This window comes from Chelonia mydas, chromosome 2, assembly GCF_015237465.2.
Source record: "Chelonia mydas isolate rCheMyd1 chromosome 2, rCheMyd1.pri.v2, whole genome shotgun sequence".
NCBI lineage: Eukaryota > Metazoa > Chordata > Testudines > Cheloniidae > Chelonia > Chelonia mydas.
This window is the reverse complement of record NC_057850.1, coordinates 88,726,705-89,223,693: the sequence shown is the minus strand read 5'-3', so window position 1 is coordinate 89,223,693 and position 496,989 is coordinate 88,726,705. Positions and strand designations below refer to the sequence as shown.

General features: G+C 41.8%; 9 protein-coding genes across 27 annotated transcripts in view; 4 read left to right on the top strand and 5 right to left on the bottom strand.

The window, feature by feature from the left end:
- The first annotated feature begins 15,410 nt into the window (after positions 1-15,410).
- On the top strand, positions 15,411-73,539 carry PTPN2 (protein tyrosine phosphatase non-receptor type 2). Of its 4 annotated transcripts, none has more exons than XM_007062342.4 (10): positions 15,411-16,252; positions 22,890-22,980; positions 36,938-37,038; positions 39,895-39,993; positions 42,203-42,340; positions 56,071-56,280; positions 57,934-58,092; positions 64,288-64,481; positions 68,346-68,447; positions 73,119-73,539. In XM_007062342.4, the coding sequence occupies exons 1-10, from the start codon at positions 16,184-16,186 to the stop codon at positions 73,138-73,140; spliced, it is 1,185 nt and encodes a 394-aa protein (XP_007062404.1). In that variant the 5' UTR covers positions 15,411-16,183; the 3' UTR covers positions 73,141-73,539. The 4 variants fall into 4 exon arrangements, with proteins under 4 accessions (XP_007062404.1, XP_027680560.1, XP_037748820.1 ...); XM_027824759.3 differs by having other exon boundaries at positions 68,346-68,549; XM_037892892.2 differs by lacking the exon at positions 56,071-56,280 and having other exon boundaries at positions 15,994-16,252; positions 68,346-68,549; positions 73,119-73,483.
- On the bottom strand, positions 63,210-100,942 carry PSMG2 (proteasome assembly chaperone 2). 5 transcript variants are annotated; one of them, XM_043539903.1, is made up of 8 exons: positions 96,226-96,589; positions 94,731-94,902; positions 89,794-89,852; positions 84,662-84,780; positions 81,463-81,636; positions 78,908-79,028; positions 78,058-78,186; positions 63,210-63,226 (listed from the first exon to the last, which is right to left on the bottom strand). In XM_043539903.1, exons 1-7 carry the CDS (start codon positions 96,580-96,582, stop codon positions 78,091-78,093), a joined length of 1,098 nt encoding a protein of 365 aa, XP_043395838.1. In that variant the 5' UTR covers positions 96,583-96,589; the 3' UTR covers positions 63,210-63,226; positions 78,058-78,090. The 5 variants fall into 5 exon arrangements, with proteins under 5 accessions (XP_043395838.1, XP_043395840.1, XP_007062402.4 ...); XM_043539905.1 differs by lacking the exon at positions 63,210-63,226 and adding an exon at positions 100,926-100,942 and having other exon boundaries at positions 75,130-78,186; positions 96,226-96,367; XM_007062340.4 differs by lacking the exon at positions 63,210-63,226 and having other exon boundaries at positions 75,130-78,183; positions 96,226-96,592.
- Positions 100,943-101,059: 117 nt separating this feature from the next.
- On the top strand, positions 101,060-140,588 carry CEP76 (centrosomal protein 76). 3 transcript variants are annotated; one of them, XM_007062338.4, is made up of 12 exons: positions 101,060-101,271; positions 110,290-110,445; positions 110,825-110,906; positions 111,335-111,559; positions 113,102-113,287; positions 115,524-115,621; positions 116,793-116,921; positions 119,543-119,734; positions 121,973-122,139; positions 126,000-126,333; positions 138,031-138,248; positions 140,197-140,588. In XM_007062338.4, the coding sequence occupies exons 1-12, from the start codon at positions 101,209-101,211 to the stop codon at positions 140,333-140,335; spliced, it is 1,989 nt and encodes a 662-aa protein (XP_007062400.1). In that variant the 5' UTR covers positions 101,060-101,208; the 3' UTR covers positions 140,336-140,588. The 3 variants fall into 3 exon arrangements, with proteins under 3 accessions (XP_007062400.1, XP_007062401.1, XP_037748819.1); XM_037892891.2 differs by lacking the exon at positions 101,060-101,271 and adding an exon at positions 101,324-101,580; XM_007062339.4 differs by lacking the exon at positions 111,335-111,559 and having other exon boundaries at positions 101,096-101,271.
- Positions 140,589-147,062: 6,474 nt separating this feature from the next.
- SPIRE1 (spire type actin nucleation factor 1) lies at positions 147,063-320,331 on the top strand. 3 transcript variants are annotated; one of them, XM_043539901.1, is made up of 17 exons: positions 147,063-147,564; positions 164,871-164,905; positions 214,097-214,330; positions 255,521-255,646; positions 270,880-270,963; positions 271,446-271,610; positions 283,770-283,856; positions 284,301-284,430; positions 293,986-294,155; positions 301,060-301,150; positions 304,467-304,609; positions 307,325-307,498; positions 311,063-311,200; positions 313,932-314,002; positions 314,497-314,524; positions 314,617-314,753; positions 315,700-320,331. In XM_043539901.1, exons 1-17 carry the CDS (start codon positions 147,246-147,248, stop codon positions 315,956-315,958), a joined length of 2,391 nt encoding a protein of 796 aa, XP_043395836.1. In that variant the 5' UTR covers positions 147,063-147,245; the 3' UTR covers positions 315,959-320,331. The 3 variants fall into 3 exon arrangements, with proteins under 3 accessions (XP_043395836.1, XP_037748815.1, XP_037748817.1); XM_037892887.2 differs by lacking the exon at positions 307,325-307,498 and adding an exon at positions 287,798-287,839 and having other exon boundaries at positions 147,064-147,564; XM_037892889.2 differs by lacking the exon at positions 307,325-307,498 and having other exon boundaries at positions 147,067-147,564.
- Positions 320,332-328,346: 8,015 nt separating this feature from the next.
- Positions 328,347-344,113, bottom strand: PRELID3A (PRELI domain containing 3A). 3 transcript variants are annotated; one of them, XM_037892884.2, is made up of 6 exons: positions 343,981-344,113; positions 338,522-338,690; positions 338,048-338,137; positions 337,026-337,096; positions 336,826-336,928; positions 328,347-329,965 (listed from the first exon to the last, which is right to left on the bottom strand). In XM_037892884.2, the coding sequence occupies exons 1-6, from the start codon at positions 344,010-344,012 to the stop codon at positions 329,846-329,848; spliced, it is 585 nt and encodes a 194-aa protein (XP_037748812.1). In that variant the 5' UTR covers positions 344,013-344,113; the 3' UTR covers positions 328,347-329,845. The 3 variants fall into 3 exon arrangements, with proteins under 3 accessions (XP_037748812.1, XP_037748813.1, XP_037748814.1); XM_037892885.2 differs by lacking the exon at positions 343,981-344,113 and adding an exon at positions 341,514-341,767; XM_037892886.2 differs by lacking the exon at positions 328,347-329,965 and adding an exon at positions 329,975-334,974.
- A 60-nt stretch (positions 344,114-344,173) lies between these two features.
- On the top strand, positions 344,174-387,121 carry AFG3L2 (AFG3 like matrix AAA peptidase subunit 2). Of its 4 annotated transcripts, XR_006288592.1 has the most exons (18): positions 344,246-344,516; positions 352,434-352,533; positions 353,516-353,584; positions 354,777-354,895; positions 355,811-355,963; positions 360,799-360,873; positions 363,485-363,609; positions 365,762-366,035; positions 366,700-366,837; positions 370,867-371,020; positions 372,258-372,365; positions 372,539-372,664; positions 373,787-373,897; positions 374,550-374,665; positions 382,612-382,812; positions 384,251-384,445; positions 384,931-385,301; positions 386,039-386,206. XR_006288592.1 is itself a non-coding variant. In XM_037892883.2 (17 exons), exons 1-17 carry the CDS (start codon positions 344,397-344,399, stop codon positions 386,279-386,281), a joined length of 2,427 nt encoding a protein of 808 aa, XP_037748811.1. In that variant the 5' UTR covers positions 344,174-344,396; the 3' UTR covers positions 386,282-387,121. The 4 variants fall into 4 exon arrangements, 3 of the variants coding, with proteins under 3 accessions (XP_037748811.1, XP_043395835.1, XP_043395834.1); XM_037892883.2 differs by lacking the exon at positions 384,931-385,301 and having other exon boundaries at positions 344,174-344,516; positions 386,039-387,121; XM_043539899.1 differs by lacking the exons at positions 344,246-344,516; positions 384,931-385,301 and adding an exon at positions 350,500-350,565 and having other exon boundaries at positions 386,039-387,121.
- A 7,843-nt stretch (positions 387,122-394,964) lies between these two features.
- Positions 394,965-406,998, bottom strand: TUBB6 (tubulin beta 6 class V). Of its 3 annotated transcripts, XM_007062336.4 has the most exons (4): positions 406,599-406,998; positions 405,655-405,763; positions 404,362-404,472; positions 394,965-396,543 (listed from the first exon to the last, which is right to left on the bottom strand). In XM_007062336.4, exons 1-4 carry the CDS (start codon positions 406,653-406,655, stop codon positions 395,480-395,482), a joined length of 1,341 nt encoding a protein of 446 aa, XP_007062398.1. In that variant the 5' UTR covers positions 406,656-406,998; the 3' UTR covers positions 394,965-395,479. The 3 variants fall into 3 exon arrangements, with proteins under 3 accessions (XP_007062398.1, XP_027680557.1, XP_037748810.1); XM_027824756.3 differs by lacking the exons at positions 405,655-405,763; positions 406,599-406,998 and adding an exon at positions 404,996-405,600; XM_037892882.2 differs by lacking the exons at positions 404,362-404,472; positions 406,599-406,998 and having other exon boundaries at positions 405,655-405,768.
- A 29,286-nt stretch (positions 406,999-436,284) lies between these two features.
- Positions 436,285-451,205, bottom strand: CIDEA (cell death inducing DFFA like effector a). Its single transcript, XM_037892880.2, has 5 exons — positions 451,027-451,205; positions 445,640-445,796; positions 444,760-444,906; positions 441,237-441,418; positions 436,285-437,308 (listed from the first exon to the last, which is right to left on the bottom strand). Exons 1-5 carry the CDS (start codon positions 451,062-451,064, stop codon positions 437,179-437,181), a joined length of 654 nt encoding a protein of 217 aa, XP_037748808.1. The 5' UTR covers positions 451,065-451,205; the 3' UTR covers positions 436,285-437,178.
- Positions 451,206-463,409: 12,204 nt separating this feature from the next.
- Positions 463,410-496,989, bottom strand: part of IMPA2 (inositol monophosphatase 2) — a 34,056-nt gene continuing 476 nt past the window's right edge. Inside the window, exons 1-8 of the mRNA XM_007062335.4 lie at positions 496,954-496,989; positions 488,196-488,329; positions 483,453-483,557; positions 482,109-482,154; positions 479,380-479,488; positions 475,508-475,616; positions 475,170-475,321; positions 463,410-471,320 (exon numbers count right to left, since the gene is read on the bottom strand). The exon at positions 496,954-496,989 is cut by the window's right edge and continues 476 nt beyond it. Of these exons, the coding sequence (XP_007062397.2) occupies positions 471,205-471,320; positions 475,170-475,321; positions 475,508-475,616; positions 479,380-479,488; positions 482,109-482,154; positions 483,453-483,557; positions 488,196-488,329; positions 496,954-496,989 (807 nt within the window). The 3' untranslated portion in view covers positions 463,410-471,204. The remainder of the gene's footprint in view (positions 471,321-475,169; positions 475,322-475,507; positions 475,617-479,379; positions 479,489-482,108; positions 482,155-483,452; positions 483,558-488,195; positions 488,330-496,953) is intronic.

Below are 496,989 nucleotides of genomic sequence, written 5' to 3'. Positions count from 1 at the left end.
CTGGGACTTTTTTCCCAGACCAGAAGATCACCGTTGGGGAAGTCAAAATGCCCATTGTGATCCGTGGAGACCCCGCTTAACCTTTAATGCCGTGGCTCATGAAACCCAACATAGGGAGCCTTGACAGCAGCAAGGAGCAGTTCAACAGGCTGAGCCAGTGCCGAATGACTGTGGAGTGTGCTTTTGGCTGTTTAAAGGGCCGCTGGCGCTCTCTGTATGGGAAGCTGGACCTGGCCGATAACAGCATCCCCGCTGTTATATCTGCGTGCTGTACCCTCCATAACATTTGTGAAGAGAAGGGTGAATGATTCACTCAGGTATGGAACTTGGAGGTTCAACACCTGGAGACTGAATCTGAACAGCCAGAGAGCAGGGATATTAGAGGGGTTAGGGATGCCTTGAGGAATTTGAGGCTGAAAGCCACCAGTAATCTCTGGTGCCCTGCACGGGAGTGAAGTGCAGTGATTCCAATGTTAGTAGGAATCTGTGTTTGCTATGCTGACTTGCAGTGCCTGTTTCTTTCCTGGGCTAAGGTATCTTTGTTACTATACCAGAGGATTTCTGTATGATTTTTAATTTTATATAGTTTAAAGATCCCAAAGTAATGTTAATTAGAAGGCCAAACTGCTCAGCACATCCTGGGACAGAAAGTCTGTTCTCAGAAAAGATAAGACTTTGCAAAAACAACTGTTCCTCGGAACAGTACACAGAGACTCCCACCATTCTCGCGTTTTTTTTCTTGCTTGTTATGTATGTTATATGGTAAGGGGGTTAAGCAGTTTCGTTGCACCCTAAGAGTTGTTAAAGTCAGAAGAAATATATGTTGAAATAAAGCTCAAGAATGCATGTGAATTTATGTTGTGTGTAAATAGAAGATGAATGGTTAGGAGTGCCAGCCTAAGAGTTACCACTTCAGTATCAATTGGCCAAAGAATGCGCTAAGTGGAGATAATTGGATGACCCCCGGAGGGCAGACTGGAATCCACCCAACAGCCTCAAGGATGGGAGAACCAAAGAACAAGATAACATCTGGCAGCACGGAGCCATCAGGGACATGCCATCTGCTGATTGATTCAGCAACAGAATGATAAAGCCACCTCCATAGATTGGCATAGGGGTAACTATAACAACTTTGCAGAACTTGTGTGTGTGGGAGTGAATGACTGTTTACTTGCTTGCCTCTTTTGGTATTTTGTGTGAGTACATGGGATAGAATGTGTATGATTACTTGTTTACTGTGCCTCTTTTTGTATTCACAATAAACGCAGCATTTTGTCTTATCCCCTTTTGAAAGATCCTGTTGGGTTTTATTTTATGGGTATAGCATCTTTTACTTTATGCAATAATAAAGAATGTTTTCAAAGCCAAAAAATCCATTTATTGAAAGGAAAATTCATTTATTGAAAAGAAACACAACTGCTTGGGAAACAGAAAGGGCAAGGGGGTGGGGTGGGGAAAGGTACAATCACAGATTTGCATATGTCCTGTTACCATACTCAGCCTTCCTGTCTGGAGTTCTGTGCAATGAGTGCTGCACTTCAGGATGGCTATAACGCATGTTGATGGGGGTTGAGTGCAGTGGGTAAGGGTTGTAGTTTTCAGGGCTGGGTGATGAAGCTACAGGTGTTGGAGGCAGCTGGTGGCGGTAAGAACCCAGATGTTGGCGAAAGTGGGTTGGAGGTGACATGGGGGCACAAGGGAAAGAGTTATGGAACAAGGGCTTTGGGAGGGTCGGGCACGGTAGTGCTCTGCCTGGATGGCTACGAGCGCCTGGATCGAGTCCCCTTGGCACTCCATTATGCTTATCAGCCAATCCGTGCTTTGCTGCCAGAGCACCGCGCTTTTGTGCCGGCACTCCTCATTCTGCTGCCAGATCTTCCTTTCGCTGTCCTGCCACTCCTGCACTTGAATGCTGCATTACTTCATGCAACATGTCTTCCTTGCTTCTACGTGGCCTCTTTCTGATTCTTTGGAGTCTTTCAGCCGGTGATAACATGGACGGCTGAGATCTCAAGGTTGCATCTGTAAAGGCAAAATGCAATACTTAACAGAGGCAGCATTGTTCACATCAGACAGAACAATGATTCCCCCGTACTTAAGGGCAAGCATAGTCCACACAATAGCATAATTTGCCAGTCCCAAAGAGAGCGTACATAACCCACGGGAGCTCCAAAATGGTGAGTAAGCACAGGGTCAAGCGTGACTGATTGTTTCATGGCTGTACTGTGCTCTGGGTTTCTGTGCCTTGGGGAGAGCCAGTAGCAGCAGGGGGCCCTACACTGAACATTGTCCCCACATTTTCCACAGGAGTTCGTCCTGGAAGATATCTCGCTGCTGAGGATGACCTGGGAAGCAAGGGAGGGTCTTCTACTGCAATGTGGATTCCGCCCTGCCCATATGCAGCTTGCCTGTATGCAGCAATTGTCCCCCCACCCCTCACGGCACAGTGTGTGGACAAGTTAGCCTTACTGGGACAAGAACCACAGTGGCTCTCCCGAGAAACCCTGCGCAAGCGCATTGCCCAAGTTCTAGATGAGACCTTTGAAGAGATCACTGAGGCTGATTACCACAATGTGAGAGAGCACATCAACGCCCTATTCCGCATCTAGGCATGCATGCAGTCCTAACCCTCCTCACCCCAAGAGCCCGCACCAAATAACTTCCTTCCCAAAATAAAAGCCACTTACCGGGAACCTGCTCTGGTGTTTGTCCTTCCCCAAGCACCGGCCGCCGCGACTGGCTACCTTCCTGCTGGCTTGAGAACAGCTCCTGGCTGCATGCATCTAGGGATTCCGGGGTGTCTTCCTCCGCCTCAGCACCCTCACTTCCGCTTTGCTGCTCCTCCCACCTTGTTGAACTGGGCTCTGAAGTGTCCATGGTGGTACTCCGAGTGGAGGTGGGGTTGGCCCCAAGTATCATGTCCAGGTCTTTGTAGAAACGGCAGGTCGCAAGGGCAGCACCGGAGAGACTGTTTGCCTCGTGGCCTTTGCGGTAGGCATTCTGCAGCTCCTTCACGTTAATCCTGCACTGCAGTGCGTCCCAGTCATGGCCCCTTTCCATCATGTCCCTTGATATCTGCCCAAAGGTATTGTAATTCCTACGGGAGGAGTGCAGCTGGGATTGGACAGCTTCCTCCCCCTAAACACTGATGAGGTCCAGCACCTCGCCATTGCTCCATACTGGGGATCGCCTGGCACATGGAGGCATGGTCACCTGGAAAGATTTGCTGAGAGCACTCCATGCCTGGCTGAGCAAACAGGAAGGGGATTTTCAAAATTCCCAGAGAATTTAAAGGGCGGTTCTGACGGTTGGTCACCTGACGGCAGGGCACTAGAGTTCAAAGTGATGACCATAGTGGCTAGAACAGGCATTGTGGGACACTTCTGGAGGCTGATCAAAGCGCACTAACAGACCAGGTCGTCCACACTGGCGCTGTGGCACTCCAATGGGGGTGCGCAAAATGTTATTCGACTCGCCGAGGTGGAATACCAGGAGCAGACCAGATGTGGAGTCAGAGCGCTCTATGTGCCTTGCCAGTGTGGACGGGCAGTGAGCTAGTGCGCCCAGGGCTCCTTTAATAGGCTGTTACTTGCAAGTGTAGCCAAGCTCTAACTGTCAACATACTTTCAGACACTTTAAATTGCAAATCTGAATGCAGAGGAAGAGGTTGGCCAGAAAAAGATTTGCAAATCATTCTCATAGAAATTAGGTCAATTAATTTGTGTCTTCTTACTCCAAAGGGGAATTTGGCCCAAAGTCTGTGGGAATCAATTGCAGCAAGTTCGTGGAGGGTTTTGAAAAACAATAAGGTAATTTTGAACTGGATCCCAAAATGTTTGAGGAGCTACTGAGAGTTACATTGCAAGAATCACCCTTTAAAGAAGACACCAAACTGATTTGCAGGGGTCTAACCATCACATGCCATCGAAGGCGCTTCACGTACTTCCAAGCATTTGTAAAAACTCTGGAGGTTAATTTATAGTAGGTTAAGTAAAAGGAATAAAATACATGAAAGCAAGTAAAGTTGGTCACACTTAGTGTTTCCAATGCTGTAATTAAAAATTTTATTCATATTATTTGTTGGGATGGTATGATAAAACCACAGACATTTGAAACACAAAGTGACTTTACTTTATAATGATACAGAAGAAAAGTGATACAATACCCATGGCCTCATCTAGGACCATCCAGTCATTGCTAAGCAGAAATAAAATAGTGTGTCCTTCCTTAAAATATGTTTATGGACTTATTTATGGACATATATAAAAAATGCAATTATTTATTGGTTCTTTGAACATGTGTTGGTTAGTCATTTTTTGTGAGTAGCAACATTAATGCTGCTTATAAGTTCTCTAATTCACAGTAGTGTTCCTGAATTAGGGTTTTTTGTTTGCTTTCTGATGAAAGATGACTTTCTTGTACCGTACTCTGTTGATTATAAAGAATAGGGCTTCATTTTTTCCCAGAAGAATTGTTTCCAGTAATACAGAATGAGTCATCTGTCAAACAATCCATTCTTTTACAGCATGTATGATTCAGTGATTTAATCAATGTTTAAAAATCTCAAAGAACTAGTGAAAATATAATTTCTGTCAGATTTAAAATATAATGAACTTCTTAAATCCAGAATATCAATATAATATATTTTTAAAGACTGATGGCCAGATTCTCAGCTTGTGGAGTCTGTGGAGATAGGCCAGTTTACATCAGCTGAGGATCTGGCCTGAAATCCAAAAAATAGAAGGATCCTAGTTAATGCATTATTAAACAGAAATTGACTCATAACTAATCTACGTGTACCTCCAGCTGCAGTTAAAAATGGAACTCTACCGGAACACCAGTTAATTCAAATGGCATTTGTGATGCACAGACCAGGAACAATGGCCTTTTGATGCTGGGAACCCACCTCAGCACTGATAGAAAATGATCCTACTGCCTAAGCAGTACTAAACTGGTCAGTTTAAAATTGATGATAAAATAATCATAATAAAGTAAAACCTTATCCGATGCTCACTTCTCTTCCTGTCCAGTGTTTTATTATAGGACATGAATGTAAAATGAGAAAGAAGGTCCTCTCAAGGATCAAAAACTGGTTAAAAGATAGGAAACAAAGAGTAGGAATAAATAGAGAAAGGTAAATAGCAGGGTCCCCCAACGATCTATACTGGGACCAGTGCTGTTCAACGTATTCATAAATTATCTGGAAAAAGGGGTAAACAGTGACGTGACAAAGTCTGCAGATGATATAAATTGCTCAAAATAGTTAAGTCCAAAACTGACTGAGAAGAGTTACAAAGGGATCTCACAAAACTGGGTGACTGGGCAACAAAATGGCAAATAAAATTCAGTGTTGATAAGCACAAAGTAATGTACACTGGAAAACATAATCATAACTATACATACATATTACAAAATGATGGGGTCTACATTAGCTGTTACCACTCATGAAAGAGATCTTAGAGTCATCGTGAATAGTTCTCTAAAAGCATCTGCTCAATGTGCAGCAGCAGTCTAAAAAGCTAACAGAATATTAGGAACCATTAGGAAAAGGATAGATAATAAGACAGAAAATATCATAATGCTACTATATAAATCCATGGTACGCCCACACCTTGAATGCTGTGTTCAGTTCTGGTCATCCCATCTCAAAAAAGATATGTTAGAATTGGAAAAAGTACAAAGAAAGGCAACAAAAATGATTAGGGGTATGGAACAGCTTCCGTATGAGAACATTAAAAAGATGGGGGCTGTTCAGCTTAGAAAAGAGACAATGTGATAGAGATCTATAAAATCATGAATGGTGTGGAGAAAGTGAATAGGAAAGTGTTATTTAGCCTTTCACATAACACAAAAACCACTGATCAGTCACCCAATGAAATTAATATGCAACAGGCTTAAAACAAAAATAAGGAACTACTTCTTCACAGAATGCACAGTCAACCTGTGGAACTCATTGCCAAGGATGTTGTGAAGGCCAAAAGTATAACTGGATTCAGAGAAAAAATAGATAAGTTCATGGAGTTCTTAGCCAAGATGGTCAGGAGCGCAACCTCATGTTCTCGGTAACTCTAAACCTCTGACTGCCGAAAGCTGGGACTAGATGACAAGGGATGTATCACTTGATAATTGCCCTGTTCTGTTCATTCCCTCTGAAGCATCTGGCACTAGCCAGTACTGGGCTAGTTGGACCATTGGTCTGAACCAATACAGCCATTCTTATGTACTATACATTTGTGTGATATCTCCTTTGATCTTACTGAAAGGTTTTCCACATGTGTGCATTGCGGGAGGGTTGGTATTTCAGTATCACCAACCTCAAAAGTTAACAACTCATGAGGTTAAACCCCACAAAATAGTGAGATTTAGAAGAAAAAAACACTATTTTGGGGGAAAATTATACTGTGTTTTTACTGTTCTCCCTGCCCAACTCCTGCGTGTGTGTGAAACAATTACTGTTGCAAACTTGCAGAAATTTAGAAAGTGATTTCAGCCACTGCTGCAGGAGCTTTTATTGGATGTCTGATGGTGTGGAGCTTCCTGCTTCTCTCCAAACACATCATTAATTCTTTGCCCCACCCCCCACATCTGCCTGCCTCCCAGCCCACTAATTAATTCTGCACCCACACCAGTTCTGCTCCTCAGCCTCCACATCAGTACTGCACTCCCTGAACCCATGTAAATTCTGCCCTCACATCAGTTCCTCTTCCTCAGTCTCCACATCGGTTCTGACCCCCTCCGTACTCACACTCAGCTCCTTCTGCAGCTCCTGAAGTTCTTCATCTTTTTTCTCAGGCCTGGGCGTACAGCAGGGTCCCCTTCTTCTCCTTCCCAGACCTGCAGGGAGTGGTTCACAGCTGCAAGGGTTTGCTGCCAAAGTTTCCAAGAAAGTTAGATGACTGAATTGGTGAAGTACTGATCTAAGCACCTGGAACCAGAGTTTGCTGGAGTGCACTACACCAGCTTTTGACAGCAGTAGCCTCTTCTGCAGGGGCAAAGATAATAGTTTCTTCATTTCCATTTATTTAACTAGTGTCAAAGCTGAGAAAATGACTGGGAGTTGGAAAAGCAGGAGAGCTTGTTTTCCTCTTCCAATCTATGAATAAAACTAGGTGAGAGAGTGTGAGTTCTGTTTGTTCTAAAATCTTGAAGGACATAGTAACCAGACACAGTCTGTTCAATTTACTAACTACACATAATATTTCCTTTGTTTAACAATTCAGTTTGTTTAAAATGCAAAATGTGTCTTATTAAACTTACTCTTTTCTTCTTATGTATCCAGTACATTTAAGGTAATTTTATTTAACTAGTAAAAACAATTTTAAAATGCTGTTTAAGTGCATTTTTAATTGAATTCAAATTTTCCTCCAAATGCAGCTTGACACAAATCACATAAAAAATAATAAACATATCATTCACCATTTTCTAACATAACACAAAAATGTAAAAATTAAGAATCTGAACAGGTATCTGTTGAGATATAGAATTGCTTAAACATGTATAGAAAGAGTGCATCCCCCAGGTTAGCAATAAGAAGTACCAAACTTAGTGTAAAGTCTATATTTAGTTGCAAATCAATATTGTAATGGTTACCAAATAATGATAATAAACCTTTTTTTAAAGGAAAATAACTAAAAAGTAAAAATGCAAAACAAGAATAAAATTGATTGTTTAAATCAAGGTTTTCCTGCTTGCTGATTTCAGCCATGAATAAAATCCGTGATTTAAATTATTTTGATTTAGATCAATCTACCCTAGCTTGATTCGTCAAAGTCAATATTGATGTGACGTGTATTTGTGAATACAATTGCCGCAGAGAGAAATTTCTTCTTCATCTATTCCCAATTCCAGTACTCACTTCACAGAAAAGTACCACAAAAAAGACCACTTCCAAATAGTTATGATGGATGAGCGTTGAGCTAGTGCTGACCTGAGTCCTGGATTTATTTCTTTTTATGGCTTCTCACATGGGAAGTGAGTCCAATCCTGGATTTGCATATGCAGTTGCATGTCTTGCAAGTGTTGTCATTGGGGAGAGGGTTTGAAGCCTTATGATGTGCTCCCTTCTCCTGCAAAGACCTCACATGACATTCCTCAAAAGTGGACAGGGCCTCATGGCACAGACCTCTCCAGCTGGGTCTGTCCAATGCAACAGTTCCCAGGTTGTAATGTCTATTTTGCATGCTTTGAGGTTGGCCTTCAAGGTGTCTTTATATCTGAGGATGGGTCGACCCTTAGAGCGGGTTCCCGTATTCAGCTGGTTGTACAGCATTGCTTTCAAAGTATACAGCCCATGTATAGGCTGTACAACTCCATGCAGCCCACGTGTCTGACCCAGCAAATTTGAGCCCTGATTAGCATGCTTTCAATGCCAGGGATTTGGCACCTCTCAAGGACTTCAGTGTCGGGGATCCTGTCCTGCTACTTGATGTTGCAGATGGATCATAGGCAGCAAAGGTGGAAGCTCTCCAGCAATTTGATGTGGTATTGGTAGAGTGACCGTGTCTCGCAGCAGTAGAGGAGTGAGGTAAGTACAACAGTGCAGTAGATGTTTATTTTGATTTTGAGGTAGACTTCATGCTCCCTTCAGAGCCTGTGCGTGAGCCTGCCAAATGCCAAGCTGGCCTTCGCCAGGAGCTGTGTGATATTATCCAACATGGCATTGCTGGAAAGTATGCTACCCAGCTACCTGAATTTCCTAACTGAGTTGAGCAATATGTTATCAGTTGTGATGCTGGGATCATGGTTCTTGCGATGCTGGTGGTCTGGCACTAGCTGGTACATGACCTCTGTCTTTTTCAAGCTGATTATGAAACCAGAACATTTCGAGGCATAGGCAAAGCAATCCACGATAAGCTGAATGTCCTTGAGTATGTGTGTGTAATGAAGACACAGTCGTCAGCAAACAGCTTTCTAAATAACTGTTCAGTTACCTCAGTGTGGGCCCTGAGTCACTGTAGATTAAATAGATCCCCCATCCAATCTGAACTGGATGTGTACGCCTCTGGAATGTGAACAAGACCATGGCCGAAAAGACAATGGGAAAGAGTCACATTATGCATCCTTGTTTGGTACTATTGGTAAAAGGGAAGGCTTCTGATGAGTCACCATGCTCCACCACCGTGGCATCATGCCATCGTGAAATGAGCAGATGTCAGTAATCATCTTCTCTGGGCAACCAACTTTACTGATGCTAATTCCAGCAAAGGTTCAAAAAACGGAAATCTGTAGGAACATGTACATAATCAATTCCATAAGAGTACTATGATTAGTTGTTATACTAATATCATTGTACAAACATTCTTTAAAGATACACCTTTCTCCTCTTTACTCTTACAGCAATAATTACCAGGTACTAGTCCTGCCCTGAGACGATACCGCACAGTATACAGAACAATCCCCAGGGGATCCAAATATCACTAAACTCAGAGCTGCTGTTGATACCTTTTTCAGCTCTCACACAGATTTCTTGATCACTATGAGCCTTGGCATTCATTGGGTAGAATCTCCAAAGGACAGCTCATTTCTCCAAACACAGCTACCTTTTAGGCTATTCAAAATTGAAACAGACACAAAATAAAGTGAAATTATCATCATGGTGACATTAGCACAAATCTGGCAAAACAACCAGAACTTCACAGACTCAAGCACTGGGGGCATACACAACAAAAACAAAAAGAATTCAGCTACTACGCACGCTTCACTGCAAACTCTAAATACCACTATAGAACTAAACAATCAAAAACCTGGCTGTGATGAAAATGGCAATTTCCTGCCATATCCGTGGGAGACCCTCTTGAATTAAATTTAAGAATCTTTGAGGTTCATTATCTGAAATGAGTGGGTTATGTATAAGACTACAGTTTTGTCACGGAAGTTGCATAAATCACGGAATCTGTGACTTCCAAAGACCTCCGTGACTTCAGCCCTGGCAGATGGGAGCTGCAGGGTCCTGCCGCCTCCTGCAGCGGCAGGGAGCTGTGAGGTACTCCCGCACAGGGCTGTCCCTAGCTATTCTGGGGCCCTACATACACACCCCCATGGGGGGGGGAGGGAACCCAGGCCTCCTATGGGGGGGAGGGGCTGGCCTGGGGGGCAGGGGGGAACCACCCCCCAGCACTCACTGGCGGCACAGCTGGGGCCAGGTCACTGCACTCCCGTGAACACAGGCCCGGCCCTGCTGCAGAGCTCAGGGGAGTGGGGGCAGAAAGAGATGGGGCTGGGGCGGGGAAGAGGCGGGGTGGAGCAGGGGGTAGGGGCCAGGGGCCCTGGGCAAGAGCTGGAGCAGGGGCTGGAGCAGCACCTAGCTGCGCAGGGCACCAGGAAATTTGGTGCCCCAAATTTCCTGGTGCCCTGTGCAGCTGCGTCCTTTGCGTATGGGTAAGGACGGCCATGCCCCTGCTGCCTGAGGCAGCAGGCCCCCAAGCTCTCAGCCACCATGGGCAGCAGAGGTACCCCACACTCCCACCTGCTGCAGGTGGAGGGGGTACCGTGCAGCTCCTGGCTGCTGTGGGAGATGGGGACCCCTGGTAGCTCCCCAGCTTCCACCATGGTGGGACAGGGGACCCCTGGAAGCTCCCCGGTTGCTGCTGCTGCGGTGGGGCAGGGGGACCCCCGGCAACTCCCTGTCTGCAGCCACGGTGGGGCAGGGGACCCCAGCAGCTCCCTGCCACTGTGATGGGGCAGGGGGACCCTGCAGCTCCCCTCTGCCAGTGGTGGCAGGGGGACCCTGGAGCTCCCAGTAACCCCGCAGCTGCCCCAGTCCCTTCCCATTTTATCATGGATATTTTTAGTTAAAGTCAGGGACAGGTCACGGGCTTCAGTGAATTTTTCTTTCATGCCTGTGACCTGTCCGTGACTTTTCCTAAAAATATCCATGACAAAATCTTAGCCTTAGTTATGTATAATTGTGGGCTGGGATTGTATGTAACCTCTCCAGCAGAGAGATGAGACAAACGTGAGACCTAGGGGGTTTCAATAGACTATATTGAACAATGTGCCAGACAAGAACAGACTTTTGGAACAAAAAATGTTAAGTAGTTTTCCTGGGAAATATCTTGGGGCAGTGCATGCAAATGCCCTCCCCTGGTTATGCAAAACCCCAGCCTGAAGAGTGGGCCTTTCTCTGCTGATCATGTGTTACATGAGGCCAAGATCAAAGGCCCAAGCTGTATAAAGGAGGGACTGAACTATTCATGGTGGTTCTGGTTCTGAATCTGAGACAGTTATGACCTTGTAACCACAGGGGAAACCCCCTTGTGTGTTTTGAAGGACTGACGCCTATCAGAGTCCGAGGTTGGAGTTGGGATGATCTCTGGTAAGTTTTTTAGCATGCCTGTAGGTTCCCTGATTGTTTAAGTATATGTTCTCTGTAATGGTTTCCCCGTAAAAATAAATGTGCTTGTTCATAAGGAGCTGTGTGATAATTTATAATCCTGGCAATTATGCTGTTCAAAGTCTCTGGAGAGAAAGTGAAGTGCAGATGCTGGCCATTTAGGCTGTCTGTCTTGCTGGGGATATTACAGCATACAGGGAATTGTACAGCATAGAAAATCCCAGGTACGAGGGAGAGAGGTGCAGTCTCTGTCCAAGAGAGGGTAATGGCTGAGAAGCCGGAAGCTTAGAGCAAGTGATATCAAGGGATTATGGAAGGAGAATAAGGGTGCAGTTGCCCTGAACTGCAAAACCAGCTACGAGGCACTTCAGTTGAGGGTGGGGAAGGGGAGGGGAAATGAGTGTTGTAACTAAAGCTAGAGTAGGAAAAATGACATGAAATCAAACACTAAATTTTAGACAGTGAGGTAAGTGTGGTGTGTGTGGGGGAAGCTACAATAAAATAATTCACTGTAACAAGGTACACGCTAAACCACCAAACAGCAGCACATTTCTGGTTCTGCAGTATGAGCACTGTGCGCAAATGGAAGCCCATCTGTGAGGAGTCAAGGGGTCAGGGGCCTGGCTGGAGAGGGCCAGCCAGTGTTGAGAGGCTGAATGGGGGCGGAACAAATTGGAGCCAGACACAGTTTGAGGAGGTGGCTTACCAGGCTGGTGGGTGGTTCAGACTGTTGAGGGGGACAAAAGTCACATCTGAGGTGGAGGAGCTGGCTGGAGTGTGGGCAATGGATCTGCCTGAGTGGTGGATGGCTGGCATTGGGGCAAGGGGCCCAGGTGAGGAGGAACAGGATGGAGTGCCAGTAAGGGTCACGCACGTACGGTGTGGGGTGGCTGGATCAGCAATCCAAGATATTCAGGTAGGGGTGCTGGCCAAAGTTGAGGTGAAGACCCTGCTTGGGGATGGGGGACCTGACTGTGTTTATACTTTGACCTACACAAGAAAGTGTGGGACCCTCTACTAAGCTATTGTCTGTAATATGTGTATGCAGCAGCAGAGGGTGCAAGAGAGCAAGAAATATTTTTTAAACAGCTAATCCTTTCATGGGTTGTGAAAGGAGGATTAGTAGGGAATGGTGGTGGTGGTGCTATAAATTGCTGGGGATAGCTGAGAAGTAGACTGTAAAGATCCATGAGGCTAGAATCTAGGTTTGCAGAGCTTGGGTCAGCTGACATTCCCACATTGCCAGCAGCAGACTGTGAAGAGCCACATCCAAGGAGATTATGTGCCACAGTAAGTACCGCCCAAAGGGACTAGAGCAACAGCACCCTGTGGTCTTCTGATAGGCCCATGGTCACTATTTAACCCTGGATGGTGGTGTAAGAAGTTTGCTGGGCTTTCTGATCTCCAGCCCATGATCCTCTCTCTTGCCTCATGATTCCAGCCTGGTAACTATCTCTGGTCTCTGACCAAGCCTGACTCTGACCCTGACTCTGGCCTATTGATCCTGGCTCTATCCATTACTCTGATCCCTGTTTGCTAACTACTTGACTTGTGGACACACCAGCCCAGCTGTGACCCTATGTCAGACCATCTACACCTCGTCCCTTATACAGACAGATACACCAGTTTCCGTACATGAGCTTACACTTTCTACAAACCTATATGGATGGAACAAAAACATCTATACATGGTGAAATAAACCATGTCTGTGTTTTGTCTCCCTGCTCTGTCAGCAACTTTACGCTTCACAAAAATGTGAAGCATGACCTTGATTACCAGTGCACAATAAGAAAATTAATACGTGTGTGTGTGTGAGAGTGTGTGCTAAATAAAAAAATAGGAAATTCACCAACATAAAAAAGGCAGAGTAAAGGTTGACCTGTGTTATCTTGTGCCCTTCCAGAACACTCAAACCTCTGAAATAGCTTAGGTCAGTGGTTTTCAAACTTTTTTTCTGGGGACCCAGTTGAAGAACATTCTTGATGCCTGCAACCTAACAGAGCTGGGGATGAGGGATTTAGGGCGTGAGAGGGCTCAGCCTGGGGCAGAGGGTTGGGGTGAGGGCTGTGGGGTGGGGCTGGGAATAAGGGGTTCAGGGTGTGGAAGGAGGCTCTGGGCTGGGGCAGGGGGTTGGGGTGTGGGAGTAGGTCAGGGCTCTGGACTGGGGTTGCAGGCTCTGGGTTGGGGTCAGGGATGAGAGGTTTGGGGTGCAGGAAGATGTTCTGGGTCTACGGGGGTTCAGGGCTAGGGCAGGGGGTTGGGGTACAGGAGGGGGTCAGGGCTTTGGGCTGGGGATAAGGGGTTTGGGGTACAGGAAGGGCTCTGGTTTGGGGGGGCTCAGGGGTGGGGCAGGGGCTTGGGATGTAGGAGGGGGTCAGGGCTTTGGGTGCAGGCTCTGCGGTGGGGCTGGGGATGAGGGGTTTGGATTGCAGAAAGGGGTTCCAGGTGTGTGTGTCGGGGGGCTCAGGGCTGGAGCAGTTGATTAGGGTGTGGGGTTGTGGTGTGGATTTACCTTTGGCGGCTCCCGGTCAGCAGCGCAGCTGGGGTGCACCATGGACCGTGCTGTGCCCCGGAGGCGGACAGCAGCAGGTCTGGCTCTTAGGTGGAGGCATGCAAGGTGGAGGCGTGCAAGGTACTGGCCAATGGGAGTGCGGAGCTGGTGCTCAGGGCCAGCATGTGGAGCCTTGTGGTCCCCCTGCCAAGAAGCCAGACCTGCTGCTGTCTGCCTCCGGGGCACAGCACAGTGTCGGAAAAGGGAGGCACAAACCTGCCTTAGCTGGGCAGCACCGCCAATGGGACTTTTAACGTCCCGGTCAGCAGTGCTGACCAGACAAAAGTGACCCAGCGCCTTTCATGCTGCAACCCAGTAGTGGGTCGTGACCCACGGTTTGCAAAATACTGTCGTAGGTAATCAAACTTCAACTTCTGAAAACCAGGAAATACAGAGTGAAGGGACGCACCAACATAACCTTAATTCTAGCCCAGGGGTGGGCAAACTACGTCCCGTGGGCTGGATCCAGCCCACCAGCTGTTTTAATCCAGCCCTCAAGCTCCCACTGGGAAGCCGGGTCTGGGGCTTGCCCCACTCTGGCGCTCCAGCTCGGGAGCAGGGTCGGGGGCCGCACCATGTAGTTTCTGGAAGCAGCGGAATGTCCCCCCCTCTGACTCCTACGCGTAGGGACAGACAGAGGGCTCCGCTCCACACACTGCCCCCACCCCAAGCGCTGCCCCCCTCAGCTCCCATTGGCCAGGAATGACGGCCAATGGGAACTGCAGGGGTGGCACGTGTGGACGGGGCAGCAAGCAGCAGAGCTGCCTGGCCGCACCTCCGTGTAGGAGCCAGAGAAGGGACATGCCGCTGCTTCTGGGAGCCACTTGAGATAAGTGCTGCCTGGAGCCTGCACCCCATAGCCACCTTCCCGTACCCCAATCCCGTGCCCTGATTCCCCTCCTGCCCTCCCTCCAAAGCCCTTGGTCCCAACCTGGAGCCCCCTCCCGCACCCTGAACTCATTTCTGGCCCCACCCCAGAGCCCACACCCCCAGCCAGAGCCCTCACCCTCACCCCCTCCTGCACCCCAACTCCAATTTGGTAAACATTCATGGCCTGCCATACAATTTCTATACCCTTGGGCCAAAAAGTTTGCCCATGCCTGCTCTAGCCCCCGGAGCTGATAATAGCCTTTGGAAATTATCTGCATACACTGTAGCTGTATTGAATGATTAAGGGATTAATTGGCATTAGCTTAGCATAGCTGTGATTGGGAGTCCTGCCTCACTTAGAGAGTCTGACACCCACTCCCTGCCTCCTCAGCATGTGTGATCTAAGGAAAGATGTGCAAGTGTACTTTGAGATATTGGCTCATTTCAGTGCTGACTTCTGAGGATGAAATCAGTACCTGTGTACAGGAATGATCTTGCCAAGGGGACTGTCAGTACAGAGGTGAGATCTGAGAGCGACCTGCAGATGCAGTGATGGGTAAGTGAAAAGAAAGGTCAGAGGGCATTTGTGCATAAAGAGGCTGTAAAATGACCAGCCATGCCAGCATTTCTGCAGACTGGGCTAAGTGTTTGAATGCAAGGCAGGTGCAGGCTGCTGGTGGTCAGGGCAGCTCACTCAAATGGCTCCCCGCCGCAGCAAAGAGGTTTTTGACTTTGTGCTAGTGGCCCCTTGCTGTGCTCTCTGGGGGACACGCCCTGCTGGCAAGGCAGTGGGCACACGTGGGGCCGGGCCTGAGCCGCGCTCCCACAGGGCAGAGTTAAGGTGACGCGGGCGCCGCTCGCTCGGCACGTTCCGGTGTTTGGCGGTTGAGCATTATCCAGCGCGAGCGCGACCGCCCTTGGGCAGCCGCCGCGCCGCCTTCGCTGGTGGGGGTTTGTCAGCCAGTCAGGCGTCTCAGGACTCCGAGCCCAGCGGACTAGCGGAGACCCCCGCCGCGGTACAGGCGGAGAGGGGCGGGGTTCTGGTCCTTCCGCAACCTCTGCCCCCGCCGTTCTCCCCCACTCAGAGCGGGGCGGGCAGGGAGCCCCCTGCCTGTCCCACCCCTCCCCACCTGTGCGTTCTCCCACCCCACCCCGGCCCAGAACGTATCGTGACGTCAACCCAGGTGCTTTCCCTGGGGTGAGGTTTCGACTGCCCCTGCTAGGCGGAGGCTGGTTGGCTGGGACCGCGCATGCGCATGACGGCGGCGGTGGCGACTAGCGAGCCGCGGCGGACTGTGAGGCAGGCAAAGACGGAGCGCGCGGCGAGTTGGGACTTGCGCTCGCCGCCGCTCGTGCTTTGGGCGGAGCGAGCGAGCGAGAGGTTATGAGCCTGCAGGACTCCAGCGGCCACCCTCGCTCCGGCCGCGACCATGGCAGCCTCCATAGAGCAGGAGTTCCAGGAGATCGACACTGCTAACGACTGGCAGGCTCGCTACTTTGTGAGTGAACAAGGGACTCCCTTTATCGAGGGCTGGGGGAGGGGAGGGAGAGACAGGCGGCTCTGGGCGGCACGCGAGGCTCTTGTCTTAGACTGGGAAACGGAAGTCGTTGGGCCACGGCTTGATTTCAGGTGCGCGCGGTAGCGCCAGCACCAAGCCGCCGGGAGACACTGCGCATGTTCCGAGAAGGGGCGGGGGGAGAGGAGCGCCGTGGAAGGCGCATGCTCTATGAGGAGATGGGAGGAGGTGCACAGGGCTGTTGGGTGCACGCATGCGTCAAGTACGTGAGTAGGGGGGTGAGTGGATGAGGCGCGTGTTGAATGAAGTGCGGGTAGAGCAGAACTGAAAATGCGCACGCGCGACGATGAGTTCTCGCCTACCGACGCCCCCGCTTCCTAGTCCGGCCTCTGGGGCGCTGCCTGATGAAGCCGTGTCTCGATGTGTTTGTCAGGCTTCTCCTCCGGGCTCCCCTCTGCCCTTCGCACGCTGCGGACACCTCTCGTCCTGGGTGTCGTTCTGCAGGCGGATAAAGCAATATCTGTGAAATACTCCCGAGGTAGCAGAGGGCTGCGGCGGCTGCCAGCTTTGCAGTGGTGCTGGGGCATTCATGCTAGTCTCTTGTTCACAGCGTAGCGCCAATATTCTGGCAGCGTTAATTGCTTGTGAAGATTTAATGGCAAGACCACTTCACACGTTATGTCACCAGAAGTTGCATGATGTGTAGTAACTGCCTTTCATATCTTGGGTCACCTGAGTCAGAGCTACTACGTCTATTTTTGCCAAAATAGTAGTGATTAATAATTTGCACTCCTATCCTTCGAGTTAAGGTTTTATAAAATAGCTTTACAAACGTTGCTCATCTAGCTGGCATCACACCCCACAGAGTTATTAGATGTTAGGCCTGTTTTACAAATGAGGAATAAGCAGCACCAAGTGAGTGTGACTTGTCTAAAGCCTTGTCTGCACAGCGACTTTACAGCACTGCAACTTTCTCGCTGAGGGGTGTGAAAAAACACACACACACCCTCCTAAGTGCTGCATGTTTCAGTGCTGTAAAATGCCAGTGTAGACAGTGCACCCAGCTCTAGGAGCTACTCCCCTTGTGGGGGTGGTTTTCTTACAGTGCTGGGAGAGCGCTGGTGCCGTGACTACACAGCCATGTTCAAGCGCAAGCCTCCCCATATAGATGGGTAATAAATACTGGAGGCAAGGAAGACTGCAAGTTATGCTCAGGGAATTCTCGAGGAAAAATTCAATAGGCGAGAAAAGGTGGGGTCTCCTTCCTTGTAGAGTGAGTCCTCCAATTCCATGGACTTGCCAGTGTTTGTCGAGAAACTCTCCTCCAACAGATTTTGGGTCATTGTAATCGTATCCCTTGCTGGTATCCCTTGTGGCAAATCAGAGGGTTTTGTATGTAAACATGCATACTGAGAGAGAAGAGCTTAAAGTAATGCATTCCGATGAGAGGTTTCTTTTGGATACTTTTGTTGTTTTTAACTCTTGTATCTCTAGTAGGTTGAGTTGCTCCAAAATTGTCAGTAAGCTATGTGTATGCAATTTAAAATGTGCACTAAACTTTTTAAGAGAGACACTTTTAAAAAAAAAAAAAAAAAAGAGAGAATAATATATTTATTTTTATGGGAAACTACACAACACTTACCTCACAGATCTTTAATGCATAAATGATTAATTTGTTTATATGTAATGATATTTCAATAAAAGTGACAATATTCCTATCTAACAACAGGATCCAAGTTCATTTTAGGTTATAGTGCCATAGAAATCCTCTCTGATTATGCCTGTTTTCAGGAAGAACAGTGAAGACAATTTGAAGAGATTTGATGAGAGTGGGGCTTTTTTGCAATGAGGATGATGCAGATGGTAGATTGAAGGAAGCCCATGAGGAGATTATAATAGTCAAGGCAAAGAATAGTCAGGACCTCTGCAGTGGGATTACTGGAGAGAAAAAAGGGAGAATATTTTTTGAGTCCTGTAGGACATTTATTGTCAGAAGTAGCAGCATCACTGATGTGAAGGAAGGAGAGAAGACTTGACAAGGTGCTATTGTACAGTAAAAAACTTTTCTTTATCTTCTCAGATACAAGTACAGAAAGACTACAAAAAGGTCTCTGTCACAGTTAGTCAGACTCAGCAGACGCCTGGCACTCTAGCCATCTTTTCTATTTGCCTGTATTAGATGAATCTGGCCTTGGAGGATGAAGCTGGGGAATTGGACAGATACAGCTTATAATAGGTCTTGGAACACGTTGGTAGAATTTCTTGTTTCAGACAGTGGAGGAAGTAAGCAGAGGAGGCAGACATCTTAGACTTGATTCTGACCAACAGGGAGAAATGGGTTGTGAATCTGAAGGTAGAAGGCAATTTGGGTGAAAGTGATAGAATCAATGATTCCTAGGGAGAGGGAGGGATGAGAGTAGCAGAATAAAGACAATAAATTTGAAAAAGGCAGACTTCAACAAACTCAGAAAACTGGTAGGTAAGTTCTTGGAAAGAATATCTAAAGGAAGAAGTCAGGAGAGCTGGCATTTAGAGATATTAAAGCAGGGGTGGGCAAACTTTCTGGCCCGAGCGTCACATCGGATATGGAAATTGTATGGCAGGCCATGAATGCTCATGAACTTGGGGGTGGAGGTGTATGTGGGTGAGGGCTCTGGGATGAGGGTTTGGGGTGCTGGAGGATGCTCCAGGCTGGGACCAAGGGGTTCAGAGGGCAGGAGAGGGATCAGGGATGGGGCTTGGGAGGGGGCACAGGCTCCCAGCAGTGCTCACCTCAAGCAGCTCCCAGAAGCAGAAACATGTCCCCCGCTCCGGCTCCTACGCTGAGGCGCGGCCAGACAGCTCTGCACGCTGCCCTGTCTGCAGACACTGCCCCTGCAGCCCCCAATGGCCATGGTTCCTGGCCAGTGGGATCTGTGGGGGCAGCATTTGGGGTGGGGGCAGCGTGTGGAGTCTCTTGGCTGCCCCTGCATGTAGGAGCTGAAGAGGGGACATGCCGCTGCTTCCAAGAGCCACACGGCGCCACAGGATGCACAGAGCTGGGCAAGCCCGCGGACCCTGCTCCCTGGCGGGAGCTCAAGGGACACATTAAAATGTCTGACGGGCCGGATGCAGCCCCTGGGCTGTAGTTTGCCCACCCCTATATTAAAGACATAATAGGAGACTAACCAGAAGAGGAGGAAAGATGGGAAGAATAGTAAGAGGCCCATGTGGCTCCATCAAGAGCTCTTTAATCATCTAAAAATCAAAGGGAATCTTACAAAAGTTACTCTTGGGGGAATTATGCACCTAAAAATTATGTGCACAATATTTTAAAATTCTGTGTAGTTTATTTGTCAAAGTAACACAACATAATCATTCCAGTTTCAATTTTGTTAATTTATTTTAAATTATGTCACAAGTATGTCAACAATACAGATTTAAAAAAAAAAAAATCCCTCAGGAATAGAGAGTTTAAAAAAACCAACCCTATGACAACCCAGTTCCAGTTGAGGGGTACTGGAGGGAGCTGCCTGGGGCCCTCCAGAGCCGAGCCATGGGGCACCCTCCAACCCAAACACCCGAACCTGCTCCCCCCAGAGTCCAACTGTGGGGCACCCCTTCCCCCCTCAGAACTCAGTTGCAGGGCATCCCCAGAGCCCAGACACCCTCCTCCCTCCCCTCAGAGCCTTTACTCTTCTCCCCCCTCCCCCCCAAGCTTCTTTACTGTTGTGCTGTGGGATGTGGTGTGGTGCTGCCCTGCCCTTTCTCACCCTTTGCAAGAGCCGGGTCTCCTGGGTTCTCTCCTGTCCTGGGGCGGATGAGGATCAAGCCAGGCAGCCAGAGTGTGCAGAGCCTCCATCCCCACCAGACTGGGCACTCCACTGACTACAAGCTGGAGAGCTGGGCTCTGCAGAGTCCAGCATCCCCTAATGGCTGCCAGCAGCTCTACAGCCCCACTTCTGTAGTGGAAATGTGAAATTTGCGCAAATTCTGCATTGTGCAGGGGTGCAGAATTCCCCCAGGAGTTAAAAAAAAAAAAAAAAAATAGAAGCGTGGACAAATTGCTAAGGATGAATACAGATGAATAGGACAAGCATATAGGGACAAAATCAGAAAGGCTAAGGTACAAAATGAGTTACACCTAGCAAAGGACATGAAAGACATATATTTACAGAATCTCTTCTTACTGAGGAGCAAGAGGAGAGGATGAAGGAAAGTGTAGCCCACTATTTAGTGAGACTAAATAGCAGGTCTAATAATGGATATCAAGAAGGCCTGAGGAATTTAATGCGTGTTTTGCTTCAGACTTTATTTAAAGGTTAGTTGTGACCAGAACATTAACTATGTTAAGCATAACAACAAGGTGGAAAGAATAGAAGCCAGAATAGGGAAAGAACAGATTGAAGAATATTTTAGCTAAGTCAGATGTATTTAAGTTGGGAGGCCTGACAAAGTTCACCGAGTGTACTTAAAGGAATCTTGGAACTGTTAACGGTTGTCTTCGAGAATTCATGGAGGACAGGGGAGATCCCGGAGGACTGGAGAAGGGCAGACTTTGTACCTTTCTTTTAAAAAAGGCTGACCAGTTTATACCCCAGGTCCTCTTTGTTCCCTAACTTCCATACCTGGAACAAGTTATTAAACAATTTTTGTAAGCACCTAGAGGATAATACTGTTATAAGAAATAGCCAGCATAGATTTCAAGGATAAATCATGAGATCAACTTAATTTCCTTCTTTGTCATGATTCCTGGCTTAGTGGATGTGGAGGGGAGGGAGCAGTAGGCATGATGTATCTGGTCTTCCATGACATTGTTATAAGCAAACTAGGGAAATGTGTTCTAGCTGAAATTATTATAAGGTGGGTTCATATCTGGTTGAAAGGCTGTACTCAAAGAAGTAATCAGTGGATCACTATCATACTGGGAGGATATATTCAGTGGGGTCCCACAGAGGTCTGTCCTTGGCCAGGTACTTGTTCCACATTTTCATTATGACTTTGCTAATGTAGCGAAGAGTATACTTATAAAATCTGCAGATGGCACTAAGATGGGAGGGGTTGCTAGCACTTGGGAGGACCGGGTTAGAATTCAAAATGACTTTATAAAATAGAGAATTGGTCTGAAATCCACAGGACGAAATTGGGAAAAGACAAGGGCAGAGTACTACACGTAGGAAGGAAGGATCAAATGCAAAATTACAAAATCGGAAGTAACTGGCTAGGTGATAGTACTGCTGAAAAGGTGGATCACAAATTGAATATGAGCCAACAGTGTGATGCAGTTTGCTGGGTATATTAACAGGAGTATTATATGGAAATCATGGGAAGTATTTGTCCCATTCTACTCAGTACTGGTAAGGCCTCAGCTGGAGTAGTGTATCCAGTTTCGGACACTTCACTTTAAGAAAGATGTGGAAAAATTGGAGAGCAACAAAAATGATAAAAGATTTAGAAAACATGACCTATGAGGAAAGGTTTAAACAAGTGAGCATGTTTCTTTTGGAAAAAAAAAAAGACTGTAGGGGTGACCTGATAAGTCTCCAATATATTAAGGGCTGTTATAGAGAGGATGGGGATCAATTGTTGTCCATGTCCACTGAAGGTAGGACAAGAAATAATAAGCTTAATCTGCAACAAGGAGGATGTGAGTTAGTAAGTTTTTCCTAATATCTAACTTTTTTAAGGAAAGTTAAGTACCGGAATAGGTTACCAAGGGAGGCTGTGGAATCCCCATCATTGAAGATTTTTAAGAACAGGTTAGAGAAACACCTGTCAGAGATGATTTAGGTATACTAGGGCCTGCCTCAGTGGAGGGGGCTGGACTGAATGGACCCTCAAGGTCTCTTCCAGCCCTACGTTTCTGAAATTCTATATTTAGAAGCCACTGTCATTAGTCGAGGGCTGATCGCTAAAACCCCTTCTCCATGCCTTCACACTATCATACTTCCCCATTCTTTTAGTCTGTTAAATAGTATTGTCTCTCAGAACACTCTGGAAATGTACTTGTTCTAGGAACTTCTGAGAGCAGACCCTCAAAATATATCCCTTGCTGTTCTGGGGATGGTGTGTCGTGACCTCTCACTGATGGAGTTAATTGCCTTTGTTCCATTCCAAACAGACCCTGGATGTGGTCAGCTGTGTGAGTTATCAGACCACTGGAATAGTCCCACGGTTGTTACCACAGCTACAAATCAGGAGCTAACTCAGAGTTATCTGTTTGATGCTGAAATCGCCAAGCACTATCCGTCTTGACAACAGAGAGGAGCTGTATTGGATTTCACAGGCACTTCATGGTGCAGAGGGAACATTTGTAAAACAGTATTAGACCTATTTAAGTCCAATTTTGGCATGGGAGACACCATATGAAGACATATGCAAAGAGCATAGCCATGCCAAATCCTTTATCCTCCCTTGTTTCATGTCATGTGAAATACTCACCAAATTGTCTGTGCAGTGTTAACTGACTAGACTAGTGTAAGAAGCTGATAGTTCTAAATGCCAGGCACAAATGAAGTCCTGAGCAAAGGTGAACCTTGATAAACTATAATATGATTTTTTAAAATACTTTTTTTGCTGTGCAGAATGTTCCTCAGAGTGAATTGAGGAGATTACTAAACTCTATTTTTGTAATTTTAAGGAAATTCGGCGTAAATCCAATGACTATCCTCATAGAGTTGCAAAATATCCAGAAAACAGAAATCGAAATAGATACAGAGATGTCAGCCCATGTAAGTATATATATCCTTTGCTCCGTGTAATTAAATCCAGAATGAAACAGTTTTATCTCTAGATTCGTTACTCACTTTTTTCCTTTTCAAAGAGATTCTTATTTATGAACACTATAACCTAAAATGATTTGCTTTGAGAAGTATCTGTTTTTGTTTTTTAACAATAGAAGATTTGGCCCTTCTATAAAAGGGATCAGCAACCTTTGGCCCGCAGCCTGCCAGAGTAAGCCCCCTGGCGGGCTGGACCGGTTTGTTTTCCTGCTGCGTCCACAGGTTTGACGGATCGCGGCTCCCACTGGCTGCGGTTCGCTGCTCCAGGCCAATGGGGGCTGCGGGAAGCAGTGCAGGCTGAGGGATGTGCTGGCCGCCACTTCCCGCAGCCCCCATTGGCCTGGAGCAGCGAACCACAGCCAGTGGGAGCTGCGATCCGTCAAACCTGTGGACGCGGCAGGAAAACAAACCAGTCCGGCCCGCCAGGGGGCTTACTCTGGCAGGCCGCGGGCCGAAGGTTGCCGATCCTTGTAATACACTGTTACAGTGATTAGTGACATGCGGGTTGGTAGTTATAAATACTGTGTACAAATATATAAATGTATGTGAGCAAGCAAGGTGGACCAATTTTAAATCACTGATTCTAATCATGATTTAAATGAACAATTTCCATTTTGTTTTGCATTTGTACTTATTTTCCTAAAGAGAGGTTGATTTTCATTGGTTTCTATAATTAATCATGTTTAATACAGTAGTGCTTAAGGACCAAGCAAGAACAGGGCCCCATTGTGCTAGGCACTGTACAAACAGAGTGGTCCCTGCCCCCAAAGAATTTACAATCTAAATAGACAAGACAGGCAGAGTGTGGGTTAAGGGGGTAGAACAGACAAGCAGAGTAAACATGTTATGTTGGCTGATGTCATGTTAGTGCCATGATTCTTTTTTGGGGCTGTGTGTGAGATGGGTGCTTAGAAGGGGATTAGTTAAAGGGAAAGGGATTGAGGGGAACTGGGCAGGAGAAAAAAGATGAGAGGGAGGGTTGGATCAAGCACCCAATCAGTACAGGATGGAGTAAGTCCAGCTATATATAGAAATGTCTCTGAATGTCCAGAAATCCCTGATTTGGCTGCTTCTGTTCTTACTTGCTGGAGTCTCTCTGTAGTTTCCCCCCAAGGTTGGATCACATGGGGGTGAGGGATGGCAAGGCACAGCACCACCTGGGTCTTAGTGCCAAGAGAGTCAGGGTGCTATCCCTTGTACAGTTCTGGGTCCAAGGGAATGCTGGGAGAAAGGTGACCCTGGCTGTGCCCCATTTTACCCCCTCATCCCAATACAGGAGTCACTGCTTTGGCTGCTTCTGCTTTTATTGGCTGGAAACTCTGGCAGCTACTTCTTTGTTCTAATTTTGAGGATACACTGTAGCTGTGCCCCTTTATTTAAATACTTATGGAGTTTATAAAGGTTTGTTACAGATTCTTAAACTTTTACACTTTTTATTATGTTATTTACTAGGTGATTCATTGTATTACTTGTGAATTGTCAAGCTGCATTTGAATGGAAATTGGAATTAAAGTACAATGCACAAAACCAGCATTTTAAAATTGTTTTTATTAGTTAAATAAAACTACCTTAACACTGTTGGATACATAAGAAAAAAATAAATGGAAAACATTTATTGATAAATTAAAATTGATTTATTAAGCAAAGGCATTCTGGTCTGTAGATAGTGAATTGAACTGATTGTTTCTGGTCACAATATCTTTCAAGACTTTAGGACTAGTAGATCTCAACCTCTCCGACCTAGTATTTATTCATAAATTGGAAGAGAAAAATAACTTTTCCTGCTTTTCCAGCTCCCAGTCAGTTTCTCAGTGTTAAATGAACTGTTAATTGAACTAGTGGAATAAACAAATATAGAAAATATTATTTTTGCCCCTGCAGAAAAGGCTGCTGCTGTCAAAAGCAGGTTTTGCACTTCAACAAATTCTAGTTCCAGGTACTTGGCCAGTGACTTTCACCGGTTCAGTGTTTTGACTTTCTTTAAACCTTTGGCATCACTTGAAGATTAGTTTTTTTTTTTTTTTTTAAATTTAATTTAAATGATTTTAATAGAGTATGTTAAGTTAAGGCCTTAATGTAGGTTGTCAGATTTTCAAATTTTATTTAAAATAGGTTTGTTTATTCTTTGATTTAAATCTGATTTCCCCCCCCCCCCCATATTTATCCATTCTTATTTTGTGTCTCATACAGAAGCCCTGTGTTGCTTGCTAAAATATTTTTAGGGAATTTCCTCTGAGAACTTCGTTTGTTGTTGCTCTATTTGAATTAGCATTGATCACTCTTTTAACAACATTTATAATACATGTTTTCATCTGGCAGAATTAGTGGCCTTAAATTTTTTTTTTTTTTTTTAAATTGTCAATCTGACATACCTGGGGTTTTATTTTTGAGAAGCGCTGAGTTTCTGCATTTCCAGTTGAAGTGAGTGATAACTGCAAGTGGTCAACATGTCTCAAAATTAGGCCCAAAATGTCTTAGATTTAGGCAACTAAAATCAGTGGCTGCAATGGTAAATATCTCGGCCTCAATTTCTCAGTCTGTAAAAATGAGGATATTTTTCTTTGTGCTTTGAAATATCTGGATGGAAAAGTGAATACAGGTGTAAAATACTACTAATAAAACATTAATCTTTATGGACCTAGTAGCAGGTTCTATAGGTATGACTTAACACTTCTTAAAATAAGCTTCTGTTTTTAGTTGCGTATATCTTTGCCTAACTTTAACTATTCGATGCTTGGTCTCTGTCTCATGCTGAATTTTTCTGGAAAGCATCAGCAACCCAACTTAACCACTTGGAAGGATGAAGTGAGGAAGAATAGAGAGTTGACTTTTTCTCCCCCCCCCCCCGCCTTTGAAAAGTTCCACTGCCTCCGTGGATTGGAGCAGGAATTCAAAATTAATCAGATGTTGTTCTGAAGTCAGAGATGCCTTTTCCTGTAGCTGTGAAAATCCACCAAGCTTTGGCCAAGTTACAAGCCTTTGAACAATATTTGGATGTGCCCCATAGAGCCTGTTAGAAGCTTGCTGCTAAAATCTCTGAACATTGCATCTGTACTGAAGGCGCTACCAGGCCCCACAGACCTTCCTGCATTCTTACTGACAACACTCTTGGGTCTTATTGACTTTCCATCTGCCCTGGGTGTGTTCCCATGCCCTACAGAACTAGAACAACAGCCACCCGTTTGGCCTAGGCAAAAGAGTGGTGAGATAGAACCCAAGGTAAGAATGGTATTAATACTGTGGACTTACAGACCTTGTTACTGAGCAAGGCTCCATACACTTCCCTGAGGAGGAAGGCACACATTGTTCCCTTTTCACAGATGGGGTAACCAGGAGGTTGCACAAGTCCAGTTCAGGTAGAATTGGTATATCAGACTCAAGTCTCAGCCACCACTGCACTATCTTTCAGAATGTATATGCTAACTCTGTGTTAGATTGTGCTGTTTGTAGCAATTAGACCCTCCAGAGCCAGGAATAGAACTGAGGAGTTTTGAGTCCCAGTATTCCACTGCTGTCTAGCAAATAGCGTGTAAACTGCTGGCTATGTGTGTTCATACTTCTATCGTAGCTGCTCCGCAGAGGATAAATCTTCTACTTCGATCAGTTTCTCTTTTAACTCAAGCTGTAGAGGTCTGTGCTGTGGATCTGGAAGTCCTGGGTTTAAACCATGATGACCCATGGGGGGTAGAACAGTATAGTTCTGCACAACAGAACTTGGTTTTCAATTTTTGTAGTTAATTATCTGCAAAAACTAGATTAAAAGATGTAGTATTAAGACCATAAAGTCAAGCACTCAAAAAATAAGGAAATGCTAGCATTAAAGTTGCCTATGCAACCTTAGTGCCTGATCCAAAGCCCATTAGTGTCAAAGGGGATCTTTCATAGACTGGGACCATCGTGATCATCTAATCTGACCACCTGAACATTGCCGGCCACAGAACCTCAGCCACCCACTTCTGAAATAGACCCTTAACCTCTAAGTTACTGAAATCCTCAAATCATGGTTTAAAGACTTCAAGTTACAGAAAATTCACCATTTACACTAGTTTAAACCTGCATGTGACCCTGCGCCGTGCTGCAGAGGAAGATGGAAAAACCACCACCATCTCTGCCATATTTGGGGTTGGGAAGGAATGTTTCCCCAGATCAGACTGGCAATCAGACCCTGAACATGTGGGCAAGACCTACCAGGCAGGTACCTGGGGAAGAATTCTCTGTAATAATTCAGAGCCCTCCCCATCTAGTGTCCTGTCGGCAGCCATTTGGGATTTTTGCTACTGGCAGTCCCCGATAGGTCACATGCTACTGTAGGCAGTCCCATTATGTAGTCCCCTCCTTAAACTTATCAAGCTCAGTCTTGAAGGTAGTTAGACTTTTTCCCCCACTGCTCCCCTTGGAAGGCTGTTCCATATTCCTTCATTCTTCTGATGTTTAGAAACCTTCACCTAATTTCAAGTCTAAACTTGTTGATGGGCAATTTATTCTTATGGCCACATTGGCAAATAACCTAAATAACTCCCTTCCCTCCTTCGTATTTATCCCTCTGATGTGTTTTTAGAGAACAATCATATCTCTCCTCAGCCTTCTTTTGGTTAGGCTAAATAAGCCAAGCTCTTTGAGTCTCCTCTCATAAAGTACCTAGAATCATCCTAGTAGCCCTTCGCTGCACCTGTTCGAGTTTGAATTAATTTTTCTTAAACTTGGGAGACCAGAATTGCACACACTATTCCAGATGAGGTCTCATCAGTATAATGATACTAACGAGGACTGTCAATTAATTGCAGTTAACGTGTGTGATTAATTCAAAAAAATTAATCATGATAAAAAAAAATTAATCACAGTTAATCACTGTTTTAATCACACTGTTAAATAATAGAATCCCTATTGAAACTTATTAAATCTTTTGGATGTTTTTCCACATTTTCAAATATACTGATTTCAATTACAACACAGAATAGAAAGTGTACAGTGCTCTCTTTATATTATTTTTTTTATTATAAGTATTTGCACTGTAAAAATGATAAAAGGAAAAAAGTATTTTTCCCTTCACCTCATACAAGTACTATTGTGCAATCTCTTTATTGTGAAAGTGCAGCTTACAAATGCAGATTTATTTATTTATTTGGTTACATAGCTGCACTCAAAAACAAAACAATGTAGAACTTCAGAGCCTACGAGTCCATTCAGTCCTCCTTCTTGTGCAGCCAATTGCTAAGACAGACAAGTTTGTTTCCATTTACAGGAGATAATACTGCCCACTTCTTATTTACAAAGTCACCTGAAAGTGAGAACAGATGTTTGCATGGCACTTTTGTAGCTGGCATTGCAAGGTATTTATGTGCCAGAAATGCTAAACATTTGTGTGCCCCTTCATGCTTTGGCCACCATTCCAGAAGACATGCTTCCATGCTGATGACACTCATTTAAAAAAAAAATAAAATGTGTTAATTAAATTTGTGACTCAACTCCTTGGGGGAGAATTGTATGTCTCCTGTTCTGTTTTACACCTGCGTTCTGCCATATATTTCATGTTATAGCAGTCTCTGATGATGACCCAGCACATGTTCATTTTAAGAACACTTTCGTGGCAGGTTTGACAAAATGCATAGAGGGTACCAATGTAAGATTTCTAAAGATAGCTACAGCACTCGACCCAAGGTTTAAGAATCTGAAGTGCCTTCCAAAATCTGAGAGGGACAAGGTGTGGAGCATGCTTTCAGAAGTCTTAAAAGAGCAATACTCCAATGCAGAAATTATAGAACCTGAACTACCAAAAAAGAAAATCAACCTTCTGCTGGTGGCATCTGATTCAGATGATGAAAATGAACATGTATTGGTCTGCACTGCTTTGGATCATTATCGAGCAGAACCCATCTTCAGTATAGACGCATGTTCTCTGGAATGGTGATTGAAGCATGAAGGAACAGCTGAATCTTTAGCTCATTTGGCACGTAAATATCTTGCAATGCTAGCTACAATGGTGCCATAAGAACGCCTGTTCTCATTTTCAGGTGACACTGTAAACAAGAAGTGGGCAGCATTATCTCCTGCAAATGTAAACAAACTAGTTTGTCTGAGCAGTTGGCTAAACAAGAAGCAGGACTGAATGGACTTGTAGGCTCTAAAGTTTTATGTTTGAGTGCAGTTATTTTTGTACATAATTGTACAGTTGTAAGTTCAACTTTCATGATAAAAATTGCATTACAGTACTTGTATAAGTGAATTGAAATACTGTTTTTACAGTACAAATATTTTTAATATCAAGTGAGCACTGTACACTTTGTATTTTGTCAAGTATCAGAGGGTTAGCAGTGTTAGTTTGTATCCACAAAAACAAGGAGTCCGGTGATACCTTAGAGACTAAAATTTATTTGGGCATAAGCTTTTGTGGGTAAAAAACCCACTTCACATCTGAAGAAGTGGGTTTTTTACACACGAAAGCTTATGCCCAAATAAATGTTAGTCTTTAAGGTGCCATTGGACTCCTCATTGTTTTTGTATTCTTTGTAATTGAAATCAATGTATTTGAAAATGTGGAAAAGATCCAAAAATATTTATATGAATGATATTCTATTGTTATTTAACAGTGTGATTAATCACAATTAATTTTTTTCAGTGCTTGACAGTCCTAGTACTAACCCTTCCCTGTCTCAACTGGAAATACCTTGCCTGATGCATTAGCCTTTTTCACCGCTGCATCACGTTGACGGCTCATAGTCATCATGTGATCAACCAGTTCACCCAGGTCTTTCTCCTCCTCTGTCGCTTCCAACTGATAAGTCCCCAGCTTATAGCAAAAATTCTTGTTTCCATTGACTTCAGTCATCATGCCCTTAAGTTGGGCCTCTTGTGTGTATGCATTATGATAGTGTTCAATTACATTATCACAAAATATTTGTTCTACAGAGCAATGCCTCATTTTGCGCACTGGATTGATGGTGAATGAGAGGATTATAAGAAGAAAAGATATTCTCTTGTAGTTAAGCCAGTAGGCTTGAACTCATAACAGCTGAGTTATATTCCTGACTTTGCCATAAAACAATGTATAGTGCTGGGCAAGAGTCTGCCAAAGGCCCCATGTGTTGCCCTGTTCTCAGGGAATTCACTCCTCATTGCAGAATTTTGCTCCAGAGTTTGAGCTTTAATTTTAAAGTATTTGTAGCTCTGGTGCAAAGAGAACAGCAAAAATACTGAGTGCAGACCAGTACAGTGGTATTTAGAAAGCCTGCGACAGTATATTTGAGGGATGTGATCTTCTTCTGTACTCATCTGTTGAGGCCCCTTGGACTCTGATTTCATGCCTGGAATTTCTTCTGAGATGCTATAGAATTCAGCACTTCTACCACAGAATTTATTTTGCTGCAGCAAGTCATTTTATGACTTGTTTTCTTTCTTCCTGTCTTGGCAGGACCTGCTTCCAGCTGCCTCTTAGGATGCAGTTTTCCCATGATGGTATTAGCTGGATTACATGGCACTGTTCCATGGAACCAGGCAACAGCAGGGGATCAGGGTTGAGCTTACAGCTGGGAGTAGGAAGAGAGATAAACGTAGGTTAGCAAGCTGGAGAACAGCACAGCAACTAAGGCCCAGGAGATGAGCTGCTGCAGCCAGCCACAAGCTCCTCCCTTCTTTGGCACACAGGAAGGAAAGGAGGTTCTGAGCTGAGCCACCTGTACAACACTGCAGGAGCTGCAGCAATTGGAGCCGGCCACCAGGAGAGCATAATGAAATAAATTGCCTTTGAAAATAATCATCATTGAATTTTACATCATGAGTATTTTCAAATATCAGCAGTAAGGGGGGGGTGTGTGTGCGTGCACGCGCGCAAAGGTGAGCACCTTGATTGTATGGAAAATAAGGGACAATGGTTTATTTTAAGGGATATTTTAGGGAAACGTCACTTCCCTTAGCCTACCCTCTATTTTTCTCTCAAATGTACACTTCTACTGCCCTCATGTATACCATACAGTTATTGTAAACTTCAATTAATGTTTGAAATGGTATTTACAAATTTTAATAAATTTCAGTACATCCCCAAATAAGGGATGGGTAGTCACATATGTGTGGGGGCAATAAATGGTATTTCATGAGTTTGGGATAAGTGAACATTTCCATGACAGTAAACCCGAAATTCCATAGCATTTAGGGTTTGCTGCTGTGGAATTTAGTCTCGGGGTACACAACCTGATCATAACCCCTACATACAAGAATGCTGAATTAAGGTTGCTTGGCATCCTTAATCCTGGTACATCCTAACTTTTGAGTCCTAGACTTTGCAACTTTCATATACTTTTAACTTTGTTTAAATGTAACATTGGTGGTAATAATAATTGCCTGTGCTTGCTGATAGCTCTCTAGAAGCTATCTAACTATTTTATTAGGGAGGCACGAATCATTCAGAGTTGAAAATTTTATCATTTATTCCTTCAAGATGGTGATCCTTAAAAAATGTGCTCACTTATGGGACGAGAGCTTCTGAGCTCCATCTGAACTATCAAATGGCAAAGCTATGCTGTGGAGTGGTGGGGCAGTGGGAGCAGAGACTACTAATTTCTAAAAAGACTACAGACTAGATATCCACGATAATAATCTGGTAGAACTGTCTCACAATGTCCGATGAGATTGCCACATCTAATCCGTAATGCCCAGAAAACACGAACAGTGAAACCAATTAAAGTCTGCCCATAAATTTACAACTGAGATGCTTCCAATATACAGGCTAAAAAAGTAGCAACAGCTTTTTTTAGAAAAGTTCTTGACTGCCTTAGGCATTACAGGCCTGATCCAAGCCCACTGAAGTTAGTGGCAGTTCTTCAATGTGCTTTGTAACATGGTTCATGTCACTTGAGTTTATTATTTGCTCCTTTCACAGAGCAAAGATAATTAAACTTCTGTACGGAAACATATGTAACATAGTCCATGTTAACTGTTAAAACAAAAACATAAATCCATGTGAATCTTCAAATATAACCTGTAATAGATATTTAAATATTCATTTTTGTACTGTCTACAATTTCATAAATATTTTAGCTTATTTATTTTTTATTAGCATGCATCTAATTGTGGTGGATAAATAACTTATCTTTGAAAAGGCTATAAAAAAAACACTCGTTTTTGCTGATGCTAATAGAAAAAATGTACTCTGACATTTGATGGGTAGTAAAATTACTCTAGAGTAGAGAAAGGGGCAGTTTGACTGTACGGTGGTAGTGAAAGAGGAAGCTAATCTGAAATGTCACTGGGTTCAGTTTGAGAGCTAGTCATTTCCTGACAGATGAAACCATTTCTCAGAAAACACATTGTTAAAAGGAAAACAACTTTTGGGGCTGTAATTCTTACAAGAATTTGAAGGACATTCTTATCTGTCCTGTCAAAGTCTTCGGATTGTTTTTCTATAGTGTGATTTTAGTTTTATATCTCAGATTTACTGTTAGCACCTTCACAATTCTTAATTGTTAGAGCAGGAAGATGTCAGGCTAAAAATAGGCATATTGCATTTCAGCTGTGCTGTCAGTGTTAGAAATTGAGCTAGAGATGGATCCTGTGGATGTAGAGTTTAACAATTTATACAAATTCTGATTTTTATGATTGATATTTATAGTTTACCATGATAAGCACTCCAGGAATAAGCTAAAAGATGCATCAGAAAATAACTAAAACAAAACGTAACAGCTGATACAAATTCTGATTCAAAATTAGTGGCCTGATTTTTCAGAAGTGACTTTCACAAATTACAGTGAAATCAATTGGAGGATCTGTGGATGTTTGGAATATTTGGAAAATCATGCTGTACAAGTATAGCATGATATAATCAGAACTCTGTGCAGTAGTTATACTGAAATTATGGGCTAAACCTTGATTTATGCAACATGTCAGTACTGATTTGTTACAGCAAGTGGTAATATGGTGCAAAGGGGGAAAACCACTCGGCCTTCCCTTTATTTTATGCAGTCTCTGAAACTTGTTAGCACTGTATTTTACAATCTGTTGGAGTTGGGAATAATCAGGAGCTGGGAATGATCAGGTTTGGATTTCATTGTGAGGGAGGAGGGTTTGTTGTCTGCAAGGGTGCCTCAGATTGGGCCATTGGGATGGTTCAGGGCTTTTTCACCCACATTTTCTTTTGAACTTTTTTCTTTAATCCAGTAAATAGTATTTCTTCCTCCTGGCTATTAATAGTGCCATGTTTAGGAAACAGGAATTGTGCTTGCTAAACTTTTATCAAAGGTTATTGAAAAGCCTTATTGTGCTTTCATTTCTGGAAACATAACTTTTTTTTTTTTCTCCAAAAAAACCCTCTTTCCCATTAATTGGTTGTAAGAACAGCAGCAGGTCAGGTAAGTCCTCCACTTGGCTGTTCAATACATGTAAACAATTTGATGTATACGAGAGTGGACAAAGAGGTGAAACATTAAATTCTGACCCCATCAAAAATAATGGTGTTTAGTCATAGACTTCGGTATGCCAGGATTTCACCTAAAGTAAGTAACTGAAGAGGTTGCTAATTTCAGGCGTTGTTCTTCTGGGTATAGAAGCCTTCTTAGTAGGGGAACCAGCATAAGAAGCATTTTTCAAGATTTCCACTTTTTGTTCTGATGGCACACTCTGTAGTGGAAAATTTGTGTGTTTTAGAAAAATTAGAAATCCTACATCATAGCTGTTTCTGTTGGCATGGCTAACAATAAATTTTTAGGTAAGTGGGGTTGTTTAAACAAAATTTAATCTGTAAAAGTTCTGTTATTTATATAATCAGTTCAAGTATTGAATGAATAATAACTGGAAATTATTTACAAACTGGAAACATTATTACCGTTAACTCTCAAATTGGCTTGTTCGATTGATTTCAGTAGAGCAAGCCAGGACACACATGAGGTTTCTAGGTCCTAGTGTCTTCCAGGAACCTTCTTTTTGGTGGAAAGAATAGGATCAATGCATCCTTGTACTGTATTTATTTCTGTCTGGTGGATTACAGGCTAGTATTTATAGGATAGCACTTAAATTTTGGTATTGTTTCCCACTACCCCAACCCCAAGATTCTCTTCACCATGTTCTACAGAGAGGAATTTTAATTTTATTTATTGTCTGTCTTTTAGTGTTTTAAAAAGTAAGGCTGAATACCTTGTGTGCACACGTTACTGTGTGAAACCTCTTTGGGGTCTTTTATCTCCTATTTGGAAATGATACAGCAGTTGAAGAGTGATTAAACTGTTAACAGTACTTGCTGACATCATCTTTCCGAGAACACTAGCATCTGTATGAGTGATTTACTATAACAAGATCTTAAGTTTTTCCTGTTGGCAAATGACATGTAATATTTACAAAGATCTTGGTTTCTGTCCAGTAGAAATATTTCAGATAAAATAAAGCAATACAGGAAAGGAAAATCTGTTAACATTTTTATTTCCAGGCAATACAATGTGAGGATACATATTTTGCGTAAAACATACATAGTATCTCTTTAAATCTGTAATTTACATGTGTGTTAGCCTCCATATGGAGGTATATAATTTTTTTTTTAAAAGTCTACCTACAGCTCCAGGTCCTTTTGCCACGTACTAGAAATATTAATGCAAACATAGTTAAACCAGTAACTTTGCCAAAGCCAAGGAAGAGAACAAACCAAAATGGTCTCAACCATCAGTGCATTTCTCTCCCCAAGAGGCTGCAATGTGCTCTCAAGGGTCAATGGATGTAGGCTATTGCATAGAGGGAAAGGGGTGAGAAGCCCAATGCTTGGAGGCCCTTCATAAAATGTGTACCATTGGGTCAGGTCCCTCCTTTTTTCTCATTTAAAAAAAAAAAATCCATCTGGAGGACATCAAAGTTACAAAATTAGGGTTCTGCATCAGTCTTGACTCTCTTCTTGTATATTTTGGAAAGGCGGTAGTCTCTCCAGAGTTATGATTTCAATCAGCTTCCTTTGTATAGCTTTATACTTTGGCTTGAAAAATGGGGTTTGGCTTGAAAGTTGCCACATTAATTCTGAAGACAAAGGAGGATGTTTCTAAAAAATGTTGGGGGCGGGGGGGGAATCAAATCGTTCTTGTTAAAGTTCTCTTAAAATCACTGTGGTTTGAAATATTTCACTTCAGTTTTATTCTTTGCTTACCTCTAGCTCATTTTCTATGTGATTAAACCTCTTTGAAAACATATGCACTAGCTGTTTTAGAGAAATAGATTATACGTAGGCAAATTATTAAGGATTTGTTGTACATGGTTTTGGACTCAATCTTTCCCTCATTGGTTTTGAATGGGAGTTCTTTCTAGTGAGTGGGTAGCCCAGTTGGACATCGGGGTTTAATTCTCCAGTGCTTTGCACCTAGTGTAGTTATTTACACTTGTGAATCATGAAATCAAGTTAACAAATATAATGCAAAATAAATAAAATTCTCAACAATCCATGGATCAGAGTTAAGATCTTTGTGTTGTGGTGAGAGATGCATTTCTGTATATTTAAAAAAAAAATTAATATGTGGACAGTATAAAACTTAGCCTTATCTATTCATTTCCTTTTAAGTGCTTGGGTTTGTGATAATTACTTTGGCATTTGGTAACTTTAACTGTTTTTTGGAAATGATTTTTGTTCTTTCAGGAATACAGATTAGGGGAGCCTCATTACGTGACTGTGCACCATAGATGTATGAATACCAAGTGTTCCATCTGTGCTTAAGAAAAACTATAATTCATTAATATTATTGTGCAATGAGAACCTATTCTTTCAGTGATATGTGATTGTAATGAGACTTTCTTATAAAACAAGTATGCAAGAGGGGAGAGTTAAGATTGTTGTGGGAACCTTGACTGTGAATATCCTGATCCTTGATTAAAATTTCAGGCTTGTTACTGCATTAACAAGCCTCTTCTTTTTTTTTTTTTTTAACATATTATATTTTAAATTATCAATATTCAACATATCTTCTTGAAAACAATGTGGGAACTATGTGTGACAGTATGGTTGTAGGCTAGTGATTTTCTCCTGAATTGCTCACTTACTTGCTGAAGGCTTAGGGAGCAAATTAGCATGAGGATGTCATCTGCCACTAGGTTATCAAACAATTAAGTGTAAAAATCTATGAATGCTTTGTTAAGGATATATGCTTCAGGTTCCAGTTTTAACTTTTCGTCAGTTGTGTTGCATTTCCTTTGTTGCATGATTGGTATTTATATACCTGACAAGATTTGCAATCTCAATTATCACTGAAGTAAACCTGGAGTTTTCGGTGCATACTGAGAGGATTGGGCCCATAAATAGTAAATTCCTGCCTCTGTCACTGGCCTGCTGGGTGACTGTGGTCAAGTCACTTGATCTCTGTTTCAGTTTCCTCATTGATAATGTGCTACATTCTAATATTTGTATTACATTTGTGGTAATCTGTTAGGAGTCAGAAAATGCTGATTAAAATTCTGTGAGCCTCTGTTCCTTTGAAGTCACTTAAAATGAGCAGAACTTTGCATGGGCATAGGGGCTGCAGCTCTGGCTGCAGCGTTGGGGCTTATATGGGGAGTTCCATTTTAAATACACATACATCTAAACCCAGATTATCCAAAATTCACCTCTGGCTTCTGATTTCTTCTCTTTCTATCAGAACTTGTAAACGATTATCCAAAATTCTGATTATACAGAGAATATGGATGTTTCCAAAGATATTTGGATAATGGGATTTTTTTAATGTGTGTAAAATATTTTATATATAAAATTTTTATTTTCAACAGTTAAGAATGGCAATGTTAGTCATACATAACTAAGCTAGGAGTGAATTTTCCACTTAGACCAAATGAATGCCAGTTATGCCTTAATATCACACCATGACATGATAAATTCTGGAAATATGTTAAATTAATTTATCTCATGAGTTTTGCTTCCATATGTTTGTCATATGTCTTAATTTTAACTTTCTGTTCTTAGATGACCAAAGTCGTGTAAAACTGCAGAACACAGAGAATGACTATATCAATGCCAGTTTAGTAGTCATAGAAGAAGCCCAAAGAAACTATATTTTAACACAGGTAAGTAGTAACCAGGTATTAAATTGTTATAGGAGATTGAGAACATGGACATTATGGCATAGCACAGCCTTACGTTCTGGGGATGATAATGAAGCCATCTTTGCTGCTCTCCTCGGTCAGTAAATGAAACACATAGCCAGTATGTCTGATCTGATTACAAGGATGTTCTTCTAATTTTTATAAGATATTTGCAGGATAAGCATTATTTCATAGCAATCTATGTATTAAAGTTTTCAAACTTTTCTAAAACAGGTTTTTCTTTTCTTTTCAACAATTATGACAATATCCAAATGATTACTTTATCTGTTATTGTCCTCTCTTCCTTTTGAACAAAAACACATACATGAATGGTATCAGTGTAAATGTTAGTAAGAATTGACAAAAAATCCAGAGGAGAGTTTTTGGTTTCTTTGTTAACCTCTTCTCCTTTATTATTTTGATCCTCAGTGTGCTATAGTTGTCTTCATGCAGGTCATGTACAGACTTTCCATATTTCCACATAAGGTAAAATATTGTGTAACTTAAATGTATAAATGCAGCAGTGTCACTGAATTAATGAGCAAACTCAGATCTACTCAAGCAGTAGTGGTGGAAAGCTTGAGACTTACTATTGGTTCCTAAATAATAGACAACTTTCCTCCAATTTAACATATTCACGCATTTGCCTTGTGTCCTTTGTAAATATAAATCCATTTTAACATCAAGAAATACATTATATAGTTTGAAAAAAATTCCCGCTACTTAGTGGCTGGAAGACGAAACCTGTTAAACAGGAGGTTAGGGAAGTCTAACCAGGGAGGTCCAGAAGAAACATCTTGGTAAGAAATCTGGACTCTCTTAGCACCCCAACTTCAAGAAAGGGGGAGGATACTGGAGTTCAGTCGTTGGAGGGTTTCCTTTTTCATGTCAAGTTCTGGCTGATAGCCATAGATCAGTTTTGAAGCAATAATTTCTTACTGAGGGAAGGGAGAACTTTTATTTTCCCTCACCCCTCCAGAGTAGTCTGACTGTGGGAAGTCTCCACTGCTTTATCTTCCCTTCCATCCTCCATTTTTGACGTCCTCATCTGTGTACAATTTCAGAATCTGTTTCTGCTACTTCTCAGTTTTTCTAAGGGAGAGCATCATGAAACTGATGGGAAATCCATGTGATACTTGACAGTTTAAGGGTATGACAGGTTTCTGAACAGTAGCTATGAAACTGACCTAAGTGTTGTAAATTTCTTGCACATGGTGTTGCCAAACAGTATCAATAGTAGAGCTTTTGGACCTCTTGTGGCAGACTCAGGAAAACAGTGGAGCATCAGTGTACATTCAGTTCACAGTGGAAGGCTTCTTGCAACAATAAAAAATGTCTAGAAACTTAATCTTTTTCTAAATGTATGATTTGAATTCTGCAGAAATAGCTTAGTCTCTCTCACATATTGGGGTGGGGGGGGGGAAGCTTTCTCGTCATGACTGAGTGGATTTTTCAAGTCCTTATAATTTGAACCACTTTTACCTTTTGCTTAGTATGTAAATAATAGGCCTGAAAACAGCTTCTCCTTTTAAGTAAGATTGGCTTAAAAATACTTTTTCGTAATGTGTTTTTTGTTGTTTTTTACTAAGCGTCCAGCTGACATTTTGGATGGTGTTTTGCCAAATATGGAATCCTGGATTTTGTATATGAAGTGGGCTTTTAAACTATTGATCTACTGGGTGCATAGATTCAGAGATGTCATTCACATTGCGTGCATATAATTGGAAAAAAGACTACTTTTATATACAAAATCCAGGACAGTTATAAATAGGGCCGTGTGAAAAATCACTGTTTCACAGAGGGCAGGGAAATGTTGAAAATGCCCCCAAGCTGTGATCTTCTAAATATATATAATTTTTTTACAGGAAAATGTCTGCCAAAAAAAAAAAAAATCTTTAATACAAAAAAATTAGCTTAGTTGACAGTGCTGTGTGCATGCGGAGGAATAGACTTCTATGCATATTCATTCTGTGCTTGAACTTGACTGAATTTACTTGTAGGATTCAATACTTCACCGTTTACACTATATCTTGAATTTGCTAGTTCAGGATTTCTCCAACTTCATTGCACCGTGACTCCCTTCTGACAACAAAAATTACTACAAGACCCCAGGAAGAGAGACCAAAGCCTGAGGGGTGCCGAAGCTTGAGGGCTTCAGCCCTGGACAGTGGGGCTTGGGCTTTAGCCTCAGCTCTGGGCCCCGCCCTGGGGACCCCATTAAAACATGGTCATGACCCACTTTAAGGTCCTGACCCACGGGTTGAGAACGGCTGTGCTAGTTATAAAACTTAATGATGTTGAAATACTTGAATGTTCACAGCTGTTTAAGTAATCTCGTTCCTGATTATGTAAAGTGATGGAATGCTGCAATAAAAAAGTGTTACATTTGAGAAACAAGTCTTCACCATTTAAAAAGCTATCAAAAGAACTGCGGGATCCATCAGATTCTGCACTAATAATGCCTGAAAGCATAATTCTTTCTGATACTGACATCCTATCCATAAAATATTTTTTTAACCGCTGTCGTTGATGAGGAATATAGTGTATCTCTATTTATGTAAATTAATTTTCTGAAGCTGTTCATAAATTTATCACTTTAATTATGAATATGTCAGAATATTTTGTTGTGGGCTAGCTAATGGGAACGCCTCGCTGTTGCATTCCAAAAAACTCACTTAATATTGATATTCTGCATTTGTGCATAAGCTGTGTAATTGACTTATGTTTCCTGTCTTACACTGTTTTCTTTGAAGACAATTTTTCAGATATAATTGAATTATGATTCTTGTTTTGAGCACTACGTGAATGTTTTACCTCTTTCTCTCCTTACTCGCGCAGGGTCCACTTCCTAATACTTGTTGCCATTTTTGGCTAATGGTATGGCAACAAAAGACCAGAGCAGTTGTCATGCTAAACAGAATCGTTGAAAAAGAGTCAGTAAGTAATGGCTATTTAATACAACTTGTACATAAACAACATACTTTTAATGCTATCAAACCACACTTAATTGGGAATTAAAGTTGTTTCTTAATCGTTAGGAATGTCCTGTTGTGAAGAGCTAATGCATTCTTTGTTGTTGCTGGAGGCTTAAATAACAATATAGGAACACTAATCTTGTTGGCTGTTTTATCACATTTGATTATTGTGACAACTGAGATACTATACTTAAAGTTGTTTCTGGTCCTGCTTGTAGAATTAGTGAAGTAGTTTGAGGGGATAAGTGAGAGTATTTACAGACTCTCTTCCAGTTGTACAGGGCTAAGATACCTTTATTAAATGAGGTAGTGGAGCTAAGAGGTGAAATTCATTTCAGTAAGAACAGTCTCCAGTAAGTACAGGTCTAGAAAGATGAAATTCCTTAGGTTGGTTCCAACATGAGATGTAAAAGGTAGGAAACTTAGTTTAAGTTTAACTCATTGAGACTTTTTTCTGTTTTTCAAAATCTTCTAACAGTAGCAATGTTTTGTTAATAGACCGCTGTTGATAATGAAAGCCTGGCTTCGTGCTACCAGCAGAAATAAATCTAATCTGTTTTCACTTCCTTACAAGTCGGTGAGAATTCAGAGTATATGAATCACTTGAGAGAGCACTTTTTTGCCAGCATGTGTGACTCATTACATATCTAGATATTAGCAGTAGTTCGTATCTATAAATGCAATCAAGTTGTGGTCATTCAAAAATTCTTGGCTAGAAAAGTTTTATGGCCCTATGTACTAGGCCTGGAGCTTTGGGATCCAGTTATGCAAGCAAAGGAAATGCAAAAGTCGCATTCACTTCTCACCTATCTAACTGAGTTTGATCTTAGTAAGCACTAAAGGATTCTGATAAATCATGCATGAATTTAAAAGTCTTGGGGATGATGCAGCACAATGGCAAGTGACATGTAACTTCTATAAATGTAAAGTAATGCATATTGTCAAAAATAATCTTTTTATGTGGTTGGTGGGCACTGAACTTGCAGAATTCTCTGAAGGATGAAACGTGTCATTGGAAGAGCTCAGTAAAGGTGTCTGTTGGTTGTAGAGATATATAAAGCAAGTACGGTGTTTGGGTGCATGTCAAGATGTATCAGAATTGGGAAAAGGGCAAGAAAAGGGTAGTGAATATGGCTGGAGCATTTAACACTACTTGCAAGTGATAAGAATGTAAAAACTAGGATTTGAACAGGGCCTAACTCAAATTCCAAATTATGAGGGACATAGTTAAAAGCACGTAAATGTGTGTGTAATATTCACTTAGAACCAGCTATGCAAGCCCCTGAGTTTTACAAAGAATCCCAAACTGTGACAATACAGCTACAATTTATAAAGGAGAACACTGTTTTATGTAGTGTAAAGTAATCCTGTGGCATTCACTGCTACCAGGGATCAAGACAGTATTGTGGATGGCTTGCTTGTTTGTTTTTTTTTGTTTGTTTGTTTTTGTTTGTCTTTCAAAAGGAGTGGATAACTTTATCTCAGCCTGTATAGTCTAAGCATTATTTACGAATGAACAGTTCTCATCCTTCAGAGCATAGACTCGCTATAGGGGTCAGAGAAGAATCTTCTCCATCCGTCTCTCCCATGCAAAATGTTGTCGAGTTGTGACTGTCTCTCCTTTCCTTTGAGGCATGTAGTAGTAGTAAGACCAGTGGCTTGCCCTAAAATAGCAAAGCCTATGAACTTGGTGTAGTCATTTTACATCTGGACAAAGTGAGAGTAAAATGCTACTAAATACAAATTTATATTTTGTTTGCACTGATGTAAATCACTGTGGGAAGTGCTCAATAGTGGAGAATTGAGCCCTAAATTCTCTAATTCAGTAGTGCTTCAACTCTTTGGAAACATGTCCACAAATTAGACATTAATAACTTTCACAAATAAAATAACTTTTTTTTTTTTCAGTGTATCTTAATGGGTATAAAACTCTGTGTTAAATTCAGCTATACATGTGGCTAGTAAATGGATGCTGTATATCCTTGAAAAGAAAGTTTGTTAACATACTTTAGCTTAATGACAGTGACCATTTATCTCCATATTCAGGGTGAAGGGAAAAGCTGTCATAATGCATGCATATTCCCCCACCCCACGCAGAATCTGTGATCCTGTATATTTTATTTTTGTCACTTGTCTCAGTGGGCAAATATTTACTTACTTTTTTAATTTAGGTAAAATGCGCACAGTACTGGCCAACAAAAGAAGAGGAAGTCATGATGTTCAAGGAAACGGGATTTTGTGTGAAGCTAGTATCAGAGGACATAAAATCCTATTATACAGTACATCTACTACAATTAGAAAACATCAATGTAAGCATTTTTCTCCATACATGTGTACCTCATATTCATAGGATTAAATCTATAATAAGTATTGTTTGAAATATGTATAGCAAACTACCATTTCATGTTTAGACTAACTTTTGCATAAAAGATAATAAAATTTATTTTGCTTTTAACGTGTGCCAAAGACACAATCATACATGTATCTGAATAAGTATGTGTGTGTAAATTAATAGGCCACTATTCAAAGTGCTGAAATCTTGAATCTTTTTAATTTCTCTAAATTGGAAATCAAAGTATCCCAACACCATGTTTAATTTTAATTGGCAATGACAGAGTAGCAGGCTTTTTAAGATTATAATTGGAACCTATTTTGGAGGTAATCTGGTCAGTGGCATTGGGAGAGAGAAGCTGGCAACATGGTCTGTTTCTTCAATGTCTTGTTAGTTCTGCAAACCGTTCGCATTTTTGGTTAGAATCATAGAATCATAGAATATCAGGGTTGGAAGGGACCCCAGAAGGTCATCTAGTCCAACCCCCTGCTCGAAGCAGGACCAAGTCCCAGTTAAATCATCCCAGCCAGGGCTTTGTCAAGCCTGACCTTAAAAACCTCTAAGGAAGGAGATTCTACCATCTCCCTAGGTAACGCATTCCAGTGTTTCACCACCCTCTTAGTGAAAAAGTTTTTCCTAATATCCAATCTAAACCTCCCCCATTGCAACTTGAGACCATTCCTCCTCGTTCTGTCATCTGCTACCATTGAGAACAGTCTAGAGCCATCCTCTTTGGAACCCCCTTTCAGGTAGTTGAAAGCAGCTATCAAATCCCCCCTCATTCTTCTCTTCTGCAGACTAAACAATCCCAGTTCCCTCAGCCTCTCCTCATAAGTCATGTGCTCTAGACCCCTAATCATTTTTGTTGCCCTTCGCTGGACTCTCTCCAATTTATCCACATCCTTCTTGTAGCGTGGGGCCCAAAACTGGACACAGTACTCCAGATGAGGCCTCACCAGTGTCGAATAGAGGGGAACGATCACGTCCCTCGATCTGCTCGCTATGCCCCTACGTATACATCCCAAAATGCCATTGGCCTTCTTGGCAACAAGGGCACACTGCTGACTCATATCCAGCTTCTCGTCCACTGTCACCCCTAGGTCCTTTTCCGCAGAACTGCTGCCTAGCCATTCGGTCCCTAGTCTGTAGCGGTGCATTGGATTCTTCCGTCCTAAGTGCAGGACCCTGCACTTATCCTTATTGAACCTCATCAGATTTCTTTTGGCCCAATCCTCCAATTTGTCTAGGTCCTTCTGTATCCTATCCCTGCCCTCCAGCGTATCTACCACTCCTCCCAGTTTAGTATCATCCGCAAATTTGCTGAGAGTGCAATCCACACCATCCTCCAGATCATTTATGAAGATATTGAACAAAACCGGCCCCAGGACCGACCCCTGGGGCACTCCACTTGACACCGGCTGCCAACTAGACATGGAGCCATTGATCACTACCCGTTGAGCCCGACAATCTAGCCAGCTTTCTACCCACCTTATAGTGCATTCATCCATCCCATACTTCCTTAACTTGCTGACAAGAATACTGTGGGAGACCGTGTCAAAAGCTTTGCTAAAGTCAAGAAACAATACATCCACTGCTTTCCCTTCATCCACAGAACCAGTAATCTCATCATAAAAGGCGATTAGATTAGTCAGGCATGACCTTCCCTTGGTGAATCCATGCTGACTGTTCCTGATCACTTTCCTCTCATGTAAGTGCTTCAGGATTGATTCTTTGAGGACCTGCTCCATGATTTTTCCAGGGACTGAGGTGAGGCTGACTGGTCTGTAGTTCCCAGGATCCTCCTTCTTCCCTTTTTTAAAGATTGGCACTACATTAGCCTTTTTCCAGTCATCCGGGACTTCCCCCGTTCGCCACGAGTTTTCAAAGATAATGGCCAAGGGCTCTGCAATCACAGCCGCCAATTCCTTCAGCACTCTCGGATGCAACTCGTCCGGCCCCATGGACTTGTGCACGTCCAGCTTTTCTAAATAGTCCCTAACCACCTCTATCTCCACAGAGGGCTGGCCATCTCTTCCCCATTTTGTGATGCCCAGCGCAGCAGTCTGGGAGCTGACCTTGTTAGTGAAAACAGAGGCAAAAAAAGCATTGAGTACATTAGCTTTTTCCACATCCTCTGTCACTAGGTTGCCTCCCTCATTCAGTAAGGGGCCCACACTTTCCTTGGCTTTCTTCTTGTTGCCAACATACCTGAAGAAACCCTTCTTGTTACTCTTGACATCTCTTGCTAGCTGCAGCTCCAGGTGCGATTTGGCCCTCCTGATATCTTTCCTACATGCCCGAGCAATATTTTTATACTCTTCCCTGGTCATATGTCCAACCTTCCACTTCTTGTAAGCTTCTTTTTTATGTTTAAGATCCGCTAGGATTTCACCATTAAGCCAAGCTGGTCGCCTGCCATATTTACTATTCTTTCGGTTATTGTTAATTAAATCTATGATGGTCATTAAAGAAGCTTTGACACAAGATAATTAGAAAGAATATGAATTTGAAACCTCCTCCATGAGCTTCTTCACATCAATATTCTACAGCTGGTGGTCATGTTGCCGGGCTCACTGAGTAAAAGTAAGACAAGGTAGAACTTTACACAGCTGTGCCCTCTTGACTTTCGTTTTCCCCACTCAGCTGATCCCTTCTGGTTTTTTTTAATATTAGTGGCAGAGGTGAAGAAGGGAGGAATGGTGCCTGAAGGGCTGGGGTTGAGGAAATGAAGCCCTCCCCGGCTTTTGGCAACTTGAGGCAGCAGTCTCCTCAAATACCATAAAGTTGTTTTGGGGCTTCTGTCTTCAGGGGCCTGGAGTAGACCATCCTGGTATCCTTCTCTTTCAACTCCCAAGAGTTACTCCAACTCTAATGCTTGAAGTAACTCCCACGAAGCATTTGGACTTGTACTGGCTGATATTGTCCAGAGATTCAGATAGCGGGGAGTGCAGAAGTTATCCATTGCATAAGCTCTCCTATTCCCCCAGTTCGCTTCTCACTTCACTGCTGCTCATCATTTAAGGCTTTGGGTTTTTTAGTCCTCTGAAGCAGCCCCCTATGTGCTCTAAATAGATCCTTCTGTGTGAAGTTGGCTTATTTCACAAGAGTGGAATAAGGTAATAAGGTGACTGTGCTATGTAAATGCCCTGGTCTTCTTACAAGCCTCCAGCGTATAAAATAACATTTTAACAGAAATCCTGTGTACTTTCTACAAAACAATACTTAATAATAATTCACAAAATAATTATTTCCGACGGTTGAAATTATTACTTTCCCCCTCTAACCATCAAGCTTTTACATAGTGGCTACTAACCACTGATTGTATTTGATTCCACCTGTGATAAGTGTGCTATAAAATTATCAAGAATTTGGTCCTAAATGAGTGATGCTCACCTGCATCTTTTGCAGCTTATTCTAAATGTTATGCCACTAATTAATAACATACCAAATACATTTTTTATTGAGAAATGTATGAACTTTAGATCTGGAGTAAAAGAAGACCAAGAATACAACTTTATCTGAAGAGCCAACGCACCCTGACGTTTCCATAAGATCTGGGAAATCTAGGATTACTGAATTTGTAAAATTCTTTCAAACTGTTCAACAGTACATTACTTACGGTACAACAGCACATCTCTGCAGTGCATCACCAAAATATATATGAGTGAAGAATTCTAAAAAGGGATATTTTACAGTGTTAGTGGAAAAATGAAGACTTCTGGATATACTTGTCTTTTGGGTTGAAGAGTGATTATCAGAAATGCATTTATCTGCAAAGTAGTATAAGGCATAGCATTTTACACCTTAATTCGTTTCTGTTCTGTTCCATGCAAATGTTCATAGTTGCCTTTGTGGTCAGTGTCATATAGTCTATGACTTTTGGAGAAGGGGAAGAGTGTTGGGAAAGATCCCAACTAACAGTTAAATAAAATAATGCACCATGTGTTGCAGATGTTACACAATTTCCTCAATTTTGCTTAACACATGCAAATTTGCAAATCTTTTCAGAATCTGCAAATCGGATTCTTCCTTTTTACAAGGACTTCACTTGAGTGTCCTCCATTCTCTTCCCCCATTTTCCTTGATTATAGCTAAGTCTCCATGTTTGTCATGGAGGTCATGGACTCTGCAGCAGCTGCTGTAGCTGACCCCAGGGCTGCTTGAGCAGCTGGTCCTTGGGCGGCCTTGGGGACAGCCACACTGGCCACTACTGGAGCAGCTCTGTAGCCAGCCACTTGCCTGACCCCACAGCCAGCTGCACCGGCCGCTGCTCTGGCTGGCCCCAGGGACCACCTGAGCAGCAGTCCTGGGGGCGGTGGGAGCAGCCACAGCTCAGGGGCTCTTGGCAATGATCCCGGGGCAGCCAGAGCAGCAGCTGATCCTGGGGCTACCCACCTCGGCAGCAGCCAGAGCAGTCACTGGCCATCTAGGGCTTCCCTTCCCCCGCCAGCAGCCAGAGTAGTTGCTGGCCACCCGGGGCTTCCCTTCTGTCCTCCCACCCCCTGCAAGCCCGGAGAGGCAGCAAGCCCCCTGGGGCTTTCCCCTCCACAGCTGGTGCTCCGGGCTCCCTCCCCCTCCAACACCCACCCCACCCCTAAGATTCAGTCGGGTATTTCTGGTATAAGTCATGGACAGGTGACGGGACATGATTTTTTGTTTTTTTGCCCGTGACTTGTCCATGACTTCTACTAAAAATACCCATGATTAAATCTTAGCCTTAATTATAGATAGCGCTGGTACTACCATCTCTATTAAAGTTGACTGATACATTCCATTATAAGATCCTGTTTCCAGTTGCTTATAACTTAGCCAAAACTTAACTGTCTGAGCTGAAATTTTCCACACTGGGTGTTGTCTGCCTCAGGTTGAATTGTTTTGAAAGCGTTAGCAAAAACAGTTCAGCTGTTTCCAAGAATTAAATTAGGGGGAAATGTTGTTCATAAATGTTTTTACTGAGAAGCTCTAGCAGCTCCATGCTTTGAAGAAAAGGCTTGAAATGTTGTGGGGTGGCATTTGTGTCACAGACATGCCCTTTGTTGGTCCTGTGAAAAGCCACCCAAATTTGGCCAAGTTACAAGTCTTGGATAAATTTGTTTGCACGTTCAAAGTAGAGATGTGTGTGTTTGACAGCTAAATTCGTAAGATTCCATCTGCACTGAAAATATGCAGCCGTTCTTCCTGGCTGCTGTAGACAGTTGTGACACTGGGCAGCAGAACTGAGAGCAGGAAGACCCTCCTGTGCTTCCCCTACTTGCACCCAGGCAGTGTGGAAAAGGATGCAATTAGGCAGTACCTAACTCAAGTGTAGAGGGTAAAAGTGCTGAGGATGCTGGTAGCCACCTTTTTCAAAATGCAAAAATGGGACACATGCAGGAGCCTTGTCCCTTTCTGTGGCTTGCCCTTGCTCCTGTTCCCCCTGAGGCCTGGCAGGCCAGAAGCCGGAGCTGGGCAGTGGTAAGAGCAGCCCGAGGAGCCTGGGCTGCTGTGGGGAGCCCCAAACCCTCCACCTGTCCAAGAGCAGCCCAGGGCACATAGCCCAGAGCAATTGGAGGATCAGGGCTCCCCACAGTGGCCTGGGCTCCATGGGCTACTCTTACTACTTCCCTGCTTTGGTTTCTTGCCTGGCTGGGGCCGGGTCTTAGGGGAAAGAGGGGGGGGCAGGACCTCATGATGGCTGGGGTGCGGGGAGGGGGATAAGGCCCACCTCAGCCCCCACACCAGGAAGAGGCTGACACTGCCCCTGAGCCTCAGGAAGGCGCAGAGCGGTGCCACAGGGAATCTGGGACAAATACTGTCCTGGAGTCATTCAGCCTGAGACCAGGACTCAAAATGTACATTTCAGGATTGTCCCACCAAATTCAGGACAGGTGGTCACCCTAGATCAGTGGTATTCAGTGCAGGTCGCAAGCCAGTACTGGGTCGCGGAATGCAAGGCACTGGGTTGCGGCAGCTCTGGTCAGCACCGCCAACTGGGGTCGTTTAAAAATCCCATAGGTGGTGCTGCCCGGCTAAGGCAGGCTAGTCCCTACCTGTTCTGACACTGCGCTGTGCCCCAGAAGCAGCCCGCATCGGGGCTGGCTCCTAGGGTGGGGAGGGCATGGCACTCCGCGCGCTGCCTCTGCCCCGAGCTCCGGCTCCACACTCCCATTGGCCGGGGCGGTGCCTGCAGGCAAGAGCTGCATGGAGGTGCTTGCGCACCTTCACCTAGGAGCCGGACCTTCTGCTGGCCGCTTCCAGGGCGCAGCGCAGTCCGTGATGCCAAGACAAGCAGGAAGCCTGCCTTAGCACCCCTGCTGTGCCACTGACCGGGAGTCACCCAAGGTAAGCCTGCACCCCAACCCTGTGCCCCAATCCCCTGCCCCAGCCCTGAGGCCCCCCCAAACCTGTAGCCCCTTCCTGCACCCTAAACCCCTCATCCCTGGCCCCACCCCAGAGCCTGCACCCCCAGCCCAAAGCCCTGACACCCTCCTGCACCCCAATCTCCTGCCCCAGCCCTAAGCCCCCCCAAACCCAGAACTTCCTCCTGCACCCCAAAACCCTCATCCCCAGCTGCAGCCCACACCCCAAAGACCTCATTCCCAGCTCTGCTGGGTCACGGACATCAAAAATTTTCTTCAACTGGGTCACCAGAAAAAAAGTTTGAAATGCCTTGCCCTAGACGGTGGTTGATCAGAACGGGAATAGAGTGAGACAAGGAGACTGGATGTGGGAGAGGGGAGGAATTGGGACTGTTGGGCAAGAAGCTAGAGGGATGGGGAAGACTGGGACATGGGCCAGGGAGTGGGACTGAGATTGGGTGTGGAGCCTGGGTAGATTAAACAGGCTGGCTTGGTAAGGCGACTGGGACATAAATGTAATACTTCTGTGGGTGTGGATTTGAAATGGTGATATATTCTAAGTCAGTATGACAAAAAGGTTAATAAGGGACTTAAACCTCCAAAACCCTATTCTATACAGATTTTACAGGGGAGACCATCATTTCTCAAATTGGGGGTCCTGACCCAAAAGGCTGTTGCAGGGGGGTTGCAAGGTTATTTTAGGTATTGCCACCCTTCTGCGCCGCCTGTAGAGCTGGGCGGCCAGAGAGTGGCGGCTGTTGGCCAGGCGCCCAGTTCTGAAGGCAGTGCCCCACCAGCAGGAGCGCAGAAGTAAGGGTGACAATACTGTACCATGCCATCCTTATTTCTGTGATGCTGCCTTCAGAGATGGGTGGCCGGAGAGTGATGGTTGCTGAGTGAGGGCCCAGCTCTGCAGGCAGCATCACAGAAATAAGGGTGGCAATACCATACCAGGCCATCCTTAATTCTGCTCTGCTGCTGGCAGTGGCTCTGCCTACACAGCTGGGCTCCTGGCCAGCAGCTGCTGCCCTCCAGCTACTCAGCTATGAAGGCAGCAGCACAGGAGTAAGGGTAGCAGTGCCACAACACTCTCTACAATAACCTTGTAATCCCCCGCCCTTACACACACACACACACACCCCACAACTCCTTTTTGCGTCTGAACCCCTACAACTACAACACCATGAAATTTTAAAATTTAAATAGCTGAAAACATGAAATTTACTATTTTTGAATTGGCCAAAATGGACTGTGAGTTTGGTAGGGCCCTAGGTATAAGGGCATAGCACGGTATCCACTGGAAGGGAGATAAGGCTAGATCTCTGGTCATTAGATTTATGGAGACATAAAAGCAGCTCTTTTTATTTGCTATTCTTTAAGCAGCATAAAGAAAAGAGTACATGTCTTCAAAGCAGTCCATGAGTATGATGTTACCTGCTTGTGCACATAAAGAGGAAGTAGAAATGGAATTTCTACCATACTGCTGGGGGAGAAATTGACATGGCATATTAACCATCAATTGCATAAAAATATATTTTACTGGTATACTGATGTTCTGTAGCACTCTTTCAAGAAAGGATCTGAGGAATGAGTATTTACAAGTAACTTGGGACTTAAGAGAGAGTCTTTGTTTTGATGCACTTATCTTTGTGGAATTTTTCTCTGTAGTTTTTGGTCTCTTATCTCTGCAGTTTCTTTCCTCTTGTAAAGCTAGGAAGGCTTTTCACTGAAATGATATTTAATGAAGAGTCTGAAAAAAGGTAACATGATTACTCTCTCCACTTCAAATGGTGACTTAAATATGTAAAACCCTGGAGGAAACGTCTTCAAACCCTTCTGTACTGTTGTGTATGTTATAGAATCATAGGACTTGAGAGGTCATCAAGTCCAGTCCCCTGTCTCATGGCCGGACTAAGTGTTTGTCTAACGTGCTCTTAAAAATCTCCAATTATGGAGATTCCACAACCTCCCTAGGCAATTTATTCCGGTGCTTAACCACCCTGACAGTAAGGAAGTTTTTCCTAATGTCCAACTAAACCTCCCTTGCTGCAATTTAAGCCATTGCTTCTTGCTCTCTCCTCAGAGGGGAAGAACAATTCTTCTCCTTCCTCCTTGTAACAAACTTTTACATACGTGAAAACTGTTATCCTGTCCCCCCGAGTCGTCTCTTTTGCAGACTAAACAAACCCAGTTTTTTCAGTCTTCCCTCATAGGTCATGTTTTCTACATCTTTAATCATTTTTGTCGCTTTTCTGTGGATTTTCTTCAATTTGTCCACATCTTTCCTGAAATGTGGCACCCAGAACTGGACACAATACTCCAGTTGAAGCCTAATCAGCAGAGTAGAGCAGAAGAATACTTCTCATGTTTTTGCTTCCAACACTCTTGCTAATATATCCCAGAATGATGTTCACCTTTTTTGCAACAGCGTTACACTGTTACTCATATTTAGCTTGTGATCCACTGTGACCCCAAGATCCCTTTCCGCAGTGCTCCTTCCTAGGCAGTCATTTCCCATTTTTTATGTGCGCAACTGATTGCTCCTTCCTAAATGGAGTACTTCGCATTTGTCCTTATTGAATTTCATCCTATTTACTTCAGACCATTTCTCCAGTTTGTCCAGATCATTTTGAATTTTAATCCTATCCTCCAAAGCACTTGCAACGCCTCCCAGCTTGGTATTGTCCGCAAACTTTACAAGTTTGAAAGAAAGCTATCATCAAAAATTTGACTGAACTGCTGATAACTACTTTCTGGGAACGGTTTTCCAACCAGTTTCGTACCCACCTTACAGTAGCTCCATCTAGGTTGCATTTCCATAGTTTGTTTGTTTAGAACGTCATGCGAGACCATCTCAAAAGCTTTACTACGGTCAGATATACGATGTCTGCTGCTTCCTCCCTATCCACAAGGCTTGTTATCCTGTCAAAGAAAGCTATCCGGTTGGTTTGACATGATTTGTTCTTGACAAATCCATGCTGACTGTCACTTATCACCTTATCTTCTAGATATTTGCAAATTGATTCCTTAATTATTCGCTCCATTATCTTTCTGGGTACAGAAATTAAGCTGACTGGTCTGTAATTCCCTGGTTTGTCCTTATTTCCCTTTTTATAGATTGGCACTATATTTTCCCTTTTCGAGTCTCCTGGAATTTCTCCCGTCTTCCATGACTTTTCAAAGATAATGACTAATGGCTCAGATATCGCCTCAGTTAGTTCCTTGAGTATTCTACGACACATTTCATCAGGCCCTGGTGACTTGAAGACATCTAATTTGTTTGTCATTTTTAACGTGTTCTTTCCCTATTTTAGCGTCTTCTGATCCTACCTCGTTTTCACTGGTATTCACTATGGTAATCACCACCAACCCTTGTGGTGAAAACTGAAACAAAAGTCATTAAGCACCTCTGCCATTTCCACATTTTCTGTTGTTTTTTTCCCCCTCTCATTGAGTAATGGGCCTATCTGTTCTTGGTCTTCCTCTTGCTTCCAGTGTATTTGTAGAATGTTTTCTTGTTACCCTTTATGTCTCTAGCTAGTTTGATCTCGTTTTGTGCCTTGGCCTTTCTGATTTTGTCCCTGCATACTTGTGTTATTTGTTTATATTCATCCTTTGTAATTTGACGTAGTTTTCACTTTCTGTAGACCTCTTTTTTGATTTTTAGATCATTGAAGATCTCCTGGTTAAGCCAGGGTGATCTCTTGCCATACTTTCTATCTTTGCTACGCAGTGGGATAGTTTGCTTTTGTGCCCTTAAATAATGTCTCTGGAAAAAGTGCCCACTGTCTTCAGTTGCTTTTCCCCTTAGACTTTCTTCCCATGGGCTCTTACCTACCAACTCCCTGAGTTCGCTGAAGTCTGCCTTCTTGAAATCCATTATCTTTATTTTGCTGTTCTCCATCCTACCATTCCTTAGAATCTTGAGGACGAACTGAAGAGATGAGTTTAAACCTTGTGTGTAAATATATTGGTTGCCTGATTGCATGATTAACTGTGCGGGTTTTTTTGTTTTGTTTTTGTTCTTTTGTTTTTTTTATGAACTGTAGAGATGTACCTAATCAGACAGGAAGCTTACAGGTCTAGCAGTATTTCTATGCAGTCATCTGTTGAAGCTGGTGAGGAAACTTAAATTCTCTGAAGATTAGAAACTGGGTTATAAAATATAATGTTTTCCTTGACTAGATCTCTGCCCTCCCATACATAGTTGTTGGGATAACCTGTGGACAGGTTAGGTGAGAACAAGTGTGTATCTTACACAGTCTTGAGAAGTTTGGGGTTGCAAAGTGATGAGGACTGCGTTTGAGCCAGTTTTGCCTTGCGTGAAACTGTTGTGACAAACAGAGGTGATTCAACAGGTTGTACAGTCAATCTGTCTAGAGGAAGTGTTTAAAGACTGAGCCAGAATTAAAAGGATCCTGGACCACTTACCAATCTAAAGAGAATTTTTGGATGAACCATAAATCCACTTATCCTCCAATATCCCCAAAAGTAATCTCATAATTTATACCAGGGATTGGCAACCTTTGGCATGCAGCCCACCAGGGTAAGTCCCCTGGCGGGGAGGACCAGTTTGTTTATCTGCCATGTCCGCAGGTTCGGCCGATTGCAGCTGCCACTGGCTGCGGTTTGCCACTCCAGGCCAATGGGGGCTGTGGGAAGCGGCGGCCAGCACATCCCTCGGCCTGTGCCGTTTCCCGCAGCCCCCATTGGCCTGGAGCGGCGAACTGCAGCCAGTGGGAGCCGCGATTGGCTGAACCTGTGGACGCAGCAGGCCAAAGGTTGCTGATCCCTGATCTGTACAACCCCCAGAATAGAAACTGGAGTATTAGAGTTGCCCTGATGCGCTGTTAAAATCAAATAAAGATTAAGAGCTGGGCCAAGAGGAAGCATAGTAACTCACCCAGATTTTGGTGGCATGCAGAGAAGCAATAAGAATAGCCAGTGCATAGCCTTAATAGATAAGCTGTTACCAGATTCTAGAAAGAGGTTGATAGAAATGAAAAGACGAGAAGGCAACAACTAGGTCTAACAGTTGATGTGGAATGTTACACCAGCCTACTAATAAGAGAAATAATTAAAAAACTCAAAATGTGTTCATACGTTTTTACAGTTTTAAAGGTATTTTTTCTCCAAGTATCCAGTGGTTACCCTGGAATGTTTTCCTGGGTAGCTAAAACAATTTGTAGTTGTGAAATGGAAATGTGCAAATGTCTTGTTTTGAGTGATCATTTTGTCTTTCAAGCAGTGAATTATTTTCTAGTCAATTTGGGGAGGGTGGGGGTGTATACTTATAAAAAGTAAGAAATTAACAGGAAAATTAATTGCTTTGTTTCTCCTTGGATATTGTGTAAATACAAAATATTGGGGATAATTTACTGGTAAAAATGCTTGCTTTAAAAAAATAAATAAAACTAGTGTTAAGCCTTTGCCTTATACAAATATTGATTAAAAAAATCACTATATTCCTACAAAAGAAAAACCTATTTCAGGTTTCAAAAATGTAGTCCTATATGGCAGATAATATTTACACAATGCAAACTTTGATTGTTTGCCTCAAAAATATTCCTTCATAGGAAGCCCTAAGTCCTCTAACCTGCAATTTTGTTGCTTACAGGTGATTTATGTGGGGCTCTTTATGGACACACAGGCTACTCGTGCACAAAGAATTACAGGACTGGGGTCTTGGATTATAGTTCTGCTCTGAAAAGTAGCAATAGAAAAATGGCGCCTTACTCAGTAGATATACTCTGTGTGTGTTCAAAATCAAATCTCTTTGAACAAAGACTAATTTTTACTGCATTATATTCCTGTTTGGTACAGGAAGCCAATACAAGTTCGGGAGAAGGAGCTGGAGCTTGTATTGGCTTTGCTGTACCAATAGGAATATTCTATTTATTCTAATTTGTGCATCAACAGAATATATGTGAATGTATATATTGTTTAGGAACAAACTACAAAGATTCTGTTGTCCCCTTCAAGGTGTATTACAAGATGGTTGAGTTGCACTTCTACGGTACTTGGCATGCTCAATGTCCACTCCCTTGTGTGGAAGTTGAGGGTGCTCGAACCTTGCCGCATCAGGCCCTAAATGAGGGCCAAAGCTGTAACTGGAAGAACTAGTTTTCAGAACAAATGTTATGTTATTGCAACACAACAAACAGGAACTGAATAATGCTATTTCAAGTCACTTTCAAGTAAATCTGCACTTCATAGAAACTTGCAGTGGACTGACCAGGAGAGGATCTCTCTAGTTTCCATTTTGCAGGACACAATTTATTTTGTCATTGACCTGAAGAAAAATACTTCAGCTTTAATGGCATCTTATTAAATCTTTTTAACTATTCACTTTATGTATAGAGGTCTAGCTATCGTTTAAAGGAAACCTAGAAATAAGATGTCGGTAACATTGGGGAAGTTCAGGGAAAAGTATTGGAAAAATAGATGCTTGGTACTGAGATTGATTTCTTGAGATTCCAAAATCCTAAATATCCATAATTAAACTGCGTCCAAAGTAAACAAAAAAAACCCTGTAGCTTGAACACCTAGGTCTTAGTGAGTCTAGTGGAAATGTAGTCAAAGCTGGTTCCTGAAGCTCCCTGGGGTTAATGCAGTTGGGAGGTGTGTTGGCACAGAGCTCAGCCAAGGAAGGAGGAAAACATTGCATAATACCAATAGCCTTTCCATCCACTTATATATGGAACAAGGTTGAGTGTCTCCAGCAGAAGTGATATCTAAGGTTTTCTGACATATGGGCCTTTTTAAGCCCTGCCTACAGTAGGACTTTTCCATACAATTTCCCACTGTTGCTACCATCAGTGGCCGTGCTAGTATGGACAAGGTTCCAGCAGCTACTGGCACTTTAAACACAGTGTTGTCTATCCCTGCTCAGAGCAGGGATAAACAACATGCAGCTTAAAATGCTGGCAGTCTGCTGGACTGCTGGCAGTCCCTGTCCATACTGGCGCTCTTGCTGTTAGCATCAGTTGAGCTCCACTAGTAGTAGTTAGAGGGAAGTTTTAGGGGGAAAAGTGCTGTTAGTATTTTAGTAATGTTAGGGTATGGGGGAATGGGATCTGTGTAGATATCTTAAATGCTTTTAAAATGAACAACAAAATATAACTAAGGTGTCGGTCACAAATAATGACCTGGTGCCGGAAGAAGTGTCCTAGTGTTAACTTTTTGTTGGGAACAAGCTAAGGGTGCAAATTTTAAGCAAGCAGTTTGTGTCTGTCTGACCGAGAGGTTTAAAATATTGGCCTGTACTGATGGATGAGTCTCAAACAAATAATTCTCCAAAAGCAGAGGTATCCTTTTTTGTTCGTTTTTTTGTTTTTTAAAAAAAAAAATTTTTTTTTTTCACTTTTAGACTGGTGAGTCCAGGATGATATCTCATTATCATTATACTACGTGGCCAGATTTTGGAGTCCCTGAGTCCCCAGCTTCATTTCTCAACTTCTTGTTTAAAGTCAGAGAATCTGGTTCGCTGAGTCCTGAACATGGACCTGCCATAATTCACTGTAGTGCAGGGATAGGACGCTCTGGCACATTTTCATTAGTAGACACCTGTCTTGTCCTGGTAAGTGTTTGTGTGGTGGCTTTTGGTTTATATTTGAGCTTTTTGATGAGAACTCCTAGCAAATAAGATACCTGTAAATAAGCCACACATTTGTGAAGGTAAATGAAGACCCTGTGGAAGCTCCTTAGTTTCTCTGACACTTATTCTGATGGCTTAAATAAATGTATGAAAATTTATATTTTTTTATATTTATAATGTGGGATGAGTAGAAATATAGATCTGTTTTCAGACTGGTGATCTTAATGTGTCTTAGTCTTTATAGACGATATTTTCAGAGATTTGTAACTTTGCCCTTAGCTCTTCACTGTTACCTGAAACTTGTTGGATCAAAGTCTGTCTAGAAGTGGAATTTGCTTTCTAATTTTACAACACTTAAAGGAAAGAGCAATATAGATAGAAAAATGGTGCAATAGAATGAAGCTTGTTGGGTTTTTGGTCCTTCTAGTATTCCTGTAACTTTAAAAATAAATAAATAAATAAATAAATGTCAAGTGTTTATATAAAGCTAACACTGAGAGAAAAGGCGCTATAGCTATTCCAAAACATTGTCTGTATATCAGATTAATGTTCCTGATTCTTTAGGGGGGAAATTACTTTTAAAAGGACATAATCATTAGTTCAATTACTGGACATATAGTAAGTAATACATACTGCACTGTTTTTCACAGTGTGTGTATAATGGTATTAGCCGGTCTGTGTTAAGCCCCAAATTTGCCAATGGTTTGGTCCACTCATTTTTTTTTTTTTTTTTTTTGCCCACATATTGTCCCATAATCCTATTGAATGTGTCTGTCTTTTTAACTAAATACCAAGTTCTAGTACTCTGAAATACGATGCCCCAATCCTGCAACTTAAACACATTCATTTGTAAAGTTAGGCAAGCAGAAGTGTATTAAGACTCAGGGCTTTAATTGTTACTAGCATATTGGCTTTTGTGGATTTCAACTAATCTCCAGTTGTATTTTAACTTTTATCTTTTTGTGTTACATAAGTATTTAAATGATTTATTCTCTTGAGAGAAAAACTTAGAAATCTGTTTCAGATGTTAATTTCTCATACAGTTATAACAGAAATGTGGTAAAAAGATAAATGTATATATTGTTCAGTAGAAATTGTATAACTCAAATACACCTCTAACCTGATATAACGCGGTCCTTGGGAGCGAAAAATCTTACCGTGTTTATAGGTGAAACTGCGTTACATCGAACTTGCTTTGGCCTCAAGTATTTCCATTTATTAATAGTCAGTTCCTGCCCCCTGACTGACCCCTCCAGAACCCCCGACCCATCCAACATCTCCTCCCTCCCCCCCCGCTCCTTGTCCCCTGACTGCCCCGACCCCTATCCACACCCCCAGAACCTCCAAACCATCCAACCCCTCGGCCCCAGCTCGGCACCCTTAACACGCCACTCAGAGCAGCGTGTCGGAGCCAGACATGCTGATGTGCTGATCCGCCGGAGTGCACAGACACCCCCCCCCCCCCCCCCACCGAGCGCTGCTTTACCATGTTATATCGGGTCGCGTTATATCAGGGTAGAGGTGTATGTGTTTAAAATTTTCCTTATTTTTTGGTACTTTTAAAGAACAATTGTCCCACTTTCACAGATTAGGTCAAAACTCTTCATATAATTAACCAGATTTTTTTTTAAACAGATGGAAAAAAAAGACCCTTCTTCTGTAGACATTAAGCAAGTATTATTGGATATGAGAAAGTATCGCATGGGACTTATTCAGACACCTGACCAGCTAAGATTCTCATATATGGCTGTTATAGAAGGAGCAAAATTTATCATGGGGGATTCAACTATACAGGTAAATGTTTTTAGAATAAACTGAATCTACTGTAATAATCCAAATTTGCAATGTTTATAATATCAATGGGTGATTCGATTTGATGTTCTCTTAGCTATTTTAAAACATGTCATTTCTGCATTGGTTAGGCAGATAAACTTCTCTCTTAATCAAGCATTGAAGTGTGTGTCTCAGCTAAACTTTTAATTCTGTGTTTTAGTACGCTGCTCTGTGATATATGGCAGGCATACTCTGTACTAACATAAGGAAGGTTAAATCTGTATCATCAGCTTTTTTAAAAACCAAAAGAAATGTCATGTTTCCAAGTGAAATTGAATAAGGGTCTTTTCTCCCTGAATTATCCATACTTTATCTGTTAATAAAATATTCTGCTGCTGAAGATTAAAGTTTGCTACCAGGTAACATTTTTTTACTGTTTGATTAACCAGCGATAGTCAGTATAACCAGCTTGATGAGATTAATTGGGTTGATTTAATGCAGTTCAAAAAATTCAAGTTTTACAAGTCATTAGTTCTAGACTTTGTTTTCAGTGTGCTTTCCGGTAATAACACTTTAAAATAGCTTCGCCTTGTCAAGGAGACGCAGAACTCTTTTTGTATGGTAGATCATGTTGGTTTTTTTTCTTCTGCTGAAAAAACGTACTGTAAACAAGTGTAAATTAACTTGACAAACCTACTCTGCTTTCAGAAATAGGATGGAGGAGTAGATAACTTAAAGCATGTTTATTACAGCTGTCTTGTCAAATGTTTCCATCCAACGCACATTTTGTGCTTGTGTGTAAATAAATTTTACACAACCACTAAACACCAAATAGGTGCAAGGTACACACTTACGCTATGTAAGAACTAGGTGGTTGTATTCTGTATTCTGACACAGCCTTATGACCAGCATTATGACTATACTTAACTGTTTCCACCATTAATGATTTTAGCCCAAAGACACACTTAGAAGTAGCAGTCATTTACTGCAGGCTGCTTTTGGCAGAACTTGGAGTTCACTTCGTGAACATCTTGCTGCTTTGTATACCAAAGGCCATACCTCACATTTTTTGTTGAATTTTTAGTAATGTCACAGTCAAATTACTGAATAGTCTGAGAGACTTTGTTTTTTAAACTGACATGAATTCTCCCTTTTTAGCATGTGCATTTCCTGAGGCCCTGAGGAATTTATGGACCATTGTATCAATTTCTCAGTATAAATTTTGGCAGCAATACATACTTTTTACAGTCTTCTTTTGAAATGATGTGTGAATTTTGGAGTAAGCTGTATGCAACTTTTGGAGACTTTTTGTGTAATTTTTTTAAAATTTCAGAAGATTTTATTCTCTATTGTCAGTCTCTAGCTTTCAAAATTTAGAATAACTATTGGATATTAACAGGTTTCAGAGTAGCAGCTGTGTTAGTCTCTCAGGTGCCACAAGTACTCCTTTTCTTTTTGCGGATACAGACTAACAAATTTAGTGATGGGTTGTCCTTCAGCATAGGTTGTAGATCCTTGATGATGCGTTGGAGAGGTTTTTAATTGGGGGCTGAAGGTGGTGGCTAGTGGCGTTCTGTTATTTTCTTTGTTGGCCCTATCCTGAAGGGTGACCTATCACTCTCAGATCTTGGGAGACAGGCCAGACCTTGCTTACAGACAGCCCCCCAACCTGAAGCAAATACTCACCAGTAACCACACTACAAAAACACTAACCCAGGAACCTATCCTTGCAACAAAGCACGTTGCCAGCTGTGTCCACATATCTATTCAGGGGACACCATCATAGGGCCTAATCACATCAGCCACACTATCAGAGGCTCGTTCACTTGCACATCTACCAATGTGATATATGCTATCATGTGCCAGCAATGCCCCTCTGCCATGTACATTGGTCAAACTGGACAGTCTCTACGTAAAAGAATAAACGGACATAAATCAGACGTCAAGAATTATAACCTTCAAAAACCAGTCGGAGAACACTTGAATCTCTCTGGTCACTCGATTACAGACCTAAAAGTGGCAATTCTTCAACAAAAAGACTTCAAAAACAGACTCCAACGAGAGACTGCTGAATTGGAATTAATTTGCAAACTGGATACAATTAACTTAGGCTTGAATAGAGACTGGGAGTGGATGCGTCATTACACAAAGTAAAACTATTCCTCCTCCCCGCCCCCCCCTCCTTTCCTCAGACGTTCTTGTCAACTGCTGGAAATGTCTCACCTTGATTATCACTACAAAAGGTCTCTCTCCCCCCCCCCCCCCCACCCCACCCCACTCTCCTGCTGATAATAGCTCACCTTACCTGATCATTCTTGTTAGTGTGTATGGTGAAACCCATTGTTTCATATTCTCTGTGTATATAAATCTCCCCACTGTATTTTCCACTGCATGCATCTGATGAAGTGAGCTGTAGCTCACGAAAGCTTATGCTAAGATAAATTTGTTAGTCTCTCAGGTGCCACAAGTCCTCCTTTTCTTTTTATTGGATATTAGTATTTTTTTAAATTATTCTTGGTTATCAGTTGTATACAACTTAACTCCTTCCACATTTTAGGAAAAATGGACGTAAGACTTTTCGCAAGTGTACTATTCTTAACAAGTGTTGAACAAATACTGTTCTTAATTTTTTCTGTCAGTTTTGGAATGAACTGAATGTTCTAAGGGGAAAAAGTAAAAATTAAATGTTAAGGATGATGTCACATCCTTGACATGTCCCAATGTGATTTCAAAATATGCTGGTAAATAATTGATCCCATTGCATTTAAGAACTTCATGAGCTTTTGGGTAAACGAAGAGATCAGCTTTAATTTGAATTTTCCTTGCTGCTCTTCACAATTTATTTAAAAATGTTTGTTTAGCTTAACTATAGCCATGGGAGGAAATTGTTACTTGAGTTATTGTATGTGAGGGATTTAAGTTACTTGCACAACAGAGGAGAAATATGGACATCAGTTTGGTCTTATTCAGATATACTTATCAAATGGTAAATTTGGATTTTCTTCTTCTGTTCCAGAAGAGCTTTTTAAAAATTGGAGTGCAGATGAGACCCAGTGTCAACTTGAATTGTTTTAATTGACAAATTTTATCCAGAACTTTTATTTAAAACACGCTTTAAATAGAGAAGCATGAAATGTGTGTGGATTTTTGGTGTCTTTTGAAAAAAGACAGATGGATTTTTCTGCTCTCGTTTGTTTAGAAAGATCTCTGGGTAGGCTTAAAAGTAACAGCACTGAATGTGTGTGCAGGCCCTTTCCTCCTTCCGAGTTCTTTTCTCTTTATGCAGGCACCTGCTTGCTACCTGTCCGTTTAGTTACACTTTCAGCTTTGATGTTGCTGTGGTAGGGCATGTTGCATCAACAGTGAAACTAGTTGTTATTAAACTGAAAATGTAAAATGGAAGGGATTAGAGAACATTTCTCTAGCCCGATTAGCTATTATTTGTAACAGTACATAAAAAACCTCTAACATTTTAGTGTAGACTGCCTTTCTGGGACCAGAGAAAAATAACTTAGCCTTACAATGGCGCAGCTGCACTGATGCAGCCACACTGTTGTAAGTTCTCTCGTTTAGCTGCTCTAAGATGACAGGAGAGAGCTCTCCCATCCACTTCATTAATCCACCCCCAATAGGTGGCGGTAGCTATGCCGGCAAGAGAAGCTCTCCCACTGACATAGCACTGTCCATCTCGACCTTTAGGTTGATGGAACTTACGTTGCTCACGGGGTTGCACACCCCTAAGCGGTATATGTTATACCGACATAAGTGGGGGTGTAGACAGTCTTAGTGAAGGTTAAGACCAACTCCATTCCTCTTGTGTTAACTTCTCCTGTTTTTGAGGTCTTATGCTCAGAACTTGTAATCATGAAGTCTCAGGGGCCTGCCCACGTAGATCTAATTAAACAGCTTACTGTGTAAGCATTCTTCCAGTAAATATGAGTATAGTGGAAGTTGCTCTCAACCTCTGTGTAGTTGCCTAACTCTTTTTCTGGAAAGCTTTAACATTTCTGTTTACAGCAGGCCTTTAAAATTCAGTAGGGAGAAACCCTTCGGCTAGAGAAGTGCTTTTTCTTCATCCCATGAAATTCCATGTAAGTTTGGCTGAAATAGGAACTCTTCAGTTCCCATTTCCCTTCTCTTGCTTGTGATCCTCAGGGAAACTGTGGCATGAACATCGTAAAGAGATTGCTGATACCAACACAGCACATGCTGTACTGGAAGCTGCCAGAGCAGTGAGGAAGGGCGGGAGAGTTGGCACATGATCTCAGCATCCCATCTCCTTTCCACTCCCCTGCAGGTTCCACGCAGAGCAGGACCTTTTGGGTGGTGGGTTGAAGAGCCTGGGTGCCATACTCCCCATGACCATCTCCTGGATTTAGTACATGGTGCTAGCAGTCTGTTTGTTTCACTCCTGGGATAACCGCCTCCTCCTGTTGCCTGCTAATGTAGTTAGTCCTGTAGCTCAAGTGGTAACGCTCTGCTGCAGTGCTGAAGGTTCAGGTTTCAAACCCTGCTGAAGATGCGTGATGTGGGTGGGTGAACTTTACTTAATGAAACTTATTTTTACCTCTTTTTTTCCCCCCCTTTAATCTGCTGGCACCTTCCTTGTCCCTGTCTTGCAATGTTGATAAAAGACCATACTATCACCTGTAACCGTTTTTTATTTAAATATATCATATATTACCTGCATATCTCTTCAGGCCCACACAGTGTGAGCACTTTTTGAGGTTTTAGAAGTGGTGCTAGCTGCTGATATTTTCATGGAGTGGGGCAGTGGAGCAGGGAAGCATTTCCACCATGGCGTAGACAAATCCCATAAACTTCATTTTTGACATCCACAGTGTTCTCAAGCTGTGGTTTTTGGGAAGGAGGGGGAAATTGTTTTAATATAGGTTTCTAACCGGTGTCCATCACTTATGTATCTCAATTTAGTAAAAGTTTGCCTGAATAATAACTTCACTCTTGGTGGATAAATTCTCCTTTTTCCAATGACAAGACTCGCTAGCAAACTGTTTGCATTTTGAGATCTATCTCCACAAATAAAACACAGGTATCTAGGTAAACACTTGTTTAAATGAAATCTTAGGTTTCCTGGAGTCATTTAGGATCCTCTTTTGAGTTCATCAGGCAATAATCCATAGCAAGGTTACCAATTCCAAGTTAATTTTTTCATCACTTCATAATCTGCAGGATTTCCTGTGAGAGGATGATGAATGCTGATTGCAATATGTAGTTTTCTAATAAGGACTCCCACTTCTGACACATCCGATACACACAAATAAAAAGTTTTGTTTTCCTGAGGGGAATCTAATCTGTTGACACAGGAGCAAGGCATACCGGTTCATTAAACATTGCTACAAGGAATTCCAAAAAAAAAAAAAAAAGTATCCTTGTTTAAAACTATTGGAAATTCCAAAGGGATTGTGTAGTCACATGGACGTGTACAGCCATGTTTTCTTGTAGTTGTTAGGTCATTTTGGACATTTTATCCAGTTCTCTGGATTTTACACAGGTTTATGACCAAGGTGGCTGATTACAAAAGCTTTGGATTTACATGGAGTTGTAGAGCAGCAAAGCTCATATAAGAGACTGTTTTGATTAAAAAACAAAAACACACATTTCACATCTGATGTCTAGTAGTCTTTTGTGAAGGGCTCTTGCCAATATTTTGTCTCCTGCAAACAGTAAAGAGATATCTAGTTACACCACTGTCACTTGTAATACTTTTTCTTGAATAATAATTTAGCATTTTTTAATTGTTGTGGTATTGTGTCTTGCTCTTAACCATATTGCCTTCTCTGTAATACCTATCTGTTTGATCAGATCCACTTTTAGAGATTTTTTGCAGGTATTCTGTCATGCCCAAGAGCCTTACCTCTTTTATTGCCATGAGTTTACAGCCCTAACTTTCACTTGCAAATTTTTGTTAATCCTGGACAAATTTCTGTGCTGTTTACTTGACCTTCAAGTTGTTTTCTAACAACTGAATTTCCCTCAAATGAGTCTAGGTTTTAGTGTTACCTGAAGCTAAGACTGATGGGTGTACTTTGTTCTCTATTCAATGTAAATAAGGGTATCGCGGTGTTGCTTGCTTCTTTGTCTAGAAATTAGTTTTTATATACTTTTTTAATTTACATGATCATTCTTGTTTATTCAAAGATATAACTTTCACGGTGTTGAGAAATGTTGTTCAAAAATGTGTTCTCATTCATTCAGAAACGGTGGAAGGAACTTTCTAAGGAGGACCAAGCACCAAGTTCTGAGCAGTCCCCTCCACACCCAACCAGAGTAAATACAGAGAAGTACAATGGGAATAGTGTTGGCTTAGAAAAACAGGAGCAAATTGGGGAGAAAATAAATACTGAACTGTCCACTAAAGTGCAGGATATCATGGATGGAAGCATTGAAAGGTAAGAAACATGGAAAGTGCCTTGGGGGTGTGGTTTTTTGTTTTGTCTTTTTTTAAATCCTCTTATCCTGGAGTAGGGTTGCCAATGGTCTAATCACACAAACCCAAACACCCTTGCCCTGTCCCGCCCCTTCTCTGAGGCCCTGGCCCACTCACTTCATCCCTGCCCTTCCTCTGTGGCTCGCTGTCCCCCACTCATTCACTTTCACCGAGCTGGGACAAGGGGTTGGGGTGCAGGCTCTGGACTGGGGCCGAGGGGTTCGGAGTGTGAGAGAGGCTCTGTGGTGGAGGAGGGGGTGCGGGGTGCAGGATCTGGGAGGGAGTTTGGATTTGGGAGGGGCATTCCGTCTGGCGCAAGGGATTGGAGTGTGGAAGGTGGCTTGGGGTGCTGGCTCCGTGAGGGGGGGGCTCAGGGGCTGAGGCAGGGGGTGATGGGTGCAGGCTTCAGCCCCCAGGCAGTGCTTATCTCTGGTGGCTCCTAGTCAGCGGCACTGTGGGGCTAAGGCAGGCTACCTGCCTGCCCTGGCCCCACGCTGCTCCCGGAAGCAGCTGACATGTCGCTTGGGGGGGAGGGGGGGGGAGAGGGCTCTGCACACACAGCCCCCATTTGCAGGCACCGCCCCTGCAGTTCCCATTGGCTGCAATTCCCATTGGCTAGCTTGGGGCGGGGACAGTGCAGAGAGACTCCCTGTTTCCTCAAGGGCCACAGGGACATGTCACCACTTTGGGGACTGGCACGAAGCCAGGGCAGGCAGGGAGGCTGCCTTAGCCCCTCAGTGCTGCCGGACATTTAGCAGCCTAAAATCTCCCAGTTTTTGGCTTCAGTAGCCTCTGGGAGATAGAGCCCAGTTCCGGGAGACTTCCAGCGAAACTGGGAGGGTTGGCAACCCTATCCTGGAGAAATTCTAATCCCAGATAATTTGAGTGGGAGCAAGGATGGGGTGTGTTCCCTAGATGGTCTTAGACATGATTGAATAAAATCTTTGATACCACTTTAGTTATTCCCTGTTCAGTACTTTTAAATAAGTAAGCTTTAAGAAGAAAAGAGAAAATAACAAAATGGCTGGGAACAGAAAACCTTACAGCGCAAGGTTTCAAGTGTCACTCTGCACACGCTCCGGAACAACAGCTGAAAGGACTGAACTACCCCTTCCATCTCATTGAGTTGCTAACTTTGGAGCTTTCTGTTCCTTAAGGCTTCAGACTTTCAGATAAAAAGGCTAAGGCCTGGTCTCGACTTGAAACTTAGGTCGACATAGCCACATTGCTCTGGGCTGTGAAAAATTTCACACTCTGTGAAGTAGTTAGGTCAACTTAACCCATGCTATAGATGCAGCTGGGTAACCACTGACCTAGCTACCACCTCTCAGGGGGGTAGATTTCCTATGGCAATGAGAAAAAACCCTTCTGTCACTGTAGTAAGGGTTAAGTGTTGACCTGAGAGGCAGTATCTAGGTTGATGGAAGGTTAACCTAGCTACTTCATACAGGATGTGAAACTTTTCACAGCCTTCAGTGATGTAGCTAGGTTGACCTGAGTTTTAGGTGTAGCCTAGGCTTAAGTGTCTATGGTACAGGTGTCTATGGTACAGCTATGCTGCTGTAGCACTGTAGGTGTGCCATTGTAGTGCTTGTAGCAATATACAAGCTACAGACTTCTGCCAGAATAGCAGTCTTGGCCATGGGTGTGAAAAGGTGATCCCTAACCGATGTGTCTGTACTGGCAGAAGTTTCTAGTGTAGATACAGCTATACTAGCAAAATTGCATTTATATCAGGATAGCTTGTTTCATTCATTTATGGGGACGGTTTTACTATGCCAGTACAAACGTCAGTTTTACCATAGGGTTGCCAGTTTTGGTTAGATGGATTCCTGGAGGTTTCATCCCATGACATGATCTTTAACGAAAGATGAATTTTTAATTCTTGGAGACTCCAGGACAATCCTGGAGGCTGGAAACCCCATTTGGTCAGTATAGCTGCATCCACACCAGGAGTGCTTTTGCTGATACAGTAGTGATAAAAGTGCTCCGAGTGTAGATGTGGCCTTAGATACATACACACCAACTGAGCAATTATTACAATCACATGCACAAATCAGGTGACTGCTTAACTTGTAAAGGGCAGAAATAGTAATGGTCCTACAAGTACGTGGTATCAGTTTTTCACCACAGTGGTGAATGTAATGCTACCTTCTCTAAATAGAAGTTTATGGTGTGAGTTTCAGAAGTTGTGCACACGAATAGGCTCAACTGTCATCAGTGGGAGCTGTTAGTGCTCAATACCTTTGCAAACTGGACTACACAAGGGCCATATTTTATCCTCCATCTTTGTACCAACTTCCCATTGCTCTCAGTGGGACGTTTGCTGTGGGTTGAAGGCACAAGTAGCCTGTGGGTGTGTTTTCACTGTAGCCTTGTTAACTCAGGTGATCAAAACCTGAGGCTGAGCACCCGGGTTAGCTTGCTTCTGGTGTGAGTGGCCACAGAAGGAAGTCGTACTTGAGTTACTGTGTCCTCACCAGTTCTGCACTCACCGCTGTGCATTGCTAAGATCTGTGGGATCATGTCCCAGGGTTCTTTCTGTTGCAGTAAACTGAGTTGCTCTGATCTTTCCCAGTGAGTTGTGGGAGAACTTGTTTGTCCTTTTGGGTATCGGGGGAATTGTGGCAAGACACTGGAGGATTATCTGCATCAAGTGATTTAGCCTATGTCCTCACTGGAAAGTGTGTGGGTTATCTGTCTGATGGAAAGTATCACGCTGGTTTTAGCGTGAAGGTTCAGATGTGCCTGCCAGCCCAGACTGAAAGTACCACTAAACCAGGGGTGGGCAAACTTTTTGGCCCGAGGGCCACGTCGGGGAATAGGAATTGTATGGCGGGCCGTAAATGGTTACAAAGTTGGGGTTGGGGACAGGATGCAGGCTCTGGGGTGGGGCTGGGTATGAGAGGTTTGGGGTGCAGGAGGGTGCTCTGGGCTGGGAACGAGGGGTTTGGAGAGCAGGAGGAGGATCAGGGCTGGGGCATGGGGAGAGGCCCAGGGGATGCAGGCTCCGAGCAGGGATTACCTCGAGGCTCCCGGAAGCATTGACATGTCCTTTATCTGGCTCCTATGCGGAGGTGCAGCCAGGCAGCTCTGCACACTGTCCCATCCACAGGCACCGCCCCTGCAGCTCCCGTTGGAGTGCGTAGGAGCCAGAGTGGAGAAGCCGCGTGGTGCGGGGCTGAGCTTCATGGTGCGACCCTGACCCAGCGCCCCGGCTGGAGCGCCGGAGCGGGGCCGAGCTGTGTGGTGTGACCCCAACCCAATGCCCTGGCCAGAACGGGGCTGAGCCGTGTGGTGAGGCCCCGGACCCAGCACGCCAGCCGGAGCGGGGACTGGCTTCAAATGGCTCGCAGGCTGTAGTTTGCCTACCCCTGCACTAAACTCATGAGAGGGTTTTGTGTGTGTGGTAGGAGGGTTGCAGGCAACAACCAAGAAAGAGCCTGAGTTACCTCTTCAGTGAAGATGCTCTCAATGTGTGCTTTTTTGGTATACTGTATATATTATATATTAATATAGAAAATACATATGCAGTAGGCAAGAGGGAGCAGCATTAAGGTTGCAACTCGTGTTTCCTAAGTTTTTGATGTTTGACTTGGCAACCTTAATAATGTTAAAACGGCATGGGTATTTAATTAAACTGTTCAGGTAATTAGAGTAGCACAGAGTAAAGACCATTCTCGTCAACATTCCCTCCTTCATTGTTTTAGTCATAAACAGCACAGATTGGTTAACTGTTCTGTGTGTTCGGTTGGGTTGAGGGTTTTTTTCCTAATATCTCTTGAGGAATTATTTCTATTCTACAATGTAGTTTTGTCTCTTTTAGTACGGTTCGGAAACGGCTACGAGAGGATAGAAAAGCTCACACAGCCCAGAAGGTGCACCAGATGAAACAGAAGCTAAGTGAGACCGAAAGAAAAAGAAAAAGGTGGTTATATTGGAAACCTATTCTCACTAAGATTGGGTTTGGTACAGTCATTTTAGCTGGAGCTTATTCTTGCTGGAAACTGTATTTTCAAGAACATTCCTTGTAAGTAAACACTTATTTGCACTGTGAGCCTGTCTACGGTAGCAGCTAATCTTGCTGCAAGTCAATCACTAGGGAGTTTGACTTTCAGCAGCAAACTCCTTACACCTAAAATTGGTGCAGTTTAGACACAAATTAGATAAGTGATGTAAACTTATCACAGTCAGCATCTCAGGACTTTCACAGCAGGTACTTCTGAAACCAAACAGCAGATTGCTACCCAGAATAAAGTTGTTCATTTGTTAAATAAACAGGTACAAACTTTGTGTAACTGTATTTATATACTTTTAAAAATGGTATTCCACTGAATCTAGTAGATGGACCCTGAGCCATGAAGATTTAACGATCGAGGCTGTCTGGGTTTTAATTTACATGCCTGACATAAGCAATAAACAGCGTGGTATCATCTACATTATTAATGCAAAGAAGTTATCCTTATGTGTGTGTAATGTACTATTGACATAGGCATCAACGTTTTATATTCTTATGACCCAGGATAAATATATTTTATAACTGCATATTTAATCTTACTTTTTGTAGCGAACTGTACTTTTAAAAGCTTAGTTTGTACAAATTTATTTGACCAAAACAAAAAAATTTGATTTTGGAACTAAATGTAAAGCATAATTTGTGCACAGTGCATCCATTCCCCACATTTCAAGATTTTGAGACTTTGGATATGAGCAGCTAAGGTTCTGATGAAGCACTTTTCAGTTTCTCCTCTGTACACTGCATTCCTTTTATTTATTTATTTTTTGTTTTTGCAGTTATTTAAAAAAGCTTGAAATTGCTTATGGGTTTTTTTAATAAAGCTATTTGCTAGCCCTAGACTTAGAGGCAAATTGTTAAACTGATTCATGGAAGCTGTATTCAGACTTCAGCTACTGTCTGACGCTCTAGTTTTGTTAAAGTTCTGACATTCCATTAAATATGTAATGTGATATTTTGTCTCATCTTACTGATTTTTTTTTGAGTTTTATTCCGTGTATTAATTAAAATCTGTCACCTATCAATAATGGCACACTGAAGGTAACTTAAAACTGATTTAACTTCGTGAAAAACTTGTTTCAAACGTAATTGAAAGTATTAGCTACAGAATATAGATGAATATTATCAATTATTTGATAAGATGTTAACTGTGACGTAGTCTTAATTAAGGATGCCGGATCTATGTAAGTTGCCTAGCACCATAATAAACACAATAGTTAACCACTTCATCAGGAATAGCAGATGAAGGAAGTACTTCTTTACCTTCAGATCACTTTGAGATGGATCATACACTTTTTTGTACAAATAGTGCAAAGTTTATCTAATAGCTCTTTTCCCAGCTCCATTGTTAACTTCCTTCCCATTGTATAGGTTCCTTTATGCAGCTGTCAAACTCATTCTCCTCTAAGGAAGAAGGCTGTGTGGCCTAGTGGATAGAGCACTGGATAAGCATTCAGGAGACTTGAGTTCTATTCATGGCTCTGCCACTGGTCTGCTGAGTGAACTTGAACAAATCACCCTACCTCTCTGCCTCAGTTTCCAAATGTGTAAAATGGGGATAATGATATTGTGATCTCCTTAATAAAACATTTTGAAAAGTCTCCAGCCACCTGCAAGCTCAGTAGCAGGGGGTTAAACATGGGACCGAAACTGAGTTGCTATTTCATTGCACTGCAATTAGATGACTGAACAACATACGCTTTTGAGGAGTGTCTCATGGATGTGCAGTAGATTTACACAGGTAACTCCAGGTAGTGTGAATAGTGAATTCCCCTGGTGTTAGTAGAAGAATGAGACTTCAGATGGTCGAGTCTTACAGTGTTTAGAGCTGGGTTTCTTTAAGACTGCCATTAAAACAAGATTGCAACTGGTACTGGAGCCATGGCAGAGCCAAGATTTAGTAATTGCTTTGGCACTTACAGTAAATTTTGGTTACTTGTTATAAGTAGGTATTTTAAGGATAATACAACAAAGTTCAGGAATGCTAAATTCAAGACCTTAAGCAATCTGGGGAGAGTGAAGATTTTGTGTTTAGGAAGGTCTTGTCCCAACAAATACCTTTTTTTTTTTTCTTTTTTTAAACCTTCAGCTGTTCTAACTCTAATCAACCCCTAGCCTAAAACGAGTGCATTAGTCTTTCCATCATATATCGTACTCCTCAATCTGCCCATATTTCTTTCAATTAAAACTTTTAAGTGTTGTAAAGTGTCTTACAAACAACTGGGTTTCGTTTATGGGAAAATGTATGTAGTGCCATGAAGTACTATTATAAAAGTAAAATAAGATCTCCATATCTTAAAGTGCTTAAAGGAAAACAGTTAAGAAAAAAACATCTCCAAGATAGATAATATCCCTTTCTCTGAAATTGCAAGTCTCCATTTATCTCCTGACTCGGCAGCAGGATTGTTCTAAGCCTTTTCTGCTTTCCTCTGATGACAAGCTCTAAATGTATCTTTTAAAGACCTTAATTTGAATTTTTACCTGACTCCATCTAAACTTTGTCTCCTACATTGCCCAGACCCCAAGAAGAGTTGCTTGGGAATGTTCATGTGTGCTCACATTCTGTTCACTCCTTTCCACACCACAAAGTAGCATTTGTAAATGTATTTGGTAATTCATGGGTAAGCTGTGTTTGGTTGGCTTGGCTGCATCATTAACAACCAGGCTGCATCATTAACAACCAAGCTGTAACAATTTTTAAGGATCACACCAGTGACAGGCAAAAATATTTTAAACTACGATCTGCTGCAGTATGAGGTTGGGAAAGAAGCTTAGAATGAAGCCTTTTATCACATTCCAGGAAGGAACTTTGTGTAAAATCCTAGTTCCATTTAAAATAATGGCAAAATGCCCACTGACTTTTTAGTGGAGTTAGGATTTCCTCTTTTGTCTTTAGTTCATAGCACTTTACAGGAAGGTGTGCAAAATCTAGCCTGTGCATACTTTGTTGTTTCTATGGCAGTTAAGTCACGAGCACGTGAGACAACCGTCTTTACTTCTGAAATATTAAATCCTGATTGGGGCACTAGTTCTGAAATGCTGTTGAGCTTCTGATTCAAATCTTGACTGTGATCCTTTTTCCCCTGCATGTATTGTTTCCCAGAATAATTACAGATAATTGGAGCATAGTAGAACTTAGTTTTTTAATTAGGTTACTTTAAAGCTGACATTCAGATGATTAGCTTCATATAAATCTCATTCATCTTTTAACGAGTAATCACTAACAGACACATGAATCTCTGTTATAAGTAGCACATTCTAGTTTTATAAGGATTGGTATAAGTTCTTATGGTTTTCTATTCAATTATATTTTTCTGGCAAGGGAAAATCTATTATTTGCAATGGCACCACTTACTGTGTTGAGTGCCCCTCCATCTTTTAAATATTTTCCCCTTTACTTGTTGAGCAGGAGTTATCCAATAGCAATAATTAAATACAGTCTAAAGTAAAGATTTGGAGAAATTACATGTGCATTTTAGGGAAATTTAATTTGCAAAAGAAACTTATTTTAACTTAATTAAACCTTTGGAACATTACATGTTCCTTTTCATTAACTGATGTATTTTTATTTTAACACTGTATTTTAAAAATATACAGTATAGTGCAAATGGACATTATAAAAAAGGCAAGTGTGTGTGATGGGGGTGGGTATAAAAAAGCCTACATCGTCTCAAAGTATAAAAGAGGCCAATAAAATTTAGTGTACCTCTTCATTTATTAGACTTAAACATCAGATTTTTGGATGACTACACAAGAAACTTATGTAAATTGATTGAGAGAACTCATGGGGAAAATTGTCATTGTGGACAAGTGATTTAAACTACAGGGTGGAATTTGGCAAAGTTTATAATTGTGTGATAGTCTTCCTGCCTTTTAAAGCTGTTTTTTCATTGGCTTCAGCTCAATCTCACTCTTGTGTACTGAAAATAAATGTGTTCAAAATATTTCATCTGTCTGAGTCTTTATTTGCATTAAAAGGCCTGATATGTGGAAAAATAAACCTTTTTAAACATGCTGTCAATTAAGTTTAAGAAAAGATTACTGTGCTCTGGAAGCAATCAGTGTGGGTTTATGAATGTTGGTTCTTTTAATTTGTTTCTGGTCATATAGGCTTTGCTTTATTAAACATGTTATAATTTTGGAATTCCCTCATTGGGACAAGTGAATTTAGACTTGGAATGTCATTTAGCTTTGAACTATACCTTCTAAAACAGGACGGGCATTCAGATTTCAAAGAGCAGTTATTAGGTCCTTGTCCAGCAAAATACTCAGAGTCCCACTGTAGTCAATGGGACTACTCACATGCTTAAAGTTAGGCATGGGCTTTAGTGACCTGCTGGACTGGGGATCTCCAGCGTGCATTTGCCTTATCTATAGTATCTCTTCTGAAAAAGATTTGGCATTTCAAACAGTTTTACTACTGATAGTAATGGAGTAATTTAGTCTGAGAAATAAATGTGAAAAATTGGAACAAATTATCAGTTTGGGGGTTTGCCTTATAATTATAGTGACTTCCGAGCCCTTAGTCTATTGATTTTTAGTCTTTACTGAATCGGTGACTTTGTTTTGCGTTGTATGTCGTAGGCCGAGACTGACTGACATCTAAACCTCCAAGACTTGTGAATATTCTACATCTATAAATTGCAAACTATTGACATGCAAGGCAAGATATGAACCCCTCTTCGGGAACAAAAGTGAGGTCTGATAAATACCAAGAAGGTCTCATAATTATCTGTTTACAACGTAAACTACATCCAGGGGATGAAGAACACCACCAGCATGCTACTTTGCGAAACAAAATAACTTGCTGTCTTTTGTGTTTTTTATAATGCCTGTATTAACTGTAGAAAGATGTAAAAGAAATAAACTAGAAAATACTTTGTACTGCCATTTTTATTGTATTTTTATATGTTTTTGGCAGCATTAAATATTTTTTTAAATTGACAACATACTGTTGTGTGCGCATTATGTTAGGGAAAACCTATTAAACAGTATTACAAGAAAATTGGGATTTATCTCGAGGTTTTCTTTTTCTTACCCAACTGGAAAACTACAAATTCGATGCTGAGTATTGAGGTAGCCTCCATTAGGAACTCTACCTCTTGTTTTCTAAATCTTGTTTTGTAAACATTCCAGTTAAATGAAAACAAGGATACTTGAATACTTGCTTCAGTAACTCTTTCCATGTTTGTTCTAGTCTTTATGCACAAGATGCTCTGCAAAATCCAGTGCAAGAAAGTTGCCATATGATGATATGGTTTGATTTCCTTATTTGTCGATTTAAAATCTCAAACTTCTATTTCCCACAAGCATAACTGTTGCACTATGCCAATTACTGCCAATGGGAGTCTCTCTATAGCTTAAATGGGTTCATGCCTTTAAATTAATATTCTGTGTATATTGCTGAATTTACACCTTGATACTTGTGCAGTATGGTCAAGTTAACAATCACTGTAGAGAACAGAACTTTATTTCAGATGCCAAATTCAGACAGTGTGTGCAAGATATGTGAATCTATTAGAGTTCAAAGGAACCTCAACAAAAATTATTGTAATAGCATTTATACTCAAGGACCAGAAGTGTAAATCAGGGTAGGCGCTTCTATACCTTATACCATCCCCTTAGTTGCTTTTCCTCATGCACCCTTCTCTTCGAGCCACTCGGAATACGTTAAATCAATTTAACTGACTCCCTCAAACCCATGTACTGATCTTGATTGTTTTAGCACTAGTCCAAGGCCCTCTATTGTGTGGCAGACTGGACCTAAATTCTGCAGCAAGGTCCATGGATTCTGCAGTCCTCAGGAAATTCTGTGGCAGCCTCAGGTGAACTTAAAAATTGAGGGTTTTGTTGAATTAAAAAGGAAAGTCTACAAATCAATACTGAATAATGCTTTGTAAACTATTTTGATACTCCATTTATTTTGTGCTGTCCATACTTTTTTCAAGTTGTAGCAGACTTCTGTGTTAACAATATCTAACTGCATTTTGGAAGTCAGGCGTGAGGAGGTGATGATGGAATTGGGTCTTAAGTGAGGAAGCATGTGAGGTATTTTGAGGTAAGTATACCTAGTTCAATGTTTCTATTGAAGTGAGCCTCAGAGAAATAGTTAATGGTGGGTGTTGAGCCCCCAATTCAGGAAAGCATCCCTATTCAAGATAGCACTAAAGCATGTTTAATTGTCCTGAATTAAGGATGCTTTTCTGAATTGGGGCCTAAATTATAACTTTAGTTTTAGGCTTAATAATCTTTGAGATAACTATTCTTGTCTCAGAGCTATTGTTTCAGGCTGGGTGGAGACTTACTTACCTCAGTTTACACTCTGCTTACGTTTTCAAGGCTTTCTTTGCACTTACGAGGCTATAACTACTTGTTAAAATGAAAACTCAGATTCGAGAGCACACTTTTGCAGCATATCCCATGGCTGTGAACTGCATAGGGCCCACTTTACATATTTCTATATGTGACGACCCCCCCCCCCCCCCATGACTTCCATGCATTTGAATCTCAACCATAACTTCACATTAATAGGGCTTTCAAAAACAGGTTAAATTAATGAATTGGATAATGAAGTAAACATGATTACAAGATAGGATTCTTATAAGCTTACACATCTGAAAATCTGCACTTTATTTTTCATAGTTCCATTATCATGCTACTATAAATATTCATAATACTTTACCAATGAAAGAAATGCAGCTAGCTGCTTTTTTTGTGTGGCAGTTTGGATACAGTCAGTTAAAATACACTGTGGTCCTAGTCCTACCATGGGGTAAGTACTTTCTTTTAAAATGCTGAACTTAAGCAGAGGCAGAAAAAAAGTCTAGTTCTAAGAGTGAATTTGTTTTGGAAATTGATAAAATGTAGCTTACATGTTTGAGTTATCCAAACAGGAAACTAAAGGATTTTCTTACTAATTGTTTTTGTACTAAAGTAACTAAAAATTGTATACACAATCAGGCTGAGCCTAGTGGAGACATATCTAGGAAGACTGTCCCTCATACAGAATTGAGTAATCTCTTTTAAGCTCACACTCAGTTCTGCTGGGAATGATGTTGCTGCAGGGCCTCAACAAAGCAATCACTTGGATTCCCAACAGCTGAAACTACTCAAGCGGCCCAGCTAAATACAGAAAGCTCTATATAAACAACTTTTTAAGAGGTCAAAATGAAACTGCATTGTGCAAGGCACATAAAAGAGCTGGAAAAGGCCTGAGGTGATACCTTGTTTTTATGAAAAATTTTAACAATTATTCTGTGATTTTCAAATGCCTGTTTGAAGGGCCAATGCTGTCCCTCAAGTCCATATCATTCCCACTAAGTTCAGTGGGTACCCTACTGTATTTGTATGAGTAGTAGGCCCCAGTCAAGGAGAGCCTTTGTGCTTTACAACTATCTAGTAAAACACTGCCTACTACCTCATTGCAGGAGCAGGGCCTAAATTTAAGCTACTGGGTGTAATAAATATGAAGGAAGTAGTGAGGGTAACCACTATGTGGCTGTGACCTTTAGTTTGCAATTTGGTCTTCTGGATTTAAGAGATCTAAAAGGAGGTAGATCCACTGCAGTGGGACTATTCATAAATAAATGTACAGGATCAGGTCCCTCCTGCAGAGCTTTTCAGAAACAGTTTGTGGTACTAAAGGACCTCACTAAACTTGCTCCCTACAGGTAGCCTCTTGCACTCATTGAAGACCTGTAACTATTTTCTTAATTATATGAATATTAAGCCTTATGTCTTGTCCAAATTCCCAATCAGGTAACTGCATTCTGGTTCCCTACCTACTTGCAGCTTCAGTTAAATAGAGTAGGTCAGATTCTAATCTGTTACATTGGTAACTCCACTATCTTTATTCAAGTTACTCCAGGTCCCACCCCCAAAAACCAGGTCTCTAATCTAGCTCAGTGTTTTTCACTTTGATTTTGAATTCAATCCTGCAAGGGGTGAACCCTCTCACTAAGATCCCATGAAGTTCTTAAGTATGTGAGTACTATTGATTTAAATGGGACTATTTTTGTGCCTTCAATTAAGCAGATTGCTAAATACTCAAGTTGTGTCCCTCTTGCACCTTTACACAGTTAAGTCCTTAAACTTCTGTAATGTTCAGCTGGGCATGAGCTGCTCCTTACAAAAGTTTGTTATAGATAATTCAGTGACAGAAAAGCACTGTTAGTATATTTACATATAGCCTGTTCTAAAATGGGGACTATAGAAAGCTGTATAAACAAATATTTTTTTGCAACTTTTTAATCTGGCCACATTTCACTAAGCAACCATGACACTGAAATGGGAAACAGACCTGTCCAGTAATACCAAGTTTGACAATCCCACAGTCTTCTCTAGTGACTACGTAGTCCTTTCTCTGAGCTGCATTGTCTTTTTGGATGCTATTACCATTGATTCACTTCTTGGTTCAGAGCAACTTTATTTTCATTATGAATAAGATGCCACCTCAGTCATTCATGAATCCTTCTAGAGCAAACCTTTTTAATGGCCACATACTTTGTTTCTGAGTAGGTAGAACTACTCTAAGCCCTGAGGCATCTCCCTTATGAAACATTTCTTTGTAGACTGATTTCCAGATAATTCTGAAAAGTCTGAGAAAAGTGAACTAGCTTAAGTCTTCAGACAATGTAATACAATCTCAGCATTACTGTAATACCAATATGAAAATTAGTTATCAAAGGTTCCTATGTGTAAGCCATAATTTACATCTGACAGTTTTAGGATTACAATTTAAACAAGTATTTCATATTCCTGAAGATTTAAAACAGAATTGATTTTAACAGCTACTTCTGAAATGGTCTGATTATGTCCACAGTACAATCCATGTTCTTTTGTAATTAGTAATTTGAATTATTTAACCCTGTCAATCTTATTTATATACTGTAGTTGTGCAAAGCCCATCAAAATCTTAAATTTAAAGAAAAAAATTTTAAAGTTGAGGCATTTCTCTGGCAACAATCAAACTAGCTGTCATTAGTAAGGATTATCCACCTGGACAGTTTTAACTTTGGTGTCTCTGCAGCCCATGGGAAGAGGTGCAGTCTGTGCTGTCTCTTTTACAGCTCTGTGGAACAAAGTTAAAACAACACAGTCCAGCTTGATAGGTCTTCTGTATAGCACCTGCACAGACACTTCAAGCAGTAGGAATCACTGGTGGCTTGCTCAGTCGGACTGCCAGGAGAGAGGGAGTAGGCTGATGGGGTAAAGGGTCTCCAGCTTTAGGCTAGACTCACAAACTGATTGAGGAATTGGTAAGTTTGTTACTTTCATGGCAACAATAGGTGACCAGGATATTTTAACTTGTGTGGTTAACTCTCTAAAAGAAAAAAATTTTTTTAAAGTATTTTATTAGAAAAGAGTCACCAGAAGATATCGAAGAAACTTCTGTGCACACCATACAGTTCTTTGGTCAGAGTGAGACCTACATTAAATTTTGATACATTGTATTAAAAGGAAATGTTTGCATAAATAGAAGATAGTAATGTACATAAAGTTAAATGTTAGTCTTAGAGGGAGGTTATACAATTCATTTTTCAGAATACCAGACTAATCAGAAGAGTGCAGGTGGAAGGCCACTGCCAAAGAGTAATCTCCAAGAATGTGGTATTTTCCATTGTGAAGGAACAGCTGGGGCATCACTGTTCTGCTGATTTAAGAACAAAATACATTTTCAAATTTTGGAATTACATTAACCACAGATGGCAAGTCTGCTTTTCCCATTTCCCCTCCCATTTGCAGCCAGGGGGATGTTTAGTGAGAAACAGCAGTCTGGTACAGCTCTAAGTACCTATAATCACTGTAGATGGTCTTGGAGCTACAGTAATTCCCCACTTAACATCCTCTTGCTTAACCGTGTTTCAATCTTGCATCCTTGCTCCATTACAGAACATGCTTGTTTAAAGTAATGCAACACTCTGCTGTAACCTCATTTGGCTGTCCCCCTACCTCCTCCTCACAGCCACCAGTGGACCGTGCGGATCAGCACCTTCCCCCTGCTTGTGGAAATCAGGGGGTTGCAAGCTTACTGGGGTGTGGGGGGGGTGTTACAATATTGCCACCCTTACTTCTGCACTGCCTTCATGAAATTTGATTTTTTTAAATTCTATGGCCATGAAATTGACCAAAATGGACCATGAATTTGGTAGGGCCCTACATCTTGGGTAGGAGTTTGCTTCCACTGATTGCAGGTGGAGCACATCCTTAAGTTCCCAGTAACCTTGGAACAAAAGGACAACACCTACTCTAACATGCAACCTCAGCTGACAGGCTGTCAATTTCAGTTAAAAGGTGAAGGTGTCTAACTTTGAGCTGCTGAAATGGAAACAGTAAGAGCTAAAAGCAAAACCTTGAGCTGAAAGAGTACTTACTTCACTTTTAATTAGCTGGAGCCATTCATTAAGATAGTTAACAAGAGCCAGTGCATCAGGGATGTTGTCCCCCTCTGAGCAGAATTTCAACAGAACTGCCATTTCAATTCCATTTGAACAACTGGAACAGAAATTGGTCAGATTTTCAATTGGCACAATAATCAGTGGTGGGGAGCTTATTTAACATCAGGTTTTTGTCTTTTACATAAAAGGGAGTAGCCCACTGGTTTTTTTAAAATAAAAAACATCCAGGTTGTGTGTTTGCCTTCTGATAGTCAACCAACTGGTCTTGGCTGGGGGGGGTGGCACATAGATCCTGTGCTGTGGGAGTACTACTCCACAGCTAGTTTGCTGTTTTAGTACTGCTGCTTGGGCATTCATACTGATTCCTTTGATGCTGATCCTTAATCTCTTCATCTACTACAAACACTGAAAAGTGGAGTGGTTGGTTATATGCACACTGTCCCCACACTATGAAAGAAGGTAGGACTTAGATATGGGAAGCTAAATGAGGGAATAGCTGCTCGAAGCAAATGAACATAGGTGGAGGATAATTTACTGAAGATAACAGGAAGGACATAGAAAGGCAATCTCAAGAGGCACAGAGTAAGACAAAGAAGAGGATTAGAATCTGGTTAAACAACAAGGAAAGGCCTGATGGGAGTATAACTTTACTGAGCTTACAAATACACATTCTTAGGATGGGTGTAGCTTGATATAAGGGACCAGGATAGAGCTCCAACTGATAGAATTTTTCTACTTTCCCCCCCCTCAGGATTATATTATAATCCAGGTTGGAAGCTGCCTCCCTTAATATTTAGCCTAGGAATTTCACTGTAGTTTCAACATGAGGAGAAAACACCCACCATAGTGGGAGCTTCTATTAAAGTATTAGTAATTCAAACAGCAATCATTTCTAATGAGTTGATCATTACAAACACAATAATAAATATTTCCAACCTTGAATTACACTTTTTTCTAACCCAAGTTTCTAAACATTTCAGAAACTAGCAGACACGGACATTCTAGTCATTGGATAGAAGAATAACTATCTTACTTAAACACCATAAAGGAAGAAAATGATGTGTATTTGAACAACATGAAGTAAAAATAGCATAGAAGACACTGCTCAAATAAGTTTCCCATTTGAAATGGTAAGTTCAAAAAGATATGAAGGTTTATCCTGAACTTAAGGGGGAAATGTTAAAAATGACATCTCCCCCACCCAAAACAAAAACAAAAACACCACACACAAATAGCTTAAACCCAATTCAAGTTTCAAGATTGGGAAAGTCATTAAAAGTAGTAGCCTGACAAAAGCAGAGACATTGAATCTTCAGCCTAAGCTTTGTGAAGCATGTGATATAGAGTATTTGGTGCATAAAATGTCAGACTGTCTTTCTGAGAGGCAGCACGGTGTACATAGACCTGTAGACTGGGAGTCAAGACATCTGGATGCTAGGCCCAGCTCTCCGACTGACTTGCTGTGTCAACTACGTCAAATCACTTAACCTCTCTACACCTGTTTCCCATCTCATCCCTTCTCACATCAAATTTAGATTGTAAGCTTTTCAAGGCAGGGATTGTCTCTTACATTGTGTTTATACAGTACATAGTGCAATAGGGTCTAAATCTTGATAGGGGCTTCTATGTGCTTCCATGATCCAAATAATAAATGCAAATAAAGGCCAGGATTTTTAACCCTAGTCAAGGCTAAAGTTCAGATGGGGTGAAAGGCAACATATGCTAAGAAAGTAATAAGTTCTTGTACCTGGCACAAAATAATTTAACACACTTCATTGCACAAGTTGTTTAACTCAGTCAGCATGGTAAGTTTTATGGTCAAATTCTTGAAACGCAGACTTGCTTTTAACATAACCTTTTACCCAAATTCATTCTTTTTTTTTTGTTACTGTCTGCTGGTCCTGAAGTCAAAAAAATCAAATTTTAGAATTTTATTCTCTAAAGATGGAGCATATCATTGGGAACTATTTCAATCATCATGAAAGCAAGTATCTTTACAGAAGCTGTTTAGCTCAACCTGTCTGTTATGGACCAAACAAGCAAAGTTTTCTGGATCTTATTTTGACATCATAATAGATACTTTCTGCATTAATTTGGCTCTTAAACACGTTAAGACAAATCTTCTACCATACATACTTTAATCATCAAATAGGGTAAGTGTTTGTTACGATCTTGATTGCAGCCTCCCTCCTTTTCCCTTCCAACCCCGTCAAAAAAAAAAAAAAACATATGGAAGTCAGATTGTTAGCTACTGTGCTGCAGCTTTATTTTGTGAGGGTTTTTATAAGTCATGTAAATCCTCTCTCAATCATGGGTTTGTTCTGGGGATGACAATCTCCTATTCTACTCCTACAGGTTTTTCCAAAGAATACCATTACTAATAATATACACAGCATCCCACAAAAAGACAATGAATGGTCATTTTTCCTGGGATCTGACTACAGAAGCAAAAGTAGATTGTATCTAGGTAATAAAAACAGGAATTCTGACATCTTACTATGGCTCCCTTTAACATCAGCCAGCTCACCCACCTCTCACTGTATAATAATGTTGTGATGCCACCTCCAGGAATATGTAGTACCATTTCTGCATCATTTACTCCTGGGTAAGCAGCCACTTTTTCCATCTCTTTCCAGTTTAGCCTCTGCATTAGATCTCCAGCTGTTTTCTGAATAGCAGGTGAGAGTAAGTATCGTAGTGGCGTACTGGAATAAATCAAAACGCAAGAATACTGTAAATAGTTACATAGGTTACTTGTGTAAAAGGGTAATTGTAATCTTCTAGGGCTGCAACCTGGAAATTAAAGAGCACAGGAATTGCTTTCTTCCACAAGTCAAACCCACAGGCTAATCTGAGGTTGCAAAACATAAATTGATCAGCAATCTGCCACACCCAATGGTACATTTTGGAAGTAAATCATCTTCTAGTGCAGGGGTGGGCAAACTACGGCCCACGGGCTAGGTCCAGCCCGTCAGGGCTTTGGATCCGGCCTGTGGGATTGCCACCCCCGTGGGCCCCGCACCACTCTCAGAAGCGGCCGGTATCACGTTCCTGCGGCCCGGGGGGGAAGGGGGGAAGAGGGCTCCATGCATTGCCCTCACTTCCAGGCACCGCCCCCCCGCAGCTCCCGTTGGCCAGGAACAGGGAACCATGGCCAACAGGAGCTTCGGGGGAGGGACCTGGAGGCATGGCAAGGGCAGTGCACAGAGCCCTGTGCCCACTCCCCCAGGGGCTGCAGGGACATGGTGCTGGCCGCTTCCTGGCTCAGTATAGCTTAGGGGCAGGGCAAACCCTGGTGCATGCCGCTGCCAACCTGAAGCCATTATAGGTAAGCGGTGCTGGGCCAGAGCCCAAACCCCTCCTGCACCTTGCATGCCAACTCCCTGCCCTGAGCCCCCTGCCGCACCCCTCCTTCACCTCAACCCCCTGCCCTGAGCAGCACCCTGCACCCCCTCCCGCACCCCCTCCTGCACCCCTGCCCCAGCCCTGCATGCAATTTCCCCACCCAGATGTAGCCCTTTGGCCAAAAAGTTTGCCCACCCCTGTTCTAGTGCTGACGTCAATTCCAATCAGGTGTGTGTGCGGGCCGTGTGCTCAGCAACCAGAAAATGTTTCCCCTAGGGGTCACAGCTTCGTGGCGGTCAATATTGGGTCCTGCCGACCTGCCACCCACTCAGTTCCTTCTTGCCGGCTACTCTGACAGAGGGGTAGGAGAGTGGGTATTGAAATGGACATGAGCAACACATCTCAAAGAACAACAGTTATGAGAAGGTTAGTAACCGTTTTTTCTTCGAGTGATTGTTCATGTCAATTCCAATCAGGTGATTCCCAAGCCTCAACTTTGGACGCGAGTCGGAGCTTAAATGTTCACAGCACTGGAGCACTGCTCTACCAAAGCCTGCATCATCTCTGACCTGCTGGGTAATTGCACTCAGCACTCACCTTCCCCAGTTTCTTTCCATCAGTCTTCCTGATTAACCTGCTTCAAAACACGTACCCCTTTGTGGGGTCTGATTTATTAAGTCTTTCCACAAAGTGTAACTCACTGTTAGCTGTGCCACTTTCACCCCACTGTGGGTCCATTTAAGAGTCCCAATCAGCTCTTGCCCTGGGTCAGAAGACATGTCCTGCTCAGTCCCCTTCCTAGAGCTGGCCTCCTAAAGCCAATCCCTGTATCTCTCCCAAAACACAGAAGCCCTTGCTCTCCTTGTGGAACAGCATTTATACATCAAACAGTCATAGTTTCCCCTTATGACATGAGCCCCACGCTCTCCTCCTGGAGCTGGGTAATTCAGGTAGTTATTACTGTGCTCCTTAGGCCAGGAGTCCTCAGCTCTCCTCCTAGGAGCTGGCTTGTAGTTTAGCCAGCTGTAGGGCCTCAACCAGCTTCTCCTTCAACTGGCTCCTTCTCCCCAATCAGTTCTTCAACTCAGAATGTTCAACAGGCCAGTCTTTTCCTGCTGCTGTCTCCCTGCTATTAGGGAGGAGGCAGCAGTTATGCTGGTCCCCTTCTCCCAGTTCATCGGGTGAGACTACAGCAAAATCTCCTAGCTCCAGGCTCTTAAAGACAGTGACAAGACTTCCTCTCAAACGCCACTCATTCCCTCACACACCCTCTATCTCTCCTCCGCGTTTTTTCTTAAATATTAATACACAGATATAGAACCTTTCAAAATTTTAAAGGGCCACACTACAATGGGGTGGGCTGAACCCTAAGCACCTAGTACCATTAAGGTGCAGACCACCCCCATCAGACTGATAAACCTTTATAGACCTCAAGACTTGTTTAACTGAAATGACAGTAGGTCTTCTACAAAAACAGTGATGTCATTTTTTAATCATGGATTGTGATCGCCCGCCAATCACTGAAAAATGCTTATTTTTAAAAGAATTAACATCACCCTGGCTTATCCGTAAGCTTAACATTGCAATGTCCTGCTAATGTAAAAGAGCAGAAGCTTAAACTGATCACAAGTTAGCAATAACTAAAAATTATTTTGAGTCATCTATTATCCAAGCTGAAATGCGAAAACAAAGAGCCAGGATAAAGTGAGATGCAAACTAAAATTCATTTTTTACCATAACCTAAAAGCATCCCCTTACAGTTCTATTTCATACACATTAAGTAGGGCTGTCAATTAACTGAAGTTAATGCCTGCAATTAACAAAGCTAAGTTAACCTGTTAATTTTTTTTAATGTGTTGATTGCATACCTGTGGATGGGGCAGGAGGCATCAGCAGCAGGGGGCCAAAGCCTCATCCGCAGCTTCCCGGGCTACAGTCCCAGTCCCAGCCCCAGCCCCATGCTCCAAGAGTGGCTAGAGCCCTGAAGGGGACTGAAGCCCTGAGTCCTGCATCAGGCTGAAGTCCCAAGGAGGGGCTTGAAGCCTCAAGCTCTAAGTTCCACACTGCAAGGAGGGCTCAAGCCCTGAGCAGGGCTGAAACCCAGAACCCCCAGTCCTGACCCTATATTTGAAAATATAAAAAACCCAAAAAATATTTGAATGTTTGAATGTTGATTTGAAATCAACAGTTTGATTGCAACTGTGATTAATTACACAATTTTTTTAATTGCTTGACAGCCCTAATATTCAGTTTGCACAACACATACACACAGAACTAAGCAAAATACTTAAAGTAACAGGACCTATGCTAAATGGAAACATGTCAGTTAACTTTATGGAAAAGAACAGGAAGATTAAATTCCTTAAAGCACGCATACGAACATACCCATGAAGCTGCTGATCATCACGCTGATATGCATGGCTGCTTGACAGAAGAATGACTTTGGCACATCTACTGCTTTTCACCCAAGAAAGGAGTGTTTGACAAAATGACCTATACTTGTTCTTTATACCAAGATGGAGGAGGAGAAGCAGAATGATAGATTAGGTATTTAAGAAATAATAAAAAGCTACAATTTTTATGGTTTGTAATGCATTTAATATTTAGGGATGATGTAAGATCATGTTCGTTTAATTAAAACTAGATTTTCCTCATAGAATATCAGGGTTGAAAGGGACCTCAGGAGGCCATCCAGTCCAACCCCCCGCTCAAAGCAGGACCAATCCCCAACTAAATCATCTCAGCCAGGGCTTTGTCAAGCCTGACCTTAAAAATATCTAAGGAAGGAGATTCCACCACCTCCCTAGGTAACGCATTCCAGTGTTTCACCACCCTCCCAGTGAAAAAGTTTTTCCTAATATCCAACCTAAACCTCCCCCACTGCAACTTGAGACCATTACTCCTCGTTCTGTCATCTGCTACCACTGAGAACAGTCTAGATCCATCCTCTTTGGAACCCCCTTTCAGGTAGTTGAAAGCAGCTATTAAATCCCCCCTCCTTCTTCTCTTCCGCAGACTAAACAATCCCAGTTCCCTCAGCCTCTCCTCATAACTCATGTGTTCCAGTCCCCTAATCATTTTTGTTGCCCTCCGCTGGACCTTTTCCAATTTTTCCACATTCTTTTTGTAATGTGGGGCCCAAAACTGGACACTGTACTCCAAATGAGGCCTCACCAATGTCGAATAGAGGGGGAAATGATCACGTCCCTCGATTTGCTGGCAATACCCCTACTTATAAATCCCAAAATACCATTGGCCTTCTTGGCAACCAGGGCACACTGTTGACTCATATCCAGCTTCTCGTCCACTGTAACCCCTAGGGCCTTTTCTGCAGAACTGCTGCCGAGCCATTCGGTCCCTAGTCTGTAGCGGTGCATTGGATTCTTCCATCCTAAGCGCAGGACTCTGCACTTGTCCTTGTTGAACCTCATCAGATTTCTTTTGGCGCAATCCTCTAATTTGTCTAGGTCCCTCTGTATCCTATCCCTAACCTCCAGCGTATCTACCTCTCTTCCCAATTTAGTGTCATCTGCCAACTTGCTGAGGGTGCAATCCACACCATCCTCCAGATCATTTATGAAGATATTGAACAAAACTGGACCCAGGACCGACCCTTGGGGCACTCCACTTGATACCGGCTGCCGACTAGACATGGAGCTATTGATCACTACCTGTTGAGCCCAACAATCTAGCCAACTTTCTATCTACCTTATAGTCCATTCATCCAGCCCATACTTCTTTAACTTGCTGGCAAGAATACTGTGGGAGACCGTGTCAAAAGCTTTGCTAAAGTCCAGGAACAACACGTCCACTGCTTTCCCCTCATCCACAGAGCCAGTTATCTCATCATAGAAGGCAATTTGATTAGTCAGGCATGACTTGCCCTTGGTGAATCCATGCTGACTGTTCCTGATCTCTTTCCTCTCCTCTAAGAGGTTCAGAATTGATTCCTTGAGGACCTGCTCCTTGATTTTTCCAGGGACTGAGGTGAGGCTGACTGGCCTGTAGTTCCCAGGATCCTCCTCCTTCCCTTTTTTAAACATGGGCACTACATTAGCCTTTTTCTAGTCGTCCGGAACTTCCCCCGATCGCCATGAGTTTTCGAAGATAATGGCCAATGGCTCTGCAATCACATCCGCCAACTCCTTTACCACTCTTGGATGCAGCGCATCCGGCCCCATGGACTTGTGCTCGTCCAGCTTTTCTAAATAGTCCCGAACCACTTCTTTCTCCACAGAGGGCTGGTCACCTCCTCCCCATGCTGCCCAGTGCAGTAGTCTGGGAGCTGACTTTGTTCGTGAAGACAGAGGCAAAAAAGCACTGAGTACATTAGCTTTTTCCACATCCTCTGACACTAGGTTGCCTCCCTCATTCAGTAAGCGGCCCACACTTCCCTTGACTTTCTTCTTGTTGCTAACATACCTGAAGAAACCCTTCTTGTTACTCTTAACATCTCTTGCTAGCTGCAACTCCAGGTGTGATTTGGCCTTCCTGATTTCACTCCTGCATGCCCGAGCAATATTTTTATACTCTTCCCTGGTCATTTGTCCAATCTTCCACTTCTTGTAAGCTTCTTTTTTGTGTTTAAGATCAGCAAGGATTTCCCTGTGAAGCCAAGCTGGTCGCCTGCCATATTTACTATTCTTTCTAAACATCGGGATGGTTTGTCCCTGTAACCTCAATAGGGATTCTTTAAAATACAGCCAACTCTCCTGGACTCCTTTCCCCCTCATGTTATTCTCCCTGGGGATCCTGCCCATCAGTTCCCTGAGGGAGTCAAAGTCTGCTTTTCTGAAGTCCAGGGTCCGTATTCTGCTGCTCTCCTTTCTTCCCTGTGTCAGGATCCTGAACTCGACCATCTCATGCCTGTTAAGTCTTTATTTTAGACGAAAGGTTTTAAATGGAAGGTTAAGGATGGAACCAAGCTTAACTACAATGCTTATGATTATGAATCAGGTCAACATTTACCAGCTATTTTCATACACTAGTATCTAAAAGTCTGATCCAGCTCCTAGTGGACGTTGCACCCCATATTCTTCATAGAAATATGGTCATGATATGAATATGGCATAACTGAGATATATTTTATGCAAGATGACTCATTTAAGATATCATTGGAAAGGTTATAATTTACTAATGTGATTATCCATTTTGTATGCATGTATCATTTCTGTATCTAAAGTTAGTCAATATTCCTATGTAACAATTACAACTGTGTGTGTGTATTTGGGAGACACCCACCAGGCAACTGGCCATCACAGGAAGAAACAATAAGATTGTGAGGATACGAATCTCTCTCCTTCCTTAGAGGCATCCTGGGACATAGCTGTGACACCATGGTGACAGGTGGTCCTGTCACCTGATACAAAAAACACCTTGGATACTGCTGGCACTTTTCTTCTGTAGGGGGATGGGGATCAAACAAAGGTTTCTCAACTTAGGTAAATCCTTTTTAAGGCTGGGGAGGAGGTTAATCTAAACTCTCTTCCACTGCCTACGTAAGAAGACAGACAGCTAAAAGTACATGAAGGGACAAAGGAACTAACCCGAGGGGAAAGACAGGGGTGAGTCAGACCGAGAGGGGTCTAGTCTGTAAGAAGAAATAACTGGAACGCTAAGCTAGAGAAACTCTGCAAATAGCCTAAAATATTTAGGGTGAGAAATTACTTCTTGAAACCACTCTCTTTAAGATCTTAAGCTTAATATGCGTGTTTTGTTTTATTTGCTCAGTAATCTGCTTTGTTCTGTTTGCTATCCCTTATAATCACTTAAAATCTGCCTTTTATAGTTAATAAATTTGTTTTGTTTATTATTAAACCCAGTTTGTGCAATTTTTAACTGGGGGGGGGCAAGAAGTTATAAATATCTTTCTTCACATTCAGGGAGAGGGTGAATTTTTATGAGCTTGCGCTGTGCAGATTTTTCTATACAGTGCAAAAGTATTATACAGCGTGGGTTTACTCCCCAAAAGGGATATGCACGTGAGTGCTGGGTGGATCCTCTCCCACAGAGCTGACTTCCCTTTGTGTCTGCAGATGGGTGTGGCCCTACTTAGGTGTGTGCACCTAATTCACCAAACAGGGAGAGGGAATCCATGCTGGTGGAGCAGGAGGGGCTCAGTGAAACCCCAGTACATCAGGTGGCATCCAAAACCAACCCATCACAAATCTACTACAGCTAGATTGTAAATGTTGAACGTTTTTAAGAACCCACACACTTGAACTAGCGAAAAAACTGTGCTCAGTTACTCTGGTGTGGTAAATGCTGGCTTTAATGACAATCACTATCTCTACATAGCAAGTATACAACAATATGAATTCCTCCTCGTTTCACATTATAACCTCAGTTCTGAGATAGATGAAGAATACTGAGAAACAACTGAGTCATTCTGATAGCAGAAATAAATTTTAGAGATAAACAGCACAAATGTGCACTACTTATAAGAAAGACTGCGAGTTTCTCACGGAGGTCACGGATCCCAGGACTTTCCAGGACTTCTGCAGCAGCCAGTGCTGCTGGCCTGGGGGCCATCTGAGCAGCTCAGGCAGCCCCAGGGCCAGCTACACCGGCCACTGCTTGGGCAGTCTCAGGCCACCGCACCCGCCTCCCCCAGCAGCAGCAGCAGTTTAGGAGGGGGACTCAGGGCTGGGGTGCGGAAGGGGGTGAGGGCTCTTACCAGCGCTTACCTTGGCAGTGCTCCCCGGAAACGGCAACATCCCTCAGCTCCTAGGCAGAGGTGTGGCGAGGGGGCTCTGCCCTGAGCGCCAGCTCCGTAATTCCCATTGGCCACAGTTCCCGGCCAATGGGAGCTGCGGAGCTGGCGCTCAGGGCGGAGGCAGCACACAGAGCTGCCTGGCCATGCCTCCGCCTAAGAGCAGAGGGAGGAGGATGTTGCCTCTTCCAGGGAGGCCCAGAGCCAGGTAGGGAGCCTGCTAGCCCCCCTAAGATTTAGTCAGGGGTATATAGTACAAATCATGGGCAGGGCATGGGCCGTGAATTTTTGTTTAAAGATACCTGTGACTAAAACGTAGCCTTAATTATAAGCAGATATTTTCCCAGAATAAATGGATTAAATAGTGCCAGTATCCTAGTGACAACTAAATAATATACATCATCATGTACCTATCAGTATGATTAAGTCCAATTTGGCTTTTCTCAGTAGTCCACAACCAGAGTTTAATTCAAACAGTAGAGATGCAATTGGGTAATTAATGGCAATTTTCAACTGTATTTGTTTAATAAGCAACTTACTAGTTACAACAGTTCAGAAAGATTTTGATTCCAACTTATTTCCCCTTATTTTATATATTTGCTGGATAGAAGCCTTGCCAGAAACAATTTTTAGATTCATTTTAAAGTGCTTTTTCTGTACTGGAAACTTTCTCCAGCTATAGTTACTTTTGGATTTATTTCATAAAATAGTTAACATGAATCTTGACTGCTAAAGAATTTGGATATGTACATTTTCTGATTCAGCTTTCACTAGATACAGTGAGAACAACCAATAATATACATACCTTTACAAATGGTGATCTGATCTGGAGAACCACAAGCTTTTTAGAAGGTAAAGAATACACTGCAAAAAACAACAAAAAGTTGTGTAAGGAGAAAACATGTGCATAATGTAGAGTTAGACATGTCCAGATTAATATGATTTATAACAGTTGATAAAAAAGGATATTCTAAATAAAAATTTAAATCAGATTCGATTTAAAGATGTAAATAGAAAAAGGTATTCAAAATTATATTAATCATTGTTAAAGCCTAAATTTAGTATAATTTATTAAAATTATTAAAACTAAATAAAAATATTCAATGATTTATTACAAATAAATTCACTATTCAATACATTTGGCACTGAAGTTTTAAATAAAGTCAAACCACTGAACTGGTGGAAGTTACTAGCTAAGGATTTGGAATCAGAATTTGGTGAAAAGGTAAGTGAGCTTTTGACAGCAGTAGCCTCTTCCAAGGGGGCCAAGTTGCACGAAGGAGTCATAGGTTGTCTTCAATAGATCATTCTTCCAGGCAACAATTTTTTTCATGAATCCTGTGATTCAAGTCACTCAGATGAAGGATGTGGGTGTTCTTTCCTTGCAGACCTGTATTCAATTCATTCAGTTTCCCAAATATGTCGGTGACATAAGCACATCTTCCCTTGGTCACACAGAAAACCAAGTTCATCCTTTTTGCAGTCTGTTTCTCAGATTCACAGCTCATCTCTCCGTTCAAAAAAAAAATCATCCAAGTACTTTATCTCCTGACAGCCAAAGAGCTTCACTGTGGAACACCACAACATCATGATCAGACCCCATTTCTTCATCAAGTTTTGCCAACAGATATGTAGTTCATAATAGCGGAGATCAGCTGCAAATCACCACATAGCTCTGGACTCAGAGCTTTAGCTACCAGTTGTTCTCGGAGACTGTTGCAGAGACTCCATATAGCAGATGGAGCAACTTTCTTTACCAAGGCATGCACACCTGCTGTGTTGTTCTGCCACAGACAAAGCTCCCATCTGTGCAAAAGCCCACAATGTAGTCACACAATATATTTTTGTCTTACATGTAGCCCCAGAGGACACTGAACATTTCTTGTGCCATCTCATGACTGGGAAGAGGGAGACAGAACACAGTGACTTTGAGAATTGCACCTTCCCATGTGTATATTTCACTAAAATCAAGAAATGTGCATCACCACCCTCAGTGCTCACATCAACTTGAAGAGCAAAAAGCATGTGTGTTTTTCAGATGCTCAACCAGCATGTTTTCCTGATCTGCTGCTATCACTTCAATCCTTCGCTTCACTGTGTTGTTGGAGAGTGGTATGGCTTTGAGCTTATTTGCCTTAATTTCCCAACATATTACCTTCACCTTATTGATTGCAGTTGGCAAAAATCAAAATCTCCCCAATTGTGTGAGGCTTCTTGGACTGTGTGATATGGTAATTCACCTCAAATGGTGCTTTCTGAGCTTGCTCAGAGACGGACATGGCTCTCTTGAATGCCACTTGTTGACGCAAAAGTTTTTTTTTCCGGCACTGGAAAAGCTACCTTGTTTTTTTTTTATATGCTCCTAGTGAAGGGTTTCCAAGTGTCATTTAACTTTATTAGGGATCGTGCTTTCACTAGATAACACTGTGTGACATAGCAGGCATTTTGGCCTTTCTTTGTTCTTGACCAAAATTCTGGTGAAGCTATAATCAAAGAAAGCTTCATCATATTTGCAAGCACATTTCTTGGACTCCTGTTTTTTGTTCATAACAGCAACACTAGAGTCACTGCTTGAGGCTGAGCCAGGTTTTCAGTGTAAAAATGAGTCCATTGTGCCTCTTATCACAAAAAACAACAACAACAAAAAAAGAGGAATTCACTGTTAAGCAAAGGAGGCCAGGATTTAAGAAGGCCCTGTGTGGTGATCCCAGGGCAATAGAGAAACAGTGACTTACAATGACTGAGTGCCAAGAGAGTACTCGGCTTGCCTTAAAGGAAGGTATGGGACCTGCCTTATGGACCTTACAAGCCACTGCAGAGTCCTATCTCAGAAAAGGCTAGCATAGGCTCCCACCAGCTCAAGCACGGAGGATGCCCTGTTGATAAGGCTGCTGCCCACAGATAAGGATCTTCTGCATTCAGGTCCCTCAGCTGGATGCTTGCACAGCTGGATGATGCAAATGGCCAAATTGGCATCTGCACAACCAATGTGTCTGGATCTGCTCCACAAACGCCAGGAGGCTGTTTTGATTTACCAAATGGTGGCCTCCACATAATGTGACCTCACAAGCACCATGTGTGGAAGGTGATGCCATGAGGAGGCTGCCATTTTGTAGATCAAAGTGACAGCCTCCTGGTGCAGCATTCATGGACCAGGTATGGAAACACTAGGGGCAGACAACATCATCTCATGAGCCAAATCTGGCCAACTGAACCCATAACTCATCTGCTGATGGTATGACCCCATTTGGGGGTGCAAACCATAGTTTGGAAACCATTGCTCTTGTGGATGGGAAGGTGGTAGCGACAGCCACCGCAGACGGTAATTACAAAGAAACATGCTTCAAACATGATTGAAGAGGAACAAATGCTACTCAAAAAGACTCTTAAACCACTTATTGAAGAAGTGGAACTGTGGGATATGGATGCAGTTTTTAGCAGTCCTGTCCACAGAAATAAATCTCAGACCATATCCTTAAAAGCTGCAAAAGACATGGAACTATCCAAAGCAGAAGAAAGCACTGATGTCAACAGTAATACTAAGACTGTCTGCAACTGCTACATTTTTACAGAAAAGCATTTTGTCCTGCAGTACATCGGCATTTCAAGAATCCAAAGCTGCTGCCAAACCTAACCAAAAAAATATTGCATGACCTGTACTGCTTTAAGTGGTGCACTGGTGGTTGCAGTGACTTCAGCACCACCAAGTATTAAGGAAGCAAGTGGGGCACAAGGCTGCCATTTTAATCGCAAAGCCTCATGTAGGAGTGCTTGGGTAAAAGGCAGGTTTCCAACATATTCATGATAACTGTTCAGCATATGCATAATCTATCACTGCAAGTGGCTGTTGGTTTAACAACTCATTCCAAAATCCATAACAAATTCCTAGTGCAGCTGATAAGTATAAGTTACCCATGGTACCACAATCAATGTTTGAATGTGACGGAACAATGCATATATGCCAAGCAAAAAGCAAACTAATGTGCATTCTGCATGTTGTTCCTCACCCAGCAACTGAAAACATGACCAGTACCTTTTGTCAGCAGAGGCCTTTCACCATATCAATCACAGATGGTGTGGCTGACGTACAAGCCCTTGACAAACCAGAAACCATTAATACCTGCTGAGATTTGGCTGAACATTTCATTATGAGGTTACAGAGAAAATACTTGACCTATGACCAAGTCCACCTTGCGTTTGACACATATGCAGAGAAATCAATTAAAAATCTTATCAGATAGAAGAGCCTCCAAGGTATTGCACCTATCCAGTACATAAATCATCTCCAATGTCAAGCTGAAGATGCTACCATCTCATATTTACACGAAGGCTGAATTAACTGCATGCCTTGCAGGAAAAAACACTCCAGTAGGCAAAGAATTGCTCAAAAAAATATCATACAGTGTACTGAAACTGCTGCCTGGCACTGTTCTGAGGCTTTTCTTCATAGTTCCCACACAGAAGCAGACACTAAAATTATCTTGAACGCCATCAGTGCCACAAAAAGAGATGCTACTAAACTCTAGATTTTTGCACAAAGCAAATGTTCTCTCTGAGAGACTCTGCCCAATACTTCCACAAGACTCTGGTTTTTAAGCCTGCTGCTAGGGAAGAAAATTCTTGTATATCCCTCAGAGATATCTTTCTCTCACTCAGACCATTAAAAGCTGCCACACTGCCAGGTTCCCACTCTTTCAGGATGCGGCACTACTTAAAGGTTGTCTGGAAACACCACATTATCTTACTGGAAGGTATTTAATTCAGCTGCTGAAGAATTCTCTCTTCCCTCTGTAGGTTCTCAGAACAGCTGAGACAGTCACCTAATGAGGTCAAACACGCTGGAGGTGTTCATATGCCAAATTTACCATTTGAAGACCAACATTACAACACTTGGAAAACATCCACCAGTGTAGTTCTGCAAGAAGCAGACAAACGGAGAAAAATTGCCACCAACAAGGGCTGCATTTATACCTGCTACCAAGAGGGAAAATTGTCAAGCAATGGAATGGCTCTGGGATGATCAAGCACATCCACAATTATCCTCTCCTATTGCGCCTGGACAGGCCTCATAGGATGCACTGATTGTTCCAGATGTGTGTGAAATAGTATGCGCGCTTGATCAATCCTTTAATCAAATGCTTGTCTGCAAAGGCCAGATGCTCAGCAGCCTGCTTTGTACAGAGATGTGGAAGTGTGGTGCAGACAAGTATGAGCATGACAATATACCCAGCAGTGGTGCTCGAGAGAGACAACACTGATGAGGACTTGGATGAATGTTTTCAGTCCTACATTTCAAGGCTAACTCCCTTCAAATTATCACTGATCAAGGTCTTTTTTTAGGTAAGCATTGCTGTCCCGTGTGATAAACCTGCAACCCTAGCGATAAGGCATAAGAGTTCTTGTTACAGCTCTTCATTTAAAGTGGTTCACTTAAGCAAACTAAGAAGGGGAGTGTAGCAATTTTGATCTGGAAAGTATCAGATTAGAACAGTAATTTAGCTACATAAAAAGGCACATACTGTATTATTTCAACAATATAGTTTCCTGTTTCAGCACAAACTGGCTTTACAAGGAAACTACATTCCCAATCCTATAGTGAACATAACATGGGTGTACCCCTTCCACCCACATGGAGCCCCATTTCCACTGGGGTCTCTGTATAGAGCTCATTGCAGGACTGGGGCCCAACTGAACATTTGAGACATAGCTTTGGACCACTGGAAATACACTTTTAGTACATACCTTCAGCATTTATACTCAACTCTGTTGAGTTTTCTTCTGCTGTTGCATACGGATTATTGCCAACCATTGGCACCAGGCAATCAGTGTAGAAGTAACCAACTTTAGGCATGTCAAGGGTAAAAATAACTAGATCTACCGCCAGCTGGCCAACATTCCCAACTGATACAGCTGGCTGAAACAACAGAAGATTCTTAGCATTAGCAACAAATTGGTATTTACTTCCTGAATTACAGTAAAAAAAATTGATAGTTGACAAATAGACAGAAAGGAAGTTCTGAATTCTTGTACTAATTAGACTCATCACAAACACTTAAGAGTAAGCCCTTGCCACTAGACAAAAAAAAGCTAATTTGTGAACAGCTTTACTAATGCAAACTTTGGTTTTGATCCTGCAACCACTTAACTTTATATCTGTGAATAGTCCTATAGATATAAAATTAAGCATACGGATAAGTGTTTACAGATTTGGGGCCTTAATTTTTTTGCTAGACAGATCATGAAAATATTCTTTAAAACCTAATAAAGAATTTGTTAGCACCTAGTGACATCTATTGGCTATTTTGATATTACATAGTTTTTATACATTCAGTTGTGATTTTTGAGTTAGAAACAACTATGTATAGTATTCAAATTAATAAATTAAAACTCAACTTATATCTTTAAGTATATGCTCAAATGACTACCCTCTTACTCAATATTATTAAAATGGGATAGGAGAACCTGAAGCTTCCTTTTACACATTGGAAGACAGGTATCTTCCATATTTCATTCCTATACTAATAGATCAGTACTGCATTACAAGATGTGCCCTGCTGAAAAACCCCCAACATACAGCCTCTATTACCCATAAACATTAACCTCAGTATGGCAAACAGTGAACATTTAGTTGCACAAGGGCTTTGCCAGCGGAAATGAAAGCTTAATTAAGAAGACTGCAGAAAACTCAGCTATGGATGGCTTTGGAAAGGGTATGTGGCACTGCCGAAAGAAAGGGAAGAGTATTTGAATATGTTGCACCTACCATGGGCCCCAAGCCAGCAAATCATTACGCGGTGCTTAATTTTACTCGCATCCCTACAGTTAAGCCCCTGTAACTGTTTGCGGGACGGGGGGGGTGGGGGCGGAGAGTAACAAGCGACACCCCCCTCTCCCCCCAGGTTACTACAGAGTCAGGGCAGGTAACAGCAATGAAGAGCCGTTTCTGTTTCCCAGCTGCGCGGGGGCAGCTGATAGCGAGCTGGGCAGCCCGGTCACTCCGCGGCCACCGCTCCAGACACCCGCCGCCGGGCAGCAAGAGCCAACCCAGCGCTTCCGCTGGAACCCATATCCTAGGCCCGGCCGCGCCGGTTTGCACCGCCCCGCCCCGCCCCGCCGCTCCCTCTGGCCGGGGGCGGAGTCTCCTTTCCCGGGACCGGCGCTCGGCCTTGGCTGGGGCAGGGGACAGCTGCTGAGCCGAATGGCGGGGGAGGAACCCTGGGGGGCGGGGGCTTGTTACCAGCAGGAGCGTGAAGCCTTCAAAGTCCGCAGCAGCGGAACTGCCGCACGGCACAAACATCCCGCCGGGAAGGACCGGTGCTGTGCGTCCACCTCTGTTCTCCAGCGGGGTCCTCCGTCTCTGCGGCGCGTTTGTCTGACGCCTGGCCGCGGCAGAGAAAGGCATTAGGCGCCCATGTAACCGCCTGTCCCGCCCCACTCCCCACCGGCCTTCTTTGCAGGGGGTCCTCTGATACGCAGCTGGAGCCGCAGACAGGGTTGGGCGACCAGGTGTAGTGTAGGAAACTGCTCTCTGTAGCAATGTGCTACGTAGGGTGCACTCAGCAAGCTCACACAAACTGCACATGCTCAGTAACATCTGCTGGAGCCACTGCTCTTCACCCTGCCCTTACTAGGCAAAAGGTTCTCCTGGCTGCATTTACAGGGGTTAAAAAAGGACAAAGGGGGCAAATCAGAGGAGGGGATGGCCAGGGTCTGAGCAGAGGGCAACAATTGATTGGTTAAGAGGAGCAGCTAAGGGCATTACACAAAGTAAAACTATTTCCCCATGCTTATTTTTCCCCCTACTTCTTAAGTGATCACTCTCCTTTTAGTGTGTATAACACCCATTATTTCATGTTCTCTGTGTATATAAATCTCCCCTCTGTATTTTCCACTCCGATGAAGCGAGCTGTAGCTCACGAAAGCTTATGCTCAAATAAATTTGTTAGTCTCTAAGGTGCCACAAGTACTCCTTTTCTTTTTTCCCCCTACTGTTACTCACACCTTCTTGTCAACTGTTGGAAATGGGCCATCCTGATTATCACTACAAAAAGGTGTTTTTTCTCCTGCTGATAATAGCTCACCTTAACTGATCACTCTCGTTATAGTGGGTATGGCAACACCCATTTTTTCATGTTCTCTGTGTATATATATATATCTTCCTACTGTATTTTCCACTGCATGCATCCGATGAAGTGGGTTTTAGCCCATGAAAGCTTATGCTCAAATAAATTTGTTAGTCTCTCAGGTGCCACAAGTACTCCTCATTCTTTCTGCTTAAAGGCACAGGCATCTGAATGCCTAGTCACTGCAGCTCCTCTTTGATGTAACCTGCTGAGGTACTGCAGCAAGAGACTTAATTCAGTGAAACCTGGCCTTCCTTACACCCCTTTCCCCCCACCAGGGGTCTGTACATGCCCCTGAATTTCTCCAACACTTCCCCCCACCCCCCAGTGGTCAACTAGTTACAACAGTGTTGCCAATTTTGTCACTGGTTGGAAATTTCAATTGAAATTGAAGCATTAATACACACTTTAAAAGCATATACAGTGTATGATAAGATACTTGTACCTGAAAAAGTATAATAGGTTAGAAAACTATGAACAAAGACTAGCTTCCTCACACAGGTGTTGTTTTTTCTGACAATGTTTCAGCAATGTTGGCCAACCTTATAATTTAAAATTATGATTTGTAAGCAAGGTCTGACTGAGCTCTCCCCTGACAGCTGGTGATGAGCCAGGGAAGGGAGGAAGGCTTAAGGGCCAGACTGTATTTACATGAACTCACCTACTCTGCTTAGGTTTCCAGCAGACAGAGCTTGTGTTGCCCAAGTGATCAATTTTGGCTGGTGTTGGGAGTTTCTGTACTAAACATTTTTATTATATTATAACTAATTTTTACATAAGAACATATGAACGGCCATATTGGCTCAGACCAATGGTCCATCTAGCCCAGTACTCTGTCTTCCAACAGTGGACAGTGCCAGGTGCTTCAAAGGGAATTAACAAAACAGGGCAATTATTGAGTGATCCATTCCCTGTTGTCCACTCCCAGCTTTGGGCAAACAGAGGCTCTCAAAGCAAGGTGTTGCATCCCTGCCTATCCTGGCTAATAGACATTGATGGACATATTCTCCAGGAACTTATCTAGTTCTTTTTTTAATCCTGTTCTAGTTTTGGCCTTCACAACTGCCACTGGCAAACAGTTCCACAGGTTGACTGTATGTTGTGTGAAGAAGTACTTCCTTTTGTTTGTTTTAAACCCACTGCTTATTTATGTCATTGGGTGACCCCTAGTTCTTGTGTTATGTGAGGGAGGATATGTCTATCAATGGTTATTAGCCAGGATCGGCAGGGATGCAACATTTTATAGGTTTTATAGACCTCCCCCTTAATAGTCTCTTCCAAGCCGGAAAGTCCACCAGTCTTTTTAATCTCTCCTCATATGGAAGCTGTTCCATACGCCTAATAATTTTAATTGCCCTTCTCTGTACCTTTTCCAATTCCAATATATCTCTTTTGAGATGGGGCAACCAGGACTGCACTCAGTATTCAAAGTGTGAGCATACCATGGATTTATATGGTAAAAGTGGAGGAGCTTGATTTGCCAGACTGATCAGCAAAGCCAGTGCTGACAAACTATGTGAAAAGTCTGCAAAACACCAATCCTCTGGACTGCATTGACACGCAGAAAGCCTTGTAAGCTAATCATTGTCAAAGCCAATTTTAGAAGTACTTAATGAGGCTGTTAAGAATGCTGGAGACACAACACAGTTTATGCGAACAAACATGTCTGTCATATCATACTTTCTCTTTAAGCAAGAGATACCACACACTACAGACTGGAGGCCAATGTTATGTGCATTGTCATTTATTAATCCAGAAGTTGGACACTGGTTCCGACCAAGACCAGCAAATGCTCACTATCTTTCTGCAAGAAACTCAATTGACTAGTTAAAAGCATGCAGTGCAACAGTGAAAGATTCAGTCATTGAAAAAGTGAAGAACTCTCTCATCACATTCAGAAAATGTGCATACATGGCTGATGAATGCACCGATGCAAATGGGTGTCAAGTATTAAGTCACTACCTACGTTATCTTGAGATCAGTGTTAGGTCAGTAGATGAATTTCTAGATGTTCAGGTTATAGAAGTCACATCAGCTGTATCTCTGACAACCCACATCTTAGAAGAGTTAAATGCTTGTCAATTGAACCCCAGACAGATGGCTGCTTGTACATTTGATGGAGCTGCAAACTTCTCTGGAAGACATAGTGGAGTACAAGCTTTGCTCAGAGAAAAGTGTAACCCTAATCTCTCCAATACACACTACAGAGGCCTTCTATTCCAAATAGCATTAGTACAAGCTGCAGAATCTTCAAAAGGCATTTAAAAAGCTATAAATTCAATGTCTTCATTATACTCTTTTTCAGCAAGAATCCAAAAGGACTGAACATCTTAGAAAATATAGAGGATACATTGGGACAGAAGTTCTAATTAGTCCAACCTGGGAAAATCCGTTGGCTTTCTCATGAGCGATCCTTGGCTGTTGTCTTAAAATTACTGCAACCATTATTAATGGCTTTGGAAAGTATCTACCAAGATGGGATGGATCTAAGTAGTGAGGCTGGTGAACTAATTATGCTACTAAGTTCAGAGAACACAATCTCCATTCTCTTTTGTAAGTCTACTGTTGAAACCACTTGGGTCACTATACAATGTCATCCAGGCACCTGCTACAACAGTAGCAGATCTCTGTCCAGCAACGGAAGCTACACTTGGATCAATCAGAGAGATATCCATTGAAAATGTACTGGAAGAAACAAAGACTTCAGTTCAGAAGCTGACTAATAAGGGCACTTATATTAACTCCTTAAATGAAGAGACAAGACGTGTTTGTTAAGACAGCTGAAAAAGTACTGTGTTCTGACAAGATTCTTACATCTCTACAACAACAACTTTTGGATTCCATCAACCTCTATGTAGCTTTTGCAGATGCCTATCTTATAAAACACTGACAATTGAGTGGAGTGAGGCACTTCCAGCGTTGGGGCTGCCAGGTAATCAGGACAGAATAGAGAATTTGAAACAGAGTGGAATATCCTACAATGAACAAATGTAGATTTGATTTCAACTTCTTCTTTATCAACACTAATGGTTCAATCCAATTTTTGTGCTATGTTTTTTGAGATGAAAGAAATAAGAATTCATCTCTTTCTACTGCCAATAAACTTCCTGTCAGGGTGGTTAAGCACTGGAATAAATTGCCTAGGGAGATTTTTAAGAGCAAGTTGGACAAACATGTGTCAGGAATGGTCTAGATCACTGGTTCCCAAACTGGGGTTCACAAACCCCTTTTTGCACAACGTTACAGAAGGTTCACCAGAAAAATTTCACTAATGGTGTCCAGAGGGCCCCGGGCCTGGGCAGCAGCAGGTGGGACCAGGTTGCAGGGCAGACAGCCTGAGCCCCATGGAGCACTGAACAGGCACCTGGTCAGTGGGGCGGGCCCAGCAGCCCCAGCCCACGGCAGTCATCACTGGGCTGGTAGCCCGAGCCCCATGGAGAGTGGGGCCGGGCAGTTGGGGCCGGCAGCCCGAGCCCCAGTGGTCAGCCTGAACCAGAGCTAAGGCTTTATCTTTCTCCAGTAGTTCCAAAGGACTTCCAAGCGCTATGGAGAGGAAAGCAAGCACATCCATCACCCTGGGGAAATTTAAACTTAAATCCCTGGAAATATTCATTTTTAGGAGGGGGTTCACGAGATTTCACAGCTTAGTGAAGGAGGGTCATGGGTTGTTGAAGTTTGGGAACCACCGGTTTAGATAATACTTTGTCCTGCCATGAGCCCAGGGACAAACTGCTGTCTGCAAACTTTTGCTGCCGCAGGTAGCAGGTGTTTGTTTTTTTTTTCCAATCGCAGTTTCTTACAATCTGTCACGTACCGGTAACTGCTACCAGCAGCACATTGCTCCGGGGAGGCGTTTGGAGGGTCACAGTTTCCCTCAGGCGGCTGAGTCAGGCAGCCTCGCGCCCGAGTTGTGCGCCCGTTCGAAAAGCGGTTGGCGGGGGGAGGGGAGCGCGCGGCCGCTGAGCGTGGTGGGTGGGGCTGGGTGAGAGGAGGCAGTCCCAGGAGCCCCGCATTGGGTTCATGAGAGAGGACGGGCCGGGGGCTGGGCACTGGGCAGGGCGCGTGTCCTGTAGGCGCTGCCGCGCTCGGGGCTCGCCATGGCGCTGCCCCCGGAGAAGGCCTCGGAGCTGAAGCAGATCATCCGGCAGCAGCTGACCAGGGTGAGGGGCGGGCGGGAGACCGGAGAATAGCCCCCTCCCCCGCCGCCGTTGGAAGCGCGCGTGCTGGGTCAGCTGGTGCCAGGGCTTTGCCCTGCGCCTATGAGGGGCTCGTACCACTGCCAGCTTCGGTGTGTGTGTGTGGCGGGCTGGTGCCTCCTCGCCCTGCTGCTCTGGTCACTTCTTTAGTGCAGTGTTGGAAAAGCAACCGGCTGAGTGTATGAGGCTTGAGGTTGGACAGTCATTCCAACGCCTTGCAGGGGTAGGCTAGTGCCCACCCTCCACGCCAGCCTGCAGCCACCAAGCGAGCCGGTGCGTCCCGTGGTTTGTACCTCACCACAGTCGCAACTTGGTGGTTCTTTGGTTTTTCCATTTGTGGAGGAGCTATCCTCGCCATCTGTGTGTTGCCCAAATGGGGTTGAGTGCTGCCCGCTGCCTAGGGGAAAGGCACACTGCCGGGGCTTTTCACTGTAGCTTCAGTCAGGTTTTTGACTGGAACATTGCAAGCACTCCATGACTCAAGCCAGTGAGTGCTGGCAGCTTTTCCATTGGCCTGTATCCTTGACGTGTGGTTCCGGAAAGGCTTCCTGGACTTGAGTTGGGAGAGAGGGAGTGAATTGAGGTCTAGGTGTACGCGTTGGTCCAGAGTAGCCAGGGTCTTGTTGTACTCCTGGACCACAGCAGCGTCTTGCCTGATGTTGGCTGGCACGATGCCTTCCAAAATTGAGAGCCCTGGGATTGGTTGGAATTGATCTGAGAGATCCCCTAACAATCCAGAGTGTGACATTGATTTCAGCGTCAACGAGATTGGTGTAGAAGCTGGCGCACAATACTCTGTGGTTGCCAAGACCAGAGCTTGTACTGATGTTCAAAGCATGTATGCATGTCATCCCTAAAATGTGCTAGTGAGCTTCTGTATGATGTTAGCCCTTGTCTTTATCTTCTTTTTGGTGTTATCAAGGTATTGGAGATAGGTCAGCATCCAGTTGAGAGTAACTCCAAGGTACCATGGGTTGTAGTCATGTGGTAGAAGCAGACCACAAAAGTCCACTTGCAGTGGCACTTTGGTATTGTTTATTCACATGGAAGGCAGAGCATTGAGTTTCAGTCGCCAAGTTTTGAAATATGTCTCAAGTGTCTAAAGGTCATTGTTCATCACCTTTTCTATGGCCTTCAGAGAGATGCTTTGTTGCTAGTGCAATATTGTTTGCATGGATGAATTTATGGGATGATATGACTGGATTCTCACTGGTGTAGAAATTGAATAGTGCAGACAGATCTCTGTGATTTGCTGGCAGATTTACCAAGATGTACAGTGAATCTTGTGTTACTCAGCATCTCAGTGATGTTTGATGGTTGATTGGCATGAGAAAGCGAATGGTAACTTCAACGGAAGATGTTTGCATCATACAGTATTGTATGCAGAAGAAAGATCAATGAATGCTGCTGCTGCTTTTAATTTTTCTGGTAGATGGGTTCTATGTAGTTGGTTAAGGCCAGCACCCAGTCACACTAGTTGTGACCATTTCTAAATCTGGCCTGCTTTTTGGGTACCAGTTGCTGCAGTATGTGCTGTAACCTTTGAAGTAGGAGCTGCTCCAACAGTTTATAGCAACTGCTAAGGGCGAGATGGGCTGGTAGCTTTTTGGGTGAGTGGCCTCATTTCCGGGCTTCAGAATGACTATGATCTTGGCCCCCTTTCCACTCTTTTGATATTACACCGGAAGAGTGGACATTGCTGAAGAAGTCTACTAGCCACCTTCAGACCAAGGTTTTTCAGGAATTCAAGATATATTCTGTCCATTCCTGCTGCTTTCCTGAACTTAGTGTTGTAAAGACCCTTGTCCACTTAAATCTACTGTGTAGGGGACCGAAAAAGGTGAAGAGGGCGAGGAGCAGATGACAACCTTTGTGCGGTCTCCCCGTAATGTGAAAGCACAATGAATGTAATCAAATTGGTGACTGAACCTCCTTATGGGATCTCCTGGTCAGAAAAGCAATGGCTCTGGTAACTGAGTGATTTAAAATAAACAGCTGTCCAGTATGTATCCTGCCTTGTTTTCCTTCTCTCTGCCTCAGGGTTTGTTTTAAAAGTGAGGTTTTTGTTTCTACTCCCCTTTTGTTAGGGCAAGTATCTGCTTGCCTAATTATTTTCCCCCTTCCAACATCTGTTTATTATTCCTTCATCTTGTTTCTCCCCTTGTCTCTGCTCTGATTAGTCTTTTCCTGGGCTTGCTACATCTGTCTTTTTTTTTTTTTTTTTCCATCATCACAAAAAATACCAAGCTCAGATCCCTAAGTCTGTTTTTCACACTTCTCAATCTTTTGGAGAGCTGAAAAGGTACGTAGGTCATAGAGAAAAGCTGTGATTTCAGTTATGCGAAATAAGACAGAGTGGGTAAGGTGGAGAGAGAAAGGGAGGTTGCTGCAAAAGCCAGGACCTTAAGAGAAGACTCTTGCACCATCAGCTTACCAAACTGTGTAACAGGACAGAGGAGGCTAGTGGTAGATAAGTGAAAGAGATTGGGAGTAGGAGAAGACAAGGTCTTTGAGGTAAATTGGAGTAAATTCCTGGAGGGCTTTGTTTTTTCTTTTTCCTTTTAAAGATGATAAAGTTTGAACTAGATGTTGGAACAGATGAGAATTATGTGATGCTTATTTATAGACATTTCTGTGGTACTTATCACCATAGTAATAGGGTACCTCACCTACACTAATTAATTTAGCCTTACAATGTACCTGAGAGATTGGGAAGTATATTTATCCCAACTTTACAGCTGAGGAACTAAAATACAGAGATTAGGTAACTTCCATATGGTCACACAGGAAGTCTGTGATGGAACCAGCAACAAAACCCAGATCTCATGAATCCCAGCCTAGTCCCTTGATCACAAGATCATCCTTGTAGGGACGAGGGTATACTAGACACAATATGTGGGCAGAACTCTGGAGTTTGAGACACAAAATGATACAAAAGCATAGATAAGATTTCATAATGGGCAGATTTACAGATATGTGGGAGGAGGAGTGTTCAAGGTCTGGAATGCTGTCAAGATAATGGACAATGAAGCCAAATAGTTGAGGCCTGGGCTACACTTGAGTTTTACCAGTACAGCTATTTTAGTTAGGGGATGAGGTTTGGTTTTTTGTCTTTTTTTACTGAAACACTTATACTGGTAAAGACCTTATTGTATATGCAGTTATGCCTGTGTAAAGGTGTATTAAAACGGTATAGTTATTTCCTTACCTGAATGGGAATAACTATAACATCTTTATTATTTAGTATTTAGCATCTTTTTACTGGTAGAACTGCTGCCACACTAGGGGGTAATAAAACTTTAACTGTACTAGTATAGTTGATGCCTGAGTCAAGGTGGGGAATAGAGATGAGTCTGAAGATACTGCTTTTGTCCAGAAGAAGTACTCCTGTCTTGAAACAGTCATCTAAAAGAAATGTAGAGGAAGCTGCATGTTAACTTAAGGTGGAGAGGGTGAACAGAGGAGAGTCGTTAAACTTGAATCAGTGTTTTATCATAAGAATATTTAAAATGGCCATACTAGGTCAGAACAATGGCCCATCTAGCCCAGTATCCTGTCTTCTGACAGTGGCCAATGCCAGGTGCTTCAGTGTTAATGAACATAATAGACAGTTTTTGAGTGATCCATTCCCTGTCTTCCACTCGCAGCTTCTGGCAGTCAGAGTCTAGGGAGATCCAGAACATGGGGTTGCATCCCTGACCATCTTGGCAAATACCCATTGATGAACCTATCCTCCATGAATTTACCTAATTCTTTTTTTGAATCCAGTTATAATCTTGCCTTTCAACGTCCGTTGGCAGCAAGTTCCACTGGTTGACTGTGCATTGTGTGAAGTACTTCCTTATGTTTGTTTTAAATATACTGCCTAGTAATTTCACTAACTTTCTAGTTCTTGTGTTATGTGAAGGGGTAAATAACACTTTCCTATTCACTTTCTCCACAGCATTCCTGGTTTTATAGACTTCTATCATATCCCCTCTAAGTCATCTCTTTTCTAATATGAACAGTCCCAGTGTTTTTAAATTCTTCTCATACAGAAGCTGTTCCATACCCTGAATCATTTTTGTTGCCCTTCTCTGTAACTTTTCCAGTTTAGTATGTCCTTTTTTTTTTTTTTTTTTTTTTTTTGAAATAGGAGAGACAGAACTGCATGCAGTATTCAAGGAGTGGGTGTACCATGGATTTATATAGTGGCACGATGATATTTTCTGTCTTTTTATCTTTCCATTTCCTAATGGTTCCTAATATTCTATTAGATTTTTTGACTGCTGCTGCACACTGAGCAGATGTTTTCAGAGAACTCTCCATGATGACGCCAAAATCTTTCTTGAGTGATAACAGCTATTTTAGACCCCATCATTTTCTGTGTATAATTAGGATTATATTTTCTAATGTTGATTACTTTGTGCTAATCAACATTGAATGTCATCTGCCATTTTGTTGTTCAGTCATGCAGTTTTGTGAGATCCCCTTGTAACTCTTCTCAGTCAACTTTGGACTTGCCTATCTTGAGTAATTTTGTATCATCTGAAAACTTTGCCACCTCACTGTTTATCCCCTTTTCCAGGTCACTTATGAATATGTTAAACAGCACAAGTCCCAGTACAGATCCTTGGGGGACCCCTTTATTTACCTGTCTCCATTGTGAAAACTGCCCATTTGTTCCTACCCTTTGCTGCTTATTTTTTAACCAGTTACTGATCCATGAGAACTTTCCTCCTATCCCTTGACTGCTTCCTTTTCATATGAGCCTTAGGTATGGAAACTTGTCAGAGGCTTTGTGAAAGTCCAAATACATTATAGCAATTGGATCACCCTTGTCTGCGTGCTTGTTGACACCCTCAGAAAATTATAATAGATTGATGAGGCATGATTTCCCTTTACAAAATCTGTGTTGACTCTTCATCCACTACTACTGGGGAGATTCTGACTCACTGCACATGCGGAGAATTCGTTTCTCCCACAGATTTATTTGCTTCCCTGCAGCAAAATGACTTCTGATGGGGAAGCAAAGGGAAATACACAAGAACGGTCATATGCTCCTCCTCAGCAGCGCAGGCAGGTTGGTTCAGGTGCCTGGAGCAGCTGGTAGAGATCTAAATCACCACTAGGACGGGGGTGAGAGGGCTGGACAATTGTGTGTGTGTGTGTGTGAGAGAGACACTCTGTCCCTCTTGCTCACTATTGTGACATGCTTGGCATGGAGAGGCAGGGGTTTGGGGGTTTCTGAGGAGGTAGGTGTGGGGCAGAGCAGAATGTAGCAGCCTGCCTGCTTAGTGAATTGTTCACATTGTCTTTGTGAATTTCCCCAGGAGTATAAAACAGGTGTAAAAGTTTTAAGGCTCCTTTATATTGCCAGAGTGGTGTAAAGGACACTATGACCTTATAAATGCTTATTGTGCTTTAGTGATTAGAACTGGTCTAAATTTTTGGACTGAAAAAAAAATCCTATCAAAATGTTCTCCCTGAACTGTTCGGTGCTTACCTTTCTGGAGATGGTCAGTAGTCAATATAAATTGTGAGTTTGATTCCCCAGCCTCCACTTGCTCTTCAGTTGCCTATGATGTAACACTGAGCATATGCCTGCATATATTTGTTGACCAATAACTAGAAATAAAGGGTCAAACCTACCTACATTACTATTAGACAAAGAGACTTGGGGATTTCCTCCAGTGCTCCCCAGTCCCATTCTCCATTCATTGTATTGTAGTTTAAATAAATTACCAAAATAAATGAAACTGGTATGATTATATTGCATTATTTTGATAGATAAAATGGGCAGAATTTTTAATATTTTGGCACAGAATTCCCCCACGAGTACTCAACATACTGTGTTCATTTATGTGTCTGATAATTCTGTTCTTTACTATATTTTTCAACCAATTTGCCTGCTACTGAGGTTAGGTTTACTGGTCTGAAATTGCCAGGATCACCTCTGGACCATTTTTTAAAAATCAGTGTTATATTAGCTGTCCTCCGGTCATCTGGTATGGAGGCTGGTTTAAACAATATTTTACATACTACCGTTAGTAATTGTGCAATTTCATATTTGAGTTTCTTCAGAACTTTACCATGTGACTTATTACTGACTTATTACTGTTAATTTATCAATTTGTTCTAAAACGATCTTTGTTTACACCTCATTCTGGGATAGTCCTTCACATTTGTCACCTAAAAAGAATGGCTCAGTCTGGGAATCTCCCTCACCATTCTGTGCAGTGAAGGCCGAAGCAAAGAATTCGTTTAGCTTCTCTGCAACAATTTTGTTGTCTTTGAGTGGTCCTTAGCACCTTGATCGTGCATTTTTCCCACTGATTGGCAGGCTTCCTGCTTCTGATGTTTTCCTTTGATATTTTTGCTTTAGTTTTTGAGTCTTTTGCTAGTTGCTTTTCTTTTTTTGGCCTGTCTAATTATACTTTTTACAGTTGACTTACCAGGGTTTATGCTCCTTTCTATTTTCCTCGGTAGGATTTGACTTCAAATTTTTAAAGGGTGCCTTTTTGTCTGTAACTGCCTCTCTTACACCTTTTAGCCATGGTGCCATTTTTTTGGTCCTTTTACTGTTGTTTTTTTTTCTTAAATATATGCATTTAGTTTGAGCTTCTGTTATGGTGTTTTTAAATTGTTCCCATGCAGCTTGCAGGCATTTCACTTTTGTGACTGTTCCTTTTAATTTCCATTTAACTAGCTTTCTAATTTTTGTTATTCTTATACTTCTATAAGAAATTATACTTTTGTGGATTTCTTTCATTTTCTCCACCTCCCCCCCCCCCCCCGGATGTTAAATTTAATTACATTACAGTCAGTATTACTGAGTGGTTCAGCTATATTCACCTCTTGGACCAGATCCTGTGCTCCACCTAGGACCAAAGCTGTCCCTTGGGTAGGGTGAATCGAGGAGACTGCCCTGTGCTTTGGGGGGCCCCATGCTTCGATAAAATCGGGACTGTCCCGATATTTAGCCCTTTGTCCTGCGTCCCGACCGATGTATGATCAGGATGCCATTTGTCCCAATATTTAGGTGAGGAGGCGGGCGGGGAGGTGAGGTGGACAAGCGGGCTGAGGAGGTGAACGGGGAGGCAGGCGGATGGCGAGAAGGAGAGTGGCGGACTGTGGGGGCATGCTGGATGGATGGCGACGAGACTAGCAGGTGGGGTGATGAGGAGGAGAGCGGTGGGGTGGGCAGACGGGGGTGCACCGGACGGACAGCAGGAAGGCAAGCGGTGGGACGGCAGGGAGATGAGTGGCGGGGTGTGTGGGTGAGGAGGTATGTGGCGGACGGTGAGGAGAGGAGACTAGCGGCTGATTTGTCCCAGGACCTGCACCCTCCTAGGGATGGTCCTGCCTAGGACTAAATCAATAATTGCCTCTCCCTTATGGGTTCCAAGACTGGCTGTTCTAAGAAGCAGTCCTTAATGGTGTCTAGAAATTGTATATCTGCATCCCGTCCTGTGATATACCCAGTCAGGAGTTAGTTGAAATTCTCTATTGTTGTTGGGAATATAGAAATGCTTTCAATAAAGAGGAAGCTCAATGCACTCAAATGTTGTTTTTATTGGTTTTAATGACTGCTGACAAATTATTAGCAAATAAAAATCATTATATACGCAATTTGGAAGTGAAGGTGAAAGGCAGCTGCAAAATTACCAGTATAATGTAGGGAAGTATTTTGTGATTTCTCCTGTTTTTGGAAACCGCTGATGACTATTCTCCCCATAGTCAAAATGGGAAATACATTGTGTACTGTATTACTGTTTCATCTGGACTCCTGTTTTTTTGCAGGACTGTTAATTTTAATCCACTACCATGCTGCTCAGAAGTGTCTAGTTCTAAGAGCACTATGCTTTTATTAAGGGATATGGCTTATTTAAATATTTCAGGAGTATCAAAAAAGTAGTGTTTTTAAATCCTGTCTGAGATTGGGTAGATTGTTGTACAGGATGTAATATGAAGTTACTCCTGGTGGAATTCTGCACCAAAAATTTAAAATTTTGCACACAATATTTTAAAATTCTGCATATTTTATTTGTCAAAATAACACAATGTAATCCTACCAGTTTCAATTATTTTGGTCATTTTATTTCAAAATACCTGTCAGCATGTATGTCTGTAACAATACAGACAACACAAAAGATTCAGGAAATGTTTTTTGACAAATAGATTCCTTACTAGGCATATTAATACAGAACTCTGAGTAATAATTCATTGAAACTACAATACAGAACCGTATTTCCTGCACCCCTCAGAAGTGCAAAGGCTTGGGGGAGTCAGGGGTAACAGAGGAGCTGAGGGAGAGGGAAGTAAATTGCTGGGGAAGAGCCTGGGTGTGAACTTGGAGGGTTGTTTGGTATGGGTGGGAAAAGTATGGAACAGATTTTTTTGGGGGGTGGGGAGGGATTGTTGGGGAGCTTCCCCCATGAAGACCCTGGCTGAACCCTGGCCTCTCCCATTCAGTCAGGCACATCTGTCCCAGTCCCCATGTGTCTCTGTGCCCTTATCCAGCCACTCCCCTGTCCCTATGTAGCTCTGCACCCCCTCCCCCATCACCATGTGTCTCTGTGCCCTCATGCAGTCACCCTCTGTCCCTATGTCTCCCTGTACCCCCATCCCCATGTGTCTCTGCACCTCCTCCCTGGCCCCCACATGGCCCTGTGCCTCCCCTCCCATTCAGCCCCTGCCCCAGTCTGTCCAACCCCACCCCCACCCCACCCCAGCACCCTACGCTGTCTGTCTCCCTGTAGCCCTTGTCTCCTGACCTGGCCCCAGGCGCGGTGAAGAAGGCAGGCTTTCTCTTCCTTAGCTAGCTGTGAGCTGCAGCTTTGTTCTATCTCCATAGCGCCCTCTGGTGGGTATAAGGCAGAACAGCAACAATTTGGCAGAAGCTTTTTTTCTGTGCAAAAATTAGAAATCTGCGGGGCTCATTAATTGTGCACGTGCGCAGTTGCACAGAATTCCCCCAGGGTAATACAGTATTCTGTTTAGATGGATGTCCATGGCAGAATCCGAGAAGTACTTGCTGAGACTATACGTGAAGAATTAGCACCCGAGCATCAACAGTTATCCGCAGAAGATCTGATGAAAGCCCTAAGACGACGAGGAATCATTGATGATGTTATGAAAGAACTTACATTTGTAACCGTGAGTAACTTTTGAAAAAGAAAATATGTGAAACAGAGTGAAAATATCATCATCTTGGCATTGTGGAAATTCTTTCCCTAGAAAGTGAAAGCTCAATGCACTCAAATGTTACTTTATATTAGCTTCAATAATTGCTACCAAATTGTTAGCAAATCAGTTTAACGTTTACTCTGACGTCATTGAATGACACTGTTGTTTCTGAAATCAGTTGAAGTTGTGTATAGTATTAAACTATCCAGTTGGACGGAAGATACGAGCCACTCGTGAGAAGGGTGATGTTCGAGGCATTGTGGGGGTGGGAGTGAGGGATTCTCAGGGTTTCAAGAGCATGATATCCTTCCTTGACTCTTTAAAAAATGTCTTTTAACTATAATTCTAGGATATGAATGACCAAGAGATGACTTCAACTGCAAAACCTTCTACACATTTTGTTGACAGACAACCTCCAGTACTGCAAAAAAGTATGTTTTTGTTAATTGAATATCTGGATCATAGTTCCATAAGAAATATGAAATTTTACTTAAAAATGTAAGGCTAACTATTTGAACTTAATGAAGTTTTGATTGTTTTAGTAATTCAGTTAAAATAATTTCCATATTGTACAGAAAGCAAGAGGTTTTCCTGTTTTATCAAAAGGAAATAAAACAGTGTATATAGCAGAAAGACATGCCATGTAAGCAGCAGCAGGAACAATAACAACAAATCACACATTGTAGTATAAATTGAAATGTTTGCTAAATATTTTAAGAACCAGTTTTATCCATTCTTTCAAACATTTTCTTTGGAAGTATGTCTTGTGATGATCTTTTTGTATTTCTTTGCTGATGTTTTAAATACATTTCTTAAGACGTGTTGGCAGTTTCTTCACATTTATTGCTACGCTTTGCAGCTAACATTGACCCAACACGGAGGTATCTTTACCTTCAGGTTTTGGGTGGAAAAGCTTTTCTGGAACATCTGCAAGAACCTGAACCTTTCCCTGGTCAAATTTGTTCTACCTTCACTCTGTGTTTGCACTTTCGAAACCAACGTTTCCGCTCTAAGCCCGTCCCATGTGCCTGTGAACCAGATTTTCATGATGGTTTTTTACTTGAAATACACAAGGATAGCCTAGGTAAGGAACACTGTAAATCTGAAAATAGATGTCATGTATTGTGCTAACCTTATGGAGTTGTTTAAAATTATTTGATACTATTTTGATCAATAATATAGCAAATGCAGGTGAAAGTGTTCATTGTCTGATAATCTATTTCTTCAAAACTACGTTTATCTAATCATGATTTAGTTGGAAATGTAGGGAATGTTTGACCATTGCAATAATTTTTGAGAATTTATCATATCAGAATTAAAACATGTAGATGGATTAGATTACATTACATTAGAGGTTGTTAATAATATTAGCTCATCAATATAGATGGTGGCCACTGCCACATCTATTGTTGGCTGTAGGCTTTGGTACAATAATGCCAATTCCTTTCCTAAAGGGATATAGAGAGAATATATTAACTTAGGAAAAACAGTCAAAATATGTTGAAAAAGGAGTTTAATGGGCAAGATTATTACCATGTTGTAAACCTCCCAAATATTTGAATTGAATTAACAAAATGAAACAGGATGTATGTCATGCTGGAATATAGCTGTGCCTTGGCTGCATAGTTCAAGGCTAGAAGTCTTGTAGCCACTCACTCAGACTAGACATATATTCCATTGTCCTATTGAAAATATTAGAAGGCCCTATCAGTGATTTTTATATTGTACCAAAATAATGTATAGTTCTTTTGTTAAATTAGTCAGATAGTAAAACAGCAGATGAAGATTCCACATTCATGCATACAGTGGTATAAATGAAAACCTAGGAATGTAAGAGTTGTTGTACCACATCAGATCAATGGCTCACCGACGTTACCTTCTTTTGAAGCATCTGGTATTAGAAAGCCCACACAAGATTATTATGGAATAACCTGACCATAGGGGAAGTTTCTTTCTAACTGCTGTCAGTTAGTAGTTGGCTTGTGCCCTGAAGCGTGATGGGTTATGTTTATTTATTTTTTAAAGTATCCCAGCTAATATAATTGAGGATATTCTCATTAAATACCTATCTTTTTAAAAAAAAATTTATTAAGAGCTTTCCTCAAATGTGTCTTGTGGTAATGAGTTCCACGGGTTAAGTATGCATCGTGGTTTTAAAAAAAACTCAGTATTTCCTTTTATCAGTTTTAAATTTGTTACCTTTTCATTTAACTGAATGTCTCATTGTTGTTATATTATTAGAAGGGCCAAATAAGAGTGCCAAAAAGTTTACTTTCCTTCGAACAGTCATTATTCTCTGTACTTGCATCTTGGCCCCTTCCATTTGTCACCTTTGTAAACTAAACAACCCTAATATTTTCAGTCTTTCCTCATATAGAAGTCTTTCCATGCCTCTGTCATAATTTGTTTCTGAACCCCTTCTGTTTCTCCTATATCTTCTTTTGAGATTGGGGGAGATGAGTGGCCAGAACTGATTGCTTTCTAACTTACGCAGTAATTTAAAACAAAGTTTTAGAGGACGTAACTGTGTGATCTCTTAAAGCAATTCTAGTGGGGAGCATTTGTAATGACGATGTTGTGATTGAAGTAATGTCCTTGTTATTTTGTATTGGTCTAATAATGGCAGGTGACGGAAGTAAGATGGTGGATTCAACCACTATGTTATCAATATGTGATCCAGTGCATATGGTTCTGATCAAAACTGACACATTTGGTGAGACCACATTAGTGGCATCCTATTTCTTGGAATGGCGGTCAGTCCTTGGTGCAGAGAACAGAGTAACAAATGTTGCTGTAGAACTTCTGGGTGTAGGTAAGATTAAACGCTTCAGCTATAATGGCAAACTAAATATTGTATAAAAATTGCTTGTGGCTGAAACCAGTATTTACAATACGGCTTCGTCACTTGGCTAACTAACATAGAATAATATCTCCCAATAAATTACATGGGATACCTGTAATCAGTTTCTTCTTTACAGTCATCTAATATACAAAATATTCCAAATTCGCTTCTATGATTGGAGAAATTATGAGGTGGGACCTCCTCTCTGTTTGTATTCTAAAGAGCTTAAATAAATAACCAGGCAAGACCACCTAGCCAGACAGATCCAAAAGATGAGGCTGACCCACCACCAGGAAGTTCTAGGGTCAGCCTGCTGAGCAGCACATTTCCACTTATTGTGAAAAGGGAGGATGCTGGATGTTTACCAAGGTGCTGTCCTTGAACCCTGGATAGGGGCTTCATATTTTGTCAGCCTCTAGCTAGTAGCTATGTCAAATCTGAAATTCCAACTCCCACAGCAAATGGAAGGGAGAAGGCTCTTTCTATTTACTTTCTCTAGAGCTTCCTGACTACTGCAAGGGGTGAGGAGGAAAGAAGTCTCTGGACTCCACCTGTCAGCCTTTGTGTTTGCTCCCTTTTTACGGGTGAATATGTCCCTGTCTGCCTCTTCTGCTCATAGCCCTCCAGAGCATCACTGGCGTGAAACTGACATTCTTCACAATTTCATTGCTGTTCACAGAGTTCTGAATAGCAGTTTTAAAATTAGCCACAGAGAGCACAGTGTTAGGCTCTCAGTTCTATATGTTACCATGATTGAATAAAGCATGTTGCTGCTAAGATAGTAGTTCAGTTTTAAATGTATAGGTTTATCATTAAGCGTAGCTTTAATACATGATTTTTTTCCAAATTGGGATGGAACTTTTAATTCTTGAGGCACGATAGTTTAATGGACCAGACATGGATAGGTGGAAGAAGATCTTTGACTTCTAATCCTAGCTCTGCAATAGACTCACTTTTTACTCTTGGGTAGGTCACTTGAGTGTTTTCTGTCACAATTGCTACATCTGTAAAACAGGAACAACTTGTCTACATATTTTAGAATACTGTTGTGAGGATTAAATAATTACTGTTTTTGAAGTATTTTGAACATTTTTGGTATTACATAAGTGCCAATTTAAAAAAAATATTGCTTTTTTTTTTTTTGATGGATTAGTCCAGTGTTGATGTACAAGGAGTAAAACCCTGACATGAAGCTTGTTTAAGGAAAAACAACCCTACTATGACCACACCATTGTTTATATTACCTTCAATACTTTTGTGGGTTTTTTTAAATTAAATAAAAAGAACCAAATAGCTCACTGACAAAATGAGATTATTCAAGAAGTTTAACACACAACCACAAACTTGGGTAGAATAAGGTCTGACAAGTACACACAAACCATTTGAGTGTAAGGATTTAAATAATTTTTAGTTATTAATGGAAAAACTCCAAGTATTTTTCTACTTGTTCGTTCAGTTAAATCATTAAAATCTATAAAACCACTATCTCGCCCTCTTTCAAACTCCCCTTAAGTCTTACCTGTGTTGTGATGTATTTTGTAGATGCTGCCATTTGATGTAGCTAGACCAGTGGTTCTCAAACTTTTGTACTGATGACCCCTTTCACATAGCAAGCCTCTGAGTGCAACCCCCCCGCTTATAAATTAAAAACACATTTTTTTTTTTTATATTTAACACTATTATAAATGCTGGAGGTGAAGTGGGGTTTGCGACCCCCCCATGTAATAACCTTGTGACCCCCTGTTTGAGAACCCCTGAGCTAGACAAATAGCTGGCTGATACTGTTGCTTATGTTGCTAATTTCACTGTTGCCTCATCCTCTTCGAAATATTTTTCTTACACCTGTTAACATCAGGTCATAATCCTAAATTGTGAGATCTCTGGGGCAATGACTGTCAGTTTTTTGTGGGGGAATTTTAAATCTTTTTTTGTACAGTACTTAATGTAGTGGGTCCCTTATCCTTGATTGGGGCCTCAAGATGCTGCTGTCATACATATAATAAAGTACACACACAAATATTTAAGCATCAATCTAATATGATCGTAAGAAAAACTTGCATCTTTCTTTTCAGAATTAAAATGGATAGATAATTTTTTTTTTTAAATTATTTAACTTTTTTGTGTTCATTCTTGGTTGACCGATCTATATGTCATAGATGCCTCTGAAATTCTCAGTGAATTGATCAAGCAGTATTTTTGTTCAAAGGTACAGAATCAAAGGTTTCTGTTGGAGTCCTAAATATCAAACTTGAGATGTACCCACAGCCAAATAAGACACTGTCCCAGGAAATAGTTAATACTCAAGTAAGTAATTCATAATTTGTACGGCGAGTGTTTTTGTTTTTTTTTTTTTTTGTAAATTCACCCAGCTGTCAGATTTCAGATGTATTGATACATAGATTCCTAGATTCCAAGGCCAGGAGGGACCATTGTCATCATGTAATCTGCCTTTCTGTGTAACACTGGCTAGAGAACTTCCCCAAAACAATGCCTAGAGCATATCTCTTTGAAAAGCATCCAATCTTGATTTAAAAATTTCCAGTGATGGAGAATTCACCGTGACCCTTGGCAAACTGTTGCAATGGTTAATTACCATTGCTGTTAAAAAATTTACCCCTTATTGCCAGTCTGAATTTGTCTAGCTTCCATTTCTAGCTGTTGAGTTGGGTTATGTCGTCCTCTGTTAAATTGAAGAGCCCATTTTCAAATATTTGTTCTCTATGTAGGTACTTATAGACTGTAATCAAATCACTCCTTAACCTTCTTTTTGTTAAACTAAATAAACTGAGCTCCTTGAGTCTTTCACTAGACGTATACAAAGTATTTTTCTCTGACATTGGATTTTTAAATTGTCTTGAAGAATATTCATGTTGAACAATTATATACATCTAAAGATTCCCTATAAGGAGCTGTTTCTTCTTTGTAATTTTAAAAAAAAGATCATTCACAATTTTATTTCAAATTACATCACCATATACGTTTTATCCTTTAAACCTAATTTAATCACCTTTAAGCAGCAAAATAAGGTAGCTTCAGCGCATTTCTTTTCCTTGTATACATTGCATATGTGTTTGTCTTCTTACTACCTTTCCCCTCATGATGAAAGCCAGTAAATATTAATATGGAGGACAACCTCTCTGAGTCTTCATTTTCATTAATAAGACGCACAACACTGATGACAAATCTACTAGCTCTTTGATGTGTTAGCATCCAAATAAGAAGTATAACACTAAGTTTTCATTAGTTTTTAGGAAATATTTCAAACCCTAAATAAGATTACTTTCAGCACTTGTATAAGTGTTATTTTAAATACTAAGCTGCTTTATTTATTTATTTTTTTAATTTATTTTTAAGAATGAAAAGATTTGATGCTCCCACTGCTTACTGTGGTGACTGTTAACAGTTTAGAATTTTCTCTCATAGCATTAATGTATATCAGGAATATTAAAGTTAAATACATTTATTTTTACTGTAGCTTGCCTTAGAACGGCAGAAAACAGCAGAAAAAGAGCGTTTGTTTCTTGTGTATGCTAAGCAGTGGTGGAGAGAATACTTGCAGATCAGGCCTTCACACAACACAAGGCTGGTAAAGATTTTTGCACAGGTTTGTGAATTCTTCTAAAAGATTCAAGTATCTGCTCTACTCCCAATTTAAGGTATTTTAATTGTACGTACAGACTACAGGTATAAGTAACCTATTTTGCATAAGAGTGTATATTTCTAGGTACAGAATACATGTTTCGATGTGATATAAAATTTCATCCTTATGAATTTGAGATTTCTGCATTACTTATAAGTGGCAAAACCTAAAGTGATTTATGCAGGTCATTCCAAACAAGTTCTTATGCCACACTAAAACATCATGTAATCTATATATGCCAGATGCCTTACGGAACAACTTTTAAGACTATTTTAGAGTTTTAAAAATTATCATGGGATTGTTTTATTGAAGCGGCTCAGAGTTTAATAATGTTAGAATAAATCCCAGTAGAGATAGATAGAGAAGACGAGAGAGAGAGAGTCAAAGTTGCATGGTGAACTTATGTATCATATGGTTACCACCTCCACATATGTAATACGGAAGTATATAAATGTAAGTCATGGCGGAGTTATGGCTGCCTGCCCTCTGCCTACTATTTCATCTCGTTCAGAATTCTGATGAGCTTCAAACAGCTGCCACTTCTCTTAAGCCAATCTGCCAGAGAAATATTTTCTCCTCCACCCAAATATGGATTTCCCTCCCGAAAGTTATATCTGACAAGGCCTGAACACAAACATCTCACATCTTTGAAGTCCATTATCTCGTGAAGCTGCAAGCCTAAATAAAAGAAACTAAGAACTTCTATTCCTAGAATACACTTTCTGTAATCCATGTGGTGCATATAGTAATTCCTCACTTAATGTCCTCCTGCTTAACGTTGTTTCAAAGTTACGTCGCTGCTCAATTAGGGAACATGCTCGTTTAAAGTTGTGCAATGCTCCCTTATAACATCGTTTGGCTGCCTGCTCTGTACACTGCATGTAAGATTTTGTGGAAGAGCAGTGACTTTACAAGGGAGCATTGCACAAGTTCCTCTTCTCCACTCCTCCCCCTCCCTCCCAGAAAGTCCTAAGCACTGCCAAACAGCTGTTTGGCAGCAGGGAAGCGCTGGGAGGGAGGGGGAAGAGTGGGGAAGCAACGCGTCTCTGCTCTTCCCTCTCCCCCGCAAGTCCTAAGCCTGCCAAACAGCTGTTTGGCAGTGCTTAGGACTTTCTGGGGACGGGGAAGGAGCAGGGATGCAGCGTGCTCTGGAGAGGAGGTGTACTGGGGGTGGGAAGAGGTGGGCCTGGACTGGAGTGGTGACGGGAAGACGTGGGCCTGGAGCATCCCCCAGCAAAGTCGGCTCCTGTTCTTCTCCAGGTAAGCTGCCACTGCTGCTGTGAAGGTGCTTCCTAGCATCCTTGCCTGCAGCGGGCTGTGACTGTGTGGGGTAAACCAGGGGCACTTCCCAACCACAGTACAGTACTGTACAGTATAATGCCTTTTGTCTGCCCCCCCAGAATTTCCTTGGAACCTAACCCCCCACATTTACATTAAAACTTATGGGAAAATTGGATTCGTTTAACATCGTTTCACTTAAAGTTGCATTTTTCAGGAACATAACTACAACATTAAGTGAGAAGTTAGTGTACATTATGCAGAATATGTATGTTAAAAGTTTTTATTAGCGTGACCTGTATAACTTACTACTAGTTTTGCTTGACCATGTGATATTGCAGTGGTAAAAGTGAACTTTTACACTGCTTGAAACTGTCTTAAAATTATGAAGAAGCTGATGCTGCAGGCATTCCTCATAACCTGATAGGAGATCTTTCAGAATCTTCTTCTCATTCTGATTTCTTGGAGATGTTGAGGAATATCTAAGAATTATTAGTATCTACTTGATTTTGTATGAATTAAAATAACCCCAATATGCATAAAAATAATGATGATACAATATATTTTACCTTGAAATATTGTGGGAGGCATTGGAATTAGGATGTATATCCGTAGCTCAAATCCAGCCCTGGTTGGCAGTAACCTAAAGGTTTATTGCCATGTGACCATGTTAAATAGGTCTTTAAAATGAGCTGGTGAATGTTTACTGTCAGGACCTTTTTTGTCTTTTTTATGCAGGAACTTCTGACCTCTTTAGTTTTAATATTTTTTGTCTTTGCATTTTACCTTATATGATACTTAATGAAAAGATTTTATAATTTTATGCAGTTGCCTGTGTGGCACCCTGAGATACTCTGGAGTGGGTACGCTTTATAAATAAAATTAACCCCCTTGTTACCAATCTCAGCAGAGCTGTCAAAGATTGGCTGAGCGACTTCTCATTCCTAGAAGGGGAGGATGAAGTTGAAGCTAGTACTGCTACTACCTTGTTGTGTCTGTTCTATGGATTCAAGGACTATCTGTTGTCAATCTGGCACTTTTTAACCAAGGCTAAATTCACTTAATTTTAATTTTTCCTTTTAATATTGTTTACTTTGCTTCTAAAAGGGCATTAAAAACAAAAGAAAAGCAAATCAAAGAATTTTTTTTTAAATGACTTCTACTTTTAAAGCAAAAGATCAGAGTTAGCTACACACAGGTTTCATCTTGCTGTGCAGCTGTTTATTCCCAGAAAAGATTGATGGCATTTTGTTTTCACATGGAACTTTGGTTAATCCCCATTCATCACAATTTTTTTTAATGTTCAGGATGAAAATGGGATAAACCGTCCAGTATGTTCATATGTCAGACCGCTTCGAGCAGGCCGGTTGCTGGACACACCCAGGCAAGCTGCAAGATTTGTTAATGTCCTTGGTTATGAAAGAGCCCCTGTCATTGGAGGAGGTGGTGGTAAACAAGAACAGTGGTGCACCCTTCTGGCTTTTCTGTGTAGAAATAAGGTATAATGGGATATTCCTTTGTGCAACTGCAGTGCTATATTTTTAATTATTTAAAGTGACTAATATTTTATACATTGAAAAATATACACATTAAACTCTATTTCAAAGGGGATATGTTCTAATTTACAAATGATAACCCGTGCCTATCATGTATTTTTCATATCATGACATATACATTAAACAATAGGCAAGGAATGTTTTGAATGATCCATAGAAAGGTGAAAAGTCTCTTACAAGCCTCTCTTTTTGAGGGGGGACATGCTATAAACAGGTTGGAAACAAATCTTTTTCAATTTTCACAATGTACATTAGACAAGTAGGGACTGAACAGTTTATGGATTGCATCTACTGTATATCTGAATAAATATCTTCTTTCATCACGAATAATCACAGAATGCAACAAAGAGAAGCAAGAATCTTCTGTACACCCCCCCCCCCCACCACTAAAGTGCTGCCACCTCTGAAGGGTTAAACCATAAAAAACAATTACATCTGTATGTTTATCATAGGAAGTGCAGAATACCATAGCCAACTGAAACTGCAGACAGAATTTAAATAGGCAAATGTAGTTTCCCACATTTAAAATTCTAATATTAGAATTAGAATATTACACTATTCCTATGAAAGGTCCATGGGATCTTTAATGAGCACAAATGGATAGAATCTTGGTTTAATTTCTTATCCTTCAACATCGTAATACCCCTAATATCAGGTGGGGGCTCTATAGACTCACCAACACTGCTTTCAGTAAGTGTTTTTTAGGGGGTTTTACATTAGCATTGAAACCTCTTCAGGGTATAAAATAATAAATTTAGCAAAACATACAACATCATTAGAATAATTGAGGAATGCAGTATTCAATTTTCCTGAAAAGACTCATTGTCTGTACTGGAGTGTTATGCTTCATGCAGTACTTTTGGAAAACTTTTTTTTCTTAGAGGTGAGAATAGATGTATTTTAAGGAAAACAACTTCTGATGTTTTTGTAAAAATTTGGAAACCATATGTTTTTGTTTGAGAAATGCAAAACTCTGATGTAATATTGAGTCACAGTTTTATAAAAACTCAGCTGACTTCAGGATATCTGAGATCACTTTCAGTATTTAATTCATTCTTGGAATTATTCGGTATATATTTCAAAGAATTGCTTTACAACTTCGGAAAGATGTTCTTTTGTAGTTGAGAGCTGTATTTAGCTGCATTAATTTTCTTTTAACCATTATTGAGATTTAAAAAAAAAACACAATTGCTTAATGATCTTAAAAAAAACTTGAGAAATAAAATCTAAAACTTTTCTCTTTTTTTTTTTTTTTTTCAAATTGTTTTGTAATTGGCTTAATTATTACCTTAAGTGTGTGATAATGCAATAGAGCTTTTGTTATATTTCCAGCAGATACTTGCCTGATTTTTGTACCTTTACTATTTAAGAGGACTGCTTCCTGTGTTGATGTTCTTCCAGCTCCTGTTTTGGTTTAAAGTCACTCTAAAATAAAATAAGTAGAAATATTCTTGAATAATACTCATACCCAGAGTGTGATTCAAGACACAGAACAAAAGTTTTCTTAAAAATTGCATCACACTGATTGTTTCAGTTCAAAATGAAATTTTTTTATTTTTGGGGGCGTTTTTTAGTCTCTCTTAGAGGAAATGAAGCAATACCTCACAGAGAACTAAGAGACTTGTCAGGTGGAGAGATTTAACAGGCCACCAGAATAGAATAATAAGTTTGTCTGTGAAATGAGTTGGAGATCTGTCAAGTTCCTAGTGGTCAGGTGTCCACATGATGAAACCACCACAAATAAAACTGTCAGGCTCCTCTGAGAGGATGAAAATATAACGGGGATGGAAAGTGGCACATATCTCATGCCCCTTAGAAATATTGCTTCTGGGATGCAGCTGAGGCACACTGGCAGGTTAATGCATGAACTTGCCCTCGAGTGAGTATTGTATGTATGGATTGTTTCTTACTATTTCTTTGCTGTACCTGTCCTCTGGGTAGTACAGTCTTCGTGGTTGTCAAACCTGCCACTTTCTATGAGTAATATATTCACAAAAGAATTGCAAGATACTTGATAACACACACATTGCTCATTTTTAAAAATACCTACTATTGTTCTGCTGTGCTCTTTTTGTAGATAAATTATTTTTAATAAAAGGCTTGGGGCATCATGACTAGAAGACTTAAAAATTACTGCAATATGTGTTCATGTGGTTAATAAAAAATATATTTGTTATCTAGGGTGACTGTGAAGATCATGCTAACCTTCTGTGTAGCCTTCTCCTTGGATATGGATTGGAAGCCTTTGTTTGTGTAGGAACAAAAGCAAAAGGAGTCCCTCACACATGGGTAATGACTTGTGGGACTGATGGAACCATCACTTTTTGGGAGAGTTTAACGGGACACAGGTGAGTAAAATGAGTTTAGGGGAATTAAGATAATGTAAAATGTATTTTCCAAACACAGGTAATGTTACTGCAGGTTCCCATCTTTTGGGTCTGTGTAAAAATCCATGGCACTAGAACAAGGCGCTGCCGGGTCTGAGGCAAATGCCATTTCCTTATCACAGCCAGGAGCCCCGGAGGAGTTGCCACCCAGAAGTACTGAGAGGTTAAGCCCTACAGGAAGTCCTGCCCTAAGGGGCATGAGAACAGCCCTCCATGATTACATGATTGGCTGGCACTCTCCATATAAACCAGGAGGCCATTTCTGGGAGTTGTCTGAGCAACGCAGACCTCTAGTATGCTTTTTGTCCTCCTCATCACGGCTCGCTGTGAGTCGCCTGGATTCCAGACTCTTATCTGTCAACTTTGGTCTGGCTCTTGACCCTGATCTTGGTTTACTGTCTTCAGCTTAGGACCCTTGCTGAGCCCGGTGCAAGACCCTGTCCCATCCTAATCCTGGTTCTCTCCCATGCTTTCAGTTTGGTAATGGACTCTGACTTTTTGACTTAGGCCTGGTCTGGCCTCAGACTGATCTTTAACTCATTATGCATTTAGAATGTTTTGCTTAAAGAGGTACGCTTAAATAGTTTAGGACCAGCAGTTATTTTGCAAGTAATATCTAGTTAGGAAAGTCCTCCAAATGCTCAATATTCATTTAAAAAACAAACTTACAGCACTTCTTGCTTCAAACAAGATTTTGTTCACTTGAACAAAAATGGTGAAATGTTTGCTGATTTTTGTGGAATGAATGACTTGGTCAATGGAGGAACTATCTTCTCACACCATATAATTCATAAGTAAGTTGGAGGTAACCAGACCACACAACAGGGAACCAAATTGGTCATGTTACAGTTGGGCACAAATGAAGACGTTTTAGAAGATGGGGGAATGCACTGCACACTAGTGATAGCTAAATTGATAACAGAAATAAGAACAAAGAAGAGATCTGAATAACAGGATGTCTATATTACAACATCACCCAAGCTAAAACAGATGACAACACAAAAAGCTAGCAAACAGATACGAGGTACTTGAAGATTAAGATGATGGACAGCAGAAAGCAAATGAAAACAGGTAAAAGAAACTTTCACTAAAACACGTGAAGGAGTGCTGACATTCAGGAAGAAACATCACAACAAATGGTTATCTGAGGGTATATGGTATAAAACAGAAGATGCAAAATTAAATAAACTAAAAAGTAACAAGAACACAAGATGCGGTGACTCCAGGAGAAATATGCTGTAAAGAACAAAAAGAGGCCAAAAGGAGTGCTAGGAAAGGCAAATGAAACTTTATAGATAAAATGGCAACAGATGCATAGACTACTTCAGCCCAAAATGACACTAAGACACTGTACAACATCATTAGACAGTTGTCAGAAAGAAAAACAAATACCAACCTGTTCAAGACAGTGAGGGAAACTTAACAACAAAGACCTCAGAAGAACTAAATACATGGAGGAAGTACTTGAGTCAACAGTTGAATGGCAAGCCAGTGGCCAATTTCCCAAGTACAGAAGAAGAAATAGATGATGAGCTAGGACCTATCAGGAGAGTAGAAGTAGAGAAAGCAGTCAATCAGTTTAAAAAGTGGAAAGGCACGGGGGCCAGATAACATACTAATTGAGGTCCTTAAGGCAGACTTGAGGAACACAGTGGACGTTTTGATGGGCTTATTATAAAAAAAGAAAAAATATGAAATTGTGAAAAAAGGGTCATATATGAAGCTTCCAAAGAAAGAAGACCTCAGTCAGTGTGAAAACTGGAAGGGCATTCAACTACTGTCTATCCCAGGTAAGGTACTTACACTTTTATTATTCTAGCCAGAATAAAGAAAATGGTAGATTCAAGGTTGTGATAAGAATAGGCAACGATTCAGACAGGAAAAATCATGTATGGGTCACATAGTAAACCTATGTATCATCATAGAACTGTTGATCAAATGGCAGTCACCAGTTTATATGAATTTTACTGAGTTCCAAACCCTTTGATACAGTGACAGAACAGTTTGATGGAAGTTGCTATGCCACTATAGAATCCCTCAAAAATTTGTGTACACAGTTCCGATCATCTATTAAAATAGGAAATGCCAAGTAATACGTGACTAAAGCATTCAAAATTATTGCGAGCATCGGACAAGGATGTCTTATGTCATCCATGATCTTTTTACTGGTAGTGATTGGTTAATGACAAAAACCATAGAACACCCAAGTGGCATACAATAGACTCTCACATAGAGGTTAGAGGACCTTAATTTTGCAGATGACATCAATTTGCTATTCCATATGCATTTGTATTGGCTTGCATGTCTCTGTGATCTCCAGGCCTATGCACCGTTAGTAGGGTTGAAAATCACCACAGAGAAAATTAGTACGAGAATTAACACACAAGAAACACCAATAACATTTTCTGGGACTGATTTAGAAGAAATCTGATGTTTCACATATCCTGGCAGCATTGTAAGCACAACATGTGGAATAATCAAAGACCTTAAAGCTAAAACAGCACAAGCCAGACATGCCTTTCTAACTCTATGGATGATTTGGAGAAATGTAATTCTTGCCTTCCAAACTAAACTTTAAATATTTAACACAATTGTGAAGTCGGTCTTATTATATGGTGCAGACACTTGGAAATTTATCAACCTTACAATCTAAACTCCAATTTTCCATAAACAGCTGCCTTAGACAAATGCTCAATACCAGATGGCCAGGAAAAAAATATCACAAAGAATCTGGAGAAGAATGAAACAGAAACTGATAGGACAGAATGAAAATGGAGATTGCTGTGAAATAAATGGAGGAAAAAACTAAAGTTAGGTATTGGACTGGAACTCCCAGCGCAAGAGGTGATGAGTAGACCAAAGATATCATGGAAAACTGAAAGCAATCAGACTGACCCAGGAAGAAGCTAAGGAGACCAGCAAACAGGAAAGGCAGTGGTGAAGGCCCTATGTTCCACACAAAAAAGGAGATGGAAAGAGAATAAAATATCTATCTATATCAATATCTTTAAAAGTAGTTACTTTGACATTTTTCTTTTAAAAGCAAATGCGGTGAGTGCAGTTGAGGGGAAGGCCAGTGCTCACACAGTACCAGTGAGTAGTAAAAGTGCTCCCTAGTTATTTTGTTTTTTATTTTGCACATGTATCTTTCTGCTCCGGAGGTGGTATTACTTGAACAATGCAATATCACATAACAATTGAACAAGAAGGATTTTAAGAAATATACCCTACATACTCTAAAATACAGAGCATCCTAACACAGCATCCTATGGTCCTCCAAAAAGACTGAAGTGAGAGAATGGCACAGCAACGTTAATTCACTGACTGATCTCTTTGAAGCTTTAAGAGAAGCAGTTGCTCATCAGCTGACTGCACTACATAACATGAATTAAACAAATGATACATTTCATGCAAGTATGAATAAATGGATTGTTACCCAGACTGGAAGTTTATGTAAGAATGTTCAGTGAAGGTGAAGTGGGGGCAAGAGTGTAGGATTTCATGTGATCGCATGCTGGTTTTAAACACCTTCCATCTGCAGAACAGTAGTGATATCTTGGAGCATCTCGTTACAATAAGATTAAAAGAAAATGTTAGTTTGGTCATAGTACCTTTTAATGTAAATTTTTAAAAAAGGGCGGGGGGACAAAATTTAAATTAAGAAAAGTAATTTGTGATGCAAGGTTCTTTCATGGTGAAACAATCTCACTGTATTTCTATGCCAGCTAAATATTTATATCTTGTAACCCTCTCCCAATAAAGTAAACATTTATTTACTTCAAAATATTCTTAATATAATAGCATACCTTTTTGATCTTTAGATACATCCACACTCCTATCAATCCGGATGACCCTCCACTTGTTGAACAACCCAAGCCAATGTATCCTTATCGAACAGTAGGATGTGTCTTTAATCATCAGAAGTTCTTGGGGAATTGCCAGCCCTCCGATGCAGTGGAAGTCTGTGTGTTCGACCTGCATGATGAATCTAAATGGAAACCAATGAGTGGAGAAGCAATCAAATCTGTGTGTTCTCCAGGGGCCACAACTTCACTTCCTCCTTTCCCCCCTCTTTGTGCTTCCACAATAGATGCTGCGGTAATAAGCAATGAGATAGAATTACAGCTGAGAATACTGGTGTCAGAACACAGAAAGGTACTGTTCTTTAATGTTTTTCATTGGTATGCCAAATAAATGAGGTATCAAGTTTTTAGTATCTACTTGTCTAAAAATTTGGAGGGGGGGCGTTTTGGTTTACAGTACATGCTCCCAGCAGTCACCATTGTACCACTATTTAGTGTATGTGACTGAAAGAAACTGTTTGAGAAGAATGCATCAAGCAATTTAAAAATTTGTATTTGTTTGTTTTTTAATCACTCTAATGTGTGAGTACTTTACAAGATTAAAAATATCTCAGTACCTTCCAAGGTTGGTATTGTCCCTTCTCCTGTTTAACTGATTTCTCATAGTGCAGTAATGTGCTGGGGTTGATTTTTTCTGCATTGGGTATGAAGAAGCCCTTTTAAAAGCAAATGCAATATATTTTTGAAGAAATGCTAGTTTAAATAGTTTAATCTTTAAACATCTGCTAAAGACTTGGGATTAGTCTTTATGATATACCCGTAAGTCTTCACGTTAATTTCTGTAAAATTTGACTAATACTTATTAAAAAATTTACACCTTGTTCCACATATAAACTCCTGGATATAGCGTTCCTGGATTTAAGCCCCTCTTCGGCTCATCTCTTTTTTTAACTTTAGAAGAACTCTGTTACATTTCGCCAGTGCAGAAGTATAGTCTGGAAAGATTTTAGTTCTTCGACTAGATGAAGCCATGTATTCCACTTAGATGTGTATGCGCCCAGAACATGAGAGCCACAGATTTTGCCTAGCAGTACCCATAATGAGGCAGCACTTGCGTCTCATGGCCACAGCCCCTCCCCTGGCTACATGAGGTGGCACCTCCCGTCTCCCAACTCAGTTCCTTCGTATTGCCTGTGGCTAGAGTCTGATCTCTGTGTGGCCTAAACATCACAATCTCTCACTATTTTAGTGTTTTGGGTTTTTTTTTTCTAGTAGTATATAGTTAATAGTGCCCTTAGTGTTAGTCGTATTTAGTTAAGTATTCCCCTGTGATGCCTTCACTGGGGTTTAAACATGGTCCATCGTGTGGGGGAGCCATCCCCCAGCAATGATCATCACACATGGAGCTTGCTGTATGTGAGTGAGGCCCACACCAAGGATCGGTGTTTGAGCTGTAGATTGTTCATTAAATGTACTCAGGCAAAGGACCTTCACATGAAGCATCACCTGCTTGAACAGGCCATGTGGCCTGCTTCAGCACAGAGGCCTGTGTCAGATTAGAGGTCACCCTCATGTTGCGAGAGTGCTGCCGCTGGTTCTTCGAGTAGTGTCCCTATGGGTGCTCTACTATAGGTCCAGCAGTGCCCTGTGTGCCTGGGATTGGAGATCTTCAGTAGCAGTGCCAATTGGGTTGCACATATGTTCCTCCCTGCAGAATTTGGGCATTGTTCCCGATGTGCAGCAGGCCGTAGAGAATTTTCCCTTTCACGACCGGGTTTTGTTTTCGGACAAGACAAATGAGACCTTGCACTCCTTCAAGGATTCTAGGGCCACCCTATGTTCCTTGGGGGGTGTATATACATTTGGTGCAGAGGCGCCACATCAGTGGCCAACAGCAGCAACAATACCATCCGCAAAGCACCTTTGGGCACCCTTTTCCTCCTTGAGAGAAGCAGGATTACCCCAGAAAGGGGTGTAGATCCCAGAGGAGGAGGCAGTTGGGTCTAGAGTTTGGCCAGTTGACATACCTTCCCCCGGCACCCCCAAGTGCCCATTTTGATTCTTTTGGTCCAGAGCAGTGGTCTAGTCAATGCTTCCTTTATCCCACTTTTGTTCAGAGACATGCTGGATTACTTTTCACAATGTTTGGGGCTCGATTACAAGCAATAGCTGGTTCCTAAGCATCATCAAATCGATCTGTGCTATCCAGTTCCTCTCCACTCCTCCACAAACACGCCCTCCCTGTCTGTCTTAAGGGACCCATCTCATGAGATACTATTCCTCAAGCAGCTCCTCTCTTTACTGATTTTGGGAACAGTGGAGGAACTTTCTCCAGAACAGCGAGGTAAGGGCTTCCATTCCCAATACTCTTTTTCTGTCTCTCTTCTGCTCCCCAAGTTTTTACGAAATGTATGTTCATGGTAATGGCATGCCTCAGGAGGAAGGGAATCCATATCTTTCTGTATCTGGACGACTGGCTACTGGGAGGCAAGTCCAGGGAAGAAGTCCTTTTTCATTTACATGTTACACTTCGCTTACTCAACTGTATCGGTCTCGTCCTAAACACCAGAGAATCAACATTGGTCCCACTCAAAAAATCGATTTCATTGGGGCCTTAATAGACTCTAAGAATTCAAGAGCATTTCTGCCAACCAACCATTTCTAGACAATTCACCGCCTTTGTCTCAATCTGCAGTCTCAGCCTTCCACAACATTTCATATGTGCTTGCGGCTCTTAAGCCTCACGTCTGCAGGCATGCAGGTGGTTCAGTTCACAAGGTTGCATCTTTGCTTTCTTTAGATATGGCTCAGGACTGTTCACTGTCCAATCCTTCATCTCTTGGAGAGGTTGGTCCACCTCCCTCTGTCTGATCCTGGACTTCTTTCAGTTGTGGACAGTTATGAGGAATGTATATCAAGACATCTCCTTCACTCAGCACTTACCAACCAGAACTGTTGTCACTGATTGTTCCCTGATAGGTTGGGGAGAGCATCTGGGGTCACTGAAAGTTTAGAGCCTGTGGTCGGGATAGGTTTGGTTTGGTCTGTTTTTTTGTTCTTTTTGTTTTTTCATAAGCTGCTTTGACAGGATGCTGGGCTGGGACTCCTGGGCCAGCCCTCTGTCCCACCGTCTCCAATTAAGGGAGTTAAATTGGAGCTTGTCAAGGTTCCTTCCCCACTCTGAACTCGAGGGTACAGATGTGGGGACCTGCATGAAAGACCCCCTAAGCTTATTCTTACCAGCTTAGGTTAAAAACTTCCCCAAGGTACAAACTTTGCCTTGTCCTTGAACCGTATGCTGCCGCCACCACCACCACCACCAAGCGTTTTAAACAAAGAACAGAGAAAAAGTCTACTTGGAGACATCTTCCCCCAAAATGTACCCCAAGCCCTACACCCCCTTTCCTGGGGAAGGCTTGATAAGAATCCTCACCAATTTGTATGGGTGAACACGGCCCCAAACCCTTGGATATTAAGAATAATGAAAAATTGATCAGGTTCTTAAAAAGACTTTTAATTAAAGAAAAAATAAAAGCGTCACCTCTGTAAAATCAGGATTGTAAATACTTTACAGGGTAATCCGATTCAAAACATAGAGAATCCCTCTTGGCAAAACCTTAAGTTACAAAAAGACACAAACAGGAATATACATTCCATCCAGCACAGCTTATTTTACCAGCCATTAAACAAAAGGAAATCTAATGCATTTCTAGCTAGATTACTTACTAACAGTTGTAAGGCTGCATTCTTGATCTGTTCCCGGCAAAATCATCACACAGACAGACGAACCCCTTTTTTCCCCCACCCCTACGGATTTGAAAGTATCTTGTCTCCTCATTGGTCATTTTGGTCAGGTGCCAGCGAGGTTATCTTAGCTTCTTAACCCTTTACAGGTGAACGGCTTTTGCCTCTGGCCAAGAGGGATTTTATTGCACTGTATACAGAAAGGTGGTTACCCATCCCTTTATATTTATGCCCGAGCTGGCTAGGGAAACCTGCACCTGATTGACAAAGGGGAAACAGCTGTCGGCTTAAGTAGCCTGGGGCTGCATAAAAGCCTCGGAAAGGAAGCCAAGGGGCAGACAGAAAGGGGCGAAGCCAGAGAGTGGAAGCTCTCTCCTCCTGGCTGCAGAGACTGAGAAGACTCAAAGAGGCTGGATTTGTTTGGACTTAAGGTTTATTAATTCTCCAGTTGAGGGTAGCCAACCACCAAGCTCTCTTTGGCCACCAAGATTTCAATATGTGGCAAGCCATGGCCAAGTTTGAGAATTCACTTTTTGAGGACACCAGGAAGGAGTTCTGGGTGACCCTCAAGGGCAAGGCTGTGGCCAGAACAGCCCTTCAAGCAGCCTTGGATGTAGTGGACTCTGTGGCATGCACCATAGCCTCTGCCACTCCATGCGGAGGGTGTCCTGACTCCTCCTCCTCAGGCTTGTCAAGGAGGCCCAACAGTCGATACAGGACCTTCCCTTAAATGTCCAAGCGCTGTTTGCTGAGCAGACAGACAATAAATTACACAGGTTGAAGGACTCCTGTACTACATTGAAAACCCTAGGGCTCTACATCCATGAGTCAGGCCTGTAAGCGGTTCAAGCTGCAATAGCCCACAGGGTCAAGGGAGCCAACCCAGGCAGGAGACAGCTCATAAGAAGAGCAGAGGCAACAAATTCTGCCAGAGCCACCATCCTCTACCCAGTCGGGCACCGCCCAAAACAGGCATGGTGGCAAACAGGCATTTTGAGGGTGCGCCCAAGGGCGACCTACCAGACTGTACCCTGGATCCATCCTCCCTATGTTTCTCCAGTCGCCTTTCTTTTTTCCTCCCTGCATGGACCGCAATAACCTTGGACCGCTGGGTCCTCAACACAGTGGCCCAGGGCTATACCCTCCAGTTTCTTTCTACCTCCCGCCCCCTTCAGGGAGCCTTCTCACAAAAGTCTCCTCACGCAGAACGTGAGGGGCCTGCTGCAGCTGGGAGCGATGGAGGAAGTTCTTTGTGAGTACAGGAACAAGGGGTTCTATTCTCGGTACTTTCTGATCCCAAGGGCCAAAGACAGTCTAAGACCCATCCTGGACCTGCAAGATCTCAACAAATACCGAAAGAAGTTGAAGTTCCGCATGGTCTCCCTTGCCTCTATTATCCTCTCCCGGATCAGACACAGATGCTTCCTGTGCTTCACGGGTGGATCAGACCACTGTCAGTTTGCAGTCCTACCTTTCAGCCTAGCAACAGTCCTAACGGTGTTTAGCAAGTGCATGTCAGTGGTAGTAGCTTACCTCAGGCTTCAGGGTATTCAAATATACCCGTTTCTCAATGACTGGCTGGTCAAAGGCCTCTCCAGGTCTCAAGTCCAACAGGATGTCGCAGTGCTACAGGTCACGTGCCGGTCCCTGGGCCTGTTCGTGAATGACAAAAAGTCAACTGTCATTCCAGTGCAAAGGATAGAATTCATCAGAATGGTGCTCAACTCCACCTGTGCCAGAGCTTTCCTGTCACAGGAGAGGTTCCAGATGATGGTGGATCTCATTGTTGGGGTCACTGAGTTCCTTCTAACCACAGCTCGGGTATATCTGTGTTTGCTGGGCCACATGGCAGCATGTACGTACGTTGTCCACCATGCAAGGCTCAGAAATCGAACCTTGCAGCAGTGGCTGCTGACAATCTATTCCCAGTCCAGAGATCACCTGGGCAAAGTCGTTACCATCCCACCGGGGATGCTAACCTCCCTGCAATGGGGACTGACCCCTAGGCTGTCCTGAAAGGGGTTCCGTTCGACAGCCCGCGCCACTTGGTTGGACTAATATCGGATGCTTCGGACAATGACTGGGGAGCACATCTAGGCGAGCTACAGACCCAAGGGACGTGGTCCCTGGAGGAGATGACATTGCACATAAATGTCAAGGAGCTCAGGGAGGTACATTTGGCCTGCAAGGTCTTCCTACCGCATCTGTCAGGCAAGGTGGTGAGAGTGTTGACTGACAATACAGCCTTGATGTTTTACATCAACTGGCAAGGGGGAGCACGCTCATTGGCTCTCTGTCAAGGGGCTTTCCGACTTTGGGATTTCCGCATCAAGCATGCGATCCACCTGGAGGCCTGTCACCTCCCCGATGTCAGGAACACGCTGGCAGATTGCCTCAGCAGGTCCTTTTTCTCTCACCACGAGTGGTCGCTCCATCCAGAGGTAGCCCGAACGCTCTTTCAGAGATGGGGAACTCTCCAAGTGGACCTGTTCGCCACCAGGCAGAACAGGAAATGACATCAATTCTGTTCCCTGTAGGGTCTGGGCAAGGACTCTCTCTCCAACACCTTCTTCCTGTCATTGCAGGGGGTCTGATGTATGTGTTGCTGCTGATACCACCTGTCAGCAGAGTCCTGTCAAAGATCAAGAGAGACAAGGTCCAAGTCATCATAATTGCCCCGGCGTGGCCATGACAACATTGTTTCGGCATGCTGATGGGCATAGCAGCGACCTGGCCCCTTCCAGACCGACCGGATCTGATTTCCGAAGATCACAGGCGCCTCCTACACCCCAACCTTGTCTCCCTCCTCCTCACATGGATGCTGCGTGGTTGAACCCAGAGGAGCAGGCCTGCTCTAACGAGGTCCAGCAAGTCCTCCTGGAAAGCAGGAAGCCTTCCACCAAAGCGACCTACCTGGCCAAGTTCTCCCACTGGGCATCTGAGCGTAGCATCTCTCTGTCACGCTCCTCCTTGCAATCTGTCTTAGATTACCTGCTTCATCTTAAGAACCAGGACTAGCACTCTCTTCCATCAGGGTGCACCTCACAGCCATCTCCGCTTTCCACCTGTTGATCCAAGGTCAGACAGTGTTCTTGCATGACTTGTCGATCAGATTCCTGAGAGGCCTCAAAAGGTTCTTCCTGTGAGTCTGGGCTTCTGTCCCACACCCTTTGAGCCTCTGGGCTCCTGCTCCCTTTCCCACCTGTCATGGAAGGTCGCTTTCCTTGTGGCGATAACATCAGTGAGATGAGTGTCAGAGATTAAAGCCCTGACATTGGAGCCACCATACACTGTATTCTACAAGGACAAAGTTCAACTGTGACCCCATCCGGCCTTTCTGCCAAAAGTGGTGTCTTCCTGCCATGTCAACCAGGACATCTTCCTCCTGGTGTTTTTTGTTCCAAGCTGCACACCACTAGTGAGGAAAGGAGGCTGCACACCTTGGATGTCAAGATGTGCCCTGGCGTTTTACCTGGAGCATACCAAGCCCTTCCGTAGGTCTACCCAACTCTTCATCACAACAGTGGACAGGATGGAGGGCCTTCTGGTGTCCTCGCAGAGGATTTCTAACTGGATCACCTCCTGCATCCAGACCTGTTACGAGCTGGCACAGGTCCCGCCACCACCGCCGATTGTAAGGGCCCATTCGACCAGAGCCCAGGCATCCTCTGTGGCCTTTCTGGCCCACATTCCCATCCAGGACATTTGCAGAGCCGCAACGTGGTCTTCGGTTCACACGTTCACCGCGCATTATGCAATCACTCAGCAGGCCAGAGATGGTACTGGGTTTGGCAGAGCTGTGTTGCAATCTACTCGTCCATGAACTCCTACCCGCCTCCGTTGGTACTGGTTGGGAGTCATTAATATGGAATGGACATGAGTAAGCACTCGAAGAAAATATAGTTATCTGTTCCGTAACTGGTGTTCTTCGAAATGTGTAGCTCATGTCCATTCCGTGACCCGCCCTCCTTCTCCACTGTCCAGTGTCGACCCAAGGGTGAAGCACTGGGCCAGTTCTGGTGCTGTTGATGCCAGGAAGGGCGGACCTCTGCAGGCCTGTGCCAGGTCACTGGCGAGGCGCGCCTCAAGCCTTGTGTGTGGTGCCCTTAGTCCAGAGACCGATGAGGGCTTTGCCGAGCCTGCCTCTCTGCCTTGGAGGCCTGGTGGCTCAGTGTGGGTGAGCGCTGGTGGGATGTCCCCCGCGATGGAAAGGACCAAGGCAGGTTTACCCCTAGACCGGGCTACCATCGTAGCCAGTGCGGGCGGCCCCAGTAGCGCCAGGATATCCTGCGCTGCCTGCAGGGCCTCTGGCGTTGACGGGATCTCTAACTGACGAAGGCCCTCATTACTGCCTGGCGTGGCAGACATGGGTTGGGGTGGCTGGACTGCTTGAGCTGAGCCAGGACTCAACTCCCAGTAGGAGGTATCGAGCCGGCCTCCTCAGGCCTTGGCTCCCCCTCCTGCCCTCTCCTTCCCCTTGCGGGATGTAGGAGATCTTCCTCTCCCGGTCTTCTTTTGCTGCTTGGCAGGGGCTGGGGAGGGGGATCGGTGCCAATCCGTCAACAGTGCCAATGGGATGCTTCACACCCACGCTGCAGTGCTCAGGGCAGAGTCAGACCTCGACTGTTCCGGTGCCGCAGTTAGAGCTGATTCCATTAGGAGCGCTTTGAGATGGAAGTCTCTCTCCCTCTTAGTCTGAGGTTTGAAGGACTTGCAAATACGGCACTTGTTGCTTAAATGCGACTCGCCGAGACACCTTAAACAACTATTATGTGGATCGCTGATGGGCATCAGTTTCTTGCAACAATCGCAGGGCCTAAAGCCTGGGGACTGGGGCATGCCCCATCCCTAGGCTAAGTCCCATTCGGGACCAACCAAATAAAAACACTCTTAACACTAACACACTAAGGGAAACTTAACTGTGTACAACTATTTTACAAGAAAAGTTCAAAACACTGAACAAAGTGAAAAAAGGCTAGCCGAAGCAGTAGATGTTCCAGCACAGTCACTGGTGGCAAGAAGGAACTGAGGATGGGAAGAGCTCGTGGCGCCCCTTATACCACGGCATGTGCGCGCCACTCCAGAGGGCACCAAAGCCGATCCCCTATGATACCACTGAGGGAAAAACTTCTGGCGCATGTGGCGAGCACACAAACCTAATATGGAATGGACATGAGCAACACCTCTCGAAGAACACCAGTTATGGAACAGGTAACTGTCTTTTCTTCTAGATGTGATGCAGATATGTTTTCCGTGACCACCCTCTGTGCCCTCTGCATCAGAGTCTAATCTCTGGGCGTTTGGTGCAAAGGAGCTGAGGGAATCGGGGCGATTCTGTCTCTGGAGGAGCTATACCCACAAGGCGCAAGCACCGACCCTTTACTGGTACTGCTAGGAAAAATTCTCAGGCTCCAGAGTGCTGGGGAATCATGCTAAGTAGAATACACATCTGAATCAGATTGCAAAGAACCACAGTTACAACAAGCAACTGTTTCTTCCACAGTGGTTGTAAGCAAACTGGTCAGTATTTCTTGCTGCTTTCAAAATCTTGCTTCTCAAGTTCAGGTTCCCATATGTCCAAAACTGTACTGGGGAAAAAGCTAGATTTTTCCCAGGGAGTCTAGGGCTGTAGCAAAAGCCTAAGATTTAGATTCCATCTTCTGACTTGGTGAAACAGATAGATAGGAAGGAACTTGGACAAGTCTTTGATCTCTCATTTTTCAGAAATTCCTAAAATTCCTTAAACTGTTAATACTAAATTTATTATCTGCCTCACTGACCTAATTACGAAGATACTTTCCTGACTGGTTTCAGTGAATAAATTCTCGTGACATTTTCCGTTCCATTTCTGAAGACTGATTCCAAAATTGTAAGCCCTTCTTTAATCCTCTTTTTTTCCCCATTAACTGACTACCTCACTTCATATAAACTATCTAGCCATGTACAGTAATACTCACATTAATACAGTGTCTTTCATCAAAAAGAGCCAGATACAAATGTGCTTTCGTACTTCACCTACCACTAGAGTGATCAAAGGTCCCAATATTAGGGGCTTGGTCTTACATACGCAACTACACCCCCTCCCTCTCCCAAAAAACCCCAACGTGTCCCCCTTTTTCACACTTGCTATCTGGTCAGCCTACCTACTACTGACACAACACAAAAGTTTAGGACAAGAACTGAATTATTTATTCAGTTTAAACTACAAGAGGAATTTGGGTTGATTAATGTAGTTACCTTAATTGCAGTTTAGCCATATCAGGAATAACAGCCACATTCTTAGAACACAGTGCCTTTAGTAGCAGTTGGTCATGATCTCCATATCACATCTCATTGTAATGGTATCCCCCAGCAGTAAATTGGACCATTTTTTCCTTTTACGACTCAGAGAGAGGAATGCTATTGAGCCACTTTCTCTAGAATCTGTGGGGGCATGGCGGTTTTTTGGCACGGTCTCATTCTTGTACTAGATAGACCTAACCCACAAAGTTTATCTGACATGATCACAAACCAAGTTAATTAGCTGTATCCTTATCCATGCTTTTTATTTTATGTAAATCTTGAGATTAATTATTCATGCCTCAAGACTGTCAATACTTGCTGCGGAAGAAGCAGTTAGTGGGCTTAATTTGAAGCCCAGTACTATGCACCAAACACTCTTTAATTTCCTAAACAGGAATTTTTTAACAGTAGATTGGACAAACAAGGTACTACATTATATAGAGCAAATAAAGGTCATGCACAATACTGAATTTTGTAGTTTTCAATTTATGTATTTTTTTTTTTTAAAGTCAGGTTATGCAGTCCATTCCCTTTGGAAATTATTTTTAGTGGGACAGTAGAAATGTTATTTGTAAGTGAATCTTGCTTTGGGATTTGCCTTGCTCTTTTTTTACACACATGCTAACAAAGTGGCTCTTGGCTTTATGCAAAAATTACTTTGTAATTAGGTCAATTGTATTTATTTCTAGTCTGCTTTTCTTTTTTCTTGACTTGTACTCTGACTTTACTTTTAATTTTTGCTAATTCACAGTTCAGAGCTAGGAGAAAAACAGAACATACGAAATTCTAAGTCTGTTGTTGCCATGGATTCATGTCTCATAATTGCTATAGAACAGGGGTGGGCAAACTTTTTGGCTCGAGGGCCACATATGGGTATGGAAATTGTATGGCGGGCCATGAATGATCACGAAATTGGGGGTTGGAGGGCTCCAGCTGGGGGTGCGGGCTCTGGGGTGGGGCTGGGGATGAGGGGTTGGGGGTTCAGGAGGGTGCTCCGGGCTGGGGCTGAGGGGTTCGGAGGGCGGGAGGGGGATCAGGGCTGGGGCTGGGGGTTGGGTTGCATGAAAAGGTCAGGGGGGCAGGGTCCAGGCGGCGCTTACCTCAAGCAGCTCCAAGAAACAGTGGCATGTCCCACCTGTGGCTCCTACCCAGAGGTGCGGCCAGGCGGCTCTGCCCTGTGTGCAGGTGCTGCCCTTACAGCTCCCATTGGCTGTGGTTCCTGGCCAGTGGGAGTTGTGGGGGCAGCACTTGGGGCTGGGGCAGCATGCGGAGCCCCCTGGCTGCCCCTATGCATAGGAGCTGTAGGAGGGACATGCCCCACTCCACACAGCTCCCAGAAGCAGCAGCAAGACCCCGACCCTGCTCCCCGGCTGGAGCGCCAGAGCGGGGCAAGCCCTGGACCCCACTTCCCGGCAGGAGCTTGAGGACCGGATTAAAATGTCTGGAGGACCGGATGTGGCCCCTGGGCCATAGTTTGCCCACCCCTGCCTGAACCACGAGAACTGTAGCCCTCCCATTATTGCCTCTAAAACAGATTTCCCTTTGAGTACAAAGTTATCCCACGTGCAGCTCATCCTGAATTAAATCTTCTGTGTATCAGTGTAATTCCTGCCAAAGGCACGTTTTTGTAATAGTAGTTGGTAGGCCATATTGACCTTTTTTACTTTTCATTTCCAACATTGACTGATTAATGAAAGATTTGTTTGTTTGTTTGTTTGTTGTTTGTAATATTGTAGGGCCTTGGCGCCCTAGTCATGGAGCAGGACCCCATTGCACTACGTTCCGTACAAACACAGAACAAAAAGACCCTTCCCCAAAGAGCTTACAATTGAAGTATTAAACAAGAGATAGCAGATGGATACTGACAGGAGTATAAGGAAACAATGAGACAATATTGGTCAGCATGATAGGCTTGATCTCAGCACACATATGTAATAGATGTGTTTTAATCTACCATATGTTTAAACTTTTTTTTTTTTAGTGCCTTGAGACCAATCATTCTCCTCTGTGATTCATCCTACAGGATCTAGGCCTTACTACAGTTTGGGATGACCAGCTATCCTATCTCTTGTCACCAGCCTTGGCAGCCTATGAGCTTGAACGCGCAACAAGCATCTCTGCAGGAAATGAAGAGTTTCAGGATGCTATAAGGAGAGCGGTACCTGATGGTCACACATTTAAAGGATTCCCCATCCATTTTGTTTACAGAAATGCAAGGAGAGCATTTTCTACATGCCTTCGGTAAGATTAAGATGTAAATCTAGTAGTATTAGATTTTATAAACATGTAATCGATTGTGAGTTTTCATAATTGATGAAGTTGAAATAATTCTAAATTATCACCTTTTACTCATAAGGGATTTAACAAGAAAACAGAATGGCATAATGAACTGGAAATGGGGAACAGAGCTTTTCCCATCTAGGTCACTAATCTAAATCTGGTTCAGATCGGTAGTAACTATTTAGTAGCCTGTGTGAAATAAATAATTTGTCTCAGCCCCGTATCTATCTAATGGACAGCTGTTAATATCACGGTAACTACAATCAGTAGAATTATTGGCGGTATTAGCTGAGAGGTCAAGACTGTGACAGTTAGATTTATTAAAACACTTGAGACACTTCATATTATCAAGCAAAATCAGATTATTTTTCCTATGATCACTGCCCCATGGATTGAAAATTCGCTTAAGTCAGTAAGTGAAAAGTAGAAATATATAACCCAGCATCTTGTTGTTGGAAGTGTTTAGTGGGGTGATATATAAAGAGGCCTGTGCTTGGTTTCATTCAGGTTATTGACTTTTCAATACTAATAGGTAGGGCTACCAAATTCATGGTTCATTCTGATCAATTTCACAGCCAGAGGGTTTTAAAATTGGTCGATTTCACAATTTCAGATGTTTATATCTAAATTTCATGGTGCTGTAACCATGGGGATCCCGACCCAAAATGGGATCGTGGGGAGATTGCAAAGTTGTTGTAGAGGGGGGTCCCAAGCACTGTTCCTGCTAAGTTGTGCGCGTGTGCGCACACACACGGATCCTGAACCCTGTGCACACGGCGAAACACCGCGCGCACAACAATTTGCACAGAAGACCTTTTTTGCACACACAGCCTGTCAAAAATTAGAGGGAACATTGGTCCCAAGATTGCCACCCTCACTTCTGTGCTGCCTAGTTAGTAGCCTCTGAGCTTCCTGCAGTTAGAGAAGGTTCCGGGAGGTGGAGATGGGTAGGATCCCCCGCTTCCATGCTGCTCGGAGCTAGTCCAGGCCAGTGACAGATTAAGGCAGGGGCTCCCTGGAAAAATGGGTTTCCCAACCCCAAAAGAAGCCATTGGGTAGAAACCCCAACTGGGTCACCCTGAGCCCTGGAAAGAGCCCTGGGGGAAGAAGCGTCAAGCCCAGGCACCCCGAGCCCCAACTGCAGCTGCGGGGCTGAAGCCTTGAGCCTGGGCTGCCCTGAGCTCCGGCTCGGGGGGCAGAAGCCCTGAGCCACTCCAGCAGGAGGGAGGTGCCAAAGCTCCAAGCCTCGGTTGCCCCGGCTGGTGGGATGTGGTGCTGTGGGAGCCCGGGCTGTCTGGGGGTGGGGGATGTGTAAAAGCCCTAAGCCTGGGCTTCTCCGGCTGGAGCAACAGGGAGCAGAAGTCCCCAGCCCGGCAGGAGCTGCTGGGGGAGGAAGGGGAAGCCAGGAGCTCAGCGCCTAGAGCCACGGCAGGAACTTCAGGGGCTGGGGCGGGTAGGGGACAGAAGCCCAGCTCCCGGGCTGCTGCAGCACAGAAGTGAGGGTGTACCAGCCTCCTTTCTGTGCTGTCTCTGGAGGTGGATCTGATCTCCTCACCAAGAGAAGCCATGTAGGAGAAGGACAAGTCCTGTCCCTCACCAGCATGGCTAGGAGCCCCAGGCTCCCAGCAGCTGGGGAGATCAGATTTCTTGGGGGAGGGCTGATTTCACGGTCCGTGCACGGCTGTGAAATTGGTAGGGTCCTACCAATAGGGTAATGATGTTACTCTGTCATAGCATCAAAAAGCCAGATTCTTGGCATATTGATGTCCTGGAAATATGTCTGTCACTTCAATTATGACTAATACTTGTACAATTTTTTTTTAACTAAAAAGTTTAATAGTGATTTAGTCACTCATAAGTAATCGCAATATTTAAACCATATTATTCATGCTTCCTCTCTGCCAAATAGGTCTCCTTTCTGTGAAGAAATAATCTGTTGTAGAGGAGACCAAGTGCGGCTTGCAGTTCGTGTGCGAGTGTTTACATATCCTGAATCTGCGTGTGCTGTTTGGATCATGTTTGCTTGTAAATATCGCTCTGTACTTTAAAAAAAATCACGTATACTTCTTAGAGCCTTGAAACAGTGTATATAAGTGTTAGTACAAATGAACATTATTATTAAAAATCATATTAATTACAACATTTCATGTTTCACTTTGGATAAACACCACTCTGATGATGGTTGTGAATATTTTAATGTGTGTATTTAAAACAAAATTAAGGCAAAATACTTGTATATACTGTAATGTGTATTTATATAAAGTGTATATTTTTATTTTAATAAAAGTTGCTTTATTTACATTTTTAGAGGTAAAGATCTGCATTCGTTAAAACGTATGCAAATATCTACTTCTTTTTCACAGTTGCAAATTGTGGAAGGATTCATCAAAAGTAAGCATCCTTTCTGTACATTCCTATTTACCCAAGTCCACTGGTGTTTCCTTTGCTTACTCTTGAGGGACTCTTTCACTTTGTCAACCCTCCGCCCCCCCTTTTTTTTTGTTGTTTCTGGTTTGCACCAAATATTTTCACCAATATGATAATAGTCACTCTGTTAGGAGGGGATACACTTTTATCCCTGTCTCAATTACATACTGGTCTAGGCATCTTTTGACAGCACTTAGGAAGCAATCACAGGATAAAGTCCTAGGATATCTCATTTGATAGCTTCCTGATTAGTTGGGAAAAGTCCTAAATTCTTCCTTCTGAGGTTCTTTAACGCCAGGCTGCAGGCACTTAGAGTTCCTATCACTTTCTCTCATTTGTGTCAGAGCTGTCCTTCACTAGCTAAATCCTTCCATAACCTGTGTTAACTTACTTCCTAGTCCTGTTTCCACTGGATCCTGCAGTCAAGTCTTTTGGTCAAATGGCATTGTCCTCTTTCTTGAGGAAAATTCTTCCCTCCTGTGTTGGTCCATCTGTTCCTTGCGTGCTGGTGTTACTTGAAGTAAGGATTGCATGGTATGGTATTGCCGCCCTTATTTCTGCACTGCTGCTGGCCGGGCGCTGCCTTCAGTGCTGGGCGCCCGGCCAGCAGCTGCTGCTCTCTGGCCATCTAGCTCTGAAGCCAACACAGAACTAAGGGTGGCAATACTGCACCCCCTACACTAACCGTGTGATTCCCCAGTGATCTCCTTTTGGGTTGGGACCCCCAGTTTCAGAAACAGTGGTGTCCCTCGTGAAATCTGTACTAATAGGGTAAAAAAGTACACAAGACCAGATTTCACAGGGGAGACCAGATTTCATGGTCCGTAATGTGCTTTTCACGGCCGTAAATTTGATAGGGCCCTATTTATGAGGCTTCCCTTGGAACTATTGGGAGTTTTCAGGCTACTGTCACTTAAGTGGCCATTTTAGTTGTGAGTCATCTCTGCTAGACTGGTATGGAAACTGAATTCTCTCTTCATTAGTTCCCGTCCGTACCTCCTTACATTTTTATAAGGTGGCCTTTCCCCTCCCACTGCTCATGATTGTAAGGGTGAACTGAGGTCTGTAGTAACTAATCCAGGGATCTTTTCATTTTCTGCCATAATCCTAAATTTTTCCAGGACAGGCATATTTAATTTGGTAAATGTTATGCATGTTTTGAAGTTTTGTTTGTGATTCCTAGGAGTAGAAGAAGTTAAAATGTGTGTGCACTTGGAGGGCTGCTATAATGGTAATGGTGCCACTAAAATTACCATTGTTAGATAGGTCAGAGAATATAGTTTTCTGGTGTATGTTCAAGGAGGTTATCAGTGTCCGGAGTGTGAGATGTAGCAAGGGCTAAGGTGTCAACATCAATGGTTGCTGCAATGGCAATATAATAGTCTCCACATTTTATTAAACGCCCAAAAACTTCATTAATGCAGAGTTGGTGCCTCATGCCCTTCCAGAATGTGTAGAGTGATGAATTAACCCCTCTGAAAACCAAGAAACACAAAGTTAAGGTACGTACCACCCGCACAGTGCAAACGTAACTCTCCCCTTCCCACCCCATACTCCTGGTGCTGGTAGTAGCCACTGGGAATGGTTCAGTAAGGGAGGTGCAAAGGTTTAACAAACTACCAAGAGAGGTGGATTCTCCATCTTGTGATGTCTTCAAATCAAGATTGTGGATGCCTTGCTGGAAGATGCTTTAGTCATTCAGCTCAATACAGGAGTAAGTGGGTGAAATGCTCTGGTGTGTATTATATAGGTCAGACTAAACAATCTTTTGGTTTATTGTGGCCTCTAACTCCTATGAATCTACAATAAATAGACACGAGGAGAGATAAAGAGAATATTCCACTATGTTGTGTTCCCAGCATTTATCTGCACACATTCCAGCTGTATTCACTGTGTTAAGAGTAGCTGTATTGAATGCTGGAGGGATTAGTTGGAGCAGCTTGGCAGAGCTGTGAATGATATGAAGTGCTTGTGTACTTATGAAGCATACTTGATCTCTTTCAGCATTGAATTTTGTAGGTTGTGTTAGTGGAGGTGCACAAGGATATCATCTTCCAGGGGAATTGTCTGCAATCTGGTGGCAAATACGGTAGTAGCCTCCAGGGCTTATGCCTTGTCTACACATGAAATTGTTCAGGAATAATGATTTCTGAACAGCTGTATGTGTGGACACTTATTCCACATTTTAAATTCTATTTCAAATTTTAAATTCACCTGCTATCTTATTCTGGAATAACTTGCATGTGTAGAAGGAACTCTTGGCAAGTGTGATGTGGGGGGGTGGGGGTAACATTTAGGAAGTCTGGGGTAATTTTCATGTAATAGACTGGGTGAGCATAGTCCAGTGTAGGTAGCTCCTGTTTGCTACACCTGACCTAAACCCAAGTTTTGCCTTAGCAAAGATGAGATTTCTTTGAAAACAAAGCATGTGAGTATTACAGAACAAAGTGTCCATAGTATGTGAGAGTAGAGTGCTAATATGTATGTGCTGGTGTGGGGGCAGAGTTAAGGTGTTGCAAGGGTGGCATGTGCCTTAACTTTTTATGTCCTGGTTTTCAGAGGCTTAAGTTTAGCCATTCTCCACAGCTGGAATGGCACGAGACACCTCTGGGCAACTTTAACTTGTGTTAATGAAGTTTGGGGCATTTAATTTACGTAGTGTATTGAAAAATAATTTCTCAGCATCAGCATGCATCACAGACCCAGCTCTGCGCCTTCACTGTCTCTGGCTTCCTGGCAATGATTACCTCCGTCACAGAAGGCACTGGCTGCATGTTAGTTGCTTCACTGTCCCTGCATTAGCTCCTGGGTCTCTGCCTGTTCAGCACAGCCTCAGTCTTGCAAGCAGCACAATAAAGTAAGACTCAACATCCTGCTTACTATATATGATGCTTGTCCTAGCTTGTCTTTGAGTACCATGGATAAAGAGGGACATATAATAAGAAAAATTACTCCCTGCCAGCTTCTATAATCCCAGTGAGCTCCAGCTCAAGTGCTTCTGCTAATAGTAACTGTGTTTGACGCCATAGATAACACCCCTAACTCTGGAAAGTGCCCTGAGAGAGATATGTAATAACAAAGAGACAGAACTTATCTTTTTGTCTGAGACACAAGTAGAGATCTTCAGCAGCATGATTCCACATAACACCAATCTTGGGACATTGTTTAAACCCTGCTCTACGCTACGAGTTTAGGTCGAATTTAGCAGCATTAGATTGATTTAACCCTGCACCCATCCACACGACGAATCCATTTACTTTGACTTAAAGGGCTCTTAAAATTGATTTCTGTACTCCTCCCCCAACAAGGGGCTTAGCGCTGAAATCGACCTTGCCGGTCAAACTTGGGGTAGTGTGGTCGCAATTCGATGGTACTGGCCTCTGGGAGCTATCCCCCAATGCTCCATTGTGAGCGCTCTGGACAGCGCTCTCAACTTAGTATTAAAGTATTATTAAAATACTGATTCATAGTAACACCCAGGTTTTAGTTGTACATTTGAGTTATAGACTTGGCCTTACATTCAAGATCTCAAAGTGCTGTACAAAGGTAACAGTATTTATCCATGTTTTACAGTTGTGAGACTGAGGTCTCACAAGAGACTTTGTTTTGCCCAGGGTCCCACAATGAGCCAATTGCCTGATGAAAACTTTTGACAATGCTATTTCCCCAGTATTTGTCCATTTTTACTTGAAAGATTGAGGTCCCTTTACTGGGTGGATATAGCTAAATTAACCCAATATATTTTTATTAAAATAATTGATTTGCTCAAGTGTGTATGTATGTACGTACGTTGATACCTGTAAATGTAAAAGCTTACCCAAATCCACTACAGTTACATTGAAAACAATATACTGCCAAATGTAAACTATTTCAGAAAATGGGGGATTGTAGTCTTTTATGGCATGAGTCTTTTAAATCTAAATTTTTTGGCCTCTTAAACCTGTAGTACTCAATTTATACAGAAGAGGTCACTCTGTAAAATTTAATATTGCAGTTTGTCAGTTGCAACAGTTTACATAAATGTTGGGTACAAAGAACATACATTTTTTCCCTCTTAGATATTCTGAATAAAATGGTAGAAAGAGAACTGCAAAGAAATAACTATAGTATAAATTGATCTCTCAGTGCAGCATTAATTTGTACTGTTGCTTAATGTAAGCTGAATTTTGGCTACTTTTAGATAGTCTGATTAAAAAGCTAAAAACTTCTCATTTAAAATGTATCATCTTATTTTTTTTAAATGTGAAAAAATACTTTAAAGCATCCCACCCACAGATAAAGCTTTAGTGAAAGTCATAAAACACCTACTGTTGAAATGGTTTATTCCACTTTCAAGACAGTTTTGCCTGGCTGTGGGTTTTGTTACAAAAGTTCTATACTGAATCAATCTCACAATGATTATGATTAGGTTTGGCAGAATTTATATATATATATATAATTTCTACTGCTACCTATTTGTTTTTTTTATTTCCATTATTGATTTAAATTTTCACAGTTGAGCAAAATTATGGATTAATTCATCCTGTGGCATGAATACAAACCGAAACTAACATCTTAAGGAGGGAGAGATGTAGGCAGAATCCATAGACCTGGTTTAGCAAAAGGCTTATAGACCCTTAAAGTATATATCCAAAGATCACCAGGGGTTGCTCACTATCAGATGAGAGGGCATTAGCAGAGTAGGGAGTAAATTAATTTCAGTAATATTTTATTGTCTAGACCAGCTATACAAATGTTAACAAAGTGTAAAAGATTGATAGATTGTAAGGCCCGAAGAGACCATCTGTGATCATCTAGTCTGACATCCTGTATACCACAGCCATAGAACTTCCCCAAAATAATTCCTAGAGTATATGTTTTAGAAAAAAACCTCCAATCTTGATTTAAAAATGGTCAGTGATGGAGAATCCACCATGACCTTTGGTAAATTGTTCCAATGGTTAATTACGCTCACTATTAAAAAATTATCTTAATTCCAGTCTGAATATATCTAGTTTCAGCTTCCAGCCAGTGGATTGTGTTATACTTTCTCTGCTAGATTGAGGTGCCATTATTAAATATTTGTTCCCAACATAGGTACTTATAAACTGTAATTGATATTTGTAATGATATTTTTAAAAACTTCTTATTGTCCTTAACTCTGCTGGCCTTAGATTTCACCTTCTGCCCCTCATGTACCCTTATTTATTTTCTATAATTCTTAGCTTCTGATTTATATTCCCTATGATTGTCCTCCCCTTTCTTTAATTTGTTATATATAATTTTATTTTTGTGGCTGGCTTCAGTTTCCCTTTAGATTAAGTAGTTTATTTTAACCACGGCAACCCTCTTCCTCATTTGTGAAACTGTGGCTTTATAAAAAGAAAAGGAGTACTTGTGGCACCTTAGAGACTAACCAATTTATTTGAGCATAAGCTTTCGTGAGCTACAGCTCACTTCATCGGTATGCATCCGATGAAGTGAGCTGTAGCTCACGAAAGCTTATGCTCAAATAAATTGGTTAGTCTCTAAGGTGCCACAAGTACTCCTTTTCTTTTTGCGAATACAGACTAATACGGCTGTTACTCTGAAACCTGTGGCTTTATGTGAATCTACTATGGTATTTTAAAATGATTACTCATTATCATTTAAAATGATCTAATTAAATACGTTCTCCCAACTGATTTGGGTCATAATTGTTTTCAGCTTTGTGAAATTGGTCCCTTTAAAGCACCAAATATATCTATCTATATATAGATATATTACTAGGCTGGGTTTTATTCTGCTTGTACATTATAACTGTGATCAAGTCAGGATCACATATAAAAGAGAGAGACCCTCTTTCAGCTGCACAGACGCTCCATTATGGTGATTCCCACAGTGTCTGGGGGTTTTATTACACCGCTATCCATCTCCCCTTCGTATTTATTCCTACGCTGCTGGCAGGTTGCTATGGGAGCTGGATGCTGGAGTAGAAAGTGGCCGTCTCACGCTCCTGCCTGTTACCTTGGTTGCACAGACAGCGCCTCTTTGCCTTTGGCCTGCGCTTTGTCTCTCCCGGTTCCCAGATGTAGCTTACGCTTCCTGACTGTGAGCCCCTCTGTGCAAGTCTGTGCCACGCGTGTCCCGGCGCAGAGGTGCTGTGTACGGTGCCGCAGGCGCTCCAGCAAGGAAGATGGCCGGGGAGGGGCTTCGGCTGGCCGTAGGGGGCGGCGAGAGCCGGGCGTAGCGGCAACCCACCCCAGCCACCGCCTCCCAGTGCCTGAGCGGCGGCCCGGCGCTGCCCCGGCCCCGCTCTCCCGCCGGCAGGAGGCGCTGCGGCGCCGCGGAGACCTGGCGGGGAGGGGACGCCGTTGCGTTGCTAGGAGCGGGCGGCCGCGCCGCCGCCGCCAGTGAGGAGCTGGGGCGCTGCTGCGGGTCGGCGCTCGCCGCGTATCCGGCGGCGCGGGCGGGCGGAGTATGAGGCCGGCGCGGACGGGACGCAGCGGGGCCCGGCGCCAGAGCTCCCTGCGGTGAGGCGCGGCAGGCAGCAGCGGGCGCGGCGGAGCGGGGATGGCTCGCGCCGGGGCTGCGGCGGAGGCTCTGCCCGGGGACTGGCCCCGGGAGGCGGCGGCAGGAGACGCCTCCTCCCGCAGGGAGGACGGGGCGCGGGACGCGCTCTCCCTGGAGCAGATCCTGCGGCTCTACAACCAGCCCATCAACGAGGAGCAGGCGTGGGCCGTGTGCTACCAGTGCTGCGGCTCCCTGCGGGCCCGGGGCCGCCGCCGCGGGACCCCCGCCGCCAGGGCCGAGGCGGCTGCCCACGTCCGCATCTGGAAGGACGGGACCGTCACCCTGGAGCCGCCCAGCGGGGCTTCCCCTCCGGCAGCAGGTGAGGCGCCCCGGGGCGCCCTGCGGGTACAGGCTGCTCCCCACCGCGGGCCTCCCTCTCGCAGTGACCCCGTGTCGGGGGCTCGGAGCCCACCCCCGCAATCCTGCGGGTGAGGCTGAGCCCCGGGCCCGGCCGTCTCCCTTTCCCCAGGGCTATCGACCTGGGGCTGTTCCAGCCCCTCCTGTTATCCGGCCCTTCTCTTCCCCGGGGCTCCGGACTGCCTCCACGGCCCCGGCTCCCCCCCGCACTGAACGGAATCTGGTTTCTTCCCCCACCTTCAGCGCAATCCTTTCCCGTTCACACGGTGTGAAAATGCCCTTCTCTAGGCCCCGTCCGCCCGCGGCCACCGCGCTTCGGCTCCTGGTTCGCCCGTTCGCCGTGTATGAATGTCACGTTTCCCCCTCCCTGTTATAAATGGCTGTACTGAACTTGGGTCTGGGGTCTCCCATGTTGGGCCCTGCTGTACATCTCGTCTCCCCCCGCCGCATCGTGGTTGATGCGGAGACGAGCAGCGCGGAGCCCGCAGAATGGCAGAGAATTCTAGCCGGACCGCTCGGGGAGGCGGGGCCCCCGGGGGCGTGTGCGCGCTGCACGCTAGAAGGGGTCCGAGCAAATCGGCCGCCTTGGCTTTCTTTGCCCCAGCTTGTCGAGTGTAATGCTGTACTGGCTCTCCCAAGCTGGACTGACTGACAGTGCCCCGGGTACACAAGGGTGTGCGTGTTGGTTTGGAGAGCTCCGGTTCCTCCTTTCTCCAGAATTCTTCCTGCTGGTGGGAGCGGGAGCCTGGAGAAGGGGAATCGATGAAAGCTGCCCATGTAGGTCAACATGACAAGGGGGAAGGCGCTGCAAAGCAAAACAAAGAGAACAGCTGTCAGAGAGACCATGCACACTGTTCGGAGGACTGAATGTTGAGGGGGAGGAGGAGGTATTAACGATGTGTGCCTTCTTTTGTGCCTTTGTTTGTGCCGTTTGGCATCCAAAAAGAAATAATGGTAGTAAATTTTTCGGGAGAAGACCAAATTAACAGAGGCATGTAGTGGTTAGGGAATAATACTATAACATATATAATAAGAATGTATTTGTATGCATTTTCGATATCCAGGGTAAAACATACAGGGTATGAAATATATATATATATATTTAAAATTTATGGCGCACACATATATAATATGTATGTGCAATATTTTATAATGGAGTATAATTATAATGTATAATATATTACTCAGACACCAAAATATATAATACCATATTATAAGTATTTATAAGATGTACGTTTTAAATGTCTCTGATTATATTACCTCTCCTAAAACATTTTTGAAAACAGATCAGCATCTTGGAACACTTACCAGAAATAGATTGATGTTATAGATAGGTATGCTAACGTTAGCCAAATAGCAAAACAATCTATATCTGCTAGAGACATAACACACATAACCAGGTATTTTAAAGTTTATAGAAAAAATGTATTTTCAGTTGCCATCAAAAATTTTCAATCCATGGAGTTTCAAAGCTCATATTCATACGTGAAAAAGCCTATAAGCTCTTCTTTATGTAAACATAGATTGATTTCTGTATGAAATCTAAACCCATCAGTATGAAGGATATAAAAGTGAAGCAGATCTCACAGATAATTTTATCAGAGAAGTCCACATCATGATAAGAGTAAATGTCAGCGGAATTCCTTAATAGGAATCAAGATTTGAAAATTGATATGAAACAAAAGATTATTATATAAAGTATTCAAAATGGGGTAAATTAAGCATTTAGAACATGAATACTAATCTGGCATTATGAATTAATGAAGTCTTTTAAAAGATGTGTCTTCTGGACAAACAGTGGCAGAGAATTACAGTAATCCTGTCTGGAACTAGTGAGGGTGCATAAAAATATCAAAATACATAGGGTGAAAAATAAGCCATAATCTTGTGGTGATATTGAGATACGTGTAATGAAAATTCCAATTTAAAATTGATCTGGAATGCTTTTTAAATTAAAAAAAAAAAAAAAAAGTCTGTTACATCAATTGAAGAATTTACACAACTCCTACTAACCAGTGGGACAAAACTTCCACAACCAGCCCTGCATGTTGCAGGGACACAGGAAGAGAGTTGTGCACTGCAGAAGCACATTTTACTTCTAACATTTTCAATCAGCAACAGGCTTTTTTCAGAGAATGTATTAACTTACTACATCTCTCTTGTTTTTGTTTATACCTCCTTTCCTTTCCTGGCTTCACTCCACTTCCTGTTTTCTTTCTTATAACAGATCATGGTATATCTTTTTCTTAGTTGTCTTCAGTAAGGCCCTGTCTAGGCAAGGATTAAAGCGTGATGCAAAGCTCAGGGTCCTCACTAGGCTTTAACTTGCCCAGTTTAGCTCATGTTAAATGTAGTGTGCCTTGTCTACACTAGACTTCTAAAATGTATTGCTTAGCTAATATAATACTTTAAATCCTAGTATAGACAAGGCCTAGTTTTTTCTTTTCCGTTTTTCCTTCCAACCACTTATATAATTTTCTCACTTTTCCTACATTTTATTCCCTGCCTTCTCCCTATATTTTGTATGTCACCCTCACACATCTATTCACATTACCTACTCATTTTTAGGTCTTCAAAATCTTACTATACACCTAAGAGCCAGAGGACCAAACCTGTTAGCCAGAGATTGATATAAAAGATTGGGTGGAGGAGGTGGCCAAGGGGCAATGCTTCTTCCTCCCCATATACTGGAAAAAGGGAAGGTGCTGGGATTTCTACCATGGAGCTGTCCCTAGACCCTGCTCACTGGCTCCATCTTTTGTATCAGCCTCCAGTTGGTAGGTATCTGATAAATTTGAATCCTCCACTCAACACCATCCATGAATGCTGAAAGGGATCAACGTTCTCTGTGTTCCTCCCTCCCACTCTACATCCTCCTGACAGCTGTAATTTTTTGGGAGTGGTTTTGCAAAATATACCTCTTCCTCAGCTTTTTGGATTCTGCCAAGGTGTTTTGAGGGTGTGTGTTCTTTAGTACTATTCTCTCAGCCTCTGTTTTCAGGTCCTCTTATGCAGTGGGTAGGTGTAATGGTTCTGGCCTATGGCTTTCTCAAGCAGCAATAGCATGTTATCAACCTGATTCTAGCTTTTAATTGCTACTTGCAATCTTCTGGTTAGTAGCAATGAAAATTAACAAGAATCATAGTTTTATTTTGCTGTGGCTTTGGAAGCAATGAGCAGTAGCACAGGCACTAGAGCTGTCTTAAGACTCAGGAAGACAGCAGTGCATTAGTTTGTGTTTGGAAGATTAAACCAAAGTTATCTCCACAAACATAAGAGCTAGAAATTAATTACTATTTAAATTAAAAAACAGATTCTGCAGAAATTGATGGCATTTTTCCAGAATAGCTTCTTGCAAGTGGATTTTTCAAACCCTGCCTTACATCATTAGGGGAATACACAGCTATTTTTGAATTTAGAAATAAATAGATTTTTAAAATGAAACTGACTAGACTTAGCATATAAAACAAAGAAACACAGCCTTGTTCTGTTCTTCCTGCAGAAATTGATGGCATCACAACTAGTTTGGATGAGCATAAAGGGTCTGATCCAAAGCTCAGTGAAATGAATTGTAGCCTTTCCACTGACTTAAATTGGTTTTGGATCAGGCCCAGGGTTACATACCATAAAGATCTGTGTATGCCTGTAATGTCATCAGTTTGTACAGAAGAAATAACCCTGAAGTTGGGATCTATGAGGTACGTAAAAGAGAAAACGATTCTTAAATATTTTGTTTTAGTTATCTGTGCATTATGTTAATGATTAGGATCCTACATTTTTAAACATTAAAATATTTTTTTCTATTAAATTTCTAATGAATAAAAGCAAAGATATTCTGAATTTAGGTGCTAGTCCATCCTACTCATCTTTATTTGTGCAGGGCATGTGGAGCTCAAAAGCTAGTCTCTTGCACCAAGCTTTATTTTTCTGTAGTAATACACATAAGCATATTTGATTCTAAGTTTATTGTACAGGTTTATCAAAAGAAGCAAATATGGGATGTTGGTTGCTGTTTTTGTATACAATGGAATCCTGTGTGTATGGGCAAATAAAGGAGTTCCCCGAGAATGGTATCTTGGTGTAGTGAACATTCAGGCTTTGTTTAGGACTGTGAAGGAGGATGTGATCAGTCATGCCTGTCAATATAGCGTATGCTAATGGAACAGCAAATTCAGAGATAAAGCAGTATTACAGAATTTGCTTTAGAGATGCCTATAAAGTACCTGACTGTCTTCAGAGTATATTGCAAATCTCATCATTTTGCTAGAGCTGAAGATGGGGAAGAAATAAACATTAAAAATGTAATAAGTATAAATAGATTAATCTAGCAGAAATAAAGTGCTGAATCCACTATGATCACCTTAGTGTGAATCATAATTACTCTGTCTGGTATATAAATACTACAGATATGTGTGTTCTTATATAAAATTGCAGAAACCAAGGAAGGTGCAAAATACGTTTAACTCAAACGGCTTGTCCTTCGTTACTTATGTTTTATGAAAAATTAATTTACAGCAACACTTGATAAAATGGCAGAGCAGATAAAAACAAAACCTCTGTATAAGTTAGATCAGTGTTTCTCAATCTTTCTGGTACCAGGGTCTGGCTTGCTGCCTTCCTAAACTGTGTCAGGGAGATCTCAGGGACCAGCAACAGAAACACCGAGTCAGAACATTTTGGTGTAGAGATGTGGTTTCATTATATAAATGCTATTGTGAATCAGCATTTCTTATATATTATTTAAACCTCAAGCATATAGTTGAGGTGACAGTTACATGACTATAAAAACTGATATTAAATCCTGGGCAATGTATTCAGCAGTGTTAGAGTTGAACAAATATAAGGTTACTTCTCAGAAAAAAGGTTGTTGCTGTAAGTGATCTGCCAAATTTTAGTTATTAAAAGCTCCAGCTTACATGTTCCTTACATATGATAAAAGCTTTGGGATGGAAAAAATATACTCAGAAATCTCAGGTTCCTTTACATGCTCCCTTAGGGCCAGATCCAATACCAGTATAAAGTCAGTATATAGGTTTCTGTTAACTTCGGTGGGGATTGGATTGAGCTCCTAAAGAGGAGGGATGGCTTTGAGGAATTGTGGAGGGGGCAAGTGGTGATTTGAAAATCTCACAAGGCCAGTCTCCAGCTGTCAATCATGAGGGCTGGCACATCCACAGTGCTCCCTTCACTTTCTCTACTCAGAGTGTGGCTTCCCAGAGAACGGTGATATCAGTGGCTGTTCTTTTCCATTATCCTCCACCTCATATGCCCATGGATAGAAGGCAAAGTGGAGACTTACTGCTTGTTTGACCAGCATTAATTATAATGCACGTTTCATCCTTGAAATCTTCCACTAGTTGATGGGAGCACAGAGCATGTGTGCTCCTTGCAAATCTTTTTGGGGTAGAGGCAGAGTGTTGACTACAGAGTGGTTTTCACGGATTCCCAGGGTATGGGTACAGCACACTGTAGAGAAATGGTTTCTGCTGTTCTGTCAGTTGTGTAGGGCCTTTCATGCCCTTCTTGCACCCTTTGTGTGCCTTTTTATATTGGAAAGGAGTATATGGGGCCTATTAACTTCAGATCTAGTTCATACATGGCAAGAAATGCTTCTTGCCCATCCATCTTTCAGAAAACATTGTTTAGAAAAGTATGTGCAGGTTATTTTTAAAGAAAGGAAAATATATATAAAGGCATTATACTTCTAGTATTATTGACCCTTTGAAAGAAAATGGTGTGACAGATGGCAATTTCCTGCAATATTTTGGACAAACCTTCTTGAATTAAGTTAAACTTTACTGAATTAAGCTTAAGTATTTTAGGAGTCCACTACGTTAAAAATGAAAATGTTTATGTACTGTTGTGGGATTGTATGGAACTTCTTTAGGAGGAGGAGAGGATTAATGCAATCTTTGGGAGATATTAGGAACTTCAAAGGACTTTTTGAGACAATACGTATGAAGTAGATTTCCTGGGAAATATTGGTATAAAGGAAATGCAGATTAAACACCTGGAATCTATCCATTTGAAGCTGTAGAGTTGAGCAGAGACTTGTTGTCTGGCTGATTACATATTCAGGTTCTCTTCAAAGAACCTAACAGGATAAATGAGTGATTCACAGATTCATGTGTGGTTACTGTTCTGGGCAAAAGGGTGTTATGAACTCGAAATGACAAGAACATCTGTGTGTGGGGTTTTGAAGGACAGCTCAACTACCAAAGCCCATGCTGGAGTTACAGGGGTGATCTCTGGTAAGCTTATTAGCATGTGTGCAGGTCCTTTTATAATTTTTAATGTCTTTTCTGTGTATTGCTTTTACCTTAAGAATAAAATATGCTTATTTAGAAAGAACTGTGTGGTAACTTATAACTGAGGCAATTATATTGTATACCGTCTCTGAGGAGAGAAGCGAAGCATGCCTGCTTAGGAAGACTGTCTTTTGCTGGAAATAACCCAGAGAAGGCAAGGAACTGGTCAGCCTGGAAACATCTCAGTCAGAAGAGGGAGAGATGCTGGTGTCCATCCAAGAGAGTTGATGGCTGGAAAGCTGGAAGCCAAGATGGGGTACCCTTGTGGAATCATAGGGGGGGAGTAGAGGCACAGTTGCTCTGAACTGTGACAAATGCATCAGAATAGCCATGAATTTCCTGTTTTGGTTTTAAAATTTGTTGCTTTTAATATTTGAAAGTACTCCTTATAAGCTTCAATTAATGTTTAATTATCTCTGACTTTGAGTTTTTATTTTAACATATCCAGAAATGTAACATACTGCTATTTAAAGATAGTAAAGTTTGGTATCCTAAAGCCTCATAGTTACTTGTAGTCCTCAGTACATTGACAGAGTGGAAAGATAAGAATGGCAGGCATAATTTTTTATCAGCTAATGGGGTAGGGTGAAAGTGGAACAGACACTAGTCACTAGAAAGGAAGAGAAAAGCAGTTAATATTTCTTCCTGTCCACGTCTTGTGTTAAGCTGTGAAAGAGGTACCGTGAACCTTAGGCCTTATTACACTGGCTTTTGCCATTAGTGTAGCTCTGCCAGTAAACCCCATTAATTCTAATCATGGTTTACATGGATGTGCCCTGTGCACTGAGAGTTCACACCAGTGCCCCTACATTGATGGCTAAAAACTCTAGTGTAGACAAGACTGGAGAGGGAGATGACACATAAGCAAAGGACAAAAAAACTTCATGGTAAGGAAGAAGTATATTGCCAAAAGACACCTTGTAATGTGTCTACACATTACTTATGCAAGAAGCCTGGCGAAAATAGAGGGTGACCTTGAAGTACACACAGAAGGGAATATAACCAAAATGTGGTGGTCTGACAAATCAATGAGGGAATGTGGAATAAGTAATGAACAATTGAGATTTTAGGCAAGATCAAAGGAAAATATAAAAGCAAGGAATAGCCTTAAATAAAGGGAAGTAACCTGCTGCTCTAGGAAATATTGGCAGAATTGTAGGATTCAGACATTATAGGTTCATCATGACTTAAAGATAATAAGGGTAAGTTAATAGGATTTTGCTATAGAATGCCATATCAAAGGGAACAATGATGAGATGAAATTTCTGAGACAAGAAAAGCCAAATTGGTGTCCCTAGCCTTTGTTTGCCAGAAGCTGGGAATGGGCGACATGGGATGGATCACTTGGTGATTACCCGTTCTGTTCATTCCCTCTGTGGCACCTGGCATTGGCCACTGTCGGAAGACAGGATACTGGGCTGGATGGACCTTTGGTCTGACCCAGCATAGCCATTCTTATGTTCTTATGGAATAGTTATTATATATTACTTGAATTACTGTGGCACTTAAGAGCCCTAGTCCTGGATCAGGACCCCATTGTGCTAAGCAATATGTAAAAAAAGAACAACAATACTGTCCCTGTAGAGTCCTATTGCTAAGTCCGAGACCTGCGGGACCTGACTACAAGTATGGGTTTGAGTTGGAAAACAATCTGACCCTCTTGTACTTGGGTTGGCTCTCCTCCTCCTGCCCATGGGGTCGGCTTGGTCCTTCAGGGGGCTGCGGCTGGAGCCGAGGACGCAGCCACTGCTGCACTGACCCCCAAGGGCAGGAGCTAGTGGCAGCGCTGACTCAGTTTCTGAGGGGAGGATAGGCTTGGGTCTGGTTCAAGTCTCGGTTGGGTTTAAAAATTAGTCCTGAGCAGATATCTAAGTCCCTGCTCCAAAAGCTCACAATTGAAGTATAAACAAGAGGCTCCAGATGGTTACAGACAGATGGGGAAGTACCAGGAAACTAGAGACCATATTGGTCAGCAAAGTAGTAAGCAGGCTAACCAGCAGTCAAGTTTGTTATAGGCATCACAGAAATGTTGAGTATTAAAGGAGGATAAGCAGGGCTTTCTGTGGAGGTTTTCAGGGAGCTCCTCCCAAGTGTGAGGAGAATCCTGTGAGAAAGCATGAAGGGGCTTGTTTGAAAACTTAACAAATGGGTGGTGGTGGCTTGCATTGTGGGCCAGCTGGAGGTGGAGGTGACATCTCGTTGTGAATGAGAGAGGACAGCTAGAGTGAGGATTGATTGTGAAGGGCCTTGAAAATGAAGACAGGTAGCTTATATTTGAGGTAATAGAGAAGGGGGAGCCAGTGGAGAGATGCAAAGAGAGGGGTGACATGGTCAAAATGAGCGGCAAGGAAAATGATCTTTGCAGTAGCATTATGAATGAATATAAGGGGAGCAAGATGGCATTTGTCAAGGCCAGAGAAAAGGATGTTGCAGTAATGGAGACATGACATGATGAGGGAATGGAAGATATCTAACACCCTGGACATAAATTATGAAGGATTAATCCTACAAGTTTGGGAACATAGCAGAAGAAGATTTTCTTTTATTTTGTGGTACAAGAACTGGGATGGGGGGACATTCCTCTTTTACTTTTAGATGAACTCATGAGTTACCGCAGGGCGATTGATGCCTTAGAAATGCTTATAAAAATACTTTTATAATGCTTAATAAATAATGTACAACTTCAAATACAGTCTCAGGTTAGTCTTATTGGCAGATATAGATAATTAAAATATAATTGAGAGTGATATGTTGAATATTATCACAACATATTTTCAAAGGAACAGAAGCTAGACAGATATCCAGTGCAATTAAGAGTATGCAAAAACTAAAGCCAAGGTAGAGAGCAAACAAAAAATTGCATTAATAAGATGATAAACTTTTAAAATAGAGGCATAAGAGGAGAAAAAGACTGTGAGACTGGAAAAAAGTAATGAATTGACAAGAAAGATAAATACAATTATATGCTGCAGGATTATCAAATTAGGATGGTGGTGAATAGCCTTGGTGAAATCCTGGCTCCATTGAAGACAATGGCAGAACTCCCACTGACTTCAGTGGAATTAGGATTTCTCTCCCAATAAATGTCTTCTCTCAGACTTCACATTCCTTATTCCCTTCTAGTTTACTTTCTGGCCCTATATCTGCTGCCACATCCGAGACTCCCTCTTGCTCCCTCCATATTTGTCTGTTGCCCCATTTCATTTTTATTCCTCTCCTTGTTCCTGCGCTTCCCGATATTGCCTGGCACCTGTAGTCTCTTTTCCTACCTCTCCACATTTCCCTGCAACATTCTCAAGTCTTGGTGTTACCAGCTCCCACAGTTCTCTCAAAAGTCTCGCAATATTTGGTGTTCTTAATGCTCCAGCTCCTGGGATCAAGTGATTACATACAATCTCAACTTCAATTTAAAAAAAAGAAATTTCCTGTCCTTAATGTTTCAGAGAGAAGCTTGAAAATGTGACCAGTGTGCACCCTAAGGCCTCAAAAATCAAAGGCAAACCAAGTATATTTCTAAAATCTCACTATATTTTGGGGCCTGACTCACGGTTTCTAAACACTTGGGGTTAACAATACTGAGTCTGTTCCCTGACTACCAAATTCCTCAGCACTCTTCTTCCCTCTCTCTGGCCTCTGCACATTCAGACTACCTGGTGTGGCCATCTTGCCTGAGGGCAGCCTGGCTTCAGCCATACTAGAAACATTAGGAATTGTTTCCCATCTTTACTATGGGACAGCCTCACTCCCACATGCGGAATGGGAAGGAAACGGCAGCCAACTTCAGTGAGGACAAACTGGGTTTCAGCCCTATTGGTGGTAATGGGGGGTGGTGGCCATGGAGAATGAGGGCAAAAATTAATGAGAAATTGTTAATTAGACTAAATATGTATTTTTTCCTTTGTATTTAATTAATCAGAGGTCATCTTCAGCCAGCACTTAATATCACTGGAGTGTCTTATTTAAAAAAAAAAAAAATCTTGAGTGGTACCTGAGAAACACTGAAGGTAGATTTTTCTTGACTTTTACCTTAATCTCTCCACTAGAATGTTACTGAGTTACTCTCACCTGTTAATCACAGACTTGCATGTTAGGCAGTTCATTGCACATCATGCTATATGCTCTGCTGGTTTCACCTTATTGATTGCAGAATACTTTTTTTCCCCACGCTGATCCTTTCTGAATATGATTATCTACTCTAGGCATACACTTATTTTACACTGTAAGAAAGCAGGCATAGTACTTAAGTAGCAAATGAATGTTGCCCCCAAAATGAGTTTCAGATGTGCTGCTAGACAGAGTTGCCTCACTTGCAGTAATTATTTTGTGTGTTTTAGAGGTTTTCTAAAATCACATGAGGTATTAATTACTGAGGAACTTTTTGAAACATGAACTGCTAGCCCCTGGAGTGGCCTAGAAATTGTTCTGTAAGGAAGTATGGACTACTGATAAATTGGGCTCATTTTAAAAAGGCATTATATTAGGTGTATGTAGTGTAGTTGTATCCATGTCAATCCCAGGATATTAGAGAGACAAGGTGGGCGAGATAATCTTTTATTGGACCAACTTCTATCTTGTGTTAGGTGTGTCACTTAGAGATCAAATATGAAAATGATTATTTGTTTTACCCCTTCAGACCAATGGGAGGGGTTCTCCTGTTGGTGTAGGGGCAATCCACCTACCTGAGAGGTGGTAGCTAGGTTGACAGAAGAATTCTTCCATTGACCTCAGTGCTGTGTGTACAGGGATTTAGGTCATCTTAACAATGCCACTCAGGCATGTGGATTTTTGACGCTCCTGACTGACGTAGTTAAATTGATCAAATTTTCTAGTGTAGACCAGGCCTAAACCCATGATTTTTAGTGTCTAGCAAAGTTAGGAATTTAAGATCCCAGGCTCGTCTTTTGAAGGTGTTGTGCATGTTTCCTCTGAGGATGAGGGCTGAGAGGTCAGATATGGAGTGATTGTTTTGTGAAAAGTGTTTGCCTACGGGTGATGAAGTGTTTTTGTCTTTTATCATTTTTCTATGCGAGTTCATTTGAGAGCATGATTGTCTGGTTTCACCCTCATAGTTGTTGTTGGGGAATTTAGTGCGCTGGATGAGGTACACCACGTGTTGTAATAGGCATGGGTAATACCCATGGATCTTGAAAGGTGTGCTGTGAAGGGAGGGTACTGATCATTGTAGCAGTGGAGGTATGTCTTCAGGTTTTGCATCTGTTGTCATGGCAGGGTCTGTTGCCGCTTTGAGTTGGTGGGTCCTGGTCTGTTGAGCGCTTCTGATGATGAGGTTGGGGGATTGTTTGGGAAAAAATTCTTTCAGGATATGGTCCACATTGACTATGGGTTGTAGTTGTTAGTGATATCCTGTATGGGTTCCAATGTGAATGCTGCAAGCATACTTGGGAGGGGAGAATGGAAGTGAGGAATGATCACATGAACTAGACCGACTGACTAAATTATGTCTTCGTCAGTGTTGTAGGTGTCTTGATAGCGTCACACTGCTATAGTCCAGATTCTGCAATTCTGGCCAAACAAAATGTAACTCGTATTCAGGTCCTTTTCACTTTCAGGAATAGTGAAAGCTGTTCTGTTGGTTAATACATGAGTAAATGAAATGCGGAAGAGCACAATCATATTTCCCCTTGCTCCCCAACAGTAACAGTTCTACAAGTCTCTTGGTTAAAGTATGTCTATTTTATTAAAAGCAACATTAATAGCAAGTGCTTCTAAACAGTCACGATATCCCCTCCTTTTTAATTTTTAAAATGATGAATATACTTTTGAACACTGTAGTTTGGTTCTGTGGTGTCCAGTTACTTTTTATTCTGTGATTAAAATATCTATTTCCTTTTCTTTTTAAAGTCTTTATTAATCTGATTTTAGTTCATTCATCTTGTCTCTGGATCAGAAAGGGGAGACAATATGTGGGTGGCAATTTGACAGCTGGGGGTAGGTAGAGTTGGGGTCAGAGGTAATTCTGTTATAAAAGATTTGTCCACTTCTCTCTTGTGTCTTGTCATTTATAGTCATGAGCAGTAGATGACACTTGAGGGAATTTTTTAGTTTCGTGCAGGTTTGAAGAATAGATATTTTCATCTGGATTTTGGAGCAAGTTAGCACTGCATCCTCATACAGTGAAATCTGTGTGAAAGATCACCCTTATGGATAGTCACCTGTCTTTAGCCCATCAGAGACTATCCTAAAGAGAACTGAATACAGATTGGCTCCGACTTCCTAATAAACACCTCCAGTAAGCAATTTATTTTTGTTAGTCACTTGATCAGTTTAAATTTGTACAGATTATATGGGGTATGATATTTGCTACACATGCAGGATATGAGCCTAATTAGTTGTACTCAGCATCTCCTGAGCATAGTCAGCTGAAACATAAACTGTTATCTGATGTTGTGTGGTACACAGTGAAATGTAAATGTGCTAATGTACTGTACCACTCGTGTCCACTGTTTATAATTTTTGTAAGCATAAAATTCAGTTCTCGTCTGTGCTGATACGTTCCTCCTCGCAAATATGAAAATAAAAGCTTCAGATTCAATCTGCATATCTTCAGTAGCAACATGTTAAATTATATTATATAACGAATATGAAATTAGTTTGTTTTGTAGTAATGATAAAACAAGTCTAGATTTTCTTTGTGGTAAAGAAATAGAGCATTGCCTTATTGTTGTCATGGCAACAATTATTGTTCCTTCCCCGTTGAAGGGGAAGTGATGTTTTTGTTGGTGCAGGTGTGGTGGGGTGGGGCGGAGGATTGTTACAAATGGGAGTTTGTGATGGAAGAATGTAAGACTCAGTTCTGTGTAACACTGACCTTCGTTTGGGAGTTGAGGGTGCTCAGCAATTCCCACAGATATGGATATGATTCATACAACTTCCTTTAACCCAGCATGAGGAGCGGCATGGGAGAAAGCATGAAGGTGCTTGTTTGAACATGTAACACATGCGTGATGGAGGCTGGCATCATGGGCTGATTGGCGGTGGGAATTGACCTCGCAATAGTGAATTAGAGATGATAGGTAGAGTGTGGATAGATCATTAATGGCTTGGAAAGTGAAGACAAGTACCTTGTGTTTTATGTGATAGAGAATGGGGAGTTAGTAAAAAGATGCAAAGAGAGAGGCGACATGGTCAAAGAAATATTGCGGAAATAGAGAGGACTCAGAGAAGGGTAACAGAAATTATTTGGGGACAAGTTTATCCACTGTGGCAATTTCTGTGATCCTGTGCATAATTGTAGTTAGATCTGAAATGTTATGCAGCTTTACAGAAACATGTTGGTGTCTGTTCTTAATTTGTAAAGTACATGTGGCAGAAATTGCGTATGAGGTGGTAAAACAAAGTACTGGTACGAATGGGCTTAAATTACACCAAGGGCAGATTAGGTTGGACATTAGAAAAAACTTCTTAACTGTCAGGGTGTTAAGCACTGGAATTAATTGCCTGAGGAGGTTGTGGAATCTCCATCGCTGGAGATTTTTAAGAGCAGGTTAGACAAACACCTGTAAGGGATGGTCTGGATAATACTTAGTCCTGCCATGAGTGCAGGGGCCTGGACTAGATGACCTTTTGAGGTCCCTTCCAGTCCTATGATTCTATGAAATATGCCTTTTGTTTTGTTGCCCAGTTGGAGCATTTCCAAATGAAGGGGATAAATAACCTAACTTGATCCATCCTCCAGTTTAGTTACCTTAAAAACAGACCATAGAGAAATGGAAGGAACTCTATTCTGCCTTGAAAAGTGATGATAAATCTAAGTAGTGGTGGCAGCATATGTGAAGTAAGGAAGTCTTCTAAAATTCACGTGTGCTTCCTTTTGAGCGGGAAGCATGTAGGATATATCGAAGATAAATGAAGGTGTGTCTTGAGACTGTATACCTGAGATGAACTAGAGAATCTTTCATTTTTACAGTCTGTATACCTTTGGGCTTCTGTTGATGCACCTGAACTGTAATTGAAGTTTTGGCTAGGTCTGTACATATCAAGTTTGTCCACTTAGGACCTGAACGTTGCTTTAAAATGTAATCGTGAATGTGTCTTTTGTGCTCACAGTAGTTGAAACTGTCTACTAAGTAGTTTTAGAGAGCCGATGTGTTGGAGCATTGGAGAGTCATTTCAGCTTGTGCCCAGTTTTTTGGTGACTGGAAGTTCTAGTGCATTTCTGTATATTATTGCATGCTATACACTTCAAAAATTACTTTTTGTAAAACATGTATCCTAACGTTTGGGGTGAACATTTGTTGGAGATATTTATTAATTGGGCTTTGGAGAAATACCTCCTAATGTTTTTGGAACAGCATTACCAATAAACTCAGCTGTTTAAGAAAATACTTAAATTTTATTTAAAATTTTTAGTGACTGTGCCCTATTTATTAAATGTAACAGTCATGTACATCTTACATGAATATCAAAAATGTGTGTGTGTATATATATATATATATATATAGGTCCTCCGTGATTCAATTGGAATCATAATGTCTTAAAAAATTTAAAAGTAGTCTTTAAAAGACACTTTTGAGTTCTGCCTGCTAATATAGGAAAACAGTGCAAAGCATTCAGTTTATGTTGGCTACAGTTCAAGGTGAAGGTGAATGACTTTCATTTTTGCAAGCTAGCTGTCTCATACCCATTAAGGGTATGTTTAACAAACCCATTCAATACGAAAAGTGTCTAGCTCAGTAATAAAAATAGATTTTATCTGAATGTGTGTTGAATCTTCTTAGTACCCAGGCAGTTTTGTATGCCATTAAATTTCATACATCAAGTCAGCTTGATCTTGTCTATGTGATGATATGATGCTAATTAGTTGGCTGAGCTGCGTGTTCTTTCTCCCATCTTGGCAGGAAATACGCTAAATAATACTCTAAGTCTTCTGTGCAGCTCTGGTCCTTGCAACTTTGCCAATATGTTTTCAACATTTCTCATCCACTTTCTATGGGGAATGTTGGTGAACTAAATGGCAGAGTCTCTAAAGACGGAACAACAGTGCTAGTAAATGGGGCAAAAGGGCTCACGCTTGAGAGGAATGGGCAGAAGAGTCAGTACCCACTAGAGAACACTCCTGTCCAGAGCCTGGAATGGAACTAAAGATCCCTGAGTCTCACCATTCCCCTGCTGCAAATAGCTGTGAACCCATTGACATAGGTTAAAATAAAATTATTAAGGTTGCAAAGTCAAACATTCAGAAGTTAGGAAATGCCAGGGGTCTACAGAGTCAGTGTGGAGGCACAATGCCTCTCTGCCTGAGTGACCCTGATGTTCTGCAGATCCCCTGAAATCAGTGATTCTGGAAGTGGAATCCCTGTTTGTTGTGCAGAGGAGCAAATCCCATCACCTCCCTCCCCAGTGGAACAAATTAAGGAAAACTCTGTGATGGGGACCTTGTAGAGGTTTCTTCCGGCTGTGAGACATTCTGCAGAAGCTGGCAACTTCTTCATGATTCGTGGTCCTATTTGAGTATGTTTACTACAGCAAAAAGGAGCACATGTAGTAAATTCCCTGTACAATAGTCCATCATGTGTTAAGAGTTTAATTCATCTGGGTTCCTTAAGATCAATTGAGTCCATGCTGCTTGAAGTTGGAGGAAAGCCACCAAAGACCCTGGGCCTGAATCCAAATGACATGTCCTCAAAGAAAGATTCTTAAGAGCTGCTTTTCCCTCCTATCATATGGGTGGATTCTGTTGCTGTCATGCATCTACGAAGGGTAACTTGCTGAGCTTGACTAACAATATTAATCTTAAAAGAAAACAAACAGAAATCGAGTGGTTTTTTTCTCCCTTTCCATTTTCCTTCTTGAATCTAGTTGTTAAGGGGGAGAAGGGAGGAATAATGACATATATTAACATGCTTTGTTTCATGTTTATAGAAAGAGAAAGTGTTCTTAACTACAACCAGTTATAGAATCCCTGAGCATGCTTTGTGGCATTAACTTGACATAAGCAGTAATGTGTGTTTTCAATATACAGTATGCTCATAGGAGGAGTCCTAGTTAGTGTTTCTGGCTGTCTGAATAAAGGAAATAGGGAAAGTTGGAAAGGGTTATATCTAATTCTTCTAATTTTGCTGAACTTCAGGGTCATGAATTACAATTTGGTTGTGTGGTTGCCACATTTCACCAAAAAAAAAAAAAGGGTTGGAATTTTGGATTTATTGATCATTATTTAAATTATCACAAATCAGGCAAAATAAAAAATAGCATTAGATTACTAAAATGTTGGAAAACTTGATGAGAGAGGCTTACAAGGATGTTATGAAGAACAACCATATCTACTTTAATTACCTCTCTGTGCTTGAACTTATGTATCATGCTTGTATTGATATTTATTACCCCCAAGTAATGATATGAATAAAATGATTGGTGTTTTCTTGTGAATGCATTTGGGGTTTAGATATATGGCTTAGAGCATGAGAAAATAGATTTTTTTTCTTATCTGTCTATAGCTGTATGCTGCTGCTTACACAATTAAGTCGCATACATGTAATGATAATGTCAAGTGCATTGAAGCTTCATGTTTATAAAAACAGGCACTGTGAAGAAGGCTTAAAATAAGCAAATTGTTTTTGTTCTTATTAAATATGTGATGCATAAATGGGTATATTGCTTTTATTGATCACACATTTCAGTGGAACAAGAATAGGCACTCCCATGTTACCATGACGGAAGCCAGAGAAGTGGCTAATTAAGTTACTGAAAACAGCACCGTAACTTTTTACATACCACATTAACTGCTGATTATTTTTAAATTGTTTTTCCTTGATTGAAATGGTCTTCAATCAGCAGACTAGAAATGCACTTTTTAAACAGTTCAAATGGATCTGTACTGGATATAGCAAGGTCTCATGTCAGTGTGGTATTAAGGGACTTAAATAAGAGTTTAGTTTTGAGCTGACTGTTATCTTTTGCTTTAAACCATCTGAAAATAACTTCTCATTTTTTCCTGCAGATACATCAGGACATTCACACTGTACAGAAACAGAGGTAAGAGAAATATCTCAAATTTCCTCTTGGTGTTTCTTAGTTCAGCACACCTCTTGCTACAAATTTCTCATAAGTGAAACTGCTGTATATTTTTAGCCTACATTTATCATTACCAGGTCTTTCCATAAAATACAAATTGTGTTATTAGCTACATAGTGAGGGATAACTTTGCTACAGGATATTCTGTCCTACATTCATAAAGGGAAGAAAGAAAGTGGGGAAGATTATGCAGGCAACATAAATTGGTTCAATTTTCAGCTAATTTATGTGTTACATAATGCAGACATTATCTTATTTTGTATAGCTTCGTTCATAGAAACCATTTCCCAATACACTTACTTACTTTAGCTGGCTCAAAGGTGGTAATGATTTGTATACTTACTGCATGATCTGAAGCAATTCGAGATGCCTGATGATTCTTTACACTCAGTTTGTCAAGAGTTGGGAGCAAAATAATCAGACTACTGCAAGATCATCATATTTGTGTGAGCAAAGTCCTCATGATTTGTAATGTTCTTTTTAAAATTTCCCTTTCCAGAGCCAGAAGCAAAGAAAAAGTTTGCAAAAAATGAGCACTAATTATTCTGGTCTTGAAAATATCATATTCTGTGCTGTCTGATGGCCGTGCTATATTAGGAAACTGGCAAGGGCTGCACTGTTATTACTGATAGTGCTGGTAAATAAACAGATATTTTAGTATCCTCCTGACCCATATAAGTTGAAACAAGTTATTTTGGTCAATGTATCAGCAGATTGGTGTGTAATCATTTTGCTGACTTGTGACTGCTGAGATAGATTGTAGAACCACTTGTTCTTTCAGATGAATGTCAACAAGGGTTATGAATTTTTATTATAAAGGCATGTTTAGGAGATTAGAAATATACAAACAAGTGTTCGTCTGCTGCCTTTCATGAAATAATACATAATCCTTTTACCACACTTAAACCTGGATATGAAGGTGATTAATATTGTTAAACCATGCAGAGTGTTTCTCTCTACTAAGTAAACACCATGTTGAGTAAAGGCAAATTATAGTTTTCTAAGTATTTGCTTAGCATATATTCAATTGATATCTGTGACCAGTGTCAAACAAACAAAATAAATAAAATGTGTTTAAAGGTTGCTTTAAAAATATTCAGTACCTCATTAAAATAGATGTAAATATTCTTAATTATATTAAAATATGCTGAAGTACCAGACTCTCTTACCACATATCAATACAGCTGATACTTTGTATACATTCATTACATTTCCTTTGAAATTTACCATAATCTTTTGAATACTATGGAGCAGATTCTTAGCCCTAGTTCCTGTACACATGTAATATGGCTATAGGTGGCTAGCAGGGATTTCCCCTGACAGAGGGAAATTCTCAACTGACAAAAAGACAGTAGATGCCAAACTCCACTCCTCTTCCTAGTATTAGGGCATGATGGAGGTGGGGAGAGGTGGGTTGTGAACGGGATGGAGTGCTGCTCCCCTACAGCAATTCTTAGCTGGTGCATGGTTTTTAGGGTCCATAGCCAGCTGCTTTTGGAAGTTACGGAGCAGTCTGGTCCTCATCCCATAAGTTTGTTATGGGAAATCTGAATTGCACTGAACTCCAAAGTCTGCAAAGTTTTGCCTATGTTTGAGTTTACCCTCTGCTTCTGTCACGTGCCACTCACTTGTTTCTGTGTTGATGGTGGTGATGATTTGTCTCCAAATTTGATTAAAATTTTAGGGGGGGAGGTTAGACCAAGGGGGTACCACTCGGGCCTGTCTGCTCTGATTCCCATTTGAATTTTCTTTTAAACTTGCACCTCTGTCTACTGAGCATGCTGGCTTTACTGTCAGTACCTAAAACTGTGCTTACATGTAGAGGCAATGCCTAAGTTTTAATTAGAGTGTTATGTGTTTTCTAATCAACAACATATATGGAAATGATTGATAGAAAATCCTACTACAATGTTTAAGTAGTTTTATAAGCAAGGAAACAAATTTAGAGCGTATAAATGGTAAAAAGTAAAATTCTAGACTAGATGGACCGTGGGTCTGATCCAATATGGCAATTCCTTTCCACCTAAATCCAAACATTAAACTGAGTTGCAGTTTGTGGTGTTAACTGCTAACTTACATTTTTTAAGTACGGCTGTATCCTACCACTGTCATCCATCTATAGTGATTGCTGCCCTTCATGCTTTCGTCATAGCCTTCTTTGACCTATGGCAAACAGGTCTCTGTGGTGCTTTGGTGCTAAACTCTCTGTTAAGCTTTCAAATACATTTAAAAATAGGGCCTTACGTTTTCTCTACACCAGACCTCCTATTTCAGTCTGTTTCTGTGTTCTAAAAGACAACCCTACGTAGGTTTACATTTGGTTCCTATTGGGAAGATTTTCTACAGCCACAGAAAATGTAGTGGTCTCAGTCCTTCTTCTTTATTTTTAGTTTCCTTTTTCAGAGTCTGCCCAGACAGTTGTGATAAATCTCAGCATTCCCTTTTGAGGATAAGTGTAGGATTATATAGAAACTCGGAATTAATGACTTAGATTACATGGTATTAATATTCCTAAATTAAGTTTTTATGTTAAATTTCCATTCTGTTTTTATATTTTAATTCCTGTTTTGGCAACTACATATATGATATTGTTTTTAATAAGTAGGACTGGTCAAAACATTTCAGAAGAAACATTTTGCCACTGGAAAATGAGATTTTTTTTTTTTAATTGAAATTTCTATTGGGAAAATCTACTTGAAATGTGTTGCATTGGGTCAGCCTGTAATTAAATGCTTGTTTCTGGTCTGGTCAACGTTAATCTCTCCATCTGTCTGAGCTACCATGGTGTTTCATGAGAGTTGTGGTTCTTTGTTCCATGATGCCCCCATTCTTCCCTATGGACCCTGCTCCATGGCCAACCCAGATCTCCCAGAACGCAACTTTTCTCTCTCTCTGGTTGAGCATCCTGTGTCTCAGGCAAAACATTTCAATTTGGGAATGTCAAAAAGTGTTGTTACAAATTTAAAATTTGTAAAGAAAACATTTTGATATTTCTGAATCTGAAATGTTTTTGATCTTTTTGTTCTGCAATTTTTTTTTAGATATTTCAAATTTTTATCCTTACAAGGTGGGTGCGGTAATATCTTTTATTGTACCAACTTCTGTTGGTGAGAGAGTAGGGTGACCAGATGTCCGGATTTTGTAGAGGGAGTCCCAATATTCAAGGCTTTGTCTTATATAGGCACCATTTACCCCCCGCCCCATCTCAATTTTTCAAACTTGCTTTCTGGTCACCGTCTGAGAGAGACAAGCTTTCAAGCTACCCAGAGCTCTTCTTCAGGTCTGGGAAGGTACTAAGAGTAGAATTTACTAAATTTACTAATATCCTGGGACCGACACGGCTACAACAGCTCTGCATACAGCAATGTGAGTAATGCTGTCAGTTATGTCCCAGTTCATATAAGGCTCAATCCTGTGAAGTATCAAGCATGCTTAACTTGTGGGATTGTACCAATAGAGAACATTTACTTTCATCCTCTAAGGGTCATGTATTTCAGGTAATACTTCAGGATACATCTTGATCTTGTATTAATACAATACTTTTGTGACACTCAATTTCCTGACCTCCAAACTCCTCTCAAATTACTTCATAACCACATTACAGTTATATACAAATACTTGAGTAACAAACACATGCAGAACATAAGAGGATTAATCTTTGGTTTGTTTGCTGTGCTAATGAGTTTATGTTTCAGACAGAGGTGTTTTTTTCTTAATTTGGATGTGTGTTTACTACCTATCAGGAGGGACAGACAGAGTAAAATGGGATTCCACATTCTTTAATCACTTTAAGAATATTGCCTCACCCTTTCTAGTCAACAATTTCATTAAGATAAACAGTAAATACTGTGTTGCAGAACCAATAACACTTCTGACTAAGTTGATCTGGTGATAATTGCAGCCTACTATATGTCCAGAAGCTTTAAGGGTAGAAGACTGTGATGGTGGTCTAGGTTAATTCCTTTGTAGTGTCTTCTCTATGACACAGTTGCTAGTATACATCTTTCAGGTTTTATAAAGTCTACAAGGCCTGAAATAACACATATTCCAGGCTGAAATCCTGCCTCCATTGAAGTGGGTGGTAAAACTTCCAGTGGGTTCAGAAGGGCCAGGATTTCACTCTGGGTCTTCTGACAGCATTTCAGTTCCTAGATGGTCAGAGTGCCATTATTTTTGACTCCCATAAATTGATGCTTGAGGCATTTAGTTTGTGAAAAACATAAACAGCAAGACATTTTGATTTGTGCATTTTTGGAATCCAAAAGTGCACAGCTCAGTTCTTTGCTTACAAAGATGCCAGGAAGAGCCAGTAAATTTACACAGTCTTCACACTCTGTTAAATGTGGAAGTTAAATAAAAGGAGTGAATTTAGCCTTTACAGAATTGTCTCATTCTGAGAAAATGATAGTTATTTTGAATTGTCTTTATTTTTATACAGGGCCCTTCATGTATCATTTCTGTTTAAATGTTGTGACTGAAATGGCACTTTGCTTTGTTCTGAGATGGATAGCATTAGTAGCTACGTGGCAATGCAACAAGTGCATGGCTGAGTTGACTTGGCTACAGTCTGGTTGCACAGTTAGGTTGCAAGGATAAACTAAGTTTTTTGGTCCTTGGGTGTTGACAGCCCGTGTAGAATTTGATGATCCCTGGTATATCCCAGGCTTTCTCTGCTGTCTCATATTAAAACATATTTGGAACATCAGTATGAGATTAATGGATGTCATGTTTGGTTATTTTGTTTGATACGTATTTAGGATTTGGTTTTGCTATGGACAAGTAAGTTTAATCTAAATTTTTTTGGTATGATAAATAACTAAGGTCTTTGATGGGACAGATGGCCCTATTGGTATGTCTGAAAAATCAGCTGAGTATATAGAGCAACAGAAGTAGGTCCAGTGCCTCCTGTATATGGAAGTGACTAAGGCTACATCTATACTGCAATAAAAAAAAATCCTTGGCACTCAGTCTCAGAGCCCGGGTGAATTGGCTCCGGCTAGGGCTTCTGGGGTAAAAATAACAGTGTAGACATGCGGGCTGAGGTGGGAGCCTGGGTTCTGAGACCCACCCCACTTCGCAGGTTCTCAGAGCTTGGGCTCCCATTTGAGTCTGAACATCTACACTGCAATTGTATAGTCCTGCAGCTCAAGCCCTGTGTGCTTCAGTCAACTGAACTGGGTCTTTATTGCAGCGCAGGCATACCCTAAAAGAGTACTATTGTAAAATAGCCAACATAGAAAATAATCGGAGAACAGGGTAATTGGAGAATTAAGAATCTTGATGGTAAGGGACAAAAATTATGCTGTTTGAACAAAATGAGTCAGATCAGTTGCCTCACGTACTTGGATTTTGCTCCAGTTGTATTTCAGTGCTGGTAAAAGACAATTCTGAATAAAAAATGCTGGGAGTTTAAAGCCAGTATTTCCATATTCTTACTGATATTTAAATATATGAAGTGTAATACATGTAAGGGGGGAAAAAAAAGTTAAAGGGTTGCATTTCAAAATGCAAGTTTAAGGTATGACTAGCAGTTTGGAAATTCCTGCTCTTCCATCCTCATGAAGATATGCCAAGTAGTATTTTAGAGTTACTTTTTCCAGCATTGTGCAAACAAAACTTCCTCTCTCCCATTTTCAAAAAACTACATACTCTATACAATTCTCCATTATCTTCCTCCATTGTTCTGATGACAAATAGGGCTGGGAACAGACAGCTAGCATAATTTAGCTAAAAGTCTTCTCCCTGAAGCCTGAGGATGTCCTTCTGCTTGTAGCTGCTTCTAGCCTCTAAGACTTACGAGTGCACCAAAGGCTCTTCCAGAACTGCTCTTTGCATTTAGTGATATAATGTGCAAGTGGAAGTATTGGACCTGTTCAAATTCTTCCATAGGTAGAACAACAACTTAATGGGAAATCACAAACAAAAAACCTAAACCTCCGCACCCTCCACCCCTTACGGCAACCACAGAAAACCTTACTACGTAATGTTTGGGGAAGTAAGGAGCACTTGATGAGCTATTAAGTATCTGAATATGGTAGTGTATCAATTTCATGTGGCTTTTGCTCCTTCCAGGTATTCTTTTGGACTCATATTAATGCAGTTCTCCCACTGCAGGATATGAGTAACTTCCTCTGACTAAACTGGGAGTGACTGGTCTCCTGTGGGGGAGAAATTGGTGTCCATTTTGATAATTTTTATAACTCTATTGGGCTATGTTAATAAATGTTGAGGTTTAAGCCTTTTTAAAGAGAAATTGCTTAATATACCGTTTTTCTTTGTGTGCATAATTCATGTCTAGTTTCACTCATTTCTGACTGAGTGGGTTTTGTGGCTCACATATGCTCTCATGTGAATGGCTCTAGAATGGCTAACCTGCCGTTGTGTGTATTTGTACACCAAGGAACATGGCATGAAAATACTAAGTCAGCCTTATTTTAATGTATTTTTCTACTTAGCAGGCTTTTGCTTTCAGTCAGAATTCAAAGTAAACAGGAGCTGGGAGGGAGCTGATCATTTGCACTTTCCCCCACAGGAGCTCAAAACCAGTCATTTTCCTGAAGCTGAATAAATAAATGCCAATGTTGTCATTTTCACTTGAACCAAAAGGAAAACGGTGCAGAAATTGGAAAGATGAAACTAATAAGGATATTTAAATTTTAAAACAAAAGGGGAAGCATTAAAATGAGAGAATTATTCATCTGTCTGTATACTCAAAAAGAAAAGGAGTACTTGTGGCACCTTAGAGACTAACCAATTAATTTGAGCATAAGCTTGCATGAGCTACAGCTCACTTCATCGGATCCTTTTCTTTTTGCGAATACAGACTAACACGGCTGTTACTCTGAAACCTGTCTGTATACTGTATCTGCAGTGCTCATATCTACTTTGCTTTATAACACCTGTGCTCTTCTCTTTAGTTCTGACCTACATTACAGCATTAGCTTAATCCTCCGAGTGCACACAGTTTTCCCTCACTTTGAGCCCTGCCTCCAGTTCATCTAAAAAAAAAAAAAAGGGGGGGGGGGGGGACAAAGTTCCCAAATCTCCCCCTCCCATTCACAATTGCAGAACGTCCCTGTGGAAACTACAGCAATTCTTACATAGGAACATAGCGTGAAAGTGTGTATGTATTTTTAGCTGTCCCCAGTGCAAATAAGTGTGAGTTTCTTTGTAAACAAGTAGGCAGTGTGATTAACTATTATTCTTTTAATCTTTCTTGCCCACCTTGTTTTTCTCTGCAGGAAACAAGAAGAGCCTGCAACTTCCAACCACAGACCACTAGTGGTCTGTGGAATGCAATTTGGTAACTGCTGATTTAAAAAGAAAAGGAGTACTTGTGGCACCTTAGAGACTAACCAATTTATTTGAGCATAAGCTTTCGTGAGCTACAAAATAAATTCTAGCTTCTCCAATGAGTGGGGGTAGTTTTTGGTATTGTCATAAAATTCACAAAGATTACCTGTGATGATATGCATCCAGTATGAAAATTAGGTGGAATTTTAGTGTCAGATGTGCATTAACAGTAGGGTAGCAACCTGAAGTAGGTCATCAAGATGGCTGTTTCAGAAATACTCAGAATTGCCAACCCAGGTGTTAATATACTATGAGTCAGACTCAGTAGATCTTGAGATTGGCTTAAAAATCATTAGATTTTTAAAATAATTCATTTAGAGTTCTTTTTATTTAGGCTCTGGATTTTGAGCGTTTGGGACCTGCTCAGGTGACATTTTCAAATTTTTTCTTCACCATCGTGGAGGCTAGAACTTTTTCTTTTAAATAAAATATGAGATGCTGACAAATGCTTGACTTCAGGACCTGATACGTTAAGAAAAACACCAAATATTGTAAAACTCACCATCAATTTGAGAGTTGGCAATGCTGAATACTTACTGTTCTTTGGTGAGGAAAGAGTTTGAATTTGCTTTTGGGCCCGCTGAGGCAAAAGGGTTACGTTACAATAATAACATGGATCCGAGAACATAAAGTCATTCAATGCTGAACTGTTATGGATTGTCATTATTGCCTTTGTGCACAGCATTATGTCCACTGAGAAGAAAAATGTTTTTTGTTTTTTTTTTTAAATATATCTTTATTCATGGCTGATCCTACAAATAAAGCAAAGGTTATTTTGAGATTTCTGGTACAGTCTGGACACAGGTGCACTCAGTCACGTTCCTCTCTTCTATTAACCAGCATTAATTATGTAGCACCTTGAGTAATTCACCTTCAGAAGGAAGTTAATGTTAAATAATTAACTAAAACAACTCTGCTGTTTACACATAGTAGATTAGTTATAAGTTTGGTTAAGGAGTAGAGATATACAGTAGTTAAATGTGACACAGTCAGGCATTTATTTGTCCTCCACATGCTCTTCCTCTCTATATTTCAAGACACCTGATTTTTGGGTTCTTTGAAGGGTTCTCCCCTCCCACCTTCTGTCACAATCCATTTTGATTCATTCATTCATTGGCTCCATTTTTCATCTTTGTATAACTTTCTCTCTGGATAATCATCTTTTCCTGTGGGGTCACTTATTGCCAATGTCTATGTTGATGGCTCCCAATTCAGTCTCCATACTGAATATATTCCTCCTTTGTCCATTCCAGCATCTCTGCTCGTCTCTTTCCCCTTGGATTTTGTGCCACCACCTCAATTTCATTTTCCTCTGCCCCATCTTAGTAATCAGTATCTTTTTCTCTCTTGATATCTGGGCTTACAATACTGGTCTTGTCTTTGACCCCCTTTGCATCCAGATGTTTTCCAAATCCTTACTTAGCATCTGCAGAAATTGACCTTTCCTGTGCATCCCCACTGCCAAGACATTAGTCCCACACTTCTAGTTTTTTGTCTGCTTGCGACTTACTCCTCTTTTTTGCACATTAAGTTCAAACTATTCTTTCAAAGTTCTCCCTATCTTTTCCTTGCTTTCATCTCTCTCTGGTGTTCCTATGTGGTGTTCTACTCTGTACTCTCTGACCACACACCCAAATTAGTGTTTTCTTTCATACTACCCATATGCCTGGAAGAGACTCTCAATTAAAGTAAACAATGTTCCCTGCCTTTTGTCCTTTAAAAACTTCTAAAACTCCATCTGTTCCTGAGAAACATTTACATTATGACTGTACACCACTTAGTGTTCTGTATTGTATTGTGCTCTTTATTGTTCTGTATTGTATAGACCAAAGCCATTAAGAAAATACATTTCAAGGACCAAACATTAGAAAAATGTGTTTAGATTTACATGGGTTTAGAAGTGTCTTAACTCCTTCGCTGCAGCCAGTCACTTCATGTGTCAGTGGTTTACATTTGAATGGACGTTCTGTAGAATGGCAAATCAGATGCTACTTGGTAGGTCTGCCCATGGTTGAGTATGTTTCGTGGACATACTTTGTTTTCACTTCAGAAACTAGAACTTCCAGACTTTTCAAGGACATTTCTTCTGCTGCTCTTGCCTCTTTCAGAAAGTTAACACAACAGGAAATTCTCATATGTATGAACATCGTGAACCCACTTGTGGCTTCTTGTGAGGCCTCCTTTTACCCTGTAATTTTGAAAAAGAAAACAAAAAGCCTTGTGTAGTTTACAAGTGTGTGTGTCATATGGTAAGGGAGTCTGGAGTTGAATTGGAAATTAACCCGTATTGAGTGCAGAGAAGCACTCTCTTTTTTAATTGACAAGCTAATGGTAGCATGGTTTCTAATCACATTTATTTGCCAGGATTTGATTCTCACACCATTCAAGTAATTGTAGAAGGTGGAACTTAGTATCCCACCATTCCGTTATTTTTTGTCATTCAACTCAAATTGGCTAAGAACTTTTTCAATATGCTTTTATTTAAAATACAGAAATGTATATTTCATGTAAAATGTTTTTCACATAATTCTGGAATTCACTTTTGTCACGCTTCTGTAATACTTAAGATGCAGACAAGTGGACAAATTGGCAGAAAATGACATAATGTAAGTAAAACTGGTACCGCCTTTTAAAAATTCACAACACAGTGTTTTGTGGAAATACTTATAATATTTAAAGCTTTGTAGCTAGGGAAAATATATTAGAATACAATTTTTTTTTCACTGCTTCAGGATCATTGTTGGGTGCTCTTCCTTGAAGACTGATAAGTTTTTAGGTGGATGCAGTTATAGGAGAAAAAGGGAGAAATTGCTCAACTCCTAAGAACAATTTTGGGATTCATTTTGTGTGTGCTGATTAAAAAAGTTGTAAAATATTTTTTGTAAATTAAAGGAGCAGTTCATTGTGTTACTGAAGTAAAACTATTGCTTGAAAGTGAATGAAAGCCTGTCTTATTTTAATAAAATAAAGTTGTTTATTTACATGGGCAGCACCTAGAGGCACTAGTTGAGTTTGGTGTTCTGTTTTGCTCAAAGCTGAACATAATACAGTAAGAAAGAGTCCCTTATCCCAAAGGATTTACAATTGAAGACCCCATTCTTACAATTACTTATGCATGTGCTTGATTTTACGCACTGTGAACAGTCCCAATTACTTGAACGGATTGGAGCCTAAACAGGCAGGACAGACAATAGGTGGGAGAAAGGAAATATTATTATCCTCACTTTACAGGTGGGGAACTGAAGCACAGAGTGATTATGTGACTTCCCAATGTGATGTAAGATGTATGTGGCAGAGCCAGGAGTTTAATCTAGTTTTTTTTAATACTGGTCCAGTGTCTTAATCAGAAAACCAACCTTGCTTATTTGAATTCTAAACACAATCTTAAAAGAAATCCATCACTTTGTTGCTAAGAAAACATTTCTCTTTCTCTTTCAATGTTAATGCACCAAAATATAATGAATGTGGTGCCTGCCCAGACTATCCTTTCTGCTGTGCAGCTGTTCCAATGCGTTTTCATTATAAAGGAGAAATAATTTCATGTCAGTTAACTAGTAAGTGGCCTCTTCCCTGTGGCTGTGCACTTTCATGTGAAGGTCATAGATGTCACAATGACCGTGCACAGACAAAAGTATTTTTTATTATTATTTGTGTACTGACATTATGCATAACCTTGCTCCTACACATGAGATACTTCTACACCAAAGTTCCCTAATTGTTGTTCTGACACAAACCAGCTGTTGACGGGTGCAAGACTGAAATGTTAGACATTGCTAGGAAAGATCATAACGGAAAGGCTTCACAGAAGAAAGGGTGTATTAAGGAGGGATTTTAAGAAAGAGTGAGGTCATTTGGGGTATGAGAAGAGGGAGAGACACTTTCAAGCAGAAGGGACAGAAGGCATGAAGACTAGAGTGGACTAAGGAAACAAAGGCGTCTTTTTTTTTTTTTTTTTTATTGCTGCAGGACTGGAAAGTCAGTGAAATAAAATGTTTGTGAAATGGAGTGTGACTAAAATAGTAAATGTATTGCATTTAACCCTGAAGGGTGGCGATACAACTATACAGAGAATGAAAAATAAAAAAAGGGGGGAGGATGTTTATTAATGAAATACTGGCCCTAGATATAGAAATAAATTACACTAAAATATTTAGACTAAAGCAGATAAAGAGGAATATGTTAGAATTAAAATCATAATCCATTTGTTTTCAGCAAACATAACATGAACTGGGATAGATTTTTTTAAAGTAGCATTTACCGTACTATAAATTTACAACTCCACGCAGCATCTCTTCAAAATAAGAGGCATTTCTGAAGTATGAGTGAAGTACAAAGTGTCATATTGAAGTATAAAATGTCCTGAGAGATTTTTGTACTGCTTCTTGTCAGTGGTAAATCCCTTTGTGTGTTCTTTGTTTTTAAAAAAGAGACAGCTTACATATTTTTGTAGGTCCTCATTCTTCAAATAAGTCTTTTTACCAAACACTGTGCAGAAAAGGGAAATGAAACAGGCAATGCTTTGGCATACCTTTCCTATCTTATTCCTGAAACTTGAATGATGTTTGTTAGTAAAAGATTTCTTTTGCATTTGTATTTTAGTGTATACTGTGATATACAAACTGAATTGTTTGTTTACATTTGGATGGTTGATATTATGTTTTAATCTTTTTTGTTTCTTTTTGACAAATATAATTACATTTTTATAAAATTACTGTGAAGGCAAGCTTTTTAAAAAAAGTTTTCCAGATACAATATAAAATGAAAAAGTGTTTTTCACATTTTACCATTTCCCATATATAAACTGTAGGAACAAAGAACATCAAATTTTGTAGTGACAAGTACAAACTTTGTGGTGCTGACACAGTGAAGCTTAGGAGAAATTGTTGGCTTAACAACACACAAGATTTGAATTTATCAGAGGGGTAGCTGTGTTAGTCTGGATTTGTAAAAGTGGCAAAGAGTCTTGTGGCACCTTATAGACTAACAGACGTATTGGAGCATAAGCTTTCGTGGGTGAATACCCACTTCAGCATCCGACGAAGTGGGTATTCACCCCACGAAAGCTTATGCTCCAATACATCTGTTAGTTTATAAGGTGCCACAGAAGATTTGAATGGAAATTGAAAATAAAGTAGTACCTACCTGAAACAATTTATATTCTTATAGTAAATCCTATACACAAATAGGATTGCCAAATTCTAATTTGAATAATTATGTTTGCCCTAGTACCTAAATCTCTATGGCAGCTTCGGTTGCATATGATATTCTTCATTTGCTGCCTTTAAATGTTTGTAGTTTTTGTGTGTGCTGGTAAATGGCGTCATGTGTTCCACCCCAGAGGCAGTTGCATTTGAGTGGTGAATGAGTTAATTCTTAAATGTATAATTTGTAAAGCATACTGGGATTTTCTGAGATGAAAGGCTTTGTATAAAAAGTATTTTGTTTTATTTCTGTAATATAATGAAGCAGTAGCAGGTAGGGAAGTAAGAGCAGCAAATACTCCTGTACTTCCTTTAACAAACAAAAGTTATTGACATTTGTAAAACTTTACAACAGTAATCTGTGAACGCTATACAGGAAGGAAACGATTAAAAATGTTGTGCCTTTCCAGTAAGGTATGGTGTGTAGGGATGTGAAAATATATTGGGGAAAAATGCTTCCCTTGAAATGAAATGATTATTTCAAAAGACATGGGGCCTTGTGACTAATCACAAGTTTATAAGAAACTACAAACCATTGAAGCTAGTGTTACATAAAATAAAATCACATAAACTAGGTCTCGTGGTTTTTATTCAATCACAAATTGTATTAAGCGAGTTTCAAAATTAACTGAAAGTTCTTAAATAAAATCTATGCCTACTTGACACCACTAGCAATTTGTCTAATCTATTCCCTTTCCTGGTTTACATTATATTATTCTTATTTATTTGTGTTAGAGTCTGTAATGTGCTGGGTGCTTTCCAAACATTTGAGATTGGACAATCCTTACATAAACTAAGAACTCTCTGTATATCATATATAACTTTTGTTGCATAATTTTTTTCATATGCAATACATTTTCAAATGAGACTTTTTTCCCTGTTTCCCTGGGTACATTGTAATAGGGTGTGTTTGAAGTGGTTTGTTCAAATAGTGGTAACTTAACTGAAAATATTTTGTATTTTTCATTAGAAGTACAGCTGATCTGTAACAAGCAGCTGATTGTTTTATGAAACTTATGCTATATACACATGGAAGTGGGACTCTAGATAGCTAATTCGGGTTATAAAATGAAACTAAAATAGTCAAATGTAAATAACTGTATATTAGTAATGTTTCTCTGTTGTAGTTCTGGTTATTTTTCTTAAAATGTCAGATCTAAAAAAAGTATTCGTACACTTTTAAAAAAATTCTGTTGGAGGGCACACATCTGTCTAGTTAGATCTCTCCTCTGTATCAGCACTGATGATAGAATCAATGCTTATCTGCCATGAGTTCAAAATAGACATGTTGTTAAGCTATATATCTGCTATTTGTCTTCTCTATCCTTCCAAATGCTTGATGAAAAGTAATTGGTAGATGTTACAAAGTTCTAGAGAGATAGTTAGCCTAGTGCACAGGAGAACTGAAATCATGAATGAGGTTGGGACTCTCTCAGTGCCCTAGCATATGGAGGTGAGTTGGCCCAGGGATAATGAATTAGGGTTTCCAGCAGGATATAAAGGAATTGCATTGATCTTAAGCACCTTTACCAGCTGACTCAAGGAGTGTCCTTATTTACAATGTGGGATGATCAGATGGCTAGAAAGAAAGAATCATGATGTTAACTGTTTGAGCCATGATGCAGTTTGTGTATCAATGAGAGCAGCAGAAAAGTCATGGCACAAAATGAAGAAACAGGCACTGCTCACATGTACACTGGAGAGCTTCGTGCCAGTAAAAGTAATTCTATTAGTAGAAACTCATAATAGCTAATTGCAAGATAACATTATATGCCAGCCACTAACTTTTATGGTGCTTATTTGTTTTCAAGAGTTACTGTAGCACCTAATGATGTCTGGCTTTCAGAGAGAGACTTGCTTGTTCGGTACTGTTGGTGAATTTGTGAATGGTATTGGCTATATCATGGATTTGTAACCAAACCATATGGACTTAAACTCCTGGATTTGTAACCAAACCATATGACCTGCAGTAATTGTTATAAGTAAAATATCAAAGCAGGAAATTAATCAGCATTTTCTTTCCCCAAAGTAAAGTTACACTCAACCCATAGATACTACAGAGCAGGAAAATCTCAGCCAGATACATACATAAATATAGATGTAGCTCTCTGACAAAGCAATTTTCAAAGTTGAGATAAATTTCTGTACATTGCAGTGTATAACTTCAGTCTGGACATCTGGATTGCTGTTTAACTAAGGCTGTTATAAACCTGTGGACTGCAATTTTGTTGCGGTAATCACAACTTTTAATATACACCATAACTTTTTATAGTTGCCACAAATTTGAGTGAGTAGTGTTGTGACCTGGTGTGCAAGGTCATAACACCACTCAAATTTGGCTCATCCACCCCTCTGTCATTGCTTGTCTTTGAGAACCAAGCAGGACATGTGGCATTTCTTCTGTGCTGCTGCCCTGCTTTGGAAGGTAGGCTGTGTGCCTTGAACCGCAACTTTAACAAACCATTGCCACAAACTCTTGAACCAAAACATCACATTTTTCTTAAGCCTTATTTTTAATTTGATTACAAAGGCCTTGTTTTCTCTAACTAAGGGACTACTAGTAAGGGAGTATTTTCCCCAAAATGTTTGGTGGTTTTCAGGCAAAATAACATTTAAAAAAGGAAAGGAGAGTGAAGGTTTAACACTTGGTGCAGTTCTCCAGTGATGTACTCAAAATAATTAGTTTTTCCTCAGGGACAGTTTCTACTCAGCCAGCTGCGTTCTTACAGAAGGTGGATATGTTTTATGTGCACTCCGTTCATCAGTCTCCATAAAGAAAGAGCAGTCCCACTGACTCTTAAGAAGTCATCCCTATAAAAAAATATTTCTTATTTGTAACAAGGTCCACAATCCATGATGTTGGAGTCTGCTCGATGCAACCTTGGAGGCTGACCAGACCCCTCAATCAGTGGCAGGGGACATGTGGCTCCACTACTGAGAAACTGCTGCTTTATTGTCTCCCTCTTCAGCTACAGGCAGGGGAGATATACTAGCTCCTATGCACCGTAGAGCAAAATGTGGGGGTTTTTTTGTTTTTTTTTTAAAAAGGGCTTAAAATCTCCAGGCTGTTGTTCGTCTTTCGTATGGCAAGAGAGGTGATTATCAAAATTCAAATCACCAAGTCCAGATTACTGATTCAGTGAGTAACTTTGGAAGTGGCTTGGTGGAAGTCTGAGATGGCACCAGCAAATGATCGATGCAGACGCTCTTTTACAGTGAGATCCCTAGTTTGCAATTGGTGTCTGCAGTTACATTGGGCCTCATCTTCCAGAGGTGTAAGAGATGACAGCATCTGCCATGTAATATTCTGAGATGGTTTGGTGCGTTATTGTTTCCAGGGTAGCTTGAAGGCTGGAAGTTCTTTTGTTGGGTCAGCAATCAGGCATTTGTTTGGGACAGTAGCATTATCCCAGAATTCTTTCCAGTGTGCCTCAGGATTGAATGAGAATGCTTTAATAGCTTTAGCCCAATTCTAAAAAAGCTTGTGAGATTTCAGGCATGTCTTCAGAAGACTCTGGAGGTACTCATAAATTGGTAAGTTCAAGTTGTCTGTTGTTTAAGTACTGTATACTCATGAGCTATGTGTGTCTCCCTCCAGATTATATGTGCGGGAGTGGGCCACTGTACATGTTGATTTCAATGTTCCATTTACGATTCTCTTTGCGGCATTAAGATGCACCTCCAGAGATTTGGTACGTGAGCTGTCTGGCCAGACTGGAGCGCAATTTTCAGCAATCGAGTATACCAGCGCTGGAGTCACTGTTCGAATTGTGTGTGCATCAGCAACCCATGTTGTTCCCACAGGTTTTTGGACGAGGCTACTCCTTGCTTTAACCTTTTTGCATGTCTTTCGCAAGTTACACCAAGCTCCTGGGTGCTGCCATTAATAGTAGAGGGGATTCCCTTTCTCTTCATAGTCACTGGGACTCTCCCTGACCCCCTGCCCACACACACGGAGCATGGTGTTGCAAAGAAGACTAAGAAGAGATGGAAAGCCAGACAGGGTCTTCTGCATCTCCCAGCTGTTTGATTGCCTGGATGGAGAGCTGTGCCTGTTGTTTGGAGACCTAGGATCCCCTCAAGTGCTCTGGCCAGGACTGAGTTTCCTGCAGCCTCCAAGCCAGAGAGCTCTCAGGAAGCATTGGCAGTACTTCAGCCACAAAATCCTCCAGGCCTGCCACGGACAGCGGCCCCAGAAGTGGCAGAGCTGGTGCCTCCCTCCTCGCTTTCCCCTCACGTGGAAGGAGCATAGGTTCTGGCAGCTGTACCTGGTCGCACTAATCTGCGAGCATGCAAGCTGCCGAGTCAGGTGCCTGCCCCAGTGGGCAGGGCTGGGGGGTGATACAGCTGTGCCAGGGGAGCTGCCCGTGAGAGGTGGTGGCTGCTGCAGGTGGCAGCCTGACATGTGGCTACTTTCACCACTGTTGTTCCTGGTAGAGCCCTGCAGCTCCTCTGATATCTGCTTTATATCCACAGATATCCGCATCCATGGATATAATGTGGGTATCTGCGCAGGGCTCTAGTTATACTTCTGCCTAGCTCCATCACACCCCAAAGAAAAATTGACATATTTTGGATGTTTGCAGAACTCTTAAAGTATGTGTTCACTACCCGGCTCCATTCAGAAGCTTTTGGGTGTGCATTATAATTGCCAAAGAGAGAGAAGGCCTCAAAGTCTTGTATTTCCAGGTGGCTAAAATACTGTATCTCAGAAGCATACAAATCAAAGGTTGTAACTTCATCTTCCAAAATCAAAGCTCACTTCCCTCAGAGCTGGGTCAATTTCAGGGGCAGAAAGGTCACGTGCCTCATATGAGAAAATCAAGAAAGCAGTCTCCTGGTCATCAGTTCATACTTTCTCCATATTCTAAAAGCTGGGAAGCCAGTCATCACCTGATGCCGCCTTTGATTGAAAAGTGCCCCAGGCTGTTGTATCCCTGTAACTATTAGGAAAGGTTTACCTTCTTCAGCATCTGTCCATAAGCATATATAGACAGTTCCTTCCCCTTCTCTCTCCACTCCAGTGGTCACTGCTATGAAAATCCCAATGGTTTGGTTCTTTGGACTTCACTTAAATATGAATAGCAAAGTGTATCTGTGCCTTACTTGAAAATTTCCTTTCTTGAAGTAATGAGGTCTCCAGATTCAGTCCACCCTGAATGGGCTGTTACTTGGGCAGTGTTTGGTATTCATTAAATAGAACTGTCCTTCTCTAGAGCATGGAATTCAGTGCTAATGCTTAATTGTCCTTATTGATATAGAGTGGTTAGAGGTTTCCAAGGCTGTGAAAGAGTCTGAACTAGTGGTTTCTCAGAGGTGGAACCATACCTCCCCTACCACAGATTGAAAGGTCTGGTCAGCCTTCAAGACTTCATAGAGCAGAGACCTCAATGTCATTGATCTGTGAACCCCTTTAATCCCTGAAAAGAAACTTTCAGGTAAGGCTTGGATATATTTTCCTAATATAGTTACCTTGTAAGTGATATGGGGGAGGGGTTTGTGAAAAGTTTCTATGCACACATCGGTTGGGGTGCTATGTAAATAATAATGATAAACTAAATCCAAATTTGGCTCTGATTATTAATGTGCATTAAGATTTCATTAGAGCCAAAATGATCAGCCAGTTAGGCTCACAGAGGCCTAGTAATTATACCCAACTCCATCTCGCACAGATAAGTACCTCTTACTAAAATCGTAATTTTTTTAAAGGGAAAGAGGGAAACATTTGTCTCTAGTGTTCTCTGCAGTTTTAAACAAGACTCTTAAGTCCCAGATAATAAAAGACAAAAATAGTTAAGAGCAGGGCTTCGGAGCTGTGCTCCGGCTCCGCTCCAGCTCCAGGCAAAAACCTGCAGCTCCACTGCTCCAGAGCTGCTCCGTGCTCCAACTCCTGGCTCCAAAGCCCTGGTTAAGAGGAAAAAAGAATTAATGACAGTATTTATCATAGTAATGGATACAGGGTACAGTTTCTAATATTTGTCCCACAGTTACTTTTGTAGTTTTAGTACCTGTAGAAGGGTTTATGGCTCTGATAGTCAGTTGTCTGCAAGATAGATTTACTCTCCTGTTCCCAAACCCAAACCATAGAACCTTCTGGTTACAGCATTAGAACTCTCAAAGTAAACAGGTCAAAACTGCTCCTCTCTCTAGAGCTCTGAATCACGCTTTCTGGCAAGGAGGTATAGTAGATGGAGTACTTGCTGCTGCTCTTTGTTATTACTACTGTATAATTATTAAGCCAAATCGTAATGGCTTACCTGAATGATTTGAGAAAATCCTCAAGGTACAAGAATTCAAAAGAAGCAGGAACCACTTGATTTCTGTTTAAACAAGCTTTTTTGGATGATACATCAGTTGATTTTTTTTTTCCTATTGCAAAGGATCTACAGTACTAGGAAGAAGAAGAAGAATTTAAACAGTAGTCTGGTGATTTCAGTATAAAACTTTGTCTAAGCACTGCTCCACCCGCCCCCCGCCCAGATGGTTGTTAGAGGGGATAAAAGCACCTGTATCTACCCTTAATGGCTAGAATAATCCAAATATACTTTACAAAAGGAGGAGTGAAATCAGTAGTAGACAGAAACAGACTTGAAATAGAAATCCTTTATAAAAGTGTAAATGGTAGGAGTAACTTTTTAACAATACACACACAAAGCAAGGCATACTGTGTATGAGTGACTGACTAACAAGCTGAAAATAATACTAGTGCTAATGAAAAATGTATGGAAAAATTCTGTAAACCTATAATATCATGTGATCCTCTCCTTCTAGGAGAGCAAGAAAACACAGTGTGCCCACACTTCAGAAAGAGTAATGTAAATAAATGTTGCAGACAGAATATTAGAGTTTAATCAGAACAGTAGAGATATTATAGTTCTAAAGTCTTATGACATTCTACGTACTCACTGTAGGTGGCTTGGGTGCCTCTGTCTATATGGTTGCCTCATTCACTTATTTGGTTATGTCTTAGGAATGTAGCTGTTCCTTTCCTGTATATAAAAGCAATATTGCATGTAATAGGTAATGGTACGAAAGAGAGTAAATTCAGTCTTTTGCTGTACACCAGTTAATCTTCGGCCTCGTCTACTCCTAAAACTTAGGTCAATCTAGCCACTTTGCTCAGAGGTGTGAAAATATTCACACCTCTGAACACTGTAGTCAAGCCAACCAATGTTCCGGTATATAGACTGCTAGAATTCTTCTGTTGACTTAGCTACTGCCTCTCGAGACGGTGGATCGACTACAATTACAGAAAAAACCCTTCTGTCACTGTACTAAATGTCTACACAACAGCGGTGTAGCTGCAGTGCGACAGCTGTGCTGCTGTAATGCTTGTAGTGTACACCTAGTGTTTGTTGTTTTATTTCGTGTCCTTGAATTAGACTGACGTTGCAAGTCTGTACCCTGCATTGTGAATAATATTTTTTTAAGTATTGTACAAAGCTCCAGTTTGTTTTTGGCTTTTCCCTTTTAGCTGCTGTACAGGGTTGTTTTGTGTATTCTTTGTCTGAGGAGATGGTAATCACAATAAGTAATTAGAGTAGAAACCCAAGGAAGGTTTGATGTAAAGCATCTCATAAATGTTTAGTGTTCTTTAAAGAAAGATACATGTTGTCTTTTAAGTTTTGTCTTTGTCATTTGTTTTTAGTTTATGCAACAACAGAGCTAGCTAAAGCTGGAAAGCCTGTGACTTACCTGGGTGTCCTCCTGACTTTGGGAGGGTTTGGCAGGAAGCTTGGGTTTTATAAATAAATATTACTTTGACATCAGCTTGTTACATGCTGGGAAATATAGTGTAGTGGCCATGGTTACTCATGGTATCTTTTTCCCCCCCCAATACAATTGAGATGATTTTAAGTGGTTTTGTGTTTTTTGTAACTAAAAATGTTATTTCTATGTTGGGGTAAAAACTACTTTAGGGATGGGATAATATGGGGTTGCTTGGCTTGTCCTGTATAACACTGTGTGAGTATAAATTTTTGATAGTACCTCAGAGAGAGTTGGCAATCTGTATGTCTCAATAGGATGCATAGCATATCCAGAAAATGTAAACACATAAGAGATGTATCATTTGTATAATAAATACTAAAGAAAAAGTAAAAACTACAAGAAGAATACAAAAGCAGTATTGCTAACCCCAAGCACATGAAATTATGACTTAGGCCCTAAAAATCATAAGACTTTATAAAACAGTTTTGGATATTTTTATTTGCCTTCTGGTTTTTGAACCTTTTGGAGTTTGTTTTCAAGCTTTTCTCCACAACCATAAGAAAGTTTACTTTACACGGGAATCTCAGGATTTTTTTTTTTTAAATCAGATGACTCAGGAGCCGCTGCTTTAAGAGAAATGCCAAGTAGCGTAAGATTTGCAATAAAATCGTGAGTTAGTCCAAAAGTAACTGGATAAATGTAATGAATGAATACGTCCTTTCAAGGACATGGATGGTTGTCGGTGCATTCTGGGCCACAGACCTCGTCAGATTTGTTAACCAAGACCTGACAAGTATAAGGATTCATCCTTTTGAAGAGGCTTTAGTAAAAGCCAGGCTTTTTCCACAAAGCAAGTAGTATGTGCAGGAGTGGCCGTAGGCATTTTGCAGGCGGGACAGAGACTGTTTTTGGTGCTTCCTCACTGTCGGTGGTGGGGGAAGAGGGATGCAGCCAATCAGTGAAGCAAAAACAGCCAGGCATTAAATCAGTGTGGTGAGGGGCAGGGGAGAAAAGCCAAGCAGCACTGGGTCTCCTAGAAGTTGGCAGCCAGGGCAGTGTTTGCCTTAAGCCATATTATTCTCATCTAGTGAGGCGTCTGTTGCTTGACATTCTGATGGAAAAACAAATTATCATATATCTTCTGATATTAAAAAATTATACCGAGTGGAGTAAAAATACTGTATGTACATTGTTAAAAAACTAGAGAGTGACTAGATATAACCTATTCATGCTATAATGAACATGAATACTTAGTATTAAAATATCATCTTTTAAATACATTAACAGCAATATTCCAAATGTCCTGTTAAAAGGTAAGCCTCTTGTATAGAGTTCTCTGAACTGTTTCTGCTCTTTTAGGAAGAATAAATCTCTCCTTATGGAAAAATATCAAGGCATCAGTGATGGGCCAGGGGTAGTGAGAAATATTTGTCTCATTTCCAATCGGAACCCTTAGTCTAGTGTAACAGAGCAGTGGAAAATCAAAACCTATTGGTATAATTTCTGCTTTCAGCATATACAAATTCCTTGTGATACTGAAGTAAAAAATCTGGACAGACTTACTCTTATGTCCTTGAAAAAAAGTTCAGACTTAATGTACTTGTTCCTTATAACGTGTGATGTATTCTGTGATTACTTGAAAGGGAAGGTCTGTTTGGTTTTAGAATGTGCATCCACATAGTGTTGGAGATCAGGGTTGTCCAACCAAAGCTTTCTTATCATTCAGTTAAAATAGGAATACTTAAGTGCCGCTTGTGTGCTAAAGGAACCCCATTAATCATATTGACAATGGATTTTTCCGGTTTTATATGTAATTTATTGCGCAGATAACCTTGAGTTTCTTTTCGATTTGCAAGGACCTTCTCATTCCTGTCCCCATTTTCTCCAATTTACCCTTACCCCCTGTCCTTCAAACATCATGGCACTTACTTGCCCACGCAGGTTGAGCTTGTTTGCCTCCACACCACTCTTGTCCCCTGACAGACCAAGAGCTTGGAAGTGAGCTTGGCGCATTAACACATGGCATTGTGTCACTAGGCAGCTTAGCCAGACAAAACACAAAGGTTCACTTCATCATGAATGGTTTCTGGTTCTCACTGACTTTAACTGTTTCAAGCTGTGTCTACACTGGCACTTTCGTCGCTAAAACTTTTGCCCCTCAGGGGTGTGAAAAAATTGTTGGCTGGAGCCACGCTCCTGCCGATGAAGCTACCACCTCTCGTTGGAGGTGGTGTTATTTTGTCTTCGGGAGAGCTCTCCCGGCAATAAAGAGTAGTCACACAGCGCACCTTATAACAGTGCCAGAGCTGCGCTGTTTTAAGGCGCGCAGTGTAGACGTAGCCTTAGTAGAGTTTAGTTCCTTACTATGTTCCGTTCTTTTTCTTGCTTGAGCCTTAGGACAGTTATGAAAACCATGGCCCTGACCGGGGGATGTCGAGGCCAAATCCTGGTGCTATAACCCCATGCATGCAATGCCCAGAGTAGGGAGCCAGACGCAGCCCAGTGGGATGGGAGGTGCTGCTGTAGGATGAGTTCATTTTGTTTCTTTTTATACATTGCTTTTCTTTGGGCGAGAGGAGGGTCTAATTCACTTGCCCAACTAAGTAATGACAGGGCCCTACCTCTTGCCAGACTTCACTGCTGCCACTGGCCCTGCTGCCCTTCTGGCATGCAAAGACCCTTCTGCTCTCCCACCACTCCTCCTCCTGCGCTTGTGCCGTCTGCTTCTCAGTTTCCATCCCCTTAAAGGCACAGTGGTTTGGAGACATGTGCTCCTCACTTCTTCCTTCTATCAGGTTGAGGCTGCTGTTCTCTCTGCCTGTACCTTTCTTCCTGTGAAAAATAATAGTGGCTCCAGCCTCTCTGCTCTCTTCCTCTTCTCCTCTACAAAGGACTAGCAATCCACGGGTTGGTCATCTTCTTTCCCTTCTGTGACTCTGCAGAGATAAGCCTTGGACCCACTCAGGAAAAATTTCTACTTGTTCTGGGTGAGTGGGTTTTTTTTTTTTTTTTAATAGCTTTACACTTGTATGTCATCCAGAGATCCCTTTTGGTGATCACTCTCTTCCACACTTTTAAAATTGTCAGGCAGGAAATTGACATTCTCTCACTATTTAATTCTCTGTCTGGAACTTCAGTACCCTGGACTCTAGCATGTATTTGAAATTACTTTTCTTTGTCTGAGTGCACTGTAATATCACAAAGTTAAATAGAATTCCTTTTTAAATTGAGCCAGGCAGAATATGTTCAAGAGAGACTATGCTATTAGTCTTTCATTTTCTCCAGCTGTTGCTCAGGTGCATGTTACAATAGTGGCCATATTGAACACAGTTAACTTAGAATATTTGGTGTATGCATACCGTTTCCACAATACAGGTGAGACCCAAAGCTACTCTTTTTCTATCCTTTTTACCCTCTGCTGTTAGTAGTTATAGCATACTCTGAAATGTTATGTCTCTATTGATCCGTCTTTGAAGAGATGTAGTAAGTGCACAGGTACCATGCATGATCTTATTAAGAGCTGAATTTAAAATCTTTAAGTCTGTTAAATGCCCAGAAATAATTGTTCTTTTGTTCCCTGTATAGAATCACTCCCTGCTCATTAATTTGAAATGAGTAATAGGATTATAAAGGCTCAGCCTTTTTACAGGCTTTATCACTCTTCATTTAAAAAAAAAATAAAGCACCGGACAGACAGTAGTATATTGAGTAAGAATTGGCTACAATAGTTTTTCAAATTTAATTAGATAAAAATATTAAATGACTACTGCTCTTCCAGTTCATTTCACAACATACTTTTAACATTATAAAATTATGATTTAACTTAGATATATTTTATTCAAATTATGAAATATTTTAATTTTTAAAATATTTTGTTTAGTCACTGTAGAGAAAATTTGCAAAGAAGGTTGGCAAAAGTTAAGCACCAAAAGAGAAATGGTTTGATTTTTTTCAGAGATGTTGAGTGACTCCAACCCAGATTGAAAGTGGTGGGAATTACCAGCAGCCGTTGGTGGTTTAGGAGATGAGACATAAAATTCTTTTTTTTAAGTTTCTGGTTTTCATTTGAATTAGGCTGGTAGTCAGTGAAAGTTACCATCCGATAGCTGTTTGGTGCCTGTGTGAAGTAGACTAGTAGTATAAAAAACCACTCCATTGCCATTTGTCAGCTATCCATACCTTGGGTCCCTCTTGGTCAGGTTTCAGGCCAGGGCATGGTACAGAAACAAAACTTTTGTTGCTCTTGTCAAGTGGATAGCTTCTCATTTCCGTTGACATGGGAAGTGAAATGGGGGATATTGTTAGAATGAATAATATTCGTAGAACAGGAACGAACTGTTAAAGTGTGCCACTCTAAGTATAGTATACATTTCAAAATGTGTTCAAATCTATCAGAAAATGTGACCCTTTATAGAGGGATCCTAATGGAGTCTTCACTAATGTTTCAGAGTAGCAGCCGTGTTAGTCTGTATCCGCAAAAGGAGAAAAAGAGGACAGCTGTAGCTCATGAAAGCTTATGTTCAAATAAATTTGTTAGTCTCGAAGGTGCCACAAGTACTCCTTTTCATTAATGTTGGATGACCAAATAGCAGCAATGGTCAAATATACCTTCGGTTGATCAGGAACGTGGATGCAGAGCTAGCTATAGTTACCCATGTTCTTTTGCAAGTCTGGAATATATCAGATTATAGCTTGACATGACCCAACAGGGTACCTACAAACTACGTATGACCTGCTGTGTTGACAATCAGTTACATGGAGCCTATTGATAAGAGTGCCTAATACCGTTACTCTGCACTGTACATTGACTGCCAGTCCAATCTTGGGTGCATTTCGAAGTCGTGGTACTTACGTTCAAAGCCCTAAATGGGCTCAGACAGAGTTATCTCAGACGGCCTCTCTGCTCTTCTCTACAGCATCTCTGCTGCACAGGAACACTACAGCTGTTAAAGCAGAGGTTTGAACTCAAAGGAGCTTTTTTTTGTGACAGTTGCAGCTACCAGGAATCAGACTGAATACTGGTCTTGCAAACTTCATATCACAGTGCAAAACCAGTCTTTTCAATGAATATTCCTCAAGCAGCGATGCTGTCAAAATGGGTCCCAGCAGTATAGTCCTGGAATAAATAAACTAGGTTCAACTCTTCATTAATAAGCAGCCTAGCTTATTACAAGAGTTACAAAGAGATTTCACAAAACTGGGTGACTGGGCAACAAAATGGCAGATGAAATTCAGTGTTGATAAATGCAAAGTAAAATGCACATTGGAAAACTTCATCCCAACTACACATACAAAATGAGGGGGTCTAAATTAGCTGTTACCACTCAAGAAAGAGATCTTGGAGTCTTTATGGATAGTTCTCTGAAAACATCCACTCAATGTGCAGCAGCAGTCAAAAAGGCTAACAGAATGTTGGGAATCATTAGGAAAGGAATAGATAAGACAAGACAGAAAATATCATATTGCTGCCTCCTCATGACACAAGAACTAGGGGACACCAAATGAAATTAATAGGCAGAGGTTTAAAACAAACAAAAGGAAGTATTTTTTTCACACAACACCCCACAGGCAATCTGTGGAACTCCTTGCCAGAGGATGTTGTGAAGGCCAAGACTATAACACGGTTCAAAAAACAATTAGATAAATTCATGGAGGATAGGTCCATCAATGGCTATTCCCCAGGATGGGCAGGGATGGTGTCCCTAGCCTCTGTTTGCCAGAAGCTGGAAATGGGCAACAGGGGATGGACCACTTGATAATTGGGTGGATAAAAATCAATGATTTTTTAAAAAAATTAAAAAAAAATCAATTTTTTTATTTAAATAGGTTTTTTCACACAAAAATCATTTCATCAAAAAAAAACCTATCTAAAGATCATTTTAGTTAAGATACATTATAGCTCAAAGATATCTCATCATGGAATAGGGATTATAAATTCTAATTCTATAGTATGAGACAATATATTCATGTAATGGTTAAGAAAAGTTTTGTAAATGAGTTCCAGTAGTTCATGGATTAGGGACCCAATCTTATGGGGTTCCACAGGCTTCTGTATAGATTATTTCGGTTAATCTTTCTATCTACCCAATGGGACTCAGTGCTCAGTCTAGAAGATACGATCAGAGATGCTTAGTTTTGCAGTTCTCAAACTGTGGATTTGTGTCTCCAGAGGTAACATGCTTGTTAACAGGAAAAATATTTTTAAATAAATTAATATAAGAGGTGAGAAATAACAGAGCTCAACTCGATTGTCCCTCTGCAAATTTGTGTACGCAGAGTCAGTCCCTTACCTCTCTCTAAAAGTGCAAAGTTTCAAGAAGTTCAATGAATAGAAGATTGTTGAGGGCGGAATAGATCTGGACAAGGAGAACAAGTCTGGAGATAAATGTGAGAAGCAAGGGACATATGCTTGTTTTGTTAAAATATTATATGTTTGCTGTTGAGGAAAAAAATCCAGAGCACTTAACGTTGTTTTAGTTAAATAAAACAATTTAAATGTCTGTGTGATGATGTTCTCCTCCTAATACAGCATGGCAAGAAAATCCTCCAAATATTAATGATTAACCTGTTGAACTGGAGATAGTTCACTTCCCAATGACTTCATAAATATCTGCTTCAATTACCTTTGGTAAATGAAATAACCAAACAATCATTCATTTTCTGATATAGCTGTAAAACTAATCTGAAAAGTTTTCAAAATAAATCACTGTTTAAAAATGTATAGTGTGTATCTTCTAAAAATGAAATCTACATCTATCTCTGAGTTGTGAAGAATATGTATTACGGTTATAACAACCAACAAGAATGCACTTTTTTGCAGAAAACCATGATTAAATCAAGACTTCCTGACTAGTGATTTAAATCATGATTTAAATAAATCAAATCCGCCCTGCTTGATGATTATCTGTTCTGTTCATTTCCTCTGGGGCACCTGGCACTGACCACTGTCAGAAGACCGGATACTGGGCTAGATGGACCTTTGGTCTGACCTTGTATGGCTGTTCTTATGTTACCTTCAAAGTGGCAATGGGAAGTGATTCCTTATTCTGAAAGAGTGTGTGTATATTACACAGACATAGGCTTGCCAACCCTCCTGGTTTTGCCAGGAGTCTCCTGGAATCGGACTCTATCTCCTGGAGGCTACTGAAGCCAAACCGGGAGATTTTAGGCCGCTAAAAGTCTGGTGGAGCAGCGGGGCTAAGGCAGTCTCTCTGCCTGTTCTGGCTCTGCGCTGCTCCCAGAAATGGCTGGCACGTTGCTGTGGCTCCTGGCGAGATGGGAGAGAGAAGGGGATCTCCGCATGCTCTTCCATCCCCCTTCCCGCACCCCGAGTGCTGACTACACAGCTTCATGCTCCTGCCCAGGACAGCAGAGCCTGAGCAGGACTTTCACCTGCAGTTGCTGCTTCCAACTGCTGTAGGGATCAGTACAGGAACTCGCAGAGTAACAGAGTTTAAGACCAGAAGGGACTGAATATCAGATAATCTAGTCTGACCTCCTGTATACCACAGGTTTCAGAGTAATAGCCGTGTTAGTCTGTATTCGCAAAAAGAAAAGGAGTACTTGTGGCACCTTAGAGACTAACCAATTTATTTGAGCATAAGCTTTCGTGAGCTACAGCTCACTTCATTGGATGCATACTGTGGAAAGTATAGAAGATCTTTTTATACACACAAAGCATGAAAAAATGGGTGTTTACCACTACAAAAGGTTTTCTCTCCCCCCACCCCACTCTCTTGCTGGTAATAGCTTATCTAAAGTGATCACTCTCCTTACAATGTGTATGATAATCAAGGTGGGCCATTTCCAGCACAAATCCAGGGTTTAACAAGAACGTCGGGGCGGGGGGTAAGGGGTAGGAAAAAACAAGGGGAAATAGGATACCTTGTATAATGACTTAGCCACTCCCAGTCTCTATTCAAGCCTAAGTTAATTGTATCCAATTTGCAAATGAATTCCAATTCAACAGTCTCTCGCTGGAGTCTGGTTTTGAAGTTTTTTTGTTGTAATATCGCAACTTTCATGTCTGTAATCGTGTGACCAGAGAGATTGAAGTGTTCTCTGACTGGTTTATGAATGTTATAATTCTTGACGTCTGATTTGTGTCCATTTATTCTTTTACGTAGGGACTGTCCAGTTTGACCAATGTACATGGCAGAGGGGCATTGCTGGCACATGATGACATATATCATATTGGTGGATGTGCAGGTGAACGAGCCTTTGATAGTGTGGCTGATGTTATTAGGCCCTGTGATGGTGTCCCCTAAATAGATATGTAGGCACAGTTGGCAACGGGCTTTGTTGCAAGGATAGGTTCCTGGGTTAGTGGTTCTGTTGTGTGGTATGTGGTTGTTGGTGAGTATTTGCTTCAGGTTGGGGGGCTGTCTGTAGGCAAGGACTGGCCTGTCTCCCAAGATTTACAGACATGAAAGTTGCAGTATTACAACAAAAAAACTTCAAAACCAGACTCCAGCGAGAGACTGTTGAATTGGAATTCATTTGCAAATTGGATACAATTAACTTAGGCTTGAATAGAGACTGGGAGTGGCTAAGTCATTATACAAGGTAACCTATTTCCCCTTGTTTTTTCCTACCCCCCCCCCCCCCGACGTTCTTGTTAAACCCTGGATTTGTGCTGGAAATGGCCCACCTTGATTATCATACACATTGTAAGGAGAGTGATCACTTTAGATAAGCTATTACCCACAGGAGAGTGGGGTGGGGGGAGAGAAAACCTTTTGTAGTGGTAAACACCCATTTTTTCATGCTTTGTGTGTATAAAAAGATCTTCTATACTTTCCACAGTATGCATCCAATGAAGTGAGCTGTAGCTCACGAAAGCTTATGCTCAAATAAATTGGTTAGTCTCTAAGGTGCCACAAGTACTCCTTTTCTTTCTCCTGTATACCACAGGCCACTAACACGGCTCAGCACCGGCACACTAACCCCAACAACTGACATTAGAATAGAGTATTACAGCTCAGAGGAGACTAGAGTGTTATGTGCCACAGGGAAAGAATAGTGCCGGAGTCTGCTGCAATGGCAGGAAAAAGATTGAGGTAGAGAGAGTCCCAGATAACTGGCTAGTTACCCACTCTCCATGCTGGAGAGAGAGGTTAAAAAAAAAAACAACCCGTGGCCACAGCGTCACATCAAGAGCTCATGTTCAATTTATAATTCACCCTAACCCCCAAATCATTTTCAGTCACTGTTTCCCAGGATAGAGTCCCCCATCCTTCAAGTCTGGCCTACATTCTTTGTTTACATTTAGCCATTTAAAAATGCATGTGGTTTGCTTGCGCTCAACTTACCAAGCGATCCAGATCTCTTTGTATGAGTGACCTGTCCTCCTCATTATTTACTAGTTCCCAATTATTGTGTTATTTACCAACTTTATTAGTGATGATTTTAGTTTTCTTCTAGGTCACTGATAAAAATGTCAAAAAGCACAGGGCCAAGAACTGATCCCTGTGGGGACCCTCCTGGAAACACTACCTACTCAATGACAATTCCCTATTTAAAGTTATCTTTTGAGATCTATCAGTTGTCAAGTTTTTATTCCATTGAAAGTGTGCCATGTTAATTTTATATTGGTCTAGTTTTTTAATCAAAATGTCATATGGTACCAAGTCAGATGCCTTACAAAAGTCTTATATCAACACAGTTATCATTATCAATCAAACTAGTACTAAAAAAAAGATAGATTAGTTTGACAGGATCTGTTTTTTATAAACCCATGTTGATCGGCATTAATTACTTTAATTCTTTATTAATCAAGTCTCGTATCAGCTGCTCCATTGTCTTGCTCAGGATCAATAGACTGACAGGTCTGTAATTTCCCGATCACCTGGCTTACCCTTTTTAAATGTTCGTACAATGTCAACTTTCTTCACTAGTGTCCAAGACCTATTGAAAAATCAACATTAATGGTCAAGAGAGTTGCTCAGCTAGCTCTTTTTAAACTCTTGGATGCAAATTATTTGGACCTGCTGATTTAAAAATGTCTAACTTTAGTAGCTGCTGTGTATCGCTCTCTTAAGATACTAGTGAAATAGAAAGTGTTATCATATGATATGACTACATTGTGTTTTTTCCCAAATATAGAACTGAAATATTTATTGAACATTTCTGCATTTTCTGCATAACTATTGATAATTCTACCATTTTGATCTAGCATTTCATCTACACCAATATTATTGTTAGGATTCTTTTTGTATGCTTTTAAAAACTCCCTCTTTATTGTCCTAAACTCTGCTGGCCATAAATTTCTACTTGCGTTCTTTTGATTCCTTTATCTATTTCAGTGGTTCCCAAACTAGGGGTGCCGCTTGTTCAGGGAAAGCCCCTGGCAGGCCGGGCCGGTTTGTTTACCTGCCATGTCCACAGGTTCGGCCCATCGCAGCTCCAACTGTCTGCGATTTGCCGTCCCAGGCCAATGGGGTCCGCGGGTTCGGCCAATGGGGTCCGTGGGCCGAGGGATGTGCTGGCCGCCGCTTCCCGCAACCCCTATTGGCCTGGAGTAGCGAACCGCTGCCACTGGGAGCTGCGATTGGCCGAACCTGCAGACGCGGCAGGTAAACAAATCAGCCCAGCCCGCAGGGGCTTTCCCTGAACAAGCGACGCCCCTAGTTTGAGATCCACTGATCTATTTTCTACAATTCCTAGCTTCTGATTTTATATTTGTAACTTTTAACTTCCTCTTTCTTTCATATTTTATTTTTATAGCTACTTCACTTTCCCTCTAAGTCAGGGTGGTTTTTTTTTTTTTTTTTTTTTAAACAAACACAGCCTTCTTCCTCGTGGGTTTTTGGACCTCTAGTAAAGTGTTCTTAAATAATTCCCAATTAACATTCACATTTTTCTGATTAAATTCTTTCTCTCGGCTGATTTGGTTCATAATTATTTTCAGCTTTGTAAAATTGGGCCCTTTAAAGCACCAAGTATACGTAATATTGGTCTGGACTTTATTCTGTTTGCACGTTATAAATGTGATCAAGTCATGATCGCTTGGTACCTAAGCTCCCATTAAGTTTTAGTTCTGTGGTTAGTTCCTTTTTATTTGTCAAGATGGAGGTTCAATATAGATTTTCTCTGTGTTTAATGCTATATTTTTTGAGTTAGGAAATTATCATCTTGACAACAACGAATTTCCAAAAGTGTTTTAGTACTGGCAGCATGAGACCACTCAAATTGAAGTCCCTCATGATTATGCATTTTTCCCCCTACACATCATAGATGTGTAATGAGCCAGTCATCCTATTCCCTAACGTATTTTAGTTGTCTGTAGCAGATTCCACCTAATATCCCAATCTTGTGCATTATCTGTTAGGACATTGACCCATAGCAATTCAAGATTATTTTCTTCTGAGTTATCAGTAACTCAGAAATAGGTAGACATTTTAGATACACAGTGTCACTCCCCCTCCTTTCTTGCTCACTCTGTCCTTCCTAAGCAAGTTATAACCATTGATTTTTTTTTTTTACATTCCAATCATGCAAACCATCCCACCAGATTCCAGAAATACCAACTACGTTGAATTTATGTTTATAAATTTGTTTCTCTGTTTGTTACCAAGGATCCTCGCATTGGTGAAAAATTAGTTCAATAATTTATCTTCGTGTCTTTTGGTCTCAGCATCTAGATTTTGTGCTAAATGAGCAGTCATATCTTCCCTTTTTTTACCCTCCCCTTTTGTTATTAATTTAATGCTCCCTAACTACTGTAGCTAGCCTGTTCCTGAGGAGATTGGTTCCCCTTCTGCTGAGTTAGAGGCTATCCATACTACGCATTCCCATCTCCCCATAGAAGGTGGACCAGTGTTCACCAAAACCCTTACACCACTTACCTAGCCAACAGTTCACTTTCAGAATCTTGTGCTTTCTATCTTCCTTCACTTGTGGGACAGGAAGGATCTTGAACATTCTTCTTATTCTTCAGCACACTTCTGAGTTCACTGAAGTCATCTATTACCTGTGAGGTATCCCTCAATGCAGAGTCATTAGTGCCAAAATGAACCATTGTCAATGGATCTTTGCCCATTGACTTCAGAAGCCTGTGCAATCTTAGAGTGACATCTGATGTCTTGGCTCCAGAAAGACAGCACGCTCTCCTGTTTTGTCCACTGTCGCTTGCAGAATGTTCTTTCAATTCTTTGAATATTAAATCCCAGCAAGGATCATCTGTCTTCCTTGGACTGTTGGAGATCTTTGTGGACAAGCTTGATTTTCTTACAGGTTGGGCTGAGCTGCCATCCACTGGTGTGTCCTGTGTATCTCTCCATTTCCTTGGACCGGTTGGATCTTGAGAGATATCTTGTGCAGTTTCCACACTGAGCACCTGGTATTGACTGAAAACTTCTAGTTATGTGGAATTCCTCTTCTCTCTGTTCACCACCACAGACTGCCCATCTTTATCCTTCTCCAGCTATGTAGAATGCCGTTGTGGCCTCTTGTGGTTACAAACTGCCCCTGTGTGACTTCCTTTCTTTCCAACTCTTTGGTGGCCAGCTCCTTTCTTCATTAAACCTGAGGTACTGGTGTTTCCCAAATCTGGATGTCTAGGAAATCTTCAGCTTCCCTGATTCTTCATAGCTTCTCTTTTTGTCCCTCCAATCAAGAATCTTTACTCCAGCATAGTCACCAACTTGCACTTCACACACAGTGCAATTTCCTTGCACATTTCTGCTTTTAGGCAACAAAGAAATTATGGCACATCTGTTGGAGGCTACCAACACTGTTCCATTGCTGGCCATCTTGAAATCACACGGAGAGCTGGACCTGCAAGGAAAGCCTCTCACGCTCCCTCTCTAAACTCCCTCAAAAACTCGTTTAGTTGCCTCTGCAGTCTTTAATTACATGGCAAGAAATAGTATGTAGTTATGCATAGGGAATCTTAATTCTGGCATTTGCTAACTTTTGAGTGCTTGACTTTGCAAAGTTAGCATTCTTCTAACTTAGTTCTTGTGTGTGTAATACATACGCTATTACAGACTTGTTAGATAAGAAGGAAGTATATTATTTGCTTATGCGGGCTAATTCCTAGTATTTTTTGTTTTCCTGTCTCTCTCTTTTGAACATGCTCCTTTCCCATATTCTGTCACAATATTTAGCATTTGTCTAATGTGCACTGTACTAGGCTGATCAAATGTTAATATTGAAACAGTTCCTTCTCCCTTCCCCTTATATTCTGCATGATTGACTGACTTTCTTTACCCCCTTAGTGCTTTGCTTTCTGCAGAAAGATCACTTTGTGTATGTTGCTTTTTGTTGTTTAATTAACAGTGATAATTAATCAAATAGGACATGCGAGAAACACAAGGTTTTTCCTGCCCTTCTCTAAATTTTTGGAAAACTTCCTGTTCTCCACTTGATTTAATTTGAAAGCACTTCAGGAGGGATATCTTTGATATGTGTAATTGAAATTAAGCATCTAACAAGGGCTAACTAGAGCTCAATGTGTATGGAAAAAAAAAAATCGAAGAGCCCGGTACTAAAGCAGACTTTCTTCTTTTTTTCCTTTTCCCTCTGTTGGAATAGGATACTCAAGGGATAGTAAGCCTTTCTCTTTTCCAGTTAACTGCACTTATCTGAATAGTTGCAGAATTCAAGTTACAACCAGCCTAGGATATCTGACCTTGACAGCCCAAAGTCCAGAAGAATAGGTGTTGAGAATGTGAGAGTTTATCTAATAATCTGGGCATTGTGCATCAACTACAATTGGCTACTTGAAAACCAGGTTTGTATATCAATACTGCTTTGTAAGCCAGGTCCTCACTGGAACCCTTGTTGGTTTCTTTTAGTGTAGGAACAGTCTGCAGACTAGTCAAAGTGATGTTGGACAAATGCTGCGTTATCAAGATGACAGGTTTCAGAGTAGCAGCCATGTTAGTCTGTATTCGCAAAAAGAAAAGGAGTATATTTAAAAAGGGTTTAGCTAATTGCCATATTTGGGGTTGGGAAGGAATTTTCCTCCAGGGCAGATTGGAAGAGGCCCTGGAGGTTTTTCACCTTCCTCTGTAGCATGGGGCACGGGTCACTTGCTGGAGGATTCTCTGCTCCTTGAAGTCTTTAAACCACGATTTGAGGACTTCAATAGCTCAGACATAGGTGAGAGGTTTTTCGCAGGAGTGGGTGGGTGAAATTCTGTGGCCTGCTTTGTGCAGGAGGTCAGACTAGATGATCATAATGGTTCCTTCTGACCTTAGTATCTATGAATCTATAAATGAAATCTGAGAGAAAATGTTATATTTATTGAGAACTGACATGTGAGTGAGCACTCTAGAAGAGACAAAATATCCTATACCTACCCTAAAGAGCTTTTTGTTGAGGGAATATTTTTATCTTTTAATAATAATAAAGCATTGCATTTCTTGTTAATATTTGTTTGCACATTCCTCTTTTCATGAGTTGCTTTAGGGATCTAAACACCATTATTTTGCTTTGTTGGGGGGCAGGGACAACTTTTGGAAAACTTAGTGTACATGTATCTGACTTTCATTGAGACTCTGCTATCACCCAGTTTTCCATCTAGGTTGATTTGCTTGAGATGCAATCAGTAATTTAATCTGGGGGGAAAAGTCCAAGATCCCTGTCTCCCACTCCCCAAATCCCTTGTTCTATTAATTATTAGTCCGCAAAGCCCCGTTCTGATCGTAAGGGCTTGCTGAGCTAATGGAGATGGAATCTTGCCAACCCACTTGTCCCAATATTCTTCCATTTCATTCTAGTCTGCTACCCAACTTCAGTAACAATGAAGTATGTTGTTGTGCTCCCAACTCCATCTGGAGAGGAGATCGTGCATCTGTTGGACTCAACTGTTAGATACAGAGGCATCTGATCAGGGGTGAAAGTAAGTCGAGTGACTTACCGGTACCCTGGGGCCAGCTCTGGCCCCCAGAAAGGGCTGGGCATAGGACGGAAGGGATGGGGCTGAGGAGGGTCAGAGCCAGCCCCAGCCTACCCTGTAAGGTAAGTGCCCTCCCCCCTTTCTCTTTCTCCCCCACCGGGGTAGCAGCAGCAGCCCGGGGCTATTTAAAGGGCCCAAGGCTCCCCTGCTTCTACTGCCCCGGTCCTTTAATTAGACTCCGGAGCCCTGGAGTAGCGACGGGGCTCCAGGGGCTATTTAAAGGACCTGGGCGGCAGAGGCAGCTACCCCAGGGCTCCAGCAGCGGGGACTCTGGAGGCAATTTAAAGGGCCTGGGGCTCCAGCCACTGCTGGGAGCCCCAGGCCCTTTAAATTGCCCCCTGGGGAAGCCAGGCTGCCCCAGTATGGGGCACCGGCTCTTGCTGGTACTCCGTACTGGGGCGTACCGACTTATTTTCACATCTGCATCCGACTCCCTTTCTGCTTACATAGTGGCTGCTTTGCTCACTTCCAAGATGCCCATCTTTCCCAAGGATATTGGAAATACAGTGACAGATGGCTTGAATGTTGGGGATAGGCAACAGATAATTGCGGGGGGAAATATATGATTGTAATTCTTTCTAAATAACTGTTAAGAGTTTGATGACCCCAGTGATAAAAAGTGGAAATGTCACTTCACATTCTATAGCAGTAAATTCACTACAATGCAGCATACAAGCACAGTAAATACAAAAACTATATTAAAGATTATGTGAGGTTAACTTCAGCACTGCACAGTTAACTTTGCTTCTACTTTTAATTTGCTACTGCTATTAATTCCTTCCAAAATTGGCCAAATGTGTAGAGAAGCAATAAAGATTGTATGGCTACTTGTAGCTAGTTCTTGAATGTAGTACATTAAATGCAACTAAGTAAGTAGCAACATAGACTTAGTTACTGTAATGAATGGCACATTATCCACTCTCCAAATTAATTAAAGTAAGATGGTTTGATAAACCAAATGGATCTGATGTACAATAAAGTTTCTTTCTTATAGTTAGCATCAGTGGCCTATGTTATTTTTGGGGAAAGGTTGAGAATGACCAACTCAGTTCGACATTAAATATGTCACTACAAACCGTGGTTTTCAAAACTTTGAACAAGGGCACAGTATCCAGAAAGTAGGAAAAGTTTGAAATGTCATTGTGAGTTAGTAATATTGTGGAGTAAGATGAGGTGAGACTTCCTTGCAGTCGAAAACGTGAGGGCCAGAAAAATTAAGTGTAGTAGGGTGATTGGACTGTGAGGTTTGAGCAAATACCACACATTGAATAAAAATACTAAAGTCTTGTTTTCTGTAGAAAATTTTAGTTAAACTATTGTCACTTACTTGTAATTGTTCAATGTGTACAAACAAACCATCTTGGCTAGTGTAAATTTGTGCGGTGTTCCCATGTTCACAGCTAGGGTGACCATACAGCAAGTGTGAAAAATCGGGATGGGGTGGGGGGTAATAGGAGCCTATATAACAAAAAGACCCAAAAATTGGGACTGTCCCTATAAAATCGGGACATCAGGTCACCCTACACACAGCAACCATTGAAGTATCTGCAATTGTGGGAAACCTGTCCCTGATGTTATGGCTTTTGTGAGTAGTAATCCATACTTGGTGGGGGTAACTACTTACTGTTTCCATGTCTAGGAAAATTTATTTTCCCTCGAATTTACTCATATACAAATCTAGTCTAGAATATGCCTTTTAAACACTAGCCAAACCACATTTACAAACTGCTTTAGCTGGAGTTGTGTTTTAAAGTGAATATAAATGTGATTAATTAAACTCAGTTCAAAGCCTTGTATAGACAGAGCCTTATGGACAGAAGAAAGATAAATGCACTCTGCTAGCATATTTGTGAGTAGCTTAGTTGGGGACGGATGGGGGAACAAATTGTATTTGCATCAAGATTGTAACTTTGCAGCCCACTTTCATAAGAATACATTTCTGGCCAGTTTGATATCCACTTTGTGCTGCTTCAGTGGTGCAAAGTAGACTTTATGGACCAGAGCATTTGGCCCTACATTTTGAGGCTGTGAATCTAAAATCATTAATTGTTAGTTATATGTAGGGCCCTATCAAATTCACGGCCATGAAAAACGCATCACGGACTGTGAAGTCTGGTCTTCCCCTGTGAAGTCTGGTCTTTTGTGTGCTTTTACCCTATGCTATACAGATTTAATGGGGGAGACCAGCATTTCAGGTTGATATTAAAAAGAGCTCTGCTGCTATTTAGGCACCTAAATGAAGTACAGGCAGTCCTCGACTTTGACGTTGGAGTTACAATGAACGGCACTTACGACACTTCTACATGGACACCCTGATTCGAGTTCCGATTATAGTTTACGATGCTTGGTCCCGCAATGGCAGTTCTGAGTAACGACCTTCTGACTTACAACGCAGGTGTAAGGAACCTATTGTGTGGTAAGTCTGAGGACTGCCTGTAACCGGATTTTTCCACTCTACTCGAGTGATGGGGTGCTGAGTACACAAGAAATTCTGGCCACTTAATTAACTAGCTAAAGGAGTTGAACTCTTTTTTAAAAACCTGCTACTGAATGTTTCATATTTCGTTATAAAATGCAAATATAATTTTCTCAAAATAGCGTGGGATTTCTGAGGTGTATTGATTAGACAATCATTTCTGTACAGTTTAGGGATAGAATATTGACATAAAGCAATGACACAAAATGTGTATTAGAGAGACCAGGTAGGTGAGGTAATATCTTCTGTTGGACCAATGTCTGTTGGTGAAAGAGACAAGCTTTTGAGCTACACAGAGCTCTTCAGGTCTGGAAAAGGAACTCGGTATGTCTACGCTGCAGCATAAGCCCGGACTTAGACTCAGGCTTGAGGCCAAACCCCCCTTCCATCTATACATAAATATCTCAGACTCGGGCTTGGACTTGGGGTCCTAGGATCCCGCAGGGTTGGAGGGTTTGACCCTGAGTTTGACCCTGGGCTCAAGCACTATTGCTTTGCAGTGCAGCCACAGCCCCTCCTCACTCGGGTCCTAGGATTCTACCAAAAGTATCCCACAATCCCATGGGTCAACTTCATTTGTCCTCTCTATCCCAAGAATTTCCAGTCAACTCCAGAAAGGGGAAGCAGCTCCCCTTGGTGTAGTGCAGTACCTCTGTGACTCAGTGTTAACCCTTCCATTGTCTTCTGAACACCAAGCTGCAAACACACCATCAGAGACTCTTCTGCGTTTGCAGTGGAGACTGAACAGAACAAGTCTTTTGCAAAGCCTGGTGCATCACAGTCATGGGAGCACAGCCAAATTTTGATAAATCTCTGGTGCCAGGGCAGCAAAACAGTGGACTTTAGTAAGAGTACCAGGAATGACCATGCACACCAGCAAATAGCAAAAGAGCTGACAGCTTTGCAAATTTACCAGATTGGTGACCAGTGCAGGGAGCAGATTAAGCAGCTAAAGACTGAGTACAGGAAAACCAGGGACCAGAACCACACCTCAGGCAACTGGTTGACATCACGCCTGTTTGAGGAGGAATTTGATTAGGACGGGGGGTGGACAAACTACGTCCCTTCAGGGCTTTGGATCCGGCCCATGGAATTGCCACCCCCGTGGTGTCACGGGGCTAAGGCAGGCTCCCTGCCTGTCCTGGCCCTGCGCCACTCCCGGAAGCAGCTGGCACCATGTCCCTGCGGCCCTTGTGGGGAGGGGGGAGCAGAGGGTGCCATGCCGTTAAACTAAAACAAGGACTGTCTATGCATCTAACAGAGCCACTGGCTCCATTAAGACCAGAATCCATAGTCTACTGGCTCCCTGACCAGGGTACCTTCCAACTAGGCCAATGGGTGTTTGATGGGAGTCAAAGCTTACATCCCTGAGCCAGCAAGTTAGAGTGCTATAAAATGTAAGTGTAGCCAAGCCCTTAGACACCTTTGGCTGGCCAGTGCTTCTGACTTGTGGTTGTGGGCTCAAGGTAAGGGGCTGTTTGAATTGCAGTGTGGACATTTGGGATCATGCTGGAGCCTGAGCTCTAGGACCCTGCGAGGTGGGAAGGACCCAGACCTCAGGCTGCAGCCCAAACCCTAGCATTTACACTGCAATTTTAAAAAAACCTTCTCCTAAGTCAGCTGGTACAGGCCAGCTGCAGGTGTCTAATGCCCTCTGGGTGTCTAATACCCAGAGACATGCCCTCTGTGTACCTTTCCCAGACCTGAAGAAGAGCTCCGTGCAGCTCTAAAGCTCATCTCTTTCACCACCAGAAGTTGATCCAATAAAATATATTACCTCCCCCACTTCGTCTATCTAGTATCCTGGGACCAACTCAGCTACAATGACACTGCAAAGAACAAAGTGTGTGGTGATTCTGAATCCAAGGATATCACTATTCTGTTAGCGATATCTTCTGTAGATCAGTATGACTTTGGGAACTGGCTGGCTCTGGAACTATATATACAAGGTATTTTGTACTTGTCCTGGAGATTATATGTTTAATGCATAAATAGCTTTTAACTGGGATTTCTAAGAAAAAATTAATTCTAGAAGAAGAGTTGGCAAATATCCTTTGACTCTTCTGAGATTGTGTGAGGTTGCGTCACAATTATAGACTACCTGCATATGTATGTTGGTTTGAAAGAACTGGACAATGGGTAAAATCCAGAGAATCCAAAGAGTTGAATAGTTCCCACAGGGCTGCCTATAAACTTCACTTTACCTTTGGATCTGGGGTGAATGTTTCAGAGATCAGACCACACTTACTGGGTTTGTTTCAACATAAGAAGATCCCTCCATCATTATATCAGCACTAAAATGTCTGACCCAACCTTGGAAACTGATGAATTCTGTGGATTTATGCAGCTTTTGTAAAAGAGCTGCTAAGTTATATTTTAGTTTCATTTTACCATCAGATCTGATCTTTGGGGGATGCTCTCAATTTCCTGACCCCTTGCTGTAAGTTATTTGCTTCCTTGCTGGTCTTTTTGCTATCTGTGAGCTAGGGCTTGTTAGATTTGATTCTAGTCCAGCATCAAAAAATTACAGCTAGACCAAGAAGCCAATGACATCTCTAGACCTGTGAGGCCTGGAAACACACACACACCTGTTTTTGTATGTGGATTGTATGTCTCTCATAGAAGTATGGCTGGTGCAGAATAGTTTTATTTATCCTTGACTATCAGTGTCAGAAGGGATCATTCAAGTAGATGCTTCAGGGTAGTGAAGAGTCTGATGAAACTGCAACTAAATAGACAAGGTAAGCTGGTCCATCCCGGGAGCCCAGCCAGGCACGGAGGGTGGAGAGCACCTGGCAGGGAGGGTCGGGTTGGTCGGTCACCCCTCCTCCAACCCCTGTGGGAGAGAAGGGTACGGTGGGTGGGTGTGTCACCTCTCTGTGTGTGGGGGTAGGGGTGTGTGTGTCACTTCTCCCCATGTGAACTCTAAAGCCTTAAAGATAAGAAGGTAAATATAAAGAATCCAACTACACAGTATTTCTTTTTAATGGGGGCTCAGTCAACTTGATGTTAATTTGAATGTTTGTACTGCATAGTTCTGACTGATTGCTGTTGAACTCACTTGAATATGAGTAATTTTACCAGGTGTCCCGTATTCAGCATAGGGAAATATGGTCACCCTAGTTTAAGTTGAGAATTTTGCACCTATTTAACTAGATCCATTTTAAATTGATTTAAGCTGGTACACTTTGCTAGTCTAGACAGGACCTTAATTTACAATGTTAAAGTGATGAAAGTGTACTTTTGTCCCTCTTATAAGTGAATAGTGATTGCAACAGAAAGTACACCCTTGAATTTTTTTGACTGGTTATATGGTTAGTAGCCAGAAATACTTTACTTTCTCTATTGGTTAGTTTACGGCATACACCTCAATGCTTTCTTAATAGAAAGCTTAACTATATTTCTTTGTGGCAGGATCAAACATAGATTTTTCTATCTGAGCATGGTAGACTCAGGAACATTGAAGGACAGCAGTGTGTCCAGAAGGAGAGCAATTTCTTTGCCAGGCTAGCTGCAGGTTAGATGGTTCTGCTGTGGTAAACTTAAACTTGGTTTTAGTCATTTGTACGTAGATGAATAGTGGATTGGAGCTGCTCTAGATTATCTCTAATTTGTGAAGTAATTCTCTGACGAGTCTCAGAATGTCTTTTACATAGTGTTGCACATAAAACCAGAATGAGGACAGCACTTTGTGGCATGGCTTGACCCCCGCAGTTACTCTAAGATATAGGACAAAACTATGCAGAAAACAAAACTATGCAGAAAACTATGCAGTTCTGATCCATCACTTCCCCTGGTTTTAGCATCCTCTGTAACTCCTTAATCCACTTAGTTTAAAAGATCATTTTATATTTAAAAGCTAAAATCAGGAGCAAAACATTCTGTAGAATTTAAGCAAAGACTTTGATAATAGAATCTCTCTAAAATAAACATTAGACTGTAAGACTTACATATATAGAAAGGTAAAACAATATTAAGACGAGATAAGCCTGTAGAAACACAACATTCTTAACTCTCCCCATTGTACCTACATATTGCAACAAATACAATGTGTCCCACCACCAGAATTTCTAAAATTGTTGGCATATCTACCATTGGGCAGGTCTACACTATGGGGCTAAGTCGACCTAAGTTACGCAATTCCAGATACGTGAATAATGTACATGGAGTCTACGTATCTTAGGTTGACTTCTTGTGATGTCTGTACTGCGCTGGGTCGATGGGAGAAACTCTCCCATTGACTTACTTTATGCTTCTTGTTCCAATGGAGACTGGAGTCGACGGGAGAGCAATTGGCGGTCCATTTAGCGTGTCTTCACTCAGTGGATCGATCGCCGCGCATCAATCCCCCTGTAAGTGGAGACAAGCCCATTGACTTAAGTGGGATCAGGGTCAAGGCCCTTGATGGTTTTAAAAAATGCAATATGTGTGTCTCTGTATGTATGTATATATGTAGCAATAACGGTATTTGAAAACTTCTGAGCAAATTCTGTCTTTGTGGACAGTCTGCAATAGGAAAGATTCCTTTACAGGAACTTCTGGCCTTACTGGAGTTTGCCCAATTAAGGCAGGGAAACTAAGTTTGTTATTCTTTAGGGATGAACGGTCATTTGGGAGAAATATCCTTGGGATGGTAAGTAAATAACAATAATTATGATCTAAATCTCTGAGGTTATAATGTATGAAAAAAATAAGGAAAATGATAGTTTGTGTTCCAGTCTAATATTTTTATAGACCAAGGAAATTATGCATTAAGATTGAGATCATCGGCCAAATTCTGCTCTCATTTGCACTAATAAATGAAAGTGTTCACCTGGACAATCTCTGTAGCTAAAATGTAGGCAACAGAAGAACATAATATGTTTGTTGTTAGCACCCGGGATAAAGGTTGGAGAAGGCTACATTACTTATGAGCATGAATGTATTTATAAGTAAATTACAGTGTAGTTCTGTCTTTTAGAAGCAAATAAGTCAAAAGATGTTGAAAAGATTTAGGTTTTATATATTTAATTTGCTTTGAAAATGATTGGTTAAGGACCCCCTTACACACACACTTAAATCTGATAGAGAGCTATTGTACTGAATCTGTACACTTTATACCTGGATAATAATATAAAGGTGTATATATGTGTAAAGATATGTACACATTGCAAAAGCACAATATGAATGAATCATGGTATGCTCCATAAGATTATTTTGAAAGATAACTACTCTGGATATTACAAAGACATTTTCGTAGATTAGGGTATGTATACTTTAGATCAAGATACCATTCCTGTTACATAAGAGAATCTTACAGGAAAGGAAGTGTGTGTGCATTTAATCGTTTTCACATTTTACTTTCTGTTAGACACACCACATACAAATTTTTCCTTTAACACGGAAGTTATTTTTAGTGGCAAGGTGCAATATATTTCAGAGACTAGAATCTAAGCTATTTTTATGGTGAACCATAACGCCCAAAAGTTAAATAAGTTAAATAATATTTCAACCACATGTCCGGGTAGTTTCATAATGAGTAATTCATTTGATTAACCATAAGTGTTCCAAATCTTAGTTGCCCAGCTGCAAGTAGTTGAAAATTTTCATTTTACCAGTTGGTTACAGCATCCATTTCAGCAGTGTGTCCCTGTCTGTAAAATGGGGATAATACTACCCTACTTCCATGGGAGTGTTGTGGTGATAAATGTATTAGTATATATAAGGTGCTTCAATATAGCTTATATAAGAATGTTGATATTTCTGCTTAGAATTATGAAGGACGTTGGGGTGAGTAACCAAACTCTGTATTTCGGTAGCTCTTCAGATTACCGTATAATAAAACTGTTTGTTCACACTGTCTAACAAAGGTAATCTAATTTGACATACAAAATTAGATATTGCAAAAGCAGATATATTACTATGATATAAATAGAAAAAATAACAACTCTATTGCTGATCTAAACAGAGGCAGACAGGCTGTTGGTCTTCTGTAAGTTCTTAAGCAAGTTTGTGCTGTTTTCAGTTGAATTTTAAACTTTCAACTTCAAAATATCTGTGTATATGTTGAAAAATATCTCCAGTTGTGGGAGCTGAGCAGTATTGTGTCAGAACAGAGTTATTTGAGATCCATAAGTGAAATACGTGTTAAGTATTCTGTATTATTTTTGGTTTCAGAGTAGCAGCCGTGTTAGTCTGTATTCGCAAAAAGAAAAGGAGTACTTGTGGCACCTTAGAGACTAACACATTTATTTGAGCATAAGCTTTTGTGAGCTACAGCTCACTTCATCGGATGCATTCAGTGGAAAAACTGAATGCATCCGATGAAGTGAGCTGTAGCTCATGAAAGCTTATGCTCAATTAAATTTGTATTATTTTTGTTTATCATTAGGCTTAATTGTAAAATGCTGTTAAAATTTGTGATGAATGGTACAATAGAAATGCAAATATTATTGTAACTGGATTGTGAGTCTTTAGGTCGCAATGGAGAGGTTCAAAGCTATTTTGTTGACCTACCTTGGCAGCGAGAACAGTTGAGCCGCTTTAGTTCTAACTCAGGGATACAAAAGTCTGAGTGGCTCTCTGAGTGAAAGAGAACTACAAGGAAGGGCAGGAACTCTGCTGGAGAAAGTCCTTTTATGTTTGTAAGCAGAGCCCTCCCTTTGGGCTTTGTTGCTTTATTTAAAAATAAAAGCAAACCTCAGAAAGATGGTGAGTTTACAGACATTACCCCATTTTGCATGTGATGAGTATTGGGGAATGGCATGGAGACTCTGCCTGTTTGCAAATCAGTTCCGGTAAGTCTGAAAAGTAAACAAGTTGAAAAAAAAATACTGATGTATTTCCTAAAAGAAAGAACTATAGCTGTTTAAGTTCATATTCATTTCAGTTAAACCTTTTAGATGCGTCCTAAACCAGTATATATATGAAAGCTCAGTTCTGTATATAATGACTATATATCTATAAGGCCTTAAAGAGCTTTGCTCATAGACTGAAAAACTCACAATGCCTTAGCATGTGGAGGTTTTACTTTAAACCAAGCAGCTGTAAATTGATAGTACTGAAATGATTACATTGCATTGAAACAATTGCCAGTGCCAACAGTAAACAATGTTCCAGGGTAGCAGCCGTGTTAGTCTGTATTCGCAAAAAGGAGTACTTTCGTGAGCTACAGCTTATGCTCAAATAAATTGGTTAGTTTCTAAGGTGCCACTAGTACTCCTTTTCTTTTAAGAGTAAACAATGACGTTTGCCTAACTCACATCGTTTTCTGTGTCCTGTACTTAGAGTTTGAGAACTTCTTAGTTCTCGAGGCTTCAGAACTTTAGCAGAGGATTTGCTCTCTGCACATCAACCAGTGGCTGAATAACTTAAAAAAAATAAATTAAGCTGCTTACATTATAATGCTTTATACCTTCACATTAAGTTCCTTTGAAAGTCATGGCTTCAGACTGGGAAAGAAGCTGTTCCCAAAGGCTGAACTTGTACTCCGTACTGTGCTTAAATATTAGATCATTAGGGAAGGCAAGTGGAGAGATTTTGTGTGTGTGCAGGTGTGTTTGTGTGTGTGTGAGAGAGAGACACACACAAATAGAACACATTGATATTAGATAAACACTATAAAACCATATTCTTAAATCCAGCTCGTACATATAACAAAAATCAGATTATTTCCATTGATGTAGGTAAAATTAGGCTCTTCATTCTATACATATATCTCAAGGACACCGGTACTGACCCACTTTGCTCAGATCTTGCTTGCTTGCAACGGGAATTATATTCTCCCAGTTGTTTTAAATCTCATTACTGGCTATTTTGTGAATGTACAAAAATCTGAAAGGTTTTGTTTGGTATTCCTATGGCAGGCACTTATATGTGTTTTTATAACTTCCATGGTAAATTAACATTGGTTAAAGTGTTACATATTTCTATTACATGTTTTCAGCAGCAGCAAAGTAGTTAATGCAAAGTTTCTCAGTTAAAATGTTCCTTGCTGTGTCATAACAAGCTGAAATGGAGATACTGAGACAGAATGGATATGTTGCTAAGTGTCACAAAATAAAGGATTTGAAAGGCAGGGAAGTAGTTCTGAATAGTTTCTGTTCAGACTTTTGTGTCAGGCCATCTTTGCACATATTATGAAGTCTATGCTTAGCACATAATGCAGAAGCCATATTACTGGACTGGAACAGGCACAGTGTTGGTACATCAAAGAAAGCAACAGCTGTCATTGAGTTTTAGCTGTAGTACTTGTGAAGGCCTTAATCCCTGTTCCTAATCAAAGAGAGAGAGAGAACTTCCCCTTTTAAGCCTGTTTTGCTGTCTTTTCCAAGAAAAGTGCTCATTGGGTCCTGGACCTGAAGCCTTGTCACACAAAATACTTTTCTTTTTTTTTTTACATCAAATTTAACACCAGGAAAAAAGGATTGAACAGATAAAATTTCTTAGATTTTTGTTTTTATGAAGCTAGACAAAATTTATACTGTGCACTCATATCAGATATTTAAGAAATATTTAAGCAGTTGTTAAACTACTTGATTCCACCTGTTGAACAAGACTAAACTATTCTATCAAAAGCATTTCTGTGCTGTCCAGCAAGTACTTAAGACAGTATAAAATGTTTATGGAGGTTCTGCTAATGATGTAACTGAACTTGCTGAATGTTACAGATTTTAAAGTATGCCTGGTGGGTGCTTCCAAATGTGGTTTAACTCTTCTTAGATTCTTGCCTTTCAGATATTAAAGCATTACATCAGGGGTGGCCAAACTATGGCTCTTTTACCATTAAAATGCGGCTCGTGGAGCCCCCCACACCCTCCCGTTCTTCACCTACCAGATTGGGGGTGGGGCAGAGAAGCTCAGGACCTCTGCCTTGCAGCAGGGTTGTGTGGTCGGGCTTCTGCCCAGCAGGGAGGGGTTTTTTTGGGCTTCAGCCCTGCGAGGCACACCTGCTAGGGCTTGGGGCTTCAGAAGGAGCAGGCTGAAGCCCCGGCTCCCAGCAGGTGTGCCCTGCTCTTGAACTTCTGAAGAATGTGGCTCAGAGGGCCAGTGAGTTTGGCCACCCCTGCACTACATGTTGAGGATGTACGGAGGACCTTCGTGGAAGGAGCCATACTTAAAAAATGTACTTTGCTTTATTACAGTTGTTTCACATTTTCAGTCCTTATATGTTCATTATGAACGTTTCCCAAAGATCTTTCTTTGAATATCTCATTCACAGTTATTCCAAAATAGGGATGCACAGCTTTGCTTTGTAGTTTTCTAAGCCAAACCAGACATGTTCATGGGAGTACCATGTATCTTTTTTTAAAGCTGCTATGGAAGAATGTAGGAAAATCAGTATTATTCCATATAATTGTTAAAATATTGGAAAATATAATCAATATATTAGGTGGATAAATCTGCCTTTTTCTTGCCCTTAATGTGCTGGTGTTTTAATTGTGCACTGTGAAATATGGACAGTTTATTAATGCATTTTATGTTGAGGAATGTTTTTTGTTTTGTTGGAAAAAACAAATAGCAAAGTTCTGCATTTCAGGAAGTATTACTTTCCTAATCATGGTACAAATTGCCACTAAGTTCTGCACCTGAAGTGGTCTAACAATTTGATTATTAGTGCTCTCTACTACTAATGCATTCCCATGTCTCACTAGAGAAATGAAGCATAAAACTGCTGGTCCATTGCTGGTGCATTACATTTTCTGTCTGGATGTGATTATGATTAAACTGTTAGAATTCCCCTACTAAATTATAATCCATTACAGTAAGTCCTCTTTGAAATGTTTTACTGTAGTAAAATAAGTAGGTTGCTCAAATTAAACCTTAAAAAAAGTTTAAGATGTGAGAATTTCTCCTTTTTTTCTTTTTTCAAAGGGTGTTTTTTAGCTAGAATTATGTGGAATGCCAGATTGGGGGACTGAAACTTTCTTATCAGGTTGGAAATATTTGAAAAATATCTGCTTTTGGAAATAGTTCCATTACTAACTTCTGTTCCAGGGCTGTTCTACTTCTGCACTGGTGCCTGACCATTTAAATAATAGCACAGTAGCCATCAGATTTAAAAGATCATGACTTTTTTCCCCTTAAGGTCTTCAAAGTGCTAGGTACTGCAATGCCTCTGGTATTAATAATCGTTAATGTAAAGAAAGAAAAGGTATACTTGGCATTTTGGAGCATTCAGGCCAATTTCTTATTACTAGGAAAGATTGAGAAGATCAGGGACTGTCTCTTTTCTATAATGTTAGGCACTGTGAAACAATAGGGCCCTGATCTCAGTTGAGGTCCCAAGGGGCTACTAAATTACGATTACTACTAAGAACAACTAGATTTTCCCATATGGGATCTCTGTCTCGTCACCAAGTAAGTAGATCTCAGTGGTTTGATCAGAGCTCAGTCAGGTTCTTAGTCAAATTGATCCTTATAGCTATGGCCAGTCATCCCTGGAGGCAATGAGGTGGTCCAAGTCACTACCACTTGTGGAAAGAGTTAGGCATCTTTTCTTAAGCACCCCCCCCCCCTTTTTTTTTTTTTCTTAAACAAAAGGAGGATAAGTCTGTATACATATACCAAACATTTTTATAGGAATCTAAAAAAATATTTTGAGCTGAAACACTTTTAGGAATAAAAATTCAAAATGGTCCAGCTTTGTTTTTACATTATTTTGTTTTTGCCTGTCAAATTTTAATGTAAAAAAATGTAACTTGACACATTTTGCTATTGGGTGCTGTATGTTGACTTGCAGGGCAGTGATGCAGTGTGGAGGGTCACTGCCCTCTTTAATTTGAATGATCCTATAATATCAACCTTAAATCAGCAGTTGTAGCGTGGGCAATTTATCACTTGTTGCTCAAGGATGTTTGTGTTCTTGCATTTGCCTACTAGTTCATCGAAGTGATATAAACTGGCCATCAGGAAGTTTAGACTTGAAATTAGATGAAGGTTTCTAACCATCAGAGGAGTGAAGTTCTGGAACAGACTTCCAAGGGGAGCAGTGGGGGCAAAAAACATATCTGGCTTCAAAACTAAGCTTGATAAGTTTATGGAGGGGATGGTATAGCCTAATTTTGGCAATTGATCTTTGACTAGTAGCGGTAGATATGCCCAGTGGACTGTGATATGCCCGATGGGGTGGGATCTGAGTTACTATAGATAATTCTTTCCTGGGTGTCTGGGTGGTGAGTCTTGTCCACATGCTCAGGGTTTAGCTGACTTCCATATTTGGGGTCGGGAAGGAATTTTCCTCCAGGGCAGATTGGCAGGGGCCTTGGGGAGGTTTCACCTTTCTCTGCAGCTTGGGGCACGGGTCACTTGCTGGAGGATTCTCTGCACCTTGAAGTCTTTAAACCACGGTTTGAGGACTTCAGTAGCTCAGACATAGGTTGGGGGTTTGTTACAGGAGTGGGTGGGTGGGTGAGATTCTGTGGCCTGCATTGTGCAGGAGGTCAGACTAGATGATCAAAGTGGTCCCTTCTGATGTTAAAGTCTATGATTCTATGATGCTAATAATAATGTTGCTTTCTTTCTTATAGATTATTGAATCACTGGGGATTATTATTTATAAAGCGCTGGACTATGGCTTGAAGGAGAATGAAGAGCGAGAACTAAGTCCTCCCTTGGAGCAGCTTATAGATCACATGACCAATACCGTGGAGGTAGATGGAAGTAAAGATGAAGGCTATGAGGCTCTGGATGAAGGCGTGGAAGAAGACGAAGATGAAAAAGAGGAAATTGAGGTCATTCACTCGTATAAAGATGTCATGAAGGTACAGTAATAGCCAATTTACATGGTACTTTGCTGTTAAAAACTCTTTTCACCACTAAGGCCGCGTCTTCGCTACAAAGTTATATCAAGCTAACTTTTATGCTGGCATACAGCCACCACAATTACAAAATTGCTTGTGTGTGTGCACACTTGGCTCCTTGTGTTGGCAGTGCTCCTTCTTACCAGAAGTACTTGTATCAATTGTATTGTGAGTGTGGGGCATTGTGTGATGGCTCCCGAAAGCCAGTAACAGTCAATGTAAGCAACGCAGTGTCTGTACTAACACTTCGTCAACCTAATTATATCAACTGTGATTCTACGCTGCTTGGGAGGTGGTGTTACGAAATTGGCGTAGAGAGGCACTTACATCAGGAGGAGCCAAATTTAAGTGAAGACACTTCCACAGCGAGGTTGATGCAAGGCAGCTTACACTGACCTAACCCTATAGTTTAGACCAGGCTCATCGCAATGAGTCTGTTTTCTGTGCTAGCTTCAAACATGATACTGCCAGTGTGATAGTTTAGTTTCCTTAGGTAATACGTTTGTAAGTGTAATACACTGATAGTATTTCGTCTTTGACAGTAAACAACAGAAATTAAAGTATCAGCTAGCATTCCCGATACTTGATATTGGGACAGTCTAATTAGTCTATTCTGATTTTGTCCTCAAACTGGATGTTAAATCTTTTAGCAGGACATCTGCTTAATTCTTTCATACACACCTTGAAATGAGAGCGGCTGTTTCAGTAATATGCACCAGCTCATTACTCCAATGTTCCTGTAGAAATGTTCCTCTTCCCTCACCCACTTCTCTGCTGAAGGGAATGCCTGTTCTTAAGAGTAGTTCTTTTGTGCATAGTGACTCGGTACGATATTTCACTCTAAGGTTTGCGATGGCAGTTCTTAACCTGACTAGTGACATTTGGAAGTAACAGCTTATGAGTTTTAAGTACAGTGCAATTTCTAATGTCAACTTCGCTACTCTTGACAATCATTTCAAAGTGGTTAATTCTCTATTTTCCAATAAAGAGCCTTTGACAGAGCTCTTAGAATTGTATATGATCTCTTTGTAGTCTTGAAGAGGGTAGAAATAAACACAGACACTGGATTTTCACATTGTTTTTATTTTCAGTAGTGCAGTCTTCATAATATTATAGTCTATTTGCTACATCAGTATTGAAGAGGCATTTAGTATAGACTAGAGAGTGGCACTTCATTGCTCATGTAGATCGAGCACTGTTTGTTATTCACTTGAAGTGCAAATGGATTTTCAGGTTTGAGGACCATCGAAGACAGAATCTTAGCTTGGATGCCCCCAGAATGGGAATGTAGTTGTCAAAGTGGAGGCTGGAAGAGTTGTAGCAGTAATGAATTCCCCATTAGAACAGAATGGGCAAAGTCTGTTTCAGCTAACAGACTCCACAGAAACTATAAACACTCAGAAGCCCATCGAAAGTGGCCCCTTCTGGTCTTCTGAAAAGATATTGGGGTGGAGAGGAATGCTGCAAGGAGATTTGGATGGGAGTAAAATTTGCTTGGGGTGGTATCAGGAAAGACTCTGTAAATAATTAAGCTTGTGCTGTTAATGGCTGCCACGAATTGCAGACTTGGTTAAAGGTCATGTGTGTGCCCCTCATAGCAAAACCTTCCATTCCTCCTTCCCCCGCATTCCAGGGGCTCTGTATGGAGTATGCCCCCTAGTCCCTCCTCCCTTCCCCACATTGCAGGGGCTCTGTGTCTCTCCTTTTTTAACTTTTCCTCCAAAGTACCTTCCTTCTCACTGGATTATTAAGGCATCTCTTTCTCCTTTCTCTTTCCCTTCTTCCCCCCCACCGTGGAGCGGACTTTGGAGAAGCAGCGCACTAGGAGTGAGGAAGGAATGAAGCGTCTTTCACTCTCCTTGGATTAGAAGGGATGGGCAAACGCATGCTCCCCTTAGGGTGACCAGATGTCCCAATTTTATAGGGACAGTGCCGATATTTGGGGCTTTCTTATATAGGCACCTATTGCCCCCCCACCTCCTGTCCTGATTTTTTACACTTGTTGTCTGGTCACCCTAGCTCCCCTACTCTGAGCAGGCTTTGGGATGCAGTGCACTAGGCAGGAGAGAGCCAGGAGAGGCCCTAGCCATTTTGCTAGGCATGGAGGAAAATATCCCCAGCAGCCGAGCTTAAAAAAAAAAAAAAAAGATGGCGGAGCAAAGGGGAGGACAATAAACCAAGTGGCTCAGCAATTCGGTGCCCCCTGGAAGTTGGTGCACAGGATGACAGACCTACTCACCTGCCCATAGGACTAGCCCTGGAGAAAGGATGGAAGACTTTCACTTTCCTCTCCCTCTGCCTCCCCCTTCTGTAGGGAGAGCAAAGAGCAACTTATTAAGTGCTAATGGCTTTTTCAGTTTTCACCAAAATCAATAGGGTTCTGGCCATTGATGCCTAGAACAGTACCTGAAATTCTCGAGTTGATCGGATGTGGTGTTGAAAAGTTATGTTACAGACAGAAAAGCTGAGTGTAGGGCCTCATTTGGATCAGCCAAAAATGCCCACTCTAGGCTGAAACACATATTGCTCAACTTTATTGTGTAAACTAATAAATGGGGAAAAATTAGTGAAAATATTTTCCTTTAGTGGTGATTGCATGCACTGTAATCCTGAGAGCATGTTGTTTATTAGGTACAGAAAACATGCAAGAGTGTACCCTCAAATTGTCTGAAGAGTGAATGTGGCTGTTTTGTGTACCACTTTTAACACTGTATTCTGTAGTACACTTTCTGCGACTGTTATGATGATTGATCAGCTTTAAAATGCTAAACACTGTTTGAGTGGAAGATATTGGAGGGATGTTTGCTGCAATTACATGTTTAACATTTTAAGTATTCACATATATATCTACGTAAAAGAATAAATGGACACAAATCAGACGTCAAGAATTATAACATTCAGAACAACCAATCGGAGAACACTTCAGTCTCTTTGGTCGCTCGATTACAGACCTAAACGTTGCAATTCTTCAACAAAAAAACTTCAAAAACAGACTCCAAGGAGAGACTGCTGAATTGGAATTAATTTGCAAACTGGATACAATTAACTTAGGCTTGAATAAAGACTGGGAGTGGATGTGTCATTACACAAAGTAAAACTATTTCCCCTTGTTTATTTCCCCTCCTACTGTTCTTGTAAAGTGCTGGAAATGGCTCACCTTGATTATCACTACAAAAGGTCCCCTCGTAGCTCACCTTTCCTGATCACTCTTGTTACAGTCTGTATGGTAACACCCATTGTTTCATGTTCTCTGTGTATATAAAATCTCCCCACTATATTTTCCACTGAATGCATCCGATGAAGTGAGCTGTAGCTCACAAAAGCTTATGCTCTAATAAATTTGTTAGTTTCTAAGGTGCCCCAAGTACTCCTTTTCTTTTTATCCATATTATAGTAACTGTAGCTTTTATATTGTTTCAAATATGTTTGAGGTTCGCATTATTTTGATAAAACATAGAGGAAGGAAGCATTTTACTAATGCAATTAACGTTAGTGTGAAGTCACTGGGACTATGCACAAGAATTAGGTGAATGTGATCCCCTGTGTTGCCCTGGTTGATCCAGAACAAAATGTTACAGTACCCTGCACAAATCCCAAATGAAAAGCAACCTGGTAATTTTTGTCCATTTGTCTGATTGCAGTAAGGGATATGCTTGGGACCTAGTTCTGTGAGATTTTGTACATCTCCTGAGACAGGTTGAGCAGTTCCAACTCACTGATGTCAGTGGGAGACGAGGGCATCCGGCGACATCTCTAGGAGACATTGGATCCTTGATGTCTAGTTGAGAGGTAAAGGGCAATATGCCCTTTCTAGCCCCAGTTCAGCAAAGCAATTAAGCATGTGCTGAATTGGGGCTCTTAAAGAATACATCTTTTGTCAGGCCACAGAGCAATTTTAGAGGAGGTAACATATCTGGTTGCTGTTGGTGGGAAAGAAAGTTGTCATTTTGAAAAAACATGGAAGAAGAGAACCACCAAATGGGGAGGGGTTGGCTAATCAAGCTCAAATGCATAAAATTTTTTTTCCATAAGCCAGAAAACACTCATTTGTATGCACAAGGGTGTAGTATAGTGATATGCTGGCGGTAAAGGTTGAGTAGGTTTTTGAAGCCCTTACTGCATTTTCTGCAACCAAGTAAAAGGAAGGTTTGGGATGTTTTCATGTCCGTGTGAGATTCCTCCATTACCCTAGTACACATAATTTATCACAGGTTAACGGGGAAAAAAGTTATGGGAGCATTGTGTTAAAATATTGGCAGCATATCTTGGATTTACTAGTAAAATATTATAAAAAGGTTACCAAAAAGTATGTATTAACTTTAACTCTTTGTAACATGTATTTCATATTCCTTACAGATACCAAGTATTAGTACTACATTAACCTGAGTTTTGTTATACTTTTTTTATTAGAATCCATAGACTTTTCAGTTTTTCTTATGCGTCTTTTTTTATAATTTAGTAGCTACAAGCTTTGCACTGTGACAGGTCTTCATTCAGCTGACTATATAACACTGCAGAACGTCTTAGTGCATTACCCATACATAAGCAACAACATTATTCTGCCACATTTTCCACATAAGTGTGGATCTGTGAGATTCTTTCTACTTGCATCACTTTCAACCACACCTTTCCCAGGGTAAACACATGTGTCAGATGTGGCAGAGAAGTTTTTTTTTCAGTTGTGAAATATGTGCAGGCTATACCTTCATTTATCCAGTGACTACCACACAACAGCATGTGGTTGTAACTGTGAGACTCAATTATTGTAGTTCCCTGTGAGCATGGTTTACAATAAAGTTTTATCCTTTGCTTGCAGCTTGTAGAGAACGCTAACACAGGTTTATTTGCTGATTTGAGCAACTATTATATCTTGCCCACCCTGCAATTTTTATTGTTTGCCTGTAAAGTGGAAGATTGACTTTACATTGTCCCTATTGATTTTTAAAGTCCTTAATTGTATAGTCCTTGGTTATATACTAGGGGGTCACACGTTTCATAGCTTCTGTAGGCCAAGCTCATTACGTATACTGCATTCCTATGTTTTCCCCAACATGCTCCCTGTGTGCCACATTCCCATCTCCATCTATTTCAGGGACTCCCAGCAACTCTCCCCACCCCCGACCACATGCCTGGAGCTCTGTGTGTCCCCTGTTTTCCCCAAGGCAGGGGTTCTGCATGCCATCCCATTCCCATCTCCACCACCTGCCATGAGCTCTGTGTCCCCTATGGTCTCCTCCCTCCATAGCATTTTCCCCATTGTCATCCCCCATGCTAGGGGTTATGTATGCCCCCTTCCTTGCCTCCCAACATACCAGGCTCCTGTATTTTTACCCGTGCCAGAAACTCTATATGCACCCCTATTCTCCCCCATACCAAGGTCCCTCAATTTCCCACTGCCACAACTTCATTCACCCCAGCTCCCATGCTGGAGTCCCCCATTTGCCCCTATCTCCAGGGGTTCGTGCACCCGTTACTGCTCTCCCAAAAACCATTGTTATTTATCTTCTTTCTCTCTGGGAGTTGAGTCACTTCGGGTGTCAGTATGTTGAATTCTATTGGGAGGATGGACAGAGATGATATGTGGTATTGTTATGATGGAAGGTGTTAATAGGGTGGTGCCCTCAACTGGTTTTTGATCTATTCTATAGACAGTTACAGTGGTGCTTAGAGCTCTGGCTCTACTAAAGGGAGAAAAGGGGATTCCATGGCTTTCTGTGACCTCCATGACTTCTGCAGGGGCCAGTGTGGCTGACCCCAGGGTCGTCCAAGCAGCTGGCTCCTGGGCCAGCTACTCAGGTGGCCCCCGGGATAGCCACACCAGCCGTGGCCCCAGGCAGCAGTCCACGGCTGGCCGGCTGGAGCAGCTGCGGTCCACTGGCCCCTGGTAGCTGGTGCCGCTGGCCCCAGGCATTGCCCCCAGCAGTGCCCCCCCGGGTCGTTCCTAGCAGCGACCCCTCTACGCCCCCCCAGTAGCAGCCCCCCCTCACTTCCCCGGCACCCCTCCCCCCCGCAAGATTTAATCACGGTATTGCCCGTGAGCTGTCCAGGACTTTTACTAAAAGTACCCGTGACTAAATCGTAGCCTAACTCATGCGACATGAGTTATCTCCAGGTACAAAAACAGTGAAGACAAGACCTTTTAGCAGAGGTATAGTGCCTACCTCACAGTAAAACTGAAGTGCCTTGTCTTTACTGTGTGTTTACCTTGGGATAGCTCACACTGTTGATTATCCTGAGGTAAAAAATGCACCTTTTATTAACAATGAAGACAAGTCCTTAGAAAGTCTAAACTTAGGGTTGCAGACTTCAGGGACACTCATGGGTTTACTTCTCTGGGCAGTTTGAAATAAAACTTTGTTTAGGACCAAGAATAAGGGCATGGTGTTATTTAAACCCCAATATCTGATGGTCCCTAGTGATCTTGCTGTAGCTGGCAAGTATCTATTCACAAGAGGTGGGAAAAGGACAAATGGAGTACAGTTCTGACAAAATCAGCTCTGGCAAATAACCACTTATGAGAAAGGTGGTGTTTTAAGAGGATATGGATAAACTTCCATACAGCTGCTCTGTATTCTTTAGCAGCCATTTGGCTATATCATGGGTTCTCAAACTTCATTGCACCACAACACCCTTCTGACAACAAAAATTACTATATGACCCCAGAAGGGGGGGGGGGGGGGGGGGGCTGAAGCCTGAGCCCACCCAAGCCCCGCTACCCTGGGCAGGAGGGGGCGGGGAGGCAAAGCCGAAGCCCAAGGGCTTCAGCCCCGGGTTGGGGGGCCCAAAGCTGAAGCCCCAAGGGCTTTGGCCCTGGGTGGTGTGCTTGGACTTTGGCTCTGAGCCCCAGCAAGTCTAATGCCAGCCCTGGGGACCCTGTTAAAATGGGGTCGTGACCCACTTTGGGAATCCTGAACCACATTTTGAGAACCGCTAGGCTATATTGTCTTTTGAGTTCAGTAATGTCCTCTCACACACCAAACTGCTGTACAGATTCTCTCCAGCATTTAAAGGTCCATTTGCAAAGGAGATTTTGTTTGCCTTATAGATTACTAAGTCTTGATACGTTTCACAATGGCACTAGGACAAATGTGAGGAGGGGATGACAGCAGTGGGAACTGATGGGAGTGGTTAATGTGTAGTAAAGTTTTTCCCTTTTGGGTTACTAGTTCAGACTTAACTGAGGCTGCTGTTGACCAGAAATAATTAGCATCTAATAACTGCTTCATGAATTCTGTGCTGATGAGCTGTGCCTGTTTCCTAGGGACAAATCGTCATTTCACAAAAACAACTTTTTGCACCTTCACTGACCACCTCAGCAGTGAAGCACACAACTCAAAAGAGCATGGACACAGAACTACTTTCTCATCCTTCCCAGTGGCCCTCCCTATGTCATAGTTGAGGCACAGCGGGAAGAGTAGCACTACTGCTTCCTACCTGTTATGGACAAATACAGGACTTAATTTTCCAGTGCTGACAAACAGGCTCCATTCATGAGCAATAAACTCACTTTAAAAATGTCAGTATGGCAATTTCCTGATTTGTGTGAAAGTTGATGTTTTCTTTTGGGATGGATGCATCATTTGCAGTATTGTGCAATATCAGTGGTGCTGTGTAAAAGGTTGTAAACAAGACAATAGTTGATACTTCGTCTTCATGTTGTATGAAGGGTGTCTTGTATATCTTTGTTCATAAGAAAACATCAACCAGAAGAAATTGTGGCTGCTTTCAAACACCATACATCAGAGATTTTAATTGCTGTTTTTTAGAGAGACAATCCTTAAAGTAAGTTTAGATTCAAGATTAGATGGCTCATAAATTTGAATAGTTTTAACTTCTTTGAACGGAAGTGATTTAATGATTTGAAAATTTACAACGGGGATACTGATCTGCATGTGTTTTGTTTTCCAGCTGTCTGAAAGCAGTATAGATTTATAGCCAGGAGTCTGAAAGCAGTATAGTATAGCCATTCAGGGATTGTGTTGATTTATAGATGAAAGGAAGAGAGTGTCTCATCTCAGTTTCCATGCTAATTTAAGTGCAATAACTAGAGATGGATGAGTAAGTAGTATTTGGATCTGTTTTAGGCTACATTTTGTATTTGAGGCTGAATCAAGAAGTAGGATTTTACAAGTTCCAAAACTCTGGAAACTGTTGCAAGACTTCAGCCCAGAATGGGCCAGTTAATATCATGAGATTTTTTTCACCAATTTGAATGCCAGGTTGGGGTGTAATTCTTCAAAGATGTTTGAGATTTGGAAGCACCCTATTGGTGCTCCATTTCAGGAGTACACGTGTGCCCTTGCACCTTCAACTGGAGATTTTTGGCAGCAGTGCCTGTTTGGTCCTTATATGAGCCCTAACTATCTTTGTGCCCCATACTGAGAGTATATAGAGCTGCGATGGACAAACTGCCCTCAGTTCTTTCTCAACTGCCATCAACCTGAAACAGAGACACCAGTGGTGCCTGCCTATTTAGTTAGCTACCCAGTTTCTTCTTATAGTTTAGTTACTGTCAGTTTACTAGCTCTGGCAGACTAGTTTAACAGTTTCTTTAATAGTTTTATTTTTACTGTTAGTTTTAGTCAGATTTATTTTCTTTCCAAAGGAGTTCTTTTCTGTGCTGTATGATTAAACCTCCAGGATTTGAGCATGGCCTGATTTGCCATGAGTCCTTCCCTCTTAGGATGGAGTCAGGCACTGCCTACTGGTAGTCATGCCTAGCGGTCAGACTGGAGGTCAAAGCCTGAAAAAGGGTTGGGACTGGGCCAAGGGCAGTGCTGAAATCAAGATCTGGGGACAGGCTGGGGTTAGAACCAAAATCAGAGACTGTAGACAAGCCAGAATCAGTACCATAGCCAGAATCCAGGAGCAAGCCAGGGCCAGAAGCCGGTGGTCAGAGTCTGTAGACAAGTCAGAATCAGTACGGTAACCAAGGTCCAGGTGCAAGCCAGGGGGTCAAAGCCAGGTTGTCAGAGTCCAGGGATAGGCCAAGTAAGTATAGTAGCCAGGATCCAGATACACACGAAAGGTCGAAGCCGGTAGTTGAGTCCAAGGATTCAGGGAGGGTCAGGAAGTGGAGGCAAGGCTGGAACAGGTAAGTGACAGGACTGGCGCAAGGTCAGAGAAGGGCAAGGACAAAACTGGAACAGGGCTCAGCCAGGCTGGCACAGGAACAGGATCAAGAGCTGGCTTGGAATCTCAAGAGTCAGAATCAAGGCAAGGCAGCAGACAGGTTCCTGTCCACGTAGTGCTGTTGCACCTACTGATCTGCAGCTCTGGCAGGGTTGGAGAAATACCTGAGCCTGGGGGTCATCTGACCCAGGCTCAGCTCAGGGATGGATTGCTGCTGCATGCCTGAGGGCCTCCCTTGGAGTCAGTGCAGTTGGGTTATTGCTGCATGCTTGCGTGGTGACTCACCTCTTCTCTGTTCAAGGGGCATCTCTTGAGGCTCTGGGGATGGCTGGCCTGCCCATTATGTAACCCCCCCCCCCTTCCCCAGCTTAAGAGGAGGAGCCACTGGACCCAGGCATCAACTAACCATGGGGGACAAGAAATGGGAAAAAAACAGAAACGGGAGTGAAGGTCACAGGGATAATTCAGGGATTCAGTAGGGACACCGAGCAGAGAACCTGGGACAGCGCCCACTGCTCCTTGAAGGCATCTGGGGAGGCAATGACACAGCCCCGAAGAACTCTGCCTACAGGCATGACTTCAGGGGGGATCAGAAATAGGCTCCACAGTCACAAATCAACCCCCCATCCAGCTTTCTCCTCCTGGTATAGTGGATGGCCACATTGAAGAGGTGGCCTTGCAGCTTAGGGGGGCCATGGACTGAGTGTTCATAAATCAGGAGGTGTGCGGAAAAGTGCAGCCAGAACCTCAGGAGGAGGTTCTGGAGGAGCTGGAAGAGGGACTGCAATTTGATACACCCTTTATAAATGGGCACCAAGGTCTCCCTCTTTCCACAGAAGGGTAACGTGTTGTGGGAGGTCGTGAACCATGCCAGGTACATGCCGGTGCTCACAGTGCTGTGAAGGAGCCACTAGCTAATATCCCTGGGGGGCCATGGGACCAGAGTGGAATACGGACTGGCCCTCCTGGGGTGGTAAGAGGTCTCACCACTTGGTATCCGGGCAGGATAGGAGAGCGAGGAAATGAACAGTGTGGAGCATGAGCACATATAGAGGTTTCCTGGGTGCAGTTTGGAGGCGAACTGGCTGCATGTTATGCAGCCGGCTCAGGTGGTGTGTTGGGGGGTCGTAGTGGCCAGGAAGGCTCACAGGGTAGGGGCCAATGGCAAGGGCCAGAGGGCCAGGGGTGAGCAGCGTTGGCAGAGCACCCTCACACAGGACCTGCTTAAGGATATGTGTAGTATGCAAAAACACACAAAGGGGAGGAAGAGTAGATTTAGGGTGATTATTTTTTTAAATAATTTGACAGTCGTAATATTAATTTGTGGCTGTGACTCATGACTGTGGAAACCACAGGTCAGTGTTGTTGTAAGGGGCACCCCCAAAAAATTTTTCAGTGGTATGCACCATCAGTCCTTGGGAGGCCATCCCCTCTGCAGCTGCTTGTCCCAGAGCCTCACCCACCAAATGCTCAGCCCCCACCTTCCAGCCCAGCCTGCCCAGGTGCAGTGCTACTCCCCAGCCTTGAGAGGGGACATGGCTGCTGGCGGTGAGGCCAGGCTGGGCAGGTCCTGGAGGGAGGAGCAGCGCTGGCCACATGACTGCCCAATGTGCCCACTCAGATTTGGCCCCACAGCTTCTCCATTGTGACGGGAGGGGGACCAAAACTGAGTGAGAGGGATTGCAAACCGGTGCAGAGGGGTTACAGTGCCACTCAGGTTTGGCCCCCACAGCCCCTCCATCATGACGTAGGGGTGATGGGGCCAAACCTGTGTGGGCACTGGAGCAGACAGCACTGCTCCGTCTCACCATTGCCAACTGTGTATGGCAACATGTGAAGTGTGCTGTGGGTGCCACTGGTTATAGTGACCCATAACAGAGTAAAAGAAGACCAACGCTGGTCCTAATGACTAAAGTGAACCATTTATCCTCTGGCCTGTAGGTTAACTGTCAGTGGCACTGATCCAGACAAAGCAGACTGATCTGTCCAAAGCTGAACTGATCTGCCTATGAGTATGTCTGTTCATCCTACAAACGCTGCCACTGTCCAGACATTGAAATTGATAAGTGCAGAGCGTGGTGTGCTGCATTTTTCAGTTTCACTATCAGCATAGTGATGGCAGTAGATCCACTCTGACAAATTGGACAGGACAGTAACTGATCTCGTTGTCTCAGGATTTGGCTGAGAATCAACATGTCTGTCCACAGTTTTCATCTCTGTAGGCTTGGCTGTCCTAGATACTTATGGCATTATAACTTAAGATCCTCTCTGAAGAAGTCACAGAAATATGGACTGTTTTAAGTCTGATTCAGCTCTCTGCTGCTGACTATTACCATGACTTCTGTATGGAGACAAGGTGGGTGAAGTAATATATTTTATTGGACCACCTTCTGTTGGTGAGAGAGAAGCTTTCCAGCCATACACAGCTCTTCTTCAGGTCTGGGAAAGGTATTTTCAGGATCACAGCAAAATGCGAAGTGGAACAGCAAGCTCCCCACAGACTAGGACACACCAACTCAAAGCACCAGACCCTGCCAGAACATCAGATGCAAAACCCGCAGACATAGCACCACTGCTACAATGATCAACACCACACACAATACACCTTTCAAGGTCCATGGATCCTACATATGCGTATCATATTATGTGATATACCTCATCGAGTACCTATGTGGGTGAAACTAGACAATCACTATGCTTTTGAATGAACTCATAGGAAAATTATCAGACACAAACACCCTATAAGCTGTGGGTGAACACTTTTTTCACAAAGCAATCACTCTGTATGTGACCTATCAGTCCTCATCCTCAGAAGAAACCTGCACAACACTTTCAAAAAACAAGCCTGGGAGCTTAAATTTGTTACTCTGTTAAAGACTAAAAATCATGAACTGAACAGAGACACTGGATTAATGGCTTATTACAACAGTCTGTAACCCACTAACCTCCTCTTTCCACTCCACCTTGAATGGTCCCTTATAATATGTGATAACTACTTATCCTAAACAATCTGTTCCACTTTGCATTTTGCTGTGATGCTGGCAGTTCCTTTCCCAGACCTGAAGAAGGGCTGTGTGTGGCTGGAAAGCTTGTCTCTCTCACCAACAGAAGTTGGTCCAATAAAAGACATTACTTCACTCACCTTGTCTCTTTAATATCCTGGGACCAACAATGCTACGACTACACTGCATACATGACTTCTGTTGGGTATTCTTTGAAGCCCATGTAACTTCAGCATCTCAAAGGGAATGTGCCAGGTATCTTGCACCAGGGGTTCTCAACCCTTTTCTTTCTTAGCCCCTCCCCACACCCAACGTGATATAAAAATTCCACGGCCCGTCTGTGCCACAACAACTGTATTTCTGCATATAAAAAACAGATAGCAGTTAGGGGATAGCAAGCCGGGCAAACTGTTGCTCAGGCTTCAGCTTCAGCCCCAGGCGGTGGGGCTTCGGCTTTCTGCCTTGGACCCCAGCAAGTCTAATGCCGGCTCTGCTGAGTGGACCCCCTGAAACCTGCTCACGGCCTCCCAGGGGCCCCAGGACCCTGGTTGAGAACCACTGTCTTACACAATACTGCTTGTGGAGTTTGCATTAAATACCTGGCCTGGTATGCAACAGACAAACAGTTAAAGGTGACCTACAAATCCCTTTACAGAGTTCTCTCTACTGTAGCATGATATGCTGAATGCTTGCGGAAGCCAGGATGAAAGATAGTATTCAATATGCTAAACAACTTTTCTTAAGTTTTAAACTGTATAGGTTTTATTGTAAATTACGGAATCTGACTCCTGTAAGAATAGTGACTAACATACAGCCTTAATGATAGGTCATAAACAACTCTCCCTTTCAGCAGAGAAGCCAAGGACAAAATGGTCATGGAAGTGGAATTGCCTTCCGATCCCTGGAGATTACTCCTGGTCTGGACTGAGATACCTGGAATGGAGAGTGTTTAGAAGCTTGGCATTGCTGTTTATGGTACTGTGCCAGCTTTGTGATTAAATAGGATTTCAGCTGTTAACATTGCCAATCTGGAACCCTTTTGGAATGTTGTAATCACTTTATCAAAGAAAAATCATGCATGTCATATTAGTCACTGAAAGAATATAGGTGCTGAAAGAACTATTTCATTCTTTATAGAGGGATACTTTTTCTCTAAAAACAGCAGCTGGCAAAGTCAGGAATGTGAAACAAAACAAATGTCCCTTTAATTAAACAGTTATGATTGTCGTCTTCTTTAGTTATTCAAAATAGAGCACTGGGCTTGAGGCAAGTTAGTTACATCTGGTATATTTAGTTCAATGTTGGTAACCATATCAACAGAAAATGAGTCATTTGGAGAGAAGCTATTCAGATTTATTTAAGAACTCTACTGACCCTCCAAAATAATCATCTCTCTGTCTAATTTAGTCATATTTTTTCAATTTTTCCTTGGTTATGCTATTGGCATGATTTTGTTTTCTATGTTGCTTAGCTTATAGCAGCATGCCGTATGCTAGGAAGAAGCCGTACATCATTTGCCACAAGCTAAACATAGCTCCTTTTTGCAAAAGATAGTTGTGGATTGACAAAAATTGTATGTTGAACAGAGGCTCTGGGAGAAAAATGAATACGATAATTTCATGCAAAACACGTTTCTGATTATCTTAAACCAACATTCATGTTCTCCTTAAATTGTGATGCCTCCTTGGACCCAAAAGTTAGAGGATCATATTTATCCCAATAGCTGATCTGCAAACAAGGCATCTTTTTATACTCCCAAGGGAAAGAAATCATGGAGTACAGTATTTGGGGGTGAGGGGACAGAGGTAACATTGTTACAACATAATTAAATGGCTTTATAATTGGACACAAATGAAACTTTCACATGATAGGGGTGTGACTTTTGCATGTTATTAATGTCACATAAATGCATGGCTCTGATCGTCTTGATTTTTATTTGTGAATTTCATTTAATAGAACAGTAAGAAAGGCAGGGGGGTGTTCAGATGGCTTCTTTGACCTTGTGCCTTATTGTACCATCTGGGATATGCAGTCTAAAAGATTACATTTTGTGATACATAAAAAATTAATATCTTTAATTTCAAGTGAAATTTCAATTATGGACAGTTATATAAACATTTTTATCCTGTGGACTTCTTAACCCTTCATGTTAACTGGAGCAATTGAATGAGCTGGCATCAATAATTGGGGATTGGTCCTGCTTTGAGCAGGGGGTTGGACTAGATGACCTCCTGAGGTCCCTTCCAACCCTGATATTCTATGTTTCTATGATTCTATGAATAGATTGAACAGCTCATATACTAGATTTGGCACAGCTCTTTGTATGTGGTAGATATACTGGGGCCTGGAAGGTTCAAGAGAATGGCAGCTTCAGGAAGGTTAATTTGCAGGGCCCAGAAGCAGGTGGGACTTGTTGAGACTCCCAAGAAGCCAGCCTGAAGCATATAAAGGAGCAAATTAGTTGTTAAGGGCTTGGAGTGGCTGGAGAAGCCAAGCAACTAACCATGCCAAGGAAAGTCAGATGCCCACAGAGGGGACATCACATAGGAAATTCTGAGTTTTTATTTAACGCTCAAAGGAGGACCTGGAAACTGTCTCCATTTTTAAAGCTTTATTGGGGTAGGGAGGGAATGTAGTGTGTCTTTCTGTGTCGTGAAGAAAGAAAAACCTCTATTTTTGATTGCTTAAAATCTTTTTAGAGGAGCATAGGATTTTCCTATCCCTCTTTTCTGAAGGAATAAGGGACTAGAGATTTTTACTTATATGATATAAAACCTGAAAAAAGATCATTTTGGATTTTTGTTTTCTATTTCTTGACAATAGGCTAGACAAGCATGAGACCTTATATAGTTTAACCCAAACACAGGGATTTAAGATACTTGTTTTCCTTGCCTCTGGTACAAAGAAAATTTGGGGCTGGAAAGGGAGAGCTCCAAAGAGAACTTTTATTTTATTTTTCCTTCTTGGCTTGCCTGGGTTCCTTTAGATGAACAACTACTCTGCCATAATAGAATATTTGAAGTGCAGCACTACTCCAAGCCGCTATCTACCTAAGAAACTGATGACAACCATACTTGATGGTGCAGGGTGTTATGTACATTATCCTATCCATAAGGACAGAAAACAAGTCCATTTATGAGTAAAGAGGCCATATTAAACTCATGCTGATCAAGTGTTTGTACCACACTAAATCTACTCTTCCTCCCCTTTGTGTGTTTTTGCATACTACACATATATTCATACATTTATATCCATGTACTTATGTGGGTGTATTTAAAATATTCCAGTCCAGACATCTCCATGTAACATTTTGTTCTCGAATGGGGTAGGCATAGAACTAAGGCAACAGTGGATAGAAATTCAGCTTAAGAAAATTGTTGTCCTACTGTTTCCTTTTTGTGGTAGTGTGCAGTATAAACAAGTACATGCAAGAACTGTGAAAATGAGGAAAGTGTTAGCATGATTTAATGTGTCTTTTCATGTCTGGACGGTGGAGTTATGTCATAGTGGAAAGGTTTTTAATGGCTCAAAGTAAGAAAAGAGTTTTCCAAATAATAGAAGTATAAAAACAAATATTCAGTGAGGTAAATCTCCTCTTATATTTGTTTTTATTTTATTTTAAATCACTATATAAAAAGATGGGAATTACTGCACCTTAACTTGATGGAAAAATCCAAAACCAGGTTGGGTAATGCCCTTTCGTGGAATTTTAAAGCTTCTTTGAACATGACAAGTGTTTAACTGAGTAATTTTGATGAACAGGTTTCATTAATTAAAGCGATGTGACTCTGGTGCCTTGAACAGTTGTCCTGATTTTTCATTCCAGGCCATGTAATTGGAAGCAAATGTGGTGGTGTGTTTTTCTTTCTTTTTTTTTTTAAGTTAAACACTACATTCTCTCTCTCATTTTTAAACATTAATATCAAATCTGACATTAACCTTTCTCACACTTGAATGTGTGGAAAAACAGGGATGGTTATTCCAATTCATTTTAATGGAAACAGCTAAGTCTCCAGAACCGTCAGTGGCTGGTTGGCTTAACAAGATTTTCCTCAAGCCTCTCGCATAAAAATGCAGAAAAGAATGGGGACTGAACAGTCCTATTGTGTAAATAACAAGCCTGATGTTCAGAAAAGCAACACTTTCACAAGGTGGTGAATGAGACCCAGTGCCTTAATTTCTGCTGGGGTGCATCAAAAAATTTAATTTAATTTAATACCTTTGGTACCTTGATGCATTGCTCTGGTGGAATTTGATACTGACTGTCAGCAGGGGGAGCCCTACATTACGTGTATTGAACAAGGATGTGCCAATTCTTCACCACCCTGCCCTGCATCTCTTTGTGTCCTTAGACTGTAAGCCCTTCTTTTCTGTGTTTGTACAGCATCCAGCACAAACAGGGCCCAAGACCTCTGGGGCACTACCATAATAAAACTACAATAATGAAAGAGGGACAAGCAAGCAGGCATTGCTTTCTTCTAAGTGCCAGGTTAGATCCATGTCAGCAGGGCCGGGCTTAGGGAAAATGGCACCCTGTGTGAACTTGTATTTTGTCATTGCAGGCCCCTGCTGCCTCCCTGGGCTCCCCACCCACACCCCCATCACCCCTGGCCCCCACTGCTTCCCCCAGCCTCCCAATCATCCTCCCTGGCCCCCCACTGCCTCCCTAGGCTCCCCCCATTGCCTCTGGCCCCCGCTGCCTCCCTGGGCTCCCCACCAACCCCCCCCATTGCTCTGGCTCCTTCTGCCTCCCTAGGCACCCCACCCATCCCTGCTCACCCCTACTGCCTCCCACCCCATTGCCCCGAGCTTCCTTCCGTGGCCCGCCCCGCTCCTTGACTCTTGACCACAGCGACCTGGGCGGTCGCCCACCTATAAGGCCAGCCCTGCATGTCAGAGTCCCATTGGCTCCTTATGCATATCCTACTATGCACTAGTCTCCAGGCTGCAGCTCACTGAGGGCTCCAGCTGCAATTACATTAATGTTCAAAGACCCTTAAAGATGGCAGAAAATATTGATCAGCCTGATGTTCCTTCAACCCCAGTCATGCTAAAAGAAAAGGAGTACTTGTGGCATCTTAGAGACTAACCAATTTATTTGAGCATAAGCTTTCGTGAGCTACAGCTCACTTCATCGGATGCATACCAGTAACCTTCCTTTTACAGACCAGTCTCTTTCTAGTCTAGGTCCAGCAATCACTCAAACCCCCTGTAGTTACTGTCCTTTGTTTCAGTTTCTTTCAGGTATCCTTGGGGATAGAGAGGCTCTCTCTTTAGCCAGCTGAAACAAAGGACAGTAACTACAGGGGGTGTGAGTGATTGCTGGACCCAGACTAGAAGGAGACTGGTCTGTAAAAGGAAGGTTACTCGTATGCATCCGATGAAGTGAGCTGTAGCTCACGAAAGCTTATGCTCAAATAAACTGGTTAGTCTCTAAGGTGCCACAAGTACTCCTTTTCTTTTTGCGAATACAGACTAACATGGCTGTTACTCTGAAACCAGTCATGCTAAAGGGTTTGATACCAACTGCTGTGCTCTGAATTATGTGTTGTCCTGGTGCCAACAGCACTTGGAACCTTTGCTATCGTGGGAATGCCAAACATCTAATTTGTGCTCTGATGGCACTAGGCACCAGTACCTCTGGCAGAGCATGCATTGGAAGCATTCTGGCAATGCTGATTACCCTGTCTTTGACATTTATTCTGCAGTCTGCAAGGCTTATCTGGGAACATAGATTGTAGGCCCTTTGGGGCAGGCACTGTCTATTCATTCTGTGTTTGTACAGACCCTAGCCCAATGGCCCATGACTAGGGCTCTTTGCTTCCATCATTATTTATATTACTGTAGCATCCATCTGGATAAGGATGTTCACACGTGGATAGAAGGAGGCAGAGGAGTTGTCTCAGCTTGGCAAATATGGCATGGGAGAAGATGGCAAAGGAAACTACTATCTAGAAGATTTCACATTCCTTCAGTTAATTGAGATAAATACAGGTGTCCTTGGATGTTAGTGATATAGCACTAAGCTTTCTCTGGCATTGTACTCACAGATAAGCATGGCTGCGTTGACCACGTCTTCGTATGCAAGCTCAGGTTCACAACTAGATCTGGATTGTGGGTGCTCAGTACATCCAGAATCAAAATGTTTCATTTTGCTTGCAACAGCAAAAAGTCTGTCTGCCTGTTTTCTAAAGCACCCATCACCATAGTATCTATGCATTTCCAAGATAAAATTAAATCTGCATGGTATTAATGGTACTTAAATGTTTTCTGCTCGTCTCCCACTCCTAGATAATGAACCTCTATTGGGAATATGAATAATTCTATATCTATCTATATTATTCATGTTAGTTACGGTAGAGAGAACCTAAACCAGAACCCTGGATCTGAACACTGCCAAGGCTTGGTAGTGTTCACTCTGGGTGCCTTTGCCACCTGGGCCCACCATTTGTCCTGAAAAAGCTTGGAAGTGTAAGAGATAAATCTTCCATTATCTATTCCTAATAGCTGCTGCTGTCAGAAATTAACATGGTTCTTGACCCTGTTAGGATGTAGCACAGATCAGTCCCTTCAGGCTGAGAGTCTAGACCCAACTGATCACTTAGAAGCAGGGCACCTGTATGCATTCAACCCAGGGTCCATCACCCTGTAAGCATGGCTCCTGAGGGTGTTGGTGTCTCCAAACAGGTGTTCATTCCATCTAGTTGCTTGGAAGCAGTATACCAGAAGGACAAATAACTGTAAGAGGAAAATGTTAATACGGATTGGTGGGAAGTGGCCTACATTGATCCACTTACATGTCACACACAAAAATTGTTTAACAGCTTTCTTCACCAGTCACTCAGGTAAAGATAACCCCTGGTGAAATTCATTTTACAGCTCATTTGGCCTTTAATGAAAATTCTGAAAGTAGACCAAGTTTTGGCAGCACTTTATCAGGGTCACGTAGGGTATGACAGAATTGAGACTAGCCTCCCCTGGTTAAAGCCTTCTGATGTCTTCTTAACTAAGCTGATAAAACGTCCTTTAGAGCTAATTGAGTTCAGGCCTCTTACATGGAAAGTAATTTTCCTGTTGACTGTGACTTCAGCTCAGTGAACTACAATCCTTAATGACTAATCTACTTTATATTAAATTCTTCAAGGATATGGTGGTGATATGGATATATCCTAAACTTCATTCTAGAGTTGTTGATAAAGTTCCACTTTTAGTCACTCTGCCAGCATATCTGGAATGTTCCCATAGCCATCCCAATTAAGCTCTTTCCCTGAACTTGGTGTAAAAAGGCTTTCATCTGATCTAAAATAGCAGTGTATGACCTTGTCGGCATTTTTCTTTGCCTGTTTTTGTTCTTCAGCCGCCTTTGCTGGTTTGTTTTTATAGAGGCAGCCTCCTAGGAGCTTTAGTCCCAATGAGTAAGGATATGCTGTGATGAGTATCTTTAGAGAAAAGAGAATTGCATACCAGTAATTGTTGTTCTCTAAGGATATACAGGACGATGCTCCACAAGAGATCACTGCTGGCACACCTTCCTCCCCGCAGGGTTGAAGTTTCTGTTGTTTTAATTATCTCTGTATGATTCAATTGCCTTATACATTTTTGATGGAGAGACCACTCTCTCCATCGACATCTTTTAGTTTTGCAATCTTCCCCACACTGAAGATCTATCCTCTCCCCAGTGGGACACCCTCCTCTGTCCCATTTTTCCTTCATGATGATTTTATGACATTCTTGTCCTGCCCTCAGTTCCAAACACACCCTCCCCATGTGAGGACATTTACTTAATCGAGAGACATCAGGATTTCACCTGATGTCCCCCACTGAAGGAGAGAAACAGGGTACTTTATGGCTCAACTTCCCCCTTTCAGCCAGGAGTAGAAGTGGATGGCTTCTCTCGGACTAGGCAATACCCTCCACTCTTGAAAAAAAGAAGAAATAAGAAGGGAATGGCTGATCATCCCACACCCAACAATCTTCTCCTGAAGAGGGAACAGAGATGGCAGCCTCTCCCATTCTGTTTTGTCCTTCCTCTCACTAATGAGGAGAAAAATGGGGTGTAGCTCTTGGGACAATCTTCTTTCTCTTCTCTTCCTTTACTAAAGAAGAAAAGATCCTTCTGAAAAGGAGAAGCAAAGAGGAACAGCCGTTCTCAGCCACTTGTCTCCTTGGAGCTGCAATCGGGAGAGGTCAGCTTCACTCTGTTTGATTCTTCAGTGATCCAGGTGTGAGTCCCTTCCCTGAACTGCAATATATGGATGTTTTATCACACAAGTATGTGAGACTTGGTGTTGATACAGCCAGAATATCATATCAAATATATTTGATATGAATAAGGACAAGGTAATGAAGGGTGGAGGAGAAATAAAATACTTAATGTGTTCCTGTATTTAGATTGACCAGTTTTTTGAGTAGGCGGAAGTTGAGAAGAAAAAGGAGTGCTCAGTATCATAAGAAATCACTAGCTCTGTCTGCGAGCACAACAATTTTACCTGTTATTGCAGTCTCACGCACCTGGCCTGTCGTCCTGCTAAAAGTGGAGTATTTTAGAAGAAACAGGCTTGCTGTTAATGAGAACACTCCTTAGCTAGGGATAAGGAAGAAGTTTGTGACATCAGGTCACCTAGAAGAGAGGATTTCTCCAGTTCTGCTGGAGTTTACTGTTTGCAGCTTTACACCAGAATCTTGCAGTGAGTTCAGTATTTCCAACCCTAAGCATTCAAAAATAATTTGTCAGGTCCAAAACAAATCATGAGATTAAAACAAAAATAATACATTTTGGGATTGTCTTTTGGCTTCTTTCCTTTAGCGTATACTAGAGTCAATCTTTCAAGTTTTCTTCCACAACCATGAGGACTAGAAATTTTTTTAATAAGAGAGAAGATTCTCGTGTTCACATGACTCCAGGAGCTGGGGCTTTAAAGCCATAAGAGTTGGCAACTCTGTGAATTCCATATGGGCTGAGCTTATTGAAGGATTGCATAGGCATTAGCAAGAGAAGTGTAAGTGGACCAACAAAGCAGGAATACACTGGGCATTAATGCCAGACATATTAGGAAAAACATGCCACAGGCTTCCTGTGTGATCTTGGGTAAACCACTTAGGGCTTGATCCTGTTGAGTCCAGTGGTCTTTGGATTAGGTTTTGGAGTTCTTCCTCTGTTCCCTGTCTGTAAAATGGAGATACTTCCCTACATCGCAGAGATGGGGGTGCTCTGAGGGTAAATTCATTAATGTGTAAGTGCTCAGATGTTATAATGATGTGGACCATAGAATTACCTGGATAGATCTCACCAACGTATGGGTGTGGCTGGGGTGCCTGTGAGATACAGTGTTACACTGTCACTGCTGAGAGGCTCCTGTGGAACTGTGACACCCTTCACAGCTGTCCTTCCCTGGAATCCTGGCAATACAAACACCATTTGCCCTCCTCAGGGGTGGTTGAGCCTTCCCACACGTAGGCAGTGTGTCATGTCACACAAATATGGCGATAAAACTGAAAAGAAGTAAAAAAAAAAACAAAAAACCCAGAGTTGACATTTTATTACTTTCTTGTACCACTTTCCTTTCTTGTAATAGTGTCATTGGAGGATGGAGTGAATGCCTTTACTTCCGATTTCTTGGTTTCCATTTGTTTATGTCAGAACAGCTGTTTCATGCCCTCTGTTCCCCTTGATTAAGGCAATTATGCATGTTTGGGTCAACGTTGCTGTATTTAGTATTTTTAATTGAGATATAATAATCTAATTTTATTGATTTTTTTTTTGTCCATAAAGTCTCTTTAGACTGAAACCTTTTGAATAGTGTTAATGGATGTAATACAGGTTCACTATTTAGATAATTTAAAGGCATTTTAAAAGTCTGCTTTATAAAAGATGAGCATTTTTCCTTTGGCCTTATTAGTACAATCGAAGTTGAAGATTTGAACTTCCTTGACAAAGAGTTTATAAATAAGGAGTTGTAGCATGACGTTAGCCTATTTCTCCATGTGTGCTGAGGTCTAATAAAAGCAAAATAAGCCCCGTTTGGATTGTTAGAAATTTCTGTGGTCACTCATTGGGAGTGAAGTTAAGAAGATTGTTAATGGTTTATGTTTGGTTATGCAATTAGAAATCTGTCTTTTGGCTGGGAGTGAAAAATCATGCTTCAGGACAAAACATAAAAGCAAATTGTTCTTATGTCTACCAAGGGGAATTTCAGTGTCTTACATAAGAACACACTAACTGCAACCCTGATTATTTTAACTCTGTGCAGTATGGTACAGAACTGTAAACCTACCACCAGTAAGAAGTGCATTATGATCCTCATATCTTAGTTAGTTTTATTGATAAGCTATGTTAAATATAATTGTCAAGGTTCCTCCCCCACTCTGAACTCTAGGGTACAGATGTGGGGACCTGCATGAAAACCTCCTAAGCTTACTTTTACCAGCTTAGGTTAAAACTTCCCCAAGGTACAAATTAATTTTATCCTTTGCCCTTGGAATATCCACTGCCACCACCAAATTCTAACTGGGTTTACTGGGAAACGTAGTTTGGACACGTCTTTCCCCCCAAAATCCTCCCAACCCTTGCACCCCACTTCCTGGGAAAGGGTTGGTAAAAATCCTCACCAATTTGCATAGGTGACCACAGATCCAAACCCTTGGATCTGAGAACAATGAAAAAGCATTCAGTTTTCTTACAAGAAGACTTTTAATAGAAATAGAAGTAAATAGAAGTAAAGGAATCACCTCTGTAAAATCAGGATGGGAGATACCTTACAGGGTAATTAGATTCAAAACATAGAGAATCCCTCTAGGCAAAACCTTAAGTTACAAAAAAAACACACAGACAGGAATAGTCATTCTATTCAGCACAATTCTTTTCTCAGCCATTTAAAGAAATCATAATCTAACTCATACCTAGCTAGATTACTTACTAAAAGTTCTAAGACTCCATTCCTGTTCTATCCCCGGCAAAAGCGGCATACCGACAGACACAGACCCTTTGTTTTTCTCCCTCCTTCCAGCTTTTGAAAGTATCTTGTCTCCCCATTGGTCATTTTGGTCAGGTGCCAGCGAGGTTACCTTTAGCTTCTTAACCGTTTACAGGTGAGAGGATTTTTCCTCTGGCCAGGAGGGATTTTAAAGGGGTTTACCCTTCCCTTTATATTTATGACAATAACAATGTTACATTAATGATACTCACTACATTAAAGTGCCAGTATAAAAACCTACCCCTCTTTTCTCCCTTCCCTTACATAAATATTAACTTTAGAGTTTCTGACTTTGGGCACTGAAGAAAAGTCATGGTTATTTTTAGGTGGCTTTTTGTAAAACTCTTTTTTTGGGCAGGGGAGGGGGGATAACTGTAGCTGCCTCTGTGTTTTACTCAATGTATATTTTGTGTATAATTTTCTGTATTTTCTATCCTTTCACAAATACGGTTTGTTAGATTTAAAATATCTTCAATTGGTTATATACACCACTGGTTCCCAGCTGAGCCTAGCTGGTGTGTACACTGGGAGGGAAGAGCTCAAGAAATCTCCCTCAGCTTGTGCCCCATGTGCAGTGGCCAGGTACAATAACAGCTCTGTGCTTCCCTGAGTAGAAGTACTGCTTTAAGTATCTTTATGGCACTAGCCACCCCGTAATGACACAGTAAGTGGCAGGGAAGGATTCAGGACCATGGAAGCACAGCTGGTTAGAGACTCTGGGGTACACATTTGGAAACTCAAATGATGTCATATTATTGGAGTAGAGCAGCTCTTTACTGGTGGTCATTCAGGGCTGCGTCTATCTCAGACAATGTAGCTAGTAGTTTCAAAACTTAGTTAAGGAATATTGGTTAAACATACACACAAATAAGCCAGTTAACATATAATATATACACGCTTCCTACCTGCACAGTCTTGTCTTATATCTTCCCAATGCCATTTCCACCTTGTTAATGATGCCACCCTTTGTTGTTTATCAGGGTCTTGTACAAATGTCTCCATGCCTTCATTCCACCCCCTTTGTATGGAATGATCCATGTAAGCTGATCCATAAGAACAGTACCCTCTGATCCTTCAAATTCCTCTTCAGGACCACTCTATCACTATGCCTAAAAGAAATCAGCTAACTAATGGCTAGGTTGAGGGGCAAGTTGGAATAGACGTCACTTATTTTGTTTATAATTTAAAATCAACTCTGTCTGTGTGTATATATGTGTATATATGCATTTACTAAAACAACAAGGAGTCCGGTGGCACCTTAAAGACTAACAGATTTATTTGGGCATAAGCTTTCGTGGGTAAGACTAACAGATTTATTTGGGCATAAGCTTTTGTGGGTAAAAAACCACTTCTTCAGATGCATCTGCACCTTGCATCTGAAGAAGTGGTTTTTTACCCACGAAAGCTTATGCCCAAATAAATCTGTTAGCCTTTAAGGCGCCACCAGACTCCTTGTTGTTTTTGTGGATACAGAGTAACACGGCTACCTCCTGATACTTGACACTATGTATTTACTATATGTCCGCATACACCATTTGTATTATCATCAATAAAGTAAATGTCAGCTATTCCCATATGCTCTTAGCCATTAATTAACTATACACTCTTTACTGAAAAGATGGTGCATCTGATGCACAGTCTCAATGTGATGACGTTTCAGCATGTAGAAATAGGACCGGGGAAAATGCTTGGTATAAAGAATACCAACACCTACAGACTTGAATGCCTGGTTTAAACCCTCTTTAAAACACAAAACAAAATAACACAAAACCCTCCAAAAAACAAAACAAAACCCAAGAGTGAATTTGGTGAGGTGTTCCATCTAGATAATGTTGCATTTCAATACATTTTAGATTTGTTTTGTGCTTTGCAGTCATTAGAGATGAAAAATGCTACTACCTGATGTTTTTCTGTTACCATAATAAAGGAAAGTACAGTACTGTTATAGTCATTAGCTTTGGCAAACAGCAGTTTGTTGCTGGTCTGACTCATGATTTTGAGGAATATTTTAAGTTTGGGCATTTAGAATAGAAGAGTTGAGAACATAAAATTTGTAGTATTCTGCCCTTCTTCATGAATGATCCCAATAAGAACTACTCAAAGGAGCAAGGGTTTGCAGAATCAGGTCCTTATTTTGTATTTATAGTAGAATCATGGAGGAATTTTCTAGTTTTAACAAGAGTTAGAGGGTTTTGGATCAATCCTTCATGAAATCGAAAGGGAATATGCACATTCACTTTGGCCCTGAAATGTCAATGTTGACCATACAAACTCAGTTTTAATTTAATTTAGCTGGCACTTCAGAAAAACAGTCTTTTAAAGAAGTAAAATTTTCATCGTTGCGATGATATGGCACTAGGGCAGTGTACTAACAGATATAGTATGTCTTCCAGCAGTATCTGCATGCACAGTCTATATTTGACAGCTAAAAATAGTTAAGCAATTAGTGGGGAGGAATCAGAGTTTAAATGAACAGATTCTAGCCAACAAGTCTGTACAAACACCTAAAAGAATTTGTAGTGACATAAAAAACTAATGATGCTAAAATGCTTTTCTTAATACTGTCTGTCTAAAGGGATTATTTAAAGTTCTCACATTAGAAAAACATAGACTGACTTTCACTTGGTAATGTTAAATTCTTGATAATTTACTGCATGCAGAACTAAGGAAGATTAGGATTTAGTTTCCAGTGGACATGACAGATCCATGAGGAGGATGAAGAGGATTGAGGATTTAGGCTTTAAACTGAGCTGTAGTTTGTAACTATTACTATATTCTTCTGTGTTTTTTTCTTAAGTTCCAAATGTTTAAAAAAAACCACAGTAGCAGAAATTAATATTTATAAGATTTTTTTTCCTCCAAGGGTGGTGATGAGTTAATTACTAGAGTAAAAATATTATGGAATCTTCACTAGGTTGTGGAGATGGAATAGATTTGGATTTGAAAATGAGCAGATGAAGTTCGATGTTACTTTGTGCCATTTACCTTTTGTTCAAGCTTTCAGTGAAGATGCTGTCATCTTTGCTTAAATTCAGCTTACCATTGATGTAAAGTGGTTTAAACTCGGTTTAAAAAAAATTCTTGTTTTTAAAAATATTTTCTTTTTAGCCAATGCGGAAGTGCCTTGCAAAACATTAAAGTCTATACTATTGATCTACGTTTAAGGCTGATTCAGGAGAAAAATATATTTCGTTCTCACTGATCCCTGCTTAGATTACAATGTGTGTGGTCCTTGCCAAAACAGACTGCTGCTGGAGATGTGGGTCTCCCATATTTTGGGAGTAGGCAGGAGGTTAATATGATAATGAATACCACCTTAAAAATTACTTCTCAGAATTGTGTTTTGGGACATTATCCTATAAACTCGCTAGCTCACAGAAACCTTGGTTCTCTAGAGCTGTGCTTATAGCCCAATAACTCATATAGCTTAGATGGAAGAGCAGACTACCTCCAGAGATACAAGCTTTGCGTAGAGACTTGGCTAACCTGGCCAGTAAAGAGCAGGCAACGTTCTGGAGAAGAGGGACCTCAAGACAAATTTGAAAAGATTTGGTCTGACTTTTTAGAAATCTTTGATTAATTCCTAGTGGAAGGAAACTAAGATGTCACTCTCCTTTTCCCTCCCTTCCTTCCTTTCTTTCCCCTCCCTATCCATTCCTTTACATTATTGTTCTCTGTTTTGTTGTTGTTGTTTGTTTTTGTTTTCCCAAATTTTTTTTGAAGAAAAAAAAACCAATAAAAATTTTAGTTTAAACTGAAGCTGTATGCAGATACTTGTTTTTCTAGATGATGGTTGGTTAAAGATGCTTTTTTTAGTGTGAGATTTTTTTAAAAAAATCATCAATATTTGTGTGTTAATTTCAAACTGAAAAATGCTGGGTTGACAACTTTGTGTCTTTTATTTATAAAAACAACTACAACCTGTGCATGGTGTCCCAGTTCAGGCCAACAGCACCTCGATTCCCCCTCTGTTGCCCCTCAGGGGCACTCACTTTTAGGCTCCTGGCTCCTCAACCCTCACCTCTTTTTGACAGAAAACTGCATCTCTCCTTCCTGACCAGGGATTTCCAGGCTCCACAGTTCTCTGCCTACACTCTGATATTCCCAGCAAACCAGAGTACCTAGATAGGCCAGTATATGCACTTTGCTTTCTCTTCAAAAGCTATGAATAGCGTAATGGCCCACCGTCAAAAATTACCACACAGCTCTTCCTAAGTAAGCACGTTTATTCTAAGGCATTACAGGAAAAAAAAATATTAAAAGCAATAAAAGAACCTTCATGAGTGCTAAAAAGCTTATCAGAGGTCACCCCAACTCCATCCTGGGGATCTGGTAGGCACTGTTCCCTCTAAGCTATCCGCGTGTGCGCACACGCACAGATCCTAAACCCCACGCACATAGCGAAACACTGTGCGCACATAAATTTGCACAGAAGCACAACAATTTGCATAGAAGAAATTTTTTCAGCACATGGCCTGTCAAAAATTAGAGGGAACATTGCTGGTACATGTCAGTTTTTCAAAACCAACAAATGGGTTTTCCCCAGGGCTACAGGTTCATTAGTTTAAATTTGAGACTGCAAGTGAGAATTGGATGATCCAAGGGATTGATAATGGTGCTTTTTGCCTCTAGATTCTTAGAGAAAAAGTGTTTAGTTGTCCACAACACAGAAATCACTCTCATTATCAACACTGTTGTTCACAAACTCAGCAGATGGTCTAAGGCCCTGATTCAGGAAATTACTTATGTACATGGTTAAGTGTTTTGCTGAAATAGGGATGGACTAAAATGTGTTTAAATGCTTTGCTGAATCAAAGCCTAAATAAGCATGGAGACAAAGTATAGAGAGAGCCACATATTTATGACAAGTAATTTGGCAAGCAATTGTCGCAGCTATTGCAATTGTATGCAATATCTTTGGGGACCATATTATATTAAATCGATGAAAGGTTTATGTATGATTGTGTCCTATTCCATTGGGGAGGTTTACCACAGCTCCTCCAGGAACTAAAAACGTGGGGGTGATTAAGGCAAGACACTCAGACTCTAGAAAGATTACCACCACCACCACCCCCCCCCCAGCAGTAGTTTGCATATAGTGGTTCAGGCTGGGTTTTCCAGAGACTAAAAGACAAAGAAAGGGCTTTTAGTATAAAAGGATGAACGTGAACTGACACAAGGCCCTCTTTCAGATCCAGCAAATGGGCAGGATCTTCTGTCCAAGGGGGGAGGGCTACAACACTTGTGGAAGGTTTGGAAAGACTTTGACTGATGTGGAGCCCATAAGACTGGTGGGTGATTTCTAGTACATCGAGAGTGTGTGTAAATCTGTTTATTGGTTTTACATGTTTTTGCTGTAATGCTTTTACTTTAAGAATAAATCTTTTTGCTTAGAAAGAGCTGGGTGGTAACTTGTAACTGCTAGCAATACACTGTTCATAGCCCTTAGAGAGAAAGCAAAGCATAAGGGTTGGCCTTTAGGTAAATTGGATGGCTGGAGATATCATAGTGTAAGGCAGCCTTAAAACCCCAGGTCAGAAGGGAGTGGGATAAGGGTCCCTGGCCAAAGACAGGTGTTGACTGGAGATCTGAGACCTGACTTGGAACTCCTGGAGTGGACCATGGAGGGGGATATGCAGGTGCACTTTCCCTGAAACTGAGACAGCAATTATTTGCCATTTTCAGGAAAAATTGTTTGAACTGCTGGATTTTAGTCTTGTTTAAACTGGAATATTAAGGGCCATATGCTCCTATGGCATGTCTGCCTCAAAGGCATGAAAAGCATAGCAGCTTGCTACAAATTCTGCATCAAAAGCCCAAGAGCTAACCAAAGCATCCTAAAAGGTATGAAGTCATACCAGATTACTACAGAAAATTACTACAACAAGGAAAATCTGTGTCTCACTTGCAGACAGCTGAAACTAGGGGAGTGAACTGTAGAAATGGAGGAACAGTTTGGGTAAAGCAAAATAAGTGGTACTTTGAAAACAAACTCTAACTTACATTTGGCAGCATTGCTGTATTATAAAGATGTCTGAGTTTCAAAGAGCACACAGGATTTTTGTGGGTATGTAAGCTTCATCTGATACTTTAGGGAGAGTGAATATTCTCAAGGTGTATTTATCTTCAGGCCTGCCTATTACAGTTGCAAACACAGATATAAGCATGCAGAGTTTCACAGCTTCTGAACACTACTTTCTGTGGGTTTTGGCTGTTTATCATGGAGCTTAATAGCTAAATTTAGGGTTCTAAACTGAGTGTATACTCTGCTCTCATCCTTCTTTTCCCTCTCCCTGGTAAAATCCTCACCTTACAAGCTCTCACCTAACCCTGCTTTCTGACATTTCAGTAGGTGTGGAGAGTATTGAGTTCCCATCCCACCTCAATAAAAAAGCCTGTCAGAGCTCCATGTCAGAAGCTTTTTGCTCTTGCTCACCCTCTGACACTTGCCACTGATGATCTTCAATTTGAGGGACTGGGAGTTGTAAGGAACTGGTGATGAGGCCAGGTACCAGATGGCTGGGAGGCTAGGTAAGCTGAGACTTACACTGTGTATAAGTTCCAATCAGGTCCTAGGAGCAAGAAACCATCTACCTTTCTATCAACCACCACCTTATTTCTCAGAAACTGGCCATTCCTTAACCGAGGCTGAGGGAACTGGGATTGTTTAGTCTGCAGAAGAGAAGATTGAGGGGGGATTTGATATCTGCTTTCAACTACCTGAAAGGGGATTCAAAAGAGGATGGATCTAGACTGTTCTCAGTGGTAGCAGATGACAGAACAAGGAGTAATGGTCTCAAGTTGTAGTGTGGGAGGTTTAGGTTGGATATTAGGAAAAACTTTTTCACTAGGAGGCTGGTGAAGCACTGGAATGCGTTACCTAGGGAGGTGGTGGAATCTCCTTCCTTGAAAGTTTTTAAGGTCAGGTTTGACAAAGCCCTGGCTGGGATGATTTAGTTGGGGATTGGTCCTGCTTTGAGCAGGGGGTTGGACTAGATGACCTCCTGAGGTCCCTTCCAACCCTGATATTCTATGATTCTATGATATTTAATTCTCCTGAACAGCCAGGATACTAAGGGGTAAACTAAAATTACAGGCTATGTCAAGTTTTACAAATCTACAGTTATTGTCACAGCAAGATTTTTTTTTTCTCTTGTCAGGGAAGTGAAAATATCCTTAGAGCTCATTTTCACAATGTAATTTTTTTTTAAAGTCCCATCACAACATCTGGATTATCTGCACAGAGATAGAATCATAGTGCTTCCATAAAATAACTTTGATACAACTCAGCCTGAGCTATGTTACCTGTATCTTAGAACATGTGGCAATGCCCCACTACTGTGGATTTGTCTGAAACATAGTCCTACTGAATATTCATTGATTTGCTCTATAAAAGTAATATTTCTTATTCCTGCTTTACATTATCAGAAGTGTGCCTCTTACGTACGTATTGTGTTGTAATTCTAAGACTGTAGCAAATGCATTACGAGCCCAGTGCATGCAGGCTGTATAGTACATTTTCAAGAATATTTTGAGCACCGATAGCTTGTCTTTGGGTCCCATGGAGAAAAAATCCTTTTATTCTCTACAGAAAGGATAATTCATTCATATAGTCACCTGGCAGAAGAAGATTAAAAGTAGAAACAATTTTTTCTCTGTTGAACTCTGATCCAGGACAGACTAGGGTGTTGTGGTGCAGATTTCAAATATTTATTGGCAAAAAAACTTGTGCGCTAGGCAATCAAACTCCAACAGATCAATCAGTTGTGAATGTTTGTTGTAATTTGGTTTAGCTCTTGATAGAATGCATTCAAATAGAGTCATGGGTTGTGATTTCTTTTAGCACTGTGTAGGCTTGATGCATACTGTTTCTTGGTGAATAGAGGATGAATCCTGAGAGAAGAGCTGGCAAGGGTCTGATATTTACATGACGTCTGTTTTCTGTGACCTTTGAAACACACTGATCTTCTCAGTGATTTAAACAAAAATTGAATGCTTTGAGTCAATCTATTCTAGATAGATTCATGAAGAAACTCTTCACGATAAAGGAACAGTTAAAAATAGAAATGCTTGTTGATTCAGTTATTAAGTACTTTTTAATGACCAGTAATACTTACATTATTCCACCAGTTTACAAAAACACAGTAATTTTTTTAAACTTACGTTTTGGTAGGGTTCCTGAAAACAGAACAAACAGCCCTTGTATTAAACACAGGACTCTGTGAGAACATTCACTCCCCTCAAGATAGGCTTGAACTGCAGCATGAGGGGAGAAAAGGCAAGCACCAGAATCACGAAAGCACCCTACCCAGCTGCTGTACAAAATCACCGTTTCAGTTGGAGAGTTTTGAATGGATGAAAAGATTTGAAGTAAAGGTTTGAAGATCTGATGGAAATAATTATGGACTGCTATGGTGTGCTTAGTTCTAAGGGTTTTTTAATGCCTGCCTCATTCTTTTGGATCTTAAAATACATCAGCTATATTAATGCTAGATGGGTGTGTGTTAGGTATGTTAGAGAAAAACACCTTTTTAAAACAAAAAACACATTTAAAGGTTTGATTAAAATGAATAGATGTCCTGAAATTCACGGTTAGGGATGACATTTCATATTTGATTAACCATATTGTGCCTAGATTTTGCAACACAGCTATATGTAAAATCACCAGTTGTTTAGAAATCTTGTTAATACGTAGTGCTGTCGGACTGAATAGAGATGTGACTTCAGCCTGTTCAGGCTCTTTAAGTATGTGCTAAACCACTTTACTTTAGGCTGACTTTATTATTATTATTATTTATTATTTATTAATTTATTTATTGAATGCATCCTTATGACTTGAGAAAACAGATAATTCAGAGCTTGATTTTCAGAAGGTTGAAGTCAATGGGAGCTGCAGGCCCCTAATGGGTAATTTTACATTCCTTACTTCTAAAAAAACCAAACAGTTCTCTTTAAATCTGATCACTTTTCTCTCCGTTTTAATTGCAAGTGTTTAATTTAATTTTTGGTTCCTTTACTTTGTATTCAGTAATAGAGGATACCCATCCCATGTACAAACTTGCTAGTACAGAATTTTAGTAGCTGCCTGAATATTTTTATGCAGATGTCTAACATACTTCCAAATAAAGTATGAAGGTATTGTCAGTACAGAACTTCATGTGGTCTGAACAAATATAAAATCTTAACCTGCGCTCTAAACTTTTACACAAACAGAAAAGGCTAAAATTAATAACTGTGGCCTACTGAAAGAATGATAGGTCAAGTGAGGACAGAGTTAGTTATTAAGTAAAGAGAGGATAAATTAACCATTCTAAAAGAGTCAGAATTTGGCCAGTTTCCATTAAATAGGGTGCTAGCCTTCTCATTAAGTGACTAAGTATTTAGTTTTCATATCTCCTGTGTTTGTTCTCCAGGTTGTCAGTGGGGTGTGGGTTGGATTGATATGCTATGGCATTCCCCTGCCCCTTTGCGGTACACAGTCTCTTCATATAATTTAATGGAGAAGAGCACTCTGTTTTTCTATAGAATTTGTCATGGTGAATACTCAGCAATGAAGTTTAATGAAAGAATCGCATTTTATAACTTCCTTTAAAAACTGTTGTAAATGTTGTGGGCCTTATAAGTTGGATTATAAATTTTAAAAGCTCTTAATTAAAAAGTAGCTTTGTCTTATTTTGATAAGTGTTCCTCATAAAAAAAGTCTTAAAATTGATTTTGTTTTAAATTTCTTCTTCATGAACTGGCTACACCCAAACATAGTGAGGGAAAGCAGTAATGTTAAATTTTCCCTTTTATAGCTCCGCCATTGTATCTCAGTCTTGAAACGGCAAATAATCCAGTTATAGTCTTCTATTGATCAGAAATATAAAGTTGTGAAGGGCCTTGAAGGTGAGGTCGAGAAGTCTGAATTTGATGTGTTGGAAAAGAGGGATCCCGTGAAGGAATATTCAGAGGGACAGTGTAGCAGGATAAGAACAAGAGGCAAGAGAGATCATCATGGCAGATGTGTTTTGGATAAGCTTGATAGAGTAGTGTGATATCAAAGAGACCAGGAAGGGGAAGGTTGCAATAATCAAAACAGGGTATTATGAGGGCCTAAGTTTTAGCTGTGTGGATAGAGGGGAAAAGCGAGAGCTTAGAAATTTTATGGAGGAAGAAGTGGCAGAATTTGGACATTGCCTGGGAAGATGGGGTGGGAGAAGTCAAAAATAATATACATGTGATGGGCCTGAGTGTACCTGCATCATGATCATTTGCTTCCAGAAAGTTCATGGAAAAGGACAGATTTAGACAAATGTACTAACAAACTAATGAAGGGCTCCTCTGCTACTAAAGAGACTTTGCCCTGGTCTACACTAGGACTTTAGGTCGAATTTAGCAGCGTTAAATCGATGTAAACCCGTACCTGTCCACACGATGAAGCCATTTATTTCGACTTAAAGGGCTCTTAAAATCGATTTCCTTACTCCACCCCTGACAAGTGGATTAGCGCTTAAATCGCCCTTGCCGGGTCGAATTTGGGGTACTGTGGACACAATTCGACGGTATTGGCCTCCGGGAGCTATCCCAGAGTGCTCCATTTTGACCGCTCTGGACAGCACTCTCAACTCAGATGCACTGGCCAGGTAGACAGGAAAAGAACCGCGAACTTTTGAATCTCATTTCCTGTTTGGCCAGCGTGGCAAGCTGCAGGTGACCATGCAGAGCTCATCAGCAGAGGTGACCATGATGGAGTCTCAGAATCGCAAAAGAGCTCCAGCATGGACCGAACGGGAGGTACGGGATCTGATCGCTGTATGGGGAGAGGAATCCGTGCTATCAGAACTCCGTTCCAGTTTTCGAAATGCCAAAACCTTTGTCAAAATCTCCCAGGGCATGAAGGACAGAGGCCATAACAGGGACCCGAAGCAGTGCTGCGTGAAACTGAAGGAGCTGAGGCAAGCCTACCAGAAAACCAGAGAGGCGAACGGCCGCTCCGGGTCAGAGCCCCAAACATGCCGCTTCTATGATGAGCTGCATGCCATTTTAGGGGGTTCAGCCACCACTACCCCAGCTGTGTTGTTTGACTCCTTCAATGGAGATGGAGGCAATACGGAAGCAGGTTTTGGGGACGAAGAAGATGATGATGATGAGGAGGTTGTAGATAGCTCACAGCAAGCAAGCGGAGAAACCGGTTTTCCCGACAGCCAGGAACTGTTTCTCACCCTGGACCTGGAGCCAGTACCCCCCGAACCCACCCAAGGCTGCCTCCTGGACCCAGCAGGCGGAGAAGGGACCTCCGGTGAGTGTACCTTTTAAAATACTATACATGGTGTAAAAGCAAGCATGTGAAAGGATTACTTTGCCCTGGCATTCGCGGCTCTCCTGGATATACTCCCAAAGCCTTTGCAAAAGGTTTCTGGGGAGGGCAGACTTATTGCGTCCTTCACGGTAGGACACTTTACCACTCCAGGCCAGTAACACGTACTCGGGAATCATTGTAGAACAAAGCATTGCAGTGTATGTTTGCTGGCGTTCAAGCAACATCCGTTCTTTATCTCTCTGTGTTATCCTCAGGAGAGTGAGATATAATCCATGGTCACCTGGTTGAAATAGGGTGCTTTTCTTCAGGGGACACTCAGAGGAGCCCATTCCTGCTGGGCTGTTTGCCTGCGGCTGAACAGAAATGTTCCCCGCTGTTAGCCACAGGGAGGGGGGAGGGTTGAGGGGGTAGCCACGCGGTGGGGGGAGGCAAAATGCGACCTTGTAACGAAAGCACATGTGCTATGTATGTAATGTTAACAGCAAGGTTTACCCTGAAAGAGTGTAGCCAGTGTTTTATAAAATGTGTCTTTTTAAATACCGCTGTCCCTTTTTTTTTCTCCACCAGCTGCATGTGTTTCAATGATCACAGGATCTTCTCCTTCCCAGAGGCTAGTGAAGATTAGAAAGGAAAAAAAAAACGCACTCGAGATGAAATGTTCTCCGAGCTGATGCTGTCCTCCCACACTGACAGACCACAGACGAATGCTTGGAGGCAGACAATGTCAGAGCGCAGGAAAGCACAAAATGACCAGGAAGAGAGGAGGCGGGCTGAAGAAAGTAAGTGGTGGGCTGAAGATAGGGCTGAAGCTGAAAGGTGGTGGCGGCGTGATGAGAGGAGGCAGGATTCAATGCTGAGGCTGCTGGAGGATCAAACTAATGTGCTCCAGTGTATGGTTGAGCTGCAGCAAAGGCAGCTGGAGAACAGACTGCCACTACAGCCCCTGTGTAACCAACCGCCCTCCTCCCCAAGTTCCATAGCCTCCACACCCAGACGCCCAAGAACGCGTTGGGGGGGCCTCCGGCCAACCAGCCACTCCACCACAGAGGATTGCCCAAAAAAAAGAAGGCTATCATTCAATAAATTTTAAAGTTGTAAACTTTTAAAGTTCTGTGTGGCATTTTCCTTCCCTCCTCCACCACCCCTCCTGGGCTACCTTGGTAGTCATCCCCCTGTTTGTGTGATGAATGCATGAATGTGAAGCAACAATGACTTTATTGCCTCTGCAAGCGGTGATCGAAGGGAGGAGGGGAGGGTGGTTAGCTTACAGGGAAGTAGAGTGAACCAAGGGGCGGGGGGTTTCATCAAGGAGAAACAAACAGAACTTTCACACCGTAGCCTGGCCAGTCACGAAACTGGTTTTCAAAGCCTCTCTGATGCGTACCGCACCCTCCTGTGCTCTTCTAACCGCCCTGGTGTCTGGCTGCGCGTAACCAGCAGCCAGGCGATTTGCCTCAACCTCCCACCCCGCCATAAACGTCTCCCCCTTACTCTCACAGATATTGTGGAGCACACAGCAAGCAGTAATAACAGTGGGAATATTGGTTTCGCTGAGGTCTAAGCGAGTCAGTAAACTGCGCCAGCGCGCCTTTAAACGTCCAAATGCACATTCTACCACCATTCTGCACTTGCTCAGCCTGTAGTTGAACAGCTCCTGACTACTGTCCAGGCTGCCTGTGTATGGCTTCATGAGCCATGGCATTAAGGGGTAGGCTGGGTCCCCAAGGATACATATAGGCATTTCAACATCCCCAACAGTTATTTTCTGGTCTGGGAATAAAGTCCCTTCTTGCAGCTTTTGAAACAGACCAGAGTTCCTGAAAATGCGAGCGTCATGTACCTTTCCCGGCCATCCCACGTTGATGTTGGTGAAACGTCCCTTGTGATCCACCAGAGCTTGCAGCACTATTGAAAAGTACCCCTTGCGGTTTATGTACTCGCCGGCTTGGTGCTCCGGTGCCAAGATAGGGATATGGGTTCCGTCTATGGCCCCACCACAGTTAGGGAATCCCATTGCAGCAAAGCCATCCACTATGACCTGCACATTTCCCAGGGTCACTGCCCTTGATATCAGCAGATCTTTGATTGCGTGGGCTACTTGCATCACAGCAGCCCCAACAGTAGATTTGCCCACTCCAAATTGATTCCCAACTGACCGGTAGCTGTCTGGCGTTGCAAGCTTCCACAGGGCTATCGCCCCTCGCTTCTCAACTGTGAGGGCTGCTCTCATCTTGGTATTCATGCGCTTCAGGGCAGGGGAAAGCAAGTCACAGAGTTCCATGAAAGTGCCCTTACGCATGCGAAAGTTTCGCAGCCACTGGGAATCGTCCCAGACCTGCAACACTATGCGGTCCCACCAGTCTGTGCTTGTTTCCCGAGCCCAGAATCAGCGTTCCACAGCATGAACTTGCCCCATTAGCACCATGATGCATGCATTGGCAGGGCCCATGCTTTCAGAGAAATCTGTGTCCATGTCCTGATCACTCACGTGACCGCGCTGACGTCGCCTCCTCGCCCGGTAGCGCTTTGCCAGGTTCTGATGCTGCATATACTGCTGGATAATGCGTGTGGTGTTTAATGTGCTCCTAATTGCCAAAGTGAGCTGAGCGGACTCCATGCTTGCCTTGGTATGGCGTCTGCACAGAAAAAAGGCGCGGAATGATTGTCTGCCGTTGCTCTGACGGAGGGAGGGGCGACTGACGATACGGCTTACAGGGTTGGCTTCAGGGAGCTAAAATCCACAAAGGGGGTGGCTTTAAATCAAGGAGTAGTTCAGGCAGGAGTTCATGGAGGGTTCCAATAAGAAATGGTGAACCTAAGTTACTGTTCTTATTGGAACAAGGAGGTTAGCGTGGCCTCTGATTGATACATGGCTAGATTTAGCTCGCTGCACCTTCTCTGTGAGTGACTGCAGTGTGACCTAGAGGAATGAGTCCCCTAGACAGGGGAAGAGGCAAATGAGTACAAAACAAATCTGGTCTATTTCTTGTTTCGATCCACTCCATCTATCTTTTACATCTTTGGCTGGCAGCAGACGGTGCAGAAGGACTGCATGCCATCCACATCTCATGGCTGCTCGGCAGAAGACGGTACAATAGGACTGCTAAGCAATCCATATTGCCTGCCTGCTCACCATAAGACGGTTCAATAGGACTGACTGCCGGACTTAAGAGAATGACCTGGTCAAGTCACTAAAAATTTAGTCCCTGCGCCCATGTCTGCCCAGGCGCTCCTGATCGACCTCACACAGGCAACCAGGAGCACCTCGGACATGACGAGGACGGCTACCAGTCGTACTGTACTGTCTGCTGCCAGAAGGCAATGGGTTGCTGCTACTGTGTAGCAATGCCATACCGCGTCTTCCAGCACCCAGGAGACATACGGTGACGGTTACCTGAGCGGGCTCCATGCTTGCGGTGGTATGGCGTCCGCACAGGTAACTCAGGAAAAAAGGCGCGAAACGATTGTCTGCCCTTGCCTTCACGGAGGGAGGGAGGGAACGGTGGCCGGACAATATGTACCCAGAACCACCCGCGACAATGTTTTAGCCCAATCAGAGTGCTCCATTGTGACTGCTCTGGACAGCACTCTCAACTCAGATGCACGATTGTTTGCCGTTGCTCTGACTCAGGGAGGGGTTACAGGGTTGACTTCACGGAGGGTTCCAATAAGAAATGGTGCACCTAAGTTATTGTTCTTATTGGAACAAGGAGGTTAGCGTGGCCTCTGATTGATACATGGCTAGATTTAGCTCGCTGCACCTTCTCTGTGAGTGACTGCAGTGTGACCTAGAGGAATGAGTCCCCTAGACAGGAGAGGAGGCAAATGAGTACAAAACAAATCTGGTCTATTTCTTGTTTTGATCCACTCCATCTATCTTTTACATCTTTGGCTGGCAGCAGACGGTGCAGAAGGACATATTGCCTACCTGCTCACCATAAGATGGTTCAATAGGACTGACTGCCGGACTTAAGAGAATGACCTGGTCAAGTCACCAAAAATTTAGTCCCTGAGCCCATGTCTGCCCAGGCGCTCCCAGCCGACGTGGCCAGGAGCACCTCGGACATGACGAGGACGGCTACCAGTCGTATTGTACTGTCTGCTGCCAGAAGGCAAGGGGTTGCTGCTACTCTGTAGCAATGCAGAACCACGTCTGCCAGCACCCAGGAGACATACGGTGACGGTTACCTGAGCGGGCTCCATGCTTGCGGTGGTATGGCGTCCGCACAGGTAACTCAGGAAAAAAGGCGCGAAACGATTGTCTGCCCTTGCTTTCACGGAGGGAGGGAGGGAAGGGGGGACTGACGATATGTACCCAGAACCACCCGCGACAATGTTTCAGCCCCATCAGGCATTGGGATCTCAACCCAGAATTCCAATGAGCAGCGGAGACTGCGGGAACTGTGGGATAGCTACCCACAGTGCAACGCTCCGGAAGTCGACTCTAGCCTCAGTACTGTGGAAGCACTCCGCCGAGTTAATGCACTTAATGCACTTCTGTGGGGGGACACACACTCGAATATATAAAACCGATTTCTAAAAAACCGACTTCTATAAATTCGACCTTATTCCGTAGTGTAGACATACCCTTAGTCTCAAAAAATAGGTCTAGCTCTGGAAAGCTTCTAACATAGCCAGTGATTTTTCCCTCAGTCTTTTCTCACCTTTATCTGCATAGTAAAAAACTACTATAAAACCACTAGTAGGAAGCCTTAAGGCCAGCATTACATTTGTTTTTTGTTTGGGGGTGTCTGCAATAATATTTAATTGGGGTTTCAGGTCATTTTGTTTTGATGCTTTAACATGTATTTTTATGGTGAACAGATTATAGGCACTATTTCACAAATACTTGTTCTGTCTCTTTATTGCAGACTTCTGTGGAGAATACCTTGGCTTAGGCACACCCTGCTGGGAGTAGTATTAAAGGCACTGGACCAAATTTAACTAAGGTGTAACCCATAGGAATTATATCTGTTTTCATAAGTACTGAACTGACCACATGTTGTAGCATTACTCATAAAGATTAATGCATTTAGGTCCAGATCTTGCAGCTGAGTCTGTATGGGTTGACTGCAGTGAGGCTTTATGTGGGATGGGAGCAGGAGTCTGCCTACACAGATTCAGTTGCAAGATTGGGATCCTAGAGATTGATACAGCAATCCTCATCAGTTTGGGCAAAATTCCAATTTACTTCAATGAGAATTTTGTTTGAGTAGGGAGTGCAGGATCCTTAATAATAAATAATAATAATAATAATAATAAAAATATATTTTAGTAATAGATCTCAAAGGCTTTACAAAAGAGGGTAAATATCCTCGTTTTACAGATGAGGAAATGACCACCTCTGCTTGGCCCATGATATCAGCCTCCACCATCCAGTTGCTAGATTTTCAAGCAAGCACCTTTATGCTTTCCCCTGTGCTGCCCTCATGCCTGGGAGTTACTCCCCATAAGTGTCTGTAAAAGTAACTCATTATCTGCCTTCAAAACCCTCCGTAAAACTCTACTTTGCTACTTTATAGGACTGGGAGTCAGCAGAGTAATGCCTCCCTTAAACACTATAAAAGGTTTTTGAGAACTTCCCATCTTCCATATTTCTGGGCAAAATTTTTCTCTTTAGAGAGGCTTGTTCAGTTTCTATTAATCTTGGTGGTAATTGTGTATGTATGTCTAGAAGCACAATTTAGTCCTCAAGAGGTCTTCCTGAGTGTTTCACAGGTGATAGATCTGTCAGTTCATAGCTTATTATTTATTTATTTTTATCAAATTGTGTGTGCTTCTAGGAATGTTAGTGGATGTTTGCTGTGATGCCAGTCTAACTTAAAACGTACGCAAACTTTTTTATAACCTCCTTTTAAACCATGCGAACCATTAGGAATAGGCTTAGTGGGATTTCATCTTCTGTTTTCTAACCAGTTGATACCCAAAATCTATATTAGACAATCATGTAAATCTTTTCAGAATTTGGCTCTTTAAGTTGTTTTGTTAGGGAACTCTTTTTTTCTTGATAATTGAGTTAAGATGCTTTCATTTTAAAAAGCTCCTGACATCTGATAGAAAATTCTGAAAAAGATTCTATTTAGAAACAATTATGCTACAGTAAAATACATTGTGTTTTACTTTCTTTTTTATTACTAGGAACATCATTTGAGTAGGAACAAAACATTTGTTTATTTGATAATCTTGTCTTGATGCTCGCTTAAAGTTGTAGTCCTCTTTGTGCAATCAGTGTGTTGCTATGAAGACAATTATGCTATTATAAACTAAGAGCTATGACCTTGGAAGGGAAAAATGTCTGAGGATCAACTATCCCATTTTCAGTTAAATATCCGAAGTGTATTATTTTTAAAAGGGAAGGGAAGAAAAATAATTTAAAATGGAAATTGCTTCCAGATAGACTGTGTTTCAAAGTTTTCCAGGAAGTGACGGCATCTTTTTGAATGTCTCCTAATCTCTCCTTCACTATCAGAACTTTTCCTACAAAAACGTAAGGGCAGCAGAAAAGTAAAGAAATGTACTTTAATTGCTGCCTGAAGTTAAGTGCATCTCTATTTTAGGTTGCAGAATCTTGAAAACAATGTATAATAGAAACTGTCATTGGTTAAAAAAATAAACTGACGTAAATATGTCCAGGGAACATTTGGATGCTACTCTGTAAGTACAGTCGGTTCCTACCTGTGTTGTGTTAGTAAAAGCAGCTGTGTATGTGTCTATATATAACAGTTTTTATTTTCCTCCCTAGTTGTGTGCTGCCCATCTACCAACACGATCAGAGGCGCCAAACCACTATCAGGCAGTATGTCGGGCACTGTTTGCTGAAACAATGGAGTTGTACACATTCCTGGCCAAAATTAAAAGTGCAAAAGAGGTAAGCAGTTGGAGAGAATTTTCTGTTGCTAATTCGGTTACTAGGGGAGTGAGTAATGTGAAAAACTTTCTATTTCCGATCACCAGTGACTATCCGATGGTAGAGAAAATTATTTATAAAGTGTCCCTACAATTAAGCTTTCTGTTTTGTCCTGTACCCATTAATCGTGGGTATTTGATAGAGGTTAGTGTACTTTCATGATAGACCATGACCCATAATGTGATCAGGAAAACAAACATTACCTGGAAACAAACATTATCCTGGAAAACGATCCCTCACTCTCACAGACCTTGGGAGGCAGGCCAGTCCTCACTTACAGACAGCTCCCCAACCGAAGCAAATACTCACCAGCAACCACACACCACACCACTAACACTAACCCAGGAACCTATCCCTGTAGCAAACCTCGTTGCCTACTCTGTCCCCATATCTACTCTAGCGACACCATCAGGGGACCCAACCACATCAGCCACACCATCAGAGGCTCATTCACCTGCACGTCTACTAATGTTATATATGCCATCGTGTGCCAGCAGTGCCCCTCTGCTATGTACATTGGCCAAACCGGACAGTCCCTACATAAAAGAATAAATGGACACAAATCGGACATCAGGAATGGTAACATACAAAAGCCAGTAGGAGAACACTTCAGTCTTCCTGGACATTCTATAACAGATTTAAATGTAGCTATACTTGAACAAAAAAACTTCAGAAACAGACTTCAAAGAGAAACTGCAGAACTAAAATTGATTTGCAAATTTAACACTATTAATTTCGGCCTGAATAGGGACTGGGAGTGGCCGGCTCATTACAAAAGCCTCTCCTGGAATTGATACCACCTCATCTATTATTGGGAGTGGACTGCATCCATCCTGATCGAATTGGCCCTGTCAACACTGGTTCTTCGCTTGTGAGGCAACTCCCTTCTCTTCATGTGTCAGTATAATAATGCCCGCATTGGTAATTTTCACTCCATGCGTCCGATGAAGTGGGTTCTAGGCCACGAAAGCCTATGCCCAAATAAATCTGTTAGTCTTTAAGGTGCCACTGGACTCCTTGTTGTTGTTTTTGTGGATACAGACTAACACGGCTACCCCCTGATACTAAACATTACTTTATGCTTTTCATGTTGCCTTCCTGCTCTCTCTGCCAATGACACCAGGCTCAACATTCTATTTGTCTGCTTCTCCCATAAGTGTCTTCATGCTTTCTTCCCCACTGCTCCTAGTGCTAATTTTCCTGAGCTGGTCTGGAAGGGCACTCTCCACTTTGCATTCAGATCGCTTCTTCTGTGTCACCTACAAGAAATTAACTGAATAAATTATGGTGAGTTTAGAGAGCCAATAGTGGACAGTTATATGTAAATCAACACATTGTATTGTGTTGATAGACACAATATAGTGTTAATAACAGAGTCACCGCCTTGACGTCTCCACCTGTTTTTATGACCCTTTCCTCTACACTTCGTTTATCTTTCTTGGAACAGTAGTGGGTAATTTTTATTTTTACTCTGGTCCAAAACTCTCAAATAATCTAGCTAGAAAGTATACATTGATTATGTCTTTAGCAAATCCCTAAATATTCGAGGCAAAAAGCTTCCCCACAATTTCTTCCTGTTCAAGTTGGATGAGTGAAAATGTTTCCATTTGCTCATGCTCAGTATAACGGCTGTTCATTAATGTAATTACTGAAGACTGTATTACACATTAATTGCTTTTTGTCCCTCTAGATTAGGTACAAAGCTGACCACAGTGAGCAGTTAGGCATTTTCAGTATATGCCTATATAGAACATTACTTTTTTATTTAAATATTATAGAAGTACACAAATAAATATATACATCAATATACACACAGTAATACTTTTGTTTTAAACTTGTAAACTATTCAATCACCCTGTAAATTAGAGTGTATACTGTGAGATGAAAAATACCGTTTGCCTCTGAAAAGGCTATTAGGACTTGATCCAAAACACATTTAAATCAATGGAAACAATCCCACTCTGGGTGAAATTCTGGCCCTACTGAAGTCGATGGGCTATTAAAAAACACTGAAAGTTGCTGAGAAACACAGTTATCGTTATCTTACAAACAGCTGTAATAATAGTTAAGGTTTGAAATCCTTATAGGTGGCTTAGTTTTATAATCCACATGGTACTTGCTCACTGCGTTTATCAAAGTATAACTTCAGAAACCCTTCAGTGGTTAAAAAAAATCCAAAGGACATAGAAAACAAAATAAGAGCCATGAAGAAAATATATATTAATATGGAGTGCTATATATTTCTTATTGCCATTTATTTCTAGCTTGTACCTGTGCCAGAAAGGAGTTATATGATCACCTTAAAGTTGTGCCAACAAAAACTTTATACTATCTTCATATATTCTTTCCCTACCTAGAATGTAGTGGCTTCACAGCTCATGGGTAATATGGTGAACCCAAGGAGAAGTCAATAAAATGTTTTATGTATCCTCTCACCATCGTATATTCTATTTGGCTATAGATGTGCATGTATGTGTATGTAAAACACATTATATAGTATAGAGGCTGTATTGGCATGTGTTTGAGGTGGCTACATTTATTCACAAGTGGTGCACCCATCAATTGAGTTACACACGTTATCCCAAATGAATGTTGACAAAATCCCTTACAGGCAGGGAGAGACTTTCATTCATGGAGAGAATGAAAAATGTGTAGCTATATATTTAGAAGGGAGAGTCATAAGAGGGGACATCATAGAGAGAAGCAGAGAGAGTAGAATGAAGCCAGGAATGGTTAACTGATGTCGGAGCAGAAAGGGAGACATGGTAAGTATTATGGAATAGTAGCAGCTGTTCTGTAGTTAGTTAGGATTCAGGCTGGCTTTTCAGTATAAACCTGATTTATCCAACCTATCCTAAAATACATGGAACTCCCTAAATCTTTTATCTTATTCCATCGTCGAGTTTTTCTGGGGAGTTTGGTAATTTTTCCCAGCTTATCATTTTGTTGGCCTGTCTCCCGCTCCTACACTACTAATGCCACTCCTTTTCAGGTGCTCAGGGGAGTAAGGATGACCCTTGGTCCACCAGTGATGCCACCTGCTAGTGCTTTTGGTCTTCAGATGGGCCAGGCCTTCTCAGCCCCCTAGCCTGCTACTTCTGTTCTCTGGCTCTTAGGGCTGCGGGGGAAGAAGGGGAAAATATTGCTAGTTTCCCCCATCCTACACTGTGAGCTCTTATTTACCACAAGAAGTTCACATACACAGTGGGAATCTCCCCCTTCCCCCCCTCAATACCAGCAAAAAATGCATCTTATGAAACACACAATAACCATAGCTGTGCTATGGAATCAGTGTTAATTACAATGCTTGGTTAAGCTAAAGTGAGTTATATTAATACAGTATAAACATAATCAGTATGCTTAAAAGTAATAACACAAGAACACGTCCTTTCCCAGGATGATCCAAAAGTTAGAGATCTCCCTTGTGTGAACAGAGTTAATGAGATAAAACATAAAGTTAAACATTCTTTTTTGGGGCGGGGCCAAGAAAAGATAGACATAGCAGAACTGAACTTCTGTTATGCAAATATAGGAAGAAAGGAATTGGTACACTATACCAGACCTGTGGTAGGCAAAGGTAGGCCAGTACCCTGTCTCAGACAGTTGCCAGCACCAGATGCTTCAGAGGAAGGTGTAGGAACCCTACAGTAAGCAGAAGTGGGATAATCTGCCCCCCCATATTAGGCACATCCTGATGGCTAATTGTTAGAGAGTGGCTTAAGCCCTAATGTATGAGGTTTAGTATCACTTCCAAAATTAATTGTTAATTGTCTATTCTTGATAGCCATATAAGTGTCCAATCCTTTTTTGAATCTTTCTAAGTTCTTGTCCTGAAGGAATTCCTGTGGCAATGAAATCCAGTTGAATTATACACTGTATGAAAAAGTTTCTTTTTATCGATTTTTGAATTTGCCACCTTTTAATTTCATGGATTGTCCCCTTGTTCCTTTGAGGCAAGGGGAACAGATATTCCTGATTTGTCGTCTTTATGCCATTAATTATTTTACCTCATTCGTTGCCTTTGTAAAGTAGACAGTCAGTTTTTTCTGTCTCTCTGTATATTTCAGTCTCTCCATCTGAAAAGATATACTCCTGTAAAGTTCTACCTAAGCAAATAAGTATAAAGAATATCTATTCTTTTGTTCCTTTATTTTTCTTCTCTTTCATTTCAAGTAAAGATTCTAATGGGTCAATTAATAAAATAGCAAATTGTTAATAATATCTATATATTCATGACTACATCTGATAATGGGCTGCAGCTATCTAAGTAATTTTTGAGTGTGTTTCTTCTTAACAATGTTTAATGGATCATTTATTTAGAAAAACAGAGACTGTAGGTCCTCAGCCAACTTGACCTTAATAGTCCATTGGTCGGAAAAGCTATTAAAATACAGTGCTACACAGAATGTATGCTCTGAGAGTAGGATTTAGTGTACCCTAACCTCTTCATAACGGAAAGAATCTTCCTGTCCTGTAAAATGAATTCCTTTGAGGTTAGTCTTCCATTCAGTCTCTGATTGGCAAGGATCGGAGTAGATTTTGCTGTTGGCATGTCATATGAATAAAAACTTAACGTCATCCTAGTTAAAACTGCTAACTATTCAACAGTGGTGGAACTTACACGTTAAATGAAAACATTCCACCTGCTGTATCATTATTTACTTAAATTTTTTTGTGGGCACTGGCGAAATGTGTGTTATACACTTTTTCTGGGTTTTGCCTCATTTGAGAGAATATAGTATGCTCGCTCTGGAATTCCTTGCATTGCTGCTACAGTTCACATCATCGGATGCATGCAGTGGAAAATACATGCATCCGATGAAGTGAGCTGTAGCTCATGAAAGCTTATGCTCATAAAGCTTATAATATTTAAATAAACAAATAAATTTGTTAGTCTCTAAGGTGTCACAAGTACTCCTTTTCTTTTTTGTAAATACTGTGTTCACCATTTGCCTGCGTGTGACATTCCCCAGGGTACAAACTGAACCACTGAGTCCCCTTAACTCTTCAGCCTGGGGTGCCTCTTACACTGCTTTGCTAGTGAAACTCAGCCTCTCCAGGTTCTGCTTACACACAGACATTAGCATATAGAGTCGCTCCCAGCAAAATTACATGAATGCTCTCCCAGCCACTCATGAACTATATACAGGGTGACACCCGCTAATTCTTAGCCGCAGCCTGGTATCCCAGAAATGTGCATCTTGCACTGTTGAGCCTGCTGCTGAACAAACCAAGCTCATTAATTTCCTTTGATGAAATGATGGATTATTATAGTGCCCCAGCCTTTGTTAACCTGAGTACAGATTCCCAAACATTTCAACCAAAACACACTGGTTTAGACAAATCAATAAAACATGTTTATTTACTAGAGAAAGATAGATTTTAAGTGATTATAAGTGATAAAGGCATAAAAGTCAGAGTTGGTTACAAAAGAAATATAAGATAAATCCGCAATCTAATTCCTAAATATTACCAACCTATATAAGATTTGAAAGCAAAAAGGTTTCTCACCCAAAAGCTTAGAGCAGTTCATACAAAGTGGAACACCTTCCAGCTAGGACACACCCCTCCCTCCCCCACACCAACAGTTCAATGATGCTCCTATTGTCTTTCAAGAGATCATGCTGCTGTGAGTAGAGATGTGGGAGGAGAGGTGAGGAGTACGTCACTGTCTCTCCTTTTTATACTGGAAAAGTCTTTGCTTGATCATGGGGTCAGCAATTCCATTGCTATGTGCTCTGCAGGCTGTCCTTCAGGTGAGTTGTAAATGTCTTGTTTACAACTTCCCTGCTGGTGAATCTCCGATGAAATAGATAATGACTCTTTAGCTCCCTGCTGGTGTGCAAATGTTCCTTTGTCGCTGAAAAACTAGTTTGAGCCTGCTTTTCTAACTTAGTTACATGCTAATGTAAGATCATTATTATACAGTAGAATCTCACAATTTTACATACATAGTTGCTGCACATATTTTACCAGGATAATAATGTTCAGTAGGTTGTGAGTTTTGAAATGATATCTCTCAAGGCATACTTTATACACCATATATCATAATCATATAATAGGGATGAACCTGAGGTACAAGGTGTCATATGGGGTGTTACAATGGGCACAATTGATTTCCTTTCTGACCTGCCCTTTAATATCTGTGGCCTTATTTCTGAATAGTGGGTTGATTTTACCAATAAAATGCATGAAAAAAGAAATTCCTCATTTTGTAGCTTCTGCTCATCAAGGCCCAGATTTTTAAAAGGTATTTAGGCATTGTTTCACTCAGCATTGCAGTGGCTAGTTGGTTTAGTAGCCTAAGAGTATGTCTACACAGCAAAGAAAAACCCATAGCTAGCCTATGCCAGCCGACTTCGACTCATGGGGCTCAGGCTGCAGGGCTGTTTCATTGCTGTGTAGACGTCTGGGCTTGGGCTGGAGCCTGAGCTCTGGGACCCGCCCACCATGCAGGAAGTCTACACAGCAATGGGAGCGCCCCGCAGCCTGAGCCCTGCAAACCAGAGTTGACTGGCACAGACCAGCTGTGGATTTCTAAGTCTCATTTTCAAAAGTGACATAGGCCTGTAGGAGCCTGTGTCTTATGGAAAGTCAGTGGGACTCAGGCCTCTAGGTCACTTTTGAAAATGAGTCTTGGGCTTCTAAATCAATTAGGGATTGAAATGCTGAGCAGAGCAGTGCCTAAATACTTTTTAAAAATCTGGGCCCAGATCTTTAGCCAGTGTGATACCTGTCGTGCCGTGTACGGCTTACCTAGTTGGCTGTTCCCATGAGGGCAGCTGAACTGCAGCAAAAGCTTAAATACCCTTGCATAGTGGGAATTTCTACATGCTTTTAATTATACCTCTTAGGAAATCTTTCCAGTGGATATTAACCCCTTCTAGCAACATTAAAAAAATTAGGAATTTGTAATAATCTTTATCACCTGTTTTTGGACACAGAGTCTTCATTTTCCCATTACATTTGACTCTTAAAGTGGAAAATGGTAGGTGTTTCAGTCAAAAAATTTTCATGGTCATGGTCTTGAATCACTCTCTCCCCTTTAACAGAGCAGCGTGTAACCTAATAACACCACCAGCGGGGTTTTTATAATTTTGCAATAACAATTTATTAACAGTAAGTGAAACAATTAGCTAAGTTGTTTACTCAAACTTAGATCCAAAGAGCAACATTTCTTCTGTCCCACACTGTCAGCCCATAAAAATTTACCTTGGAGGATAAACATTTTGGATCAAACAGTATATTAACATAATATTCTATGCTGTACTTTAATTATGAATGTTATAGAATATTGCTACAGTTACTTTCCAGAAACTCAAAATCCTTGCCAAATGTTTCTCTGCTTGATCCCCTGTGTAAGTTAATGAAGAAGAGCCATTGATATCCACCCAAGACCTCAATTTGGAGTCTGTCAGTGCATTTGCTGAATTGATAAGTAAGGGATCACAACTGAGCAACCCTTTTCCACCTCTCTCCACACTAGGGCATGTCTTCTCTACTCCCACTCCTACTGTCTTAGAAACAGATGTTTTTGATATGATATTCAAAAGTCCTATAGCAGCACAAAGGATAAGAAACATTTTAGTGGCTGAGTCTGCAGACCTTACTCTCATGAGTAATTCAATTGACTGAAATGGGAGATACTCAAGTGAGTAAGGGCTGGAGGCCCAGTCCATAGGGCTTAAGTCTGATGTTTGATAATTGGGTATGTAAAATCAACTATTACCCTTGGGCAGTACCTTCTTTTATATGTTACGTATTCTTACATCAGAGATCAGATGTGCAAGTCTATTTTCTCTGTTCCCCAGTTATCAGTCAGTCACTTCCATCAATAAAACAACCTCTAGAAATGGAGAATACATACAGAAATTATGATTACATTTTTAAACTGCTAAAGTGTAAACAAGCCCAGGAATTATACCCCTATTTATGAAAAGCTCCTTGAAATGTTAAAATGTAGAGACCATTTAGAGGCCATTGTGTTCAAGTGATTCTTTGCTGTTGTCCTGACATGTACATTACATAACCTTCCATCTGTCACTGAGCAAAGGAAAGTATTTTTCAAATATGGGCCATTTAACAATAATAATTGTACTTGACTGTTTTAAGTAATGCAAAAATAAATGTAAAGACATCTATATATTTATTTACTCAGACTGCTAGAGAATTGTGTGTGAGAACACAACGTTTCAAAAAAATGCCAAATGCTTTCGTTGTTATAAAATGAAGACTGTTGAAATGCTTAATATTCAGACTTCTGGTGTGTAGCCTGCAAATCTGTTTCCTAATTTTCTGAATGAATGCCCAGTCTATAACATGTGAGTGAGATTTGTAGTGTGGGTTTGAGGGCTTTGGGTCAGCTAAGATAACTTCTTAATATTTTCCCCTTCTAAAACGGAAGTCCGTCTGTGCTGTGATTTTAATATTATAGCAAAAATAGCTTCCTCTGGTCTGTTTCCCAAGGGTAAGCACAAATGGATACAGCAGCTGAGGTTATTCATACGGATTTCGGATTTCAATTAAGTTCTGACAAACGCTCTATTTTATTCTAAGTGTTTTGGTTTGCATAATTTGTGATTGATTTCTAACCCCACTGATCTTGGCTGATTGAGGGGGGAGGTGATACAGTTAATTCAGTCTAGAGGACTTGGCATGTATGTCCATCACAAGAAATTGTTTCCTCTGAGCAGTACCCAGCATACAGAGAAGAGTTAAAGGAAACCTTCATAACCAATGTTTGTAAGGTCAGAACATTTCCTATTTGTGTATGTTGCTAAATTCCAGTGTCTTCTAAATTTATAACAAGGAAATTACATAGTATTTCATTGTTTTTCAAAACACTGAGAAACTCAAGTCTTTCTCAAAAAAAAAAAAAAAAAAGAGTACCTGTGGCACCTTAGAGACTAACAAATTTATTTGAGCATAAGCTTTCGTGAGCTACAGCTCACTTCATCAGATGCATTCAGTGGAAAATACAGAGGGGAGATTTATATACACAGAGAACATGAAACAATGGGTGTTACCATACACACTATAACAAGAGTGATTACTTAAGGTGAGCTATTACCAGCAGGAGAGAAAAAAACCCTTTTGTAGTGATAATCAAGATGGGCCATTTCAGCACACCTTGCAAACAACACCTGGCAACCTTCAATCTTTTGAGCAATTAATATGACGTGAAACTCTCTATATATTAATTCCTAATGTGCATACCGCCATGATATCTAGGTGCTAAGTAGCCTTCAAACATTTTGGCAATAGGATTTAGACTTGCTATCTCTTCCTCTTCTCTTTTCCTCCCTCGTTTAGCTTGTTTGGTATTGTTTTGTTGTTTGCCTTCTGGGAGACCGAAGCAGATTATTTTGTAGTTCCATTAGTGGATGAAGGTCTGCTTTCCATTGTGACTTAAAACCAATAAGTCTGCTTCGTTCTGATCCCCAGTAAAAGAGAGCTCAGAACCATCTCCTGAAAGTGTCTTGCCTTCTGTTCCTGGGAGATTCTACCTAGGGACTGACAACCACAATATCCCTGATGATTGTAGTTGCTGTATCACAATGTCCAAGGATTACGCTAGCTTTTTTTGGCATGGCGTTGCATTGGGAGCTCAAGTTCAGTTGTGTGTCCGCTGTGATCTTTTGATCCTTTTCAGAGTCATCGCTTTCCAGGAGACAGTCCTCCATTCTGTAGATGTGGGCTGAATTCTTAGTTCCTGAATGTGTGACTTTGCAATGGGCTATATTAAAACACATTTTGTTTGAATGGGCCCAGCCTATCAAATGATCAAGATTATTCTGTATGACTACCTGGTCCTCATTATTTTTGACTCTGGGTCATTTGGTGTGTCCTTTTTTTATTGACATAATATCAGCACTCTTCCAGTCTTCTAAAATTTCCCTGGTATTCCAAGATTTATTGAAAACTAACATCAGCAGGCCAGAGATCTCCTCAGCCTTCTCTTTTTGGACTGTTGAGTGAAAGTTATTTGAGCCTACTGATTTTAAAATGATCATTCCAGTAGCTATGCAGCGTAGTTGTAACTGTGTCGGTCCCAAGATTTCACCTCGTCTCTCTAATACCATAGTAGATGTTGTTTAACACCTGGAGTGAAAGGACAGAGTTTCTTTTCTGGCTGGTAGCCTTTGCTGTTACAGCTCTCCAGCCCTGTCATGGTGTGATTTACCTGGACTTGGCCTTCCTCAAATAGAAGCTTCCTCTCTTACTATATTGTGTAGGGACTAATGAGATGGGTGCCTTATTTTGAAGGTGGTCCATCAGCTAGTCAAACCTTTTCTCTCCTCCTGATTCTTAGTGGTAAAGAGAATCAGGTTGGAATCTTATAACATGGTGGGATATTTAGCATTTATGCCAGTCTTGCTGCCTTTGGGTATAAGCCAGCCCAAAAAACCATGTTAAAGAACAGAAAGCTTTAATGGTTGCTGAAATGGATAATTGCTGCGGGTATTGTTCAACATTCAAAGTAAAGATTAAGCAGCTGGAATATGTTAACTTTGTAAAAATAATTGCTTATTGAAGGGAGTAGCAGTCTGACTGTTGTCAGTTTGTTCACCAAAGTTAACCTTGGTTCTGAGGAGCAGGAGGAGAAAGCATTAGGATGATTTTATAATTTTTGCAGGCCTTCAACAAAAGTTTCCAGTTTAAGAGAAAACAAGGCATTTACAGGTCACAAAGACTGGCATTGAAATCGTTACCACTACTTTGCATTTGATGGAGAAATGGATGAATACTTGGACTTCAATACTGATATAAATGCAGAAGTAAATGTAAATAAGACTTTTCTATAATATTTCCTCTTTTGGGGAAAGGACTTATTGCTTTTTAAAGTAACAGACTGATATCACTGACAGCTGCAAAGCACGTACAAGTTTCCATACACACGTTTTCCCCAGTTGTCTATAAACCACCACAGTCTCCAGTGGAGATAATGCTAAGCTGTCACCGCATTGTGTGGCCATTTAAGGATGCCTACAGATGTTCACTGGAAAATAGGTTCAGACTGCTATGTTTATTTGCTATGTAATGTGAACAATATTCACACGCAGAGGTAAAGGAAGTGTTATTGAAGTAGCACACTGTTTTACCTATGTTTGTTAACCATTTCAGGTACTAAAGCCTAATAAATTTAATTCAAAAGAAAACAATTTATGAAAGATTTTCTTATGGTATTTATAATGTGGCTGTGCACATGAATTAAAATTAAAAAGTATGTTAGCAGATTTTTTCAGTGAAACAAGACCGTATTGATTATATGCATCATTTACACACACACACACACACACACACACACTTGGATTACCTTCAATACAGTGTAGAATGAGAAGCTACTGAATGCTCATTCCCTTGGGGATTATGACTTCATGCAAGTTTAAACAGAATTTAGCAGGTCCCGTATGGGCAAGGTAGTTATCATGATTTGCTGTCAAACTGGGAGGATGTATCTTTTGGAGCCCCACAGGGGTCTGTCCTAGGTCCAGTGCTTTTCAATATTTTCATTAATGATCTGGATAATGGAGTGGAGAGTATCCTTATATAATTTGCAGATAACTTCAAGATGGGAGGGGTTACATCCACTTTGGAGGACAGAATTAAAATTTAAAAGGATGTTGAAAAATTGAAGAAATGGTCTGAAATTAAGAAGATAAAATCTAAGAAAGACAAGTGCAAAGTACTACACCTAGAAAGGAAAGATTATAAGTACACCCACAAAATGGGGAATAAATGGTGAGATGGTAGTACTGATTAAAGGAATCTGGAGGTTATGGTGGATCACAAATTGAACATGAGTCAACAATGTGATGCAGTTGTGAAAAAGAGTAGTATTCTGGGGTGTATTAACAGGAGTATTTGTATGGAAGACCCAGGAGGTAATTGACCCACTCTGCTTGGCACTGATGAGTCCTTAGCTGGAGTGCTGTGTCTAATTCTGAACATCACACTTTAGGAAAGATGTGGATAACTCAGAGCATCCAGCGAAGAGCAACAAAAATGATAAAAGGTTTAGAAAGCCTGATCTGTGAGGAAAGGTTAATAAAATTGGGCAGGCTTAGCCTTGAGAAAAGAAGACTGAGGACAGATCTGATAACAGCCTTTAAATGTGTCAAGGGCTTTTATAAAGAGGACTGTGGTCATTTGTTATCAGTGTCCACTGGAGATAGAACAAGAAATAATGGGCTTAATGTGCAACACGGGAGATTTAGGTTAGATATTGGGAAAAACTTTCTAACTAGAAGGATAGTTAAGCTTGAAATAGGCTTCCAAAGCAGGTTGTAAAGGTTTTTAAGAACAGGTTGGACAAACACCTGTCAGGGATGGTCAAGGTTTACGTGGTCCTGCCTCAAGTGCTGGATTTGATGACTTCTTGAGGTCCCTTCCAGCTCTAAATTTCTATGGCCCCTAGTTCTTATATTATGGGAGGAAGTAAATAACTTTTCCTTATTCACTTTCTCCACACCACTCATGATTTTATATACCTCTATCATATTCCCCCTTAGTCTCCTCTTTTCCAAGCTGAAAAGTCCTAGCCAATTTAATCTCTCCTCATATGGGACCCATTCCAAACCCCTAATCATTTTAGTTGCCCTTTTCTGAACCTTTTATAATGCCAGTATATCTTTTTTGAGATGAGCAGATCACATCTCTACGCAGTATTCAAGATGTGGGCATACCATGGATTTATATAAGGGCAATAAGATATTCTCTATCTTATTCTCTATCCCTTTTTTTAATGATTCCTAACATCCCTTTTCCTTTTTTTGAATGACGCTGCACACTGCGTGGACGTCTTCAGAGAACTATCCACGATGACTCCAAGATCTCTTTCCTGATTAGTTGTAGCTAAATTGGCCCCCATCATATTGTATGTATAGTTGGGGTTATTTTTTCCAATGTGCACTACTTTACGTTTATCCACATTAAATTTCATCTGCCATTTTGTTGCCCAATCACTTAGTTTTGTGAGACAGTTCTTCACAGTCTGCTTTGGCCTTAACTATCTTGAGCAGTTTAGTATCATCTGCAAACTTTGCCACCTCACTGTTTACCCCTTTCTCCAGATCATTTATGAATAAGTTGAATAGAATTGGCCCTAGGACTGACCCTTGGGGCACATCACTAGTTACCCCTCTCCATTCTGAAAATTTACCATTTATTCCTACCCTTTGTTCCCTGTTTTTTAACCAATTCTCAATCCATGAAAAGAGCTTCCTTCTTATCCCATGACAACTTAATTTCCTTAAGAGCCTTTGGCGAGGGACCTTGTCAAAGGCTTTCTGATAAGATGGTAGAGTTCAGCTCAAACTTTCACATGAGGATTGGCTGCTCGTATGGTTCCCATCCCAGGACTGCTCAGCCCAGCTCCTCTTTCTAGAGATCCAATCCCACCTTGCTTTGTGACCAGATAGAGTAAAATTGTTTCAGTGAGTCAAACGAATCTAACCTTTTCTCAGTAGGACCAACACCTGCTAACACCTGGGATGTTTCAAGCAAACACTGTCAGTCTGCTAGGGTACATCTGCACTGCAATAAAAAACCCGTGGCACCAAGTCTCAGAGCCTGGATCAATTGTTTCGGGCTTGGGCAGTGAGGCAAAAAATTATAGTGTAGATATTTGGGATCAGGATGGAGCCCTGGTCTCTGAGACCCTCCCAACTTGCTCGGTCTCAGAGCCTGGACTCCTGAAATAAATTTTAATAGCTACCTGCACTGCTTCATTGAAAGATTCTTCTGAGGCTTTGGGCAAAGATTTAAACTGTAGCAGTTTCAGTGTAATATATAATAAACAGAAAATTATATTTTTAAACCTTTTTTTATACATTTTTGTAAAAAAACAGACCCAGACTCTCTTTGTTGATTGCTTCAATTATAGGGAATACCCAAGTATGTTACGTTGGTTTAATTACGTTGTCAGCTCAGAAGAGAGGACAAATATTTCTGTGCTACATACATAAATAATTTAAACATTTCCAGATCTGTAACCTATTGATTTAATCTCCTAACATAAACTCAAGAGGTTTACTGAACAAAAGTTTGGAGCCAGTTATGTTTCATGAAAATGCATGAATAAACAATTGGAAAAATGTAAAAAAATCCTGTTAATGTGCAGTTCTATTCTGAAACTATCTGTAAACGTGGAATAGTGAGTTTCCATGTTTGTGTCTCAGTGATTCCATTTCAAAGGCATTCAGTTTACAAGCAAAAAGTTGTATTCTATATAAATGTGTGATTTTTATGTATGTTGTGAATATATATGAGACTATTTCCATGAGTGCAAAGAGTCCATATATTTAAATCTTGAATTGCAACTATTTGTTTTAATGTTAAGTGGTCTAATAAACCCACTCTGTGACCTGCTGTAGCATTCAGTCATTATTCTTATTCTAGTCAAAGTCCGAACGTTTGGCTCTTTATTAAGAAAGCTTCACCTACATTGAGGAGGGACATTTTCTTTTTTTAAACTTTTTATTTAGTCGTTATTAACATACATGAACTTTCCACACAAGTATTTAAGAAATCTTATTAATAACCTGTATTTGTTATCTTTAAAAGATCCCTTTGTGATTGGTCAAGTTCTTATCATTATCTGTGTATTTATTTTTTTCAAATTCAAAAAACCATATATTTTAAAGTCTGCTTCATGTAAAACTGTCATTTTTTCCATTGAAAAGCATTCCTAGACTTGGTTTCTCTACACTACTAATATTGGGGGAATCTGAACAAGCTATCATGCATCTGGCTGCTAGTAATAATTGTGATATCAATGGGTCCTTCCCCAGGTCGATAACCTCCTTTGGGCTATAACCTAATATTACTGAGTTCTGTGGGTAGTCTGTCTTTAACTATCTTGAAATTTCTATTTGTTTCCCTCCCAAATACTATTTTCTTATGTTATTCCCACCATATGTGCAGAAAAGTCCTATTCCTTCACATCCTCTTCAGCATTTATGAATCCTTTTTTATATATATAAAAGGGTACCCTTTCATTAACAATATTGGAAGTCTAATTTCTAATTTGCTGTACATGTTCTGAAAACATTGCTTGGAATATCCACCATGTAAATTGTGAAAGATGAATAGACACAGAAGGAAACCATATTCTATTAAACCTTTTCTACTTTATTTCAATACAGTTTTATGTTCTTATACAGCTTATTTACTATATTGCTTTTAATTGACAGAATCTGAAGAAGATTCAGGAAATGGACAAAGAAAAGAGTGATGAATCCAGCACAGACCTTGATGAGCTGAAAAATGCTGACTGGGTAGGGCTGTAGTCATTTACCATAATTTTCAATAGGTTATATTTTGATGAAAAAAATTAGATATTCTTAAGCTGCTTGCTTGTCACCTGCTTTCTGTAAAAAACAGTGTTTAGGATTTTTTGTTTCTGTAGTATGACTTGCTAATGACTCATAGAAAAAGTGGAAAATAAATGAAATCCAACACTGCCATCAGTGATTTACTGAATTACACTGTGATTTTGGGATTTCTGTTAGTGACTAGAATAATCCACCAGATTTGTTTTCTAGTTTAAGATGGATTTTGACCCAGGTTTTCAAACCCACTGTACCACCTATCTACTTCATTGTTGTAAAAAATAAAATAAATTTAGTCTTATTTAGTTGGTTTAATGGTTCTCTGATGTGACGAGTGAGCTGTTTTTGCCTTAACTGCATTGGTACTCAGTAATAATGAGAGTACAGTAAGTGTTCTGAAACCTTATTTGTCTCCTTTGACGCTTCAGGCTCGCTTTTGGGTACAGGTGATGCGAGATTTGCGGGATGGTGTTAAACTGAAGAAGGTTCAAGAGCGTCAGTATAACCCACTTCCAATAGAATATCAGCTCACACCCTATGAAATGCTGATGGATGACATTCGATCCAAACGCTATACCTTAAGGAAGGTTATGGTGAGTTAAGAATACCATTATGATAGATCTATACAGTCACCAGTCACCATTGCTTTCACTTTGTTTTTCAGATTTGTTACTTCAATCATGTAGTCAGCTAGTCTTACATTGTTTTTACTGTATCCTAAATTTTGAATATTAATTAAGAAAAAAATGGATCCATCAAAATGTTGTGCGCCTTGCTTTCAGATGACAAGGACAAAAAAATTTCAGGAGACAGGAAACCGACATTTGATACGCTTGAACAAATTGATTTTGTGCTGACTTGCTAGTAACACTAAAATTCAGGTTAACAGTCTTGCCTGTACTTCCCAATCAATATGAATTTTTTTAGTTGGCTCTTCATACTGTGGAGTACATTACTGACCAACGGTAACATAATTTTGTAAAGATATATATTACTTCAGAGCTCCTTGGCCATAATACTTTTCAAGGTGTGAAATGCATGAGAATGGCATCTCATACTGTCATAAAAGAGGAAAGCCAAAAGTATCTGCAAACTTCATCATAGGCACTTAAATTATTGAAGTAGGACAGTCCAATCTAAAGCTCAGGAATTATACCTTGCGGGAATGAATACCTTCCCTTGAAGTCTTCAGCTTTAATAAAGGCTCACAAGTTCTGATTTGGGCATGACTGTTTCAGCACAATGCAGTGTTCCTTTGGACTCAAGAGAACAAGCTGAGACATTGAGGCAAGCTTCCAAATATCAGTGAATTACTTCCCAGACACTCATGTACAACTTAGGAGTGACTGTCAGGAAGATGCACTTTCTGTATTAGGACCACCTACTCCTTGGTATGTCCTGGAATCTCTCAGACCTTCTATTGCAGCTGCTTCATATAATGGTTTTTTAAATGGTCATTATCATGCAATTAATAATGGACACCAGGAACTGAAGATTTCTTAACAGTGATGAGCACATTCAGAAATCCCTGTGTAAATGCATGGATTTGAATAGTGTCAATGCTCTCAGCACTGAGAACTGCCTTGAGTTTTCCTGGTTCGTTTTTGCCCACTGATTGCACTAAGACAAATGTTGTCGACTAGAGAGGGCTGGGAAATGATTTTATGCAACTTTGCGGGGGGTTAGGGGGTTCAATAGGATTTTAAGATTCTTGACAAAAACTCTCAAAATTTTCTGTGTGTTGAAAAAACTATTTTCCCCACCCAAAAATATTTTGATGGAAGGTTTTTAACCAGCTCTATTGTTGATACATCTTGTGCCTTGTTCTAGAATCACAGAATTTTGCACTGAGCTTGGATGGCTTCTGATTTTTTCCTGCCCCTATCTCACCCTACCCCCAATAGATTGGCATAGAATAGAATAGAAATATCCACTCCTTATAATGGAATGTAGCCACACCCCCTTCCTCACACAAGAAGGCATTGTGATTATGAATGATAGTCTGGAACCAATTGACGTTACATGGTGCTTCATGTGTTTCAAAGTGATATGTAAACATTACCTCATCAGTCCCTACAGCTCTCCTGTGAGGTAGGCAAGTGTGTTGTTAGCCTTATTTTACAGATAGGGAAATAGAGTTATTCCTGATGTGACTGGTTGTGCTCTGCTATCATGTGAGTGTGACAGATGTAAGTTATAGGTTGTATCTTTGGGTCAGGGTGGGCACCTCTCTCATCCCAGACATCCTTCCTTGGATATGGCCATTGCTGTAGAGCTGGTGTGGAGTTTAGGGTGTAGCTCTGTGTAGTCTTATGTAGTCTTCTGCAGGCAAAAAGCAGTCTGAATGAAAAAGGCCAACAAAATAATCCTGCAGCCCACAAAACGGTCAGCGCTTACCCCTCAAGGCAAAAGTTAAATAGTTTCTGTAAAGGGGGTCGAGGTTCCTAGCTCCCTGAAGGGTCTGAGGGGCCCAGGCTGAGTGTCCTGGCCTCTTAAAAAGGAAAGCAAAGCAAAGATAGTCATTGCATTTCCCCAGAGGGAGCAGGGGGCGTATGCTCTTCAGCAGCTTTCCTGCAATAGATGCTGCTGTTGAGACACTATGGTGATGAGGGCAATTTAAGTACATAGGTAGTAATGTTATCTATCTTATAGCTAAGGTTCAGAGAGCTGTGTTACTTTTAATATCAACCACAGAGCAAAAGAAAAACAAAACCTGGAGGCCCTTTGCTTGTGACACAATACATGGATTCAGTACAGTAATTTTGTTTGACTAGGAGCCCTGGACGATATTCTAGTTCACCTTTTGCCAACATAGCCTCAAATTTGACTTCTGTCAAGTTAGTTCTCAAAAGATTTTCTTCGTGTGGTTGGTGTTGAAGGCACAGCTGCTCTTTCTGAAACCCAGATACTAGCTATGTACTATATGCCTGCAGGCAAGCATTTCTGTCCTGCTTCTTTCATCTATGAAAAATACTAGGCAGGTTGTCTAAAGCCACTTTTGGTCACATGGGCATAAAAGTGAATTAGGATTAGAATCTGCTGCAGGTACAAAATCTATGGGTTTGTCTCTGAAACTGTTGCTAGCTTTGTCTGACTACAACTTGCTGGTACCTCCATGCTAGAAAAATAACTTGTTTCTTATTATAAAGTTTCCACCTAGTAGTTTGTGTTTTGCTGCTGAGCATGCTCGAAGAATTTCTGTGCAGAAAATTGTATAATAATATGGATGCAGTTTGATAGGAAATGAAATTTACTGAAGCCTGAAGGGTTCACAGATCCTTACAAGTTCAGTTAGATCTCCTGGGCGGACTCGCTGTGGGAAGCGCACAGAGGTGCAGAGGATGTTGAATGCTCCGAGGTCAGACCCAGGAAGGTGGAAGCCGTGTAAGCTTTTTGCCCTGAAGACAGTCTGCTCACAGAAAGAAGACTTCACCAGAGTCCTGACTGGCTTTGTAGGGAGCAGTTCCAGAGCATTGCCCGGATAACCTTTAGCCAGTGACCTGGAGAAGTTCGAACCCACCAACGTTCCTATGGATGCCCCAGCATCTCTCCCATTCCTTGGTAGGAGTTACACCAGGCCCTTCCAGTTTTATGCCCTTCCAATTTCACGCCCTCCCTTAGGTCAGAGGTGCTTGATGGCACTCACATGCCGCATGGGGGAAGGTTTCTGCGGCCCGTGCCCTTTTGCCACCCCACAATCCCCGGGGGTCAAACTGGGATCGGGTCTTCTCCCAGTGCTCCAGTCTGGAGGGTTGCAATTCGGCTCTCTTGGTTAAGAGCCACATCTTGACCTGGGCCACTCTCTGACCAGGTGTCTCTGTCCCCCGCCGTTCGGCATCAGCCCAGCACCCGGCCCTGTGTTTGAGGTGTCGGTGAACCCTGTAAAGGCCTTGGCAAAGTCGGGGTTTACCAGATTTACCGGGCCCTGGATTAGAGCCTCCTTCAACGCAGAGAGAGCCCTCTGGCACTACTCGGTCCAGACCAGCTCGTCTTGCTTCTCCTTCTTACATAGCTCAGTGATGGGGGCAGCTAGGGAGCTCAAGTGGGGTACAAGCCTCCAGTAGTACCACGCCATCCCAATAAAGTCCTGGACCTGTTTCTTGGTCTGGGGAACAGGCCACTCTCTGATTATCTCCACCTTTTCAGCTTTTACCGTCAGTCCTGCCTCCCTGAGGCAGCCCAGCACCCTCTTCACCTGGGACACAGACTGTTCACTTACAGAATTAGCATGGAGACATTCCTTTCTCAACAACCTGTCTCCCCAACAAGCTGACCAAACATAGCCTTTGGTTATAGGCCTGTTTAACTTTCTTAACAGCTTTTACTCCATCTGAGACCTTCTCAAAGCTATCCACACTGGATCTTTCAACAGGAAAGTCAGTGGCTTAATTCACAACAGAAAATTTCTGGCTGTTAGGAGCTGAAACTTCCTTGATTAAATCACTTTCACACCCTTCAGTTGCAGTAAACTGTTTGCAAAGACTACCATGAGGATTCCTTTCCCTAGGGGCTTTTCTATGCAACAATTCATCCTTCACAGAAATTCTGCCCTTACCCTCTTTACCTAGGGCTTGCTCTAGAGGAACACTTTACTGAGCAACAACAGATTCTTTCTGGATCTCACTTACATCCAGAGTTACCTCTGGCCCGTCAGGCAGATTCCTACACAATCCCTTTTCAGGCAAACTCACAGGCTTCCTAGATAAAAAGTTAGAAGCATTCTCCTTCCCTTTGCCACACACAAATTCAGGAATCTTTTCCTTCTTGCTACAGGTTTCCATACCATCAGTAGGTAACACAATCAGATCACCTTTATGCTCTCTTTGTTCCCTGGCTAGGATCTCACTCTGATTAGACAGAGTTGCTACACCCTTTCCCAACAACACACTAGTAACAGGCAAAATACAAGCACCAGAATTGTCTGGCCTCTGGGATTTTGCATAGACACTAACTGGATGCGACCTACTTACAATGCCATTCTCCCTAGCAGACAAACTTAGGACCATTCCCTTCCTGGGCTTTAGTTGAATCCAGAACCAACTCTGAGACAACTGCACTATGCTCAACCATCACAGGCTGAAAGGCCCCTTCTGTCTGCTCCACAGACAAAGAAGAGCCAGACCCACTTTCTCCTTTACCAGACACACAGCTTGGGATCTCATTTCCCTTGTCCCAGCACACAGAGCTGTTCACACACAACTGCTTGGAGACCGGGGTAGCTCCCTCCATAGGCAAGTCAATACCCCTGACAGACACAGGCACATTCCCTTCACTGTCACACTTCTCCAGGTAAGGTATAGGGACACTCATCTTCCACTATCCTCGCCTTCCCAAACTGCTGACTAGACAAAGCCATCAGCTCACAAGGCTGCCTAGGCTCATGCAAACTTTCCTTACCAAGCACCTTGCCACTCCCAACAGATAAACTTCTGCTCTTCTCACTACTCTGAGCTACTTCCAGCAAATCGCAGTTACCCTTCTCAGGTTCACTTTTACAAGCTGTACTCTCAAAGTTCTGTTGTTTTTCCCTTACCAACCTCTGCTTCCACAAGGAACTAGATGTTAAATTCACTGAGAGTACAAGTCATATCCAAAGTGTCTGGAGATGAGAGTAGACCTGCCATCCCCTGCATTCTCGAGAGATTAACTACCCAGCTGTTCTGCTCTGCAGACTCAGCTACCTAGTCTTCCATCTCGCTGGCTGGGCCTGGGGTCACAGCCCCTCTGAGCCCTGTCCCTGGTCGCTCCCTCCCTGCCGTGGGATCACTTCACAGCAGCGCCTCTGGACAAGGCAAACCTGGTTGGTAGCCGACCTGCCCTGCCTGTCGTCCCCCCCTTCCCTCCCAAGCTGGGGTCTCAGCTCCCACTGTGCTCAGCGCTGCCCTTGCTGTTCCAGTGGGGACAGGCAGCGAGCTCGCTGCTTTCCTCACTGCATCAGAGCCAGGCTGAGCCCCCTCTCCGGTGCGCAAGCATCTCTCTGTCCCACCCAACCCCAGGAGTCTGGTTACAGGCCGGCAGGTAGCCTAAGCCTAGCAGCTCCTCCCCCCTGCCAGCCACGTCATCTGCATTTTAACTGACCATTTCCCTCTCAGTCGATTGGTTCCCTGGATTCAAATTCAAACCCTTGGCCGTTACAGGAGCAGGGCCTGGATCCTGTCCCAAAGAGACACAGTCACCCCCAACAGGGTCTCACAGCTGATATCCTGGAGAACCCCAACGACCAGCCAGCCCCCCTTCCTGGGTCTCCACAGGGATCTGGGCCATAGGCAGGGTGAGGGGCTTCATCCCTGGGACCCTCACCCAGGTCACACAGCCCCTCAGCATCTGACAACAGTTCTCTCTGTCCCAGGATCTCGCCACCCCAGGAATGTCTCCCCATTGACCATCACCTTCCGCTCCCACTGGAGGTCTGAGGGGCCTGAGCCCAGGAGACTGCACACAGACATATAGGTTGGGACCAGGAGTGGGAGCCTGTCCAACTCCCCACCCATCTGGCTGACGGAGTCTACGGCCTTGGGACCCAGCAAGGGAGCTAGACACCGGGGCTTTTCCTCAGGATCCCCCTCGTTCAAATCTCCAGCCTGTTCAAAGGCAGTGAGGTGGGCATCCACATCCCCTCTCTCCTTAACCAGGGACAGCAATTTAGTATCGAGGTTCCCTGCGGAACTGGCACCCCGGGATCTATCCCCACTCATCCCTGGGAAGTCCCCTATGCCTCTCCACTCCACCACCGCCAGTTCATGGTGCTGCTGCTTCTGGAGCTCTTTCTCGGGCTCTCGCTGTCTCTCACAGTCCTTTTTCTCTCTCGGACTCAGCTCCAATCCCGTCTGTCTCCGATCCCCTGATGGGGAACTCGATCGTGAAGACTCCCGTCTGGTCGGGGACAGGAGTCTTGGGGATGCCTGGCTACCACCCTAGCTGCTCCCAGATCCTGCTATAGCCCCATCTGGGTCAGGAATCTGTTCCTTAGAGCAGTCATCCTCCTCCAGCTGCACGATTAACTGTGCTTTGGTGAACTTTCCAATGCGCAACCCTCTCTTTTTGCACAGGGTTACAATATCCTTCTTAAGGAGATGGTGATAGGCCATCACTTCGCTGTTCCCAAGTTGTTGTGAACTCACAGGCCTGTGTGCTTTTAGCTCCCCCCCCCCCGGTTTCCAGGGAGAACCCCTAGTATGCCAGCCCAGCCCTTCTCGATGTCACCACCTCTTTGCCAGGGTCGAGCTGCAGACTCCTCCGCCCCTGGGACCGCTTGCTGCAATCCCCAGGTGAACCCTGTTACTGCAAAAGTCCTTCTCTCTCCCAGGGCCAAGCCGCAGGCTCCTCTGCCCTAGGACTGCTCACCACAGTCCCCAGGGGGACCCCATTACTGCACAGTCCTTCTTGCTGGTCACACACTCCCAGGGGTTAACCGCCCCCCGAAACCACTCCTCTCTGAGCCTTCAGCACGCCTGGTCCTCGTCAATCCCGCTTTGTTTTACTGCTCCCCAGTCACTTACTGCAGGAAGCGCCATCCATGGGGTGCAGTACATCCCACTTTTGCCACCAGTTGTCATGGAGTCCCCGAGCGATGCTCTGGAACTGCTCCCTACAAAGTCAGTCAGGACTCTGGTGAAGTCTCCTTTCTGTGAACAGACTGTCTTCAGGGCAAAAAGCTTACACGGCTTCCACCTTCCTGGGTCTGACCTCGGAGCATTCAGCATCCTCTGCACCTCCGTGCGCTTCCCACAGCGAGTCTGCCCAGGCGGGGTCCTGGGGAAGCCAGAGGGTCCTGCACCCCAACTTCACAATCAGACGTGACTCTCAGCCAGCCAGTAAAACAGAGGTTTATTAGACGACAGGAACATGGTCTAAAACAGAGCTTGTAGGTACAGAGAATAGGACCCTTGAGCTGGGTCCATTTTGGGGGGCAGTGAGCCAGATAACCACGTCTGCACTTCACTCCTCGTCCCCAGCCAGCCCCAAACTGAAACTCTCTCCAGCCCCTCCTCCTCTGGGCTTTGTCCCTTTCCCGGGCCAGGAGGTCACCTGATTCCTTTGTTGTCTAACCCTTTAGCTCTCACCTTGCAGGGGGGAAAGGGCCAGGACATCAGTTGCCAGGAAACAGGGTGTTGGCTATTCTCGGTGTCCAGAGCCCTACACACACCTGCCCTCTAGGGCTCTGCAACGATCATACACCCTTATCCCACCACCTAGATACTTTAAAAATGTATAGGGGAAACTGAGGCACCCCTACAGTATTCAGAGGACACATTAAGAACAGTCCCACTTGGTCACAATCCCATAATAGCATAATGCATATGCACAAGGGGAGTGTAAATACAGAGTTTTACGATGCCTGAGTCACCTATAGTACATACACACAGAAAATATATATACAATCTTGTGGTTTAATTGTATTTACAGAAAGAATATACTGCATTAATAATGCAAGTAGCAAGGAGAAGATGATGAAATGTAAACTTTTCAGAGCTCTCTGTCCAGTGCACTTGTACTTTACTTTAGTATTTGTATATAGCATTTTAGCTTCACAATCGGTATTTCTCATGGTGGATATGTTTTCATGTGAGTGCAGGAATGACTATTTTAGAAATGATGTAGCATAGCTCACCTGTGATCAGCCTATGTTTGCTCAATTTCACTTCAACTGAAATTTTCCAGATCATACTGTGACAGACCCAGACCAGTGGGGTGTACAGGAGTCTGGTCCTATTGGGATCCAGGATGTACAGGAGTCTGGTAGAAGGCAAATATACTGGCCACTGGATGAACAGTTTTCTGATCCCTGAGTGACCAGAGCAGGGGCTGCACTAGAGCAATCGAGAACCTGCTTGAACCAATTAAGACAGGCAAGCTAATTAAGACACCTGGAGCCAATTAAGAACATACTAGAATCATTATGGCAGGCAGACTAATCAGGACACATGGTTTAAAAAGGACCTCCCATCAGTTAGGGGAGGGTGTGCAAGGAGCAGGGAGTGAGAAGGCATGCTGCTGGAGGACTGAGGAGTACAAGTGTGATCAGGCTTCAGGAGGAAGATCCTGCGGTGAGGGTAAAGAAGGTGTTGGGAGGAGGCCATGGGGAAGTAGCTGTCACGCAGCAGTTACAAGAGACACTGTAGACAGTTGCAATCCACAGGGCCCTGGGCTGGAACCTGGAGTAGAGGGCGGGCCCGGGTTCCTCCCATCCCCCTCAACTCCCTATTTGAGACGAGGAGGTGACCTGGACTGTGGGTCCCACCAGAGGGGAAGGTCCCTGGCCTATCCCCCGACCCACTAGGTGGGTCAGCAGAGACTGTGGGGATTGTTCTCCTCCTTTTCCCCGTGCTGGCCAGTGATGAGGTTAGCTGAGTGAACGGCAGGTTTCAGCCACTAGCAAAAGTGGCCAAACTGAGGGCGGCCATGAATCTCTGAGGCGAGCAAATCTGCTAATAAGCGCAGGACCCGCCAGGGCAGAGGAGGAACTTTGTCACAATACAAAACATAGTATCAGTTGAATTGACTGCATTGTCAATTAGATACATTGTTCTACTGTACTTTTTCTAAAGTGTTGCTTGGTGTAGCTGTGTTGAGATAGCTTCATTTCAATGGTGAGTAAAGCAGTTCTTTTGAATGTCATTTGTAATGTGCTTTTCAATCACTTGGGATCAAAGGCATGTTATAAATACACAATTATATTTATTATCATAACCATTCAAGATTAGACTTGCCATTTGCAGCCAACCTGTTTATCTGCAAATCATATTTGTTTATTGAATGTGAAAGTGGTGGGCTGAAAGCAAGTGTAGGAAGCCGCCTTCACTGTGTTTTCATCTCACTGTGCTTTTGCTATGTGGTGGTTTACATTTCTGGTAGATCTTACACGCTCAGGCCACATTTTTTCTAATAGGTAATGTTACTAGTTTTAATGTACTCTTGTACAAAATTCTTCAGAATTTTAAATGTAAGCATTTTTCTTTCATTTTGATTTTTACAAAAGAAACATATGGGATATTTTTGGCAGTGTTTTGAGATACTTTGATTAAACATCAGTATGTGGTTGGTTCCAGTCTGGTATCTGAACAGAATTACAAATATTCAACACTTTTTTTCTGGCCTGGCTGTGTGGCACAGATACGCTTGTACTGTGCATTTCTGACCTAATCTATTTAATCCATAGCCAAGACTTTTATTTCTGTAAGGGCATTCATAGCCACCAGTTCTTATAATCACTTTTTAATAAATAATGCTTGTGAAAGAGTGTCTATTTTGGAAACAGAAATTAGTTTGACTGCAGAAAAAATACAGCATTTACAGTGGCAATGAAAGCTTTTCAATAGTGTGCAGAGTCTCAGCTTTGACCATAAGTCCTTGGCATTTCTACTGAGGCTATATCAGTTACTCTGCCATACGATTCCATTGTGTCCTTGGGGAAATCAGTTGAGCAAATTAGGTATTTTAGCTTTCCCAGTAGTGAAATAGGGATTCAAATACTTACTGATTGTATAGGGATGGTATGAAGGTTAATTCAGGGAGTAAAGCACTTTGAGATCCTCAGGTCAATGGTCCTCTAGAACTGCAGTGTTGTTTGTTATTTATTTTATATTGTGATGTCGATAACTGTCCCGTTGGGACTGGACTGAGATCGCCAGCTCACCAAAGAGCTGTCAAATGTTAACAACTTTCAATCACTACTAACTTTGACAATGCTTGAACCAGTGACCTGGAGGAAGAAGACTTCAAGTCTCATTACCAATCATGTGAACCATGCAGACCTGTGAAAACTATCAATTCTTTTACAAGGAAGGGGGAAAACATAACTGCTTTAAAAATAATATTCTCCCCATGAAATGTCAATAAAAACCGTTTAATTGAAAAGTTTTCTTTAATGTTTTTGGTGAACATGGAGGATGTGGGAGAGTTCTGTGTTTCTATCAATAATATATACGCCTCCATTTACCTTCTTGATATTCTGCCTGATTGCAGAGAATTAAATCAAAAAAGGAGGAAATAAACAGGAAATGAAACAACAATAGAGGAAAAAATACGCCAGTGACAATACCAAGGGTCCTTAAAGGAATGATGGGGAAACTATTAACTGGGAAATGCTCCCCTTCCTGGCTCTAGCCAGGCAATCAGGCTTTTTCTCCATGCCTGAGCAAGGAACAAAGGGACCCTAAACTGTTAATGACTCCGGCCTATCAGTTTTTAAAGAAAGGAGGGGATGAGCAGGCAGCAGCAGCAGCTGGCAATGAGTCTCTTACTAAGAGATACTGAGAGACTGCTGCAGAGGCTGGCTGTCTCTCTTGGCCCAGGAAGGGGAGAAGCTTAGTTTCAATATGATACATGCATCGTGTAGGCCATCTGTTATTTTAACCCATTTCTCTGAATACTGTGTTCTGGCTGACTAATAAATCAGGCCTTGTGAAAATCATGGACTTCTATTTATTTATTCATTCATTTTTAGAAAATTCATGGCAGTGACATAGGTAAAGCAGAGAATTTCATGCAATAGGCACAGAATGCAGTCAGCAAAAGGTCACTGCTGCATTCATTTGCCTCAAACTGGCCACTGAGTCCCTCCCTCTCCTCCCCCCCCCCCCCCAGCTGACAAACTGCTGCAATCTTTTGCTGGAGCATGCTCTATGAGTTGTACCTTACATGAGAGCAGCTGCTTTATTATATATCCTGTATCTACAATATATTACTGACGTATTGCAGAGAAATACTCTAGTATACGTTTCTCCTTATCTCCAAATTGAGACCTCTGAAAAGGAAATGATGTTGTAGCTCTGAAGACAAGAAAAGCTCTTCCATACAAAGAGACATTTCTTTTTTTTTCTCTTCCTTTTGCAGGATATACTTTTTGCTGGCTTAGTTTTACTAAGTATTAATTTTATATATGTTATCAAACTCTTTAGTTCACTTCCAAGCTCCATTTATACTTCAAAATATTTTAAAAGTGTGAGTAAATTGATAAACTTTGTAAGGTGACCTAAGGCCAGGAAATTCAGAATGCAGCCACTCCATACTAGCACCACTTACTCCTGGTAAGGTGTGCTGACATAGGCGTTGTGGTTGATAGCAGCTGCTAGATCTGAAAGAATGAGAATGGACAGTTGATCTTTTTCCATTGCCAGAAGCAGATCGTCAGTGGGACGAGCAGTGTGTGTGCTTGTACCCAGGTCTGAAACAAGGCTGAAAAGAAGTCAAGGAAATCTCAGGACCCTCGATAGTGCCCAAGTTGCCTCATTACGACCTTCTCAGTAGCCTTCCCTGAAAGAAGAATGTTAGAGGCAGTATAAGAGTTCATGGTTTTGCCAGCCTCATGAGTTGCTTTCCTAGGTGTGGCTCTAATACTTCTTCATTTGAGGCCTGTTGACACACTGTCCTCCAAAGAGAGAGGTATTGACAAATTTCCCTAGTCACGAACCCAGTCTTCTCCCACAAACATACTGGAAGCTCTGATGTCTGATTGCATCAACGATTAATCCTAAATTTTATTAATTAACATTACTGCAATTGCACTTATTCTACATCTGTACATCTGCACTCATTTTCGATTTGTAAAACCAAAATGCTCTTATCTGCAGCATTTCTTGTCTATGTATTGCATACAGATTATTTCTCTCTTTGAGTCTGATGACAGTTTTAGGGTCTATTTAATGTAAGTTTGAAACTCTACAGGTTTCCTCAGAATATTATGATCTCATTACACTGCAAAAATGTGAATAAAAAGTATAAAAATATTAATTTCATTTTCCTCCTTTCAGGTCAATGGGGATATTCCACCTCGATTAAAAAAGAGTGCTCATGAAAAAATCCTGGATTTCATCCGATCACGACCCCCATTAAATCCTGTATGCAATCCAATATGTTTCTTCACAGTGAAAGGCTGGCTTTTTTCGATGTGTTTGTGTTTTAGTGTTTTGTTTTAAAACAGTGTAGTAGTACAAATTATATCTCTTGTTTGTGTGCTGTGCATTTATTCTTATGTGTTTCACACAAGAGCTGTTTAACTTTTCTGATCTGTTTAGGAAGATCATTGTAAAATCCTGAAACCTTAACGCTGACCCTTAGCAGTTATCCAGTATCTTTGTGAATCTGTGTTGATCTTATCTGCTTATAAAATTATACTTCCAATGTTCTTGTTAAAAAATCTTTGTGAGGAACGTACTCAACCGTGTTTATAAGTGAATGAAAATAAAATCACTTCACAATAATTTGCTATTTAAAAGAATCCTTGTGAAATCACATTCCAGGAACAATGCTTAGAATGAACATTCATTCTTCTTATACCCAAGGCCTCTGCAAGAAAACTGAAACCAACCCCACCACGGCCACGCAGCCTCCATGAAAGGATACTGGAGGAAATCAAGGCAGAAAGAAAGCTGCGCCCTGTCTCACCAGATGAGATCAGGCGTAGCAGGCTAGGTGAGTACTTGCTTTTGCTTATACTAGTTTTGAGGAGCAGTACTTGCACAAAACTGCCCCATATAAGGATCTTGGCAATGTCTGCACTGAGCTCAATTAAAATGGAGAATAAAATAACTCGTACCCGTTGAAAAGAGGGTAGACCCTGCAGGCTCTGCACCCTTTCTGGTAACTTTAGGAACAGAAGAATTTAGTACCGTGAAATGATTATTTTCTTGTTTTAAAAATAAAAGATGTGTGATTTTGACTGATTGCATCAGGTTTCTGATGTCATAATTAGGGGATTTTAAATGACATAATGTTGATTATTGAGCAGCCGGAGTTACATTAGATCGTCTCATGGATGGGAATGGAAGTTTGTTTCCCTAATATGCAATATAATGTGTTACACACAGATGTTTTTTAAATTCATTTTATTCTTGTTTCCTACTCTCAGCTTCATTTATCTCACGATTCTTTATTGATTATCTGTGTTTAAGTTTCCCTGAACTTTTCCCTGAGAGCATTGCAGTCATTTTGAATGTAAATCTTTGCTTCACTGTATAAAGTTATGGGGCCGCTGTAAGCGTTCATATGAATTTCAGTAAGCGACTGATTCAGATATATATTGCAAAGCAGTTTTTCTGCAGTAAACATTAAACAATCAGTTGCCTATTATAAAATTCTATAAGTATGACATTTTTCACAAGTCGCCACTTTGTGCCTCAGAACCATTGAACTAAAGCAAAGCCTGACCACTAAAGATGTTGCAAATACTCTAAACTGTTACTTCCATTTTCCTTCTTTAAGAGTAAAGCATTTAACTGTCACAGAGAAGCTTTGTTTGCTGGATTTATGCAGAGAAAGAGTGACATGTTGTGGCTAAAGTGGCAAAAAAAACAACATACACCTGTATGTTCTGTTGTTCTGTTTGGCAGGATATCTACGCCTAGCGCATTTGTTTAAAGGCAGTGTTCCAAACTCAAGTGGGTTGTATTTAGTCATCGTCTGTCGGGGGAAATTGTTATCACCCTTGTTTCAGCCAATTTTGGGGGGGTGTTTGTGTGACACTTGGATGCTTTTTAGCAGCAGGATGTTCTGAATACTGTTTTGTGGACCATCTGGAGCCTGCTGTGGAGTTGATTTATGGTTGCCACAGCTATTGGTTTCTTATCTGCTCAGACCCTTTCTTATATGAAAGACTGGAAGCTCAGCAGAATCTCGAGTGGATTCAGTTCCTTTACTTAAGTATATAAAAATTCAGCTTTAATATACGATATGTTCTCCATTTGGGAACTCTGTCTTAGAATCGTAGGACTGGAAAGGACCATGAAAGGTCTTCAGGTCCAGTCCCCTGCACTGAAGGCAGGACTAAGTCTTGTGGTAGTCCTCTTTCAGTCTGGTCAGATTTTTCACCACTCAGTTATATGGTTCGAAAAATGGAATATTAGAGCATGCTTAGCTATGAATGGAGAATTCAGGAGAGTTTATTGTACAGACTGCAGTAGACTAACAAGTTTTTTCTCTTAGCACCTGTGTAAACACCTAATTGTCATTAGCATGAAGAAAGAAAAAAATATTTTGTGACTCATTCAAAGGTATTGCTTCTTGTGTTAGAAGTATTAGTTTTTTTCTTTTTTCATATTGAAACTGACACAATAGATTTGTTGTCTGAAAAATCAAAATTTTCTTCAGAGCAAAATTTATATCTTTTTAATAGATTTGGGGATGGGAAAAGAGCAGCCACATTCAGAAAGCTATAAATAGTCCTGACTTACAGATAGATAAGTATTGTATGTAATTTAGTGTAGTGAAAATGTAAGGTAATAAGGCTTAAGGATTTTAAATCTAAATGGAAGCCCAACATAGAACACAGATGGGAGAAAGATGTGGAGATGATTGTGGATAATGCATTTAAACCATCTGGACAGGCATAGTTGGCAACAGTGAAAATAAATGAAGTTTTGGAGTGTATCAATGAAAGTATATAGAGTATATTATACATGTGCTGGAGTTTTTCTGTTATCAAAAGCATAGAGAAACCTTGTTTGGAATATGGTAATTTATCTTGGTAATCATATTGTGCATAACCAATTACACACAGAGAATTTTGCAACATAGGAGTGACCAGTATGAATAAGTTTCTGATAGAAATGAGCGGTTTATATAGGCTCATAAGAGGTCTGAATAAAATGGAAGAAAAAGAGAAACATAGAAAGTGTATCTCCTGTAGTTGAAAGGGTTTATTTCCTTTTATTAAACACATATTATTATCCTTTTATTAAACACATATTACCTTTTTTAAACACATAGCTTAAGGGGATGTGTGGCTGCTGGATCATTCATACAAGCGTGCACATTTTACAGGCTGGCAAATCAGCATTCAGGCAAATAGGTGCAGATATGACCTACTAAAGTAGTCTCAAGTAAGAACGAATCTGACATTATCCTAATCCCTACTAGACGTTTTATATTTTTGAAAATGTGGACCAATTTTAATACAGTTGGCAGTTTATGTTCTGGATTGGTCCAGGCGCTGTATGTCGGAAGTGAGGTGCATTGACCGAGCTGAGTTGAACAGCTGTGCCACACCTGTTGCTTGTAGCCATGTCTCTCATTTTCATGAGTGATAAAATTCACCTACAAATGTTTAATAATAAATATATATATGGGACATGGATATTAGTTAAATAAACTTTCCAGACCCAGTTAACCTTTGATTGCTTATTGTCCTACAAATGGGAACAAACTGTTTGGAGGGCTGAAAAGATACCACAGGATACTAGATCCATTTTGAAGACTGAGGCAAACCAGAACAGGGGGCAACTTTGAACCAGGCGCAGGACTCAGCCATACACACACTGTCAGATTTTTGGGGGTGGTTTTTTCCATAAAGATGCCAAACGTTGATTTTTTTTAATGTCTCTCTCAATTAGTTATGATCATGGGAGATTAAGCTTCCAAAAATGTAAGAATCTTTGTTTCGGTTCACTGAAATTTTTGTGAAATGTGGTTCTGTACTTTTTAATTTTTTTTTCTTTCAGCTACAGGTTTTTCTTTCATAAATGTTATTTTAAGTGAAAACCTTACTTTCTGTTTTTCAAGATGCTTATCTCTTGTGTTGGCATCTGGTTTATCGTATTCCAAAACCAGTGTTCTGCAGCTCTATCTTTTAAAATATCTTTTTACACATACTGTATTTGCAAGTGCCAGTGATGCTATTATAGTGTTTACACTTCCAGTGCTACCACAATAAAGAAAAACATGTTTTAGACACATTTTGGATTTATATTAGCCTGGGCATCAGAATCCAAAATGTCTTAAGTGGACCTAGTCTTTTCTTAACAGCTGAATTGTTTTCTTTTGTTGTTTTTGTTTCCTTTTTCAGCAATGCGGCCACTTAGCATGTCTTACAGTTTTGACCTGTCAGGTAAAAGGTGCTATAACACCTGACGTGGTTATTGTGTTTACTGTGAAATTTGTTCCATCCATTTGTTTGTTTAACCCTCATGTAAGAAAGAAACTTGAAGGGATTCTTCTAAGCCATGGTCAGTGAAAGTAAAGATTCAGCTAGATTTCCTATTAAAATCTATAGTTCTGCTACCAAATAGGGATGTGCACGTAGGAGGAACTACTGTATTTCACCTGTGATTGAATTTTGTGAAGAATAAGGTGGTCCGCAGCTAGCCCTAAACCCTAGGAAAGGGCTTGGTACACTATTTCACCTTAAAGTCTGATTTTATTATTATTTACTAAATCAACCCTTCCCCTGAAGCTTTGCTTTTAAGTTAAATCTTAGTCTTTTAGTATTGGTTTGACCAATAAATATAAGTACTGTAGTGTGTTAAAATCAAATGTCTAGGGAGTCACTTTTTGACTTGACCATCTTCTGCAATATTTTATTTCTTGAGATTATTCAAAAACTAATTGTTAAATCTTTCATTGAAATTTTCTTAATTAACATTTCACATACACACACACATTGCACCAATGTATATATCTGTATAGTGTGTATGTGTGTATAACTTAATCTCATTTGTCAGTGCACTGTGAAACTCTTATGAAGAACCACACTACTTTTAGCTATGTTTGAATGTTTGTTAGTTATACATGTTTGCTCCAATAAGCTTTGCAGCATTAAAATGTAAAAGAAGAGTGTAAATCTTCTAACAAATCCATGGGGACTCACTCCTGGGCCACCATCTTGGATTTTTTTATTCATTTTTAATGTACCCATGTTCTTCTGTCTAATTCTCTGTGAACTCCCTCTCTTTGAGGAGGAAGTCTCAGTAGTCATAAATGAAGCATTTAAAGTTCCTAATGAGGATGCAGGACTTATCGCTGAGACTGACCCCCGAGAAAGAAAACTACCTTCTATGCGGTGAAGGCTCCCATCTCTGCTGTAGTATTCTGCCAACAGCTGGGATGGGAACCCAAGAGATGGCTAGATTTCTCTAGTGCCTTTTATTTTATAGCAAGGGTATAAGCAATAACAGACTGTAAGGTGCCTGCAATGCTCCTGAACACTCTCAGAGGAGTGTGCTCTGAGGTGTGAAGCCAAACGCCCTCATTCACAACCACTTAGATTCCTTCTTACCTCATACCAATGCACCACATCAGCCCCTGAGACCTATGCACTAAGGGGAATCTCTACACTCAGATCTTATCCTTTCCATGCAGCTAAGTAGGCATGAATCAGAGCTGGTGCTGTTATGGGACCTCCACATGAATGATCCTGTTTCTCCAGTAGATCCTTAAGACAAGCTGGTTCCGAGTAAAATCCATCCCCTCGTTTTGTGGGGAGGCAAAATCTTTTATATCCCTCATTCGCCATCACACACAAGGAATATCCTGGGACTCTCACACAGTTCTCACCCTTCACCTCCAGTCATCTCCTATGGTTTTTCCATGGGAGGAGGTAATATGGCCCAATGTTTTCCTATTTATCGTCTAGAAAGACCATATTTGAATGGTTTATTATCATGATGTAAAGAAGCACAATGATTTGGTAATCCCAGCAGCAGAGCTTAGAGTGAGCATCTAATATAGTGTATTATAACATTGTCTAATGGCTGCAAAATGTTCCCCTAGCCAGTGCTCATGTTAGATGCTACGCTGTGTCCTATTAAGATCTGGAAATTCCTTGCACATAAGGTCAGATACTAGTGTAAGTGGTCAAACTTTTATTTTTCAACTCTTCTGTTACTTCCAAATAAAACTGAATGATAGTGCAGGAGAGTAGAACAGAACATGGCAAGAGTATCTTTACTGATTAGCATAGCAGGGAGGACGTCCAGCACTATCCCTTCTACATGTGTCTGTTTGCTTATTCTCTTCTTATCTTCAGTTAACTTGCTCTTTTCAGGATTCCTGTTCAGTCATGGATCTGAGATGTGTTCCTACTTATTTAAATACAAAAGGATTTTGCTTAACCGTCCTTTATTAATTCATTATCATAATATCTTTGTTAAATACAAACTACTTCATAGCAACCTACAGTACTAAACTATGCCTGGGATTTGATCTTTCTGACTGACCACTGAAGAACTCTTCCTGTTTTCTTTATCCATTTGCTAAATGTACTTTAACACTCATGTGATTCACACTGAGATGTGATACTGCTTTGTTGTCTGAATGATCCTATACATAGTCTTTGGAAGCAAATTCAGGGGCGATCAAAACATTCTCTTAGGGAGAAGTGACACAACAGATCAGACAACACAAAATGATTTAGTTTGGGATGTAAATAAAAAGCAGACAAATAGTTTTGTTTAATTTTGTTGCTTTGTTGATACTTTTGCTTTATTTTGATGGGAGGGTTTTAAATTTGCTTCCATTTTGTAATTATTATTTTCACATTTTTTTCTTGATGTCTGTTTTCATTGCTGTCTGCCCAGCTGAAGAGATGTCATAAAGATATAAACTCTCACTGAAAAGCAGAACCTTCCTCTCAAATTTCATGCTAAAGGACATGTTCTTGTCCCTTCTACAGCGGCTTTGTGCTGTTCTGGTGGTCCAAAGCAGCTGTAAAGCTGGCTTAACCAAGTAGTGGAGGATTCCCCTTGTGTTAGGGAAACTTGAGGGTGTTGAGCCAGTGTGGCTGGTATGTGCCACTCTTCTCAGCCATTGGCACAGGGAGCATTTCTAGGGGAAATAAGGTGTGCACAAGACTTTCCTATTCCCAGCTGTGAAATAGAGCCATTAGTAGCTGGATGTAAGTTACAGCAGTCTTAAAGATAGCTTAAAGCCACTTTTTTGCTTCCCTGGACCTGTGTTGAACATGGCTCAAAAGTCGGGAGCATCTGACCCTGAACATACGACCCATTTCGTCCTCTAAATTGAACACAAAAAAATGAAATAACGTCTGCAGAAATAATCTGTTTTTCATATCTACAAAGTTAATGTTTTCATTGTTTTCCAGAGCTGCTGTGTCCAGGCTCCAGTAGGGGTTGTTCTTCCTATGCCCAAATCTGTGAGAGGCTGAGCAGGATCACACATCATTTGAATGTCAGGAAAATGCTGAGGAAAGGCAGATAATCTATTAGTTTAGTTACCATGGTAATGAGCATGCTACCCACACCTAGAAAGATAAATTTTTCAGTATACTGATTAGTTTTCTTGTCCGAATTAAATATGCAAGTCCTCTATCATAATGAAGAGCATACCTTTGTGCTACAATTACTCATCATATAGTCTTTCCCCAGTATTCTCACAGTGTAACTAATGTAGGACAAATCTATATTAATCTGGAGAATCCATTTTCTTTTCTGCCTTCGCTTTAACATGCTGTAAAAATGTTAAGGCAAAGGAGCATATTTTACAGTAGAAACCAGGTCCAGTTTTCTGTTCCCATCATGTGTCAATGAAAGCTGTTTAGGACAGAAACACCATATGGTTAGTTAGCATATAATCTGTGATCTACTTAATTCCCTGTTTCATAAGAGAAGTAGTCTTACATGTAAATAAAAATAAATTTCAATTTATCCTAGCTTTTTTGGTCTTTTCGCTGTCTCTCTCACACACACATACCTTAAGACTAGTCACAGACACAGAAGTAGCAACACATAAGGAATTAACAAAATATGGCTTATGTAGTCAAGTAATCAAACCCAAAGCTTTTTGTTGTTTCCACGTGGTCTGAAATATTTGATAGCTTAAGAGAATCTCAGAGAACCCAGAAGTATTTATCCTAATGCTTCAGATAGTATTTACCCTGGAATCCGTGACTTGCAACCCAGTCACTGCCCCTATATCTCTGGCAAAACTTAATTTCTACTTCCGATGAAGTGAGCTGTAGCTCACGAAAGCTCATGCTCAAATAAATTGGTTAGTCTCTAAGGTGCCACAAGTACTCCTTTTCTTTTTGCGAATACAGACTAACACGGCTGTTACTCTGAAACCTTAATTTCTACTGTAATACAATGGTCACTCCAGAACCCGCTAGAAACACCTGGTTGTCTGGGCAGCAGCTGAATCACCTCAGAAGTGTTCACAATCATTTGTATGATCTAGAACAGGTTCAAATATTTTATGGGTATTTTTTTATTATAAATTTAGTCCACTGTTGGTTTCAGCTAATTGTTTGCAAACCAAACCTGATTTTCTTCATGGGCATTCATAACCAATAAACTGATACTTATTAGTAATTTCTGAGCTGTCCACTTTGACTATTCAATCTTTTTTTTAGGAGCCATGTGGTTAATCAGCACATGGCAATGTTTCTGATTCCTGATTAGATTACTGAAACATTTTAAACCGGAGAATAACAGATGTGACTAGAGGGTAACAAACAACACTGTTAGAATTTTTGGGCAAATTGTTTGTGCTGAAATCTGTGAAGCTTTATTCATTCACACTTTTTTCCACAAATACCCAGCAGTTGTCCACTTGTTCACAAATAACTAATAGTCTGACCACATGAATCACAGTAAACTGAACTCAAACCTTTTATTCAAAAACTTTTTTTTTTGCAAATTAGGTGCGTGTGGGTTTTTGTTTTCATTTTGCAAAAAAACCTTCCCTCTGGATTTCCTCAGAGTAGAGGGGGATGATGGATGATATGTCGTATTTAAGAGCTATTCAAAACAAATTTGATATATTATGTTCTAGTAGATTTACCTGAAGTTTCACTTGTATTTCAGGGTATTGCTGTAAATCAGTAAACACTTCTAAATATTTGAATTACTTCTTTCAGTTCTGGGCTTCCTGTCTAAAAATAGGCCAATGGGGGCTGCGGGAAATGGCGGCCAGCACATCCCTTGGCCTGCGCCGCTTCCTGCAGCTCCAGAATAAACTATGTCTGAACTAGTTATTTACACCAGTGCAGCTACACGTGTGACTAAAAAGGATGCTCCAGTGGTTAGTATGCTAGCCTCGGATTTGGGAGGCTGGGTTCATTCCCTGCTCTGCCACAGAGATCCTGTGTGACCTTGGCCAAGTCACTTAGCCTCTCTTTGCCTTAGTTCTCTAGATGTAAAATGCTGTAAGCAATAATACTTCCTTAACTCACAAGGGTGTTGTGAGGGCAAATACATTATGAGGTACTTATTCACTACACTGATGGGGATCATACAATTGCATAGATAGATAGATAGAAAGGCCAGATGTGTAGGCAAATATGCAAACCAGAGATGTAAATTTTCCCACTACATGCTGCCTCTTCCAAACACACAGAAAAATTTTTAAACATATTGAAACGTCACCCTTTCTCTGCTCTTTTTCTGCGATAAAACAGACATGTCAATCTCACCTTCTCTCCTCCCCCCCCGCCAGAATATCGAAAGCTAGATTATTGTCTAGGTTTAGACTGGGCACAGCAGACCTCATGCTAACATTATATGGGCCTCATTCTGATATCATACTAGTGATTATCCAGAGCAACTTTACTGGACTCAATAAAGTTACGCCCATGTAAAATCTGTGTAGGTGTAAACAGAATCAGGTCCCATGATTCCATTGTTACATGATGCAAGACTTGACCAAATGCATACATTTTCATTTTTAATATGCATTAAAATATAAACATGGGATTATGCACATTTTAGACAAGATGTTTATAACTCACTGTCATTGCTGTTCAGTATATGAAAAAGAAAGCATAATTGCACTTTCACTGGAATAGTTTGTGTTTGTTTTGTGTCAAAACTCATAATTTCAATGTAGAATGGTCTTGATATTCACTGGAGATCCACGTGTCTGGTTTTAGCAGTGCATCCCTGTTTCTTTGGATTCTGATTATTTAGCTAATTGTAGCAAATCATTAGGTGGCAGGATATTTATTCCTTTAAATGAGGATTTTTTTTAATGCTGAAGTCTAAAAAAAAATCAAAGTGCACTGCTATTTTTTCCACTGCTCTCATTCTCTCACATCATGTCTGTACCACACACCACGACCTGTAATTTTCTGAGCAACATATTGCTAAAGTAAAATAACCTTACACATGTAATTATCATAGTGAGGTTTTATTCTGTGCACACTGCCTTGGCAGTAAGAGCTGAGAGAGGCATCACAAATTGATTGCCTTGATATCTATTCCTCCTAACTTCCAAGTACAACCATTTTGTTTCTTTTACCAGATGTATCCACACCAGAGGCCTCAAGAAAATTAGCAGATAGCTCTGTAGCAAATGGTGGCTTGACACCACAAGCAAAGGTGAATGGCGTCAGCACTACCCAAGTGACAGTGCAGCGAAAGAGACTCCTTAAAGCCCCTACATTGGCTGAACTGGATAGCTCGGATTCAGAGGTAAGACAACAGGGGCCCATGCTTTCTCCTCAATTGAATTGCAGAATTTAGTCTTTCTACTGATTCATGGAACTAATAAACTGGGGCAGTAATTTCATAGATGCTATTTAATCCTGGGTTTTCTTAGTTATAATTTGAGGATTGGATTACTGCATTGCCAACCCCAAAAAGTTCAAAAATCATAAGTCAGATCCTAAATAATCATGGCAGTTACAATGTGAGCAAGTCTTGTAAATGTATTGCAAGTAACATAATTTTGGTCCCCATGCAGGAGCGTTTTTTGAAGGCCCCAACTGTGAATATGGCTCCATTGTGCTAGGCATTGTACAAAAACATAGTGAGAGACAGTCTCCCCAAGGAGTTTACAATTCAGCACAAAGTGTGGGGGTGAGTTTATGATGTGGGAGCTGAAACTGGGACCTACAAAACTCATCTCATTTATGGGCAATCACACATCCTTTAGATCAGTGGTTTTCAAACTTTATTCTGGCAACCCAGTTGAAGAAAATTGTTGATGCCCGCAACCCAACGGATCTGGGGATGAGGGGTTTGAGGTGTGGGAGGGGCTCAGGGCTGGGGCAGAGGGTTGGAGTGTGGGGGGTGAGGGCTGCAGGGTTGGGCCAGGAATGAGGGGTTCAGGGTGTGGGAGGGGGCGCTGGGCAGGGAGTTAGGGTGTGGGAGAGGGTCAGGGCTCTGGGCTGCGGGTGCAGGCTCTATGGTGGGGCTGGGGATGAGGGGTTTGGGATGCAAGAGAGGGCTCCAGGTTTGCGGGGGCTCAGAGCTGGGGCAGAGGATTGGGGCTTGGAGTTGGGGCATAGGCTTACCTCTGGTGGCTCCTGGTCAGCGGTGCAGCCAGGGTGCAGAGGCAGGCTTCCCTTCTGTCCTGGCACCGTGGACCATGCTGTGCCTCAGAAGTGGCCAGCAGCAGGTCCGGCTCCTAGGAGGAGATGTGCAAGAGCGCTGTGCAGCTCTCGCCTACAGACACCGCCCTCCCCAGCTCCTATTGGCCAGTTCCCGGCCAATGGGAGTGTGGAGCCGGTGCTGGGGGTGGGGACAGCCCACGGAGTCCTGTGGCCCCACCGCCTAGGAGCCAGACCTGCTGCTGGCTGCTTCTGGGGCTCAGTGCGGTGTCGGAACAGGTAAGGACTAGCCTGCCTTAGCCGGGCAGCACTGTCGACGGGACTTTTAATGACCCAGTCAGTGGTGCTGACCAGAGCCACTGTGACCCAGTGCCTTCCATTCTGCGACCCAGTTTGAAAACCATTGCTTTAGATGGAAATAACGTTGAATCCAGCTCAGCTCAAGCAGAGATCTGATGACCTGCAGGAAAAACATTACACCTGCAATAATAAGGCTTCCTGACTGGAAAATTACATTTATTAAATCAAGTTCTGACCTTTTGGGAAATTACATAGGCAGTCTTTAGCTGTCTGGAGAGGACTCATCGACAAACTCTCAGACACACTGCTCAGTCTCTAAATATGCTCTCCAATAAGTTCCCCATCCTGTTCTTAAAGAAACAGCTCCCATTAACCAAAATACAAACACTCAAATGTAATAATAAAACAAATATTAACACACCATCCAAATAACTTCTAAATATAATGTTTTGCAATATAAAAATAATCCAACAAAAACACTTATTTTCCCTCTCTCACACACACATTTTGCTTCCATATGGTTCATTAACAGGATTTGAACCTGCAACCTAAAAATCCACATTCCTGATCTCTTCCACGTGAGCTATTGAAGCCCTGGTAATGGAAAGCATACTATTATCCCCTGTGTGAATCAGCTGATAAAGGGGGAAACAAAGTAGGATCCGCAAGTGGGTTACACATCCATTTGTGAAACACTAGTGGAATGTTGGGCATAAGGATTTGTGGTATCTGTTCCTGGTTCTGGGAGCAGAGTGTGATTTGGAGGTTACAGAAAGCATAGCCAAGTGTAACAGTGTCCCTGTTCTGGGTCAGCTGTGAGAGTTGAACATGGCACCTGTATCTGGAGGTAAAAGTATGAGTCTCTATCACTTATGCTAAAGAAGTGTGTCTGTTAGCATGGAGGCAGTAGAGTCATAAAACTCTGTATGTGGTCAAGCTGCTAGAGGTTGACAGAGCATCACTGCAGTTTTGTGGGTTATGGAAGCACGTAATTGGGCATGTTCATTCTGAAAGGCAGTGTGACACAAAGTGGAAGAGATTTTGGGTCTTATTCATAACTTTGCCTGAAGTAACCTCTCTCATCTAATCTGTAAACTAGGTATACAATAGTAGTAGATGAGGCTTTGTTAATAATAAGACTGAGGGGCAACAAAATAGTAACAGCAGTCAGTGAAAGACCTGAGACTAGAATTCATGTTCCTGTAGCCTGCAGCTCGGTGTTAGGCTAACGCATCATGATCTTTCACTTGGAGAAATGAACTGAGTAAATAAAAAAAGAGTCAGAAAGATAAATGTAAATTGATCCTCATAGGAAAGAATAATAAAATGCATGATTATGGATTGGGGAGTACATCATAGACTGAGATACCCCATAGAGAATGCTCTGGAGGATAGAGCAAACAATAAATTGAATGTAAATCAACCATACAATACTGTTGCAAAAAAGACAAATCTTATATTGAGTTGAATTAACTGAATAGCTTATGAAACAAGCAAGATAATCATGCTACCCTGCTCAGTGCTGATTAGGTCTCGGGCACTGTGCTGTGTTTAATATTGAAGAAGTAAAAAAGATAAATTAAATAACGGGAAGTTACCAGATTGACAAAAATTGGGTAAAAGGACCTGTGAAGAAAATTGAAGAGAACCAAGCAAGACCATTATTTATGTTGAAATGCCATATTTATTTTATGATTTTTAAGTTTGTGGCATATATAAATGATGGGGATTGGTATTCTAATTGTCTGTGAATGACTCAGTCATTTCCATGCTTGTGACTGTATAGAGAATGAATTGAGCTAACCTATTTAGAATTACTCACTGGGGTTCCCCAGATTATAATTTTACAATCTACCCTGAAGAAGAGGCTGCACACAGCTGCACTGCCCCAGGAGTAGACCAGAGAATTAACTGTGGCTCAACTCACAATATTTCCCCTGCTCCTCCTTTGTTCTGAGGGAGGACAAAATTTCCTCCGCTTTTTTGTGAGGCAGCTTATTATATACCCATCTCGCTGGGTGGGTAGTGCTGTGATGGGCGGTCTGGAGTCCCCTCCCTGCCTACTTACGTGCAAAGATCAGTATGAGGCAAGCAGGCCCTGCTCTCCCACCCTTCCACTAAAGTCACAATCAGAATAAGGAGACCCATACTCGTCTGCGTGTCTGAATAAGGATGTAATAATCTAAGCCCTGGGTATTTTAAATAATTATAGAAATCATCTCCTAACAAGGCTATATATATATATACACACTTAGTTGATAATATTGGTGGTGACACATCCAGGCTCTCCCCTCAAGTTGTGCCTGTAAGCAGATGTGCCTTTCTCAGTAGCTAGGAGACTATACTTGTTTGGATCTGGATCTAAATGTGTCCAAAGGTGTCTGGATCCAGGATTTTAATTTCATGCCACTTCTGCTTGTGAGATTTCATATTGCCTGCATTAGAAATCAACAGCAAAGACATTGGCCTAAGCAAATTCCTCTCAAGAATCATGAATAATTACTCCACATGATTCAGTAGTATTAATTTGCTAAGGAAGCTTACCACTGTAGAAGTCACAGTACAATAGAATAGTTCACGTTTTCTGTGCATGTGAGGGGGATAGGGCAAAGAGACAATTAAAAATAATGCGTATGGAGTGTGTATTATCTAAGCAGAGCTGGTTTTTATAAACAGTGGGAAATATAAAATATCTATCGCTCTCATTCTTTCCTAAATTATTTAAAATGAGTAGTTTCCTTTGAATTCTTATGTTGATTCTGAGCAAGGTCTAGCCCACCTCAGAAGTAGCTGAACGTCCATCCCCACCTGCTGGGGAAAAAAAGATGATGATTCTGGAGGCAGGGGCATTAGGCATCCCTATAGAAGCCCTTTGTTTCCACTGGTGCTGTCTGCCTCTTTCAGCCTGATTTTCTATGGTACCTGGACAGATACTTCCCCTGCCATGGCTACTCCCCAGAAGCTCCCCTGAAAGAGATGCTGTTCCACAGCACAGAGTGAGAAGTAGCTCAAATTACTGCGGAATTTTAACTCAGTTTCACTCCCACTGAACTCAGTGGCAAAACTCCCACAAATACAAATGGGAACAGGATTGAGACATCTGTGTGCTGTAATGGGTTTGGACAGGGCAGCATCTGACTGAGACCTGTCCCCGAATCCATCCTAGGCTTCAAAAATGAAACAAGAAATTATTTAAAAATGTTGAACACTATTTTAAACCAAAATAGCTTTTTTCAAAATTGGAAATTTTCATTTTTTAAACATTTAAAAAAATATAATTTGTGAAGCTGAAAAATGAAAAATGTAGTCTTTTTTTTTTTTTTCTGAGCAGTTTTTCTTCTCTTCTTCCCTCCAGGAGAAAAAAAAATAGTGGAGGAGAGGAGAAAGGGAAGAAGACGATGGGGAATGAAAAACTGAAAAATTTTGAAAACAGAAATTTTCAGTAAAAATGTTCTTAAGCATTATGAGTAAATTAAAAATAATTCCTTTGAGAAACCTGTGGAGAAGAACGACTTTGGAATTGTCAAAAATGTTCACGGTTTTCCACCCCCATTTTCTGTCCTGCTCTAGGTGGAACCCCTTGTAGTCCCACAGGGGGACATGGGAAGGAGGGAAGGGAGTGTGCCATAGAGCCAGCCTTCCCCTGTCTGCTGCTCATCTAGCCTGCCCCACAGGCATTGGCTCCCCTCCAATCGGAAAAACAAAGGGGAGCATGGAGCTTTTTAATTCGAAAAAGGCACTACCACTAGCAGGTTTCTTATCTCTTCATCTTAACTTTTTAGCTGCTCATCTCTCTGTACATGAAAGAATAAATGAAATACATCTATTTATTAATAGGACTATTAGAGGACTATAATATCCTAGGGTTTTGGTTTTTTTTAACTGCACCGATAGTTGTTTTCACCAATCTAAAAGTTTAATGTTGCATTTTGAATAGCAATTATTCTTCTTCGCAAATTTTATATTTATCAGCTGTAAGAGAACTTTTTGGAACCCTCCTTTAGACCTAGTAAATGTTACCAGACTGCTTTTTAAATTCCATGCAGGCAGCTAACTCCCAGGTTTTTCTTGGGTTTCTTGTGTTCAGCATAGAGTACTTGTAACCCACACACCTCTGGGTGTGGTGTTCTGTCCCAGCTCGTGGCACCGAGATCACTTACAGAGAGATTAATGAGTCTGCTCTACAGCCTTAGCTAACAGCATTTTAACTCATGCAGTAGAAGCTCATGTACTAAACTCCAGAGGCCTAAGGTTTGATCCCACCTGCCAACGACCAGGGTCTGTCCATACTGATCGCCTGATCTCTAAGGTGCCACAAGTACTCCTTTTCTTTTTGCAAATATAGACTAACATGGCTGTTACTCTGAAACCTGATCATAATTTGTGACTCTCTGGCTTTGGAGATGCCATTTGTTAATGTGCTGTTCCTGTGAGCTTTTCCCTTCTGATTTTTCATAACCAGAGGGGGCACTGTTTCAGTTACTGGAGATTTTCCTTCTTAAGATTCATGTACCTCACAAAAAGCTTGTCTACACTTACCAGGGGATCTGTGAGTGGTGATTGATGCATCGGCGGTTGATTTAGCGGGGCTAGTGAAGACCTGCTAAATCGACTGCAGATCACTCTCCCACTGACTCCTGTACTCCACTGGATTGAGAAGACTAGGGGAGTCGATGGGAGAGCATCTCCCGTCAGCATTGCGTAGTGTGGACCCCACAGTAAGTAGATCTAAGCTACGTTGATTTGAGTTACGCTATTCACGTAACTCAGATTGCGTATCTTAGATCGAATTTCCCCTGTAGTGTAGACAAGGCCTCACGGCCTCTGAGACTGAGAGGCTGAGTTGCTTACTTGTTTTCAGAGAGAGTCACTGGTTTGATTTGTAAACCCCAAGAGTACAGGAGGTAACACTGCAGCCCTCCTTTGTTAAAAGCATTTATGTCAGAATTCAACAGTATTCACAAACATTTCTTCAGCCTAGTATTCTTTTGTTATGCTCCAGTGATATACTGCAGCTTGTTTGTATGAGATAATTTAGACTGTAGGTTTTAGGTGAGGGCAGTCTACAAGGGTATTGATTCAGAGAAGCGCGATTCTTTAGCCACCCATTAACTGAAAAGTGTTAGTCGAAGACCATTTCATTCAAATTCATCTCCCAGAATTTGTTTTTGCTTGGCTGCTATGATGAGAACATACTTATGTAATGAATGAGACTTCTTTAAACACAGAGAAGTGCACCAGGATTAGAGATTAGAGAACAGGGTTGTGGAAATTAGTGATTAGATTAATTGCTCTTTACCTGGTCACCAGGGTCACTCCTCATTCCTTTGGAGACCAGAGGAAGCTAAGTGCTTGAATCTTGATTTCTTGCTGATATGAGGTACATACTTGTATTAATTTGGCTTGTAAATCCCTGCTAGGCACTCAGTGCCAGAAGTAATTATTAAGGAAAAGACAGATTACAACAGAGTCACCTAGCTTTCTATTCCTGTTTTTAATAATATAATTAAATATATTAAGTATGTACTGTATATTCCAGTTTATAGCAAAAGATTAACTTGGAAAAACCTATTTACACAAGGCTTGCCTAGTTTCAATATTTTTTGCAAGTGTATTGTTGGAAGATAAGTGATTTAATGATATCATTTACCTGTGGTACAATACCTGTGGGGTGGGTGGGTGGTTGAGAGTGAGAGAGACTGCCTCTGAAGAATTCTAATTCTTCCAATTTTGCTTACTTCCAGGAGGAGTCTATGCACAAATCAGCAAGCAGCAGCAGTGTCTCTCTTTCCCAAATGGAAGACTCCTTTCAAGAGACAACCTCTGGTAGAAAGAGTAAGTGTTCCATGTCTAGGAAAGCCTGTTTAAATAGAAACAGAGTAGTTGTTTTGCTTTCCCACCTCCTAGCATTTTCTGTCACATGAATTTTGCATGAGCATATTTTGCTAAATAGTCAGAGCAGATCAGTGTTCATGGGTAAGTGTGTGGTGCTCACCCCAGGAAAAGAGACCTGCTGAATAGGTTAACATTGATTAAATATCCTCTTGACTAACATGAAGGCGTAGGTCTATTGGATACTGTACAGATATAAGTTACAAGGCTGCATAGTTCTGAAGACAAATAAAACAAATACACGTATTTTAAATGAAGGAAAATATTGTTAAATGGGGAAAATAGTCTTTTCCTAGAACGGAATTTGCTGTATGAACAGAGGCCTCCATGCAACGGAATTAACTCATTTACTTTAATAGAATAATTGATCACCACAAAATTACTGTGACCCTGCTTTCCTTTTTAAAATACTAAAATATTTATTCAGAAGCATTCATACTATGATGTGCCTGTTAAAAATAAAAGACCAAAAACCAGCAACAACACAAAAAAACAAAAAAAAAATGGTCAGAAGACAGAGTTGCATATATTCTGTGACTGAGGCCAGGTCTACACTCAAAAGTTACATCGACTCAGCTGTGTTGCTCAGGGGTATTAAAAATCCACACCTCTCAGCGACGTAATTAAGCCAACCTAACACCCACTGTAGACAGTGCTACGTCGATGGAAGAATTCTGTCAACCTAGCTGCTGCCTTTTGGGGCGTGTGACGGGGTCCTCAGGATCCAATGTGGACTGTGGGACCGCTGAGCCCTCATCTCCCAGCCACTCATGAACCATTAATAGGGAGGCTCCAGCCAGTTTCCCAGCCTTACACCCCAGAACTGGACCATCTTGCACTGGTCAGAAGCCTGGCCAGTGTAAGTTCATTAAGTAGTTCGCCCTTCCCTCAGTGTGGAATGGACACACACTAGCCTTTGTAAACTGAGCTGAGGTTTCCCAAGCACTTCAGCCAAAACACACTGTTTTAAGTAAAATATAAAATAGGTTTACTAACTACAGAAAACTAGATTTTAAGTGATTATAAGTTGCAGGCATAGAGATCAGAGTTGGTTACTTAAGAAACAAAACTAAATTTGTAGTCTAAGTTCTACAAACTAAACAGGCTTTGAATCCAGCAGTGTCTCACCCTGAAAGATGGTACAAACAGGTTACAGATCTTCAATACACAGACAAGACTCCATTTCCAGCCTGGAACCACCCTTTCCCCGTTCAAAATCTGTCCTCCAGACGTTCCTCCAGGTGTTGAGTTAGGGAGGGAGAGAGGCCAAGTAATGATGTCACTTTCCCTCTTTTATATTTTCTTCCAGCTTGCTGGAAAGATCTCTGCTGTGACGTGGGGATCAGTCCCCATTGCATGCGTGCTCTCTCTGAGAAGTCTCTGGGATAGTGGATTCTTTCCCGGATAAATGTTGATGAGCCACTGGCTGGTCCTTTGTTGTAATTGAAAGCTTGGCTGTGAGCATCTGCCAACCTCACAACATACCTTGGTAACACACACAGCAAAACTTCATACCTTTACATACAATGATAGCACATACAATCCAACAGGATATTAATGTTGAACAGATCAAGATTTTTCTCACAAGGCATACGTTCTACAAAATATATTATAATCATATCATAGTGATGAATATGGGAGTTGCAGGGTGCTACTTTGAGATACAGAGTGTCACAGGGAGGTAGATTAACTAGATGACAGGAGCGCCACTCTCGTTGTAGTGAGGGTCTACACTGAACCGCTACAGCAGCGCAGCTGCTGTAGCATTTAGAGTGTAAACAAGCTCTTATATTCCTTTTAATTTTAAAGAGGATATTAGTCGAACTAAAAAAGAATCTACATTTCCTTTTTATGATTATAAAGTGAAAAAAAATTGCTTTGTAAAGTCGATTTTTTGCAAATAATGAGAAAAAGAATGAAAAGTGAATGTGCATTTTAAAGTTTTATTTGGTATTGTCAAAATAGACTTTATCTGAAGATGATACATTTATAAGACTAAAGAACAAATTCTGTTCTCCACCTGGTCTTAATGTAGACTTCAGCTGAGTCATTCTGGCTTTACGCTGGCATAACTAAGAGTAGGATTTGGCCTTGCCTTTCCATATTACAGGAAAAGAGGAGACAGATAGAAGCTCCCCAATCAGTGTGTGCATACTGTGCAGTTCCTTTAGGAATAAGATACAGTTAGTTTAGTCATTGCAAAGGCATAAACTGTCTTTAACCATTTCAACTGTACAGCAGTATATGCTGCAGTTGCTGTTCTTTATCAAGTAGTTGATTTAGATCTTTGAAATATCGTTAGAGCGTTAACATTATTCTGATGAACAATGAAACCTGTCATCATCAACCACTCAAGGGGTCTGACAAAAATTGGTTGCTTAACATGGATGATCTTCTAATACTGTTGAATCAGACTTTTTCTCAGCACACGTGGGTGGCCCCTTAAAGGATCACTGTCAACTCACAGTTTGCTGTAAATGTAGATTCTGTACATAATAAAATAATATGTAACTTAAGACAAATAGAAATGGGTCCTGGAACTTTTTATAAAATTCCACTGAGACTAGTTGGTTGTAAGTACATTAAAAATCCCTAGTGTTTCCAATAAACAGAGTGCTGCCAATGCATCAAGTAAAACAACTGAAAAAACAGAAATATTTTTCTTGCTGTCATCTCTTTCAATTATGGTTATCTTAGATGTTACTCTGTAACAATATTTAGTTAAAACAGATTGACATTAGTATGATTTTTAATTTGACAGTGTCTCTAAATATTTTCATGTTTCTAAAACGTATAGATTTCTCTGAAATCATTTCTGTATGATTGTTAGCATTTTTTTCATACACTCTCTCTATGAAAACAGTGGCAAAGTAGGTTGAGTGCATCCTTCAGTGCCCTTTGATTTTAAAATTTATATTCAACAAGGGCAGAATTTCTGTGAGTGAATACCAGCAAATTGCGCCTTCAGAAACCTGAATTATGCACAAAGATTGGCATTTGCACGTTAGTGTAATTGCATGCCCACAAGTGTTTTTTTTTATAGGGGTGAAACTGTAGGTGCCTTTGCATTTTTGTGGGGACACACACTTCATTGCGCGGTTTTGAAAATATGGCCCATTTAAAGACTATATGAAGATATTCTATCTTGTGTTACTTTGGAAATTAACAATAGATTTTCTGCCAAAACTGTGCCTGTTCCCAGTGTTAGTCCAATGACCATGCAATTACACTGTTTAACTTCTGCTGGTTGAATCTTTAGTGCCCCCAAAGTTTTTGCCAATATCATCCACGCCACAGCCAGAGAGGCGGCAACCACCGCAGAGACGACACTCCATTGAAAAGGAAACGCCGACTAACGTGAGACAGTTCCTACCACCTTCAAAACAGAGCTCCAAGTCACTTGTAAGTATCATGAGCATTGGCTATAGTGTGAGGAGGTCAATAACTCCACAGTGGTGATAAGACGGAAGCTTTCTAAGAGTTTAAACAACATTAAAACTTAGCTACATTGTGATTAGAGCTGGATGTAAAGCAAAATCCCAAATTCAAACCAGTCCTGAATTTTTGGGGGAGTTTGGATCAAGATTCAATTTTCTGCCTCTCTGATGTTGTATTGAACCAAAACCCCAGGTTCAGATGTCCCAGAACTTTGAGGAAGTATGGGATCCTGATCTGAACTTGGTGACTCAGACCCATCTCTAGTTTTTATTTCAGCCTGTCTCAGAAAATAATATAGCTTTTAAATAACAGATTTGGAGTTGCCTCCTTTCAAATGGAAAAGCAGCTAATCTATTTTCTCTTTATTATTGGGGTATTTTAATTCACTACTGAAGGAATGGATGGCTTTCTCTTCCTCCCTTGTAAAGAGCTAGTTTGGTTAAAGTCCTAATGTGAGAGAAAAATCTTCAGAGTCCAACTGTTGGTGTGACCACATTGCATTGTTGAGGTCACTGAGGCATAAACTGTTTTGCTCCTTGAAAAGAAAGTACAGTACATTTGATCAATTAGCTTTAATTGAGAACTATTTTCCAACAGAGCCTAAGTGGCAAAGGGGACGGAATGTTGGCTCTTTTGTGTTGGCATGGTGTACTTTGCAACTTAATGTGAGAGACCTGGATTCAATTCCTGGTCTCTTGTTTTCCTTAGCAGCAGGGGCTCAAAGTGCCCCTTTGAGGTATCTGTGTGTAGAGAGATTGATAGGAGCATTCAGTGGAAGGAGGACTCACCAGTCCTCCACTTGACAGAGTGGCACTGATGGGCTTTGAAGTCCTATTTATTTTTCTTTGGCCAAAGAGATGGTGGCTGTGGGGCAAGTCCTTCAGAATGATGAGGTTGAAGTGTAATAACACCATAGTCTTCAGGGATACGGAGGATATTTTCCGCACTTCTCCACAAGGGAAAAAATTGACTTTGTATCACATGCTTCTAACTTGAATACAGCTTCTGGTCCTGCGTGAATGGCATTCAGTAATCTTCACTCATTTTTCAAGGAACAGTAATGAATCCTGCAGAGTATAGCACAACTAGAATTTTTTCTCCAAGAGTTTGTTTGGAGTGTAACTTTTGGAACCTCTAACACTGAAGAGGAGAGTTCATGGATGAGGGCATGATCAATGTAAAAAGAATTTCATTACCATAATGTGCAGCAGTTGTTATATGTGGGACCACAAGATTTATTTTCGCATAGGTATTCACAGAATATACGCAAGGAATACGCAAAGGAAAAAAGCTCTGTGTATCATTTTGAGGGGTTTGCTGTTTTACACTTTCAGTATTTCTAAACAAATTACGTTGTGATATTGATCCAGCCAATTTACTGATATCGATCCAGCGCAAAACTTGGAGAACCATGTGACTTAAAAACGCTTAAATATGAGGTCATTGTTTTAAGTAGCTTGATTAAGTTTTTCACATGATTTATTTCAAATGATCGTAACTGTTTCTTTCCTTCTGTATAAGCTATTCATTGGTATTTGGCAACTGTCAAGTGGTGTGTGGAGGGGTGGAGGTGGGGGTGTGTAATAGAACCAATAGAGAGAAATTCTAATCAGCCTACCAAAATGAAACAACAACAAAAATAAGCAGCAGAAACTTCAAGCAAAAGCAGCAAGGAAACATCTATGGCAATCCTGCAGGGTCACATAAATGAGTGTTTCAGATCATGTGGGGACAGTTTATTTACTCTAAAGAACTCTCTGTCATCCCTCACCCAACTTGTTCAACATGCTTTTGTGTATGAAGTGAAAAGGAAGAAAACTGATGTTGAAATGATCTTTTAATGCAGTCTGTTTTATGTGCCGCTGTTAAATATATTTGTTAATCTTTGAAATAGTGCCCTCTGGAGGTGGGTAAATGATAAATCATTTGATCTTTTTGTTTTAATTCAATGCAAGGTTTTCAGTATTAGTCTAACAGTAACCTAACCAGCTCCTGCACCCTAACACGGAATTGTTCACCACTCATACAAACTGGCATCTCTTATTTTCTATACCAGACACTGCATTTGTGATCCTGCAGTTCCTTGAGTGGAAGCCTCTAGATAACTGCAAAAAATGCTTTACTTTTTATTTGACTATACGCTTCTTCATCCTTTCCTCCAGGATTGATGGAGTTTCTAATTCTTATCTGCTCCAGTGACAGAAATTTCCCTTCAAGGTGAAAGAGCTTGTCGTTAAATAGCCATCAGTGCCAATGAAAAAAGGCCATTGCTACAGTTTCTTAGTAGGATTAGCAGGCAACTGGTCTGTCTTGCATACGAACTAGGATTTTGTGAACAGGCATCTCAGCATACCAAGGGAATCAGAGCTAAAGTAAGAGGAGTGGGGCGAAACAAACTTGGAAAAATTCCAAACAGCCCTTTTTCATGTCAGCATATCAATGGTAAATGAGACGTCACAGAAACTGCAGCTCGGGAGTTGACTATTTTTCCAGGGTTGGCCTTGTGGTGTACCTCCAAAAGTCACCCAACTTGGTACCTAATCAGTAAGATACAGTCAGTGTACTGAGGTGTATATGTGAAAGCCTTCATGACTTTTCTTATTTTCATGATCCAGAATCCCTGCTAACAATTTCATTCATGTTCAGCGTTCCCTATTCTGCTTCCTCTCTATTGTTCAGGTTCCTAGGATAACCAGTTTTTTCCCAAGGACGACTTTCAGACCATTTTTTTCAACCATACAAACAGCTTCTCTGCTCAGCTCTCATCCCTTTGAAGCAGCCCTGGTTGGAGTGGCAAGGGCTATGTATTATCTGTGTGACAGAGCTTTTACCAGCAGGTGGAAACCCCCAAAGGTTTGCCTCTTTATGCTGGCTTTGGAGATTATCTTTACAAGCACATGCCTTCTAGGAGCACTTCCTAAGCTGTGGCAAGCATTAACAGCTTAGATTGGCACACTACTCCTGATTGAGATTGATTTCAGTGTTTGTAGAATACTTGTGTATGTTTAGATCCTTCAGTTACCTCAAGGGAAAAAAATCAGTTGTGAAAGGACAGCAAACTAAAAATGCAACATCATAAGATTATCAGTGGGACACGTTTTCCAAATCTTAAATATACAGCACATGACGATCCACCAGCCTTCACAAGCAAAACCACTGTGATCCTTGGACTGTGTTGAAAAGATTAAGCTGTTTGTTGCTTTAACAGGACATACAGTATCATGGAATAGAATGGCATTTCTAAGCAAAATATTACTTAAGACCCTAACAATGGTTTTAGTCTTTGATGCACTTAAGTATCAGAACTTCCAGCATGATCAGTAATTGGCTTGCACCAGGTTAGGTCAACCAATTGAGAAGAAAATGAGAACTCCCCCAAACCCATTTTTAGAACTGAACAGGAAACAAAAATTTTTAAGGTTCTCAAAGTTGGTCGGGGGGTTTCCTCCCATTTCTTGTCCCAACCAGAAAATATTGCAACACTATCTGCAGTCTAGAGATATCTAACTGAGTACTCCAGACTGAAGATGTCTAGTTAGGCATAGACTTTAGAGTGCCTAACATAATCTGAATTGCATAACTTTTGTATTTCACCCAGCACTTGCACATGCAGTACTTCCTTGCTGTGATGCTTTTGAATACATGGTAATGACTTGTAATGCAAAGTTTTACAACACATTGAGTATAATGAATACATTAATATGAAACATGTACTGTTTATACATAAGTAGTATGAGCTCTTAGGTGAGGATATATTGAAAATAATCTACAAAGTGCTTATTTCGTATTATGGATATGCAGACTACATGTTGTTCTTGATATAAATTCACCACAGTTACACTATAATAGCTCTGATTGAGCCCTTGTTATGCTGTGACTGCATAGTCAAAATGTTAAGCAAATTCTTTATAAGTTACTTTTCTGTACTTAAAAAGTTAATTATCTTTTAACATGGCTTATTTTTTTCCATTTAAAAATAACCACACTAAACTGTCTTTAATATTAATTGATGATTGGATTCAAATCCAGAAAAACAAGGAAATTCAGAAGCCAGGTTCTGTCCTTAACACACTCCATTGAGTGTAGGTATTGCAGAGGACTTAGGATATTACACACACTACCATATGCAGCCCCTATACATGGACAAGGATTATGGACAGGAGTTAAAGCTAAAACTCTAAAATGTTACTGTTTTTGTAAACTTTAGTCATTGGTTAGTGTAATTTTGATTAGCTTAATTTAAAGACTGAGCTAATGTTGAAATTAAAGATTTGGCGTGTACTTATTTTTATTCTGAGAAGGAAAGACATTTAAACATTCTTCAGAAATCAGTATATCCTTTAACTTTTCTTTAATGTTGCATTAAAGCTTTGTTGTCCTTATGTAACCGCTGGAATTAAAACATTAGCATTTAAACAAGTGAACATTTTCCATGTTCCCCCTTTTGCCTGCTGGCTAGTCACACAAATTGTAATGAAAATTAATTTTGATGGTTGCAAGAACAGATCCACATCATTCTTCTGCTACCTAGTAAACACCGGAAGTACTAGTTTTACAGGAACAAAGTTTTCTTGATAAAGTATCTTAAGAGATTAAAGAAACATATTAAAGAGGCTAAACTTTAAAAGTTGAAATGGGTATTTATCATGTCATCAAATATGCAACAAATTAGTGTTTAAATATTCATCATAATGAACATTTTGTTGTCTAAGGGAAGAATTAAATATGATACTTGATTATATTAAAGGAAAAATATCCCTCCTATAAGGAAATAGCTTTCTAAAAGACTGAAAACTGTGATTGATCAAAAGCATTCAGTAAATCTCACTTGCCACAAACACCATCCTAACATCCCATTCTGTAGAAAATAAGTTTCTCATTGGCATTGCCTGCCCCACATTCTGTCACCCATTATTCTTCCTCTCCGTCCCTCCCAAAGCATTGTTGATATCGAATAGTGCTGTCGTCATCATAAGGATCTAAAATACAATCCTGACAGCTAGCTGCTGGTTACGTGGAAGTTTGCTGCTAATGAAATGACATATTTTGTTTGTTCATGGAGTTTTACACCTCTCACAGCAAATCACATTTGGTTTTGATAGTTTGTTTTTTCCAGAAAACTAAGAGTCACCAGTAAGAACATACCCCAGAGGTTTGGCTTGTCTAAGAAAACCAAAATTTTAGCTTTTTGTGGATACCTTAGACAGAGTAAATTTTGTTTGTTCCTTTTCTAGGTAGATAAGACAACAGTTCTTTAAAATATAGTTTCTAAATGCTAATGTTTGCCAAGAGAGATCAAAATATTTTCTCTCTAATTGAAAGTCAGAACAGAATTTTAAGACTATCTATTTAAATTGAGCACTTTAGCACTAAACTGAATCATCACTCTGATTTATAAATTACATTTCCAAGCTGTCCGTAGAGTGCTGTCATCAGTGCCTTTGTGTGTACAAAGGAGATTTCCTGTATTTATTCAGAGAACGTTAAATTTCTGTGTCACTTCAGCACCGTAGCCCCTCTGGGCTAAGTGAACAGGTGCACTAAGCAAAAAGTGATGGGAATTCCCAGAGCAGTTCTGTCTTTCTGTTAGAACCATGCAATCAACCTCAGGGCTGGATTACAAATGGGAACGAGGCTTTTTATTCTGTGGTACCGAAGTTAGAGGCCATATGCTCAGGGTTGCTATTCTCTTAAACGCACTAGCACAGAGCGTATTTAAGTTTCACAGATGGGCAGTAGTTCCATCATAAGTAGCCTGGGTGTAATTCCCTGCTAGTAAGAACACAACAATGGATTAACTGTTTTGCTCAAACTTTATATTTTAAGATTATTTTAATAAAGTTTAAATTGACGTTGTCATCTTGGAGGGAAGGAAGACTGTTTGTATTACTGCATATAATACATTTTCTATGGTTTTGGTCTAGATTTTGTTCACGGGATCTAATTATAACCATGATTACCAATATGTGGTACCATTGAATAAAAATTCTTTTGGCGGGGGCTACTAACTGCTTTCTGGGCACCACAAAGTCTCTGAGAAGCTGCTTGTCTTTAAGCAACATACTATCAAAGGGAACCGTGCCAAGAAATATCTTTTACACCTATGTATCAAATCACCTTGTGTCCTTTCAAGTTATAAAATGGAATTGTAATTGGCTAAAACAAATATTCATAATAAATAAAATCAAATAAATGGAAACAGGTGTCAGATGATATAAGTGCTCATAATAAAAATTGCACAATATCAGTTTCTTAGTTGGTTTGAAACTCTTGTGATGCCCATGGATCAGCCAGTGCTATTCCGTTTTTGGGTTGTGAAATCTTTTCTTTGAAGTTACTAACTAGGTGGCTGGCTTTCTAGGCTGAAATCTTGAAAAGATGGTGGGTTACATAGTAATGTAGATTTTTGGTTTCCAGGAGGAGTTTTGTTACCCAGTGGAATGCCTGGCTCTGACAGTGGAGGAAGTCATGCATATTCGTCAGGTGCTAGTGAAAGCAGAGCTGGAAAAGTATCAGCAATATAAAGATGTCTACACTGCCCTCAAAAAAGGAAAGGTATGCTTGTTTCAGATCTACTGAGAGCTGTTAGGGAGGGAGGTGAATCACACAGATTCTAGTCAGTGAAAGAATACGAGTTGGAACCAGAATGCAGGTGCCAGATTTTCATTAGTAATTGACCAGTCTGACTTTCAATTTATATTGGAGAAACTAAACTTTCTCTACATGATGTAACAGAGGGGCCAGTTTCCTTGGTTTATATATGGAAATGTCAAAAATTTGTATTGGAATATCACATTTGTTTGACCCTCCATACAGACACAGTAGTGTTTACAGTAGTTGTTGTATGCTCGCTCTCTCTCGCTCTTTTTCTCTTTTTTTTTTTTTAGCTTAAATTTAATAAAACATCCTTCCCTCTAGACTAGGGTGGGCCAACTTTTTGGCCTGAGGGCCACATTGGGGTCGTGAAATGGTATGGAGGGCCAGGTAGGGAAGGCTGTGTCTCCACAAACAGCCTGGCCTCCGCCCCCTATCCACCCCTTCCCACTTCCCACCCCCGACTGCCCTCCTGAGAACCCCCAACCAGTCCAATCCCCCCTGCTCCTTGTCCCCTGACCGCCCCCCCCCCAGAACCCACCCCCTATCCAACCCCCCCTGCTCCCTGTCCTCGAACAGCCCCATCCCCATCCAACCTCCCCTGCTCCCTGTCCTCAAACTGCCCCGACCCCTATCCACACCCCCAACCCCTGACAGGCCCCCCCCAGTACCCCCGACCCATCCAACCCCCCCACTCCTTGTCCCCCGACTGCCCCCTCCCGGGACCCCCATCCCTAACTGCCCCCTCCCGGGACCCCCATCCCTAACTGCCCCCCCCCAGGACCCCGCTCCCTGTCGTGCCCCCTGAGACCCCATCTCCCCTACTCCCTGTCTCCTGACTGCCCCCCCAGGACATCCTGCCCCTTATTCAACCCCACCTCCCCCCCACCCCCTTCCTTTGCCGCTCAGAGTGGCAAGACAGGCTTATTTGAAAACCTAGGAGGTGGGCGGGCGCAAGTCGCGCTGCCCGCACAGTAGCGTGGCTGTAGGGGAAGGGGGCAGCGGGGGAGAGGCCGGGGGCTAGCCTCCCCAACCGGAGCTCAGGAACTCGGCAGGACAGTCCCGCAGGCCGGATGTGGCCCGCGGTCAGTAGTTTGCCCACCTCTGCCCTAGACACAGACACACACACATACACAGCCATGCTACTTCCTGTTTTTTTCTGGAGAGACCAGAGCTACAGGTAAAATAGGATATAATAAAAGTTTTACAATATAAAGTATCTTTTTTTTTTTAATTCCCATTTAAATCAATGGAAGCTGTCACAACCAAGTCCAGTTCCCTTATCTGAATGGACACCAGTCTGTTGTGAGTGGACCCAGCTGTTGACTCCCACATGCTTCTAAGTGCCTTGGGTCTGGATAGTGTCTGGTCACTGTTCCTACCTCTGGGTTTCTCAAGCATGTTCCCAAGTGCAGACCCCATGTCTGCTACCCTTCTTGGGAATTGGGACCTCATTTGGACCCTAGAACCAGTGACGCAGCCCTACCAAGTTCCAAATTGTTTACATATGTTCCACCTCTCTGTGGGTGCTTTGAGCTTCCTGATTTGCCCCTTCAGGGACAACATGGCAGGCAAGCAAGGAACACAGTCTTAGCAAAGGAATTTCTTAACCACAGACACTTTACTCTTAACAAAGCACAATGAGTGAGTTACAGATGTTTGAAAAAAAAAAATTCTGAATACAGCCCCCAGTCTGATCTCACCCCTCCTGCCGGTCCTGCCTTCTCTGTCCTTAGCCTGTTCTCCAGGCATGTAGAGGTGGACAGCTCCTTCACATAGGGTATTCCCACTTATATAACCGCTTTGGTAGGTCCTGTCCCTTCCCCGCATCCCACCCCCACCATGTCTCCGCTTCTGTGCAGATAATCTTTCTTCTTATGGTTGGGCTAGCAGTAAAGAGACAAACAGCACTGCTGGCTTTGGATTGCTCTGTGCCAACTTATCAGATATAGTCATTCAACTAGATCTGAAGCCCCCACTACAAAATGGGTGCGCTAATCCCCATTGGAGATTGCAATACAACATGAGGGTCGCACTCCAACATGAAGATTACAGTATAAAGTGGAGCTCTGGAAACAAAATCGTACCCACAAAACAAGACCAGGTTCACAACTTGACCCAGAGCCCCCAGTCTGTCACAGACGCTTTCCCTGTGTAAAGAGTGTGGAACCCAGGCCCTTATGTATGAAAGAGACAATGAGATATGTCAGCAAATTCTTCTCATTCATTTAGAATAAAATGAGTGAGGAATCTTTTTTTCCCCTTGCCTGGCTGAATTGTATATTCCGAGTTTTAAAGCAAGTGGGATGATTTTAAGGCTGCATTGTCCTCCAAAGGTAAGCAGGGTGCATTAATCTCACACTTTTATTTTTTTTTGAGCCTTAGGCATGACATTCGGAGGCTCATGTGTAACAAGCTAAAAGGAATTTAAAGCTTCTGGGAAATCATGCATTATGTGCCCCAGGGGGATTTAATATCAGCGCACCCATCTGCCAGTGTATTTTTCTTCCATAGATTACAGATCATGAAAAAAAAAATTACAGTGTCTCCTTTTCCTCCCCTGGGCTCCTGCACATTAAACAAATCTATCCCAACTGTGCGTCTTCACCGAAGGCCTAGTTAGAAGCATGCAATTTTATTTCCAGGACTGAACTGCTGACATTGCAGTCTCTTCTGTTTACAATTTCTTTAGCTCTGTTTCTGTTGTCGAACAAGGAGGTTTTCTTTCTTCACCTGGTCCTACACCTGTCAGTTCTGTAAGAGGTGAGTTTTTGCTCAGTGTGAAATGTCAGGATTCATACCCCATTGGTTTCTATTTTAATTCACAGTGTTGTTTGGTTTTGGTTTTGAAATGTATTTATGGTCAGAAAAATGACTGTAAAAATGGCTCTTCCTTATTCAACATATCTGCTCCCTTAAAGTATTCAGATTCAGAGCTGCTCAGCTTTTAGAATAAAACAGTAACAGTACTCCTCTGTTAGCCCAGCAGAGCCCATATGGGTACGAGGCAATTAGATTGTACAGAATCCTCATTACTGGGGGGTGACATGTGAACCCAAAAGAACAAAGAGAATTTCAGATTTCATTTGAGTTGGTAGTATTGGCAGTTGGGGGAAAAATGTTTACTTGTAAACTGAGCAAACTTTAAGGTGATAGTCAATAAGGCAATAAATATGGAACTCTATGCATCCCACACTGTCTTACTTAAGTAACATTTCTTTACACTGAATGATTCAGACTTTTACTTTCCTACACAGGCCTGTATGTTCACAGTGTTGCAAAAAGGTAAGTTCAGGAACCCACCATTTGTTCCTTTCAGAAAGGCTGTGTCTTTGGTAATGATACTTCACACTGTCATTCTCCTGCTCTTGTAACAGATGCGATTGCCATCAAAGCCATACTCCACCCTTCCTATCTTCTCTCTGGGACCTTCTGCTTTGCAGAGAGGAGACAGTTTTATGAGACCAGAAAAACCCTCCACCAGTCACCACCGGCCACTTAGGAGCATGTCCAGGTGAGAGACATTCCTAGTTCAGCTTCTGCTTCTGGTAGCAGCTCTTCATAAGATCTTCTCAGTCTCTTAGTTGCTAATGAGACATAATCTAGTAGGCTCTGTTTTTGTAGTTTGTTTTAATTTTTCAAAGTTTGTCATATCTTTTTAGAAACCCAAAGATAAATGTCTTTCCTTACCAATTTCAAGATTGAGATTTTTCCTTACATTTCTAGTGGAACAAAACCCATCCTGATTACTTTTCATTTACTACTTAATAAATATAAACTATATTTACTTACATAAGACTTGCTGACATGATATTTAAAATGTGCTGTGTCCCTTGTCTATACTATAGCTGACAATGATAGTAATATCAGTACAGCTGATAAATATTCTCATTTTTTTTTCTAGTGTAGATGGATCCTTAGAAGAAAAATCCGTATGTTCTTGGTAACTGAATAGGGAAATGCTCCCTTATTAAACAATAACTTACACGTCAAACTCTTTCTACTCTCTAGCCATATTCATTTTGGCTTTGGTGATAAATTATCTTTTGGTTTTACATTTTGAACACAGGCTGCTATTAAAGCTAATCCCAGAAATAACATTTGGATCAGGTCAGGATGTAGATCCACGGACCCCTCTCTCTGTGTGCAAGTCTGTCTGCCAGGGTGCCTACACGCAAATTAGCCAAATTAGGACATCCATGTAGTCATTCATAAAATTCTCTTTGCCAAATCATGCTTTACACTAGCCTTCACTGAATAACCATGTAATCTTATTGACGTGTCTTCCCATCTCCATCCTTTCCTTGCTGCTTTTTTGCACTCTCCTTAAGTCAGGGACAGCAAGACTTGGGACAGAAATAGCATATTCTTTCTCTTTGGAGGTGTTTTCATTCGTGTCCAAAACTGGGCTGAATGGTAAATAATGATAATGAGTAAGGAATGGTTCCTTTGTTTTTCAGGTTGTCCGCAAAGTCTAAGTCTGTGGATAAATCAAATGAAGATCTACAGTTTCCCAAAGAGTTAATGGAGGACTGGAGCACCATGGAGGTGTGCGTGGACTGCAAAAAGTTTATTTCAGAAATCATCAGCTCAAGCCGGCGCAGCCTCTCTCTGGCCAACAAACGAGCCAGGTTAAAAAGGAAAACACAATCATTCTGCATGGCATCACCAGGCAACTCTGAATACTGCCCTTCTGAGAGAACGATCAATGAGATCTGAGTCTTGTGCCTTTTTCTTTGCTTTTGTCTTCATGAGGTCAGCATCTGTGAGAAAGATCACTGAAACTGCCCTTCCCTTTGTTTTACTTAACGAGCTTGAATTTGCATTAGATCGCAGGGTTTGCTATTCTACGGTTTCCACAGACTCTACATTCCTATCTATAGATAATGATAAGTAATAGGTCAGCCAATAACTCGTTTGCACTGGAAGGAAACAATAGTTTGAAAATGTTCCGTGTGTGTGTGTGCGTGCGCGCATCGTGGAGATAGAAACCCTTTACTTGCATTCAGTTTTTCATCATTCCTTGAATTGTTTTCAGGACAGGAGCTGAATTGTATTCCTAAAGGAGAAGCAAATCTAACACAGGTGTCAATGTTAGCACAATTGTAAGCAGTAAGTCATATTGGCATTACCAACCTAATCGTGTTCATGTTCTAGTTTATATGGCACATGGAACCATGTTGTACACCAAAAATCTAGTGTGGGCTGTTGGTCTCATTGTCTCACAGCACAAAACCTAGAAGGTTTTGCTAGTGCTATCAACATTATCTTTCTTTCAACTGTTGTTACTGCTCTGAGATCATGGTTCAATGTGGAACTTTATAATGTCTGTGTTCTAGTGTAACATATCTCAGTAGGCTGTATGCCCAAATGGTGGGCCATTTACCCTGAGCTGCTGTACTTCTAAGCCCTGGTGTAATTAGAAGTGTCTCCTGTGCGGGTAAGAGTAGTTGATTCCTTATTTTGAATGTATTGTGATTATTATATTTGGTAGTCGTAGTTTTAGCAGTAGATAGAGCTGTACACTCGATGGGGAGGGTGGGAAATAAGAGGGGCTTCTAAGTTTAACTGAATTCCTGTAAAGTATGTAACATGGTTACCCAGAGAGGAAGTATGGGTAATATGTATATTTGTATTATAGTGGAACACACAAGCACTGCTATTATTAAAAGTTCAGGAGCATATCCATTATAAATCCCATTTTTCAGGGGTTTATAGTTTGGCTGTAAAATTTAGGATCCTGATGAAATTTGGGACAACTGTGTCTCAGATTAGGAGCACTTTGTTTTGCTTTTTAACAAACTTATGGAGAAAAAAGTCTACCTGTTAAAAGTTTCAATAATGTTACAATGTTAACAAACATCACATGCTTTTTGCTCTTTTTTATATTCAGATGTTTTGTTTTTAAAGCAGTTAAAACATAATTAGAGTTTAGTCCATAATATGGAGATAAGTTAACACAACCAAGTTACTAATACTTGAAAATCAACTACTGTGCGTACACAGTAACTTTTTCATAACATTTTTCATACCCAGATTGATATTTAATATCAATACAGTTCTGTATTATATAATATCATAGTAGGAAAGATTCAGATCTATTTATTAACATTTCTGTACTAGAGATGGATGAGAGATACCTCAGAACTGCTCCAAAGTAGCTGAGACAGGGTTTTTGTAATACAGTTAAGGTTGATCTGTTTTCAAACTCTGAATACATATTTACAAAATAGAATCTCTTGAACCAAATATTATGCATTTTAAAAAGTCACTGGGAGCCAAATCCTAGACTTGATGTCGGGGCTCTGGGTTGATGATGGGAGTATGGTTCCCACATTCCATTGAGCAACATTAGAGCCACTCTGCAACTGACAGGTTTCAGAGTAACAGCTGTGAGCTGTAACAGCTGCAACTGCTGCTGCACCATCCCTGCTGTGTGGGAGGGGAGTAGCCACCCACTGAGACCACCTTCACAGGCTTCCCAAATCCACGCAGTGGAGCTGCCCCAGTTTCACAGTATGCTGGGCTCCCTGCCCCCCAGACGTGCAGGATTTCCCCTTTCAAGGCATATTTGCAAGTTAAGTTGTCATAGCTCCAAAGCAGCTAGTCTGCTATTAGGTAAATGTGTGTTTGGGCTGTTCTGAAAAGCCTGTACAAAGGGCTTTTTCAACCCATCCTGGGACACATCCATCCTCATTTTCCTTTAATCGTATTTACATAGTTTGCGCACACAGCCAGTATCGGGTAATAATGTTAAGGGTTTGCCTGAACTGATGACCCCAGGAAGTTCAGAGTTATGTGTGAGTCCCCATTCTTAACCCTTTCCTTTCTGCAGAGGGCCATGCAGCTGTTACCCCCTCTGTCTGGGGACCTCAGGACGATGGGTCTTTCATATTAAAGCAGGGGTGAAAGTAACTTAAATGACTTAAGGGTACACTGGAGCCCTGAGCAAGGGGTGGGGCCTCAATTGGAAGAGGCGGGGCCTTCAGAGGCCTCAATTTAAAGGGCCCAGGGCTGTGGTAGAGGCGGCTGGGCCCTTTAAATTGCCAACGGAGCCCCAGGGCTCCCAGATGCCTCCGCTACCCCAGGGGTCCAGCAGCGGGGCTCTGGCGACAATTTAAAGGGCCTGGGGCTTCAGCTGCTGCCGGGAGCCCCAGACCCTTTAAATTGCCACCGGGGGAAGCCGGTTTGGTACAGCGCACCGGCTCTTGCTGGTACTCTGTACTGGCTTACTTTCACCTCTGTATTCAAGGAATTACAATATCTTGATGAGTTAAGGACCTATGATAGTGGGGTAGCACAGTGCAATTCATGTGAAATGGGTAATGAAAGATCCCCCGTTAGTCATATGATAGCCCCTCGGTCATGGTAGCACTTTTTTTTGCCACTTGTGTTTCTGTGCCAAAATCAATCCCTGCAGCCCAGCTACCCACCCATCCCTTGTTCCCTTGCTGTATTGCCTAGTATTCACACCAGATGACCAGTTCCCAGGGAAGCACATGGGGCTTTTATTTTAAACCCCCATTATTCTGTGTTTAATTTTTCTTGGGAAACATCCCCCTCTACATCCCTTACATCTATTCACTGCTCCTCTTCATGGCCCCTTGCAGGAGCTGGAAACGCATTCCTTGATGTCTCTGAGGCTCTCAGGGGTGCAGAGTATCCAGCAAGTTTTTCTTTCTATTGGGAGGGGTTTGTGATAGAAGCCATAGCCTCATAATGCCTCACATCCAGTATATGAGCAGTGAAATCAGACTCCAGCCCTGCAGATCCTGGGCCATCCATGAAGGCCTACTCCTTTGTGCATCATCCCTGCTCCCTGCAGCATGGGTTCCTTGGTGAGGTCTTCTCTCCCATATCAGTGCGTCCTCATAGGTGCTGTAGAGGAGAGCTGATGCTGCTTCTAGCATCATTACTAACTTTGTGGTGTTTGTAATACTGCAACACCTAGCAGACCTAGTCACATGCCATGACCCTGTTGTGCTAGGCACTGTACAAACACAGAACAAAAAATGGTCCTGTGAACTAGTGAATGGCCGTCAACTTAAGAGTCCATTAGTGTGTGAGGGCAGCAGGGTGCAAAGGCTGGCTGCTTCCAGTTCTACCCCTGTCCGCCTGACTCAGCCACTCCAGGGCAGTGTGATGGTAGCACACAGAGACTCCCACAAGCACCTGGAGAGGGGAATCCTGCCCTAGAGCTGCCAGTCTCCGGGGGGGGTTTCCACGCTGGTTGCTTCCATCTATATTAGGGAAAATAGGCCCTTGTACAATGTGCTGGCCTTTACTTTGGCAGCGGAAACAAAGTCAGAAATGCAATTCTCTTTCTCAAGCAAAGGCGGAAGAAGCACCGTCCACTCTTTGCCTGGATCAGTCTGGAGTGGACTATTTTGAGCTTTCCACCTCACCGTTCATGCTAGTGTCCGAAACCCATTCCAAGTGTCAAGGACCAGTCCACTTTACCTGCGTACCTTATCAAGCTGCCCACAATGTCCTATTTATGGCTTAAATTTCATATCTGTGTCAGAATAGAAAAACAAAAGTTTGTAAATGTCTGTAATATATTTATTAATATTTAGAAAGCTGCCATGCATTGAGCAATGGGAATTGACTTTCCCATGAAGATTTAAAAAGAAAGTGAGTCTTATTTATATGTATATTGATTATATTATTAGATTTAAAGTTGAGCCTCTCTCCATAGACATTGTAAAATGAATTTCTGTTGAAAAGACTGTGGGACTAGCACAGTGAGCTCATTTCAATGAGTTTTTAAAATCTTTTTTTTCCCTTCTGTGTTTAATAAAACTAGGACTTGTATAAGTACATCAGAGACCCAAAGGGGGTTTAAAAAAATGTCATTGACAATGCAATGGTCTTGTATTTTATACATGAAAACAGTTCTTGAGAATTCAAAGCCAGCTCAGCCTTGCTAACAGTTGCAATGAAGGTAGCAAACAGGCCTTTGTGGCAGCTCTTATGTGTATAAAACAAATTCTTTCAACGTTCATGGTGACAATATTGCTTATGGGGTTTTTTCATTAAGTCCTTTATTGAAGAAAAAAAACCTGGGGACAATAAAATGTCTTTGGAGCATAGCCTTTGTGTGTATTAATTATTCATGTGCAAACTATTGTAAAGAAAAATGTGAACGGCCTTTTAGGATTTTGCAAAAGTCAAATGGTTGTTTCTTTTGTAGTGTTGATGAGTAAGATTTTCACACTTCCTGGGCTACATGAAAGAAAGGAAACAGGTCAAAATAGTCTTTAGAATAGCAGTATAACTGCATATGTGACCCACTGGACTCTAAGCATTAAAGTATGTTTTGCATTAAAATACTGCTTCTGCTAAGCAGTAGAAAAGTACAGTATGACCAGTTCCTACCAAAACCTTCCATATCACAAGCTGAAGAGCTGTATATAATTTTAACTCTTCCTATATGCATCAATTGCGCTGAACTTTTTACAGACTCTGAAATAACTACACCCAACCTATCTTTTTGGAGCCTGTAGTTGATGTGCATTGTGGGAGAGGTACTAGGAGTCTTTCAAAGACCAAAATGGAAGGCTATCAAGAAAAAAATAAATAAAATACACACACACCATAATTTATTTTCCAAAAACCAGTCCGTTCTCTGATTTTCCCTTCTAGGATTGGCTGCATAGGTAGGGAGGTGGGGGAAGCTCCAACTTTAGACAGGCATGAAGGTAGCAGTCATGCTAAACTTCATCCAGAAGTTCTGTGCAGCTTTTAGGAATGTCTTTATTATTTTAATTGTATTTGTGAAAGTGACATCGCACAGTGGATAGGGGAAAGGTGCTGTATTCTGATGCAACAGTGTACCTCTTTTCTTAACATTAAATTCTAAATCATTTCCATGTAGAAGACTGAAAGCTGGTTTTATTTTTTTTTCTTTGATATGTAACTAAGTTAAAACTGAGCTGCTGAATTGTTAATATTAATCACAGGCACGCAGTCTTGTTTTCCATTCCCTTGTTTTCCTCTGACTTCACTAATATGCTTTTGATCTTCCTTAATATTTAACAAAAAATACCCGAATAAGAAAACAGCTAGTGTGTGTTATTGGATCACTCTACTGAAAAAGCCAACCAGACATAGATCTTGCATTCTCTTCAAAACACAAACCAGTCAGGCCCTATTACAGCCTGAGCCCATTCACCTGAACTTGGGAGAAGTAAGGAAGTTAAACCTTTCCTTCAGTATTTGTACGGGTGATGAGCTGATGCTGTTAGAACCCCTTCCATCCCTATGGCAACTTCTCAGCCTTCCAGTCCTGGGCCAGCCACAGGTATTACATTTTACATTCATTAGTCTATGTCTCTGAAGAGGCCATTCCAGAAGGAGGATTGCCAAGACTTAGACACATCCTGGCCCCATCCTCTGTCTTTCCCCCAGATGTATCCCTATACTGGGTGGTGGGAGGATGGTGTAGGAGCCTCGCTGCCAGTCTCATGCCATCAGAGGATTCCTCTAGATAGAGGGAATCTTCTGTTGGCCAGTTGAGTTCTAGAGTAGCACAAAGCACCCTGAACAGATCATGAAATCTGGCCCATAGTTTTATAAAATGCATTTTAGAACGTGGGTTTTATAAGATGACGACTCTCCAGGTGCTGTAAGAACTGCACTTTTTAAAATTACTGTCTCTTTCTCTCTGCAACTTAAAGAATTATCAGCAATTTCTCCTGTGGGTGGCTCCCAAACCGTTTTCAAACTTTCCATTATGTAGGCAGGTAAAATGTATGCTGCCAAGGCCTTGTGTATACTGACAATTGCCACAGATTTTCCCACAATTGGGCTAGCACCAGTCCAGAGCATTTTACCACCCTCCTGCCTAGATCCACACTGGTGCCTGGCCAATAGTAGGAGGATCTTACTATCATCAGCCTTGACAACTCCATTAAAATGGGGTCCCAACCCACAGTTTGAGAACCCTGGACCCACGCTGATGGGAGAATCCTTTAGCATAGGTAGCCAGTGTAGACAAGCCCCAAGTCCACAGTCACCCTGCAAGTGCACAAAAGGGGACCTATGCACTATTCAACTGATGCTGCATTTGTTTTGTCTATATATTAGTTTCTAGTTGGCAGGCTGGTTGTTCTTTTAACTACTTGACAGATGCAGAACTAACGAGGGTCAGCCCACGCAGACCACAATGTGCTGTGTGGCCAAGGTTTCAGATACCTCCTAATCTCCCATTGGTCACAGTACTGGGTAACATTACCACAGCAAGTATATGAGACCTAGCACTTCAGGGGTCAATGAGGAATACTGTCCATGCGGTGTAGGAACTACCACCCTGCCTTTTTGTAGGGCTAATAGGTGGTGTCGCCACCTGCTGGTCTAAACTGTTTTTCATTGACAACATTTGTTAAACCAGTTTTTGAAAGAGTCAGTCTTGAATCCGATAACTTCTAGAAACTTTTGAAATCCAGTCTAAAGGGCCAGCCCCTGCATAAACATGGGGTACTTGTGTGTTAGAAACAGTACTTCGTACTGCTGTAGCACCTTCCTAACAACCCCTAAGGTAACCTAGGGCCCGGGCCTAAGGAGCTGGGCTGAGCACTGAGAATAGATGTAGGCTATGGAAAGAAGACACAGCTTTTCCATTAGAGACCCTATTTCAAACTGATATCTGGAGAAGGTGGCACAGGCCTGCCCCACCACCCCCAGCCATTGTGGGAGGAGAGGAGGATCCATGTGGCAAAAGACACGGTGGCCCAACTGTGTATGCCTCTGTCATATTCCCCCCCCCCCCCCCCCCCCCCCCCGGCATTGCATAGCAACTCTGAACTTTGCCCCCCCCGCCCCCTGACCCAGGAGATGGATTTGTTTCTTAGCCTTGCAACACCTCTGTGAGGTAGGTAATACACAGTTTACAGATGGGGGAATCACAGCACCTCCTTCCTCAATGTCAACAGGAAGCTTGTCTCAAAGGTGGGACTAGAACCCAGCTCTGCTGCTTCACAGTCCTGTGCCTGAAAAAGATTGCATAGCAGGTAAAGGGCTGCCATCCATTAGTGGAGGCTTTTTTTGTCTTCGCCCATGCCTCACCCACATGCTCTTCTGGATTTGGTTCATATCAAGCAAGGGGTTTTAATGGAAGTGATGACTTGCAGGGTAGCAGTGTAATAGGCACCCTCAGAAGTAACTTAACCTGAAGGTTTGTGAACTTTTTAGTCCTATTAATCTGTCAGTATTTCATCTGTAATGCGCCTACATTTGCCAGCACACTATGCAGCCATTTCATTCTTTCCAGAAATATGGAAGTTCGCATTAACTTACAGGGGTGCCTATTAATTTGCTAAGCCTTGCCCTACATACAAAGGACACCTGCACTGAGCTTACAGCCTAAGCACCATAAATTGCATGCAGTAGGAGTCCCACCAGTAGGTTTCACCTTGGAGTGTATTTCAACTCAGTCTTTAAGGATAAAACACAAACCAAAAGTGTTAATTTCTCAAATCCCTTCTTCCTCCAAGCTATCATGGTGCATGTACTTTTGTATGGCTTCCAAGAGATGAGGGCAATTATTTATATGCAAGAAAGGCATTAGGAGGTTTTCTGCTTGTTTTAATGCTGTGATACTGAAATGCAGTTTGTTTATGCATTACTAGTAAAAAGCTCTTAAAAGGTGCATTCTCCAGTTCCAGCTTTCTTGACATAATGAATGGTTAAAACATACCTTGAGTATATGAATAGTTAATAATGGGCTTTTGTGTAACCTGAGCTGAAATAGTGATTATTGTTTTTTGTTCTTAGCCTTAGTGCCCTAAATTCTGGTTGCTATTATAGGCTCTAACTCAGGGGTGGGCAAACTTTTTGGCCCGAGGCCACCTCCGGGTACAAAACACTATGGAGGGCTGCGCCTACCCAAACAGCCTGACCCCTCCAATCCCCCCTGCTCCTTGACCCCTAACCGCTCCCTCCTGGCACCCCCTCCCCCTATCCAACCCCCTCTGCTCTCTGTCCTGGGACTGCCCTGACCCCTATCCACACCCCTGGCAGGCCCTCTGGGACCCCCAGACCCATCCATCTCTTCCCCCCCCCTTGTCCCCTGACTTCCCCCTCCCAGGACTCCCATCCAGGACTCCACCTCCACTCTGCACAGAAACTATGACAAGGCTCTGAGATGGACACAGATAGTTTACATTCCAAATTAAGGCTTCAACTAAATTATATACAAAAAAGTGGGGTTATTTACTAAGAAACCTGAGCTACAGTTAAGGGTTCCCCACTCTCCTTCCAGCCTCTAGTCAGAACACATGGTTCCTCCCACCCATGTCACTGGCACCATTAACCCATAATAAGCTCAACTTTAACTATTCATCAGGGAAGAATTGCTCATCTTCCTCCTTCAGTTTACACCTGTTGAACTACAGCAAGACATGAGCGCATCTGTGCATCCTCTTTAAGGAAATGCTCGGGGCAGATCATAGTTTCAGCTAGTTGCTTGCATCACCACCACCATTTCCTGCTCCCTGGGCTAGAGTAGGTGAAATATGGGGGGTGGAGAGAGAGAATCCAAAGCAGCAAATGCTTGCCTGTTTTTACTACAAAGAAAACGATACACAGTAGTTATTTTTAGTAGATTGTGTAATTACTTAGCACCGTAGGTGTGCATGGCACCTTACATTACAGACAGGGCAGAGAATCATAGTTTACAGTCTGAACTGAGAGGACAATGGGAAGAGTAGGAGATGAGAAAGAGTTACCATGTATCCATTATCCTTGCCTTCACCATAATAAGAGTTAAATGTTGTTTGAAGTATAAAGGAAGATTAAATGCATTTAATTTAATGGAAAGGTCTTGGTTAAAGTATGAAGTTGATCAGGGTTTAACGTACTCTTTTAAAAATTACGCAGCAACAAAACTGCTCCCAGTCATCTGTAATTCTCAGGAGGCAGAAATGCTGTAGCTGGATTTCTTCTAGTTACCTCAGCTACTTTCAGTAGGCTCGGGCTTTGTTTCCACTAAGCCTTGGCACTTCCCTGGCCGGATGAGCTTTCCTATCTAGTACCTCTAGCCCTAGCACCCCTATAAGCCCTGCCCCCACATAGAAGACTATGGAACTGCAGTCGCAGGACCGCTGAGGAATCTTAAAGGGTGCATGGGGGAGTGCAAGGTAGACACACAGCTACAAGGGAGAACAGGACATTCACTATTAGACACAACCGACAGCTCCAAAATGGTCTCAGTTAACACCAGCATGGATGCTTTAAGGACAGAAACCCTTAGACTCTGAACCAAAGGAAACCGTGAGGTGGGACGCAGAGACGGCCTTAGAAGTCTGCTTCAACTCTTACTTGTTTAAGGATGTGCATGTGGGTAAGAGCTGCATTGACAATATCACTAACTGAGGTACGGCTGGGCTGTAAACAACCAAACCCCTCAATTCCTTTCCATCCCTTCTTTCGACCCTCATGGTGCTATAGTGTAGGATTCCTACCTAACCCTGCACCTCCTGCCCTTTAGTGAGCCAAGTGATTTTCTTTCGCTCAACACTTACGTTTTTGGCATCACCTCCCAGAGCCAAAAGGAGCTGGACAGGTTAGGTTCTAGTTTTTTTGATTGAACTCTTCCCTACGGTGTAAGCTTTTTCCTCCTTTCTGTTGGGCACTTTCTGCAGTGTTAGAGCCCACAGTAGCAATGTAAGGTTTTCCACCTCAACATTTGAGAAAGTAGACTTAGACATGCCCTATACAGGAGAGAATGACCACATTAAAAGGGCCCAGAGTTACAGGGCAGTTTGATTAATGCAAGACTGGAATAAAATCTGATCCATCAGAGATTTTACGTAGAAGACTAACCAGAGAAAGTCTGTTTCAGCCAAAGAGTTAGAAGATATTGTAGAACTTTGTTTGGATGGATGCGGGGCAGGAGGGGGGTGCTCACCTGAGTGCCACAGGTCCAAGTGGGACACTTGTGCAAGACTGGGAATACACAGTTGTGACTTGTGAAAATGCAGTCCCCAGCCGAGGGTCCTTCTGCACAATGGCTCCACAGAACTACCACAATGACAGGAGGAGGAACAGGATGAAAGGGCAGACTGCACAAAGGACCATACCTATAACTGGAGCAGTGCTGTTCACGAGAAGAGAGGATCCTGGCAAAACAGAAAACAGCTTGGACAAGCCACAGGAAAATAGAAACCCTAAAGTCAGACAACTGGCATGAAAGAGAATGAGCTTCCCCGTGGAGGTCAAGATAGATCCCGAGTAACACTGGACCTGATGAACATCTAGTAATGCAAATAAGAACAAAATGCAGTGTGATCGATCACTCAGTGGTCCCAAGGGTGCACGCATACGCATGGTGGGTGGTATTAGACCACAGAAAGTACAGTGCAAGAGGCTATGCCTAGCAAATTAAGAGTGGATGCAACTTTCATCTTCTTTTCAGGAGATTTAAAGCAGAGGGCCCTCCCTACCCCGAATGATTCTCAGACTAAGCGGGAGGCAGAACAAGGATGGAGGTGGTGATGTGGGCCAACAGGGCATTAGGTGGGCAGACATCCCAGAAGCTCTTAAGCAGCTCTCTTGGAGCACAGCCAAGAAGCAGCTAGGATTAACTTCCCTCCCCCAGTGTAGCTACAACCCAAGTCACGGCCTTCCAGGCCAAAAGAGGGGGTCAGCAAAAGTGCAGAGCAACTAGTGGCCAGGGAGAACAGTTGCAGGGGTTGGGAGGAAGAGAGAGAAACTTCTGGGGCCAGGAGACAGGGCCAGAAGCTACTTGAGGCAGCCATGGAGAATGGTGGGCCACAAGGGAGCTCGGAGGAAGCAGCTCAGGAGCTACAAGGGGGAAGAACACCCCCACCCTTCCCCCTACACACATATGGCTTGAGAGTGACCAAACATGGCTCTACAGAAACTTATTTCTGGGAGAGGCACCCAGAATAGTGAAGAGAACCCCCTCCTCCCCCAACCCGACTGCATTTGTAATTGGTTTGGGCCAAGAGAAAGCAGTGTGGAGTAGCCCAAAAAGCGTGTGTCTGAAGCAGACTGGAAGGGGCAGCACCACTGGCTGTCCTACAAGAGCTAATAAGGAGAGGTAGGATGGGACAGAAGCAGTCATATGCAAGACTGGAAGGTGCCAAGTAGCAAATGCTGCAGGGGTAGTGATAGCTGTGTTTTAATATCTGCAAACTGATTTTAAGGCTACCCTAAGCAATAACTCAGGCTTAACTTAGCAGCAGCATTAGGCACAATACAAGGGTGATCAGCAAACTGCAAGGGGCTAAGAGAGTGACAGGTCTGGAGGCATTGTTTACACTGCAACAAGAAATACCCATCAGCTGGCCCATGTAAGCTGAATCAGGCTCACAGAGCTATAAAACTGTACTAGAGATGTCTGGGCTCAGACGGGAGCCTGGACTCCAGGACTCTCAGGATGTGAGGGGTGAATGTCTATGGTACAATTTTATAGCTCTGTAAGCCTACTTCAGCCATGCGTGTTTTACTGCAGCATAGCCACACCTGCGCATTTAACACTTCCCACAAACAGTCATGTGTTGGAATGTTGTACTACTACAACTTTCCCCAAGTCAGTCACACCTGTTTTATCTCATTTGCACAGCTGTGGCCGTTGTGTCTCACTCATATGTGCCAGGATGAAATGGCAAGGTAGGAGCTGACAACGTTTTTTGCAACTAGACCTTTCTGCATCCCCCCCCCCCCCCCCCCCCCCCCGGAAAGGACATCATGTAACACTTATTTTAGCTGAAGTGAGTTCGCTGTCTGTCAGTATTATGCAGGTTGTCCTTGTCCTTTGGAGAAAGACAACCTCTTCAGAACTAAGGCCTGGGCGTAGTGTCTGTTTCATACAGGGAACATCCGAGGTCGATGTGAAGACAGAAAGGTAAATATTTCCTGGGTTCTGAAAAGCTAAGATTAATTCTTATCCAACCAAAAAAAAATTTTATTTTTTTTTTTTAAATAGAAATATTTTCTTGGTAGGAAAGCGTACTTTGATAGTTTCAGACCTACCTCTTAGTTTAAAAGAGGACAATGCAATTACCAAAATACATAGTGCATGTGTTTGGTGGGTTTTCCACCAAACTAGCATTGTATTTTAAAGCACTCCAATCAAAGCAAGTTATGGAACAATTATTTATTTTTACCATAAAAAAAATTTTAAATTTTTACTCAAAGGTAGTTTTCTAAACCATTTGTTCTGTTTGCACAAGGAATCAAGTCTTTGCAACAGACCGTTTCTTTAGCCTTTGCATGTGCACACAAAAAAATTCCAATTCTTCAACAAATCAAAAATTTACTTTCAGTTGAAGGCTGCATCAAACTTATGCAGCTTTCAAACACTCATTTCTGTATCCATGCCAAAGAAAGGTCAGTACCTTTAACAGTTTTGGATTTCATACTTTTTGGAAAGCAATCCAACTTGTGTTTTTCTGCAAATATTCTACCGTATAGGTGTTACTGGATTTTGCAATCTTGTTTTCCCCGACGGACAATGAAGGACTACAACCAGAAACATTTAAATGAGCCTAAAAACGATTACTCATGCCAACCTGACAAAAATATTGTTAAAAATGTAAATTAAAGAGGAACACAAAAACATGGAAAGCTCTAGAGGGGAAAAAAAAATTTCTAGAGAAAGCCAGTTCTGCTTCTCATCTTTTTTTTTTTTTAGTACTCCTAAAATTTACTCCGCAGAGTGGATCTGAGTTTCTGCCGAGTCTTCATATCTTTGTTTGTGGCACAAGAAACAGTAGTTAAGTGTTACAATCTGAAGCAACAAAGATACTCTTCATTCAAATCACCTTATAAAAAGTTCCATTTAGAAGTCAATAGTTTTCCAATGCTTTCCATGGAGGTATCAGCTGCTCTTCCAGAAGAGGGGGAGAAAAAGACTAGAACCAGTGAATAAATATTACAAAAATAAAATCTTCTATCCCCACAAAGTCTAACTAAAAATCTATATTCACATCTAAATTCTCACTGCATCTGTCAGATGTTTGTATCCAAACATCCAAGACATAAATCACCTGTGTATCACATTCAGACACTGCATTTAACAATGCAAGAGGCAGTACCATCATGCAAGAACTAGCTTTTCAGATGGACCTATTTACTCAGGTTATCATTTTACAGTGTGTCACTTTTCGTTATTTTGCTTCGGCAGCAAAGACTAACACTAGATTCAGTGCTTTTATACCCATCTGCCCTTCATAAAAATACAGCAGCTGCTCGCTTTAAAGAAATTCTTAATAAATATATGTACACACTTTTTTTTTTTAAAGTGAGCACAAAAAACAGATGGTAGAAGGTAGAAGAAACCTACTAGTTACCGCCTTTATAAAAAGGCACATTTTGGCATTTTTAAAGAATTGCCAGAAAGATTTTGTTTCAATTGGCTACAGCACATGGGGTTATTTAAATGAAAATAAAGGAAAGCATAAGAGCTCATGTTAGTCTTCACTGGTTAAATAAGTTGATATGGAGCCTCGAAAGATCTAGAAAAATATTTTTCTCGAGTTCGGACATTCCTATGAACATATAAAAGTCTGGTGTTAGCCATAGAAAAGAGATCTAAGGAAATAAAGTTATTCTGTCACAGTTCCTTGGTGTTATGTGGCCTCAGTTCTCTGCTGCTGATGCCGCTGCCATTCCAGATTTCATGCTCACCCGTGCTGATGATGTTAACTCCTCAAACTCTGTGTTTAGTTTGCCGATCACCCATTCCAGGGCATCTCGACCCTATCAGAAAAAGACATGAATTTAGTATCAAAATGGATACAAGGCCACTTAAAATTAAAGCTTCAATATCTTTCCTGTGTCAGACTTCAGAACTGCTCTAAAGGAAACCAGTTTTTCATTATTTGGGGTTTTATGTTGAGGTTTCAAGTTTTTACTGAAGCTTCATTAAATGGAGTGTTTGCACAACCTTCATCTTATGTGCAAAAAGTTTGTGCCACACTGAAGTGAGGTTATGGGAAAAGAGGATCTATGTAAAATTACTGGTTACTTTAACAATAAGGATATTTTTACCATTTGCTTTTTCTGTTAGCATAGTAAAGCCACCACATATACTGAGACTAAAATAGATTCTAGTCCAGCTGATGCATCAGAATTGTTAAGAAATTTACATTTGGAGAATTTTTGATTATTGAAGATGAGAGCCAGGAAGAACCAAGCTGGACTTTCAGATTAACTCAGTAGTTAGTTAAGGAAAACAAACAAAAACAACAAGACAGACATTCTACTTGTCAGAACAAAATTTGATCAAAAAGTGACTGTAGGAAGGGTATCATGGAGTTCTAAGTTCATGGATGAGTCACTTTTCCAGCATATACTGGGCTATGTTTTTTAAACGGCAACTAAATTTTCTGTCACCCTGCCCTGTTCCCTCCTACTCTTAGGATATTTTAAGGCGGCCTCAAAGAAAAAGTGCTGTAACTAAGAGCAATTAAAAACTTAAATATAAGTGTGCAGCTTCTTTATTTTAATTGGCCACATAGAATGTGCACTGCCCAGTTTTGTGAATTCATGTAAGAGACTTATTTGACATGCTTAACTTGCTGGACTCTAGTCACACCCTTACTGAAGATTAGCTTTAAAATGAGAAATTTCTAGCCTAGAGTTGGGTACAACTTTTATGTCCTTAATCAAAAGTACTGGAGTTTAGGGCTTTTAAATTCCATTTACTCAGGGTGAGTAGAAGTTTTGCTCATGTACATAGGCCGAGTGAGACCAGGGAGACACTGGCCTCTGTCTGGCGGGGAGGGGAAAGGAAGGCCACAAAACCTCTCAACACACTACTACTTTAACAGGGAAAGGTCAATGCAATTAGCAGAGTGCCCAGGGGAATATTTGGTAGGTGCAGGGACCCAGGCATTTCCTTAAGAGCAAGGGGGTGAGGGCAGCAGCACCCTGTAAAGTTGAGGACTGGGGTAGAACTGATTGGGAAGGTGGAATTTAATTTATTTGGGTGACAGAACAGACCAAGGGAGGTGTTATTATTTAAGAGGACAGAAGAAGTAATTTTTTCCAGGGGATTTAAGATACATGGATGGAAATTCAGTATGCATGGATTTGAGGGCATGGTGGCACAGGTACTTTCCCACTTACATATCAGGCTTAGTCTTCAAGCAAGTGTCAGAAGCTTTTCAAGTCTTCTTGGAGAGAAGTAAAAATCAAGCTCACCTTAACCTCTTACATCATTACTACCACAAAAGGCATCCTCTAGAGACTCAGTGGTTTTCACTGGACATACTGTCCTGTTCTTACTATTCTTATCCATTAACTCTTCACCTTACCACCCACACATACACCCTAATGAATGAAACAGCTGGATTAAAAGTACTCAGTTCATTCTAAAATGCATTCTAGGAAAAGATACTACTAGGTCTGGTTAGACAGTGCAGAATACAGGATGGCACCCAAATGAGCAGATATCAGATGACAGGATTCCTCAGAACAATATTTCAGTAAGAACTGAACTCTTGTGACACAGGCAGCTCAGCAAGAAGCACCAGAATGTACGCTATGGGATTGAGTCATTAGGTCATTAGCTTTACAAACTGCAATGCATGCAAACAAGTTCAATAGCTGGGGGATATTACTAATGCAGGAAGAAAGAGGGTGTTACCCCCTGAGAGAGCACTATATGTATACTTGTTACAGTGTGTGTGTGTGTATATATATATATATTTTTTTTTTTTTTAAAAAAGAGTCCCTATCCCATGGTCTCCTCTTCCCTAACCAGTGGGAACTAGAGTGGATGCACATTCAAATAACCAGTCTTTTTCAAGTTAAGCAAAATTAAAGACTGCACAAGTTTAAAATGCTATTTCCATTTAGCCTCATTGAAAGAAAATGGATTGTGAAATAGGAGGCGGCATCTTCAATCACCAGGAAGAACATGCCAAGTTTAGAAACAAAGCCCTTTGTTATCCAAATGCTATACTGAGTTATCAATGTTTATGTTACGGTTAGCAGTCAGTATTTGCTAGGAATTGCCCACACACTAGTAAACAGTCCCCATCCTCAAAAGATTTTAAAGTATTAAAAACAAACTCATAGAATCAAAAATTCTCATTCCTGAGCCAAGACCAAGCATGAGAAATTTCAATTCTTACAAAAAGTTAGTGGATTGGAAGTCAGCATTTTTAATGGAGTGCCACCAACATGTTAAAGGGACACCAACTTGCATATTTTTGGTTTGGCTAATTAAAACTGAATTTATTTTAGTCAGAGCAACCCTTATTCTTCTTCAAAGTCGTCTTTTTCCCCAGCTTCCCTGCTGATACTTAGTAGGCCCAAGGGCCACACCAAACTCCTCATTCTCCTCCTCCTCCCCTTCAGCCTGTTTCCCCTCTGTGCACACAGTTACCACTTCAGTTTGTTTTGCTGGTACTATTGCTGGCAAACTTTCTCACAGGGTATAGGGAAGCATGCATGCGAGCTACAACAGAACAGTGCAGGCTGCTACATGCAACAGGAAATAAATGCATTACAAAATAGTGTAACTGACTGAACTGTCATATTCACAGAGATTAGAGGGGAAAAGCAAACAAACAAAAAAAACAAACCACAACTCTTTCCCCCAATGTTAGGTGTTAGAAATAACCCCAGGTACAAGCTTTTCAGACTGAAAAGCTATTTTTCAAGTTACTTTCCTTTTAGTTACAGGGTCGCTAATATACAAAACACTGAAAGGAGACAAGTAACACATTTAAAACACTAAGAATGTTTAAGTCTGATCATATAGACAGTAGACTTTTATTAGTCAAAAAGTTAGCCAGCATCTTTTGGGTGGGACTCAGATCCACAAAATGCCTTCCAAGGATTATAACCAGTAAATCATTCAAAGTAGGTTTGTTGGTTTTCCAAAACAAATACAATCTGAGGTATTTTCTCGCAGCTCTGGAAAAACTGCTTAAATCCCTATAAAACTTAAGCATCAGTGCACTATGCTGACATGGTAAATTTCAGAACAATTCTCCAGTGGAATCTAAGTTAATAAAGCTTCACCTCTACAATTTCTTTTAAAATTAAGGACCTGGGCAGTTCTACTCAGTGAAAGGAAAACAGAATCTGACAGAGGATTGGAGTGTATATTTTTACATTATTTTTATATATATATAAAAATGTATTTAATACAATTTTATTTAAGTCCTACATTATATAGGCAAGCACATTCATAACCAAGCATGCACATTACATACGTTACCACTACATTATGCTTTCAATATTAGGTCAAATACTGGGTATAAAGATTTATTATATCTTGGATAATTGATAGCAGACTGACTACTCCAGTTGAAGTTTTTTGGAGAAGACAAAGCTTAATGGTTTGTCCAACTCAAGAATTTAGTGGAATGAAAAGTAAACTTGAAAGCACATAGCCAGCATCTGCTAATTTTATAAGGCAGGCACACACACACACACACACACATCCTCCCCCCAAAAATAAAGGAATGAAGGAGAAGAGTTATGAAAAAAGGTTTTAGGATTTTATCATTGGAAGTTTGTGTTTTCAGTACAGGAATGACAGAGTCGAGGTAGGCTAGCTAATGGAAGGAAAGGTGAAGAGAACTATTTACTGTCCAGCATTAAACTATGAAAACTGTAACCACTCCTTTCAGCCTTGAAGTCTGAATATGAAAGAAAGCAGCACTTCCTACCATGAACAAATGGAAATACATCTGAAAGTTAAATTTTAAATAGTCATGTTGCTTAAAGGTCATTTGTAACAGCAGCAAGCCAGGAAACCAATTTAAGATGCTAAATGAGATTCTTACTACAACAATACAGCTCAGTGGTTTGAGCATTGGCCTGCTAAACCCAGGGTTGTGAGTTCAATCCTTGAGGGGGCCATTTAGGGATCTGGGGCAAAACTTGGGGATTGGTTCTGCTTTGAGCAGGGGGTTGGACTAGATGACCTCCCTTCCAACCCTGATATTCTATGAATTCATCAGAGTAAAATATGTTCAGCTTTAACCTAAATTTTAAACCACCAACAGAAGCTGCCCCTCCCCACCTTCCCAATCACCCATCTACCTCTTAAAAGTCTAATAAAAAGGAGGAGACCAGATCAATTCCTGTCACGGAAGACAAAGCAAGTAGCGATAACTCTGTGCTGAAAACTATTCTTGTTAGGCACCCGTTCTGAGAAAACCAACCCTAAACACAGTAAGTGCAATTCTGATCCATTTTTATAATAAGGCTGATTCCATTAACCAAACATTTTTTGGTTAATTTCTTTAGATAACTGTTCTTATCTAGTCAAATTTAATTGACCAAGCTGGAGTGGGCCCCTATTAAAGAGTGACATTTTCACATGCTTAGGTACCTGCAGTAATCTATCATATACATGTAAAAGAGGCAATAGTATGGTACAAAAGCACTGCAGTACATGTAGAAATAACTAAGGTCTGCCCTTCACTGATGTAGTGGATTTGGGCTACTTGACCCATTCTAGGTCGCAATAAAAAAAAAAAAAAGAGACATACATGATTCTAGTATTATGAGAACAAGTTTCCCATTCTTGTATGTAACTGTGATTACAATACATGCAAGCTAATGTACATATATATAAAAACCACAACAGTCCATGCACACATTTGCTAGAAAGCTGAAATGCTGTACCGAGATAGTGAATGCCGGAGTTACCACTAGTTAGTACAAACTGCAGATGTAGAGAGAGACTGCTAGCTTAGAGCGCTTTCAGAATTTTGAATTATCCATTCAATAGCATCCCACCCCTGGAGTAACACAGAAAAGATTAATACATGGCACAAAATTCATCTTTCATCATTGTAGTATTCAGGTATCTGGCCTGCAATCTCAAACCCTCAAAGCAAAATTCAACATTTACATAAGCATTTCAAGATACAGCAGAAAACACTTTCCAGCAAAGCTTTTGTCATCTCTAAGCAGACTTCTGAAAGCACAGAAACTCAATCTTGTGCTTCTGCGGTCACCACCTTCTTCAAAGTAGAGCTCCTTGTTAGTAATGAAAGGCCTGGAAACAGCACACACAAATTCCTGCCAAGTTAAGCATCTCTGAATGGACCTAGCAGCCTTAGAAAGGACAAGAAGGTGCTGTTCCACTGTTTGACACTTGGCTACAAAGATGTTTAAGCGTTATATGGAAGAAGCCCTTTTCTAATTTGGCTTTCTATACATGTCAGACATTTTCTAAGTGGACTGTTGGTAAACCAAAGATTTAACTGCCCTTGAGAGTATCAGAGGATGGTGAGATCACAGCATGTACCCCATTACTCTAAGTGGAACTGGAGAGAATTGTAAAAAGTTTAAGTGGAGAGATGTTTATGGCCACCGAACAAAAATACAATCTGCACCCTCAAAATTCAACTAGCCACTTTTTCTCCCTCTCCCCAAACCCTGCAGTTCACCCACTTAAAGTGTGCTAAGGTTGGGGGTTATTTCTGCCAGTCTATCCCCTCACACCTTTACTATTGCCTCAGGGAAGTGCACAGCAGGGATGAAGCGAACATTCAGATTTCCTCCTCCTCCACCCCCCTCTCCCCAGATATCGTTCCGACCAAGAAGGGCTGAATCATCAATCTAATGCTTGACATCAAGTGATGGAAGCAGCATCACGGTCTAGTGATATCCTACTTCCAGGGGAAAGGGGCTGGCCAAGGCACATACTACCTGGGATGGCATCGGGAAGTATGACTCAACCTGAAGTGCCACTACCCAACCAGGCCAACTCCCACTTCTATTTGTGTACCACATCCCACTCACCCTCACATCTGTCTCACTGCTCCCTCCTGCACTGTTTGTCCTTCCCATCCCTACACCTGACCTATGCTCTGTCACACCACATTCATTTCAGTCTGCTGCTCTTCCTCCAGCTGGTACTAGTGGAGAGGTACCGGTGTGATCCTCTATTGATTTCTAGTAGTGTGAGAGCAAGACTGAGTGCCCCCAACAGTAGCAAATAACCACTCCCAAAGCCCTATCTGGAGTGTGAGCAGTACTTTGGGATGAACAAAGCTCTTTTTCTATGCCTTGCAGATTAACACAAATTGGGGAATTTACTTACAACAGGGGGTATACAAGTTGGCCTAGGTTCCTTTCCTTCTTATCGAAAAGATCAGGTCATTTAATCTCTGTGCAGAACTGCTTGTATTAAACTAAGCTGGATGATTTCAAGTCATAGGCAAAGGGACGGCGCACATGGAGTGCAATGGGCAGATAAGAATTTGAACAAATGAGACTGTGCTCAGCACAAAGCCTGCAATCAGTGTGAGTGGTGTTGGATTTTGTGAATTAATTTGCCATTCAGTCTTTATAGACATCTTTGCTGGTAGCCTTTTAAACTCTGAACTGTGACATGAGCGTTTAAGAGCTGCTTGGGTAACAGTCTCTAACAATAGGAACATTACAGACAGGTTAGCATGCATTTAAAAACTAATTAACACGTATTGCATTTCTTGCTTCTGGTGACATTTACAGGAACAACACAAATTTAATGGTTAAAAATAAAAGTTATACACACTTAAGAGTCCAATCCTGCAGATTTGAGCCTTAAGCATGGTATTCAGCAGTACAAGTGCCCAAGAATTATTGCCACAAAAGCATACCTTTCTAGCATTGGAGGATATTGTGTTGGCCATTAAACTTTCCAAATAACTACTCAGGCTAACGCCTTTTACAGTAATAATTGCTTCTTGAGTTAGCACAGTCCTGCAATGAAAGACATAAAATAAAGCTTATTGGTACAAAAAAGGAGCAATATACCCTCTCTCAGAAAGAAGCAGACAGACCCCCGACCTCAACTTACTTTTCTGGGTTTTCAGGATGAGGCGTGTAGATCAATCTCTCATCAACTGACACCAAATTTGTGAGAGTAATCTTAAAAACAAAACACACACAAATCCTCAGTGTTTTCTCCTCTTTGCGGTTTCCTCTATCAACAATTCAGTAGCACCAACTGGTGCTTCATTATCCTCAACAGCAGAAAACAGGCCAATTACTGTACTTTGTAACAGCACAATTATAATTGTCAATAATAATAGAGAGGTGGTTTGTCTTCTCCTATCGCAAATCCAGTTACAGCCAGGTAACCTTTGCCTTTCACTAGGTCTCTCTATATTCCATGTTGTCCAACACGATTCAGGTAGCTTTTCAATAACATTTGTGAATGTTGAACCAAGTCTGAACTTCCGTATGTTTGCAATGGCAAGCTTTTTAATCCAGGCTCTTGAGGAAAATAAGCAGTCTTACCAATCACACACAAAACATGTATTTAGGAAAGTCCCTAAGCCTACATTTACTGTACAAAGACAAGACTCTTACTGAGATCTTCCATTTAAAACTTGATAAGCTTGAAGGACATTAGAATACAACATAACAGTTTGCATATTTCAACAAGATTAAAGATTTGCAATATAGTTCTAAATTTATTTCTGCTGCTGTTTAGTGAAAATTTCTTTGGCCAGCATATTTTATTCTCTAATACATAAGTTTGTCATTTCTGCTTTCTCAGAAGATGGTTTCACCTGACATCAAAGTTACACCCACACAAATATTTTATATTGCCTACATATTTAAAGTTGCTTACTCATACAAAGAAGCAGTCAACAGCAACTGAAAAGGGAAATGTTATTTAGCAAATGGCAACCCAGAAAAGCTTCAAACCATCCAGTTCACATTGAAAATGTTGGGGCTTTGTTTGACAGCAGTGAGTGCAAGCTTGTGCATTTCTAAAAGCAAAGCTTTCTTTTGTATTGCAAATAAGCAGGCGGTTGTTCTATTCTCCTACAGCCATTACCAAAAGCTTCCTGACCTCACTTAGTCACTTACATTGGTGGAGCAGAGTTCCATTTTCTTTTTTACTGGATCTACCACTGAATGTTCTTTAATGTATGTCAAAGTCCTACTTGTTCCCAAAATCTAGAAGACAAAACATTCTATTTAAATATTCAACATGACATCAGAGTAAATTACAAAAGGTGTTCCAAATTACTACTTTTACATATTTATGTTGTGGTTGTACATGAACCCCCTGATCAGGATCAAGATCTCAACATGCTGAGTGCTAGGCAATCACACAAAGGGACATAGTCCCTGCCTGGAAGATACCACAATTGAAATTTGATTAACATTTCAGGAAAAACTGCAATGCATTCACGGCAAGAGATGTACTGCTATATTATTACACTTTCCCTACGATTTCTGGAAAAGATGTTTCCTATCAATTCAGAGTTGAGATCCCAGAGGATGAAGTGTTTAGATGCATTACATTGTCAGTTACTCATTCAACTTATAAAAACATACCGCTTTTACAATACTTGGTAGTCCCCACTCTGTGCTGAGAAGTCGATGACTATGTAACCTTCCCTGGTTATCAAGGCTTCTGTCTATCACATCTACTCCTACCACACATGGATTCATGGGATTGGGGTATTTTCTCATAGCAGCTTTGATAACTGTATCCCATGGGTGTCTAGGGGGAAAAAAAAAAGACAGTATTTATACATTTCATTAACAATATTCATCTAAGATCAAATGAGTGGTGCAGACTTATCTGGGGTATTGGGTGAAGTACTGGTCACCTCGCATCAAAAACAAATATTGCTGAATTAGAGGGGGGCTCAGAAGGTCTATTAAAATAGTTAGGGGCATGGAAGAATTTTTACATGGAAAGATTAGAGAGACAGATTGTCATGTCTCCTCTTATTTGTTTACCTGGAAAGGAAACAAGGTACATAAAATGAGGAAGTTTTAGTGAAGATAGACAGGAAAAACAGAAGCTCCTGATCTAACACAAGAACAAGGTGACATTTACTGAAGTTAAAGATGGCAAATTCACAACAATTAATAGGAAATACTTTTCCATGCAACATGTAAACAAACAGTAGAGCTCACCACCAAAGGACACTGAAGCAAAAAGGAATAATAAATATCTAGGTAATGCTAACAAATTTTGGACGCAATGTTAAGCCTCATGCTTCAGGATTTAAACCAATCTCTAACTATTTGGGATTATAGGAAACCTAGTACATGGGGCAGATCATCCCACATGCACCTACTGTGTGGCTTTGGCACCTTCTCTGAAGTATCTGGTACTGGCCACAGTCAGATACAAGAGAGATAAGACTGCACTAGATGGATGATGGGTTTGATCCAGTATGGAAATTCTTCTGTTCTTAAACAATACTGACAGTGTTGAAAAAATACCTGATAGTTTGTGTAAGTGTACTTTGTATTGCATACATATTATACATGATCAACCTGTTCCAAAGTGATTGTTGATTGTCTAACTTGAGAACTATTAAAAAGGGTGAAGCTGGAACAGGCTGAGTTATAGATAATAGGTGCTTGATAAATGATGTTTGTTCTAGCAATATGGTGTTAATATAAGCTTTACCTAAGAGTAGAAGAGACAAGGTGGACGAGGCACTCTCTATTTGAGCATAAACTTTCGTGAGCTACAGCTCACTTCATTGAATGCATTGCACCGGATGAAGTGAGCTGTAGCTCACGAAAGCTAATGCTCAAATAAACTGGTTAGTCTCTAAGGTGCCACTAGTACTCTTTTTTTTTTTTTTTTTTTTTTTTTTTTTGCAGATACAGACTAACACGGCCGCTACTCTGAAACCTGTCTTATTGAGCCAACTTCTATTGGTGAAAGAGACAAGCTTTCAAGCTTACATAGAGCTCTCCTTCAGGTCTGGGAAAAAGAGACCGTGTAAGCTCAACAGCTTGTCTCTTTCACCCAATAAAAGGTATTACCTCACCCACCTTGTCTCTCTAATATCCCAGGACTAAAACGGCAAACTGATTTATGAGGTCATGTTCTCCAAACTAAAGCTGGCCTCCTTGAAAATTTCTTTTAATGTTCTAGGGTTATGGAGACTGGTACTCACCTTACCTTCAGCTCTTGCTATTCACATATAAAGGCCGCCCTGTACTAGATTAGCAAAGTGACAGTGTCAGGAACACGTTCCCCCTACACCCTCAGCAGCCTCTGAACTAAACACCATATTCCCCCAGATCTTTATCAAGATTTCTTTAACAGTTTTGCTTCATCTAAACTAGTAGACCAACCACTGAAAGCCAAATACAGCGGAGGTCTGCTACCCACAGTCCTGCTACTGTCTGCAGTAGGATTCTCTCATTTTGTAAATCAGCTGTTACTTCACAGAGCAAGCTCAAGTCCAGCTAAACCAACACAATCTACAGTAGTTTCTCTCAGGTATTTTCTGCACTCAAGTTTTCCATATTACTAACACTTGTTCAGCTCCACTGCTGTTAGCAACTGTGGCTCTGCAGTGGAAAAAAAATTTAGGGAATAAAAGACAAGTGCAGGCACCATGCAAAAGGTGTTGCTATGTGGAGGTGTTAAAACCCTTACAAGAATAAGCTTGCACCAGTAAATTTTATACAACTGACTACTGTTTTTGTTTAGCATAGTCAGGACCTCCGAGGCAAACAGCCTTATGTCATGTTCTGAAGTCTTGAAAGTCAGCTCCTAAGGCCCAGCTTTCCAAGGTCAGTAACAAGGTTCTCAGAGGCTCTAACTTTTGAAATCACTCCCCTCAATGCCAGAATTTGATTTGATGTTTGTTTCATTCCAACTTCTGACTAAACAGTATTTTATCTTTTTTATTGGAGATGTTTAAATAGGTGAGGTTTCATAAAGAGTAAAATATCGAGTCATTCTGACACACACACACTTTGTTATAGGAGCTATATTAGATAAATAATGGAAAAGTGTTCTAGTTTTTAATTTGACTACAGCTTAACTCCCCCATGTAGGAAGGCATCTACAAGACATTCCTCTATAACTATACACACATAATAAAATGGAGTTTTGCAAACATCTCCAGCATGAACAGGAAAAACAAAATGGTCCTTCAACTTCAAATGGGGAAATATTTGCTTTAAATTAAAAAAAAAAAAAATTTCCTTCCTCTATTTCTTGACCCTGCTCTCTACTAAAAGATATGCATGAACTGGTCTTCATATTATCTTCAGGAATTATGCAATGTAACATGAACATAAAACTAAGCATAAAGGTGATTAACAAAGGCAAGATGTCCTTGAAGACTTACAAGGAGCTAAAGGCCATTTTATGAATCTCTGATCTAACTACACTCACACACATTGCAGCATACAGTTTTGCAGGCCTCACATTCTGCAATCTAATTTTCACATAGCATCAAGAAAGTATTATGTCCCACAGACAACGGATTTTCAAGTCAAGCTCTGCAGTTGCTCAAAACAGAAATTGTGCCACACAAGAGAAAGCTTTATTAGCACCCACCTTTCATTTTACACTCGAAGTTTTGGTTTACACATCATAACTTCAGCTGTCAAAACTTTGAGAGTAGATCTTTGTCCACATACCAAATGTACACCAGCTTATCTGAAGTAAATGTAGTTAAACCAGTACAAACCCCTATACTAAGAAAGTTTTGCAAAGATTTTAGATTGCTGCTAACATCATTCTAGCTTCACCTATGTTAGCAACTGCGAGAGCCCTAGCATAGGGGGGCTTTCAGTGACATTTTAAACACTCTCTCTACACTGCAATAAAGTACCCACAGTTGGCCCACATCAGCTGACTGTGGGTCATGGGGCTTGGGCTATAAAATTGCAGTGCAGACTCCGCCCCCCTCATAGGGTCCCAGCACCCAGGCTCCAGCCCAAATGCCTACACTGCAATTTTATAGCTCTGCAACCGAAGCTAGAGTCCGTTGATAAAGGCCAACCATGGGTATTTTACTGCAGTGTAGACATAGCATGTCTAATTGACAGAGGGTCTGTGCCAGGCTAGATGACATGGCGCTTTAAACACAGATGGTACACCTACATTAAGGCTCCCAAATTTGCTAACACTGGTAAAGCAAGACTGAAGTTTGCAATAATGGGACATTTTTCAAATCCCTCCTCAAAACCCACTTCCATCAGCTTGGAAGAACTGGGTGGTGAAAAACAACAACACAAACAACTATAAGCTTCATCTGTGACTTCAGAGTCACATTCTGACCTTACTCTCCTCCTTCCCTCTTCCTTCCTTGCCCCGTATCTCCTAGGTTTATCCAGTCTAGACTGTAGAGTCCTAGGAAGCAGGGACTATATCATAGGTCTATACAGTGAGGCTATGACTTCAGACTTTAAAAACAAAAGTGAATCAAAAAACCCCACAAGTTTATACCTACCAATCTGCACCACAACATATATATAAACAAATGCAAAAAGGAAGCCGTTGTTTTGAAATGTCTAAGCCATCATCACTGAAGTTTCTAGCCTGTTATCTACAGATGTTTCCCAGTATGATGTGGCTAGACTTTGACACAAGTATTCCCATTCTATAACTTTGCTACCAATTATACAAAACAAGAACTGTATGACACAAGCAGTTTTCAAATGTCATACGTAACCTTTTTTGCAGTTAAATGCTTCACTTATATGAAGAACAACATGAAATAAATGACAAAGTAAGTTATTAACTTTGAATGTTAGCAGTTCATTGAAGATATTTCAAGGATTATTTAAAACACATTACCGCTTTAAAAAAGGGGGGGCGGGGGAGAGAAGAAAGAAACATACAATAACTCAGTTTTAATCTGTTTATACCCTTTAGGAGAATCAGCTACATCTGTGTTTGCTCTAATATTATGAAAGGTCATTTATGAATACTTATGCCTTAAGGCCAAATAATGTAATAGTTTTGTCAGTTTCATAACTCTGCCCTTTTGGAGTCCTATTTCCTGCATACCTTGGCAAACAGAAGACAGATGTGGAAACCTTTCACACTGCTTTCAGCCCTTGTCTATATGGGAAAGTTTCAGCATAATTTGGGGGGTGAATTTAAACCAATGTAGTTATACCAGCAGAACTCCCCAGTGGACACTCATTCTATTATAACAGCTTCTTTGGTGGTTGAGAAGTGATTTAAACTAAGGTGAAAAAAAGCCACTCTTTTACAGGATTAATAATGTCCACAAGGGGTCACATCAGTATTACCGGTAAAACTTCCCCATTAGAGAAGCCCTCAGTCACCTCTCTCACGTTGATATGCAACATTTTGCACAGATCTCCATACTGCACTGCCACCAAGTGCACCCCCTTTGAACAGCAAAATGCAGGCCTCACTCAGTGGGAGCTGCGCACAATCTTAACTTTAACTACAAAAAGACCTCATGATCAGCTAGTTTCTCAGAGGAAAAAAAAAAAGGGCGGGGGGACTGCGCAATTGATGACACTTTCCGCAACCCACACAATGGGGGAGACACCCAGTGGCAGCGCAGGCTGATAAGCGAAGTTAAGGCCACTGCAATAACTGCAGGTCATAGGTCGCACTTGGCACTTGTTCTCCGGAGGTCGGCGCGGTGCCGCAGAGACACAGCTGTCACCTGGCTCGGCCATCGAGCTGCGGGGTGACCTCGGGCGAGTCACAACCCCGCTCTGGGCCTCAGTTTCCTCAACTCGGAGCTAGGGATAAATGATGTTTCCCGGCCCGCGGGGGAAGGGCGCGGGGTGAGGGCTGGAGTATCATCGCGCCGGGGGGTGCGGTGGGGGGGGGGGGCGTTCAGCCCAGTGACCGGCGGGGGCCCGCGGCAGGGAGCCCCGGCTCTCACGCCGGGTCCCCACAGGCACAGACCGGCGTCTGGCTCGGTAAGGGCGGAGTCACAGCCCGGGGCCGCAGGGCCAGCGCGCTACCGGCCGGCAGGAATCACCGCCCCGCCTTCAAGCCTGGGGCCCGGCGCCTGCTGCCGCCCGCTTACCCGAACTCGTGCTCCGAGCTCCAGATCTTCATGGCTCCGCTGCGGCACCCGAGCTCCAACGGCGACCTCGCGCTCGCTCTTCGCCGGGCTCCGGGCAAAGAAAGAGCCGGCTCAGCGGGGGAGGGGCCGTGACGCGCTCAGGGGGGGCGGAACAGACTGTGCCGGGCGGGCTCATGACTCACGCGCTCCCAACTGCCTCACGAGCGGGAGGGGCGCGCGGGACACCAGGAAGAAAAAAAAAAACAAACAAACCCCGCCCTCCCTTTAAATACGTCATTCCATCGCCCGCAGTCTCCTGCAGCCACGTGACTCCGCCCCTCCCCGGTCCGCTCCCGACGTGACGTGATGAGCTCGCACGCCGCGGTGGGGGTGGAGTTTGTGGCTGGCGAGTCGAGCCTCGGAGCGGCCGTTTGGCCATGGCGCACCGCTGCCTGCTGCTGTCGCGTGGCTGCTGCCGGCGCCGGGGCCTGCCCGGGGTCCTGACGCTGCAGCAGCTGGTCTCGGGCCGGGGCCCCTCGGGGCCGGGGCTGGCGCAGGTGAGTGACACCGCGGTGCGGGGGGAAGGGAGCTGGGGCAGCCGCTGTCGGGGGTGGGGGGACGATCGCTCCCAGGCCTGAGAGTGGAGCTGGGGTGACCCGCCCTGGCGGTCCCGGTGACCAGCGTGCCCGGGCGCGCTCCCCAGGGCCAGCGTTTAACCCGCGCCCGGGGTCGGGGTCCGGCTCCGCAGGGGGCTGCTTTCCCCCGGCCAGGGCCCCCGAGATTCCTCGGTGCGCGCCGCGCAGGCCCTGGCGCCCCTGGGCAGAAACGATGCAGACCACGGCTGCATCGCGCCCTCCCCGGGGTCTTGCTGTTGGGTTTTGTCCTTGAGCCGGGGATCGGGGTGCCCCGGCCCTTCGGCGTGTCCCTGCCAAGCGGGAGCTGGAGGTCGGTCTCCAGGGCATCAGTGTTAACGCAAGGTGGGGGGGCCATGGTGGGGGGGGTGGGGAGAGCAGGGCCAGGAGGGCGCTGGACGCTCCGCTCAGCTCAAAGGATTCTGGATCCCTGCGAGCTGGTCGCAGCTCACCCGTAAGCCAAGGTGTTCTTAAAAAAAAAAAAAGAAAGAAAAATCTCCTGTGGTCACTTTAAAGGGAAGTGATGGGAATTGGAAGCTCACAGGTGCAAGCTTTAGGTTGCAGATTTGAATCTGGGCAAAGGCACAAAAATCACTGTCAGCCGATGGCTGTTCGGCTCTCGGGGAGATGGTGTGGAGCACAAAAGCTATCTGAGTGGTCACCTTTATTCGTAATCGCATTGGATAGAGAGGGAGGGTGCCTTGTGGCATGGCACTGGACAGGGACTCCATTTAGTTCCTGACTCTTCCACAGACTGGCTCTCAACCTTTCCAGACTACTGTATCCCTTTCAGGAGTCTAATTTATCTTGCAAAAAGAAAAGGAGTACTTGTGGCACCTTAGAGACTAACCAATTTATTTGAGCATCTCTAAGGTGCCACAAGTACTCCTTTTCCTTTTGCGAATACAGACTAACACGGCTGCTACTCTGAAACCTAATTTATCTTCCATACTCCCAAGTTTCACCTCACTTACAAACTAAGACATAAAAATACAAAAGTGTCACAGCACACTGTAACTGAAAAACTGCTGACTTTCTCATTTTTACCATATAATTATAAAATAAATCAATTGGAATGTAAATATTGTACTTACATTTCCATGTATAGCATATAGAGCAGTGTAAGCAAGTCCTTGTCTGTGAAATTTTAGTTTGTACTGACTTCAGTAGTGCTTTTTATGTAGCCTGTTGTAAAACTAAGCAAATATCTAGATCAGTTGATGTACCCCCTGGAAGACCTCTGTGTACCCCCAGGGTTTGTGTACTCCTGGTTGAGAACCACTGTCCTACGTGACCTTTGGCAAGTCACTTAATGTCTCTTCCCCAGTTTCCTATTTGTGATGGGGGAATAGTTCACACTGTTGCTGCAAAGATACATGAATACTTATGAAATGCTTGGGATACTTCAGCATGAGGTCTGAAAGCCTTAGTCTATACTTCCATCTCTTGGCGTAGTTTGTTTTAATTCTTCGTTTCTTTGTGCAGACTTTAGTGAGGCCTTAACTTTATCAGGACAGCTTTCTTAATGGTTTGTTGTAGGCAATGCCACTGATCATTAAGAAAGTTGAACACTTACTATTATTAATGGGTATATTCTTACTCAAAATTGTGTGTTTTCCTTTTAAGAATTATATTAAGGAGGTAGAATATACATGATGATGAACATTAGAAATGTAATGTCTTAATTAGAGTATCTTCAGTGGAAAGCATAATTTACAAGAAACTGAAGTAAACTGTGGAGATAACCATATGTAACAATGGGCTGTGCCTACCTTTATGTAAGCTACTCTGGTCTGCTGTGCCTGCCTTTATGTAATTTAGTTATACAGTACTGCATTTTCAAAGGATTAGTCTTTATTAGAAAGCTTCTACTTTTTTTTCTAAACACTCTTATGCAGTAGCTGATGGTTGTCAGATAATTAAAAGGATGTCAGCTGGGTCCAATTTACATTGTTCAGTTTAAAACAGTGGTTCTTAACCTTTCTAGACTACTGTACCCCTTTCCGGAGTCTGATTTGTCTTGCATACCCCCAAGTTTCACTTTACTTAAAAACTAGTTGCTTACAAAATCAGACATAAAAATACCAAAGTTTCACAGAACGTTCTGACTGAAAAATTGCTTGCTTTCTAATTTCTACCATATAATTATAAAATAAATCAATTGGAATATAAATATTGTACTTCAATTTTAGTGTATAGCATATAGAGCAGTATAAACAAGTCGTATGAAATTTTAGTTTGTGCTGATTTCACTCGTGCTTTTTACGTAGTCTGTTGTAAAAACTATACAGTATCTAGATGAGTTGATGTATCCCCTGGAAGACCACTGTGTACCCCCAGGGGTGCATGTTCTCCTGGTTGGGAACCACCAGTTTCGGACATTTTAAAAACATTTTTGAAGTTTTTTCCATTCAATAAATAACTAATACTAGTGTTCTTTTTATTTATTGATAATCTCTTGATTTTTGGGAAAAGATTCATTTTCTGTTGATGTAATTGAAAATGGTGATTTTCTGTGCTTCTTTTGTGTTCTTGGTAACTTTCTGTGGATTAGAATTGAGGATTTAGTGACTTTTTATCTTTTCTTTTTTGTATGGTGAAAAGTTCTGGTGGGTGTCTTTTATAAAAACCCAGCAATGCTGCCATTTTGTTTTGCAGCACAAGATTCTGAAGGAGAGAGAGCATGAGGCAGCATTTATTCAGTGCTACAGGTCTTGTATTTGTCTGACACTGTTAAATAGTGGGTAGAGTTGCATCACAGCCTTAATGTAAGTCAGGTATAAACCTGACCTGTATGCTCTCTTCACCTCTCCATTGTGGACTATTTTATATCTGTGAGTGTTTTAGCAATATTGTTAAAAAATGCTCATTAGGTATCATTATCTTTCCCTAAGATGAAGGTTCCTTGGAGCAATAAAGAATATTTACTTGCGTGTTTTTATTTATTTATTTCAAATTCCTTTGTCATGGCAACTGTTTTATCCCCAGGATTGATAGGCTGGGCAGGGTTCCCCTGTATGGTTCATGAAATGGCCTAAATGTTTAGACAGCATGAAGGCAAAGTATGCTTCATTTGCTCTTTCTTCTTTCCCCCTTTGAAACACCTGAAAGTATCATATCATTTTAGGTCACTCTGGCATTCCCATTTCCAGCTAACCTAAGAATAGTTTCCCTAAAAATAGCAACATGTGCTAAACTGGATTTCCGTGACATTTATTATACCGTAGTTATTAGCTTGAATGTGTAACATCTTGACTGTAATATTCCTTGATAAAGTAGCCTGGGCTTTTAGATTATGCAGATAAGTTCACATAGGAATTCTAATAACTGTTGAAAGTACTCAGGTGGGGGAGAAGGGAACTGAATTCATTTTTAAAATTAATTAACTTTGGCACAGGTCTATAGTCAGTATAAACATGGGTACAATCAAGACTGTCTAGTGATTCAATGTAGGTGACTTTTACTTCCTTCTTTATAAAATATATTTTGTAACTCTTCCTTATGTGCGTCTGTTTTACCTGAGGCACTATTAGAGACATTTTAGCAACACAGTTTGTAGTCTGCAGAGATAAATACAGCAGTGTACTAGCTCTTCTGCTCTGGTCTGTCGCCATGCTATGGCATATTCCTAATCAACCAAGTCATAACACAGTTTAACCCCTATTCATGCTGGTTATAACCTGGTTTACCCATAAACAGTCTTAAACTGTATGAACCCAATTGTTTTCTGTGATTAGATGGAGCAAAAGTTGCTGAATATTCTTGCCTTTTGTTCAGTTACTCTGATTTTGGATCATGAATAAAATAAATAGTCTCCCCAACAGACCTTCATTAATTTTTGGTGTTTCAGGAAGAGAGGTAACATAGAAGAGAAGGTGAGCCAAAATTGTCAGACATAGTTTTCTTCTGAGTTTCACTGCTGCTTCTTTTATCACTTCCTTGTCCTTGAGATGCATGTAGATTATTGTCTCTACGCAAAAGAATAAATGGACACAAATTGGACATCAAGAATTGTAACATTCAAAAACCAGTAGGAGAGCACTAGACACTCAATAACAGACTTAAAAGTGGCCGTTCTTCAACAAAAAACTTCAAAAACAGACTTCAGCAAGGAACTGGAATTAATTTGCAAACTCGACACCATCAAATTAGGCCTGAATAAAGACTGGGGGTGGCTGGGTCACTACAAAAAGTAATTTTCCCTCTGTTGATACTCATACCTTCTTGTCAACGGTTGGGAATGGGCCACATCCACCCTGATTGAATTGGCCTCATTAGCACTGGACCCCCCCCCCCCCCCCCCCCCCGACCGCCACTTGTTAAGGCAACTCCCGTCTTTTCATGTGCTGTATATTTATAGTTGCCTACTGTATTTTTCACTCCATGCATCTGAGGAAGTGGGTTATAGCCCACAAAAGCTTATGCCCAAATAAATTTGTTAGTCTCTAAAGTGCCACAAGGACTCCTCACTGTTTTTTATGAAATCTGTGTTAACCAGAACGTGGACGGAATCAAAACAATAACATGGAATCAAGTGCTTAAAAAAAAATCCAGCGCTATACAAAACAATAAAGACATCTCCTCACGGCAGCCTCAGGGCCAGAGGAGATGGAATTAATTTTTTTTAATGGAAAAAAACTAAATCTGAAGATCCACAATAATAAAACAGATTTCATTGGGCCCTAAGTATGACAATACAAAATAAAGATGGAAGGGAGGACATCAACAGACTGAGAATTCTTTACCTGCCAGTCTCTATATCAGAAGTGAATAACAAGGAGATGGGGGAATTCATATGAATGAATGCCCTAATTCCAAAAGTGGGAATGGATCAAACTTTGTTCAAAAGTCTTTAATTAAAACCTTTTTTAAAAAAAAAATCCCAAGATTGGCAACAGCTTTCAAAGGACAATATTATAAATGCAATTTATGGTGGCGTGATGGAATTCTGTGAAGCAGCATATCAATTTCTTTTTTCCATCTTTGATATTAGATTCACTCTTTGGATAGAAAGTCTGTTTTGCAACCAGAATATTTTGAGCATAACATAATTGCTAAACGTTAATAACATTGAGTTTTCCTTCATCAGTGCAACAGAGTGAAGATAATAGGACTTTGCATAGATATGCAAAGCCCGCGTTCTGGTTCACAGTGATGTCAGATGCGAGACCTGATGCAGAGTTATTTCTGTTGAGTCACCCAGTGTCAGGCTAGTTCACTTTTAGCAGTTCCCTCCAGGAGCATGAAAGGGTTGAATGTCCCTTTGAGGTAGAGGGAAGTAGTGGCAGGGCAATGTTCCCTCTATTTTTTTGATATCCATGTGCGGAATGAGTTTTGTTATATTTACTAATATGGAGGTGATGTTTGGCGGAGGTGGTGCCGAGGGTTTCAGAGTGTGGGAGGGGGCTCAGAGCTGGTGCAGAGGGTGAGGGCTCTGGGGTGGGGCTAGGGATGAGGGGTTTGGAGTGCAGGCTGCCCCAGGGCTGTGGTGGGAGAGAGGACACCCCCAAGCCTTCTCTCGCCGCAGCAGCCCGGGGCCGGGGAAGAGTGCCTCTCCCCACCGCAGCAGCTGCGGGGCTGGCGCAGGGAGAGAGGAGCATCTCCCTGCCGCGGCAGCCCTGCACACCCCAGCTTGCTCCCTGCTTACCCCCTACCTCTCTCCTCTCCAGGCCCCTGTGGCAGCATGCCTGCGTGGCCCTTGATAGCCTGCTGCGTGGTCTTGCAGCTTAGAGGGAATTTAGGGCATAATGGTCTCCATCAGGGGGAAAGCCTCCGAGCAGCTATTCTTAGGAGAAAGCTTTACTTAGTTTAAATAACTAAAAAATATAAAATTTACCTCCAGGAAGTAGGTAAATTTGGATCATATTCAGAATTTATAGTCTCTCTTTGGAAGAAAAAGGGAACTCCACCTTACCATAAGATTATGCTACACTTTATTCAGTATATTCTAAAAGTTTTAAGGATCATTATTCAGGTAACATTAAGTTTTAACTTAAAATAAATTACATCTTAACAATTAAAATGGTTTAAAATGCATCCTTTCTACCAAACTCTAAAATCTAGAACCCTGCAAACCAGGAAGGTACTTCAATTAGAATAATATGAACTTCTTGTGAGTCTGTTGTAAATAGATTCTCATGTATATAAAAGCTTTAGATCTGCTTTAAGATCTCTCAAATGGGTTTTTCAGCTCTGTGTAAGCGCTGTATAATATGCCCCTTGGAGCTCTGAGCAGATCCTTCCTGTACAGAAAGAATCTGGATTTTTTTTTTTTCATAGAAACTCATGCCATACCTGTGAGGATCTCACCTGCCCAGCCATGCTCAGTGTTACACTTCAAGTACACATTAGCAGATGATGTGAAAAATACATTTAGTAATATACTTTAAATTATCCTATGTCTGAGACTATGAGAAATAAAAGTGTAAAGCTAAATATCTGCACTGTGTACCATATGTAATTATTTATAAGAAATTTTTTTGTGCATTTCATCTTGTTGCCCAATCTCCACTATTGCTGGCAAAATTATAGATTTGTACAACAAAGGTAACAAAGACTTACCTATTCCAGAAAACCATGTGATTAATTTCTACCTCTTCCCTCCTAATATTTTTTTCTTTCTCTGCTCGTATCCACAGCAGTTCTTACCAGGGTGGATAAAAATCAATGACTTTTAAAAAAAAAAAAAAAATCAGATTTTTTTATAGTTAAATAGGTTTTTTCCCTCAAAAAGCATTTTATCAAAAAAATCAGATTTAAAGATAGTTTTAATTAAGATACATTATAACTCAAAGATATCTCATCATGGAATAGGAATTATAAATTCTAATTCTATAGTATGAGACAATATATTCATGTAATGTTTAAGAAAAGTTTTATAAATGAGTTTCAATAGTTCATGGATTAGGGACCCAATCTTATGGGGTCCCAGTGACTTCTGTATAGATTATTTAGGTTAATCTTTCTATCTACCTAATGGGACTCAGTGCTCAGTCTACCATCAGAGATGCTTAGTTTTGCAGTTCTCGAACTGTGGATTTGTCTCTCCAGTGATAACATGCTTGTTAACAGCAAAAATGTTTTAAATAAATAATAGGTAGAGGTGAGAAATAACAGACCTCAACCCTATTGTCCCTCTGCAAATTTGTGTACACAGAGTCAGTCCCTTACCTCTCTCTAAAAGTGCAAAGTTTCTCAAAGTTCAATAAATAAATGATTGTTGGTGGCAGAATAGATCTGGACAAGAAGAAGAAGTCTGGAGATAAATGTGAGAAGGGAGGGACAGGCAGTAGAAACAAAAGTGAAACTGTTTGAGCAGCATATTCCAGAAGTCTTGAGGTCTTTCCTTCATTGATTTGAGATCTACCATAACATTCCCTATCTAGAAGGGAAAACCTATAATATCAGTAGGCCGTAAAAGAGACCCATCTATCTCTAAGTTGTGAAGAATATGTATTAAGGTTACAACAACCAACAAGAACGCACTTTTATGTAGAAATCCATGATTAAATCGAGTCTTCATGACTAGTGATCTAAATCATGATTTAAATCAAATCCACCCTGATTCTTATTGTATTAGGGTGGAAGAAAGAATCTTCTGACATACTATGTAAAGTGTAAGTAGTCTCTTGTCTTATCCAAGGCCGTGATCAAGTGTCTTGATGTTTTTGGTCTTTTGGCCTTGAGATGAAAACCTTGTCTGTGTCTCTTGGACCGTGAAGTGAAAAAATTATCTAAGCTATATCTGATGACTGGTGTCATCTAAAGATTTTTAAAGAGATTGATTGAAGACATCTGTAACACTTTCTTGTTATCTAATAGTGTTTGTACTTTATCTTTCAGCTCCATGAACAAGTTACCACTAGAGTGACTACTAACAAAAGTACTGTCTTGGCAAGTGTAATTGCTGCTTATAGAAGACTCTTCTCCCAACCTCCTAAAGGTAATTATAACTTAGCAGTGGTGAGTGAAGTGCAACTCATTGAGTCCTATAATGAGTATCGCTCTGATGTTTCATTTGGCCCTATTGTTCTCAGAGACAACAGGTTCCAGCATTAAATGGCCACTGATCACAAGATGGAGCATTGCATGCTAGGATCAGCAGACTGCACCTCCTGTTAAAGATGAGCAACTGCAGTTTGTTCCATCTTACGCAATTTAAACTGGTCTTCAGGTTCCTGACAAGTGGCCAGCTCATCGCTCCGTTAAGCAGAATTTGTGTATCCCTGGTTTATAACTTTGTGTATGGACTAGAAAGTTCTGATGAATTGTTAATAAAATAGTGCTATAAATGCTTATTTTTCTACCTGCATGAGTTGGGATCTTTATACACAAAGATTTGTCAGATATATGGTATGTATAATCTAATTTAGACATTGGTAGTGCAGTTATTTAAATATTGCTTATATACATAAGTGGTGCTTGATAGATAGGAAGAAGGACATGTTCATGTTGTTGGTGAATCTTTGGCTAGTTTTTTCACTAGATCCCTCAATCTTTCCCCCGTCCACTACTTAGGGTTAGTAATGAAAAAGGGTTGGTAGTTAAAAGGCAAGATTCTTGTCCAACTCGTTTTCTAGGTCTTTCTTTTTTTCAGTACCTTATTAAAAACCCTTCCCTTCCTTGACTTGAAGGGCAATTAGACTTTGGCTCAGTATTAATTTAATAAGAGCATAAAAACTACTTATTTTTCTTTTACAAGTAAATATCTTCAATCTAAATAAACCAGATCTTTTCTGCTGAATATTATGAGTTCTTCAGTCTTGTGGAAAGAGTCACCACTGATATGATGCTAATAATTTATATGATGTAGGGTGATAAGTACATAATTCTTATGCTTATTATATTTGGGTACCCTCACTAATCTTCATAAAAGTACTAGTAGCTAGAAATATATCAGCTCTTTTAATATGTTCTCTTAATAGGATTTGAAAAGTATTTTCCTAATGGGAAGAAAACTAATGAATCCAAAGGATCAGCTGGAGAAACAAAAGGTACTAATAGGCTGTTCCCAATTCAAGCTTTGCTTTAGGATACATATTAATTCTATTACTATGTGACTGATACTATCATATTAGATGTTTGTAGAAACCGTGCTCCACGTTGACTCTGAACTGCAGACTGCATTAAAACCTTTTCAGTTCCATATGGCATGTAGGCTTTGGAGTCATTTTTTGCTTCCCCTTATGCCCCTCCCAGCCTGGTATTCTAGGATGCATGTTCAGTGCCCATTTAATGGACATAATCACGTGATGTACATATGTAGATCTCTGAGCCTTTCCCAGAGCAAGTTAAAACATCTGCTCCTTGTGCAGGAAGCAACCACAGAATCATTGTTCAAAGGGCCGGGCCCCAAGCAGTAGCTCTGTGAAGGGTATAGCTTGAAGAAGAGGCTGGCAGTGTCAGTCCCATAGAGTCAGGTGTATGTGTAGGTCAGGAGATGGCCATAGCAACCATTTGGTATTAGATGTATTAAGGGTCTGATTACAAGAAGATAGGCAGTAATCCTGCAGAGCCTGTTGTGAGGAGGGTGACCAGCAGTCACAAAGGCACAGTTCAGAGATCATGAACTCTTATCTCTGTATTCGTTTGCAACTAGGATGTCAAACCAGACTCCAGATTCTGTTGTAAACACTTCCTGAACATTGAAAGAAGTAAGCAATGATCTATAGGCCTAGATATCCAAGGGAGTTTTAGTCAGATGGTACTTAATGCTGGTAATGGGTACCAGATTGACAGCCCTGGACAAGTCCTCCATTTTTTTGCAAAATGGGGACAGAGTTAGTATAATCTTCCACACATTGCCCAGCCAGTACACCTCCTTCATGTTCTGGAGGGACCAAATCTAGGGAATGGCATATTTAGTTCTTAACTTCCAAGATTAGTGGAATACAAATAGCGGTACTCTGCTTTGATCATGGTCATGTGATGTGGCCATCTGTTGATTAAGGAGTGGACTACATGACTGTTTGAGGGGAAAACAAAGAGAAAAATGTTATTCTTCAGCAGATCATATTTTCTAATTGATTTCTGAGATGCTTTCCATTTGTAAACTATTGTGCATTTCGGGTTAGTTTTGTTCTTCAGCAAAGCTTTTATTTAATTATAGTATAAACAGAAGATCCTTGTGTTAGTCTGAGATTTCTGTAGGACTTTAAAATGTTGTTAATGTGTGTCTTTTTGTAGAAGCAAAGCAGACTAATGCCCAGCGACCTCCTGGGAGTAACAGTGGAGGAGGAGGAGGAGGTGGTGGAAAAAGAGGTGGCAAGAAAGAAGACACTGGATGGTGGGCCAGATTACAGAAGGTCTTCACTCTAAAATATGTTTTGTGACACCGGCTTACCTTGTATAAACAATTTGTGGTGAACCAATGAAAGAATATGATTTTGACTCTATAGAAGAAGTGCTTAGTGTATTTATAGTGAAGCTTTGAGGGTATATCGTTGCCTTTAAAAACTTCTTATTGTCAGGGGAGACTGATACTATTTTGTGGGGGTTTTTTTTGTTTGTTTGTTTGTTTTTTAGAGGCACTGTAAGGATCTATAGACCAAATTGATAATAGTTTTCATAAAGTTTGGTACATTCAATGAATGTCAGTAACACGAGTCATTTTGGCCCTAGAAATCCAGTTGCCATAAATATAGCTTTTCTGGAATTTTTTGACACCATTAATTGTAACACCAAGGATTGCAATAATTCAGGGTAGAAATAATATTTCTCTTTTCGGTTTCTTTATTCTGTCTGACAGCACTTTGTGTACAGTCACAGCTTCTTTCTCCTGTATAGGTCGATCAGTTTCCCCTTTTGTTTGTGTGGGTCTTGCACACAGCAATGATGGAAAGAGAGAGGCTTTAAAAAATAGGGGGTGGGGGGAAATGATTGTAAAACCACAAAAGTTGTCAGGAGGACTTGGGACAGGAGTCAATATCTGAAAACTCTTTAATTGGTTAGCTTCCAAATTGACTGCATCCTATTACTGTTTATAAAGCACTTTTAAGATCCTCTGAGAAAGGCATTGCTGTGAAAATGACATTGTCTTGTCTTTTGAATATAAAAAGTACTATATTTTGGCAAATTTAGTTCAGTTTAGCTTGATGCACTCCTTGTTTAACTTTGGGAGCAAACAGAAAATGCACAAGTGACATCTGTTCTTTTACCTTACACTCCTGTACTAGAGAGACAAAAAAAATTATTTTGTTTTTCTTCTTTCCGTGTCCTAGGGTGACTTTCCATGGGATGACAAAGAGTTCCGGTTTTACTTCATGAGCAGTTCTATTTTCTGGGCTACTGTTACGTATTACTTTTTCTTCAGGAACTCCGGCAGAGAAATCACTTGGAAAGATTTTGTCAATAATTACCTTTCTAAAGGAATGGTGAGTAATAGGTATGGGGAATCATAAAATGAGAGATGGCTAGATTGGGCAACAGCATTGGCGTGACTTCTGCACAAAAATACTCTGGGTATGTCTACACTCCGAAATTAGGTCGAATTTATAGAAGTCTATTATTAGGAATTTTATACAGTCGATTGTGTGTGTCCCCACTAAGCACATTAAGTCGGCAGAGTGCATCCATAGTATCGTGGCAAGCGTCAACATTCGGAGCGTTGCACTGTGGGTAGCTATCCCACAGTTTCCGCTGCCCATTGGAGTTCTGGATTGAGCTCCCAATGACTGATGGGGCAAAAACATTGTAATGGGTGGTTTTGGGTACGTCGTCAGTCGCCCCTCCCTCCGTGAAAGCAACGGCAGACAATCGTTTCGCACCTTTTTTCTGTGCAGACGCCATACTGCTGTCAGCAGACAGTGCAGTAGGATTGTTAACCGTCATCCACCGCTTCCGCTGCAACTCTGTTCTCCGGGTGCCATGAATCCACTTTACAGGTCCTCCCGTCGTTCTGTATAAATATCTATTCTCGTGGCATCCGTCATCATCCACTGCTTCCGCTGCAACTCTGCTCTCCTGCAGACGCCATACCACGGCAAGCCTGGAGCCTGCTCAGCTCACCACTGCTGTTGTGAGCATTGTAAACACCTTGCGCATTTTCCTGCAGTATGTGCAGAACCTGAAAAAAGCAGGCAAGGAGGCGACGACAGCAGTGATCACAATAGTGATGAGGACATGGACACAGACTTCTCTCAAAGCATGGGCCCTGGCAATTTGGACATCATGGTGCTAATGGGGCAGGTTCATACCGTGGAATGCTGATTCTGGGCCCGGGAAACAAGCACAGCCTAGTGGGACCGCATAGTGTTGCAGGTCTGGGATGATTCCCAGTGGCTGCAAAACTTTCGCATACGTAAGGGCATTTTCATGGAACTTTGTGATTTGCTTTCCCCTGCCCTGAAGCACCAGAATACCAAGATGAGAGCAGCCCTCACAGTTCACAAGCAAGTGGCGATAGCCCTCTGGAAGCTTGCAGTGCCAGACAGCTACCAGTCAATTGGGAATCAATTGGGAGTGGGTAAATTTACTGTGAGGGCTGCTGTGATCCAAGTATCAGGGAAGATCCCTCTCAGCCAAACACGAACAGCTCGGCACGAATGGGCCTCCCCCCACTGCATGGCAAAGGCTTTTAGAGTACCTCCAGGAGAGCTTCATGGAGATGTCCCTGGAGGATTTCCGCTGCATCCCCTGACACGTTAACAGACTTTTCCAATAGCTATACTGGCCGCAAATGCATCCCAAGTCTTCAAGGCAAATTAATCATTAAACATGCTTGCTTTTAAACCCTGTATTATATTTACAAAGGTACACTCACCAAAGGTGCCTTCTCCGGCTTCATGGTCCGGGAGTCCGCCTTGGGAGGGTATTGGCTCCAGGGTGATGAACAGTTCTTGGCTGCTGGGGAGAAGGGATTCTCCGCTTGCCTGCTGTGCACTATCCTCAACCACCTCCTCCTCCTCATCTTCCTCATCCCTGTTGCGTGAGACTGCCCCCTTGCAGGTGTCCACGGACAGTGGTGGAGTAGTGGTAGGTGCCCCCCCTAGAATTACATGCAGCTCATCATAGAAGCAGCATGTAAGGGGTTCTGACCAGGATTAAATCGACCTAACGCTGCTAAATTCAACCTAAACTCGTAGCATAGACCAGGGCTCTGAAACATACTAACAAAGGTAACTAATAAATAGGCTTGGCAGAATTTAACTCTTACTATTTTGTAAGTTTGACAATTGGTATCTATTTCTACTTTTAAGAAAAAAAAAAAACTTGAAGTTACAGGAAGACTAGGGTTGGGGTTAGGGCAGTGCTGACCATGGTGCTGCAGGAGGCTCCCTGCATGACTGAGACACCTGCATAAGGTATGCGGGAGGCTGCACTTGCGCTGACAGTTACTGATGGATTTTTTTCATCTATTTCAGTGTCAGCTGAAACTGACACTACCAACATCTACTGATTTAAATTGAATCCTGCCAAGCTACCAATAAGACAGTCTTAATTCAGTTGAAAGGGGCACTTGGCTGTTACACTGAATCAAATCAGAGCCCTCGTTTCAGAAAAGCATTTTGAAAGTTTTATTGCACCAGACCAAGAGAACAATCTCTTGGGCTTCTGTAAAATGAAAGCCTAACATTCGGCTAGATTAAATGTGCAGACATTGTTCAAATACAAGGAATTTCCCCTCTCCCCCTTTCCTTTTTATAGTGGCTTCAAATACACTAAAATAAGTTGTTTTAGGGAGGGAGACCAAGAAATGGAATAAATGTTAAAATAGTTCAGACTTATCTACTTTAAGTTTCCCTTATTTAGTTTAAATTGATCTTTAAAAAGACACTGTCAGGTGTAAGGGAAACCATCCATTTGAAATCTAGTCCATTTTAAAAACATTAAAAATAGTTTGTGATATCTGCCTGAGCCTGTCTGCTAGTCTTTGAGGTTTTTTTACCTGGTGTATTTGACATCACTTTGGGTTTAGCCAATTTCAATGTTTCCTCGGTATAGTCAGTTATTTTCCCCTTATTTGTGTGGGGTTCTTACACGACGACAACAGAAGAGGTTTTTTAAGGGAAATGATTGGAAAAACACATATTGGGATTCAAGGCCAGGCATTACTTTTAATTGACTGGATTTCAGCTTTCTGGTGTGTTTTTTATAGTTCCTATTGCGATGTTAATATGGCTAGGTTGTGTGTATGTTGTGTATTGGATGATTGCTTATACAGTTTAAATAGGTGGCTTTATATGTTTTCTGTAATGTGGTAGAATTAAGATTGTTGTAACTTAATTTTTGAGCTTCCAAACTTGTTTGTTTGAAACTTTCAACCTTACTGTTGTACTGATGTGCTTTGCAGCTTTTTGGATTTAATTTCATTTTGAGTGTGGGAGTAGAAACCTACCTGATTATTTTGTGAGTTCCTACAAGTGTATGCATGTTTGATGCACAAGCCATTGTTTCAGTAGTTATGCAATAACATAATTATTTCTGTGTTCTTGAATGTATACAGCTGAATACTTCATCATGTTTTGAGCCTAATTTTCAAACTAAGATGCTCCAACAGGATGTCTTAATCTTGTATTTGGATACTCATATTGACATCTCATAGAAGTGTAGGGCTGGAACGGACCTCAAGAGGTCATCAAGTCCAGCCCCTTTTATGAGGCAGGATGAAGTACACCTACACCATCCCTGAAAGATGTTTCTCTAACCTGTTCTTAACCTCTAATAATGGGGATTCCACAACTTTTCTTGGAAGCCTATTCCAGTGCTTAACTATCCTTTAAGATAGGTTTTCTTAATATCTAACCTAAATCTCCCTTGCTGCAGATTACTTCTTGTCCTTTCTTCAGTGGACATGGAGAATAATCGATCACCGTCCTTTTTAGGACAGTCCTTAACATATTTTGAAGACTTTTATCCGGTGCCCCCTTAGTCTTCTGTTCTCAAGACTAAATATGACCAGTTTTTCAACTTTTTCTCATAGGTATGTTGGTTGGGTGTTTCTTTGTTTTTTTTTTAAAGACCTTTTATCATTTTTGTTGCTCTCCTCTGGATTCTCCCCAGTTTGTCCATATCTTTCTTAAAGTGTGTCACCCAGAACTGGACACAATATTCTGGCTGAGGCCTCACCAGTGCTGAGAAGAGTGGGACAATTGTCTCCTGTATCTTACATGCAACACTCCTGTTAATACACCCCAGAATGGTATTAGCCTTTTTTGCAACTGCATCACACTGTTGACTGATATTCAATTTGTGATCCCCTGTAACCCCCAGATCCTTTTCAGCAGTAGTGCTGCCTAGCCAGTTATTACCCATTTTGTAGTTGTGCATTTGAGGGTTTTTTTTTTCCTTCCTAAGTGTAGTACTTTGCCATGGTCTTTATTAAATTTCATCTTGTTGATTTCAGACCAGTTCTCTGATTTGTCAAGGTCATTTTGAATTTTAATCCTGTCCTCCAAAGTGGTTGCAACGCCTCTCACCTTGATGTGATCTGCAGATTTTTATTCACACACACTCTCCATTCTATTGTTCAAGTAATTAATGAAATTATAGAATAGTACCAGACCCAGGACAGACCCCTAGGGGATCCCACAAGATGTGTGCCCCCCTCCCTCATCTCCAGCTTGACTGTGAACTGTTGATGGCTACTTATTGAATACAGCCTTTCAACCAGTTTTGCACATACCTTATAATAATTTCATTTAGACCTCTTCTGTGATTAAAAAAGCCTATTAGGTCACCCAGTCCTCCTTTCTAATGCAGTAGTCTTCACTGTTGATCATTTATTGAGACTTATGTAGCTGACTGTCAAAATATGAGATTTGGGCATCCTGTTTAGATTATTATATTTGAAAATTGGGCTCTTGCTGTTTATTTGCACATCCAGTTACTGAAATAAATGTAATTAGATATGTGTATTCCCACCTGAATGCAAATCGATTGCCCACTAGAATGGAGGACTCATAGAGTGTTTTGTTTCATGAAGAGAAGTGTTTTCCTATGCATTGGCACAGCTGTGCTGCTGTAAAGGATGTGGTATAGACATGGCCTAAGTGACTGAAAGTTATTTTTGACAGAATGGCCATCTCAGTATCAACTGTAGCTTCTCAACTATAAAATAATCTCAATCTTAATTTTTCTGCTTCTATACATTAAAAGGAAGATTAGAATTACACACTATTACACCAGCAGTGAATCTGGGATGCATTTTAAAATGTTTCTGTAAAATTATCTGTAGTGCATTCTAAAAATGTTTTTCTTTATCTTGCAGGTGGACAGACTAGAAGTAGTGAACAAGCGCTTTGTTAGAGTGGTCTTTACCCCAGGAAAGTCTCCTATGGAGGGGGTAAATTTTAGTTTTGAATATGGATAAATGTATTACAGAAGGCAGCAGAACTCTTCACTTCAAATACAAAATTGTTGCTGCAGAAAACTTGGTCTGTCTATTACCATTCTCTCCTATTTTAACTTTCGTAGGATTACCTTTAATGTTCTGACTAATTTGTTTTCCTGTCTCTCCTGCTTCTGTTTATCCATGCTCTGCCCCTATAAGTAGCTAAAACCAAGGCACATTACAAAACTAATTTAAAAACTGTTTTGTAGTTGTTCTTTCCTTCCCATGCCTACTGTCTTAGTCCACGTGCAGAGCCTTCAGAAATCTGTGTTTCAGCAGCTAGTAGTTTCCTACTGTAAATAGTCCACAACATACTGCACCATCTAGTATTGAAAATCCTTTAGTAGTACATGCATTTATCTATAAACTCACTTGACTGCCCCTACCAAAAAAAATGGAATCTTCATGATTTTCCAAGCTTCACTAGCTAAGTGAAAACTGAAGAGATGATCTGGATTTTAACTCTTTCATTGTCTTAAGAAACATAGCTCTTAGCTTAGTAAAACACTTCCTGGTTCTCCTTGGGAACCATTTCCCTGTAATCTGGAGAGGATGAAAGCATAAATCCTGGCTAAAGTGCTCCAAAAAGTAAAGTACCCAAAGACAAGCCCTAAACTTTAAGAAAAATAAAAATAAAAATAAAAAAAAGTTAGTGCTAATAACTATCACTATTCCCAGTAAACTACACACACTTGTGGGAGTGGACCAACAATTTTCCATGTACCACTCATGTCACAAACTGCCACTCACAACTGCCTATTTCTCTGGGGCGGGTGCTGCAGGGGCTGGACTAATGACTGAGGCCGGGCGGGGCTTTTTGGCTCATGGGGGCAGAGGCGAGAATGGAACCTGGAGGGGCTGTAGTGGCTGCAGCGGTGATTGGGATCGGTGGGGGAGCAAGTAGGATATGGGGTGATTGGGTGAGGGCTAAGAACAGCTACCCTTGCGACAGAGATGCAAACTGCCGATACCCATTTCCAGCCTGGGACTGACTGGGCTGTTTCCACCACCACCACTGTTGAGACTCAGCTGCTCCCTTCTGTCCCAATTTAGAGCACCCACCCTGCTCTCCCCCTTATCCCTGACACCCCGACTGTCCCCCAACTCCCTATATGGAGCACCCGCCCTGACTCCACTTCCTATCCCTGACACCCTGACCTCCCCCGCAGCCTCATTTCACTCTGCTCCTCATGTGCAACACCCACCCACACATGCCCCACTCCTCTTACACCCCTATTCCTCTGCTCCCTCCACCCTGACACTCAACTCCTCATTCCCATGCAGAGTAGCCACCCCAACACCCCCAATAAGACTTTTTTTTTTTTTTTGACGTAAGTTTGCCCAAAGACTAAAATCCAGTGCTCAGTGGAGTTTGTGGCCCATGCAGCAGAAAGAAAACTTAAGGGGAATGTTGATAACTATTGAAATGTTTGGGTTTGGACGACAGTACTGATCATTTCAGACATGCTTAATGTTTAGCAAGCTGGATGACTTTACCACTGGCCATATCCCTAAAACATGATTACATATTCTTAAAACATTATATGGTTGTCACTTCTATTTTTAGACTGTAACCAAGAAGCTTCTTTTCCAGACTATCAGCTTTTGCTGAACCAAAGTCTGGACGTCCCTCCAGTGTAAAATGAAATATGCAACAGTTATTTCATCAGTGAAGCTAATGTGATTTACTGCTCACATTGTTTGTACACTTACTCTTTAACCTATAAACCATGATTGGCCTTGGTTTCTCAACCAGTTAATGGTTAGAGTTACAATTTTATGCAATAGCAGGTTTTCAGGGCTAGTCATGGTAAAAAAAGACAAATCATAGAAACATGTTTCTTAAAGTAAAAAAGTCTGGTCTCAGTGTTGTTTAAAATCTGAATGTCGTGTGTTTAACAAAAACAGTGCACTAACTGTTAAGCATTGTGATTAAAGGTGAATAGTTGAGGTGCCATAGCAAGCCAGCTTTTGTAACTTAGTTTCACAAAATGTATGAAGAAAACTTTTTTCTTTTCAAACCTGAGAGTGAGGAGCCTCCTTCCTCTTCAGGTGAAGTAGTCTTTACTAAGACCAAGTGGCCATTGTATATTTGCTGGGCTGTTGCGTTCTCTCTCTGCCTCATAGGCAGCCCTTGATTTCCCTTTGAAGATTTTAATGTCTGTTCTAGTCAGCTCATTGAATTCACCCTCTCATTAAAAAGTTTAAAAAAAAAAAAGTCAGAATTTAAGCCTGTTTAAAGTGCATGAAAATCCTGGCATATATGACTTCTGTGATTGTAATGATCAAAGTCAAGCCTAAGTAATGGTCCTCCAGTAACAATCTGGATGATATACGAGTTTCCATAAATGTACCTACTAAATCTAAACTCATTCTATTCTGCAGTAAATATAAATTACAATTTTGTAAACTAAAGTAAATATTTCAGTTCTGAAACAGTGAATCAGTCCTTTAGTCTGAGATTAGGCCACTGATTTTTGTGTCTGTTTTTAATCTTTAGATGGATTGTGATGAGGCTGAAACAAATTATTCCTCTTGTGATCATAATTTTGTTTTTTTATAGCAATATGTCTGGTTTAATATTGGTAGTGTGGACACTTTTGAGCGGAATCTGGAAACTGCACAGCAAGAGTTCGGAATAGAAGGGGAGAACAGATTACCTGTAGTCTACTCAGCAGAAAGTGATGGGTAAGAAGCTGTTTAAACTAGATATGTTGATAAACTCTTTCTTTCCCAGTGGAATAATGGGGATGTCCTGTATTCATATCATGGCACACTAGATGGCAGTATTATGAAAAACTCACTTCTGCTTTGACCTTTGTGTGTGTTTAATATGCTGTACATATGACAGTGAATTACTTATCTTTATTCAAAATCTTCATCTCATGTAAATTTTCCCAAGCTTAGCTTCTCATTAGATAATATGTATCTTTTTCTGTGCATCTGCAGCTGACCCTGCTTATCCCCTTAAATAGGCAAACTTAATTTATGTTTGCAGCACTTGTGTTACCCAAATAAAGAGTAGAGGCTCCAAAACAGAAATTATATTCTTTGCATTTATCTTTGGTATCTTCATTTTTCTGAGCGGTCTTCAGCACAGACCCCAACTGCCCTTCTTGTTAAGGGTGTGTGTCCTGGGCTCTGAATGGCTCAGGTATATGGGGAAATAGGGATTTTTACCTCAGAAATTTGGTTTCATTCTGGTCCCGGTGAGCAGTTATTGAAAGAATGACTGCTGTTGAGTTCTGTAAAATTAGTTTGGCCTGTCAGGAATTACATCTCCTGTGGTATGCTACTCCCAGGGGCTTCTTGACTCCTTGAGGAGAAATGAACCGGTTCTGGCCTCTTGAGAAGCTGTAGGTAGCAGATGGGTCACTGCTGCCAGGCACTTGGCTGCTGCTTCTCCAAATATGCATATTCTTTCAGTGTCTGTCACTGTTGCCACCATCTGGGTATGTATATTTTTTCTCCCTCTGTACTAGGTAGTGATACACTGTGTTCCTTGTTTTCTCTATGGCAGCAGGAAAGATGGTCCAGTGTTTAGCCTGGACTCAGAGCCCTGGGTTCAATTCGCTGATTCCCCACAGACTGCCTGTGTGACTTTGAGCCAAGTCACTTAAGCCTTGTCTTCATTGCTAAAATAGTGCTTTTTTTTTTTTTTTTTTTTTTTTTTAAACCTTGGGGTAACTAGTGCATGAGCTATTCCCAGGTAAAAATTCTGTGAAGACAAGACACTTTTATTTTACCACAAAGTCAGCACTATATCCCTGCCTGAGGTTAACTTTGCCTAACTAATCTCACAGTAAAACTCAGTGCATTGTCTTCACTGTGTTTTCAGTGGGGATAGCTCATATGTATTAGTTACCCTGAGGTAAAAATACACTTCTCTTAGTAGTTAAGACAAGGTTTTATATGTCTCTGTGCCTCAATCCTCATTAGTGAAATGGAAATAATAGTACTTCCCAGGTATACTGTGAAGATAAATGCATTAAAGATAGTTAGGATACTATGGAAATGGGGATGTCTAAGTACCAGAGGTAACTAGCTTGCAGAGAGCTGTGCTGGGACAGAATGAGCAGTGATGGTGGAAGGGGTGTGTCAGATTATGGGGACCATGGGTATGGGGAAGGGATATACTGGGACTGAATGAGGAAGGAAGAAAGGAGGAGTAAACGGAGTGAAATAACAGCAATAGCAAAAAGCAGCATTAGGCAAAATGAGGGGGAGGGGGGTTAAGGGGAAAACTATGCCTGTAAGAGGAATTCCAGCATAAAGGTTGGGAGCTGTTGTCTTAGGACTGTTGATCATAACTGACAGCCTCATTAGCAGAGTGAGTTTCAGTGGGCATGGAAACTGAGCTACTTCTCTCTTCTAGGTGGTCTTCTGATAAACTATTGAGGCATACTGTCATTTCCCATTGTGCTTGTTACAAGGATAAGGAGATGACTTCAGTTTCCAGTTCTGTCACTTGTCACTAATAGATACATAGGAGTATTTCACTGTTTAAATGCTGTTTGACAGTTGTCTGATTTTTTTTTTAAGGGTTTTAATTCAAATACATTTCAGTCCACATCTTTAAATGTTGATTCTTTGTGATCATGATCACAAAAAAGGAGGCTCTGTAGAATCTGTTTATGGTTTCTCTAGTTTAGTATCTGTTCCCATATTTCCCCTTAACATCGTTATGTATTGCCTTTAACTTAAGTCTACAGATTACTAGAACATAAACTCTGATGAATAACCTCCAAAATCTATAATGGAAATTAACTTTTTTATGCATTGTAATATACAGTAGTGACTCTCTACTAATGTGTGATTATTTTTTCCCCTCTCTCCTCAGCTCGTTTCTTCTGAGCATGCTGCCGACAGTCCTTATAGTTGGCTTCTTACTGTACACATTAAGACGAGGGCCCGCTGGCATGGGTCGAACAGGGCGAGGAATGGGTGGACTCTTCAGCGTAGGTGAAACCACAGCCAAGGTCCTAAAGGATGAAATAGATGTCAAGTTCAAAGATGTAGCTGGCTGTGAAGAGGCCAAATTAGAAATAATGGAGTTTGTTAACTTTCTGAAAAACCCAAAGCAATATCAGGATCTAGGAGCAAAAATCCCTAAGGTAAGGGAACAATAGCGCAGAAGATGAGGGAGGTGTAACACTTATTTTAAACAGCACTTGGTGAATTTTTTTCCTCTCCTCATTTAAAATTATTTCAACTACAAAGCTATTCTCTAGATACTTTGAATCAGAGTAGAAACCTTTAAAGTAGATGGCGCTTTCCACTCTTGTTTTCTGACAAAGTGTCTGAAGAAAAGCCAGTATTAAGAGCCAACAGTGTGCATTGCTACAAGACTGTCCCTGTCCTGAGGGGCGTACTCCAATTTAATGTTGGCCAAAACTGGAGAACGAGAGAGAGAGAGAATTTACGGACTATATTATATAATCCATTGTTGTAAAGCTGCCTAATTTTTTTCACCCAGACCCCATCTTACACCTGCCATATTTAAGTCCTTTGAATTTACTACTTGCACTAAATCTGTTTTCAAAATCAGGCATCAGATTGCCATTTGTTTTAATCTCTCATATGCTGGTTTAACACTAGTATAAGTTCCAGTGAGATCGGAATCAGGCGTACAGCCTCCTAAACTTAATTCTTCACCTCATTCTAGACCTCTTGTATTGGACTGATTAATTATAACGTTAAGTGGAGAATATGTTCTGATAGAAATGTTATAACAAATATACTTCCTTTGAAAGAAGCTAATTATGCTCCTTTTTGTAGGGGGCCATTCTGACGGGTCCTCCAGGCACTGGGAAAACACTTCTAGCTAAAGCTACAGCAGGAGAAGCTAATGTTCCTTTCATTACAGTCAATGGCTCTGAGTTCTTAGAGATGTTTGTCGGCGTGGGTCCAGCTAGAGTAAGTCTTTGGCCTTGCTCTGTTGTTGCAGCGTCAGTTGTTAAAAAGACGCTGTCAAGGTTGGTAGGCCAAAAGTTTGATGTACTTTAAGTTAGTCATCTGTTCAATATCCTACTAATAAAGTGAAGTGTTTCTCTTTAAATGATTGCCACAAAGTTACCTTACTTTAAAAAAAACAAAAAAAAAAACAAAAAAAAAACAAACAAACCAACAAATCAGTGCAGTTATTCTCCAGTTGCAGGCCACCCTGTGTTTGTTACTCTATCTTTTGTTGTGTTTGCGTAAATTGGTATTAAAAGGTCATAATTTTATTCTGATGTGCATATACATTGCGACTGTAGCCTTGGCAATGTCTCCTCCCTCTTTAAATTTTTGTCAGCATTTCTCTGAGACCGTGGGCCCTTTTTAAGTGTCTGTTTGTTCAGAAACTTGTTTGAGTCATAAAAAATTTTGCTTCTAGCTGAAATATGAGCTAGAAAGACTTACTCCAAAAGTTATGTGTATTAAACTTGTTTAGCTGTTTTAAATTAACGGAAGGTTAAAAAGTAACATTACAGTTTCAGATGCTGCTTTGCAAACATCCATAACTAATCAATGAATTGTGATTAAATGTATGGCTCATCATTAGACAATGTCCAGCCCTGAGATTCGAGCACTTTCAATACAGCTTTCAGACATAACTGTAATATAACAGCTTGTTCATCCCTAACATGATTTTGCAGCTGTGTTACTGATAAAAGTGCTGCTTGTGTTAAGGAGTTTTTTGGGTGAGGTGGATACCTGGTCACTAGAACTGCATTAAGACCATTATCTTAACGTAGACCAATAGCTTTGACCCATACATGCTTATGTTCTTGTATCAGTAGATTTAAAAAAAAATATTACCAGCCCCTCCTATATTAAGGTTGCTCAACACTTCCCATTATAAGCAACTGAGAACAGTGTCTTATAACTTTATCAGGCTCTAATTATTTAGGCTGAAATTTGTCATGCTGGGTTAAATTGCCTTGGGTTGAATTCTTACGGAAAACTTCAGCCAAAGCAGTTCAGCCATTTCTGATTTCAAGACTAGGGAAGAATACATTGTTTTGCTCATGTGAAAAATTTCTCCTGATTCTTTTGGGGGAAAAAATGCGTAGCATCCTCCCATTCTTTGGAGCAGAGACATGAAATTTGACAGGGAGAGATGGCCTGTGAGTCTGGAATGTGCATTTTGTGTAGTCCAGGTGAAAAATGCACCCAAATTTGGACAAGATATATAAGGCTTAAAAAAAAAAAAAAAAAAAAAAAAAAAATGCAGTTCAGCTCAGTAGAGATTTAGTAGCTAAATTCTCTGAAGAGTCACTACATATTGAGCATGCTTAAGCCTCTCTCTCAGCTGCTAGTGCTGACCAGACTTGCACATGTGCCATCCACACAAAGTGAGTGAGAATCCTCTGTCCCCCCACACGCTCCAGTCACAGGCAGAAGATGTATGTACTGTTCCCCACAGAGTGATGAAGTATGCTCCAGCCCGGGGCTTCGGGAGCTCAGAAGGACTTTCCCTGTAATGGCTGTTGAGCCTGACACTAAAACTCTGAGCAAGGAGCCTGTTTCTCTGTCTTCTCAGTTACACCCCTGACCCCTGCTAACATCCAGGCAACATGGAGAGGAAAGCTGCCTGATTGAACTGGAGAGGGGACAAAAGCAGGACTGGAAGAGGGAAAGGAGTAGCTTGGGGCCAGGGGACTGAGTTGGAATGGTAGACTGGGACTGGTTGAGCATGGGGACTGGGATGAGGGGGCACATGTTGAGGGAGGCTGGTACTGGAAGCCATTAAAGAAAAGAGGTGTAGAGGAGACTGAGAGCCAGTTTGTTTGGCAGGGGACGATGACACTGATACAGGATCTGGAGTTGGGGAGATATTGGGACTGGCTGGACAAGGAACTAAGAATCAGTGAGAAGAATGGGGGCAGGTTATAGGAGACACAAATTGGACAAGGCGCTAGGATGGGGTGGGGACAACTTGGACATCTGTGCTTAGAGACTGGGACAAAGTGGGGGAAAGATGGAAAGAAGCAGATTGTACGACAAGCTTGCTGAGGGAAAGTGGGACTGGGAGCTAGTGCTGGGAAAGGAAGAGACTGACTGGATGAGGAGACAGGAGGAGGGAACCGGGACTGACTGAGCAAGGACACTGGGTACAGGAAGTGGCGGGCGGGGGAAGGTGTGGATGAAAACAGCATCTGGTTGGACAAGGATAATGGGATTAGGACAAGGAGCCAGAAGTGAGGAAGACACAGGACTGAGACAGAGAGTTTGGAGGAGATGGAGCAAGAGGGATGAAGACTGGGGGAATGGGCAGAAGTCTGTTCCTGCTAGAGAGCACTTCCCTCTGGAACCTGGAATGGAACCTAAGATTTCAGAGTCTCACCATTCTTCTCGTCAGAAAATATTAAGTGAAACCTGCTGACAAAGGATTTCCTCCTCCTCTAGTGCTAGTTCATATAAAGGATGACAATTTACCACTGCTAACAGTTATTGTTGGCTCAAGTAGCAGAGGTCTGTGTTGTGCACCTAAGGAGACCCTCATGGTCTGATTACCAGGGTGAGACAGCAGAATACCTCCATATGGCCACACAGCATCCAAAAGCCTGACATTCTGTCTCATTGGCTACAACCTTTACAGTTGGATATGATAGTTGATACCTTTGCTTAATTAAACCATAACTTCAAGTATAGCTTGCATACAGGTTTTCCAAGAGAGAAATTGAAAGGTAGAGGTAGGAGTAAGGTGTTTGCAAGTGAGGGAACCCAGAAAAAGGTAGACATTCAACATTTCGTATCACATCTCTTCTTCTTAAATGACCTATAACTCTAACCCAATTATTTTCAACCTTTGGGAAAAAATTTCCTGTGGCTTCACATTATATTTGCTAACTTCTAGGCCAATTCCTAGCCCATGTAATGGGGATAGGATGGGACTAAAATATAGGTATGATATTTTAACATGGCTACAGGTTAAGTATGATCATGGCCCTAATGTCTCTCTTGAACACATTGATGTCTTGTACCTGCAGATGATAAACTAAAGCTGACTAAGAACATATCACATGGTAGACCTAAATACATCTAGTTCCTGTGATGTTTTTGGATTGTGAAACTTTTTGTGTTTTTTATTTACAAAAAACTCATACTATATTTAACTTGCCTGCAGTGGAGAAATGCTACACCACATAGAACTATGTAAAATTGGTGTCACTTTTCTCGACATATCTATTTTGTGGTTATTCAGAGTAAGATCTGTTTACTTGAGTGGGGAAAAAACGTGAGTTGCTAAGGGGTTTTTACTGCTTTTTGCTCCTGTCAGCCCTGTGAAGCTGCCACAGCTATTGTTGACTTGGAGTCTGTTCTCTTCTTTATTATGATCCAGTTGGGACACTTGTGCAAACCCAGTGAAGGCAATGGGCATGTTAAATGTATCACTAGTGACATAACTTGTCTTATAGAACCTTTATTACTTACTAGTGATAGAGTATTGAGAGATTCCAGTCTGAGTTTGTAGGACTGAACTTTAGAAAAATAGTCTTTATCCTACAGTGAGTTCTGTATGGGTTGGACAGAACTTGTAAACCAAACATATTTTGATTTGGAAGCCATTGAGAGATTAATTGGGACCCCACAATGAAATTGTTAAAGTTACTGTTTCGGATAGAACAGCACTTTAATTATGCAAGTACAACAGTCAGCTGTTTTTCTTTTTATTTAAAAATGTAACTCTCTGGTCTGGTACGTTTTCCTAAAACAATCTCTACAACCCAAGAATGTATGAAAGACAAGTTTGCTCTTGCATTACTGCCTTTGAGTCTTGCAGTATTGTGGTTTCATTGTAGTCTTCCATTCCTTGCCATTTGGGCTAGAGGCTCTTGTTTTGAACATTTAACAGTGAGATTAGCTGGAATCTTAAAAGCCAATGATGTGATACTGATCTTGGGTCTGTTTGTGACTAGATGATTGAAAATAACTGAGGTACTGCCTTCTCTTTTTAAGGTCCGCGATTTATTTGCTCTGGCCCGTAAAAACGCCCCTTGCATTCTCTTCATCGATGAAATAGATGCAGTAGGAAGGAAGAGAGGACGGGGAAACTTTGGAGGGCAAAGTGAACAAGAAAACACACTCAACCAACTTCTAGTAGAAATGGATGGTAACTATTTAGTTTCTAATAGTGGGTTATAAGAGTAAGACACGGCTGTATCTTGATTATTTTGTAATGAAATGAGATAAATATAATATTCTTCATGGACAAAATTATAAATTTTTTATAGATGTGGGTGCAGAAGAAAGAGAAAATGAAAAAATGCATTAGCTGTTTACATCTATAAATCTTAGCTAAGATCCTGGTTAACTATAAGTAAAATGAATATAATGACGTGCTTTTCCCCATTTATTTAAATTAAAGAAAGAGCACTCGGTTTGGCACACATTGAGGTCTTCACTTAAAAGTGTTCAGGAAACAGAAGAGCAGAGATTCTGCACTTGAGGTGTTTCCTTGGCAGATTTATGTGGAAAAGTCTTTGCTCAAGACTAGTCCATCTCTAGCTAATGTTACTAAACCCACAATTTCATTAGCACTATATTCACTATCAAATATGTAGGATAAACTATATCTTAATACAGTGACTTGCCCAAGCCCCCCCCCTTTTTTTTTTTTTTTACAAGTTGTGAAAATCCAGACATTTTCCGCCACGTATCCTGATGAGTTTCTAAGGTATTTGCAGTATCACTACCTTAGAGCTTGAGTGGATTACTGTATAGTGAAGTGGTTCTCAAACTTTAGCAACCTGAGAACCCCCATTTTGATTTAAATTTTTTTGCAGACCCTCAAGCCAGCTTCTGATTTTCCCCAGGGGGTGATCAACCCCTGCTCAGCCCCAGGCCCTGCCCCCATTCCTGCCCTTCTCCCAAGGCCACACCCTGCCCCCCCTCTTCCTGCCCCCGCCCCACCCCTGCCCTTCCTCTTCCCTCCCTCTTTCTGCCCCGTCCCCCAAGTGCGCCCTGTCCCTGCTCCTCCCCCTCCCTCCCAGCGCCTCCTGCACACTGTGGAACAGCTGTTCCGTGGCATGCAGAAGGTGCTGGGAGGGAGGGGGAGGAGTTGATCAGTGGGGCTGGTGGCCCTGGACATGACTTGCAGACCCCCTGGAGTACCCTCTTAGACCCCCAAGAGTCCGTGGAACCCAGTTTGAGAACCGCTGGTTTAGTGGTTAGTTTTAAAAAGTGCTTCTTTCTAATGCACTGAGTCTTTTTGGCTTACAGAGATGCAGTAGTTCTGTAAAGTGGACAGTCTAAACTACTTTCTGCTGCATCAGATCTTTTTTTTATTTATTAATCAATGGTATTAAATATTGTTTACCCACTTCATTGTTCTTTATTTTTTTGGACAGGATTTAACACTACCACAAATGTAGTCATTTTGGCAGGCACCAATAGACCAGATATCTTAGATCCTGCACTAATGAGGCCAGGGCGCTTTGATAGACAGATCTACATTGGTAAGATTATCTACATCTTAGCCTATATGAGTGTGTTCCTACAATCACTTGGGCACATAAGTATTCCCACAAATCATCAGAACTATTCCCATGCCTAAGTGTTTGCTTTTTTAATAGGAAGACATATGTTTATTATGTATTAAGTAAAAATCTTTCTTTTTAAACCCTTAAAGGACCTCCAGATATAAAGGGAAGAGCATCTATTTTCAAAGTTCACCTCAGGCCTCTGAAACTAGAAAGCATCATAGATAAAGATAACCTGGCAAGAAAACTTGCATCACTAACTCCCGGGTTTTCAGGTAAGTGAATTCTAAAGCTGTACTTGCTCTAAATATACTCATTATATCAGCTGTACCAGCTATTGGGACTGCACATACTGTTTCCTTTCCTTCCCCAACCTCTTACATCTTTACTTTTCTGAATGGCTAATAATTTTTAGGTATAGTATGAAATTCTTCCTCTGTTCCATCATTGTGACCGATCCAAATGGCAGTTCCCTCCTCCCTTCGCCAAAAGGCACCTCATTCTCACTACTACTGAAACTGATTTATTTTTATTTATTTTTTTAAATACATATGTTCCTTTTCTGACTCTAAATGTTACTGGGGAAATAACCCATGTTTTTTATTTTGTAATGTGTTTTATAATGCATTTTTATTTTCTACCCCAGCAGAAAGCTTAGTTATAATCAAATGTTGTCATGACTTTTTCTCAGATAGTGAGACATGCTTCCCAGTAATGGGTTATGGAAATTTTAATCACTGTTCTCATCCAGCCCAGGTCTGTATCGACCAAAGGTTGTTGCCATCTGACAGTGGTGGTCTATATAAAACTTTGTCTGTCTCTATGTTGCTGTATTTGTCTACAACACTATACCACCACCATAGTTGTCATCAATTGGTGTCATTCTATGGAGTCTTTGTAGACATACCAATGATTGAATGGCTTGAAGCCAGAGCTGCTGTTGTGTTCTTACCAGAAATCATTCCAAAGCAAGGTTTGAGATGCACTGGATCCATATGGGGGAAGCCTTCACTGTTGCTACCCATTCTGTACCTGGTCTATGGCTAGTTAACAGACTTTAGGATGTAGGACTTACTAGTTGAATACTTCACAAACAATACATTCCTTTTAATAATTGATTTAAAGAATTAGGCCCATTAATCTTACTGAATGTATTTATACAGCATAATATATTAAGTGGAGCTCTAGTTCTTTAACATTACTTAATTTGAGTCACTGTTACAGACAGATTTTTCTGTAGCTATTACAACTATTCTCTCAGGCTTTGTTGTGACATTTGTTTTATTGGGATGCTTCTGTCACTTAGCCAGGCACCAGACTATTGTCATCCTGTTAGTGCTAAGAGAAATCAGTAGTTGGAAATGACACTGATGAATATCTTCTGCCTTGGTTTCTAGGTGCTGACATAGCTAATGTTTGTAATGAAGCTGCTTTGATCGCTGCAAGACACCTTTCGGATGCCATAAACCAAAAGCACTTTGAGCAAGCGATTGAACGAGTAATAGGAGGTGAGAGAATAGAATGGATCATTGGTCAACAAGGGAAAAGTGTAGCAGAAGGTTTCTATTTAAATGCTGTAGTTGAGATCTATTTCAGATATTTTGAAAAATAAGTCTTTAGTTTTGCACTAACTGGTTAATGTTGTATCTTAAGATTTTAAAAGAATTGGCATCACATATTAAAATGTTCCTCTGCCTCACTAATTCTCCATTCCATTACAAATCTCATCAGGAAACTTCTTTTCTCATTTGCTTAAGCTGAGGGGAAGAACAGCTAACTCTTTATCACTTAAAAGCATTTTGAGATCCATTTAGTTTGAAAGATACCATTCAAAATAAAGTGGTATTGTGTTTGATTTAAAGAGGGAAGTTTTAGTATAGTGCATCAAAATATACTGAAGAAGTATTATGTCCAAATTAGGAAGCCTTTTTGATAAAAGTACAACATGCAAAATACTAATTTATCTTCAAGATGAATATGGAGTTTAAAGTTTTGCATCTCTTTTTCGGGTCTCTTGACTTAACAATATATTCCATACATGGTTGTGACAGGCATGTTATCAATACATAAGAGATGCCAATAGGAAATGGAATGTAAAGTGTCTTTGGTGGAAGAAGGTGTGTCTGAAACTTTTGGTAAGTTAATGTGTTCTTTGTAAAGGTTTGGAAAAGAAAACGCAGGTACTGCAACCCGAGGAGAAAAAGACAGTAGCGTATCATGAGGCAGGCCATGCAATAGCAGGATGGTTTCTGGAACATGCTGACCCACTCTTAAAGGTAAAATAGAAAAAGGAAAAAAAAATCCCTTGTTTAGAAAAAGGGACACTAAATTAGAAGTATAAGGTTACTAATTCACTTTTTCTTATTCCTTGTTTTGGGAAGAAAATACAAAAACGTGGTATTTGTTGCTGTCCTATCAGGTATTAAAACATAGTTTCATGGAAGACCATGTGAGTTCTAAGATGCTACTTTCCTGGTTCTCCTTTGCAGCTAGCTTTTTCTTAACTATTTCTGATAAGTTTTTATGGGGCCTTCTATTAAGGGCCTTCTTGGAAAGTGAAAGGGACTCCTATCTGGCTCAAAATAAATATGTTCTGTTGAGTAGCTTGATGCCATATTACTATGCTACAGTACTAAGAACTGTCTTGTCTACTGGAATTTCCCAATGTCCTTTATGAATCCAGCATTCTTCTGGTTTGTTTAAAAAGAATACAAAAGATTAGAAACTAGATAGTTTGTGAGATTTAGGGCCTGCCTTGGTTAGATCAGATTCAAATCTGGGTCAATTCAATAGTGACCAGAAGTTGCAACCATATGACAACTACTCAGCAATTTATGAGAAATGAACTGATGAGTCTCAGTGAAGTTGTTCAAATACAAAAACCACCACAACAGTTCACACTAATTGGCAACTTTGTTGGCAGTATTAGCAGAGAGGCCAAAGGCAGTGTGGAATTCAGATTTAATTTCCAATCCAGTGCCTAGAGAGGTTTCCTCTAGGTTTGAGGAACATTGAGAAGGGGTCAGAAGACTGCCGGTTCTCAACCTGGGGGAGGGGTTGTGACCAGGTATAATGGGGTTGCAACCACACTGTCCTCATATTACTAAATGAGAGGGGAGGGTCCGAGCTCTGCATTGACAACCTGAGCGAAGGAGTTTCAGTATGTAAGAGGTTGAGAACCACTGAGCTAGGTACCTTATGAGTTCAGAATACAATTTAGGAATTGATAAAACATTTCTACATTATAATTGGTAATGAGCCCTTTTTGGATTTGTTCATCCTTGCTGAAAAATTATCCTAAATCTTTATTACTTCTAGCATTCTTAGTAATGACTACATTATGCCATCCATTCCTTCCATTCTGTTGATCATTCTCTCACCTCTTCTAACCTTCTTGTTAATGTAATCCAAAACCTTCCAGCTTTTTGTGTACAGACTAGATTGCATCCAAAGTATCAGTTTGTTTAGATTTGATGAAAAGTGCTAGATTAACAGCACTGGAAATTAAATCGTCTCATAAAAAATATTGCACAATTATAAATAGGCCAATCTAGATAAGTGTTATGTTTCAAGATGGCTGCTACTAGAGTTCTGCTTTGAATAGACTACTGAAGCCACAGTCCAGGGTAGCTGAAGCTGCTGCATATGTGGGAAAAACATTTTAATGTGTACAGGCTGCGGTCTTAGTTTGCAGGAGAAAAGGATTTGAAAAAATGACCTCTCGTAGGCAGTAATGCCCTTGGCATTGAGCTTTTAAAACATTATATGCCACTGTCATGAGATAATCTAGAGGGTAAAGATCGTGGAGCTGAGGTCAGGAGATGTGGCTTTGAGACCCTAAAATGAAAACCTCACCTCTGCAGTGCCTATCTGCTTTGATATTTTTACTGTTTGTTACTATGCCGTTTCATCAGTATAATCTACCTAGCATATTTTTCTTTCTTTTGGATCAGCATTCAGGAGTTAAATATTTAAGCTTATGTTAATTTTTAAAAGGTAAAATAGAGATATTTCACAGTTTGGGAATAAAGAACTAGATCTGCATCAGAACTCTAAATTTCTTTTAGGATTTCTAATGTCTCCAGTCCATAGTTTGGGTTACATAGAGTGATAGTGTAGGTTAAATTCAATTGAATAGGTATCCTCTGGGGGCATCCAGCTTTAAAAACATTGATCTAGGGTTTGTTCTAATTATCTGAGTTTAAACTCAGATGCACAAAGCTTGACAAGCAGATGGCTGAATACAGTCTCCTGATTCCAGTTTTAACTATCTGGGTATCAAGTAATTGTGCTACTAGTCATTTTCTGTTTTTAAAATTATCCACTCGTCTCCAACTGCAGGCGTCCCAAACTCCTACAACTTATGCAGAAGGCTATTAAACATGGACACCCTCCTTGCCAATAAATGGAAAAAGGATGTCAAGAGTTCTGTACACTCTGTCACAGGACACTTAATACTAAAAGGGCTTAAAGTTCCTTACTATCACCAAATCATATTTACTTGATTTAAGTATCTTTGAATCTTCATTGGCTGAATAAAATATAAGGACATGTTGTAATAGCTGTATCCAGGTATAATAATAATATTTTCCAGGTACTTCCCTTAGCTGTTGATATCCCTGGTTAGGATCATCCACATCCTAAGCCTATTTCATAGTTTGAAAGAGGTATGTCTAAAGTCCTATCCTGTCACAAATTCTAAGCTTACCATTAAATCTGAAGGAAGTGATGCTCTTAGAGTGCTTGCTCATGTCCATTCCGTATTAGGGGTGTGTGCTCGCCACATGGACTGGTGCTGGAAGTTTTTCCCTTAGCAGTATCCATAGGGGACCGGCTCTGGCGCCCACACAGCACGGTATCAGGGGCGCTGCCGGCTCCCCACACCCTCAGTTCCTTCTTGTCACCAGTGACGGTGCTGGAACATCTGCTGCTTCGGCTAGCATTGTTTCATTCTCTGTTCTTGCGAACTTTGGAAACCTGTAATATAGTTGTATATAGTTAGTAGTTTCTTAGGGTATGTCTTCACTACCCACCAGATTGGTGGGCAGTGATAGATCCAGCGGGGCTCAATTTATTGCGTCTAGTCTAGACGCGATAAATCGACCCCCTGAGCCCTCTCCTGTCGACTTCTGTACTCCAGCGCCGCGAGAGGCGCAGGCAGAGTCAAAGCGGGAGCATCAGCAGTCGACTCATCGCTGTGAAGACACCACGGTAAGTCGATCTAAGTACGTCGACTTCAGCTACGTTACTCACGTAGATTCCCCCCCCATCCAGTGTAGACCAGGGCTTAGTTACTCTTAGTAGTAGTTCTCAACTCTTTTAGTTCCAAACGGGACTCAGCCGGGGAATGGAGCATGCCCCAGTCCCCAGGCTTTAAGCCCTGCGATTGTTGCAAACAGCCTGTGCCCATCAGTGATCCATGTACCAGTTGCCTGAGGTGCTTAGGCGAAGGGCACATAAGTGACAAGTGCCATATCTGCAAGTCCTTTAAGCCTAGGACAAAGAAGGAGCACGATATCCATCTGAAAGTGCTCCTAATGGAGTCGGCACTCGCTCAGGCACTGGAACAGCGGTCCGACTCCGCACCAAGCACCGCAGCTTCCGTGTGCATTGCTCTGCTGGCATTATCCATGAGACGGCACGGGTCCTCCTCCACAGCTGCGGTCAAGAAGCCAAAAAAAACTGAGGAGAAGATCTCCTACCTCCTTTAAGGGAAAGGAGAGGGTTGGGCGTGAGCCACAACCCGTGCCGGGCAGCTCAACACCCCTGTTGGGAACTTGGTCCCCAGCTCAGGTAAAGCAGTGCAGCCCATCCCATACTTTACTTGCGACTCCGGATAGCGGTGCATGCCCCAGCCAGTTTCTGGTGCCGTTGACACCCAGAGCCCTTCAAGCAGCTCAGGAGAGCCTGACATTCCTGGTGCCACCCACACCGGCTGCAGCAGTACCCCGGTCTCGGGGAAAACCCGCATTGGGACCTATGCGTGTGTCCCCGCCTCAGCGGCACTGTTGCATATCAAGGGGATGTCCCACCATTGCTCGCCCAACCAAAGCCGTCATGCCTCAGAACTAGAGAGGCAGGCTCGGTGGAGGGTGACCTACCAGACTCTTCCCTGGATCCATCTTTCCCAATATTCTCCAACCATCGTTCCCTTTTCCTCTCTGCTTGGACCACTGTAACTTCAGACCGCTGGGTCCTCAGCACTGTGGAGAAGGGTTATACCCACCAGTTCCTTTCTACCACCCCTTCCCACCCGTCTTCCCTGTCCCTCTTCAGGGACCCCTCTCACGAGAGTCTCCTAGCACAGGGGGTAAAGGGGTTGCTATAGCTGGGTGTGGTGGAAGAAGTTCCTCTCGAGTACAGGAACAAGGGGTTCTGTTCCCAGTACTTTTTAAACCCAAAGGCCAAGGGTGGTCTACAGCCCATCTTGGACCTGCGAGACTTCAACATGTACCTAAGGAAGCTGAAGTTCCACATGGTCTCTCTGGCTTCTATTATCCGCTTCTTGTATCCGGGAGACTGGTATGCTGCCTTCGACTTGAAGGATGCTTGTTTCCACGTAACGATCTCTCAAGAACACAGATGCTTCCTCCAGTTTACGATGGGCCCCACCGCTACCAATTTGCAGTCCTCCCGTTTGGCCTGGTGACAGCACCGAGGGTGTTTACCAAGTGCATATCTGTGGTAGTGTCTTACCTCAGTCGCCGGGGTATCTAGGTCTACCCATACCTCGACAACTGGCTCGTCAAGGGCAGCTCCAGGTCTCCGGTCCAAAGGGATGTTGTGGTACTTCAAGCCAAATGCCACTCTCTGGGCCTACAGGTAAACGACAAAAAGTCAACATTAGTGCCAGTGCAGAGGATAGACTTAATCGGAGCGGTCCTCGACTCGACTTGCTCCAGAGCGTTCCTGCCGCAGAAAAGGTTCCAGACGTTGACGAACTTCATCATGTTCCCTTTGACTACAGCAGTCTGTGCCTGCTGGGCCACATGGCAGCGTACACTTAGGTGGTCCACCATGCCAGGCTCCGGATGCGGCTTGCAACAATGGCTGGGGACAGTCTATTCCCAGTCCCGAGACCCCCCTGGAGAAGATCATTACCATTCCCCAGGTGATACTTACCTCGCTGCGATGGTGGACTGACAGTCCTGGGGGGGCTTCCATTCGACAACCCTCCTCACTCCATAGAGTTGATGTTGGACACCTCAGACCTTGGCTGGGGTGCACATCTCAGTGTCCTCCAGATTCAGGATGTGGTCCCCGCAGGAGGCACAATTACACATAAACGTCAAAGAGCTCCAAGCAGTCTGGCTGGCATGCAGAGTCTTCCTGCCCCACCTGTCAGGCAAGGTGATACAAGTCCTGACGGACAACACAGCCTCAATGTTCTACGTCAATAGGCAAGGGGGAGCGCAATCGTCAGCTTTGTCAGGAGGCACTCTGTCTCTGGGTCTTCTGCATCAGCCACAAAATCCACCTGGAAGCTTGTCACCTTCCAGCGTCAGGAATATGCTGGCAGACCAGCTCAGCAGGCGCTTTTCCTCTTGCCACGAGTGGTCACTCCATCCAGAGGTAGCCTGCATGTTCTTCCAAAGGTGAGGAACTCCCCAATTGAACTTGTTCGCTACCAGACAGATCAGGAAATGTCACCGGTTTTGTTCTCGGCAAGGTCTAAGCAAGGGCTCCCTCTCCAATGCCTTCCTCCTGTCGTGGTCAGAGAGCCTGATGTACGTGTTCCCTCCGATTCTGCTCATCAACAGGACCCTGGCAAAGATTGAGAGACGTGGTGCAGGTTATCGTGATTGGCGTGGCCTTGCCAGCACTGGTTTGGCATGCTCATGAACCGGACTGCAGCCCCTCTTGGAGTCCTGCCCAACGGACCAAACTTGCTGTCACAGGACCATGGTTGGCTCTTACACCCCAACCTCGGGTCCCTCCACCTTGGCATGGATGCTGTGTGGCTGAACCCAGAGGAGCGGACCTGTTTGGAAGGGGTCCAACAGGTCCTCCTGGAAAGTAGGAAGCCCTCAACTAGGCTGACTTACCTGGCCAAGTGGATGAGGTTTTCCCGCTGGGCATCCGAACGGGGCACCTCTCCCTCATGTTCCTACATACAGGTTGTCCTAGACTACCTGCTCCATTTGAGAAACCAGGGCCTGCCACACTCTTCCATTAGAGTGCATCTCGCGGCCATCTCTGCTTTTCACCCACCGATCCAAGGACAGTGTTTTCCCATAACATGACGGTCAGATTCCTGAGAGGGCTTGAGAGACTCTTCCTGCAGGTACAAGCTCCCATTCCACAGTAGGATCTTAACTTGGTCCTTTCTCTAGGCTCACTGTCCTGCCCTTTGAGCCGCTGGATTCCTGCTGCTTTTCCCACCTGTCAGTGACCTTCCATGATGTTAAGTTCTTGACCTCAGAGCCTCCGTACACGGTCTTCTACAAAGATAAGGTTCAGTTGCGGCCCCACCCTTCCTTCCTGCCGAAGGTGGTCTCCACCTTCCATATGAACCAGGACATCTTCCTTCAGGTGTTCTGTCCCAAACCGCACGAGACCAGTGAAGAGCGGATATCCAGGGCGTGAAGACGTCTGAGGGCCTTGACTTTTTACTTAAAGCGTACTAAGCCTTTCCGTAAATCAACCCAACTCTTTATCACTACAGCAGACAGGATGAAGGGCCTTCTGGTGTCCTTGCAGAGGATTTCCAATTGGATCACCTCATGCATAAGGACCTGTTACGACCTGGCAGGGGTTCTGCTGCCAACGATTATCAGACCCCACCCAGTGAGAGCACAGACATCTTTGGTGGCCTTCCTGGCGCACATCCCTATCCAGGACATCTGTAGAGCCGCAACGTGGTCTTCTGTCCACACATTTACTGCTAATTATGCCATCGCTCAGCAGGCCAGGGAAGACCTGGTTTTGCTCAATATCTTCATTAACGATGTGGAGGATGGCGTGGATTGCACCCTTAGCAAGTTAAACAAATTAGAGGATTGGGCCAAAAGAAATCTGAAGTTCAACAAGGACAAGTGAAGAGTCCTTCACTTAGGATGGAAGAATCCCATGCACTGCTGCAGACTAAGGACCGAGTGGCTAGGCAGCAGTTCTGCAGAAAAGGACCTAGGGGTTACAGTGGACGAGAAGTTGGATATGAGTCAGCCTTCTTGGCAACAACGGCACACTGTTAACGGCATTTTGGGCTGTATAAGTAGGAGCATTGCCAGCAGATCGAGGGACGTGATCATTCCCCTCTGTTCAGCATTGGTGAGGCCTCATCTGGAGTACTGTGTCTAGTTTTGGACACTTCAAGAGGCATGTGGAAAAATTGGAAAGAGTCCAGCGGAGGGCAACAAAAATGATTAGGGGACTGGAACACATGACTTATGAGGAGAGGGTGATGGAACTGGGATTATTTAGTCTGCAGAAGAGAAGGTTGAGGGGGGAGTTGATAAGTGCTTTCAACTACCTGAAAGGGGGTTCAAAAAGGATGGATCTAGACTATTCTCCGTCTAGATGACGGAACGAGGAGTAATGGTCTCAAGTTGCAGTTGGGGAGGTTTAGGTTGGATATTAGGAAAAACTTTTTCACTAGGAGGGTGGTGAAGCACTGGAATGCTTTACCTAGGGAGGTGGTAGAATCTCTTTTCTTAGAGGTTTTTAAGGTCAGGCTTGACGAAGCCCTGGCTGGGATGATTTAGTTGGGGATTGGTCCTGCTTTGAGCAGAGGGTTGGACTAGATTACCTCCTGAGGTCCCTTCCAACCCTGATATTCTGTGCTCCTATGCTGAATTCGGCAGAGATGTGTTGCAATCTACACATCCGTGAACTCCTGCCCGCCTCCAAGGGTACTGCTTTGGAGTCACCTAATATGGAATGGACAAGAGCAAGCACTCGAAGAGGAAAAGACAGTTACCTGTTCTTCGAGCTGTGTTGCTTGTGTCCATTCCACAGCCCGCCCTCCTTCCCCACTGTTGGAGTTTCCAGCAAGAAGGAACTGAGGGTGGGGAGAGCTGGTGGCACCCCTTTTTCCAGTGCCATGCGGGTGCCACTCCAGAGGACGCCAGAGCCTGTCCCCTACCGATACTGCAAAGGGAAAAACTTATGGCACCGGTGCATGTGGTGAACACACACACCTAATATGGAATGGACGTGAGCAACGCATCTTGAACACCAGTTACGGAAAAGGTAACTAGCTTTCTTTTTTTCTTGAACCAAGGTATCTATTATCCCACGTGGCAAAGGATTGGGTTATGCCCAGTATTTACCCAGAGAACAATACCTTTACACCAAAGAGCAGTTACTTGACAGAATGTGTATGATGCTGGGAGGACGTGTGTCAGAACAAATCTTCTTTGGAAGAATTACAACAGGAGCCCAAGATGACTTGAAGAAGGTGACTCAGAGTGCATATGCTCAGGTTTGTACTTCAAGTAGGAAATTTTATTGTCTGTTTCCCACTAAACTGTTGTTTAATACAAAATAACTTTGAAGAAGAGCACACTTTGGCTGGCTGGCCAGGTTTTTGAGTTGCAGAATTTAGACGATATTTTATTGTGCAAGGGTATATTGTCATGCAGTATGCATTTGTTGCGTGATATTGGCACTTTGTCTTCAGCATCTGTATTCTGTTTTTGCCCATAGCAATAATCCATGGCTGGGTTGTGATCATTGCATCATACACATGGTTTAATGGCATAGAGATCAAATCAAAGCTGATTGCTCTGCAGGAATGTGTATGTGACATGGCTAAACTCAAATGTGTGAAGAAATTTTGAACTTAGAAAATGGCTTTAATATTTTAGTTTACAAGTTTGATTTTGTGGACACATTCTTGTAGTTATATAGCTTAGAGTCCAGATTGCTCAACTAGATTGAATCCATGGGTATGTAGTTAATAGCTGGAAACCGTATGTTTAATGCACCACATGCTATAAATCTAAGGATGAAAAGAAGGCTAATATTCCAGTGTTTAACATAATAAACAAGACTTCTCAATGGTGATTTGTGGTGTTATTAATGTAAAGACGCAACTGAGTGAGGTCATTAGCAATGTTCCCTCTAATTTTTTCCATCCACGTGCGGAATAAATTTTGTTATATGCACGGTCTGTGCAGAAGTTAGTTAATCAGTATATGGGGTCAGGAAGATATTTCCTATTCCAGGGTACGTTTACAGGATGGTGATACTTTTACCTTCTGAGTGTCTTGAACGGAATTTCAAATGTACTCTTGACTCAGCACACTAACTGTCATTATGTTCTGTTTAAAATTTTTAAATACTTTGTGGAAACCTTTTGAAAAGAACAGAATTACCATACTTTGAGACATGGGTGAGGTAATAACTTTTATCGGACCAACTTCTGTTGATGAGAGAGAATCTTTCGAGCTACACAGACCTGAAGAATAGTTGTGGGTAGCTCGAAAGGTTGTTTCTCTCAGCATCAGAAGTTGGTCCAATAAAAGATAACACCTCAGTCACCTTGTCTCTCTAGTATCTGGGGACTGAGATGGCTACAACACTGCATACAAATGATACTTTTGTAACTCAGAAACATTCGAGCATCGTGAGTATTTAAATGGCATTATGCATCTTGGCTGTTTACAGATCTTTTCGAAATATGTCAAAGATAGATAACTATGAATCTCCTATTTGAAGGAATCTGTTAGTGATTTACAAAAGAGGGAATTAACACTAGTGTTATGTGTTTTGTAGACAAACTATTTTCTCATTCTAATAAATATATATTTTAATTCATCTTATAAATAGGTTACTTTTGCTTGATGCTCTATTTTCCAATATTATACTAATAAATTCAAAATCTAAGTCTTCCACTTATTGCACTGTTCATCTTTCAGATTGTTCAGTTTGGCATGAATGAAAAGGTAGGGCAGATTTCCTTTGATCTCCCTCGTCAAGGGGACATGGTATTGGAGAAACCTTACAGCGAGGCAACTGCAAGACTGATTGATGAAGAAGTACGAAATCTTATTAACAGTGCATATGAAAGGACAGTAACTCTCTTGATGGAGAAGAAGGCAGATGTGGAGAAGGTAGGCTTTATAATAAAATCTCTTATCACCAATGTCAAGTTTACAAGCTAAAATGGTCAGAATGAGCTGAATACATAGATTAATATGCATAAATATTCACATAACAATGTTGAGTATTGGACCAATACATTCTTCAACAATATAAAGCATTTAAATGTCTTGTAATAAGTTGAGTACTTGTCAATATGCCACAAGACTTTTAAGAAGTATATTGTGAACTATTATTCCAGTATCTTCATAGCTGTACTTAGGATTGTTCTGTTTGCAAGTTTTCTTGCAAAGTCAAAGACAGAATTACTCTTCTGCAAATCCTACAGCTGGTGGAGGGAGGAAACAATAAAACTGTCAAATTAAACATCAAGGTTCTGGAGACACTAGGTATCTGGAAGAGTATGGTGTAAAACTTCACTTTAATCTTATGGGAGATGAACGTGTTAAATTCTTTCCTCTTTTTCTCCTCCTTCTGAAATGTTTTTACATTTTAGATAACAGGACCCTCTGCTTACAGATTGGTAATAGTGCATCTTGGGGATCCCACTTCAGTTCAGGTTCCCCTCCTCCATAAGCTTTACCTCTGATCCAGGGAGACTGATCTTTCAAGGACAATACCGTTTTCTTGGATGTGCATTATCTGACAGACTTATCTGCAAGAAGACAACAACTTGTATGGGTTTCTGTCAGAGTGGTAAAGCTGACTACCATCCTAAGAAAGACAGAATGTGCAGTAGTGCCTCATCATCAAAAGGGACAGTTATAAAGTTTGGCAAAACTTTATCTGAAGTGTAATGGCCAATGAGAATACAGGAGCCAAGTGTCTGTCAATCACACTTCTCTATTTCCTGTTTATTAAACCATTGTAAGCTTTCTTGTTTTCCTTGTTAACATTTAATCCCTCTTCTCAGTCTCTCCCTCCCTATTTCATAATGTTTCATCTTTCTATGATGAAATATTCTTTTAAGTACAGTCCAAAGAAATGTAGTATTCTTCTGCTGTTGTCCTTGTCATAGCTTACGCTTCCGTTACTTAAGCATTGAATGCTGTACAAGACATCACTTGCCCAAGAAGCCTGCAACCTACAGTCTTATACCACTCTTCTCTTGATACTGTACATGCTATATTCTGCAGAGTGAAACTTAGCCAGTAATAGCTTTGTTTTGTAGCTTGGACAATACTCTGAACATAAGTCAACCTTAGACCCATTGTACCTTATAACAGTCTGGTGGGCAAAGATACAGGAGCAACTAAGAAACTGGCCTTCTATCCATTATTAAATCCCTGTAACATTCTCCAGAGCCCTCGAGCAGCAGCAGCAGCATTATTCTGAATCAGCCATCCGTGAGCAACAGTGGTATTCAAGGCACTGCACCTGATAATCAGAGTTTTAAAAGTGCAAAACTCTCAACTACTTTTACACACATTGAAGCTCTTGCAGCATGAAGTGAACCTTGTTGAGAATCCCAACTCTCCTCCTAAAATGTACCAGCATAGAATTTTGAAGCACAGACTGCCTCTCTAAGTGCTCTCCCTCTTTCATGTGAGAAAGCAAATACATCTTGTACCTGTTTGTGTAATGTCATTTGTTGCTATTTTCAGGTTGCTTTACGACTGTTGGAGAAGGAGGTACTAGATAAAAGTGATATGGTTGAACTACTTGGCCCAAGACCATTTGCAGAAAAATCTACTTACGAAGAATTTGTTGAAGGCACAGGCAGTCTAGATGAAGATACTTCACTCCCAGAAGGTCTTAAAGATTGGAACAAAGATCGCGAAAAAGAGGAGGAGGAGACCACAGATGAACAGATTGCCAAGCAGATAACAGGAGGGATGCCATTTTAGTTTTGAAGTATGCTGTGGTATAAAATTGCACAATATTTTTATTTGCATTCTGACTGGAAAACACTTCAGTAGTTTGACTTAAGAACCATCTGCATATTCAAACAAATCTTTAGTGATGGTAAACAGAAGAGCAAGGGTTGACACAGGGATAAGAATACTCAGATCCGTCTTAAGCTGTCATTACTTTATAGGTAAAAGATGATTGCTTCTGAGCTGTCAGCTAAGGGAGATGTCAATTAGAGATTGGCCTGCACTGGAACTCGAGAACTGAACCCCCCTCAAACTTCGGAATGGTTTGGATCCAAGTCCAAATTCTGTGGCAAGGTCCATTTCTAAATTTATTTAAGGTGATGCAAATTAAGGTTCCATAATATTGATCTAGAAATTCTGTATATGTGGCATCTACCCAAATGTGAATCATTTTAACATCTATATGTGTGGGGAAACATATTTTTATATGCTTAGCCAAGGGTCTAATGAGCTTACGAAAACACTCGACGTTTCTGCAATGCATCAGCTTTTTTTCACCCTCCTGCTATTTAATTTTAGTCTTCTTCCTCCCCCCTCCCCCCCACTCCCTCCCCCGAAACCAATTTGTTCACAGGGAACGGCCATGTACATTTACCATGAAATTGGAGACCCATTGAATAGCTTTACAGTTATGGTCATGGTTCAGTGTCTTAAAGTGTAAAACTAAATTAAACTTCTGCAGTTTTAATATAATGTGGGTTTTTTTCTACAGGGAGCTGTAAGATATTGAATATGTGAATGCACTTTGTTCATTGTGTAAATAAGATTTCTTTGAAAGTCATTAAAATCAGAACATTGTACTTTTCTGAATACACTGTCTTGCCATTTATTTTAGGTTGATTTCTTATGAAAAATTTTTGGCCCAACTCAGAGGTCTTTATTTGAGCAAACTCCTACTGACATGAGTGTAAGCTTTTCCTGAGTTTGTACACCAGGATTATTCCTTGTAAATGTAAAAAGTCTAGTAACCTTGTATTTCTGTCTTTGTGCAAGCACTTGAAGTTTGTAGAGGGCTGGTGTAGATGGAATAGTTAATATATCATATCTGAATGCTGGTGTCCAATCTACTTAATCCTGAGTTTGTTGTTTTTCTAACCTCAATTAGGCAATAGTTCTCTGCACAGATTCTGTACACAGTTTAACACAGTACACATAGTCCGTTCTCTAGATTACGGGTTGCATCAGTTAAGGAATTCTTATTTTTGGAAAAGTTCACTGTCAGGCTCCATCATTGAAAAGAGAAATGATTCCATCTAGATTATCTTCTATCCCTTTAGGAGGAGGAAGACCAGGAAAATTGAACCACTGGTCTCCTTTGTGATGGTCAAGTGATCCATTAATATTTTCTTTTCTTGTGCTGAAACTTCATGTTTTAGCGAATGACCATTTAATTGGTTCCAGCAATACATTCTGATGAAAAGGTAGTATGGCAATAAAAAAGAAAACCAGTAATAGTCTCTGAGAAGAAGTCTAGGATGGTAATGAGTGGCTTGCATACAAGAGTGTAGATCTTTAGAGAGCTGTAGGTGAAAGAGCTATCTCCTGTAACTTTTCTACCCCTCCCCTCATAATGTGAAGTCTTTTAAATTGGCATTTACAAACTGGGCCAGGCTGACCATGATAAAATATTGTTCTCTGATTGTTTGGATTTCTGCTAATTGGCAATGCTTTATACATTTGTTGACAACCTCATGAATGCTGAAGACTCAAAAGTTTATAAATAACTATGATCTCGTCTCTTGACCGTATTCTGGAGAGTTCTCCGCATTTGGGGAAAAGCTAATTGGCAGATGGGATATGGGAAGAGCCTGTACTGTATTGTATGTGGCTAAGAAAAGGATTCAGTATCTATTGCTATCAGTCAGTGCTGGTTATAAGAACTAAATTCCCTTAAAAATAAAATTAAAAAATATATCTGCAAGAGAAAGCAGCTCTCTCTCCTGTGCCATCAGCAACCAAATTATATGGACTAAAAAGAAAATGTCCCTCTCCCTTCTAAATAAGGAACATACAATGAAAATGTGTTTTAAATTATATCAAACTCAAGATTAGTACTAAAAATTGAGCTTTTTCTTCAGAGTTAAATAATATGCCATAGAACTGATTTCCAAATGAGAGGTATTTAAACTATTTTGCTGACACAGTAAGCAGCAGATCTGAGGGTCTGTTCTACAGCCTGTACACAGGTACACCTAACTAACTCAGTGGGAGTTGTTCTTGGGCAAGATAAAATTGGGTGTCAAAACAGGATTAGAAGATGGTGTCCCGCGTTGAGCAACCACTTCAGAAAAGTAATGGCATTTCCCAGGATAACCTTCAGTGAAGGAAATTAGAGGGGAGGAAATACAATGGGGAGGGTGGTGGAGAAAGACATGCATGCTGGAAACAAGGGAGGTTGTGAGAATATTGCTTTTTAGGAAACATTTATTTCTATGTCTAACTGTTGTGTGGGGTTTAAATACTTCAGTAATTGCCTCGGGAAAAAAAATATACATTTTTATTGTAGCATGCAAAATAAACCATGTTTTGGTGGGGGAACACCTCAAATAAACTAAATAATAAAGGGAAAATTGGTGTACCCCATTTCAGGATGAATAGAGTCTTACAGTCACAAACTTGTTAAATTGACTTAGAGTAAGACATAGTGTGGGAGGAATGAGAGAGAGAGGAGGATTTACTTCTTATGTCTTTGGGCATCCTCTTGTGCAATTTTTTCCATATACAGTAACTCCTCACTTAGTTGTCCCGGTTAATGTTTCGTTGTTACATTGCTGATCAATTAGAGAACATGCTTCTTTAAAGTTGTGAAGTTCTCCCTTATAAGAGTGTTTGGCAGCTGCCTGCTTTGTCCACTGCTTGCAGGAAGAGCAGCTCATTTGAGCTAGCCAAGCTTCACAATCATCATTGCTGTGTACAGTATTAAATTGTTTAAAACTTATTTTGTGTGTGTGTGTACTATATAATATAGTCTTTTTTTTGTCTGGTGAAGAAAATTTCCCTGGAACCTACCTCCCCCGCCTCCCCCCATTTACATTAATTCTTATGGGGAAATTGGATTCGCTTGACATCGTTTCACTTAAAGTCCTATTTTTCAGGAACATTACAGTGTTAAGCGAGGAGTTACTGTACTTTGTTTGGATTGGTGCCTTTTTTCCCCCCTCCTTTGTTTAACTTGGTTAATAACTATTACTGTTAGAAATCACCAATTTGTAGTCTCTAAGGATTATATATATATTTCTCTCCACTTCCTCAAGCCTGCAGCAATCTCTATCCTGGCTCTGTGAAAGTGATGTCACCTATCCATAATACTAAGAGAATTTTCTTTTAGCATATATCCTTTCTCTGGCTGTCCAACTGCATGTTGTATTGACTTGCCTATTTAGTTTGCAAGCTCCTCTGGGCACGGACTTAAATGACTCTGCAGTGGATGTAGTGCTGCATGTCCCACTTTACGGCCATGCTGCTTTTCACATGGTCCTAGTTCTATTGCTGTTGTGTCACTAGGATAAGTCTGGATATGTTGCACCTTAAAGTAGCATAGAGTGGCCCCAACTGGAGATAGCTGGAGCTAAAATGGAAAACATTAAACCTGAACATTATTTGACCCTTCACATAACACAAGAACCCAGAGGTCACCATAGAAACTTAATAGGCAGCAGCTTTAAAACAAAAGTGTGAAAAAGTACTTACAATGCACAGTCAACCTGTGGAGCTCATTGCAAGGGGATGTTGTGAAGGCCAAAACTATAACTGGATTCAAAAAAAGAAAAGGAGTACTTGTGGCACCTTAGAGACTAACCAGTTTATTTGAGCATGAGCTTTCGTGAGCTACAGCTCACTTCATCGGATGCATAGCATATCGTGGAAACTGCAGAAGACATTATATACACACAGAGACCATGAAACAAAACTTCCTCCCACCTCACTCCCCCGCTGGCAACAGCTTATCTAAAGTGATCCTCAAGTAGAGCCATTTCCAGCACAAATCCAGGTTTTCTCACCCTTTCCCCCCCACACACACACATACAAATTCACTCTCCTCCTGAATTTGTGGGGGGGGAAGGGTGAGAAAACCTGGATTTGTGCTGGAAATGGCTCTACTTGAGGATCACTTTAGATAAGCTGTTGCCAGCGGGGGAGTGAGGTGGGAGGAAGTTTTGTTTCATGGTCTCTGTGTGTATATAATGTCTTCTGCAGTTTCCACGATATGCTATGCATCCGATGAAGTGAGCTGTAGCTCACGAAAGCTCATGCTCAAATAAACTGGTTAGTCTCTAAGGTGCCACAAGTACTCCTTTTCTTTTTACGAATACAGACTAACACGGCTGTTACTCTGAAACCTGGATTCAAAAAAGAATTAGATATGTTCTTGGAGGAGAGGTTCATCAATAGCTATTACCCAGGTTGGGAAGGGATGCAACCCCATGTTCTAGGTGCCCTACCCTGACTGCCAGATGCTGGAACTGGATGACAGTAGGGAATCACTCAAAAATTGCTCTTTTCTGTTCATTCCCTCAGAAGCACCTGGCATTAGTTGCTGTTGGAAGACAGGATACGGGGATAGATGGACTGTTGGTCTGACCGTTGTGTTCTTATGAGCAAAACCAACCCTGTCTTACTGCACCTGCCCCTTTACAAACACTTAAAATCACAGAACTTTAAATGTGAGGTGGGAGGAGGGGACTCTAAATCCACCCACTCCAGTCCAGGCTGATGCAGTAGCTATAGGTGTGCTTGTGGCTGGACAGAGCTGCAGTTTCACAAGCTGTCTGAAAATCTGTTAGAACGCTGCTGTCTTTTCCAGTAGGGATTCTGGGGGTGAGGTGACCAGCTGACTCTCGCTGACATTCTCCTCCCATTCCCCTGCTAGCTGAGTGCAGGTGAAGCAAGAGAATGGTTTCAAGAGCATGGGGCGGGAAAGCATAGACCCCTCAGTACTGCTCAGCCTCAGAGAAGGGCCTGGCCCAAATCCCCCCCCACCTCGTTGTGAGAAGCTGTGGTGGGGACATGAAACATCACTAACTTGAGGGGCAAAACAAAGCAGGAGAAAGGAGAGCATTTCAAGCGTGAGAGAAAACCAGCAACCTGCAGTGGCTCAGAGCATGACCAGCTGAGAAGCCCCATCCCCGGGGCCTTATGTTTTTATCTGTTTTGTCTTGGTTTTTGGAAACGCTAGCAGCCAAGCCAGCTAAACCAGAGGAGGTCACAGGAGTCTGGCTCAGCATGTCCTCCTTGAGAACAACCTTCCCGCCATCCCTTCTCAGACTGCTACCCTGCTTGCCCTACCCTGCCCAACCCCATCCCTCTGCCTCACACAGTCAGATACGCTGCCAGGCAGATATACTTTGACTGTGATGCTCAAGGTATGAGCCTACTGGTATTTCTTGGTATGGCATCCCCTACATATTTGGGAGATGGGTATAATAGGCTGTGCTGCTCCTTCCCCCACCCCCCATGCCTGCCTTCATTCTGCCCCTTCCCTGAGGCCCCCACCACTCACTGAGTCGCTCCTCTCCTCCACCCTCCCTCCCGCGAGGTCCCCACTGCTCACTGAGTCCCTCCTCTCTTCCACCTTCCCCTCCTCAAGGTCCCCACTGCCTGCCATATGGCTCCTCTCCTCCACCCTCCATTGAGGCCCCCACCACTTGCTGTCACTCCTCGTCGTCGTCCTCCACCACCACCACCACCTTCCCCAAGGCCCTGCCACTTGTTCCTCTCCACCCCCACACCACCCCTTGCATCATTCCTCTCCTTCAGCCCCCCCACCCCCAAGACCCCCACTGCTCACCAAGTTGCTCCTCTCCTCCACCCCACCTCCCCCGAGGCCCCACCACCACTGGTCACATGGCTCCTCCGCAGCAGAGAAGAGGTGCAATGGTGAGCAGCGGATGGGAGGGCCAAGCCCTCACACCAGCCTCCCCAAATGCTGGAGCCAAACGCCACCCATGCCTACCTCTAAGGTAAGTACAACATTGTGGCTGGGCATGTAGAGACATTAGGAAGCTTGTTTAAGGACAGGGGAGACAATAGAATAAATGAGTTTAGCAGACGTGGTGAGGGGAGAACCAGGGAAGGAAGGTGAAAGGGAAAATAGACTGAAAATGAGAGAGGAGAAAAAAGACCAGCAGAAAACTCAGGTGGAGGATATAAAGACTAAAGAGGAGAAGCAGAAACAAGATAGGACTCAGAGCAGGGTAGGTTTCAAAATAAAAACTGCCAGGCTTGCAGGTAAAGGTAGAAAATCAAATGAAGGGACTGGGAGAATACAATAAAAGAAACAGTGGTACTATTAGCAACACCTCTGTCCAAACCCGTTATGAAACATCTCAATTTTAATTCTGAAAGTGGAGCAGTGATTTGGAGGGAGGAAAAGATGCACTCCCATGCATGGTTCCTTGACTATCTCCACCCAAACTGGTCCCGTGCCCTTTCCCACTGAGAAGTGGCTCGGGGATAAAGAGGGAAGATGTCCAGGTTTTCCCTCCTTCAGGAAAAGAGAGCTGGAGATGTTCTCAACGGAACGCTTCTCAGTACACAGTAGAGGTTCTTCATCCCCAAGAGACAACTACAGATAGAAGTGCATGTTGAGAGAGAGTGAATTAGGTGATGGTGTAGGATTGCGGGACTCGATGGTGTTCCAAAGGTTCAGAATTGATACTCCAGATGTTAATTCAGTGTGCCCATAAAGACAGAAATATAGAATTGCCTAATGTTCACCAGATGAGCGCACAAACCTCTGGCATCCCTCAGGTTTATGGCTTATTTGAAGAATTGTCCCTGGCCATTTGTTTTTAAATGGAGTCAACTGTGGCTGATGCTCCATCCTTAATTTAATCTGTATTGCAATACACAAGCAATTGCATGTACTATAACTAAGATAGCAGGCTGTTGGGAGATTCCCATGCCAGCTATTTAAGGTACCTATCGTGATATCGGAGCACATTTTAAACTTGCTCTTATGTAGTGTGAGCTAGAAAAAGCTATGCTAGAGGTCTTAGTTACATCGGAGAGAGACTAGTAGCTGTAGATCGTACAAGTTAGTACAGTAGCATGCTCTTCTTCTCTCTGGCTGTAGAGCACAGAAAGTTTGTCCACTCTTTTCCTTTAACCTAACAGCCATCACATCCACAGTGTTAGTAAACTTATTTGTCTGTGAGTCCCCTCTTTGTTTTGTATAATATTAGGTGTTAAGTCCTCATTAGCATGTTTAGAATTTTAAGTAATTCTTAGTTAACACTCAATATAGCGTTAAAACCATAGTCCTCAATATACAAGATAGTATACTCAATTTGTGATCTGCTATGTAATGTTAATTTCCTTTTGCATAATTGATCATTTCAAAGAGTATAGCCAGCTATACAGTTGGCACTTCCTTGACCTTTCAAAGTACACCTACCCAGTGTCCATGGATATCTGGGTATACACTTGAAACAGGGTCGCTTGCATCTTTAAGGGCTAGAAGATAGACAGTCCTCTTCAATTTATCAGATCCAGCTGGGAAGGAGGTCAGGTGATGCCTAAAACTGGTTGAGAGCTCAGCTGCAGGTGGGAGATTGAAGGGAATGGTATGTCCTCCTTTCAGGCTGAGTGGGACAAGGGGAAAAACATCTAGGAGCTATTGCCTATGAGGGGCAGAGGAACTGCTTTTTTGTTTTGATATTTTGCGTAAATATTATGCTGAAAAATAAAACTGTGCCCTGAAAAAGATGTAGGCATGTCCAAGAGTTCTTCCAGCTCACCAGATCAGCGGTTTACGTGTAGTGGAGAATGGTGGGCAGCTGATTGGCCCTAGAACAAAGGCAGCAGACAGCCCAAAGCCAGTCTGATGGCACTGACACAACACCTTTTTCAGCACTATGTCACTTAGTGCCTTGCCTTGAATTCTTCAGTCCAAGGAGTCACTATGTTGCATAGGGCATTTTTAATGTATTAAAGTTAAATTAGTACAGATTTAATATGGATAAAATTAAGTAGATAATTTTAGTTTATAAAATAAGTACAGTTATTTGTCTAATGAACTTTTTAAAATTCTGACTCCCTGAATTCAACTTAATAAATATTGTAATCTTATTAGAAGTGATGGATGTTGGGATCAAATTAAATTTTTCTAGAGTATTTGTAAAGTTCTTTAAGTACTGAGTAGTACTTTGGCTCAAACAGCATTTTGGGAGGGGAAAGGAAAGAAACAGAAGGTTCCTGAAACTTTTTAGAGTTTGGGTTTCTGATTTTTTTTTCCTTTGGGCCTTTCTCTGGAGCTCTTCCAAGCACTTGAAATAATTCAGTTTTATGGAATGTAAGGCATATGAGTTATTTTGTACATGTGCTTCCTTTTAACTAACTTTAATATTTTTATATTCAAATCATAGGATGGGCGAGCTTACACAAGTTCTGCAGTGCAGTGCATGAATTTCATGAAAACGTTGTGTGTGATCATTCTGGGACAAGTTGGTAAAGGAGTTTAAAAGATCACGTGCAGTATGATTCCTGAATAGGTTGCTAGCGACCTTTGGTTCCTAGTTCACTTGATGTCAATATAGCACTGACTCCTGAAAACACTCTTATTAAGAGGATACTTGCCATTTGTATTTAGATTTCCTGTTAAAGGTCTGAAGTCAAATATCAGTGTCAACATTTACTGTACAAAAGAGTAGAACATGATTAAATTTTCTTTTATTACGAATAGATTCTGCTCCTGGCACATAAGTACTATACATTCAGTACAGAATAACACTTCAAAGACACACAAGATTTTTGCTGTTATTGCTGTTCACAGTTTGATGAAAACAGGACAGCCCTATTTTCAAATGACTTTCCATCCCCATTCTACCTCTTGTACAACTTTTCACAGAAGACAACTTTTGTTTATTTAGACAAATCTAGTGATCTCTGTATTTAAACTTTTAGGTCAAAATTCTAAAATTGGATGCCTAAAATTAGCCTCCTATATACAAGTGGCATGATTTTCAGAGGTGCTGATCTCCCTCAGTTCCCACTGAAGTCAATGGAAGCTGAAGGAAACTCATCACCTCTGAGAATCAAGCTACTTTTTCTCCTCTCTCTGTTTTTTGAAGAAAGGAGGATAGATCTTAAATATGGATATATGACTAATTTTAAAAATCCAGATTTGAGAATTTTGATGTAGATTAGTGTGTGTAAAACAGAATTTCTTTATTCATTGATCTCTTCCTCATCATCTTCAAATGTTTCCTCTCCATCATTTGCCGTAGCTTCTTGGTACTGCTGGTACTCTGAAACCAGGTCATTCATGTTGCTTTCTGCTTCTGTAAATTCCATCTCATCCATCCCTTCTCCTGTAAACCAGTGGAGGAAAGCCTTTCTCCTAAACATGGCAGAGAACTGCTCAGAGATCCTTTTGAAGAGCTCTTGAATCGCTGTGCTGTTGCCAATGAAGGTGGAGGCCATCTTGAGGCCACGGGGTGGGATGTCACAAACTGCCACTTTGACATTATTTGGGATCCATTCCACAAAGTAGCTGCTGTTCTTGTTTTGGATGGCCAGCATCTGTTCATCAACCTCTTTCATGGACATGGGACCTCGGAATACTGTTGCTACTGTTAAATATCGTCCATGTCTTGGGTCACAGGCTGCCATCATGTTTTTGGCATCGAACATCTGTTGAGTGAGCTCTGGAACAGTGAGTGCTCGGTATTGCTGACTGCCTCGGGCTGTCAAAGGAGCAAACCCTGGCATGAAAAAGTGAAGGCGTGGGAATGGCACCATATTTACTGCCAGTTTTCGAAGGTCAGCATTTAGCTGGCCTGGAAAACGCAATGATGTAGTTACTCCACTCATTGTAGCAGACACCAAATGGTTTAAATCTCCATACGTTGGGGTGGTGAGCTTCAGGGTGCGGAAACAAATGTCATACAAAGCTTCATTATCAATGCAGTAGGTTTCATCTGTGTTTTCAACCAGCTGGTGGACTGAGAGTGTAGCATTATAAGGCTCCACCACTGTGTCAGAGACTTTTGGAGAGGGCATGACACTAAATGTATTCATTATCCTATCTGGATATTCCTCTCTGATTTTGCTAATGAGTAGCGTTCCCATGCCAGAACCTGTTCCTCCTCCAAGGGAATGAGTGAGCTGAAATCCTTGCAAGCAATCACAATGTTCGCATTCTTTTCTTACAACATCAAGCACTGAATCTACCAGCTCTGCTCCTTCTGTATAGTGTCCTTTGGCCCAGTTATTTCCTGCACCTGTTTGTCCTGAAATAATATAGGATAAAGGAAGAAAATATTACTGATAGGGTTTGATGGTTGGAGGCTTAATGATCTCAAATCACATACAATGAATTGTTCTAAATTTGTGAGCTAGTAAATCAAACTCTTTTGTCTTGCTCACAAATATGTACAGAAGAATTACTAGTGGCATCTTTTGACAATGAGCGCATAGAAAAGTATTGCTAATTACCGTATATTAGCTGTGATTTCTGATGGACCCTGCAGGGGAAATTAGGTTTTCCAAATATTAACTGAACTTTGTCTTTGGTTACTAAGTTTAGTTGAATTTACTTCCTGACTTTCTCTCAGCTTGGATAGTGAAAATTAGCTAGCCTGTTTCTCTATTGTTTATGGTCATGTCTAATAATTTCAACTTTTTAGTTCCCATTCATAAACAATATTTGAATTGTAGTCTCCGCAGAGGGAATGGTATTCTTTTAAAAATAAGCTGTTTCCACTGAAAGATTTAAAAATATTAATGAAAACATTGCTTTATATTTCCCTAAATGCTTTAAAACCTAAATTCCTTTTAATGTTCTAATCTGATCTGAAACTTGTCATTTTAATGTATGTTTTGTGATCTTTATCACAAAGGTGCCAGATTAAAAAACTCAGAAACTGAACCTCTCTATACATCCCCAGAAGAGTTGTAGCAATGGGCAGTTTTAGAGCAAGTTTCACGTGTTGCTTTGCCCATTGTGCCTAGTCCAGGCATCCCTGGTGTGGATGGCCCAGTTCTAGGCATAGGCTGGTGTGTTTCAGTTTCCATGCTCATTAATTTATTTTTCTTGACCTTGGCCTTGGCCTTGTATCTGCATCTTGTATCCATACTGACTCCAGTGCAGAATGAGTGCAAAACACAGCTATCCTCATCTGGCACTGGGGCCGGTGGGAATGGGGGGGTTGATCGACACCCTCATTTGTGGCCTTTAAGTGTATGTGTGGCACCTTTTCCACACAGGGCTGGAGACTGAGCCTGCCCCACTCTCACCCAGCAACGATGGCTCCTGACCTGCAGGGATGAGCCTGGCTTCCTGTTCCAGTCATTGTGACATGGCACATGGGGTCGCGTGGTGCTGCGACCCCATGTGGCATGTACGGTTGCTAACCCTCCAGGATTGCCCTGGAGTCTCCAGGAATTAAAAACTAATCTTTCATTAAAGATTGTCATGTGATGACACCTCCAGGAATACGTCCAACCAAAATTGGCAACCCTAGCGCCATGTCACAATGCCATTCACTCACATTTGGCCTGGCCGCTCCTCTGGAGGGGCAGCCCTGCCAAGCCTGAGTGATGCTGCAACCCAGGCACCACGTGGCAATGCCCAGAGTGGGGAGGCAGATCTAGCCCCACAGGACAGGAGCCACTGCTGCTGGGTGAGCATAGGGCAGGCTGATTCTCCAACCCCCACCCCTCCTCTGGGTCTCCCCTCTGCAGCACCATGCAGGGATTAGGGTTGCACTGCCAGGGCAGGGGGTGCATTATGGGTGGTCAGTGCCAGCTTGGTGGGGCAAAGAAGAGGAGTGTATTCATTAATACATTGCCTCCCTGCTTGCAAAACATGGCTCTACCACCGACTGGCAGTATTTTACACACAGTTTCTTACATTACACTGGTGTAAATGACTGTGTGAGATGCAGAATTAGGCATTAGATTTTAAAAATGCAGCACTTCATAGAGAACTGGGGGTTTGAGCTTTACTTTGAAGAATCTCTCTTGTTTTGTTAAGCTATTTTAAGAAAACTTGAGTTGTTAAAATGTTTACTTTTGTCTTATGTTACTGGTAGCTTTTGTTTATATTCAGTGAATTCTGTCTCTGTATTTTGTCTGCTCCAAAACAGATCTAGAAATAAAGTTGACTCCTTGCTGTAGAGGCTTTTAATACCCCTAATCCAGTTTATTCCATAAACAAAAAGCTAGCATTTCTTCACATTTAAAAGCTTTCTTTTTATAAAGAATATGATGCATACGCCACCAAATCATAGACACAAATCTTTTAAATTAAAGGATGTTAATGTTTCATGTGGTTACTGGTTTCAACCAGGGAACACAATTTCATTCGAGGATGATGCTGACCTTCTGAAACTGGATTTTATGCCAAGATACAATGCTATATTTAACTTGATGTAATCAAAACTATGTTTCTTTACTTAAGTGATTGGCCTGAATCAACATGTTGGTGTTAACAGGGGCCAAAGGTCTGATCTTGCACGTTACTGAAAATGTCCTAGCACAGTGGTTCTCAAACTTTTGTACTTTGACCCCTTTCACACAGCAAGCCTCTGAGTGCAACCCCCCCCCCCCCAAATTAAAAACTCTCTTAAATATATTTAACACCATTATAAATGCTGGAGGCAAAGTGGGGTTTGGGGTGGAGGCTGACAGATCGTGACCCCCCATGTAATAACCTCATGACCCCCTGCAGGGTCCAGACCCCCCAGTTTGAGAACCCTGTCCTAGCAGGTGCTGAGTGTCCTCAGCTTAGTTAATTTCAGTAGGCACTGAGAGCACTCAGCACCTCTCATTGCTGCTCAGCAACCTATAAGATTGGGCCTCTAACCTTTTCTCAGCTTATATTTTCTCTCTCCATGCCATATTGTCCCCTCCCATTACAATACAGATGCTACGGGAGCTCCTTCCCTGTGTTGTTTCAGTGTTGTTCTATGAACTGGATAACAAAATAGAGGACCAGATTTTTACGCTCCTCTTACTACTTTTATGACTAGTCCCATGAACTCAGTGGGACTACTTTTATGAGTCAGTGCTACTCAGCATGAGTAATGGTTGCAGAATCAGACCAGCTTCCAACTTGCACAGCTCTGCCCCACTCCTTTTCGCCTTCTAGCCACCCTCCATGACCAGTTTTAGGCTATGTGCTGTGATGCGCTGCTGCCAAACCATCAAGTCAGCTAAACTGCTGGTTTTGGTATTGTTTAAATATGATCTTGTAACTTCACCATGCCAATTTCAGTTTCCTTGTTCCGTTTTTGGTTAGCTAAGACATTGTTCTATACGTTGTTATATCTTCCTCTCTCTTGAGAATGTGGGAAGTTCTGTATTTCCTGTCCAGCTGTGCAGAGTGCAAAACAGTATCCTTCCAGCACCGAATAAGATACAAATTGTCCTTGCTCTGCTTGAGTTAGCCACCCGCTGTGCATACTGCAGCCCATCAGGCAGCATGCCAGCAAACAGATACTACTGTGCTGTATATTTTGTAAGATCCTAACAAAAGATTCTAAGTTTAGTATCTTTCTCTGCAAATTGTCCCAGGAGTACCAGCAGCAGAATGTGGCTCAGAGATGGGAATAGTGATAAAGCATGAATGGAAACAAAACATAAGTAGAGAAATTGATGGGGAATGGGAATGAGGCATAAAAAGGCAAATTGCTCAGGAAAGATAGGTGCATATGATTTGTTCAGTACAAAGAAATTAAATAGCAAAGATTATACCTATTTTCCCTCCTTTGATGTAGATAGTTACGGGTATCTTTTGACCTTAGGAGCACCTATTTTATCTCATTGAGTTGGTAAGTCTGTGACAATGCAGAGATATGATCTCATCCTGCTCACCAATAGGAGACTTTTTTAGCTTCGAGTTAAATAATGCAAACAAATGCAGGATTTTTTTCCATTTACTTTTGTAATTTTAATCTTGTAAACAAATCCAATGCTATGAAAACTGGTCTCGTAAAGGATGTATAGAGGGAACAAACATAACCTACTATAAAATAAACATCTGCCAGAAGGCTGTACATTTTTAAACTGCATTTGTCTGATGACAAAGTATTAAACCACAGAAGGAAAAACAAAAAGGCTCAAGTTGTAAGAAAACATTACTTAATGTTTTACTTAAAACATTGATATTGGAGTTGATCTGCCTATAAATTGCTCTCTCTTGTGATAGAATATTAAATCTGGGGACTTTAGAAGATGTTTTGCTGTATTTTGAACATTCTGAATGATCAGTTTCACATTTTCTTAGATACGATAAATTGTTATAGCTTATGAACTATGATGCAAAACTTTGCAGTTTATTAGGCTCAAGTAGATGCCCATCGGTTTGCTCATACAGACTGTGGTAAATTATAATTTACCACCAAACACCATTGTGCTAGAGCAGGGGTGGGCAAACTTTTTGGCCCGAGGGCCACATTGGGGTATGAAACTGTATGGAGGGCCAGGTAGGGAAGGCTGTGCCCCCCCAAACAGCCTGGCCCCCACCCCCTCCCACTTCCCGCCCTATGACTGTCCCCTTCAGAATCCCTGACCCATCCAAACATTCCTGCTCCTTGTCCCCTGACTGCCCCCTCCTGGAAGCCCCTGCCCCAAACTGCCCCACCCTGGGATCCCACCCCCTATCCAACCCCCCCCATTCCCTGTCCCCTGACTGCCCCCTGGGCCCTCCCACCCCTAACTACCCCGTCTGCCCCCCGGAACCCGCTACCCAACCCTGTCACCGCTGCCCGCGCATACCACCACAGCCCCCTTACCATGCCACTCAGAGCGGCAGGAGCTCGCAGCCCCGCTGCCCGTGCAGCAGCGGGGGAGGGGGAACGGCGGGGGTGGGGTTGGGGACTAGCTTCCCAGGCCAGGAGCTCAGGGGCCGGGTAGGATGGTTCCATGGGCTAGATGTGGCCCGCGGGCCGTAGTTTGCCCACCTCTGTGCTAGAGCCTACTGGTCAAACACAGACCCTACTATTAAGGTTGTGGAACAATTCCCACTATAAGACCCAGTTTTCAGTTGCTTACAACTTTGCCAAACTGTAACTGTTCAGGCTGAAATTTTCCATGGTGGATGTCTCCCCCAGGCTGAATTGTTTTTGGAACATTTCAGCCAACATTGTACAGCCATTTCTGAGAATGAGGCTAGGGGAAAATACATTGTTTTGCCCATGTTAAAAAAAATTCTGGCAACCTTTTCTTTGAACAGCTCTAGTGCTCCCATACTTTGACTGTGGGGTGGCCTTTTTCTCAGGATTGTGCTTTTTGCTATCCTCATGAAACTCTGCCCACATTTGGCCAGGGTATAAGCCTTTGAAAAAAATCAGTTTGCATATGCTCAGAGATTTGATTTTTAGCAGCTAAAATCTCTGAAAATTCCATCCTCACCGAACATGCTCAAGTCTCTCTCAGCTCCTAGTACTGACCATAATGTGCATGTGTCATCTCCACAGAGCAAATGAGCATGTTCCAGCCCTGTGCTGTAACTCTCCCAGGCACAGTGGGAGCAGGCATCAGAACTGAAAGGGTACTCTCACACCCCCACTGGCACCCTGGCAGCTTGGAGGAGGGCACTGATTCAAACGCAAAAGGAACAAAAGCCTGACTGGGGAGAGGGAAAGGAATAGATTGGAACAACGAGCCTGCTGAGACTGGGACTGCACAGGGGGAGGGGGAGAGAGAGACTGACTGCGACCTGCGGGGAGTGGCTAAACTAGGTTTAACACTGGTTGGGCAAAGAGACTAGGACTAGTTTGGCAAGGAGACCAGGAGCTGGGGAAGGGGGTGAGGAGACTGGGAGACAGTGAGGGAAAATGGGGCAGGGAGGACTGGGAGCTAGTTGGTTGGGGGATGATGACACTGAGATTAGATAAGGAGCTGGGGGGAGGAGGGGTGACCGGGACTGGCTGGACAAGGAGAATGGGACTAGGAACCAGTGGGAGAGAGGAGAAAGATCTCCCAACAAGTGGGAGGGGGAGGCGCAGAGGACTGGGAATGGCTTGTCAAAGAGATTGAAGCAAGGAGAAGGTGAGAGGTTTACTGGGGAGAGGGGGATTGAGACTGGATGAGGAACCTGGGAAGGGAAATAGTCTTCTCATTCCAGTCCAATGCTATAACCAGCAAGCATATGAAAGAGGAATTATTTTCCTTGTGCTTATTCATATTTTACGTCAATAAGATAGTTAATGTAAACTTTTACTCCCACTGACTTCAGTGGAAATTTTGGGTGTGCAAGGAATGCAGGATCAGGCCCGATATGCACAGAGAAATTTAAGGCATTTGATGCACTTTAACTGACCTACTCTAGCATTTTGATGTGCTACAACTATAAGTTCTGACTTAAAAAAAGTAAAAAGCTGAGTTTAGGAATAAACCCCTCCCTATAAGCAAGGGGCTGAGATACAGCAAACACAGAATCACCAGCCTCTGCCACAGAATCCTTTGTGGGGCCCACAACAGATATAAAATAATAAATAAATAAAAAGACGGGGCGGGGGGAGCTTTATTGGCTTTTGACACAGTAGATTTCCATTTCAGTTCTAAGGCACCCATTCACCAGATTTGTAGGACAGTGCCTGATGCTGGCAGCAGGCCCAGCATAGGACACCAATTGATCACATGCTCTTAGCTCATTGTTAGTTTATTAGGAAGAGAGTTTAATGTAGTGCAGGGCTGTTCAAGAAGTTTTTAATTTATTTTGCTGTGTTTTGAGATGGTTCCAGGCTGCAAAGTTCTGATTCAGACTTTTCAGAAGTGTAGGTGAGTTCATTTTCATGGGTTTGGTTTGGCCCACTATTGAAAAAGGGAGCAGTTGTGAAGTTTGGGTTCAGAAACAAAGTGTTCCAAAGTTTCAGGTTGTTTGGATCTGTGGTTTTGGTTCAGACCCACCTCTGCTTACGATAATTTAAAAGCATTATAGAGGAACAAACACACACCCTTTACTATAATTTCCAGGAAGTTTAATGTCTGGAAAGGGAATGAGGATACTGTTACAAAAGCAGTTAAAAATTTAAAGGCCTTTGAAAGTGTATTGCCTCTTATTCCCCTCCTCAGTTGCAAGGTCTTGGGGTTTGTTTAGTTTTACACTACCAGCCTAATATTTATCTTTCCCATGCTTGTGTTTGACACCTTCCTTATGTTGACACAGCACACCAACTTGTATGTTGCAGCCTAACAATAATCTGGGGAATGGTTTTGTGGTTAAGGCATAGAACTGAGAACCAGGAGATAGCAGTTCTAGTGATAGTCTGCCTGGACACTTAACTTACAGATGCGTTAGTTTTCTCATCTGTAAAATGGGTCTGATAATACTCTCTAACTTGAAAGGGGGTATTGTGAAGTTTAACTCATTAGTGTTTGTAAAGTGCTTTGTGAACCTCAGATGGAAGGTGCTACAGAAGTATAAAGTTGAAAAAATTCTCACTTGATGGAATCTCCGTTTGCTTTCAGAGTGACAGTTCTGTTTGGTTTTGAGCTGGTTTCTTATTTTACTAGAAAAAAACAACTACACCAGTATGTGGTTGTACCTCATCTGCTTTGCACATAGTTTGTCTTCCATTATACTATACTATATACTAGACTATACTGCACACTGACCTACTGAAAAGGTAAGAAATTCCATGGTCGGTGAAGAATTTCCTGGCCATGGAATTTATATAAAACTATGGTTCCAACTAATAGTGGAATTTGTGAGAGAGAGCAGTTCCCTTTTCCCCCCTGCAGAATTTCCCTACCCTTTTAATGGAAGTACAGGGACCATGTAAATTCAATGAATATAGCACAATATAGAGTATCAGAAAGTCATGGGAAACATTTAGTATGTTTGTGTAATTGAGAAAATTGTCAATGTAATTAATAGAGCAATGTTTGACCCTCTTTTGGATTTTTGGACGACTGATATTTGCATAATTGAACTGCACTGTTCAGCTACCAAACTTCTTGTTACTAACGGCTGCTCACAGCTGTTTGAATAAAAAAAAAATGTAAGTTCTTCTGGCCCCTCTATCCCAAAGTACATTTTGACAGTTAATTTCTTGGTAATTGAGCACATGTTTTAAAAGGAAAACATGATATCCACATACCAAAGATGAAATTATCAGGTCGAAACAGTTGACCAAAAGGACCAGATCTCACACTGTCCATGGTTCCTGGCTCCAAGTCCACTAAGACTGCTCTGGGTACATATTTCTGTGCTACAATAAAAATTATAGACATCCTTAGTATACTGATTTTGGCTAAATTCCTTCTATTATATTTCTTAATATATAAGCAAATTATATGTCATACTGTGTAACATTCGTAGCTTGCTCGTGTATCCTGATACAACTTGTATTCCTATAGGTGTCTTTCCTCTCAAGCATTATAGGAAAAAATCACTTCTGGTTTAGCAGCTGACTTAAAATCCTTTGGTTTTTGTCATATTCATCCATCTAAATTACATTTTAAAAACTGTTCTTTTACCAGTTGATATCCATATATGCAATTATCTGGTAAAATATAGGTTACATGTTCTTGGTAAACAGTTTATCATATATTACATGAGTAGAGGGTCTTTTTTTCAAATAATCCCCAGATATTTTATAAATGTAAAGAACCACTTACATCCACCACTGAAATGGAGCCACTTCTGGGAGGTGGAAAATAGCCGCTGTTTAACAGCACACACCACCACTATACAGTACAACAGTTAATAACAGGAAGTGAAAAATGTCTTACCCAATTGAAACTGTAGGGGGAATTTAGGTAGAAAGAATTACCCGCTCTGAAATTTGTCTAGAACAACACGCTCCCGCACTTTGCAAAAAGGGCCAGGGATCTTGAATGTGCACGAGTGATCCAGATATCAGTTTTTCAACCCACAGGGAGGAAACATCTTCAGCAGCACAGTACCCACTAACACCATGCTGGGGTATTGATTCCCAGCATTCAGAGAATACTGCCATCCTAGTGAGTCACCACCACTTCCCATACCTCCTGAGGCCCAACCCTTCTTAGCTTCTGAACTCGTAGTCAGTGTCAGCGTACTGGGGGGGGGACAAGCTCAGGGTTATAAACTGCTTAGTGTCAGTCAATCAATAGACACTTTTACGTGACTTAATCGTATGTTCACCAGCAAAAACTCCTAGCAAACAAAAAATAAATTCAGAGCTGTTTGCACCATTTCCTTCCTGCTGCCTAAAGAGAGGGAGTCACAGCAAATGTTGGGATGGGTGGTTGATTGGAAGACAATGCACACATGTCTAATCAAGTCTTGTAGCTGAAGCTATGAGTAAACCTTTGCTTTCTTCACCATTTTAACATGCCTCCTCTCCCAGTTAGGGAATCACACTCTCCTCGCCCCTCCTAACCTCCTCCGGCGACGGCAGCACACTTACAGGATGATTCATTATAGTAGACATTGATTCTCTCCAGCTGCAACGCTGAATCACCAGCGTAGCCTCCTGCTGGGTCGATGCCATGTTCATCACTGATCACTTCCCAAAACTTAGGGAGGAACAGAAAAAGGGCGAGACACTTGGTTAAAGGAAGACGTTAGCAGATCTGTTCTCACCAAAACAAACAAACAACCCTGTGTCTCCTTCTTTCACCAACGTCAAAATAATCCAAACCCACCCACACTTGGCAGGGATTGGGAAGCCCTTGGAGGCATGCGTTGCCCTAACAGCTGCCGGATTCTTGGCATGTCTGAGAGCTGCGTCTCTGAGCCACGCCCTGCCCCTTGCCCGACCAGCAGAGAGGAGATGGGGTGGGGATGGAGAGAGACAAAAGCCCGGCAGCAGATCTACACCAGGATTTAAAACCAAACACAACAAACGGTTAACATCACAAACTGTTTGCAGGGCTGTTTTACTGGTTGTTGCTTTTATTTTTGCTGCCTTTCTTTCTTTGATCCACCACTCCAGTTAAAAAAATATTTTTTTGGCCGTTGCTTGTAGTTTTTCAAAAGCCTTTTATGGTCACAAGAAGGAGGCAACTTTTGCTAGTTTTCCAGTTCTCTAGTCTTTATGCACCGACCCCAAGACAAGTCAGAGTCCAAACTTTTTGTTGTGAGAAAAACACCCCCTCTAAATGGCTATAGATATCAGAGGAAAATCTACCCATTATCCCAGAATTTCTCAAGATAAAAACATCCAAAGGCAATGACACACCTTGCTGCTTTGCAGAACTTTGCCTTGTGCTGCTGAAGGACTTAAAAAGCAGCTGTGGTACCATTGTACAACAAAACACAACATCTTCAAAAACCACTACATTTCCCTACGTGCAATTCTTAGGAAATACTAAGTGAGTATACTGTTCAGAAGAGAAAAAGATCTCTTACCTTAGTTCCAATTTGGTTTCCACACTGGCCTGCCTGGATGTGTACAATTTCCCTCATTGTGATACTTACAAGTCTCTCTCTCTCTCACACACACTCTCACTCACAGGCTCTTTGCAGAGTTCAGCTATGTGCCGTGTGTCTCTGGCTCAATGAGTGTTTTATTGGCTCTGGAACTGTGATCTTCCCTCCCAGCTTGGCTCACTGTGCACTTCCCTGCAAAAATAGCCAGCCCAGGCTGAGCAACTGGCTTTGGCCAGCCTCCACTGGGGCTGGATCTCTGTGTGAATGGCAATTCGTCTCATCTTTCATTTCTGGTCCAGAATGATGTCAAGGGGCCAAGAGTGGAACAGGCTAACACATTAACCATTTGGGAGCTTGCATTTTCCTTACTCAAAAGTGACTATTTATAATAGACAAGATAAATAAAATAATACCAAAGTAACAATAATTTATGGACATAATAATTTAATGATTCTTAGCATTTATATAGTACATTACTCCCTGCCTTCCAGTCACATCAAACTTGAACACAGGTGACTGTTTGCTGAGAGCAGGTTAAATATTTTTTCCCCCCAAGTTTGGTAGATGCATTTTCATAATACTTTTTTTAATTTTAACATTAGATAAGTAGGGAAATAATTAATTGCTCCGGTATTGTGTGATTAGTATCTTAGCACATACCTGCAAGTTTGACATTTACAATAAAAGTCCCAAATATTTCTTGCATGGAGTCAGTTCACTCCTACACAAGCCCACATTTTGCTTTTAATCTTGACAATAGTTTGCAAATATCAGGTTAGTTAGCTTCACAACACCCCAGTGAAAGAAGTGCTATCCTAATTTTACATGGAGGGAAACCGTTGTCTTCACGGGGATATTTGCATGAGGATGGGTTTGCAACATCAGGCCCTAAGCATCAGCGCTAGGATTGGAATTCTCAGTCACTCCTGGAACCACAGCCTGTGCTCAGACCGCTAAACCATACACCACTTATAACAATCATAATCTTGCAAATCTTTAGTTATTTTTATATCCCTGTTGTGGTTAGAAGCCCTAGTCATGGACCAAGACCCTGTTGTGCTAGGCACTGTACAAACAGAACAAAAAGATGGTATCTGCTCCAAAGGGCTAACATTCTAAGACAAGAGACAACAGATAGATGAGTGAGTACAAGGCAACTCTGAGGCAATATTGGCCAGCATGATGGCACCTTTAATCCAAATAGCTTCCAAAAGACTTTATTAATTGCACAAACAAATCATCGTATATATCCACTAAATGTACATGTGCTGGCTATAAGTAGCAGTTACTCAAACAAACAATTATTAGGTGCCAAACCTTCTTGCCTTATTCCCACAAATAGTTCCATTGTAGCCATAAGAACTATTTGTGTGAGCAAGGAGAGCAGAAACTGGCCCATTTGCAGGCATTTTCCAAAAGGTGAAATATGCACTAGTGTTCAGCCTGACTTGAATTAACCTAGAATCTCACTCCCTTTTCCTGGTATGAGTCTGCTAGGCCCAGGGGAAAACATTCCAGCACCAACTTGGCAGTCATTGAATATAAACATCCTCACTGCTCCTCTGTCATCCATGTTAATGTTTACTCAGCCTGTAGTCTGGTTAAAGGCAAATTATGAGATTCAACCTCCTTTATAACCTGTATATATCTGAGGTACATGCACTCCTCTGAAGTTGTTCATAGCTTTGATCCTGGAAGGGACTGACTACTCCATCCAGCAAAGACCTAAGAATGTGTTTAAGTACTTGAGTATAGTCCCAATTACTTTAAATTATGCAGGTGACCAAGGGCCATGTTTTAAGATGTTTATGTGCCTAAAGATGCACATAAGTCCTTTGAAAATCCCACTAGCCAAATAATTGATTATACTTAGGCATTTTTGAAAGTCCTGCTAGGTACCTATCTGCATCTTTTGGCATCTAAATACCTATAAAATTGTGGTCCTAAGTGCTTTGTAGGATTGAGTCCCAGAAGAACAATCCTTTAAACAGGGATTACTGTATGAACATAATCTTAACTCGCTATTATAGATGTATACCTATTGCAATTTTATAATGATCTCTTTCTCAGCTACCTTATACCTATAGTTTAAATTAAATACAACTAAGGGCTGTGTTCTCCCATTTATTTTATGCCTAACAACAATTATAATATGAATTTTATATCTGCTGCATTCAGAGGACAACAGGGCTCTAACTATCTTGTTCTAGCAAAGTTCCCTCAGACATTTCAGAACTGTCTCATACTTTGGCTTCTAATAAAATTGTTATCCCTTCTTTTTGTAATAGTTATCTGTACACTCAAAGTAAATATAGTAAAAGCTGGTCACATGTCTTATGGCCAGAAGATACAGCCCCTATGCTCCTCACAGAGCTGACCCTTTGAACACTCATCTCATATGGCCTACATTTTCATAAGTATCCCCTCCAGTAAGCATAGGAGCAGGCGATAGGGCTAGTGCATCCCCCTAATATGCAATAGACCATATGTAAAATAAGGAACATATAACCTCTAGGACATCTGTCTGATTTTGTCTATGATTGCTGTTTATTAAAAGCCATTAGCTTTAGTTAACATTAAACAGTTCTTTGATGTTCTGGTTGGAGATCTCTATCCATTTTATAGTAAACAGGCATCTATGTCACAATCAGGTTTCGGCACCACCATTTGGTGCGATGGACACTTGACAAAATTACCGTACTTAGCGACGGATGTTAGAGGGGTTGGATTATGTTATTCAGTCATTCCATTTTTTGAAAAATTACCACGGACCTCAAAAATGTTATCATGGACGCTTGTGTCCGTGTACGGACGCATTGCTGACCCCTGGTCACAAGTAGCATTGACAGACACCTTCACAGGCAGCCTCAGCAGAGATGCCAGAGATGGAATGAAGAATTAAATACTTCTTTGGCTCTGGAGGTGGTCTTACTTCCTCCAAAATGCCATTCCTCCAGGGTCAAGGTGTATTGCCAACGAGGAAAATCTAGAGCTGCCATTGTCTGTGCTATACTCTACATGTTCTTTGGATAAACCAAAAACTAACATTACTCGTGCTCTCAATCTGGCACCCTTCACAAGAACTAAAAGTTCACTTTAAAACTAAAATAAATATAGAGACACAAGGGAGAATAAATTCCACAGTGCAGATAAAGTGTCTAGGTTCAGGACAAGTTGCTACAGTACACAGAGAAGATGTTCTAGTAATAACATCACAGACTCATCATCTTCTTCGCAGTCAGTATTGTCATAAAAACCACATGGAAATTTTTTTAACATCCTGGGAAAACACCACTGTAGTTCTTCCCTATGTAGTTGGTCATGAGACTTGATTGTTAAACTGTTTCCTGCTTTTCTGTGAATGTATTTGTGTTCAGTGCAATGTTATTGCTGGGAGCACTCCTATTTATTAGAGGAGTTTGCATAGGCTAATGAGAAATTAATGTTGCAAAAGATGTTTATAATGTTGCTGTTAACATGATTGGGTTTCCCTAATAATTAAATAAATAAAATAAAATAAAATGATTTTATTTTGATTTGGTTTATAAGAACATCAGCGAGTGTCCATTACATGCTTTGGGTGATTTTACAAAATTTTAAGATTCACAGTATCAAAATAATATTCAAAATTCACATAGTACACTGCACATTTCACTCTAACAGTCAGTTCACCAGCAAGCTTATAAACAAAACTCACCCTACACTGAAAACTGAACTGGAATGATTTGTTGAGGGTGTGATTTATGTATTTATTATTTGGCAGTTTTTAAGTTTCCATGTGTTGAAAAAAAAAAACAACCCTGGGTTGTATTTAATTAATTAATTTCTCAACATGTACAGGAAGTGAAAGGCTTTGATTAAATTTGGTACAAGTTTATTCTAATAAATGATGGGTTTGGTACATTTAAAATTAAACTGTTTGAGACATTTAACACAGATAAAAACTATGCACTCATGTATTTGTCATGGATGTTTTGCATTCAATCATGTCAGCTCATCTCTAATCCTACTTTTTTCCTTTTTGATTATGAGACAGAGAGGAGACAGGAGTGCTTAAGTGGTTTCCAGAATTGGGGGCCCTTAGTCTTTTTCCATTTGACAAGGAATTAATATTTTTCCTCCAGTGATATCAAGAATCTGTGCAGGGCTGCTAATAATGTTTACTAGGCAACTGCTGCTGCTGTAGAGACAGGTTTGGTGTGTCCTACATATAGTGTGGCTACGTTTTTAACTCAGCAGTTGGATTTATATAAGTAAACAAACTAACCCAGACAAACCTTTCACCAGATTATAAAATTTATGAGTTAGGGCAAATTAGGCAGTTAAACTACCTGGTAGTAGTAGCACAACACAAACTGAGACAAGCAAGGAGATTCAAAATTAAGACAGAAGTTGGTCTCCATTCAGCTTTGGTGCCACTCTGTGTGACAGAGACTTTTGGGATCTGATTTGTTTGAGACAGAAAGGCCCAGATCCTCAGTGGTATTTGGCCCAAATCCTCAAAGGTAGTAATGGAAGTTAGGGGCCTAAAGTGCAAAATAAGAAGTATTCTAGCAGAAACACACTGTCATTTCTATAACCACCTGTGAGCGATACAGTTGCTAAAGGACATTCAATCTGGAGATTAATTATTATTAGTATTTATTATTACATTTTGAAAAAGGTTAGTTTTGAACTTTACAGTGCATTAGTACTGCTGACCATGAGGTATTGCTGATTTGCTTGCGGGAATGTACTGTATGATCTTACAATGAGCTTGCTGTTTTCTTTTTAAGGGATCCCAGAAGGCGATGCTGGGTAACTACTCTCACTCTCCAAATGCTTTCATAAGCAGAGTCCTTCTGGATTCTGTTTTGTCAGTGCTCCTTTTCAATAAAAATGTGAAATCACCACAAGACACTGAGATGCACTGTCATTAATATACAAATGATGAGCAACATTTCCTTTTCATTGAATCCAGATTCTGTAGTCACATCACACTTGCCATCTCTGTCTGAAATGGGGATTTGAATCAAAGCAATGTCAACTCAACAAAATGGAAATTATGAATGTTTCACAGGGGAAACATTGAGAAAGATGGGCAGCAGCAAGGATGGCTGTATAACTTGTTTAGCTTTGTTTTTAACAACATGGTCCATACCAGATCTTCACATTCCTAATCTGTGCATTTATATGGGGCACATCACCATAGTACTCACAATCATTAATGGATTTTATCTTAAGAACACTTCTTTGATATAGAGGAACATTATTACCATTTTACAGACAGGGAACTGAGGGACAGGATAAAGTAAGCTACTTGCCCAAGGTCATACATGAAACCTGTCACTCATGTGTGAATTGAACTCAGCTCTCCCACAGCTAAATTCAGTGCCCGATCCACTGTTAGACCATCCATGCTCTCATGTCAGCTACCACTATTAGAAAATACATCACACTATCATCTTTTTTTCCCTCCGCATGCAAAGTCATTGCATCTGTATTGTCCTGGAGATAGTCCATGCATATTGCTGACCAAAACTTGGAACAATCAAAGAGACTGGCCCTAAAGACAGATCCCAGGGTTTACATGGAGCCCAGTGTGTGGGGGGGGATAGGATTTTTAGAGTCTAGTCAATGCTGAATAGATGCCAGTGTAGTCCAGACATGATTAGTAAATCTTACGTCTTCAGTCTTGGTGCTCTGAGTGAAGAAGGCATCAGGAAGAAGGAAAATAATTGTTTTGCTGCAAGAATCATTCTAAAGAGCATCAGAGACAAAATTATTTTCTGACACGAACATTCTTCTGGTTGGGGCTTCTACAAAAAATAGTTCTCCACTTTTTGTGGTCTCTGACAAAAGTGCAAGCAATAAATGCTCCATGGCAAAGAGCATTTGAGTGGATTTGAGTCCTTTCTAAATTGTCAGTCAAGGAAGTGTACATGTGAGATTAAATATGCTGGTTTGGAAAGGAAGGTGATTCATTTCACCATGAGTGACTTGATTCTACATGAGGCGTTTGGAAAGTAAGATCTTTGCTTTGTCTAGTTATACCTTTGCTTTGTCTAGATTCATCAAGCTTTACAACTGGGCCAGAGTTTTGTCTCTTTCTCTTGTCACCTAGTGATAATTTCCTCTCCTCCTCTGCCCTTCCTATTGCATCCACCCTCTAACACAGCTCCCATTCATCTGTCACACATGTCCAAACCAACTCAGCATACCACCTCCAGGCTTCTTGACAAATGATTCTCTCAGATTACATTCACAGAGAGAACAGCATCATTCCTAGCAATCCCATCTAGGTTTAGCACAAACAGTGTAGCAGAAGCTGCCATTCAACAGCCCCCAGCCTATTTTAAAAATGCCAATCTGAAATGCCGTCAAAGGCATGGTGGTATTGCCCATTGAAGGAATGCAGTCTCATATTGATTACATTAAAACAGCTGAAGCCTCTTGGACCAGTACACTGTGAAAGATTTTAGTCAAGAATCTGAGTGGGGGGAAGGGACAAATCATACACTCGACAGGTGATTTCTTTTGGAAAACTTCCTTAAGTATCGAAGCCAACTCTCTCTCCTTGCGATGGCTGCACAAGACTGCAGACTATCAGCATTATTGCCATATTGATGATTAAAGGCTTGTGAATGTGGAGAATGTAAGAGGTCGGTATATCCCGTATCCAGGGTTCATCCCACTACCCGCCCACATTGAAAAATCCATTTCACCGTCCATTTGTTAAACAATGTACCCAGAGTACTGGAGCATACAGGATTACATTACATGCTATCACACAACAAAATGCATTGCTTTGAGGGCAGCTACGGGGAGGAAGCGCTATTGTAATCTCCGTGAGGGAAATTTGCAAAGAGATTTAGCTTTATTTTGTAAAATGACTTCAATTTAGTACCACAGCTCTACATGGAATTGAAACTAAAAATGATGTACAATGGATCACCTCCATGATATGTTGTCCGTACATTGGCATTTCTTATTAAGTATTTATATTGCAGTACTGCCAAGAGGCCCCAGATAGGACGCGGGCACTGTTGTGATAGGCATGGTGGTATAAATACAGAGGCAGTCTCTTCCTGAAGCACTTCTGTCTAAGATGAGTAACACACAAAGGGTGGGAGAGCGTGGGATGATGATATACATTTTTATATACATTTGCTATATTTAAAGCTTTACTTTAGCTTTGCAATTACATGAAAAAAATTAGACTCTCATCAGCAGCCACTCATCTGAGCCATTGAATTTTGGATGATTTCTTATAGGAATGTGGCAGGAGGGGCGGCAATTTATATCTCCACCTGGTGCTTTAGCACCAGCAATATTCAGAGTCCAGGGGCCCAATGCTACCAGTATTTGGGGCCGGGTGTCCCTCCCGACCTCACCTGCCGCCCCTTCCCGTGCCCCCCCCCGAGTGTCCCCTGGCCCCCTCTTGCTGTCCCCAGCCCCCGCGTGCCTCCCCGGAGCAGAGCAGCCCTGCCTCTGGCTCCCTGCTGCCTCAGGCTTAGTGCCCCTATCTGCACTGCCAGGGCAGACTGACTGAGCCTGCCCTTCCACCTCAGACCCTTCCCTTTTCCGGCAGGACCCTCCACCAGCACAGGGGACCCCCCCCCGCCCGCAGTCACGGCTCCTGCCCCATGCTGGACAAGGAGGAAGCCCCATCCCTCACCCCCGGTGAGGCTACAGTCACGGGCAACAGCAGGGGAGGAGGTGCACGCAGCACCCCCTGGCACCCACCACGGGGGAGGCGAGGGAGATTCCTGGACCTGAGAGGGGCCCTAGGAGCACATGCAATGACAGTGGTGGGGGTGAGTGTGCTGCTTGGGGGGCGGGAAAGGGGGCGATTCTCCCCCAGAGCTCGTTGCTGCTGGCAGGGAAAAGGCGGGTAGGAGTCCTCCTCTCTGGTCCCTGTCCCAGAGCATCCTGGCTGCACCCCAAACTCATCCCCAGCCCTGCCCCACCCCACCCCACCCCACCCCACCCCAGAGCCCACACCCCCAGCCAGAGCTTTCACCCCTGCACTGCATCCTGAACCCTCTACCCTAGCCCTGAGCCAACCCCCAACACCCCAAACCCCTTATCCCCAGTCCCAGCCAGAGCCCTCATCCCCCTGCACTCCAACCCTCTGCCTTAGCCCTGAGCCTCTCTAACCCCCCAACCCTAGACAGAGCTCTCACCCCCCACACTCCTACTCTCACCCTGAGCCCCTCCCACACCCCAAACCCCTCATTCCCAGCCCCAAACAGTGCCCTCACCCCCTACACCCCTACTCTTGCCCTGAGCCCCTCCTATCTCCCAAACCCCTCACCCCACAGTCCTCACCTCTGCACTCCCTCCCATCCCCAAACTCTCTCCCAGAGCCTGCACCTCAATCCCTTGCCCCAGCCTAGGATAGATGGGGACGGCCAGAGTTATGAAGGGCTTTGAAGCTTGGGCCAAGGAGTTTGAACTTGATGCAGTTGAACAGGGGAGCAAGCAAAATGATTGGAAAAGGAGGACGATGTCATCAGAGTAATGGGCATTGAAGATGATCTAGGGCATTGGTGGGCAACCTGCAGCCCATCAGGGTAATCTGATTGCGAGTCGCAAGATATTTTGCTGACATTGACCATTTGCAGACATGGCCCTCTGCAGCTCCCAGTGGTTGAGGTTCATTATTCCTGGCCAATGGGAGCTGCAGAATGCAGGGGCCAGCTCATCCCTATGGCCTACCTCTTCCCACAGCTCCCACCACTGATCTAGGAAGGTTCATTCTGTATGGAACAGAAGAAGAAGGAGATCAGTGTCAGAGAGGTGATCAAGGTGTGGAGATAAAGGCATGGGCAAGAAATTTAGCTGGATGGAGAAACAGCAAAGAATAGATTTTAGGATTTTTTTGAAGGAAGAAACATCAAGATTTAGATATAGCTTTGATTAGGGTTGCCAACTTTCTACTTGCACAAAACCAAACACCCTTGCCCCGTCCCCTACCCCACCCTTCCTCGGAGGCCCTGCCCCTGCTCACTCCATCCACCCTCCCTCCCTCGTTTTCACAAGGCTGGCTCAGGGGGCTGGGAGGGGGTGAGGGCTCTAGCTGGGGGTGCAGGCTCTGGGGTGGGGCCAGAAATGAGGAATTCAGAGTGCAGGAGGGGGCTCCAGGCTGAGGCAGTGGGTTGGGATGTGAGAGGGGGTGAGAGCTCCGGCTGGAGGTGCAGGCTTTGGGGTGGGGCCAGGGATGAGGCGTTTGGGGTGCAGGAGAGGGCTCTGGGCTGGGGGGGTGGAGCCAAGGCATTCAGTGTAAGGGAGGAGGCTCCGGGCTGAGGCAGGGGGTTAGTTGTGGGAGGAGGTGTGGGCTCTGGGCTGGGGGTGTGGGTTCCGGGGTGGGGCTAGAAATGAGGGGTTCAGGGTGCAGGAGGGGGCTCTCGGTTAGGACAGGAGGTTGAGGCATGGGGGGGAGTGAGGGCTCTGGGGTGGGGTTTGGGGTGCAGGAGGGTGCTCCAGGCTGGGACCAAGGGGTTTGGAGGGCAGGAGGGGGATCAGGGCTGGGGGTTGGGACCTCGGGGGGGGTTCAGGGGTGCAGGTTCTGGGCAATGCTTACCTCAAGCAGCTCCCAGAACCAGCGGCATGTCTCCCTTGCAGCTTCATGCAGAAGTGCGACCAGGCAGCTCTGCTGTGCACTGCCCCATCCGCAGGCGCCACTACCGCATCTCCCATTGCCTGCGGTTCCCAGCCAATGGGAGCTGCGGGGACTGTGCTTGGGGTGGGGGCAGCGTGTGGAGCCCCCTGGCTGTGCCTACATGTAGGAGCCGGAGGGAAGACATGCCAGCTGCTTCCCAGGATCTGTGTGGCGCGGAGGCTAGCAGGAAGCCTGCTAGCCCCTCTATGTGGCAACACCAACCGTACAGTCAATGGCCTGGTCAGCTGTGCTGACCGGAACCACCAGGATCTCTTTTTGACTGGGTATTCCAGTCGAAAACTGGACACCTGGTCACCCTAGCTTTGATGTGTTGGGCATAAAAGAGGGAGGACTCAGAGGTGATGCCCAAGCTGCAGACCTGACTAACAGGGACCGGGTGCTGTCAACAGTAACAGAGAATGGGGGATGTAGAGAGGATTTCAGAGAAAAGAGCAGGGATTCAGTTTTGATCATGTAAAGTTTGTCAGTGGTAAGGCATTTAGGTGGAAAAGTGAGAGAGACAGCAGGCTAGATAGCATGAGACCAGCCAGAAAGTAGAGAGATTGATCAGGAAATCATTGGGATAAATATGGTAAAGTCATGTAAGCAGATGAGAAAAAAAATGTAAAGGGAGAAGAAGAGGGGCTAAGGACAGAGGCCTGTGGGGGTCCCTAAGACAGTAACAGAGGGGAGGAGGAGAACTGCTGAAAAAATTACCAGGGAGATTAAGCTTAAAGTACAGATCTGTTCTGAAAAGTGACCATAGAGAATGGAAGCTTCTGACTCAACAGATTTGCTCCCTGTGTGGATTCAGTCAGAGCTGCTGACTTCAGTGACAATTTTTTTTTACTGCTTTGCACTCATGTGACAACTGCAGAGCCAGCACTGCTGAGTTTACTTCTTGTGTATTAACATAATTGTTTACTAAATTCCACCCAGTTACACATGTGAAAGCTCAATGAAGACAAAAGGGTTGCATGGGTGTCACCATGGCCATAATTTGGCTTGGAGAATTTTTTTAAAAAAATGTTTATGTTGCTTAAAAAAGAAAGAATGATAGCTTGACTCTCAGATCCCAGGCTGAGGGCTTGTCTACATGGGGACATTGACCGGAATAGCTATTCTGGAATAAGCTATTCTGCAATAACTATTTTGGAATAGCTTCTCATGTGATACCTCTATTCTGAATGTCCGCATAGTTAGATATTCAGGAATAGCTTCTTCCACAATAGCTATTCCAGTCCACTTTTCTGTGTAATCAAGCCCTCGGTCAGCAGGGCTGGCAATCAGAAAAAGCAGCCTTTTCTGTAAATTAAGGACATTTGATACAGAAGTCCCTGATGTGGAACCCTACAATAGTCATTTTTCAAAACAGAACACAATGCAGTAAGTATTGCTGCAGACTTTGTAATTGCCCAGTACAATAACCTTTCATTCATTCACCACAGTGAAAGCATGCATCTATGTATTCTCTTTTAGTTGCAAACATTAGAAATTTGGGGTGGAGGAGGAGGAGGAGAGGAGAGATATTTAAAAACACAAATTGCTAAATAAAGAACTTGCAAACTGAACAGCTTGTTCCTGCAATGTAAGCTGCTTTACTTTCCTATAGCCATAAAAATTCCTATTAAATAAGTGATTGAGTACATAGAATAATGAGACTAGTCAGAAATAGTTAAACCAAACTGGACTGTAACCATTAGTAAAGAGCCCACTATATGACTGACATTTCTTTCACCAATAATGAAAAAGACCAACCAACCAATTACCCCACTAAAGGCAGAGTGACTAAGAAGTAAATTTTAACAAAAAATAATTTGTATTTGAATAGCACCTTACAGCTGAAGATTTCAAAGTGCTTTATAAACATTAATTAAGACTCACAACAAACCTGTGATGTTGATAATGATACTGAAAAAGGTGTCAAGCACTGATTTATCCAGTTTATACTTACTACAATAATTAAAACTTGTGTTTCCCTTTCCATTTAGGTAGTTGTTTAATTTATTTTACGTTAGAACTGGGTAGGGTGTCTCATGCTGGTTCCAGAATGTATTAGGCCATGTTGTATTTTTCAGTAAAGTTACATTTTGTTCAATTGAATTGAACCTGGGTCTCCCATGTCCAGGTGAGTGCTCCAATCCCTATACAAAATTGAAATGAACACCATTTCAGTACACGCTATCAAACAAAAATAGAGATGGTACAAACAGTGAGCAAAGCTACTTAATCTAGTAAAGATTAAGAGCAGAGTCTACTGTGCACAACTTTGAGCGATGAGTATCCTTAGAAAACACTTAAGATAAACATATTTGATGTTTATTGAATAAATAGTTTGTACCATAAGCTTTGATAAAAATATATTGACCTGGCTTTGTCTACATAAAGCTGGAGTTTGTCTTGGCATACACCAGATTCTAGGGCTATTCAGAAAGCCTTCACCGTCAGTCACTGTGGATTTCAATGACTGATACATTGTTTAGTGCCTAGTTTTTTAGATTGCTTTTTTTTTCTAGCCTGTTTTTTGTTTTTATTGTTTTCTTGGTGATGAGCAGTACCATTTAGGCTCCCAATCCTCTATGTTACTCGGGTGTCTAAATCCCAGTTTTAGGCTCCACTGTGATTGACAAAACTCCCGCTGAACACTGTAGGCACCTAAATTCACTCAGTGCCTAAGTTTTCAGGGTGAAATTTCCCTAGGCACCTAAGTTTCTGCCTGTGGGCATGTGCACTGCTGACTCATTCTAGGCGTCCAGACACGTATCTCCCACCTAAGCCCCAAAACAATTCATGACCTAGAGGTGAGATACGCATTCAGCTGCTTATCTAGTAGCCATGCTCAGAGGCTACCTACTGGATTGGATCCCATTCAAAATTTGGCCAGAGAAGGAAGTGGAGGCGGAACCCACCTTATGACTTTTAGCCCAGTGTTTAAAGCACTCTGCTGGAATGAGAGAAAGAATCTGAACAGGTGTCTCCCACCTCTCAGGAATGTGCACTAACCACTGAGCGATTTTTGCTCGCTTTCCCTCTGTTGCACAGTGGATAAATATTTAAATAGTCATTGGGCCAGAGAGAGAATGAGAATGACTCTGTAGTTCAGTTGTCAGGGCACCCACGTAGAAGGTGGGAGATCCAGGGTCCAGTCCTCTTGCTCCAGTCATGCTTTCATTATTTATCCACAGTGGAACAGCTTCAACAGGAGACATTGAGGGAGCCCCAGATCCAAATATCCCAGGGCTGAGTGCTTAGAGAACGCTCCTTAGAGGTGGAAGAATCCTGTTCATTCTTTCCTTCTAACATGGGGGGGAATTGAACCTGGGTCTCCCATGTCCAGGTGAGCGCTCCAATCCCTGAGCAAAAAGTTATAAGGTGGACACTACCACCTCCTTTGTCCCCACCCCCATTTTGTGTGGAGCAGGGCAGGTGCCTAACTCATTCACTCCGAAAATGCCTTCTGTGCTTAAGCCATCTGATTCCAGGAGACAGGGTCCTGTTCCTGGATCACGAAGCAGAGATAGGTACTTAAGCCTGGATTGCAGAGAGATGCCTATTTCTGTGAGGGGTGTGTGGTTTAGGTGGACACTGGATATCTGTCATCAGTATCTCCCATTGGTTAGTTTAGGTGGCTCCCTGCCCAGCCTTTCTGGATTGCATTCTAAGGTGCCTCTCTATCCCCCTTCATTGTATAGGGAATTTATGTGCCTAACTCAGGCTTTGTGGATTGCCGTGTTGTTCCTGTGATTTTCTAGGTGCCATGACACTCAGCTTTGCAACACTCAAGCCCCTTTGTGGATCTGGCCCTCAATGCCTTTCCCCGAGCCAGAAACATAGGAAAATAATTGGGTTTTTGGTTCCCCTACAAGGGGACAGACCTGGCCCAATAAGAATCCCAAACCAATGGTCTACTTCTGCAGGTGTAATCCAACAAAACTGCCACAGAAGTCAATTGCAGTTTTGCTCATGTAAGGTTTGTAGAATTTGGAACAATAGTGGTAGATTAATTAAAAACATATCCAAGGGAAACAGAATAAAGGCCTGGCTAGCCAGGTTTGGATCTTTTACTGCAATGAAATGCATATGTCCATGCAGTCAAATAAAAGCCACTGAGTGAGAGGCAAATGACCACAGGAATTTTTCCCATTAAGCATTGTAAAATGGATTGGATCCTCTGATCTCAGCTCCCTTTCATGGAAGCAATGACCCACAACTGAGATATCCCAGGCCCCTCCTACCCTGCCACATTCAGTACTGAGTTATATAATACTTTACAGCTGAGTTTTGGTAAACCTAAATACAGCTGGAGGGAGACAAGTATCTTTATCCTCCTTATGCAGAAGGAGAAATCTGGTGACATGACTTGAAGGTCATAAAGTGAGTCAGCAGCAGGAGGCAGGGTTGGAAGTCCACAACCATGCTCAGTCCACATAAGTGGACAGTTACCTCATTTCTAGAAATCCAGTATTAGGGAGCTGCCTGTGGCAGACCTGCTGCACAGATGGATGTGTTAATATTCCTGAATATTTCAGGAACAAAGTATTCACAAGATAAAAATAAACTCCTCACCCAGACCACCACACACCCATATCTATGCATGAGTTAAGTAATTTTAAATATTACCTCATATACTTCCTAGCAGTATACAAAATCATGGTTATGAGTATTTTAAGTTCACTTAATAATGTGTTTTTTCTATTTGAAACAATTTATAAAATGTGTGCATATTTGCTGCTATTTTGTTACTAATCCAGCAAAGAGGTTAATACAGAAATAGGGTCAAATGAAGTCAAAGGACTTAAATAAAACATTTTGACCTTAATTTTTAAAATCTTCATTGTATTAATGAAACTTATGCACAGTTCAACTGCTGAAGTACGACCACCAATATGGCACAATTGCCCCCAAAGTAATAAATTCATGATCTACATAAAATTTTTGGCTCATTCTTAAGGATAGCATTGCACTGCAGTAGTAACAGGGGTTCTGTAGTATTAGAGATACTCTCAGGATCTCAGCTAGACAGCATGTCCATTCTCCCAGTCTCTGCCAAACTGCATGATAAAAGGTATAGGAAAGCCACTAGAAGTCAGTGACATCCAATTTCTCCCTTACAAGAATTCACATGTACATACTGTAAGTTGTTCCTGAGTATGTAACTATCACTACTGCAGGCACATTCAAATGAAAACAAGAGAAAGATGAAGGAGTAGGACTATTACTTAATGAGGAAGAAGAGCAAAGAATGGATGACACAGAAGGCTGAAGCATTATAATGCCCCTTTTGCTTCAGTCTTCGCTAAAAAGGTTAATTGTGACCAGATGTTTAACAATTAACTGGGGGAAGGAACACAAGCCAGAATAGGGCAAGAAAGAACAGTTTGAAAGGTATTTAGATAAGTTAGATGTATTCAAGTTGGCAGGTCCTGATGAAATCCACCCTAGAATACTTAAAGAACTAGATGAAAAATGTCTCTGAACCATTAGAGATTATGTTTGAGAACTCTCTGAGAACAGTTGAAGTCACAGAGGACTGGAGAAGGTCAAACATAGTACCTATCTTTAAAGGAGCAGGGCAGGGAGAACCTGGGAGAATTATAGACTAGTCTGCCTAATTTTGATACCTGGAAAGATGCTGGAATGGTGATAAGTAATAGCCAAAATGGATCTGTCAAGAACAAATCAGGTCAAACTAATCTAATTTCCTTATTTGACAGGCTAACTAGCCAAGTGCATAGTGAAAAGCAATAGATAGAAAGTTTTCACTAATATTCAACCTAACTGTAAGGATATTTAAGCACTGGAACACATCACCTCAGAAGGTTATGGAATCACCATCACTGGATTTTAAGAACAGGTTAGACAAATAGCTGTAAGGCATGATCTAGGTATAGATATAGATAATATACAGTATAGATAGAAGTATAGCTATAGAATATAGAAGTATAGATAAATATACTTCAGCTTGGGGGTTGGGGTGGAAACGGTCCTTCCAGGCCTGTATTTCTGTTTCTAGAAAAGTTTGTCTGCATGCAGTAAAAAGCCAGCAACATTTCAGTATCAAAGAAATAAGCCCATTTTTATGGCTGACTTAGAACAACATTTCCTTAGCTCTCGTCCCCTAACGCCCCTACTCTACTTGTGCTACATTGATGACATCTTCATCATCTGGACCCATGGAAAAGAAGCCCTTGTGGAATTCCATCATGATTTCAATAATTTCCATCCCACCATCAACCTCAGCCTAGACCAATCCACACAAGCGGTCCATTTCCTGGACACTACTGTGCTAATAAGCGATGGTCACATAAACACCACCCTATACTGGAAACCTACTGACCACTATACTTACCTACATGCCTCCAGCTTCCATCCAGGACACACCACACGATCCATTGTCTACAGCCAAGCTCTAAGATACAACCACATTTGCTCCAATCCCTCAGACAGAGACAAACACCTACAAGATTTCTATCAAGCATTCTTAAAACTACAATACCCACCTGCTGAAGTGAAAAAACAGATTGACAGAGCCAGACGAGTACCCAGAAGTCACCTACCACAGGACAAGCCCAACAAAGAAAATAACAGAACGCCATTAGCTGTCACCTTCAGCCCCCAACTAAAACCTCTCCAGGGCATCATCAAAGATTTACAACCTACCCTGAAAAATGATCCCTCACTCTCACAGATCTTGGGAGACAGACCAGTCCTTGCTTAGAGACAGCCCCCCAACCTGAAGCAAATACTCTCCAGCAACCACACAACAAAAACACTAACCCAGGAAACTATCCTTGCAACAAAGCCCGATGCCAACTCTGTCCTCATATTTATTCAAGTGACACTATCATAGGACCTAATCACATTATCCACGCCATCAGGGGCTTGTTCACCTGCACATCTACCAATGTGATATATGCCATCATGTGCCAGCAATGCCCCTCTGCCATGTACATTGGCCAAATGGGACAGTCTCTACGCAAAAGAATAAACGGACACAAATCTGACATTAGGAATCATAACATTCAAAAACCGGTAGGAGAACACTTCAACCACTCTGGCCATGCAGTAAAAGATTTAAGGGTGGCAATTTTGCAACAGAAAAGCTTCAAAAACAGACTCCAATGAGAAACTGCTGAGCTTGAATCAATATGGAAACTAGATACCATTAACTTGGGTTTGAATAGAGACTGGGAGTGGATGGGTCATTGCACATATTGAATCTATTTCCCTATGTTAAGTATCCTCACACCTTCTTGTCAACTGTCTAAATGGGCCATCTTGATCATCACTACAAAAGTTTTTCTCTCCTGCTGAAAAAAAAAGTAGCTCATCTTAAATTAGCCTCTTACAGTTTGTATGGCAACTTCCATCTTCTCTGTATGTATATCTATCTTCTTACTGTATGTTCTATTCTATGTATCTGATGAAGTGGGCTGTAGCCCACGAAAGCTTATGCTCTAATAAATTTGTTAGTCTCTAAGGTGCCACAAGTACTCCTGTTCTATAAGCCCAAATGTTAGTTGAGCTATAGCCCAATGCAGTCCATAGGTTTCTACAGCTATATCTGTTGCAGTTATCTCCATAGCTGTTTCACTACTGGTATCAAGTGTGGCAAATTGCTGGCACTACTTTGATGGGTCTCGCGCTCTCTCTTCTTGGAGAGGGTTCAGGACACCGTTTCTCACCCCTGAACTGCGGTATTGACTGCCCCACTAGTGTCCTAGAGGAGGGGAGTGGACAGGGAGGTACTTGGGCCTGCCCTCTACTCCGGGTCCCAGCCCAGGGGCCCTAGGGATAGCGGTAGACTGCTTGAACTAGTGGTTCCTTCCCCTGGACTACTTCCCTCTCCTGCTCTTCAGCTCGTGGGGCTTCCTGCCCTCCCTCTGCACAAACCAGGTGTCCCTTTACCTAGGGTCTTGGTCTTCTTAGCCCACTGCAGCACTTCTCCAAACTCTCCTATGCTTCCCTCCAAACTGCTCTTTGCTTCAACTCCTTCCCTTCTGTGATTGAAGCAGGGTTTTTTTTATCATGTGACTGGCTTCAGGTGCTCTAATTAATCTATAGCAAACTTTCTTCTCTCTACATGGAATAAGGCTCCCTTCTAACACCCTCCTGCTGCCCTCTAGCCATGGTGTATCACATATCCTCTCCCCCTACCCCCCCGCTCAACACCATGGGGTTGGGCTACTTGGGACGAGAGGCAGTGCTGTTGTGATAGGCCACCAGCATCGCCGTGTTGGCTTCTGGCCCTATTCTGTACCCGGAAATGGAAGGGCTGCAGTCCACCTAGTCACACTTGCATTCTTCTCCTTGTTTCTGTGCATCCACTGGAGTGGGGCATGGTCTGTCACAAGGGTAAACCGCCAACCCAGTAGGTAGTAGCGGAGAGTCTCCATAGCCCATTTTACCGCCAGACATTCCTTTTCAACGACGGCATACTTTTGTTCCCTGGGGAGGAGTTTCCGGCTGAGGTACAAGATCGGGTGTTCCTCCTCCCCTACCATCTGCGAAAGGACGGCTCCTAGCCCTACCTCCAAGGCATCTGTTTTAGGATGAATTCCTTCTCGAAGTCTGGGACTATGAGTACTGGATGGCAGCAAAGGTCTGTCCTTAAATCTGCGAATGCTCCTTCTGCTGCATCAGTCCACTTTACTATCTCGGGGCCCCGAGCCTTTATCAAATCCGTCAGTGGCCCTGCTCTTGTGGCAAAATGAGGGATGAATCTCTGATAGTATCCCTAGAAATGCTCTTACCTACTTTTTGCGGACTGGTCGAGGCCAACCTTGTATTGCCTCCACTTTGTTCCATTAGGGTTTCACCAAACCTCTCCCTACTACATACCCGAGTTACCAGGCCTCAGCTAGTCCTATTACGCATTTGAGAGGGTTGGCAGTGAGGCCGCCTAGCACTGCTTCTACTTTTCCAAGGTGTGTTTCCCAGTCAGGGCTATGGATGACTATGTCGTCTAGATAGGCGGTGGCATACTTGGCATGGGGTCGCAGCAATTTGTCCATAAGTCATTGGAATGTTGCAGGGGCCCCATGGAGTCAGAAAGGTAGGATAGTGTATTGGAACAGGCCATCGGGTGTAGAGAAGGCAGTCTTTTCCTTGGCATTCTTGGCCAGGGGAATTTGCCAATATCCTTTGGTCAGGTCTACAGTGGTTAGGTATCGGGCCTTGCCTAACTGATCAACTAGCTCGTCAATGTATGGTATCGGATAGGCATAGAATTGGGATACTTCATTCAACTTCCGGAAGTCGTTGCAAAACCTCAGGGTGCCGTCAGGCTTGGGGACTAGGACAATAGGGCTGGACCACTGGCTGTAGGATTCTTCAATAACCCCGAGTTCCAGCATCTTCTTCACTTCTGTCCTAATTTCTTCCCTTTTAGCTTCCGGTATTTGGTACGGTCTTATCGTCACCCTTACTCTGGGCCTGGTGACAATATGATGTTGGACCAGTGTCGTATGGCCCGGCTGTGTACAGAACACGTCCTGGTTCCATTGGATCATATCAATGACCTCTGTTCATTGTTTTGGAGTTAACTCAGAAGATATCTTCACCTGCCCCTGTGGGTCGTCTGTCTCGGGTGCAGCTCTCCAAATGACCAGGCACATCTCTCGGTCACGCCAGGGCTTCAGTAAGTTGATGTGGTAGATTTGCTCTGGCCTTCGGCGTTCTGGTTGTCTGACCTTATAGTCCACCACCCCAGTGGCTTCCACTATCTCATATGTCCTTGTCAGCTGGCTAGGAGTTTGCTTTCTGCTGTTGGTACTAGCACCATTATCCATTCCCCCGGCTGAAATCTCCATACTTTCACCCGATGGTTGAAATATGTCCGCTGGGCCTCTTGTGCTTTTTCCAAGTGTTTTCATACTATACGGGTTACTTGAGTTATTCGCTCTCTCATTTGTGTCATGTGCTCAATGACATTATTTCCTGGGTTGGGTTGTTCTTCCCAATCTTCCTTGGCAATATCTAGTATTCCGCATGGGTGGCATCTGTATGTTATACCAATAAAATAAAAAACCAGCAGGATCTTAAAGGGGAAAAGGCAAAATGCCACATTTATTGTGAATATAGAAAGACTCATAGTAAGCAGTTAGTCATAACTATAACATTCCATTCAATTTCATATTTAATCACATTCATTCATATACACACACACACACACACACAGAGGTTCTGCAAGGTTGTTATCATAGTTACCAGCCTTAGAGTTGCTCATGCCAAGCCACTGGCCAGGTGGCCTGGACATGAGGAGGGAGCAGGGCCTTGTCAGATGCTCATCTGATGCTCCTGGAAGTTGGTTTGCAGAATCAGACCCCAAAATTCTCACTTTCTAGAGTCCATTTTTATAGGAATTTCTTCCTATGCCAGTCTATGGGAATTGCTTCATCATGCTGTTGCTGAATCAATCAGCAGATGGCACATTCCTGACAGCTCTGTGCTGCCAGATGTTATCTTGTTCTTTGGTTCTCCCATCCTTGAGGCTGTTGGGTGGATTCCCGTCTGCCCTCCGGGGGTCCTCTGGTTATTTCCACTTGACGCCTTCTTCAGCCGATCGACACTGGATTCTCTGATCATTCAGTTATCATAGAATATCAGAGTTGGAAGGGACCTGTAGTCCATCTAGTCCAACCCCCTGCTCAAAGCAGGACCAATCCCCAATTCTTGGCCCAGATCCTTAAATGGCCCCCTCAAGGATTGAACTCACAACCCTAGGTTTAGCAGGCCAATGCTCAAACCACTGAGCTATCTCTCCTCCCAACACACCAAGCATCCATCCACATACATCCTCTATCTCTATTTTAATCACAAGAGTTAACGAAGCAAGATGAATACAACAAAAGGGCGGGGAGTCTCTGGGTGCTGTTTCTGTTGTTACAGAGTATTGCTTTGAGTCTCTCTCTGTGTGAGTAGTTGTTGTTACAAAGAATTGCTTTGAGAACAGACTCGGTCTTAGAATGTACTAACACAATTAGCAGCTTGCAAGTTTCACACATATAGGGAGAGAAACAGTACCAAAAACCAAGAGACCTCTTAATTAGTAATACCCTGAAATTTAAACTATGGGGAATCAAACTCATTTGTGATTTTAATACAGAACTTCTTTAGTATGATCCAACACGTATAGTAGTTCAAAGGGAGAGAAACCAGAGGACACCTGGGGGACTTCCTGTATAGCAAACATTAGAATCGGTAGAAGGATAGCCCAGTCTTTTCTGTCCTGTGTTACCACCTTCCGGATCATACTTTTAAGGGTACGGTTAAACCGCTCGACCAGTCCATCTGTTTGTGGATGGTAGACTGAGGTCCGTATGGCCTGGATGTGGAATAGGGCACAAAAGTCTTTCATTAATTTTGACATGAATGGGGTTCCTTGGTCTGTCAGGATCTCCTTAGGGATGCTCACTCTGGCAAAAACCTGGAGTAATTCTTTTGCTATTGCCTTGGATGTGGGGTTTCTTAAAGGAATGGCTTCTAGATACTGCATGGCGTAGTCAAGGATGACTAGTACGTTTCGGTGGCCCCGTGCCGATCTTTCCAGTGGGCCCACTATGTCCATTGCTATCCTCGTAAAAGGGACTTCAATAATAGGCAAAGGTATTAATGGGGCCCGCCAGTGAGGTCAGGGGCTATGCAACTGGCATTCAGGGAAGGAGGCACAATAATGCTGGACCTCTGCATGTATTTCTGGCCAATAAAACCTTCTTAGGACTCTATCCAGTGTCTTGTCTACTCCTAGATGTCCCCCAAATAGATGACTGTGAGCTAACTCTAGTACTGCCCTTGTGTGTTTCTGTGGGACTAAGAGTTGCTCTACTTCTTCCCCTCGTATTTGCGCTATCCTGTACAACAGATTGCGACTGAGCAGATAATATGGCCTTGGGCCTTTGGTCTTTCCTTCCACGGGTACGCCATTTACTTCCACTACCTCCTCCCTCACATTTGCATATAGTGGGTCATTGGCTTGGTCCTGCCCGGAATTCTCACGTGCGGTACCAATCTGACCTAATTCCAGGGGGCCTGTTTCTACTCCGCCCCCTGGGTTGCCCCTACTTGGGCTAGGGACTGCCTCCGAGTCCTCACTGGCCTGAATTATCTCCTGGCCTCCTGAATGGTTTCACCTACCAACAAGGGAGGTTTTCTGGTTCTCTGCTAGAATCCTGGTCCTTAATCTTTTATCTGCCCTCCTTTCCCACCTACACTTTTGGGGTTTTCCGGGGGATGAGAATAACTCTGGGGAAAATTCGGCAAACTTTGGGGTGAAGCTATGTGTAGGTGCCTCCGTCTCAGCCCAGGGGTTGCTACCCTCCCCTGGCTCTACTGCAGGAGTAAGCTCTCAAACCCGGGGGAAGTCCCTACCAATTAAGACAGGGTAGGGGAGCCTGGGGACCACCCCTGCAGTCACCCTGGTAGCATTCCCCTGGATCACAATCCGTACTGGGATTGTGGGGTAGAAATTTACAGTGCCATGAATGTATGTTACCCCTGTGTTTTTGGCCTGGGTTAGTCAGTCTTCCCCACCAACTTCCGAGACCAGCATGACAGCACTCCCGGAATCTACTAATGCTATGGTTTTGATTCCATTCATTTTTACTGATCTTGTATACCCATGCGAGGTCATTGCAACCCCTACCAAGCCAATTAGGCCACATTCCTTCCCGTGATCCCCTAGATTACATTGCATAGGCTCTTCCCTGTTGGGGCATTGGGCTGCTATATGCCCCAATTCCCGAGACTCATAACACCACCCCCTTATTCTGGTTGCCGCCCTCTGCCTGGGGCTATTTGGCCGGCCCCCCCCAGCCCTCTCTTCCCAAACCCCCAGGTCCCTTCTTGGCCTCGGGCCATTCCTCGGTGTCTGTCCTCCCAGTTATGGTTCTCCTGGAGTTCTCGACAGTCCGGGGCCTTGGGTTTAGGACTAGCTTCCTGGTTTGCTGTGTCTCACCCCCTGGGGTCTGGAACAGTTTGCAGGCTGCCAGCTGTCTTTCCACGAGGGAGACCAACTCATCTTCAGTGGAGGGGTCATTCTGGCCAACCCAAGCCCGGAGGCCCCCTATACTGGTCCAGTACCAGGAGCTCCATCAACTTCTCAGAGCTGAGGTCCTCAGGGTGCAGCCATTTCCGGGTCAGGTGGATCAGGTCAAACAATTGCGATTGGGGTGTCTTGTCCTCCGTATATGCCACTCATGGAACCTCTGGGCTCACAACGCCATTGTTACTCTGGATCTGGCCAGAATCTCTGCCTTCAGCTGGGGGTAATGTGCTGCAGTCTCTGCGGCCATATCATAGCAGATCTTCTGGGCCTCCCCACACAGGAATGGGGCGAGGATACCAGACCACTGACCTCCCACAGGGCTGCTCTTTCAAAAGCCAGGAGGTATGCCTCCACATCATCCTCCAATGTCATTTTCTGTAGGCAGTGGCTGGACCATATGTTTCGGGTCCCGTCACAATTGCAGTTCAGCTCCATAAGGGCTTTCATCTGGTTCATCAGCTCTTGCAACAGGGCTTGGTCCTGGGCAGCCTAACTCATCAACAGACGATTAGTCTCCTGCTGCATCCGAGTCACCTCCTGTTGGGTGGTTGCTTGGACCCGGGCAGCCTCCTACTGGGCTGCGATGGCTTGTAGTAGGGCCTTGACCACGTCGTCCATCTTAGGGACAGGAGGGTTTTTGCTAACCCTGGTTTAAGTCCCCAGCGCATAGATCCCACTGCTAACAACACATGTGGCAAATTGCTGGCACTACTTTGATGGGTCTCGTGCTTTCTCTTCTTGGGGAGGGTTCAGGGCACTGTTTCTTGCCCCTGAACTGGGGTATTAACTGCCCCACTAGTGTCCTAGAGGACAGGAGTGGAGAGGGAGGGACCTGGGCACGCCCTCTACTCCGGGTCCCAGTCCAGGGACCCTAGGGATAGCAGTAAACCGCTTGAACTAGTGGTTCCTTCCCCTGGACTACTTCCCTCTCCTGCCCTTCAGCTCGTGGGGCTTCCTGCCCTCCCTCTGCACAAACCAGGTGTCCCTTACCTAGGGTCTTGGTCTTCTTAACCCACCGCAACACTTCTCTAAACTCTCCTCTGCTTCTCTCCAAACTGCTCTCTGCTCCAACACCAATCCACTCTGCTTCAACTCCTTCCCTTCTCTGATTGAAGCAGTGGGGTTTTATCAGGTGACTGGCTTCAGATGCTCTAACTGGCTTCAGGTGCTTTAATTAATCTATAGCAAACTTTCTTCTCTCTACAGGGAATAAGGCTCCCTTCTAACACTCTCCTGCTGCCCTCTGGCTATGCTGTATCACACAAGATATCAAAAATGTACAACTGTTTAAGATATGCTCTATCATAGATTCATAGACTTTAACGCAAGAAGGGACCATCATGATCTTCTAGTCTGACTTTCTGCTCATTGAAGGCCACAGAACCTCACCCACCCACTCCTGTAATAGGCTCATAACCTCTTACAAGACCTAGGGGTTAATGGACGAGAAGCTGGATATGAGTCAACAGTGTGCCCTCGTTGCCAAGAAGGCTAATGGCATTTTGGGCTGTATAAGTAGGGGCACTGCCAGCAGATCAAGGGACGTGATTGTTCCCCTCTATTCGACATTGGTGAGGCCTCATCTGGAGTACTGTGTCCAGTTTTTGGCCTCACACTACAAGAAGGATGTGGAAAAATTGGAAAGCGTCCAGCGGAGGGCAACAAAAATGATTAGGGGACTGGAACACATGACTTATGAGGAGAGGCTGAGGGAACTGGGATTGTTTAGTCTGCAGAAGAGAAGAATGAGGGGGGATTTGATAGCTGCTTTCAACTACCTGAAAGGAGGTTCCAAAGAGGATGGATCTAGATTGGTCTCAGTGGTCGCAGATGACAGAACAAGGAGTAATGGTCTCAAGTTGCAGTGGGGGAGGTTTAGGTTGGATATTAGGAAAAACTTTTTCACTAGGAGGGTGGTGAAACACTGGAATGCATTACCTAGGGAGGTGATGGAATCTCCTTCGTTGGAGGTTTTTAAGGTCAGGCTTGACAAAGCCCTGGCTGGGATGATTTAGTTGGGGATTGGTCCTGCTTTGAGCAGGGGGTTGGACTAGATGACCTCCTGAGGTCCCTTCCAACTCTGATATTCTATGATTCTTGCCAAATTATGGAAGCCCTCAAATTTTGATGTAAACATTTCAAGTTATAGGAAGTCACCATGTACTCTAGTTCAAACCAGCAAGTGACCTGCACCTCATGCTGCAGAGGAGGGCAACCCCAAATATGGCCAACAGTTAGACCTTGAGCATGTAGACAAGACTCATCAGCTAGACACCTAGGAAAGAATTCTCTGTAGTAACAGAGCCCTCCCCATCTAGTGTCCCATCTTCAGCTGTTGAAGGTATTTGCTAATAGCAGTTGCAGAGGGGCAATATGCCATTGTAGGTAATCTCATCATGCTATCCCTTCCATAAATGTATCAAACTAAGTCTTGAAACAAGTTAAATTTTTGGCCTTCATTACTCCCCTTGGAAGATGGCTCCAGAACTTCACTCCTCTGATGCTTTGAAACCTTCATCTAATTTCAAACCTAAAATTTATCAATGGCCAGTTTATATCCATTTGTTCTTGTGTCAACATTGGCCCTTAACTTAAATAACTATTCTCCCTCCCTGGTGTTTAGCCCTCATGTATTTATAGGCCAGCCAGCCTTCCTTTTGTTAGGTGAAACAAGCCAAGCTCCTTAAGTCTTCTCCTGTAAGGTAGGTTCTCCATTCCTCCGATCATCATACTCACCCTTCTCTGCACTTATTCCAGTTTGCATTCATCTTTCTTAAACATGGGAGATCAGAATTGCACACAGCATTCCAGATGAGATCTCACCAGCACCTTGTATAATGGTAATAACACTTCCTTGTCCCTACTGGAAATACCTCACCTGATGCATCCTAGGATTGCATTTTTCACAGCCACAGCACCTTTGTGGCTCATAATCATCCTGTGATTGACTTATACAGCCAGGTCTTTCTCCTCCTCCATTGCTTCAAACTGATGCATCCTCAGCTTATAGCAAAAATTCTTCTTATTAGGCCCTAAGTACATGACTTTGCACTATTAAAGTTCATCTCATTCCTATTACTCCAATTTTCAAGGTCATCCAAATCTTCTTGTAGAATATTCTGGTCCTCCTCCATTTGGCAATACCTCCCAAGTTTGTGTTATCTGCAGATTTTATTAAATCATTGTCAAGTTGTCTTGAGTGGCTCAGAGTGTGAGTACCAACCTCAGGGTAGACTGAAGAACTGGGGTAAAAACCCCAAATTGACTGAGAGTTTTATGCTTAGATTTCACCAACCAAGTATCAAGTTTGAACCCCTCAGGTACTATAACAGCCTAACCATGCAGTCACAGATGGTCCCCTTGCGTATTTCAGTTTATCTTGCCACAAGCTTGGCTTTGTGATAGATAGTCCCTTACCCCAAAACATCACAACTATGTTCAAATTACTCCCGGTCTTAAAGGACTAGTCACTTACCCCTGGTCAACTGTACCTTAGCTCCTACCCCAAAGACAACGCTTGTAGCCCATCCTATGATAAACCAACTAAAGATTTATTAACTAAGTAAAGAAATGAGAGTTATTTAGAAGGTTAAAGCAGGTAACGTGCAGATACATGAGTTACAGTCTTATGTTCCAAAAGGGTAATAGCTTGCATATTACAGCAGCTTCTTTATATGTCATTTAGGACTAATCCACATGGGGTACTCTTGCTTAGAAATCTTCCCCCTTTAGAATTCAAGCAACAGAGAGATAGTTCCTCTTGTCAGGGATTTTTATTGCCTTCTCCCAAAGTTCAAGATGATGGGACGAATCCATGTGCACATCTCCTCTTTGTGTGCTCGCGTGTAGATCAGCCAACAAAGTCTTTATCCTTTGATGTTTCATAACAGCTCATTTGGTTTCAATGGGCTTTCTTGTGTGCAGGACCTAACACCTTCTGTAGGAAGCCAACCTTTACATCAATGGTACCCGAACTTTGAGATACACTCCCCCAAGCAGCATGGAGGGGCCCAGGCATGCCCCCATGGGGGCAGGGATGGAGTGCTACCCAGCCCCACTCTGGCCCTGGCTCCCGACCACAGTTTCAGTGGCAGCTGGGCGCACACAGAGATTCCATCACAGGTAAAGGGTGTGTGTGTGTGTGCACACGCGTGCATGTGCACACAATGGAAAGCTTAGGAACAACAGTTTTACATTCATTAGTTTCTTTGTTTGAAGTTACAGAAGTTTACAATGCAAAAACCAATATGACCTCGTAACATGAGGTATAGCTGTTAAGTGAAATTAATATATTCAGCATCCTACAAGCATTTCATAAAGTCATTTTTACAAATCTTACACCTATTTTAATAATACTAACAGCCAGGTGAGCCATACTGGTTTCCAGCTATGCATGTGGCAGTGTTCATTTGGGGCTTAGGGACCTTGGCATAAGCTGGCACCTGGTCTGCCAGCATCACAGTCCCATTTTGTGCACCAAGGTCATTAATGAAAATGTTAAACAAGACTGGGTCCAAGACCAATCCTTGAGGAACTCCACTAGTAACTTCCCACTAGCCTGACAATTCACCTTGCAGCATGACTGCTTGTAGTCTACTGTTTAACCAGTTCTTTGCTCATCTTTCAATTCATTAATCCCCATCATCTCTAATTTAACTAATAATTTCCCACATGGAACTGTAACAAATGCTTTACTATAATCCAGATAGATTAGATCTATTGCATTTCCTTTGTCTAGAAAATTAGTTATCTTCTCAAAAAGAGAGCAGCATGGTCTGGCACAATCTACCATGTTGTATTTTATCCCAATTACCTTTTATCTCTATGTCCTTAACTGCCCTCTCTTTCAAAATTTGTTTCAAGACTTTACATACAATTTAGGTCAAACTATTAGGTCTAATTTCCTGGCTCACTTTTCCCCTCCTTTCTTAAATATAAGTACTATATTTGCAATTTCACTAATAAGGTATGACCCCTAAAATTTATGGATTCATTACCAATCCTTTTTATTGGGCTTCCAATTTCATGTGCCAGTTCCTTTAATATTCTTAGATGGAGATTATCTGGACCTCCCAATTTAGTATCATTAAGTGGTTTGAGTTTAGCTTTTGCCTCAGATGTGTTCATGTCTACTGCCACACCCTTATTCCTATTCGCCACCCTGCTACTGGCCCCAAGCTCTGTTACCCTTATTAAAAAGGGAGGCAAAGTATTCATTTAGGGCAACACCTAGATTTTTAATCTCCACCCCATCCTCAGTGCCCTCCTTCCACACTCTGTAGTAAAAGGCTAAACAGTCCTTGGACTGAAGTCCCATTGTCTCCATTGGTTTGTTGTAGCCATCTCCACCTCAGAAGAAAGTTTTCAACCTCTTCTCTAGTATGCGTTCAAAGTGACAGAGGGTACTTGCTCTTTCAGCCCTGGCACGCTACTGCCTCCAGGCAGAGTGAAAAAGTCTTTTCCTGCAATAGAATTTTGACTATATGCAAGTCATGATCTTAGGATAGAGTGGAACAAGGTATGATAAATACTGGATCACAGCAGGAAGGCAACACTATTTTAATTCTTAAGGAGCCTCCTTGTTTTGCCTACAGAATATGAGCAGAAACTGAGTGCAAAGGCTTGAGTACTTATGTGAAAATGCCTTTAAGTAACTAGACAGCATGACTGGAGGTATGTCAACAATTGAGTAAATCACCCACAGCAGACCCATGTCAGCTGACCTCCACTTGCAGGGCTCAGGCTGCAGTTATAAAATTTCAGTGTAAATGAACATTTATAGCCTCACAGCTGGAGTCAGCTGACATGGGCCAGCTGTGGGTGTTTTACTCCCCTGTAGACATAACCTAAATCAAGTAATGCAAACCCACAGCAGACAGAAAGGCCACTGCAATGCAGGCAAGAGGAACAGCTAATGTGTTTGATAACTTTGACAAGTACCACACTCCAGCTCCTTGAGTGTAACAAGTACACCTTAGGTAGGACTAGGAATGAACCTAGATTGACTATACTTTAAATTCTTAAAACTAATGCGGTAGTAATACTAGCTTCACAGCTGTGCTTACCCAGAGTGGAATGCTTTCACTCTGACTAGTTTTATCCATACTGATCAAAGCAGCATACCACCTTTCTATACAGCCTTTAACTGGACAATATTGCAGTTACCCCTCCTTGACTGTTGGCCCCCAAAGGAAAGCTATGCCTGTTACCACAGGGTAATATTTAGCATGGCTGTAATTTAGAAGATTGACCTCCCCCTACACAGAAATATGGAACCTATCAGTTTCCCCCTGTATCTACAGAAGGGTAGCATCTGAACATGGGGAATGACCTATGACAAATTCACAGAATGTCATAGTACCATAGCTACTAGAGAGGCCATGAACACAAGAAGCTTGAATTGATCCAATATTGGAAGGGTAAACCTATCGAGTTAGGAACTGCAGAGTGTGAAGGTCTTACTCAGACCATTAATACCAACACAGCATTTCACATGGCATGCCAGCTAGTAATTAGTTACTAGATCTCATGGGACTGATTCTTTCTCTGTAGCTGTGCATGCTTGTATGGTGGTTGGTGTGCATCCTTAAAGATTGAATATTGGAACTTGTAGCCACTCTTGAAGAGGCCATTAGCAATGACAACTGCTAGAGGTACATCTTCTAGAATTGGTCTTTTAACAGTTTGCTATCATGGATGATTACAATTTAAGGAATCCAATAGCTTAAGGGCTAGTTTGTTGCTTCATAAAAGGTAATTATATACATAACTGTTACTGAAGATGCTAGTGTAGGTACAGCTTCTAGCTGTATTTAGAGTGGATGTTCTGCAAGTCCAGTGATCTCAAGAAATATGCTCCTAAATCTAAGTTAGGAATTTTAAATGTGCCTTTGAGGGTGCCTTAACAGATGGGACAAACTGCAATTTCAGTGAGGCTTATGAATCTCATTTTTCAGAAAGGAAGCTTGTAAGTATTCTGGGCATGACACTAAGCCAGTTTATTCAATGTAGGACTGGAAATTGTAAATACTGAGCTAAGAGAAATGCAAGTTAGGTAAGTGATCAAGATGTAAATCTACAGTTTGTGCTGCTTTAACTCACATTTTAGAAGCCACTACAGTTAGTGCATCAACCTATAGGGCTGTACCTACATTGGTATAGTTTCAGTATGCTTACGGGCAATGCTTATACATATTAGCACTGTCATACAAAAATCTGCATGCCAGACTCAAAAAAGGTAAGGGCAGCTCTATTTCCACTACCTGTCTAATTAAACTAAATTAGTTTAAAGAGCTCACTGCACCAGATCCTATGGTACTGAAAAAAATGAAGTTATTTATTTACATTGATACAGAGTGAAACAGATACAATTCAGCTAGGGATTTGAGTACCAAGGGAGTGAACACTAATATGAACAGTACTGAGGACATAAAAGAAACTAAAAGCCACAGAATTCATTCAGAAGGTGCAACATGGTTGTTTACTCACAAGACAATTAAGTCTTGATCCATGCAGGGGAAATCTACCACTTGGTACAGAAAGATTCCATGCTTCCATGTATACCTTTTCTTCATTTTGGATATCTGTGTAGTGGGGGAGGAACTTCTGTCCAATCCCCAGACATCAGACCTCTTTGCATTCACTGCATTAAAAAGACTAAAGACTCCGATCATATTTACAGTTGTCACATCATTATCTTCCAAGTACAAGATCTGCAAGTGTGCCAAAGGACAAAAGGTTAGATTCATGTTTGTCCATTAAAGTGAACCTCTCATCTACTTAAATTTAAGACCATGAAGCCATCTTTAGAATTGTACAGGAGAATGTTTGGTGTGAAAAGGTGCAACTGATATTAGAAGTGAGACTGCTTGTTAGTGCTTTGAGTTTGTACACATGCCATCTTCTTCATATTCACCCATCAGCTGCAACACATAAGATCCAGTGTAGAGAAGAAACTGCCCAGTTATTTGTGCCACATGGGACATAAATCGAAGCATTCTCCTAGAAGAGAAAAAAGTTAACAATGTCATTTCTAAAAGAAAGTCTTGGAATGCTGCATCATGTTTCAGGACACATAGGGCTCTTTCAGGATGAGTCACATTTAGAAGAATCCTCACATTCCATCCATTTCTAGCCATTGTTTGGCAACATACAGCAACATTACACCAGGGCCTGATTCTGCAGCCACTACATAGAACAGAGGTGGGCAAACTATGGCCTGTGGGCCACATCCAGCCCATGGGACCCTCCTGCCCAGCCCCTGAGCTCCTGGTCTGGGAGGCTAGCCCCTGGCCACTTCCCTGCTGTTCCCCCTCCCCTGTAGCCTCAGCTCACCGTGCAGCTGGTGCAATGCTCTGGGCAGTGAGCTCCTAGGGCAGCACAGCTGCAGCCTGACCCAGTGCTCTGTGCTGTGCGGTGCATGACTGGCTCCAGCTGGGCAGTGCGGCTGTAGTGCTGCCAGCCACCGGTGCTCCAGGCAGCACAGTAAGGGGGCAGGGAGAGGTTGCATAGAGGGCAAGGGAGTTCGGGGTGGTGGTCAGAGGGTGGGGAACAGGGGGGTTGAATAGGGGCAGGGGTCCTGGGGAGGCAGTCAGGAAGGAGAGGGGGGTTGGATGGGGTGGTGGTCAGGGAGAAGGGGTGGTTGGATGGGGCAGGGGTCCTGGGTGGGGCAGTCAGGAATGAGAGGAGGGTTGGATGAGGCAGGGGTCCTGTCCCCACCCCCCCAATCAGGGAACAGGTGGATTGGATAGGGCAGGAGTCCCAGGGGGCTGTCAGAGGGAGAGAAGCAGGGGGGATTGGATAGGGGCAGGGACCAAGCCACGCCTGGCTGTTTGGGGAGGCACAGCCTCCCCTAATGGGCCCTCCATACAATTTCTAAAACCCAATGCAGACTTCACGCCAAAAAAAGTTTGCCCACCCCGACACAGAAGCAATTCCCACTTAGTGGGAAGGAAGCTGTTTGCATGTAGCAGAGTTCGGGCCTGCAAGAGAAACTTAAGTTATGCAGACAAAGCAGTTACTTGAGTTTTCAGCAAAACATTCCAAATACCCTTACTGGCATTGCCATGTTTCCATTAATGACTTCAGGTAATCAGGAAGTCAATTTGAGCCCTGCAGCATTAATCCATCTTACCTATTAGTATAGTACAAGGTGGGAAGTAAGGAGGAATGCCAGCTACAGAACCACCACTGACATGTCTATTAAAGTACTGACCAGGTCTTATACTTGAGCACTCACATTGGATTGTTTGGCTGCAGTGAACTTATGTATGTAATACTAATGGAGCTGAGAATCTTAAAGCTTTGTCCTTCCAATTCATGAGTATTGCTTGTTACTGCTTACATTCCAGAGTGAATTAGTGGCTTGAAACATTCAGCTTTAGGCAGGCTCTAAGACCCAATACAAGACCCATAAAACTAAGGCAATGTGAGCACTAAGGTTTTATCAAGACCCACAAGTTTTAGTGTAAGTTCCAGGAGTAGAGAGGATAAAGCTGAACACTTCATGACACTCTTGGTACATCAGCCTCCAGCCACTGCTTAGAGTGACATTTTCTAAGGATGAGAAAACCAGGCCATCTAGATCAGGAACTACACTGAGTTCAGCTTTCTGTACCAGCTCTGTATATTTACAATCCTGCTTTTTTTCTAAAGCCAAATGAATCTTCTAGACTCAAGTACCTGGAGGTTACCCAAACTCACAGCTACAACTAAATATACTAGGAAGTACAAGAATAATCAGAGGGCTAGTCTGAAACTCAACCACTGCTCTATGAATGAGATCTTCTCCCCTCCCCACCAACAATTCCTTAGAAGATAGATGTTGGCCTAATTCTGCCCTTCCTTGAAGTAAAGCCTCACTTCTTTCGTCAGCCTAGCTTTCCCATCCCTGAGTAAGGACGAATGCAAGTGTGCTCTACTAGTACTGCTCACTTCTAGGATTCCTGTTTAATGCAGAAGGCAGATCCTTTTCTCCTACACTCCTCCCCCATTGCCTATGGGAAGTTCATTGTTCTCTCAACAGGAAGAGAATTTAGATTTTTTTGCAGTCAGCAATTCACTCTACAGAAGTTGAATAAAGGTCTCTCAGGGACTTGGCAGTGCTTTAAATACAACTCCTTTTTCATGACATGGAAGGCACCTACTTGCTATAGCTTCAGTATGTTCTTTTCAATTAGTCTGCTGGCTGGCCAAGTGACTTTATAGAACCAGGTGCAGCCTTCTTAGGCCTCCATGCAGCTGTGTCTTACAACAGCTGCTATGTGTGAGACAACTGGCTGTGGGTGCAAGTGGCATTTTTAGCTGTGGAGGAGATTGTTATTTGTTGGTCTGGACATTTGATCCTTTCTTTGAAAAGACAATAAAAAAATCAGAAAATTCATCAAGTTTGATGGCATGTGAGGGGCTCCCTGCCTGACAAGTGAACATTTGGGAGGATTCAGTGTATGAAACTTCAGAATCAATAGAACATTTTTCAAGGGACTATCTGAGATCCCAATGCAGAGTTTGTCTTCAGCTTGCAGCCACTTGGGATAGGCTCTTATCTTCCCTCCAGCTAGCCCTTTGCAGGAGGACTTAATTGCTTGTACTGGCCCTCAAACGGTCTTCTTATAATATAGCTATGCTTGTAGCAGGACTCCAGATACCTCAGCTGTTTGCCTGCTGCTTTTTTCACTTCCTGTATCAGCTTCTCTCAGCAGCTGCAGCATGCTGGCAAGAGTTTGGAGGAACTGACGCTTAAAATTCCCTCTTTAACAAAGCAACTCCCATTGTTAGAGTTCAAACCCGTAACTGATAATTGAATTAAAGATTGGCACAAGACATTAGTCCCCACTTGTCACAAGGGGACAGCGTTTAGTTCTGTTAAACGAAGTTCTGCACTCAGTTACCCATCCAGACCCATTGAAGTCAGTGCTAGGCAAGGGTCTAATACATGGCATAACTAGACCCTCATTTAAATCCAAGACTGAGAATCCAGACATTAAGGGATAGACCATCAGTCTATGCCAATTTTAGGCCAGTGTCTTGTTTAGTCTCAATTTACATAGGATTTGAGGGGCCAGAACTTTGTCAGACAGGTGCAGCAAGGTGTGCTGTTTGCAATTTAGTATTTTAGAACTCTCATCTGAGTCAGTAAGCCATTGTCTTTTGAAGTCCTCACTTCAGTGATCTAGAATATCTTCATGTTCATGTAGTTTCAACCTGTAATGACTGGGCCTTCTACACTCGGACTGGCAGAGTAGATAGAATATTTGCTTCCACCTTCAACCAGGGAGTGTCAATTTATGACATTAAACAATATCTGCATTTCAGTATTTGAAGGGATACACTTAGCCTAAACTGCTCTGTAGCAGGGAAAGGCAGTTCACTTGAGAACCAAGATATCTCAATCTTATTCCAATATGCAAAATCTACCTAAAGTTCACTTTATACCCCCCATTTCTCTATTTTCTCCATCCCCATCAGAAGGGGAAACTGATCTGGTTATGCAGAATGTGGGAAAAGCCTAAAGGTTATTGTTATTCAGTCCCTCATTTCATTACACTGAAGTAGTTTTGGTTTCAATGAAAGGAACTTGGCATCCTTCCCAACCAGTCAGCCTTCAACCACCAGTTACTGTACATGGACTGGTTTTGCTTATTACAAATGGAAGTGTTATATCTTACTCTTGTGGTAAGGTTTATTTTAAATTTCTGCCACATAACCTTAGCTACATCAAAAAAATCATTGTAAAAAAGCTAAGAATGGCTACTGCAGAGTGCTGTGTCATGGGCAGGAAACAGTATAAAGATGCCTTTGCCTCTACCAGTTAATGCGGACATGGGTAACCAGTTAGCATCTTCATAGTGGGATCATTTAAAGTTCATGCTCCTTTGAGAGCAGTTTTGGTTTATATTCCCCCAACTGACTGATAGGAATGCATACTTACCGCAGCACAGTCTTTGCTCCCATACATTTGATGTCATATGACACAGAGTAGATTTCATAGAAAGTAGCTCTAATGTTTAGACAGCCAATAAAATCCTTTGGATTCAGCTTGTACAAGTCCAGAGTAATGTTGGCTACCCCCATTTTCTTAGTCTGCTGTACAGCGGTGATATAATTTTCTCCCTGATTTTAAAGAGACAATTAGTTTTATACTATATCCAGTAGAGGCGATAGCATAGTGAATATACCTTAATGACACTAGATAATGCAGCTATTCTTTAGAGGTATCAAATGTTATTCCAATCTACATTATTGGTGAGGGACATGAATCCAAGTAGCGGTTACAAGATTTGTCACAAACTTGCAGCTTTCATCATGACTTCTCACAGGCCTGATCAGGCCTTAAATGAGGATTCTAAAGTAACTAATCCTTCATATATTAATTGATACTCAACATTTCACATATGCAAAAATGGATTAACAAATGCAAAAAACAATGGATACTCCCTTCAAATGTCATTTTTGCATATGTGAAGTGTTACTTTTCTTTAGTCAGACTTGTCCCAAGATGACCTGAGAATCCTTGAACTATCAGGGCCAAATTCCACCAGGATTACAACACTAGTGACATGTTAAAGTTATTTAGAAAGCCAGCTGTATGGCACAATGACACCAGTTTTGACATGAACAACCAGTAATAAGAGATTGCTTTACGTGGACTGCTGCAGCAAACCGACTCCTGATTACTTAAAAATATTAGTCTATATGCCCAGTGTTTACCTTAAAAGGGAGTTTGCCCAGCTGCATGTTGACGGGCCTTGGAATAGCACCTGGGAATCGGGTGGTTGGTGATTTGTGGACCCAGTCTTTATGACTAGGATTTGAAGTAACCCCCAAGTAGTTAATAAATCACTGGAAGGAACCACTATGATACTTAGAATAGACACAGAACAGCACTAAGTTGTATTTAAGCAAACTTAGAGGGAGAACAAGGATAGTTAGAAAGCAAGCACCTTCAACTGCTAAATCCTGACCTCCCCCCAGGTTGCCTACCAAGTGACACTGAAAAGCTGCTCATGCTTTCTCCCTGCCCCACTTTAAGATATTGTCACTGAGAAGTGTTTACAGCAGTCCAATGCTGTAGGGGGACATCTAGTGGATATATCCTGTATCTCACTCAATGAGAAATTTTACTCTAATTAGTGCTTTTGGAATGCTTTGTACATCACTTATCACTATTTTTAATAAACAAAGATTGCTTGGAGCAGCTTTGCAATTTTATCTAGTAACTAGTGTACAGAAAAGGCTAAGATACAAATTACTAGGGTACTTGGCCTCAATAACGTTTACACTAGACTGATCTGCATTTGTTTTTGCTTTGACAGTCCACAGTAAATGCTTAGGGTTTGGCTCCCTTTCACAAGGATGAATTTTAAACACTTGAAGCTATGTTTTACAAATACTCTTGCAGCATGCTCATTACCTAGTTCCCATGCCCTTTGTAGCTTTAAGTTGAGGATGCTGGCAGATGGCATATGACTAAGTCATGTTCCTCATTTGAGTTATTTTGCAACTACACATAGATCACTGGAGTCTGAATCAGAAATATAGGGCTAGAAGTGACCTCGAACTCAAGTCCAACTTGCTGTGCTGGAGGCAGGTCCAAGTAAACCAGACCACTCTTGACAGGGGTTTGTCCAACCTCTCCATAAAAACTTCCAGTGATGAGGGTTCCACAACTTTCCTTGGAAACCTATTCCAGAGCTTAATTACCCTTATAGATGTTAGAAAACCCTTTCTAACAAACTTAGATTTCCCTTGCTGCTGATTATTGAAGGTAGGACAAGAAGTAGTGAGCCTAGACATAGAAAATATTGATCCCCAGGCTCTTTATAAACAGCCCTTAATGTACTTGAAGACTTACCAGGTTTCTCCTTGGTCTCCCCCCTGCCCCAAACTAAATATACCCAGTTTTTAGCCTCTTAAAAAAGCCTTATTTTTATTGCTCTCCTCTGGACTCTCCAATTCATAAACTTCTTTCCTAGAGATGTGGGGGCTTCTCTATTAATTTATGCACATTATGCTTGTTCAATTGCTGCAAGGGTAGTTTGACTATGGACCCAGGCCAAAAGGGGTATTGTGGAAGGAACTAAGCAGGAACCACCACAATAACTGCAGACAGGATACTTCTGAGGAGAACACTTCTAGGAACATTAAGAAAACAATGTCTGGGCTATTAGTTAAGGGAGTACCTGCCAGAGATGAAGCCTAAGATCAAAGGGACACTAAACAGTAAGTCCCACTTTTGAGAGAAAGGAGAATTGGTCAGAGGAAATTTGAAAACATTAGGTCTACCTGGCTAACATCAAGAGGATGGTGAGCTCTAGGTAGATAAGCCTGTATAGGCAATTTCAAAACCTGTTTTATGCTAGGTCATGTTCCTTCTGTTAAGAAGGATGACATGGTTTTGAAAAGGCTGTCTGGTCACTGGGGACTACTGCCCAGTCCCTGCCATTCTGCTCCTTGGAAGCTGTGTCTGTCATGTGTACACAGGAGCTGCAACCTAGGTCCTAGTCTAAGAGAGGTGACAATTTAAGACTTGTCATCCATGGGCAGTCAGAGGAGACAGTGGTACTGCTAGCCTTTGTCACTTGACAAGCACAAGCAATTTGTTTTTCTGGGGAGACAGTTGTCATTTAACAGAAGGGCCATTAGAGAAATGACCTAATCTCTTATTTGCATTATGAAGATCAGAACTATTCCCACATGTGACTGAAGGTCCCCAGTTTGTACCCAAGGGAAGGAGTGTCCCAAAAAAAACCCAAACCACTAGATGAACCAGGCACATTCATCTTAAAATGCTCTTATGCCAAGAAAAAAGTCTAGACATCTGTTTTTCTATTTCATAATTATGTTTTGATGGCACACTTTAGCCCTTTCCTAAGATTCTGTAAGTGGAATAATGCAGAAATATTTTTTCTAAGTTAGTTCTCTACTGAGTATCTAATGTGCTCAGAATATGGAGTTTTACACTTCTATTTCAGATTATGCTGTAAATCATGCCTTGGCTTTTCCTTTGAAGTAAACTGCCTAGAGGAAAAGTCATGCTTTTGATAAACTAAACACCAATATTTTTTACATCAAGCAAAACAGACTTTGGTTTTTTTCTCTAGAGAAGGAGGACTAGTCATATTTCCACAATATCAGAGACACTTGAGCAAAAAAGGGATTTTTGTTTTGGTTCTTGTAGATGCCTGTTACACGTTTAATTCCAATTTATGTTAGGTTTTTGTAATGGGTTTTCTGCCTGTTCAGCTGAGGGTCAGAAGAACTCCCTACTTCTAGTCCTTTGGAAAGACTATGCATTCTTAGCATAGTAAGCAGGTTTTGGTTTTGATACCCCAGCCTTCTTTGAAGGCAATTTTCCTCCCATTCCTCCACCACTCCCACCCCTTGTCCCACTGCCACAATTCTCCTTAAGCCAAAGGTGATCCATAAAAGTTACAAAAAAGTTAACACTTTACTTGTGTCCACTTCTGTCCTTTTTCTAGAAGAATGAAGTGTGTATTATCTCCCAGAGATTGAAAGAACTCTTCAGTATCCACAACTGTGCCATCTTCCTCCAAAACTAGAGTAATCAGTCCAGCAGTAATCAGCAAGGCATCTAGGGCCTACAATAAAAAAAATAGTAGATGGATCTAATTCAGAATGCATCTGCTTTAAGTTAATTCCTTCTCTCTAGTTAAGATTTAAGGACAACTACTCATTTGTGGAGTAGTTCTAACACCAAATGAAGGTACTGACTTGCTTCTGTTTTACCTATAAAGATCAGTTCCAACTTCCACACCAAGGAAGAGTTGTGGCATCTGTACTGTACATATGGTCCTGTACTCTGCAAAGTAGTTACTCTTTTCTTCCCTCACTCCCTAATCAAGTTGCTGTGAAAGTGCACAGAACTTCCAGAGTATCTGGATCTCATGGTAATGTAAGCAGGCTTTGATACTGTATTTAAATACAAAGGGTTAATTTTAAAAAGGAGGAATCCAACTACACATCATTAAGTATAGCTCCACAAGCAGTCTAGCTGAATCTTTCAGAGCAAGACTCCCATCATTTTAGTTTAGAGACAGTATTTCCAGTATCTCCTTCTGTTGAAGGACTACACTATGTTTCAATGAAGTGTCATCCTGCATTTGACACTAAATATCCCACATACATCTCTAAAAAGCCATGGTATTTATCTTAGACTCCAATTCACCTGGTTTGAGGCTCTGAATTCTGAAATAAGCCTACAGTTCAGTCATGAAGTAAGTTTTGCTCTCATACAGAGTTGAGACCAGAAGTCCTAGGTATTATGTTCTTACTGACAAGTAGTTTTAAGTCTCAACCAAGTGTTTGATATACCTTGCTAATAAACTCCTGCAGGCTGCTTGCAACAACTCCTTTCCGACTGCTGCGGTCATGATTTGATACACGGAAGGGTCGGGCTGCAGGTAAGAGAGGAGGAAATAGGGTCTGTCGTGTCACCGACCCCACAGATGTTCCCATGGATACCAGAGATCTAAAAAACAGTTTCATTTTAATTAAAACAAAACATTGAGATTAGTCATTGTGATGTATACATTCACTATATAATGCTCATATGTAGTTCTCACAGGCCAGTTAAGACCAGACTAAGTTATTTAAGAAGTTCAGGGACCAAAGTTGTTTCAATAAAACTAGAGTATTTGCTTTCTTCCTGGCAAGATAATGGTTTTCAGTTTTAGAACAGTACAGATGTTTGGGACCAACTTGGCCAGGTCACCACTGGTCACAGTCCTGCTTACAACAACTTTGACCTTCTTTAATAGGATATTGCAGCATTTCTCAAACTGAGGTCTGGGGACCCCTGGGGGGTCCCCAAGTGTACCCCAGGGGTCTACAGGCCCCACTGATTAACTCCTCCCCCTCCCTGCACACTAAAAGTCCAGTGGGGCAAAGGCAGGCTTCCTACCTGCCCCGGCTCCGTGCTGCTCCGGGAAGCGGATGGCACATCCCTGAGGCCCCAGGGGTCTCCTTGCTTAGAGCAGCTACCTTTCCAACTTAGTTTACTTCAGCACCACTGTTTATCTTACAGATAATTAAACTGATCTTTCATCTGGCTGGGTCATTTGAATGCCTCCCAATAGCTGTATGAAAGGAAGTTCATTAGAAAAGCTAGTTTTATTCTAGTAAATTGTAATGCATACACGGCTGTGGGTCCCATCAACAGTGCCCCTGCATCCACCTGCTATGAGGCAGGGATTCACCTGGATAACTTCCATTATTACGCCACCAAAGCACTGGGAGTTTACGTGCCTGTTGCAAGTGGCAAGCTAGCTAGCAGTAGCTATTTTAAGATGAGCCATTACTTCTTTGCAGCATTGGCTTTGTCAAGATTTGGAAGTCTGCCATGATGCAGCAAGTTAGATGCTTCAAGTAGCTTAGTCATTGGAATGACTATTTTGAATACTAGTGTTCGATTTGATGCAATTATTTGGCTGAAATTAGATTTGCTTGAAATTAGATTTGGTATAGTGAGTATGATAAGATCTTCCCTCAGCCCATTTAATTCAGCTGAGGCTGCATGGACTAAGTTTGTTGGTCTGAAAGTCAGACATTGCTAGTTTTGACTATCAAGTTATGTTTTGGTTCTAGTTCCTGATAAGTGCCTGTCACTAGTTTAATTCTGGCCAGACATTTCCTTCACTGTCTACTGGCTTTGTTCTTCATAATCAGCAACATATTCTTAGTTTGAGATTCACTTAATTCAATAAGTATTCTTTTGAAGAATTTTTATTCCATGTGTAGTTTAAGCCATTGCTTTCTGGATTGTTTTTCCTGCTGAAGAGCAAATTCAGCACATGAGGTACTAGGCACTACTAATGATCAGATACAGTGCAAAATGAAATCTTGTAAGTTTCCCTGCCATACCAGTGTGCACTTCAACCCTGATTTGAAGTTTTCCCGGGGGTGAACGGGCATTTTTCTGTCCAGTTACTGAGAATTACAGTACAGTTAAGTTTCTGTGATGTAGGTATTTGCTCTTGATCTTATGCCTAGTGACATGTGTTGCACAGCCCACAAGTGATCAGTTTTTACCTTTTGAATGCTACAATATGGACTAGATTTGGACCAGTAGCATACAACTAAGGAGTTTCATATCCCATCATCAAGCTTAAGGCCCCAATAGTAGGGAGCTGTCTGAAGCTTTTTCAGACAACAGGAAGCATACATCACTTTTATATAAAAGTTACTTCGCCAGTACAGTACTTGATTATGAGAATCTGAAAGACTCAACAAGCCCAGGTGGAACAGTGGGGGTTGGAGGATATTAAGTGTGGCAGTTTACTTTCTATCACTAAGCTGAATTAGATCTTGTGAAGTCTTATTTTGCCAAGAAGGGAATTTGTTCAGGCAGAAGGCAAAGCATAAGAAAAAAAGCACAGGGCCAAGGCAAACATGATGTATCAATAAATTACTGACAGGACAAGGAAGCATCATGTGGGCTTTTAGGTTTAGGATTCAGAGCCAAGTAAGCGCTTGGGTTCAGGTTAAACAGCTCAAGACCTGAGCTTACATGATTTCTGCAATCTTGTGCTGCTATTTGTCCAATTTTGGCACCCAAATCCTCCAGTAGTATCAAGATGTAGTGCCCAGTTTTGAATCCAACATGGAAACAAAGCCATAGGATCACATTAAGATGCAAGATTGTCATTAGAATGACTTTTTCATGATGTGAATGGGTTCAGAATTGAAGTTCCCTTGTACTCTCTAGTACTACCATCAGTCACTGTTTCCATCTATACCTGCATCCATTTATAGCAAGACTGTCATCGTAATATTTAACCTGAAACAGTTTCTGACTGTTCAAGTAGCTGAGAACTCTGGGCTCTCAATTGGTAGAGCAAACAGGATTCTTAGTGATAGGTAAAAAGGAGCATCAGTGATTGCTTGCCTATTGGACACCAGATCCAACCCTTACATGTCCATAGCGACTGCAGCCAAGGACTTTTTGATATACTAATCCAGATCCTTGGAACCCAGTCTGGCTGCTTTATACTGTAGCAGTTAGAAAGCAGCCTTTGAAGCAGACAAGTGGATTCCTGATGCAAGGGAATCCTCAGGTGGCTTGGTGTCACCGCAAGACTTGGTACCCCATAATCTACTGTGGAAAGAAAAAGTGAAAGCCAAGACAGAAAAATGGTGCAACAATAGCAAGAAATGCTAATTACATTTAATAGCTTCATTAGTACGTTAAACAGGCCCACATCTGTTTTATTATTAAGCTACAAAGGGTATGTTTTAGGGAGGCAGAGTACAGGTATTTTACCCTGTCTAGGCAGTAATACCAGTTCCAGGGCATAGAAGAGTTTTCTACAAAGGTTCACAACCATCATCCTCAAACTTTAGTAAAGTGCCTGACTTGGTGTTAGAGCCACATTAGAAGTTCTTCATTTTTGAACTAGGAACTTGCACATAGTATTCCAAACACTTGTTTTTAGAATGGAGACATGTAGGATCCATGAATTCAGCTATTTTTCAGTGGGCGGTACTTTACAATGAACTCTGTGCACACTGTTGGCCGCAAAGCTTGAGACAGCCTGCAGACAACGTACAGGGTGTCATGCATGGTTGTCTAAGCGATATGGTGCAACAGCCTTCAGTCATACTCAGAAGTCACAAGTTGCACAACACCAATCTATAGCCTGTTTGTGACCTTTAGATTAGAGTAAATTGACTAAGAGGGCTACCCTTAGCGTCAGGGGAGTGAATCAGCTAAAAGTGATGCAGTTAGTGTTTCAGGGAGGATGTGTGCTATTAGCATTTCCTCAGACTATGTGTTTTAGAATTTTATCATTCACAGAACTTTAGTGAAAGAATGACTGGAATAGCTAATTTAGATTCATTAGAATGTGCAAGATGAAGACAGAAACTAGACAAATTTAAGACTGCTCCATAGTGAGAACAGTCTTTAGACACACTGAATAGCTGCAACATTGACTTAAGACTTAAGTCATACCTTAAATTTAATGATTGACTCATGAGCCTTACCCTTTCTTGGCATGATATCTAGTTTAGTACAGTGGTTTTAATTTTTTTTCCCTGGAGACCCAGTTGAACACTGTTGATGCCCACGACCCAATGGAGCTGGGGATGAGGGGTTTGGGGGTGTGGGAGGGGCTCAGGGCTGGAGCAGAGGGTTGGAGTGCAAGGGTGAGGGCCACAGGGTGGGGCCAGGAATGAGGGGTTCAGGGCTCTGTGCTGGGGCCAGAGGCTTTGGGCTGGGGCCAGGGATGAGCGGTTTGAGTTGCTGGAAGAGGTTCTGGGTTTGGGGGGGCTCAGGGTTGGGGGTAGGGGTGCAGGCAGAGATTTACCTCCAGCGGCTCCTGGTCAGCAGCACAGCTGGGGTGCACCGAGGACTGCTCTGCACCCCAGAAGTGGCCAGCAGCAGGTCTGGCTCTAGGTGGAGGCGCCTGACTCTTGCCCACAGGCATCGGCGCCGACCTCCCCCCATTCCCATTGTCCAGGAACCAGCCAATTGAAGTGCTGAGTCGGTGCTTGGGGTGTGGGAAGCACGTGGAGCTCCGTGGACCCCCTGCCTATAAGCTAGACCTGCTGCTGGCCACTTCCAGGGTGCAGCATGGTGTTGGAAAAGGTAGGCACTAGCCTGCCTTAGCTGGCCAGCACTGCTGATGCAACGTTTAATGTCTCTGTTGGCGGTGCTGACCAGACTAAGGCAACCCAGTGCCTTACATGCTGCGACCCAGTGCTGGGTCGCAACCCATGGATTGAAAAACACTGGTTTAGTATATACTATGGTGCAGTAGATGTACCATTTGCTAGTTTTACTGCCGCAACATTGTAGAAGTTACTTTGATTTAATTAAATACAGGACACTAAATAAAGTGTTTACCAGATACTATCTTTTAGAAGATCTCAATGGTCAAGATGCAAGTGTTAGGAAACGAAGAATTGAATCAAACTCCAGAATGCCAAATCTTATAATCAAGCCAGTGGGAGTTTCACCTTCCAATGCTTTAGGACACAAGACCAATCACAATTTTGTCTAGTCTTTAAGATCATCTTCTTGTTTTGTTTCAGTCTCAATTTTCAAACATTTGAGATTTAATAGCAGTGTTAACAGTTACTCCTGAAGCAACGGAGCAAACGGTACTGCTGCTGTAGTACAAATACTATGACTGAGAGCCATGGCTACGGTCTAAAAATAGTTTGACCTCTGTTGAGAGACTTTCATCCACTTCTTTGTTCTTTAAAGAAGAAGTGGATGAAAGGAGACACTAGGAAGAGTTTCCTTTTGAGTACGACGGACGTGCAACTACGTTGTGATTCCTGGTCATACGGAAACTGCTAATCCACGACCATCTCTGCTGAAACGAGAGTTTCAGCGGCAGCAAGATGCCCAGGTCGGATGCGCGGGGTTTTCAGCAGGTAAAGTCATCACGACAAGGCGCTGCAGCTTTTGTTTTAAGCCAGACGGTGCGGGAGCTAGGGGGTCTCCCCAGGAGGCCCGGCAACACCTGCGAGTTACATTTTCAACAGCAGCTATTAGCGAAAGGTTTCGAGTGAGCCAGAGAGCCCCGGCGGCGGGACCAGGTCAGGGCGAAGCGGGTTGCTCGGCGGCACCACGGGCGGAGCCCCGGCAGCACCATATGGGCGGGAAGCCGCCGCCCCCCCCCCGGGTTTGGATCCAGCCTCAGATTCCCCGCTGCGCCTCGGGCCGGTGCCCCCGGCGACACGCGCTCACTCACCGCACCAGGGCGCCAGCGTAGTCCCGCGCGCTCTCCATGCCGAGCCGGGCGCCGCGCCAACAACCAGCAACCTGGGAATCGCCCGCCGCCGCCGCTACTTATCGCGGGCCGGGGCGCGGCCCCGCCCCCGCCCGAGCGAACCCCGCCCACTCCCGGGAAGCCCCGCCCACTCGCCCCATGCTCAGCCCCGCCCACTCCCAGTGCCCGCCTGGCGGGGGGCGGAGGGGCAGAGGTGCTGGGTTTGCGTGAGCCCGGGCGTGAGGGATGGGGTCAGAGGCGGGAGGGGTAATGGGGGGGCTGAGGAGAAGGTTTAAGGTAGAGGGAAGGGTCAGAGAGTGAGTATTGGGGTGGGGGAGGGATCAGGGGAAGAAGTGGGTGGGGTGGGGTGAGGTGGAGGGGCAGGGACCAAATAAAACCATTTATTGGCAGGCTGCAGCCCGCTGGCTGGTGCGAGAGTGCAAACGACACGGGCTGTTTCTCAGAGCAGGCGGCTGGATGCACCAGGCATCCCTCTTATCTTCATAATAATTAATGAATAAATGGGGCTTGGTCCCCTCTGCCTATGTATCACTGATGACCATTTTTCATTCCCTGGTAGCTAGTGTGATGGTCTCTTTACTGTCACTTTATTTTCCCTGCTCTGGTTTTGCACAATTTTCCTCACTACTTTTTAAATAGAAAGCTTTCTATTGATTTTGTTAGTGTTTGTCTTTGTATATTTGTGCTTACATACATTCTGATGGGAATATAGAGGTTTTCTGGTGGATATAGGTTGAGATGGCCATAGTTTGAGAAATAGAGCCGTGGTGTGACTACAATGGCATGACTCCCCTGCAGCTGGTGTGGTCATTTACATCTGTGCAAAGTGGGTATAAAACGAATAGCACGTTAAAATGGTAGTGTTCGCCCAGGTGTAAATTGAGTATGAAAGCTTCCAAGACATTGTAGAATCAGGACCCAAGTCAGTTATTGCAGCTGTTGCCCTCTACAGAGCTAAAAGCAAATCTGCCTAAAGAGCTCTCTCTTTTATTTTTGCTAAGGATATACAAAAGGGGTTATATAGGGGTAAGGTATCATGAACTAGGGAGAGAGAATATTGAGCATGTGAAAAAGGAGCAGGAGAATGATGGTAAAAAGTGATAGATTGACAACACTGGAAAACAAAGTCTTCTGTTTTTCCAGCAGATCAGACATATCAGAGATACCAGTGAACTTATTAACTGGTGAAATCACAAGGCAAAAGTGTATCTTAAGATAGTTATGTTTTAACCCTTGTAGACCAGGTGTTGTAATGTGATTTCTTCTTGCCTGTGTGAATAGGAAAAGAATAAAATAACTATGTTAAGGAACCATGTTTTAGCCTAGCTACCCATCTGCAATAAAATAGTTCCCTAACATGATTTCTTTAAGCCACACAGGCAAGAATAAAACATTTTATAATATATTGAGGCCACCACCATTTTCCTTAGATATGTTTAAGCAGTTATTTTGGTAGCGTAGATGGAGCATTAGTGGCTGATTTGTAGTGACAGGGAAAATTGAGCAGGCAATTAATCTGAAAAAGACAAAAAGTTCCTTTCAAATATGCTTTTGCCTGATGATTTCACATATGAAAAACTTGCATAAAACCCTCTCTATACATGAGGTAGGCCCATTGTTGATGCAACAAATCACAAGGATTATTGCAGAAATCAAAGTGGCAATCACCCTGTGGAAGCAGACTGCCTTGCATAGATACCTGTTAGATGGGCACTAGTTTGGGGTTAAGATGTTCACACTGGCTGGGTGCTGTTGTGTTGGGGTTGGGCATGACAATACATGATCTGTTGCACAGGTGTATTATCAGTGTGGTGAATGTGACAGAGATTGCTGAGGGTTTAATAAATCGAGGCGCCTGAACTGTGCAGGATTATTGATAGAAAATATGTTCCCGTTTTATGTTCACATCACCTCCTCAGCAAGTCCAAGAGTACATGAACTAATAGAAAGGAGAACTATTCAATGATGAAACAAGCCTTAGTTAATCATTGTGGCAAACTCTTGGACATTTGTATGGCATGACCAGGAAAAGCCCATGATTGTCTGAAGCATCAAGCAAAGATGAGATGTTCAATATACAGTGCAGTGAGGAGGCAGGAGGACATGTAACACCTTATGAACAATCTGGCTATTGCACTGGAGGCTGTTACTTATTTTAGCACAGCCTGCAATTGGCATGCTGCCCAAATTAGAGATGCTCTGAGCATACACAGTTTCCTACTGATGGTAGGGAATTGTGAATGAATCATGTATATCAATGAACTGTTACCATTTCTTTTTATTTGGAGTAGTTTCTCGCTCCGTTGGTAATGGTTGCTCATCTGTTAAATAATGTAGTAATTAAATTATCCCATTCATTTAATTTGTATGATGAGGGATTTTATGGAGTCTGGAACTAAGGATGCATTGATGTGGCAATAATTATTATCAACTGCAGCTATAAAGCTCCTTTACATAGTCTAAAAATGGTGAACTTTATACATTTGCTGTTTGATTACATTTATTTTTCTCATGGTTTATTAATTATTTGTATTAGCTATAGTAAGGGAATTTATGGAGGAGTGATTTGTTGTATTGATATGAAAAAGAAGTCTGACTGATGCAATGATTACACACAGACATTTTTTTCAGAATCTGCTTTATTATACGAACACAAAGTGAAGATCAGCTACAACATCAAGTCAATGTAACGGATTTACAAAAAACAAGGGTCATAAGTATTCCATTTCATAGAATCATAGAAGAATAGGGCTGGAAGAGACCTCAAGAGGTCATCTAGTCCAACCCCCTGCTCAAAGCAGGACCAACCCCACCTACATCATCCCAGCCAGGGCTTTGTCAAACTGGGCCTTAAAAACCTCTAAGGATGGAGATTCCACCACCTCCCTAGGTAACCCATTCCAGTGCTTCACCAACCTCCTAGTGAAATAGTTTTTCCTAATATCCAACCTAGACCTCTGCCACTGCAACTTGAGACCATTGCTCCTTGTTCTGTCATCTGCCACCACTTTGAACAACCTAGCTCCATCCTATTTATCTTTTCCCCTTTTCATGCCCTGGCCCTTTAAATCACCCCCCGAGCTACCAGCTGCACAGGCAGCTGGGAGCCCCAGGGCTCGGGGCGATTTAAAGGGCCCAGGGCCCAGGGCTCCAGCTTCCGCTACTGCAGCGGAGGCCCGGGCCCTTTAAATCACTGAGGGCCCTGGAGGCTCCCGGCTGCCACCGCTACCCCGGGGCTTTGGGCTCTGGCAGAGCTTTAAAGGGCCTGGGGATCTGCTGTGGTAGCAGCTGCTGGAGCCCCGAGCCCTTTAAATCCCCACCTGAGCCCTGCTGCCCGAGCCCTGGGGTAACGGTGGCTGGGCTCCATCGGGGATTTAAAGGGCCCCGGGGCTCCAGCTGCTGCTATTGCCCTGGCCCTTTAAATGCCTGCCAGAGCCCCACTGCCGCTACCCCAGGGCTTTGGCAGCAGGGCTCCGGCGGGGATTTAAAGGGCCGGGGCAGTAGCAGTGGCTGGAGCTCTGGGGCTCTTTAAATCCCCCCAGAGCCCTCCCACCCCTACCCCAGGGTTCGGGCAGCTGGGATCAGGCGGGGATTTAAAGGGCTTGGGGCTCCAGCTGCCACTACTGCCTGGCCCTTTAAATCCGCTCTGGAGCCCCGCCGCCGCTACCCCAGGGCTCGGGCAGCAGGGCTCAGGCCAGGATTTAAAGGGCCCTGGGGGGGGTAGCAGCAGCTGGAGCTCCGAGGCCCTTTAAATCCCCACCAGAGCCCCGCCGACGCTACCCCAGGGCTTTAAATTGCCCTCTCGGAAAGCTGGTCCTGGTATGGCGCACCGGATCTTACCGGTACGCCGTACCGGGGCGTACCGGCTTACTTTCACCTCTGTCCTTGCCTCACCCAAGGATGATCTTTCAGAGCTGTGTGTGCCTCTGCAAAATATCTTGGAACAAATTCTGCCCTGATTTAAGCCTGTGCAATTCTAATGAAATCCATTCCATTTTCTTATGTGTAGACTGGAAATTAATTTAAAAGCACCATTTTGGTGGACCAGAGAGACCAGCCCTTAGCACCAGCGAAGTATCTGTCCCATAGTGAAGTTCTTTAAAAAAAATTACTTCATGAGAAGAGGTCATGTGATGTTTAAAATGTATTACAAAAACATCCAGACATTATTGAGGGGCACATATTACATATATGAAAAAATAATAAGCATTTTGTTTGGGATTGTTCCAAGACAGGTTCAGATTTATATCAGTAATTGTTAGGTGAAGTATTAAATACAAAAGCTGAAATCCTGCCTTTATTTACACCTTCTGCAACCCTGTTGAAGTTAATGGGTGGCATGGGATGTTCATTGGCAGGAGCTGACCCTGAATTCTGAAAGCTGATTTGTTAAGTTTAGGGCTGAATTATGTCATCGGTAATTACAAGCAGAATTTTGTCTATGGTTTTATTATTGTAAGTAATGCATCATATAATTGACTTTGGTTTATTATGACTGGAGCCGAGTCTGATGTACTTAGTCTGAACTGAAACAGTGCCTTGTTTGAAATTGCAAAAGTTGTGAATTAATTTTTTAAAAGCACAGACTGACTGTATTTGTATTTTCTAAAAAGGCTGATTGTAAATCACTTTTTTATTAATAATTTTTTTTATTGTAACAATATATTTGGAGGTACTCCAAACAACAAGGACACAAAGGATTCTTTCACGAGGCGGAAATAAGATTCCAACAGCCCCCCTTTTTTTTTATTTAACAAACATCCACTTTTTCCTTAACAGGTCTCTTTTTACATTTTAGCTTATTTCATGTTTGTAGCTATCACTTCTGTGACAGATACTCCTATAATTGTCATTGATTTAAGGGGTCTGGACCATATACTAAGTCCTATTGGTTTCTCTCCTTAGCTAAGAAGGGCTTTGTGTAGGAGGACATAGGGGCTTGGGTCAGGCCCTTCTCCAATTATTCATGTGGGAAAATGCATTGAGGTGTTTTAGTTAATATTTAGATTTATAAACAAACATTTTCTTTAACAGGTCTCTTGCACACATTTTTAAACATCTCTTTCTCTTCTTTTACACCCCACCTCCCAAGCTTTTAGCTGCAGGTCTTTATTGTTTCTAAATATCATGCTATTTATCAGTCTTGGTTTAAGGTTCTGAGCCACATATCAAAGCCTGTTGTTTTTGCTCCTTAGTAATGGTGGGCATTTCGGTTGGGGGGTCAGGTGCCATAAAGGTTAACCCTGATCCCAGAAGGGAAAGGGTTTAGGTCATAAGATCACACCCATAATCATATTAGGCACATTGTCATTTCTGGTGACATCACAGCAGGTTACATCACATCCAGTGACACATGCTTATCTTATTTCTGGATCAATCTCTTATCTCATCTATTACTCTAGTTTTAACTGAAGCTAGGGGCATAGCACTATTGTCACAGATCTAATAAGTGAGACCCTTAAAAAGACCAACAAGATAGTGAAACATTAGTTGTCATATTTATCCATGTTCCCCTTATGAATTTCCTGTGTACATGTAATCCTGCATTATAGCAATAACCTAGGAACCAAAGGGCTGATAGTTTCATTTGAGACTGTAATATTAATTTTTTTGTTGGCTTCCATGAGGTTCTGTAGAGCAGTGCTATGATATGCACCTGTTCCCACCCCATAGATGGTGAGAGTCTTCTCCCTGAGCCACTCAGCTTCTGTTGGCCTGAAACCTGCAGTTTTAATGTCCCATGATTTACTTACACTCTGACTATTGTTATTTGGCCTTTGATCAATTAAATTGCATTTATATGACATATTGAGACAAATCGAACCATTGTAAAATTTCACTGAAGTCATATGAAGACCAGGAATGAATTTTGCCCATACGTCCTAGTCAAAATAAAGCTACTGAGAAGGTGAGAATTGTAGCTTGTATTTAACAGAGTCTCTGCAACTTTGCGATTCTGAAGAAGCTAGGCTGCAGGTCAACAAAATATGTCATGCTTTTGGATCACATCCACAAAAGCATTGTGTGGGTTCAGTTATATCCATGCCAAGTCTAGTTTTTACAGACTCTGTCCCACAGTGATGGTCTGAGAAATTGGATACCTGGCTCGTAGTTATTACTTATCCCCATCAGTATAATAATTCATTGTGGTGGTCTATGATGGTCTCCAGTAAATACATTTAATACAAAAGGTCCTTTTACCCTAGATGACAGATATTACCCCACAGAAAGTAGCTGGTGTCAGTTCGGTCCAGTGGGAGCTCCAAGGGTTTTGGGTGGGTATGGTTGTCCATGGAGGATATGGAGTTGGCGATAGCTCTTTTGGGTGGCATCATCACCAGGTAAAGTGTCAGAAATAGAAGCTGGTCTGCCCTCCTTCATGAGACAAGTAACTACATCTCGTTGCCTCTGTGGCAATGACAGAAAATTTCTGAAGTGCTTTATCCACATATGTGTCCCATTGACCCTATGCCAATGGGCCCAAAGGGCTGTACTGTGCCTTTGCATCCTCACTGGGCATAGATCTCACGTCCCCTCCAGTGACAGTCATCAGTGGTCCCTCCTTCCTTCCACAATATTGCTAATCTAGCCTCCTCAGTGGCTCATTCATTAGAAATTTTGTGAATGGAGCTTTGGAATTGTTGGCTTTCATTTGGCCTTCTTCTGGGGTTTTTAGGCAGGAGCACGTGATCTGGCCTGCATAAATAACTTTCTGTTTTGGGAGGTGTATGTGATGGCTTCAGGGAAAAAACATTCACGCATTTGGGCTCTATCGCCATACAAGCAACGTAGCACAGGAACTTTAAAGAAAGAGACAATATAGAGGTATCATAATTGAATTCCTGCTTACCATAACCTGGACTCTTAAGAAAGGAGGCGTAAAGCTTTTTTTTTAAATCCAGACACTGTTCTTGGGCTATTTTAATGCAGCAGGTAACTTATAGCAGCATATATATAGCTGTAGTAGATTGCAGAGTATGTAGCCTCTTTCTCTCAGACCTGTTTATTATAACTTTATATGGAAATCTTGCATATGGACAATAGTTGTACATTTCTATGGATCCTGTTAACTATAATAGGGGCAGGTTTGGTGATGTTTAGTGCGCTGTTCAGTATCTGTTATAGAGTTTCTGGTTGGGCGCACTTGAGTTGGTTAGCAAAATAAAGACAGATGGCAAAGGATTAACATTTCTAACACTTCTTTATTAGTATGCAATCATCCCAGATTTTTTTTTCTTCTTTTAGGGCTCAATCCAAAGCCTATTAGGTCAAGAGAAACACCTGTTGACTTCAGTGGACTTTGACTCAGGCCCTATATCTAATAAGATTTTCCTCAGCTAATGCCAGGTCTAGACACAGGGGTTTTTTTGTTTTTGTTTTTTTACCAAGTTAACTATTTCAGTTAGGAGTGTAATTTTTTAAAACTAAAATAGTTACATTGGTACAACCCCTTGGGTGGACACAGGTAGATCATTGTAAAGGATCATACATTTTTTGGGAATAAGCTATATCTGTATGGGCAATAGACACAGAGATCAACTCTGCTGGAAGGTCAAAAGCAGTTAGGCCTTCTTAGGCTTCCCAGGGGATAATAAGAAAGATGTCGGTAAGCTTGACGGGTGTATCCCTTTGATTGATTTAAAATCCTTTTTCTTTTATGTTATGCTTTCCTTCTACTGTTAAGATTAAGTAGTACTTGGGTTTGAGAAAGCTCTAGTCACCACCTCACCTGTATTAATCACTGGTCACGAGCTCCCAAAGGGAAGACTTGCAGGTGCTGAATCCAGCAGGCCTGCTGGGTAAGCTCGGTTAAATCACAGGGTGCCATCACCTGAGGGGATCCACTCAGAGAGAGACCATGGTGAGGCCCAAACTCTACAATGTACAAGCCTGAAAAGGAAATAATTATAGAGATACCAACCCCCAATAATATGTTGTAACTATTTCAAAATGATCCAATTGCTATCATTGGATGACACTAATTTCTTTTTACAGCAGTAAATAATATAACTGTAAACAAATTTCCATTCCAGGTGGATCAAAGTCAGTTTCTGCAACATGATGCTGTTCCCAAAATACTGTCAAGTGCTTTTTTACCAGGTATTAGGCAGCTCACCTCTGTGCTGCACAAGGTCAATCCGGCTGGAGCCGTGAGGCTTGTCTACACAAACAGTCCATGGCAAGCGAGGGTGTGAATCTACCCTGCACTCACCTGCAATGCACTACTCTCCATGTGGACCCTGCTGATGTGCACGAACAGTTCCTTAATGTGCTTTGATCTAGTCCCACTTCAAGGTGAAATGGATCAAAGCACACTGAGGAATTGTCTGAGAAACCCTGTGTAATGTCCATATAATGATACAAAGATTTAAAGACAAAAGAGGATTACTGCTGTCTTTATTTTTAATAAGAAGACCTTCAGCTCATTCCCACCCAACATTTCTTGTTGCAGTGGCCCAGAGAGGGTGCTGTAAGCTAATGCTTACTAGAGAATTGGGAGAGACCACTGTCCAAATTCAGTGTGTGGAGGACATAAAGGGTGCTGCTGATTGAAATCCATTCATGTATTTTCTACAATCTGTGTTTTAACCATATATGATATCAACACATGTGACCCAAGCCAGGAAAACATAGTTCCCAGGATACCTCCAATCCTGGATTCAAAGGATTAAAATAAATATACTTGGCTGTCAGTAGATGGCTGTGTGTTAAATCTGGGTGAACACGGAGTTGGAACACTTTCAAACAATCCTCTTGTAAGCCAACGGGGGGAAATAGAGGGCTACTACTTGGCAGCAGTAGGTATAAGTGTGGAGAAGAGAACAAAATCCAGTCTCCTGCAGGAAAGAAACTATGGCAATGATGACTCTATCTTGCCAGGAACAATCTAGTTATTTTAAGAATAGTCGCTGCAGATCTGATAGAAACGCTAGTGGATTTTAAATTCATACATCATGCATATTATTTGTGTCAAGCATTAGTTGTTTAGAGCTTCATTCTTCCTGTTTATATAAAGGCTATTTCCTGTGGAATGAAATCAGTGAGTGCCAGCAGTGTTTAGTGAGGACAAAGGGAGTAGCAGGAGTTTAGGGCCTGCTCTAACTGCCATTGAAATTAATGGAACTCTTTCCATTGATTTCAGTGGTAATGAGATTGGATCCTTATTAGTGCCTCACTGTATCAGGCCCAACGTCACTACTGTGGTTGTTCAGCAGGCTGCAGATCAGATGGGCGGTTGAAACTAATCCAACTGCAGTCAGGAGATCATGAACACTTTACAATATACTATTGTTTGAAACTGTCTGCCTAAATGTCAAGACTGAGTTCACCTAGTACAATGTTCTGCTCAACCATTAAATACAACTGCTAGATCTCCAGCACTTTTAACTGCACCCACTGTTGCTCTTTTTGGGGTGCTGTAAGCGTATGCAACCCCATACAAGACTCTGCCCCACGGAGATTACAGTTTAAATGTAAAACATACTGCCAGAGGAAGGAGCTGTTCCTGGGTATTTTTTTTATGTGGTTGTGATGGTCTTCTTTAAGTGGGTAACAGTATCTTTTGTTGATATGGACATTTGTGGGAGAAGCAAGTTGAGACAGTTTTGGAGAAGAGAGGGGAAGGTCCCTGGCACACTGGGATAAGAAGAGAATTCAGGGTGTAGAGGTTGGCATAAGAAACTGTTTAGAATTAGATACGGAATACTGTCAGCATCTAAACACTTCTGAGCAGGTCCATATTTCAGCAATATAGGAAGGATTATCATTGTTATACCAGTGGCATCCAGACTGAGGCAATTTAGTTCCTACCTCATAAATCAGAATGAAATGACCCAATTTTCCACAGCTCAGTAGTGAGACACCTGCCCATAGCTGCATTGATTCTGTTGCGTGACATTCATCGTGGTAGTGAATTAGTTTTGTGTAATCACTGATCTCTATTTCTATATTATTTGTCGCTAACACATACCTGCTTCGGTGCAGGTACTGACCGACTGTGTCTAAACCTGAGCCTGAGCTAGTTCAGTGAGACGTTAGTGGAACAAATGTGTAAATCAGATTACTGCACTCTCTCATTCACAGCTCTTTTCAATACCCTGTTATTAACACAGAACACTGCGGCTCATGGTATTATTGGCACGCGACATGTCCAGGATGAGTTCTCCAGTCTTTGGATTGTTGTACTGGTGCAACTGAACTAATGGTACATCTACACTGCAGGCTTCTTTTGGCCGTGTATAAAGTCATACCCCCATAACATGTATTAATAGCAGTGTAGCTATTTGGCTTAGGCAAGTAGAGTAAAGACACTTCAAGGATGTGGGTTAATATGCGTGTACGTACCCTACCCACTCTCTACTCACCCAAGCTGTGTCTCCCCATCTCCACTGCTATTTTTAGCCATGTAGTGTCCTGTTGCCTCCCAGCTGCTGAAGCCTTTCTCCTCTGCAGGAAAATACACCCTCCCTGCAGCAGGGAAAGGCTCTAGTAGAAGGGAAAGGCTCTTCCAGCTCCCCACCACTGGAGCCCTTCCCTGCTGCAGGGAAACACTCTGCAGCTTGAGCATTTCCTCTCCACGGGAAAAGGCTCTGGCAGGGGGAGGCAGCGAGGAAAGGCTCTGGGCATAGGAAAAGTCTCTGATGTAACTTTTCCCAGTTACAGGGAAAGACTCTGGTACCTCCCTTTTGCTGGAGCCCTTCCCCATCACAGGGAACATAAGAGTGGCCATTCTGGTCAGACCAATGGTCCATATAACCAAGTATCCTGTATTCCTACATTGACTGATGCCAGAGGCTTCAGAGGGAATGAGCAGAACAGGACAATTTATTGAGTGATCCATCCTGTCATCCAGTCCAAGCTTCTGGCAGTCAGAGGCTTAGGGACACCCAGAGCATGGGGTTGCATCCCTGACCATCGTGGCTAATAGCCATTGATTGACCTATCCTTCATGAACATATCTAATCCATTTTTTTAAATTCAGGTATAATTTTGACCTTCATAACATCCCCTGCAATGAGTTCCACAGGTTGACTGTGCATTGTGTAAAGAAATACTTTAAAAAATCCCAGCAGCGAGGAGGAAAGGCTCTGCCAGGTCCCCATTGCTGGAGCCTTTCCCCGCAGCAGGGAAAGACTCCAGCAGTGTGGAAAGGCTCTGGTAGGCTCTCCTTCAGCCTTTCACTGACATGTGTAGCTACATAGCAGTGTGGACGCAGCCTGCTTTTCATAGCAGCATGTAGCTATACATACACTACATGCCACCACCAGTAGTGTGTAGTGTAGAGCTAGCCTAAATCCACATTGATTTACATCTACTGGACTAAATGTTGTTTGAGTGCTCTTTTTAAAATGCAAGGCGGTGAAAATGATCCAACTTTGTTGCACCTGCCGCTGAGGCGCTCACTGCTAAATTGCACACTCAGGCCAAGTGAAGCTTGTCTGAAGCTGATATCTATATGTTGGTGCCACTGCAATTCTGCTTATTCTTGCAGCAAGTGTTGATAAATTTCTCCCCCTTTTGAAAGTAAAAGCTATAGGTCACTGGTCTCATTGAGGAATAATTAAAGACAGAGCTCTGTTATGAGACAATTCAAGTTATGACCTCAATTGCAGCTGTGCAAACCTTCTGAAGGATAACGGGGTTGCAGAAGCATAACTGAAGGTATACTAGGAAAACAATGGCGTTACACACACATCACAAAAGATGTAATTTGGCCTGCAGAATCCCTACTACTGGTAGTATGAGAAGGATGTCAGAGGCCAGGATCCATTTGTGGAGCCAGCTGTTAGTTCAAACCATTTTTACTTGCAAACTGAGCAAACGGAATATAAAAATTAGTGAGACACAATGAATACTGAAACCTTGCCATAATATTTTTCAGAGAGTCACTTTTCAGGGAAAAATGCACTTTACAGGCAGTTTCCATATTTTCATAAAAGTGAAACTAGACTCTTGTATGATTAGGATGTACTTCATTTAATCCTTTCTCTCACATATAAAGTTTTACTCTATATTAAGTTATTATCCTAAAAGGATTTGCCAATAGGCCACCCTATTATGAAATGCAAAACTGACTACAGCAATGATTTGATTACAACACCTCAGCTGAACATGTGTTGGCAGATGGGACATTTCCTAATGTGAGAGAAGAAATCTGTACAAAAGAAAAATATATTTACAAACTGAACATGCAACATAGACTTAATTTGTTTATATAGATAAGTAAGCAAATTAAGTCTGTGTTGCATGTTCAGTTTGTAAATACATATTTTATATTTATATATAATATGTATATATTTTAACCCAAAAAAATCAGACAGTTTCGCCACTCCTTGGAGTAGTTCTAATTTTCACATTGGTCAATTCAGTAAGTTTTACTGACCATTAACTTTTAACATTTATTACAAAAACAAAACAAACAAACAACATTTAAAATAAAAACTACAGTTATATATGGTATAGTACAAAACGAAAGATACCATCTGATATATAGAGCATAGCATTAGAAAAGAAAAACTCAGTAATACATGGACATTTCTGACTTTTTTATAAACATATTTTCAAAGTGAAATCCATTTTCCTATTTTAGACAGTGGCCCAAATTCAATCCTGGCATAAGTAGGGGGAGCTCCCGATGAAACCAATGGAAAGTACACTGCTTATATCAGGCATTAATTTGGCCTAGATTTCCAGTTCCTACTTATGTTTTTAATACAATAACCATTTCCTCCTGTGATTTAAAAATATCTGTAACTACAAAGTGAAAAGATAAGCACTGTTATATTTATGAAGACATGTCTTCAGTCAAAAAACTAAGAACAGTAAGAGCAATCCATATATGGCTATAATCTATAAAACATCTTTTTGGTAGTGAGAATGTAACAATAGCAGCTCAAATTATGTTAAAATATGGATTTGTTTACAGTGGTGAATATGTTATCCGGCCTTTTTATCAGCTAAAAAGTTTGATAATTTACCCATCATTCTCCCCCCTAAAAGTTTATAAATAGGTTAAGAGTAGTACAGGAATACAGTGCAGCTCAAATAATCTGCAGCAAAGTGTGGTAATTTCCAAAATATTTATAATTAGAGTGCACTTGCACTTCTTGTAATTATTCTGTCCATGCGAAGTGGGTGCAAAATACTATCTAATCTAGTAGCATTTTTCACCCACTTTGCACAAGTGTACATGATTACACTAGTTGCAAGGCAGGAGAGCCTCAGGCAATAGGGCCCAGATCCACAAAGATATTTAAGCTTCTAGCTTCCCTTAAATGTCCTTGGGGATCTGGGCCTACATTTCCAAACTATCATAAAAATATTAGAAAACAATTTCATTATTGTATTTATTAAACATATAACAAAGGAACTTGTTAACACATCAACTGTCCGAAGCTTTGGGAATGATCCTGAAAAGCGTTGAGTACCTGAAACAAGCATTTAGGAGCACTCATTATTTGTACTGGACAGAGGAAAAGTAAGTATTTATGTACAATACTGTCTGCTAGTTAAAAATCAATAGCCTTTAAGCATATTTCTTATTTTTATAGCTTTGGAGAGTTAGGGTTAAATTCACTGCCCAGGGGCTCAACTTCATTGACATCAGTGGAGTTGGGCCCACTTATAGCAGGGGTGAGTTTGCACCATGATTTCTAAACTGAGGCACTCCTGCATAATCTGTTGATACTGCTTAACAAGGAAGTAACATGAGCAACATTAGGCACCACAGAATAGCTGTATTGTAGAAGAACAATGTGTTACTTATTCCAATGGACAAACAAAAGTGATTGAATTTGATATTTCTGTCACCAGTTTGTTCTTGACAGCATTCCAATCATACCTGAATTAATTTAAAAATTAGCATGTAAGTGTTCATATTATGTCTACCAACTAATGATTTAGAAGTGACCATTGATTCTATAGTATTTAGAAAGACCACTGTCTCAATTTCAGCAACTTCACATCCTCTCTCTCTCTCACACACACACACACAATGCGTATATATAATATGTGGAAAAAAGAAAGAGATATATCCAAGATACATTTTGTTACATTTGACAGAGATGGATGGTACCTCTTCACTACCTGTTATGCTGAGATTTGGTCTCATACATTGCTTAAAAGTTAAAAGGGGCACAGGATCTTCTGATTACAATTTAGTTCTTTGAAAAATTATTTTAAACTCTTCCAAGTACCCTGACTTCAGGAAGTAATTCAAGGAGATGCAGAGTTCCAGAAATGGGATTTCTGACATGCCAGAGCAGTGTCAGTATTTCAGGCAGTAAGGAATATATTAGCATTATCAATGGCTAAATGATGGGCAGAACAGGGATATACTTATCTTAAATCTTTAATATTATTTTAAAAGCATACAAGATTAAGAAGCACAGAACTAATATACCACCACATTGTTGGAAATTATAGAGATGGAGGGCTAGAGGCCAATACACAATATTGATTACTTCCCCTCCTCCACACCTTTTTACTATCAGAGGATAACTGATGTGTCCTGAATTCTGTCATAGTAAAAGATGTTGATGTATGAGCTAAACAGATTTTTTTAGATCTTTGGGTCAGTGCTTATTACAAGAATCGATCCTTGAAATTATGCTGTGTTTTATTCTCTGTCAAACCTTGCTCACTTTCTGATGTACTTTTTTGTGTTAAACAAACAAGAGCTAGATAAACATTCAGGGTAAAATGTTCAGAAGTGCCTACATCAATTAGGTGCCTAAGTCCTATTCAAAGTCAATGGGACTTAGACTCCTGAGTCATTAAGGCACTTTTGAAAATTTTACCCTCCATGATTAGGAGTTTATTAACACCTTTGATTATTTAGGAGAGACAATGGTACTCTTACAGCTTTTGTCTGTTGGAAGCACCAGGGCTCAAGTGCTACTCAGAGAGGGTTTCACAATTCAATGTTTTCCTCACTCAAATAAGAACACACCAGTGGTCCAGATACTGTGATATCTTGTCTATGATGGAGGTCAATACTTGAAGTTTTAGAGGAAGGAAGTGTAAACTCTTCCCCCTAAATTCACTCTGTGCAGTTCAATACTATTTACTTTTTAATCCTGACATTTTTAGCATTCAGGATAGTAATCATCTTGTACCTTGAAGCATGAGGCTCTGTCTACAGCCCTTATAAATTTTTATCCTAGCCTGTGTGCCTGAATGTGCTATCTTCTTTCCAATAACGAATCCTTCTTTGAATTTTTCTAAGATATTTGGCTGCCAGCAAAGCCATTCACAAACAAACAACCCACACCAAACCTACAACCACTTAACCTTGTGTATGTCTAAATTTCCATGTTTTTGCACGTAGAGTTCATAAAGCAGAGAAATAGACTCTGTCTCTCAATTTCTGTCTACCGTATGTTTAATGCAGATTATAATCCTTTTCTCATTGAAAAATAGATTGTTACAAAAACATTTAAAATAATTTCAAACTGAGAGTTACTAACTGGGTTTATATTACCCCATTAAGTGTTATACACAGCACTGACAGAGTGCAGGAAAATAAGTGAACAATATTTTTGTAACAGCTGCTGATATAAGTTTCCATTAATGATGATCTTGATCTTATCAACTGTCAGTGGCCTCTCCTAAGAAGTGGACAGTATTCCTTCTGGAGTAAACTGGGCACTGCACACTCTAAATCCGAAGTAATTGTTCAGCGATAAGAGACACTCCCTCTGTAGCACCATGAATGTTTTACCTCAGTAGTATTTCTAGGGCTAAAAATGCTCTGTTGTAAACAGGTGCAATTCCTTGACTGCAGTGGACTGGGATGGGATGATTTTAAGGGATATGTTATTGAAAACTTGAGCATTTATTGGCTTTTCTGCCCCACCTCCTTATAAGGACAATGGCAATAGAAAATGTTAAATATGTAACCAGTTCAATAGGGTGTAGTGTATTAGAGTCTTGACATTACTGGTGCATGCAAACTGTGGTGTCTGTAACATGTTACAGATCAAAACCTGGGGATGTGTAAAAGCTGTACGTTAGTATGCCACATGACAGAAATACATAGTGCTTTTGTTATATGTGCTAAATGTTATAGAAAAAGATGGAGTTCCTTTCTATGTTACTTAGTATTTGGTGAACAGTATATCACATTTCTCTATGCTGTGTGATCATGTAATGGAACACTTTACTTTATCTGCAGTTTACTGTTATTCCCGTAGTTTGTTTGTTCACACCAGAATGCACTTATACATGAATTGTACATTATTATTTCAGATTATTATACCAAAACAGTAGATTTAAAATGTTCTAAACCATTGTGCAGGTGACAGACTGAAAAGTAAAGGAATAGGATGCTGAGCAGCACTCCCTTGAATAAAAGATATAATCTATTCAGAGCATGTACACACTTGCAGTGTAAATAAAGATCTAGTCACCCAGTTACACACATGTGGTCTAAGATATTCATAACTGCAGACGTTTGACACATACTAGCTTCCTTTATGTTTCTACAAATAGAACTGAGTGTTCTATGCACATGCCATATACTGTTTTAAAATGCCCATGATTTTGTTTTTTTCAAAACCACATTATTTTTATATGGCAAAGGCACTAGTTTTCATTTCAGATTAAATACTATAAAGCCTAGAGATTTAAAACAGTTGTTTTTGAGTTATCCAAGCACAAAACAAGCATTTTTGAATTTTTTTCCAACAGCTGGAAAAACATGTAGGCCTGATTCATGCAGGCAAACTCATGATTTCAATAAGGCTCTGCAAAGGTGCAGAATCTGCCTGCATAGATCCAATTGCAGCCACATTCTGATAACGTAAAAAAAAAGATGAATACATTTATATAATTTTCTGGGTGGAAATGAAAAAAGCATCTTCAACCCCTAAAAGTACATTTTTAAATACATTTACAAATGACTGTCCTGTAATTAAAATGATTAGATTGTTTGTAAAACAAACTATTTTTCATCCTGAATACACTAGGGACACAAGAGTATGACACCACAAAAAAATATCCTTTAGTGTATCAGAGATGCCCATGGCTTCTCCTTACTCTCTTCTGAAATCTCCACCAACTTTCACTGGGATACGAACATGGAAGAAATGCCAGCACAGGTTATGACATTCAGGATAGGAAACACTTGTTCTCAACATTTATAACTTATCATCTTTGTTCATATTTAAATATTGCCTCTGGTTTCAGAAACTGGCCTCCAAAATAATCTAACGCCTGAAACGTGTTGTAAAAACAACCCAAAGCATGTGAAATGGATTGTAACCTTTCACATCTTCATTGTTTTAAAAATACTAATTTTATAACTGCTGGTTAAAGAGTAGCTACCAACCTTATTTTATTGAAGGAAAAAAAGAGTCCTAATTAAACACGTACAGATTTGGCTCCCATGCTATACACACGGTATTAATTTAAACCTTAGAATGGAAAGTCTACAGTAAGGAATATGCCTACAAAAGAGAGCTTTAGCTAGCAAGCAAGGAAAGATGGAAGGGAAAGTCAAAATCGAGGACAAGATTTACCTCTAAGAACTGTCAGCTAATTAATAATTCTAAGTAAAATGTGAGAATCACCGTGGCCAATGGCACTGCAAACTCTGGGCCTTCTCCTTAAGCTACTGATCAGCTGCGACTCCACTAACATCAGTAGGAGTCTGAGGCGCTCATCAACTCTCAGAACAAGCTCTCTATTTATTTTTAAAAAATAATGTTTTATCCAAGACAGTAACAGGTGAATCTGAGACTGGATTTCTGGACATTCCCCTTCCCACCTCACTGAGGCCCCAATTCAGCAAAGCACTTAAGTGTGCTCAAATGCCATGAAAATCAGTGGACAGGATTCTTTCATCCATTAAGTGCATCATGTAAGTGGTGCAGAGTGAATTTAAACCAGGCAGAGAGTCTTCCTGTGTACAAGGAATCTCTACTGATGTAAAGCTGGTAGAGGTGGTATAGACACCTCTTAAACCAGCTCTCTCTCTGGCATAAGGAAAAGAAGGAAGCTTGTTGGGATAGGCTGGTGAGCTGAACTCCACTACCTCTGATTCCCTGCAGGTGTAAGCTCATTTACCAAGCTTACATCAATCAGTGGCAGAAGCTAGAGCAGCAGGGGGCCTACTCTGTCTTCTGTCCCGGCTAAGTGGCCGGAGATCAGGGAATTACAGCCAGCTTCCTGAATCTGTCATTGTCCTCTGCGTCTGAGGTGCTTTGATGGAGAGGAGAATCAGGGCCAATGAGACTTAAGCATGTGCTTAAATGCTTTGCTAAATCAGGGCCCTATATTTTAGCCATTCTCTCCACAGCCAGAATTTTGCATTTCTCATTTTAAAAAATACAGTATACAAGTTATACTCGTAATGAAAAACATTTTTCACAGAAGAAAATAAAAAGGCATGTACAATGGCTAATATTTTTAACAATGTGTTCTTTAGTTGTGCATGCAAAATGGATAACTGTACACTCAATTTCCAGTTTCTCATCGCAGTTTACGTGCACATTTACATAATCTGCATGTGCAATTTAGGAACAGATTTTGAAAATTTAGACCTATGTGTATTTTGTGGGCCTTTTTGTTTCTTTGTATTATTCAAAAATAATTGTAGATTTGAATTCGCAACATCAATAGAAAAACTAGAGGTAAGTCCCCATGTTTAATCTCAGATTCTTTTCTGGACACTAACATTTAAGAAGTTCAGTAGTGTCAGATGATATGATTTCTTTTAAAAAAAATAGTAAGTATCATAGATTCATAGATATTTAGGTCAGAAGAGACCATTATGATCATCCAGTCCGACCCCCTGCACAACGCAGGCCACAAAACTTCACCCACCACTCCTGCAAAAAACCTCTCACCTATGTCTGTGCTATTGAAGTCCTCAAATAGTGGTTTAAAGACTTCAAGGAGCAGAGAATCCTCCAGCAAGTGACCCGTGCCCCATGCTACAGAGGAAGGCGAAAAAATGAACTTGATTTTAAAAAAAGTGCCAAACACAAAACTAGAGTTGCACAGAATTTTTGTTCTTTTAGATTTAGTCATTTACTTTACAAGGTTTCCAGATATTCTGAAGGTGACTACAATTGTACGTGCAAAATGAATACTTTACGTTTACAATTAGCCTTTTGCAAGCACAACTAAGGTGGCAATTTTTACAATTTACCCCTTAACACCAAATCATGCTGTTTCTTCTTGGGCAAAACTTCCACTGAAGTCAATAGTTCCTTGACATAGGGCCCTATTCTCCAGAACTAACTACCATGTATAGTATTTACCATTGTGAATAGTCCCCATAGACTTCAATACTCATGGTAGTAAGCACTTGCCCACTAGTCACAGCTACTCCATGATAGTAAATGTTTTCAGGTTTGAGCTCTCAGTAAGGGTTCAGTAAGGACTGTAAGATTTGGTCCCAATTGGTTAACATTCTCTATAAGCTAGAGTTGGTTGGACAATTTGAAAAAAAAAATCATGAAATATTTCCCATTTTTTTAGCAGCTCTGTTATTAACCATGTAGGTAACTCCCACTGCATTCATAAAGTGAATATATACTCTTCCTTGAAACAAATACCTAAAATCACCTCCTTCTGTACACTTTGTAAATCACTGTAAACATCCAAAATATACATATATATGGTCATGATATAGTTGGAAAAGAGAAATGGAGTAATAACACTTTTTATTGCATTCTCAAGTACTGTTGAATATGGGTATGGTAGGCACACATTTTAACTACTTATCATCTACTACAATCCTAAAGCTCATTTACCTGAGATCTGTGTTTTGTAAAAATAAAGTTTTCTTTTTAGTTGAATATGTTCCAAAAGACTCCGTTTTAGCCTGAACAGATGTGAAACTTCGAATCTGGCAACAAGCGCTACAGGTGATCATATATAAAAGGTACTGCTGAAATAGATGCATATTAAAAAGAAGCCACAAATCTTAGAGGTTTTAAAAATCTCCCTCCTCCCGCCCTACAATGTTGGGAAGCCACCTTGTAATAAAATTGTTTAAAACATTTGACACAAAAGACCTGCACAGAAAACATGCTGTTAAAATCATGTACCCTCTAAGACACCCATCTTGGAAGAAGTTAAGTAGTTTAGAAGGACAAACTCCATGTTACTTGTAAAAGTATTTAATGTCCGTCAGTTCTCATCATCCCGTCTGTAGTGAATAGTCTGTATTTCCTGAGCTAAGAACATGGCCATCTCTTTAGTGCCAGCAGCAATCACTCGGCATGACATGAGATCTAGAGGTCCCCCTAAGAACAAGAGGATAAAGAAGAACCATGTTTAGATACAGAAGTGATGTGTGGCATATTATATTATATCCTTGTTGTAGATAGAGAGATTCAAAAATACTGAAACAACGTCAAAGCCACATTTAGGGGAGGAAATACCCTGTTGAGGCATTCAAATTCAGAGATGTCCAACAAAGCAAAGTGTTGTAGAAACCATAGACTTATCAAACACCAAAGTACACAGAAAAAGCAATGAATGTTTTCATTCGTTCAGTACACAAAAATAAACACAATATATTCCATTTTACTCTCTTAAACAAAACACCAGATGTTTTGTTTGCAAAACTAGGGGTAGCAAGGAATAAAATAGGAACCAACATAACCCATTTTAAGGGTTAAACATACCCTACCACTGGAAACTGTTCTTTAACACATCAAGTCTTTCCACAGTCATGCACACTTTGATCACCACTGGGCTTGACTACTAAAGAACATTCTACTTGGGGGATGTGAGCTCCAGAAATGAATAAAATAATAATCCTTAACATTCTGGGTCTTTACATCTTCAAAGTGCTGTACAAATATAATATTCAGATGAGCACGCTCGTCTCTCCCTGATAGCCCTTTCTTTCCAAGAAGCCTCCATCTTTGCTGAAATCTGTTTAGGAGTCTCACCATAATCTCTGCTGGGCCAGCTGTGTACTTCAAATGTGACACTTTAAGGGGCTTACTCAAAGACACAAACATTCATTCTCAGCATCTCTGACCCGGGAAAGCCCTAGACTGGAAATGCAAAACTGTGATGAAACTAGCCAGCCAGAGCCTAAGGCCGAGTGGGCCAGACCTGAGATGTTTCACTGGATTATCACTATAAGCGAAGGACCTGTATGGGGCTGGGAGGGAAAGAGAAAAGAATCCAAAGATATTGAGGCTATAAAAGCAGTCCACAAATAGCCACCCAGGGACAACGTTAAAAAAAAGTCACTCAAAATTGCGGGAAACCTGTACTCCTGGAAAGGACAACGGAATGGGAAGAACCATCGGAGGACTCCTACTTCCACTGTGGGGGAGGGAGGAGGGGAATGTCCATGGAAGCAATATTCTGATATAGGAAACGAGTTTGTTAGCTGCATTTCTAGTAGAATATCTCTCTAATGACTGACTTATGGAAGTTGCATTGCTAGTGCCTTTGGATCAGACAGCTTATCTTAACCTATTGCTTACCAGGCCCTGTAATTGTAACAGCAGCAGAGGAAATTAAAGCTCTCCCCAGTGCAAAGCAAGTAGAAGCACCACCATGGTCCACCCCAGAATAACCTTGGACGGAGCCAAACTCCAAAATTTACTCATAGAAAACTATGCAGCCAAGAGACAAAGGGATAGAAGAATCAGTGAGGCACTACAATCTCTCACGGATTACTGTTATAGACACTCTAGCACCAAAGGGCCCCCTCTCATCCCACTGCCCACACAGACTGCCAAGGTTCTCAGGCAACCTATGGCAGAAAATGCAGGAAGGAAGAAAACTGGGTGTTGGTGGCAGAAAACACAGGGAGACTAAGGAGCAAAGTTTTTCTGTAAACCCAGCCTTCTTTAAGGAAGGCAAAGAGTTTACCTCTGCTCTCCTCTACCACAGAGATAGCAAAGTCACACCTTGCAGAATTTTTCTAGATTGTGAATCTCTACATATACCCATATGTCTCCACCCAATTCCAGAACACAGCACCTCCCACTGCACGGAATTAGATCACAGTTGTGCAGAATACCCTCAGAGGCCATCAAGAACAAGAAGGTAAGAACAGGACTAGAAACACAGAGTCCTCTTCCCAAGAATTCTGCCTCTTCATGCCAGTAGTAATTATAGTAGACTGACACAGTCACAATCAGGGCCACGCCCCTCACCCTCTTGTGACTCTTTCCCCTGCCATTCCTGGATGGTAAAGAAAAGAGAACGCCAGGAAGAAACCCTGGCAACAGGCTGTTAATATCTCCTTTTGAGGGGACTCTACCATCCACTCCCAAACATGCAATAGTCCAACCAGAATTTAAAAACTATCATGCAATTCCAGAGAACTTGGAGGCTACTGCTCAGCATCTAAGCTTCCTTTTCCAAGCAGACTATGAGAGAGCTGGCAAAAAGGCATCTCCAACTCCACTTGTTATCTGTCAGAATCATGGATCCCTCTAAGTGAGGTGTGAGGGCAGGGAGTATAATACTGAGACAGCATGTGTTGCTCAGGTGGATTACCTTCTCCGGTCCATGCCCATTTTACTGGGCTTGTCTGAGGTATTTGATACTACTGATAAATACACCTGTCTTGCCTCTAGGAGCTAAAGGAATGAAGAGAAATGCTTTGAATTGGCTTAGATCCCTCCTCTCAGAACAAAGCCAGAGGATCACTATGGGTAACTGTTCCTCCACCTCCTAATCCAGAGGTGGGCAAACTACATCTGGCCCCCGGGACCATCCTGCCCGGCCCTTGAGCTCCTGGTCAGAGAGGCTAGTCCCCGGCCCCTCCCCTACGGTTCCCCCTCCCCTTTAGCCACGCCGCCACGTGGGCAGTGCAGCTGGCTCCGGCCAGGTGGCAGGGCTGCGAGATCCTGCTGCTCTGAGCTGCATGGTAAGGGGGCGGGGGGTTGGATAAGGGGCAGGGAGTCCTGGGGGGCAGTGAGGAGACAGGGGGAAGTTGGATGGGGTGGAGGTTCTGGGGGGGCTGGTCAGGGGACAGGGAAGGTTGGATAGGTGTGGGAGTCCCAGGGGGGCCTGGCAGGGGGTAGGGGTGTGGATAGGGGTTAGGGCAGTGAGGGGACAGGGAGCAGGGAGCGTTGGATGGGTTGGGGATTCTGAGGGGGCAGTCAGGGGGCAGGAAGTGGGAGGGGGCCAGGCTGTTTGGGGAGGCACAGCCTTCCCTACCTGGCCCTCCATACAATTTTGCACCCTGATGTGGCCCTCGGGCCAAAAAGTTTGCCCACCCCTGTCCTAATCCCTCAGCTATAAACGCAAACTCAGTTCCACTCCCATATTATTCAGCATCTATGAGTAAACATTGGGAGCATTGGCAAGATAACATAGACTGAAATGCAGGCAACACCCAACTCCGTTGTTCCTTTACACCAAGCATAAAGATCACTATCTACCAGCTTTCTGAATATCTAACTGAAATTACCTTCTGGATGAAGATCAGATAGCAAAAACTGAACCCAGGAAAGGCTTCAGTGATGCTGGTAGGAAGACAGAACTGCTCTATAGAACTAGTCTTCTCTATAACACCCCCACTCAAGAACATCTACTCTTGTTTTTATGTTGGTCCTCAGCCTTGCAGCTCTTAAAATGCTGATGGAAAACCCACCACCCTCTATCTCCAGCTGGCCAGAAAATCATGCCCCATCCTATCAGATCCAGACTTGACTGTACTGATCCTGCACTTTCAGAACTAAATGCAAAACCCAATTATTCATCTTAGTTTTCCCTCAGTTTCTTCTCACATACACACACAAAACCTTTTCCCTTCTTCTCACATACACACACAAAACCCATATACAAATCAAGCCTTTTCTCCTACCAGTGGGGAAGGAAGAGAGAGATTATAATTATTTCTGTTTCAAGAGAGATATTCAGATAGTATTGAAATGAGGACCGTGTAAGTACACAGATAGATTAGACAGAGATGGGGAAGTAAAAAAGAAGACTACAGCCCAAACTAGAAAGGCTAATCATCTGAACATTTATCTGCCTCACCCCTCAGAGGCTATGAAAGGTGATTGAAAAAAAACTGAGTGTGACAATTATTTAGATTGTAGTAGTGCCTATTATGTGCTTTCCAAACATGAAGACACAGTCTCTGCTTCAAAACAGCATACTTTACTCACCTGAAGTATCTATCACAATACCACCTGCCTCTCTAATAATGACAGTAGCTGCTGCCAAGTCCCAGCAATGTAAACCAAACTGGTAATATGCATCTGCAGCACCAGATGCTAGATGGCACAGAGCCAAGGTAGCACTTCCAATTACACGGATCCTAGAAGCAGAGAGGTATAAAAGAATGAAAGGGGGAAAACTGCTTTTATTTCAACCCAGGTATTTATTAACAGGGTACAATATGCATCACATTTGATTTAAGTAGAATAACATTCTGCTTGGAATTTAGGAAGTTGAGAATGTTTATGATTTTTAACATAATAAATTTTTTTCTTAAAAACCTTACCCATGTACTTGGGCTTTGAGTAAGCTCTCCATGTTACCGAGGAACAATTTCAAAGTCTCAGGGTCACGTTTTGGACCAATTTCTGTTAAGATCAAGGCCTTCGACTTATCTGCAATGTAGACAGTTGTTTCTATTAACTCAACAGCCTTTCAAAGTAGGTCTTGGCAATTTCTCCACATTATGTTCTTCTTTTCATATTCTTTCTCAGGAAGAGAAACTGCTTTTGTCTAAATGACTGTAACAAGACTGAACTGCTCACACAGTTTGGTTATCTAAAAATACTTGTTTGGTAAAAGAAGGGAAGGAAGAATAAGATCAAAACTGCAGTTTCTATGCGTTTCCTTTGTTCCCATGGAATTTTTCCTTCATTGACCAGTCAGCCTTTGGTGATCTCACAAACTTTTAGCAGTCAGCTAAAAGTAATTGACATAAGATCTATGCATTCCACTGTAAATTAATTGTATTTTAAAGCAGAATGCTTCCTGAACAGGGAACTTTGATCTCTTGGATAAGACCATTCATTTTAATTAAACAGAGGTAGGTGTATGATAAGTAAAGATCAATTAAATATATCCACCAAACTCCATTTATCTTGCAATAACTACCCCCTTTTACATTGGGACATTGGAAAGACTACAAAAGTCACAAATGTGCAAGTATCAATATATTTATCAGTTATTCTATATAAAAAAAGTCAATAGGTCTAATTCTGAATTAATTTTTGCAACACTAGTTTTTCCTTTTGTATTGTGTTTAATTCAGTAACTTCTGATTTACAGCAGTATAGGGGCCTAATCAAAGCCAAGGACTCTTAAAGCCAAAGGAAAGATTCACATTGAGTTCAATGGGTATTAGATCAGGTGAGGTCACATTCAGGCCAACAACATACGTATTATTTTAAGAAGTATACACAGTATTCCTTCCAAATGATTTACCCATTGTTTCATGTTCTCTGTGTATATAAATCTCCCCACTGTATTTTCCACTGAATGCATCCGATGAAGTGAGCTGTAGCTTACGAAAGCTTATGCTCAAATGAATTGGTTAGTCTCTAAGGTGCCACTAGTACTCCTTTTCTTTTTGTGAATACAGACTAACACGGCTGCGACTCTGAAACCTGTCATTAAGTAGGGATAGTGGACCAAATGCTGTGTGGTGCTACTGAGTGGTATTTCCTAGACAAATTAATGTGGCCTGAGACATCTTGTAATTAATTTGACATGCCAGGTACTGGCGACCTACGAATGTAAAAGGGCATTATGGATTCAAGCAAGCTGATTAGAAATGGTTGAGTAATATACATGTAATGAGAATAAAACAGTCACAAAATATCACAAACATAACTGCAGAAACACAGACTTCATAACCATTTTTAAAAACATTACATTAAAGTATAGAAGCACAGTTCTACTTTAAAATTATAGGGACACAAAGTAGGGCATGCATTACTTTGCCATAACTGGAAATTTCTGGAGGTTGAAAGTAATCCGCCTTTGGTCTTCTGCATAATACATTCAATGTTTACAATTATGGCACATTGAATGCATGCCTTACTACAGACATTATTATTAACACCATGCATTCATGCCAAGTACACCTCGGTCATAACAAAAATAACTATTCTATGGAACTGTGAAAACTATTGTAAACATGTTCCTGATGAACAAACAAACATTTCCTAATACTTAGTCAAAGTTATGCTAATTTAGTAATTGGATTTAAAGACTGAAACGCTTTGAGGAGGGTTGGGGCTTAAGGCATAGGATGGAACTGAACTTAGAGAAGAGACCATCTAGTGAAAAGATACAAGATGGCTTCAGGAATGCAAACTACAGGAGACAGCTGACCAGAAGACAAGTTCTCCACCCTGATGAGAGGAAGAGAAATAGGGAGGGTTGGTAGAAGAGAGATGACAGTGACCTGGGTAAATGTGGGAGGAAAAGAGACAACGGACCAACATTTTTGATTATTGAAGGGGGCAGAGTGGAGACCAAAAAAAACCCAACAAAAAAACCAAAAAACCTGTCATTTATGGTATCAACACACTTAAGGCCAGGCCTGGCTTTAAACTGTGACAACGTTTGACAAAGGGAATTTTATATCTTTGGGATGTTCCTTCATTACGATTATTTAAATCCGTGAGTGGCGGATATCCCAGACCACATCTCTGTTTTCTTACTGTGACATAACCTTTTAAAAATTCTGTCATCACCAAAATGTGATTCTCTTTAGTTCTGAATTGTTAAATGCTGAACATAGCTAGCACTAATCTAATTTTATACTGTACATCAACATTTTCTATAGAAAATACATTTCCTGAAACAAAAGCATGCAGTAACATAGCAGCCTAAAAGCCACAAATCCCAGAAGCCAGCACAAGGAAAAACATTTTGTACTCCAGAGGTAGTTCATTCTATTGAAGTTAAAATCTTTAGTGGACAAGAACAACTGTAAATGAGCTACATTTAAACACCATAACAATCAATAAAAATATTCTTCATCTTCCCTGTTCAAAATCCCCCCCCCCCAAATGAGTACCTCTCAAAAGAGAAAAAAATTATAAAGCATCTTAAACAATATGGGATCTGACCCTCCCCTTATGTTCTGGATTCCCACATTAGCAGAAAGTCCACAGGGAATCGGGACAAAGTGGTGCAAGTCTCCCACAGCCCTTGCTCAGCTGAAGGCCCACCACCATTTGGACATAAAAGTGAAAGGGGCCAGTTTATGAAGGATGTAGGGCAGTTGGGAGATTCTTTGCCCAGGGGATTCTTGTGGAACATGGGCTGTATTTTAAAACTTCCCTCCCCTGGCAGAACACCTTTGGAAGGATGGCTAGGGTACGACACCTATTCAGGGGTAAATGTCCTCCCTCAGGCACAGCTGCTCCTGTGGGGGAGAAGTGTACCATTTGTACTCTCTTTCTCCAGATAAATAAACCTGGCCCACTAAAGACTGGTCCAAGATACAAAGTCTGGATCTAGATCCAAATTTTTCCAGCTATCAGGGAAGTTCTGGTCATCCAGGGTTGGTCTGGACCCATATCTAATCTGTACATTAAATTGCTTTAATTTACTATGATTTCAGTCTGCACCAAACCATTTTTCTACTGTAATTTTTATCATTTCTGGGGTACAAAGATACAGCTCTGTAACATCTGCTTGCTTCTATCTGCTAATTAATGCTGTCTTATCTTCTGCATTGGATTTGTTAAAAAAAAACTTCTTGTCTTTATGTGCATTTGATTGAGCTTAACTATTATAACTAGGCAAATGCAGAATCACTTTATTAGGTTTATAGTAATAAATCCCAATACAGTATGGATTAAGTGTTCTAACTAATTGTATGATGAAACAGACCTCTCACATGCATCACGGCACGTTGTTTTTAAATAAGTATAATGTATGCATCCATTAATTCCATTTACTACTGGCATATGTGTTTACAAACAAGATGCAGTATATGGCAGCATCAAGTCATCTGAAAATAAGTGAATGACAGATGCCATAATAATGTGGGCCTGATTCACCATTCCAGCTGTACTTTGTATCCCAGGAGTAACAACAGTGTACAGAAGGCATGGTACAGTGGTGAATTTAATCCTATTTCTTTATCTTAAAGGAGTGGTTTTGGATCAATACTGATCAATTCGTGTGGAAACTGCAAAATATTTTAGGACCATTTAATAGTAATTCACATAAAGCTGCATATTTTAAACAGAAATTTGGGAACATCCTTATGTTTCCAGGAAAAACACCGTTATAATGCAAGAAAGATACTTTGGATCAGGATAATAATTTCCATTTAGGATTAGTATCAACTCTGAAATTCAACATATTTATTTTAGAGTTCTAACAAAAATCTAGACCAACCTGTCTCTTTTGATACCTGAAGCCTTTTTTCATTACAAAATGCCCCTTGACCTCTTCTACCAGTATATAATCGTTCTTCAGTGCAATGGTAAATTACACCAAATTCAAGCTTTAAGATTTTGAAAAGGAAAGAAATGAATGCAACTCAAATTACTCATCACAAGTATAAACAACTACTAATGGCAGAAAAATCAAAATTATTTTAGTTAGCTATATAACCAAAGATTATGCCACTGCTAATAAATAATTTTACTGTTACACTGACGTTTTAGATACACAACATATAAAATTCAGTTTAGAAAGAGAGATATTAATTCCATCTATTCACAGCTCATTCGTACGCACACTATTAGAACGGAATAAAAAGTTACTCTGAAATGCAATTCAAGGAGTTATTGAGAATATGTAAATCGCCCAGGGCCAGATTCCGAACACTTTACTCCCATTGGTGAGCAGTCACTCACATGAATAGGCCCATTGACTTCATTGGGGCTATTAATATTGCCAACCTCAAGCATCTCAAATTCATGACTCAGACCTTCAAAACACATGAGATTGGCTTACAAGTCAGGCAGTTTTTTAAAAAAATACATAGTTTGCATGTCATAGTACATTTCACTTGCCTTCTATCTTTTGAGCCCTTGAGGTGCACTCAAGTCATCTTTGAGTTTTTCTCTGCAATCATGAAGGCTAGAAGCTAACTGGTCTTTTAAATGAACGCTGAGATTCTCGTGAAATCACCTGACTCCAGGAGCTGGGGCTTGAAGAAAAACACCAAATATCACGAGACTCATGATAAAATTAATGAGAGTTGGCAACACTGAACTATTTGTGCAAGCACCTGCTTACAAATGGGAATAAGGGGTTCACAATTGGAGTCTTAATAATCCAGGCCCAAAGTACCTAATATTTTGCACGACTATAGTACCTTTCATCAGAAGATCTTAAAACACTTTACATACATTAATGAATCAATCCTCACATCATTACTATGAGATAAAATATTATCTACATTTTACGCATAGGGAAACAGACATAGAGAAGTTAAGTGACTTGCCCAAAGTCACAGAAGAAGTTTGTAGAAGAGTCAGTAATAGGACTCAGATCTTCTAGACTCCCAGTCCCTTGCTGCAACCACGCTACTTGAGTGACCCATGCTACCTGAGTGACCACCTCTCACCCAAGAGTCCTCAAAGATCGCTCAGAGGGAATGGGTTTTCCTTGCTATTCATCCTGGAGCCAGACTCTTCTCGGTTCAGGGTCTCTATGTATGGAACTCCAGGTCTGAAGATATTCATAAGAATCTCTCTTTAGCAGTATTCAGGGCTTGAGGCTAGATCTTTCTATTCAGGTCAATTCACCTATGCCCATTTTGGCTCCCCTATCGAGTTATTATTTTACTTTTGTCTGTTTTTTTTACTACAATGGATGGTGAAATTTAATATGATTGTTTTTTGTTTTAGCAGCATCTAAAGCATGGTGGGTGCTATAGAAAATAAATAAATACTAAAGAAAGCTGTTTTGTAATTATATGCAATATTTGGAAACATTTGGGAAGGAATAATCTTTGGAATGGCACTAAAGTGTGTCTTTACAGTTGCTATGTTTTTAAAGGCAAGCTGCAGTCCATCTAGATACACATACAGTACTATACTGTCCAAACCAAAGGGAGTTGCTCGTCCTCATCACATCTGAAAATTAGGCCGCTGAATTTGCCTGAATCGCTGCATTCCTTGCACACAAATCGCTGAATTTGCCTGATGCTGCATTCCTTGCACACATAAAATTCCTGTTGGCTTCAATGGGAGCTAACGGCATGTCAATGCATGTAAATGCAAAGGCCCAAGAGACACATTTTACAATAGTGGGAATAACTACTTAAAAATAGCTACTTTTATTTTATAAATCAAACTGTAAAGCTACAGTAGCTGTACAAACATCTCCGAAATGAATGGTGAGAACTAGGAAACTTAAAAAGAACAGTATTCCCAAGCACCAAGGCCAGGTTCTTTGTTTTTCTATGGACAGCCTGTTATGAAGGTACATGGAATAATATTAAATTTACTGCACCTCAAAAGCACACAAAGGTAGATTAAGGGAATCCAAACCATAACTTTGCACGTATCACAGAAAGTAATCCTACTATATACTCAAAAAGAAAAGGAGGACTTGTGGCACCTTAGAGACTAACCAATTTATTTGAGCATAAGCTTTCGTGAGCATCCGATGAAGTGAGCTGTAGCTCACGAAAGCTTATGCTCAAATAAATTGGTTAGTCTCTAAGGTGCCACAAGTACTCCTTTTCTTTTTGCGAATACAGACTAACACGGCTGCTACTCTGAAACCTACTATATACTGTACATCAACAACTGTCTGAGAGTCAGGGAGGTTGCTAACAGCTTTAAAGGAATAGGAATCAGCATAATAACAAGAGAACAGTAGAAGATAAATATAGAGATGCTTAGTCACAATTTAAACATAACTTATTAGTGCCTGACTTTATTAGCTCTTACATCAGTAGTCCCTTTTTAATAATATATAAATCCAGTTAACATGGGACTACCTGCAGGAGTAAAGGTTTGCAGGATTAGGGTGTTATTTTGGTGTGGTGTGACCAAACACATTTCAATAGCATGGAAAGAGCCTTTGTATTAATTTTTTAGTTCCCACATGGCTCTGAGGTTTGTAGCTGGATCTCAGGTTACCAACTCTCAGAACCCATTTTATACCTCTTGGTTAACAGCAAATCCAATGCTAACTGCCACTGTTGGAAACCTGTGGAAAATAAGAAAGAAAGTACTATTCATGAATAATCTCTCTAAACATGCAAATTCCGCAACTCCCAGCAGCAACAGAACCCACAGAGAGCACTATAATTTTACTTAATTAAAAACTTAATCTACATTATACCTTCCCTCTGTTTCCACCCAAGACTGTCGCTTGTACTTTGTCAATTCTTTTTTTTTTAATCAAAACTAATATTTCAAAAAGTAAAAAAAAATAAATTTATGAAAACATAAATAAGCTGTGTATATTAAACATATATTTGAAATTTTAGTGATTTTTCCCCTTAGCGTAAATAAATAACTTGATCTCAAAATATTATTATTGTAATAAATAATAATTTATACTTAGAGTATGTTTCATCCAATGATCTCAGAGCACTTTGCAGATAGTAATTAATTAGGGAGAAACTTTGTACCTGAGGTCAACAATAAATGAAACCTGTTATGCTTCCTTCTGTCTTGCAGCTGGTTGGGGCACGGTGGGGTGGGGGTCCGGGTGCGGATAGCTCATCAGGGTGGCCCAGGTGCAGGGGGAGTGGAGCTCAGCAGGGTGGGTTCTGAGTGTGGGGGGCAAGGCTCAGCGGGAGGGTCTGAGTATGAGGGGGTCTTGATGCACGGGGATTGGGCGGATGGGGGAGCAGCTCCCTGTACAGGGATCCCTCCCCCTGAAGCTGAGGAGCGATGGGTGCAGGAAGCGCAGAAGGAGGGGGGACAGTTTGCAGAGCTTCCTGCAGCCAGGGGAGAAATCTGGGGGTAGGTCTGATCCGGCCCCAGATGCCGTGCAGGGGAAGTGGAAGTCTTGTCCTCCCCAGCCCAGCCTGGACTAGTAGCTGAGCCTGGTGCAGGGTAGAAGCCTGGGTCCTTCCCAGTCCCACCCTCTACCCCACAGTGATTTACCTCTCTGCCGGATGCCCTGGGCACCCAAAACTTACTGCTGGGGTGGGTCATATGACCGCTTTTGTGGCTTCCCTTTGCTTCCCCGTCAGAAAGTCATTTTTCTGCGGGGAAGCAAAGAAATCTGTGGGCGATATAAATTCTGCACATGCGCAGTGGAGCAGAATTCTCCCAGGAGTATCAAATACTATATCAGATATAAAAAGATACTGGAATGGATCCTGCAGGTCTTGTTCAGGGAAAGCCCCTCAGTTTATAAATATAATGCTATAGGTAAGTGTAAATTGAGCAAACTTAACACAGTGAAATATATTTCAGTAATGGAGGGAGAGAAGGATTTATGAGAAACTGAAGTTACTATATTTTAACAATTCTCCGTGTTACTGAATTTACCTGTGCACAAAATTGCAGGTTCCATCAATGGGATCAATAATCCAGGTAGGATTGTCAGTGAGGACACACTTTGAACCAGCAGCAGTGGACTCTTCTCCAATAAACCTATATTTGACATGGAGTAAAGTATGCTCAGAAGACTCAACTCCACCTTCTTGGCTTTTGGGGACTATTGTTACAGTCATGGATCTTTAAAGTTTAGTTACCAAAAAAACCCACAAAAACAAACAAAAAAACCCACCGACAACCCCGCACAAAAAGCGCATTGCCACCACCCACCAACTCATAGAAACTTTGTAAAGAAGTTCTAAAAAGATAGGTCAGAAAATGGTTTTTAACGGTATATTAAAAATATCCCATTCTAGTTCCCCCTCCCTATATGTTAATGATACATACTTCAAAGTCATGTAACGCATGCAGAGATGGATCTGAAATGAAACCCCAACTTTGGCAGAAGTTTAGATCTGGATTGCAATTTGGCAGCTCAGGCCCACTTCTAGCAGGAAGTAATGCAGGCTGCCAAATGTACCCTCCATTCCTTGCAGGTGAATTCACCAGGAAATAATACAGCCTTAGAACTCCTACCATAATCTGTAATAGCAGAGTAGATCAGGAAGTAAAAAGTTCACAAAGCTGAACTTTCCTCTTCACAAGACTCAGAGTAATTCAACAGAATTAAAAAAAAAAATAGAAAATTTACAGGAGCCCATTGAATTCCAGGTTGAGCTGCTGATTTTCTGTCCTGTCATAATTTATTTCAATAGATTTTCGGTTTTCCTTTTCCTGGGAATTGTACATCCAGTTCTGGCATCTGTCCTACCTGCCTTAGTTATCTTTGCCATTCCCTAGATCAGTGGTTCACAACCAGGGGTACACATAAAATCATTTAGATATTTGTAGAGCTCTCAGTGGATACAAATTTATATATATATTGTATATTTATATATACAAATTTATATTATATCCGCAGATATAAATCGGTATCTGTGGAACCGCAGGGCTCTCCCGGGACCCGCAGCAGCAAAAGGAGAAGAACATGGGGCTGCCGCTCCCAGGAGCCAGCGTCCCATGCTGGCAGCTCTTCTGGTGCAGCTGTACTGCCCCCAGTCCTGTCCTCCGGCATGGCTGTACAGACCCCACACAGGAGAGGCAGTCACGCAGACAACTGCGTGGAAGGGACAGGGTCGGGGCTGGGGTTGGTACAGCCACATAGGAGGAGCTGCCGGCATGGGGCATGTTCAACTCTTGCCCGTTGGGCTCCCTGGGGATTGGAATGGCGTGATGGCAGCAGCATTCTGCCTTGTGGAGAGAAAGGGAGGCAACAGATTCATGGTACTCGAGAGTAAACAATGTTAGAGAGAGACAATGACTGTCTCTGATGTGACAGTCTTCTTTGGCTGGGAAGATGGTGGCTACAGTTCAGGCCCTTGTGGGTGGTCTAGAAAAAGGGTTGGAGCACTGAAGTGAGTGATGGCAGGGAGAGAAAGGACCCTCAGGGCTTTGATAGAGAGGGACAGAGGGAGAAGAGAGCATGGTGAGGGGGAAAAGGAAGGCAAAGAAACATATTTGCTGTATAAGACCAGTTATATGTAGTATTTACTGTCAAAACTTTTGTGATGCAGGAAAGTTCCTTTGTAACTAAAAGTTTATTGGCACCAGTGATTTTAAAAGGACTTAACACAGGAAAAATAAATGTCCAGGAACAGAGTCTGATCTCATGCCCATCTGAGTCAATGGCAAAGCTCAGTCTCGTTGACGTCACTGGTGCAAGGTCAGACTCATATAGTATGGTCCTGTACCCAGTGAAGTAAATGGTAACAATCCCATTAACTTCCATGGGAGCAGGATCAGCCCATAGTGCATAACATAGCATTGAAACAGAACCCGAACGGTCTTAAAGAAAGCTTAATTCACTGAGTTACCTTATGAAATCAGAAGCTAGGAAAAATGCATGGCCAAATTCAAAGTGGAAGTTGACTGTAAAGGGTTAATAATCTGTCATTATGTTGGAGACTTCCATTTCTGGGGCTATGTTGACCTTGAACCTGCTATTCCTCTTCTAAATAGCATGAATGCTTCTAACACTTTATGCTCATGTTACATGAGCCTTGTATGCTACGCTTCCTCTGGCAGATCGTTAAGGAAAACTCAGATATTACAGAACAGACAACAGCACAGCAAGCAGGACTTCAGATGGAATATTACTCAGATACTATATTTGTAAATCCCAGCACTGCCTAAGAACTGCAACCAAATATTATACACTTAAACTGTCTAGTATTGCCACAGTTTTGGATCACATAACAGATATTTAGAAAGACGTACTTAGACTATAATTTTTTCAGTAATTTTTGCATTAAATACGCTCTTTACACCAACATGACCAATGGGATCAGGTTTTTAAATATGTTCCATGTTAGCTGAATTCTTTCGAATCGGACACAAATTCATCCCTATGTAAAGGGCTAGTGCAAGGCCGATGTGTGACGTTCTGTGCCTTGGGGGAGCACCCTGTAATGCCCCCATATTCCTCATCTGTATATAATTGTGATATTACATATAAACCATGCCTTGTAGGGCATCAGGGGAAAGGTTACGACCTGCTGAAAGTCATTTCTCTATCCATATATGTGTACCATTAATGCATGTGAAATTATGAGAATTGTATTGTATGGTTGTCACTAAAACATGCTGTAAGTTGGGGAATCAGCAAGATATTCGCTCCCCAGAGGCAACAGCAAGGAAAGTAACCAATGTCCAACCCATCAAGAGCCATTGTCCAGCAAGGGAGCTACAATGCAATGACTCACCTGCATGAGGCCACACCAGGGGAATTGCTCAACCTTACTGGGAGAGACTCAGCAATGCCCCCAGTCATGCCTGGACTTGTGTTTTCCAAGCACATAGAGTGAGGGTATAAAACACACAGAGTGGACACATACTGGGCCTTTTCTGCTGCCCCCACTTATGCTGCAAGCAACTAAGACACTGAGAAGAAGACAAGACTCCAACAGAGGAGATTGGCCCAGGTTTAAGGAACAAACCTGAATATTAAGGACTGCAATATCCCATGGGGTGAGAAAAACTGCTTAATTGAGATATTGCCCAGTCTAATAGGGTTGAAAGTTTAGACTGCATGCTTATATTTTATTTTATTTTGGTAACTAACTCTGACTTTTTGCCTATCACTTAATATCACTTAAACAAATTTATTGACTATAAAAGATAGATTTTAACTGTTTATCTTTACCAGTGAGTTGGTATGAAGTATGGGGGCAAATCTGCTCAGGCTTGACAAAGGCTGGTGTATGTCCACTTTCCATTGTTGAAGTGGTGAACCAATTAATAAATTAGACAGTATATTCCTGAGGTACAGTACTGGGAGCTGGGGGTATCTGGCTGGTGTCTTTCTCTGTGTGATTCATGAGTGGCTCTGGGAGCATTTATGCAATCCAGCTGAGTGTGGGGCTCCACATGCTGTTGTGCTGAGTGATCACAGCACCTGGAGGGGCTTGCTGCTGGTCACTAGCAAGGCACTGTGAGAGACAGCCCAGGCTGGAGAGAGTTAAGGGGGCACAGCAGTCCCACAGTCCCAGGCTGCACCCCGGGGGGATCCCGTCACACTATGTGCCACTTAAAACCCACTTAAAGTACATGTAGAGAGTTTATGTAGATTTAAGTAGCACACAGGCCTTGTATTGGCTCTCTGCAGAGGGCTGAATTTTACCTTCATAGGTTAAAGTAAAATGTGGAAATCAGTTGTAAAGTATATATATATTGTGTGTGTCAAGCCAATCTTAAGACGTGTTTTATAAAGCTTATTTCCAATGTGAATATGCTAAAATGTATCATTTTATGGCCTCTGTTTGTAGGGGGTTACTCTCAGATGGCCCTTAATAGCTCAAGGGGAATCACATATCCGAATTCATGTTTAAGACCTACAATTAAATCCTGTGCAGTAACTTGTACAACATTTATTTTCTATAGGCTAGGATCCTGATGCTTCAAGGAGCTAAGCCTCCTTGACTCTTTCTGACCTGAGACCCCTCCAGATGCTAGAAGAGCTAAATGTGACTTAATGCTATACTCAGTCCAGATCCTGCACACACATATATGCACGTGAGTAAAACAAAATTATTCACATGAATGGTTGCAGGACTGGGGCCTTAGTGATAACTGAATGCAGCTTGATTCAAATGTCCATTTGTTGAAATATTCTTAGTATTATATTGCAGAAGAAAAAAAGATACAGAGTTGTGAACAAATTAAGCTTTCCTACGGATAGTTTAATTTAGATACCCTTACTGGGGACAAAAGTGTTATATTACTATTTAATTAAATCCAAAAAGGTTGCAAAATATTAAAACCTCAGATGATGACTCAAGTTAATCCAGAGCAATAATACTATGTGGCCAATAATGAAAAATACTGTGTACCTTCTCAAAGTAATTTTCAACATGAAAGTGAATCTGGAACAGAAATTTTTAAAGCAAGGAAGCTTATAAAAATGTCCAATCTGCTTAAATTCAAGACATTTATTAATTCTTAACAATGGAGACCAGAACAAAGTGATATCTAAATGGTATTAAAACTGAATTCAGTTATTAGGAGGCGAATTAATTTGTACAGATCTCATCTGACATCTAAGGACTGAATTTTATAAATTCCCTTTTAATGATGGTCACATACATGGCCTGTGCATGGGACAGGGTCCTGGGCAGTTCTCTCTCTAGAGATACTTACCTGTGGGAGGGAAACTTCTCTTTCAGAGCAGAAATAATCACATTTTCCACAAAATTATCAGTTTCTGTCACAAGATCAGCTGCAGATGTTTTTGTAGACACTTGTTTTTCCTCTGTAAGAGCTTTCCTAATAATCTGAAAGAGGAGTACACACATCAGATTTATTTCTAACATTCCTTCCCTAGACACTAACAAAATATATTACATATGAGGTTCATTGCTGACCCTGAAATCTATTGACACATCAGTATGCTACCATGCAAGGGAAGGGATCCAGTTCTAGGACTCAAAATCCATCCTATTTGTTCAGGGGTGGTGAATACTACCGAAGCAATGAGGATAGGAAGCACCTTGCATCTCTCCATAACAACCCCTCTAGCTAGTTTAGGAAAGTCATTGACAAGCTCTGGAAGGAGATGCAGCCACAAGTATAGTAAGAAGGATCGCAGCAGATGGGCACATTAAGGGTTGGAAAAATTAGGGGAGAGACACAGGGGAAAAAGGAGGATCATTGGGGCTCAGGAGTTTTCTTTCCTCTCCATCGGAAATACAATATTAAAAAAAAAACAAAAACTATAGGGACAAAACTCCCACCTCTTACATTTTAAAAAGTGACAAAAAATGTAAGCCATACTAGTTCGGCTCTGAAAAGAAGCCTTTTATATCAGATTTAGGCCAAGATTTTCAAACATGGGTGTCTAGCGTTAGCATCCTAAGTCCAAATAGGTGGCCTGATTTTAAAAAATGCTCAGCACCCTGTGAAATTGGTGGTAGTTGCTGGGTGCTCAGCACCTTTCAAAAACTGGCCACTTATTTAAGTTCCTAAAGATGGACTTAGGAGTCTAACTCTGGGCTCTGTGTTTTTTTTAAATCTTGGCGTTATGTTTTAAAAAAACTTGAAAGCCATACTAAACTAAAGTAAATTTGATGCAAATTCACAAATGGGAAAATTATGAATGACAAACTTCTTCCTACTTTCACCTCTTTCTGTTTCTTACTTCATATGGCAAGACATTATGAAATGAGGCATGATGACAATGTTTCTCTTGGAGGAACAGCTAACTTATTTTTTTAACCAAAGACAATTATGAAGAATCTAAGAAAGGACATCAAAACAGTCAGTGATAGCAAAGACAAATTAATGTAATTGCTGGATTTGTACATAACTACACAAAATAAAAAGCAACTTCAAATTAATATTCTAAACACAACCTCCTCCTGCGGCATATATTTTTTAAAATCCTTCAATCAAAACTCCGGCACTCAAGTATTTTTAAACCTACCTAAAGAAAAGCCATTTATGTTCAAATGGCAGTTTGTTCTACAGTACTGTTTATGGGACAGGAAACCAGGAAATTTCAAATTCCTATTACATTTCTACCACTTGTTTATCATGGGCAAAAATATTACATTTGAAGGGTTTCACACACTCAGCTGTTACAGTGACCCTCCTTACATAATCTGGACCATGACTTGCTGTGTGGCCTATGAAAGTCCCACTACCTCTCTGACTCAGTTTCATCAGCTGTAAAATTAAAATTATACTTACTTCCCTAGCTCACAAAGGAGTTTGAAGATTAATTAATATTTTTACCTTTGAAGATGGTACACAAAAGGTTTTGTATTATTTATTACATGGCAAAATGTTTACTCAAGAAAACTCCTTTATTTCCTTACGTACTGCCCTGTTTTCCTGGTGATATTGAACCTCTTAAGCTAACTTAGTGCCTTGGGTGCGCATGATATCAAGGCCCCAACTCTGTAAGAACTTTACATGTGAGTAACTGTGCACATGTGAACGATTGCAAATTCAATGGGCTCACTCACATGTGTAAAGTTACCATTATGGGTAAGTATTTGCAGGATTAGGGCCTAAATTACCACTCACATGGTGTCCCCAAAAAGTCATAAGGCAGTCAAGTGAATTAAGAGTTAATTAATTAAGTGAATTAACATTTGTATGATGTTATTAAACTTTTTTTATTTTTTCTTAACACAGGGTAGACTGAGCAAGGAGTAGTAAGTACATAAACTGGTCTGCCCCAAGAGACATTCTGACTTAGAGACACACCTCTGAGTCTCAGTTCCTTTCCTGATTTCTCCTTGCTCCTGGGATGTGCCAACAGCAAATTACTACCCCATCTGTATGGGCTCAAATGACTCTGGTTAGGGGTTGGGTGTGTGTATGGGGGTGTGGCCTATATTCCGCCAGTTTTCTGCCTATCCCCACTGTTCCTCTTATATGGACAACAGATCCAAGGCTGCATAAATAGCTAAGGAGAGGGTTTCTTACTCCATCTCACTCACTTGCACCTGAAATCCAAGTCAGAAACTAGGGGCAGGTCTACACTTTGGGTTTAAGTCGACCTAAGTTCTGCAACTCCAGCTACGTGAATAACATAGCTGGAGTCAACGTAGCTTAAGTTGACTTATTACGTGCTGGGTCAATGGGAGAAACTCTCCCGTCATCTTACCTTATGTTTCTTGTTCCAGTGGAGTACCGGAGTGAACGAGAGAGCGATCTGCGGTCAATTTAGCGGGTCTTCACTAGACCCCCTAAAATGACCCCTGGTGGATCGATTACCGCAGCCTCGATGCACTGTAAGTGTAGTGTAGACATACCCTAGCTCACCATGATTACATTTTTTGCATTATAAACAGAACAGCATTTGTTCTTCATAAAATTAAGTTTATCAAGTATCTCATATTGGGCCAGATTCTTTATGCTGAATAGTACCTTCCACCAGTCCACTGAAGTCAGTGGGACTACTTGTGGAGTGAAGTGCTTCAAACCTGGGTAAAAGTATTAGAATCAGGCCAAATGGTGAAAAAAATACAGAGTATGTACAACAGAATCCCATTAGATTTGACTCTTTACAGAACACTTGGTATAAACACATTTTAAATGGACAAATATAATCACCTAATGCATTTGTCTAGTCTTCCAAATTAGGTGTGGAGTTACATAAAAGAGTCCTTCAAGATGACAAGAGTTATGACAGATAAATGAAATCTATTCAGCGACCACAAAAAGTGTCAATGAAATAAAAATAGCTTATCTCCCCCTCCCTCAGTATTGTATAATGAAACTGGCAACCAAACTGAGCAATTATATATTGGCTATACAAGTATTACACTAATCATCCTCATTAGATTACAGTTTGTCCATATTTTAACTGTTTATTTTTATATGGAAGGACAGATAATACCTAGTTGCTGATCTAACAGCCCAGTAATTTAGACAAGTTATATCAACACTTCATTGCACAACTAAGAGGTAGACTGAGCCTGGCCCTTGTGTGATTGCACAAAGGGCAGAGAGAAGTGAAGATGCAAGGAGTGCATGCTTAAGAGTCTGACATAATCATGGTGTCAGTGTAGGGGACCGACAGACTGTTTCCTCCTAGCATCTTTGTGGGTACAAGCCATCCTAAAGGGAATGGAGAGGAGGCAGGGCCATGGCTCCATCTCCCTCCATACCAGACAACAGAACAGCCTGGCTGTGGAGGGGGGATCATGCTATCACCTCCTAAGAGATGGTGCATAGGATGCACTTGCCTGGCACATCTGAGTTTCAGGAGGGATTGTGCCTCCCGGCAGCATGGCTCTGCAATGCCCCCCAAAGTGGGCTGTGCCTTAATGGCACAATCAAACCCTAAATTACACTTGGAAAAGTGTAATTCCCCAAAATAAAATTATTCTTTAAAATCAGCCTTCCTATGTTTCACTACAAGATACCTTAAAAATGTCACAGCAAGACAAAACACGTAAGGTGAGATCCTGGCCCTGCTGAGTCAATGGGAGTTTTGCCACTGACTTCACTAGGGCCAGGATTTCACACCTAATTCTCTGTCTGGCAGCTTTCTCCTTTTCCAGTTTAAAAACATGGAAACATTAACATGCTAGACATATACACTGCCTAATTTTTCTCTCAGGACCTCATGTCTGGGGCTGGTCTACACTACAAAGTTAGGTCACCTTAACTACATTGCTCAGGGTTGTGAAAACTTTCACATCCTGTGCAATGTAATTAAGCCAACCTAAGCCCTGGTGTAGACACTGCTAGGTCAAGCTAGCTACAGATTATCTACAGCGAGGGAAGAACCCCTCCATTGCTATAGTAAGTGTCCACACTACTGTGGCGCAGCTGCAGCGATGCAGCTGTGCCACTGTGGCATTTCTAGTGTCAACATACCCCTGGTTTTACACTGGTATAACTCCATTGACTTCACTGAAGTGTCTCCCAATTTACACAGCATAAATGAGAGTAGATCAGACCCATATTGTCCAGTACTGTTGTCATATCAAACATATGAGGAGATGACACCAGCCACATCTGTGTCATTATTAATTAGCTGCTTCCGAGCCTGTGGGGGTGGCACTAAGGAGGGCCATGCCCATGTGACAGCTTAATGGACATCTGGGCCTTATGAAAGGACTCAGAGAGATCCATCTGGGAGTTGGAGCCACTATGAGTAGGAAAGTTCCTGTGGAAGGCCCTGAACCCTAGTCTGCAGGAGGCCAAATACTCTAGGGGTCCCACTGCTCTATACCAGATCAGGGAAGGACACAAGGAACAGAGCGCAGGAGAGGCTGAGAATAGTACTCCGGGGGAATCAGACTGGGGTCTGAATGCTTGATCCCAGAGCCAGAAAGACTCGCCCAGCTAACCCACAAAAGGGCTGGGAACAGGGCCCAGAGAGTGAGCTAAAGAGAAGCTCCTTCAAGGGCAGAAGAACATTTTTGTTTATTAGGACTTTTTCAGTTGGACTTTCCCTACCCTGGAAGGGGATAAGTTTTATTTTGTTATTTGGTTGGAGGGTTAAGCCACCTCTCCAGAACAAACCGGGGTCTGGCAAGCCAAGAAAATCCACCCTGGGGAGGGAAACTGAGGCAGGGACTTCCTGCCCTGCCATGCTTGGCCAACAGGGAATACTATAGAGCAGCCACAACCCACAACAGGTCCTAATTCCACTTACTTAACTTATGCAAAAAGTCATCCCTAAATTAATAGGTTTACTTACATGAATAAAGTAAGCAAGATTTGGTAAAAGAGTACTCAATAGAAAAAAGATGTGAGAAAGTCCATGGTTACAGGTATAGTGGATGGGGAGGGATTTCAATACAGGCCAGTTATGCACAGCAAGTGGCCCAAATTAAAATACCTAATCCATGCTCCCATGCCCCTCCAAAGTAACAGGATCCAAACTGCATGGCACAGACCCACATATGTGATATACGTAAACAGAGCTAAGCAATGGGTTCAGGCATGAGATCCATGACTTGGAGCAGGTACATTCCCAGATGAGACAGCTTCACAATGACACATATTCATCTAACTATTTCTTTATCAGCCTTCTGACTTTTGGAGACACTATTCCAAAAGTATATTAAAAAATTCCCATTGGTGGAAATGTTTGTGGACTCCTCTATTAAACATGGATGAACATCTTTGAGAAGAAGAATACCATGTCCTTTTAAAAAACAATTCCATGGAGACTGATGAATTTCCTCTTCCAATTCTCATTCTTAAGGTTTTTTTACCAAAACGAACAAAAAAACCCAAACAAACAAACAAAAAATCAAAGAGGAAGCCCCGGAAGATGTAGTCCTGATTAACCTCTACCAGAAATCCATAATCTGGATTTCAGTACTCCTCTCCAAGAGATGCCTTTGGTAGGACAAATATCATTGCCAAAATGTCCACCAGCTTCTCACAGTTGCTTTGGCTGACGCCCGAAATAGAAGTGAAAGCATGACCTGGAGAAGTTCTTCCACTGGGTGGTGATCCATGTTGACAACTCTGGCTGCTAGGAGCATGCACACCCAAATGGCTCTGCTGGATGCATTGGTGGGGTCAAACCACTTCTGGTCAAGTCCCAAGGGATGAACAGACATGTTCTCTCACAATACACTATGAATCAAGCCCTAAAGCAGCCATGGCTACCAAAGGTTCTAAGAACCCTGAGTTATGCCCAAGAAACAGCAAGGTCTGACTTGGGTCTTCATAGTGTAGAGTGTACCTGCTGGCATGCATATGAGAGTTGAACAGCAATGGAGTGTGGATGCTCAAGCATGAGCTTAGAAAGAACAAGTCTGCAAGTGTGGATCCCACAGATCTGGGTTTATTATCCAGTGTAGAGATACCCTAACCCTCAGGTTGAGACAAATATTGACCTAAGGCCACTGAAAAGAATTTGGCAACTCTGTCCACATATCTATTCAAGGGACACCATCATAGGACCTAATCACATCAGCCACACCACCAGAGGCTCATTCACCTGCACATCTACCAATGTGATATATGCCATCATGTGCCAGAAATGCCCCTCTGCCATGTACATTGGCCAAACTGGACAATCTCTATGCAAAAAAATAAATAGACACAAATCAGACGTCAAGAATTATAACATTCAAAAACCAGCCGGAGAACACTTCAACCTCCCTGGTCACTCAATTACAGACCTAAAATTCGCAATTCTCCAACAAAAAAACTTCAAAAACAGACTCCAACGAGAAACTGCAGAATTGGAATTAATTTGCAAACTGGACACCATTAAATTAGGTTTGAATAAAGACTGGGAGTGCATGGGTCATTACACAAAGTAAAAACTATTTCCCTATGCTAATTTTTCCCCTGCTGTTACTCATACCTTCTTGTCAACTGTTTGAAATGGGCCATCCTGATTATCACTACAAAAAATTTTTTTCTCCTGCTGATAATAGCTCACCTTAACTGATCACTCTCGTTATAGTGGGTATGGCAACACCCATTTTTTCATGTTCTCTGTGTATATATATCTTCCTACTGTATTTTCCACTGCATGCATCCGATGAAATCTTATGCCCAAATAAATTTGTTAGTCTCTAAGGTGCCACAAGTAGCCCTTGTTTTTTTTGCTGATACAGACTAACACGGCTACCACTCTAAATGGGATTTGTTGTTTTCCCCACTCTGCCCCATGGAGATGAAGATACTGGCAAAAGAGTTCTTTTGTTATGATATCCTAAATCACTTTCCTGTGCAGAGTGAGTTATAAGAGCAAAAGGACTTTTTGGCCAGTATAATTACATTTATATTATAGCTTTTTCTGGCATAGCTGTTTTGGTTAGGGGTGTGATTTTTTTAACACTTCTAACCGGCATAGCTTTGCTGGCAAAACTTTTAAATGTTGACAATTATTTATTTACACCACTGTAAATCTGCAGTGACTTTTGTTGAAGTGGAGTTACTCCAGATTTACACCAGTGTAAGTGAGATCATTATCTGCCCCATTGTGAGAAGACTGGCAAAGCAAGAAGATAATAGCAGGCAAGAAATCAATCATGCAGCTAATATCTTTGACACACTCACTTTCTCAGAGAGAAACCCTACCTGTTATAAAATGGAAATATAACATATTTTGAATATATGCATCATGATATGAAGTATCCTCAATTCCCCATAATCTAACATTGTTATCACTGTCTACACTAATAATATTCCAGTAATACATGTGAAGATTTTTTTTTCTTACTAAGAAAGAAAATACATTAAAACATGTTTGCTTTGACAAATCATTCTAATCTTATATTTAAATATAAAAAATGCTCCCAGTCACAAAATATGTCTGCTTCTGGAGGGTGAATGGAGCCTTTTCCTTCATACTGCTAATTGGAGAATTAAAACAAAACAAAACACCCCAAACCACCTCTTAACCATAGACCATTATTTTAGATACATTCTGAAATTATTTGGAAATGTGAAAAAAACAAACACTCTCATGGTGGAATTTCCCTTAAATACCCTACTAAGACAGTATATCATTACTGCCATTCTCATTTTTCCTCAAGAAGACTCTATGATGATACCATTCATCTAAAAGATCATTACTGGTGGCTTGAATATTTGCAGTTCAGGCTGCTAAAGCCTTCAAAAACAAAACAAAACGATAGACTAAAGGCCGCATTGCTACATATTTGCTAAAAATATCACCTATGCTCAGTTTATATGAAAGCAAAATCCCTCATTGATATTCAACACGATGCTGAAAACAGCCTATGTGCAGCATGCAATGGCAGGTCTCTACCTCAACAAAAACATCTATAGCCAATATGCTTTACAAAAAGCTTTTACAGATACTTAGTGTAAATGTTTAAAACGTTCCTGTAGGTGTTTAAAATATATACAGTATGTCATTGATCATTCGGGGAAGAAGGGACCTTTCTGTGATCTGGATAAAAGTAAGACAGCTTTGCCACTGCATTTGACCTGACCCAGTTGGCTCCCTTACCCACTCTTACACTAATCCCCTCCCCTTCGGAGATATTTCCTGAAACTCTTTCCCCCGGCCTGTGCCTTCGCCCGCCCTCGTTAACATCGCAGGCACCAACAGGTTAGAGTGCTGAGCGCACAGGAGCGTAGCCTGCAGCACACAGCAGGGGACTGTCCCTACCACTCCAGCAGCATTATTAACCCTCGCCCCGGGAAGGGGCATTTATTTGGGGGACCGTAGTAAGGAGGGAGCCGCTGAAAACTCTCTTCGGACTGCAGCACAAGTCGTGAGCGATACACTGAGCAGATGATCTTGCAAACGCGGACCCTCCATTCCCTGGGAGGAGGAAGTGACTGACCCTTCTGAGGCAGGGGCCAGCCGGAGGGAGAGGAAAGGAATGGCTCTAGCTGCCCCTACACAGGCTATCCCCAAGCTGTGACCGGCGAAAGGGAGAAGACCGAGGCAAGTACGAAGGTACCAGTGTAGGCTCTTGCTGCTGCTAACCTGCCCAGCCCGGCGCGCCAGCTGCACCGCCACCTC

What these genes read in the sequence shown, in the direction of transcription:
- PTPN2 (XM_027824759.3), top strand. Translation starts at nt 16,184, where the DNA reads ATGGCAGCCTCCATAGAGCAGGAGTTCCAGGAGATCGACACTGCTAAC. An exon ending in TACAATTAGAAAACATCAAT is followed by an intron (nt 42,341 to 56,070) that starts GTAAGCATTTTT and finishes TTTCACTTTTAG; the next exon opens with ACTGGTGAGTCCAGGATGAT. An exon ending in TAGACACCTGTCTTGTCCTG is followed by an intron (nt 56,281 to 57,933) that starts GTAAGTGTTTGT and finishes TTTTTTAAACAG; the next exon opens with ATGGAAAAAAAAGACCCTTC.
- TUBB6 (XM_007062336.4), bottom strand. Translation starts at nt 406,655, where the DNA reads ATGAGGGAAATTGTACACATCCAGGCAGGCCAGTGTGGAAACCAAATT. An exon ending in GAAACCAAATTGGAACTAAG is followed by an intron (nt 405,764 to 406,598) that starts GTAAGAGATCTT and finishes TTCCTCCCTAAG; the next exon opens with TTTTGGGAAGTGATCAGTGA. An exon ending in CTACTATAATGAATCATCCT is followed by an intron (nt 404,473 to 405,654) that starts GTAAGTGTGCTG and finishes TTTTTATTGTAG; the next exon opens with CACAGAAATATGTACCCAGA.
- PSMG2 (XM_043539903.1), bottom strand. Translation starts at nt 96,582, where the DNA reads ATGTTACTGAGCATGTGCAGTTTGTGTGAGCTTGCTGAGTGCACCCTA. An exon ending in GTTGAGTATAAATGCTGAAG is followed by an intron (nt 89,853 to 94,730) that starts GTATGTACTAAA and finishes TGTTTTTTGCAG; the next exon opens with TGTATTCTTTACCTTCTAAA. An exon ending in ACATTATTATACAGTGAGAG is followed by an intron (nt 79,029 to 81,462) that starts GTGGGTGAGCTG and finishes TTTCTGTTCCAG; the next exon opens with TTGTTCAAATGGAATTGAAA.
- AFG3L2 (XM_037892883.2), top strand. Translation starts at nt 344,397, where the DNA reads ATGGCGCACCGCTGCCTGCTGCTGTCGCGTGGCTGCTGCCGGCGCCGG. An exon ending in CGGGGCCGGGGCTGGCGCAG is followed by an intron (nt 344,517 to 352,433) that starts GTGAGTGACACC and finishes TTTATCTTTCAG; the next exon opens with CTCCATGAACAAGTTACCAC. An exon ending in TAGGAGCAAAAATCCCTAAG is followed by an intron (nt 366,036 to 366,699) that starts GTAAGGGAACAA and finishes TCCTTTTTGTAG; the next exon opens with GGGGCCATTCTGACGGGTCC.
- SPIRE1 (XM_043539901.1), top strand. Translation starts at nt 147,246, where the DNA reads ATGGCTCGCGCCGGGGCTGCGGCGGAGGCTCTGCCCGGGGACTGGCCC. An exon ending in CGTATAAAGATGTCATGAAG is followed by an intron (nt 214,331 to 255,520) that starts GTACAGTAATAG and finishes TTTCCTCCCTAG; the next exon opens with TTGTGTGCTGCCCATCTACC. An exon ending in GCAGGTGGAAACCCCCAAAG is followed by an intron (nt 307,499 to 311,062) that starts GTTTGCCTCTTT and finishes TTTGGTTTCCAG; the next exon opens with GAGGAGTTTTGTTACCCAGT.
- CIDEA (XM_037892880.2), bottom strand. Translation starts at nt 451,064, where the DNA reads ATGGAGAGCGCGCGGGACTACGCTGGCGCCCTGGTGCG. An exon ending in TACGCTGGCGCCCTGGTGCG is followed by an intron (nt 445,797 to 451,026) that starts GTGAGTGAGCGC and finishes ACTGTTTTTTAG; the next exon opens with ATCTCTGGTATCCATGGGAA. An exon ending in AAGGACAGAAGTGGACACAA is followed by an intron (nt 441,419 to 444,759) that starts GTAAAGTGTTAA and finishes CTTTAAAATCAG; the next exon opens with GGAGAAAATTATATCACCGC.
- CEP76 (XM_007062338.4), top strand. Translation starts at nt 101,209, where the DNA reads ATGGCGCTGCCCCCGGAGAAGGCCTCGGAGCTGAAGCAGATCATCCGG. An exon ending in AAGAACTTACATTTGTAACC is followed by an intron (nt 110,446 to 110,824) that starts GTGAGTAACTTT and finishes CTATAATTCTAG; the next exon opens with GATATGAATGACCAAGAGAT. An exon ending in ACCTCCAGTACTGCAAAAAA is followed by an intron (nt 110,907 to 111,334) that starts GTATGTTTTTGT and finishes TACGCTTTGCAG; the next exon opens with CTAACATTGACCCAACACGG.
- PRELID3A (XM_037892884.2), bottom strand. Translation starts at nt 344,012, where the DNA reads ATGAAGATCTGGAGCTCGGAGCACGAGTTCGG. An exon ending in TACCAAGTATTGTAAAAGCG is followed by an intron (nt 338,138 to 338,521) that starts GTATGTTTTTAT and finishes TTTGTCTTCTAG; the next exon opens with ATTTTGGGAACAAGTAGGAC. An exon ending in TGGAACTCTGCTCCACCAAT is followed by an intron (nt 337,097 to 338,047) that starts GTAAGTGACTAA and finishes TTTGTTTTTAAG; the next exon opens with ATTACTCTCACAAATTTGGT.